Source organism: Melospiza melodia, chromosome 20 (genome assembly GCF_035770615.1).
Source record: "Melospiza melodia melodia isolate bMelMel2 chromosome 20, bMelMel2.pri, whole genome shotgun sequence".
Classification (NCBI taxonomy): Eukaryota; Metazoa; Chordata; class Aves; order Passeriformes; family Passerellidae; genus Melospiza; species Melospiza melodia.
The window spans coordinates 12,269,179-12,789,440 of NC_086213.1; the positions used below are offsets into that span (position 1 = coordinate 12,269,179).

The window sequence follows — 520,262 nt, forward strand, 5'->3', positions numbered from 1 at the left end:
AAAATTTAAAACCTTTCAAAACAACACTCACAGTTTAATGATACCTATTAAAAGTCTTCCATGTAGTTTGTTAAGAACTAATCCTGAGCTAAAAAAATCACATCATTAGCAGCACTGTATAAAGTATTTCCATAACAACAGCCTGTACACTGACCTCACTAAATTCTAAGCAAGCCAGTGTTTCCTCCTGCAGGAAAAGACAGGTGACTTGTTAAAATAAAATCGTTAGGTTGCAGTGCAATTTTCTAGGAAGAGTTCAAGGTACACCATCATTTAAAGAAAGGGCAGCAGGTTTAAGCTACAACACAAGTTTCAGGTTTTTTCTGCCAGATGCAAGGAAAGAGGCATTATTTAAAATAAATCCACTGAATTTTGGAGACAGATCTCTTGGTTTGCCCTTTTAAATGAGCACTTGGATGATCAGTAATAGTTCAAGACTGCCAGGGATCCTCTCCTGCTCCACAGCAAGGAACTCCAGGAGGCACAGGGAAACAAAAGAAAACATCTTTTGAGTATGTATTTTCTTTCTGTTTTTCATCAATCCACAGTTCAAGGTGAAACACAGGCCACCAGCTTCTGCTGATGTTCCTTCAAGGAACAACACCAATTCCTTGAAATAGGCTTTTAGCACAGGAGGAATTCAACTGCAGTACACACTGTGAACAGAGACACCCAAGCTGTTCAATGCCCACAGTGTATTCCACACCACTTAGTGGTGAGATTATCCTCCCAAATCTACAGACAGGAAGATAAGCATTTCCATACTGATGAGGGGAAGAGCTCAAGGGATCTTACTCACAGCCTGGGCTGGGGCTGAGTGCAGGAGTCCGTGCCCATCCTGCTCCCAAACCACAGGGACAACTTCCCAGGAAACCACAGGGAAAACTTCCAGCCCTGCCCTGCTCCAGGCTGCCACTGCTCTCTCCCTGGCACCAGCCTTACCTGTTCAGAGGCCTTTCCTCCTGGGACCCATCTTGAGTTACAGCCTTGCTCCTACTTGTCCTGTCCTCTCTCTCCAGTTCCACCCCGTATGGAACTCCTTGATTCGTGTCTCCTGGTTTAATTCACTAATCTGGAGAAGGAAAGAAACCAGACTAAAGCAGCTTCCTTCCCAGGCTAGTGAGTTTAAAGGGGCTGCTAAGGATGTTAGGAGCACCCCAGTAAATGTGAGAGAGCCAAGGTGGGAGCAGGCTGGGGCTCACCAGCCAGCAGGGCAGTCCAGCTGCCTGTGGAACTGCAGGCCACCTTGGGACAGAGCACACCGAACACTAAAAATAAGCTGGACACTTTATATCCATCTTGAATGTAAAGAATCTTTCCAAAACTCCTCAGGAGTTTTACCCTTGCAATCATTGAACTCGAGCTTGTTTCCAAACTGAAGCACGTTTCACACTCTGCCTTCCCTTCCCCCTCCAATTTAAGGTACCACAACATTTTAACCGAGAACCAAACGAGGAATTTGGTAAATGAATTATCTTAAACTACCAAATTATTCTGCAGATTGCTGTAATTACACTGGTCATATCTGTTGTTTTTACAACCACCACCTGCCCCTGCCCCACCAAACAATTATCAAGACACCTTTGGACTTCTCAAAGGTGGATCATTTTATACTTTACCAAACAAGACAACACCAGAGAATGCACATTTAAAAATACCATTTATAAAAACAGAAATTTATTGCAAATTAAAAAAAAAAAAAAACCAAAAGGAACCGAAGTGAGATTAGGTTTCTTGATAAAAATTATTCACACAGCGTCCATGTTGTGATTTTTTATTTTATTTTGAAATGAAACCATTGTACATTGTACAAACCATAACTACCGATGGAATAAATAAGTGAAAAATTATACTGCTGTACAACACACACACACAAATCATAAGATGGAAAACGATTAGGTATTGAAGAAAACAAAATTCTTTACACCTTCTAACAGGCCCTTAGAGATAAAGAACATTCCAAAACATGACAATGCTTATGTATGAAGATAGCCACCCAAAACCGATATTTTATACTGCCTTGTTGATTTTATTTTTTGTTGTTGTTTTGTAAGTGCCAGCACTTTTTGGAATGTTTAACAACTACTTTCCCAAGCATAAAAATTCCAAGGAATAGTTCTGCTATAAAATGTTTGGCTGAGTAAATCGATTATCCGGAAGGCCTTCCCACGTGTTCCACAAACTCAGCTAAATTACTTGCTTGCTTCTAGTTTCTTTTTTTTTTTTTCATATTTTTTGTTATTTTATTTATTTATTTATTTGTAACTGAAGCTCCAACATTCAGCATTGTAGCAAGGAAGCACTTCTTGATATTTGCACTATTTCTAAAACATCAGCTGTATGAGAACTTTCAGTCATCTTGAAAAAAATTACATCTCTCCTCCTGCTCCACCTCTCAATGCTTTCAATAAACCCTTTTACAGTGAGTTCATAAAACAAGTTTTGGGTAGAGATAGGTCCAAGCCAAAAAAAGCTGGATTTAGATCTGGTTTCAAACCTCAGTGGATCTGAATTCCATGTTCTGGTTTGGTCCCATCTGTACTTTCTGGCATTAAAATGTGTTCAATCACATCCGTTGGCCCATAAATGTTATCAGGCACTTCAAAAAAAGACTAATAACAGTCTTATACACTATTTTGGATTTCTTCATACCAGATAATGTCAAAGTCTCTTCCCTCAGAGACTGACAATAACAGGTCTAAGGAACCCAAATCTATCTGCTTGTTCAGTTGTCTGTTGTCACTAGAATCTCTGGTTAAAATAAAAGATCTGAATGCATTCTGTAGAAGCTGTAAATAAAGGATTTCTACCTCAGAAATAAAGCCTCTAGGAAGATGGTTATGATGCCTTGTCTCGTTAGCCACAGAACAATGAACAGTTCTGAGCAGAAGCCACAGGAGAGAAAAGGAAGTTTATAATTAAACCTGGTTGATGTCAATAATGCCAATAAATGTTTCTATCTAATGAAAAATTTGAGGTATTTTTAGTGCTATTTATATATTTTATTTCTTCCTAAAGTACAGGAATTAGTTCCTAAATGAAAAGTCTATTTACTCCCTTGGATACGTCTACAAAATGAAAATTAAAAACTTGCTGCGATGCACCTGAAGAGAGGGATTAGTAAACACGACTACTTGTCCAAGGTGGCATCAATTTGTTTTGTTTTAGCATTAAGAATAATGAAAAGTTAGTAAATCAAAAATATTTAAAAGTTTGAATCCTTCTAGATTTGCCCATTTAATATATCAATAGAACTTCTCACAAAATATCACTTAAATCTGAATGTAATATACATACAAATCAATCATCATGGACCAGTTATCCACATTTTAGGCATACACACAATTCAAGAGAGAATTCTACCGTTTCATTGCATATATTGTGCAAATTCAGTTTTTGGCTCCTCATTTCCTTATTTTCAGAATGTTAATGGACTTCATGATCAGACCAGAAATCCCAAAATCTTATTAGGGAGCATGCTGTTTTCATGAATGATTTGCAATCAAATTTTATTCAGTTAAAATCCAAAATGTTTTATTTCAACATAAAGGAAAAGTTGAGTGTCATAGGTTATTTGGGGTTCAATCCTACAAACATCTTATGGAAGGTCAGTATTGGCTCCCCACTCCTCCCTCCCCTTTTCCCTCCCCCCAGTTCCTCATTATTTTTCCTAATAAAGTGGTAATTGCAAACGTAATGCAGTAGTCTAAGTGCAAGCCATTTTCACTGTTGGAGAATTCAGACCTATATAAGCTTCACAAACCTAATTTATGAAAAAACCTTATCAACTGGAAGCAACTTCTTTTTTATTTTATTTTTTTTTTTCATCTAAAAAAGTATTTACAGTTTTTCAGCTTACAAACTACGCTCAACCATTTCCAGAGCTGTGAGATCTTATTTGAAATTGCAAATTCCATCTCCCACAGCAGGAGAAGACAGAGCAAGGGCCCGAGCCAGCAGCACGGATGGACACGTGGATGGATGAGTGTGCATGGAAGTGGGAGATCAGGGCTTATTCCCTGGAAGTACAAATACTACTGGAAGACCAGACCCTCATGACCTGATGCAGATGGTTCCACACTTCTGCTTGCCAGGAATTTGAGGGGAGCTGCACCTACCTTGTGCCTTTCCATTAGTTCAGTTAGCATAAGCACACTTCAACGTTAATTGGAAGAGAAGGAACATTCCTAAGTGCAGTTAGGAACTGGACTATGGAAACAACAAGGCTTATTTACAAGACTTGCTGAAAGAGAATAAGGAACCCCCCCCCCCACAATACAGTATTTTCCTGGAACATAGAAGTAAACATCTCATAATGAAACAGTACAATGAAATCCAGTTCAGTGAAAACATGATATCAAAAAAGACCAATTGAAAATAAACTCACTGTGCATCAATCCCTTTGATCCTATTTATGTACATAGTGGAACTTTCCTGTAAAGCAAGTTGTACCCAGTACAGAGATCTGGACCTAATACTAAGTATTTTAAGTGCCTGTGTTAGAATATCTATTCAGATCTGGACTATAAATGGTAAACAGATCATGTTAACTTCTGATGAAGTTAAGTATTTAGAAGACCAAATTTACAGTTGCGAATGCCATGCATTCAATAAAAGATCTCCACTATAGCTGCTAAAATAAAATATCAAGCTCCTTTTTCTCCTTGGACTCCAAGAGTGAAAATGGCTTCCTGATTTGTAGTTGTTTAAAAATTTAAGCACCAGGGATTTAAAACTTAAAAATGAAACAAAAACCCCAAACAAAAAAAGAAAAAAAAAAAAGCCTTACTACATGGCATTATGCAAACATAGGCCACTTTGCAAAGGAGACAGCTGCAAAACAACTTTTAAAAGTTAGCACTGTTTTCAGAACACAAGGCACAAAACAAAAGCAGACATCACGCCAGAACAATGAACTTCACATGAAAGCTAATACCTGACCTGTACCATCCTTAAATATCTTACAATGTTAAATAGAGAAATGAAAAAAAAAATACAGCAGCAACATAATTGTAATTTTGACTTTAGAAACAGTGCGTAGACCCCTCCTGAGTTGTTTACTCCAACCAATTCAGAGACAGTAACTTAAAAGTTCTCAATGTTTGTTTCACAGGAAAAAGTTTTCAGTGTCTGAGAAGTTAAACCTTTGTTAGGCTTTCTTGGATTTTTGCTTGGTAACTTGAAAAGTTAGGAGTTCTGTCCTCATCCAAGAGAAGATGCTTAAGTAAGGTTGTTCTATAATTAAGCCCATTGATGTACCTTACATAAAAACTGACCAGAAAAATCTATAGTCTAAATCTCTTCAACATTTTGTTGGGAAGCCTCTACTTTCATCTTTTTAGAAGGTGGCACTCCTTCAGAGTCCTTAATGAGGGGGAAAAGAAAAACAGCCACGTTATCATTGCACTGAAGTTCAGGCACCACAAACATCAAACAAACAATTCCCCAGCGTGTGATGTGTCCCAGACAAAGCATCCCTGGATGCCACAACATGTCCCAGTGCTGCCTGAAATCACTCCTCTACTCACATCTTACCTCAGCAGCTTTGCACTTGTTGTCATCTACAAGGAGCAAAATCCTATTTCCAGGCTAAACCCCACAGTGAATATTCCAAGGAACAGCCTCGATGGAGGGTGCAGTGAAACTGAGCACCCACAGGAAAAGCAGGAGGAGCAGGGAGGATCTGCCTGAGGATCTGCACTTGTCCTGCCCTCAGAAGGGCACAACTGCAAGGATCATTTCTTCCTCCCACCCACCCAGAATTTTTCAGTGTTTCAGTGAGTAAACAAACACCCAAACATCCACAAATTAACTCTCCTAACTGCCATAAACATTTACCTTTATAGAAGGTGTTCTACTTCTGAATGGTCCTCAAAGGGTCCAGTAGGTTTGTTCCAAGCAATTTATTAATGCAAAATGTTAATATTCACTTAAAAACATGGTCTGGTTTAAGAAACCAAGAAATCCATCAGACCAATCTGGTTTTACTGTTCCAATTCTGTGAGATTCAAGCAGCCAGTCACCTGGACCACAAAACCAGGTACAGGCACATTTAATACTCTACAGCTGCTTTACTAAAGGTCCTCACTTTGCAAATTAATGGAAATACACAGCTGTCCTCCTTATATTTGCTTTTAACTAAAAATTAACTTTTCCAAGATCCATGCAATTGGACTATTGCATTTAAAGTTACCTGAGAGTTTTTAGATGCCTCTGTAATTAAATCATTTTCTCCAGAGGACTGAATTTCTGCTTTCTCTGAACTATTCATGGAATTTTCCATTGAAGACTGTGAATTCTGTTCATCAGAGGTATCTGAAATGGCAAGAAATAATTTTAAGCAAACAAATGAAAGCTTTCAGCAGGAGCTTTGCAGGATGTCTTCCCATCAGCAACATCCCCAGCACAACCACTTCACCCACACTGTAACCACTAATAAAAATACACAAATAAGTGTATGAATATGATGAATTAAGCTCAAACTCCAGGATCACAACCCAGCTGCTGCCTGAGTTTTTCCTTCCTGCTGCTGGAGCACAGACCCTGGGATCAGACCCTAGAGGGAGCCAAGCTCCTGCACAGCCTTAAAGATGAGGTCTGAGCCCTCAGCAAACCAGTCTGGACTGCAAGGGAACTCCTTCAAACCAGAAGCAAAAGGCTGAAGTCTTACAAATAATGGATCTAAAAACTGTGGCTAAGCAGAGAGAATAAAGTTACCGGAATCAAAATTCAGCCATATATTTTAAATCGTTTTTTTTAAATTCTGGTGGACAGGTGTGAAGAATTCCTCAAGCCTATTACAGCTGTTACTTGCTTCCAGCTTTCACTGGGTTTTGGTTTGTTTTGGGGGTTTTTTGTTGTTTGTTTGTTTTTAAAATCCTTCCCTCTCTCAAAACAAGACTTACAGAAGACTCAAGGTTAAAGCACATATTTCTTTAAATAGGGGACAGGGGCATGTAAAATGTGTTTCTAGATTCCTGACCCAAAGATTTTATGAATTTATTCCATATTAAGAGAAATGCAAGATCAAACAAAATTTTTGGACAGTTTTGGTTAATGAAGATGCCATAACCAGTGAGTAATGGATATTTTTGTGTACTGTATAAAAAGCATCACAAGCATTTCTGAATTCCAGACAAAGTGATGCTCATCACGAGCATCTCAAAGATCACATTCAGTGAACTCGGGCAGAATCCTCTTCCTGTCCGTGTCTCACCACAAAAGCATCTTCATGCTGATACAGAAACAAGTCCCAAGGGTCCAAAGAAATCTGAGTTTTGATTTTTGCTGTGTATGTCTCAGCCCCCACTGAGCTGAGGAGCACTTGGCCATGTTCCCATCTCCCTGTGACAAATCCAGCCCCAGCCCATCACTGCTGCTCTTTTCCAGCTGCTCCTGATGGAACACTCAGCCTGCTGCTGCCCTTTGGCCAAGGGGATCCCTTCCTGAAACCACCAAGCCTCAAACTATTCCAGTGCCTGCAGGACTTGTTCACACAGCAGAATGCTTTAATCCACCTGTTTTATTTCATTCTTCATTAAGCATTTCTGACCACACAAAGTGGCTTAGGGGAATCTCTCTCATTTCAGTGGAGTAACATGAGACAGGCAAGGTCATTAACCCTGTCCAGCTGAATAATGTCCCAACTGCAGGGCTCTGACTGATCACAACAAGGTAGATAAATGTTTAATAAATTGTTTAACACAGCATTTAACCAACTGAAAACACCTGCATTAATAACAGGAATTTTTTGCTTTTGTATCTCCCTTTCATTTTACAATACCAGGCTCTCAATCCAGAGGACTTGGTTTGATTTTCCCTAAACCTAAATTTAACCAGGGGAACTTGCATGCTATGCAACAGCTTCACATAAGCAGGTTCAGATAATATTAAACCAAGGAGTAAATCCTTACTCTTTACTGTGGCCAAATATGCAAGTGGAGGTATTATTTGCTCTGATTTATTCCAATTTGGTGATGGTTCTGTTGTCAAATTTTAACCCCGGTTAAAAATGACAACACTTAACATATTTGAGCACTCTGGCATTACCAAGATAAAACTTCTAAATTTAAATTGGTCAGTCGAGCTACTGAGTGAAGAACTAAATCAGGAGAGCATAATTTAATTGCTTTGGTATGGGAAGAATTCTGCAACCAAATCATTAGAATGGTGTTAAGGACATCTTTTATCTGTTATAATAGGACAAAGAAAGTTATCTTCCCAAGAATATAAATACAGAGCATGTTTCAATTACCCAAAATACCATTTAAAGAGTGAGGGTCAGAACAATCCCTTAACCCACATGTATTTTTAATCTGTCCACAACTGCAATAGAATCTTGTAATGCTTTCAGAAAATTAGGACAGAACTCAGAGCTAACTTCTGAATAAGTAGCAAGCAGGATTAAGAGAAAAGAAAGCTTGCATTATAGTTTACAAAATGTAAAAAGTAATTTCAAAGTATCTCACCTCTATTTTACTGTCACACTAGGGCATCAACTTCCAGAGATCCACACAAACTAATACCTTCCAGGACTTGTGTGATTACATGGTAGCAGCCATTTCAAAGATGATTTTAAATTATTTATTCTTTCAAGACTGAGATTTGAGAATAATAAACCAGTATTTTGTTTGTTTCTCCCTGAAAAGAACCCTGAATGTCAGTGTGACCTTTCCAGTTGTATGAAAGATCACCAGCAGGTCAGAGAAATTATGGCCCATTTTCACATAAATGCCGAAAATTCAGAAACCATCTCTTTCAAATTATTATTTTCCAGTTCTTAAAGCGGATAAGCAAATAAATAACACACTAAAGGATAACTTTTTTTGTTTGGCTTTCAAATGGCCCTCCCAGCTCACCTTCTGAACCAGGCTGCTCCTTTGCCTCTGCCTGAGTTTCGTCAGACTTGACTTCAGTGCCGTCGGCTTGTGTTGCCAAGTTCTGCTCTGGGGCTGGGCTGGAATTGCTGCTGTTTTCCTGTTTGATTGGAGAAGCATCAGCTATTGAACTCTGGTTGCTATTGTCATCTGTGAACAGAAGAGTGGAAACCAACCCAGTTTGATCTGACAGGATACAAAGCACACCTGAATGCTTCCACATTATTCCCTGATAACACATGATATAATTTAGCTCATTAGGGATCAAGTTTAATCATTTAGACTCACACTACACACTCAACTTCTTTCCACACCAGCCTACAGAGTTTCCAAGCAGCTACTAAAAATCTAATTCTAATTTTATATCTTAAACCAAAGAGTGTTTTACTCAGATCTGATGCAAAAGAGCCCAGAATTTTGTAATATGAGTAAAGCAGATCAACCAAAGTGGCAGTCTCACATAACACAGGGCTGAGCAAGTTCATGCTGCACATTTCCAAATACCCATCACTCCAATGTTCATATAAGCAGATATTTTTTAATTGACTCCTGAAGGTCAAAAAGAAACCAACCCAAAACCCCTTCAAGGTGAAATGTAACATCAAATCCCAATATCAACAGTTTTTATAATTGTCCAGAATATTCTCTAGCCCTCAAAGGCTTGGATCCCAGTAATCCTCTGCAACACAGATCTGTAGTGAACAGGAAATATTCTGCCTGTGACAGTGGTTTAAGTACTCAGCTATTATTTTACACATAGCACTGGGGTCCAACTTCCTTTAAACCAGACTAACATCCCTGGATAACCAAGAGGGAAGTTCCTGCTCCCTAAAGAAAACACACCTTGCAAAATATTATTAATTAAATTACTAGAATACAAGTCAATCCACCTCCCTCTGCATCTCTACAACCATTACATCCAAAGGACTTCAGGAACACAGAGCTGCTGCTGGGATCACCTCTCTCCAGAGCAGCCTGAAGTCAATTCAGATTAAATTTATTACAAAATTGTACAATGTGAAATTGTACAGTTAAAAACACAGATGATAAGTGATAAAAAAATCAAGTAGTACATTCACCTCATGGATGGGAGAATCAAGACTTTAAAAAATTAAATTATCTGACCAAGGCAAAAGTTAAAAGGTTTGAAATAGATGAAAAATTAATCCAGACCTGCAAAACCCCTGCTCATCCTTTAACTGCAAGACCTCACTTGCTGTCAGCACTGCAAAAAGCAACCAATGAGGCAGCACAAATGCAAATAAAACTGAAATTAAAAATTTACACCCCACTAAAAAGTGATCCTCTCTTATCAGCTCTAACAGTGCTGCATTCTCTGCCATAATTGTTACCCAAACACCCAGAAGGTAAAAAGCTGAAGCAGAGCTGAGCTGTGCAAGCTGCTCTGTAATAAACATCAGGCTAACACTCAAAAGTAACATTTTTTAAAAATTAAAGTGAAATAAAATTGACCTCATGGTGCCTGACTGGCAAACAAAAAATGTTTTCTTGAGCAGTTAATTTCTTCAAGCTGCAGCAGAAGGAAGGCAGCACAGAACCAGAGCTTGCTTTCTTGGCTCTTGCAGAATTCTCTTGACCTTAATCAGTAAGAGAGTTAATAAGTACAAAACCTGCCTAAATTAGAGTAGGTCCCACTAAGCCTTTGGGGGATTTTTGGCTCTTCAAGCAGCAAACTGTTGAGGTATTACTGCACCTGAGTGCAGTGCTTAGAGTGGTAGATATTTCTAATTTTATTTTCACATTTAACTCCACTGACAAGTTTTTTCCCTTACACTCATATCCCATATATAAACAACTGTAAGTACATCCACAGAAGAGAAGTCCAAGGTACCAAGTGAGTATCTGATGGTGTTTTTCCATTTTGATCCAAGGTACCAAGTGAGTATCTGATGGTGTTTTCCATTTTGATCCAAGGTACCAAGTGAGTATCTGATGGTGTTTTCCATTTTGATTCAAGTCCATCCATCAGAGCAGTGGAGGATCTGAGGCTCTTGGTTTACACTTTGCCAGCAGTGTAAGAGGGGAACTGGGTGTGACCTTCTCCCACTCACCATGCATGTCCATCATCCCTGGGGAGGAGCTGTTCTCTGGGGTGGTCACTTCAGAGCCACACTTTTCATCTTTGCCCTTTTTCTTATTCTTACTTTTCTGAAAAACAAAAGGCACCACACACACATGAGACCATGGCCATGCAGAGAAATCCACATTGCTGTGTAAAACCCTCCCCACTGAGCACCTCTGTAAGAACAGCTCACAACCCCAACTAAAACCTCCTCCTCCTCCACAACTAATGCTGTTTCTTCATTTAAAAAAACTGAAAGATGGATTAAGAAAAATGAGATTGACCCAAAGCACAGAGCACAAGCCCTGCATGAGCTGTGGGTCCCAACCTGCTCCCACATGCAAACAAAGAAGGGACCATGGCATCCATGACAGGGAATCTGTGCTGCCCAGGGACCATGGCATCCATCCCTGGGAATCTGTGCTGCTCAGGGATGCAGCATTTGCAATTAGGAGGTGATGTAATCAGACTCACAGGAAAAAGAAGCAGCTGCACTGCTTGTGGAGATCCTGCCTGCTGAGGAGACAATTCAGAGCCTGACTCCAGGAAGAATGCTCTGAGCCCACCCTTTTGGACAGAGACTGTCCTCCAACAAGGGAAGGAACTGAACCACAATCAAACACTGTCTGAGACTGCAGAAGAAATTCAACAAGTGACATCTGGAGGGACTTTTCTCTCTATTTTAATTATTAAGCTTATTTCTAAACTGCATTTTTACTTAGAGAAGCCAGATTTTACTTGCTGATGCATGAAACAGAGGTGAGAGCACATGGAATTCTTTACCTCTGCAAAATGAAAGGTCAGAGGGGTCATGATCTCTCTCAGGTTTGGTTTTGTTGCTTTTTAAAGGTAAAAAGGACATTTTTGCCACAAAAGAAACACTGAGTGTGACTGTGAGCCATTTAAGCTGACAGGTGTTTTTTAAAGAGGTTTAACCATCAGAGTGGTGAGGTTCCAGAACAGCCTTCACAAGCAGGAGGAGGAAGAGCCAAGCTAACTGAAGTGCAGAGAAATGTCCAAGTGTCTAAGGAGCAGTATGTGGGGGGGGGGAAGTAATTTCATTTCTGTTCACCAAAATCAAAGACAACTTCCACTTGAAATAAGGGAAGGCACCACTCTCCTATTTTAGTGAAAAGCAAATATACTGTCTGGTCCTTGGATGGATGAAATTAGAGATAAAAAGATGTCCACAACAAAATTTAATAGACAACATTATCCCTACCTAGTACTTATATACCAGGTAGGGATAATTTATGTAAATAAATTATATTTATATAAAATATACATGCTTGTGTGATTTGTGAGAACTTTCAGAGCAGCAGGACAGAAACCTTGCCAACACCAAGCCTGAAACAACTGCAGCTGCACAACAGGCTCTACTTGAAATAAAAAGAACATGACTGTAGGACACCAGTGTAACTGGTCCTTAACAAGTGTCCCAATTTCTGCAAATCTGGAGCCTCAACCTAGAGATGATGGCTTAGAAAACACAATTAAACTCTGCACATGGAAACCATTATATAAACTCATTCTTCATAATAGAGAACCTGACTTTGGGTAGCAGTGACCTTGAAAATTCCTCCAGAAGCTCACTTAAAAATTCTGTTTCCAAGTCCCCCAGCACCCATCCTGCAGGCACAGCTGAACAGCAGGAAAACTGCCAGAAGCCCTGATCCTAAATATCCTAAACCCTGCACTCCCTCTCACACAGACAGCACAATTTTCCCCCACTATATACTATAAATAATGAAATCAAGACCAAACATTAGACAACCAGAAAGAATGGACAGGTTTCCCAATTCCCAAGGGGGAACTTCAGAGAGATGCTGCCCAAGCACTGGAAGAACCCCTGAGGTTTACCACAACTCTGACAGTCCCTGAAATCTGTGGGACAACCAAAGCACAGAAAGAAACAAACTCATTTAAAGCAATCCTAATAAAAAAAATCGGTCTTAAATTTGGAGTCTGAGTAAGACAAGGTCATGACAGTGTCTTGTCTGAAACACCACCATTTTACACATCTATTAATACAGAAGTTTTCTTTCAAATAGGTCTTCACTCATATTTCAGGTAAAGTAAAAGCACATGACAGCCCAAGGAAAGAGTACCAAAGTTAGGATGTGTTTTCTGTTGTGTCATTAATTTACTGTGTTATCCTGGGTTAGTGTTCTCTCTATCTCAATATTACAATTTATATGATGAGAGCAGCAATCATTTTAAAAACCAACTTGTAAGTCCTATCAACTTTGATTTTTACCCTTCTTTTTACACCACACAAACAGTGCACACAACATAAACAGGATGCACAGACAGAACATTTATCAAGAGAAAACACACAGGACAACAGAAGCATTGCTGCTGTATTCCTTGGCTGGACATGCTAATAGAAGTGATCCCAGCTCCACAGGATATTCCTACACTCGTGTCAAATGTTTTCCACCTGGTTTTGAGCAGAACAGCATTGATGCACACATAGAATATGTACTCTGCCCTGTTCCAAACCAGCTGCTTTCCTTAAATCACCAGGCACAAAGGGGGGGGGGGGGAAATAATCCATGCCATAACTCTCCCTCCCTGCCTCCCAGTTAGTCAGAGAAGGGTTTCAAACTAAAGGTTTCAAACTGAGTTTCAGCTGCATGTTTAAGTTATCTGAGAACTGATCCCAGCTGACTCCAGTGTCACACACTCACCCATCCACATCACTTGCTGTAGAGATCAACATCCCCCTGGAGCCTGCAAGACCCACACCAGTCTCAGCTTAAAGGCTCAGTGAAAATCAAAGAGCATTTCTTTTGGCTTTGCCTAAACAGGAGCATCTAGGTCAGGAAAAGGCAAGACACTGCAGGATACTTACATCATCCACTTTAGGCTCTGTTACTGGTACCCATTTGTAAATCCTTAGGGATGTGTCGCCAACTGTCACCCACTTCTTCTCCCTACAAAATTACAATGCAGGAGGAGTTACACTTCAGATTCAGAAGAGAGTGATCTCCTATTGTAAGTTGTCAAGAATTTAAACAGGCTATTAAGTAGGATGATCTCTATTACATCGTCTTTAGCACTGCATTGTGCAAATTGTTCTTTGCATTTCACAACTTGCTAGAGCACTGCTAACCTCCAGATTTCTCAGGGCTCTTACTTGACTGGGTGAGTAACTGCAGTAGCAGTAATAAGATCTGGATTAAAGATAAAGTTAAGAAGAACAGCAATTGAAAATGCAGATTTAATGCCTACAATTTTCACTTAAGTTTCTAGACAGCAGAAGAGGGTTTAGACAGACCAGTGTGTTTTGATTATCATGAAGCTGTTTAATGGGATTAGAAATCTAGATGCATTTTGACCATCTGAGGTTTATTTGGGGGGCAGAAATTTGCTGCTGGCAATTTAATGCTCACTCCACACCCCTGACAGACAGACAGCTCTGCCATTGCAGAGCCTCACAGGGAGCCATCAGTGCCGTGGTGCAGAATGAGCCCAGCTCTGGGGAAAAGCAGAGGGGGGAAAGCACAGCCTGGGCTGCTCTGTGCACACCCTGCCAGCCCCAGGGGTGACAAAAGGGGAAGGACATGTGGCTGCAGGGTGGCTCTGCCTCGGGGCTCCCAGGGCTGGGCAGGACAGGGATGCTGGGCTGAGGGATGCACTCCTTGAGCTCTGCACACCAGGGCTTTACAGAAGGTCCACAATGCCAGAGAAATTTCATCACGTTTCTGGGATCAGTTTTCAGGTCACAGATTGCCACTGCTGGTTCCTGGGTTTGCAATGCAGCTCTGCAAATGGATCCATTAAAAGTTAACAACAAAGACCGATTCCATTAAATATTCAGGAACATCTGAAATTAATTTGGCATGAGATCTCAGGCTTTTTTTTTTCCCCCATAAACATTTAAATAATAGATTTGGGATCCAGTTATAGATTAAAAAAATTAAAAATGTTCTTTGCAGGATGGGAGAAGCTGGATGTGACTCCAAATATATATATTTACATATATGTGATAGCTCCATTTTTAGAAAGGGCCTCCAGAATCAAAAGCAGCCCCACTGTACAAATGTCACAAACATCCTCCTGACTATTTGTTTTAGCTACCAAAGCCAATCTTATATTTTTCCTTTAGAAGAGGCATTTTCTCGTTTAATTAAGAACAAAAGCAAAGCTAAACTGTATATGTCTATTTGATATATTTTGGCTCTGTCCATAATGATATTTTAATTTAAGTCCAAAACTATTTCAAATTCATTTCTTTCCTACTGCTCTTCACAGAGCAGAGTTCCCCCAATGTGTTTAGACACAGCCATTTGGGTACACTAGGTGGCTAAAGTATGTCAAAATCCAATTTCACTCTAATTTGGAGCTCTACATGCGATAAAAATGACAGTGGAGATGAGGGCATGTCAATAATGAGAGCATACTTAATTGTGAAGAGATGATCATGATATAATTTGGGGTTTTTTAAGGATACAAGGCAAGCTAGATTTATTTCTACTTAAGAAAACCTTTGAAATTATGGAAATAAAACCAACTGGGGTTTTGTTTTGGGTGTGGGGAGAGGTGAATAAATGCTTTTTTTAAAAAATCAAGATTTTAGTCTTTTCCTACAGCAAAATATTACTTAGAGATGCTGCACTGGAAAACCAAAAGTTCAAGATACCTGTTAGCATCTCAAAGCAGCCTCACACAGCATCTTCACTGGACAGACTGTAGAACACAGGAGGAAACCTATATTAGTAACTTTTTCCTTCTAGTATTAAAGTTAGCCCTGACATTTTAACTCTTCTGAGCTTCTTACCACTTTAAGTTTTGATAACCCTCAGCTCTAGGGATTTTTTTAACTGATTTTAATACACAGTAATTCAGACAACAACGGGAATATTTTGTGATGGAAGTACACCAACATCCCAGTCCTGCAAACCTATGGCTAAAAAGAAAACCCAACATCACAGTGCTATTATGCCAATATTTTTACTTGTGTAAGTATTTACAGTATTGACAGTTTAAGACCATGAAAGTATTAATAAGAAAAAAAAGAAGACAACCTCCCCTGAAACTTAATAAAAGCATTGGCAGCACAAACACAAATTTGTTAACAAAGAAACGCAATGACTTTCAGACATTCAAGATCAACAGGGTAAAATCATTTCAAGATTTATGACATTTATTGCAAATTAAGCTTAGAATATTATCTGTAATACTTACTGCCTTACCATTTCAAAACAAAACCCAAAATCCAAACAAGCAAACAAAAACCCCAAACCCACTCCTACCCTGAACAGTCACTTTTTATTCTTTTGTGCAGAGACACCATCCCAAGCTGCTGATCAGGGATTTTCACTCAGTGAGGACTGACAATTTACTGCTGCTGCCCAGGGCAGAGAGTTTGGGAAATGCTGCACAAATCATAGAGGATCCTCACTGGCCCAGTGCTGGAATAGGAATGAGGAACTCATGAACTCTTGTGCTCATTCTGTTGTGAAACCTTAAATAGTTTCTTCACCTGTTTTCCTGTCTGCTGCACCCACCCACCCCGAGGTCCTGACCAGAATTCCACTCCCATCACTCAATTCCACCTTTGATAAGTGATGACTGAGCAATATCTGTAATTGCACCATCCCTGTTATTCTCTGTAGGTTGGTCTCTGTGCTGACTGTTGGATTGGAAAAGATGGCTAATGGAACACCATCAGCCTGACACTTTATCAGGCTGAAAATGTGGCAATTATCAACTTTACTTGTCCATGTCTAGCTGATAAACACAGTTTTACAGAAAAAAACATTTTGCTTGTTTTCAAAGCTCTCCTGTTTCTCCATGAATGACTCAGGAGTAACAACAGAAAATTAAATATATACAATAATATTTTTTCTTTTAATCTTCCACACTGAGAAGTATCTTCGATATTTTAGTTACAGTAAATTCAGAAACTAATCAGTGCAACAGAAACAAACCCTTACATTTTTCTGCAATTTTGTAAAGACATTTTTAAATTCTAAACTATATCTGCACAGCATTTAAAGGACAGCCAAGGGTACAAAGGGTAACCATTAGTATCAACACTTCTTCAGTGCTTATGCCTGAGGCATACTAATATCTCAGAACTTACATCATTATATACCCAATTCCCCATGCTAAATAACCCAAGACTCCCAAATATATTTATACTTTGTTTGATAACACTAAAGCTCCACAGATGAACATCAGATTCCACGTGTAAAAGTAATATATGGGTGAGCAAACACAACAGTGTATATTACACTTATACAGAAAGTGTCAAGGCAGCTTCTGCAGCAGCAGTGAGTGCCAGAAACATTTGATGGCAGAGACACAGAAAGCCTTTACTGCCAATATATCACTCAAGGAAAGGCTTTCCCACTTGTCTGGCCTTTTCCCACGACTACCATTCATCACAGTGAGCTGCATTTACACACGGATTTGCTCCCACATACCCCATCTTCTGCTGGTGATCACGAAGTGACGTCATAATGCTGAATTTATCACATCACACTCACTTGCATTGCAACAGAGTTTGGTGAAAATCACAGAATTATGACCTCCCTGTGGGATCAAGCAAAAGAGAAAGGGGATGGGAAAGAATATGCCATTATTATACACAAAAAGTGCTGTCAGATGCACAAAAACTGATTTTGTGAAGCGTGGGCTTGCTTTTCCGAGCACGCCTACTGCTGAGTAGATGTTTGTCTAGTGACTAACGTGAAGGAGCCCCAGACACACATGGTGTTTATTGAACAGGCTGCAAATCCAATCAAATGCCATGCAGAGAGACTGGACAAGGACATGTGGTCACAGACACCTTTTCTCTGGGGTTATCTAAGTACAGCACATTTGGGGAGTCCCCTGCAATGTGCACATGGCTTAAGGCAAGCCCTGCTTGGTGGCCACAAGCACCTTGCTCACAGCAGAGAGAACCACGGCTCACACGTGCCAAAACTCCACCTTCAGCTCCCACTGAAGTCAAGAGAAATAATTCAAGCAAGGAAAAAGAAAGGGATCATAATTCAAGCGTGGTAACAGTGTGTTTGGGCCACTACAGAACTCAATGCATTCCTGCACATACACTGGATATTTTTACTTCAACTGCCACTGCTTGAACTACAGTCCTAGGACAAAACCCACCACAGACAGGCTAAAGCAGGGAGGTGATCTGGGAGTAGCAAACAGCCTTTTTCCAAAGACATCTTGTTAGGGAGTTCTGTGTCATGACTCCTTTTCAGAGCAAAAGCCTATTTGAAGAAGGAGGCATGAGCAGCAAAACCTGCAGAAAGTCAATCTCAGAGCATTACACACCACACAAAAGCATTTTAGCAAGTCTGAATGGAGACAGTGAACAGAAAAGCTACAGCAGCACTGCCCAGAAATCCTAAATAGCCACAGCCCAGGATCCCAGCCAACGGCCCAGGTAAAACAGCCTGTGGGGACTTTTCCCCTCAGCTTTCTCCAGGTACTTTCACCAGTTGTCCAGGTTCACCTCTTCTTCCTGAGGTGTTATCACCTGTCAGATCAGGGCTTTGATGGGTCAGAAAAAGGTCAAAGGACTCCTGAGAAATACTGCAATTCAAAGGGAAGGCAGCACAGTGGGATTTCTGATTCCTGGTGCATTCTCTAAAGCCAGGGTTACCTATCCCCACCAGGTATTCCAGACCTCCATGCTTACATGTCTGCACAGCTGCCCTAAAGTCCAGCAGTCCATGCAAATTATTTCATTCCCTCCCAAGACATCCTACCACTTATGCTTTCCTCCTGCTCACTCCTTGTCTCTCAGTAGATGTATTTTCCTTCATTTAACAAATCAGACTTTGACACAAACCAAGAGTGCCTTCAGTATTTTTCTAGTGCTGTTGAGGGCACAATAGTTTTTGCCCCTCTCTTCTTGAGAGCCCACTTGGAATCTACATGTACCCATCAACCTTTAAAGACAAAAAAATCCTGTACCATTTATCGAAACAAAATAATCACAGAGGATTTTTTAAAATAGACTGACAGAAAGTACTGTTAAAGAAAGGTAGAACTGTTCTCTTACTGTGGAAATTTAACATTTGTGCCACACAAACACAAGGCAACCATGTATTCTGTAAGCCACGTGCTGCGTGTTTTCCAAAACAGATGCTCATTCATGAGCATGGCTTAAACAAAGGAGATAAGGTTACAGTAATCTCGAGATAAAAACGTAACAACTTCACTGTTTACTACGAAGTTCCAGCAATAACCAGAAGTGCCACGCGCTCCGTGAAGCGACAGGAAAACAGGGGATCTGCATCCAAGTGCTGGCTGTCCAGGAACACTGATTTCCTGAGGAACAGAGTCTGCCCTGATGGAAGCTGCCTTCCAGCAGGCACATCCACAGACGTGGCAGCACAGGGATTTGGGAGCAGCAGGCACAGCAAGGTGCTGCACACCTGCCCAGGTGGATAATGCCTTGGATAAAGCCACTGTCTGCTCAGAGGAGTTCCCAGCCCCATCTGCCTCCCTGCCCATCCCTGGCACACACTGCTCCGAGCACACAAGTCTCACAAAACTCTGTTCTAGGAAATGCTGGACACAAGGTATTTTAATTTTCAGGGGCTGCATTTCCACAGAAGAGCTGTGGATGGCAACAAATTGCTCCTATTATGCAAATGCAACTGCACACTTGGAAATTGCCGATGTGGCTCTTCTGAAGATGCAGGAATTGCCAGTGTGGAAAGTTCAATTGAACAAGCCAAGTCTTCTCAAAACACTGAAACCACAAAACACAGACTCTCTCTAGCTAATTTCCCACTGTATTTGACTGCAGGTGGAGGGGGGTAACCATGAGATTCACCTTCAAATTACGATTCCTTTTAAAAAAAGAAAATTGCTTTATGTAAATACTTCCACAAAAAGTTGTATCAATACTTCTGACAATAATCAACAGAAACACTGCATGACTATACAGGAGCCCTCTATAGCCAAGTTGTCTATCGTGAAGGTTAAAATGTAGAGAAATCTATTTATACCATAAGATTTCTGTTTTACAGAAAGAGCCATAGCAACTGGCATGATGGCAGAGAGTCCTTGCCAAGAAAAAAAAAAAAAATAGGTATTTTGTTGAATGGCCAAGCTTCTGTTTCTACTCCTCTCTGAATTCCACAAACCAGGATTCAAAGGGAGCGTGCTGCGCTCATGAATGAAATACCTACAGCCAGAACAGTCCCACACATCCAAGCACGCTCCGGCCGGAACAAAAGTCCTGTCACACCGCTGCACATTGTTCTGACCTTCCAAAGCCGGCCCGGCAGTCAGCAAACTGCACTTACAAACAACACCCGAGTAAAGAGAGCTCCTGAAAGCAGCCGAGCTGCGGGGCTGGGGCTGCCCCGGCTCCCACACAAAGGCTGGGGTCCCCGCAGTGCCCATCCCGTGCCCGGCGCTCCCGGACACCCGGCCCGATCCTTTGTCCGCCTCACCCCAACCCAACACCCTTCATGTGCTCAAGGCCATTTAAAACTTAACAATCCATTTCACCCTCACACGAACACGTTCAACTCTGTGTTTTGCGGGTTTTTTTTTAAACGAAAACAAAGCGTGAGCCGAGGAGGACAATAGAAGTGTCCCCTTGATTTCAAAGCTGCAAACCAGCTTAGTGATGAACAGTAACAATAACGCAAAGGATTTCCCCGTGGATTCCAAATGTTTAAAGAAAAGTATTTTAAGATACGTGCACAGAGACTGCTGAACAGTCTCAGTCAACTTGCTGGAAGAAAGATTCACTCTTGAGTCACACCGGCACCGCTCTTTATGCCATCCCAAATCCCGGACCGACCATGCACAGCACGGCGGCGACCGCCGTACTGTATTGTTTAAACACCTCGTGAGGGTTTTTCTAACAAAAGCAAGGAAAAAAAGACAAAAGCAGGGAAATGCCAAAAAGCGTTGAAGGCCTAACAAAAGGGACTTATTTCACACGGGGTATAACCTTTAATTTTACGATTTACGAGAGGTTCCAGGGGCAGTTCGCGCTCTCTCCCGGAGCGTCGGTGGGAGACGACCGCGCTCGGGTTCGCTGCGCTTTTACGCGCAAACCCCGGGAACTCTGGAGGTGAAATCAACACACAAACAGGCAACGACAGAAAATAAACTCTCGGGAGCTTCACAGGGTATTCTTAACGTGTTTTCTTTTTTTCCAAAACACTTCTTCGAGCACTATTTCCACCCAGAAGAGCGGGCGGCGGAGCCACCCCGGGCCCGCTCCTCGGGCCCTTTGTAGGGACCGGCGGCGGGAGGCGCCCAGCCCGACCCTGCCGCCCGCCCATGCCCGAGGCGCCCAGCCCGGGACCCGCGGCGAGGGGCAGCGGGCCGGGGTCCGCGGGGAGCGGCGGGGGGCGGCGGGGAGGGGGCTCGGCCGCACAATGGAGCCGCCTCTCGCCCTCACACGCCGCCGCCGCCTTCATGTGACTCGCCGGAGCGAAATGGCTGCTGGGTGCCGCCGGCTCCCCGCCCCCCGCGGCCGCCGGCGAGCCCCGGACCCGCGCGGGGCCGGCGCGGGGCGCGGGGGGACGCGGGCGCGGGGTCCCGGCGCGGCGCGGCCCGCTCACCATTTGCGCACTTTCTCGATGGCCGCCATCACCCGCTTGATATCATCCTTCGCCCGGCTCCGGGTCTCGGCCCGCACCGACCGGCCCGACATGCTGCTGGGGGGCGGCGGGCTCGGCGGGGAACGCGGCGCTCGGCGCGGCCGGCGGCTCGGTCCGTGTGTCGGGGCGCCCGCCCGCACAATGCCGGGGCTGCGCGGGGCTCGGCACGGCTGCGCTCGGCGGCTCCGCTCGGCTCCGCCCGCCCGCCCGGCGGGGCCCGCGCTCCGCGCACGCGCGGGGCCGGCGGGGAGGGGAGGGGCGGGCGCCGTGAGGGGACGGCGGGTGGCGGGAAGAGCGGCCGGGCCGTGAGGGAGGGGAGCGGCTCCGACCCCGCGCGGCTGTCGGGGCTGAGGGGACCCCGCGGAGCCGCGGGGACAGCGAGCCGCCCCCGGCGGGACCTGCGGAGGAGGTGCCGGGCGGGAAGGAGCCCGCGCGGGGCAGAATCCGGAGGCGGCCGCCGGCCCCGCGCGCGCGGCTTCCAGAGCTCCCGTCGCTGGTTTTCCTCACAAGACAACGTTCTTTCCCCACTTCCAGCGAGCTCAGGCCGTAAGTTACCCCAGAACTAAAAAGTTTGTCCGATTTCAGCTCGCCTCATTCTAAAGGGTCATGAAGAGCTGCATTCACCCTTAGGGAAAGAGTGGATGTGGCACTTGGTGCTGTGGTTTACTTGACAGGGTGGTCACCGGTCGCGCTCTGGGATCATCTGGACTCGATGATCCCAGAGACCTCCAATCAAATTCATTCTCGTGATTCTGTGATAAACCAATGCAGTATAGAAGCATCGAGAGCACAGTTTTACATTTTACCACAAAGCAGAATTCAGTCCTCAAATCTAAGGCTTTTAAAAACCTTCAAACACTTTACTAGAGATAATACCTGTTTTTGTACAGGACAGTGACAGACACCCATCCCAGCTTTGCACCAGTTGCTGTGACAGACCTTGAACCCAGGAATGGGTGATGTTTCACACAAAGCATAAATCCATAATTAGCAATTATGGGTTTTCTCCCCAGTGGTTATAAAGTTTCTCAGCTGCTTTAAATAATTCCAGTAATATCCATGGAACTGGGCTGCTTTTGAGCAGTGGAGGCTCAGCTCTGACGGAGATCCATGGAAGTACATGAACATAAAGGCTAAATGAGTTACATGGGAGGTGATGCTCTGCAGGAAATTTGTCACAGACCTGTGAGCTCTGGCGTGGTACTGCTGGACTCCTTCATTAACTTCTCCCTAATGCACACCTTGCTGTTCGTGCTAATTGCACAATCACAGATGCTCTGAGTACACAACAGCGATCTCTGTTTAAAAAACATTGCTTCTGAAAGGAACGCTTCTTAAGGGCCTACATTATTATTCAAATTGATGCCGAGGATGATGTAAAGAAGGAAGCTGTTCAACAGCACTTCACTGATCTTTCTACAGCAACTTGTATCAGTCTCATTATGCTGTTTACACACACACAGAGCGATGCCGTCCCATTGGTATTACACTGCTAATTGGAATTACTACTTTCAGAAAGAAAAAGTCAGTTTAAAGGCCAAAAGAGAAGCGTGGTTTTAATGTATACCACAGCATTTATTTCTTTACCGAGGTCCATTGGATTTATAACTACAAATCCATTCTAACCTGTCAAAGCATTTATCAATGTATTTAATCAATACAATACTCCTACATTGCTCTTTTGCTGTCAGGTTTCACAAATGAATACTGTCTTAACGTAATGAAAATAGACTGCATCTGGCATAAACCCACCTGAAATGACTTCTGGGAAGGCTCCAGCCAAGGATGGAGTGGCCACCTGCCTCATTCTTTCCAGCCATTCAGTGTTTCCCTATATAGGTGTGAAATTACAGGTTTGTGGCATATGCCAAACTGGGGACTTATTCTAGAGTTTGACTAAAATGCAACTATATGACCTTTATTTTGCAATAAACACAAGCCAAAAATTTTGCAGATATTTGAGGAGAGGATCCTGGAAAGTAGGAACAAACAGAAAATCTAGTGGTAGCTATGATTCTGGGCCTTTGTAGGTCAAAGATTCTTCTTTTTCCTTCTGTTCTTTTTTTTCTGGTTCAGCAATAGGTAAGCCAAGAATGTCTGCAACAAATATCTCTGCTGTGATTTCTGCTGGAATGTCTTCTTCAGTCAAAGCTGCTGCACCTGGAGAGCAGTAGCAACAACACAAGACACACAGAAAAAATGTCACAATTGCTTTCCCGTAAAATTTAGAAGCAGCAATAAGTGAATGAAATGTTTTTAAAGATATACAAAGGGATCACGATAAAGTGATGGTTTACTAGCTTGATACTTTATGTGTTTATATCAGGGATTAAATCTGTGTGTCTCACCTGGCAGCAGGTCCCTGCCTCAGAGGAGTCATGGGACAACTTTAACACTCGGTCAATTTGATGTGATTTAGGATCCTGAGAGATCCAGGGATTTCAAAATTCCCTTTGGGAGCAGCACCTTTGCTGCATGGGCCCCGTTGCCAGTGACCCTAAACAGATTCTGTTCCAAACTGGTGGGGACTGGGACATGAATTGTACAAAAATGCAGTTCCAATTACAATGGGCAATTAAACTCAGCCACTTGGCTCAAATCAATGCTATAATTTGCTGTTCCAGGCTGGTGTGGACTGGGACATAAATTGCAGACAAATGTGGTTGTTACCAACAGCTCTGCTACAATGGGCACTGTGGCCTGGGTGAAACCAGCCCTGGGATTTCCCTGTGTGTTTCTAATTTCAGTTCCAGCCAGCAGATAAACAGCAATGTAATCTTGTCAGGCCCCAGTTATAGTTCATTGTCCATTTATTTTTAGATACACCCATGCAATTGCTGTGTGGATGAAGGACAGTCTGTAGTTCTGTGACTATTTTTGCAATCCCATCTGAGCAGTTTTGACAGCTCTCAGCCTAACAGGGCAAATGGGTTTGAAATTTAAATTATTCCGTTTGGGAATTGAAACAGTCCTGCTTCTGTGCTGTGTGGAATGCTAATGCTGTACCTGTGGGAGGGTGGGTGTCCAGCTCAGATCCTTCTTTGCTGGGTCTCTTGCCCAGCAGGGTGATCAGACACTCAGTCAGCTCATCCTCTGTCATCTGCTCCCCTGTCCAAACAGAGCACCAGCAGCCCGTGGGTTATGGGGTCAAGAGCATAAAAAAGCAACTCAAATTAAACTAAACAGGAGAGTTCAAAAGAGGATCTGGCTTCTCTGAGATATGGACATATACACTGCCAGCTGGAACACACGATCCCAATGCAGGAAAATGGATCCCAAGGAAAATTGTTCTTCCCTATAACATTTTGGGGGAAAGTGTCAATCAAAGGAGAAATTCTGATGCAGGCAGCTCTATGAGCAATGCTGCAGTAGCAGGGGCTTGAGCTTCTGTTCCCACTGGAGAATTCCTGGCACAGACCACAGTCCATGTAGCCATTTTCATGCAGAGGAAAAGAAAGGTGGAGAAAAGTCTTGATTTAGTGTCTTGAAATAACATGGACACAGCACTTGTTCCCAGCTAGTGGTTGGCTCACGCCCTGGAGCATGAGGTTATAGATCTGTTATGAAACTGTTCTATCTGATGTACCTATTTATGGATGTTCACACCATCTGTATAAATAGCTAACCTTTCTCACACTGGTTGAATCCCTGGTTTCTGAGGATCTTTGTGGCAAGGAGCCTTGCCAAGTGATGTACTGAGTAAACCAGCATTTCTCTTTACCTGTTTTAATGCTCAGCCACACTTTTATACCAGAAGAAAGATAATAAAAGTTTGTTATTAGCACTCTGTGGCACTGGCCAGAAGCACATTAACACCCACATTTATGGTGTTCTCCCTGATTCAGCTCAGCCAAATCATCCCATCTTTGCAATCTTTCACACAGGTACAGCCCAGGACCAATTTCATCCCTCCTTTCTGGTCTCCCTTTTATCAGTTTTATACTACTTTTCCAGAGCCTGGTGACTGGAAAAGAGAACAGCAATTCAGATAAGGGCACACTGGGAGAAGGATACATTTTGCCAAGATTTCCAGAGCAGTAAAAGAAGCACAGCTGGGACAGGACATGTGATTATTCAATTTAAAATCCTAAGGCAGGTGGCTCCTCACGCCTGCCCTGGTTACCAGGTTCTCATTCCAGAATAATTTCTTGCTGCAGGGGAAAGGTTCTGGAATTGCAGGCAGAACTAGCAAGCATAAAACTGATATTAGAAACAAAATAACTCACCTCTGCACTGAAGCAGTGACAGGAAGTCTCCTCTGTCAATAACTTTGTCTCCCTTCTTGTTATCATAACCAAGAACCTCAAATGCTCGTTGTATGGTTTTCATTGACAAGCCGAGTGCAGGTCGATGATTTATATAAAGTTTGATAAAATCATCTAAGTTGATTTTTGTCACTTCTTCTCCAGTATCTGCATACTTGCTGAATTTTACTTCATTTATCATTTCTTCAATCTAAAGATCAAGACAAGGCAGGTTGTTACATGTTTTATTTTGAAGAGCATTGGGCCAGTTTCCGATCCCGTGGATGCCAATGTCCCCAAACCGTTCATGTGTTGGTGCTTGGGTGCCATGACCCCATCCCAGGGGGAAGCTGCACTCAGCAGCTGAGGGTGGGCATGGCCAACAGTCACACACCTGCTGACATGACAATAACAAGTAAATATAGAGGTTACACACACAGAGTCATTTTGGATTTCCTCTCTCGTGACAGGCACTCGGTGACCCTGCAGCTGCTATTGCACCTTGGGCACAGCTGTGCTCCACTCTGAGACAGTGGGCAGGCAAACCACAAACCAGCCAACACACCATCTTCCATCCTTGCTCTGGGAGCACACACACGAGGGTCCCAACAGAGCCAGGATCAGAAATCTTATCCTGACTCATAAGAAATCTCATCTTCCCCTGCTCTTCCCCATGTCTGGGGCAGTTCAGGCGCTGCAGAAGCCAAACCCGAAATGTGCTCAGTGGGGCTGACACCCTGCACTGCTGGATCCCTCACACTCCTCTCAGACAAACAGGCCAGCACCAGCTGTGCTGGATACCAGTGGTTTTCCTGAAGTCTGCTGCTGTGAGTCAGCCCAGTTGGCAGCTGTGCAGATGTGTGTCCAAAAGGCAGCATGTGCTCCATGCCTTCATTGTCCCTGCAGCCCCTTCAGAGACACACGGGCAGCAGAGAGACACCAGCAGAATTCCCCGTGCCAACACGTACCAGGCCTGCTCTCCCCAGGAAGGGAAGCTGAGGCAAGACCTCCCCAGGGAGGACTTTGCATTCAGCCTTGGGCCTTTGTCCTTGTGTCATAAGTTTTTCCACTGAATGAAGCCCAGGCAAGAGGGAAATCTCAGCCTTACATTTTTCCTGTAGCGAATGTCACACCAAGCAAGAACAGTCATTTTCACTTGGCTCTGGCTGATCTGGGATTAGGTTTTATATCAACCCCACTGAACTACAAAAGAAAAACACCAATTCCCAAAAGCTTTGCTAGTCAGCCCAAGATGCCTTTTCTCCCTCCTGCTTTTCTTTTATTAAAACACTCTAGAGAGAGGCAAACCTTCTCTCTGGATTTATTACTGATTGTAGGTTGCCTGGTTTCACAACAGCTCAGCACCTCTGTTTCCATGCCTGAAACGCTGTTTATATTTTAATTTGGGGAAGTGTGGGGCATTATCAGTTATTGTTCCAGAGACATTTCCCAAGGGAATATGTTCTCTGTGTCCCCAAGAGGCAAAAATTTAATAACCCAAGGAAAAGATCTAACACGGTATGAAGAGATAACACTTCAACTTGACACCAGGGCAGGACAGACCAACACTTGCTGGTTGTGGGGGCTCCCAAGTGAGTCAGTTTGGTGGTGGCTGTGGCAGCAGTCCTGCCTCCCATCTGGTGGCTCTCCTGGCAGAGCATCCCTGGGCAGATGGAGTGGCACAGACTCCCAGCAGTGCCTCAGCAGCCTGTGGGTTGCTGTGCCAGGGGAGAGATGAACACAGTCTCCCCTGTAGAAAGGCTGAGGGAGCTGAGGGAGCTCAGTGATGCACCTCCTCCCCTGGGGCAGCCTCTCCTGCGGTCAGGCTGGAGCTGGTGCTCAGGGGCCGTTATTCAAATCCCCTTGCTTCAGATTCAGTCATGCCAGGTTACACATTACAAATGAGGTTTGTGTACAGTACAAACTGCCTTGGAGAAACACCACACAAAGGGCAAGAAGCAGCACCCTTATTAAATCAGTTCTCTCTGCTGTAACATTTTGACTCTGAGGTTGCCTTGTTGAACAGCTCTGAGCTGTCAAGCTCCAGGTTTGCTCAGCCTTCTTCAGCAGTTACCCAACTTGCTAGCAAGGAAACTTCTTTAGGAATTTTCTGCCAGACTCTGAGCACTACTATATTGATGCAGACCAGATAAAAATACATTGACAGCCAGCAAATATATCCCAGAGCCATCCAGCATGGCAATGGTCAGAATCTGGCCCTTAGAACACTTGGGAATTGCAATCAGTCTTGCTCTTTCTTCTTTTAATAACAACAATAAAAACAGCTGACCAACCTCTTCCTCTGATGGATAAAATCCTATTGCTCTCATGACAGAAGGAATTTCCTCCAAGGGAATATGTGTTGACACCTGTCTGGTCTCCAGTGTTTTGATACCTTGGCTGCACAGCTGTACGTAGTAAAAATAGTCCTCCATGTCCTGCCAGGGATTCAAACAAACAGCAAATTTCAGTTACCAACAGGCACGGAAGATAAGGCTCCTTTTAGGGTTTTCTAACAGCCATATCAATGAGATTGCTGTTAAAGGCTAGCTGGACAAAACATAAAGAAATGTCAGGCCTGTGTAAATTAAAGTCCAACCAGATGTGGCCAGACAGCGTTCACGGTGAGATAATTACCCTGAAGAATTTGCCTTCTCTGCCACCATCCAGGAGGTTGTAGAATGGGATCAGGTCCTCCCCACCCAGGAAAGCAGCAGCATCCAAGGCACTGGCAGAAGTGAAGGAAAGAAGGTACAGGAAGGGTTCATGTGAGGAGAGCTTTCATGGTTCCTTTCTAGGCATTGTTCACAGACACTTTCAATAAATAAAATCCCTGGGCCTCAGAATTCAGGAAAGAAAAGCACTGCCTTGAACCTTGTGCTATTTTATCATCAGCTGCACTTCTACAGCATATTTCATACCCAGGTTTTACATACAATAGCACAGTGTGGGAATTAATTGTTACTGAATGGTTCTCTTGTTTAGTGGAATGAGTACAGGGCTGGGAGCCAGGAGCTTTTCCATGGACTTGAACTTGGTGTCTGGCATTTGGCTTTTCTGCTTCCTTATAGAGACATTGAGGGTGATGAATTAGCTAGATCAGCATTTTGAACATGCAGAGAAGGCTGGGGCTTGGTGTTTGCAATAAACCACACAACTCCCTGTTCCTTGATCCAACACATTTTTCCCCAGTAACTCAGGGCAATCCATTACCCGACTTCCTCCGCCGTGGAGTCGCAGGTGCAGTTTGCATTAAACTGAAAGCACCTGAGTAGCCACCTCTTTGTTTCAATTTCATAGGCAGTTGGAGCCTAAAGAATCCCTTTGGCTTGTGCAGATGTAAAAAGAAACCAAGCCTGGAAGTGCAATCATGGCATAGCACTGCCACACAATGCCCCACGGCCGGCAGCCAGGCTGCAGCTTTCACACACACCTCTGTAGTGCTGCTTCCACTGGGGGTTCTTGCAAGCTTCATGCTTTTTTCATAATTAAGTTATTTGGGTATTAAACACAGCGGAGATTCACAAGATGCCAGAAGCAGCAATAAAATGATAATTAGTTCATCAAAAACTTCGCTCCAAAAACAAATTACAGAGAAATTCAATGTTGCCTGGACTCTGGCCAACCATTATAAAGTAGGATCATTTATATTCTATTGCCTTCCTTAAAATGTCGCTTATCCTGACCCCCGACTGTTTAAGCCACACAAAGTGGAAAAGAAAATAAATAAACCCATTGCTTTCCCATCCAAGTTTCCTTTGTTCTGCACATGAAGGTGAGCTGGCTTGGCACTCCTTGGGCCTTACTCAGAGCAAATGGTACCTGCAAAATGTGTTCCTTGCAGGACCAGCATGTGTCCTAAGCACAAAGCCTTGGTCCTAGGAAGGTGAAGAGCAGTGGTGTTTCCCAGGTGCACACCTAATGGCAATCATAGGAACAAGGGCTAAAAGCCAGATCCCATGGAGTTATTTCCCAGAAATCAGGACACACAGTGCTCTGTGCTAGGAGGGTGTTGTGCAGAATTTGAAAAAAAAAAAAACCGAAACAACAAAATAGCACAGACTGAGGGAGACCGTGTCTATCCTAACATGTCTATCCGCACTATCCTAACTCTGCCATGGACTAAGCTCCCTTCCCAGTCCCTGAAGTGTGAAGTGGTTCCATGGTGACCTGGCAGCTTTCATGCCATTCACAGCTGCCTTGCTCCATTTCTATGTACAAATATATCTATTGGGCCCCTGCAGCCATGAGGGGAGAGCCTGTGCCCCAAACTTGTATTGCATTGAGCAGCTTTGGTCCTTGACATGCCAAGAAACCAAAATATCTATCCTGCCTTTGCTGTATTACCCTCCTTTCATGTGGGAGTACGTCTGGCACCACTGCCCAAGGGGTCTGGCAGAGGGAAGCCTGCAGAGGATGGTGTAAGAAACCTGGCAGGATTCATCACTGATGCTCTGGGCCAGAGCCTGGAGATCCTTCTTTGTTAAAGCAGCCTCCACTCTTCAACCACCCCATTTATTGCAGGCCATTTATTCATGTAAGCAAAGCTTTATAGGATTATGGTGGCTTGTCCTAAATCCATTCTTCAAACACAGGGGGGATTTCCCAGCAAATTCCTATTCCATTTGGAGAGCAGACACTTTTGCATCAGCAGCTGCCCTGTGTGCTCCTCCTGCAGCCAGTGCTGCTCCTCTGCTCCCTGCCTAACCCTGACAATCTCCCATCACACTGACCAGGCCCTCACAAGCATCACAAAATCCTCTGCCCAACTCCTTACCATTTGGGCACCATTTCCCAGACTGGAGTGTTGTCCAGGCACTATGGCCAGCCCCGTGAGGTTTGCTGGCTCAATCCCTCCTACATCACAGAGAGGGGAGCAAAACCCCTAAAAATACATCCCTCCTGTTTCAGCTGCCACCCCACATAGCTTGGGGCCCAATGGATTGGCCAAGCAGCTGTGGAAAGCAGTAACAAGGTTCCTTTTCCCTTCCATAACTCACTGTAGGTTGACCTTCCATTTCATGAACGTGCGCTCCCTGCCCCCGGCTGTGAAGACGTAGCGGCCGTCGTGGGAGACGGCAAAGTCAGCGGCGCCGTCCGGGTGGCAAATGAAGGCCGAGGACTTGTGGGGGTTGCCATCAACAGGCAGCATCTGCAAACCCACCTGTAAGGCAAGAGGGAGTCTGGGAGGTCTGGGGGTCCCACTGGGGCAGTGCCACATCCTCCTCCCCAGGAGCTTGCTCAGCTCTCAGGCAGGAGCAGCCTGCAGGTGGTGGTTTCATCTTCAAGGAAATTCCCAAGGCCCACCAGCTCTGCAAGGGGGGGCTCCATACCTTGTCCTTTGTAATGTACACCAGGTAGTGTTGCCGGGGGTCTGCAGAGCTTGTCCTAGGGAGGATTTGTATCTTCTCCAAGGGGGAGCCATAGGTTGGTCCCAAAAGGGTCTTTCTAAAGGCAAACAATGTATTTATCCACTCTAGGCCGCCCAAAACATTTTTCCCCTCTGAACAGCTGTTGTGTGGAAGGTTGGGTAGATAAGGGAGGTGTGCAGAGGCTTTGTCCTACTGACTGGGAGAACAGGATAGGACAGGGTCCCTGGCTAGAAGGAACCACACTGGGGCTCAGAAATTTATTTAGTACTCAGGGATTATTGGTCTTTGCTCATGTGGACTCCAATCTCTTTGTCTGATGTCTAACTGCTACATCTCAGGTTTAACATAGTGAGCAGACCAAGATTCACCTGCAGCTATAACCATGCTAAATGACACATTAGTGATCAGCAGAGTGGGCATAAGAATGGAGTGACCTGAAGGCTCTAGAGCCATCCCAGGATCTGTGTCACAGATGGGAAATCACATGCTCCTGGGTGGGAGTATGGTGGTCATTAGACCAAGGAGAACACAGGGTCAGGAGAAGGCTCCCAGGAAATGGCAGCCCTGAATCAATCCTCTACCTGCACATTTTGGTTGTTGAGTTGTAGAGCTTCATTTTGTAGCAGTTGTTGGCAGTGAGGAAAAAGGACTCAGTGCTGAGCTGTGGGTACCAGGTCAAGCACAGGGGCACTGCAGCCTGCTCCAGCCTGTCCCTGTGTGTGACCACCAAGTGGTCCTTGATGCTGCTGTTCAGGTCATATTCAACCTGGAGGGAAGACAAGGAAACACAGCAACTCCCCTGTGGTCTCCCTGCACCCTTGACTTTGTGCATTTGCATCTCCTGGAGAAGCCACAATGGGAGAGCCTCAGCAGCAAGACCAGGCTGAGAAACAACCCATAGCAATGGAGCTGGTGGGGAGAAGGTTGGGAGCCATGGAACCAAACATGGAGTGTCCTTTGATGGCCTTGTCAAGCCCCACCCCTTAACCAGAAATCTTCACTGTCCTTGAAAGTTTTGCATCAACCCACCAGCTGCCGGTCCTCCCCGAGGCTCAGGAGCCGGGGCTTGTGGCTGTCTGGGTGGACCCCAAAGAGGATGCCCCGGATGGGTTTGTAGTGGGACACCAGCCCTGCCAGGTGCTCCCAGCATCTGCTCTCGTTCTGCAGGACTCTCTTGTAAACAGTCACTGAATAAGTCTCATCCTGCAACAACAGCACAAAGGTCAAATAGGGAAATCTTTTTCTTTGTACAGATCATCATCAGTTGCTACATACTCTGAGCCAAACTGCTTCAATGCTGCCTCAATACTCCTACAGCAAGACCTGGGACTGAGGGAGCAGAGCATCAGCCAGGAGGAAATTCCTGCTCCAGCCCCTTCTTCAGATGGATGCAGAGCTAAGCTTGTCACTAAATTTAGGGACTGGGTGGTCTGCGGAGCCGCTGTGACTGGTGACGTTTTTACAGAATGACTCTTCAAACCAGGAAAAGCATTTTGGAGTCAGGAAGCCCCAGGGGAGGAACAGCCCTCTGCCCTGCTGCTCTGTGCCTGCAGGACGGATGGCAATTCCCAGTCCCTCCCAAAGCTCCCCCGCCAGCAGCACGTGTAAATCACCGAGCGGAAAAACAAGCGTACAGCGGTTGCGAGGTACTTGGAATCGTGAGAAAAGCCGATGTGAGTCACGGGACCTTGCGAGCACTGGAATTCCTCGCAGATGGACTGAAGGGAAATTGCATCAAGGATGTAAACGCTTCCATCAGTAAAACCAGCGGCCAGCAAATGACCTGGAAAGCACAAGCAGACCAGAAACCTCTCACGACACCATCACTCCTTCCAGGAAGGCCAGTGCTTGGCACTTGGTCAGCTCACAGGGCTGGGATACCTTCAGGATCATAGGATAAGCACTGGATTCCAGCCTCAGTGAATATCCTGCTGACGAGGTACTGGGTCTGCTTGTAGTCCCACACCTTGAGCAGCCCACAGTGACTCCCCACAGCCACCAGCGGCTCCTGAGGGTGGCAGGCAATGGCATTCACAGCTTTCTTCGCCTCTGTCATGATTCTTCCAAAGTTTGCGCTGTCTGTTGCAACATGGAACATGGTTGCATCAGAGGTTGAAAGGATGAAGTTCCTGTTTAGCGTGAGAGAAACAGAATTCGATGAATCAGAGTAACTGGCTCATGTCCCTGCAAGCTATATTACACATCAGTCTCTTTTTGGCAAGTTAGTTGGACAATCACTTATATTTTGTGATGCACAGTATGCAAACGCTCCTTGACCTGGAAGGCAAGTGACACTTTGTATTCATGACCTGGGAAATGGCCAGGGGAAAACACGAGCCAGTTCCATTTTCTACTTGGCTAGGCAAGCCAGAAGATGAATGACATCTGGGGAGCTCCCGCCTTTGCAAGTCACTGGTGTGTGAGATGGACAAGTGAGCAATTGGAGATACTCTGAATGGCCTTTCCACGTGTCCCCATGCCACCACTGTCAGTGGCTCCACGTTGACCATGCTGCCATGGCCAAGGCCACAGGGCAGTTTCAGCCCCTGTCTGCTCACTTGGCCACGCTGAGCAGGTTTCACTGTGTGACTGGTGATGTGTGAAGCAGACAGCAGGATAATTATTCATTTTACAGCACAAATATGTACAGCTTCAGTCTGCCTGATTGAGAGTCTGGAGCCAGTAAAAGGGACAAGAGAGGATCTCACAGAAATCCCAGAGTGGTTTGAGTAGGAACGGACCTTAAAGATCATCTTGTTTTGACACCTTCCACTAGACCAGGTTACTCCAAGCCCCATCCAGTCTGGCCTTGAACAATTCCAGGCATGAGGCATCCACTGCTTTTCTGTGCCAGAACAACCTGTGCCAGGACATCACCACCCTCACAGTGAGGAATTTCTTCCTATATCCCATCTAATCTTGCCCCCTGTCAATTTTAGCCATTTTCCCCTTGTTCTATCACTCCCTACCCTTGTGTAATGTCTCTCTCTGGCTGTTTTGGAGCCCTTGAGGCACTGGAAGGTGTTACAAGGTCTCCTTGGAGCCTTCTCCAGGTTGAGTCTGCACAGACAGACACATGGGGAAGCACAGCCTCTTTGCCAGCTGTTCCATCACTGCCACCAGTTTGTGCACATCTGGCCCGGGCACTGAGGGACTCTGCACCCCTTGCGTGCCTGAGCTGGGCTCTCCAGCCATTGCTAATCCCAGCAGCCTCTGGGATGAGCTCAGGCCTTCCCTCTCCCTTTGGGAGACCAAACCATCCCCCAGGACTCTGCTCCAGGCTGGAGAAGAATCTGTCCCACGTGGCTCTTTGGAAAACACGCGTGGCTAAGAACAGACATTGCCAGGAAAGTCCTAACAGCAGTGACAGACGTGGTTTGCAGGCTGGATGGAGCCACACAGCAGCTTCATCTGGCCTGCAGGCTCTCTGTGAATCCTCAGGCACAGCTGTGTCACACAGAGGGACAGAGAGGGGCTGGTGACCAGTCAGGGTGGTACAGCCCTGTGCCAGTGCCACGGCCCCGATTAGCTTGCCAAGCCATGAGAAAATCCAACTGGATCCAGCCATGCCTGGGAAGGGTTTAAGGGGGGATTAAGGGGCCCAGTGAGAGCTGGAGGCTCAGCATTAGCACTGCCTGGTGTGCTGGGTACGTGACAGAGAAGCTGATCATCACTGTGCCTGCACAACGCTGTGTGTGCACCAAGGCATCACCTGGAGCTCAGTCTGGGGTGTGCTGGAGCCCAGCCACACTCCCTCCCTCCCTGTCCTGCCCAGGACCTGGGCACAGGGCTGAGCCTGCTCCAGACCAGGCAGAGGCTCATGGAGCAGCTCTCACCGAGCACCTCCCCAGCTTTCAGCTGCAAGGCAAACACAGGAGACCTGGGCTGGTCACCCACTCAGAGACACTCACCTGGTGAGAAAGGGCTGCCTGCTGCTTGGGAGGGCACCGGGAACATCCCGAAGGATTGTGGAGAAGGAGATGGACTGGATGGGACCCACTTTGTCGTGGCTGTAGATGGTGAGGAGCCGCAGCTGCCCATCGTAGAATTTAACCTGCCCGTTCACATCTCCTGTGACTATATAGCTGCAGGGAAGGGAGAGTTATTAACCAACACACTGACTGACAACTCCCAAATATTTCTTGGGCAGCATCCTTGGGTGGAAGCAAATCTCTTCCCCATTTCCCTGCACAAGCACACGGGCAGAGCCCTGCACAGATGTGCAGGAGAAAGCCAGGGTTGTGCAGAAACCAGCGGTGACCCTGCCGTGTCCCTGCCGTGTCCCTAAGGCTGCGGCGGCGTTTGGTGGCTGTCTGCTCCCTCTGCCGGTAGCAGCCAGGAGGCTGAGCCACTGTCTGAGCTATCCCAGGGGAGCTGGCATCGCATCACCACGACTTTACAACCTCATTTCCACCCCCAGACAAATCCATTGCTGGAAAATTACTCATAAACCAGCAGCACTTTCCTGCACGAGTGACCACGCTGCCAAGTGATTAAAACTGCAACATTATCTCTGCCACTCCTACAGCTGAGCTGCCTGAGGACTGGACTGTGCCTACAGCTACTGAAAAGGGCTGCCCCGTTACCTGTCCAACACCTGGAGCACGGTAAGGCTCTCCTCCTGCATTGTCACCACCTTGGTGGCTGTCACTCCGTGGGGTTTGGGCAGCCGCTCCTCGGGGAGGGTGCGGGGCTCGTGCATGTCCCACACCACCAACTTCCCGGCCGACGTGGCCGTCAGGGCTTGGGTGTTGTTAAAGTGGAAAACTGACTGGCTGAACTGTCCCACCACGCACTTGAACGTCTGTGGAGACAGCAGCCAGGCTGTGCTTCCATCCCAGAGCTGGATCTGCCCTCCTCAAGCCCTGCTTGAGCTCAGTTTGGGCAAACCTGGCTTGTCCCTGTCTGAGGGGGACAGGCTGGGGCCATGGCCACTGGTTTTGTGTAAGGGGATGGGGAGGGACAGTGCTGCTGCCAGCAGGAAAGCCAAGAGGGTGACATGCTGTGTCCCTCCCTGCTGTGCTCACCTGGTTGATCAGGAATGGTGCCCCATACTGCAGACCAGAATTATCCTGGGGAAAGCAGAGAAAACATCCAGGACAGGGATTTTGGAACCAAGCCCTGCAGTGCCAGCATGGCCCTCCCCACCACCTGGGCACTGGCCCTACACTGTGGTGACCAAAGCAGCAAAGGCTCCAAGGTCTTCCAGAGAGCACAAAACATCCTCTCAATCCACCTGGGCTTCTTTCCAAAAGCTGCTGAATGGCACAAGGCCCATGGGAAAGCAGGAGTGGGAGAGTGAAGAGCCTCCCTGCCACAGCTGGGCCTGACCAGTGTGGGAGTGGAGGGAGTGTGATATCTGTCCAGACCACTTTGGGATCTGGCAAGGGCAGGGAGCAGGGAAGGGACAGATCTGCAGAGTGACCCCAGTTGTGGACAGACAGACAGCCCCTGAGCCCCCCTGCCACCTCCTTTGTAGCACCAGAAACACGACTTCCCATGTCCCTACTTACCCACAGGTAAAATATCACCTGGCTTTTGCTGTTGCTGACAAACTCATGGGGATTCTGAGGGTTAAAAATTACATAATCCTGAAATTCAAAGAATTGCATTAGCACCAAGCTGAGCAATGCTTTCTGCTTATTCTTCCATCCAAAACCACTGCTTTTATCCAAAACCACCTCACCAGCTGCACTGAACTGAAATCAGAAGACACCCCTTGCCTGTCAGGCATTAGAGGAACAGGGGTGAGCCCTTGGGATGCTCTGCTGGATCAAGGTGCCCCAGAGATGTGATCCTGCCTCCCATGGGGGTACCAGGGGTACCAGGTGAGGATGGGGCTGCCCAGCCCAGCTCTGCCCCCCTTGGCATGGTCACTCACCTGATAGCCAAACTCAGGGTCCAGTTCTGTGCTGCACGTGGGTTCCCCTGTGAGCCAAGTCCATCTCCAAACAGAAACTTTCTGAAAGAGAAGGGGAGAAGAATCCAAGGAACGCTCCCATGGCTCTGTGGAGGTTTGGGGAGCCAGGTGAATCCCATTCCCCACTGCAGGGGATGGTGTGGCCTAAAAGACTGGAGCAGGCTAAAACCCAGCACAGCCTGGCAGCAGAAAGCTTAATTTCAGGAAATAATGCTAGAAATGGCTTAGATGAAAGTGATGAAGTCAGAAGCTTTTATCCCAAATTAAGATCCATTTTCTCAACTCTGCAGCATTCACTTTAATGAAATCCAGGTCTGTCTTCTAATGGCTCAGCAAAAACATCACTGAAAACCCATTCTCCCCATGTGAATCCCCACCTCCCCTGTGCTGCACTGCAAACAACTCCCAGCTCTCTATCCTGCAAAGCTGTGAGAGAGGAGATATTGTCTTACCTGCACAGCAGCAGCACTGATGGTCACCAAGTACTTGGCATCCTGGGAAATGGCGATGGCACAGAGCCCATCCTCAGGGTGGCTCTGGAAGATGGTGCGCACGGGAACCCTGCGGAGCAGAGATCCCCTGGGTGCTCCTGGCAGCTCTGGGGGTGCCAGGCAGTCCCTTGGCAAAGCCTGTGGCACAGCCCACCCACCCTGCTCTGTGTGAGATGGAGGGAGGCTGCAAACACTGGTGCTGCCACGGGCTGGGGCTCAGTGTCCCCTCCATCCCTTCCTCCCAAGCACTGGGGAACAACTCACCAGGGATCTTTGAAGATCCTACAGCATGGAGATGTGATGTACTCGGTCTGGGGGAGCTCAGCCCCATCTCAGTGTCCCATGGGTGTGGGTGATACAAGGACAATGAAGGACTTGGTTTGGTTTTGGTTCCTTTGCTGCTTTTTAGTCTGTCCCTCTGTTCTCCCATTTTACTCTCAGCTGAGACTGGAGTCGGTCCTGAGTGATTTACTGGGCACAGGGGGTTTCCAAAAGAGGAAGTCCCTGGGAGCTTACCCAGAGTAGGAGTCCCACACGATGATCATTGCATCTGGCCCTTGGTCAGCAGTCGCAACCCAGCGTTTGTCTTCACTCACACACAGGCAGGAGATGACATTCGTGTGGCCCTGGGGGAGGAAAGCAGCAAAATGCCCTGGAGGCTGCAAACCTGGGGCTGTTCTGTTCCTACCTTTTGTATGGGCTGCTCCTGGGTTTGGCTATAGGTGACCCTTGAGCACAGGGCACCAGAGAGATGGAGGGAGGGGGTTCAGGAGAAGAGGAGGAGGAGGAGGGAGATGCTCGGCTGTGCCAGACCTGCAGGTGGGACTGCCTGTTCTGCAGGATGTCGTGGATGACCACTGTGTGGGAGGAGACATACAGGAGCACCCGGTGCTCCCCGTCCATTAGGCTGTGCACAGCCAGGCTGCTGTTGTAGCCAAACACCCAGGACAGGTCCTGCAGGGAAGAGACAGCTCCTGGCTCTCAGCAGCCAGGACAGAAAAGGCACACAGGGTCTGTGGGGTGATGGAGGAGAGCAGGGCAGGAGTGCTGGGTGCCATGGGGAGCACCCTGGTGGCACTGTGCCCGTTGTACTCACAAGGGGGTAGAAGCTGCTGTCCCTGTTCTTCCGGAACAGCATCCCCGGCGTGGCTGCCCACACCATGCTGGCAGAGCCTTTGTGCCGGGTGTGCTTCTCCCTGTAGCCTGAGAGAGGGCTGCACATGGCTGCCTGGCACTCAGACAGTGCTGGGCTGGGTCAGGGACTCCAGCACCCTCCAGGCATCATGTCCCAGCAGTGCCTTCCCCAGGGTGCCCTGGCTCCCAGCCCGGGTGCTGGGCAGGGTGTCTGAGATCCCCATACCTAAAGGAGATGAGCGGGGACAGAATGGTGACTCTTCATTTTCCTCTGATGCTCTTTTCTTCTCCCTGGCAGCAGCAAGGGCAGCCTTGAAAAGGATGACAGGTTTTGGTGAGTGCTGTATGGGGACTGCCCTGTGGCTACCGGGAGTGAACCCCAGCATGTCTCAGATCCCAAGGGCTCTGTTTCCCGTGGGATCTACCCCAGACCCTGTCCCAAACAGGACTTTCCATGGTGCTGCCCTCACCTCATCAGGCTGCACATCCCGGGACATCTCTCTGGGCTCACTGCTGCTCCTCCCTCAGTGGGTTACTCCAGTGTAACTCCACACGGACCATCCATCCACAGCTTCACCCTCCTCCCAGGGAGCTGCGGTGTGGAGATGCTCTGAAATACTTCCCCACACACACTCTCCCAGATTTGGCTCCACAACAACCTGGAATTGGGCACAGCAGGAGAAAAGGGCACCTGTGAAGCTGGGAATGGGTCCCAGAGCCCCTTCTCAGCTCCCACACCGGCTACAAACCAGCCCAGTCCAGCGATTATTGCAGCTGAGCTCAGAATCCCTCCCTCGGCTGCCCGGGCACGGAAATTTCCCTTCCGTATGGGTTTTATCACAGTCCTGTGAGCACAGAGCGGCTCCTGGGCGGCAGCTGCTTCATCTCCGGCTTCACGAGTCTGGATTTGAGCCAACACCCAAAACTTAGGCACAGAAAACTTTTACGGGAGGGGAAAGAGGCCCTGGGAAAACCTCCCCGGGCCTCGGCAGGCGGGACGGGAGCCCGGGAGCGGCCGCCGGTCTCACCGCGCTCTCACGGAGCCGTTCCCGAGACCCCTCCAGGCTTCGGTACCTCCCGCTGTCCCGAGGGACCCTCCGGAGACCCTCCCGAGGACCCCCCGCTCACCGACACCGCGATCCCCGCGTCTCCGCCTCTGCGACCGCCGTTCCCAGGCAACGGCTGCACCGGCAGCACCGGCTGCGCCACCGGCTGCACCGGGAAACGGGGGGAACCTCCTCATCCTCACCGGCTGCACCGGGAAACGGGGGGAACCTCCTCATCCTCACCGGCTGCACCGGGAAACGGGGGGAACCTCCTCATCCTCACCGGCTGCACCGGGAAACGGGGGGAGAACCCTCCTCATCCTCACCGGCTGCACCGGGAAACGGGGGGAACCTCCTCATCCTCACCGGCTGCACCGAGAAACGGGGGCAGAGAGGGGGAAACCCTCCTCATCCTCGCCGGCTGCCAGGAAGAGGCAGCGCTGGAGGGAACATTCAGCCCTTCACCCTGCCCAAGCCCAAATCCCGCTCGGCATCGCCGGAGCCATTCCGGACCGAACCCTCATCACCTGAGGAATGGGATGGGGGATCTTTACCCGATGCCCCCCACAAGGAGTTGCAGGCAGCTCTGCTTCAGTGGCTTCCTTGAGCAGGACAAGCAGAGTCAAAGTGAGAAAAATCATCCCCCAAGCCCTGCCAGTCCCTCACAGTCCCCAGGCACTTGCACAGGGCAGCCACTCCCAGGGCTCACTCCAGGCTCTCACTTCATCCCTGCAGATAATCAGCTCCAAACGCTCCCAGCTGTTTACCTCAGCCTTGCTGTTAAGCTCAAATAATAACAATTTCAAAAGTTAATTTGTTTTTCCTTCTGCCCAGAAAGAGCCTCACACCCTGCTGGGAGCGGAAAGGAGATTTGTTATCAGCTCCCATTATCTCCCTGACCCGGAGAGGCTGCCCCAAATAACGACTTCTATGAGAACAGAGAGAGGCAATACTCAGTTTTATTGTTTTGGGAGACTATTTTGAAAGTTCAGCTGGAAATACGCTTCAAACAATCCAGTCATTCCCAGAATCCCTTCCAACAGTTTTTATGCACCTGTGGTGGTTTAGGAATGGTGTTCCCCAATTTACTGTTCCCACTGAAAACACCCCAGACCCTGGGCCACCCACTGCTCCTGCAGCAGGATGGAGAGGAGAATGGGAGGCACAAAAAAGTAAACCCTGTCCTGGCTGGAACCAGGAAAACACCCCAAAATCAACTCCTGCAAATAAACAAATTTTTCAAAAATTAAAAGAAAATAGAGAGAGAAGCTAGGAGTGTTCTTATCATGACTACATAAAGTACTAGAAGTTCCAAAAGTAGAATTATAACCCCTATTCTTTACCTCATTGTGTTAAATAACTGGGCATTCCAAAAATCCTTTCAGTATGTTCACTGACTTTAAAAGTTGTGGCAACATGGGAAGATGAAGTATCAAACTTGCATATCTCTTGTCTGTCATCTACTGTGACAGGCATCAAAAAGTGCTCTAGGACTTTTTAGCATATATTACATGATATTCAGTGAGGAGTTTTAAAGGGGAGAAAAAAGGAATGCTCTGTTATCACCAAAAAAGGGCATTTCAAGCTCTTTGGAGCGTGTATCAAGTGGGATTTGGGTCTCTCTAGAGCCTTATTCTAAATTGAGACAAGGTGGAAGAGATAAGAAGCCACATCTTGCAGCTCTGCAGGTTCCTCCTGACAACCAGTGCAATTCTGAACTGCAGAACTCTGCCAGAACCCTCCAGGCACCAGAGGTCACAGCAACACCACGTTTTCAAACCAGATCAGAGTCCAGAAAGCAGGAACAAGCTTCAGCTTTATTGTTCTCCCAGCCATGGTCATCTTTGTAAAGGAATGATATTGCAGCTGAAAAAGAAGAGGGTAGGAGGAAATATTAAATTTTCATTTCTCAGACAGGCATAGAAGACCTGGCATGGGATGGCTCAGACCCACCACAACCCTCCTCCACTGGCTTCCCAGACAAACCAGCCACTGAGACCTTCCTGCCTGTGCTCATGTTTGATGGAACTCCACTCCCTGTATCCCTGTGCAGCACCAGCAGCCTCCAGCTCCCTGGTGCCCACCTGTGAGGTCTGTGACAGTGGGCAGTGACACAGCCAGGGCTGGCCCTGCTCAGGAAATGTGCCCTGAGCTGGTGAAAGCCTTTCTTCCCTCCCAAGTGAAACAGTAGCTCACCCCAGGAGGCCCTTCCCTGCCCAGCGCTTTGGAGTCAGCCCCACGTGCACCCTTCTGCCCCCACGGATCACTGTCACACTCAGGGGTCTCTGAAAGAGAGGAAAAAATAGAAAAATAACCAAAATGTTTCACTTTTCCATCACAAAGTCAACTCCCTTCTTTTCCTGAAGCACACAAAGAACATTAAGCCCAAGGAACTGTTCTGCAGCAGTGCCCACTCCCCCTCCTGTGGCCATAACTGAAAGAAGGGAGTGTTTTGTGTGAAGTCATCTCCAGGAGATCCCTCACTTCCACCACCAAGCACTTAATGGCTGTGGCAGCTTCTCTGGGAGAACAAACAATGCTCTCACCTCTCAGCTCTTCCATTGATGAGCAAATAGCTCAGTGCTCTGAGAGAGCAAGGCTACAGCTGCACAGACTGAATCTGACACTGTTTTTGACAGGGAAATGATGATTCCAGAGATCCAAGTTCCATAGAAAGAGCTGTGGCTAACAGAGACAGGCAAGAGAATGCGGCCACAGCAGGAATGAGCTCACCCCCTCGCTGTGCTGCACCACCGTGGCAATGTTCTGCAGGTTCTGGAAGTTGTTTGCATTGACAGATCCAAACTCCACAATCTCATCATCAACTTGAAGTCCCTGGACAGAGATAGAAGAGAGATGAGCATCTGCATTCTCCAAAGACAGTAATATCACAGGAGCATCACCCTTCACCCAGCCACAGGGAGAGAGATGTGCTACAACACCCCTCATACTCAGGCAAGTGAACATCACTACAGCCACAGGGAGAGGTGAGTGTTCATGCCTCTGTTCTGTTTCATGGGAGGAAAAATACTGAGGCTGGAATGGTCAGTGAGGTGTGGAAAGAGCTGTGGTGCCAGGACACAGCTCAGAGAATGAACATCCATCTCATCCCTGTACAGTGACCAGCCCCTTCACAGGACATCCCAACCTGATAAAAAGAAGGGGCTGACACCCTAATCAAGGCCCCAGCTTATTCCCACTGATTAACAAGAGGCAGAGGGAGCCATGAGCTGTCTGGCTCCAGCCAAACCCTTCCCCACAAGCTGTGCCCCACGTACCGAGACGCTGGCGGGAGAGCCGGGGCTGACGGAGTTCACTTTGGCAAAGGCCTGGGGCAGGCTCTGGCTCTGGCTCATGGCCTCAGCCAAGGCCTCTGCCTCATCCCTGGCGTGTTTCTCCTTCTCCCGGGCATGCAGCTTGTGCAGAGCTTCCTCCACCTGTTTCATCACGGCCTTGTGATCATTCTGCAAACCTGTGGGTGACACCATGAGCACACAGGGAACGGGAGAGGCTTCCCCCAAAGGGCTCTCAGCTGTTCCCCCTGCAGTCACACAGAGCAGTGCCCTCGCTGTCTCTGATGTCAGCAAGAGCCTCTGCTCTATCTGCTGGGGCCTGGTGCCAGCCCAGCAGATGTTTATCAGTAAAAGACACAGAGAAAACCACCCTACAAATTTTGGTAAACATGCAAAGGCCGAAGGGCTGCGAGGCCCGTGATCCCTTAGCACTCAGTAAGCAGCTTAAGTCTTCTTTCCATTAAGTCACCTGCCCTGAGGATGGGCACTGGGAACGCCTGCGACGAAATAAATATGAAGCTGCTTCCTATCCAAATTTTATTCTACAAACAGCTCAGAAAAGCTTTGTTGTGTTTCACAGATCCCAAATGGCTCCGCGGCAGTGGCAGAATTTCAGTGCTGCTGCAGCAACACGTGTTCAAAAGCATTTTACTGACTCAGCCCAGGCGGCAGCTCCGAGCGCTGAGCAGAACCTGAGGAACAGGCTCAGAACAGCCCCGGGCCCCGGTTCTGAGGAATTACAACGAGCGCCATGGGGGTTCCAGAGAGCTCCGCGGTTCCGCGGTGCCCGTTCCCGGGCAGAGGCCGCGTTTGCCCCGCACATCCCGGTTTCGCTGGCTCATCCCGCGGGATGGGGCGCGGCCCGGTCCCGGGAAGGGCCCCCCCGCCCGGTTCCCGTTCCCCGCTCACAGATGATGTTGTGCCGGGCGGTGCGCACTTGGTACAGGTCGATGTCCGAGCGGGGGAAGCCCTCGGCGTCCACCAGCGGCTCGTGCATCCCGACGCCCTTTTGCTGTGAGGGGAGAGGCGGCGGTTGGGAGGGGGCCGAGCCCGCGGGCCCGCACGGCGCCCCCCGGCCCGGCCCGGCCCTGCCCGGGCACTGACCCCCTCCAGGAGCTCGTAGCACGCCTTGATCTGGGCTTCAATCTCGTCCTTGCGCCGCACCAGCTGCTGCACATCGCTGACGGTGACCGGGCGGCCCCCGCCGGGATCCGCCATGGCCGCGGCCGGACGGGAGCCGGGACGGGCGCGGGGCGGGGCCGGGGGCGGGGCCAGCGGGGCCCGTGAGGCGATGACAGGCGGGGACAGAGCGGGGACACGGGGGTGACACAGCGGGGACGCGGCGGGAACACAGTGATGGCAATAACGGGGTGGCACAGCCGCGTCACTGCCTCTGCGGCACACCGCTGTGGCGCTGGCATGGGGGGGCGCAGCGGTGTCACCGTCACTGGGTCACGCTGCTCTGGTGGTGCCATGGGGCGGCTCTGATGGTGACACGTGGTGGCACAGCAGTGTCACCACCAGTGAGTTAAGCAGCTTTGATGGTGACATGTAGTAGCACAGCGGTGTCACTACCACTGGGTGACACAGCCAGGTGCACGATGTTATGTCCCTGTCCCTGCTGCTGGCCCCTCTCCAGTCTGTGGCCCAGTGCATTTGCCGAGTGTGGCATCCATGTCCCGGGCAGTGTGACAGGGGACAGCCCTGTCGCACTGAGACCCCCACCCCTGTCCTCCGTGCCGCTGGCACCACCCAGTCCCCCCGTGCTCATCCCCTCCGGCCTGGCTGGTGGCTGCGACTTCCCACCACTCCCAGCCGGGTGGAGTTTGTGCACTGATGTCTCCCCGGCAGGGCCATCTCTTGTCCCCTCCTCCTGCTGTCCCACATTTTGGGGTCCCTGCAGCGCTGGGCTCGCCGGGGCTGAAGGTGGCCCGTGCCCAGACACCAGCCGGGCTCCGCAGGCTGTCCCGGCTCAGCGCTGCCCATGACATGTCCCCAGGGAGGGTGAATGTCCCCAGGGGCAGCGGGCGGGCCGGGGGATGTGCTGCCCGAATTGCGTCACCCCCGGTGCCCGGTGACACACGCGGGGCGGGGGTTTGGCTGCGGGGTCAGCGGGGTCCCCACCCTCCGCAGAGCCTCACGTGCTGCACTCGGTGCCCCCGCAGGGCTGCAGGAGCCGTGACACGGCCCCGGTGACAGCCACCCACCGCCCCGCTTGGGCAGCTCCCGGCCCAAAGCTTCCCTGGGTTGGTGCTGGGAGAAGGTGGGGCCGAGGAGGAGCCTCCCCGTCCCGTTATATTGAAAGCGCCCCGTTCTGAAGCTCTCTTTGCTTCCATCACATCGCCAGGTCACAAAAATGGTGAGGGCAGCAGATGGGAATTAATTCAGACATCGGGGGCTCCATGCACGGGACACTTTTGGAGATCTGACCTTTGGATTCAGCTCCCTGGGGGCTGCTGTACCTGCCTGTCCCACTAATGTCCCTCTTTTCTCATTCTCTTTCAGACGTCCTACACAGACAAGGGAGAAAAGGTAAGAGTTGTGTCCCTGTCCTGCCCCTCTGCCTGGTGTGAAACATCGGTCGTGTTCCTGCAGATTGTGTCAATTCCTAGATTACCTGTTGAAATTAGAAGTAAAACTGCTCTGGGCCACACAAGATCCTCGTTGTAAATTAATATTAATCTTTGAAATTTCTGGTTTGGGAGGAGAGTGACAAAGAGATGGATATTTCCCAGTCAAGTCAAGCCTTAAGCTGAATCCTCATTCCATGCAACATTTATTTCCAAATGCTGCATTTTTTGCCTCCTTTTTCACTGTTAAAGTGTTTCCAGTGCTGGGTGTCCTGTGCCGGCTTAGGCAGTGGTGGGGAACGGAGCAAAGGGGATCTGTCCTGGTGCTGGTGGTTGTGTAAGAGCTTTTGTGGAATAATTAATCTTTAACACAGTGAGGTTTGCAGGTGGGCAGCTCGCTGGGATGGCCACTTGTGGGGAGCACTGGGAGAACTGGGACTGTGGCTGTGGGCAAAAGTGAATCAGTGCTTTGTACCTTCCAGCCTGCAGTGCAGGATCCTGCAGTGGGACTTGACTGTAAAGCACTTTGGAAAATCACCATCTGGGGCCTGTTCCACCAGTTAATGCAGATGCTTTTGCAGCAGATGCATTTTCAAGGTCCCAGCTGCTGCTTCCCCCTGCTCCAGAGCCGAGCAGTGCTGCAGGAAATGCAGCAGCAGCAGCTTTCAGCTCCATTTTCCTTCCTTTCAGCCCCAACGAGGTCGCTTCATCCACTTCCACTCCATCACCTTCTGGGTCGGCAATGCCAAGCAGGTGAGAGGCTGCAGCTGCCAGGCACACGTGTAAGGGGACAGCAGAGCCAGGGGACAGCAGTGCCAGGGGACAGCAGTGCCAGGGGACACCAGTGCCAGGGGACACCTCCCAGGCCGGGGCAGGCCGGGCTCTGCAGGCATTGGCTGCCCGGGGGGTGTTGGTTCCTCCCGGCAGCCCCTGGGCCGGGGATGTGCCGTGTCCCAAAGCCCAGCCCTGGCCTGGCTCCGGTGGCCTCGGTGGCCTTGATGGCCCTTGCGCAAGGTGAGGGGCGGCTCCTGGGGGTGGGACATGGGACATGGACCAGGGCACGTGGCCAGGCCCAGCCGTGGCCACCAGCCTGCAGAGCTGCGTGGGCTCGTGGCAGCTGATCTCCAAACCTTGCCCTGGTCTCCATCCCTCAACCCTGTGCTTCACACCTGAGCTGCTTTTCATGCAACCTCACAGAACAGGGGACACCCAGAAATGTCTCCTGCTCCATGGCAGCCCTCACAGAAAGTTCTGGAGGCAGCACTTCCCACTGAGTTTGGGCTTTTTCCTCAATCCTGGCCCTTTCTTGCCTCTGCCTGTTCCCCCCGGGCTGCTGGAGGAGGCAGAGAAGCTGCTGCCTGTTCTCACACACACAAGTGTGACTTGCACCTGCCTTGGTGGCTGTTCTCCATGGCCTGTGGGCCACCAGCACCATAGCTTCACCCAGAGGGACTCTTCCCTGCCCACAGGCTGCATCCTACTACTGCAACAAGCTGGGCTTCGAGGAGCTGGCCTACCGCGGGCTGGAGACCGGCAGCAGGGAGGTGGTGTCACACGTCATCAAGCAGGACAAGGTAAGGGAGCCCCTGACAGAGGTGCCACTGCCAGGGCAGGGAAAGGTGAGGTGGTGTCAGACCCACCATGAACACCATCACCTGTGGCTCCATCCTCACCACTGCTCCTCTTCCTCGGCAGATCGTGTTTGTTTTCTCCTCCGCTCTGAACCCAGGGAATGAGGGTAGGTGTCACTGGGGGGGATGCAGTGGGAAATGAACAAAGCAGCTCTGCTCATGCCTGTGCTGTGCCTGTTCCTGCTCGGGGCAGAGATGGGGGAGCACCTGGTGAAGCACGGGGACGGCGTGAAGGACGTGGCCTTTGAGGTGGAGGACTGTGACTTCATCGTGCAGGTGGGCAGCCCCTCTGTCCCCTCACACACAGCCCCCCAAAACGGTGAGGGGAGGCAGGAGGGCCTGGGGATGTCTCCCCCTGGCCTGGAGGGGCTGTGGCAGGACAGGATCTCTCTCCTTCTGCCCAGAAAGCCAAGGAGCGCGGTGCTGTGGTGGTGAAGGAGCCGTGGGTGGAGCAGGACAAATTTGGGAAGGTGAAATTCGCAGTGATCCAGACGGTGAGTGGCAGGGCAGGGCCATGGAGCTGCCTGCACCTGGGAGGCCCCTGCAGAAACAAAGCCACAACAGAACCACTTTGCCCCCTCACAGTACGGTGACACCACCCACACCTTGATAGAAAAGCTCAACTACAAGGGCCTGTTCCTCCCTGGGTACCACCCACCCCTCTTCAAGGACCCCCTGCTGCCCAAGCTGTGAGTACTTTCCAGAGGCTCCTGCCTGGCTCTGCCATCGTGTTCTGGTGGGATATCCCACCGAGGAGCTGGACAGGTCCCCACTGCCTTGCCCTGGAGCCCCCTGAGCTGTGGGGTACCCCTGAGCCTGGCTGAGACCCCCCTTGTCTCCCCCCACAGACCAAGTGGCAAGCTCAGCTTTGTTGATCACGTTGTGGGGAACCAGCCTGACCTCCAGATGGTCCCAGTGGCAGACTGGTAAGGGTGGGCAGAGCTGGTGGGGGTGGGATGGAGCAGCAGCACAGCTCTGCTGGTCTCAGCACTCCTGCCAGGGCTGATGAAGCCAGAGCACAGCTCCATTTCTGTGGGGATGGAGCAAGGCCTTGACTGTGCCCTGGTGACCTGGGCAGGTACCAGAAGAACCTGCTCTTCCACCGCTTCTGGTCAGTGGATGACAAGCAGCTGCACACCGAGTTCAGTGCCCTGCGCTCCATCGTGGTCACCAACTACGAGGAGACCATCAAGATGCCCATCAACGAGCCAGCCCCTGGCAAGAAGAAATCCCAGATTCAGGTGGGTGGATGCTGGTGGTTGATCCATGTGGCTGCCTTCACTCCCAGGGGAATCTTGGTCAAGGAACAGGGACCAAGGGTCAGTGATGTGGAGCCAGAGCAGAGCTGCTGTGCTGAAGTGCCTGCTAGAAAGGAATCCTGGCTCTGCTTGGGCCTGACAAACCCCAGGGGAGCTGCTGGGCAGAGCCAGTTTACCCCATCTCATCAACAGTGTCTGTCATCGTGTGGTGCCCCTGGGCTGATCTGGCCTGCACATTTTTAAGCCCACACCATCCCTTCACAGCTGTAGCTGTGCTGTCACTGCCATGGTGACTTCTTTTCCCTGTAGGAATACGTTGATTACTACGGAGGGGCTGGAGTTCAGCACATCGCACTGAACACCCCCGACATCATCTCAGCGGTGAGTGCAGCCCTGGCACCTCCCTGCCCTGGCACCTCCCTGCCCTCCAACCCCCTGCCCTGGCACCTCCCTGCCCTGGGATCCCTGCCCTGGGACCCTCCCTGCCCTGGCTCTGGGCACGGTGCTGCTCATCACAGGGTGCACCATGACCCTGTCAGGGCACAAGGACACAGAGCTCACGGCCTTTGTGCTGTGGTTGTTTTACAACCAGCCTTAACTGCCCAGGGGTCAAAGGGACCTGCTGCACCTGTGAGCTGCCTGTGCCTCCAGCTTAAAGCAGTTGGGGTCTGTAGGGTCCTCGGTGGCACCTTTGTCCTTGCAGGGTGCCTGGTGGGACACAGCCAGCCCAGGCTGAGCCCCACAGCCCATCACCCACCTTCAGCTGGGGCAGGTCTGGGTTGAGCACCCAGGCTTGGGCTCCTCTCCAGACCAAGGCATCAGGCCAGAGCAGGACAAATGATCTTGCACAGCTCTCTGCAGTGCCTGGGGAGGACACCTTGGGCCTGCCCATTCGTGGTGCCAGAGTGAAATGATGAGACAGGTTCTCCTGCCTGAGGTTGGCCAATGCCATGGGAAAGCATCTCCTGACACTGCCCATGCCAGGAAATGCTCCTGGCACAAACCCCTCCCAAGCTGAGCCCTGCTGGGTCTCCCCTGCCTTGCAGATCACCAACCTGAAGCAGAGGGGCATGCAGTTCATGGATGTGCCCTCCAGCTACTACCAGGTGCTGCGGGAGAGGCTCAAAACTGCCAAAATCAAAGTGAAGGAGAACATTGACAAGCTGGCGGTGAGTCAGGGGGGAAAGGCCTGCCCAGGGCTGGAGCAGCTCCCCACAGTCCCTGCAGGGATGTGAGTGACACAGAGAGCCCCACCTGCTCCTCTGTGGGTCTTCAAGCTGTCCCCTCATTTCTTTTCTCCAGGAGCTGAAAATCCTGGTGGATTTTGATGAAAAAGGCTACTTGCTGCAGATCTTCACCAAACCAGTCCAAGACAGACCCACGGTGTTTCTGGAGGTGATCCAGAGGCACAACCACCAGGTTGGTTTGAGTTTGTCCCTCTGGTCCTGGCCAGGAGCCCTCAGGGCCACCCAGCCCTGGTCCCTAACGGTGCCACCCCTGCAGGGCTTCGGTGCTGGGAACTTCAAGTCTCTGTTTGAGGCCATTGAAATGGATCAGGATGCCAGAGGAAACCTGACTGTGCTGGAGCCCAATGGGGAGACCAGGAGGATGTAGGGGATGGCAGCAAGTGCCACCCTCATCCCCAAGGAGCTGCATCCCAATGAACTGGGAAACACCCCACGTTTTGGTAAATAGCCCAGACTGGAGTGCCACAAAGCCAGGGAAGCCACTGCCAAGCTGGACAATGCAAAAGGACCCAACAGCTCTCCCAGCCCAGCCCTGGCACTGCCCTTCTGTGACCTCCTGGGAGATGGGGTGTGGGAAATAGCAAACACACTCTCAAAAAGCAGCTTAATCTGATCCAAACCATGGAATTCTTAACAAAAGGGCAGGTTTAAGGCATGTGCCAAAGACATGCAGCTACAGAGGAAGACAGAAGAAACAACTGGGAGTGCTCAAATTCAGTCTACCCAAAGTTTTAATTTTAGCTACATGGGAAGCTGCGACAGCATGGAGGCGTTTTCCTCTCTGCACATCTCCTTTTGTAAGATTTTGGTTTAATTGCTTTTAGACTCAATCTTCAATTTGAAATTGCTGAGAATAAACATGGTTTTAGGGTAGCTCCAACACTCTGGAATGAGAATTAATTGTATTTACATATTTCAGCCTTCCCAAGGCAACAGAGTCTTGCTCTAATACCTGCAAATTCCTGCATTGATGATGGGTTGGGGTTTCTCCCATGTTTCCAGCAGTAATTGCTGGCACTGGCAGCAGTTCCTTGGCTCAGATCCTGGCTGCATGTGCAAAGTCCCCTCTGGGTGTTGCTCTGGAGTTGTCCTTTGCACGGGGAATTCCTCCCCAAAGCAATAAATCCCTTTTCTGGCCTGAGTGCCTGGGCAGTCCCTGCGTTCCCAGGGGCTGCAGCTCCAGCACTCCCTGTGTTCCCAGCTGCTGCAGGACACCCTGGGGTGCTGCACAGCCCCTCCACAGCCCCCTGTTCCCTTTTTCCCAGCAGACCCCAAGCAGCCCCAGCCCTCAGCCCAGGATGGGCTCCTCTGACCCCCAGCCCCCTCCTGGCTGAGCCCCCCAGGTGTGGCTGTGCTGCAGCCCTGCCCTGTGCTCACCTGAGCCATGCAGGAGCTGAGCTGAGGTCTCCTCCAGCCTCTGTCCTTTCTCTTCCACCTCCTCCTCCATCAGCCATTGCCCTTGGCCCTGCTCCAGGTGTTTATTTGTGAATAAAAGCTCAGAGAGGCCATCCTGACCCCCCAGCAGCAGCCCCCCATTGTTGGGGGTACACGTGCCAAACCTGAGCACTCCCCAGCTGCCCCTTCCCTGGGTCCCAGGGAGCAGAGCTAATCCAGATTTCAAACAATCACAGAATATCCTGCAAGGGACCCTCATGAATCACCCAAGTCCAACTCCTGGCAATTTGAATAAACTGATTTTAAAAGAAAGAAAGCAAAGAGCCTCTGGCCACTACAGCCTCACACACCACTGACCCCTCACCTGGTGGTTAAGGGCTTTTGCCTCCATGAAGTTAAAAATAAATAAATAATCAAAGGATATGAAATCAGAGCAATCCAGGGGAGGAGGAGGAGCAGGGACCCCTCACCTGCAGAGCTGGACAGGTTTGGGACTCCTGGTTCACTGTCAGGAGAGCTCTGCCTCAGCTCTCCAAGGCTCTCAACATTGTTAATACTGAGACAAAATGTACAGACTAGAATCACTCACATATTTCTTTCATGCAATACAATGTTGCTTAAATTCATTTCCTGCTCACCAGAATTAATATTTTCAGTAAACTTTGCTGAAAATCAGTTCTTCACACTGTTCTTGTTCTGCATCTGCCTCCTTGAGCTCTCACAGCTCCCAGGTAATATATTAAGCACAACATAATTTTTCTGTAAGAAAAGTCAGTATATTTATGGTTTGCTTTATAAAAGTTACTATAATACAATGGTACATAGTATTCAATTCACAAAAATATGAACAAATATATACAGCATGACACATCCACAACAAAAACACTTTCTTCAAAACAAGATACATACTGGTGACAGATTCTATATGCACAAAACATCCCTAAATTTATAAATTTGCTTAACCAAAGAAAAAGCAGAAATTCTAAATCTTCAAAGCAGAGTTGTTTTTTTAAAGGAACTTAAGAAAAAAAAAATTAAATTTATTGCAAACAATTTGACCTGCCTACTTTTAAAGGAGGCCCTTGATTACCACACTGGGAATTAAAACCAGAAAACTGCAAGAATTGGGAGCTGGGTGTTCCACTTTGCTTCAAAACTGCCCCATTGTTTTAGAGTGTCCTTCTTGATGTGTTTGCACTTGGACAAATCCTACAGTGGCAACTGAGAAAACTCATAAAAACAAAACAAATATTAAACTGAAAGAATCCAGTTGCTAATTTGCTTAAATACATTTTAGGGTGTCTATTAGACTGTACACATTTCCTCGCTTGAAATAAATAGATTTTGCACATAAGGTTTCAGACTGAGGGAGGGGGGAAAGAAGAAGCCTTGACTTGGCAATTTTTTGTCTTCAGTTTCTTAATGCTTCTAATTGCATCTATTTATTTGACAAAAAAACCCCATATTTATACAGAATTTACATTATACAAAGCTTGACACAAGCTGTAAATGCCACCAGCTCCTTTGCTATACTCAGTCCTTCTTCCTCCCCATCCTGACATGATTTAGAGCTGGAATCTGTTTAAAAAGAACTCCAAATTACAATAGTCACTTTTAATAAACTATTTACATGCTCTTGAAGTACAAAGAAATCAGCAAAAAAATTTCAACATGTTTCTACAAGAAACAGTGTTCGAAGAGAAGATTCTTGAGTTCGCCTATGTACAGAAAATGCATTTTTTATACTTCAAAATCCTTTTTTTTCCTTAATTTTTTATTTTGTACAGAAATGCACTGAAATGATCCCTGAAAAAGGTCACAAAAACCAGAACTGAAACTACTGTATTTGTTGGGGTTTTAAAATGATGGTTGTTTTTCCTGTCCTTGTAGAAATAAGCTGCTCTGTACAATATAAATAACTGCAGGATGAGCCCCATGCCCTCCAGCCCCCCAGCTCCTGTGGCTGCCAGCACAGAGGCACCTGCACCTCCACTCCCACAGCTGCAAACCAATTAAATTCTATTTCCATCATTCTGCTCTTTTTTCTTGGGTCATTCCTCCCAGGGAGATGGAATTTTGCAGAGAGCACTGTAAATGTCTCTCCTTTTTTTTTTGTCTTGGGCTCAAATTGAAGTGACAATAAATGTGGGGATGGGTTTTTCAGTGGACAAAAGCAGAGTCCCTGTAAGCAGCACGAGCTGCTGAGGCTCCCTTGTCCCTGTCACTGCTCCCAGGGAGCCTGTGCTGAATGGAACCACAGCGACCACAGCTCCTGCCCTGCTCTCATCCCAGCCCTACCAAGCACAGGGCAAAGGATCTGAGGCCTCTCCCACCCATCTGTGGCTGCAGGGCTCCCCTGGCAGGGACAGGGCACCCATGGAAATCACTGCACCAGGCCAGGGAGTTCTCACCATAAAATGATTTGTTTGGAGGTCAGGAAGCTTCTCAGTCCAAGACAAAAATCTCCCAGGGAGGACTCAGCAAGCCAAGATTTATGGGAAAAAGAGAATTCTCAGGTTTGGCTTTGAGACCAGACATGATTTTTCAGAAGTGCTGTGGCTTCAACAGCTCTGTTCCTTCCTGGGGAAGTGCTGGGAGATCAGCTCTTCTAAAAACTCACATTATTTGTCTGGGATCCTAAAAGGGGATGAATTACAGGCAGATTCAGAAGTACCCAAGTGATTTAGGTGCTCATGGTCTTTGGCACCCAAATCCCTCTGGTGCTCCTAAAACACAGGACCTGAAGGTGACAGGGACCTTCCTCCCCAAGGATTAAGGCAAACTGCAGGGGCTGCTCCCAGCCAGGGCACAGAGATGTGCTGGGAACACAGGGCTGGGCCAGCTGGGGTGTCCTCACCCCCACAAATCCACCATTGATGCACGGGATTGATGGAGCAGAGAGGGAGAAGGCCAAGGACAGGGGCTTCAGTTCTGACACACAGGAAACTTCTGTGCATTTCCAAAGCCTTGCCAGTCAAAGGCCAAGCTGTGGAGATGCCAACCAACACACTGAATCTCACTCAAAAAAAACCAAACTAAACTGAGCAGCTGGCTTAACTCCCAAATGCCATCACTGCAGTTCCAACCAACATTCAGAGACAGAAACTTGTGCTTCTCATGATTTTAGGTTCTGGGTCACCAACACCCAGGAGCTGGAGAGATTTAGGAAGGAGGAGGAGAAACAAAACAGAACTGAAAGAAAAGCAGAGATGGACCATGGGCTGTCCAGTCTCAGAGCCAATTTGCTTGCCCTCAGGCAGGAACACAGGTGGTGTTAAGGCAGCCTGCAGCCCTCTGTGTGCTCCTGCTCCCTCAGCCCTTTTGTCTGGAGCAGAAATACAGAGCAGAGGTCCAACCTACATCACAAACTCCACACTGCAGTGCAGGCCTGGCAATTCCATGGAACAGCTGAAAAAACTTCCAGGAACCTCTTTTGCAAGGTTGTCACCTCTGAGGGGGGTTTGGAAAGAACACAAGAATGCAGCTGTGCAATTTGCTCTGTGGGGAGAAGGTGTTTAGTTATGCAGATAATCTTCCACTTCAGAATGACATTGCAGCTTCCCCTTACAAGCCAATTAAAAGGGGTTTAGTACAACTAATCTCTACTTTTAAAGCAGGAGACATTCAATGCAAATTGAATCAATGCAAACTGATCCTGTCTATACCTGAATGCTGGTGTAACATTTCCAGATCTCATCCAAACAATTCTTTTTTTGGTGTTTGGTCCCATTTTTAAATGGAACCTCTTGAAGACCTGCAACCTTCACCTCAGCACATCTACAAGGACAAAATATATTAAGAAATCATTTTAAAACATGCCTTCCAAATGTAGAGAAGCAATTCATTTGCATGCTATAGATGGGGGGGACAGAATTGCTTTCAGGGACATTTCTACCATGATTTTCTGGAGGGACAGGACCACCCCTGGCCAAGTTACTGAGTAACAGAGGGAGGAGAGCAGCAGGGCACAGCCTGCTCCTATCACAGGAGGCATCTCCCACATCCAAGGACAGAGCAAATACTCCCTGTAAAACACTGGAAGGGCAGGGAAATGCAGATGAAAGTGAGAAAAAATGAATACAAGTCACACATCAGCCTGATTCCCACCCACAGGAACAAAGTCCTGCTACAAACGTGGGCTGTAGTCTTTGCTTGCAAGCAGGGCAGGATTTCTACAGCATCAACAGGGGCTGAGCTCTCCTCTCAAAGTCAGCCTCTCCTGCAAGCAAGACAAGCCCATCCCCAAGGAATGGGCATCCCCAAAGGCCACAGCTGACCCCACCTCTCCCTAGTGACTGAAGTACCCAAGGGTTTCTCACGTGCAGCTGCAGAGGTTTTGATCCCCCATGGACCAGCATGGCATGGAAAATGAGAGGGGAGCCCAAGGAGGGGAGCTGAGCTCTGGCTGACCTGACCCTGCCCTGGGGTCTGGCTGAGGGGCCTTGTTCAGGCTCATCCCTAGGGAAAAGGCAGGACAGCTCAGCTCTAGTCCCACTGTGGACACATCACACACACACACACACCCCCAAGCACTCACTCACTCACTCACTCACACACCCCCAAGCCTCTGGCTTGCTCTGTAACATCAACCTTACATTTATTTACAGCTTACTCTGAGAAATCTGTGCAATTTCAGCCACTCAAGCTCCCAACAAACCCTATATGGCATTTTCAGTCTCTGCTTCACATTTAAACGTTGAATGTCTTTTTCAACCAACGAAAACTGATGAGAAAAAGGTAGCAGCATTTATGAAACAATGAAGGCTTATAAGAACAATTAAAAAAAAAAAAGGTACCATTATCCCATTATGGAGCATTACTTCAGGGACTGAACAGAGAAGCTAGTGTTTGGATAGACCATGCCACAAAAGGTAGCCACCTTTTTGTGTGCGTGTTGGATCTGAAAAGGAAAAAGCACCTGAAACATGAACAGTCCTCGTAAGCGTGTGCGCTTTTTGCTTTCACTCAGGATCCTGGCAGAAGTGCGAAACTTGCTTGGTTTTCTTCTCTTTTTCCTCTTTTTTTTTTTTTTTTTTTGGTAAGTACTTTTTTGCTTTTAAATTTTTTTCTTCCTTTTTTTTTTTCTGTAGGTTTTTTTTCCTCTTTTTTTGGCAAAGTGCAACCACACCTGGTTACCACAGTTTTGACATGGCCGAAGGTGCAAGTGTGACGAGAAACCTCGAGTTCAGTTCAGGGTTCCCCTGCAGTTCTCAGAGCCACAGAGACACGGGATCTTTACATCCTCAATTGGAAACTTGTAGTCGTAGGTAATTTCCTCGTTCACATTGATGTGCTGCTTGGAGTAGATAACGATCTTCTTTTGAGACTCCACCGTGATCACTTTAGCATAACAATTTGGCTGCAAGGGTGACACAACAGGTGAGGATGCAGGTTCCAGAGTGCCACAGCTTTCCAGCCTCCATACAATTATTTCAAGATAAAATAAAGCAGGGCAGCTCTTTCCCGAGACAACCCCAGCCACACTTTCAGAGCCTGGACTCAGGAGGGAGGTATGAAGCCAGAAAACAGAGCAGCCCCCCTTGTGCTGCTCCAAAATATCCACATTCTGCTCATTTGTGGAGCAAAAGAGCCTGGATGATGCTCCATCAATTTTGTCCCGGGTTAAGAGAAGCTCAATGTTTAACAGTTTGGCCAGGCAGGCAAGTCTGAGAGCAGACTGCAGCACAGAGCAGAGCAGGAAACAGCAGGGATTATTTTCCCATGCAGACACTAGGAGCTGAATTTCCCACAGCTGAAATTTGCTATGTTTTAAGGAAAAATCTGTTAGATTTGCTCGCTCAGTGTCCATCAGGTTCCCTGAGACAGCCAGAAGGGCTCCTGAGTGCACTCTGTCTCCCTGCATGTTTCACTCCTCAGGTCTCTCCAAGCTCTTTACACTCCTTTAGACCCTGCTCTGACCTGCTGTGGCTCATTAACATTTAATCACAACCCTGTGCCCCCTGCCACTTCTGAGCACCCCAGTCAGGGCTGGCAGGACCTCCCCAGGCTTGTCAGCATGCCAGGGAACAAGGACAGGCCAGAAGAGATACTCACATTGCAGCTGTGATTGATGAACCTGGCGAAGTTCCCACACTTGGTGGCATCGATGATGGTGTCGTGGTCGACTCTGAACATGTAACTGCTGCCGATGCCCTCGTCCTCGTATCGCTTCTCACGCATGTCAGCAATGACCTGCAGAAAGCCAGGCAGGCTCAGGACACCTGTGAGCAGCCACCTCACCTCCACAAGGCTCCCCTGGGCTCTGCTTGTGCCAGGCAATGGGGCTCTGTAAGATCCCCACTACCCCAAGAGAGCACACACCCAACTGGAAACACAGAAGTTCAGGATGGGCTTCTTAAGGAGGCTTCTCCTGAGTGCTCCAGTTTCCATGGATTGTTGGAATTCCCACCCTTGTAGCTCCAAACCATGCCAACCTGTGCTCATCCCACAGAGCTGACACCTCCAACCCAGGACCCCAATCCTTGCTGTCATACTCAAGGATTTCACCGAGGGCTGGTTTTTGCTCAGATTTCAGCCACAGCTTACCTGCCTGATGTTCTGCCCCACGTACTCTATCACCATCTCATCAGCTGCAATGGGCTCCATAGCAAAAAGGCCCCAGTCGTGAATGTGGCTCTTACAGAATTTTAGCTTTTTCTTCCGGAACTGCATGAAGAAAACACCCCAAAACCCAACCCTGAATTAGCCACAGCACAGACCAGGAAAGGATGTCTCTGGGTCCAGGATCTGCAGCAGGGGGTGTTTACCTTGAGCTGGTTGAACTTGAGCAGGTCACTGTCACAGCTACCAGTGAAGGAGGAGAGGAGCCTGCGCTGCTCTGATCGCCTCTCGGAACCAGCCCGGGTGGAAGCGTGAGGTTGGGCAGGGATGCTCATACCCTGAGAGGACAAATGGGGGATCAAAGCTGACCCAACACCCTGCAGGCTCCCTGTGAGCAGCCCCTTGTGCTACAGCTCATCACCACAGAGCACCTGACATCAAACATTAACACTCCCCACACATCCCCAGGACAATCAAGGAGACAAACAGCTCCCTCTCCCTCCCTGCCAAAAGGCAGGAAGCACCTGCTGTGTGTGACAGTGTCAAACCAAACCCCACTCACAGCTGGATTCCTCACCTGGGTGTCAGCTGGAGGCTCCTCTGCAAAAGCTCGGCTATTGTTGAGGTATTTGAGTTTGTCCTTCTTATCAATTTTGTAATAGCCCTCGCTTCGCGCGCAGCCCGTGACGTGCTCCCGCATGCCGTCATCCCGCTTCTTCTTCTTGGGGGTGGAAAAGCTGGTGGGTGCCAAGAGGTTAAGGAGAAACACAGCCAGAGGTGGATATCAGACTAAACTCGCTACAGCTGCATGGAGCTAACACCTGGAGCCTGGAAAATTGGGAAGGTTTTGTGGGGTTGTAAAAAATAACATTACAACTGGAGAGCCTTGGAGAGGGGCTGCTCTCAGCAGCCTTGGGAAATCAGCTCCTTCACACACACACTACAAACCTTCAGAGCTTTGTCTCCTGGAAGGACAGTGGAGCTGAACTGCTGCCAGCTCACCCCACAAACACACCCATGAAAGCTACAACAATCGAGACTGACCCAAAAATGCTTGCTGTGAGGGAAAATGTATCCTTGACACCAAAACACTGAAGCAGAGGGACCATAAAAACCAGGAGGTGACAGCCTCAAAACCAGAGTGCTGAGGGTTGGCTGCAAAGCAGAGGAGCCTGCAGGTACTTTCACACTTGCCATGCAGTGTGACACACGATGAACTCAAGGTGATTTGGAAGTGGCTTAAAAAGTGAGGTAGTTTTGCTGTTACAATATAATCCTTATCAAGATGGAAAGAGATTTATTTTCACTATGGGTTTTGTTAGTTATCACTGACTGTTTTAGGTGGTTTGGGCTTTTTTGGTTTTGCTATCCTGTCTTGCAGGAAGCAAGGGATGAAGATATCTGAACTTCACACAATCTCTAGCAACACACAAGGTGGTGTGTTTGTCTTCTTCAACACATAAACCTGGACATCTTTCCTGAAAAAAGTACTGGAGAGTTCTGAGGGTTTCAGAACAGTCTTTTAGGCTCTGCTCTGGAGAACACTACTGGTGGGTGCACACACACAGAGCCCTGATGTGCCACTTAGAAAGCTCTGATTTTATCAGTATTTCAACCTCAAAGCAACTTAAAGCTGCTAGAACCACTAACTCATTGTTTTGGGCACAGATGGTGAGATTATTTTTACAGCAAGTTTTAGCTCCAAGTGAAAGCTCTGTATGTGCAGACTAGAAATTCCACAGGAAAGCTGGAAAAAAAGTCTGGTTACATGCAGACAGAAGCTTCTCAAACCAGGAAGGAAAACTCCCCAGAAGAGGTGCCTACAGACTGTCCCTGCACTTCCAGACTGAATGTGCAGCAGGAACAGCCACCTCTGCAGTATTTTTGTATTGCAGCTTCAGAGAATGAAACAGTCTAAAACTCCCTGCTCATCCAAACAATCTCTATTCCTGTAAGGAACCACCAACTTCTCGTGCATCTCACACGTGCAGCACACCGTGAGAAAGGATATAAGGATGGAAAACCCAGAGGGTGTCATTGAGCCAGTCCATACCGTTGTCCTGCTGCAACAAGCGGTCGTAGGTGATGCACATGAACTTGATGTCCTCCTCGTCGATGCCCCCGTTCCAGATGTCGTACAGAATCGTCATCTCCTCGAACTCGGAGCGCGGCCGGAACTGCGGCTGGGGCGGGGAGTACTCGGGGGAAGGGATCACCGGCAGCTCCTCGGATTTCCTCTGCCTCCGCCACTGGCGCTTGGGCTTGGCGTGAGCCTCCTCCTCCTTGAAGTCTTCGTTCCACTGGTTCTCCAGTTCCTTGAATGGCAGCTTCTCTGCAACTGTCTCAGCTGCTATTTTCTCGTGGAAACCGTCATTCCTGAAGTCCAGGGTGACGGCTTCAGGGTCTTTCAGTCCGTAGTAGGCATCAGGATGTCCGCTCAGCGGCTCTTTGCCCACGGCACCTTCCACCAAGGCCACTGGCATGGGAGGAGGTTCTATGGTTTTGCCCGAGTACACATCCAGAGAGAGGACAGAAGGTGGGGACCGCCTCGGCCGACCCGGCCTCCTCTTGGGAAGAACAGAAGGTGGTGGTGGGGGAGGAAGGATAGAAGCCCCAGGGGGTACTTCTGGGGAGAGCAAAACAGGTTTTACTTCTGCCTTGCATTCCTCGATGGGCATTCTTCCATCTCCGTGCACGCACGGCAGGGCTGCTACAGGTATTGGCTCATCAGGTGGCAAAGCCATGTCCATGTGGAAATCTGCTTGTGGGGGGCTGGCAAAGGGGATAGGGGAAGGAACACTGTTCATGCTGATCGTAAGGGAAGCACCAAGAGGCTCTTTAAAGGTTTTCTCTTCTAGCTCATCCTCTGACTGCTTCTTGCCAGGCAGAAGGCAAGGAATGGTAGCACCAGCCTCTGGGAAAGTAGGCGTGAAATTGAAATCTCTCCCAGGAGTCCGAGGAATGCCACTGTTAATGCCAGGGGATTGGGATGGGTAGGAAAAGGGGCTCCCTGGGACTTGAGGGGAACTGAGGGTCAAGCTGCTGCCTGTAAGGGGAGCATCACTTCCTGGCGTGGCTGGAACAGTGTCCGTGCTCTGCGACTTCGTCAAGGGGTGCGAAGACTTGGCCAAAATGTCCCTCCCGGGAGTCCTGGGAATCTCCTCCTCCACGGATGTTTTGGTCACCATTAATTGTTCAGGGAACTTTTCTGGAGGGACTAAAGGCTCTTCCTTGCCGGGAGTGGTTGGCAAGGGAAGCATGGAGGATGGCACCTTGTGGGCTGGCAGCAGGACAGTCTCAGTGTCCGGGTGGATCAGCACCTCCCGCCCCGGCGTGCGCGGCAGCCGCTCCTCCTCCTCCGCTTTGACCCGGCCTTCCAAGCTGCTCTCCTCAGACTTGCCAAAGAAGCTGCTTTTGCTGGGCAGAGGTTCCCCAAAGACTCCTCCTGGAGCAGAGATACAGAGAGACGCCTCCTCATCTTGAGATTCAGGCTTTGGACCTTCCTGTACCTCTGGCTCCAGCATGGGAGTGGGTTCGGACTCTTCCTCTGAAAGGGGAACAGAGAGGAGAATCAGCAGCTTTGCCTCCACTTGGTTACTTGCCACTTGCTAGTAAAGACATGTTGAAGATGCCACAATTAAAATACAGCTCAATTCCACTGGGAGGCTTTAAAGCTCCAGTGCTTTACATTTTGGAGGCACAGAGTGTAGAGTAATTAGACACTACCACACACTTTCCTAATGGACCATAAAAAACCCACACGATTAATTTGAGGATTAACTCCGACACAGACCAGAACGAAGGTTTCTCTGCTTTCAAAAGCCCTGACAACCTTTTGTACAGAGATTAAAGGAAGGAATGGATTGTGGGGTGAGGACTTTGGAGGAGAGCTGCCAGAGCCCAGAGCTATCACCTTTCCCAATGTGGGAACTAAACTAACCGCAGGGCCAAGGAGCACCCTCAGCTCTCCAAGGAGGGAATGGTGAAGGGAATAGAAGAAAACTCCTGAACAACACATGAGGCAAACAGGAAGCCCTTGTAATGGATCAGGACACACTCAGATGGTATCAATGAGGCAATTTATATGCTGCTCTCCCTGCAGCAGCCTCATTTGTCTGGAGTTTATTTACCCACTTAGGGCCAGGTCCAAAAGGAATCAACGGTGAATCTTGTTAGGCAGCTCAAAATAACATTTTCAAGTGGAAGAATGAAAGGAGGTGAAAATGCCTGGAGAATTGGAAGGGAGGCATTCTCTGTTTGTGCTGAACAAACCAGGGCTGCTGGAGAAGGGTCTGAGCCTTGCCACTCCTGCATGAGCTGGGTTGCTCAAGGACAATGCTGCAGTTGGAGTTTGTTCCCACAGCTTACCTGGAAAGCTCCTTACACATGTCAAGTTGCTCAAATGCAAGTGTCTCCAAATTTATGTTCTTTCAGCACACTGACCTGTTCTAGAAAGGATTCGTGCAAAACCAGCTCTTCTTTGCCCTGCCCAGTTTAACATTTTACCTCTTTGTGACTTTCAGATTTTGCAGCAGCCAAGGAGTGACACCTTGTGCAGGGATTGGATTTCCAGCTCTCCAAGTGTCAGAACACTGCCCAGTCCTCAGACACCAGAGCTGCCCAAGGCTCTACAGCAGGCCCCATTAGATGTGCCCTCCCTGTGGGCTCCAATTTTAACTTTTAGATTTCCCCCAGTTGCCAAATTACTCAAGCTTTATGCATCTCACTCCTGTTCTAGTAAGTTTTCCAATTTCCTTGGGTTAAGTACAACTCTGTACTGATTGAAGACAATTTCCTTCTTCCAGAAAACTACTGAGTATCACTCATTTAAAAGGAGTAGGTGACAAAACCACCCAGAAATAATATTAGGAACCATAGATAACTCTGAGACTCCACTCACCTGCCCCATGCAGCTTCCCTGTCACATCCTGCTTTGATATTAAAACCAAAAAGAGCCAGTAGTGACATTCCTGTTCTGTTTTAGCAGCCATGGCTTTTCTATCTTGAGCTTCAGCCACCACACCACCCGATCAGTCACCCTCAGACGATGACAACTGTTCAATTCCTCTAGGACTCCAACTAAACTGACCCAGGATAAGATTCTGGATACAGTAACCACAGTATTTTTAGTAGCAGCTGGCTCATGTAAAGCTCCTTACTAGGAAGGAAAGTTCCACACAGAGCTCTTTCCCTGTACAGATAATCCCTAGCCTAGAGCCAAGACTGGAAGAAGAAAGAGAACAAGGGAAATACAAACCCATACATATTGGATACTGGGAGAAAATTTACTTGGAAACATAATAACAAAACTCCAAAGGACATGGAAGGGCATACCTGGCCTACAGATGGGAGAGAGTGCAAGCTTTGTCTCCTGGTCTCTTTCCATAACCAAATGTTTCAGAGTTTCAGCAGCAACAGGAGCCCCCAGGACTTGGCCACACTCACTATCCCCTGCCTTGATTTCTTCACTGCCTTCATCTTTCACTGCCAAAGCTGGCTCAGGAAGTCCCAAGCCTGTGGCATCCATGTAGTCATCCACAGGATACAGGTCCAAAATAGTCTCCCTCTCATCATCAGGAAGCTCATGACAAGCAGATTCAGGCTCTGGCTCAGCAACCATGGCTTCTCTGCCTTGATCTTCAGCCACCTCTTCCTCCTCTTCTTCCTCCTCTTCTTCATCATCATCATCATCCTCCTCATCTTCATCGTCCGAGTCTGAACTGGACTCGAATTCAGAGGAGTCCTCACTCTCATCAGATGATTCAGCTTCAGCCTTGGAAGACGAGGGACTCGCTACATCTGCAAGAACAAACTCCATTAGCTCTGCTTTCTGCCTTTAACAATCAGTCAGGGGCCAATATCCCTTCCCCTGTATAAGAGTGGAAAGAGCAGCACCAGCAGCAGGTGGGTTTGAAGGAGTGGCCTCCCAATTCAGTTATTTTTGCAGAGATTGATAAATCCTGTACCTTACAACAATCACCATACAACAGTGAGTAGTGGTGCTGCCTGGCACCTCCCACCTGGGTCTCTTGGTGTATTGTATCTTTTACTAAGATTTTCTGCAGCCTTTACACATGGCCTTAAAAAGTGGAAATTACCACCTGCCAGAGCAGGAACTGATTGCCCTTTTCAGAAATCTGGTCCCTTCTCCCCCCAGCCACTTCTGTTTCACAAAACAAGCACACATTTAGCTGGGCTTGAGACCAGTGCCCCTGGGGCTGGGTTGGGCTGAGATCAGGTAGGGACTGGAGGGCTCAAAAAGGACCCAGTGACTGAGGGATCACAGAAACCTCACAGGTATTAATTAAAAATATCTCTCTGCATTATATTGTGTAAAACTGCCCAGTGAAAGGAGGTACACAAGTAACAAAATCAGCTCACAAAGGCAGAAGGGAGACCACAGCTGACCCAAAGGTGACACTTGTGACACTGCTTCCACTGCAGCTCCTTACCCTCCTCGGAGTCCTGCTCCTCCTCCTTGTCACTTGTGTCTATGCCTGTCTCCTCCTCATCATCTTCATCCTCGTCTTCGTCATCATCTTCATCCTCATCATCTTCATCATCCTCCTCCTCCTCTTCCTCCTTTGCAAAACAGATTGCCAAAAATGAACAGTGCCTGAGCCTGTCCCTGGCTGCAGTAACCACCAGGGACTCTCAGGGAGGCTGCCAGAGACCCTGAAGAGGGAGTGACTGGCAGGGCTCTGTAAGGACAGACAGACAGACCCCACCAGGAGCACTCATCTCCCAGAAAAGGGAACTTTGGCACTTAGCATGACCAGGCCCCCTTTTAATGACAGATAGCACTGAGACTGCAGCCTCACACCAACACACCTTGCCAGGTGGTGCTTTCACCAAGCCTCCCTCTTCCTCCTGCTCCTCTTCCTTCTCTGAGGAGGACTCTTCCTCTTTCCCTGATGTCTCATCTCCCTCCTCTCCCTCGCTGTCCAGCTCCAATGGCCTCGCTGGGCGCCGCCGCAGCCCCACAGCCTCTGCGTCCTTCTTTGACAGGTCAGATGTTGTATCAGAAGCATCCCTGTCCCTCTCTGACTCTGAGGAGCAAAAGCAACAGAAATTACCATCTAATACCTTGGAAAGGACAGAAGGAGTTAACTCCATAAGGGAAACTTCTTTGGGAAGATGGAAGTCAGGAGCAATGTGCCCATATGGTGTGAGGGTCCCCAGGCTTACAGGGACCTGCTGATGTCACAGTGAACAGTGCTGATGGCAAAATGTGGGTGGCCAAACCTGACAGGAAACACAGCATGAGTGAGGTCAGGACAGGCAATCTGAATTTAATGCTTTTGTTTCATTTTTTGGCTTCACAACCACTTGTTAATCTGAATTGACTTCTACATGAACCCATGTGCAAAACAAAGGGTACTCAAAGCTTTGTCTCCTCTTTACTCTTCCCTGGTAATAGGAAATAATGTTAAGATATTTTCAAACAGATTTTTCTGGCAAGTAACTTTGGTTTCTTTCTCAAATCAAATGCAGAGCAAACTGTTGCATGCTTCCTCCCATCACATCCCAGGGAGCTGTGAGCACACCCCAAAGAGCCCATGAACCCATCTGAGCTCCTTCTGCTGGGGCCCAGCACAGCTAAAATAGGTTATGAGTTATTCTTAAAATGTGGATCTTAAACTTCCCACCAGTGAATTTCAGATAATTGAACCCAGAGGGGCCATGGCCCAGCTGATCTGAGCTCTGTGAGAAGCAGGTTTGGCTCAGATCCTTGACTCTGTGTTTAACTGTAAGTGAGCACACTGCTGTGAAGTTTAAAGGATTCAGCTTGGTGGGGTTTGCATCTGCTCCGGGGTTTCAAACAAATGCACTTTGCAAACCTTCATCTTCATCATCCACAGAAGTAGAAGGCCGGATTCTCTTCTGATCTCCCGCAGAGGCAGCTTCAGGTGGCTCCTTTCTTTTCACCTGAACAAAAGACACAATTAGCATTTCTGAAAGTTTAGAAACAGCAGAAATCAACTTCTTAAGCAAATTGCCACTTCTTTACTTTGCTGTGGTCACAGCAGAAACCAAGGGCCACTTCCCAGCTCTTGATCTCTTTATTTGCTTGCAAACAGAATTTCACTCTGAATGAAACTCTACCCCTTCAATTTGCATGAAAACACCCTGGGTACCAGCATGGTGCATGTCATCACCTGGTACTTTGAGGATGACAGAGAAAACTCTTGACAAATCCATGTGTCTGAGATTGTAGTAGAACAGAAAGAGAGCCTAAGCCCAGGGCATCTCAAAGAACCTCAAAGCAAATTTTATTCTAAATAGAGACTGGAGAATTTCTCATCCCAAACCTTTTACTTGCACCTTCTGTGCATTCAAAAATCCTAATTTCAGGGAAGCTCTCTACAGCCCCCTACCCCAAACTTTAAGATACTTTTAATTTTTTATGCAAATGCTTTTCAAAATGGATACCCTGTGCTTCTGAGGAGACAGAGTTCAAGCAAACTGAGACTCAGCTGCCAAGCCATCAGAGATTGCAGCCAGAACAGTAGCTGTGTAAAGCACCATGAGCATACATGTATTTTATGATGATGCTGAAATGCTGTGTCCTAAAGACAGGGAGATCCTCTACAGCCAATTCACACAAGGGGAGGATGAAAAGCAAAGGAAACAGAGGCTCCTTGCTCTGGTCCTGGGGGGTCAGAAGCAACCCCAGAGTGGAGTGAACAGCCTGAGGGCTCTGGGGCACAAACCTAGCAGGTCTGTCCTCCTAAGGCTCCTGTGGGGGGTGGCAGCACAAGGAAGAGAGGTTTTGTTCTCACCTTGAAGGACGGCAGGCGGATGGCGCCCCGCAGGCCGATGCCAAGGCCGATGGCCTCGTAGCCCAGCCCTTCTCCCTTGTTCCAGTTCTCCAGCAGACAGGAGGCCATTCGATCCTTTGGCTTTGGTTTTTCCTCCACTTCTCCTCCAGACTTCACTGGAGTGAGAGATGCCTGCAACAGAGAAGGCACATTTGAGAGGGGAAGTTCCCTGGGAAGGACACAAAGTCTGGAAATCGTTTAAATAGTCGGGGTTTGGGAAATATCACTGTCCTGCCCAGGCATCAGTTTCTTGGAGGGCATCTGAAGGTGCCCCACACCTGAAAGGAACTAGAGCTGCATAGAATAATAAAAATAATTTGAGTGTGCTTTAGGCAAGTCAGCCCAACAATGTGTTATCCACCTTCCCTTGCTAACCCACATAACTGAAAGCAACTCTAGACCTTCCAGTTGGGAACACCTTCCTTCTGCTGAGTGCAAGGCCAAATATAGTGCATAAAAAATCACACACATCCCTGTGTTCCCTTAGCAACCAGAGCCCCAGTCCACAAAACCTGTCAGAAGGCTCCAGTCCTGGCAACACGGACATGGAAATATTTAGGTGAAACACCACAGGGTCTACAAAATAGACACACAGCCTCAACAAATCCTTTTTCAGCAGAGCTGAGGTGTGAAGGAAGAGCAGGAATTCAGCTCTCTGCAGCTGTGGAGAGGTGGACAAGCCAGGAGAATGTCACACATGGTGGCACATGATGTTCTGCCCAAAGCAGGGGCACTGGAGGTGACACTCACCTGCATCAGCCCAGGGCACAACACCCCAAAGAGTTTCTCCTGCACACCCTACCAGAGCTCACAGGCTGAAGTGGGCTGTAATCACCAAAGAGGCAGCACAAGCTCAGCTCTCCTGCTAATTAGGGACAAGACAAATGGGAATATCAAGCAGGGAATCCAAGCAGCAGCATTCTGTGGCCAGGATGCCTGGTTACTCCTGGCACTCTGCTTAATGCATCTTACCCAGGCTTTCAAACCTAACCCACCACTAGATCTGGGAACAAAGAAAAGCTTTGCCCTAGCTCAGGCAGAAAAGGTCCATGGAATGTGCTGCCTTCCCCAGCAACCTGCTCCCTTCACAGCTTTCACCCCACACGATTTCCTCCCTGCCTGACCCAGGACACCAGATTTATCCTTGAGCCTTCCCACCCTTTTCCTAGGGCATGATGCCTCTTGGAAGTCACTCAGCTGCCAGAGCTGGAATCAATCAATCAATCAATCAATCAAACAATCAATCAGCTGTCTTTGATGGAACACAGCAGCCAGAGCACTTGGGGAACTGACCTCTAGCTGCCACCAAGGAGCCCAGTAACCCCCCCTCACACACACAGACACCAGCAATGGGAAGGTACAGTTAAATGTTCAGTTTAAGCTGAATATTTGTATTTTGTTTTCTGCAAAAGCAGGCAACTTCTGCCTGAGAAGGAATCCTGTCTCACTCCAATGCCAGGGGTGCCCAGTCCTAGCAGAAAGCTCTGAAATCTCTGAGGTTTTTCTGTACACAACAGTAACACATGCCCTGGGGCAGGAAGGGTTCTGGCATCTCTGTTCCTGGACAGAGAGCACACGTGGTTTCCCATGCAGCAATTTCACATTTTCAATTACACTGCTCACATCCAACATAACCTGTGGCAAGGACTGTGGTGAGCTGCTGTGGTACAGTCAGTTTCCCTTCCCAAAATGGCTTATGAACCCCAGGTGAGGGAAGAACACCCCAAATCCAGCCATAACTTGGGATGTCAGTGAGCCTGAAGATCTGCCTCAACTTGCTTCTGCTTTTTCACCACAGGTGTCTGGTTGTCTGGTTTAAAACAATTTCTTGAGTGTTTCAGTTGCTGTTTTTGCAACTCGTTGCTGGATCTGTTTCCTTCATTGCCCTGGAAACTCACGGGCCTCCTCCAAGACTGTCAGCACACGCTTGCTGGCAGGAGAAAAGCTCTGAGCATTAGTCAGGAGGAAGGGACGGGGTTTCTGCTGCACGTCACGCCAGCCAGCTCTAAGCCACAGTAAATTACACTGTCACAAAGCAGCTGTTAAGCAGCAGCATGACCAACTCCTCCAGAAAGCCAAGGAGCTCTCCCAAGCACCAGAGTTAACACACAACTGGTTTACACAAACAGGTGGTGAGGATACTGCTCTGAAAACTGACATACTTGCAGGTTGTGGTTTGTTCTGTTATTTTTACAGTAATTCACTGCAATAGTAATTTTGAGGTTTGCATTAACCTTTCTGCAGTGTTAGTTTTTTTGGGTAGTGACAAATTTACCACACATTAGATCACACAGCTGCTTGCTGGCTGAGGTACACTTCAAATTGGGTGAGAAAAGGATCAGAGGATTCATGCAAAGCTGTTTTCTCAACTAATGCCTGGAACTCTTGGTGTATTTGGCCAATGTTCAGCTTTTGCTGCCTCGTACATGCACTGGGGAGGGGGCAGAACTGGAAATACCCACACATCTCATTGCACAAAGTGGGGAACACAAGACAGAGGCTTGGTGGTTTCAAACACTCCTCTTGCATCTGACTTCAGTTTTTTGGAGCTAAACTTCAGTTTCCTCTTGTACATGAAAATTTAGGGGTTTGGGTTTCTTAAAGTCAGCTCCAGACCCCCGCTGACCCCACACCCTGGCCACAAACACTAAGAACAGCTCTCCCCAGGACACAGCAAGTGAAAACTCACCTTTGCCAGACGTTCCTTCTTGTCCCACCAGTCATCAAACGCCCGGAACGCCACCACTTCGACCATCTTGCGATTCAGGTCCCTTTTCATGATGGCCTTGAGCTCCTTCACTATGACCAGGAGGACTCCATCCACCGTGGCCTTGTGGGGATCTTCCTTCTTGGGCTCGTAGCCCGGGGGAGGAACCGAGGGGTCGAACTTGGGCAGAGGCGGCCACTGCTGCCCGCGGGCGAGGGCGGCTCCCATGGAGAAGGGCCGGTAGGGAGGGAGGTTCACGAACTGCATGCGGCCCGCCATGAAGGGCGGGTACTGGTACGTGTTCTGCGCCTGCATCATGCGGCTCAGCATCTGCGTTTGCATCTGGAAGGACATGGGCATGCCGCCCCACTGGTTGCCCAGGACGCTGATCATGTCCACCTGCATGACCGGGAACATGCCGGGGTGGAAGGGGGGCAGCGGGGGCAGGATGTGGGGCGGGGGCACCCCGGGCGGGGCGGGCAGCGGCGGCGGGGGCACCGTGACCGCAGGGTGCGTGGGGGGCGGGGGCGGGGGCAGCGGAGGCGGCATGGGGAAGCCCGGCTGAGGAGGAGGAGGAGGAGGAAGAGGAGGGAATCCCGGTGGTGGCAGCGGGGGGATGGACGGGGCCATCACGGCCGTGTTGCTGACGGAGGAGTTCACCACAATGGTTTTGGCACATTCCGCGCTGGTGATGGGCGCAGGGTTGGTCTCGTCGTCAGAGATTTCCATGTCCTCCCCTGAGGAATGCTGACCCTGCCACAAAAGAGAGAGAAAAGGTGACGAGCACATTCTCTTTACATTAAATACCACAGCGCTGGGCTGCTTCAAACAAAAGCTAAGTTTAACACACATTTTAATTGGGAACGGAGAAAAGCGAGCGATGCTTTGAAAAGACAGGGCCCACTGTGCAGCTGGTGCCTATTGAAGCTTTTCTCTTCCGTGCCAGACCTCAGGAACCAGAGAGGTAAAAGCTTTCTAAAAGAGCATCAGCACCAACTGAACAAAACCCTCAGTCTATGGAGCAGGAGGAATTGCTCCCATGGCTGGTGAAATGCACACAATCCAAACATCCTTCACTGCAAGATACATTATCTCTTATTTGTATCTACTACTCCTAGGTACATTACACCATGAGTTTTTATTCCTTAGTTTTTCCATGCACAAATAATTATCCTGGTTTTCAATTATAATCCCTGGCTCATTTGCTGTCAATTCCTAACCTCTAATTGTGGAAACACAATACCTCCTCCACAAGGCTGCTGCTACTAAAAGTTGTCTTGACTAGACCACAGCAATTCACATGGGAAAAAGAACCCCAAATCTGGTTAAATTGCTTTTAAACATCAAAGTCATAAAAAGCTGGGATTCAAAGACATAGCTCATGTTGTGTTTTTAGACAAAATGAATACTTTACTAGACACAAGAAACACAGACTTGTAAGAAAATGCTAAAACTGTGTCCTGCCTCTGCTGCCAAAGGGATGGAAACTGGATTAAAATAGAGGGTGCCAGCTTGCTCTGAAGTTTCAAAGCTGCCTGACCAGGTCCTGTACAAAAGAAAAGTCTCAGGAACTACCTCCATCCTTACATGGTCACACCTGCACTCTGTGTCCTACAGGCACTTCAGTCCTCAAGGTGTCTCCAGCACCAAGAATTCACATGCATGAGTGTCACATCCCTGATAGGAAATACAGTAACCAAATCCTGCTGGAAGACATATCCACAGGGTGACAGTTTATCTAGGAAACATGAATGGGGCTGATCTCTGACTTGAGTGATGACAGCACACAGGACAGGTCCCTGTAACCTCCAAACAAGTGTCTCACATTGCTGATGTCAGTGAAGAACCCCCCATGTTCCCCAGCCCAGGGCACAGCAGGGATGCTGCTCCCAGCCAGAGCCCTCCTGCTGCCCTGGAGCCAGGAATCTCCATCAAGTGCCTCTCTCTGGCACAATCCTGGCAAGAGTTTTGGAACCTGCTGGCTGTTATCAGCCAAATTTGACTGTAGATCTCAAAGATATTTATTGTTTGCTCCACACTTCGTGCCAGCAGGTGCCTCTTCTGTCTGCTCTCCCAACAGTCTCCCCAGTGTGAAAGGAAAGAGCAGTATCAGACACTGGAGAACCTGGAAGTTCTGGGAAGAGCTGCTGAGGAGCAGACTTTGTTGGCAGTTTTCACATTGAAGCCGCTGTGATTTGATTCTTAACCTGTGAATTTCTCACTGGCGTGTGCAAACAAAAGCAGGAGCAGCTGAGTTGACTCTGCTACAAACTGTCACTGTGTGAAACTGAGCAACCACAACTATCCAAATCACTCCAAATGTTTCCCGTTTTATCAAAGGTCATCTCTGCTACAGCAGCCACCACCAGAGAGCAGGCTGAGCACGAGGCTTGCAGCAGCAGCTGTGCAAATCCTCCAGCCCTGGCACCTCCCCTCGCCCTGGCTTCCCTGCATTCCTGCGCTGCAGCACCAGCTCAGCGCCTCCCGCAGCTCCTGGGTCACCCCCGAAAACCACTCAGAGCTTTAGTGCCCAAACTGCCCAGCAAGGAGACACCATTCACCTGGCAAACCCTGAGCAAGAGCTACTGACCCCTGGTAATGGTGATGGAGAGGGGACTTCCCTGTAGCCACGGAGTCACTTTAGTGCATCGGTGCGTGCAGGGAGGACTCTGAGGGCTGTTTGTAAACCCTAAACTGAACAGCTAAAACAGAAGTAAAGATGATAACCCATTGCACCCAAGTCCTTCCAAAGGCCAGTAGTATCATGCCCTTGAGCTGCCCACATCTGGCTCACACTTGTCACCCTGCGTCCTCTCCCCAGCTGCTCTATTGCGGTCACGTCCCACGCCGAGGATGGAGGGGAATAAAAGGACATTCTGCACTTCCAACCACTGCAGCTCCAGTGAAAGGAGCAGAGGAAGAGCAAAAGGGATGGCTGTGGCAGGTGTAAACAAGATTCCTGTGAAACAGACCCTGGTTTTCAGTAAGTGAACACAAAAGGCCCTGTTTAAAAGCACTGGCTCCAATTGCAAACGCTGGATGATGCTAAAGGTTGGCTCATGATAGAAAGCCAGGAGTGCTCAGGCTACCAAAGACAGACAAAATCAGCTCCAACTTCACATTCATCTCATCTGATGGGATATGGAGAAAAGTCACCCCATGAGGCCTCAGGGGAGACCAACACTGAGCAGTGTCAAGCCACAGATTCTCCCCAGTGCCTCCTGCAGGACCTTGCACCCTCCCAACCTCCCCCCCTGGAGCACCAGCAGCCCCCAGCCTGTCCCACCACACCAGATTTGTGCTCCTGCCCACCACCCAGAGCCCACTGCCATCCACAGCAGCCTCTCATCAGCCTCAGTACCAATGACTGGAGTCCTGCCTGGTAAATGGGACTTCCCTCTTGAAGGAAACATCACATAGAAAAAGCCAGTCCTGAACTTGCAGAGAGGAGGCAGGACGAGCAGGATTCCATGCTTGAGGGCACAGAGCTTCCTTCATCCATACATGCCTTAATTTTTACTTAAGCTGAAATGAGAATTGCTAAAGCAATAACCAGTGTTTGAAAGATTGAAATATTTTTCTTTTTTTTTCCACTTCTGGTGCTCAGATGGGTCTACAGGAAGCAACAACAGATTCCCTGCTTCCTCCAATGCTGGGCTTCAACTCACCTCCACCTGCACAGTGCAGTCTGTGCTCCAGTTCTATCCCAGGCAAGATGGATAGGGAGAGAGAAGGACATTAAATGGCAGGGAGAAAAGGATCAGAAAAGGCACAGGGGGTAGGGGGAAAAGAAACACAAGGTTAGGAAAGAGGTCAAACCAAAAGATCATCTACAAGGAATTCTTCTTTAAAGAAAGTTGAGAGTAACGAATATTTAAAGCGGATTACTTTCCTGTAACTGTTCATATCTAAGGGGGAAAAAGGCAGGCACCAAGTGAAAGAGATCAAGGTACAGATAGAAAAAGCAAGGGGAGGCATAGAAAGATCTTCTGTTATTTGAATTTCTTTTCATTCACCTGTCTGAACCTGGATTTACTATGGCTGCTACCAAATACCTCTCAGGGTAGAGCTGAAAAGCACCTGTGCTGTCCTCTCAAAGAAACTGCCTTCTAGCTGGCCTCCCTCTTTGCTCTTACAAGCAGAAAAAAGTGAGCTGATAGATGACATACATACTGCTATGAGAATGTCACAGCCATCATTGTAAAAAAAAAAAATGTGTCAATCAGTCCCAGAGTTCACCTGTCTGTTCCTGAGGTCATCTGCTACAATGCCACCAGAAAATCTCTCTTCAGCCCACTGAGAGAAATGCCATTTCCAGCTAAATTAATTTGTGCTGCCATCTTTACTTTGGATTAATTAAATTAAGAGTTAGCAAAACAGGTATTTAATTATACGCATGACACATTTTTCCAAGGGTTCCTTAATGATGCAAATTTGTTGGGAGAGATTCATGTCAGCGTAACTGGTTATAAATGGCCTCATTCACTGTTCACCCAAAATGTTAATTGCCACCTTTAACACCAGCAGAGTGTGCAGAGACTCTTAAGTGAAGTGAGGGAACATCCTGGGATGCCACTCCATCAGCTGGAATAGTGACAGGGCAGAGCCACTGGCTACAGGGCATTGATCCCACCTCAGAGCCATACCCAGCGTTTTGCAGGCAAATGTTAATTCCTCCAGAGATAAGAAACTACATCCCAATATCTGCATGCAGCCCTGGCAGCTTCCAGCAGTGAGGAGCTGCTCCATCCCCTGACCCAGAGGAGCACTGACACCGTGGCAGTGACTGGGACCTTCACGTTGTTCAGTACCTTCCTTACAGGCAGAGAAACTTCCATTTCCTTCTGAAAGGCCATCTGATAAAAGAATTTACTCAGAATTTCAGAACACATATTAAACACCATCAGCTTACAGCTCATTTCACTGAAACATTCTGCTGGGTACCAAGTTATATTTGAGGTAGGGAACTGTGCCACCGAACATAGCAACTGCTCTGGCATTACCTGGCTGAGCTCTGGTGCATCAAAATAATGAAATGCAGGATCGATGGCATTCAGCACAGTACAAGGGCATTAGCCTTCATGGTTTTCAATAAAGCTAGAACTTTAAAGAAGAAGGAACTCTTGGACAAAAAAAGTTTTCCTAACCTGATTAAACAGTCATCACTTGGTTTTGGATTATGTCCAAGCAAGGGCTGGAAAAAATTCACAAGTGATCATCTCACACTTCATCCTTACAAAAAAGCAGGGAAAGAAAAGCCTTCAGAGGTGAGGAGGAGAGGACAACTGACTGAAGAGGGTCACACACCAAGTCACTAACAGAGTCAAGAACAGACTCCAGGGTCCCTCTGACCTCCTACATCCCAACTCCAGCTGGCTCCCCATGCTGGGCTCACACCAGGCTCCTCACTGCCTGTGCTCTGTGTTTGACAAGGGAAACAGCCATGATCCCTGGGTGAGACCAGCTCAAGTTCTCTACCACACAATTCTCTTCCCAGACTCCTTCAGCAGAGCACATTAAATAGAATGAGAGATTTCAAACCTGCCAGATTTCTTATGCCCACCATCCAGAACAAAAATGAAGCCTGAGGTCACCAACCAGACACCTGCAACTCCTCCTCCAAGACCACTTCACTGAAAAACTCCTTTCAAGCTTGGCCCAGAGAATCCCACCATTCACTCTGCTAACAGACTAAATACCAAATACCTCTTGTAGCCCAAAAATTGCAAACCCAGCAAGGGCTCCAGAGAGTATTGCTTTGTTCATTCGTAATCTGCTTTTAGCTTGCAGGCTCCCTGTTCTGGGCCGAGCACACAAGGAGGAGCCCTCAATGACATGGTGACATGGCAGAGGGACTGCTGAGCACTCACACCTCGCCCTGTCAGGCGTGAACAAGGCAGACTGGGCCCCTCATTTACAAGGCACACAAGTATTTTTACTTTGCTAACCATAATTACAGCCCTGCCTCGGGAAGAACATGCTCAAGGGCGGTGCTTCACTGGCACACACGCAGCACAGGAGGGCAGAGCCACTCCAGGTGGTTTGCCAGCAGTCCAGCAGCAAAAACATCGAGCAAACTGCTGCCTGCACCTTCCTGGGTGAGCTTTCCAGCCTGGCCAGGTCACTGTGGTGCCCTGAGTGCCTGTGGTGGCTCGTGGTGGCCAGCCCAGCACCTCTGCAGCCTGGACTGAAGCTGGATGAGGTTGCTGCCTCCTCCCCGTGGGTTAGTCAGGTCTTTCAACCTCCTCTGGGCAGCTGGGAGAGCTCCTGTCCTCCTGCTGCAGTCAGAGCCCACAAGGGCAACCACAGCAGCTCCTAATTGGAACAGCTTTCTGGTGTTTGCACTGTAATAAAATGCCCAGCTGGGTAATTGGCAAATGGAAATATTTACATATTACAAATCAGTGATTATAAAATACCTCCAGCAACACGTGATCCTATCTCTAGTAAAGAAGACTGCAAGGTTTTTATATAGTTATATATTTATACAGCATTTCATAAATGAACTTACAAGCAAAGGCTACAAACACACAGATCAGAGTGATGGACTCAATGCTGTGTCCCACAAAAAGGGGCACCAAAAAGGCCCTAACAGAGCAGGGATTTCTCACAGAAGGAGAGACATTCCTTGGATATTTCAGTTTCTCTAGTACCAATTGCCAAAGTACCTCTCACTACCTGAAAGGAGAATTCAAGCTCTCTCTGATGACAATATCCCACCCAACACACACACTCTGTGTTGGCTCAGGTTTGCTTTTGGTCTGATACTTACTTGCAGCACTTCTTTGGCACAGGCAATGCTCCCCACACCTACAGGGCTGCCCAACAAGTAAAACAAGTGACAATAATATCCAAGTGCTCACTGTAAACAAACAGCACTGCAAACACCAGCCCAATTTACGCCTCTTACTTTCCTTCCTAAGGCCAGGAGGGAACTTTGAGTTGGTATCTCAAACCACAGAAGGATAGAGGGAGAATTCCCTGGAAGACCCTGCTGGTCCCAGAAGAGGGGGATAGGGATCTTGTGTCTTGGGTCTCACAATATGCTCCATCAGGTGCTGCTCCCATCCTGCACATGGGGAGATGCCACAAGTAGGGATTTGGAAGGATGCAGGGAAGGATGAGGATGACAGCTCAACTGGGCTGTCAGTGTAGGGCAGGAAGGGCTTTTGAGAAGAGAAGGCACATGGGGCTAATGCTTACAAAGGAAAAAGGTCTCCTCACTCACGTCCAGTATTTCCTGACACCAGGAACAGAAGTAAATTGACTTGTTTTAAGGACAGCAGGAGAGCTGGACAGCTGCCCAACAGCCCAGGCCATCATCAGAAAATCTAGTGAATCAAGATGACAAAAGCCAAAATGACTCCTGTAGGATGGACAGCAGTGCCAAAGAGCAATGCAGCCTCATGCAAATCCACACCACACTTCCTGCAGGCCTTCACATGCACTGAGCAGCTGAAATGGGGCTTGACACTTCAGGCCCTGTTTCAGACTCCAGAGGGGATCATCCTGTCTCCCTGCAGGACAGTGGAATAACATCAACATCTCCATGGAAAGGAACTGAGCAGTAGCTTAAATCAGTATTTCCCAAAGCAAAGCCCTTGATGTGACACAGGGCATGAAATGGTCCACGCAAATCCCTATCAAAAATAGGAGAAAATTAATGCAGTGATTGAACAGGACTATTGTACTGACTGTACATAGGACCTCCAGTGGCTGTAGGAAATGATGCACAGATTCTTCCTTCCAGAAGTCAAAACAGATCCTGGAGTAAGAAACACCCACCTAGGCAGCTGCTAGGCATTGCCACAAGGCTAAGAACTTCTTTCATTCAGCAAGTGGTGCAAGGAAGGACAGGCAATTCTAGGTAAAGCAAGAAGAAGGAGATGGGAAGCCCATGTGGAGGTAAACAGATCTTTACTGATCCAGAAAAACTTGAGGAATGTGATCCCAAGGGGAGAACACTAAATCATCATTCAGTACTTTCAAAAACCCATTCTCTTGAGTTTTTGAACAGTCCAGTTTTCAATGTGGATTTCAAGAACCCACTGCAAGAGCTTCCTAGGACAGAAATCTCAGAGCCAGGAATTAAACCAGTGGGAAAACAACTGCCTGACCTGCCTCAGCAGAAATCCTGAAGAGATGAAGTAGCAAAGAGAGCTAGGCTGAGGGGGTAGCTCTGTTTGTTAGTAAGCCATCCACAAAGAGGATGGCTTCATTCAGGTCCTCCTCCCTCCCAAGAGGAGAAGGCTCTGAACTGCAAACCCCATGGCATATGATGTGGTTACTGTCAGCAAGACCATTGAAGAAGGGACATTTGGAGCAGCCAGACATCACCTCTGGGCTTCCCATGCACCACAGACTCTCTGGGGTCTGCAGGGAGAGGCCAACATCACATCCCTGGGGTCCCCATTCAGCAATGCTGACACTGGAAACTTCCAGACACCCAGATCTGAGCAGAGACCGACACGAACACCCAGCTGGGCAGGTCACAAAACCCAGTGAGAGTGTGAGAGGGGAGGCCCTGGCCCCAGCCCAGCCCAGGGCAGCCTGTGAGTGCCCCATGAGAGGCTGGCCTCCTGCATTATGTGCACAAATCGGAACTGGCAGGGTGATGTGTGCCAATTCAGGGCCAGCGTCATGTGGCCACGGCGATTTTCATCACATATGAAACACCCTAAAATTGGATTTACCATCTCATGGAACCATGGCCTCTTCCCTCAAGTCTTAAGTAGATCTTATTAAGGAGGGGGAAAAAAGGGTTTCTTTATTGGGGGGAGGAGGTAGGGAAAGGAAGGAGGAAAAGAGAGGGGTGTTAACACTGGGAAGCCATGTAACAAGGCAGGCAGCAATGGTTGTTCTGGTTTCCCTATTTTAGATGGGGGGAAGGGACAGCTGAAGAGCTATTTGCAATCTAACTTCAAAGGCTTTAGTCGGCTGGGAGGCTAAGTCATGCATAAAAGGATGGTAGAGTGGCAAGAAAATACCCCCTACAGATAAATTAGTCAGGGAATGTTCTCTGCTTTTCCCAAAGACTTTCATACAGCCTGACTGGCTTCACCCAGGTAAAGCCCTTTTCAGACCCCAGGTTCAGTGATGCAGAGTTCTGGGAACTAACCAGCCAAATACAACAGAAGAACTGAACAGTGTCTCTGAAAACAGAATGGCACTGGTACACAAGCAATGGGCTCCTGTCATTTTCTGGCACCTCAGCTATTATTTCATTCTAAGGTCTGTCCACCCACAAAAGATGCAGAGCTCAAGGCAGCATCCCCTTCTCTAAAGATGCAAAGAAAAGCAAGGAATTCAGAAGAAATCACACTGTACAGAGAGAACTCAATTCCCAAAGCATTCTGTAACTCTTGCTCTCCACATTGGTGTGCAGAAATGCACCCACATTTCTACAGAAAGTACTTTGCCATCAAAGATAAAGGGAACTGGCAACATTAGAGCAGAGTCCACCTATAAGCAAAAAACCCCAAACCACCCTGCAATAACTGCATGTGCAGAGTACACAGATCCCCCTCAGTTCAGTGCCAGGCAGGAGCTCACGTGCCAGCCCCTGACCTCACCCTCATACTTAAACCTTAGGTCAAATGGAACCATGAATTCAGATCTTGCTACCAAGAAGGTGATAAGGAAGGAGATAGGCATGGAAAACAGTCTAGCTCCTCAGATGATAGCAGCATGTTGAAGAATAGGTTGTACACATGTTTAAACAGTTCTAATCAGCACAGCTAGGCCAGTGTGATACTCCTCCCCTTTCACACAGTACTACAGTTACTGTACTCCTGAGTATCTGAAATCATGTGGCTACCACAGTTATGGCAGCATTGCCAGTGCCCTGTTCAGTGCCCTCTGCATTTCAGGGTTAGTACCAACAGTGGTTTCATTTGCAAGACCTGGATGTCCCTAACATGACCTGTGCAACACTGAGTCCCCTCAGAAGGGAGGGCAGAAATGAAGGAATTTTGGGTCTTGAAGAAGAATGGACAAAAGAAAAGAGTTTTTGTTAGATTATTCATCAACCTCATCCTTTAAAGCTCTCCTGCTCACTCCCACCTGCCCTCCACCCCGCTCTGTTCTAGCCCAGCACCAGCTATTTGAAAAGAAATATGCATGATAGAGGGAACACTGTTAATAAGGTCTTTAGAACCTTGTTATCATCCTAACTGCAGTCATGGTGGCTGCATGGTGTGGTTTCAAACAACGAAACCTGTGGGTTTCTGTTCTGGACACAGCCACCACCATCACCCAGACAGGAAAACAGGGCATCTGCTGCATTTCTGAACTCCCAGAAAAACTGCTGCAGAGAAGATGGCTCAGCCAGCCTGCAGGACCTTGACTGACAAAAAGCATTTACCCACTCTGGCCAAAGCCCCCACTGGAGGTGGCACACATGCTCTGGGTGTGCTGGGACACAGGCTGGAGCAGCCCCAGGAGACACAAACCCTCCCTGCCTGGGAGTCCTTCACAGCAGGAACCAAAGCCATGAGTGGCACCCTAATGAGCTCAGCAGCTCCTCATTTTCTGAGCATTACAACACAAACCTGACAAGTCCTTCCCAGCAAAGCAGTAGATGCATTAAAACCCTGCTAGACCACAGGAGATGCTTCACTCTGAGGAGCCTATTTCCAGCAGCTGAGTAGATGTTCTTCCTTAAAAGTAAGGGTGAGGCCAGCAAGAAACTGTTCCCCTTTGGTAACATTTCTCTTCTCTCTGGAGGCAGCTTGAATTTTTCACTGCTTTATTTCCTGCTTAGATTCTTCTTCTCTTGCTGTACTCAGATTTAGCTAAGTGCATGCAGTTAGAGAGAATAGAATCAGGCGCATCAATTGAGGAATGTAACATATTAATTAAAACAATAAAAATCTTTTTCTAAGACAAAGAGCAAGAAATACCTCCAAGCTGTCCTTTTTCAAAACCTGCTCAATGAGGGAAATGCAACTTTTCCTCCCTATCACTCTGTTTGGGTGACAAAAACATAATCCTAGTGGCTGCCAACTGCTGACTGATCCCTTAACAAAAATAATCCCTGTGCAGGACATAACATTTCTCATGACCTTCAAGAAGACACTAAACTTTTACTATCAAACTATCCTCACCATATGCAAAATAAATTGTAAAACCACAAGTGTTCTAAAGCACCAGAGTGGAAATACCCCCAGCTGAGCTGTGCTCCCACTGCCATTTGTGCAGGCATAAAATATGCAAAAAAGAGAGGAGAGGTAAAGTGTGCTGATCCCCCACCTGTCCCCTAATTAGCAGGCAGGAGGTTTAAACAAACACATGAAAACATTTTTCACTTGGAACAAAACTCAGCTGTGCACTGCTCTGTCACAGGATAGTGCCCAGGCTCAGGATGCAGATGGGGTGAATAATGGATTAGATGTTTGTGGAAGAAGGTCCAGCAGCAGCTCCTGAGCTGAGCATTGCCAATCTGCTGCTCAGGAGGGACCCAGGGGGCTGCTGAGAGGCTGCTGCAAGGCACCCACTGCAGACCCAAAGGAAATAACCCCCAACAACACTGACAAGGAAAGGTAAAGATGTGCCTTCTCCTTGCTTACTCATGAGTCAGTCTGAGGTCTCTCCTGCTCTCTCCTGCAGCAGAGCTGCAATCAAGCTCTTCCACAGGTGACTGCTCAAGTGAAGGGCAGAGTGTCCATGGCAGAGCCAGCACCAGGTGATCCATGTTCTGCTCCTCAGACCCATCACTCCAGCTCTCAGGCTCTCCTAGGGCTCCTCATGTTGGTGCCACTTTCTTTACTCACTTCTTTACTCCCTGCTTTAAAGAGCTTTGCTAAAGTGCTCGAGGTGAGTGAAGCCCTGCAGAACTCACAGCAGCCCAGCATCAGCACAGCCCATTCCTGAGCAGACACAGCTAAACCCCTCTCTATCACACAGCTCTTTATTGGTATTTTTAAAGCAGCATTCCTATCAGACTGGTTCATTAGTTTGAAGTTATATACAAAGCCTTAAAAAGCCAGGTTACTTATTTAAAGAGTTTTGTGAAATAGTTGTGAGAAAGGCACAAAAGCAGGCAAGCACAGCTCTGTGCTCATGCATTCCATGCCCTGCTCACTGATCCAGTGGCCAGCTGCAAGGCATGGGCATCTTTTTATTTTTTAAGCAGTTCTGCAGGAACAGCTGCTGTGGTGGTTTGCAGCTCACCATTTATTACTTAGCACCGTTTGGCCTCAGCACCTTTTGAAGCACCAGAGCTGCACAGTGGTCATTATATCAGCAACCACCATCAATACATCTCACTGAACACAATCCTGAAGCTGTGCCTCACTAACACAACTGCTCCATGCAATGCTCTTGATACCACAGCTCAGTTAAAATAGCAAAAATACTGCAAAAACTGACCCTCCTCTGACTGCAGCACGTGTGCCCCAGCAACAACCCAAGACAAAGTCATGCAACAAGACTTGCTCAAGCTGAAGCCTGAACATCCAACCCAGGAGGGTTCACAGCTCACTGCAGGTGCCTGGCAGCCAGGCTGGGTGCCCCAGCATGATGCCAGCTCCCAGGGAATTTAAATGCAACCCCAGCATCAGGACACCAACCTCCATCAGGGCTGCCCCTTGCCACCAAACCCTCACCACAGACCTGCAACACATCTCAGCTTTGCAAACCCATCTGCTGCTACCACTTTTCTGAGGTAATTTGGGAGATACATCCCACCTGACACTATATTAACAAGCAAATAAATTTGTTGAGATTCCCTTGTCAAAATTAATCCCTTCACACACATCTCCATGGCATACATTCCACTGGTAGATTGCCCTTAATGTATTACTGCAATTTGAATAATTTCATGCAGTATGAAGGATTTTCATATTTTCCAAGTATTCCTTCTTCCTGACAATAGCAAAATGCTTGTAGCACCATGATAACAGTTGCTCACATTTATCTGCATCCTTCAAAGACAATATTTCAATTATCTGCACTGGAAACTCTCAGCCACATCTGCCGACCAAAATGCCACATTTGGCAACTGCTTAGCAACAAGGACTGGAAACAGTCCCCAGAGCCATGTGCCAACATCACACCAGCTCCTGCTTCCACCAAACAACACTGCCATCACCTCAAATAAGTGTATTTTGTTCTGCCTGGGATACACAAGGCACCAGAAATAACAAGCTCCTTTGGGAAAAGGGAAATCTGGAAAAAAGCTGCCTGCTTCAGCAATCCCTCCCCAGGCTCCACAGGGAATGTCTCCCTGGTGTGTGCAACATGTTGATCCTGCACCACAGGAGGAGGACAGGCTGCCTGGACATAACATTAAAACTATGTCTGCTCACTGCCAAGCACAGTTCTTGTGGAAAAAATCTGGATGTCAGAGAGTAACTCCCACCCCACATCACCCACAAAAGCAGCAGACATCAGAATCCTTGATCAGGACAGCACAAAGGCCCAGGAAAAACAAAATCTCATCCATCCTTAATGTCACCCACCCTGCACCATACTCAGCCCTCTTATTCCTCAGGCTCTGTGCCATTGCACTCAGTGGCACAGGGAATCTGGGCAGCAGTGAGCCTGAGGACATCCCACCTTGAATGCTTGAAGGTGCAGGCAAGGAGGTGAGACAGGGAGGACTCGACCTTGGCAAGACCATCTTTGTTTCTCCTCCTCTTCCTCCCCTCCATTTCTCAGAGCCTTTTTCCTAACTATGTCCCTGACTTGCTGCCTGATACTGAGAGAGATGGGGCAAAATGCAGGCGAGCTGGTCAAAGGTGTGTGGTAATTGCACTTAGCACACTGTTATCACTGTTATCACAGAAACACACAGTCCAAACATAGCCCTTTGGAGCAGCCAGCAACTCCAAACCCACCAAAAGGAGCCGAAGTTGAGGGAAAGCTGCAAGGTGGGCTCCAGGTGTCCCCTGTGCAGGCTCGGTGCCAAGCAGAGCCCGGGCAGTTTCGGTTCCGGCGCTGCCTCCGTGCTCAGCCACCGCCGGAGCCCAAGCCACCAACAACTTCCTCTACTCAAACTGCTCCTGGAGAAACACCCCTGCAGCAGCCAGAGGAGCAAACCTCTTCCACCTCTTCCAGCCCAGAGAGAAATGAGAAACCTCAATCTGCTGCCTTGCTATTTCCACTCCATGAGGCCTGTCTGCACTGTTGGAAATGTGTGAAAGCAGATGCTGACCTTATTTTAGCACTATGCAAATAAAAAAACATTTTTAACTTTTTTTTTTTCCCTTACCATTTTCTTTCTTCTTTGCTTTTTTAAATATTTTGTTTTTAGGAGCATCTTCTTTGGTTTTTTAAATATTTTGTTTTTAGGAGCACAAAAAGTGAGCAGTCTTTTTGTCATGATGAATGGGCATTTCCAAAAGCAAGCACTGCACTTTCATAATAAATCCTGAGACAGCAATAACACGTCTGGGTCAAAGGAGCCCTCGTGGGCAGGTATGTGATGCACAGAGCTAACGATCTCACAAGTTTCATTTTGAGTTCTGCCCCATCTTCACTAGGTACAAACAAGTGCCCCAAACTGAAAATTAAAATTAACAGAAGGGGGGTGGCAAAGTCATGGGCCTCAAAATTGATGCAGTATGGAAAAAACATTCTACTGATGAACTGTATCTATTTAGAGGACTCCGGGAAAGGCACCAGCCAGCAGAAATTTGAATAAGAGCTCAGTGTCTGCTCAGTGCTCTGTGTCAGACACAGACACATATAGAACACAGCGGCTGCTCCGGCATCTTCACAACCAGACCCAGAAATTAGTGCTGTTCTGGCGGCTGCCAGCACAATATGTTAACAGCAATTATTTTCTCAATATTTCTACTGATTACCTAACACACTGGCACGTTTTCTCAGTGTCACTGCATGTTGCAACACACGGCGCCATCCAGTAACTTGTCTGCATTCCCTTGGTCACTTTTCACAGGCATCAGATGCGAAACGCAACTGGAATGATAATGGGTTGGAGAAACTGTGAGGAAAATGTGTCACTTCAGTGTGAGGCTTCACAGCCTGCATTTATGACATCTGAACATTCAATATTGTCACTGCTAAATCCTGAGGGCTGTAAAGAATAGGAAGAGCTCTGCAAGCAGCAAAAGGAAGATGGTCAGTGGCTCTCTAGCTGTGGATGGTCTGTAGAGCCCAGATTTGAAGATATTATTCCACCATAAGTTGTGTGCTATGGTTAAACACTAATTTGGAGCTGACTTTACAGTGCAGAGGCATCTACAGATTATACAAACACAAAATAAGCAATGCTCTACCTATTTACAAGCAGTTCAAGTATACACAGTCAGTCTGCCAGGAACTGAAAATTTACAGAAAGTCACTGGTGGAGAAACAGAACAAACTGAGCCTGTGATGAGAGTATTGTCAGTAACAGTGATTTATAAAAAGGAATGGCAATGTCAATTCTATCAGGTATGCAAAATGAAAAAGCCTCAAAGCCTTGGCCCGGTGTGAGAGCAAAAGAACCACTCAGCCTCCCAACCACAGCCTGCTTTCTATTTTTCAGTTACACTCCACAGCATTTCACCATTTCCAGCTCTGTTATCAACCAGAGACACGTTCTCTCACTCTACTGGAGCTGCTTGCTATCCAAATAAACCAAACCACAAACAGTCAAATATTTTTCCATTCAGGTTTCCTTCCCCCCACAAGCATACATGCATGAGGGGTGTATCATCAGGAATGCCAGGTGGATCCTATGCAACACTGCTCCGAAAAAGTGATGGTAAAAACTGACACTGGGCTTGTTACCTCTTGCTCCTTCCTCTACTGAACATTTGTCTGGTCAAGCTCTCTGCTCTGCTAACCACTCTGCAAGCACTCCAAGAATCACATCAGAGCCAAATACAAAAAGTCAAAAGTGAAATACAACTTAGCAAAAATGAACAGACTCCTCTGCTTCATATAAATTTTTGCAGGAGCAGCAAGTTGTCATGTGGTAAATGAATCAGTGTACAAGAAAGCAATCCCTGCCTGTGGTCTTCCAGCATCAATTCTGAAAAAAAGATAAAATAACAACCTGCACTTCCACTGCTGGACATCCTTGCCTTGGTCAGGTTATTTAGGAGTGGGTCCTCAGCATCTCCAGGAGGATGCAGAGCTGCAGTCCTGCCCCAGCCTGCTCCCTCCTCAGGACTCAGTGTCTGAACAGAACACTGAGCTCCCAAAGGGGCCAGTGGGCCACTGTAGTGTCACATTTAAATCACCTTTTGAGGGATTTGTGTGCTGCCTTTCTCTTCTGAACAAGCTCAGACTCCACAAGATCCCCTGAAGTCTCTGTGGCTTCTCACTGCTGCTGTGTGTGGGTCAGGGAGGGCAGAACTGAACCCACAGCTTAAGCACTTCACTCTCATTTTAATTTCACAGGTTTAGCATGGCTGGTGTAATTCACATGTAAAACCACAGCAGTCATCCAAATCTCTGCTGCCTGGGCATTGGCTGGCTGCATTTCTGGAAACTCATGGTCATAACATGATACCTATTTTTTGAGTTTCCATTAGGAACCGGTTCTGTCAGGCATGATCACATCTGCAAGAGCTCAGGAGGCAGGAAAATTTGAAAAAGTGTTTATGAGACTGGGTATAAATCACAGCTCTCAGGTTTTTCTCCCTTCTTCAATTAAAAGGCTACATTCAGAGCAACCATTTCCCCCATCCACTCTCCCCATCTCCCTCCAGAAATGATAAATCCCACTCCAGCTGTAAACTGGATCCCAGGTGTACCCATATATATTATATATACTAACAGCCACCAATGGGCACAAGGGCTCTTGCACAGTTACTGTGGAAACGAAGGTATCAAATTTCCTGGCTCTTAAGGATCTACCTTCTCAACCTTAATGTGCATTTACCTTGAATAAATCACTTCTGAGCTCTTCAGCCCAGAAGCATCCCTCAGCAGAGAGAGATTGGGTTCACCTTTAGGAGGCTCCATGTAATTCATCCCAGGGGCTGCCTCCAGCCCACACAGTCCATGGGTGGGAGCAGGGAACAGGGAGAGAACATCCTCCTGCAGGCACAGATGGACTTGCTCCTGCCCAGCTCAGCTCCAGCTGCCCCTGGGGCAACCACTGCAGGTGCTGCTAGCACCAAAACCCTCAGCAGCTCCTCTCACTGCCTGGACAACACCTGGGCTCTGCTTTGTCTCACCCCAGTGTGAACAACTAAAGGCTGAATTTGGCTCTGCAGGAATGGGCAATCATTTACCAGCACTGAAACAATGCCCAGTGTGGATGGGGATGGAGCCACACAAGACACGAGGCAGTGTCTTGAGGGGAATGTCATCACATCCTGCTAAGGCTCCAGAGGGACAATATGACACTTCAACAAAAATTTCTGCCAGTTCTGGCCGTGACCACACAAGAACCCAAAGATGCTTCAATACAAAGGGCAAATTCAGTCCAGATGTAACCTCAGGGACTTCAGCAGAGCTGTTGTAGGGCTGAGCCTGACCCACCTTGTCTGTGTGTGAGCACAGCTGGGAAATCCTCCCTGGGCAGCTGTGAGAGGACCCACTGCATGCACACAGCTTGTCCCAGGGATGCTGGTGCTGCCCTGCAAGAGGCACCTCAGCACCCAGCACAGCACTCAAAACACTCCCAACAGCTGCTGACAGCAGTGGCTTTCAGGGTCTCTAGGGCTGTTGAGTACTTTGTAACTTCCAGTCCACTCCCCAACGCATTTGCTAAAATTCCCAGCAAACAGCAGGAGAACTGCTCTCACCTCATTCATGCTTCAGGATCTTTATTTTTATGATGATCTCTGGCATTTTTAAGGCGTCCCTCCCACCTCAGTAACTCAGTGCTTAGCCAAACTACAAGGAGGACAGGATTCTGCTGATCCCTCAATTAAAAAGTGCTTTTGTACTTTTAAATCTGGAAAAATACCACTGTCAACCACACAGTCTTCCTATTACACACTGGCTGTGCACACAAACTGATACATTCATAAGCTGAAACATGAAAGGCATCATCAATACACAGCAAAGTGACTGGCTGCAATCCTGTCACCCTCCCCAGCACAAAGGCAGGGCCTCTTCCTGCCACAAGCCAAGCCAAAACAAGACCTGGCTCAGATGGGATGTCAAAACGTCAAACTGTACGTACTTAACCTTTGCACTTCCGAAACAGCAAAAACCCTGTGAAAAGAAATTATTGCAATTCTTTCCTTTTTATCTTCTCAAGCACATAGGAAGGAAAGTTTGTACATTGCTCCTTCAAAAATTTCCCTCATATAACAATGCAGCTCAGCTTTTTTTCTTTGCCATCTTCTAGTTTTTTGAAAAAGCCCACTCTGCCCTGCCTTCCTGCCTGGCAGGTTGTTCTTTTTGGAAAGGATCCTTCTCCTTCCCTTACCTCATACTGCCCAAATCCCACTGTTCCAGCTCTCAGCCTGGCCCCTTGGCTAAGCTTAGCTGGACTTTCTCTGCAGACTTTAATCACTGCTCTGAGATTAGCTGGGTTAGGTGTTGCAGACAGATGCAGAGCCCTTCCTCTCCCACACCCAAAATCCCTGCCAAACTCTGGCTTAGGAGTATCACACAGGATCTTGAAATCAAACTCCAGGGTCTTGCATGATAAATCAGAGCATTTGCTGGCCTTGGCTGTACCTCCTTTACTTATGGTGAGTCTGGGGGGGTTAATCTGCCTGATGATTTGACAGCACTTCACCTACAGAGCAGATGTTATTGTATCAGCAATCCTTGACAAAAATCATGCTTGTTTTGATGGGAAACAGGAGGAGGTCCTTCAAAAGCACTGATCACCTCAGGAAAAACTTCCTTGTGACTTTGCTGGCATCCTCATGAATCCTGTGATTCTCCCAGCCAGAGCACCCACCCAAAGAGAGCTGGCCTGGGGCTGCTCTAACCCTTGAAGGGGCAAATATTAAGTAAATAAGTTCAAACTCTCTGCCTTTTATTGCTTCCTTATGATAGTTAATGAGCCTTCCCTGCACCAAGATATCACCCCTGCTCTGCTCCCTAAGGCACACAGTTACAAGAAATATTTGTGTCTGCCTTTCCTCTGTTTCACTGGAGGACTCTGTGAAGGACTGGGGTAGAACAGTGGTATCACAATAGGCTGAAGCTGGAGGTTCAGCTTTCCAGCCCTTACACAGACTCAATGCCCCTCTCTAACTCAGTTGGAAAGCTGCAGCTCAAATTTCAGCCTATGTTAAGTCACTGTTCAGCTCTGCTCCTTCAGCAAAAGAGAGGGAAGCCAGAAGAGCCTTTTTCTAAAGCAAAAAACTGTGTGGGGAGAAGGGTGGGGAAAGGAAGCAAAAACACATGGAGATCGTTTTTTCTGCATCACAAGGAGCAATGAAAGGCTCAGGCAACTTTTCAAACACGTCAGAATAGCTCAGTGTGATTTGTAACCAAGAGGAAGTCTGAATAAACAGCTCCAACAACAAACATCAACTTTTTTGGGGGAAGGAGACAAATAAAGCAGCAATGACCTGCATGGAGACCCTGCTACCACCCTTCTGACTTCTGCAGAGGATTGAGGCACTTACATAATTTTGTATCACAGACCCATCAACGTGAACTTCTGACACCAGCATCTCACTAAGGGGAAACAAAGATTTAACATGGGCTTCAACATCAGCACGCTGCTGCCCCATATCACAACCTACAATATCCCATCCCAGCCAGTCCCCCAAACCCAGGGTCAGCTACAGAAGTGCCTGACCCCACACACCATGCTGGCACCTACCCATCTTCCTAAACACACTCAGAATTGGCTGCAACCCTCTTGCATGAGTGCAGGGACAGCAGATACAAACCCAGAAAGGCAAGGAGATGAGGGATGTCTTCCTCACTGGTTTGCAGTCAAACTAACAGTGGCCCCTCTTAAGCCTGCCAGACCGGAGCTTAAGGAATCAAAACTCCATTCCTAATTAACACATCATCAGCCCCACCAGCCAGGGACTCGCCTCCCAGGAGGGGAGCCTGGGCCAGCCTGGATGATGAATGAGAACTCAAGTTTAGCCTTTGAAACAGCTGAACTGTTTCAAAGGCTAAACTGGCAACTGCAAGGACAAGCAGGTTTGGAAAGGCATGCAAAAAAAACCCAAAATATCCAGAGCACAGTCACACTGTTTTCAGTATTTAGCACCCAGACCGACACTGTGTTACTGCTGCAGAGCTTTCCCTCCAGGGAAGCATCCTGCAAAGCCCATGGCTGCGGGAGCAGCTCCTCCTCTCCCGAACGCAGCCGCTCCTCTGGTGAAAACCTCGCAACTGCAATCCACTGGAGGGAAACCTATTCTGCCAGCTTAACCCCAATAAACTTTCATGGGTAAATTAAATTTATCTACCATACTCGGGACATTTACACAAGACCAGCCCTCTTGACTGCAGCATTCTTGCACACCAGGGACTGCACTTTCATCTGCCTTCATGACCATTATAAACATTGAGGAGAAAGGTCTGGCATTTGCAAAGATCTGTATTTTGACTGTTCCTTGACACAGCACAATAGGACCAACACATCCACTGCAGTGATACTCACATTTGTTGCAAAAGACCTCCCAAACAGACACACCATGCACCATAATTCCTGTCTGCTGGCACCAGTTCAGCTCTGTCTCCCCCTTCTGCCACAAATGCCCCGGCAGAGGCAACAAGCTCTGCTCTATTATTGGAAAACTCAGTGGAGCACATCCCCCACAAGTCAACTGCCTCCCCCTTTCATATACTCCCTCTCTCCTGAGCAAAGTGAGTATTAAAACCCAGCAACTGTCTCCCGTTGGAAGCAGATGGCAGGAATAGCTGGAGAGCTTTCAAACACCCTATACACTCAATACTTCAGTGCAACATGAAAGCCCTGCTAAGCAAGTGTGTGCCTGCATACACACCCCTGCTCAGGGACCACGGCAATGGCAGAAAGTGCTCCATTAACTCCTCTAGTGGCTTAAGTGTCTGTCAACACTCAGGATGTTCACACAGCCTGAGCACTGGCCAAACTTTGGTGGCTTGTGCAGTCCTTGAGCTCTCCTGAAGCTATAAATTGCAGCAGGCTGGTATTATAAATAAGGAAAGCTGGAGACTGCAAATTGATTAAGACCATTACTTTGTGTCACATCTAACTCATTTCCAGCTGGCTCGAGTAAAAGGAAAAGCCACCAGAAACCCCACGCTCTGATGACACAAAGACAAGTGCAATTCCCCACCCCATCCAGCTCTGGGGACACATGCAAAGCCTCACAACTCGGTTCCAGCTCACTTACCTCATCCATTTTTTCTGACGTTGGCGTCTGGTCACCAGGCACCATTTCTTTAGCCTCCGAGGTCTCAGTTTTGGAGGTCCTGCTCAGCTGATCAATGGGAGTCATGCTGGCCTCTGATGTCCCCCGGGAATTCTGACTCAGAGAAGCTGTCCCAGGGATGGGCTCATCATCATCAGAGTCAGGTAAGGGTGTGGGGCTGATGTCCTCCAGGCCTGTGCTGGAAGGGCGCGAGGAAGGCGTCTGACCCCTGAAACCGGGCTGAGAGTTCGAACCGTACGTTGGGATGGGGGAGAGCTGGGAAGAAGAGGAGGAAATAGGGCTACCTTCCATTCTGATCTCATTATCTGAGTCATGCTCGTTAAGAAAGGGTAATTTTGTTCTCTGCTCTTTTAAGAGCATCTCAATCCTTGAGTCTAAACTGTTATGCTGCATCTCAGTCTCCATGGTGGGGGTGCCAGGAGTCTCACTCCTCTCTGGAGTCTGAGAGAAGGACGCTGTGCTTGGTTCAGGAACAGAGTTCGAGTCGGGCAAGGGCGGAGGCTCCTCCGGTTTCTCCTTCACTGGGACAAAATCGATGCTGGGGGCAGCGCTGCTTTCCACCACCATGTCTGTGGGAGGCGGTGCAGGTCTCCTGTACTCTGTCTCCCTGGAAGCCGGGGGAAACGGCTGCTGCTCCTCGGACTGGGGAAAAACAGCTGGTGCTTGATAGGGGGAGAAGGCAGATTTATAGCTCGAAGAACTAGAGTGGCTCAGGGGAGGAGTGTGAGAGAACTGGACAGGCTCCTGCTGATGGGATTTGAAGGTACTGAACTGATGCTCTGTGCCTCGGAACACCCCTGCCGAGTTGTGCATGTAGTGGTGCCCGGGGCGCCGGTTGTACGCGTCGGTGAACTTCGCCTCGTGCCTCCGGGGTTTGTAGCCGCTGTCCTGCCCAAAGTGGTACACAGGGGTCGTCTGTCGGCTGGAGTAGGTGGAGTCCTGGGAGAAGGGCGTCCCCAGGCGCGGGGTGTGGGGCGTTCCTTGGGACTGGGGGGTGAATTGGCTGTAGGAGTTTGGGGTGTCCTGCCGGCAGCTGGAATAGGCAGTGTCATGGGAAAAGGGCGTGCTGCTGTTCGGGGTGACGGAGGATCCCGCCGAGGAGAGGGAGCTGTCCTTCAGGCGCTTCAGGGAGTCCGTCAGCTGCAACAACACCACAGAAAAGCACCTCAACACACACTTCTACAACCATATCTGTCCAATCTGTTTGGTTTTCAGAGGAGTTGAGCACCCAGGAGTTTGTGCTGATTTCCATGGCAAGAAAATAAATAGATTACAGCATCCCTGAAAACACAAACCTAATGGTTATTATCCACTGCTAACAGTCCTCTTTGATTTAAAAGAAAAAGTCGGGCAACAGTAACTTGTCTGCAAGGGGAGGAAGAAGAAAGAAGATACAAGTTTTCCTTGTAAGCTACCCCCAAGAGCATCAGGTGAACAGGAGACTTCCACACCACTTTCAGCTGGAAGAGTTCCAGTTGCTAGCAACTATGTAATGCTTGTGTAAGCTGCAAACAGGGATGAAAATAAGGAAAGTCTGAGACATGAAATTGTCAATTTTTGGTTTTTTTGGTGAACAAATCAAAACATACAAATGAGTGAACTGCCAGCCTGCAGCCAAAGCTGTGCAGCAGAGCCGGCCCACCATCCTCCCTACCACTCATCTGTAACATACAAAAAGTTCTCAACTGCCAGAAAAACACCATTTTAAAGCTTCTCACAAAGTCAAATGCTCAGAGTGCTACTGATTATGGTGTTTGAAACTGAAACCCTACAAACCTACAGAGCAGCCAAGTCCTTGCTCTGTAACTCACTTCACAGGCACATTCAGGGGGTTTCTAGGAGCAGCCCTGCTCCAGCTCAGACTCTGCTGAGTCATAACAGTGCCACACTTATCTTCAGCTCCAGAATCAATTTTCCATAATGCAAAGCAGGAGCTCAGTAAGAATCTTCCTGGTAGCAAGAGAGGATGGACTGAACTCCAGCTGCCTAAAAGTACACCAGGATAGTCAACTGGTGAGACCTCTCAAGCACAGGAAGGCAGAGATGTGTAAAATGACCTGCTTGGAACATGCCAGCACCATCAAACTCAAGCTGAACTCTCACCTGCCTGCTGTGTTCACACATCTCACCCACTCAGTAGTGTGGACTTGCTCTCAGTTTGACCTCCTGGACACCATGACCAGAGAGACATCAAGAAAAAGTTTCTTCCTCAACTGTCCTAAAACCCACAGAGAGGAGCAGGAAGCACGTGGCTGGTTCTCAACAACATCCACACTGCTGCACCTTTAGTGTAGATGTGCTGTGGAGTGTTTTTCAGTGGGGTTTGTGTATGGACTGGAGGCAGGGATTGCAGAACTGTCAGATCTTTGCTGCTCTGCATGAGAGGAGGAACAAATGTCAGGAGTAATTTACTGAACTACAGCAGCAAACAAGTTTGTTGGCACATCCTAGTGTCAAAATCATGATGCAAACTGTTAAAAGTTATTCACAAAGCAATAATTCTGGTGGTATTTGGGAAAAAATCAATTCAGGACAATAATATAACACATGAACATAATATCTAGAGAAAGCATCTTAAGGATAATTATTACAGCAGGGACTGCTTTGGGTGATACCATCAATTAAGTGTTTTGCTGTTAACCCTGAAAAAAAGACTAAGAACAAATCTGCCCATTTTTATTTGAGATGTGGAAGTAGCAAGAATGAGCAGTCAGGGTCTACTCATAGCAGGGCTCCCAGCAAAATCACTACCTGTCTCCCCCCTGCCTTTAAAAGCACCTTGCTGGGAGGTAAGGAAGAACCAACCTCTTTTATGATTTTGTTAAAAGGACACTGGGGTTTTGCCTTGCTGCTGTTGGGGTGCTTTGGTGGGAGGAGACATTTCTTTTTTTCAGATCAATGGGATTTCATGTTCACTGCACAGCTACTACCTGTCCTGAGAACACTTGATCACAGAATTAATGAAATCATGGCATTTTAAGAAGTTGTATGAGTAGAGAGAAAGAAAAAAAAGAATCTTTACCAAATCTCTTTCAAATTTGATGTCTTAAAGTCAGTTCCCAAGTCCCAGTGAGGAGCCAAAGTACATTCAGACAAGCCAAAGAGGCTGGTAACTTCACACAAACAGGCTTCCCTTCCCCCTGGCCCTCTCATCCCAGTGGGGTTACAGGGAAGCAGGTAATCATGCAAAGCCACTGAGAGAATTGTGCCCTAAATATCGAGGGACCCCTGGAAGCCCACAGGAATTCTGTCCATTGCTTTTATTAAAAGCTGATTCCAGCAACTAATTAAGATTCTGGAAAATTGATGCCACTACTGAAGCTCAGCCACCTTGCACCCCTCAGCCTTTAAGCAAGGCTGAAGCCCGTGCGTGCTGAGGATTGCACACCGCAGACGCCAGGCCAAATGTACCACTGTAAATCATTCCCCTGACTTCAAGGGAAAAGCTCATCTCAGGGACAGATCTGATCCAGTCCTAACTGCAGGAATTTCTAATGTTAATAGGGCACGAAGACAAAAAGCATTTTCTGTGCAAAGCAGGCACACACCAGCCATGTGCTCCACATTCAGAGGTACATTTGCTATGGCAATTATGAGCAAGTTCTATTTAAATGTGAATTAGTAACATCCATTGGAACTACAGCAAGACAAATACAGATAAATTAAAGATGTTAAAATGCTAATGTTAATGTTTGAGATTTTCTAGAAAGTTTTTCTTTAAGAAAAGCCAAGCACACCTACCTGGAGAGCTTCGTTCCCAGTTGGGGACACGTCCTGTTCAGTGCCTACAGGGAGGGTCTGAGGAGTGTAAAGACCATTAACCAGCAGTTCATAGAATCTCATGCGGGTTTCACCTGCACAGAGCACAATGCAAGAGTTGATTAAACAGAAAGATCACTATTCATGTAAAAATACACATTCCTGACACTCACATGACCCTGCCCCCACTCCCAGCCCACTCCATCCATGCAAGAGAGGAGCAGTTATCACCTCAGAACTCGCAGGGATCATTTTAAAATAATCTGCTGGGCAAGTGAAGTCAGACACTCCCTTCTCCAGCCAAGACAAGGAGGTTTCTAAATCCTTTTTCCTCTTCTCAGCCTCCTTGGCAGCTCTGCTCTTTACCATGCTCTCTGGAGTGCAGCCGTTTCCCTCCTCTCCAAAGTGCCAAGCAAAGCTTGCAGATTTGAGAAGTGAAACTCTCACCCAAGGGAGAAGCCTCTGCCAACACCCAGAGCCACTTCAGAAAGCTCTCCCTACACCTTGCTCATGAGAACTGCCTGTCACTAATGCAAACACAATGCATGGCAATGCTGAGGACAAAACTGTTCATGTTTTCTTTCCAAACAGACACCAATTAATCCTTTTTTTTCCCCCTGGTTTAAGGAGAACTCAGTGGAATCCTTCGAAGAATAAAGCCAGAGGAGCAAACTGTCCCATATAGCATTACTGAGCCTCAGCCTTTTCATTCCTAAAGTCTACAAAGACCCAGTTTCTTAATATTGAATTTTTCATTACTACAAAAACTTAATCCTACTTATTTTGCAGTCTGTAAGAAATCTGTCATCAGCTTCAAAGGCAACAGAGCCAGACCCTGAAACTGTCTGAATTTTGCTCTGAGAGATAAAGAATACACAGAAAAATGGACAGACTGGGCACCTGAGCCCAGGAAATTATTCAGGAAATACCTCCCAAAACCAGGACTACTTTTATGAGAAAGTCCTGTAGGATCAAATCCCAAACTCCCTGTGAATCACCTTGTTCAATTCATAAACAAAGCAACTCTTAGCACAATTCTGTCCTGAAAAAGACTTATTTATCTTGCACAAAAGCTACAGATAAAGTTATTTGGGCATCAAATCTCATTTCACAAAGTCCTGAGCCTCAACTATGTAAACTGTTTAAGTTCAACCAAATTCATGACAAAATAGATCTCTCACTGCAAGAATCTGAAGATAAGCTTGAAATATTAACACACACCACCCACACATGACACTACAATGCCACAGATATGGAAGTGTTAGGCTTATTTTCACTTGTCCTTTAAAAAATATCAAGTCATTGTTACATAGTTCTTCCTGGATCCCAAACATAAGGCAGGAAAAGTTACAATTTCAAAGAGGTTTATGAATGTGAAATGATTCCCAGCTATTGCTCTAAGACAGGTAATTACTAGTTGTGTCCAGTCTGTAGATGGATAAACTGAGCAGAGAAGTTTCTTTAAACAACCCTGTCTCAGATGAGGAGCCTGGATTTATTAGTTTCAGATTCCCAGGCCTGTGCTCACACCAGACAGATAAACTTGATACTTTCCCTCCTAATATTTATTTTGCTACACTGTGAAAACAGTTTTTAACAACCTTTCGCCGTCTTGCAAAGCAGAACACTAGAAAGAAATGGTGAAAATGATACATATATATTTTAAGTATGTCCTAACCTGCTGATGCTATTTTAGAAACGCAATTTTTACTTGATTCTGACAGATTATAGCACATTGACAGTCCTACTCCCTTAGAACGAAAGAGAAGCAACTGTGTGAAAAAAATACATTAGGAGCATAAAGCTGGCAAACAAAACAGCAATGCAATTTGAAACTGACTTCAGCATTTTCTCCCAGGAAACAGAAGCAGAAACCCCCCCTCATTTCCCTGATGTGCTACAAACTTTCTGGAACAGCTGCCTGCTCAAGGCTTGCTGCATAGTTTATAAACGGAGGAGAACAAGGAGGAAGGCAGTACAATCAGCTTGTTTAAAATGATTGGCATTAAGACATCCATCACTTACAAAACAGCTTTAGCTTATGTTATTAAATCTGCAAATGGTTAATTTGTCCTTAAATGTGATTTTTACCTTCAAATTTCAAAGCAAGGGAAGGAGCCTGTTTGTAAAAATTATTGATACTAGAATTTCAAAGTATACACATGCAAGGTCAAGCCTAGCTCCCAATAGAAAATATTAAACTGCTACTGTGATTTTTCTTCTAACAGTGGTCAGTAATGTCAATAAACATGCTGTTCTACTCTATCACATGTGGCACACCAACTGCTGTGCTGGTTGTGCACTAAACTGTTGAAACCTTTAAATATAGAACAAAAATATCAGCATTTTAAGAAAATGGTGTTAGCAGTCTTTTTTCCCAAGAAAGATTGCAGCAAGCCAGTTTTAAACTAGAAATGCCACCTTTAGAATGCAGAAATACAATCAGCAAGTGATCCACACCTCCTCAGTCTTAGACATTTTCTAAAATTCAGGCAGATTTTAGAAAGCCCTTTCACTAGCATGCTTGGAGGAGAGAGAACAGACCAAATGCAATGCCTTCACACTTGCAGGAACTTTATGGGGCTTTGAGGGCTCGGGAGTGGGGCTGGCAGCTGGCTCCTCCAGCACAGGGAGCTGCTGTCACTTTAAGAGCCAGTCTCACACTCGTACACTCGCACACCCTGGCAGTGCTGCGTGTGCACTCTGCTGTGCCAGCCCCCAGCCCGCTCAAAGTATCAATGAAATGCCAGGCACGCAGGGCACAGCACCCAGCCCCGCTGCTGCCACCAGAGCCCACAGGTCTGGGTCCCACCAGGAACCACCAGGACTTGCCCAAAAACGCCAGGTTTGCAAAACGCAGGTGCCACCGGGTCCAGCAGCCCTGGCAGGTGGCTGAGAGGGACCAGCCTGGGGCAGGGAGATGGGGGGTATGAGAGGGCAGCGAGCAGGGACAGGGACAGGCAGGGGAGAGGCAGGGGACGGGCAGGATGGCAGCATTTTGCAAATTACAGGGCTGTCTCTTAGCAACAGACAACACATTTGGCTCCACGTGACTCGCCCAGGCCCCAGACACCAGACCCGCTGCCGGCTCCCTTCGTATTTTTAATCACCAGGTCCCTGCCCTCTGCAACAGCCTCGATGCTGGGATTGGGACAGACAGGGGCTCTGCACACCCCAAACGTGCCCCCCTTACCTTTTGTATCCAGCTCCACGTGGATGATGTTGCCCATGACAGAAGTGTTGTGAAGGTGCTGCACAGCCTCCCGGGCACCCTTGACAGTGGCAAAGATGACTTTGGCAATGCCCAGGTGCTTCTTGTTCTTGGGGTTGTAGAGAATCTCCACCTCTTCCACTTCGCCGTATTTCTTGCACATGTCGGCCAAAAAGTTTTCACGGATGTTGTCGTTCAGCTTGGCAAAGGTGACCTGCTTGGGAGGCACTGGCCCCACGTAAAATTCATCAATCTGGAAACGGGCACAAGGCGGGGAACGATAAAAATAATCGGCATTGTTAATGAGCTTGGGGGAGGAGCCTAAGGATGGCACGGGAGGGAGGGGGTTAAAGCATCCTGCAAACTTTGGGGGGGAAAAAAAACCTCCAAGGCTCTGGGTGAACCTCGGAGCTGAGCAGAGGCTGTGCCGCTGCAGCCATTCATTGGAACCGGCTCCTTTCTGGGCTACAAAGATGCATTTTGAGCAGTGCTGTCAGCAGAGAGCCCCCCCACCACTGCCCCCCGGCCCAGGAGCCCCAGCTCCAAAACCTTCAAGTGATCTCGTCAGACAGAGGCATTGATTTCTTGTTATCCTCATAGAAGAGGATTATTGTTAAACAGTTTGCTAAATAACAATGTTAATAGAAATATGACTGTCATTTAAACGGTCCATTAAACTATTTGGAACTCAGGCTTCACTCTCAAATAAACAAGTTTCCAGAGGTAATAACAAAAGTCAGGGCAGTACCTTGAATTTGGGGACAGACAGCTCCAACTCCTTAGTTTTGGTCCATATTCGCCCTATTCTGGGATCCCTGACACAATCCACAGGAGCGATCCCCGAGTTCTGGGAGAAGGAGGAGGAGGAAGAGAAGGAGAGAAAACATAGAAACAGCAATAACAAGACTTGAAATCGAAGACAAAAATAAAAGAAAAAATAAACCCCGAGGAAGCACGGGCTGTCTCAAGGGAAGGGGAAAGCACACACACACACATACACACACGTGTCAAATTGCAATACTGCTGGGAAATGCACACAGATTGGAAACACAGGGAAAAAGCCGCAGGTTTGGGCTCCTGACAGTTGAACACACAGTGTCAGGTGGCTGTAACTTTGGTGGCTGTGCGTGTCCCCCCCAGGACCCCCCTCCCACACACACAAGCGCTATGCCGAGGATTACCACGACCCGGAGGGACCCCCAGCCCCCAAAACGCCGGTAAGACAGAGGCTGGCAGGGGAGACACGACACAATGGGGGAAACCCGGGAGCCCCCCACTCACAGGCATGCTGAAATGTTGCCCATCGTAACGGTAGAGTTTGTGCTGTCCTTTTTTCAGAGCCGGGTCAATAATCAACTTGTAACTTCTCCAATGGTGATTTCTTTTCTCGACAGAAGTGCTGGCTTGCGTGCTGTTCTCCATTCCGTTGATCCAACCTGAACGCGGGGGGGGTGTGGGGGGGGGGGGGAAGAGAGAAAGGGGGAAGGGGAAAAGAAAGAAAAACCACACAAAAAAACATAAAGTTAAAAAAATTATTCAACAAAGACATCTTCGTTTCGGTGCGGGTTTTTCTTTTTTTTTTTTTTTTTAACGAGCCGCCCGATCTACACACCCAGGCAGGGAGGAAATCCACCGCGAAGCGAGCCCCAAAATGGGGGAATTGCCAACCGGGTCCCCCCCTCCACCCCAACCAGACAAGAGGCAGAGAGGGAGGAGGAGAGGAGGAGGAAAAAAAAAGAAGAAGAAGAAGACGAAGAAAAAAAAAGACCCAATCTCACTTGAACTCTGCTTTTTGCCATGATCTTCAGGGTGCTTGGCTTTTTCCCCCGCCTTGGTCTCTCGGAAAGACATCGCGCTGGGCGGCCGATCGTCTCCGGGCGGCGAAAGGCGAGCTCCCGTCTCACATGGGGCCGGTTACCGGCGCGGGCTGCCCGCCAGGCTCCTGCCTCCCGTTTTCGCGAGCCACCACATATTGTGTGTGTGCTCGCTGCTGGCGGCGGCCGGGATCCCACAATACACCGCTGCGAGCGCCGCGAACGCCTAACCGCGCTCCGCCGCCTGCACATTCACGGCGGCCGCGCCGCGCAGCCCCCGGCCCGCGGCCGCCCGCCGCCGCCCCGCCGCCGCCGAGCGCCGCCGCATGGGCCGCCGCCGGGACGCGCGGGTTTTTTTTTCCTCCCCGCCGCGGGGTTAACGGCATGCGGGGGGGCGAGTGGAATCTGCCCGCTGCATTTACCTTAGAGCAAACTGTTTCTAAACAAGATGGACCTATAGGTGGGACAAGTTGGGGTGGTTTTTTTTCGCTTTTTTTCTCTTTTTTTTTTTAGGGGAAGACTTCGGCGAGCCGGGGCGACCGTGGGGGCGGGTGGAGCACGGACCCGCCGCGCTGCTGCGGCGGAGAGCGCGGGGGGGGGGGGAAGCTGGTAGGGGGGTGGCAACACACGCAGAGGAGGGGGTGATAGAAGATGGGGGAGCAGCTTTGCTTGTTAAAGGTCCGGAGCGCTCATCAGCCAATCAGCGGGGAGGTTCCATTTTGTTTTCGGTATTAAAGGCGGGCGGCGCGGTGCCCCCGGCGCTCGGCGGGCGCGGGGCCGGGCGGAGCGCGGCGGGCGCATGGCGCGGCCGTCCCGGGGCGCGGGGCCGCGGCGGCCCCGGGAGCGGCCGCGCCATTGGCTGGGGCGGCGGCAGCGCGGCGGGCGCAGCCAATGGGAGCGCGGCTTCCATGGGGCTTGAGTTATTAGACGGCGGGGTAAAAGCACCGCGCGGCAGAAGCCAAGGAGAGGCCGCGGGACCCGCAGCCATTTTTCTGCAGTGGAGCGAAATGGCCAACTGGGCTTTTCCTTTGTTCCATAAAGGGGGATCCGCCATGTGAATCCACACCACGCGGGGTGGTGGGAGCCTCTAGCACGGTGCCAGACGACTCACTGAAGAAGGAGGATTTAAATATATATATATATATATCTCAAACCCTTAACAAAAAAAAAAAAAAGTAATGCGGATTTTTTTTTTCACCCTTATGATTCGGGATCCATCTTTGTCTTGTGTAACTAGGTCAAGGCACACCCTATGTCAGCAGTTAACAATTTCGAATGCCAACAAAAAAAGAGTAAATACATTCTTTTTATATTTTTTTCGTTGTTTTGGGGGTTTTTAAGCTTTAAGCAGCTTTGATGACTGAACAATAAATTTGAGAGACTTCTCTCTTGTATTAAACACCTGATTCCTGGCCATTTTTATTAACTCCTTTGGTGCTTAAAAGGTAATGTTTTAAATATAGGTATAGGAATAGTGAATTCTGGCAAAAAATAAGGCAATTTTACTATGTTAAGCTCTTTCTCTTTCTTTCCTCTTACATTGTAAGTACCCAATCCATTCTGTCCTTGCTAAGTGTAGTTTTCATGTTAATGTTACTGAAGTGGTCCTTATTGCTAAGCCTTCATTTGCATGTCTTATGTTTTTGTCTGTTTAAACCAATTTATGCTTTCTGAAATATTTTACTTAAAAAGCGAACTATCTGGCTAAGATATGCTTAAAAGTTGTTTAGCACCAGTAAATGTTAACTAGGTGTTTTCACACTGACATGTGCAGCCTAAAACTATTGAGGAGAATATTTTTAGTGTCTGCGTGCTCTGTGGAAAAACACTGAACGTCCTTTTTATGTACAGAGTAAATCTGCCACAGGAAGGTAGATTTAAGCCTCGAGCAGGAGTCCTCGCCTGTGTACGGTCAGTCAACATAGCTGGACTTTTTCTATAGCTTTTTTTCCCCATTTTTTTCCTCTTTTTTTGATGCTAGACCACCGCCACACAAAGATCCATAACTTATCTTAACAAGATCCGCTTTGGCTCGCAAACTTACGAGAGAAGTGGTGATACAGATCACATATATACTTATAGCCATTATTTTAAAAAAGAGTAACAACTTCACCTTCAGAGCTGCATTCAACTATGGTGTGCGGGTAAGTAAACCCTTTTGCCCTTGCAGAGGAACAAATAGCCCAGGCCTGTAGCTAATGGTATTGTCCTGGGTGGAAAGATCCCAATGGTCGTCTGAAAGCGGTGGCGATCTCCTTCTCCTCAGAAACATCTAACAGTGCCTCTGAAACGTCTGTTTTCAGGGAGGGATTTGATTTCTTTCTCTGCACAAAGCTCTTGGTCGTCCTCAGCCCTGGGTGGGTTTGGTTTTTTTTGGTGCGGAGAGACGCTGTGAATCCATTGCAGGCATTACGTGGCTGTTAAATTGAAAGCACAAAAAAAAAAAAAAAATCTGCCTGTGAACAGTAAGATGTTAGTGAGGTTGATGTTAAAAAAGGCGAGAAGGCGGTGGTGGTGGTAGGGATCCCTTACATGTTTTATCCGTCTAATTACAGAAGCTCGACAAAAAACAGGCAACAAAATGGGGGGGTGTTTTTCACGACGGTGAGTCTTAATGGCGGATGTCTCCCTAGAAAGCACTGTAAAATCCTTCATACCGAGAGGCAGTGACTTGGAGAGAGGGGGGAAAAAGGAGGTCTGGAAGTATATCCAAAATGAGGGAGTTTCCTTCCAAGTGAGGGACCCTTTGCAGCCTGAGTGTTACAGATGGAGAGCCGTGACGCAGTTGATATTCACAGCAGTTGTGCTTTAGTGCCGCCACCCAGCCCACGAAAATGGCCTCCCCGCCGAATTCTGGTGGGTTTATTATGTGAAAGGCTGCGGCAGCACCGTGTCCCGGGCGGCGGGAGGGGCGGCCGGCGGCGGGCACGGCGCTCCCGGTCGTGCTCCGTGTTGTGTGAGGGCAGCCGCCATCATGGCTTCTCCTTCCCTTCGGCGCCGCGTTCTCCTCAGCGCTGGGCGGTGGCGCGGCGGGCTCTCCCCCCGCTGCCTCCCGGCGCTCCGCGTCCCGGGCGCTGCAGGGAAATGATGGGTTTGGGGTGTTGGTTTTTTTTTGGTGTTTTTTTTTTTTTTTTCTTTCCCCTTTCCCGCCCCCCTTCCCCCAGCGCTTTGTGAGGGGCTGTGGAAGGACGAAGCTGGGCAAAGAGCGGCGGCTCTTTCTCCCCGCTCACAACATGGCGGGAGCGCCCTGCGGCAGCGGGGCTGGCGGCGCTCCAGCCGGGCCGAGCGGGGGGGCGGCCGGCCGGGAGGACAAAGGCAGCTCGGATAATGCCGGCGCAGCCCCGGCTGCTATAAATAACACCGCCCTTCCCCCGCTGCAGCCTCCCGCTCTCTTTATAAACAGCAAGCCATGGAAGTCGCCTAATGCAGAGGGGGGGAAAAGAGGAACAAACGACACCACCCCCTTCCCCACACATATAAAGGGAAAAAAATAAAATGCACAAAAAAATTAAACCCCGGGCAGTGTGGGGGACGGGGGGAACCAGCAGCGCTGGCCGCGGGAGGGGCCGGGCGGCGCCGCCACCTCCCCGCCCGGAGCGGGTGCGCCGGGGGGAGCGCGGCCGCCGCTCCCCGTCACATGGCTCTTTGTTGTTTTCCTTCTCTGCCTCTCCTGGGCTGTTCCCCCCTCCGCCATCACCCAGCCGGGGCAGCGCTGCCCTGCCTCCTCCGGCCTGCAGCGCCGAGCTCCCCTGGCCCGCTCGGGCAGGGCTGGCGCGGAGCCGGTGCCGCGCTGCAGTGGAGCCGCCATGCCCCGATGAGGTGTTACATGTGGCGTCTTTTTTTTTTCTTTTCTTTTTTTTTTTTTTCCTCCTTCTGATTTGTTTTTTTTGGTGGAATTTTTTTTTTCCCCGAGCAGATTCTGCTACAGCTCGCATTGAGTGGAGGCTGAGGGTTATCTCGGAACTTCACAAGCCTCGCTGTGCTCTGCGGGGAATTGCAGCTTGTGCTTACTGCAGACCCAGAGTAGGTGAGCCAGGAAAGCCTGGCTTGAGCAACCACTTCACAGGGCAGGACAGGGAGGAAAAGCAAACACTGTAGAGAGGTGGCCTCCCTGGTAAGGCTAGAGCAGGACCGTCCTGCGGACTCTGAGGGAGGGAGAAGGTAAGTGGCTGCTTGGCAGAGTCTGTCTGCGGGAGCGGCATGTGCCGGGCAGGGTGCGCCCTGCCCGCAGCTCCTGCGGCTCAGCACCAGCCGCTCCGTGGGTTTGTACAGCCTGTGCTGTGGTATGTGCCGAGGCTCAGGGCTGTTTCCCTGCGAGGGAGCAGGGTGCTGCCGCGAAGGAGGCACCGCAACCCGCGCCTTTCGCAACAACTGCGCTCATCGCTCCATTCCTCGCTCCCCCCCTCGCTCCTCACCGGGTCAGCCTCTATGTCGAGAGCAAGCGACAAACCGTCCGCACAAAACAGAACACGTTCCCATGGAGGGGGAGAAAACCAAACAAACCAACAACAAAACCAAAGCTCTTCCGCAGTGCCAGGCTGGCGTTGTAGCGCTGCGAGCGCTGTCGGGGGCTGCGGCGCTCAGAACCGGGGCCGCCCGAGCCGCCGCTCGGTCCCTGCCCGGCCGGGAGCGCCGGGCCCGCGCTGGAGCCAGCCCTGAGCACCCGGCCCGGGTCACGGCGGCTCCCAGCGACCGTCTGCTGGCAAAATCGAAAGGAACGGTGACGTTGTTCTTAGCTGAACACCATTAAAATGCTCCTCTGGTATCTCTCAATAGAGGTGAAAAGCATTTCAGCTTCCTGGAAATGGCCGAAAGAGGCGACGCGTAGATCAAAGTACGGCGCAGAGCTGGGCTCGTGTTTGCAGGGGTTTTTGAACTGTAGTGAAAACGTTTCTGCAGCTTGCATCGTAATGAGTTAAGTCAGCACGTGAAGCGACTAAAAAAGGCATATTTAAACAGCATCGGGCTATTAACTTTCCTGGGATTTGAGATTTATGTTTAAATACATATTTGGCTGTTAGCAATACCAGCATTTAAACTGTAACGTTGATCTGTTCAACCCTGAAGCAAACCAGCTCTGCCTAACGCAGCTTTGAAGCGACACAGCCAGACCATAATACTGTGGGAGCTTAGACAGCTTTGTCTGTACTTGCATCTCTCTGCATATTTTTCCAGGACTCTGATCTTTGTCTGCGATTAATCATTGTCCAGGACGGCTGTTCCCGGTGGTAGAATCCATGAAGTGCTCCAGCTGGGAGAGCTCCTAACGCGTGTGCCTGGCGCTGCGTACGTGCAAACCAGGGCCAGAAATTGCTGGGGCAGCAGGCGCTGGACAGCGAGCCTGCCGTGCCGCCCCAGTGAGTTGTGTGAGTCCTCAGCACTTCTGGAAGTTGTTTTTGTAAGTCTGAGCCGAAAATTTCTTTCCGTTTTTTAGAGTTTCTGAATGACTATAATGCTCAGTGTAGTTTAAAAGTCGCCAAGGCAGTTGAGACCAGTCGTGCTCTCAGAGTGGGTGGTTTCATGGCTTCAGCCTCGTATCTGAAAAGAGAAATGTTCTGGTACAGCGTGTTTAAATCCCAGAAAGGTCAAACCAGACTTTCATACTTGAGTTAGATTGACCCTGGTTTGCTGCGTGAGACTCTTTAGATAAAGAGATCTTTCAGGGGAAAGGGGGGGGGGGGGGGGGGAGAAGATTTTTTTTTTCTCTGAACAGCTTGTGGTGACTCTGTGCACATTCTTGAAGCAAAGGAGTTTGTTCTTGCCCACAGCGTCCCTGCCTGGCATTGTTGAGTGGAAAACTCTTATGCTAATTATATCACTGTTATCAATAAGAAGTGATTTAATTTCTTTGGCAAAGTGTTGCAACAAGAGCAAATTAGATTGAGAGGCAAAGTGAAATAAAAAATATGCAGCTGTTCTGCCAAACAATGATCCTGACTGTTTACAACATTTTGTTTTAGACTGCCTTGTACACAGAATCCTTTATATGGTAGGTTTTAAAGTCACAATCCACTGCTTGTGCAAGAAAACTAGATTAATAGATTATAAAAGACAAAAGAGACCAAGGTTCATCTGGTTCAACTTCCTGCATTATGCAGGGCTCTTGATTTTTATGAATTTTTGGCCTTTTCTCATTTGAAAGAATTTAACTGCAGCATAGCTGCATCTTATATAAAGATCAGATTTTCTTTTTCAAATGGGCTGTGAAAGGGAGTAAAATAAAGGGTAAATTGTTTTTATCAAAAATCCACCTGACAGACTAGAAATCAAAGTACCTTTTTAAACTTGTCTAGTTTCTGCTTTCAGTTTCTGGATGTGCTTGTCCCTCAGTCTCCCTGGCAGAGGAATGCTCCATGACCAGATTTCCATCCCCTCATAGCTGTGTGCAAGCTGAGCATTTAAACACTCCATTGCAGGCTGCAGAGCTCCCCCTCGGGTCAGTCTTTACGAATCCTGTAATTGTTCCTGCTCCAGTTTGTCACCCTTTTGATCTGGGCAGAAGGGGACAGAGCCATCGGCAGTGACGTGCCCGAGCCAAGAGCCCTCCTGGCTCAGATGTGTCTGTCAGGCACACAGGGATTTCTCCAGCCCATGTTCAGCTGCTTTCCCAGCAGGGCAGCTGAAATGCTCTCAGATCTGCTCCTTCTTGGGATGACAACCCGGTACTGCAGGATTGCGCTCTTTGTTTTGCATGTATGGCTTTGCTCTGGTCCTCTCAGACAGCGTTGTTGCTTGCAATGGCCTTTTTTAATTATTATTTTTATTTGATACTCCCTTCTGATATTGCTTAGTGTCACCTAAAATCTTGGTTGGTTATGATTTTATGTTTTCTTCCAGATAAACAACCTATGTGCACGGTGGGTGTTTCCCGGTTCTGGGTGTGTGTACGCACGCCTCAGCAGTGTCAATATTGTGTCAGGAGGAGGCGAGGAGGTCTGGTTCCTCACCATCCCTTGCCACACCCCAGTTGCATGGGAAGAAAGCCCAGTTTAGGAGCTGGAAGGGAGCCAGGGGCACACTGCAACACTTGCCTGCCCTGGTGTCTATTATGTAGCCATGAAATAATGCAGAGCACAGAACAGGTGGTTGCAGGACCCATAAAAGAAAGAGGAGAGGTCTGGGGTAGCGTGGTTACAAAATACATTTTGAGACTGTCCTGTTAGATATTTTTTTTAGATGTGATGCCTCACTACATGCTCTGTATCCAGCTGTTCATTCAAGACCTAAATACATTAGGGACTTCTTCCCCCCTGCCAAATTTGAGATTGGAGGAAGGAGGGGGGAAAATTACATAGAGCAATGCAGTCACATTAGGCAGTTTTATTTTTAGGAAACCAGGCTAAGAATATCAAAGGAATATTGAGTAGGAATATGGACAGGGTATTTGCCTGTTCAGATTTTCTTGCCATGAAATTTTTCATTCCTTCTTAAGAACAGCAGATGATCTGTCTAGGGAATTGTCAGCCAAAATAAGCAACCTGCTGACAGATTTCACCTGTGTCCCAGCATGCTCTGAGGATGCATGGGATGTGAGCCTTGAACAATGACAGGGAATCACTAGGCTGTGGTGTTTGGCTGCCAGGGTGCAGAGATGCATGGTGACACCCAACAGTCGAACAAACATTTACTGTGTTTAAAATCCAGACAAATTTTTATGGCTATGTTGGCTATTTGCCATAGTTGGGGGGTGGGGGTGGTGTTACTTTTAAAATTGTATGTGATCATATTATTTCTGCAAGTATTATGACAAAGCCACCTCTGTAAGGCAGAGAGTGAGTGCTTTCAGAGATCTAATCTTTCTCAAGCTATAAAGAATAAAGAAGCTGTTTCAACACCTGACTTGCAGAATGTTTTGTGTTGCTTCTTGCCTATTGAAATGCTGCTGCCATTGAAATGCTGTGATCCTATCAGGATGTAGAACAGGTTATTTTTTAGAATGCTTTCAAGCTTATAAAAATCATGAAATAAATCAAGAGGGCTGGCAATTCTAATCAGCATTTTAAAGCCATCGAATTACAAAACAGTTCAGTGCTTCATGGCCCCTGAACAGTACAGTTCCACAAAAATAAAAGAGAAAGAATGAAAAGAATGTTCCATTTAAAGAGGCCGGGCACTTACAAAGCTTGCATCAGAAGGAAATGAAGATACAAATAAGTAATCTAAAAGGATATTTATGCATTAAATTACTTGTGTCTCTGGACACTTCTTTAAACAGTCTGGATACGATGGTAGCTGGGGACCTGGGAGCCATTTTAACACATGCAGCACATACAAGGAACATTCTGATTATAAGTGATGGAGCATAAAACGTTGCAGCCAGAAACCGATGACAAAGATCAAACGGAATGAGTTCAGCTTACAAATGAGAGCAGTGTCTTCCCACTGGTGCGATGCGACACGAGACCAGGACTTTGCTTTGCCCTTGACACTGCTCTCAATCCTGCAGTTAAGGATTTGCATCGTGATTTATTGTTTGACAGGACAGTGGGGAGTGCCCCAGCTGGTCCCCCGAGCCCTGGGCTGCAGGGTGGGTGAAGGCTGAGCAGCTCCAGCCGCTCGCAGTTGCTAAGCAGCTGCGCAGCCTCTGCCTGTGCTGGGCGAGGGGAGCAGCACGGCTTCCCTTGATCGCTGGAGAGGAGCCGGCAGCGTGGAAATGGAGCCGTGGCCATGGCAAAACCGCTCCGCTCCTGGCTGGCAAAACGCTGGAGAGAGGAGAAGGGACGCTCGGTGGAGCAGGGGGTGGCAGGAGGGGTGGGAAGAGGCAGCATATGTGCACAGCAGAGGTTACAAAGGCAGCAGATCCTGCCAAAGCGGGGGGCACACACCGAAGAGAAAGGAATGGGAGAGAGGCCAAAGGCACAGTTCAGAATTAAAAAAAAAAAACAAAACAAACCAAACCAGGAGGAGAGTGTGGCATATGGAGAGGGGAAATAAAGCAGAACTTGCACAGCCTGCGAATAATTGAATAGAAAATACAGGAAGAGGAAAGGAGCTTGATTCATTACTGCCCTTCACCTTGTGGAGACAGCTACACCCAGGAAGAGGAGGTGTGGAATACAACAGCATCCTTCATGTTTCACAGTGAACTGTGGGTTTTACATTTCAACCCCTGCCATTTGTGGTTTTCTCCTTCCACAGCCCATGCCTTTTGTTCAGACTTGACTCCTGCAGGCTCTGTTCTTATCTTTGTCTATTTTCTGAGTTATTTTTGAACTTGCTTTAGCTTTTTTTTCCCCCTTTCTTTTTTTAGGTAAGTTTTAAATTAAAATATCTTTTCCAGATACTTTAGTTGTTTTAACCTCCAAGAGGGCAGGCCATTGCTAGTTTCCAACTGAAGTTAGTTTCCACTAAACCCTCACCGTTGTTGCTGCATTTCTGCCTGTCTCTCTCCTGGGAGCTGCTGATGCAGGACAGGGCTCTCTTTGCTTCCTGACCCCTTCCCCTGCACATTGTCTTCCCTCTCCCTGGGCAGTGCCTGGCAGCAGCCCGGAAGGGCTCGCAGTCAGCAGCGTGCAGGAAGAGGTTCCTGTGGCAGTAAATTATCACAAGCGCCTGATGTGTTGCATAAAGGGGAGTGAAAAAAGTGTCACGAACATCTGAGGGAGTTCTGGCCACAAGGGACCCTCAGTTCCACCAGCACTGCCCACATGAAAAAGCACTTTGTGGTGTCGGCGCCTAACCTGCAATTGGCTGTGGGATAGGAAATGCCAATGGAGCTGGCAGCGAGGCAGGAAAGCTGGACATTCCTCTCCTCCAGGCACGGGACTGAGGGGCATGGCTTGTACAGCAGGGTGGGGAGAGGAATTTAAGCTCGTGCAGCTGTTGCTCTGCTGTGACCAGCCCAGGCTTGCTCAGAGGCCTTTCGACTGAGAACACTTCTTCCTAGGTCCAAAATTGAATCCTAAAAGGAAAATGGAGGTGCCCACTCAGACTTACAGTGGAAATTATTTGCTGTGGGTGCTGTGTGTGTAGTTCAAGCCAATAACATACTTGACAAATTCACAGCCAGATGTGTTCTGTACTTTTGTCTAAGATGCCTGATTTGTGGGGATGCTATATTTGCTTCCTTCTTCCATTTGCCTGGAGCCCTTTTCTTTGAGCAGGCACTGTCTGTACTATTGTTAGACTCCCAAGACCATTAAAGGTCTTGGGGCACTGACATTTTACAAGCAGATCCAGCTGCCATTCACACAGGGGCATTTTTAGCCTTATGAGAGATCTAAGTTTAATTAGAACAGTTTTAACCAGGAAAACTCCCCAACTCAACAAATCAGAGCTGCTATGTTAATCCCAGTAAGCAATGAGGAACATGACAATGTTCCTGTTGTTACAGGAGATTCAGGAAGGGTGAGATGTGTGTAGGAAGGGTGAGATGCACAGGAAATGTGCCATCAAGGCCAGAGGTGTGGAGCAGGGCAGGGCAGTGGTGTGGAGCAGGGCAGGGCAGTGTGCCAGACCCAGCACTGAGACTTGTGCTCTCTGTGCCTGCCCTCACCACCCCACAGCACTGCTTGAACACCTTCCTGACCCGCTCTGGTGGCTCTCAGTGAGCACATCCAGCCAGGCCACTCTGCACTGTCAGCCCAACCAGCTCCCACAAACCAGGCACAGGCCCAGAATCACAGCTCTAAAGCAAACACCACTCAATTACAACCTGGTTTTATTTCCAGCGCCTCAAGTTATTAATTAACCTGCTTGGAGCATCCCTGTTCCTGTCAGGGTTTGCTCTGGCCAGGTTATGGCTGCTCTCAGGTCTGCGAAATGTTCAGTCTGGGCCTGAGCTCTGCCTGGCCATGCTCTGACAAGCCACAAGCTCCTCTGGCTCCTGCCAAACCTGCACCTCTATGAACGAGCATCTTGCCAGCCAGGCAATGACAGAGCGAGAGCTTCCAGCTTAGCTTTACCCATACATCCAGCACTCCACAAAAAACAGGCAGAAATTTTTGTGTTCCCCCATATAAACAGAGGATTTTATCATCTCTTCAGTCTGCCATTGCTGCCTTCCTGTGGGAAGTTTGCACAGATATCAGAGGGGAGGATGCAAACTTCATGTCAATGCCAGTGCTATGCATTACTCAGCAGAAACATGGCCCTACTTCACCCACAGCCCATTCTCTTATAGCCTGATTCACCATCTTTTATTCTCCCTCTATGAGCATTTCCAGTTTCCTCACATCCTTGTGCAAAAGGTTTGAGAGCTTCCTGCCTGGGCCAGGTGCAAGAGTGCAGAAATGAGGTGTTGATCAAAGCCTGACTCATGGCTCTGTAAAACACACACTTGTTCAGGCCACACTGTAGCTCACATAGTGAAAAGCATATTTAGGAAGCCAAACCTGGGTTAATTTAAACTTGATGTTCTCTACAGCCACACAAAAAGGTTCTACTCCACATATTTCAGGTTTAGAGAAGTCTTCCAACAGAATTTTGGGGAGTGTAACCCAGATTTGGCAATTCACAGTTGACTCACCCACTCCATATTAATCCCTCCTGTGCAAGCTAAAGCAGCTGAATGCAACTCCTCCCCTGGTGCTGTGGTCATCTTAATTAACACACACTCCTCTTGAGTCCTGAACTAGCAAGTACATTAAAAGAAAATATCTCTGTCCACAAGGAATTACATAATTTGGGAATGAGAGAAGGGAAAAGAGATCTGAAGGAAGCAGATACTGCAGAGAGTGCTCCAATTTTGAAAAAAATAATATCTACATGCTTTCTGGGTTAGGTGGAATGTTGGGTAATGAAAACACAGGAAGGCCTAAGCCAGAGGGATTTTAGAGGTTGTACTAAAGGGATTGGTTGGATACTGGCTAAGAACACATTGTGTTGTAAGCAAAGCTGTTTGTAGCCCTTTTCCCTAAATTTCCCCAAATTACTTCCTGATGGGATGTGTTCTCTGCTGCAGATCTGGATGCACAAGAGCATCTGATGGTGACTAATTTCACACAGATCTGTAGCAGAGCCCTGATCTCTGTCAGCCAGAGCAAGGCTGTGCCTCACTTCTGAACCCTCTGCTTCTGCCTGTTCCCATGGCAAACCAAGCCCAGCTCCCAGGGCAAACACAACTGCAGATCTCACCTGAAATGAGGTGTTCTGGATCCCTCTCTGCACCAAACCCCAGATTGCCTTCCCAGCACAGAGGCAGGGGATGAGATCCAGCATTGCTGTGGTGACAAATTCCTGTCTGTGGCTCAGCACATCTGGGAGACACATCCCCAGATCCATGGGGGCAGAGCTGTGGAGGTGCTGGCAGACACTCACCTGTCCATTTCATGCTTTTCAGAGATCACTCATTGTGTTTGATGTTCCAGAAAAGCATGGGGTGATCCTAACCTCATGTTATCCATTTTTCACAACAGAATTTGGCTTGAGAGTTCACGCTTTAGTGAGCAACAGAAACTTGAAACTGCCTCTAAGCACCTACTGTACCAGGATGAGATGTCACCACGATGATTTACTTCAGGTTTGTAAAATGGGGTGGTTTTCCCCCACAGCTGCAAAGCCAAGAACTCAGTTTCTAATGAAAGAAGAAATTCAAAACACAGCACGTTGGCCATGCATGTATCAGGTTGGCCCATACAGTTGGCACCCCTGATTTAAAGAATACCAGAGAAAAGAGCCAAGAAACAGTTTGTGTTCCCTATAAATAGCTGTTCACCAGGTAGTCATGAGTGTGTGGTTTATGAATAAAGTTTGTCCAAACCACTTTAGATTGCCTGAATATTCTCTGCCTGATTTTGCTGAGCTGTGTGTCTTAATTTGTCTCACACCTCCCCTTGCAGACCCTTGTCCTGTTTTCTTTCCCAACCCTCTGAACTCCCTGGTAGCATTTGGACAGATTTTACTTAGAGTTTATCCAAAGATTTCTGCACTGATTTAGTGCAGGGGCTACTTGAGCCAAGTGAAACAGGAACTATTTCTAAGGCATGAAAAGGCAGAAAGGAAATTTTCTTATGGAAATATAATTTTTCCATATTACTTAATAGTCTGGAAAGTTAATGCCTTTCTGGCAGCACTTCCCACTGGGGAAAAAAAATATGGTTCCTACTCAGCCAAACAACAATGTAATAATGTTTTAGGTTGGGTTAAACGTCTCAGGGATTGGCAGGTGTCACAGCCACCTTGCCTTCAGTGAAAAAGGCAATTGAGAGCCCTTATGGAACAAGGGATTTACATCAGTAGGAGCTACTACACAAAAAACCAGGCACATGGCAAGGTTTGAATAGATGGTGAATCATGTGGCCCAAGGGATTTTTCGGGGTGGGGGCACGTGTGTAAAATATCAGGCCATGAGGAGCAGATGGTTGAGCTCTGCATGTGTGAGAGGAACAGTGAGAAACACTGCAGAAATGGAGACTGAGAAGCAGCTGAAAGTCAGGGGCACTGGGGAGCTTTGATTTTGGAAATTGTGTGGAGGGTTTAGTGAGGGTCAGAGCAGTGTTGGCACTGTGAGCAAAAGCACAACTGAAAAACAATTTTGTTCATTTGTTCTGTAAACAGGAGAAATCACCTTGAGCAGTGTACACCTGCTTTGTCACAGGTTTCTCCTCTCACACTGATTCTGTCTCCAGAACTTTGTGCTGTGTGCAGGGATAGTTCAGCCCTCCCACATCATAATTCCCCCTTCCTTCTGTGCCCTGTCTATGATAAATTCTGTGGGGCAGAGACTCCCTCAGTAAGAATCTGGGTGCACATGACAAGCAATTATTGGCCTTGTACAACATCTGAAATTTATCAGAGGTTCACCCGACTTACTTGGTAAATCCCATTCCTTAGGGTCTGTCTTTCCTACTGTAAATTTTTCAAGGCATTGCTCTTGCTCAGTACATGCTGGAGTGGGACTTCATAGCTGAAAACACAAATAATTAATGTCACTGGTAATGTTAAAAAATAAATATTTAAGGCTCTGTCTTGTTACGCACTTTCTTAACTAAGTTTGTGAATATTACCTTGGACATAAATGGGATTTGTTGTTATGTTGAAATCTTTGTAAACTGGGAAGAAAAAAATGAAGTGTATTTCAAAAACACAGTTCTGATGACAATAAGGAAGAGCAGGTCCCCATTCTTGTCCAGTTTGTGTTACCAAATAAACCAACAATAGGAGTATGCAGCAGATGGTGTGTGCAAACAATATTGAACCTAATCTGTGAGTCTGGTTTTGGGTGTTTTCATAACTAACCTGAATTACCCATCAATACCATCCAGAGTGTTAAAGCATCTTTTAAAAATCACAAACTCCCAGCAGTTTTCCTAAGCAGTGTTCTAATCTTTCACTCTTTCCTAACTTTTTCCTTGGTGATCACAGAGCAACAAATTTGCACCAGGATTGGAGCAGGCATATTTTCCATACCCCACTAATGCCCTGGCTTGGTTGTGCTCACTGAGAATCCCCACACACACATTGACCCCTGAGCTGCAGATGTGGAAGCTTTTGATGAAAGAACTTGTGCCAAAATCAATGTACAGGCCAAAACTGAACTAGAGAAGGACACTTGCAATTAGTAATGATCATATTTGAATTTCAGTAATAGAGGGTTGAATCTTCTTCCATTTAAATCAGTGGCACAATTCCATTTTAGATTTTACTTTTTTTGGAGTCAGCAAAACAGGCTCAGCTTTTGTCCAAACCCAAACGATATGCCTAAAGTACTGCATAGCTGCTAATTAAAATTAAGTACCTGAGACACTGAATTTTGTATTTCATCCATAAGAAGTTGACTCATTACAAGTAGAACATCCATTACTTAAAAACAGTCTTAGAAGTGTTTACAGTTGTATTTGTAATCTGCTTATTTTTTGTTGTTTCATCCCAAATCTAAAGGTGTACAAATCTAAAAGTTTCTTTAACTTTTATATAGAACGTACAAGGAGACAGAACTGTGAGAAATGTAAAGATTGTTTTGTGAGACTTGGAAAAAAAAACCAAAAACAAAAAGAAAAAGCAAAACTTCACAAATTAATAATGAACCACAAAATACTTTTATCCCCCCCAAAATCCCCTTTTAATGGAAATAATTGACTTGAAAAAATCCCCCTGAATTCTTCAGTTACAGGATGAGTGTTAACTCTATCTGCTGATTGTATCATACATAGCGTGATAGTGGGTTTGAGCCAGGTTTAAATAAATCATTTCAGGATAAAACAAATTATTTCCTGGCCCATCCATTCCTGTGCCATTGGAATGCTCTCAGCCATTACACTGGACAGGAGCTGATGGCTTTTCCTGTGTTCCAGATAAGATTTATAAGCCTGTGGCTCATAAAGCATTTTTTGACAATTTCTATATGCTTGCATCAACTTTTTCCATAGGAAAACGGTGAATTTTAAATAGGTGTGAATTTAACCGCTTTTTTATTGTTATAATTTGAGTTATATGACACTGTGTTAAATATTACAGGTCCTTCTTCTTGTCTATTGCAGAAATATCCTTTTCTAGCTTTTTGTTCGCCCTCTGCACAAAGCAGGATCCTCCTTGCCCGGGTGCAGTGGTGTTTGTATTGGGTCTGGAGGCCATCTAGTGACACAACTGCGCAGGGGAAAATGAAAAGCCTTACTCGAATTGTGGTGGGTTTTTTTTGTTTTTTTTTTTTTTTTCTTAGTTGAGTTAAATGGTCTTGCTACACCCCAGCATGTCCTTAGGGGTTTGTTGCTATTTCCACAAGTGGTACTTAAAAAAAAAAAAAAAATTGAGGAAATTTTTATTTCTTATAAACAAACTTACTTAGGATAGAGCACAGTGCTAATTCCTCCCAGGAAAGAAATGTGGGGTTTTTTTGTGCTGAATGGCCGCGGATTTGCACCTGAGTGGGTCTGTCCAAAACTCAGTGTCACTCCCCTGACCTGTGCATTGGAACCAAACATAATCCAGCAGTTATGATCCCCTTCCAGAGCCAAACATTCCCAGCTGTGTGATCCCCTGCGATCCATGGTACCAAAAACACCACATGGAAGCCTGAGGCCACCACATCCCTGCAATTAAAATGAGAAATTCCAGTTATTTTCATTGCAGCTCACCTTGGATGGTGAGCAGATGACGAGCAGAGCTGTCGGTTCTTTCCCAAGCAATAAATCAGTGGAAAGCAAGCAGTGAGTCACTGGCAGTGCCTTTCGGGGGTGCCTCGGGGGTCTCTGCCCACCCTCACCGTGCCCGGCCCCGCTCGGCCCCGCTCACACACCGGGGCTGAACTGCAGCGCTCCCTCAGCGCCGGCCCCTTGGCGGGATCCAGCGCGGCGCCGGACGGGCTCCCTGTGGGAGCAAATGAAACGGGAATGAATAAATAAATAAATGGGGATGGCGTGTGTGGCTGGAAGGGCAAAGAGACGCGGCCCGATGGTCCCGGGGGATGGAGCCTCGAGGGCTGCCCGGCGGCCTGAGGGGGATGGAGCCTCGAGGGCGGGCGGAGCAGCCCCGGCGGCGCTGAGGGGCCTTCCCGCCGTGACCCCGAGCAGCCGCAGCCTGCGGGCGGCCGCGGGCCGGCGATGAGGCCGCGGCTCCGGGAGAGGCTCCCCCAGTGTCCGGGGGGGCCCGGGCGGGGCCCTGCGGCACCTGAGGCGGCGGCGCGGCCAATCCCCGGCGGGGCGCGGGCGGCTCTGCCCGCCCCGGGCGCGCAGGGCGAGCGGAGCCGCGTCCCGGCCGCGCTGCGCCCTCAGCGGGCCCGCTCCGCTCCCGCTGCATGGACGCGGCCAACGGGGCCGTGCCCGAGGGCGCGGCGGAGCAGCCCCGCGGCCCCGCGGCCGCCCCGTCGGGCAGGAAGGAGGTGAAGGTGGTGATCGTGGGCGACGGAGGCTGCGGGAAGACGTCGCTGCTGATGGTGTACGCCAAGGGCTCCTTCCCCGAGGTGAGGGGCTGCCTCCCCCGCGGGGCTGGGGGCCGCAGCCGGGGCCGGCCCCAGCGCTTGGGCCCCGCCAGCGCCGCTTCTCACAATCGCTGAGTCCACTGAGGTTGGAAAAGGCCTCTGAGATCATCGAGATCCTTCTCCTTTGCAGCAATACGCGCCCTCTGTTTTTGAGAAGTACACGACGAGTGTGACGGTGGGGAAGAAGGAGGTCACCCTGAACCTGTACGACACCGCAGGTAAGGGGCTCCACTTTGCTGCGAGGGCAGCGCCTGTGCGGCCACTGCCAGGGCAGCACTCGGGGACATTGGCCTGGGACGGAGCCCAAACCCGGCCCAGCCTTTCGTAACTTCAGGCAAATAAGCAGAAATTGTAAAGTGTTGCTCTTGTGAGCGCACGCACCCCCAGTTTCTGTTCCAGCAGATTTCTCAGTGTCAGCTTAAATCAGCCCAATATTTGAAGACTGTAAATTTGGATGGGTTTTCAAATTTCCTCTCTACCAGCATAGTTTAACCATAGCATTGCAGGTAAAACTGCCAGAGAGGAAAGTACAAACAAACCAACCACCACTACCTGTTGCATATCAATGTGCCTTCCAGAAAAAAAGGAATTGATTGTCTAATGTCAGTTCTGGTCATCGACTCATTCATTATCTTAACAACCTAATTAATTCAGAAACATCAAATAGCAACCATATCTGGAAGTATTAAAACCCAATTCCCAGATGCAAAGCATAATACAATGAACCAGGAAAACATTTTAATCTGCTGCCATGTGTGATTGAATAGGGAAGGAGAAAAAGGCTGGTTTGTGTTCAAAATCAAAAGGCTATGGCAGTAAAAGTTATTTGAAAATGCTGATAGTTGTTCAGGTTCGTTTGAAGAATTTGTGAAATGGTTTGTGTTCAACTTCACTCAAAGTTCCCAGACTCTGTTACCCAGCTGCTTTCCTAAATGAACCCTAAAATTGACACGTGCTGGGTTTCAGCTCAGTGTAAATCATCTGTTTCAGTTCAAGCCTGTGGAGTTGTTCCAAATTTACACCAAGACAAATAAGAACCAAATGCAGTCCAGTCATTTTTAATAGTAATAAAACACACTTACCTTCTTGTATACTGCAAGTGATAGCTGAAAACATAATTTAAAAGGCTTTTAATCTAAAAGTGAATTTCACTGCTAACTTTTACTACAGTGTAGTAAGATCCTGAGCACCCAATTTGTCAATGTGTCTTCTTGGGTCAGTGTTACTGTTCCAAGTCCATTTAGTTGGGATAACATACCTTTTACTGGATGGCAAGAGTTTGGGTCTAAGAGGAAAAGAGAAGGATTGGAACCTGGTGTGAGCAACCAAAGAGGAATTTCCTTAATGCAGGGTGTTGGCACCAAGAACCTGCCACTGCGCTCATGATTTTTATATTTGTTTGCTGTCAGTGTGGATTTTTTGCCTGCCACATAGTTCTGAGCTCTCATTTAAAATCCCCGTGCCACACATTCCTGCATTTGCCTTTGGAGTCTGTTGCAGGCTGTGAGGAGCAGGGGCTGGACCCAGAGGTGGCAGCGGGCTGGGCAGGTGCAGCAGTGCAGCACTGAGCTCTCCTGAGCCTGGCAGGGCTGCACAGCTCCTTGTGTCTCAAAACTCAGCTCTGCACCAGCCCTGCAGCCCCCAGCAGCCCAGGCACTGCTCACTGAGCTCATGGCTCACTGCAGCATCACGGCAGCTTGGGTGGGAAGGGACCTTTAAAATGAACAAGGACATCTTTAACTAGATCCGGTTGCTCAGGCCCCTGTCCAAGCTGACCTTGGATGTTTTCATGGATAGAGCAGCCACAGCTTCTCTGGGCAGCCTGTGTAAAAAATTCTCCTTTATATCTATTGCAAATCTGCCATCTGATAGTTTAAAACCATTACCACACGTCCTGTAATTGCCCTGTTTATGCATATAACTCTTAGTGTGTACCCTCCACATTGAATTCACAGCTGTAAAAACTGATTTGGACTAAAGCACTGCTCCCCTGAAGAACAGTGGGGTGTATTTTGTGCCTTGTGAGACACTTTGGGAAGTGGAGCTGCCATGGTTGGTGTGAAAGAGCAATTGCTTTCCTTCTCTCTTCTGGGAACCTCGAAACCCAACATTTTTCACCTCCCAAAACAGCACCATGGCCACAAGGCTGCAAGTTTCTTGAGGCTGTTGACACTTGTCTCCTCCCTTCCTGTTAAATTTCTTCTGCTTTCCATAAGACACAGCAAGAAAGAAAGCAGGGAGATTGTCACCTGGATTAAGACATTTCATTGTGAGGGGGGAAACCTGAATTTTGGTTCTGTTTCAAAGCTGCTTACATAGTTTTATGTTTCATATCGATAAACTCTGTCAAACTCTAATTCAAGCAGCTTTTCAGCCTCTTTCTGTGACTGGAAGTTTTGCTAGAGGAAGGACTCATTTGAGTACACATTTTAATCTCATCCTGTTTTTAATGGTACAAAACTGATGTTCAGTTCCTTAAGGGTTAGGCTAGCCCCAAGAGTTGAGTATTTTTAGGATCTTGCTTGGAGCAACAGTAAATAGAGCTGGGTGTACTTCAGCATCATGGAAAGGTAAAGGACAGGTTCAGCTCCATGGGCTGTTCAAAGTTGGAAAGATTCTTTGTATTGTCACATCCTGTGTAGTTCAAACATTTGATTTTGTCCTACTTACTGAGGGAGGAGGACACAAACAAAAAGCTTAAGAAACAAACATTACAAGAAATATAAGATGTTCTTTTCTTGACAAGAATTTAGGTAACAAATTAACTTAATGGATTAGCCTAAAATGTACCAGAAAAATAATTTTTGGTGAGCATTTTGTACTGTGGTACTGTGTCTTCCTCCTCAAACACTTCTTGCTGTTGCAGGAAGTTGGTGGTGCACATTTGCAATGTGTAAAGGCTTTGTAACGTCACTTGTCTGTCTGCAAGCGGCCTTTGCAGCTGCTTTTTCAATGAAGAGTTTCCACTTCCAGCTGTGCTTGGCAGAGGCAAAGGCACTGGGAGGTAAATGAACTCTGTGGTTTTGCCATGCCAAGGGGGCAGTGTCGGTGCCCGAGGTGCAGTTCAGACAGAGGCTCAATTCCTGGTGCAGCAGTTTCTCAGAGCAGAGAGCAGAGCCCTGCTGGGCTGGGGAGGAAGCAATGCCTCATCATTGTGGGTGCTTGCTCTGCCTGACAGGAAGCACATGCAAGGCCTCCAGAGAGGTTTTTCAGGTCTCTGATGACAGAAGGACAAGGTCTTCAGAGAAATTTTAAAGGCCAGAATTCTTGAATGCGAGAATAATTTCTCATAATTTTGACAGGAAATCATGCCTGAGTAAGACAAAACCCTAAATTTTTAATTGATGTGTGCCCCTCCTCCTGCCCCAAGTGTCCTCTTCTATCAGTTTTCTTCCTGCCAAGAATGTCTATTTCCTAATTTGTTTTAAACTGTATAGGGAAAAAACATAACTGGCAAGCAGCTCACAGGCTGGCACTTCTTTGGTGGTGCATGGGCAGAGGGGTGAGGAAGAGCAGACAGATGTGAACATGTACATGAGACTGAGACCTGTGGTTTCACTTCTGCTCACCCTCAGCCACCAGCAGAGCTCCCTCCCCAGCACAGGGCCTGACTGCAGCCATGTGGTTACACAGCATCTCCCAGAGGCACGCAGGACTGGGAGCTTGGTGGAGAGTTAGCAAATTTTAGGTGAATTCAGTTGGGTGGAGTTTTTTCTTTAAAAAAACCCAAAGTTTCTGTTGGTGCAATGAATCAAGGAAGACAGAGTGGTCACAGATGTGCTCACACACAGGCAGATACTTGGCCAGCTCCTCCACAGCATGTTTTGTGTTAAATGGGGAAAGGAAAGAGCTACCTGTGTTTGGGGAAGCACACACAGGGCTTTGCATAGACATTCAGTTACTGCTTAGGTTCACCTCTGTTCCTCCTTTTTAAAACTCTTAGAAAAAATACCCAAATCTCTGCCAAATTAGCTCTGACCACAGACTGAGCAGCTTTACAGAGAAAAAAAGTCTCCCAAGCCCTTTCTTGCATTTCAGCAGCAGCACTTGAGGACAGGGGGTGAAAGGGATTGTTTTCAGAGAGGGGGATGTCTATGTTTAGATACAGCCTGATCTGGGTCCTGTTACATCCTCAGCAGCTGAGGAGCTTCATCTGAGCTTCTGAAGAGCAGCTTCCCCCTCCTTCCCTGGGAGTGCTGCAACCACCCAGCTGTAACACAGGTTAAGCAATTGCCATCTCACCTTCCCCTTCTGCTCTCTGCACCCCACCCTGTTCTGCACTCTGTATCCAACATTCCAAACACACACAGAGCTGTGTTTTACACAGCATTTTCTCATGCATTTACTGTTTGCTTTAAAACCCATAACTGCAAATGGATTTGAAGATGAAGGAGCAGTTCACCAGGGCATAGCTATAGTTTTTGACCTGCAATACAACATGTTGTGTCACATTTAAAGACACTTTTTCTGTTATCCCATCCAGGAGAGTGTGAATTTAGAGGTTTGTTCAGATTCCAAGCAAATAAACATGTTTCTCCCTAAGGGACAACCCTGTCTGCCTCACCAATTGCCAACAACAACTCACAGGACCTTTTAATTTTACAAGTTATGTTGTTAGAAACTCAGAGGCCTGAACTTTAACAAGGAAAACTTTACACAGCACTAGAGGAAGTTAGGAGGAAAAAAAAATTGGCACCTGATGTATTTAATGCATTTAGGGGATTATCTCAGCAAAAAAAAAATGGCAAATGGGTTACAAACAAGTAGATGGTTTGGGAGAATAAGAAGGGATAAGCAGTACAATCTTTGCTCTGAATGTTTATACAACATGCATAATTTTGTCAATTGTGTATTATTTTGGGATTAAACCCTGATATATCAATCCCTCTTTGTTCTGCACCTCCCCACAGAGCCCATGGCTGTTGTGGAAGCTCAGATACAAAATGGTCCAGGTCCAAGATTCCCATTGGACAGACATCTCAGGCAAACTGAGTAATGGCTTATCCAGCAGGGATTGCCTTGGAATAAAATGTATCTCAACCAATCATTTAAATTAAGGAAGGGAGAAAAATATTGTAGCATTATTGGCCTTCTAGTATCTGCAGTTCTTCAGACTGGAGACAAAAATGTTGGCAAGTGATGAGTACGTGACTTTGGACTGAGAGCAGGAATCATTGCTATAAAGCTGGGGCACTCTGACATTTTCTGCATTCCTTCATTTGAAATATCAACATGAAGATTTGAGATGTGGAACTTCCCTGCAGAACAGTTTCTGCTCTGATTGTGGATTGTGGTGATGATGGGAAGGACCAGCATTCCCAGTTCTCCTTGTGGAAATTCAGTACATCACGGACACGTGCCTGATTCCAGCATTCAGATGACAAATACACCTTCTGAAGACTGTTTAAATCATGCTTTCTTCCTTATTAAATGAAAAAGATTGGGTTTTTTGCCTGAGCTTCCAGCTGTATCTGGGAATTACTGCTTTCTCAAACTTGATCTCTCAGAGCAAGACACCTTCAGTCCCTGGCACGGTGATTACTGTAAGGGGAAGAGTACAGGTCTGAAGCAAATCAGCTTCCTCTTGACACATCACGTGCTAGAATATCCCTAATCAGAAGTATGACAAATCCCCTGCTTTTCCAGAATTCAGCAGAATTCCCTCAGATCTGCTGGGGAGTCCTGCTTCAAAGGCCAGTTAAGCCTGGCTCATGCTGCAGCATGCCTTGTACAAGCCTGTGTGTAATCACTGCTTCCTCTCAGCTCACCAGGCTGGGAAAAGCAAGTTTACCACTAAGGTTTCTACTTCACCATTCCTGTCTAGGAAATACAGCGTTTCTTCTCCTCACAGCATCACATATGCAAATGATTATGGGGACTGCCACTGTCAAACTGAAAATATTTAATAATAATTGTCATATTCCTCTTGATGGCTTTATTTTTGAGCACCAACTTGGCAGTCAGTGTTTAGAACTGATTCTAAGCCCTCAGCAAGTGGACAAAGCAGGGTTTTTATTAAAACCTGCCAAGGATGTGTTCTGTATTCTAAACCATCCCTTTTGTCAGTGAGGGGGAATCCCCTGTACTTAAGGGAAGGAATTTTACAAGTATGAAATTATAGTACCATTGTTAATGATCTCCAGAATGTGTCTGTACACATCCCCATTGTTTGCTTGCTCAGGACAGAGATTTCTTCACCCAAACCATGCTGTGTGTTTCAGGGCAGGAGGACTACGACCGGCTGCGGCCCCTTTCCTACCAGAACACCAACGTGGTGTTAATTTGTTACGATGTCATGAACCCCACCAGCTATGATAATGTAGCAGCCAAGGTAAGAGGCTTCCAAATGAATTACACATGCCTGATATATGACAAGATGTCAGATTAGAAATGCTGGGGCTTTTAGTGTCCTGTACCCTGGGTGTGTGGATGCCCAGAACACTCATCCTGCACTGAGCTGCAGGGCACAGACCTTAGACCTGGGCTCACCTCTCCATGGCTCCTGAGCGCTCAGAACTGGGGTTGACTCTCACTAAAAAGATCAAACACCAGCAATTAAATCACTTCTTTATCTGCAGCAATGTCACGCAACCAACATTGCACATATTAGAGGCAAGACTACTTCCATTACATGTGTATTTATTTGCAGGGGAGAGATGAGAGCAACCACTTCTCTGTGCTGGGATTTTGTAACATTCCAAAGCATTCTTGGACATAGCACCAGGAAAACAAAGCAAGGCTTAGTCCAAATTCTGTTTTGAAATGTGACTTTAGAGGAGCTCCTCAGAATTTAGACAGATGGTAAATAAACATTTTGGCATAGAGACAGATGCCACTATGTTTTTATAAAGCAGCTGACTTTGGGTAGGACTTTTAAACATTTCTGGGATGTAAATAAGTGCATGTTGAGCCCCCCCACTAGACTAACTCCAAAACTCTGAAATTGCGACTTGTATTAAATGCTGCTTGGCTGTATTGTTTCCTGATTCCAGGAAACAAACAACAGAATAAAAACTAGATGTAAAAGTTTTGTTTTGCTGCCCGCAGTGGTACCCTGAGGTGAATCACTTCTGCCGGGGCGTCCCGCTGGTGCTGATCGGCTGCAAGACCGACCTGCGCAAGGACAAGGAGCAGCTGCGCCGCCTCAGGGCTGCCAGGCAGGAGCCCATCACCTACAACCAGGTAAACCTCACTGCTTCTACACTGCTGGCAGCAGATAAAGCACCTCATGGCATTGCTCCTCACAGCTGTGATCACAGACACTGCAAAATCAGGTGATCCAGATCAAGAAATGGTTGGCAGCACTAACAGAGCTTTCTCTAAGTTGTTTTTGGAAGTGGTCTAATCACCACCCATTTTTAGTGCCAAAGTAAAGAGAAATATGAGCAGTTTTAAAGGACACAACTATCTGCCTTCTATGCTAATGACATTCTTCTTTCACAGCTGGGTTATTACTGTCACAAGTTTGTAAGCCTTAACAAGTTTGCTGGACTTCCTTCATAATTATTATTAGCCTACACTGCAGCCATCACTGATGCTTTGATCAGTACTCTGATAAAGACTGGAGATGTTAGGAAACCCATTCCAGTATGACCGTGCTGGAATAAATGTGTTTTGCAAGCCCCACTTAAAAATAAATCCTTTCAAGGCCAATAGCAAGAACATCTGCAAGGTTTCTCTGACATGAGAGAGTGTTCTTTGTAGTCTCTAAAGTAATCTTAGGAAAACTACATATTATCATTATCTCTAAGTATTATGAAGCAGTTAGATTTATGAGTAGTGTTATGTCACTGGATAGCTGTCCTAGGTACAGGAGAAACAGTTGATGGAACAGCTTATCCCATGTCACACAAGACCTTTCTGCTCTGGTCCTCCAATTTTTCTTTTTCTTTTTTCTAAACTACAAAGCCATCCTTCTCCTCTCACCTCAGAGCAAGAACAGCAGCTTTCAGACTGAGCCACACGTCCAGGGAACAGGGTCAAGTGCATGGTGACCTTGAGTGAATCACCACTTCTTCTAAACAGCAGGAAAATAAACTGCAACTGCATCACCACAAAACCATGCTGGGCCTTTTAGTTTGTCTCCCTTGCATGCAAGATGAGGTCCCAGCCTGTCACTGTGAACAGTTGCAGATTGTCCCTTGTTTTCATGAATAAATCCCTTCATCATCCTCACATGAGAGGTTCCAGGCAAGCAACAGACACTTCTGGCCAGTCCGCTGAGGCCTCATGCAGTTAAACTCAAGGACTCACATGTTACACAAACTTTGTCTCCTATGTGAGCCCTCTCAGTTGGTTTTTCCTCCCTGAAATATGCTCTACCTCAGTTTTTTACAGTTGATGGCAACTTGGGCACCTTGGTGATGCTTCCCATGCCAGGCACAGGGGATCTGAACAGTATCTGCAGCTTGCAAACAACTGGAAGGAGACAAACTGCTAAAATATGAAGAAATACACTCCCCTCCAACAAAAGCCCAAGTGACCCCACTCCCAGAGATTACAATGAATAATTGCAGAGTCCGTGAGCCATGGGTTGCAGACATGGAATTCACAGTAAAAGGCCCACAAATCAAACCTGGGGGCTGGCTCTGCAGGGACAATAAAAGGATCACAAGTAAGAAATCACTGCTTTGTCTGTAGTGATTCCACACAACCAGCATTGCATGGAAATATTTCAGATTCAAGCATGTTCCCATTGCATGGCTGAGAAATGCAGGCACCCCTTTGTTTTTATGAGGATTTTGGCTGAGCCTTTGTGATGCTTCAGAGCAGAAGTCAAGGTTCCTGCATGTGCACCAGCAAAACAAGGCAAGGCATCAGTGCAGATTCTGTCCTTGCATGTGACATTCATTACTAAAGGTGACAGCACAGAATAGTTAAGGTCAGGCCTGAAAAAAATACCACCATGAAGACATCTTATCCTCACTTAAACACCTATCTCAGCATTTAGTGTAAAGAAATTCAATACTGAGAATATTTTTGTGCTATCAGGACTCTGCATCTCAAGAGTCTCTAATGCTCTGAACTCTTAGGCCAGGCTTTGGTTCAGCAGAGTGGAAAAACACCAAGTTTATTTACAGTGCTTCAGTTTATTACCAATGCCACTCACACTCTAGCACTGCACTCAGAGGCAGCTGCTTTCTTCAAGATTGCAAAGATGTACAAATTAATTCCCTTTCTTCCCAAGTCACCTTCCTCCATTCATCACCAAAATTACATCTTTTCTTACCTTTCTGTTCTTTCCAGGGTGAGGCAGCTTGCAAGGAGATTAATGCACAAATTTACCTGGAATGCTCAGCAAAATGTCGTGAGAACATAGAAAATGTTTTTAAAGAAGCCACAACCATTGCACTGAGTGCCATGAAGAAAGCCAAGGGCCACAGGAAACGGAAAGTGTGCTCAGTGTTATGATCTGGACTGCACGAGAGCCAAGTGATTCAGATTTCATACAAGTTTCACTTTAAAAACTTTTTTGAAAACATGTTTGTATTCCTAGGATAATTTTTGTTTTGAAATTTTAATTATTTTTAGTATTTTTGCACTTTTGTTATACTGTTCTCACAGAATTTTCAAAGCTGTTTATCACAGTTAACTCATGCTGTGTGCCTTCACCCATCTGGCTTTTGCTTCTAAGTGTGAACAACTCACTATTTAAACTGCAATGAACAGCAACTGCTACTATAGAACTTAGTGTTGGAGTTTTTCTTCCTCTGCAAAATAATTGTGGCATCTTAGAACTACCATTTACTGCCTTTTTCCAGTAGTAAACTCACAGCTTTCAGCAGCAATGTTAAAGCAGCTTATCAGGCAGAAGAAGAGACAGAAGAAGTTTTATATTAAAATTTCCAAGTTAATTTCTTGGTGGCAATGGCAGGAGTTGGCCTCAAGCTGCCCCCTGAGTGCACATGGAACATCCACCACCCCCTGGAGCAGCTCTACAGACCTGCACCTCAGAGTTCTTCAAGGCCTGCTGCTGGAATGGAAAGTGGAAATACATTTAGCAGTGGAAATACATCAGTTGCTCCAATTAAATAATGGAGTGTCATGGGAAACAGTTAATTTACAGCACTCAAATTTAGAAGTACTCCAAGCAGCTACTACATGCAATGTTAAGTCAATCTTGTGATAAACATTTACAGCCTATTTAATACAAGACAGATGCAAATCCTGGTGCACACTGGAGGAAAAATTCATTCACTTGTGAAATCATCTCTGCTGGTACAAATTAAAATTTTCCCTTTTGTGATGAAGGTGTCAGTTGTCTAAGGATCAGGGAGGCTCCCACTGCACACCCTGGTCCATGTGCCTCCTATCTCCTGGTTCTCACTGAGATCTCAGACTGCAGGAACAATCCTTAGTTTGCACCCATCAAAAACCAAACCTGAGGGGGGAAGTGAGGTTCCTGCAGTACAGCTGTTGCTGAAAGCTTTCTGTGTAAGGCAAACTGTACATGACCAGCTGGTGCAAACCTGTTTCGGAGCAAGCCACCATTATTATTTTACATGCAGGTAAACAGGTCTTGACCCTTGAAAAATATTTTTCTCTTTTTTTCCTAACTTGTTTTGATTTAATTAAAGTTTTTGAATACTTATGAGCCTAAAATGTGAAATTAAATTAATTGGAAATTTGTACACATCCTTGACTATAGAAAAACCTTGAAGAATTGTGCAGCCTTTTCTCCACTTGTCACTAAAAGAACCATCCCTCATCTCACTCAGTACAAAACTGAAACACCAACGTTCAGGAAGTGACCCATTCACCATCAGCTCCCCAGTGGAAATCTCTCTGCCTTTTTTAATCTTGAGTTTCTCAGATTGCAGAACTCATGTTACTCATCCCTGCAGAATGAGGTTCCAGTTTGCTCTCAACAGACAATAATTTGAATCTCATAAACTGAGAGTTCGAGTAAAACAAAAAACCTTACAGGGTGTGTAAAAGGCAGCAAAACACAGCCCAACTGGTGTGAAAACTGTTGAAATTATGCAAATTGCAGTTTATTGTTCATGCCCACAGGACACTGACACAGCAAAGGGAATTTTGCTAGCTTGAGCAACAGAAGTGATGACTCCATCTCAAGGCTGTGGTGCATTGTCTGTCCCCTGGTGAGCACCCTCTGGGGAGGAGGGCACTGTTTGCCACTCACACTGCCACAGGATGTGCCCAGGTTGGGCTTTGTGCTGCCTTTCACTGCTGGGAAAGACACAGCCCAGGGCAGCTCAGTGCTGCAGCTGCCTGAGGAGGTACAGAAGTTACAGCACCCAAAGAAGGGTGTTCCAATGGGTGAGTGCAAATTCAAGCAGCACAAGGACTTCAGCAAGGTAGCAGTCAGTGTTTGTCCCCTGCCATCCCCTTGACCCAGCGTTTCCCTTCTCTTCATTATTGGTACAAGTGCAGCATCTAAAGGAAGTATTTAATGTTTGAGCTGAGCCTGTCCTCCCCTTTCCAGAACCTCAAAAACCAACCCAAGGGCCATGTGCTTGTAACTAAAGAAGGGCAGAGGCAGTTGCATATTGAATGGTTTATTTTAGGTTCTTTCAGGCCTGGACAAATGACCTGGTCTCCCTGGAAAAGGGCTAGCAGACTTCCCTGCCATTTAAAAACTGCTTTTGTTCACATGATTTTGTTTTCAAATGAGGAATTCCTCTTATTTAAATAGCTTTTTAGAAGTGTATATAGCAGCAGTATGGTACAAAGATGAGTATTTTCTTTTCACAGTACACACAGGTTAGTATTGCCACTGAGAATATGCCTTGAAAAACAGCATTCATTTTGTATTACTGATCCACCCAGAGTGTTCATAAACCTCAATAAATTCAATACCCAGAATTTAAATAATAAAACTGCAAAGTGTCAGGTATCATTCCAGAATTGGAATTACAGTAGATCCCACATTTCCCCCAACGCTGGTGCTTGGCCAGGCAGGTGCATGCTGCTCTATACACAGAACAAAAACCCCAGAAGCAAATACATTTTATATTAAATATACATAAATAGCAGGAGTGTGACTGGAGAGCCATGCTTGCATTAATACTGAGTCTGTGCTGGCAGAGTCCTTTACCAGACACGGGGACAGGAGAGTCCTGAGCCCATCCATGGCCTGCCTGGGGCTGGGCAGGGTCTGTCCCACACCCAGCCCTGCTGGATGCACACTGGGAACAGGGGCAGTCACAGCTTCTTCACCTTGTCTTTGTTCTTCTGCAGCTTAGTGTGCACCACCTTGAGAGTAGTGAGGAAGTTCCCAAGGAAGAGCAGCAGGAATGTGAAAGCCAACACAAAAACCTGAAAGGGAAGAGGAAGCAGCATTTATTACCTTGTGATATTACAACATGGATTATATTCAGCACTGCTGGACTCTACCAGACACAAAACAGGCTCTGTGCTGCATTATCCTGAGATATTTAAATGCAGTCAGATGCCCAAATATCTTCCAGGATGTGGTAAAGCACCCACTCTGCCCTGCTCTGTGCTTCTTCTGAGCAGAGCCAACACACACCTGCCATTCTTTGCATTCCTTGTGCCTTGACAATCTGAAAAGAGTGATTGCATTGTATAGCTGCCAGAACTGCAGAGGGGAAAAGAAAAAAGGCAATTTAATTATGAGCAAAAAGAATTAAGCCTTGGAAACGTTTGTGATCCAAAGCACCTTTGGGTGGTGCAGCAGCACACACTGCACCACAGAGGGAGGAGGGGATCACCCAACTTACGTGCCCAAAGAACAAGAAGGGAAGGAGAAACGTCAACCCCCGCCACATCCAGGACTGGAATCCTTCTGGAAAAGGTTGACAGAAGAGGCAGAGTGTGAGCACAGAAGAGCCAGGACTGAACCTGCAGCTCCTCCCACCCAGATCACCACCATAAGGGCTTTTCCTATCAAGTAAAAAGATTTGTTTGAAACTGGGGTAGTTAGAGGAGGATAAAGTTAGGGATGACAAAAACCTCCATCTTAGTCTCCTCAAATGCTGACAAAGATCAGATTCCTCTGCTCCTGACCTACAGGACCTGAGGAGGGGGATAAAAGTCTCACTGCCCATCCTGCCTTGGGACACAGGCAGGCAGGCAGGGGACAGCTCTGCCATGGGGGGCACACAGCCCTCTCCCTTCCTGTCACTGCACCCAAAACCTGTGCAAAGAAAGCCCAGCAGGACACCTCACCCACTGTAAGGTCCAAGTGGTTTCTCTCCCCCAAAGCCCGGAGCCTGTAGAGGCAGCCCCTTTGGTAATAATACTGTAAGAACTGAACACAGCCTGGAGAAGGAGAGAGAAAACATCACTCCATTGGTTATTCAGAAATATGGTAAGTATCAAACTACTTCAATATTGTTTAATCCAACAGCATTTAATTATTGCTTATATTTCTAGATTGCATATTTGTACACTATCTTTATATTCCCACAGTTTAATATTCCAGTATTTACTAAATGAAAGTGTTTTCTTTTAAGCACATATGACACAAAATGACTTTACCCCCTGAATTAGCAAGGTAAGATATACTCACTCTGAAATATTGAAAATGCTAAAAATTGACTGCGAAACATCTGATACATGAGTCCATCGGGCCTGGAAGAGAACATGGGGAGCTCCATTAATCTGCTAAAAGCATCCACTGCATCCACCCCTTCCCCTTCCCCACCAGGCCTGATGCCATTAGCAAACGAACCAGCAGCTGGTGCCCAGCCCATTCCACCCACTGGGAGCCCTGAGAGGTGCTACAGCCACAGGAAGTGCTCTCATTGATTAGGTTTCTCCTCTCTAACAAGGATAAATGCTGTCCCCTCTCATCCTTTATCAGTTTTCTCCAGGCAGCAAAATCATTCAGCATCATCTGCATCAAGAATCCCAGCACTGCAACAGGGGTGGTTGTGCTGCTTATCCTGAGGGCAGTTCAGGATAGATGGAGGGCAAGGACTGCCTGCCCCAGCCACTGTCAGGCCCTTACAGATTCAGGGCAGAAGCATCTGTTGTTTTAAAACAATTTTTAATAATTAACTCATCAGTTTATGCCGAAGTTGAGAGAGGCTGCATAGGGAATACATTTTGTGGGTTGTCTGACCAGCACCCATTGCAAGGGGGTAACTTGAATTTTTGGCTTTAAACTCTCTAATCAAGGCTCAGTAAAGGCACCAAATATCCATTTTGTGGTGTCCTTCCTCTATAGCAAAGTGCTGCTTGTTTCCTTAAGTACAGAGACAGGAACTGGGAGATTTGCAGATTTTGCTATCACCAGCCCAACTACAGCCACAGGGTTTGCATTTCTTTCCTTTTTTTTTTTTTTTTTTAACCAGCAATGTAAATACAAACTTACAGTGTTGTATTTATCATTGAAAACATCTGTAACATCAAACAAATATTAAGGCTGACACGCTGCCATACGTCCCGTGGCCACAGCTTCATGGTCACACTGGATTTAAATGCTCAGATGATGTAAACACCATGAAACAGGCTTGAAGCACCTCGAGCAGGCAGGAGCAGACTCACCACGTTAACATCACTCCAGAGAGGAACGTGGAAACGTAGTGATGAGACACCCACCAGCCTTTGATCCTGAGCAGTAAAAAACATGGCAGTTAGACAAGAAACATGGATTTCAGCATTAAGTCCAGCCTTACAGGCAAAAAATGATCCAAAAATGGCAACAAAGTAGATGCCCCAAATCAAGCACAAGGAATGCTGTGGCATTTCCAACCAAAGATGTGTGACCTCTAACACAAGGCAGCACACACACCCCAGACACATCTACAACCTACAGCTACCAAACCCAGCCCAGCACCTTGCACCAATAACTTGGGGACTGTCAGGAACTGCAGCTGCTCTCTCCCCAAACCTCAGGTGCCCTTGGAAGTGACCAGGGAGGAGGAGAGAGCCAAGACTCTGCAGAGAGGCCATCAGCATCTCAGATTTGCTGGGCTTCAGTGCCAGGCTGAATCCCCTTTTGCTGCCTGGTTTTCCCTAAGGACATTTCATGCTCTCATGTTTGTGCAGGTGGCACTGTACCTTGAGCCATTGCTAATGAGAATGCTCTCCCGTATCGTCAGCGTGCAGTAATACCACACCAACAGAAAGTTAAACACTTCATCTGTCACCCTGTTAAACACAAAAAACACACAGTAAAAAACCCTCTTGTTAATTATAAAGATGCATTTTAAAAACTCCTATTTTTCCTAGATGAAAACCTGCCCAAGTGAGGCTATGGACACAAAGTCCCATCCTGAACATCTGTAACCCACAAGCAGCACAGCACACACAGGCAGCACTGCCAGGCTCCAGCCCCTTCTACCCTGGGATCCAACACTGCAGATCCTGAGCTGATAAGCAGGTATGCAGGGATGAATTAAGTGCTGCTCAAGGAGAGAAAGCACCACAGAAGCAGCAGATGATCCAATTTAGAGAGGCCTGTCTCCAGGCTAATTCAATGAGGAGATTCCATGAGATCTATATCAATCCAATCAACTAAAAGAATGGAAGAGCATTATGCTCTGAAGCAAAAAAATCAAAACACCAGAACTTTATTTTGCCATTTGCAAACTCCTGAAGCCAAGGGGACTTGGGGCAGCCAAGGAGACTTGGGGCAGCATCACTGCTGGTACAATCCTGCATTCATTCAGACACACAGAGTGGAAGTGCGTGGCTCCAACACCTTCCTGGTTTTTAAGCAAAATGATAATGGAAGCTTGTTGGTGCTCAGACACTTTATCACAACCTAGAGGTAATGTTTCAAGTCTGATTATTTCACACAAATTCTTTTGTGTTGCTTTTGTTGTTAGCCAGAGCTGCAGCACAGTGTTGGTCCCTGCCTGGGACAGCCCACAAGTACAGCCAGCTGTTTGTTCCCAATGACAGCATGATGCCAGAATAACAACATCAATTTTTAGCATCATCAGGAAACGTGATGTTGGAGTTTCCTTTTAAAAAGGAAAAACAGCTGGCTAAAATACAACTCCTGCCAGAGTTGAAGAAGAGCAGGTGTCCTGCTGCCCAACTGCTCAAAGCCTAAACAGCACCTGAGCTGTCTCACTGTCCTTAACAGTGCATTAGATAATTCAAACCCAGCACAATTTCATGCAAAACACTTGATAAGAAATAAAAATGTATCTTACCTGTAGTGGAGAAAACACCTGCAGGCAACAGCCCCCAGTAACAAGATTATTGTCAGATAAAGTTTGAACTTCTCATACTCGTCCTTGTATGCAAACCTGGAAGGAAACAGGTGCCAGTTGTGGACACAAACAGATGTTTGACTGGAATGTGGCTTCACCTTTTCATGCCACATACAAAGCCAAACACCAAGCCCAGAGACAGAGGTTTTGCTGAAACCCTTAGAAAAGCAGTGGACAGTGGTGAAAGGCAGTGTCAGGGAGGGTCTGTCTCAGCTGCAACACAATGCCCTAAGTCCATCAGAGCTGGTTTCTGGGATGGCATGACAAGATTTTAAAAATACATATATATCTCCATTTTCTGGAGCACTGTATGCCTAGATGTCACAGCACCATTTTTCAGCACAAAAAACCCTCCAAACACTTTTACAATTAAGGCTACAGGCTGAGCTGAGCTTAAAAGCAAGTGATAAATTGAATTAATTGGAGGTACAGAAGATGTCAGCTTATCCCCATGTCACCCATCCTCAGCATTTCACTCATCAGGTCTAAGAGAAACCCATTCCCTCTCTGGGCTCCAGCCCACACCCACAGCTGGCCCCAGAGAATCCAAAACTCACACACGTGGGGAGGCTCACTCACTTTGCCTGGTTGCTCAGGAGAGTAACATTCACATTTCCCAGCACCAGATTTAAGTACAGGCTGGAAGACAAAAGCCAAGAGCAGACCCAAGTAAGTTGTTTTATTTGAACACCACAGGATGATCTGAGCGAGGTGATGAGACAGTGGCTCTGCCAAAGCCACGGCTGCTAGACATTTTAATTAATACAAACTGGAGGGAAATACCACAGAAAAAGCTTTACACATGGAAATATTGGTCAGCATTTCCCAGAAGTTACTGAAAAGCCTCATTTTCCTGGTCCCTTTTTTGCACTACAGTCTAAGGGCGATATATGCAGTGTGCAGTGGCCAAACCCAAACACAGGGAGGATTTGGAAGAAAAGTTTGTTAGAAACTTCTGAGGGGTTGCAGCATCACACAGTCCTCGACAACTGACATAATTCTGTACTAGCAACCCCGCTTGAAGGAAAAGTTAAATTGGTTTACAAAATATTATTAAAAAAGAGAAAAGTCTTGCTCCGATTCAGCCCTCAAAAAAAATAGCCCAGGAAAACATCAGTGTGGAACAGTGAGCTGCACAATCCCTTGCCAGTGCAGGTTACTGTCATTTTAACAGAAAACCTGCACTGCCCACACACATTTACATCCACTCACAGCTAATGAATTCTGTGTACAACTGACACAGCAGCTCAGCAAGAGATTTATGACTAATCCAATTTTACATGTCTTTCTTCAACCTTTTCCTTCGGGAACAAAGAGCTTTTCTGTGAACATTTAAAATCCAAAATTCCTGGAGCACACAAGCCTCCCTGGTGGAGCACATACCCATTCCTCTTGGGCAGGTAGGCTTCCATGTCAAAGAAGGCATTCTGCCTCTCCTTGATCTGGCTGCTGATCTCCTGAATGAGAGCAAACTCCTCAGGACTCGCTCTGGGCTTGCACCTGCAAGAACACAGAAACAAGATATTCCTGTTCATGTTTTCACCTCCTTTTTATTTGAAGGAAAATAATGTCATAAAATCCAGGCTGTTAAAAAGCTGGCTCTGGGAACTGATGCTTTGCTCCTGTATTTCTGAGGAACCATTTGGCTTATCACGACTTTATTTCACTGCCAGGTTTATGTTGCTGTAGGTTACTTCAACCAGTTGGTTTATAAATCAGCTTCTCTTTCCATCAGCTCAGTGACAGGATTGCATGGGAATATTGTGTTTTTCTGAAGGAATTCTCTCCACCCTGGGAACTCTGTGCGTGGTTTCAGGCACTGCCCTTGCAGAGGCTGCAGCTCTTCAGGTATGAAGTGTTTCAGGATCTAACAGGACACAGAGCTGATGATTTACTGACAAACTGTGGTTTTAGTAATTAATGTTAACCAGGGAGCAGTGAGCAGCAGAGCCAGCAGCCTGTGGTGTCAGAGGTGCTGCACACAAGGAATTCAGCCCATGGCTCCTCCTGGGATCAGTCAGGCAGCCAGAGACAGTTCCCTCCTGTAAATCTACCCAGGAGCAAGTCACACCTTCAGGTTCAAGGGCTGATGTTGCTCTTCCAGTGCAGTTACAGAGCAAAGCATTGCTCACCTGGCACAGCCAAAAGCTGCACAGCCCTGCAATGCACAGCAAGCACTGCAAGGAAGAAACCCACAGCAGCTCCCTTAAATGTCTTTATTTACAGGGCTCCCTCTCTCATGCAGTAATGAACAATTACTTGGCTGTAAGATGGAACAACTTTAGCACTGCAATATAGATTGTCTAGTAAAAGACAATCCAAGCATTTCAGCCCTTGGGAAAGAGAACTATCCCACCCCATCCCACCCCACCCTCCTGTTACCGCTGCAGGCTGTGCTTCAGGTCCCTCAGTGTCTTCTTCTGCCGCTGTATGGAGCTGCTGCAGGCTGTCTGCAAGCTGGTGACTTCTTCCAGTTTCTGCCTGTAAACTTTGTGTGTTTCCTGCAGAAGAAGAGGAGGTGGTTGGTAGGAAGAGCCCTCCTAAGTTATTCATGGCATTTGTCCCTCACCTCCAAGGGAAACCAGGGTTTTTTTATGGGATACAACAGACACCCCTTTAACAAGCAACAAGGAGAAGATGCCAAACCAGTACAGCTATAAGGGCTTAAATGGACACTGATGGCATTCCTGCAAGAGGAAAAGCATCCTCTACATTCATCTCATTGCCTCTTTAAAGAGCTTTCCCACTCAGGAGCTTCTCACTGCCATCCCACCCTGCAATGAAGCCCCTAATCCTTGAATCCCCTAATCCTCCATTTGATCCTGATCCATGCCCATCAAATGGTGGCTAAATCACAGAGCAGGCACTCCAATTTCACAGCCAGATTAAATCTTGGAGAAAATAAAGGAGGACCTAACAGAGTGGGGGAGGGAAGGGAAAGACAGCACCAGGCATAAATCCCTGGCTGGGGGTTTAGGCACCTCCTGGCCATCACTGCCATCCCAACCCCACGGATATTCAAGCAACCTACTGCCCCATATTCTGGTTTAAAGAACTGAACTGATGTCCCTGCCTGTGGCCTCAGATGCTCCCTGGGAGGAACTGCTTTATCACAGCTCATTGGTCCCCTGAAGCCCCCAATTAGTGCTCAGCCATAATGAGGACATGCTCACCAACTGCAAACCCATTGAGAGGAAACTCTGCTCTCACCCCTCCCTGCCCTTAGCTCTGCCTTTCCACCCTCTGCAAGGATTTCACCCCTTTCCCCATGAGGGAGGTCTCAGGAAGGGCTCTCCAAGCACCAAGCAATGACCTCTGAGCCAATCTGAAGACCTATAATAAATTGGAAAACAGAGTTTGTAGAGTTGGTGCCAAGAGAGTGTGGGTTACACGGCTGCTTCACCTACCAGCACACCAAGAACCACAGGAAATTCCCACTGCTCTTCCCAGAGCATAAACATGGTGGAGAAACCACACAAACCAAACCTTTGCTCTCCTCCTTGCTAGGACCCACCTTGTAGCTGTTCTTTATTTACAAGAACAATCCAAAACAAGCTCCTGTGTCTGGTGTAAAGACCTTCATAACCAAACTAACCCCGTACAGGCACTGCAGCTCTCACTGAGGCTCATTTGGTTTAGCTGAGCACACCTCTACAGCATTAATCCTCACACCTCGACCACCAGCAGCTGCCACCCCACCAAAAGTGTTTCTACTTTCCTTTTCCAGGTGGGGAAACTGAGGCAGGGACAATCAGTCACTGGCATTTACTGTGGTTTAGGTCAGACTAAGGCAGGGAGTTTGTCGAGAAGGTGCACACAGCAAACAAGTGACCAACAAAACCACTCCAGATGGGCTCCCCCAGCACCCAACCCTCGTTTCTGCTAACAGGAGTACAACCTGAACTGAGTTTTAATTAAGAAACAAGCTAAATGTGGAGATCACACTTTTTTTTTTTGCATGCACGTTCTGTTTAACAGTCTAAAAGAGGCTAAAACAGCCTCCAGAGTGAGAACAGCCTGTCGTACTTTAAAACTGGCTTTAAGATTTTAAGCACGTGTATAGGTGCAGCACTAATGACAAGCAGGGAAGGAAGGGAAGGTTTCTGGAGGTAAAAGCATCTTGTAGAACAGCTCTTGGCCCCCACTCCGAAACCTTTCCGTCCCTCAATGCACTTTTGCAAGATGGAAAAACAGCACTCGGACCCGGCGTATCCCACCACGGGAGATCAGACCCGGCCAGGAGCTGCTGGCGGGACAGGCGCTGCCCGCACTGCTCTTTGCAACACAACCGCACCGCGTCCCCTTCTCCCATCCTTCCTCCAGCACCGGGAACCGCGGCACCGCATCGCGGTGCACCCCAGAGGGACCCGGGGCACGGCCGGGGCTCGGGGCAGCGGGGCCGTGCAGGGAGGGATGCTCGGGATCCCCGCTCCGGGCGGGCACCCCGCGGCCGCGGCGAGGGCTGGGGGAGCCCTCCCGCACCTCCGGCTGCTCCCGCCGAGCCGCCCCGGAGATGCGGCCGGTGTGGGGACCCCCGGTCCCGCTCCTGCCGGGCGGGGCGAGCCGGGGGCGGCCCCGCATCGCGATGCGAAGCAGAACCGGCAAGGGCAGCGCGGGGGAAGCCGCGTCCGCGCAGGCGGGGGAGGCACCGCGATGCCCCGCGGGGCCCCGCCGCTCACCTGGAGCTGCCGGAACTCCTCCTCCAGCTCCCGCCACTCGCCGAGGCTCCGCTCCAGCTGCTCCCGCATGGCCGCGGGGCCGCGCCCGCTCCCCGGGCCCCGGCGCGCGCCCGCCGCCCGCACCCCCGGGCCCGCGCGCCGCGTGCGCCGCTGACGTCATCGCGCGCGGTCATGGGCGCGGCCCCGCCCCCCCCGCCCGCCTCAGGGGAGGGACCCGGCAGGTGAGGGAGCGCTCCGGGCCGGGCTCGCCTCGGGCCGCAGAGCCCCCGAGGCCGGAGATTCCCCTCAGCTCAAGGCTCCCCTCAGGTGCGGGCTCCCCTCCTGTGACGGCCCTGCTCCGGCCCGCGATCCCCTCCCGTGATGGTCCCCTCAGGCGCGGCCCCCGTCAGGCCTGTGTTCCCCTCAGATGGCGGCGTCCCCTCGGCTGCTGCCACCCGCCCTGTCCCGGTCACCTCCTGGAGGCCCTGCCCCTCTCCTGAGCCCCCCTGTGTTGTGGCAGCACCTGAAGTGCTCCGTGGTGTGACATGGAAGCATCTTCCTGCCCTTTCGGGATGGTTCATCACACACGGAGCTGAGAGTGGAGATAAAACCCTCCATTGTACAGGGCCAGCCCCCTCAGAGAGACCTGGGGGCTGAATCTGAGGCAGCTCAGCCCTGCACCACCTGGGCCTTGCTCACAGGTCCTTGGTGTCACAGAATATAACAAAAGGATTCCTGATGTCTTTATTTTTACTATAATTACCCATTCAGCAGCTGGACTGGCCAGTTGTGAGCTGGGCCTGATGTTCTGGGGCAGGGTGGGAAGAGTTGTAAATGTTGACACCACATCCTGTGAGTTGCGAGTTTCTTATGATGCAAGGGTAGAAATTGGCAAAGAGGAAGAAAAGGGGAGGGGAAGGAAGCAATAAAAAAAAGATACAACAGAGAGGAGAGGGGAGGGGAGGAGTGAAGTAAAACCACAATTGCAATGCTGTCTTTTCATGAGAAGTGTATGTAGGATCCCGTTTCCTTGAATTTCATGTAAACAACCAAAAACCTTGGGTGTAGAGACTCTCCTCAGTGTTCTCGCTGTCCCTGGTTCTTTTCTAGGACCACTGTTTGATTTTGTATATTTTTTTCATACATTTGTGAGTGGACACCTGAAATGCCGTTGATGAGCTGCATTCAGTTTCCAGAGAAACCCTCTCAGAACTTGCAGTGGTTTGCGATTTCTGCTGGTTTAAGAACCACCAACCCCAGGGATGTTGCATTGTCCCTGCTGCTTCTCCAGTAAGGCCATGATTGTGCAGAGATCAAACACATGTTGTGGCAGATCTTGGTAATCTTGAAGTAGAAAAATAAACTAATCAACATAATAGAAATGTCACAGCAATTTGTTATGTCTGTATTAAATTTGCCTGGATTCTAGCATTTGTCCACAATCCTATGTGACAGGACTGTGTGTTGCAGGAGGCCTGGATTTTGGATTACTTTGGAGGAAGGAGGATCACATCTGAGACCAGAGCATTAACTCTGCGCTGGACCCGTGCCAGAACTTTCCAGTTCACCGCAAGGTTGGAATATTCCCTGCCAGGAAAGTTATTTTTCCTTCCCACATGAAAACGTTCCCTCCACCTTTGCAGTTCTCTGTCAGCTCAGTTTATCACCACCCCTGAGATGTAGCTCCATTTTACCCCTTGCTGGTGAGGCTGGGGTGCTGACACGCTCCTACAGATCTGGAATCCAGAAAGTAAAAACATTTCAACATTTGTAGGATTGCTTGTGTCAGTTCAGGAAAAGGTGTTTTTAGAAGACATCATAAATCGTCAATAGCCGATTGACTATTGACTAAAGGCCCTTAAAAGTATTCCTTTCACTGCTGGTCTGTAAGCCTCAAAGAGCAAAAGGAAACTCTCATCAGATATGAATATTTGTCCTGGGCTGGAATTCTGCGGGCTGATGACATTTAGTCAGGGCTGTGGTGTGAGTTTCACATACAAAGGCAGGAAATGTTGTGCATTTCCCACTCAGAGCCCTGCTGGGCTGGCCACAGAGCTCTCCCAGAACACAAGGGATTTATCCCAAACTTTCCCACCTCTCCCCTACACCTCTGGACAAGGAACAATTCTTACCCATGTTGTGGCTGTGCATAATGATTACCCCAAAAGATTTCTTTCAACTTTTTAACTACACCATGCTAATTAATATTCATTCCAGAGATCTGCATTTTCTTTCAAACAGAAACCACAAAAACATTTAGTTAAGCACAAACATTGTGAGTGTAGCAGGGCTGGCCTTACAGCTGGCTCTGCATTATTTAACCTTGCTCCATTACAAAATAGTTCAGAATTACCTGTGAGCTCTCCCGCCTCCTGGGAGGCTGCAGCTGTTTGTATAATCTCATTATTTCAATCACATCTTTGTGAATGGAACCAAAGCAAGGTGGGGAGCAGGGCTCTGTGCAGCTGATGCTCAGGGCTCCTACACCTCTCCTGTGGCAACACATGAGGATTGCTGCTTTTCCTCTGAATTTCAATATTTTATGATCATTTTTCACGGTATCTTGCAAGTTTTAATGGCTGTCTTCTGCTGCCAGAGATCACCTAAGGCCATTGCACAGCAAATTTGCAAACATGGAATCTCTGGTTTGCCTTTATCTTAATTAATCCCCAGCTCACCAACCTTTCACTGCCAGAAAACGTGTCTAAGAAATGGAGTTCATAAATCAAGTTAAGGATCACAGAGAAATTGTGGCTATTTGTTCTCTAGGTGTTGGAGTTTGTTTGAGTACACATGGTTATATATCTGTACAATCACATGTGAGTTCCTTTCCTTCACCCTCCAGACTATTCCTGAATGCAAATTCCATTCATTCTTTCCTCTTAAGATAATTGAGGCTGTTTCCTTTGATGCTTTTCCCCTGTCTTAGAAATGCAGATTCTTTCCAGCACAGCAAAGGAGAAAGGACAAAATCTAAATGCAGATGAGTCCCTATTCTGACATCAGGTGACAATAAGCCGTGATAAATAAAATACTTGGCACATGTTTCAGCTGGAGATTCGTAGTGCTGATTCATCTTGTATTCATCTGGATTTATCCCTCAATTAAGGAATAAATTAAGGATTTGAAGTGAGGCATTAGCTCAAGTATGGCCAAATTTATCTGCCTCCAGTGATATTAAGAGTCTTGCAAAGCACTCCATGGTCAGGAAATAATTCTCAGCTTTGGGTGACTTCAGGAATTAACACCATGATTTACCTTTAAACCTCTGCCTTGTTGCAGGTAGTTCAGCAGAGACCAAGAGCTGTAAATCGGCAGCAACAGGAGCTCGTGGGGAGAGGGTATCTGGTGTCAGCTCCCAGGACTCCAGCCTTGCAGTCTGCATGACTATCTAAGTGCCTGAACATCCCAGATAACCCAGGGCTTTAACTTTTGGTTGTTTTGATGTAAAACCAACATGGTTTTTATCTTGAGATAACTGCTCCCAGCAAAAATGAGGGAAGAATTTTAAATGCTTTCCCACAAGGCTGCCTCTTAAGCCAGAGGCACCAGGTGAAGTTTACACTTCAAACCTTTCACTTCAATCCCTCCTAAATCCTGCTAATGACAATTCTTTAGAGCAGAGTGGTGGGGCTGCTCCTTCAGCTCACCAAAACGGGCTTGGTTGGAGTCCAAGACCCTCCCACCTCTTCCCTGGCTTTTCTTTTGAATATGGCAGCAATAAAACACACATCTGAGCATCCCACTTCCACAGTATGTTGTTGTCACACTCTTCACCTTTAAAGAATTCCAACATATGTTTCCCTAAATGCTTTTTCTCTATTTATTCTACGAAGTTCCCAGAATAAATTTAATTTATTGATTCTGACAGTTTTCAGTTGGTTTGGACATTTCACTTGGGTGATTCCCCAAGCTTAGTGCAAGCAAGCTCAGCTTGGAGCAGCTGTCTCCTTTCAGTGCAAAAATGATTGGTTTCTGATGTAGAATACTGAGGGCCTTGGTCTATATATATATATATATTTTTTTTAATTAATGTTTTTTAAATCCCGCCCTTAAAAGTGGAAAAAATAAAAAAAAAGGTTCATAATCTGTCACAGGACCTTGCTGCAGAAAGGTGTTTCTGGGCACGTTTCCATGCACAAACTCCCAGTGCTTGGTTTGCTCCTCGGTGTGTCCAGCCTGGAAGTGGAGTTCACTGCACTGAGCTGTGGGCTGAATTACAGCATAGTTTACATGGACAGATTGAAAAGCTTCCTTTCAGTCTTAATAAATGTAAGATTTAATCAACTGCCAGACAACCAAAACAGCAACAGTACCAGCAGCAGAACTGGAGCCCTGGCACTGCCTGGTGAAGGTTTTGCTGTTGCTCCTTGGTGTCAGTGGCCAGTGCCTGTCAGAGTGAAACAAGGAAAAGAAAACAGCCAAAAAGGGTATTTGGAGCCAAATTTTGGCTGGCAAGGCTGGAAAAGGGGAATTGTGACAAGGAAAACCTGAATTCTCCTCCTAGCACATCATAGTTTGAGGTTTTGACCCTACTTTTCATAGTGGCCTCAGTGCTGTGCCTGGAAACAGCTGCCCTTGTTGTCCTAACAAAGAGAGTTTGGTTAGGACATTTCTGGGTCAGTTGGAGTTTATATCTCACTCTTTGACAGAGTTATATATTCTAGATATATCTGACACCCCTTACAAAAATTTCCCCACTTCCTACTTACTAAGGAGATTCCTTCTCTCAAAATGGAACAACATTTTCTGAGTAAAATTTCATTTGAGTGAGTGAAAAGAACTTTCTGATAAAACTTCAAATATCACCAACTTCTCTTCAAGCTGGTCTAATTTTGTCTTTTTTTGTAAGAAGAATATGTTTATATTTACCCACTCGGTACCCTTGTAATAAAAAAGGTACAGAATGATATTATCAAGTGACAAAATAATTAAGTATGATTCAAAAGTTTATATCTGAACTAAGAAAACTGAAGATGGGAATCACACACAGCCTCTTTCTAGATAAATTATCTGTGAAACCTCCTTGGAAGGGGCAGGAGTATCTGTGAGGGTGCTGATAACCCACTCTGGGACCACAGAAGTAAAATAACAAACACACAAAACAGGAGCAGAAGAATTTAAAATAAGCAACCAAGAAATGGAGGCAGTACCCTCTGTCATATCCACATACAGAGGTTTTTGCAGAGAGTTTTTGATCCCAATTTGTGAATTTTAATTTGCTACTAAAATATTTTAACTCTTTAAAGTTTTTATTGTTTTCAAATGTGTATTACTTTTCAAATATGTATGTAATTTCTGGTTAGCAGAAGCTGTGGTTAGGTGTGACACAGTTTGGACTTGCAGTTCAAAAACTTTGGACTTGCAGTTCAGGCAGCCCATGCCCTTTAAAAACAGACAAGTAAAATGGTCTGAATTAGCTAATTGTTTTAATTGCCAAACTCTCAATTAAGTGCAGTGCTATATAGGGGGTGAAATAATAGTTAATACTTTTCCAGAGGGCTATTTCTGGTTGTAATTTCAAGCTGTAGATTTTGGGCTGCAATAAGCATTTTTTTCTTCTCCCTCTTGGATTTCTTTATTTCCTCCCCAAACCTCTGTCCTCACTCCAGCCCCTACAACTGCCATGGTGGAACACAGGGATGATTGTCTTCAGTCATTCTTAGGCTCTGCCCCAAACCAGAGCACATTAATATGAGTGACTGTGAATAAATCCTTCCTGGATATCTTAATCTCATTTTTAATAACAGGAGACATTTTCTCTCGTATAAGTATTTCCTAATTTGGTCAGCTTCCATGGTTTTCTCTCTCCTACATCCCTGGAAATGCCTGCTAGCAGCTGCCATCTTCCAGTTCATCTAATCTAACACAAGAAATTTTCTGTGTGTATTTTCCCTTGGTACAGATCTCCCTCCATCATTTCCACACCAGCTCATGTTGTCTGTGGAGCAGCTCTTCCTTCCTTCCCTCCACTTCATTTTCCTCCACCTGATTTCCCAGGCAGTGGCTCTGTCTCCTTTGGCTCCATGGCCCTTACATGTGCCATGGGAAATTGAATATTTGCCTTTAGTCACACTTGGAATAAATCCATTCTCTGTCCTACCTGAGCATGGACACAACGTTTAAGCCCCATTGAATGCCTCAGATATTGCAGATTGCAAAGGAACACCCATCAGGGAAGGCTGAGCTGTATCTCATCTTTACACAGGCAGCTGCTTTGTTTCATCACAAGATTTCCCACCTGCCTCAACATTTTTACCTCACAGCCTGCAGAGGTGTGCACAAAAAATGTGGTGAAAGGATGAGAATCAGATGCATTCGGCTCATGGGAGTCGTACAAGAGCTGTGGTGTGATACCAGAAATGTGCACAGGCAATTACCCATTAGGGAAGATGATTACAGACACCCATAAGGCCAGAGTGGCAATCCCTGCTCACCACGGCTGTGGAAGAAGTGTAATGGATGAGGGAATTAGTGTCAGGTTTATTCAGATTTCTCCTTTAAGACCGCTGATGTGCATTTTCAGGGGCTCTCTCCTATTTCTCCTGACATTTGCAAGGCTGATTTATTTGTTACTCATCGGTGCTGTAATCAGTGCTTTCATTTCCAGCCTTCTGCTGCTGGGCGTATGAGAAACCAACCAGAGGTGAAGCGCTCGTTGTTTATTAGCACTTTATATTCTGCTGGAGCATCCCGGGCCCAGGGCACGTATCCGCACAGCGCTGTGCGTGGCTCCGGTGCTCCGGGAGGGGAGCAGCGTGCGGTGCCGTGTCCCGCCCGTCGCTGTCCGCCCGGGGCCCTCCGCGCTGCACTTTGGCTCGGAGTTGCTATGGCGACCCCTCCGCCGCGGGCAGCCCCGAGCCGCCGCCGGCACAGGTCGGTGTCCGGCCCGGCCCTCGGCACCGGCGGCGGCGGGAGAGCGGCGGGAGAGCGGCGGGAGAGCGGCGGCCGCGCTCCAGGCTGCTCTGCAAACCGAGCTGGGGGCTTTCCGCTCTCAGCGCTGCCCTCCTGCTCGGCCCCCGCGGGGGAGCAGCAGCAACAGCCGCCCTGAGCATTCCGCTCGCTGACAGCGCCCTGGGACGGGAGGGGGTGACTCCGCTCCGCCGGTGGGTGCTGGCAGAGGGACCCCGCTGCAGGGCAGTGCCGTGTGCTGGGTCGCGGCAAGGGCTGAGCTCGGCCGGGGCACCCTCGGGGCCGGGGCAGTCAGGCTGGGTGCGCGGGGGTGCGGTGCCAGGCAGGGTTCTGCCAGGGACAGGCAGCAGCCAGTGTATTTCCCTCCTTGCTCTTCATTAAATTAAGATGTAAGGTGGAGAAAAGTGGCTGCACCTCATTGCTCTGAAGTTCCGAAAAGAGCCATGGAAAAAAAAAATGGGCTTCCTGCAGGGCCGTGCAGACTAAAGCTGCATTTTACCAGAGACCCGACAGAAGCCGCAGAGCAGCGTCTGGAGGGGGGCGCGGGGTCTGTGCGAGCCCCATCCCCAAGCGCTGGGCAGAGGCGCACGGGAGCAGCCGCGCCTCGCCCTCCGCACCGAGAGCTGCGACCGGAGCGACCGCACCGCCCGCCTCTCGCTGCCAGCTCCCCGCGCCCTGGAGTGGGCGGCTGAAAACATCCAGGGAGGCGAACACCGACTGCGTTATCGCTTACGCAAACCTGGCATCGCTGACGTACATTTAGAAGGGGATTCGGCAAATAAAGGCGGCTCCCGGCAGCCCGCATTACCTCGGGTGCTCTGCGCGGGCTGTGCCTCGCAGGACGTGGCGAGCAGATGGGGCTGCCCCCGCAGCTGGGAATCCTCCCTGCGGTTTGTAAATCCTGAGCTTTGAGTTAAAGAAGTGGTGGGATGTGTTGGTGGAAAAGTGATGCTCCCATCTGGCAGGGGTAGAGAAGAGGCTGCTTCTCTCAGGCACGGGCTGCTCAGAGGTCACGGCCGGTGTCAGGGTGGTACAGATTGCTGTAGCTCGGCTCTTCTGCTTCTCCAGCGAGGGCAGGACAGGCTCAAGCCAGCAAAGAGTGGCACAGTGTCCTGAAAAAACCCAGCCATTGGCAGATATTGGCAAGACCCCCTTCTCCAGGAGCTGCAGCACTCAAAAGTGAGGGAGGAACTCAGCAGTTCTAGTGTATCCTGTGTTTGCATTGCTGGAGAAACATCCTCTGTGGTGGGCTGTGACTCCACCATACCGAGGGACAGATCCTGTCCTTGGTGTCCTCTAACCAAGACTCATTCTGAACACATAAGTACTTGTATTTGGCAGTGCTATCCTTCCAAATAGTAGTTTACCATTTCCCACAGCTGGAAAATGCAGAAGTGAGGTTGAACTCTAACAGTATTTTCTTAGTCAGAATTTCTAGCTTTTATTTCCTAGCAAGGACCTAGAGCACCTTTCTTTCTCCCTCTCCTCCCAAGGCCCAGGTTTTTCCCCCTGCCGGGCTCCCTGGTACCCGCAGCACAGGCGCAGCAAAATCACTCGAAATGGCTCAGTCCAGCGGATCAGGACAGAAGGGGGAGCCCAGGAGACAAAATCGGAGAGCATCCCACCCCGCCGGGCTCCAGCCCAGCTCTGGATGTTAACTTCAGTATCTTTAGTTGCCTCCTGTTTGTTGTATATCTGTGCATGGCTCACAAATACTGTTCTGCCTGTACCTGCCTTTGTACTTTCTAATTTATTGCTGCTAATAATTTGTTTTCTTCTCCAGATACCAGCAATATGCCCGTCATAAAGTACCCGAGGCTTAGAGACCCTCTCTTTTATGAATGGGACAGGAAAGCCCAGAAATGTGGATTAAGACACACAATATATGCTGTAAATGGGGATCAGTATACTGGAGAATGGCTGGACAACTTGAGACATGGTAAGATAGATAATTTTGAGAAAAAATAGCAACTTAGATGTTCTTACAAAGGTTCCTAGGGGTAGGAAGTGGTCAGTGGTTCTGTGTGCTCTGTATGCTCCTGAAAGAGCATTCATTCATGCAGGACTGTATGTACACACAAACACCCACACACATATATATAAATATATATTTGATATATGTAATGCAAAAATGCAGAAACATTTCTAGTAGGTAACTTGAAGAGCTTTTGCATGCACTCAGGGGCAACTGCCCAAAATATCTCTACTACAGATGTTTAAAAATCCTTTCCAAGTAACAGCAAACTGAAATCAGCTCCATGCACTGGGATGTGCCCTGGCTGCACAGTCCCTGGAGCTCTCTTAGCTCCTGACTTGGTTCCAGGAATCTTAATTTATTCCCAAGATGTGGCAGGAGCTGCAGGGGACAGAGCAGGAGGAGACCCTGTCCAAGGCAGGAGCAGCCAGAGCAGGACAGACTTGTTTACAAGCAGTAAACTGAGGTTTGGAAAGATTTCTGCATTCAGCAGAGGCCACACAGGAAGCCCCTGATCAAGATTAACGATGGTTCCAACTTGGGAAGCTGAACTGAATCCCAGACATAAGCCTGACTTTGTGCCTGGGATGGAGCACAAGGGCAGCCCTGAGCACCCTCCTCCTAACCATGATGGTGTCCCTGTCACTCCTGTTGTTTGTTAAACAGGCAAAGGCACCCAGATTTGGAAGAGCACAGGAGAAATTTACAGCGGGGACTGGAAGTTTGGGAAGAGGGACGGTTATGGCGCATACAGCATTCTTGACCCAGAGACCAAGGATTACAAGAGGGTGTACACAGGCTGGTGGGAAAATGACAGAAGATGTGTAAGTGAGATTTTCTGCCAGCACTGAGGCAGTGGGACCCAAAACACGGGGAAGAGTTGAGTGCACGTGTGCAAGAAGATTACTTAAAATTTTAACTTTCACAATACTGAGGCTGAATTGAATGGTCACGACTAAAAATCCAAGATTTGTATGGGAGTGCCATCTCCTTCCTGGAGAGGGATTCATCCCCAGCCATCTGCTGGTTACCAGGCTCAGCCCTGAGCTGCCACCAGCTGCCACAGAGCAGTGGTCACTGCTCAGACTCACCTGCAGCTTGGCCAAACACGATGGGAAGTTTGACATCCTGTCTCTTAATCCTCCCCACCCATCCCTTTCACTACTCTTGTCCTTGAACAAGTCAGAGGAGCCTGTATTATAAGCACTGCCAGAAAATGCACCTTCTTCTGGGAGTTTTACAGATAATAGGCAAATAACTTGAGTTCTTTTGGAAATTAGGCCTGCTGCATTAATCAGTTTTTCCTAAAAGGAACATAATGAGAAAGTAATCTGGTAGAAGTGACTGCAATGTAATGTGCAAAATCCTTGTAGGAACGTTTTTAGTTCTGCCAATGGAAACCTTGTGTTTGTCTTTGTGTCAGCTCTTAAATCAAACTCATCTCCACCAATGCTTTTAATGGGCGTGTGGCTCCATGGCTCCTGTCTCTTGGAGGGAGCTGAGCTTCCCTTCCTGTTCTTTAAGGTTAGATTTTCCATAATTGAGCTTTGGTGAAAGATTTATAATGACATCCAAATATCACTAGGATTGGGTTTTCTTCTTAAAAGTTTCCCCCTTACATCCATGCAGTTTAATAAAATTAATACTCAGAAAAATCAGTTGTTTCCAGAACTGGTTTTATTATTTGTTCAGAGAAAAAAGAACACTTTATTCCAATGGGAAAATGTGTTAGTGATATGGAAATGTTTCTTATTGGTATCACTCCTTGGCATAGGGGGTACCTCTGGACTTCTCCTAATGGCAAACATACATGTAAAACCAACAAGGGGAGGAGCTGCCCAGCCTGGGACACACTGAGCTGGAAACATCATCAGGGTTGAAAGACATGAAATCCCCTGTTGAAAGACACATCCTTTAATGCTGCCTATCCCCAGGCAGGTTTATATACTTGTAAAATCCACTTTTAGCTAAATATTAGCAGCAATCGTGCCAATAATAACACACTGAGATATAAACCCAAGGTTTTGTCAAGGGAATAAAACTGTTTGCCAAAAAAAAAATCCTGTACTAGCACATCTCATTTCCTCCAACACGAGGACAGCCCCGGAGCTGGGCTGCCAGCAGCCATGTGTCAGAATAATAAATAAAGGAATATTCTATCAAAGTGATGTCCCAAAATTGAACACTGACCCCTTTCAATAGAGCAGCTCCTAACCAGCCATGTCTGTGCTGCTGTCCAGGGCCGGGGAACGTTCTTTTACCCCAACGGGGAGCTCTACGAGGGCGAGTGGAGCAACGGCGTGCGGAGCGGCTGGGGAAAGATGCACTACAAGGACGGCTCCACCTACGAGGGGCAGTGGCTGATGGATCAGCCCAACGGGCCGGGCCTGCTGCAGCTCCGTGAGTACCGACCACCCTCACTCACCCTGCCCCCTCCGAGCTCTCTGGGGTCGTGCTGCTCTCCGGGTGTCTCTGCCAGCCGGGTTTCTGTGCTACGCTGCAGCCTTGCAGCAGGACTGACACTGCCCCGTGTCATCCCTCCCCTCCTGGGCTGGAGCGGGAGGCAGCACGGGCTGAGCAAGGGCCGGCACTGCTCAAGCCCATGAGCCCACACGCATGAAAGCTTACTTTTACTGTGATTTACATTTAAATGACTGGGATGGTTCGGGTTAGAGATAATATACTGTTGGGTCAGAGAAGAGCAAATCTCTCTTTTCAAGGCAGGCACTTTGCCAGACAAGCTTTCTAGCTCTGAATACCAAAGAAGAGTTCAGTTTCCAGCAGAGGAAAAAACCCACAACAACATAGTTTTCTTTTTGAGCTCACTGCATCCCCTCTGTCTCCTTCCGACAGTGGCTTGTGTTGAGTGAACACAGGGGTTTCATTAGTACACAATCCTTTTCCATAAATAACCCCAAGTACATCATGGATTGGGAATGTTAGGGCCAATCTCAGCATAAATACAGAAATTTTATTTTTTTTTTCCTTATTTTCCTTGGAGTTTAAGGCATTCTCCTCCAAAGCAAACAATCCCAACAATCTCTACAATACCAGGCATGGCATTCCAAGAACATCTGAATAAACATTATCTCCATATTATTATTCATCTATTCTATCTTTTTTTTGCTTGAAAGTGATCTCAAGGCTAGTAATTAGCTAAGCAAAGCAGCTGGGAGGAATGAGCCTGACCTTCTCTGCACACCACATGCATGACTGTGCTCCCTGCACTGCCTGGAAAGTCGCTTTGGACCGATGGCTCATCTGGATGAAATCAGCACCTGCTTCCAGGGGGAATCTTGCACTGATCTGCTGTGTTCCTGTCAAAGGCCCTGTTAGTTCTAAACTAACAGCCCCTGCAGGCTGAGCTGTGGCTGATACACCATTTCAGAGCTCACTTGCCTCCAGCCTAGCCTGCAACTGATTGTTAGCTGGATTCCTTTTGGTTAAAATTAGCCAGAGCAATTATTTCATACCCACAAGCTTAATGCATTCAGCTCAGCTGCTGGAAGTGCGCCCACGTGCCGGCAGCTTTGCCATGTGAAAGAAAAGGAGTTCTTCAGTGGAGGTCACGATGAGCTGCAGCTCAAGATTAAATTGCTTGTAGTGGCAGCATGCCCAGTGAGGGTGAGCTTGGCTGGGAGCACTGCACTGATCTGCTGCCTCTGCCACATCCATTCCCCAACAGCTTTGTACCAGAGCACTTCACATCCACAGGGATCGTGGTTCTGAGCAGCACAGCCTTGGGTGCTCTAGGAGGAGAGCAGATGGGAGCAGCCAGGCACCACAGTGCACTCAGGGTGTTCATTGTCCCCTCCTTGCAGCCAGGATTGTGGTTTTGGTGGTTTCTCACTTGGTGGCTGGAGTGCAGAAGCTGAGCTGCTGCCAGCCTGGACAAGGAGCTTGGTGTTGCAGATAAGCACAAAATCAGATCAGAGTTGCAGATAACCATCACCACGGCTCCAGCCTGTAAACCAGACCCTGCCTGAGCAGCCCAGCAGCCAAATTCTCCAGAAGCCTTTTGGGGTTTCCCCTCTTCCCTTACAGCATCCTGGCAGGCCCCAGTTATCTCTGCAGCACTGTGTGTAAGAAATCTCTGTGGGTTTGGACTTAGAAACACTGTATGTAGGAAAAGGGGTGAGCAGAGGACTCCTAGTGACAGCAGGGTGGTCTGGACCTGTCCCAACCCCCAGCATCACCATGGGTATGATGCCCTTTCTCAACCAGCATCCATAGATAAGGCTGCTCTCTTCCCCTTGCAGCTCTGCTTTCCCTGTTAGTGATGGATGGGTGGATTCCTGGAGAGCAGCAGAGCCCAAAAAAAGCCTCTCTCAACTTGCAGAAAAATGCCAAGAGAAGCAGTACAGCTGGAAAAACAGCCTGTAACTGACTGCCAGAACCGTTCAGACTCTTGCAGCAATTCTCACCCCGTAATTCATTGAGGAAAAACTTAACTAAAAGTATTCTTTGAAATCAAGATTATTTTGACTGGACAGCAATCAGTGCTCTGTTCCTTGCCCAGACAAGCAAACCTCTTCAAGCCAGAGATCCTATGTTGCAGTGACAAATCTGAAACTTGTGTCCTGTAATTTTTCATGTTGTGAAGGGTGACTCAGGGACCAGTCCCTTACCTTGAGCATACTGACTCCTTGTGTCAGCAAAAAATGACTATCACTGTGAAAACAAAGCAGCTGAGCAGAGTCCTGGTTCCAAGTGAGCAAGGTGGGCTCCTTCTGCAGCATTTTCTCCCTCTGTGGCACAGCAAATGGAGCACTGCAAAATTAAAATGACACACAGCACCACAGCCACCTTGAAATTACTAAGAGGAGCCAAACACATGATCTTCTCTGCTGGTTTGCTCTGTTGATGATTTAATTTGTAACCCCTTAACACAATGGTGCAAATTTCAAGGTCTGTTCATGTATTTAATTGCAGCAAATGGAAATCGGTACGATGGAGGTTGGAAAGATGGCAAGAAGCATGGCCCAGGGAAATTCTTCTACCCAGATAAGGGACAGCTGCTAGAAGGCATCTGGGTAGCAGATATACCAAAGTGTGGAGTTCTGGTTGAATTTGGCAGAGAAGAGGCTCCAGCCCCTCCTGAGCTTCCACTCCCAGAGGTAATTGCTTGGAAATGTTGGTGTTTGTATTCATCAGTGCTTGGGTCAGCTCTCCAGGCAGCATTTCACTTCTCAAGAGATTTCCCCCATGGGGTGTGTGCTCACAGTCTTTTGGCCAGCAGCATCCTAAATGGCCCCATAGGGACTAACAGCTCATGCAGCCTCTGCTGGAGCCTCCCACCTGCCTACATCTGAAAAAACAGAGTTCCCATGCACCAGAACTGCTCAGAGACCTGGTGCAGCACAAAGGAAATGGGGACAATAGAGGCACAGACAATAGTGGGATTTGTGTCAAGACCAGATGATTTCACCAAGCCCAGCTGCTGAGGCTGAGCAGACCCTGCAGAGCCAACAGCAGCTCTGTCCCCAGGTCAGGGGCTCACCACAGTGCCCAGCAGCCCCGGGGGCACAGGGGTGTGTGCAGCTTCCCAGCTGGGCCCAAGGGGGGCAGATGGTGTCCTAGAGCCCACACCCTCTGCTCCTCTTTTCCCTCGATTGACACACACTGCAGAGGAAGAGCCAGGCCCTATCCCCACCCCAAGGACTTGGTGAGACACAAAGACACACTGGTGAGACACAGAGACACATTGGTGAGACACAGAGACACACTGGTGAGACACAGAGACACACTGGTGAGACACAAAGACACACTGGTGAGACACAGAGACACATTGGTGAGACACAGAGACACATTGGTGAGACACACACACATTGGTGAGACACAAAGACACACTGGTGAGACACAGAGACACACTGGTGAGACTCAGAGACACTGGTGGGACACAGAGACACACTGGTGGGACACAGAGACACTGGTGAGACACAGACACACTGGGCCTTCAGCCTGGCAGCCACTGGGTCCTTGCACAACACTTTGGTGGACAGGAGAGCCTGTCCCTAACTCTGTGCCCTTGGAGGAAGAGGAAATGGGAATCAGCAGTGAACAGATGTGAGTCCAAGTGAGAGCTGAGCCCTAAGAGTCTCAGCTTGAACCCTCATGGTGTGCTAACCACAGATGTGAAACAGAATGGTCAGTGCAGGATGGGCTGGGGCAGCTCCCCCTGAGTTAGAGGCAAGCAGAACCACCCTGGATAATCACAGGTCAGCACTGCCCCATGGCAGGTAGAGCCACCCACCTTCCTCTGGAACAGGGACAGGGCTGTTCAAAGTGACACCAGGCACGTGCAGCCTTCCAAGGCTCACAGCTGTTACATCTTCATTGCCTCTATCTTTTCAAATCTGCTTTCTATAGCCAAAGGCCCTTTGAGCACAGTTTTGATGAACCAGTTAATCCTGTAAGTACCAGGCACACCCACAGCAGTGCAGAATAAACCCCAAATACCCACCAGAGAAAAACAATCTCGATTTTGCAAAAAGAGTGAAAGGAGCAGCACTTCTGTGGCTAAAAATATTTACTATATGTGGTTTGTCAAAGGTCACTGAGAAGAGCCTCAACAATCCAATAGCCTGGGATGAACTACTGGTACACTAAGGCAGGATGTGCAAGTCTGGCTGTTTATTTAACTCCCTGAAGACCAAGTGATGATCCAAATCTCTTCTGCTCTATAAGCAAAAACAAAACATCAACTTTCACTGCTGTTATTATGCTTTCAATGGGTAGAGATCTGTTGATCTCAGAATATGAAGTAATTGATAAAAGGAGAAAAACTGAGTTCAGGTTTTCATAAACTTTTGTCACCACCACCTCCTTTATTATAATTATAGGTGAGGCCTAACAGGCTGCAAATCAAAGCCACTCTTGCCCAAGAGTGTGTTTTGTTAAAGTCATTCACACAGCTATTTCAAGGAGATAAAGTGATGTTCAGCACACTAATAAAATTAGGGGAATGTAGTTGTTTCTAAATAATTGAAAGGCTGCAATATGAGCTGAAGTCCTGATACGTGGGAGACTCAATAATGCTCAAGAAGTTAAGATCTATAAAACCTTAAGCTTCTTCAATTACACTGCATAACTGATTTGTATTCTTTTTAATTTAGATTAAACTACAAGATCCAGCTGGTGTTTTAGCAGAGGCCCAGGCAATGTTTGATGACAGCCATAATGAATAACCAGATGCTGAAGAAAAAAAAAGAAAAATTCAAGAACATGATCCTGGGTTATTTATTCCTTGGAGTGTCAAACCCACCCCGTGGTTTTGGTGTTGCAGGCTGCCTCACCCTTCCCTCAAGGCTGCTCAGGTACACTTCCCTCTGCAGTGGCTTTGCTCAGTAGCCTCCTCCCACCCCCATTAGTTTGGAAAAGAAAGGGAAAATAATAATGGGGAAAACCCAAAAGACAAACACCAAAAGGATGGAAGAGAGGCAGAGTGACTCTTTGCTCAGCTCCTCTTATTGCTCCTGCTAAGAAATCACACTCCTGGTGGTTTCAAGGCCTTTGTTTTAGAGGAGGGCTTTAAAAGCATATAAAAAAGTACAATCAAGTAATTATGTTCTCCACTCCCCCCAAACATAGCCCAATACACACCTGTGACCCCAAATGCCTTTTGAAGTTACAACAGATCATGTTTCAATTAATAAGTATATTTTAGGCCTCTAGATAAAAAATAATCCACAACAATTGAGTATATTTTATTTCATGAAAGTATTTTATACCCAAATAAGTGACATACAATAACCAATGTTTAAAATTATTGAGGTAAATGCCTAACACCATAGTTAGTATAAATAAGGGATAAAAAATTTTAAGTGCACTCAATGTTTAGATCCATGTGTTTGTGTCTGGTTACTGCCTGGGTACACAGTGACAAAGGTACCCAAGGTGTAACTTTCATGACCATTTCCACAGGTGGAAAACGACAAAAACATACTTGATATCATGGCTTAAAGTGCAGAAAATAGTCAGAAAATTAGCTGTAATAACAGTGCCATTAGCTCAGAGCCTACCAGCTTGAGAAAACTAAAAATACCCATGTCCCACTAGCTTCTAATTCTGTGTGTCTTAAACAACAAGAAAATCCCACATTTCTTAGTCACTTTGTAAAAGATCCACAAATCAAAGAAAAATTCATCTACTTATACAGAACAGCAAGGAATTTTACAAAATAAATTCAGAAAACTGTTTTTCTGGACTTCAAATTAGAACCATATAATTTCTAAATACAAAATTTACAGAAAGAAGTACAATTTTTACACCTGACCACACCCTTCCAATCAGTTGGTCTGGTGTGAATACCAGGTCAGGTTTTCTTCATTTAGTGGGGGATTTTAGGGGCCTGTTTTCCCAAGACAGAACTGATAAAGTTCTGTCTTGAATGGGAAAATACATTTTGTGGTTTGGAATGCTGCTTCCTTATTGCCTTTACTAAAGCAATGCTTCCAGTGCTCCATGAACAAACACCTGTGAGTTTGTAGCTACAATCCTCACCATCAGATTTACATCAGGAATAGAATATATTTGAAGCATGTAATGGCAGAGCTGAGAAAATCCAGTTTGGCCTCTGTATGCCAGGACTTTCACTTCAGAGGTGAGAACACCAAGTGGAAAGCTGCTTGCTGCTTGCTAACCACAACTGCTGCTGAAAAAAACAGAGACCAGCAGGTTGTTTTGCTTTTTTTTTTTTTATAGTTATGTTTTTAGAATACAAAGGCACCACTGGTGACCTTGTCAACACTTTGCACTGCAGTGCTGCTGACAGGAGAGATCAGCTCCCATCTGCTTCAGCAGTAACCACACTGCACCTGAACTCCACAGGCACTTGGTGCAGATTGCAAATATGCTGGAATAACCTGAGATGGAGCTTGGTGTGAGAGACCAGGTTCAGCCCAGGCTGTCAGGCACAGTTCACTGGACTGTCACAGTCCTCCTGTCTTATGGCAAAATCCCAGGGTTCTATTCCACAGGGATAGTCGTGACTAGTGATGGCTAAGTTTGGTTTTTTTTTCCCTTTGGCTTGTCTCAATTTGTGTTCAAAAAACAGCTTTTACCCATGAAAGCCCAAAGCTACTCTACAGAAGAACTGTGCTCCAAAAAAATTCATCTCCTAGACATAGCCAGAATTACTGAAGCAGCCCAGGACAACTGCTGGAATCTTTCCTGGGCAAACCTCTTATCTAGGAGACCAAATGGAGGTTTTTGCTCAGAGGAAATGAACAACACAGTAGCCTTGCTGTCACAGATGTGTCTGAAGGAAAGCAGCAGTATTAATTACAAATAACCTACTTTCATAAATAAATATACATCAAGTTGTCTTCCAGATCCTTTGGAAGCAAAAATGTATAATGAGTTATTAAATACAACACTTCAGCAAGGAGAAAACTTTTCTAAACAAGGAAGACCAAGGCATAGCTAATTACTTGGGAATCCAACACAGAGAAAGCACCTTTTGCTGCTTGCTTCTGAGGATTTATTAAAAATATTTTTTCAGTATAAAAGTATAAAATAATTACTACTTTGGCTTGGAAAAGAAACAGCAGTGGTTCTGATTTTCAAGCAAAAAAATTATCCAGTGATAATTTCCATCTAGTTCCTTCTTTTTAAAAAAGGATTCTTCAAAGAGAAACAGGCAAATCTATCTCTCCAGATAATATGTGCCAGCTCATGAGAACTTTAAAAAACAGTTATTGCTTTTATTTTCTTCCATGGAAGAGAAGAGTCGAGTCTCATTCCTACTCATGTGGCCACACCACATTGCAGTAAGTCTAGTCCTGGGTGTTTAGCAAGTTACAAAATGTGTAAGTGCCACAGGAAAAGGCACTGGAGAAATCAGCAAAGTAATAATTACTTGGCAGCAAAACATACTGGGGAAAGTGCTGGGAAAGCTTTCACTCCTACCATCTGTCAGGCTTTCCAGGGAGAGCAGCGCTAGCGCTGAAACCGAGTGCTAATTGCTGCATGTCCCAAGTAATTTGTATCATGCCATGCAATATGGATAGGACAAGCAGTATCTTCTAGTAAATGCCAACATCAGATAAACAGAGAAAAAAAATCCACAACTTCTCTATCCATTCCTAACAAATACCCAAATGTACAATGTTATTTTCCATGTATTTATACAGCCACCATTCAGCACTAACGAGAAAGATGCGAGACAGTGTTCACAGGAGGAGGGCTGCACACGCAGTGCAATCACACCCCACCATCCATTCCTTCAGACAGCAAAACTTGTATGAAAGGAACATTTTTTCCCTCTCTAAAGGGTTAGAACAATATTTATAATTATTCTTTAAACAGTAATCAGCAGTTCAACCAGTTCATCCACAGGGAGTCACCATAAAGCAGAAGAGTGGGTTAATTTTCTTAAGCACAGGTTTACACAAAATTGGTGACAGCTGAGGTGACAGCATCACCTCTGTGATCCAGTTGATCCTGGAGCCGTGCAAATTCAGCAAGTTCATTGAGTTCCTGAAATTGCCTGTCTGTTTTGTGGCTCACCAGGGACCGGTAGAAGTGGACTGCAAACACAATGAAAATCAATCCAAAGGGCACCATGATGGACGTGGATGCAATGGCTGCTGCCTGCCCTGATGTGATGGTAGAACTGTTGCTCTGTGGGGTGTTGTCAGTTTTCTTCTTTAAAGGAAGGAACTTGACCCAGCACAGTAACACCACTTCTGCAAGAAAGAGCAAAGTCCCAATGACAGTGGAGAAGGCCCAGGCGAGCTCAATGTGCCGGTGCATGCGCTCGTGAGGAGATTCCTTGACAGAGTTGAGGTTATGCACATTGCTAACAGCCTCTATGTTTGGAAGGATGCAGGTACTTATCATGAGTGCAAAAAGGTGAACTGCAACGAGCACAGTAGTGCAGGCACTAAAGGCTATCAAGAGCCCCTGAGGATAGTCGTGGTCTGGGTCAAGCTGAACTTCCACCATAGCCACCTGAAAAGGAAGAGGGAGAGAGATGCAGTTACCTACAGCTTATATTATTTGACCATAGGTTATTCAAGGTTTGCACCATGTTTCTGGAAGATCATCTGATAAAAACAAAGTAAGTCTGTATTTACATTTCCTTCATGTCAATCTGCATCCTCTTCATTAGGTCCAAATTTAGGTCTGAGCTATCACTGTTTTCATACTTACTGTTCTGTTGTAGAGCAAACCCACAACCACCTTGCCACCTTCAGCTCATGCCAGCAAAGCATCCTTGGACTTCCTAAGTGAAATATTTCTTCTTTTGTGTTATATTGGAGACACAGCTTTTGATCTTTACTTATGAAGTACTTGAAGTATCTGTGAAAGGCTGTGAAGGCAGGGGACTGCCTGAAACAACCTCGGTGGTCCTTTCTCCTTGGATGTTTGGGTTTAAGTTCTAAAGTGCAGAAACCTTTCACGAGAAAGATCCCCTTTCCATGGGGCTCTCAGCTATATTCTTTCACTCAAGTATTTAAATGCACTCTGGAACACAGATTCAAAATCTGAGTCTTCAAATGCCCATGGCAGCCAAGCAAGCCTGTTGGAGGCTAGAGGAAAGGCATCTCCAGAAAAGATAACACAATGCTCCCAGGCATCACTGCTCCCCCAAAGATGAGGCTACTCATGAAGATGTTCCAGCCCTCTACTACCACATGCAGCCATGACCTTCTTGTAACCTTAGATCTCATGCATGCCTGTGCCTAAGGAGTACAAAAATCAGATTAAATAACAGCCCTAGGAAGCTCATAAAACCAGCTGGAATAATTCTGACAAATAAAATTAATTAGAATGCCTTTTAGCTGGTTTTAAAACTGCCAGGTGGTTTTGTGCATATGTGCAATTGATGAGTGACATTAATCCCAACAGCTCTCCTAAAATGATCTTTCCTGATAAATTTGCCTTTGAGACAAAGGATAGTTCCAAAGAGGGAATAATGCACAAAGGTCCCTACATTCAGTGCTCTTTCTCAACTCATTAAACAGACAAAATACAGGTAAAATGCAGAGGAAGAAACCTGACAGTAATCTGAAATATAAGCACATCAAGCAGATAGGAAGAAAGATCCATGGGTAATAGAGGTGCAGGGAGGCATGGAAACCAGGGCTCAAAGACAGCTGCAAAAGCAGCAGGAACATTCAACCCTCACTATTTTGCAAGAGCTGAGCCAAGCTGACCCAGTCCTGGATCCCACCTTACCCATGTTCCAGGACAGCAGAACTCTGAATCACCAATGCTCCCAGTACATTAAGGCAACCCAGGGTTTTGCTCAGACATGTTCCAACAGGCATTCGAGGCCATTTGCCAATTGTTTAATTCCTTTATTGAAAGCTTTTATTGCCATAAGCCTAACAACCCAGCCAACTAGCAAGCAGTTTCCAAGTGTTCTGAAATTATATTAATGCATATACAGTCCTTGCTCGAGGATTTAAAAATACCATTTTTCAGCTGTGGGAAACTTCATGATTGAGAGGATAAACATTTGCTTGTCAGGTCTCTGTTCTGCAGGATTGCTTGTTAAGTCTCACTGTACTTGTGGGATGTTGGGCTTCCTGTGTTTTTCACAGAACAATTGCAATCCTTCACCACTGAGGATTCATTTTCATACTTAAAGATTTTTCTTGTAAGTCTTCTGCTGTGCCTAGACTCAAAGCCATCCAGCATGACAAGACACTTTAATCCTTCATCCTAGTTCTGAGTGTAACATAAACATGGCACTAAAGAGCTTCACGAGATGAAGACTTTATTTTATTTTAAGAACTGATTGTATTTAGTTTGCCAAACATTGAAGACATTTGATATTTCCATTTATCAACGCCTCCATACTAATGAAATCAAGCATCTGATTTTGAGCTCCTTGTGTTCATATGTGGCAGAGTAGCCCCAGCCTGACCCATAAGCAAAAAATCAGTTCATGTTTTCTGTCTCCTCAAACTCTCAGCAAAGCTAACTTGGGAACTCTTTCAATGTAAACTAGCAGAAAAACTGCCAACTCTTTTCAACTCCGAGTTTCCTTCCTGAGCCAAGCTTGAGCCAGGCACCTAAAACAAAAAGTTTCATTTTTCACCATGAGGGCCTGTGCCTGTTTTCTAACAGAGACACAAAGTGTCAGAAGTTCTTCCCTCCTTTGTTCATGCTGCAATTTCAAAATAAACAGATCACAACTGCTCTTGTAAAGCAATACCTGCAGGAACAGGGCCCTGATGAGGTCACCTGATGTGATCCAAATTCACACAAAGCCTGAACTCACAGGTACATGCCAACGTTGCAGGCAGGACATGTTCCTGCTCTGCTTGTTCAGAGGAGCTGCTCAGGGCAGGAACTGTCGTCAGTGGCTGCACACTTTCCAATACAACACTTTCAGCACTTTATCCTTCACCACTTTCAAAGCTTCTCTGAACACTTGCTGCAGATTTGACCGTGCAGCTGCTGAGCTGCAAGTGCCCTGCCTTGCTGCGTAATCACAGTGTAACGTGGGCTGAAGACACCTCAAGAGGTCATCTGGGCTAATCCCTGCTTCAAAGAAGAGCTAACTTTAACTTCAGATCATCCTACAGATATGACTGACAGATTTACTACGGCTCTTGACAAAGCTGTACATCTGAAGTACAGCTTCTTGACAAAACTAAAGGACTCATGACATCAGGACACAAGACTGAATCTCTCATAAGCCTAAAAATGGTGGGCATTCAGATGTTTTGAGAAGATAACTGAATTTTGGCACATAACTCTGTTAAGCCTTTAACAGTCCTGGATTTCAGAGTCACAGCAGCCTGATTACAACCATATTGCAGGAAAATTAACGATTTGCCCTCTAGAAAAATCTGCACTTCAACTTCTATTCAAGTTCAGTATACTGACCAAGTTCATTTCACTTACTTATTCATAAGGCTCCCATGTCTTATTAGACCAGAGGGGCTTAAATAAAGCCCCTGCTCTTGAATTAAAATCACAGGCTTACATTTTTTTCAGATCAGTAGACAGTGCTGTAGAGAAAAGGAAACAAAATGCCTTATCTCAAGTAAATCTGTATTATCTATGAGCTATTATTTATCATTTACTTCCTTCCCTTCCCCACAAAGATGCCTCTGAGCTCAGGCTGGTGGGAATATAACCCTGAACTGGGACTGCTTCTTGTACAGTCTAGCACATCAGGAATGGCTAAAAAGAAAGCTGTGTTGATCAAACATCACAACTGCATTTTTGAGGCCCATCCATCATTGCTTGGCTATGGGTGGGACCCCAGAGGAAACTCAATAATGAGCTGAGTGTCAGAGCATCACTGGGAATCAGCTCCTCTGGCTGGCTCCCTGTTTTCATGACAGTACAATTCACTCCAGAGACAGAGGCACAGAGCCAGGCTCTCACAGACTGTCTGCACCATTCATAAAGAGTTATAAACAACTCATACAGAGGCTCTGTATGAGCCAGAAGAACTCACCGGAAATTAAAAGCAGATAAGTCAAAATAATGATCTTATTTACTGGTTTCATACAGAAGGGAAACTAAGCATCATTCATCCATTAGTCCAGGATTTTGACTCTGCAGATTATTGTTTGCTGCAGAATGGCAAAACACATTAATATTTGCTGATGCTGACACTGGAATACAAATACAGGATCTCACTTTATTTTGCTAGCAAACATGAAAAGGCAATACCCGTGTGATTGGAGCAAATGCATCTTGAGGAGGTAATTCTTCTACACAGTGTAACTTACAGCAAATCCATTTAGTAAATGCAAGTTCAGATTATCCAGAGGCTCAGTATCCTCTTTACATCCTCCAAACTACAGCAGCCACCCACAGCTGCTCCAAGGCAGAGCAGCAGGAGCCCAAACACTCCACACTGCCTGCCTTGCTCAACTGTAACAGAGACAGGGACGGCAAAGGAGGCACAAAACTTCCATTTTGTCACTGGAACAGAAGAAACCTTTTGCATGGGGAAGATTCTCCAGCACAGCTGTAACCTGTAAGTGCAGCAGTGTTACAGAAGGTTAAGTGGAAGCAGAAGCCACAAAACTGGGCCTGTAACTCTTCCCTGCAGGTTACAAAATGCCATTGTTTCATGCTATTCTACCAGCAATCAGCTAAATACCACTTAATAACTTCTACAGAGACTGTTTTAGAATTTAGAACGGCCAAGTGACCTTTACTAGACAAAGACACCTGTACAGCTGACACCAGTGGCCCCAGGTCACACCTACCCTTATCTCAGCACCAACTGTTTTTATGGAAATCAATTTCATAAATATTTATCTCTGCAGTCAGTCTTCTGCAGAACATGACTGAAGCTGTCTTCAGGAGACCATACTGCCATATTTCAAAGGCAAGAGTTGACAGTTCTTTGATGATAGTCAATACTTGAAGCATATCTACCCCATCTAGACAAAGCCCAGCCAGCTTGGACCATAGAGGTATTTAAAAGAAAACAGCTTGCTGGTAAATATCAACCTCTGAATCCTACATATAAGGAAGCCAACCACAGTGTATAATTCAGTCCCATAGTTCTGACTCAGTTATTTCCACAAAGCTGTTAATTGGTGGCAGGAGGAGATGTGGAGTTCTCTGGTTTTATAACTAGTGGCATTTAACAACTTTCCTATGGTTTCTGATTCCCATATTGTACAATTGTCATGCTACTGTGTTATGGATCCTTGGTGACAAAATGATGCCAACAAGTCAGAATAACTGTTCAGACAAAAATAACCTGCCAGCAGGCTCTTCACTGTAAAAAATAAAAACAGATAAGGCCAAGCATGAGAGGCAAGATCATGCAACAATATCTGGGTTATAATACAGAAATGAGAAATATCTGATGCCCCCACCAGTGTATGGAATGAATCCTCCATTCTTTAATGCACTACACATCCCCTACAATCTACAATTTCTTTCTCTACCATTAACAGTTTGGGGGATTGATACTACTAGCTGGCTCCATAAACTGGAAAAGTGTACTAAATGAGGTTATAAACTTTATGGATTTTCCCTCAGACATATGGCACTGGATGACAGCATCCATGGAAACCTGAGTGAAGGAAATACTCAGGTTCACTGGGGGAGCTCAGCTCTCACATCAGTTGCCATCACCAGGCCCTGCAACTGTTTCTGAAGCTCACACACGGTAGCAAATCCTGATGTGAAGCTCTGAAGCAAAACTTACTGTAAAACAGGTTTTTAATGTTCTCTCAGGAAACATAACACTTCAGGGTTTGAAACCTGCTGAGTATTTCACACTGCACCTCAGCGACCCCAGCAATGCCTTTGGCATGCCTCATTCCAGCAGGGCACATCACCAATCCTGAGGGAATCAACCTTGCAAAATGGCTGCAGCTAGACATAAAAATAGTCCATGGAAAGGGAGCAGTTCAACGGGGATAAACTCAGCTTCTACTCGAGGATGCAAGCACTCTTTAATCAAAGAGCAAGGATCAATGGGGCTGGCATGGAAACCAGCGCGTTCCTCCTCTGACAATTCCCCAATTCACTGGGTGGTCCTGGATGTGTCACTTAAGCTCTTTCTTCCTTGCCTGATAAGGAAAGGAGAGGAACAATGACCCTGCATTTCTGTTGCCAGCTCTGATCCAAGCCTAGAATGTATTTCAGCAGTTCGAATATCAAGTGCCAAAGAACTGCACTCAGTAAACAATGCACAGGGTGACAGAACAGCCCAGTTTTTCGAGGCAGAGGAACAACTCTTAAAGATCAGCAAAGTTTTTAAAAGACATCTAAAAATACTCGAAAGTTAACTCAGGTCTTCTGAACCAAGATTAGGAAGTCTTAGCTAGAGGACTGGGACTAGGTCTGTCAGTGCAAAAGCAAAGACACTACGGGTGGATTTCCATGCTGAACTTATTAAAGGAAGAAAAATAAGTGGATTTTTCTCTTTGGAAAAACTTAAATATGAACGTTTACATGTAACATTCCTGGCAATTAGGGATTTTCTTACTTGGAACGAATTTCCAGAAATACCTTAAGCAACAAATTCATAAGCAGCAGTTTTCAACAGCAGGAGACTGAACCCCTGGAATTCTAGAGAACTGAATTAAGGAACAAGTAGAAGCCTCACCTCATACCTCCACGAATTTTGAGTCCTCATACCATGTAGTTAGAGAAAAACCAAAGAATTCAAGACGTTAAGTATGACCTTAAACCCACAGCATTTACATTGAGATGCGACCTCCCTTAGAGGAAAATTTATAAACCCCAACAAACAGATTTTTCCCCACGTTCTCTCTCGATGTAAAGAGCTGACTCAAGCAGCCACAAAGCGCTCCGAGAGGCAGAACGGGAGCTCAGCAAGGAGAAGCCACGATCCGAGCGGCGTGTGAGCTGCAGCCGGAGAAGCGCGACCAGAGCCGCCCGTCAGTCACGGGCAGCGCTCCGCCGCCTCCCCAGAGCTGCGCGCTGTTTTTAGCCAGCGAAGGAGGACACTGACATTTATTTGACCGTCAGCAGGCTGCTGTGTTTTCCAACAGCATCACTGGAACAATGGCTCTGGAAAGGAGCAGATTTAACCGCTGAAAATACTCGGTTTGTTAACAGCGGGGCAAAAAAAAATCAAAATAAAGTAAGTCAGAGGAGTGAAATAGCGAATTTATGAACCGTGAAGCATTTTTAACAGCTGAATAAGGGGGCTGAGGGCAGTTTGCAGCTTTGCATGTCAGATGTCTGGGCAGATGAGGAAGTCTGTGAGTTACTGTATTTCAAATTATTCGGAACTTTCGCATGTGACATAATTCGGGTACCTAGACTGCGCTTCACATCAAACTCGAAAGAAAACACATACGAATAAAAGCGTTTCTAAACAACGCACAAAATTCCAAACCAAGTAAAATCAAGTTTTCCTTAAATAAAAACTAGAAACCTCGCAACTGCAAAGGACTGATGATGGATGAGCCTGAGCGGCACCACAAACTTTAATCGGCTGTTATTTCTTAGTTTATTTAAAAGCAGCTGCAGCGCAACAGCTGCCCCTGCCCTCGCTGGGAGAGGAGCGGGATGGAAACGCCGCAAGCGGAGCAGCGTGCGGGGCTCCGTGCGCGGCCCTCGGCTCCCGGCACCGGAACACGGCGCGGTGACCGCGCACCCGGCGAGCTGCCCACGGCACACGCGGCTTCTGCGGTCCCGAGCATCCTCCACGGGCTAAACACGTAACAATCAACTAAATCTTGCATTATCTGGCGGAGATAAAAGCCAAGAGGCGGCTCTGAGCTCGTGCCGGGACGCGCTCCAAAACAAACGCGCTACCGAAGCTGCCGAGCTGCCGGGAGCGCTGCGCGGGGCGGGCCGGGCGCTCCGGGGCGGCGGCAGCAGCAGCGCCCGCCCCGCTCCCCGCCGGGCCCGGGCCCCCCGTGCTCACCGCAGCACGCTCCGGCGGGAGAAGCAGAAGCGGCGGCAGCGCTCCCGGCCCGTGCCACCCCCCGCCCGCCGCGCCAGGCCGGGCGCTCACCATGGCGAAGCCGGAGAGCAGCGCGGAGGTGCGGCTGGAGGCTTTCAGCTTGGCTCGGCTCAGGTAGAGCTTCCGCCAGGACAGCGCCTGCATCGAGTGCTCGTTCAGGCTCATGGGCTCGGGGCGGAGGAGCGGAGCGGAGCGGAGCGAGGCGGAGCGGGGCCGGCGGGCGGTGGCGGCGCTTTCCGGCGGAGCGGGCCCGGCCGCGCTAACACCCCATGGCGGCAGCGCGGCTCTGCCGCCCCGGGGCCGCGCCCGCCGCGCGCCCCGCGAGCCTGCGCGCCCCGCCCCGGGCCCGCCCTGCCGCCTCCCATTGGTCCGCGCCGCCAGGCCCCGCCCTCGGCCCCGCCCCGCCGCTTCCCGGCAGCCCCGAGCCTCAGCCCGGGCGGGCGCTGTGCCCCGCGCGCCACCCGCCGCCAGGGGGCGCCACGGCGGGAGAGCCGCGGGCCCTGAGGGCGCTGAGGGCCCGGCGGGGCTGTGGGGCCGAACCCCGCCCGAGCCCCTCCCCGAGCCCCCGCCGCCTTCCCCGGGTGAGCAGCTCGGCCCGAGTGCCGCTGACAGGAATCTGCAGTTTCCGGTGGGTTTGTGCCCCTCAGCCCAGTGCCCGAGCCCCTGCGCTCCCCAGGGCGGACCCGATCCCTCAGAACGTCCCTCAGAACAAAGCACAAAGCTCTGCCTCAACCTCTTCCTTCTGTAGTGCCCCGTCCTAAAATGCTTCAACATCCAACCTACACCTGTCCAGACCGGACACAACATGCGGATCCAGACCGGTTAGAACAACCACCCTCTCTTCTAATTAAAACTGCCCCAGCTAACCCTTTGTCACGTAGTTCAGGTTTTTCACAACATTTCGTAGGCCCAGAGCTCTTGATAAGCCTGCCTTTATCAGCAAGCACTTGATAAGGTTGATTAAGCAGAACATTTCAACATCTACACATGCCAGTGTTGAAAGATTTTTTATTACCAGGTTCACATACACTCTGTAAATCATAATTTATTCTTTCTGTGTTTTTCAGAGGAAAAATTGAGGCATAGAGCAGAACTCCCTGGTGAATGCTTGGCAGAGTTCTGGAGGTGATTTCTGAAAAGGTGAGGTAATACATTGCTTGTGCCACATCACGTTTGTGCATCAGGAGACTTAAGGGATATGTAAGAAACAAACTTGTTGCTATCAATTTGAATTCAAGAAAAATAGGACTTTAACAATATAAATAATACTCGACAAGGATACTTTTACTATTAAGAGGCACATGGATGGTCACCTAGGAGATGAATCCACGCTGGTTCCATTAGCAATCAAAAGCATCGTTAGTTTGTATTGTTTTGACATTTTCCACCTTATTTACAAGTAGGAAAATCACGGCATATTGTCTTTAACATTTTTGCTTTGTTCTTCACACCTTTCTGATTTGCAAGATCTTTCACTTCCTTAAGCACAACAAAGGGAACGACAATCAATACCAACAAGGTCACTTGATGCTTTTCATGTACAAGGCATTCTTTTTAAAAAGATGTAGTGAAAACATTCAAGAAAAATAATCGTAAGGATTTGAAGTCTTCAGAGACATTGCCTGTACCACGTAGATTTGATCTCATTCCTTCTCAGGAAATAACAGCCCTCTTGTTATAAACAACTTCGGGTGAGATTTTTATCTACAGGGGCATTAAAACACCTCAGTAGAAGAATGAGTTTGACTTTGTCTTTCCATAAAAGCCTCTGCTTTTATCACAAACTCCACAGAATTTTGGCCACAATCTTTCTCTTTTTTCTCTCTACTGCTGTGTAGGATCCATTTGAGTGGAAGTCCAGCATAAGTTAAAATTTGGCAGTGTTAGGTTTATGGTTAGACTTGATCATCCTAAATTTTTTCCCAACTTAAATGAGTCTGTGATTATAAAACACTACTCTTTCTTTGGTGTGCTTTAATTATTAACCCCCTCCTCAAAAAAAACCAGAACAGACCACCCCGCAATCAACATTCTCTATGTCTCCCACTGGTGCCTAGGGCTAAGAGCAAACCAATTGGGATTTATCATTTTTTTATCACTTTTTTCTTGGGAGATATGATAACCCTTAAAAACAGTAACTAGAACTTCCTTCACATCTCAGAAAAACATTTAAGTCTCTATCCTCTGGAATTATATACTTAAAAATATTTTGCATTGCTGCTCGTAAGCTATGACCAATGTTTATGTACATGTACATAACCAGTGTGGATTGTTCACTATTTCTTCTTGTTTCTGTGCAAAATTATGGTTGAACTGTCACATCATGAGGGAGTACTACTGCACTAGGTCTTGACCTGTTCCCTAAAATCAGATTTCTCTGAAAAAAGAACCACCTGCAAGAGACATACATCTGACAAGGATTCAAGTGTCTTTCTAAATAATTGTATTAAAACAGACTCTTTGAACTCACTGTTCCTCTATTTTCCTGTCCATCACTCTTATTCCTATTTATTGGAAAGGGCTTTAAAAGATACAACAACATTAAACACTGAGGTTCTGCTGAGTCTGTATTTCATTCAGAGAAACAGTATGAAAAGGACCTGGAGAATCAGCAAAGGCATTTCATCTCATGCCCTTTTCCAAACCAGACCCATGTGTCATTTTGAGATTCCAAGCCTCAGTGTTGTAGCTTTGAAATAAACATTCCTTTCCTGTAAGATAGAAAAGAAAAATCAATTTGTTAAACAGAAAAAATGCATTAAGGATCAACATGAGGACCACAGCACTGCACCTTTTCCCTCTGTCCATTTTACAGCTCCATCTGAGGGACAAACTAAACAGGATAAATTATTTCCAACTCTATCACTCATTATGACACACCTCTACACTGCCACTCCGGAGTGAGCTGAAACTAAAAGAGTCAGCCATGCTTAATTAACTCTTAGAAATGCTTCAGGGAGTTCTTCTGAAGTCCCGCCGGGGCTCAGGGCCGGGGTTTGCTGTCACCTGTGACCCGTGCAATTGCAGAAGGCCACCAAAAGGGTGTGTCCTGCCCTCTCCCTTCATCTCAGCCCTCTGCAGCCTGTGCATCGCGCCCATCAAATGGCTGCAGAACTTCACTGGATTGTCCTGATGAAATATTATTTTGTTTTTCTTAATGGCTGAGTTTGCTGCCGGATCGGGTCACTGCACTGACTGTCCCCGTGGCTGCAGCACCACCAGACCCAAAGCAGGAGAAGTGAGGGATGAACATGCAGGAGAAAGGGAACGGGCCCTTTCAGCAGCAGGCTGTTATTACCCCTAATTAGAGGTAATGTCAACCCGTTCTCTGGATCATTTATGCATGAACACAATCGGAGCAGGTGGCAGAAGTCCAAGTTTCTTTCCAGAAAGCCCTGAGAAATCTGTACACTGTCACAAGGATACTCACAGTTCTTTTTTTCTGCTAAAAATGTACTTCTGTATTTTCTGTAGGAGGCTGAATGGGCTGGCTGAGTACCCTGTGATTAATGTGATCCGGTGCTGAGCACACCGAGGTGCTGCCCTGGCAGAGCAGCTCTGCTAGAACGGATCTCCAGCTTCTCATGCAAATCAGCACTTCCATTTGTTCCTGTTACTGCACCCAACCAAATCAAGCCACCACAAAGTGGAAGTCATGGTAGATCTGAATTAAAAACAACACATTTCAACTTGCAAAGGCAAATACAAGTTTGCCAGCAGTCCCAGGGAGGTTAAGGGAAACATCTTTGCAAATCTCATCTACAGCAGAGCTTAACATTTAGTTGATGGAATTTCTGCAGGGGAAAGATTTTGATCTACCATGTCTAGAAAAATTGTATTTCAGCTTCCTTCATAAAACAGAGAAATACTTAAATATCTCATCTTCCATCCTAACTCAAGGTAAAGAAAGTACAGAATGGTAGATCTTACAGGATAAGCACTGTTTGAAAAAATGGTTTAAGATCAGTCCAGTCCATTCTGTGCAATGGGAACTAACTGTTCTGAAGCTCAGTGGGGTGAAATGATCCCATGCCTTCATAGAGCCTTCCCTAGCAGAGAACTTCAGCTCTGGTTTCAGCATGAGCCCTGCAGTACAACATTAATTAAATGACAGCTCCCAGTTCCGAGCTAACGAGGTCAGGATCCAGCGCCTTGGCATGATTAGATCTTAAATAATTTAAGCTACATTAACATCCAGCAAAAAAAAGTTTTAGTGTTTTTTTCAGAGTTCAGCCCAGCCACTTTCTCAGTGACCACCACTCCCTTTCCACAGCTGATGCTGTGGTTTTGACACTACATCACAGTGTCAGAAAAGCAGAGCATTTTGATGTGTTTTTCCCATATTTCTGACGGTGAAGAAGGCCAGGCTTGTGTCAGCCCTGGGATGTCCCATCCAGGCACTGCCTGAAGGGGCCCAGCTCTGGGCACTGTTGGGAAACAGTGCCATGATCTGCTCAGAGGGAAAACCAGCCCCAACCCTCACCAGCCAGCACTAAGCATGGGAATTTAATATTGCTTCTAAATGTTTTTATCCTGTCTAATGCAGCTGTGGATATGGATAGTCTCATCGTCCACAACCTACACATTTCCCCTCCCCTTTTTTTTCCCCAGGTCTTTTAAGTTTGGGATAAGTTTTTTGTTATTGACACAGATTATTTCCATGGTATAATGAACTGTAGCTGAGTAGGTATAATTTCTGTCTTAAAACAAGCTTTAAAAAGTGTCTTCTATTTTTGGAGATCTATAGATAGAAACTGTGTTGTTTCTGAAACATTTACTTCCACACTTCCATAATGTGCTCTGATGTTTCCAGGTGTATGTGATGGATACAGCCTTGGTGGGTTTGCTTGATACACCAAGAGTCTCAGATTGTCCATGTCCAAAAAAAATATTTAGAAAAATGAGTTGATTTTCTTTTATGTCTCTGTTCTGTCTCTTTTGGTAGACTTTTGCAGCATGGATGGATGATGTGTTTTTTGTCTGATGATTCTCTAGTAACATCCATTTATCTTGTATTCTGACCTCAATCCTACAGATGTACACATGTATTTAATTTTAAGATTGAGTAATCTTGGCTGAAAGGTCGAGATATGTATATATCTCCTCAGGATTATGGATTAATAATGCACTTGCTCCAACAGACATCTGGAATCCACACTTCAATATATAGCCTATAAAACACTTCCATACCATAATAAAGTTCAATCATCTGCAAACACGGAGATGTTAGAGAAAGATTACATGATTTTTCAAGATTCTGCAAACAGTTCTTGGCAGAATCAGAAGGAGAAGCTTGCTGCCTTAAATCCTGTTAGGACTCCATCCTCTCCTGCCTTTATCCATGGATCATTAAAATAGGGATTGTTCCAAAGAGATCAGCGGCAAGGCCTGCAAAGTTGAATTTTAATGTGTTTTAAATTTTGCATTAACACTTAATATATTTCATATAATACCTAGGATGCTTAACTGATTGCAAAAAGCAAACCAGAGGAGCACTGCCAAAGCCATCAGCCCCGACCCTGGTCTGGGTATCCTTTGATGTTCCTTTCTTGGGGGATGTGGAGGGGAAGTAAAGGATGTCACTTCAGAGAGGAGCCATGCTGTGGAACCTGGGGGCTGTTCAAAACCTGCACTCTGACCCTGCTATTGCAATCAGATGGTCCCAATCCTTGCTCAGCATCAATTCAGAGTAGATGTTAGGGGGTGTTGTAGAAATGAGACCCGCCGATAGTTTTAGGAACTGCAGGATCTCCATCCTGCAGATTTTTTGTATCACCAGCTACTTTATGGCATTTTTTCCTTCTTTTTCATGCGATTTCTAACTACCTGTTGTACATGCATATTGCGAGAGCAATTTCGGTTTATTTGGCACCCGTTCAGCACTATTTACAATACATTCTGGATTTTGTGGCCGGCTCTCGCAGGGCACGTGGGCGCAGTGCCGGGAGCGGTGCCGGCCCCAGCCGGGTGCGCGTTCCGCGCCGAGCGGCACCGCACGTGTGCCGGAGGCACGGAGCGAAGCCACCGCCGCAATTCACCCAAGTCCGTGTACTATAAGATTATTTTCAAGTGTTTGCTGCATTAATTCGCCACTCCTCATTCCGGCTTTACGCCGTTGGGGTCGGGCATACTCGCGGAGCTCAAATTATCCCCGGTTAAGCAGAACCACTCAACTCTTCGGGCACATCCCGGGGGCTCCGGTGCCAACCCAGGGACCGTCCGCGCCTTTGTGGGGCCCCGTCCCCGTCCCCCCGCCGCCGCTCAGCGCCTGCGTGCCGCGCACTCGTGACCGAGCACCGCACGGCGAGGCCGGCGGCCAGCACAGCGCCGGTACCGCCCCGGTACCCGGCCAGCACAGCGCCGGTGCCGCTCCGGTATCCCACCCAGCCTCCCATCCCGGCCGGCCCAGCGCCGGTGCTGCCCCGGTACCCCGGCGAGCCCCCCCATCCCGAGCAGCAGAGCGCCGGTACCGCCCCGGTATCTCACCCAGCCCCCATCCCGGCCAGCCCAGCGCCGGTACCGCCTCGGTACCCCGGGGTTCCCCCCATCCCGGCCAGCCCAGCCCCGCCGCTGTGCCGTGCCCCCGGACATCAACCCCGCCCGCCCCGGGCAGCCCGGCCGGTACCGCGCCGTGTCCCCGGTCCGCCCCCCCGCCATCCCCCCGGCCCCGCCGCTGTTTACGTTCCGGGCACTGCGACGCCTGCGCCCCGCTCCGCACGCAGCGCCTGAACATGGTTCCTTAGGACTTTGCAAAAGGCATCGCCGCCGCCCCCCTCCCCTGCCCTCCCCCTTTCTCCCCCCCCCCCCCCCCAAAAAAAAGTCCTGGTGCAAAATTGCAAAACTTTAGCGAGCCCTGGATGGCTTTTGTTTTGCCTCCTCCCCATTTGGGCCAAATATGCAGGACAGGAACTGTTGACAAATAAGTGATGAAACTCTCAAAAAAAATGGAGGCAAAGAAAGACTCTGGAAGAAGATTGGTGTGTAGCTGGCTTCGGTCTCTTTCCTATTCGTGCCTTTTAATTGATTTTGCTTAATTGTTTGCAAAGGGAGAAATGCATGTGGGACGTAGGCAGCGGAGCGACTTAGTTTGCAAGAGCGCGGCTGAGGCAGCGGGGAAGGGGCGGAATGGAGCCGAGGGACGGGCAGGGTGGGACGATCATGGATCATTATTTTTTCCGGTGCGTGCGGGTTTGCGCTGATCCACCGCGCGTGTCCGCGGGGCTGCGGGGCGGGTTCGCAGGGCGAGAGCTGCCGGGAGAGGGGCAGAGCCGCCGCCGGCAACCGGTGCACCGGGCTGCCCCCGCTCCTCCGGGGACCTACCTTGTGCCGCTCCCGCCGCCTCCAGCCCCGTCTCCGCGCCCGCCGCAGCTTCCCCGGGGCAGCGTCACCGGCCTCGGCCGGGCCGGGCCTACATCCCCCGCCCTGGGCTCGGTGCTGCGGACCCCCGCGCTTTCGGCGTTGTGGAGCGTGCGGGGCGGCGGGGGGAGCGCGGGGGCTGCGCATCCATCGCGGCGTTACATAAAGCGATCTGGTTTTTAAATCGCCGCTTCCGGTGTGACTATGGAAACACTCGGATTATGTAAATACCGAAACCTGGATGCTGGGCATCAGATGCGAAGATTCGCCCCCCTTCCCTTCACCGGGGAATTAGCTCGTGTTCACGTACAATAATAATAATAATAATTAAAAGAATGATCGGGTCGTTAGCGAGCGTTTACCGCCGTTCAAGGGTTTTTACGGGACTGCAAAACGCTTCGGTGCTGTAGCTTGTGAATTGTCGGCGAGTTACGTGTCCCCCGCTCGCCTTCCAGCGCCAGCCCCTGCTCAGCAGCCCAAGTTTGAGTTTTCCTGAAGCCAAGCACCTGTTATTCCTGCCGAGTTCCGTGTCACGGGATGGAAAAGGTGCATACAGCGGGGTTGGAGCTTGTTTGGGTCCAGGTTTTGTTCAGTTCGTGTCTTGCCATCTTAATTATTTCCCCTAGAATCTGTTTATCAAACCGTTGTGCACGATCCATGTGCTTTCCTCGATTTTATCTTTTCCGGACAATGCTTTTTACTTTGGTTTTTGTGTCTTTTCTAGCGCTGCATCGGCCGAAGGCGGTACGATGAGAACGAGGACCTCTCGGACGTGGAGGAAATTGTCAGCATCAGGAGTTTCAATTTGGAAGAGAAATTAAAGAGTAAAATGTACCACGGGGATTTCGTGCATGCCATGGACGGCAAAGGTAACCCAGCCGGCCCGGGGCTGTCCGGCCGCGCTCGCCGCCGCCTCCACGTGCGGCTCCGCTCCGGCTTCGGATTTCGCGCCCGCGCCCCGGCCCGGGGATCCGGTGACGCTGCCGGCCCGAGGGGACCCGGGGGCGGCTGCTGGTGGGGCCCTGCAGCCCGGCCCGGCCCGGCGGTGCCCGGCCCGTTCCCCCGCACCCCGAGGGAGGCTGTGCCCCGGAGCGGTGCGGGATGAGCGCGGTGATCCGTGGCAGCTCCCCCGCCGTGCCCCCAGCCGGCACCGGGCTGGGCAGGAATCAGCTCCTGGCACGGGAGAGGCCGAAACCCCAGCCCCCACCTAGCCAGAGGTGATTCCTGCTCCCCCTCCGCCCCCTCCTGAATGCAGGACCCCTCTTGCGAAAGGGTGCGATTGATGAGCCCGTTCGCCAGGCTCGGAGACTTTAAAGTCAATAACTTCTTTGTGTGTCTATCATATATTAAATTACAGCGCTCCCCTCCCCAAAGCTCCTCGCTTTGCTGAGGTGCCTGGAATTCCGGAGGGTAAGCAGAGCCAGACAGCCCCGCTCTGGCGCACGGGGAAACGGGAGAGCTCTGCCCGGGAATCCGCGGGCCGGGGGGCTGCGGGTCACCTTTATTCACCGCTGTGCTGCTGACACGGATCCCTAATCCCACATGGCTATCGCCAAAACTCGGCCTGATGGAGCCTCTTTAGGATGGCTTTCTCAGGAAAGAACTTTTGGCTGTAATCCTCCTGAAATTGCTCTAGCTGTGTGGAACCACTAATCGAGTTTAGAAAATTTCCTTTTCTCCCCTAGGCTTAGTTTTGCATGAGCATTTTAAGCTCCTTTTAGAAAAGTTGATGTGGTGGAGAAATTAAATACCTATCTTACTTAGGAAGGTATTTGTTTAGGAGATAAGCTCAACCCTGACCCCTCTTCCTCCAAACAAAACACAAGCAACTATTTTTTAGCTGGAAAATGTTAATTAATTTTCCAGAAAATTAATTTGCATTCTACCCTCAGCTTCCAAACACTCCAGTGGTTGCCACTGCTCCATGCTAAGGATAGTACAATCCACATCTTCCCTGGCTTGGCAGCTCCAAAATCTCTGGGCAGCTCTCTCCTTTCTAGGGAACTTGAAAATAAATGAGTGTCTTTTGTTATTTTGTTGTGGTCTGTGTCGGCTTTGTTCAACCCCACAAGGGATTTAAATGCTTTGTTGGGGCATTAGGAAGAAAGGATCTGCCTTGCTATTTGCTCTGGTTTTATTTTTACTATTGGTTTACTTTTTTTCTCTATAAACCTAAGAGTTGAATTGAATCTGGTCGAAACAATGACAGTAGTATGTAAGAATAAAACAAGTTATATGAACACATGGAATTAGTTGGGCAATATTTTTTTTTCCTTTTCCATGTCCTTGTTTTTATTTTCAATGATAACTCATCTTGAAATGGTCTGAATTTTGGCTTGAAATGCAGTTTGTTGTAGCTACTTGTTGTCTAGCCTGCAAGGTTTCATAGGTGCCTCTGCTTCTTCCACCAACATTACTCCTGATGTTTGTTGACTTTCTGACTCGGATCAGTGTCTGTGAAAAGTCTCTGTAGTTTATTTATTTGCTTACCAAAAGGCAATAGCTTTAATGGGGATGCCTATGGGCAAGGATGACTTATTTAGCACAGAAATATTTACTGGGTAACCTTAGTTAAATGGAGGGTTCATTACACTTACTTTGACACTAGTGGCAATAAAGTTTCTGTAGTTTTAATGTTCCTGTAAATGGATAATTACAGTGCTCTGGTTTGGTAACTCTTAAGTAGGAACATTACATCCCTACTTGTCATAATTACTAACTGAATATAGCAAAGAAAAAGTAAAAATAGAGGGCAGTACATGTGCAGGCTTGGGAGTTTGGCCTCTGGCTCTCCTCTTGCTTTCAGTGTGGGTTTTAGAGCATAGAAACATCAGGAATAGCAGCTCAGGCTGAGGTGTTTGTGCTGGCCCAGGGAGTGTGGACAGCTGGAAGAGTCTTGGAGTTGAGCTGCACCAAGAGTGTGTGCCTGAATAAACTGCAGGGAGTGGGCTCTGGCTTGGGCAGGGCGTTCTGTAGTGCTGCACAGTCAAGCAGTGCTTTCCATTGCCAGGCAGTGTATGGAAAGGCTTTGTAAAAGTAATTTTTTCCTGTAAAATGGGGGAATAGCAGAGCCATAGAAACAGTCCATGGCTGCTGCAGGAATTCCTCTGCTCTCTGTGGCAGAAGGCTCCAAACTGAGTGTGGGGTTTTGTAGCCATGGCTCACCCAAATCGCTGCCTTGTAACTTCCTCTCTAATCCCCAAATCACTGCTATTGTGTCAGACCATGCATAGAGAAATCCCCAGGAAAGGCCAGTCCTGGGTAATCCTCAGAGAGGAGCAACAAGGTAATTCTGGCCAGTGTTAACATGACAAATTTATGTTTAATTTTCACTTTGATTGTGTATTATACTGTGACTCCCCACAATTCATTTTTCACAGACTTCCTAAGTGCTAGGAGCTGTGTAAAATCTGACTATCAGCTCCTGGAGTTACATTGCTGATTAATTAAAAGAAAAGTTGTTCTGTTGAAACCAAGAGTAACCCCCACATAAAAAGAATTATGTGTTCATGGAATTAGAGCTCTCTGGTAGAACCAGATAATGCTCACAAGGAAACATGTATTTATCTGAGTAGAAATGTGTAACTTAGAAAATCTAAACTTACACATACATTTTAAACTACACATTTGCCCAAAAATACCTGACTGATTTCAGTATTTGGTCAGGATTTTCTTTTAACTGTTAATTTGGTATTTCATTACAGCCTGGGTGTTTCAACACAGACCTTAATTGACAAACTGACTGGCTTCTATTTTATGTGCATCAGTGAACAGGAAAAATAGGGAGCAGCTGGGACAGCATTGTCTGTCACTGGGTTTCCGGTTTGGATCTAAAATATGCATTCTCTTTCTATTTCTCTTTAGGTGATAGGGAGTTCTTTGGTGAGAAAAGGGAAATGGGGAGAGTCTGAGAAAATGTAACTGTGAGGTGCCAACACCATTGTAATTGCTTTTGGATGTTGTTCTTATTCATTTCCACAGATTTCACTTTTGAGTATGTGCAAAGAGAAGCTCTCAGAGTTCCCCTCATCTTCAGAAATAAGGATGGACTGGGCATTAAGTAAGTTACAACCAACTTTTGGTGATTAATAAATGCTTTTATAAAATAACCATTATGCTTTTTACTTGTATCTGATATTTCTTTTGATGATCTCAAAATGGATTGCAATTAGTAAGACTGTCAGCACCCTTGAGAGGAGGAATGATTATTTTCCACTTATAAACAAGCAGATAATGAAGTCTGTAAAAGTTAAGTGCATACAGCATGGTACTACACAGTCAAAAATATGTCAGCAGTGAAAGTTAGGAATGAAATCCAAAGGTTTTTGCAGCCAATGTATGCTGTAATGACAGAACAAACTCCCTTCAGTTTTTAACTTCTCAATTCTTTCATTCATTGCAGGTGGGATTCTAATGATGCCTGTCGTTTTCCATTATAATTATGTCTCTTCAGAATGTTACAGCTTTGTAAATATTTAATAATGTCTAGTTAAATATGAGATTACTGGAGCCTTTTTGAGGTGGCATTTTGTTAATATCCAGTATAAAGCATTTGGCATTTTAATAAGAGAATCCTGCAACTTTGTTTATGACAGTGACAGTGTCTAAAAGAGAAGTATTAAAAGCATTATCAGTGTTTAATCCATAGTTTAGATGAATGTTCTTTGATACTTTTGGAAATTAGGATCATGTAACTGACTATTGCTGAAAGAAAGAGAAATAATTTTTTGAAAGCATCATTACTTTGCTCAGTTTCACCTTGGTTTCCAGCTGTGGAACACCTCCCAGTTTAGGGGAACAAGGAGTTCCAATTGTTAATTAAAAGGAATCAAGGCACCCCAGTATAATTTAAAGAGAGAAAGAGACAAGCAGAGTTTGGGGTATTTGACAAGCATGTGTCCTTTTACTATAACAACAAACAGGAGCTGCTGTGGTGCTTCTGGTGATGTAGTGAAATTGTTTTACATGTTGAACTCTGAACAAGAAGTGCTCAGTAGGCTCTCTCTGTATGCATTGGTTTTAAACTGCTGCTTCTAAGGGACAAGTGGGAAAAGCTTCAAGAATTTCTTCCTGAGAAGCCATGAGCTGTTCAGTGAGGCTGGGGAGTGTTTGGGAGGCAGAGCAGCACCTTCCCAGCACCCAGATCCTCCTCCTGGGGTTGGGGAAGTTCACATGAAATTCCCCTCAGTTCAAGAAGAAAACTGGGAAGATGTTTCAGTTGCCACTGCTGTGCCAACGGTACCAGTTCAGGTCCAGAGTGAAGGAGTGTGGAAATGAGAGCTCATCCTGCAGACACAAACTTTCCTGGGCTTCAATCACAGGAGGCTGTGAACATCTGGATTGGGTGATCCAGATCTGTAGGGTGACTTTTGAGATACAATGGTCTACAACATACATGACATAAGATAATTTTTTGACTTTTGACGTTTTGAATATCTGCTGATGCAAGCTTCCACTTGTGCTTGTGCTGAGCAATCAGCCTGCCTGTCTGTGCCTGGCAGGGGTACAGAGCTGAACAGTTTGGTTACTGTGCTTGGAGGTGCTCTGAAATGGCAAGGAATGAGAGGAATGAGGAAAAATCCTTACAATGAAACTCTGCAAATTGCTTCCCTCTGTACTTGTGACCATCATGAACGGCTACTTGTAGGTCTGAAAGCAGGAAAGCCCCACTGTGATCTCTCAGCAGAGGAGAAGCTGTTTTTCTTGGAGGGCGGTTTCCAAGATTGTAACTCAGGAAGAGAATGCTCTTTGCAGAGGTGTTATCTCTTATCTAGCAGCAGTCATCTCGCATTGTTTTGTAGTTAATCAGATACCTGTGCTGGCCAGAGCTCATCCTCATTAGGATTTGAATAGGTTCTCTAGCAAATCTTTAAACCTTTGCAAAAATGCACCCAGTGCAGACTGAGGCGTTTGCATTTCTTTCTCTGAGGAAACCAGCAACACAATTTGTTTATTACAGACTGCTGAACATCTCCAATGTACTCAGTCACATTTTGCTGTTAAGTCACCCTGCTGTGCTATTCCTCACCACCTTTTATGATATTTGAAATCTTTGGAAGCATTCATGGATGCATTTGTCTGAAAATTGCATAACATCAAGGGAAAAACATTTCTGCACAGTTCTTGAATTGCTGCTGTTCTGGATTTATAAACACAAAACCAAATGACTGGTGACATTCAAGAAAACAGTTGGTTTGGGGATTTTTGCTATCATAGTTTTGTAGCAAACCAGCCCTAATTGTGTAAGAGGGAGTGTGGCAGTTGATTTTTATTTTGATTTATATAAATATGAAAAAGATTGCCTATCTAATTATTGGACATTTCTGACACCAAACACAAGCAAGCTGTGTCATTTGCAGACAAGCCTGGCATGTTCTTGTTGCCCACAAATGGTTCCTGTCTCTTTTCCCCTATTTCTGACTTTCTAGTGCTTGGAAAGAAAAGATGAGCTCTGAATGAACCCTGAAGGTCAGTAGATTCAGGCTGTTTCATTCCAGAGAGGGAGTGAATTCCAAAGCTGTGAGGCCCTCACAGCCAAATGCAAAGATGTGAGGGTTGGCAGAGAACTAACAAAAGATACTGTCCAGCCTCTGCATCCCACCAGAGAAGGTGATAAGGGTAAAAGAAAGTGGACAAAGAGAATTTGGCAAGTAGTTCTCAAGATATGTGCATGCCAGTAAATGTAGTTTTTAACTTTACCTTTCAGTGTTTTCGTAATAGTAAAAATTATTGTTTTGCATGTTTGCCCATGGGCTGGATTATTCGAATTTTCAACTAAATAATGTCAAAAGTCCAGAAGAAAATTGTTTATCTTCAATGTGGGGCAGTATGAGAGGGGCAGAGCACTGAGCTGGCACGTCCCACTGGGCTGTTTTTCATTACAATTCCTTAGTCAGCTTTTGTGCAATGTGAAGTGTGAAATATTGTCAGTAAAATGAAGTCAATCACCCTTAAAACCTCAGCACTGTTTTTGTTTTCTTTTTCCATCCAGTTTCTATGCTGCAGAATTTTACTGTCTCCCTGACATGTAGAACTCACTTCTGGACCAGGCTACTCTGTAATTACATTATGCCCTAAAACACTGCCTGTGTTAGAAGTGATCCTGTAAATGCATCAACATCCCTGAACCAATTATGCTGCCATTTAATTTAGCTCTGAATTAGCCCAAATTGAATTGAACAATTTCCCAACCCACCAAATACAGCTGGGATGTCTTCTGCCAGACAAGGAGGTTTGGAACAGTCATTAAAACAACCGGCTTTATTTTTAAATATTTTTAAAATATATTTTATTTCCAAGCCATGATTCCAACCTGTGATGATGTGGCTTTGAGCAGGTTGTTTTACTGCTCTGTGCCTCAGTTTGGCAAGTGTGATAATGCTCACCTTGGGGAACAGACATGAGGCATCACGAGTTGCTTAACAAGCTGTAAACATTTAGGATTTTATTGAAATCGCTCCCAACCCCTTCCCTTCTCTCCCTCTCTGGTGCTGATAAAAAGTGCTCAAAAAGACACCTCTTCTCTTTCATTGTGAGTAGAAAAACTGTTGTACACTGCAAATGCAAAGATGTCATGTGTGTCATTAAAACTTGCACTGTCCACACTTGAGAGGGGCCTTGCTTGACTCCACCTCCTGCACTATGGACAAAGAGCACCATACATTTATTTCTCCTTTATTATGGTAACGAGAGTGTAGCCATGCTTATCTTGACAGTATTTAACTTTGCTTTCTTTGCTAATTACAGAATGCCTGACCCGGATTTCACCGTTCGAGATGTGAAGCTATTAGTGGGTGAGTTATTTTGAATGCACTGGATTAACTCTATACAGAACAGAATTGCTTTTAAATACTTGTCCAGTTGTGTTTGTAGACATTTGTGATAACTCTCAGAATCTGGGAGAAGGCATGGAGAAGCAATTTGTAAATTAAAAAGCCTGGGAGAACCCTAATTAGTAGTTGTGCTGACCGGACTCGGATCTCATGCTGGATAATTGGCCTTTGGAAGGGAGGGAATGCTTTTGCTCTTAACAGGTGTCCTGCAAACACTTTTGTGATCCTGGAAAGCAGCAGCTCTATTCATTGAATTCCTATTTTTTATTTTTAAATCTGTAGTAGAGCATCTGTTTGTAAAGGTGTGACTGGAGCTGTATCACTTTTTGCCTGTGTTCTCCCCTCAGTATTTATCAGTGTCAGGCCAGGGTGGTGCTTTGAAGGAAGGTTGTAAAGAGAGGCTGAGCACAAACTGCCTGGCTTTTGATGAGACATAAACCAGAGAACTGGTGACTGTCATCAGTTGTTTCCTAGCAATCTTTGCAAAATTAATGTTTTTTAACTCCAAGAAAAGCTACATCTTGACTAGGAGATTACACTGTATGTCTCTTTGAAATCTGTTTTTACTGAAGATGGGCGTGTTATTTATTGTTATCTGAAATTGTTACTGAATAGTGATCCTGCACTCCATGAAGTTGTCACTGTGGAGCAGGCTGGATGTTGGATGTGTTGGCTGCAGTTCTTCTTGGAGATTTTTAACTGCATTCCTGCTAGTTAGAATTAAATCAGTTTATTTACCTGTCCTGTGGCAGCAGTTTATCTTTAAAATTAGGTCAAATGCTGCATTCTGAAAGACAAGTGTTTTTAAAAATTACTCTTTGAGTTTTATTGTCAACAGGAATATCAAGTCTGGAAAAGATGTAGGCAAGAAAAACAAAGGAGAGGAACTTGTGCCTCATTTCTGCTCACTTGGGGTTATCAGTGAGAGAGGGGTTATCTCTGATAACCTTCCTTCACAAACAACTCAGCAATGTTGCTTAATTTATGACCATTTATAAGCTCAGGAAAAAAGCCCCAAATATCTGGCAGAAAAGGTTTGGGAAGTAGGGTAGGAAGTGTTGTTTGATGGTCAATCTGCATTAAATTACACAATAAACTCCTAAATTTTATGGATTTCCTAAATACCTGCATGTGCACATTTGCAGGTACAGAAAAAAGCCTTTTTGCTGAGGAGGAGCTTTGTATAATTGTATAAACCCTGTAATTATCTGGACCCTGTTGCAGTTTTCTGAACTTGTTCCATGGCTGATAAATTTCAATTTCTGTCTCTGAGGCTGGAGCTGAGGGTCTGACGTTGAGGTGTTTTGGAACAGTGTAGTGTTGCATAACAACAGTGTTTTTCCTGTGTAACAGTCAGAGTGTGGGAGTTGCATTTCCTCAAGATTGATGTCCTTTGAAGTGTTGGGGGGTGGAGATTCCTGTGTACATGGCCAGCAAAGCGAGAGGATATTTATAAATAAAATTGCATTTATGAAACAATAGAGCAGAAATAACATTTGTAATTAACTTTGACATTAAGTTTAATGTAAGAGCATGCCTGCTCACAGCTGGATCAGCAATCCCTGGACCTGCTCTGGGCCAGATTTTACATCATGGATCCTTTTAACATCATGTTTGGGCAAACTCCCTCTGGAGTCATTGTGCTGAGCCCAAAATGTGGTCCAGAACATTGTCACCTGTCCATTTATAATACAGCTGATGACTTTTGGCATCACAGGTGGAAACTTTGAATCAAAAGATCTAAAATATCTGTGAGTTGTACCTGAACAATCAGAGTTCTTGTGGCAAATCGTTTTTCTCGCTGTGGAGTTTGTGCTGGGTGGAACAGCCACATTGACACTGAGAGCACATGGGGGAATTCCTGTCTCCATGCCAGACTTTAAAATTATCTACTCATTATTTCTGGAAACACTAGTGAGCATCTTCCTATAGCATATCATTGCTGATGTTTTTTTATAGTTTTATGTTACATGTGTTACACTCACTGCCTAACGTTCAAATAAAGGACATAAAAGTCTTGTTTTGTTAAATCTCCTGTCACTGGAAATGTTGAGATGTCATGGCAGATCCCTCAGATCTTCCTGAACCTCCAGGTTTGCATTTCCAATGTGTGGTATTTTGAGAACTTATTCAATCCTTTGCTGAACCTGGGGAGGGAAGGATGTTGGTGAATGTGAAGTGGAATGATCATAACTCTGCATCTGACTGTGTGTGGGAGTAATAGAGAGAGAACACAGTCTGGAAAATGTTGTTGGCTTTTTAAATGCTCATCATCATAGTTTGCTGGTGCTTTTTAAACCTCTCATTTCTTCTCTTTTCTTCTTTGAATCAGGGGAAACACATTTGTTACAGAACCCTTTAAGGACATAGTGCTGACTTTTCCCAAAGCACATAAATTCCATGGGAAGTTTGGGAGCCTTTGGTCCCAAACTCTGCTGAAATCTTACTTTCTAAATCTTACTTTCTATTTCTAATGTGACTGTTGTACCATCTTCACAGAGGAGAACCTAAAAGTCACAGGGAAATAACATCAAGCTTTAAATTTCCCATTGAAAACTCTGCTCTGTGGCAGTAATAATGAGAATAAAAAAAGGATGGGTTGGTTGCTGTTTTTGTATACTCTAGCTTAGGTGTCTCTTTTTTAGTCTTTTGTCAGACTTCCAAAGAAACACTGACATTGCTTGAAGGATTTTTCTGTTTTCCTGGCTTAAAAAATGCAGCAAGCAGCTGTAATTCAGTTTGGTGATGTTCATGACCTCCTGATTGTGACACAAGTGCCTGACTGTGCACCATGTGCAATGTGTGTGTGAAGCTCTGCCCTACAGCAGCTTTCCTTTCCAGAGCCAGACTCCCACCTCCACCCAAACCATCTCCTGGATGCTCTGGAAAACCTGAGCTGATGGATTAATTTCAGCAGTTGGAAATGTCTCATCTGTGAAATGGCTGTGAGCCAAGAATACAAATGGAGAAGTGGAAAGGAATTCCTGGCCTGCTCAGGAACTTGAGACAACTCTTGAAAGATGTAAAGCTCTGTTGTAATTTAATAACTTTTCAGCTTTGTAATTTCATTGCATAAGGTAGATTTGATTGCTAATTCTGAAGGGCAGAATGTCCCTGTCATCTCTTCATAAGCTGATTTAAAATTTGATTGAGGGTCATTGGCCCTCTTAGAGTGTCCTTAAACATCTGCCACATCTGCACAAAAACTTTGGTGTCATTTCTGCAGGGGTGCCTGTCACAGATGGGCAGAACAGCAAAAGTGTATTTTCCCAGACTGTCAGCTCTGCACACAGGTACCTGTGTGAGAGTTTTATGCCTCTCTGTACTCTGCAGAAAAGGGGAATTGCTTGTCTGGGGCTGAGCAAGGAGCAAGGAGCAAGCCTTGCTCAGCAAGCTGCTGAAAGCCAGGGCTCCCTGCTCACTGTGGGCCCTCTCCAACCTCTGCCAGTCCTGAATTCAAGGACTGAATGCAGTCATTGTTTCAGTCTTTGATGTCACAAAACCAAAGCATTCCATGTTGTCATTTGTTTGAATTTTGTCTTTATATTGTCCTTCATGGACGTCACACAACCTGAAGCTGGCAGGCCTGAGCACTTTTGGAAGCTGTGAACCATGGAAGGGAGAGAGAGAAAGGAGGTGCTCGTGGATGTGTGCCTCAGCTCATCACTCTGAGCTCCTTGCTCTTGCTCTGATTACTTCTTTTTATTGGGGCTTTGTTAGAGGTTTTCTTGGGTCTCCATGGGTTGAATTTAGAGGAGTATCTGCTTTTCTGTGGCACCTGCAGTGCCTCCCCCTGTGACCCTGCACTGCCTGGGTTGTCCCAGTCTGCCCAGGAGCTCTGTGGGTAGGGGTGCAGGCCCTGCAGGAGCACAGTGTCTCTCTCTAAACAGCAGTGGCCACTCTGGATGTATTTGCATTTATTTCTAATTTTTAGCTGACCTATTTTCACTTTGCTTGCCACAGGCACACAGTCTAAGGCTATGGAATCCCAGCTTTTACACTCACACCTAAGTAAAGTAAATAAAAACCAAAATGAGTGGAAGTGGTGCTGGCTCTGTGATGTGCACCAGCTCTTCCCTCTCTGCAGCTTTGTGTGTGTGCCAGGGTAGGTATTTGCTGTGCACCCCCAAAGTGGAGCTTGCAATCCCAGCAGGTGGCAAAAGGGGAGATTTCAAACATGCTGAGGATTGTAAGAAAGAAAAGAGACTTTGGGTTATTGTGATCTCTGGGCTGAAGAGGTTAAAGTTGTGACCACAGCCGTCACTTCTGTAGGATCAGCAGCATTGTCCTATGGAATTCACCGTGCCCAGCCAGGCATTGTGTCAGTGGGAACAGTGCAAGTACAGGACTTAGACTATTCATGGGGTGGTCTAACAACTGACATCAACTCACTGATTGATTTTATTTAACTAACTCGCTATGGGTTTATTTATAGAATTCAAAAAAAAAAAGTGTTGGAGCAGCAGAGGATGTGTCATCAGTCAGGCAATTTGCTATTAAAATCTGATGCTGTAGACTGGACTGGGCCCTGATGCTCATAACTGTAGGAAATATTTGGTTGCTGTGCTCACAAACTGCACTGAAAGACTTTGGTGAATAAAGAATCCAGGCAAAGTTGAAAGCAGCAAAGCTTTTAATTGTGATACAATTTGTGCATTGAGGTATTGCAGTGAAGAGCAAATATAAGCAAGCTCCAGTAACTGTTGCAAAGGCCAATCTTCATCTGCCCAAGGAGATGATGCACAAGATGTGACCTAATAGATCATTTCAATATTTGATTCCTGTGGTTCTGTCAAATCCCTAAAGACCTGGCAGCAGCCTTTGATCTCAAGACAAAGGGTGAAAGGAAAACCAAGGCTCTACATATCCTGTTGCTTTCTTTGGTGGGAGTAGCTGAAGAAACACTTGATTATTGCTGGGATTTGCCTTCTCATTAGAAACACCAAAAGAACAGGAGCGGAGCCAAAAATTTCAGTTGCAAATTGACTGTTTAAAGAAATATGTGTGAAGGTCTGTGCCTCAACTATGAGTTTATAATCATGGTGTCAGTGGAGCAAGATAATAGAATAAGTTACATCATTAAATCCCTGATATTTTCAAGGGAAAAGTCCTATAAGTAGAGGGGGCTTGGCACTGCTAGGCAGGTCAGCCTTCCCTCATCCTGCTGACAATTTCTGGAGGAGATGCTGTGTGCTGTTCCACATCTGCTCATGGTTTATTCACTGAGTGCATCACAGTGCACTGAAGTGAGGATCTGAGCTTTCATTAACATCACTGGGTGAAATCAGACCTGCAAAGGAGTATTTCCTTGCTGTTTAGATTTTTTTTTTTTTTTTTCCCACAGAGGAGAGCCCTAAGTAAGGTTTGTGAAGTTTAGTATTGCAACATTTTCCTCATTCTAGGAGGAGCTGCAATTCTGCAGTGTGGTGGTGCACAGTAAAAAGTGTGGCCTTGTTTTCCCAGGTGGGAACCAGGCAGAAAAGTGAGATGATCTGCTCGAATCAGAATTTGGGGAGTCTCAGTTTCTAGTTTTCCTGTAAACTGTAAATGATGTAGTGAATGTAGGAAGCTGTGGCCTCTTTGTGCAGGGACTGTGGTGGGGAGGAACCAGTTCCCTGAGTAGTTAATGTCAGCAGGCTGATGTAAATAATTTAAATTCAGTTGGGACAGAAAGGATTGCTGCCCATCAAATGTACCAAACAGCCATAAGCTATGTGAGGCTCTGCATCTTTCATCCAGCCATTTTTGTTCTCTTAAATACACACACTGCTGTGGTCCCCAGGAATTCCAGTTAAAATGGGAATATGCATGCCAGGTACTTCACAGAGAGACAAGAGCCCCCTAACCCTTCTTCTGGAAGCAGATGATATTGAAAAAGGAATAGAAAGAGATATAAACATTGTAGGTAGTAATTATTCTGGCTCCACAAAATGTTTTATATACCTATTAAAAACTGTACACATGTTTATGGATGTGTACACACAGACATGTGTAAATTTCATTCAGCACTGAATCAAGAATCATAAGCAGTGTTTCCATGGAAGAGAGAATTGTGGTGCTGGTGGTGGCTGCAGGTCAGGTGGGTAAAGGCAGGAGGGAGGGCAGAGAGGTGTAAAACACTCCTTTTTCATTAGCATACATTTCTTGTGCTGTGTCTGCACAATGGTCCCCCAGCTGGCTGTGCAAAGCTTCAGCTTTTTGTTAGCAGCTACTCAAAAAAGCTGAAAGCAAATCACAGAAGTGTCCCTGAGTAGCTGCTTCCTAGTGATTTTTTGGTTCATTCCTCCTGCGTGTTTGCTGCTCCTCTCAGATTGATCTGTTCTGAAAATTGTATCATGCTTGAATTCACATCCAGCTACAAAGCGAGTCGAGAGGCTCGTAGTGTGGTCTGCAGGCAAGTAGGGGAAATTTTGTCTTAATCAATGTACAGTTCTCCATCCTGTGAAAGAAAATTAGCCTTGTAGATACAAAAGAAGGACAAAGCAGCCACACACTGCAGCTCAGAAAACTTTCCATCATTTCTGCTGAATAGGGACTCAGTGTTGCTTTTTCTATAGAGCAACGCTCCATTTGTTTCAAGGAAGTTGTGAAATTGGAGACCCAGAGGAGTGAGGAGGGAGACTCATTAGAGAGGCTCTGTTGTAAGGAGCACTTCCCAAAATTAAACTGCCTGCTCAAAGGAAGTGCAAAAGTCTGCCCCCAGACTTGCATCTCAGTCTTGATTAAGATGTATGGCTCTCCCCTGGTGTGGGGATTTGTGCTGTCAATGGGAATGGCAATTGGGAGAGCAGAGAGCTGAGTCAGGAGTCAGGAACTGCTCTGTCTCCAGCAGTCTGTGTGGAGGCACAAGGAGGAACAAGGTCTGTGCTCTGCTCCTGGGACCCAAATAATGCATTTTTCAAAACACACTGGGCCAGGCTCTTCTAGGGGAGAGGAGGCATCACTGATCTCATGGGAGGGGAGGTACTTGGATGAAATATTTCCATCACTGTAAGATTCCTCCTCTTATTTCTCATGGGGTTTTTGTGTCTCACTGAGTGATCTGTGGCCTGCTCTCTGGGTTCTGCTTTTTTGCTTTTCATGTGAGTGGGACTGTTGGAATATTAACAAAACTGAGTTAAAGGAACATCCACAGTTTGGAAGGCCAGTGTCTGTGTAGCTTTATACCAACTTGTAAACATGTTCCTCAGGCTGTGAGAATTCCAACTGGGGTACCTCAGCCTCTGGACCCTGCAGGTCACACCCTGAGTTCGTCAAGGGACTCAGATCCACAAGAGACAGCTGAGAGGAGCAGGGGATTCAAGAGCACCTTGAAGCAGGAGATAAGGATGGAGCCCTGCAGGAGGAGGCTGAACTTGGCTGTTCCTCACAAGTGACTGTAAAATAATTGAATGTCACTGCTATTCCTATTGATCTGAGGCTACCAGCCCAAACCCTGTGTTGTCAGGGAGCTGGGTTATGTACCTGCCTACAAACTTTCCAAAGGGAAAAATGGAGAATCACAAAGCAACTTTCATCAGGGCCCCACTCAGATTTGTCTCAGATGTTATTCAGAAACATGTGTTTGACATCCAGTCCATAAAAATAAATTGTTTCCTCTGTCATGTTGTTTTGTGACCAAAGCTTGTTTTAAAAACTTGCATTATTTTTTTTAAATGCTCTGTTTTTGAAGTCAAGTTCCAAATTGCTCACAGTCATGCTGTTGGCCTGTCAACATTCTTCATGCTCTAAACTGGGAAATGTGCTAAGTCAGGCCTGAAATCAGCAAATAAATATTTCCACTGAAAATGATAATTTCCCAGTGTCTGTAAGCTCAGATGGAGTCAAACCAATGGTCTGTCAACAAAGGGTTTAGAAGTACTGTTGGTATGAACTGGAGAGTCTCCTAACTGCTGCATTTATTTTTAAATTTAAGTAGTGCAAAGAGGAAACATATGGACAATAAGACTAAAATAAAATAAAATATAATGTGCTATTTCTTTGAAATGATTGATTCCAATTCTGTCAAGCAGGTTTCTCTTCCCAAAGTACAGCACTGGAGGTTTATTGGCTCATCCTTTTGTCTTTGTGCTTTTTTCTTTTCCCTTGAGCGACCTCTCCTGTTTTCTCTGTATCCCTCTTTCCTTGAGGAGGCTGCTGTGCTGTGCAGAACTTGTTTTACCCCCTAATTCCATAGAAGTTTGTGAGGAAGTCCAGGTAAATCCTTCCAGACTCCAGCAAGTGTTGTTAGGATATCTTTCCAGCCATGAGGCAATAGTGACAGAGAGAGCAGCACACTGTGCTGTGAGCAGGGCCAGGAGGATTTGGCAGGTGGGTTTTTGTTTCCCATGGAATCTCTCCCTCCTTTGTGGGACACCAGCAGTCCCACGTGTCAGTCAGACAGCCTCATGTGATTCCTGACCTCCTCCACCTCAGCCAGGGCTGGGGAGAATTACAAAGTTGTGGAGCTGCTCTGTGTTCTCTACTGAGCAGAATTAAAATTAGTAACTAGAGAGCAAAGTTTCTGAATGGATTTTTTTTCAAGTGAAGGTTCCATTAGTGATTTTCCTACAGTCTGAGGGCTCTAATTTATTGAAAATTGAAGTGGTTTATAGCAGCTCTGAAGGAACCCTTTGGGAGTTTGGCATCCACCAGTGTTAAGGTGAAGTGCATAAATAAAATGGAAATCTCTGTCTATTAAAGTGTTGTATTGCAGACTTTCAGAGGATGTTGCTTCATTTAGCACTCACTGGTTTTGTGCCTCTTAAACAGCTCATTGTTTAAGAAGAAAAGCTGCAGTCAGTAATAGCAGGAGGGAGCTGGGCTGTGGTTGGTGTCACTGTGGGATTTCCCCCAGTGCTGGCTGCTCATCCTTCCCCTGATGTTTGTGGAACTGTGCTGGGAAGAAGCAGGGAGCTGACCCCACTTAAAAAAAATTATTTAAGCCTCATCAGTTTCTTGAGTATTGGTGAACAGTTTGTATCATGAAACCAGGACCTAGGGCAGACAGAGGTTAAAACTTACCCAGTGTTCCTGATAGACTGGAAATAGAAACTTCTCCCTCTAACACCAATACCAGCTCTGGTGCCAGACCATCCTCTGTCATCTAAACTGGCTCTGGCTTTGCTGCTGCTGCCTGTTATGTGACCAGGGGAATTCTCTCTGCTCCTTGTGCTCCCTATTGCAGCCAACAATTTGCTTTTCTTGCCATACCAATTAAGCAACTCTAAATTGGCATCCTGCTCATTCTCTTCCTTCTCTCCTCACTTCTGGCATTGCTCTCCCATCCCCTCCTGTGTGCTGGCACAGCCTTTCCTCCTTCTCTTAGTGAGGTGGTTCAGGAAGTTGAACCAGCAGAAAACTCACACTGTCTTTCTCCCTTGCAGAAAGGTGGAGGAATTTATATGCATTTATTATTTTTACATTATTTTGGTGCTTGTTTAGCTCTCAGCACTACCCAGTGCTGGGCCAAGCTGTAATGGACACAGCCTTCCACCTCTGTCATTAGTTTCCACTGAGGCTCTGTGCACCAGAAGTGCCAGGTGAGCGAACTTTGAGCCATGGATTAGGCTTTCTGTGTAATAAAATAAATAAAAAAGAAGGCATTTGATGCTCTCTCATTATGCCTTTTTTTCCCTCCTAGAAGTAAAAATGAAATATTATAACACTCACTTGCCTATCTTTAGCACGTCCGCTGACTTGCCATTTTGGAAGAAGAACCAGTTCTATTTTTAGAGCTGAACTTCCTGTTTGAGCTCTCTTTAAGTTTGTCCTTTGCCTAACACAGGCAAACTCTTTTAAAAAATGTTAGTTAAACTGGGACAGTTTTGCTAAAAACAGTCATGTTCATGTCCAGATATAAACAGCAATAAATCTGCTTTGAATGAACATTACAACAAAAATATAATCTCCAAGAGAATGTATTTCCATGATGTCAGGACATGAAAGTGAAATTGAAGTGATGTGTTGGTGTGGTCGGGCATCTCAAAGCCTCTGTCTGCAGGTGGATTTAAAGATGAATTGTCCATGTGGAAAAACCAAGCAGAGCAGCTGTTTTAGAGTAACTCCCCACAGTCACACTGTGTTTCTGCAATAAGCATCCTCTGCTTTAGCTCATCCAGACTAGAAATGAGTGATCCCACCCAAGATCCTAAATATTTGATGGCAGTTGTTACTCTTTAATGTAATAATATACCTTAGTTCAAAACTACCTTCAAGTGCTGTGCCTTTACCTAAAAAAATATATATAAATATCAGCATGTTTGGAGGTTTGATGTAACCATAGCTATATATTTCTTCAGATGTTCTCATAAGTGTGGGTACAAGATGTGTGGGAGTGTTGCAACCCTTTGACACCTTCAGATGTCCCTCTAGACCAGAGGGGAGCTGCAGGATTGCTGGCACAGTGCACGTTGATGGGTAATGTGAGCGTAGTGGAAGGTCTTCTTCCATCTCCTAACTGCAAAGTAGGAGGGAAATCAAGTTTTCCTCATTATGGGCTGATCATGAGGCTTCAGAGGGCTGAAAGGTTCTAATTTTTATAACATTTTTCTATATTGCTACTGTTAGATATACTTTATGTTGAGACATTTTAGGAAATTATTAATTTAAATCATTTAAATAATTTAAATTATTTTTAATCTTAGAAGAAATTTTATAAGAAAAAGTTCACCAAAGTTATATCCCATCCCATTTTTTCTTGGACCTTGTATTATTTTTCTTTCTATAATTGTTATTTGTGTCCTCTGTGTTTTCAGCCACCTGGAGTATGCTTCTACTACAGGTTAATGCATTGGTATATAAAAAATTATATAAAAAAGTAAAATGCTTCTTTGTGTAAGGAATTATATATATATATAAAATATATTATATATATAACATATAATATATGTTATATATTTAATTTTTATATTTTATATATAATAATGTACTATATAATGTATATTAATATTAATTATATAAATATATATGTATAAGTATATATACATTATATTATATATACATTATATTTTTATATATAATTATCTATAATTACATAAATGTGTGTGTATATATATATATCAATTATATAAAAAAGTAAAATGCTTTTTTGTAAAAGGAATTTTTTCTAAGAGCTTTTCAGTGTCTGAAGCTTGGCACAGGGGATGCCCCCCTTGCAGCACAGGGCACAGGGGATGGATGCCCTATTGCAGCACAGAGGATGCTCCATGGCAGCACAGGGCACGGGGGATGATGCCTCCATGGCAGCACAGGGCACAGGGATGGATGCCCCCATGGCAGCACAGGGCACAGGGGATGGTGCCCCATGGCAGCACAGGGCACAGGGGATGGTGCCCCCATGGCAGCACAGGGCACAGGGGATGGTGCCCCATGGCAGCACAGGGCACAGGGCACAGGGGATGATGCCCCCATGGCAGCACAGGGCACAGGGCACAGGGGATGGTGCCCCCATGGCAGCACAGGGCACAGGGCACAGGGGATGGTGCCCCCATGGCAGCACAGGGCACAGGGCACAGGGGATGATGCCCCCATGGCAGCACAGGGCACAGGGCACAGGGGATGGTGCCCCCATGGCAGCACAGGGCACAGGGCACAGGGGATGATGCCCCATGGCAGCACAGGGCACAGGGCACAGGGGATGATGCCCCCATGGCAGCACAGGGCACAGGGCACAGGGGATGGTGCCCTGCGGTTCCTGGGCCCGGCGGCGCTGGAGCTGCGGGCAGCGCTGTGAGCGATGGCCGGGCTCGCTTCCCTTTGTTCTTCTGTGCCCTCTGGTGGCACTGAGAGCGATGGGATCGGGACGCGCCTTTAATTTGCTCCTACCCTGGCTGTGAAATGCAGGGGATGTCGGGAACAGCTCCGCTTGAGTGAGGACTTTCTGCTCGGGTTCGCACCCTCCCCGTTAGCAGGGGCATCATAATGGTCTCCCGTGGGCAGCAGAAGAATACGTGCTCCCAGCTCGGGGAGCTCCGGGGGATTAACTGGGATGCAAGTCAAAGCCTCGGTCTTTAGGTACAGTTAACCCGCTAGCGAGGCTGGCAGATTTCCTGAGGCTCTGCCAAAAACGCTGCTTTACAAACCGAGGATTTTTTCCTCATCAGAAGCACAAAGATTAGGCAGGAGCAGCGGGCCGGTCCCTCGGCGTTGGAGGTTGGTTTCTGGTTGTCAACACTGTATTGTACCTTCAGCACAGATCTCAATTCAGCCACAGAGGGTTAAAATAATTCCCCGAGGTAGCTTTATCCTCTTAATGGACAGGCTTGATAATCATTCTTACAGAAAGGACATTTCCTCTTTCCTCTGCTGTGGGGGAGTTGCACCTTTTCCTGCTGGTGCTGTGCTGGAGAAGAGACCACAGCCTAGAAAACTCTGGTGTCGTTTGCAGCTCTGATTCACACCTCCTGTGCATTTCTCATACTCTGCTGTGTGGTTCATGTTTGCATTGCTTCCACTGCTCCAAATATCCATGCTAAAATCACATCATGGAAAAGGATGGGCCATGCTGAAGGCTGGAGTCTGGCAGCTTGGATAACCTGAAGCTCAGGCAGGGGAAGGCAGTGCTTCACTTGTTAGAAATAAAAAATGGCAGTTGCTGGACAACAGAGGATATGATTACAGTCCCAGAATTTCCCATTCCCTGTTCCCTCTCTGGAAAATTGTTAAAATATTTTATACGTGAAGGGAAGTGTGGGTGCAGACTCTGCAGGGAGATCAACAAGAGCTTTGCTGAGCGACTTCAGAGCTGGAGCCCATCATTCCATCATCCCACAAGTGTCTGGGGTGGGCTTGGTGAGCTGGGATTTGGGAAATCATTTGCTGGTGCAGGGAAGATGCCTGTGTAGCCTTCATTCCTGGAGGGCAGTTCTCTCTCAGACAAGGGGACATGGTTTGCTTCCCTGCTGCTCTTGTTTTACCAAGAAACCCAGAAGACCCACTCTCTGTACCAAACCAGCTTGTCCAGGGTGGGCGGTGGGAGGCAGGGACCCTACACAAGTTGGTTTTCCTCCAAAAGTTCATTTCTATGTGAAAAAAATATAATATTACAGCATATAGAAATGCTGTACAATTCAATCTATGAGAATGTTCACAGTGTCTTGGCCATTAGGCCTCTAAATAAAGGCACCTGATATTATATCTGCTATTGTCACCTTAATTCTAATGGGGATTTTACTAATACATTAGCTAACTTGAGTAACTTGATGTGTTTTTAAGATTTTAAGCAAAGCATAGTTCTCCTGTAGCTCATACTGATGGATTTTTTTTTCCAGCTAACATCCCTGCAATTGATTCTTCTGTCTCCTTCTTGCTGTTGTCTGTTCCTCTTGTCAGAGATGGCACTAGCTTGTTTCTTAGTTACTGTCTCTGTCATCCTTTGGGGATTCACTTGTGCTCCATGAGCAAGCAGCAGGAGAGGAAGATGTTTCTCTAGGCTGTAAATCCCCCAGCACCACCACTCTGCCTGTGAGTCACATCTGCTGCCAGAGAGGAAGCAGTGCCTGCTCATCCCACACTGCCCAGTGCAGAGCTCCACTGGAAAAGCAGCCAGGGGAGTCGAGGCTGGAGTGGTGCACAGTGCTCTGAAGCTTCCCCTGTCAGCAGGGAGAGACTCTGCCAGGCTCCAGGGTTTGTTGATCCACGTCAGGGGTGATGAGCTGAAGTGAGGGACAGGGGAAAGAGGGTGAGAGGCTGCCAGGGTCACTGCTGGGACCTGCTGGGCTGCCCCAGGCTTGCTTGAGGGGGGTCCCTTCTTTGAGAACACAGTGAGTGTGATAAGGGGATGCCTAGGAATTGGTTAACAGAAATGGATTGTGGTGAAATGTGTGTGGAGCTGCTCAGAAATCCAGCCTGATCTGAGATCTCTCAGCCTGCCATCACTTGTTAGGCCTCTGTGTGCTTCTTTCCCTTGCTCTTGACTCTCCTAGATGATATTTTTTTCACCTTGTACTAGGAACAGGAGATAGAAGAAAGAGTTGAATTTTTTCAGGACAGAAGAGATAAAGCTGGCAGTGAGCCAGAGCTGCTGTGCAGTGGGCAGTGAACACCAGGATGTGAACCTGTAATTATACATCTCAAATTCTGTGAGCAGCACTCCAAGAATCATTATGTATAGGCTTGTTTGACAGTACTGTGGCTTAAGAGAAAAACATCCCCTCAAATTACTCTTTAATTCGGAAGTCAAGAGATTATCAATTCAAATCTTAAGCTCTTCTGCCTGTAATTGATAATCGTGTTCATTTAACAAACCTGCTATTGAACTGCTCCTCATACTCTTAATTCATCAGGTAACTGCTGATTTTTCTTTTGGAAAGGATAATTGAGAGGCTCTACGAGGTTGCTTCCAGCAAAGCTGAGATCAGACCTAGACTAAAATATGGCAGAACCCGAGCTCAGCCACACAGCCCTTCAAGTGCAATCTTTGAGTATCTGTGTCCTCTGCCCCTCTGGGCTGCAGCCATTGCTTTGATCCAGGCCCTGGAAGCAGAGATCAGGATGGCTTTCATTAGGGGCCAGTTTAACAGGACTCCATCCCAAGCTGCTAACCTGAGGAATTGAAAAAAGACCATTCCCCTAGTTAAAAAACAAACAAACAAACACAAAACAAAAACAAAAACAAAACAAAACCAAAAAACCACAACAAAACCCTCTAACCCATAACTAGATTTTATGTATGTTGTTTCAAACATTTAAGGACTCTTGTGCTTTTTCACACTTAACTCTCCACATCCTGCCTCAAGGTGGCAACACTTCAGACAGTCCCAAGCCCGGTCCGAGCATGGGCTTCTGTTCCTTGGCCTTGGAATGAGGAGTTTGACTGACAGGCTGGTGGGACTATTCCAGATTTACACTATATAAATTTGTCTTTTTGATTTCAAAGCTTTACGGTCTTGAGTTCCTTTGCAGAGTCATTATCACATCTGTCACTGTCATTGCTATCAGGGGCTAAGGATGTTTGTAATGGAGAGCAGCAATCCAAGCTATTACTCTTGCTGAAATACTGCTCCCAAGCACATGATAGACCAGGTGCTGTAATTATTAATAATTCCCTCTGATGGTGCATCGCAGCCCTACATTTTGTATTAATGCAATTTATTTTGAGTTATTTCTTTGGCGGTGAAAATTGTTTTGGAGAGATTTTTTGGAAGCATTGCGAGTTTGTTTGCTGGAATCCTCTCCTGGAAATGAGGCATGTCTCTCATGGGCTCCTGTTCACTCACACACAAATGAACTGCTAATTAGGATGATGAAATTGCTGGGAGAGGTGAAACCTTCCAGTTGGCCGAAGAGAAGATTGTGGATTAATCTGTGTAAAGCTGAAGGCTCGACTAAAACTGCTGCTCAACATTCTGGTGCTAATGAGACTTGTATGTCTGCCACTCGAGGAGCTGAAAGTAAGGCTTGTGGTTTTTGTTGAGAGATCCAAAGTGGGGGCTCACTCCTCTGTGGCATTTAGTGCTTTCATCCACTGGAACTGGGAATGTTCAGCAGTTTACACTATCCAGCGATGCAAGGCAGTTTTTGCTCTTTGTGGATAGTTTTTGTACACGAGTAAAAGCATCTTGAGAGACATATGGATGTTTAGAAAATTGCAGTATGATTTGGAGAGCAATTTGTCTTGCCTGCCCCCTGCTACCATATTGTATTACTTTCTTCATAGTTTTTAATGTACTTCTGCTCACATCGATTCACATAAAGGAGGAAACTGCTCTCTCCATCTCTGTGAAGAACCAGGTGACCTGTTCAGTGTCACATTGGGCAAAAAGTCTAGTTCCAAGTTAGTTCCTTGCTCACTGTTTGAGCTTCTTGGGAGCCATGGAAGGAGTGGTACTGGTCTCATCCTCTTTTCCTGCAGTTTCCCTGCAGTCACTGAGAACTGATATATATATATAGATATATTGAATAACATACATACATGTTTTTAGATGTACATAAATAAGGCAAGGCAGATGTTCTGAGGTGCTGCTGTGTTGCAGGGAGCCGCAGGATCGTGGATGTGATGGATGTGAACACGCAGAGGGGGGTGGAGATGAGCATGTCTCAGTTTGTGCGGTACTACGAGACCCCAGAGGCCCAGCGGGAGAAGCTCTACAACGTCATCAGCCTGGAGTTCAGCCACACCAAGCTGGAGAACATTGTCAAGCGCCCCAACGTGGTAAGGGAGCCCCTGGTGCTGGGCTTTATTGCAGCTTTTTCCCAGAAATAAATCAGGGAGTTTGAACAAGGTGATGGGAGGTGCCCGGAACTCCTGCTCGTTCAGTGGCAGGATCTCATTTTTAGCCCAGTAGAAAGCTGGTCTCCTTGACAGTGGAACTTAATTTACAGGAATTAGGTACCTGATGAGCTGTTAATCATGCAATTTGCACTGATACACAGTTCCTCTCAAGGTATTTAGGGGAAACTTCATCCAAAATTAAATACTATCTCGTATTTTTCCTCCTCTAACGAAGTTTAAACTATCAGGAAGCTTGGACTCATTATGTATGAACACTCCTTCTACCCAAAAAAATGTTCAGGGGGTTCCAAAGCAAAAAAAGTTGGGAACTCAATTGTTAAATGTATAAATGTTTACATAATTAAATCAGCATAATCACTGCTATGTCAGAATTAGCAGTAGTAGATTTGTACATACTCTTTAAACGTAGAGGGCTCTTGTGATTCTATTCCCAATGCAGTCACTGGGCATGAAACTGTGACCTTCTCAGTAAAGATGATTTCATTTCTCTCTGAAATGTAGCCATGCGTGCTGTGCTAGCATGTAGCTGGGGGTAAAACTACAGCTCTGTGATGTTTTGTTTTCAGACACTTCTTACCTGATTTCTAAGTCCTTGTCTAGTTACAGCAGCAGTTTTTTCTGCTGGGGACATCTCTTACCCAGGACAATAGAAACACCAAACTTTTGCCTGAACAGGTCACAGATAGATGGCAGCTCTAATTGCTGATTTGTAGAAATAATTCTTAACTAGACACTTTATTCTTTTACACACAGATCACAAATTTGAATATTAAACACTTATTTAGAAGTTCATTCAGATTTTTGCTGTCATTCAGACACTTAGCGGGCAATTTGAGGGTGCTCTGGGGAATTTCTTGTGTTCAATTGATCCCGGTTTTCCCAAACACATTGTGCTCAGCGAGCTTTTAAAACATCTGTGCAAATTTCCTGGGTGCTTAGAAATGAAATATGCAGTTAGGTATCTGTTATCACGTGTAAATGGTTATTTCATAGCTGTTTTAAATAACTGAGTGCACAGTTGTTTGTAAAACCAGGAATATTTAGATCTCACTGAAAGAGAGATTTGCATTCCCATGGGAGGAGAAGAGAGGGTGTTGTGGAAGTCCAGTACCCAAAGTCAGCTCCCATATATTTGTATAAGATATTCCCTTGAATCCTGCAGGGTTTTGAGTCCAGAATAGGGCAGAAATACCTGATTTAGGTTCCCTGCTGTGTAAACTCTGGGTTGCAATATCAGAATGTGGAAATTATTTCAGAATCAGGGCAGTAAGCAAGTTTTGTTTTCACATACAGTTGTGATATTGATAGAATCAGTCCTATTTCCTCCTTGAAATGGAAGATATTAACATCATATAATCCCTTTATGTTTGCATTTTAATGCTCATTAATGCAATTTCTAGGCTGTTGGCTACAAAAATGCCACAGACTGTACAAGAGAAGGGGCTCACATGAGACAGAATTTGCACTCAGGTAAACTGACTGTAAAACTCTCCTCCCCCTGTGTTTTAAGGGGTTGAATTGTGGTGATGAAATGCTGCACCTTAACAAGTTGAGTGCACAGGACTTTTGCTGAACAGCAAGGTTCTCCCTGTCTGTGAGCATCTGCTGCTGTCACTGGAGGAGTTTCAGCCAACAAGAATATGTCCTACCATGTGTTCAGGAGCTAACAGTTGATTTTGGGGCCTTTCAGGTGGACTTAGTCGACTGGGTGGATAATATGTGGCCACAGCACTTGAAGGAGAGACAGACGGATGCTACCAATGCAATTTCAGAGATGAAATACCCCAAAGTGAAAAAGTAAGTCTTTAAAAAGTTCTGCTCTTGACTGCCTTAAATAATTTTAACTTTGGTGAATACAGTCTTTAATCAAGCATCTTTGAAAAGTGCATTTTTATTTTTCAGTTTTGAGCAACTCTTTTTGAAAATGGCAAACTGACCTTAAGTAGTAAATTCTCTGAAAGGGCTGCCCAAGGAAGTCACATCACACAGATATGTCACATGGATATGTCACACAGTATAGTCAGAGTCCTGCTGCAGGCTGGCTCAGATCCTGCCCAGGTTCTAAACTGCTAATGACAGACATTATTAGCTGAGAAATGTTTTGTGAAATGAGCTTGAAGTCCATTTTTAATGGGTGTGTGTGACTTCCTAGAAACTGTCACTGCCCTTCCTGCCAGTTTGCTTTTCCATTCACTTTTTCAAGAGCAAGGTCAAAGATTGGACTGATCTTTGGCTCAGGACCTGCTCAGGGCAGTTTTGAGGCTGAACACGAGCAATTTGTCCTGGTTCTATCTCAGCTCTAGGTTTTGGGCAAGCATAGGCTCACCTGGCTTTTTCTTCTGCTTTAATGTCTTCCTTGAAACTTTTTATGTGGTGATGGGAAAAAGGAACTATTTGGGGGCCTCAAAATGTGCACTGCAAGTTTCATGGGAATGAGTACAGCTGAGATAGGGATTCCTTTAATGATGTAATGACCTGTATGGCTGATGAACACCAGGTAATCCTGGAAGCCCTTCACTGCTGTTTCTGTTTTATTGGCCAGACTGAATGCTGGCAGCATCCCAGGCTCTGCTGTTGAAACGACCTCTGGTGTTCTGCAAATCACTCAGAACTCCTTCCAAACTGTAAAATAGATTGGTACTAACAGATACAAAGGAGTGTACAGTCAGGAAGTGATATGTAGCATTTACTCTTGTTCTGTAAAAATAAACATTTTGGAAGGTAAAGGTCTCCATAAAAGAAGAGACTCTGTGACAGGCATTGGGGATTATGCTCAGACCACTGATTTCAGTGGAAGTTAAAGATGTTCCTACATTTTGAAAAGATCAAACTGCTCATTAGGGTAGCTGGGTGTGGATTGGAGTCTCCATCCATTTGGAAATGTCCTAAGTGACTTGCCTGAGGTCACACAATAAACCAGCAGCAGAGCAGCACTTGCTTCTCAAGTGGTTAGTCAGCTAAATAACATTATTTATAATTTGCCAGAGCTAAGAAACTGAATCATGATTCAGGGCCTAAGGATTCATGGATGGTTCAAGGTAAGAAGCAAAGGAAACGATTCCTCTCCTAGAGCAGGCACACTCCAGATGCTGAAAAAGATGTAGCAAGTAAACAGAGCAAGGCAGAGATGGTTTGAAGGATAAGGTAGCAACATGACTAACAGAATTTAGCAGAAAAAGCAGAGTATATGCTTGCAGTTCCCTACTTGCATCATGAAATGCCAGATGGTAGGTTTCAAAGGGATTTTAGAGACGTACCAAATCAACAGATTTTGACATGGAGTTTTTCCCATTTGTGGAGCGTGGCCTGGTGGGAAGGCAGGAGATGCCTGATGCCGTGGAGGTTGCTGTCACTGGCAAAGGGAAGGTGGAGGTTGACAGCTTGATAAACTGGTAGATGTGATAGGTACAGGGAAGCTAAACACTGAAAGGCTGTGAACGCTTGAAAAGTGACAATAGGGTTTGATGTTGGGAAAAGGAGTTACCAGGCATGAGTGTTAAAGGCAAGGGTGATGCAGCTGGAGAGATGAGGATGTTGCTACTGAGTGTCATCTCACAGAAAGACTAGAGAAGGATGATTTACAGCACTGTTGGCACAAACTCCTCATCAGTCTCAAGAAGCCACAAAGACAAAACCAGTAACAAACAGTGACAGTCTGTGAGCACAAGAGAAGCTGTACCAGATCAGGATGAAGATCTGTGGCTCTCAGTAACCTGTCTGCTGTTGAGTGCTGGCATTGATGCCCTGGCAGGAGTGTAAGAATGATGTGAGTGTAAAATGATGCCACTCCTAAAAATTACCTTCTGAACTTTGACTGTCTGCAGTTCAGGCAAGGCTGTCCTGAGGTAGAAGTGGTTTCTGTGCACTCAGTGACTCTCAAAGAAATTGCTCTTCCATGAGTGTGTCTGGTTTAAAGATGAACTCCTCAAGAGATTGGCTTTCTCCATCTTTGGGAATTCAACTTGACCCTTTCCTGTAGAGATACTGGTCCCAGCTACTGCTGTGAGAACCCAGAGGGTCTGAGCCCTTATGAAGGAAATCATGTTCAGTTGTGGAGTCACTTGCTTCACACTGCCCATTCTGTTCTGTGAATCATCTATATTCATATGCTTTATTAATGACTGCTGCTCAGAAATGGGATCGATTCATTCCTTTCTCGCTCTGAGCATTCCCATAATGCTGGGAGTTTGCAGTATGCCATCTCCACCATTAACGTGTTCCCTACAAACAAAAAGCACTCCAGCGAGAGCGCCGCAGTTTCGCAGACACAGATGGCATTACCAGACACAAATGTCTGTCTTGGCTCCTGCACGTCGAGTTCCGTGCTGGGAGTGAAGTTAGAGAACGCTCCATCTGCTGCCTCGGGTACCAGAGCGCCCTGCCCCGCGCCTGGACCTGCACCGTTCACTCCTTCCAAAATTCTGGGTAATAAAGTTATGGTTCTGCCTGTAGGTAATGGCTGCTTACCTCAGGAGCCTTAGAGGACTGAATTAAGTGGGGCAATAGTTTAAGTCCCCTCTTTCACGTCTCAGGGTGCAGTTCCTGAGAAAAGTTCCTGCAGACATGGGATCCTGGATGAGAGTGGGGAGATGCAGTGTAACCAAGAGCTAGCAGAAAAAGGCAATGATATTTTAACATCAGCTTTTAGAGGCAGAAGCTTGTTATATCACCAACACCATTTTCAGGTAGCTCACAACAGGCTGAGATTTGTTTTTCTGTTTAAATTCATCCAGAACTGAAGCAATCTGGATACAGCTGAGTCAACCCAAAAAAAAAAAAAAAAAAAAAAAAAAAAAAAAAAAAAAAAAAAGTAGTACTAATTTGATTTTTCATTTATCAAAAGAGAGAGCCCTGCTGAAATTATTATCCTCTTTATTGGGTTTTGTGTTTGTAGCCTTGCAAGATTATTTGCAAGGCAGTGGCAGTGAATAGCTACAGTTCAGGACATGAAACAGTACCAGGAATTTCTAAGAACTTGGTAATATTTGTGCTGTGGAACAAATGAAAATGAAGGCTTTGGTCACTGCAACATCCTTTTTACCTTCAAAATTCTTTCTATTACTTTAAATATCTAAGCACTGCTGTAACAGGTCTCTATAATGATGCTGGCCTTCAGTTAAGGATGGGGTATGTTGTGTGAAACATCTACCTGTTCTCAAAGGAATGCTGCTCTGTTAGCATGTCCTCAGCCCCATTCTCCCTCTCCCAGGCTGTTGTTCAGCCATCCGTTCCTTTCTATTCATTCCTTTACTAAGTAGGGATGGATTTAAGCAGATGCTAAAATGCTCCGCTGAGCTGTGGTCTAATTAGAAGCTGAGGGTGCCTCTGGAGACAGGGAACCGAGGGAGCTTGCAGGTCCCACAAGGCAACCTGGCACTGGTTTGTACATGTGAGAGACTTGTCTGCACTTTGTATGCCATTTGTGGATTGCTTTTGATACAAAACCTCTATAAATAGAATTCTGCAAAAAAATTTACACCAATAAGTGCATGTTCGTTAAGACTTTCCAAGCTAGCAAAGTAAATAAAATGTGATATCTTCAGATCAGTGCATGAGTTCTCAAATCCTCCTTCAGGTAGAACTTGGAGGAGCAGCATCACACATGTAACTCAAATAACCACCAGTGTTTACAACAGTTTGTGGTGGCCCTGGAGCTGAACAGCCTTGTCACAGGATGAAGAAATGAGTTGTGCTCTCACAGACACCAAAGTGCTGTTCCAGGGGCAGACAGGCCTGGCTCGCAGTGAGTTGTTGGCTTGGTTCAGTTCACTGTGATGGGAAAAAAATTTAAAAATCCGAGCCCACCCCTCATACCCTTGGTGTTCCACTGGGGCTGGGACCAGGCAAGGGTGCGACGAGGGAAGTGTTGTCGCTTGCTTTGGTGCCAGTGTGGTCTGAGAGTGTGATTTGCAGGCACTTCACAAACTGCGGTGCATGGCGGAAAACTGGCTCCTGTTATCTCGGTGTTGTTTGTGTGTGTGGCTGGCTCGGACCGTAACCCCCTCGGGGCAGGAGCCGGGCCTTTCATGTGCGTTTGAAGTGCGCGGGGTGTGGTGAGCACCGTGTGTGACGAGTTGGTTCGTTCCCCCGGGCTGGGAGCGCTCGGTACCGCTCCTCGGGACGGGCACGGGGCGAAGGTTGGTCCCGGCAGGGCGCAGGGCCCGCTCCGGCCGGCTCCGAGCGGCCTTCCTCGGGCAGGGCTGCTCCGGTACTGGGGTTCTGCGGGGAACCGGGGCTCGCATCCCTAACGGGGGAGCGGGGTGATCCTTGAGGGAAGCCGGGTTCATCCCCGCAGAGCAGCCAGGGCTCACCCCGAGGGAAGCCGGGGCCCTGCGTGAGGGGATGCTGGGGCTCATCCCTCATCCCCGCGGGGCAGCCGGGCCCTCCCCCAGCGGCGGGGCCGGTGGCTGCCCGGTGAGGCGAGGGTGGGGGCGGCAGCCGGGCCGGTGCCTGCCGGGTGACAATGGTTTCTTTTGTCTTGCGGCGCAATTGGTGGCTTCCAGTTGCAGGGCCCCAGTGTGGGAGCGCTGTCGGTGCGGGCCGAGGCGCCCCGAGGTAGCCTTTGTTCCCCGCTCGCAGGCCCGGCACAAGGGCCCCCGCGGGGCCGGGATGCTGCCGAGGGCCGCTCGCCCCCGACGCCCGGAGCGGCGCTCCCGCCCGGGGATGGGCAGCCAGGCCCGCGCCTTTCCCCGCGCTGGCACTTGCAGTTGGCTCATGGGTCTGTGGTATTCGGTTTCAGGCTCGGGGATTTCAACCAGCCGGCGCTGCTCCTGGGAGGAAGGAAGAGTGAGCTATACTTTTCTCATTGGCCCGAACAAAAAACAGAAGCCTCTGCTGGGGTTTGGGAGTGGTTTATGGGCTGAGCTCAGTGGCAGGGGAGCCCTCGCAATGCCAGAGGGAATAGAGCCGTATGGTGCGCGGTGCCTATTGCGGGGGAGAAGGAGCTGAGCTCGGGGTAACGCTGCTGCCGCCGCTGCCTGTGCGTCCGCTCGCGTCTCGCCGGGCCCATGTGCATGAACGCTGCCGCTGCTGCCCTGCCCGCCGCTGCCTTCGCATCCCGGCGCGGCTCTCGCTGTCTTTGTTTCTCTGTTTGCTTGCGGGTTTGTAGCGATGCGTGGCGAGTGCATTGTGGGTTTGCCTGGGAGTGTGGGCTCTGCGCTGGTTTATGGAGCGGTGTCTATGTTGTTCCTGTGTTACCAGCTCGCTGTGTTTGCTTAGTGGTTTAGCTTCATTTGTATCATGTCTCTCTCTTTTTTTGGATCTCTGTGTTTGTTCTTCCTCGTGAGTTTGCAGGTTACTCCATATTTCTTCGCATCATTTCTCTAAGAAATTTCCCCAGATGTTTGTGGGGTTTTTTTTTTCGTTTTGGTTTTTTTTTCTCTTTTTTTTTTTTTTTTTTTTTTGAGGGGGGGGTGGGAGGGGGAAGTTCCCATTTTTTTCCACATCATAAATCTTTCCTCCAAAATAACAATACGTTAACTGGACAAATTTCAGGCTTGTGGAGAACACAAACCAAACTCTTCATTCGGGAAGGGAAGCTCCCCCCAAACCGATTACAAGCAGCTGCGTGTTTTAAAACCCTGACTGAGGCTGTGCAGGGAGATAAAGTGGAGTGTGCAGGGGTTGGATGTGGTAGCAGTTGTGAAAATATTCAACTTGGGGCATCTTTTGGGTTGCTTGTGTTTTCAGGGTGTAACTCTGGTCAGGCTGTCTCCCCATGCCTGATATGGGATTGTGCTCCTGGAACCGCTGTACCTGTCCTGGCCCAGAGCGCCATGGCCACAGCACACAGTGGGATGTATTTCCTAGATTTCTTTCAGAGTAGATGCTGTGTTAGTGCTCCCGCCCCCCCCCCTTTTTTTTTTTTTCATTTATTTATTTTTTCCCCACCGTTGTTATGGAAAACCCTGAAAAGTTGAGTGGTTCCCCAAATTAGCAGCTGTTGGCGATGAGGAGCCGCTGGCCGGGGCTGGTGCCCGAGATGAGCAGTGGCATGGAGTGCGCTGGGACCATGTGACTGCGGTGTACATCGGGAGAGGAAGCTGCAGAGGTCAATGCAAAGGCATTGTGCCAGACTCTGGCAGCCAGCGAGGGAGCTGGATGGCGGAAGATCCTCCCGCAGGCTCCTCAGCCGGCCGGGAGCTGTTGGGCTTGGACAAAAGCAGGCCTGGGAGATTAACAGCATAAATTAAGGCATGGCTTGTTTGTGGATGGAAAGAAAAACACTTTATTTTTCCAAATGCTTTGCAGGTTTTTATTAATTGCCATAAGTGACTCTTTCACTAAAATCACCTTTATTGAAGTGGAAATTGTGTTTAGAGGAGTTTCAGGAAAACAGAGGGGAAAATGAGGAAAAACAAGGAAAAGAAAGAGTTGTGTGTTCACAGTTATACCTGCTTTGGTGTTTCCTCACAAAACTAAATTTTAAGCGCTTTGATTTGACAGGATTCAATCCTGTTATTACCTCTCTGAACATAAACAGTTTGCCTGCTTCAGGTTTAGATTATTGACTACTGAGGAACAGCTAAAACCAGCTAATGCCCAGGCCATGTTTGCTCTTCCAGAATATCTTAATTCAGGGGGTGATTGTTGATAGGTTGCACTGTCTAGAAATTTTTTGTTGTTAGTGTGATGTATTTTATATCTGGCCTTCTGGAAACTGAAAATAATTGACTCCATAAGGATTTGAATTTTTTACTTTAAAACAACATGAACCTCTAACACTCAGCAGTGCTTACAAGCTGAGAATTTCTATGCTGATTTTTTTTTCCTAATGAGCAATAATTATTCAATCTGTGACTTTTTGCAGTTTGGCTGAAAGAAAGGCAACTTCCTTTCTGGGCTTCTTTTATTGTTTTTAAATTCTATCTGACTTGTAATCAACAACATCTTGGTAGAGAAAACATAAAAGGAGAATTTTTTAAAAAAAGTGTTTGGGAGGGAAGGACTCATATTTTGAAATGGAGCATATTGAGAGTGTAGACAGCTTCTTGGCTAGCTGTGATTTTTGAAGCATCTGAAATACCCCAGGGGCAGCAGAAGATTCTTCCTGCTTCTGAAGGATTAAAAAAAAAAAAATTTAAAAAATTCCAGAGTGGGCAAGAGGAGAGACGTGTAATTGCACAAGGAGAGGTTTTAATTGTGAGATGAAGGCGCAGGACCTTTTTTGAAGCCCACAAATTGACTGTCTTCATGACAGCATTGCGTATCATTCTGTCAACTCCGGCTCGGGATGTGGTTGCTAGGCAGCGGCTCTTATGGACCCAGAGTGGCTGTGATTTGCCAGCCTGCTGCAGACACATGGTAAGGTCCTTCCCAGCCTATCATCTACAGGGACTTCTGCACGCCGGCTGCATACTGCTGAGCTTCTCCTACCTGAATGTGAGCAGGAAAAGACACACTTAAATCAAACCTTTTTTTTTTTTTTTTTTAATCCTTTCCCTTTTTTTTATTTTTTATTTTTTTTTTTTAACAAATCCCCTTCCGGTAGTGTTTCCATAACTCCCCTTAAAAACCAAAGCAAACCAAAAAAAAAAAAAAAAAAAAAAAAGCCATGAAACGGAGACCGGAACAAGGAAAAGAGGTTAGTGGGTTAAGTGGTGTGTGTTTCCTGCGTTTGCAAAGGTGCCTACAGTGAGGAGGGCGGCTGTGATTCGGCCATTAGTTACAGATGGTGGCTGCAGGCTGGAGATTCCTGCAGCCAGACCACAGCTCTTGTGTCTTTTCCAGCAATGCAGACTTTAAATTGTTCAAATCCTGTATCAAGACGGCGTAAAAAATAGTGGATTTGATAGTTAGTGTGGCTGCCAGCTGGGTCCTTTATGTGTTTTGATGCAGAATGCCTAGAAATGTGAACAAAAAGGAGTTAGTTTGCCAAATGAGGTTTCTGTCCCCTAATCCTTGCAAAAATGGCATGAGTGGCAAGTAGGTAAAGAACATTCAGGAGGATTTATAAGCAAATTAGATTTTTCAAAACTTTGCAGCAATTTGTGTACAACTTCTGCTGAAGGTTGTATCTCTGAAGTGATGAAGGAGAGCATTAAACAGATCACCCCAGGGACAGGCAGTGCCATAGGAAATATTTCTGAACAGCCTAACTTTTAATGTTTTTCTGTTCCCTAACTCTGGAAGCTTTAATTCCTCTTGTATGAACAGCAAACTCAAACATGGAGAGACGTATTTTTCAGCAGAAACCTCATTACCTTCATGAGACAAATTCCTGTGCTGTAAATGCAGAAACTTAATTGGTGGAAGCAGCATTGCACAGGCAGTTAACCTCTGCAAATTAAGATGTGAAAAATACTGTTTCAGACTGATTCATTTTTGTCCTTCATCTACTTGCAGGTACTGTTTGATGAGTGTGAAAGGATGCTTCACTGATTTTCATATTGATTTTGGTGGCACTTCAGTGTGGTATCACGTTTTCCGTGGGGGGAAGGTAGGTGAACCTTTTTTGATATTTAGTTTTATTTCTCTACGCCTCTTAGAGAGGAGGGGTTGCTTTCTTTTCTTTTTTCCCCTTTTCTTTCTCTCTTTTTTTTTTTTTTTTTTTTTTTTTTCCTTGAGGGGATCAGCCAGACTATTTCAGCAGCTTTGTTGATACACATAGAGTTTACTGAACTAGAAGGACACCAGTCACTGTTATGAAACAAACAAGTGATTTATTTGAAATCCCAAATGTGTTATTTGCTGGTGGTGGCGATTTTGGGCTCGCTGTTGCTGTGGTCCAGAAGGATCTTGCAGGGAGATGTGGCTGTGTGTACCCTTGTTGGGTCAGAGTGCCCTCACAAGACTCTGTAGCTAAAGCTTTGGTTCCTTTTAGAGATTCCACGTTTCTTTGTGTGTACAGCACAATAAGCCAGAACTGAAACATTAAAGGGTACAGAAGCCTTAAAATACACAGCATGTGGAGCTGCGTTGCCATCTTTCCTGGTTCAGGATGTTTTTCCCAGTTGTAGTGTGGCCAGTGTGTGGTGGGAGCTGCAGTCAGTCATGGTGCAGCTCCTGTTCCTGTCTGTACCAACACACTGCTCTGAGCTGCAGGTAAAGCACAGGCAGCTCCTGAGTAAGATATTTCTGGAGGAGAGATGACAAGTGACAGTTACCCAGGCACTTCCAGCACGTGGGCTAATTGCTGCTGCTGTCTGTGTGTGCCTCTGTGTACAACACCTGGAAAACAAGTGTTCCATGCAGAAAGGAGCTCATTTGCCTGACACACTGTAGCCTTGGTAGAGTCTCTCAGCTGTTTCTTTTTGTTGACTGCTGGTAATAATTAAATCTTCATTTTGTTTTTAGATCTTCTGGCTGATTCCACCTACTCTGCAGAATCTAGAACTTTATGAAGAATGGGTTCTCTCAGGAAAGCAAAGTGATATCTTTCTGGGAGACAGGGTGGAACGATGCCAAAGAATTGAGCTGAAACAAGGCTACACCTTCTTCATTCCTTCAGGTATCCCTGTTAACTAACCTGGAATGACTGGGATTGTGCTTTACTAACAGCTCTGTGTAAAACAATTCTTCACACCCAAACCCCATACTGACTTCCTTTTTTGCTGTGGCACAAGAAAGGCCAGGGACTAAATGTACTTCATTTTCCAGAAATTAAGACTGATGGGAGATGTACTGTGAGGAGGTGTGTGCAGTGATCCTGTGTGTAGTGGGAGAAAGGAGAGGGGAGTTGGGCCTCTGGAGCTGTCAGTTCACCACTTCTCATCAGAGCTGCACTGACTGCTGCTGTTGGCTTTCTGGGAAAGACAGTTTTCTCTCTTTGTGATCTCTTCTGGCAGGCTTCACCTGCAGTTCAGTAACTTGCCTCTTTGCCTCTATCTGTAGCCAGAGGTGGGTCCTGGTGGAACTCAGGAGAGATTCCAGTCCATGGCAGAGCAGGTGCTGTGCTCCCTCAGGTTGCTTCTTGGGGAAACAGCTTCATTGTTCTCACTGTTCAGAGGTGCTGAATCTGGACATCTTCCAGCAGCCCAGGCACCTCAGTTTTACACTGCTGCCCACCTCAGTAGCTGTGCTGCATGGTCCAGGCTCATCCTGCAAAGCCACCAAGTAGTTGTAGATTTGGAGGCTGATGCTTCAGCCCTGTCTGCTCCTGCCTAAATTGGATTAAGGATGGTGGAATGTGTAACATCCCTCACTTAAGATTATATCAGACTTTGCTTTCTGTGACTATTATGGGACTGTAAGTTTGTTTATAATAATTTAACACATTGCCTCTGTCTATTGGATCTTACCAGGGAAGTAAATACAGGTAGACTTTCTACATGACACAAAGGCAGGCTGGTAATTTTTCAGTTGGAATTAATTACTCTGTAGAGATAGGATTATTATTTTTTAACCCTAGAAACAGAGAGAATGCAGGTCATGCGGAGACAGGGACAGTGTTCTTCTCATCTGGGTAGTGGTGGTAGGATCAATTGAAGGCCACAAATGTGCACATTTCTAAGTATTTGGTAAGAATCAGCCTGGGAGATGACAGGCAAAATGACTTAAAGGGTGGAGGAGTTAATCTGTTAGAGGAATTAGATCTTGCCTTGAAACAGGTCAGACTGTGCTGTTACTGTTTGAACTGGGTGTTTGAGTGTGGCTGTGCTGTTTGCTTAGATCCCATTACTGCATCCTCTATTTATCTCCATCCTCCTGTGAAAAGCCTCCTACAAGTAAGAGTTTCTGTGTGTCAGTTCAGTCATGTTCAGCAGCTGGAACCCTGCAGGTTGTGGGAGCTTGGACAGGACACAGCTGTAACATGGTGGCTGACACAAAGTGATTCCAAACGGGTTTTTGACTGGAGTGTCTGTTTTCTTAGGAAAGCCCCAAGTACATAAATGCCAATACCTCAGACATTTTAGGCTCCATGCCAGATTTGAAAAGCATTTATGAATAATTTCTCTCTAAGCACCTCATAGATTCATGGATTTTTGCTCTGCTGTATGTTGTTTGGAAAACTTATTTGCAAATCTCTTATTTGTGTGAAAGGGCATTATTTCTGCCTTTGTTTTAAGAGTATGGAAATGCCTAATTAAAGGCTGTTCCAGGTCAGTGAATTGAGCACAGCTGTGTAAAGCAGGTCAATTCCTGTGACCTCTTTGCTCTGGTTTGTGCACATATCATGTTAGTTAATGTTTGAAAGTGGTTTTTATGTGCTTTAGAAGTGTTCTTGGTGTTTAAATTCTGTTTATGGATGTCTGTAAAACCAGCGTGTCCTGTATTTTCAACTGAGCCTGATAAACCCTTGACCAGCCTCAACTCATCCATGAGGAAATACCTTCTAATTACAGGTTTGCTCACAGAAAGTGTAGAGGAATTAGTGCTCAGCTGGGCTGTGAATGGGGAACATTTCAGCAAGGGACCTTTCCCATGAAATATCCTGCTCTGCTTCTGCTTTCAAGTAATTTCTGGGAGTAGTCCTAGAAATGCTGTTTTACCATAGCACTGTGAGGGTGAAGTAGGTAGAGAAGACTTTAAGAAGACAAGTGAGGGAGTGAAATCACAGTGTGCTGGGAAATGGAAGGTTTGTCTGAGAATCTGGGATCAGCAGTAGATCCAGTAAATCCCCAAAAGTAGAAATCACTTGGACAAGAATGGGGATCATTCTCAGGGAAGGCATAATTACAGTGCTCACCAGGGCCTCAGGGTGTTTTCCTCTCCATCACTGCCCTCATCCTTTCAGGATTAAGTTTAAACCAGCAGATTTCTGCTGGTGTTTGTAACCCTGCAGAGCACTGAGAGCACGACCCCAGCTGTGGTATCAGGGAGGAATTGAGCTCAGTATCATCAGCACAGTGAGTTGTTATGGGCCAAGGTGCATTTTCCAGCATTTTCTGCAGTGCTGATTTATTCAACATTCCTGTGATCAAACTCCAGACAGGGTGACCTGCTGTCAACTGAGTGATGTTCCTTTCTGGTTCTTCTTCAAACTTCTCATGTTGCTGCATGCAATTTCATAACAGTTGTGTTTCACCTGGGAGCTGGCAGTGTTCCACTGAAGAGTAAGCTGTTTGTTTTACTTTATTTTTCTTATGTTCTCTGTACTGCACTTGAGGGCCTTTGGCATGGAAACATGCTGTTAGAGTCTCTCTTAATTATTGTGGTTACCTGAGAGTGCTCCTGTCTCCAGTCAAATGCAGAAATAATGACCTTTCTCAGATGGATGTTTTTGGGAAGGCGAGTGGACAGAAAGAGATGTTCTGTGTGGACTGCAGGCAGCTATTTGCAGGGATTCAGGGTGTTTCAGATGCTGTCTCAGTGGTTATCAGTGGCATTTTGCCTATTAGGAGTGTGTGGTCCTGGGTCACCTCTGCTGTGCCAGTGAGAGTTTGATGGATTATTGTGTGATGGGGCCAGAAGGTGGCACAGAGCCCTTCCAGCAGGAGAATGACAGGCTATTAAATTGTGGCTGGTACATTTTTTGCAGGGTGTTGTGCTAGGGCTGCAGAGCTGCCTGCCTGGGTTTGGTTCCTGTTTAGCTTCTCCCATTCTGGGAGCTTCCACTGACATTAATGGAATCTCCGTGCCTGGAGCCTCAGGGACCACGTGAAGAAGGTTGTGGGGGGATCAGAGGGGAGAGGCTTTTTGCTCTGAGTGTTGGCTTTCAGATGGAAGGTGACAGCGTGATGCTGGATTTTTGTTTCTGTTCCTAATGCCAATCTCTGCCTCATTCTTAAAAACAATTTAAGATTGAGAGTTGCTGTATTACTTGTACTACTGGGGCAGAATTAGTAAATACTTCACTTTAAAAATGTAAACATGATCTTTCCTTGATAGATTTGGTTGTGGGCACTGCTATGATGCAGTCATTGTTCTTCTGAGATTTGATTTGCTGGCAGTGCCCACTCTCAGGTTACCTCTTTAGTCACTTTTTATTTTTGAGACATATATATTTCATCTTTTCCACCCCAAGTTGCTGTAGAATTGCAGAGAAATGTGTGGCAACTTCAATATCACAAGGCAAAATATCAGTTCAGTTACTAATGGAAACAGATGCAGCATGGTTTTGGCTTGGAGCTTGTAGGCTGTTTGCCCCATAGCTTTATAAGTTAATATTCTTTTTCATTATTCTCAGATGGATGATTGCATCCTTGAGTAGGAATTTGCAGCCCACTGAAATCTTCTAACAAGTTTGCAATATTTAATAATACTTGTTTTATAAAATTCAGAAGATAATGAGATCATATCTTTCTTTTAACTGTTCAGAAAAAGTGTTTGTTACTGTTAATTTTACCTTCTTGATTTACTAGAAATGATAACATCTAAATATTCAAGTGTATCTTAGGAGTGGTGGAATAATTCATAACTGTAAATCAGCTGAGAGCATTTCTGAGTCTCCTGAAGAGAATTCCTGCTCAGTCTTGGCTTGGCTTCATACACTGGGATTGTTTTGGGAAGGAAAAAGCACTTATTGATTGCCAGGAGCTGAAATAAAAACCATCAACTTCAGAAAAACCTTAAGTGGATGGTCTTCTTATTGAGGCTTGACATGAGGGCTGTGAGCAGTGACTGCAGTGTCTGTGCTCCCAAATCCATTTATCCCACGTGGCTGAGCTGTGCTGGGCAGGACTGGAGCTGGTTCCACCTCATGTCACTGGCACTGCTTGGGGAATAAATGGTCACCCACTGGCAAGAATCTTCCTGGCTCATGGCTGGTCCTCAAAGCCACACAGTCAATGTCCTCCTCTCATCTGTAGGATTTAATTGTAGCTTGAGGTAATATTTAGCAGGTGCTTTTGTTTGTGGCTTTCAGACAAAAATTAACGATTTCTCGTTCCACTGACTTCTGATTTTTTCAGTCCTTATTCCAGTTGTTCTGATATTATTCCATTGCTTTTTTTAGCATTAAGGATAAAGTGAAATTTTTGGCATTTTTCTCCGTTTGTGAGACAGTTCCCAAGAGGTGAGGTGTTATCTCCTGGCTCACATGAAGCCATTGAACACAGAAGATTGTGCAGCAGGAGCTGGGTTTGTGTGAGCAGCACAGAGCAGTCACTGAGGACAGAACTGATGAAGTCACTCCAGAGGTGTCGGGGCTGTATGGGAGGTTTGTGCTGTGAGAGTGGGCAGTCAGACACACAGGAGCAGGCATGACAGGCTGTTCAGCACAGGTGACATGATCTGAAATGTCAACAGACCCTCAGTGCATCCAGCAAAATGTAACAGCACAGGTGAAGGTGAGGCAGGGGTGTGATGGATGGCATTAAAGCAAATCCCTTGGCTGCCCTTTTGTCTTCCTCATACGTGCAGCACCTCCTGCTCTGGGGGTTTGTCTTCTCCTTTAAAAACCCTGGTAATTGGGGAGCTGAACAAGATGGGTGGTTTTGTTTGCAAATGGTCACAATGAACATTCATCCTCCTCAGTTTATTTCTGAGTCGTTCTGTAGCTAAGCTGTGGGAATGGATTGAATGTGCCATCCAAGCTTCTCTTTCCTCAGAGCTCATTTCCACAATACATTACCCTGATGGAAACTGTTTCCTGTTTTCTGCTCATCTCTCTTTCCTCCTACTTCTACTTTTCTGGTGCTGACCTCCAGTTTTTCTCCACACACAGCCTGGTTAGTATTAGAACAAGAGATTTTCATGTTGGCTTTTTTCCTCTGTAACATCTGTGCCAATCTTGCTGGGATTTTGTACCTTGTCAGTTTTCCCATCTTTTTTGTGTAACCTTGTCCTGTGTCCCTGGAATCCACCTCTTGGTGCTCGTGTCTCTGCAGTTCCAATTATGCACGTACGTTCCTCAGGCAAGTGGGAGCTATTTTGGGATGCAGTGTGACTGAAATGCTGCACAGCTGAGTGACCAAAATCTATTTTATGTGCAGGTGACTCCTCTGACAGGGCTGTGTCCTGCAGAGGGGCTGAGCTGGATGCTGCCTGTGGGAGCACATGGACTGCAGGAAATCTGGGAATCCCCAGCACTGAGGGCACCCACAGGCATCATCTGTGCCCATCTCAGAGCTGTGCCTGGAAATCATCCCTGCCCTGGCAGGGCTAGGAACTTCCCAGGACTTTATAGGATGACTTTGTTGCTTGGTCTCTCGTTTATTTTTCTTTTCCCAATCCTGATGGATTTTATTGCTGTGTTTTAAAGGGTTTTGCTACTGACAACTGTGTCATTAACAGCAATATTTTCAGTCTTGTTATTAGAAATACTTGCAGCTTGAAGGACCTAGTGTTCAGTTAATTCAGCAGCTGGGAGATGAAGGTACTAATTGCTTGTAAGATATTTAGTCCTGGATTATAAATGCAAGTAGGGAATTAAAGACCTTCTCCACAGAGCCAGAGGTTGTTTCAGATACTTTACAGAAGATTTTCAGTTTGCACTGTACCAGCTCTGCAAGAATGGATGCTTGAAATAATATTTGTGTTGATTATTCTTTCTGTGCAGGGTTTGTCATGTCTGGAACACCATTTGTTAGAGCACTGGCTCAAGCCAGTGATGGATCTTTCCACACTTCTCCCAAAAATATTGGGCTACTACCAAACAAGTCTAGCAGTTATTAACACAGAAACCCTCAGCATCTCATAGGGGTAGCATTGAGAAGTCAAGAAGGGTTTGTTGAGAGACCAGGAAAGACCAGGAAACAATGAAACCAGCTGCCCTCCAGTGTGAAATGTTCACTGAGGAAATACAGTTTGTAGGAGAAGGCTACTGTGTGGTTTCAGTGGAAGCACCCACCCAAAGAACAACTGCATTGATGGGATTTAATTTTATTGATTATTAAATGAGGGGATATCTCCTTTTAACCTTTCAAATAGGACAAGAATCAGCCCAGTTATTCCTAATAATCAAATTGTAAATATTTGATGGCAGATTGTATTTTGAATGATGTTGATAATTTCACTAAAATAACAGCTGCACTAAGGTTGGACATTGACACAGTGCTGAGAGAGCTGCTGTGGGAAGGGTGCTGAGGGCTCCTCAGTGTTCTGCTGGTCACTGCCTGGTTCTGAGCTGTCTTCTGCCACCACTCACTGGTGGGGCCGTGAAAGTCATTTCACTTTTTCAACTTTCAGTCTGTTCATCTCTAAACCTGACAATTAAAGTGGATTGTCACGCAGACCAACCCTGTGTTTCAGCACCCAGCCAATGAGTTTGGGGACCCAGATTTGCCTCAGCATTTGGATTCCAGTCTTACCCCCAACCACAGAAATCTTTGTTTACCCAGTGAAAGCAGTGGCCCCAATTTCCTTGACCTTGGATCTGTTTTCCCTCCCAAAGACTGGGATGAGGATCATGAATTTTTGTAGTAGTTTGCTCTTAGTACAGACTGATGTATTTCATGTGAGCTGCTGAACTACTCCAGCTGTGAAGTATTTATAATGTTGAGGTGTGTAGTTGCCACCCTACCCTTAGATTAAAAAAAAAAATCCTCTCTAGTTGATTGTTCTGGATTTGGAAGTAATAAACAGGCTGGATCTCTGTAACTGAAATGATGCTGACCAGAGAAGGAAAGATGGAATAATTCTGAGAGCTGCCAGAGCCATGAGCCACCTGATGGTTTTATATGCATCACATGTAGTGTGTGCAGTCAGAGCTCTGAACTGACTGAAACCTGGAGCAGGTTGCCCAGAGGGGCTGTGGAGTCTTCATCCCAGGAGATGCCATGGAGCCATCTGGACACAGTTCTGTGCAGCTGCCTCTTGGTGGTCATGGGGTTGGACCTCCAGAGGTCCCCTCCAGCCTCTACCATTCAGAAAAATATATCCAGAGTGATGGGCTTGTGTTTCCAGGGAGAAAATTCTAGTGCTGATTTCTTTTCCTTCCTATCACTCTCCTACCAACCTGCCCTTAAACGAGAGCCCCAGTCCTGCCATCTGCTGTGGCTCAAGGACTTCCCAGACAGAGCTTTGCAGGCCTTTATGGCTGAAAAATTGTTGTGGAGGAGCACTTTTGTGGCTGCTGGCTGGAAAACCCTCTAGGCTGAATGGCATTTCCCTGCTCCCTCACTGATCTGGAAGTGAGGGAAAGCTGCCACAGCTTTAATGGAAAGTACTGCACAGTCAGGAGAAAATTGACTGCCCCCCATGTTGCTTTGCTGTCTGCTGGTTTATAAATTGTAATGCTTTTCATTAAAAAGAAGAGGAAAAAAAGTGTCAGGTCTCTGTGGGTCCCAGATCATTAGCAGGATCAATTCCTTTTTCACTGCAGAGATCAGAGGCTACAGTCTTGCATAGCCAGAGCTTCAGCTCCTGACAGACCAAGCAAACAATGCAGAGGCAGAAGAGCTGGTGTGTGGCTGCCTGAATTGCTGTGCCTGGATTTTCATTGTGACAGAAGATTCTTTGGAGCCTGCTAAATTAATTCAGTCCCTTGTAGGATTGGGTCAGAACAGTCTCATCAGCTCCAGTATCAGAAATGTTAAATCCCTTAACTTGAGGCTTGCAGTGAAAATGATTTCTTGGTTATTCAGGAAGTTGATCGTGGGTGATGAAACTTTCACCCCCTAAGGAGGGCTGGTAATAATTTGCAATCTTTTACCTCTGAAGGTGTGTTGTGTGCAGTGTGAAGGAGGTTTGGTGTGCTTCAGTCCAGTTCCACAGCCCTTGGCCCACCACCACTGCTGAGATGGTTTGCAGCCATGCTGGAGGTGCCAGTCTGAGAGCCAAGTGCACAGAACAGACTGAGTTTACTTCTTAGTCATGGACGTGGTTGAGTCACAAAGTTGCGTGTGCTCAGTAAACACTGCAAGTGTTGGGGGAATAAATAGAACGGATTTACAGGGGGTTGTAAGACTGCACGTCACAAGGTGCCCTTCTGCTGTGACTAGTCCTGAAGTGTGGCTGTGAGCATCCCATTTAACCTTTCACTGCTTGAACCTCTCATCCCCAGCACAGTGGGATGCAGAGGGTTGTTAAAATTTGATTTGAAATTGCTCTGTAATGCTGCATAGCACGAGGCATTCTCAGTTCTCTGCTTTCCTCTCTAGGGTGGATTCACGCGGTTTATACTCCAGTAGATTCTCTGGTGTTTGGTGGAAATATCCTGCATAGCTTTAATGTTCCCATGCAGCTTCGCATCTATGAAATTGAGGACAGAACAAGGGTAAGGATTCTTGATTCTCTTTTTAACTGAGCAGTTCTTTGTGACTGTGATCTGTCACAGTCTCTCCCTCGTATTCCCCTCTGACAAACAACAACTGATGGGATCTCCGTGTCAGAGTCGTTGAAACAAGAGGTAAACATGAAGTAATGAGACTTTCAAATGTTGGTTATTTTTAGTGGGATTTACTCATGTGCTTCCCACAGATGTGTCCCTTCTGTGTCTTTTGTCTGCCTGTTAAACTTCCATAAAACACCTTCCCTTTTGCACAAAAACACATTGCACTTTACAGACCTTTGTACCAGTGTTTCTGGTAACCCTCTGCTTGTCACCTCTCTGTGCACACCTGGGGTGGATGATCCTGCAGAATCGATGGCACTGGGCTGGTTCTGCTGCCCATAGCTGAGTTGACAAAGCTGTGCAGAAGTTGTGTATGAAATGACATCTTCTGTAATTGGCAGTCACTACAGGGACTTGATACCATGCAAGAATTTCCTGGAACAGAGAGGCTGGGCTGGGACATTGATCTGAACATTGTGATGTTCATCTGCCTGAGCACCTACCTGAGGGAAAGGCTGGGGAGTTACTGAGGGAGAGGCTCAGTAAGGGGAGTTACTGTGCCACCTCTTTGTTGGGGTGACAGTTTTATCCTTGGTTAATAAACAGGGCACCTGCTCATCGTATCCACTGAGTTTCAAAAAGCAACAGGATCTGAAGGAAGTGACTCTGTTTTATTAGGCTGTTAAATAACCTGTGCAAGGCCACTGTGGCATTCTGATATAAAAATGGACCAGAGGGATGTGCAATCCAGATGGGGCTGTTTTGGAGGCCTCACTCTGAGACAGTGCTGAAACCACTGACACAGGTGCCAGCTCTGGTGTTAGTGGAGATTCGGGCAGAGTGGAAGGAAATTGCAATTCTTCTTCACTAAAAAGTCTTAAAATAGTGTGTTGTGGACATCAGTGCTGTTCACTGTTGTTCACCCCTACAAGAGGGCACAAATCTTGCTCCAAGTTGGCTTTTACCCCAAATTGCTTCCTTTGCAGTCAGAGTGCATAGGCCTGGAGCAAATACAAATTGTTTTGAAGTACATCTCTGCCTCCCTGGCTTCCCAGCTGCTACAAGGCCTGGTGATCTTCACACTGAAAAACACTGGTGGGAGCAGTGGGTTTCCTGGAGTGACTTAAATGGAGAGAAGGAGAAAAAATGAATTCTTAGTGGAAGAGAGATGAAGACAAAAGTTGAAATTTGGGGGAATTAGAACAGAGGAGTGTGGCAGAGAACAGAAGCAGAGACCAGAGTGGATTCAGCCTGGCTTTGAACAGGTGAGAGTGTCAAGTGTCTTGAGAAAGTGCAGAGGGACTTGGACAGGAAAGTTTTGGTGACAGGAGCAGGAAGGGGCTCACCTGGCAGAGGTACAGGAAGGTTTCCAGAGTGACTGTAAATAAGAACCTGCAATAGGTGCTGGGAGGTCACTGCAGGTGTGTTGTTGCTGGGGAGGATGTTTGCACAGGAGCTCACTTGGAGAATGGAGAAGGGGAGACTGGGAGGGAGGATCAATGCCAGAAATGAGTGATTTTCATTGAAGTCTTTGGGGAAGATGGGCAGGAAATGCTCTTTTTTCTTTAAGTTGTATAAAGATGGACATTTTGATCACACAGGAGTTGAGCTACCCAAGATCACACAACTTGGGTTGTGGCTGCTCAGCTGTGCTTCAAGGCCCTGCTCCTTGGGAAGCTGGGTGCAGCTTTGATTTTCTAAGCTTTTTATGCCAGCAGGCAAAACTCCTTATAACAGTCAAATATTTTGGTAACTTCTGTGAACTAACCAGCCAGTTACACTGAAATGCCTCTTAAAATTTACTGGCACACTGATCCTGTGAGGAGGCTATGGGAGTTGGGTACCTGCATCTTGAAAAATATCCTGTCACCATTAATTGGGAAAAGGATACTGCAACATTTGAGATCCCAAATCAGACCTTTGTTCTTGTCACTTTTTGTTTCAATTTTCTTTGAAGTCTGTGTAGTTCTTTATCATTTTCCTTGCAAAAAATATGGGAGTGCTTCAAAAAAGCCAGCAGCCCAGAATATCCAGGACTTCACAGAAGCAATTTCAGCACTTGGATGTTGCTGTGCTGGCAGCGTGTTACGCACAGGCTGTACCTGTGCTCACAAACTTGTGCTCGTGGGCAGATGTATAAACCAGAGCTGTGTGAACAGCTGAAGAATAGCAAGAATTTCTGTACAGAAACAAAATAGAAGCAGTGCAGCTAAGGCATACAGAAGTTTGATAGAAGGCAGGAAAATCAATACTGTGATTTAGAAATAATTACACTCCCCCCCCCACCAACTAAAAATATCGTGCAGGAATCTTGAAGGGGAAATGGTTTCAAAACAGGATTCTGGTGTGTAATACATTATTTGCTTTGTCAATCAAATTTTGTCATTTCTATGTTGAAATAATTCCATTCATACACTGGCTGGTCTGGCAGACTCAGTACAGTGTAGTTCACCCAAATTTGCCAGTGTGAGCACACTGCAAATGAGTTTCTCATCAGTATTGATCTTTCCATTGTGTATGGCACAGAAGTAAATTACATGATGTGATTGACAAAGTAATTTGCTACACTCAAATCAAAGTGTAATACAGGTGTGCTTCCTCTCTTCATTTTGCACAGAGCAATTTTATGGAGGTTTCACTGTGTTTAAACCTGCTATGTAATGTTTAATCATCTTTGATTGCTGATATTCAAAGTCATTTTTATGCTAGGTGTAGTTGTTATTGTCTTAGCTCAGACAAGAATAAATACAGGGTTGAAATGGTAATGCTGATTTACAGCCTGATAAAATTGCCTAGTTTATATACTTGTCATGCTTATTCTAGCTTAATTCCTCATACCCCTGGGAGACTTTTTAAGAGGGTTGTAGCCATTTAAAAATAGTTTTAAGGAGTAATAAAAAACACGTCTATTGTTGGAAACAGCTCCTAATGTGCAATTGAGGTAAACAAATATTCTCCAGCCTTACAGTTCGTAGAGACTCTCATTTTGCAGCCTGGCTTTCCTGGAGGCCAATTAACAGCCAGTCAAACAGGCCAGGCTGTTCAGCGCTCTGCAAGCCCAGCTTGAGGAGCTGCAGAGCAGGATGCCATGCAGGGATTCATCATTTGGCACAGGGGTGATGCAGCTCTCAGTATTGAAGAGGAAGAATGTGTCAAACCTAACCCCAATTAATCTAAATTTAACTGTTTAAAATACTGGAACATGGTGGGAACAAGGGCACTGTGAATATACACGTAAGGTGGTCACTCACAGATGATGGTGTTTGCTATTCCCTTGCTTTTCTGGAATGTAAGATAACATATTAAGTGGCTAGCCTAATTATTTTGTAAATAGTCATAAATTGCTTCTCAATGTTGTGATTAGATTGATTAAACACAAGTGGAGTTTGTAATGATTTTAATGGGCATTGTGGAAGAGATTATGACTTTTTTCAGGAAAACGTGTGTCTTACTACTTGCTTAGGGTTTTTGTTTTATTTTTGGAGGGGTATATAAATCTCTAAAATAATTTCACTTTGAACTGAAGAAATGGATCATATTCCAGAGAGGATTTTTTCTTGCTGTACAGGAATAATTAAATTTTTTTTCAGTGGATTGTAAATTATTAATCACAGAAGTTAGAGCTGGAAATGCCTGTTAGATGATCCAGTGTATTTCCCTGCTGGTGGGGAATTCAGTCCTCTGGCAGTGTCTGTCTCAGATATTACACTTCCAACTCATCACAGAACATTTTCAATTTTTTTCCTTCTTTCTCCTATTCCTCCTCCCCTGCCCTTAAGAGTTCATTTGCCTGTGAGTGTACAATGGAAGGAGTATGGACATGCACATAATGCAGTTCACATTCCTTATAATTAATAAATGTTCAGGGATATCACAAAGAGCATATTCCTCTATGCTTTTCCATAAGGCAAACTTTAAAAGTTTTTAAAGCACTGTTGGAGTCTCTTTACTGGCACAAGGCCCTGTAGATCTCTGCACAGTATCTCTGTCTACAGATGGTGTAGAGAGCTCTTCTTTCTGAAGGTTTGTAAAAGCAAAGCCTTCTCAGGCAAACAGTGGATTACAGAGGCATGGAGGGATTTGCTGTGGGTTGGAACATTGATAGCGAGGCAATTAGGAACTCAAATTGAATATTAAAGATTGATATACATAATGGGAGCACTGCATGCATTACTGCCTTGTCTTTCACATTGAATTAACATTGGTAACAACTAAATTTGGTGAAGCTCAGAATCTGTCAACAAATGTTGAGCAATGATGTCTTTAATATTCCCAGGCATGTGGCTGAAAACCTTTTGAAGGCTGAGGGGTGGAAGGCGGCTTCCTGTTTGTAAGTCAATTCTTTGCAAATTTTGTTTCCTGCAGTGCTCTCTTGGAAAAATTTGAGTTCCTTTATTAGCATATATTTCAGCATGGATAATTTCCCCTGTGTTCCCTAATAGTCATAAGTGACTTGATCTCTTCTCTATGACAAATAACTAAACTAAAGGAAAAATTTTATTCAATGCAAAAAGGCCCTGGGGTTAAATGTTCTCACATTTAGGGGGTTGTTGTTTGGCTGGTTGATTTTTTTTTCCTTTTCTTTTTTCCCTTCCTTTTTCATATGTGTGCTTTGTAACAAACCACACAGGGAAACATTTGGGAAGGTGCAGCAGTGCTGGGTGCATGACCTGTAGCAACAGGCAGTTCAGATTTGCCAGCTGTATTTGTGTTGAGTTTAAGGGATTTTAACTTGAGAATTGCCATGGAGTATTTAATCCTACACTGTGATACATCTAGTGTGACAATACAGTACATTTTAACTTTGTTACATTTTGTTTTACTGCTAAGAGTGTTTGCATTTCCTGTGCCTGGGAACAGAGGCAAGTTCTTTGGCTGTCCACCTTGGGGCCAGGTTTCAAATCTGGGCATTCCATAAGTCACTGATGTGCTCAGGTGGACGCTTTGATCACCTGCAGGTGTTTGGGCAGTGCCTGTTTGCAGAGCTGAGGCTGAGTTTGCAGCTGCTGGGTTAGTGGTTCTGTTCAGAATTTGGGCTTTTGGCTCATCTGTGGTGGGTGGTGTTTTGGTTTATTTTCTGAGGTAATGCTCCTTTCTGGTGCAGTTCAGCTTTTCACTAACGGTGGTGCCACCTCTGGGCTTAGGGAGCAGTGAATATGCAGAGAATGTTTTAAAGCAGCTCCTGTAACCTCAGTGCAGTGCATGTGAGCCTGCAAAACACAGATTTCTGTGGCACCAGGAGAGAGAGGTGTACAGTGTAAGTACAAGTGCATGCAAGATGCATGGCATCCATTTTTAACAAATCACAACAATACACATATCTTCCTGCATTTTAGGAGCTTCCCAGATCCTTCTGTGGTACAGTGACCTTCTACAGATAGAAACCTGTGTTGGAAAGGAAGGAAACCCTCTTTGTTTTCTTTTGTATCTGAAATACCTTTACAAATAACTAGTGTTGGAGAATTCAGCTTTTTGTTTGAGAACAACAGGTCTGAGATGTGAGGAAAAGTACACAGCTTGACGGGATCTTTTGTCAAAATCCTGCTCTTCTATTCTTACTCTGTTTGTGGCAAAAGCTAACTTGCTGCCAAAAGGTGAACCACATAAGGGATTTTTACTTTAATGTGTAGTTATAAAGAATTTGTGTCTTCATTTCTTTAATCAAATTGTTGAGACAACCACAAATGAAAAAGATGAATTTCCTGCTTGACTCATTTTAGGTAGTGTTGCCATTTTGATAAAAATCCTGTGATAGTGCTCAGGAGATGAAAACCCACTCCTTTATTTTAAGTTTTAGTGACTAACATCTGTATGTGACCACCCTATGTTTATACAGCAGGTAAATAATTCTGTAGGGGCCATCCATCAGTTTCATGATTTCACAAGAACACAAACCCTCTCCTCTCCCAGCACCCCAAGAGGATACAAATTAGTGAACCAAGAAATGATGCTGTCGTGGCAGGCAGGCTGCTCCTCATTCCGTATGCTGGAGGCATTCAGCTCCTGCTCCCACCCTCTCCCCTCCCCCTCCTCACACTGTCTGTGCTCTTGATAACACCATGGCAATGATGACTGGCCCTTGTGCTGCAAACTTCCCTGCCTTCCCCCGGGCTGACAGTGTTGGTTTGCTTGCAGGTGCACGCCAAATTCCGCTATCCTTTCTACTATGAGATGTGCTGGTATGTTCTGGAGAGATACGTGTCCTGTGTGACCCAGCGCTGCCACCTGAGCAAGGAGTACCAGAGAGAATCAATGGTCATTGGTGAGTGAAGCCTTGGAGGGCACATTCACAGCTGCTGCTCTGGGTTCTGCAAAGCACATTAGAAACTCAGCTGGAGAAATTCTAATGAACTGTTTATTTTGGGGTGGGGAAGATATTTTACTCTTAAGTGTGTCCATGAAGTACCAACCTGCTTTGAATTGTGTGTATTGAACATTCCCTTAGCAAGTGGATCCCAGAAAATAATTTTTGGATGTGTTTGTTCGTTGGTTTCAGTAATGTTTGTGTTGGGATGATCTGCCAAACAGTTGAGGATTTACTGCCATGTTCAGCACAGCACCTCGGTAGCAGAAATGTGTGAATTGCAGTTGTGCTCTGGTGGGGTGGATGTTCTGTCCTTTTGTAGGGCAGCTCCTGTACAGAACATGTTGTGGTCACTAAACCTGCCTTCTTTCTCTTCTCTTTTCCTTAAATTCTCCTGTAATTCTCTGGTGACTGGGTTCTAGTTGTGCAGAAAAGCAAACCCAAGAAAACACCTACACAAATCTCCATCTCTGAGCTCCCAGGTTCAGGGAGGTCAAAGAAACCTTTACAACAAGAGCTGAAAATGGGCCAGAGGACAGACAGACAGATGTGCCTGAGGCATTTCCTTGGCACTGGTGTGAGCTTTGCATCAATGTGTGCCAGTCCAATTGTTGCTGTGCTGAGCTGGCCTCTTTTTCCTCCTTTTGATGGAAGGTGGTGGTGGGCCATCTTCCCTCTGCTTTTAAGCACAGAATAACTGAAAATAGCACAAGCACCAGATAAATCTTAACTGATAAGTGTTAAGTGTGGAGGAGGAGTAAAATATTTCTGTGCCTCCTGCTCCCTGAGGTGCCACTTGGAGTGAGCCTGGCATGGCTGGCACTGCCCCACGCTCTGGACAGAGAAGGGAAATGTTCACCTCTGAACACAGTTCTTAGTAGAAGGGATTGAAGAAGTTACAGGCAGGTGTCACTCTCCAGTGAGTTTTAGTGACCAAGAATAATTTAAGGGAGCTAATAATCTGTGTGGATAGGCCAGGGGGAATTCCTGGGTCACTGGGCATTTGGGTGCTTCACATTTTAGCTCTGAGATCCTGGTCAGAAAGGTTAGTTAAGCAGAAATTCTGTGTCCAGAGGAATTTTTCTCATAAGATCATCCTAGAGGTGGAAAGGATGAATTATCCCTTTGGATCAGCTCTTCAGAAAGCAGTGACAAAAGTGATAACTGCATTCTTTGGAAAATAAGGAGCAATCTCCTGTTGTCTAAAGCACTGGCACGGAAAGAGGCTGGTCCTGCAGGCAGGGCAGAGGTGCCAGATCAGCCACGTGTAATTTCAGAACAAATTAGCTGTGGAGAGTGGATGGTTCTGGATATTGAGATGGGACCTTTTCCAGCCAAATCACCAGTGTGAATTCCAGCCCAGCTCCATAATTACTGATAATAGTTTGGTGATCCCCACGAAATGTGCCTCAGTCCAGTTAGCTGGGAGATATTCCAGTCATACATAACTCACTGGGAGCTATAGATGTCCCCTGTCTACAGGGAACAGGATTGTTGTGCATGACCAAGGAGTGCCAGCTCCAAAGGCTTCAGGAAAAGGAGCCTGGCTGCTTGGAAAAGGGTTTGGTGGTGACTTCCTCAAAGTCCTGTGACCTGTGCTGGCTTCAGTTGCTGGCAGAGAGAGACATATGCTTTTGTTTTGTCAGAAACTTGGGGTTTTGTTTTTATTTCTTGGCAGAAACTTAACCTTAAAATAATTATTTTAGTGGGGGTTGTGGTTCAAAAGACCAGGTCTGCTATACTGCTGGATCTTTCACTTTGGCATTTACCAAATTCAAAGGAGTAAAGGTACATTATTTATCTTTACAAAGCTGCATTGCTTTGTTCTGTGTGAATAATACAGTTTCAAATACTTGCTTTGCTTTTCTTTTGACTGATCTGTGTGTCTTGACTTGAATCTCTATGACTGTAATCTTTGAGTTAAAACTGGTTTGTTCTGTGGAACCTGTATCTTGATATTGTTCACTTGCTGAGGGATGGGATATCCTAAAGACATCAGTGTTCCAAGCCCTACCTCTTTGTTTTTAAGCTTTTCTTCAGAGCTGAAAAAGTCCTTAAATTGTCTCTTCCTTAGGGACTTCTCTATCTGCAAGCAATTTCTTGATTTCCCATGAGGGAGTATCCCTTGACAAAGAATTTCCCATTATTCTCCTTAAAGAGTAATGAAGCAAAGTACTTAACTTCTCCTCAAACCCCTCAGTAGATTTAATTGTTTGCTGTCTTTCTTGGTTTAAGAAAAAAATCTTCATATCCTTGTATTCATTTTCAGAAATTTCTCTTGAATATTCGAAATGTTTCTCCTACTTTTAAAAAACAATTTCCTTGACTGGAAATTTGTTCTAAATTTGTTCTAAATGTCTGTTTTCTGCCTTTCCTTTTGGGTACTAGAGCTGTGGCATTCTATTTTTCACCCTCCAGTTGTGCTGCTTTCTTTCCTTACAAAGCTTCTGGTACAATGATTGTAGTGATCTTTGAAGTTAAAAAAGTGATTATCAGTAGAGGAGGACTTTGACTAGAGATAGCGCAGGACACTGCCCACAGTCTCTGGGATTCACAGGGGAGTAGTTCTCATAAAATTTGTGGGGATTCTGTTCTCCTGTGTAAAGAAAAAAAATTACTGTCTTGATAATGAACATTGTTGGGGAACACAGAAAATTGAGTTAATCAGCAGTTGGATTTTAAAGATATCTTCAGACATTTCATACTGTGTTTTTATAACATGTTTTTATAACATTTTATAACGTATACTATGTTTTTATAACATAGTATTTATTCACTTTGACATGAAGGTTGTTAAATTCAGAGTGACTTTCAAGACATAGTCTGTTCATGAAAGTGTGTTTGTGTGATTGTGTTGTGATACCTCTGTCCTGATACTTGTATGCTGCTGTAGCAATTTGTATTTGTATAGTTCTTTGTATTTGTGTTTTCTAAATCTCTCCACTCACAAAACTTCAGACAGGAAAAAGCCCCACCTCTGTGGAGGCAGGGCTGAAACCTGGAGTCTTCCACTCCCTACATAAAACCGTGAGTGCAGCTCGAAATGAGGTGGAGGATGATGGCCGTGCCTTCCTCCCCCATTGCTCAGGCCAGGATGGATTTCCAGGCTGTGTCTCCAGGCAGTGTGTGAGGCTGTTCTGTCTCAGATCTCTCCCAGGAGGGCAAGCACTCAGGGGGATGACGACATGACAGCGATCACAGCCTGCTCTAAAAGCACACAATCCCTTTTTCTCTTTTCTTTTGCTTGTCTCTCTCAAATGGGACATTTGTCCTGCCAGCTGAAATCAGAAAGGAGCCTATTTGGGTTTCCTACTAGATTTGAATGTGTGCTGTTTTTCAGGGTGGATATGTCTTCATTATTTTTACTCTTATCATGAATGAGTCTGTACTGGATGTTTTCAACCACAGTTGACCTTCAGTGAGATATGGATGTTGAGAGTGAGCTGACAAAGAGTAATTGGGAGAAGATCCTGGGCTATCAGAGACGTGCTTTCTCTGTAGCCTGCAGCTTTGAAGATTCCCATTGCTAAAATTTTAACAGGATGGCTCTAACTGTATGTTAAGCCTGATGGATATAGAAAAGATGCCCTCTGGCACAGTGAAGGAGCCATGTCTCTTTTTTTCCCCTCTTCCTCAGGGGATAGAATAGATTTGCTTGTGATAGACAGGTACCTGAGTATATTGAGTGGCTCCTGTATGGGGGGCTCCATGCAGTGGAGCAATGGGATGCATTTCCAGTATGCTCAGGGTTTTTCTGCTAATGAAAATGTCATTGCTGTCTTTAGCAGACTGTTAGCAACTGCTGCTCCCAAGTCACAGTGGCAGGGTTTGGAGCTGGGAATGGCAAGGTACACACTGGACTGTTCTAAATAGTTCAGAAAGGTTTCATGATTATGCCTGACCCCCATCCCTTTCTTTTAAGTTCTGTAATACAGCAAGTTGATTTTCAGCAAGGAAGGAAACTGTATAATTATTCTTGTACAAGTGGATAACTGAGAAAAGTTAAGTGTCTGCCCAGAGCCACAGGGAAGTGAACTGCTATAGAAAAGGTTTCTAATGCTCTGTCCTGTGGTCAAGTGTGTGCTGCTCCACCTCTTCATTGAGCTAGATCACAGACTGGTCTGGATGAGCTGGTTTTATTTGCTTTGAGATGAGGGGGGTGAAGGTATTATTGCACTAAGCTCTGTGGGAGCCCAGACTGGATATCCCCTCTGAAACTGGGGTTCAGACCTGGGGCTCACTGGGGCACTGACTCAGGAGAAGAAACAGCTGAGCTGAGCAGGTGCTGTTCCCCACAGAGAGATTTAATAAACCAGAAACCTCCAAGTCAGTGGAGCCCTGGTAATACAGTGCTTAAAATGCACTTCTCAACAAAGTAAATTCAGATTATGCTTATGTAGGGCCTCAGCTCACAGCACAGTAACTCTGTCAGACAATGTTTTCATTGAAATGAATAAATAAAAATCATGGCATGCTGCATTACAACAAAACACTTGAAAACACAAAATTGAATCTCCCTCACCTTGAAGTTACCCTTCCATTATTGATTCCCTTGGTGCTTTTTTTTTTTAGATTAGCAGCAGCAGCAGACAGTTGTTGTGTTTGGAGAGCAGCCTGCTCTTAATCCTGCGCTGTAATCCCCTGGTGCTCCAGAATAGCCTGGGACACTCCAGGCTAGCAGCAAGCCCTGTGCCCAGGGGAGAGTTAGGCCAGGCATGGAGTGCCTGCCAGGCATGCAGAGAGCAGGGCACTGCTGGGGTGGTTTGTTTGGCTTAGATGGGAGTTGGTTTTGCTGTCCCTGCCCAGGTGTGGCTGCTTGGTGCTGGTGGCAGGGACAGGTGGCAGCTGGCAGCACAGAACTGCCACCCCCTCTGTGTGCTGCCTCCTCCTGGGAGCAGGCCCCAGTATGTTCTAGTGCTCCACTCCTCTCCTGCCTTTTGTTTCCATAGATTAGAGCAAGAGACAAAAAGTGGAAGCTTTTTCCCCTCGCACCAGAACGTTACTTGGAGTAAATTATTCACACCTCCATAACGTGATCTCCCTCGTTTCTTTAGGCCTTATTTACACTTGTGCTTTGCCCCAGTTACAGCCATTAGTTCCTGTTCAGCACAGCCACAGCATAGGAGGACAGAAACACAAATTTCTTTGTGCAGATTTACACCACTTTCTGTTGATGACACTGTCCTGGCAGCGTAGGGATGTGGATCTGCTTCCACCCTCTCCTGTTTGATGCCAGAGCTCTGGCATTTTCTCCCATTGAGGCTGAGCTTTGTGCTTGAGTCAGTTGTAAAACAGCTCACCAGGGCTGTGTGGCTCAGGGGAGGGGGCTCCAGCCCTGGATCCAGCAGCCTGGATTCTGACTCCTGGTTTTTCCCTAGATTTGATGTGTGACAATGAGCAAATCGTGCTTTCTCCCAAGCATCTGTTTCCTCAGTTGTAAAATGGGAGAATGACATAAGCTGATTATGTAGCCTTTGAGGTGGGTACGTGTGCTTGCTACTGTGGACAAAGGAAAAACAGTGTGAAATAAAAGTTGGATAACTGAGTGGGTTTTAAATGTTCTAGTTAAGATATTTTCTAATCCTGTTTATTTTTCTAAGGGAAGCATGGGGGTGTATTAGCACAGAGCAGAGAGGAGGAGCTGCTTTGGAGTGCTGATGCCACCACCTCAGCACGCAAAATAATCTGTGAGGCTTTTTTGGAGGCTTGCAGGGAGGAAGTTACCCTGCCCTGTGGATGGAGCTGAATTTAGCTGCACCCTGCCTTGCTGATAGCTGCTGTTTTCTGTGGCTGCCATCTTTTCACAGGCATTTCAGCTTAAACTTGCCCTTCAGGAGTCATTTTGTGGCCATTTTGGTTTTGAGGAAAAATGCAAGCCTGTCTGAAGGAGTAGAGAGGATGGAGATGCTGGGTTTTTGCAGACCCTGTAGCAGCAGCACTCTTGCCCTGGGGAGTGTGAGGTGACCAAATGGTGTCTGTGGGACAGTAACACACAGAGCTGAGCTGGCCCTGCAGGGCTTTCACTGGGAGCTGCAGGGCTGAGCAGCCAGGCAGGCTGAGCAGTGACAATGACACTGCCTGTGGCACCTCTGACCAGTGTGCTTGTGACAAGGTGGTGCAGACTGAGCACAGACAAGGAGTGTCTCTGTGACCAGCAGGAATTCTCCAGCTTGGAACTGGGCTCCAGCATTTGAACCTCTCTGTTCAACAGCCGGATGCTGAGCTTTCTCATTAATGTCCATTTAATCCTTCCTTAAGCATGGTTCACATTGTCCTAATCCAAAGCTACTGCAAAGCATGGAAGCTGTGAAAGGAACTTTTCATTAATTGTTCTCTCACTTTTTCTGTGTGACTTCTGTTTCCTTTGCAGTGTGTTTTTGTTTGCAGCTTGATCTCAAACCCATTTCAGCCAGTAATAAATTGATTTAACTGGGTGTTGCCAGTGTTAACTGTATTTTCCACAGAAATTCCTGCTGTTGCTAGCCTGCATTCAATGTTGTTCACTTAGTCAGGGAAATTGCGTCTAATAAATAAGAAAAGATGTGTGTTTGAGGGAACCATGGCCACTGGTTTCCTACACTGCTTTCACTGCTTGATTGCACGGAGTTGGGTAACAACTGGGGCTCTTAGGAGGAAATTAAGATTAATAGATCTTTAGACTCAGAAATTTGCCTTTAAATTTTCCTGAGAAGTACCTAAAATATGTTGGGAACAGCATTAAGAAAACCAGTAGCATGTAGCTGTGACAGTCGCTGTGTTTCTCAGTGTGTTTTGTCTTGTTGTCGTAAAATAAGCCCAGTTGAAATCCTGTGATGAGTATTCATGCACTAACAACTGGGGGTTCTTGTTTTATCAACAGCTTGTTGCTTGCGGAGAGGAAAAGTAGTGAGGAGTTGATTTTGTGCTGTGCAGGGTTCCTGGAAGAAGGATGATGTACAGCATTTTAACGTGCCTTCTGCCATCGGCTCCCCCTCCTCCTTCTGTGCTAACTCTCCTCTTAAAGCTGTAAAGCTGCCGAATCTGGTCTTTTTCGGATTTGTGGGAAAATTAATTGTGTGTGACTTAAGAGCTCTGCCTCCTCCTAATTGAAGGCATAGAGGACTGAAGCTTTGAAGAAAGCATAATTTTTCCCTAAATGTTTCCCAGTCATTTGAACTGAGTAGATGTTAATGAAAACCAGCATTAAAACAGACAAACAAGCGCCCCCCTCAAAGAAAAAAAAATTAAAAATCAGCTGAATAAAGCCCATTCCTGTCACATACTCACTAAACCATTCTCCAGTGCCCTTTGAAATAGGCAGCACCTGGCCCCAGTGGTACAGAAGTGCTTCAGCTGTGAGGTTACACTGGCTAAAAATTCAGCATTCTTTTTGTAACTTTCAGATGCAAAAAGAAAACGCAGCACAGACAGCTACTCATCAGATTCGTGGTTAGACATGGATGAAGAATCTTGTGATGCCCATCTCCAGGAGGAGAAGGATGACAGCTTGGATAAGAACTCCAAATCCTTGGTGGATGGCTCCTCCTCACCCAACAGCACACACTCAGAAGGGAAGGAGGCTGCAGGGAGGAAACAAAAGGCCACAGTAATGAGGTACCTGAAAAGGACTTTGTCTAATGAGTCAGACGACAGCATCAAATCAACGACCCCCACGGACTATCCCAAAACACCCACGGGGTCTCCAGCCACAGAAGTTTCAACCAAATGGACTCACCTCACAGAATTTGAACTGAAGGGTTTAAAAGCCCTGGTGGAAAAGCTTGAATCCCTCCCAGAGAACAAGAAGTGTGTTCCAGAAGGCATTGAGGACCCTCAGGCTCTCCTGGAGGACATGAAGGTGGGTGTGATAACTGGGTGATCCACACAAACTCTGCTCACACAAACTCTTTTGCAGAAGGCAGAGTTCAGCTGCAGAGAGGTGGCAGAGGTGTGTGGTGACCAGCTCATGTCAGGCTGCTCTAGCTGACAGGGAAATGATTCCTTGAACCAAAGCTGTCTCTGGCTCCTGTTTGCAGCCAGGTTTAAGTGACACAGTCCTTTCTGACTGTCACAGTAGTGGCCAGAAGTTTATATCCTGTCATAATTCAGCACTTGTTATGTTCCACATGTAAATATTATACCTCAAAAAGTCTGTTTATATTTACAGTTTTAATCAGCCCTTTTTGGTCTCGTGTCTCCCTGGTGTACATCTCATTAGCTGACACATACAAAATGTAAATACTTGATTGCAGCTCAGAAGATAGATTGTCTAACACTTCCAGCTGCTTTTTTTTTTCTTTCACCTTTTTCATTTTCCTTTCCTCCATTGCCCTCTATAGGTTGATAATTATTCTCCACTGGTACATGTGTTGGTTTAGGAGTTGGTGTGAGGAGTGAGTACTCACTAGTGCCACAACTTCTCTGTGAATTTTCAGTCTGTGAACAGTCTGGATCTTCAGTTACATATTTTCTATACACACACAAGAGCTCTGTAAGGCACAATCTGAGGGGGAAATACGTGTTTATGTGGTAAATGGGGAGGGAGCCTGTACTATTTTAGTGCAAGTGGTGTAACAGCTGCTTAGAAAGGCTTCAAAGCCATTGGAGAAGGCTGAACATGTGCAGTGTGCAGTGGAACCATATTCCCTGATCTTGGAGCTTGGAAGTGTGATGCACTGCTCTCGTTCTGGTAAACCACAAGAGCTCAGGAATTCTCTTCTTGCAAAATCAGGCACTTTGTACATGAAAGTGGACACACCTGCTCAAAGCTGCAGATGTGGATTCACCAGCTTGCTCTGGGATCAGTCATCTTTTAATCAGAAGTCAAAATGAAGACCAGAAGTTGAATTTGTGGTGAAGCAGAAAGAATGGTCATGTTACTTCTCAAGCTTGATGCCCAGGGTAATTTTCACTTAACAATCCAGAAAGGGGTGCAGCATCTAATGGCTGGTGCAGATGTTCTGAGTGGGATCCTCTCCCTCTCTGGATGCCAGACTCCAGAGTGCTGTGAGACATCTCCCCAGAACACAGCAAGGTACCATATGTGAATCTGGCTTAAAGCTCTGTGTGGGAGTATCTGTTTTCCTATTCCTCTCCAGAGCACTGGATTCACTGACTACAGAGATGGAGAACTACAAATGGACTGTTAAAAAAGGCCAGTATCACCTTTTTGGTGATACTGTGCTGTAACTGGTATTGAGTGAGCACCTGCCAGTTATGGTGTACAGCTTGATGTTCCATCTCCTGTGATAACTGGTTGTGGCTCCTAAACTTTCTGTCCTTGCCAGCACATGCTGTAACCATCAGGATGTAGCCCAACATCTGGATACTGATGGTTCCCTGCTGGTGAAAGAGCCCATGACCACATCTAAACATCAGACATGCTGCAGGATTGTTTCCCCTGGAATCACCTCTGGATGTTTGGCCAGTCTGGGACTGATTAGCCAGAGTGAGACTTTTTAAAACCACGTAAACTCAAACATCATCTTGAACAGTGTCTAAAGAACTGCTAAAGAACTTTCTCACCCATCTTTTTACAGTATTGACCCACATATAAGCCAGTCTTCAGAGAGTGGAAGTCAGTATGGCAGAGTAAATTAATTAAATTGCAGTCAGCTTCCTCCATAGCTCCCTGTGGTTGCACAATCCCCTTCCCAGGGGCTCTGAAGGAATGGGGGCAGTCAGGGGCAGTTGAGTACATTGCCTCCCAGGCCAGGGGAGAGTCCAGGATTCCCAGCAAGGCCTTCTCTTTGCTCATCAGCAGATTGTCACAGGCAGCCAGCGACAAGGTGTGACCCATTCTGGGAGCCTGGGTGCAGCAGCCATCCCTCCTTCCTGGGAGGGATGCAGTGGAGCCAAAGCATCCCATCTCCTCAGAGCATGAGGTTTGTTTTATTCAGTTTATTCACTTCAAAAAAAAAAAAATCAAACCCAAGTGTGTGAGTGTGTTTAGAGCTTTTACCTTCAAAGGATGGGGCGTGCTGAGGGAGGAGTTGCCAAGTGACAGATTTGAGTCCTCTGAGCATGCTCCAGCACAATGGTCCTGGCAGGATCCAGGGTTCCTTGGTGTGAGGATGCAGCAGTTCCACCCTTGCTGTTCCATCAGATTCTCGTGTTCAGCCCCTCAGCTGGACAGGGTGAATCAATGTTCCCTTGGGGTTCCCAGGGATCCCCACCCTCTGCTCCACACATAGTGGATGAGCTGTTGTCATCACAGGGAACTGGTGGAGATTCAGATAAAAATAATTTTGGGTACTGGCTTTACATGCCACAGGACAGTTACTGTATTTAACGATGATATGTGCAAAAGACGATTTTAATTCTATTGAAACAGTCGTGGCTTAACATTTTTGCAGAGCAGGACTTCTGATCTTTAGCACCAGATCCCAAGGCATGAGGAAGAGCAGGAGCACACAACTCATGACACCCTGTGGAAACTTAACTTGAAAGATTTGCCCTGCACCAGATAAAAACATAATGGTAGAGGAAGAAATACAGTCCATTTTCCAGAATGGTATTTATCTCCTTGACCACTGAATCATGTCCTCTCTTACTTTGCTACTACTTTTCCAACCTGTACAGATAATAAGGTGGGGTTTGCTGATAGCATCAGCAGTGGAGTGAGCAGAGCCTGGCCCCTTTAGCTCACCCTGATGAATACCCAGAGCAGCACTCAGCTGTGTGGCTGAATGGAGGCAGGAATCCTGTAGGAGCTGTGCTAATGACCCGTGCTGTGACTGTGCTTGGCTGTATTAACAAGGTTTATTTCATGGGCAACCCAACTTTCAGGCATGTGATGTATTAATAATGCTTCCTATTAGAAGTACCCTTTTAGTGCACCCATTTGAGAGTTATTTTTAACAAATGCATAGCAAGAACATGCTCTGACAAAGTCTGAAAGCTCTTGCTCTGCTGGGAAAGTCTTAAACAAGTTTCTTCCTGAAGCAAATAAATCAGTGTTTATTCTAGCACTTTTATTTCTTAATGAAATACACTCAGGAACTTTTTTGTATGACATTCAAGTCTGTCTTTGTGCTTCAGGAAGATAATTAATGTTTTCAGAAAACAGGATATGGATAGTTAAACTGGAGAAAGGAAACCATTTTATTCAGTGATGTGAAGTTTCACAGAAGGAATCGGGGTAACTCACAAAGAATCCATGCTTTCCCAGCTGAGCAGGAGCACAGTGAAGGATGGGTGACTGGATTACTGCTCTTAGTGGTAAACACAAGCACAGCTATTTACAGCTATTTAATGTCAAGCAGGTGAGACTTTCTGAAGTAAAGTAATTTATTTTCCTTACCAGAAGGGAGACTGAAAACTAAACTAAGCCTGTGTAAATTCCTTACACATCATCTGAGCTCCAAACTAAGTGTGCCTGTCTGGTGGGGACACAGCAATCCAGAAGTGCCAAGTGCTGCCTCTGCAGATTGAGCACCCATTTATCACCGTGATCGATGGAGTGCAGCAGCACAGGGGAGGCTTGTTTGCAGAGAGGAACAGGCAGAGCAGGGCAGTTCTTCCCTCAGCCCAAACAGGGAATTCCATCCCTGGTGGTTGCAGCAGGGCTGGGGTGGGCTTGTGCATGAGGAAGAGGTCACTGTGATGTATCACCATTGTCCTCCTTGGTGTAGTTTGCACTCCACGTCACAGGACAGGTAAAGCTGAGCAGGCCTTGGATTGTGGCACACATGAAACCACTGCCAGGGATTCTCATCTGTGTGCAGCTTCTGATTTCTGCACAAAACATTTCTGTGTGGTACCAGAGGATGGCAATTCCTCTGCTGCTGTTGGGGAACAGGATTGTGAGATCTGCCTCTTACTAATGCCACAGACCTTGCCCACTTCAGAGCAAAAACACTGCTGTTCTTCAGAAGGGCCTGTGGAAGTCCATTAGAGCAGAAGAAACTCGGTTTGAAGAACAGAGGTTGTCAAATATCTGCAACTCCTTGGCAGCAGGAGAAGATTCTTGTGCAAGACAGATGATATCTACTGAAATATGTTCTTACTTTTTCTTGCCAAGAAATCTTACCCCCTTCCCATTCTGATGACAGAAAAAAACCTCCCTCTACTGAATGCATTTCAGGGGAGTCATTCCTTGCTGTGCTTTTGAAATTAATGGCTAAGCTGAATTCTTATACAGTTAATCAGCTTCTTCCCTTCATACCTGCTGTTGTCACCACAGTCCTCAAGTGTAATGAATTGAGCCACCTTGTGCTGGAAGAGCATCACGTTGTTCCTCTAACTGGAGCCCTATGGCTTTTCTTTATCTTCTTTTTTCTTGTTTTAAAGCAGGTGAACAAAACCCTGCCTCCCCCAGCCTGTTATGAGCTGACACTTGACTGCAGTGAGCCCAAGTGTGGCTGTGCTGTGCTCTGTGCTGGGCTCTGTGCTGGGCTCTGTGCTGGGCTCTGTGCAGACATTCCTTGTTTTCAGCTGCCTCACATGAGAAGCTGCCATCATTTTGCATTTCTCCTTGGATAATATTTTTACCTGATACATATGATAACAAGAAACCTTCATTACCTTGCCAGGTTCTTGGAATATACTGTGCTTTCCATTGAACTCCGAGTCTCTGACAGTTGTTAGTGGAAATGTTAAGATTTTCTGTCTTACAGGCTTTCAAACCTAAGAGTAGCAAAGTGAAAAGGGATTAATTTGTCCTTTGTTTATGGCTCTCAAGCTGCCTCCTTGTTCTGGAGAATTTTGGCTTTGCAATAAGAATACAAAAGAGCACTCAGTTTTAGGATTGAACTTGCAGAAAGTGGTCACAGCTCAGTTAATGCAGATATCTCTCTCCAAATGAAAAGGACATGAGAAAAGAGGTTCTCACTTCACCTCAGCTTGGCCAGAGTTAATTTGCCAATGATTAAAAGTTGTTGGGTGTTGCACTGGCAGAGCAGGTACAATACAAACTCTGCATCACAGCCAGGTTGGGGCAAGCTGGGTTTTACCCCTCAGCTTTGCAAACCCCTGAGTGCAGCCACGGCACCAGGCTGATGAAACTGGGCTTGTTGTGGCATTGCTTATTTTGGTCCCTGGTGCTGCTTCCAGCCTGACCAGCATCACCAACCTTGCTGGGGACTGCTGTGCAGGAGCAGCTCTGTGCTGGGGCAGCTCTGTCTGCTGTAGCACAGCTCCCATGGAAGCACAGCCTGGGCAATTGGGCTGAGTGGCACAGGTTGTCTGAGCTCTGGGGAGAGAGTCAGCCCCAGGGACACTGATCCAAACCCAGGCTCCTGGGGACTGGAACATGCCATCACACTCTGGGCTTTAGTTGGATGATTACAGATGAATTCCAAGTGCACTCCCTATTAAAACAATTACTGTATTTTAAGCTCTTTTTGTATAGTGTGTGAAATTACTAATTACTAGAGTGCTGCACTGGGGACTGACAGAGCCTGCTGCCTGTTGTTGGCTAATTAAGCTTTTTTCATATACTTGGGAACAGCACTGCTGAACTTCATTGTCTGGGGTCATCTCCTAAATATTCTGTTGAAGTAATTTCCAACCTGCAGTTCTCATTTGTTCTACTGGAGCTTCTTTATTTTTGGTCTTTAACCTGTTGGTGCTGATTTGACCTTCAGTTTTCAGCAGCACAGCAGAATCCTCCTTCTGACTCCTATTTTTTTGTTTTCATTTCTTCCTTTTCAGCCACCTGAAGTCCAAAATTAAGAGTTTTGTAGCTAAATTAGTGAGCATGTAGGGAGTCACGGGAGGGGAGCGTGAACTGCTCCCAGCTGCACATGGAGTGTTTTACCAGCTCTGTGTTGGGTTACTGGTCATGGGAGTGATTCACAGTGGTGGAAGCTGTGTCAGCCTGTGCAACCCACTCACGAAATCTCTAGAACAGTGCATCAAAGAAAAGGGTTTGGTGGGGGTGGAAGGGAGGGGAGACCAATCTTTTTCCCTTAATGTTGTCCATTCAGATCCTTTCCTGGTGATCTCTCAGGAACCTGAATGCCTCAGCTGGTCACATAGAGGAGCTGGATTCAGCAGCTCTGTCCTGCCCATCATGGGGGAAGGAAGGGCAGTGGGAGTGATGGTGCTCTTGGATTGCCCCGTGCAAAAAGATGAAAAGCTCCAGAGCACATTTTTATTCTTGGCTCACCTGAATGATCAGGCACCTGAGGATTGCTCCAGACTGCACACCTGATGCCTGTGATGGCTGAAATAACAGGGGCAGAGCCTCACTGCTTCTCAGGCCTTCTGTAGCCTTGATTAGGAGAGAAGGGTCAGAGGTGGGGTCAGCTGGGATTTAATGACCTGGATTTGAGGGAGAGAGGTGACAGTGGTAAGACACCGGTCTTGGACACACCAATAATAAAGAATTCTGTAACATTTGAGGTGATTGATGGCTGATTTTGCCGCCTGTTTTGCAAGAAGTTTCACATTTGGATGTTAATGAGAGGTGCTAGAGTTTCAGTGGGAATTGGAGGTTTGGAAGCAAAAGTAACTTGCAGAGATCTTGTCCTCTGCTCTGCACTCCTGAGTTGGAGAAATGTTTCTCTGGTTAATAAAAGCCTTTTCATTTACAACAGAACATACTAAAGGAGCATGCTGACGATGACCAAAATCTTGCCATTTCGGGTGTCCCTGTGGTCAGCTGGCCCAAGAAGACCACAAAGGTAATGAGACACAATTCCTTACTAACCATTGTTGTGCCTGGCCTGGTGTTTATCTATAATCTGACTAAGTGCTGTGTATTATCTGTTGGCAGCTGCTGGCATTTTTAACACGAAATGTTTCTTTTAATGGTTTTATGATTAAGACTTGAAGCAAAACAAGAAAGTGCCTTAGCAGGGAGAAATCAGAGTTTCCATTTAAAAAGAATTTGAGCCTTACTTACCAGTATAAAACTCTGATATGTCTTGATCGTTTACTAATTATGGTTAAATCTAAAAATTTTGATGCATTTTGTGTAAAATTAAATGATGTGTAAATGCTACAAATCAGTCACTTAGGGAACACTCCCATCTGAATGAGAAGATGGTTTTTCTCTTACACTATGGGACTTCCTGAGTGCTCTGTACATGTGCCACTGTAGTTTTGAAGCATTGTTTTCTGTCCTTATATCCTAATTTTTCCTCCTATACATGGGAGTAATTCTTTTCACTTTGCAGGAGAACCAGGAGGTTTGCTTCGTTAGGGCTGATAGAGAATTTGAAATAATTACCGAAAGAACAATGTCAAAAGGCTGGTTGTTATTTATAACAGTGGTGTGTTTACCACACTGCAGTTATTCAGCATACTGTAAAAGCAGCTTTGCTTATTTAGAAGATGTCTCATCGCTTCTATTTTTACTTTCATTTTTCACTGAATTACTTTTATAATCCATTATTTCTTTAGAAATGCTGAAGGGGTCGGTCAGCTTAAATCAGGCTTCGATCTGAAAATCTGTCGTTATCCCTGTAGATACCTTTCAGATAATTACCAGGGAAGATAATTCACTCACTTCTCACTTCTTGTGCTGGTGAACTTGGTGTGGCACGTGTAGCCATGAGAATTTGCTGTTTGCAGGTGGGAGGTAGGAGACCATGAACATGGAGCTGCCAGAGGAGAGTGGGGCAGGATGAGCACATCATGTTCCCTCTTGGTCCCTTTTTGGGTTTCAGCTCAGCATATTTCAGAGGAATTGGGTCTTGTTAAATACATATTTTCCTTTTAGCTTGTAATAAATCCATGGGAATATGATCTGTGTTTAAAACATTGGTTTAGAAACAGCAGTGGAAAACCTTGAGAAGCAGGTGTGGGATTCTGCACTCCTCTGTTTATGGCTGCTGCTCATGCCATGGTCAAGTACATTCTAGGCATTGGATAAAGCAAAATCTCTGTGACCAGAGAAAAGGTGGTGTGGGAAGCATGTAAGATAAAACTGAGGAACAACTGACTCCCTTTTGAGCTTGTGAGAGAAGGGAGGATCTGAGTGCTTTGAGGCTTTTATAAGCTTTGGCATTTGTTAATGTTCTTGTTCACTTTATTTTGGAACCTTGATAAATGCTTCATTTCTTCTATTTTATTTCTGTATATTGGCAATGTAACTGCAACTGTAAAGGATTTGTAATTTTTGTGATTTAAATCTTACCCTTTTTTGCAAAATCCATCTTGCTGGCTGCAAGGGATTTTTTTTTCAGGTGTTTATTTTCCTTCTGCCTTTCTGAAAGCAAAAACATTCAGGAGGCATCATTCCCACTGGTATGACAATATCAAACATACCAGTTAATAACAAATACAAGGAAAGCTTTCACAGATAGTCAGACTTTAGGTTGAAGTTTGGAAATAAACAAAAATTGATAGGAGAAAAAATACTTTCACTGTTCTCTTAATATTTGCCTTGCTTAATCTGTGATCAGTTTCTGTTATGTCTTATGTTTTAGTTCAAAGGTACACTTGCAGATAGGGCTGCACATTTCCCAAGAGAAATTTGTTGTGGTGCTTCTAATTGGCAAATGTCCTTGTCATCTTCCATGTTGCAGCTCTTTCCCTTCCTGGGAACAGAGGCCAAGGGAACAGGCTGGGAAGAGGCATCTTAGAGCTGAGCCTTTGAGTTCCAAATGAAAATCTATGGGAAAGACAATATAGGGGAGATTTGTCTAAAAGCAGTTTCAGTAGTTAAGCTTGGTTATTTCTGCTTTGTTCCCTGTAAGCCCTGATAATGAAATAGAAGATTTTACAGAGAAGAAAAACCCTTAGGGAGGGGGAAACTCCCTTGGAAAATGGATTGTAGCTGGTGGAGCAAGTCTCCATGGCCAGAAGATCCCACAAATGTTGAGCACAAGGCAGGGGAGTAAAATCTACCAGTAATTTTGCTTTCTGCAGTCTTGTAGTTTTTATGGGAGAAAGGGCAGCTAATTCCCAGTGCTCTCCTGAGATCCTCGTGTTCAGAGGGAGCAGGAGATCCAGCACAGCACAGTACTGCTACTGTGGGGCTGCAAGGAGACATTTTAGTTGGTATCAGCTTCCAGGGACAGCAGGATTGTCTGATTCCAAGGCATGAAAGAAAAGAAGGGAACTGAAATCCAGAAAGATGAAGCAGTACATGGAACAGAGTTACATCTCTCTTGCTTTCTCCCGAGAGAAGGCTCCAGAAGAGATTTAGAAAGACAAGAGCAGCAGATGGAGAAGGAAGAATAAAGCCAGCATTAAATGCCAAAACATTTCAAAGAAAATGGAAATTACTGTAAAGAAAGGAGGGGAAGAGACTAGAAATGGCAAGAGAGCAGGATTAGGAGAGAAGCAAGGACTGAAAAGGGATGGAGTGGGAAAAGCAAAGAGCAGAGGGAGAGAACCCTGATTAAAGTCAGGGAATAGGGACAGGGAGTGTCTGTGTAAGTAACCCAAGTTGGGGAAGGCTGAGCTTGGTTCCATTGACTTGTTTTGAAGGAATGTGCCTTTGGTAACCTGGATGATTTTTGAAGCACCAAATAATGTTTCCCTTTAAACCCAAGTCAGTTTCTTTCACGTGTTGTGTGACGTGAGCAGCGTGCACAGAGCTGCAGAATGGCTCTTTAAGCCTCTGACATGCTGGGGTTTAAGGAAGAATTGTGTTCATTCACCTCAGATCCCACTCCAGAGAGGAGGAGCTGTCGTGGGCAGGACATTTCACCAAGTACAGGCAGACCCGTCCGTGTGTCCTGGCCCTGCTCTACCTTTCCCAAAGCACTTGGGGCTGCCAGTCACACTGCAGCTCCCTGACAGACAGAGAGCTTCTCTGGCAAGAGAAACAGAAGCAATGATCAGCAATGGGTTAGTGAGTTGTTGGAATAACTGGGTGACATTTGATGATCTTGTGGTTAATGCACAAAATGGGAGGCCGGGGTCTGCTCCTGTTCCCAGCTCTGCTGCAGCACCTTGTGTTGTGTGAGGTGAATGGCACATTCCTGCTCCCTGAGCTCTTCCTGGTGGAGATGGGGCTTCCCAGATGGGAGGTGAAATTAATGGTTATAAAGATCTCTTGCATCTTCAGTGAAAAGTTCTGTAGTAAAATGTAGGAACCATTATTGTTTTGTGGTAATAAGAGAGATGGAGTGTGATTCATAGACACCTCTTCAGATTATATTTACTCATCTTTATGGAGCTATTTTGAGTTGCTTGTACTTCTTATAATTTATTGATAATTATTTAGCACAATAATTACTCTCCTTTAAGCATCTTTTTTCCCCCTTTGAAAACTCTATTTCAGTAGAAGCAAGAACCTGTATTTTTCTTTTAGCTGTACAGTAAGAGACAACAGTCCAGTGCCAGTGGTCTTAGGACATGTACAGGAATCCTAATTGAGGCCTGTTGAAGGAATCAGGAATGTGGGGCTGGTGGATCTGTGACAGCTGCTTGTCCTGCTGGCTGACAGTCCATGCCCCTCCAGGCAGGACATTGCCAGTGCTGCTGGTGCGGATGCAGCCGAGGATGTGCAGCCCCCATCCTGTTCCTGTGCTGGGGGCTGTGCAGCACTGGCCTCTCCTCCCTTGGTGCAGGGCTCAGAGTTATCTGGGGGGTTGCAGTCATGGATCATTAAAGTTACAAAAACCTCCAGGATCATCAAATCGACCCTTTGTCCAAATCCTGCTGTGCTGGGAAAAGCTCCATAGGGCACACTGCTTTCAAATGCTGGGTTCTTCAGCAGCTAAAGAAGAGCAAGGAATCATCCCTACCAACTTCCACCCCATTCCTGGGACAGGAACTTTTGGGTGGTGTGAACAGAGCCTAAACCTGATTTTCCACTGTGGCAACTCACAGCTGGTCAGTGGAGCAGGAAGCTGGTGCCTGCCAAGCCCAGGCTCCAAACCCATTCCCATGAGTTACTCAGCCCTGCAGTGCCAGAGTTCCCATTTATCTGCACAGGAATTAGGGATAGTATTTTATTTAGGGAACTCAGAATATGGCTTAAGCAGAAACCACGTTTTTCAAACCATTTCCTATTTCTGGGAGAAAACAGTCAACTCCAGCAGCATGCAATTACACTCTGTGGCAGTGCCTTCTGTTTTTATGTGATAAAGATCTTTAGTTGTCTATGAAGAGCAGCTATAAAGAACTAAAATATGTTTGGACTCTCCTGTTCTGTGAAGAGTTAGAAATGCAGACTGGGAGCTGGATTCTCATCTCTCTTACCTGGCACAAAACTAAAGCCACTGCATTTGCAATGAGAGTGAGTGTCCAAATATATTTAGGACTGGCTGTGAGCAGGAGATGGAGCTGTAATTTTCAGGAGCTGGTTAACAGTGCTGCAATATGTGGCTGTTTCTCTGATGCCTGTTCATATTCTTTCTCCATGTAATTTTTACCTGTTGATTTAAAAAGAAGATAGCTGAGAAGTCTAATAAGGAAATGGTAATATTCCTATTTAACAGAGTACTATTAATTAGTAAAGGCCACAAACTGAAACTTTGATTGGATTATTGTTTTTTTTAAACACCAGTTTCCCTGCAATTGGCAGTGCTAATAATGTTCATAGCTCTGTATCAGGACATGAGAACCAGGAAGAAAAAGTAATTATTGAAAAAAAAAAGGAAGGCATCTCTCAGGTTGTTTTTTATTGGATTGGGGTGGTCAAGGGTGGGCATCACATTGAAAGGGCCCTTCTGGGATGGCAGCATTTGATTTGTCATTAGTGAGTTCTGTCCTACAGCAGTTCAGTTTGTGCCCCATTATTTTTACTAGAAATCTTTTTGGAGAATCCTACACATCCATAGATCTGAAAAAGAAGGATTCGCTCATATGAACTAATCTGTGAGAGGCAGAGCAAAAGGCTGATTCGTGGGGCTGAGGAAAGTCATGTTCCACCAGCCCAGGTCCTTGTGGCACTGTCCTGTTCCTGCTGCTGCTGTCACCACTGCTAAAGGAGTCATGGGAACAAAGCAGGAATACAGAGATTCCCTTTGCTTATCTGCCTGTTAAGATGGAAGATGATATCTTCATATTTTCTGCTTAGTTTCCCTAGTAGAATTTTTTTCTCTCTGTGAATTTACCTAATAATTTGTGGAACCTGTTGATCTTTTTGATCTCCTCAGCATCCTGTGCCAGTGTCCCCTGCAGTTTAATAAAGCTCTGTGTAGATAAGTGCTTCCTTATGTTGTTTCAGATCTGTCCTTTAATATAATAAATACACTTCATGCCCTCTGTATCATGCATTCTGAGAAATTTGAATGAGGTCTGTGTTCATCTCTCTACTGTCAGGGATTTTTTTTGCCCCATTACTGTGTTTCAGTATTTTTTCCTCTATTTCCAAGCTGAAAATCACAAGTCAGTTCAGTCTTTTCTGGTATAAAAACCATACATTTGAGCATTTTGTTTTTTACTCTATTCTAGTTCCATTCGTGGTAGTTTTGAGGTGAGGATGAATGGGGGACTCCACAACCACGTATATTCAAGATGTGATATTGGAGAGCAGAGGCTGGCAGGACATGCCTGGTTCAGCATGGCCCAGCAGAGTTGTAGGGGGAGATGATTGTTGTGTGTGGACTTCAGGGAACATAATAATCAGGGCAGGAAAAGAGTTTTTGAAGCTGATGGACAATGTTGGCATGGGAAGAAGTGAATATAAACATCCCAGAAATAGATTTAGGCTGGAAGTTAGATTTCAGATCATTGTTCACAGTCTGAAGCAAAGAGCACACAAGAACAGTGGACAGCTGTGATGAAAAGGGTGGTAGATTTTTAGAATGAACCTGTATTTTAAATAATAAAATTCAGCAGGATTAGCCACCATCTCCAGATCTGGACCCCACAGATGTCCCTATGTACTTGCATATGTCTGCCACCATTTCCAGCAAGGAAACATTTTCCCTCTTTTTGGTGTTTCACCTTAAAAGTGCTGAGAAGAGAAGAAAATCTACCAGTTTTTAATAACAGAGCTCCTTTATTTATGGATTCAATTTTGTGTGACATTATGCATTGGATCAAAGCTAAGACATAGTAAGGAAATGGACTAAGAATCAGTGGACACAATAAATTCAATTATATGCAAAAATTAGGGGGTAGAGCATAAAATGGAGTGTTTTGATCAACTTGAAACCAGTGTGATTTTCCAGAAGTGTTGAGCATTGTTTTATATCAGGAATTCTTTCAGCTGAGGGGGAGAGGTGTGAGGTGGACAAAGAACATTCCTGAAAACCTTTGAATAAGTGCTTCCAGTTTTTACTTGCTTGCTTACTAAGAATTCCTGCCATAGCTATCGTTGGGCCAGCTCCACCCAGAGCAGCAGGAGCAGTGAGGGACTCGTTACAGCAATTAGTGTTTTAACCAGAGTGGTGTCTGAAACAGATCTGAGCACGTAGAAATGGCACAACATCAAACCAGCATCAGCTTCAGGAGCCTGCCCGGGGCTACCACCAGGAAAGCAACATTCCATGCAGCAGCAGTGGGAAAACTCTGCCAGATTCCCTAGGACAGGCCAGTTCCATGGAGATCTGCTCAGGGAACTTCCTGTGGGAATACAAATGTATTAGAAAGCACATACTGATAATTAAAAACAAGCACTTAAGAATTAAAGTAAAAATCGAGAATATCTGGTGTTAGCAAAAGCTTGGAAAGGATAAAAAAGATAAAGGCTGATAAGACAGCAAAACAATCCTGTGTAAATTGTTGTGTGATGTATTTACTGGTTGAGATTCTGGGTAAGTTGTTGTATGGTGTATTTTTCTGGTTGAAATTCAAATAAGTTTTCCATCAGTCATTCCAAGTGGTGCAGGAGCAAAGAGGAGATTTAAACTGTCACATTTCATTCTTGCCAGGCACCAGCTTAAAGGTGTTTGAAATGATCCCACACAGCAGAGCCTGAACTCTGTTTGGTGTCAACAACAGTTTTAAATGCCAGTAGTCTACAAGGAGATTTGCATATACAAATATGTGTGTATTGTGAATCCTTTTTGTTGATAAAAAGTCCTGATTATAAAGTTCATAATCTACTGCAAATCAGGCATTTCTTCATAGTTATCAGATGCTAATAATTACTTTTCTCCCAGAAAATAGCACAAGTACAAAAGAAAAGGAGGATTTAAATCAATTTAAATTTGTTTTTCTCTTTACTGATTTAAATTGTGATTGGAATCAGTGATTTAAATAATTTTGAATAATTTGTGTTCTTTTACACTGTAGAATAGTAGATGCCATGTGGTAGGAGAGAGATGAAATACATTCAAGAAAAATACCCCAGTTCTGGCTCCTGACAAATCTATTAAGACACAAAACCCCATAGTTGATGTTTAGGGGATATTTTTTAAAGGGAATTCCACAGTAGCTGTACACATATGGAACTAAGGCCTTCCCCTGCTAAGTACACGTAGAGGCAGGAAAAAAACCTGATGCACCAGAACCAAAGGTTTCTCGAGGTACAGTGCCAAGGAGGGGAAGCTGCTGAAGCTGCTGGGAGTTCCTGTCAAGGCTCTGCTTTCCCAGAGCAGCACTGCCCAGCAAGGCAGCAGCTCCTTGCCCGACCTGTTTATTTTTCTGAGTGCTGTTTCAGTCTCTTACACACATCAGTCCTGCAGACAGATTCATTTGTGCAGTAACTCGGTGCAGACCTGAGCAGTTCCAGGGTCTGGTGGATGTGGATCCAGCTGAATCTGCCATGGGGGGCTGGGACAAGATGGTCTTGAAGGTCCCTTCCAGCCCACTCCACTCCGTGACTCTACAAAGGAGCTCCACTGCCTATTGCCTCAGTATTTTTCTAACACCTTTGCCTGGTGACTTGACAGATTATTTCTCACCTCAAGAGGCTGTACTTGAAATATTGTGTCCCTTCAGGGAGTAATTATAAATAGCAAGGACTTGAATGAGCACCTTCTTAATCTTCCATCTTTGACTTAATATTTTCACTTCTTATCAACTCTCAGCCACTTGCTTTGAAATCTGACCAATGCCTTTATGTGATTAATACATCAAACAGGTAAATTAGAGCCATTTTGACTCTGACTAGAAATCTAAATGGATTGGGGAAAAAAATGAACAGACATTTCTGTTTTCCAACTGTTGTGCTCCAGGTATGATACAAGAAGATTTATGTATTCCTCCCCATTGTCATTCTTCTACCACAGACACGAATATTCAGTAATATGAATTTTTCCCAACTATGCCTTGACTACCATTTTTCAAGACAGAAGCTTTCTCTTTATTTCATGACAGTATAAGTGCTGATGAAAACTACTGTAGTCTTAAGACCTTTTCCTTAGATAGTCTGTGTGAAATGAGTTGACAGATCTCAGATTTTATCCCCAGGAGCCTGACCTACGTTTATGGCTGAGCTGGCCAACAGAAGCTAAGGTTTGAACCTGGTTTAAGACTTCCAACATCCTTTTGCTCTCCACCACCTCGACATCAAAGCAATCCAAGCTTTGAGTACGTATCTGAAAGTGAATAGTTTTGTTTCTGGACCAAGCACATTGGCAGAGCAGTGGGAAAGGCGTTTGTCATTGCAAGTACAGGCCGTGCAATTCTGGACATTAATCCTGTGTGCACTTTTCAGAACAAAATGGAATTGTATGTTCTGTCCCCAAGAAGATGGCTTCCTCTTAGTTCCACAGCACATTGAAATGAAAGTGTGCTGAGAATATAAATGAGGGCTTGTTTCAACTTCTGGACTTTCTGCAGGCACCAATGGACCAGATAGAAGAGGGACAGCAATGCTCTCCTTTTTGAAAATAATAAATACAACAAAATATATGGGTACATTCCAGTAAAAGCTGTGAGTCTTAGCCTGGTGTGGTTTAGTTGTTAGTCCTGGATGTTACCCCACAGATCCAAGTCAGGTTTGTAGGTGAGAACAATGAGCAATGAGCCCCCACAAGCAAACTGTACTTGAGCTTTTCCTTTGCTCAGCATGTGTTTGGGTTTGGTCTCTGGATTTTCAAGCTGCTGCCCACACGTTGGACACAGCTGACTCTCCCAGCGTGCTGTGCTGTGTGTCAGAGCACACTGAGCCTCTTGCAGGAAAGCAGGTTTCCTATTCCGGTTAATCCACTCTTTCACATCTATTTGCATGTTCCTCCACAGCATGGCACTCACTGCTTATCTTCTTAGGAACCTCCTTCTCTAGCTTTTGCATTTGCTGACAGAACATGGCTCTTGGAGACACAAACTGTGCTGTGGAAATGCTTTGTGCCATTAGGCTCTGTGGAAGAAGGAAGCATGGCAGGATTTCCCCCATTTCCTAGGGGATAGTCCCAGTCATGTCATGGCTCTTCCTGCAGAGAAGAGTCTGTCTTGTGTGATAGATGAAGTCCATGTTTCACCATTCTGCAGTCTTACTTATTACTTTTTTAAGATGCCAGGCTGTTGGGGTTTGGGGAGGGTTGTTTGGGTTTTAAGGGTTATGAGTGAGGAGTTCCTGTCAGCAGGGTTTGCTGGGCTCTTGTTCGGCTGCTGCTCCTCTGCTGCAGGGGCCCAGGCTGTGTCCTCCAGCAGGGTTTGTACAGCCCTTGCTGCCTTGGGTTCTCCTGGAACAGTGCTGGACGCTGCTTAGGGAACTATGAGCAGTAGCATTGCATGGAGGGAGCAGTCAATATTATTTCATCCTGCTTTACTTTATTTGATTTAAAGTTGATCAATCAGACTCTATTGAAAAGATTGTGACAGATACTCAGTGCATCTGATGACAACTCTTATGTCATAGTTCAGATGAAGTAGATGGGAAGTAGTGAGATTGTGGGTATTTAGGCTGTCAGACTGTCACTGCTAGTGTTGAGAATACAACTGAAATATTGGTTAAAACTCTTGAGAAAAGTGTCATGAAATTTGCCCAGGCCCAACAGTTAAGATCGTATTTCATGTGAATGGACACTTACACCGAAACAATGAACCTTAGAAAGCTACTAGGTAACTCTCTTATTCTGATACAGGTCAATAATTGTGATTCATAAACATCTCCGTGGGTTTCCTTTCCAAAACTGTATGTGCTGGCCTGCAAAAAGCAGCAGCAGCTCAAATCACTTCTTTTTTCAAGGACTTGCATATCAACCAACTTGAGATCTAATTGTTCCTGTGTAAATATTTTTTCTAATACCAGCTAAATATAATACTCTGTAAAGATGCATAAAAAGTTTCAAGGGAAGCTTAAATCAAAAGTGTGTTTGTGCCACATAAAAAAACTTTATTTCACTTCATTATTGAGCATCATAAACTCCAGTGTGTAATAGGAAAACACAGATCCTGTTCAGGGCTGGCAGCAGCAGCTGCAATCTGTTGGTACAGGAGATGCTCAGGAGTGAGTGAGTACAGCACAGGGGTTGTAGTTGTCCTCCCCCAGCTTGGTTTTACTACTTAAGGATATTTGCATGAGAATAAAATCTGGTTCTTTGGCACTCATCTGCTCCTGCTGTTTATTCTTCGCTTGAGGTTATTGTCTCAGTTTGTGACAACATAATTGGTTTCTGTGGAGAAGATTATGATATTGATGAGACTTATATATGACTTCAGGTGAGGTGCAATCAAAGCAACAGTTCAAAATAGAAGGTGCTGTCTGTTTTCATGCAGTTTTCACTATGGCTCATTCAGCAGCGTAATTAAGGATGTTATTTATTACTGAACTGTATCACACTAAGCTGAAGTAGGGACACAGTTCTGCCACTGCAGGCAGGACTGGGGTCACTGCTGCTTATTTTGTGTTCTAAACTGTTGTAAACTCCACCAGGCTGGGCAACTAGATGCTGTTCACACAAGGGTTGCTCACTATTTGTTGTAATTTAGTGATCTCTAGTGCAGACAAGCTGAAAGAATTGAGCTGGAAAATGCTCTCTTAATAGTTCCTTCTGTGTATTAAATATTCCTTTGAATGGTTAGCTGCTCTTGTACAGGATAACTTTTTTGAGAGCAATTATAATCAGAAACAATTATTTTATTGTGCTGTTTCCCCCTTTCTGATTCCCAATTTGCTATTTTATATCACACCCTATCCCATTTTTTTTAAACACCATCTCAGCAAAGTTTACCTAGGGTTTGGAAATCATTCCAAGATCTGGGCATGTGAGAGCTGTCTGTCCTAACCCTGGCTCTGTAATTAGAGCTCTCTTGTCACTTGTGGTGCTGCTGCAAGGGCAGCGTGGCCGTGCTGTGGGATGCACTGGGAAGGACCTGCTGCAGCCAGGAGAGGCCAATGCCAGCATCAGGAGTGCTGGAATGTGCTGCACATTGAGAGGAGGAGGATGATCTCTGTCATGATTTAATTTGCTGTGAGTGACATTTTGCCATGGTGTGACTGGTGGATTGTCCTTGGGGGATGTCACAAGTTATTTTTTTCTCCCGCCTGGATTACGGAGCCAAAAGGCCGGAGGGACAGACGGGTGTGAGCCAGGTTAGAGGGAGCCTTGCAGGGAACTGGGCTAGTGGAGACTTGGTCTGCCCGGGGGCAGGTGTGGGACCAGCATTTTCCTTCCGGATGTCACCTGTCCTTCTCCTGCTGCTGCTGCAGGCCAGGTGTATTGTGGCTCCGCAAACACGGCTGGAGCCACGTTCTTGCTCGTGCTTGAAAACATTGTAGGCCTGTCATGAGGTGCATCCCCCCCCTTCCTCTCTCCTCCAGAAAACATTGGATTCTGATATTACCTTGTGATTCTGAAAGCCAAGGCCTTAGGCACATGCCTTTCGTGCCTCAGCTTTCGTCTGCTCCTGCTCCCGGTTGTGTAGGAGCACAATGGGGGAAGAGAGAAACCTGAGGAGTCAGAGGCTGAGCACATCCTGGGAGCCCCTTCACGTGTTGTGAGTAAATGCTTTGCTCCCAGCATGGTGGATGAGCAGGATGGGGAGAACACCATCACCTACCCATCATTTGAGTTTGAGTTGGCAAGGACGGGAGTACAGCGCTCAATGGATATTTAATGTACTGAAAATAAGGAAGGGGCATAATTACACGATTCACATGGCTTCATCAGCAATTGCCTGTAAATATGTATTTTAAGCTTGACTTTGTTACTTAAACTTGAGGGACCAGGCTCGGTGTGGATCCTGGTGTCACAAGGGCTGTGTTCCTGCTTGCTCCAGTGCCAGCTCTTGCCTGTTGCTGCCTCTTCTGAACTACCCAAAGTGGTTGTGCCGTGTGGTAATTCAGACCAGGGAACCGAGCTGAAACTAGTTTGGCAAAAATCCTGATGCAAGGACCATTAGATGTGCTTCTTTATGGCTTCTTGGTTGCTCAGCACATGCAAATATTTAATCTCATGTTTAATTCTGTGTTGTGGGCGTAGGAGCCGGAGGCAAAATCCTAACAACTTGAGTGGAATCGGGATTTCCCCTGAAAGCAGGCCCATAAATCCAATGGGAAATTTAAATCTCCAGCACTCAGATACAGGCCTGTGACCCTCAAGCTGTGGAGGGCCAAGGCAGTGTCCATGTGGAGGTGCTGGCCCCGGGACCTTTGGATCCAGAACAGGTCCCCAGGTGACCGATGTGTACCATGTCACACTGGGGTTTCATTGTGGAACCCCAGCAGCGGGGCAGGATGATCAGAGCACGGCTGGAAATGGTTCCTCGGAGCAAGTCAGAGAGGGGGTGCCTGCACAAGGAGCAGCAGCGTGAGGCCAGATGCGAGCAGCTCCACCAGCCGGGTCGCCTCATCTTATCCCAGCGCTGGTTCTGCTGCTTGCAATCTGGAAGTTTGCTCGGTGCCTTCCTCCTGCCGAGGGATGGAGGTTCCGCGCCGCGGGAGGGGAGCGGGCAGGTAGCGCGGTGCAGGGTGTGTGTGTGTCTGTGTGTGCGGTGTCTGTGTGTCTGTGTGTGTGTGTCTGTGCGCGTCTCCTTTGTCTGAGCAGCCCGAGCAGCGCCGAGCGCCCCGCGGGCGGCCGCGCATCCTCCCCGCCCAGCGCCGCTCGGCACACCCGAGCCTCGGCCCGCCCCCGCCGGCCCTCGGCACAGCGCGGGGCTCGTTACCGCCGGGGGAGCGACTGCCGGCCGGGCGGCCCAGCCCCCGGTCCCCGGCCGCGCCGTGTGCGGGGGGCGGCCGCGGTGCCCCGGCCGCGCGGTGCCCGCTGTCCCCGCAGGCCGGCGGTGTGGAAGCGGCCCGCGATTGGCCGTGCCGGCAGGGCCAGCCCCTTCCTGGCTGCCTGGCATGAATATGCACGGCCCCCCTTCCTCCTCCTCCTCCTCCTGCATGTGTGTGTGTGTGTGCGGGGAGCGGGGCTCCGCCAGCAGCGCCGCTCCAGCCATGTCAGCTCGGCTCCGCCTGGGCCCACCATGAGCCATGGCCATGTCTGCGAGCGCCGACGAGGAGGACTACGAGTCGGAGCCGGAGCCCGAGCCGGGGCCGGGGCCCGAGCTGGGGCCGGAGCAGGTCCGGGGCGGGCGGCGAAGTTTGCAGCGGGAAGGGAGGGGAGGAGGCCGGGCCGGGCAGCGCCGCGCCGGCCGCGGGGACGGGAACAATGTGGGGTCGGGAGCGGCCCCGGGGCAGCGCCGCCCGCCCAGGGACCGCGCCGGGCGGGGCCGCGGAGCCTCCGCGGGGCCGGCCCGGGGCGCTCGGCCTCGCCCGCCGCGGGCGCCCCGGGCACCGCGAGTTCGGCACCTCCCAGGGCCCCGAACGCGCCGCGAGCCGTGGCTGTTGCCTCTCGGGGGCTGCCCTGTCCGCGGCAGAATTGTTATTTTTTTTCCTATTAAGATTCCTCAAATAGCTGAGAGGGCTGCGGGACTTGGGGGAGAGTCTGATGCTGAGCCTGGCTACCTTGTCTTCGTTTGATTTATAGCCAAAGCCTCCTTTCCATTCCCAGGGACGAGAGATGTAGAAGAAAGAGAAGGATGTGTGCTGGAATGAAAAGAGAACTTTTATTAATACTTGCAGGGTTTATTCTCTGAAGGCTTTTTTTAATTTTTTTTTTTCCTGTGGGGGAAGGAGAATAAACTTCTTGAATTTATGAAGTAATCTGTGAAAAATAATCCAGAACATATGTTCTAGATTGCGTATTTTACTCTCTAAGAACTGCCTAAGCAATTAAAAATGCACCAGGAATAGTATTAAACATGTGTATGTAATTTAAACATAAACTTGATAGTTTTGTTCTTAACTCGAGGTGTTTCGCTCTTTAAAATAGCCTGATATTGTCTTTTTAGAGACAAGTTTCTATGTAGTCCCGGTGTTGAGACGATCTTCCAAAACCCATCTTGTTTTGAGCAACTTTACATTGTTTTGGTTCAGAATTGCGCGTAGAAAACAGGGTCGGAAAGGACTTTGGGGTGGTGGGGAGCCTCGGGTGCTCCCCAGGGATGGCAGAGCTGATGCAGGAACCTTGAGGGGCACAGCGTACTGTACTGGTCAGCGTCAGCCCAAGAGCCTGAGCTGAGGTTTGCATGAGTAACTTTATTAAGCCTTTACTTAATTCTGAGTATTGTGTGAATGTGCAGGCCTGTGCTGCTTTTGAGTTCACTGCTGTGCTCCCACACATAGTAGTTAAATATCCCAGTCCTTTTCTTAAATTTTTTCTCATGCCAGGCCTTTTCCATTTGTGTCTGTGTCTTAGTGCAATCACTGCACACTTTTTAAAAAGAGCTAATGGTTGGGAGAGCAGATTGGTCTCAGCTGTATTGTACCAGCTGTGAAATTGTTGCTTGGAGGTGCTGGTTCTTGCTGGATGAATCTGGAAAGTGGTTATGTTCTGGGATTCTTCAACTCTTCTAAAACCTGAGGCTTTCATAGCATTTTTGTGTCTTAGAAGTTTAAAACAAAAATTAATGCAAGACAGGGGAAATCTTTCTTTCGGAGTTTCTTAAGAAACTTGCTCTGGTCCTAAACTATAACGCAGTGACCTATGTACCAAAGAGCTGTGGAATGTTTTCCTTTCTGTTCCAGTGGTAAAACACCTCATGTAGTTCCAGCTGTATTTTCATATAGGCCTGCTTTAATGTCTGCTTACCCTCTTTTTCTACACAGGACATGTCAAATCAATATTATGTTGCTTTTTCTACTGCAATAGCCCCTATGTGTAACAGGTGCTTCACATCTAAGGGAGCAGTTGAACAGCACAATTTCAGTGCTCGGGTAGAAGCCCACAGGTTTTGTCATTTTTTATGCTGACTTTCATTCCTCTTTCCCTGGTCTGTGTCGCACCTAAGAAGGCAAAAAGACTGTGAGGTTCTGCAGCACACAGGATTTACTGCACTTGTGGCAGTTGCCAGCAGTGCTGGGGCTGTGTCCTGTGTCATGGGCAGCACCTGCCCCAGCCCACCAGGTTGCTGTGTTCCTCCTGGTGTGAAGAAATTTGATTTCTGACTGTGTGTAAAGAGAGAAAACTGCCTGGATGGGGCAGGGGGATTTGTCCCAAAGCAGCAGTAAAAAAGCTGTGTTGTGCCCCGAGTCTGGAACTTACTGGGGTCTTTGTTTTAAGAGCTCCTACTTTTGCTGGAGCTTATCTCCCAAAGCATGTTTTTGCCAATATATCTTATTCCACCCTCCAGGCCTAACTTCTGCCTCCTCACCACCAGAGGAAAATAAACAGGGGCACTGACAGTGGCACTGATGTGCCAGTTTATCACACCCTAAACAACATTGCTATGTTGGCAGAAAAGCTGCTGGAGTGTCATTAACACCCAGATGAACCTGCAAAGTATAAACTTTTATTTTCTTTCTGTTTTCTTGTGGGAAATGAGTCTGATTCAGAAGTGGAGTTCTGTGTGGTCACCTGGAAGGGTCACTAGGAGCTACTTTGGTTGTGGTGGAATGGGATTTTGTAGGTATGAAGTGGAGGAGATGGTGGCAGTAAACATCTGGAGAGGATTACTGCTGGTTTGGGATAGCTGGGATTGAAAAAGTTCCAGTGCCTTCCCTTTCCCTTCGGTGCTGCTGTTTAATGAGGGACCTTGGACTTGAAGGACACCTCCACCCCAGCAGGAGTGTATTCTGAAGGAGGGTGATGTAACTGTAAACACTCACTGGGAGAGGAAAACAGCTCTCCTGGAGTTTGCTTGTGCAGATTTTTGGGTAGATAGGCTTTGGTCAGACATGGTCCATGGTGTTGGCATGTGCTCTTCAGTTAATACAGCTTTTAAGGATGTTATTGGCATCAGTGGGATTTTTTGCTCTCTTAAACTTGCTTCTTCCTTGGCCCCACTGCATTCCTGCAGTTACATCATCCTGTCCTTCCTTCTTCCTCTGAGTTCTTCCTTTGAGAAGGGTTTCTGTTAATTGCTAAACAGATGTAAGGGTTTATTACAGAAGAACTGTTGACTTGGTTGTGATTACTCCCAGGCATCTCAGGGGAGTTGTGGAATCTATGGAAGAGTTAGAAATAGGTGTGGATGTGGCACTTGGGGACGTGGTTTGGTGGTGAACGTGGCAGAGCTGTGGTAATGGTTGCACTCGATGATCCCTGAGGTCTTTCCAACCTGAGCAGTTCTGTGATTGTGCAGTGCCTGCAGTGTGAGGGTAACAGGCTGACCCTGCCAAGGCCAGCACCCGTGTTTTGGGGTACATGCAGGGTTACCTGGTGTGCAGCACTGCTGGGAATTGTCAGTTTGGGTTTCTAGTGGGAACGCCAGAACTGCCTGCATAAGGAGGCTGGGAGAGGAGTGTGGCACTGGAGCAGGAGGGGACAGTGCTGCTCACTGCCCTGGGCAGCACACAGCAGTCTTGTCCTCCAGAACTGGCGCTGTTTGGATGGAAAAATACAGTGGGAAAGGATGTAGATCTAACTGACCAGAAGCCTTTGCTGTGCCACCCTGTGGTGTATCCTGTGCCCAGTGTTGCCCATGATCTAGCCCCTTTAGGGTGGTGTTTCAGGTGACAGCAGTTAGGAATTGTGGGTTAATGCATGCAGCTTCTGTAAAAAATATCTTCCCTTTAATGTTTATTTATTTATCAGACCTTCTAAAGAAACAAGTGGTTGTTAGATTTGGCTATCCTAATTCTGTTAAAACAATTACATTGGGATGCAGTGCCACATAAAGCTCTAAGCTCAGGACTGGCACCTGGCAAGGCCTGGATTCTCATCTGCGGGTGCTGTTGTGGTTTTGAGGATGTGGTCAAACTACAGAAAATGAGAATAATCAGAATTTGTCTGTGTGTTACAGAAGGAAATCACTGCTGCCTTGCAAATGCAAGGGATGTATTTGTGTGGCACAGCACCTGGAGCAGTGAGCACTGCACACATAAAAGGTGTTGTCCAGGGGAGATGTACACTGTGGATTCTACATGAGCTGTTCAGGTTGTACTTGGTTGAAGTGAAGTGCTTCAGGGTCTCGCTGACCTGCCCCCTCAGGAGCCCTTCAGAACAGCCCCACACGTCTCTGGGCTTTTTGTGGAGATGTGGAGTCTGAAATAATGGTTTGGTGCTGCTGGCAGCAGTTTAAAGCAGGTCACTGAAGCTGAGCGGTGGAATAAGAGCTGTGCCCAGGTAAAGGCCAGTTGCAGAAGAGCTCGTTTCTAGGCTGCAGGCTTAGTCAGCCTTGCTGTGAGAACCAGGACCTCCCTCCTGCTGGACTTGGTCGCAGGGTCAGCTGCTCTTCCTCTCTAGGGTGGAGGATTTTGTGTGTGAAGTTGCCTGGTGACATCTCTGGCAGATCCCAGTTGGTGTTGGGACAGCAGCTGGGGAACATCAGCACCTATTTAATGATGCATTTAATGGCTGATGGTTCTTGCAGTGTTTTCTGCAAAGTTTGGTGTTCATGGTATTTTTTGTTTGCCCGAGGTCTTCTGAGTTTTTCTTTGTAATTGTGAAGGTTAGAAATTTGCTGCTGTAAACATCAGGGTTATGTTCCTGTTGCAGTCAGGGTTGTGCTCAGGGCAGAGGCCATTCCTTAGTGCCTCTGGTCCTTCTGACCCTGGCTGTGGTTTCTTAGTGACAGCTGGGCAGGGCCTGGGACATGTGGAAGTGTGCTGAGGTACTGTGAGAAGGCAGTGGAAACTGCCCAGCAGCCAAATGTTTGTCCATAACCAGGATAAAGTCTTGTTCTGAGCAGAGGCTTCCAGGTAGCTCATTTCCTAGGGTTGGTTTAGGATTGTGAGTGTTGTACCTGAGTGTATTCCCAGATCTGCACAGCCCTGTTGAGTGACTCTTTAATTACTGGTGACCACCCCACCAAGTGCCCTAATTGTGCTGAGTTTGGTGGGGTTTGTAGGAGGCCAACACTTCAGAAAATCTCTGCATTTCCTGTTGGAGGGGTGAGCATGTTTAAGCACTGTGGTGTGGGAGGGTGAGCCCAACTTCATGACTTGTAAATGGTTTTGAGGTGCATAGAACAGTACCTGTGATGGGCCACGTTCATCCCCAATGCTGTGTCTGCTTTGGAAACAGGAGCAAGTTACCTTTGTGTGTCATAGCAGTAATATGGACAGCACCAAAAAAATCCCACAAAAGAAACAAAAAACCCAAAACAAAGCAAACAACCCTGACACAAGCATGGTGTCCTGTGCAAGTCCACCAGCTTCCTAGGCTTCAGTGTAATAGAGATGTGAATTTAAGATATTAATCCTAATACATTTCAGCAGCTGCTTGCTCTGCCTATGTTGAGAGCTTGGCCGAGTGGCTGTCAGCACTCCAGCATCCCCTGCCTCTCTGTTGCAGACTTGCTGTGGCCATAGGAGTTATGAGCACAGTTCTTGTGGAGATGTTGGAACATGGTGGCTGGTGATGGTATTCCAGGCAGGCTCTGTCTCAGCTCCCTGGCTACTTTGTAAGGTTTAAGAGAGGAAAAAATCTTCAAGTTTGGTACAATCTTTGTTTCCTTTACAGTTCTCAGAGACAGCTGTGGAGGGCTACGAAGTCATCAGGTCCAGGCTGTGCTTGAGAGTTGCATCTCCTTGGGAGAGGAGATGGTGGGGTCCCTCCAGAGGAGTGAGACTGTGTCACCCCAGTGGGTGTGACAGCCAGGCCTGAGCCTCAGGCCCTGGAGCTGCTGTTTGCTGGGCACCCAGCACAAGGAATGCTGCCATCCCCTGCCATGGGCTCATTATTTGCAAGACAAATCCATGGAGTTGTGCTGGGAGGGTGGCAAGTGGCAGTACAGAGATGGGGACAGGAACTTAGAAGGAGATTTTACCCAGCCTCATTACCAGGCCTGGTATGTTGTAAAACTGCAGTCTGAGCTGGAAATCCTGCAGCATCTCCTCACTAACATCGACCTGGAATTTTTCTGGCTGTCTGCCATGTGCTAAATAAACCCCAAGCCATGTTGGAGGCTCCTTCTACCCCTTTGAATCCCAGGCCAGATTTTCTTCTGTGGAGGTTTTTAAGCGACCACTTTTGGAGCCCCTTGAAACTAGATACGAACGGGAATTCCTGCAAGGCCTCTCCAGCCTTGCTGGCTGCGACATCCTGGAGTGAAAACGTGGCTTGGATTGAGGATTGGTTGGTTGGTAAATTAGTACAAACCCAGCTAGTACAATTTGCTAATGAGCAGTGAAGAGGTTTGGGTAGGCAAGAATGTTTCATACAGTGAGATGGAGGTCTGCTCCTCTGCTGTGTTCTGGTGGTGTCTGGAAGAAAATCTGAGTTGTGTGGTATGGTCTGACTTCAGGCTTGTTCTTGTACGTTCACCTTCCTGCTTTTGTGGATTTTTTAGGATTCTCAAATTCTGTGTTCAAGTGATGCCTTTTATCACTTGTGTCTTTGCAGTGTCCTGGCACTTAAACTGTTGTCCTCAGAATTAGGACTTGGCTCGTATCACTGTGGCAGAAGCAGGAGTTGTCTTTCAGCTGGAAAAGTACAGAGTTTGATTTTTCCTTGAAAGCATTTAAAAACAGCATTCTCACGGTGTCATAGCTGTTGTTTGCCTCAAACTTAATCATGTTGCTTCCCAGTAGGAAGGAGTCAGGTGCTCACACAGAATCTTCCATGTGCTGTTGTCCAAGGTTGTTGTGCATGTTTTGGTTTAACTTGTTCCCGCTGCTATCCAGCCTTCGCTTCGTGTCTCGCCTCCCTTCCTAGCTGAAGGAGACTAATAGAATGGAGGAGTGATTCATGCTGAGGAAGAAAATTATCTCTTATCTAGGTTGCCTCTAAGCCAGTCCTGCCAGAGCCGACTTTATCCTTGAGAGGCTGGAAAGTTGGTCTAGAAGGTAAATATTTATCCTTTGGAGTGTCTGACATTGATCCGCAATCCAGGCGGCCGCTGCGGCTGCCGATGGGAAGGAAGCTCTGCTCACACAGCACAGCGAGGCTCAGCCTGCACACAGAACAAAATCTGTTCTGGAGGAGTGGAATTAAAAACTTTGCAGAAATTTCTGCACCCTCATGGACTAAGTAGTGTTTTCTCCCACCTCAGTAATGATAGTCTGTAGGAGAGAAGACTTAAGGGGTCTGGCTCCCGACTTCTTCGCTCTTCCAGCCCTGAGATTCCTGGGATGAGGCTGTTAAAATATCAGCACTTCTCTGCAGCTTAGAGAAAGTCACTGGAGCTTTGCTAAGTCAGCTGGGAGGAAGATCAAATACACTGCAGTGTGGCTTCTCTTCAGGGTTGTACAGCAGGACACTTGGGGAAGCTTTTGTACAACCAAGTGTACAAGAGATGTTTGCACATCTCTTCTTTTAAAAACTGTGGTGGAATTTCTGCATGGCTCCTTACAGCCAAGCTGCCCCTGCCTTGCTGATTGCCCAGAATTCAACAGAAACAGAAAGTGAAACTGGGTGGTCTGTTGGTCATATGCTGAGATGTGCAGAAAATGGAAGAGTTGTATAAATGCGAAACCAAATGAACTTTGCAGTCCTGTTATTATCATCTTTATGGAGAAAGCTGTCAGGGGTCAGTATGAGCCAAGCCAATTCTTGCATAATCAGCTCCATACAATTACTTGGTGTTTAGTGATGTCTGGCTTGAGCTGTAAGTTCCTGTGTGTAACAGGGAGTTTCTGATGAGAACACGAAATTTGGATGTCCAGAGTGAATATGTTGCAGTTAACCTAATCGTTTCAAATCTTTTCATGCTCCTTTAGTTTCTGTCTTAAAGGTCATTGAAATCTAGACCTGGGATGCCCTTTTTAGCCTTTGCACATCATCAGTTGGTGTTCTATTTTTGAGCACTTGCGGCTGTTGGATAGGAGGGGAGCTACCTTGGAAGGGTTTTGTAGCATTTGTGTTTTATTTCCTACTTTATTGCTTGGCAGTAGTTCATACTCTCCTGATTTTTTAGGGATACGACTGGGGGCTTGAGCCATTGGCTGAGTGTTTCTCTGCTGTACCTAACCACCAAATCACTTTTGCTGCTCCTTGGACTCAGCAGAGGAAGTCCTTCTGGCTTAACCTGAGCACAAATCTAAGATACCTCTAGCCCAGAGCTCAGCACTGGCACAGATCTATTGACCCAAGCCAAGAACCTCACTTGGGACTTGATCTTGTGTTGAGCTGTGCCTAAATGTCTTTTCCCTGCCCTCCTGTTGACATAGGCTTGTCCTGGCTTCTGTGTCATTTTACAGCCCATCCTTTCTTGGAAAGGCAGTGGAGCTCCTTTATGTCCAAGAGTGACCATACACATCTGCTGAGTGTTACCTGTGTGTGTGTAACAGGGGTCAGCTTGGCACAGACTCAGCAGGGAGCTGGATGTGCAGCTCACCTTGTGTGTGTGTGTGTGTCTCAGAGCTGACCCTGTGTGTGTGTGTGTGTCTCTCCCAGCTCACCTTGTATGTGTGTGTGTGTGTGTGTCTCTCAGAGCTGACCCTGTGTGTGTGTCACAGCTCACCCTGTGTGTGTGTGTCTCTCCCAGCTCACCCTGTGTGTGTGTGTCTCTCCCAGCTCACCCCTCCCAGCTCACCCTGTGTGTGTGTGTCTCTCCCAGCTCACCCTGTGTGTGTGTGTGTCTCTCTCTCTCCCAGCTCACCCTGTGTGTGTGTGTGTCTCTCTCTCTCCCAGCTCACCCTGTGTGTGTGTGTGTCTCTCCCAGCTCACCCCTCCCAGCTCACCCTGTGTGTGTCTCTCTCTCCCAGCTCACCGTGTGTGTGTGTGTGTGTGTCTCTCCGAGCTCACCCTGTGTGTGTCTCTCTCTCTCCCAGCTCACCCTGTGTGTGTCTCTCTCTCTCCCAGCTCACCCTGTGTGTGTGTGTCACAGCTCACCCTGTGTGTGTCTCTCTCTCTCCCAGCTCACCCTGTGTGTGTGTGTCTCTCCCAGCTCACCCTGTGTGTGTGTGTGTGTGTCTCTCCGAGCTCACCCTGTGTGTGTGTGTGTCTCTCCCAGCTCACCCTGTGTGTGTCTCTCTCTCTCCCAGCTCACCCTGTGTGTGTCTCTCTCCCAGCTCACCGTGTGTGTGTCTCTTCAGAACAGGGCGGTGGGCCGGCCCAAGGGCAAGCTGGGCGCAGCGGCCGCGGTGAAGCTCGCTGCCAACCGGAGCACGGCGGGCGCGCGGCGGCGGAGGACGCGATGCCGCAAGTGCGAGGCGTGCCTGCGGACGGAGTGCGGCGAGTGCCACTTCTGCAAGGACATGAAGAAGTTCGGGGGGCCCGGCAGGATGAAGCAGTCCTGCATCATGAGGCAGTGCATAGCTGTAAGTGTGCCTGCGGCTCTCCTGCAGGGTCCTTTCCTCCTGCTGTGTCTCCCGGCTGACCAGTTTGGGGCTGGGAGCTCTCCCTGCCCTCCCAGCTCACATCTCCTTTCCCAGTGCCTCCCATCCCCCCCAAATCCTAAACCAGAATGCTACTAAAACTTAACAGGGCAGCTTTCCTTTTAGCGGCGTAGAGGTGGAGATTGTCAGTACATCAAAAATCAGCACTCAAGTCACCCTTAAACTCTGGGATGTGGGGGAAAATGGGAAGAGTAGGAAGTTCTGATTCTAAGGACAAAGAGATGTGTTTGATTTGGATGTTGGAATTTCCTGAGAAAAGCTGCCCTGCAATCATCTATGCCATGTTATCCACACAAATTAGGATGAGGGAAATCCTTGACTGACAGCCTCCAAGATTTTGGTGTTGATGACCCCAGCCCCAGGCTCACAGAGATCTGAATTTCAATTTGTTTGCTGTTACTTAGGCATAGAGCAGAGGGTCTGGTCTGGGTGAGGCAGAGAGCCATCAGTCCAGGGTCTTGTCTTCCTCAGGGACTGGAAATGGCTGTCAGGGAAAGAGCATCAGAACAGGGCAAGCAGGCAGGCAGTTTCCTGGGCTCCTGTGATACATTACTTAGGAGCTTCTTGAGTCACAAGCAATAGCTTTCTGTTTAACAAATATTGACAGATTAATCTTCCATTAAGTTGTTCAAGCAGCTTTTGAGTCTGTAGCTGCCATGCTGACTTGTGGAGCTTCTTCTCGGGTCCCATGTCTGCAGTGACTCTGTTCAAGGCTAAAAATCAGCTTTAGTTTTTACTTTAATTCTTTAGAAGGTCTTGTTTATGCTGTTGTTATGGGTTTGGTTTTCTGTTGTTGTTGTTTTTTTGAGGAGAGGAATGTTGTTTATTCATAACTGAAATATCACCCTATCTATACTGATTTCTCTCATTACAGCTCCTTTCACTTAGTATTTGGGGCTTTTTCTTTTAATTCTTAGGAGATGACCAAAGTGGAGGGATTAAATGACTTACCAGTGATAAAAAACTGATAAGCACTTACAGTTTCCAGTAGTTGCTCCTGGTAGCTCACTCCATGTTCTGTGCCAAGCTCTGCACTGTTCCTGACACAGAGGATTGGGTTCAGCACTGCTGGATCTTTCAGTAAAGTACACAGAATATCCACCTTTCTGCAGAGTGCTTTTGCAGCTCAAGTGTCTTTTCTTTGAACACTTGATTTCCTGGAGTGTGGCATGAATTGAACAGCATGGATGAAGAATTTATTATTCTCCAGGGGCAAGAAATAGTGAAATCATGCTGCCTTTTTAGTGGAAGGATTAAATTAGGGCTGCAGTGTGCTTTCTCATCCTCACTGATGAAGGAAACTTTCATACTAAGCTGTTTCACTCTCAGTAACGCAGGCTGAGCCTTCTGGAGATGATCTGGGCTCTCTTCTAGCTGAGTGTAGTCATTTTCTGTCTTCCAGTGAGGATTTATTTCTCTTCTGGGTGCACAGAGTTTTACTTTCAGTTAGGACAGAGGTAGCCAGGGGTCTCTGATTACTTGTTCCACTTTCACATGTACTGACAGCGACTTCTCTGCACTTTCTAGGTTGGTGCAAATATCAGGGAGATTATTACAAATTCTTAAAGCAGCAAAGGCCCAGAAAATTAAGGAATTGAAGTGTTGTACCTTTCAAGGTGCTTTACATTTCTGTAAGCAGTCCTGTTGGCTTTGCTCTTGCTCTCTAACAATTCAGCAGTAATAATATCCAGCAGCTTGCAGCCAAAAAGACCCTGCAAGATGCTGAAGCTGTATGGAAGTAATGATCCCTACAGTTCTGGGACTGTGCTTGCCTTGGTTAATAACACTGACAATATTAACTAGACAGACTTTCATTAAGCTCAGAAGCCTTCAGAGAGCCCCTGGTGCTGCTGTTCAGAGAGCAGGAACCTCCTCTGCATCACCAGTTCCATCAGGAAGGGAAGCAGGAGTGCCTGGGACACACTGCATGGACTGGGGCTGGGAGGACACGTTGTGACAGCCCAGCTGCTGCTCCAGCCCATCCAGGGACTGAGGAGATTGCCTGGACACCCTCCCTGCCATCAAGAAAGATTGTATTGCTGTTTGCAAAGTGCTCTGTGCTCTGATGGCTCACACAGCTGGGCTTCCCCTGCCTGAGCCTTGCTGAAGGATGCACTGTTGGTGCTGACATTGGGGTTGGTGTGCAGGTATTCCCTCAGGGATTGATTCACTGCATCCACAAGAGATCCTTGCTGGGAAAGCCCCATCTCTGCTTCTGCTGTGTGCTAGTTAAGGACTGGCAGCCCAGTCAATGGCACTTCCCTTTGTGGGCAGCTCAGGTCCTTCCTTTTCTTCTTTGTAATGAGGTTTTTACCTTATTGCTGCAGACCAGAATTTTGTTAATCATTAGCAAAAAGGTGGCTTTTTAATTAGAGTGGCATTCAGTGCTTTGACATGGGTGACAGCTATGTGAGATGCTGCAGTTCCCTTTCTGCCTCAAAGAAAGAAAAAAATCTGTGTGATCTCACTTGTGACACTTGCAGGAGAGAATCCTCTTCTCTTCCTAAGTGAGCAGAGCTTTTTGCAGTGCTCAGGCTGGGAGCAGGGCCCTGGATAATGGACTGCCAGTCAGGAAAAGGGCTGGTCTTGGTTCTGTTGTGGGCTTGCTGTGAGACCTGGATCAGGTCCCGTAACATCTGTCTGCCCTGCCTGTAAAATACAGGAGCTGCCAAATTGCTCCTTGGATTGTGAAACCTAATGGATGGGAATAGTGCTGGTCTAGGGTGATTCTTTCCCCTCCCATTGTACACTGATGAAGTGACTTGCATGCCAATGTCTGTGTCAGCTCACAGATTCAAGGAACCCACCAAAAATGCATTTTCATCCATCCCAGTAATGCTCCCTGAGCCTCTGTTGGTGCAGGGTGAAACGTGTCCTATGGAGCTTGATCTGGTACCCAGCCTTAATTTGTTACGATTTTTTTTTTTGCCTTCATGTCAGTTTGCACAATAGTTTATCCATAATAAATTATGGATACTGTAAATGCACACTGAGCTCTGTGTTTCCATGTCTGCCATATCTTGATCAGTTCTTTCTGATCCCTGAACAGCCGGTGCTGCCTCACACTGCTGTGTGTCTGGTGTGTGGAGAAGCTGGGAAAGAGGACACTGTGGAAGAGGAGGAGAGCAAGTTTAATCTCATGCTAATGGAATGCTCCATTTGTAATGAAATCATACACCCAGGATGCCTTAAGGTGAGTACAAGGATGTGATACACGTTGGAAACAAAAGCTGAATTAGTTATCACCTTAATGTAAAAGTGGTGCACAGAAATTGGGAATGTTTTAGCTTTTCATCTTTGGACAGTGAGTAAGGGAGCAGAGAGTTGGTGTGAGGAGCAGGGTGAGCTCTGTGGCACACACAGCCCTGACCAGCAGGCAGGGTCCTTGATGTAACAGCATTCCCTGGGAGCCTGGCTTTGGAGTGTGTGAAGATCTTGTGGGTTTGTTTCTTTCTTTTTGCCCCTTGTTTAAGGAGGTGAGGTGTTTGAGTTGGGATGTAGGCAGAGCAATCTGTCTGTACTTCAGGGTGAGATATTCCTAAATCCTGAGCCCCACAAAGTACAGATGAACAATTGGCTGCTCATGTAGGTCCAGGCACAGATGTGCCTTGGGGGGACAGCTGGCTCTGAAGATGTTGGGGGCAACTGTTGGAGCAGGAGTGAGCTCTGGAGAACAGCCTGAGCCAGTGGCAGGCTGCAGGAGTGCTCACCCTTGGCTGGCTGAGTCCTGTGAGCAGCTGGATTCTTTGCTGGTAACAAAAATGTCATTTTGGGCATCTCTTCCTGCATTAGCCTTGAGAAGCTGCCTTGCTCCAGAGCTGGTTTCTTTCAGCTGATCAGCCATTTCCTGTTGCTGATTTGTTTATGGTTAAAGTGATTTGCCCAAGCAAATGTGTTGTGACACAGGGTGCCCCAAAAGCAGCCCCTTCTGGGCTGTCTGGGAGCAGAGGTGTGTGTGTTCTGTGCAGGCCTGGGGTGAAGCTCTCCTGGCCTTTCATTTCTCCTGAGCTCTGCGTGCTGCTGCTCCCAGCTCTGTGCTGTCATTTATTAGAGCAGAATGTGGGGAGCTGGCAAACCAGAGCTGAGCCTCCTCCCTGATTCATGGAGCTGGTGCTCAGTTCCTGCCACAGATGGGCTCTGAAAAGGAGCTTTGCTTGTTTGGCGCTGCTTAAAACGAAACTTTGGGGGCTGATGAAGCAGAGGAAGGAGCTGCTCATTTTCAGAGGTACCTTAATTTTGCTTTTGCTGTTCCAGCCCTTGCTGGAAGGGCCCTGTGCACCCCATCTCTGCCCTTGCAGTGTCAGTGGCACCTCTGGGCTCAGTTAGAGGACAGTTGTTGTCTAGTGGCAGCTCAGGTACGACTTCCTCTCCCCATTCTACATTTGGGACTAGCACAGGATGTGGGTCAGGTCTGTGAAGTCAGGCAGGGGCTGTTTGCTGTCTCACACATGCATGGTGCTCTGAGTGTGTTTTTGGTAAGCAGGAACAGCACTGCTTTGGCTGTTCCTGGCAATTAAGCACTGGGAGATTTACTGTGTGCCTTGTTTGCCTTTGATTTGGAATTCTCAGTGCTTCTGCTGAGCTGAAATGGTGGGTAACTGGTAACTGGTGCTGTTTATTTCCTGAGGCAAAGGAGCACTGGTAGAATTTCAGAATCTTCTTGGAAGGTGAGATGAGACTGCTCAGGAGAACAGCAAAAGGAAGATGGAGCCTCTTCCTTAGATCCTCCCTCGCTCTTTATTCCCAGGTTCCATGATTTCCTGCAAGGCAGAACTCTCTGGGCATGTTTACATGCTGCTGCAGCCCTTGAGCCCTGAGGATGGAGCCCATAAATAGCCTCTGATGCAGCCCCAGCCCCAGGGCAGCTGCCTTCCTGTCCCACTGGGGAACAGCACCATGGGAACTGCTGGCCATCTCCAGCTGAATGTGGCACACGTGCTGCTGGGGGAGACTGGGATGAGCTGGATCAGGGCAGATGTCCTTTCCTGGCTTATTCCCCTGTGGAGTGAGTTCCCTCCAAGATGCATCTCCCACAGCTTGTGTAGTTTGGTGCAGGGGGTGATTTATTCTCCAGGGCAGGTTGGTTGTGGTTTGAAGTCCATCTTCTTCCAGCTCCCTGATGAGGCTGTTTGTGTTCTGGGGGTTTTTCTCCGTGAAACAGCAGTGCCAGAGGAGCTCTCACATTAAGGGTGGCTCAGGTGAGCCCTGGCACACTGAGCCTTGAGGGGGCCCTGGGTGCCAGAGCACCTGCAGAGCTGGGACAGTAGGGTGTTCCATGTCCTCACAAGTGTCACAGGAGCTTCCTGACATCCTCCTTTCCTTGAAAATACCACACCAACACAAAAGCTTGTTTTGCTGAACGGGTTTCTTATGAAAATGATCTTGGTGAGTTTCGCAAGCACAGCGCTGCTTCCAGAGGGAGCTCATGAGATTTTGGGATGAACACTGCCCTGCATTGTTCCACAGTGCTTGAGTTGAACCAAGAGTGGTGAATTTTTCTTGCTTCATCTCAAATTGCTGGCATTGCTGGCTAGCATGTCTGAGTGCAGCATCTGATGCTGTTTCCTTAGGGAGAGGGGGTTCCTTTCTCCACTAGGAGCCTGTTCTTTTCCATCTCAGCTGAATGTGCTGATAACAGTGGAAGTGAATATGTGGGTGCCTTGTCAGAGCAGCAGGGTACAGAGGCCTTTCCCAGCCTCAGCCCAGGTGTGTCTCACTGCCTGTGTCAGTCTGGGCACTGCCAGAATTCACGATCAGCATCCTGGGGTCTCCATGTCCCTACAAGAGGAGTCCCCAGCAGGAGCTGTGGTGCTCAGGCCTGAGCTGCTGCCCTGGTGCTGCAGGTGGGTTTCAGTGACGCCTCACGCTGTGCTCAGACACCCACCTGCTGTTTGCAGCAAACACTCAGAACTGGCTCCCACCCAGCCTGAAAGGCTTGGGACAGATTCAGTGGCAGGTTTGTGTGTGTCTAATTAGTTTGCTTACAGTTCCTCACATCTGTTCAGTTCCTTAAACTTCACAGAAGGGACAGAGCTGTAATGCTCTCCCTTCAGCAGCACTTGTTCTATATTCAGTGCGGGAAATAACTTGTTCCCAACTTGGGCTTGGGCCAGGAATTGTTCCCCTGAGGCAGAGATGTATACAACAACTGGAGTATCTTACACCTACCATGGGAAAGAAGGTTCAAAGGCACACAGTTGTGATAAAACCAGTATTTAAATTCTGCCCACTTGATTTACTTATTTATTAACTCCAGTCTTGCTGAGAGACTGACATGTCATCACTCTCACTGGATGGTGAAACTAGAATGGCTGCTGTCTGGCTCAGGGACTGGAGGAAGCAGTTCCTAAATCCAAGGGCTTGCTCCTGCACAGCCAGTTCCCTTTCCCTGCACTGGGAGGAGAGGAGGAAATATTTGAGAAACATGAAAAATCTGCAGATCCCTGCCCGTGCTTGTTCCTGTCTCCTGCAGCCACACTGTTGCTGCCAGTGCCCAGCTGTTAGTCTGGACAGCAGCAGGTTTTCGTTGTCTACAATAGTAATAAATCAATACTTTTCTTTTTTTTTCCAAGTTATTTATTTCTGAGTATGTAATGAAACCCTTAAGTGGGAATGTGCCATCAGTGAGTGTGTGTGTGTGGAGGGTGTATCTTAGCTCTGCTTTTCATTCACAGAAATGTCTTTCTGAAATGTCTGTTCCCTGTTTGGAAAGCTCCTGTGTGAAAATCCAGACAAGAGGAGCATTCCAGCTGTGTAGGGCAGGACTGTGCTTTTGCTGGAGTGTAACAACACTGAACATAAGTTTGTTTCAGACAGCAGAATGTCAGTGTTGGAGGTAGTGATGAAGTCATCAGCCTCTCCCTTAGCCTGGCTGAGGCTCTGGGGTGTGAGAAAGCTGGAAATGCTCTGGTGTCCATCTGAATGAACGTGCCTGTTCTGAGCTGCCTTGGCAGCACCATCCCCATGGGCTGGAGGGCTGCAGCCTGGCACTGCTAGTTCTGATCCTGAAAGAAAAGTATTTTAAGGAACACTTGATTACAGTGCAGGGTGCCGTGCTGCTAAAAATGCCCGTGGGGTTAATGCAGAGGAGAAGATGGATGGGAGAGCCCTGCCTGTGCAGGGACCAGGCTGTGCCTCTGGGGGACTCGGGGCTGGGCTCTGCAGACCCGAGGGCTGGGGGCATTTGGAGAGGGTGCAGTCACAGCCCTGGGTGTGGGGCTTTGCTTGGGCTCTTGGGGAGTTCTCTGTTGCTGTTCAAAGAGCAGAGTGTGTGGATTGGGATTGTCACTGACCTTATGGAAGGCCCAGAGCTGAGCCCTTTGCCAGATGTGTTTGGCCAGCATCTCCCCCTCCCACATCATCGAGGGGCGGCTGTGCAGCACCCAGGGCTTGCCCAGCACCAGCAGGATGGTGCCTCTGCTGCCTGGGAGGGCTGCAGTCCCTCCCAGAAAACAAGGAGCTGTACAGTGTGCCTTGGAATGATCCTCACCTTCCTGCAGGCCTGTGCAGCTCAGCTGTGAGTGTTGTGTCTCCCCAGGTGAAGGAATCGGATGGTGTGGTGAACGATGAGCTGCCGAACTGCTGGGAGTGTCCAAAGTGCAACCACGCAGGGAAAACTGGAAAAGTGAGTTTAATGGGAAGAAGAGGTGCTGGAATGAGATACAAAATCTTAAGCATTCCCTGTGGCTGATAGATAGACTTCAGCCCAATACCAGTTTTTTATTTTGCGCTTAATTCAAGTTTTGTTCTTAATGAATAGGATGATCTTTAGGGTCCCTACCAACCCAAACCATTCCAGGGTTATGTGGTTCATTCCATGATGATTCTCTGAGTTGAAGGAGATGAGCTCACAGCTTTCTGTTCTACAGTAATTTTTGTATACTTGTACCAACACTTCACCCAGCATCTGGGCAATATTTAGGTTAGTTCTGTGCACTGCTGCATGTTAATTTTGACAATGAAAATTCCTGAAATGAAAAATTCACAAGCAATTATGCAAAACCTGGAGTGTCTGTTGGAATTAGTGAAACACTTTTCTTTGCAGACCGAGACAGACACTTGCAAGTGTGTAGTTAGAAAAATAACCTCAGGAAAATTAAAACTTCTAACTCCTTACTAATAATTTTGAGTTAAAAAGTGGCCAACCCAGCAGTGTTGGAGTGCTGGTGGCAGTGTGAAGAGCTGGGAGATGGATAAGGTATAAAGTTGGGTTTGTGTTTTGTGTCTTTCTGGCGTACAAGCAAAAGCGCGGACCAGGATTTAAATACGCGTCAAATCTCCCGGGCTCGCTGCTGAAGGAGCAGAAAATCAACAGAGACAACAAGGAGGTGCCAGATGCTGCCAAACGGAAAGGGGACTGCGAGGAGACCCCCAGGAGGAAATCAGAGGAACATTCCAAGAAGGCTCCGGTTGACTCCATCCTGAGGAGAAAGTCTGACGAGGTGCATCTGTGGAGGAAACGGAAATTCGAGAAGTCCCAGGAACCCACGATGAGGAAGCGGGTAAGGGACAGCCCCTGCTGAGGGCTCTGCACAGGGCCTGGCCTGCCTGGGGCTGCTGCTCTGCTCTCCTGGCTTGGAGCTCATCCCCAGAGGAACTGGGAGTTTTTGTTGCTCTGGTAAAAGCTGCTGGTGTGACAGGACAGTGGCTTGAACAGGGACACTCAGGTTGATGTTCAGAGGCCAGAAACACTGGGCTATGGCTCTTGTTTTATTCAAGATACTGGAAATCCCACTTTAACTGAAAAGTCTTTACAAGGTGCTCAGAGTAGGAACAAGGTGAAAATCAATTTTTCATGGAAGCCTTTTCAGGTCTCTCCACGTGGTGGCGCCTGGCAGCTGTTTGGGGCTGGTTTGGGGCTGTGCCACCCTGGGGAGCCTCTGGAAAGGACACCTTGGGGTGCCTGCAGAGAGCAGGAGCTGCTCCCAGCACTTGTGGAGACAACTTGGCCCTGAACATGACAGTCAGGACTCTCAGGCCAGGCAGGGACACTGAACCAGATTCCAAAATGTGGTACTTGGGATCTGCAGAAGTGCTGGTTTGCAGAGGCAGAAATGAGAGCTCCAGTTTACTGTGTCTCATGACTAAAGTGGCTGATGGCTGTAAAGTCAGAATCAGTGGCTGGACAGGTGTTGCCTGGGAAGCTCCCAGGGTGGGAGTCAGTCAGTCCTGCAAGGCTGGACAGTGGGAATGCTGCAGGATGGCAAATGTAGGGATTTGGGCTGCTCTGGTGGAGAGAGAGCAAAATTCACAGTAGCAGGGATTCACAGGGGTGCAAAATTCACAGAGGTGCTGGGAGCTGCACTGGCCTGGTGCAGTAACGTTTTATTCTAACCTGTCATTAATTTACTGGGACTTCTGCCTTTCTAATATGGTAATGTAAAGGCAGGGTAATCAGCTTTCTCCACCATGCACCATGGCCTGAAACTTGGGAACACAGCCAGTGCCTTGATCCAGTTTGTTTATTGGGAAAGCGAAAGCAGGAGCCCTGTGACACAACAAGTGTGCTCACAGCAGTTCCCTCTCCTTGCCAGTCCAGATCTCCTTATTGGAGCTGTTTCATTTTAACAGCTGCTGACTTCTTTCTTGCATGTGGTGATCAGAGTAGGCTTGAAGCCCTCCCGGGCCTCGGTTTGTGTCTCTCACACAGCCTGGTGAATCAGAGGGGTGGATGAGGGGGGAAGAGTGCAGAGCAGTTTGCTGGGAGCAGGAGCTGGAGCAGGAGGAAGGTCCTGTCACATTCCCTGTTGTGCAGGGATTGGAGGGGATGGCCGGGGTTTGGTTGGGTGTGAAGGAGAATCTGAAGCCTCTAAAGGAGGCTGTGGGTGTCCAGCAGCTGGGATGGCAACTGTGATCCCAGAGGTTCTGGGAATGGCCTGAGGGCACTTGGGCAGTGTTTGATGTGCCCAGTGGATGTGGCCCAAGCCCGGGTTCTTGTGGCCTGCTGAGGACAAAGCTGTCCCTGGTTTGCTGCTGATCTTCTGTGTGTAAATGATCCACTGGGAGATGGGCAAGGCCTTGGAGTGAGCAGGAATCTGCAGGTGAATCAGGGCAGTTGTCACTCCTGGAGTCCAGTGAGCCAATAGCTGAGCTGCTCATCCCTGCTGCCTCTTGAACCCGATACCTTTGGCCGTGCTGGGACGGGGCTGGGCTGGGTGGGGCTCGGGGCTGGCAGGGGGCCCGGCCCCGGGCAGGGCTCCTGTGCGGAGCATCCACATGGAAGCGCTGCTGGAAGCGCTGCTGAGCTCCCGCAGTCAGCCCTGGTCTCTCCCTGCAGCGGCGATCGTGGAAGGCCCCGGATGAGCGAACCGCCATGATCAAACCCCTGCGGCGCCTCAAGCAGGAGCCCGAGGATGAGCTGCCCGAGGCACCCCCCAGGTCCAAGGACAGCGACCAGTCCCGCTCCAGCTCGCCCACGGCGGGGCCCAGCACGGAGGGCGCCGAGCCCAGGGACAAGAAGAAGTTCAAGATGAGGAGGAAAAGGCGGCTTCCCAATAAGGAACTGAGCAAGGAGCTCAGCAAAGAGCTTAACCAGGAGATCCAAAAAACCGAGAACAGCCTTGCCAATGAGAACCACCAACCCATCAAATCTGAACCGGAGAGCGAGAACGAGGAACCCAAGCGTGCGTTGAACAACAGCGAGAGACTGCACAGGTTCAGCAAAGGGTTGAACGGGACTCCCCGGGAGCTGAGGCACCACCAGCTCATGCCCAGCCTGCGCAGCGCCCCCCGGGGCATCGCCCGGCCCCCGCCCTCGCTGTCGCCCCCCAAGTGCATCCAGATGGAGCGGCACGTCATCCGGCCTCCTCCCATCAGCCCCCCTCCGGACTCGCTGCCCCTGGATGACGGGGCAGCCCACGTGATGCAGAGGGAAGTCTGGATGGCTGTCTTTAGCTACCTCAGTCATAGAGACTTGTGCATCTGTATGAGAGTTTGCAAGACCTGGAACAGATGGTAAGGAGGGCGGGACGCGAGGTGTGGTGGGATGGGCACGGAAGGACAGCGGGTGATGGAGGCACTGGTGTCCCCTGGGGAGGGCTGTGGGCTGTCTTGGAGCTCTGGGGAGCCCAGGCAGGAGGGGTGGCCGGCAGACGTGGCAGTGGTCTCACGTTGCTTTCTCAGAAACAGCAGATCCCAGCGTTTCTGGTGGAGCTGTGTGTCAGACTCGGCGTCAGCCTGCCAGGCTCCAGAGCAGCCTGTGCTGGAGTCAGACACCGCAGTGTTCCTGCTGCTGGAACAGCCAGCCTGGCTCAGTCTTGGTGTCATTCTGCCCCAGGACTTCCTGACTGCCAGCATTTGTGCAGTTCAGTTATTAAATACCCACTGAGATAGTGAGGATCCCACCGTGTGCTCCTCACAAGGGCTGTGCTGATTGTCTCCCTGTGGAGGGTACGTGGAGAGCCAGCCTGTTCCCTGTTCCTGTCCCTGTGCCAGCAGAGCACGTTCTGCAGGAATCCTTTGTTGGTGCTGTTTGCTCACAGCGTGTCCCTTGTGCTCGGGCACTGTGTGGCCCTGACACAGCTGAGGCTGCACAGCAGCAGCAGCTTTAGTGCAGATTTACAGGTTTCAGTGACCCCTCAGAGCAGCCTGGTGGCTCTGCTGACTCCTGTCCCACGTTCCTGCTGTGCATAAGGACAGACAGACTGGAACAGGCTCCTTTCCAGCACAGCCTGCTAACAGCACACACAGAGAAGAGAGGCTGATAATTCAGTGTGAGGTGATGTGTGTGGAGTCTTCTCCGTGGGCTGCTTGGTGTCACTGAAACCTGCCAAATGTACTTTCTACTTAAACACAAAATTTGCTAATAAAAAAAAAAAAAAAAGGAAGAAAATGCAGACTCCTGCACACTCATCAGGACTTGGTGTTGTTGCCCTTAGAAACCCATAAAGAGCAAAAATATCCATAATCCACATGGACAGGGAAAACACAAACACACAACAGGAGAGGGAGTATCTGTTTTCCCAAATCTACTTGTTTTAAGTAAGGAAAACACAGAGGAAATGGGGATATTATTTAAATCAGACTTCATAGTCAAAACATAAGGAAAAAGCAGTGACTTGTCTTCAGGCTATAAAACGGATTTTAGTAAGTGCTGGGATGACTTAAAATGGGATCCAGAGTTGTTGACACTTGTAATTCTGTGGAAATAGTTCCATGCTTTATTGCAGGATATATTTGATGGAGAAACTTGAAACTTATGTAACATTGTGTGGGATTGTGAATACTTGGCCTTATTTTTGCAATTTTCAGTTAAATGCTGTAGTTTTTCCTACTGTTTAATGACACCTTTTAAAGCCTTACCAAAATCCAAGCAAGTGCCAAATTAAGTGCTGTTGGCTTTTTTTCTTTTTGGGTAGGTGCTGTGACAAAAGATTATGGACCAAAATAGATTTAAACCATTGTAAATCCATCACTCCACTTATGCTTAGTGGCATTATTAGGAGACAGCCTGTAACCCTTGATCTTAGCTGGACAAATATATCTAAAAAGCAGCTGAGTTGGCTTATCAACAGACTGCCAGGTAAGTGATGTGTTTTCATCACCAAATCACAAACCACTTTGTCTAACAAACCAGTCTGTGTCTAAACTGCAACCTCTGGGAAAAGTCTCCAGGGACTGGGACTAGAAGAGGAGTAGACTCTATTAGGAGGGCTGGCTGGAGATGTGCAATAATGAAGCATCAGTGGGTTAAAATGAGCCAAAAAGATTTTTTTCTGACTACTTGACATGGTCAGTTAAAATAATTTTTGTAAAGCAAGTAATGAATGCTGCTGTGAAAGGGCTGAGGGAAGGAGTGCAGTTCCAAGTGGGGGGACAGATGGAGAGCTGGGCAGGAAGAGGGGGCAGTGGAGGTCACTGGGATGTGCCTGGGAAGGTCCCAGTGCTCCAACCTGTTCTGTGTCTGCAGGTCTGCGGGACCTGCTGTTATCAGGGTGCTCATGGATTGCAGTGTCGGCACTTTGTAGCTCCAGCTGTCCCTTGCTGCGAACCCTGGACGTGCAGTGGGCGGAAGGACTGAAAGACGCACAAATGAGAGACCTCCTGTCCCCGCCCACAGACAACCGGCCAGGTAAGGGCGGGAGGAGCCGGAGCCCCGTGCCAGCCCCGGGGCCTGGTCTGTGCTTATCCCCCCTTGGAGCAAACGGGCACGAGCCCCCACAGCCGGGCTGGGGCCGTGCTGCCCTGGGGAGTTCCAGGTAGCGACCAGCAGCACTCCCGGCTGGAGCCCCGGGCTGCCAGGGATGTTCTGTGGCTGCCGAACCATCATTGAGCCACTGTGCTGGTTTTCTGTCTGACTTTCTTCTCTTCAGGCTGCAACGGGTGTACTTTAGAGAGTGTGGAAACACTTTCTTCCAGTTCAGGGAAGGAGCAGTTCTGTGGGTCATGCCACATTCGCCCGGATTTCAGCTCAGGTGAAATTTTGAGCAAATCAGATCTGCTTTCTGGCATGCACTGCACAGCCTACTGCCTATTCCCGACTTGTAATTCCGCTGGGCCCCTGCAGTTACTTTCATCCCTTTTGTTTTGAAATCAGGGGGTGGCTTTGTCCACATGCCTGTTCCAAAAATAGACAAGTGTTCCTGCTGATGTTCCCTCCAAAGCTCCAGACAGGCAAAAGCGTCCGAAATTGACCCAGGGCAGCAGTGTTGTGTGTCAGGGTGCATTTCATGGAGGCTGCAGATGTTGGCAGCGGGGCTGGGGCTCGGGCAGTGACCATTGCCTGTGCCCTGCAGGTCAGATCGACAACCGGAGCAAGCTACGGAACATCGTGGAGCTGCGCCTGGCCGGGCTGGACATCACGGACGCGTCGCTGCGGCTCATCATCAGGCACATGCCCCTGCTCTCCAAACTCAACCTCAGTTACTGTAACCACGTCACAGATCAGTCTATTAACCTGCTGACCGCCGTCGGAACCACCACGCGGGACTCGTTAACGGAAATTAATTTATCAGGTAAGGGATGTGGGGGAGGGAACCAGGGCCCAGAGCTGTGAGGGGGAGTGGCCCAGCCCTGCTCCTGCTGTGACTCCCTGGCAGCAGCTGCTGCCTCCCTGTGCTGCTGGTGGCCATGGCCCCGCAGCTGCCAGGAGCTGGTGTATCCACGCTCATCCTCCCGGGGATTTTCTGCACATCTGGGCTGCCTGGCATGATCCCTTGGGTTACACAACAGCTGGGGCATGGGGATGGAGCTGGTGGGGATTCCTCGTGCTGCAGGAAAAAATCAGTGCTGAATGCCTGCCCTCTGCTCTCCCCAGACTGCAATAAGGTCACTGACCAGTGCCTGTCTTACTTCAAACGTTGTGGGAACATCTGCCAGATCGACCTGAGGTACTGCAAGCAGGTGACGAAGGAGGGCTGTGAGCAGTTCATAGCAGAGATGTCTGTGAGCGTCCAGTTCGGGCAGGTGGAAGAAAAACTTCTGCAAAAACTGAGTTAGTTAAAGGACTCGTGTAAATACTGGGGCAGGGGGGGAAGGGACTAAGAACACGTAGGGATTTTATTTTCAGTTGGGAACTTGGAATATCAGAAAATGCCGCGATTGGATTTTACAACTCTTGTTGAGGAGAGAACAACGTGAAACTACCCATGTTAAGAATTTCAACTTGTGCCACTAATTCAGTCCACCTGGGATGACCTGCACTGGCTCTTATGCAAATTCATAAGGCGACTGTTACTGATGATAATTGTTCACACCTGGAAGAAGACTGAACTCCAAGAAATACTGTTATTTAAAGTACCACAGCATGTGCTTGGTAGTGTAAATTTGATTTCTGCTTTTCATTTCTTAAAACAAGAAAAAAAAAAAGTTGGTGTCATTTAAGTGGACCACGCACTGCATTTCTGCCTTCTTAACACGTTTTGTTTTGTTACATCTTACATTATGCAGAACTATTTTTGTACAAAAATTGTTTAAAAATTATTTATGCAATGTTTGAATGCATTACCAGTGTTTCGGTTTTGATTGCCAATTTTTATCTTTACTTATGGTAGGCGAGAACTTAACCTATACTTCGTAGGCAGTATCTATCTCCAAACGTGCCCAGGTCAGGAAAAGTAGGTTCATACTTTCAACTTAAAGCATGTTTTAATGGAAGTTTATATCCTGCTTTGTATACTTCAGAAGTGACATAAGCATGTTGTGGAAATAAGGTGTAAATTATAGTTGAAGTAAAACACTTTTATCTGTATAGAAATCACCTTTTTCTCAAAATTTTAAAAAAATTCCAATTTCAGCTTTTGCACTTAGGAGGGTTTCACTCTGTAGCATGAGCTCTTGTACTCAATATAAAATTAATTTATACAGTGAGTCCAGCAGTAGAATAAATGGTCAAACGTAGTCTCTCTTTCTTTGAAGTGTGAGTTGAGTTCTCATTTAAGGTTTATAACATGGTTATTTCCTGATTGTAAAATTCTGCATTCATAAGTGCCATTGTTGTACGGTGTTGTTTTCGTAGACCTTCCTGATGCAGTTTTACCTTTGTTGAATTTGTATAAACAATTGTACAAAAACAGGCGCTGGTCTGTGCGTTTCTGTCAGGGCAGGGGGTGGCTGCAGGGGGCTCTAAGCATTTTCCAGGGCATTGTTACAGCCAGGGATCTGCCCACATCAGGCTCCAGGAGCACTGACAGCTTGAGAACGTGAACACTGGAGCTGCCAGGGCTGGGTAAGAAAAGAGACAGAGGCTGAGAGAGCCCATCACCCATCTTTATTGAGTTCGAGTGCTAATGAGCAGCATGGAAATAACACCGAGGGCATGTCTGTCTTCATTAGCCTCCCCTCTGGACAGACTCCAGGAATTAAGTACCTTTAAAAAGTTACTTCTAAAAAATAAAGCCATTGAGAGGTTTGCTCCCTTCTGAAAAATACCCAGTAGAGCTTGGAGCTGTGTTTTGTGTGAGGAGGAGCTGCTTTCTCTCTTCCAAGCCAGCTTAAGGATTCACAAAAATAAGAGCAGGTGCCAGTGCAGCACAGGTCCAGTTCTTGGATCCTGCACCCTCAGCCAGCACAGCCTTGGCTCTGGAACTTTGCTGCCACATGGGAAATCAAAGAAGAAACTGTACATTTAACCAACTCTGCTTAAAGAGTAACTGGACACACATGGTCCTTCCTCACCTCTTTTTTAGGGAGCTCCACCAATCCCAGTTGTGGCCATGCTTGGTCACAAGGATCCTCCTCTTGCTGCTCCCTTCCCCAGGTCACTGCTCACAGACATCCCACAGGGACCCTTACAATTCCTGCTCTGAGAGCACCTGGGCCCCAGCTCATGGCACAAAGCTCAGCCTGACCCTGGGCCCAGGGCTGGCAGCAATACTGGGACGCTGGTTTGGGTGACTTGGCTTTGGGTGAAAGTCCATGAACAGAGATTTGAAACAAAAGCTGTCCCTGCTCCTGCCTCCCCTCCCCAGTTAAGGTTAGTAATGCTGTACATTCCACGTTAGCAGCACGGAGCTGGTGCCCCTGGGCAGGATTCACAGTAACATCAGGCTGTCGGCACATGGAGTACAATCATCACAGCTTCATAGTTACAACAGGCGTGAGCGGATTAAGGACCACGCTAACGTGGTTTACTAGAGTAACCCTTCTTAAAAAAATAGTTTATTCCTAAACTAAAAACCACTCAGTAACTGGTTTTTGGAGCCCACCAGGCAGAGCCCAGTGCGGCCCCTGAGCCCTGCAGAGTGATGGAGTGCTTTGTACACTGACAGAGAACAGCCAAGACAGCACACGTGTCATGACAGACATTCAGAGGGAGCAATCAGCACAAAGCAAGATTGCTTAAGGGCTTCAGTGCGGGAACAGTTCATGGCAGTGCTGCCTAAGCTGCGTCCGACCCTGGGCAGCCGGGCCCTCGGGACAGATACATTCTATCGGTAGGGAAAAGCTGAATAATCAACTGATATATTCATTGCTTCTAAAGCACTAGACAACACCACAGGCTAACAGGCTCAAGCAGAGGTGTTTGCTGACCACTTGCCGAGTGCTGAATGCGTAAGGACAGGTGAGATTCTTCAGAAGAGAGCAAGAACTGCTGTAAACAGTTTGACTCCAACAATCTGTGGGGCTGTAAGGTCAGTGGGGCAGCACCTGGGCCTGCCCAGCCCTGCGCTGCAGGAGCTGCTTGAAAAACCTTTCACCAACTTCTACATGAGGATGTTGAAAAGGCCGAGTTTAACCAACACGACAAAGCTGCAGTGCCCAGGGCGCAGCACTCCGGCCCACAGGAGCCCTGCCCACAGGAGCCCGGCCCACAGGAGCCCGGCCCGGGGCACGGTGCCAGGGCCACGTTAGGATTTGAAGACGTGCACGGCCCGCACGACGTACTGCCGGCAGATGGGGCACTCGCTCATCCTCTTGCCGCACTTGGTGCAGGTGACCATGTGGCCGCACTCCAGCAGCACGCAGTCGATCACGGCGTCCATGCAGATCCGGCACAGGCTGTCGTCGTCCTCGTTCAGCTGCATCCTCTCCCCCTCTGCAAACCAACAGAGAGGGAGGTCACGGCTCTGGGCCCTGCACAGCCAGGGCAGCTCCAGCCCAGCCATGCTCTGTCCCCTCACATGAACTTTTTTAACCCCCAGTATGAATTAATTTCTTTTCCTCCACAAAGAAGCAAAGAAATCAGAACTAGAAAGCCCCTCAAGTGAACATCCAATATTTGGCTTCATTCTTTAAACTCAAGAAACTGTTCTCAATTCAGAATGTAATGACTGCACAATAATGTGCTGGATTAAAATTCAGAGCATGTTGGTTTTCTGTGTCAGAGCTCACTGCTTGGCAGAACACTTTCCTCAGAAGATTAAACACAACAATAATAAAGCACACTAAGAAGCAGAAGCGTTAAGTAGGCCATAAAGGTGGCAGAAGTGAATAAAACCTGTCAAGTTTCATTGCATGTAGTCAGCATCCCCATCAACAACTGACCGTTCCATCAGATCATGGCAAAAAAAATAAACCTTAAGTTTACAGTTTTTTCCCAAGTTTTGTGTAAGCAAGAATGGCTCTGAGGACAAATTACACAAGTGAAAGACTCCACTGCTGTGTGGAACAGAGGGCAGAACACCAGCCACAGAACCACCTTATGAAAATGTGGACTGAGAGCAAAGCCCTTGGACTTTTGTCACTGTAGATTTTAATTCTGCAGTACCAGCTCTAAAGTGCCCTGACCTGCACAGCTACAGAGCAGCTGGGTAATGCCCTGTGAAACCCAGCAAAGCACAGGGAGGTGCCAAGTTCCAGTTCTCTGAGGAACCAGTTCTCAGTTGGGCAATTTTACCCTCACTGTGAAAGCTGAGCTCTCCAAACTTTGGAGGAAAGTCTCAAAAACCAGCACAACCCTGGAAAGCTTTGTTTAATCACTACAGCCATGCTCAGCTACTCTAGGGGCACCCTGCATTGTTAAAACACATTTTCCAGGTGTTCCAGCAGAGCAGACAGAGGTCAGAACCAAGTTCTTCCACTGGCAGAACCAAACCAGAAACCAGGAACTCAGCAGTCCTAAGAAAGCAGAAATAAAGATAAACCTACGTGTCTTGTGGTTCTCCTCATTCTCTCTGTACAGTCTGCTCACTTTTTCCACAAGTTCCCATTTTTCACAGCATCCTGAGTAGTTGACAAAGTTGCAGGCGAGGATTTCCTTCAGCTGCCGCACGCTCATCCCTTCGATGTCCTCCAGGCTGGAGATGTCGGACAGGGAGGCCCTGGCTCTCTTCCTGCCCAGCCCCGGGGTCTGAAACACAGCAGGTGTGAGGCCTTAACTGCCCTGGCTACTTCAGAGCACCTGAAGCTGCAGCAGCTTGGCTAAAGTTTCATTCTTTCTCAAGCCAGTGTGTGCAGACATTCATTGCTAGACACAGCAAACTCTGGAGCAACCAGAGCACGAGGCGGAATGTTGGCAGAGATAAAAACACTTTATGGTGTCACATGCCAAAAATCCACTCTTTGGATATCTCACCTGCTCTTCTGCACTTTCTTCTTCTTCATTATTTACAGATGTTTCAGTTTGTCCCTGTGTACAAAATGAAACTCATCAGGATAAAAACCCATGTTATTCCCTTACAAAACACTTTCCTTCCTTCCAAGGTGATCTCAGGTGACAATGAAATGACATTTTGAAGTTCCAGCTGCTACTAATCATTCCAAGTTTAAGTCACTTCTGACATGAACCAGGAACCTTTGCTAATTATCTCCAGCTTTCAGATGCAGGGTACAAAAGGCATTTTTCCTGTCCCTCCAAACTGTATCAATTGATGGTTTATTTTAAATTGCTACATAACTATTAAAGACAATATATAAAATAAAGCGAAGCACGTTAAGCACTGTACCCGTGAAGGTGCTGCACTCCCTGTGCTGCCCCTTCTGCTGGGGAGCTCTCCCGGGCTGGCCATGGAGCTGGAGAAGGGGTGGCTGAAGAAGGCCGAGCTCTGGGCGCGTGCCGAGCGCAGGCTGCCAGCGTCCATGTCCTGCTCTGTCCCCAGGCCGTGGTGGCACAGCACCAGCTCCACCAGGTCCTCCTTCTCCCTGCAGGTGTCCGTGGGGATGTTCCTGAGGATCAGGTACTGCCGCAGGTCCTTCACTTTCAGTCTCATCAGCTGAGGCCGCTGGAAGGCCGTTTCTTGCAGCAGGTGACAGGTGGAACATCTCCTGAGATTCTCTTGTAGGACTGAACAAACTGAGCAAAAATCCTTTTTGCAGTCACAGCACACGTGCTGAGGGGAAAGGAGGGAACCATTCAGCTCTGGCTCACAGGAAACAAACCCAGGCCCTGCTCTCTGCTTCTCCAGGCTACAGAATTTCCTATCAGCTCTTCCACTGGCAGTTGTGACAGACAGAATTTTTAATATTTACATACAGACAACTGCCCTGTCAGTTTTGCAAGTGCTCCAAGGGAGTCCCTCGCTCTTCTGGCAGTACTGAAGCTGATTTGAGGTTTCAGTGAAAAATATTATGAATGAACTAATAGAGTACTCGAGTTGTAGTTTAGACAACAAACAAAACTAAAACCAATTTTATGGTCTGTTAAAATACCTCTGAATATGCTGTCACTGCTCCTTTCATGTGTGTAAAACAACAGGAAACCCCCAAACTTTAGAGAACCTCCTGCTTCCTCAAGTGATTGCAAAAAGTCAAAGTCACCTCACATGTGATGAATCACATGGGAGGGAAACACTCCCAAAGCCCAGATGTCACTTTTGAAGAGAGCTCTGTTCAAAGCACTCACAATACACAAAAGATGGAATAGACAAGGCTGTCAGCTTCCAGCTGCTGTGAGCAAACCCAAACTCCTCAAGGTTTTCAGGATTATAAATTAATATTGGCTTCAGAAACCTCCCCACACAACACTTCATTCAACGAAGCCTTGCCATGTGAACAGGACACATAAACAGAAAACAACACAAACTGAGGGCAGAGGCTTCATCTGAAAGAGCTGCAGAGGATTAGATCACTGAGGGGGCAAAATAGCAATCCTGGACAGCTGTGATACACAGAAATAATAAAATCATCTCAGTTTTATTTATCTGCATTAACCCACCAACCTGCCTCCCAAAGAAGGAAGAGGCTGCTGGAGCACAACAGCCTTGAGCAGAACTAAAGCTGGTCAGGAAACAACCAGAACTGCATGAGAAGTTCCAGAAGAAAACTCTAATACTGTATTGTGAGTTTTTAACTTTTCATCACCCAGTTTGTTCACTCCAGTACTCAACCACTGTTTGGAGCCACCTTCAAAACCTGATTTGCTTTTTGTTCAAGATTCTGAAGGTAACACATTTATCTTACAAATCAAGAGCCCATTAATTTCCAGGCCAGCCCAGATCCAACGTGTTGCTGACTAATGAACATCAGACTCACTAACTCCTAATCCTGGTTGACAATCGTTTTTTGTGACCTCAGAATAAGGCATCTGTCCCTCCCTGAGGCCTGTATCTGCCCCAGGTTTCTGAAAAAAACACTCATCTCCCAGTATGCCACAGATGAGTTCAGAAGTGTAAAAATCCAGTGCAATAGGAAACGTACTCACTTTTTTCCTGAAAACTGAGAAGGAAAGTCCACAGGCCTTGCAGACGATGTTGGTGCTGGCTGCAGCAGGAGCTGGGTAAGCTGAGAAGCCCGTGCTTGGTGTGAACCTGAAGGGACCAGCACCTCCCCCAAAGCCAGCCTGCTGGCCACGCACTGCCCCCGTGCCCATGACTTCATTCAGCAGCCCGCAGCAGGAAGCCCACATGGAAGTAGCTCCCGCCTGAAAACAGCACAGAGCAGCACAGAGGGTCAGCATGTGGAGCCCCCATCAGAGGGGAGCTGCTGTGAGGAGCTGCTTCACTCCATCTGTCACCACCCCAGAGCACGGGGTGCCAATCCCAGAGCCAGGGATCCCAGCACGGTCAGGATGGGCCAGAGCAGCTCCAGAACAGCTGAAATCCAGAGTGGGACAGGTTTGCCCTGGCAGGACAGGGAGCTCACACCGGGACAGGTTTGCCCTGGCAGGACAGGGAGCTCACAGGGGGACAGGTTTGCCCTGGCAGGACAGGGAGCTCACAGGGGGACAGGTTTGTCCTGGCAGGACAGGGAGCTCACAGTGGGACAGGTTTGTCCTGGCAGGACAGGGAGCTCACAGGGGGACAGGTTTGCCCTGGCAGGACAGGGAGCTCACAGGGGGACAGGTCTGTCTGTGCAGGACAGGGAGCTCACAGGGGGACAGGTTTGCCCTGGCAGGACAGGGAGCTCACAGGGGGACAGGTTTGCCCTGGCAGGACAGGGAGCTCACAGGGGGACAGGTTTGTCTGTGCAGGACAGGGAGCTCACAGGGGGACAGGTCTGCCCTGGCAGGACAGGGAGCTCACACTCACACTCCTCTGCTGGAGAATCCCCACACACAGAGGCAGCATTGGAGCAGTGATGCAACAGCAGAGCAGGAAGAAGTGGCTGACAGCCCATGGCAGGTGAGGGCACAAAGAGCAGAAAACTTCTCATGATTAATGCACAAGTGTCCCTGCAGGATCTGCTCCAGAGCTCACCCAGCTCTGCGTGACTCACAACAAAACTCTCAAATAACATTCCTGGCTCTCAAACTTGAAGATAATTACAGTCTGGTTTCACTGACAAGGAAACATTTTTCAAGATCTCCCTGAACCTCGTTTTGTTGCCTTACTGAATGTCTAACAAAAGTTAAAATAAATCTAACTAAACTTATTTTCTACTGATTGTATTTCAGTTTTGAGTCACATAAAACAGTGGAAATTCTGAACACATAAACAAAGTGCTAGTTTTTATCCCTGGAAGCCTGAGGCACTTGATTCCCTATCCAAAGCTCATATTCTACTAAAAGGTGGAATTTGGACTCCAAGCTGGGCAGGTCACAAGTTTAATCACTGTCAGGTGGCTCCCTGAGTCCTGCTGGAGAAAACCGGAGGGGCAAACAGAATCACATCAGGTTTTCCCTGAAAGGAAACTGAGGGGTACAACTTCCTTTAAACACAATTATTTTTTCATACTTTTTTCTTTAACAGCTGTTCTCTTTCTCAAATAATTGCTTTTGAGACTTTAAAACCTTGCTGTAAAACCCCAACCAACCAGAACACACACACTTCAGCTCTGTAACGTGGTGCTTTAAGTCCTGGTGTAATTTCTAGATGACATTTCTGGATTCCTACACTAATTTCTGGGTGAAGTTGCCCATTTGCCCTGAACTGAACACAATCCTCTTGCAATTGTGGGAACTTAACGCCAGAACAATGGGGATTGTCCAGAACGTCACCTTCCCAACCACAGAGCACAGAAGGTAAGAACAGGAGCTTCACTTACAACACCAAATACACATTCCAATTAAATGCTAAACCCACTCATCATTGTGGGTATTTCAAGGGCAGAATTCACCCTGGTGCAGGAAGAGCCCTCGGTGCCCTGGGCACCCCAGGAGAGCTCCCCAGCCCTTCCCTGACTCCAGGGAGCTCTCACAGCTCACCCCAGCCTGCAGCTCCCAGCCCAGCCCCAAAGCAAAGCTTGTTTTATACTTCTCCATTACAAGCACTGTGGAAATGCATTAATATTAATTTTCCCTGGACAAAACATAGTTATCCTGGTTTAGGCAAGAGGAATTAACTCTCCAGAAATACTTCCTGAAAACCAATGACAGTCCAGCAGAGCTCTGAGTTTAAAACTTGGAACTTCTCAAAAATACCTCCTCTCCTCATAAGGGAAAGCTGTAACACAATCATTCCTCTCATTCATCACCATCTCTTCAAAACTGAGGAGCTAATTATGTATCTAAAACATCTTAAAGCAGCAACATATAAATAACAGAAAAATAAAATAATGAACCAAACGGATCTGTCAAAATTCAAGTTTCATTATACACAGCTGCCGGGGTCACAGCAGCAGCAGGACACACGATGACCCAAAGGACAGGAGACATCTGATCCCACAACCCTGGCCTGAGTTTCACACCTGCTTCTTGGACTTATTTCATTCCAGAGCCTGTAACAACTGTTCAGACATCACTGTCAGCACCAAACATATATATTTTTAGGAACTTTTTGTTACTCATTTTGGACACATTGAAGTTGTTGGTATCAAACAGAAAATCTCTTTATCTTGCTGCCAACCACCCACTCCAGGTGAAAGGCAGGGCTACGTGGGCTTTAATTTTCTCCTTAACCCACGTCACCTGTGGATTCCTTCTGTGCCCTCAGGTCATTAACTGATAATTGAATTACGGTGTCTAGACTCTCCATATTGCTCTGCAGAAGAAATGGCACCGTGCTGAAAAGCACCAACACAACACACAAATTAAACACGCTAAAACAAATAATCCCTCTCTTGAGAATTGATCAAAACATTCCCAATTTCTGCACCAAAACCTTCAGTCTCCACTTCATGGACAAGCTGCCATCGGTATCGTCCCTCCCCATACCTTATGTGCATCTCAAAGGAGCAAAATCCTGCGTTCAACTTCTCTGCTGCTTTCTCAGCTTTAAGGGTGTTGCTACCTGGCAGGGATTTCACCTGCTGCTCCTGACACACCTGTGCAAGCTGGGTGTCCTACCCAAGCCGCAGAACGACAGGAGAGCGATAGGAAGGATTTATTTGTATTCATTTAAACCGAAACTTCCTCTCTGCACCCACCTTTGGACCGAGCAGAGCTTTTCCGGGACGGCCCAAGAGCCCCGGGCGGGACGCGGCGCCTCAGGGAGGGACCGGGGCTGCGGGAGCCGCCGCTGAGCCCCTCACGGGCCCGGCCCGGCCCGGCCGCTGACTCAGCGCGGGCCCCTGGGCTCGGCCTCAGCCCGGGCTCCCCTCACAGCGCGCCGGGACGGCGGCCGCGGCCTGAGGCGAGCCGGGAGGGGCGGCCCGGCCCGGACATCCCGCCGGGCTCCCGGCCCCGTTACCCTCCCCGCTTGGCCCCCTCCTCCTCCCTCCCTCCCTTGCTGGCCGAGGCACAGGCGCTGTCCCGGCCGGCCGCGCCCCTCACCTTCATGGCCGCTCCCGCCGCTCCAGCGCCGCGCCGCCCCCGCCCCGCAACGACCCCGCCGGGCCGCCGCTCGGAGGGCGGGCCCTGCCGCCACGCCGCACGCCATTGGCTGCCGCGCCGCCGCGCCGCGCGCCTATTGGCTGCTGCGCCCCGACGGCGAGAGGGAGCGACCAATGGGAGAAGAGGACACGGCGGGGCCGAGGGGGCGCGGAAATGCCCCGAGCGGGGCCGGGACACGCGGGGGCACCGAGGGTGGCACTGATGGAGCACCGAGGGTGGCAGCGGTGGGACCCCAGGGTGGCACTGATGGGACCCCAGGGTGGCACTGATGGAGCACCGAGGGTGGCAGCGGTGGGACCCCAGAGTGGCACTGATGGAGCACCGAGGGTGGCAGCGGTGGGACCCCAGGGTGGCACTGATGGGACCCCAGGGTGGCACTGATGGAGCACCGAGGGTGGCAGCGGTGGGACCCGAGGCTGTGGGAGCTGTGTGCAGGACACTGAGAGGGGATCTCATCCATCCATGCCAGCTCCTCCAAGCGGTGCCAGGAGGATGGTGCCAGGCTCTTTCTGGTGGTGCCCAGTGGCAGCATGAAGAGGAATGGCCATAAATGAAAACAAGAAGTTCCAGCTCAGCATGAGGAAGAGCTGCTCCCCATGCAGGGTGCAGAGCAGTGGAGCTGCCCAGGGAGGCCGTGGATTGTCCCTCTGTGGAGCCTCCAGTGCCACCCCTGCCATGGCAGGGACACCTCCCACTGCCCCAGGCTGCTCTGGGCACCCTGTGCCAGGGCCTCACTGCCCTCTGAGTAAAGCATTTCCCTCTAAAACCAAACCCAAATCCACCCTCTTTCAGTTTCTGTTCTACTGGGATTCTTATTCCAATAATGTGTTATTTTAAAATATTTATTGGTTTTATTACTATAAATAAAAATATTTAATTATATATTAAATATTAATAATATTTTATATAATAGGAATATTTATATATCACATGTATTTTATATACATAACATAAATATTACATATTTTATATAAATTAATGTAAATAAAATATATATGATATATCATATATCATATATAGTATTAATAATAAAAATATTTAATTCTAAAAATATTTATTCTTTTAAAATCCATTTCCAGCGAGCTCCTAGATGCCGTTATTATTTTCTCTAGGCTGTGAGTAGAATATATAAATATATAAAATAATAATCACAGATTGCAAGAACTGAAAGCTTTTAACCAGAAGATCACATTAAAGAAAACCCAGCAGTGCAAACCTGAGCAAGGCTTCAGGAGAGTTTATGTAAGAGCACCCAGGGCCAAGAACCAGGCAGGGCTTTGCCAAAAAGAGGAACAGACAAAAGTGCTGAAAATAAACACAGAGCACAAATCAAATTTACCCCTACAAAGGGTTGGATGCAATCTGCTAATTTCTGCAGGAAGAGTCTATTTTTGGAGCAAATGAGATACAAGAAGTGGGTAAAAATGAGGAAAAAATGGTGTGTAATTGTCATGTGAATGGCACACTCCTGGCAGCCTCGGGAGTAAGAGCAGATCCTGCACACAGCCCAACTTCTGCATTTGCCCTGACACCATATTTTAACTCAAAATCAGGTCAACATTTTTCAGAAATGCTTATGCTCCTTGACAAGCTTTAGATATGCTCTGAACTTGTACACATGACTTAACAAAAAATGTCATTTTTTCCCCCAATAATAGCTTGCCATTTTAGTCAAAGTGACAGAAAAAATAGAAAAGCCTTGTGAATACAACATTGCAATGGCACATTCCTCACATTTCTCATGCAAGGGACTGCTTCAAGACACCTTAAAAATATCAGTACAGCTTGCTTTTTAAGGAGTTCTAAGTAGTCTAAACTCAGTGTCACCCTTGCAGTACCAGTTATACACAGATTTTTGTTAATAATATCACATTAAACATGAGAACTCCCCATGCAGTTGCTGTAATGGGGTAAAAGCTGCCCCAGAGCAAGCAAAACCCAACATTTTCCCATTTTCTCTGTTAAGGATGTGCTAACAAGAAATCCTCCCAAACACAGATGTTCCAGGGAGCAACGTGGGCCTGGCAGAGCTGAGATCTGGTGACAGTGCTGGCAGCTGCACTTGCCACTCCTGCCTTCTCTTGGGCAGATCTGGGTGAATCAAGTCCCCAGCATGTGACTGGAGATGACTTTTCCTGCAGCATGCAGGACTGAAACCACGCTGAGCTTTGGCAGCAGGCTCTGAACTGTGCCAGCTCCTCCGTGGGTGAAAAGCAGCATTTCAAGAGGTTCTAATAATAAAAGCCTTGCCCTCACTGAGCCTCCAGGACTGTGCCAAAGCAGCATTAAAAGATTTAAATCTATTACTGAGAGATGTCCCATTTCCTTCTGCCACCAAATAGCAAGTGACAACGAGCTCTGTAATCCCCCAAGGTTTTACACAGCAGCAGAGCCAGAGGGAGGGAAGGATTCTTCCCAGGAATATTCATTTGATTTAATTTAACAATCTGCAACATTTAATTGTAAAGTTAAAAGAGGACAAATTTAATCGCTGGGCTTTATCTGGGGATTCCAGGTTGGATATTAATGGCTGTGGGAAGGATCAGGGAATCACAGAATTGGAATGGTTTGGATTGGAAGAGACTCTAAAGATCATTTATTTCCAATAAATGACACCTTCCCCTATCCTAGATTGCTCCAAGCTCTGGCCTTGGACACCTCCAGGGATCCAGGGGCAGCCACAGCTGCTCTGGGCACCCTGTGCCAGGGCCTCACCTCCCTCACAGGGGGGAATTTCTTTCCAAAATCCCATCCAGCCCTGCCCTCTGCCAGTGGGATCCATTCCCAGTGTCCTGTCACTCCAGGCCCTTGTGAACAGTCTCTCTCCATCTTTCTTGTTGCCCCTTCAGGCACTGGGACCCCAGAATTTCTCTTTTCCAGGCTGCAGGACCCCAGTTCTCTCAGCCTTTCCTCACAGGATGCTCCATCCCTCAGCTCATCCTGCTGCCCCCTCTGGCCTTGCTGCTGGCACAGCCTATTTCAGGTGAGACAAAAGATGACTTTCTCAGCTGGGTTACCTAATCCTGGATTTAATACAACCAAAGTCAGCTCTCACTGCTGGGTTTCAGGCATGAGAGCTGATTTAAATATCCTTTAAAAGTGCATTCTAAATGTTCTCTCTGCCCCACGCATTGTCAGCAGAGCTCACACTCTGGCTCCAGAGCATTGCACAGAACATCAGAACCAGATGTTTGTCATTTCCTCTTGCACAGCCCAGCCTTTATCTCATCCCCTTCCCTCTCCACCCTGCCCTGCCACGCCACCAGCTCCGTGTTTCCGCCCAGGCCACCAGGCTTTACTTTCAGGAAATGTCAGCACATTGACCTTTAAAAGATAACAGCTGCTGTCACTGCTGGGATGTGTGCTCAGACACAGCTCAGTGGGTTCATTGAGGGTGAGGAAACGATCATTAATTATGCCAGCAGCAGCAGCAAGCTACAATGTTAAGTTTCTTAAATGCAAATGTATCCTAGGAAATTACCCCCCACTTGATTTGCCTCCTCCTCCTCCTCTCACCACCCCCAGGCATGAATCAGGAGCAGAGTGATGGAAACCCCCAGGGACATGCAGATGTATAATAATATTGAGTTTTGTTTTGCTCTCACTTACAAAAATGAGAACTATTATAATAATTGGAGTATTTTCTTTGGGAATATGATGCCTTAATGAAGTACTCTAACAAGTTATTGAGAAAATAAAAACTTACATGTGGAAACATCTTTATGGCATCACAATTAACGTGCAGGAAATCCAGAGGGGAGTGAATTCACTCTGTGGTGTTCTCTGTAACATGGAAATGCTTGTGTCAGAGACAGAGAAAATGTATTGGATAGGAGGGTTCATCTAAATTTTACTATATAAAAGATGAAACTTTTTACCCCTTGGGCTCTTGACTTGTGGAAACCTCCACCTTGCAGCCTGTGCAGAATTAAACACCATCTCTTTTTAAAACAGACTCTGTCTGTTTAGAGAGCTCCCAAAATCAGTAACCCCACCAAGCCACTGCCCGTGGTCACCTGTACCTCACCTGGTACAGCTCTGTTAGTCACAGGATAATTAAAGTTAGAAAAGACTTCCAAGACCATCAAGTCCATCCTGTGGCCAACCACCAAACCCCATTGCAAAGAGCTGTGCCTACTTGGTTGTTGGACACTTCCAGCCATGATGACTCCACCACTTCCCTGGTCAGCCCTTTCCAATGCTTCCCCACTCTTTCAGTGAAGAGATTTTTCCTGGTGTCAGCCCTGCCCCTGCCCTGGCCCAGCCTGGGGCCGTTCCCTCTGCTCCTGTCTCTGTTCCCTGGAGCACAGCCCGATCCCCAGGCTGTTCCCTCCTGGCAGGAGCTGTGCAGAGCCCCCTGAGCCTCCTTTGCTCCAGGCTGAGCCCCCTCACAGCTCCCTCAGCCCCTCCAGGGGCTCCAGGCCCTTCCCAGCTCCATTCCCTGCCCTGGACCCGCTCCAGCCCCTCAGAGTCCTGCTCGGCGTGAGGGGCCCAGAACTGACCCCGGGGTTTGCGGAGCCTCAGCAGCACCAGCACGCAGAGAAAATGTCTGTTCCCTTATCTAGCAGATAACTCCCGAGGGCCGCAGCGGCCCAAGCGCAGCCCATGCCCTGGCTGTCCCCAGCCGCGGCCTGGCTGCCATGCAGGGCAGCGCGGGGGAGCAGCCCCGCCTCAGCGCGGACCCTTCTCTCCCCGGAACGTCTCTCTCGCGCCCGGCCGGTCGCGGCGGCCCCGCTGCGGCGGCGCACATCCCCTCCTCCGATTGGCTGCGGCGCTGCGCGCGCGCCGGCGGCGGGGGCGGTGATTGGCCGGCGGGGCGCGGGCGCGCGCGGTTTCCCGGGCGACGGGCGGGCCCCGGCGCCGCCATGGCGAGCCTGCACGACAGCCTGTACTTCAACCCGATGCTGACGAACGGCGTCGTGCACGCGAACGTGTTCGGCGTCCGCGACTGGGTCACCCCGCACAAGATGGCTCTGCTGGTGCTGCTCAGCGAGCTGGGCCGCGCCGGCCCGCAGCTCGGCCTGCTGGAGCGCCGCCGCCTCAACCGCCTGCTGCTGCCGCTGCTGCAGGTCGGGCCGGGGCCGGGGCCGGGGCTGGGGGGAGGGCGGCCCCGCTGTGTCGCGGCCTGTCGCGACATGTCGCTGTCCTCCGCAGGGTCCCGATATGGCGCTGTCGCGGCTGCGCAAGGCCATCGAGGAGTGCTGCCCGCACCTGGCCGGCTCCGTCCACATCAGGTGCGGGCCCGGGCGGGCGGGGCGGGGCCGCCGGGATCCCCCGCGCTGTTCGTGTCCCTCCAGCTCGGGAAGTGCCCCGAAAACTGCAAATGTCAGGATCTGAAAGCACCGGCTGGGCCAAAACTCTGCTTGGACAGGTTTTGTACTTGTCATAGCTAAGTTCTGAAAGGCACCAGCATCGAAATGATCAGATTTAAAGTTTCTGTGGGACAGAAGTTCTGTTGTCACATCAAATAACTCACAATTCCAAAAACGCAAGCAGTACAAAAATTGAAAAAATTTTGAAAGAATTTTTAAAATTGTAAAATTGTTAGTTTTCCAAAATAAAGAGAAAAAAAAGAGTTCCTATTTGTTTTAAGAATAACCATCTGATGTAATTATTCTCATAATAAAGACCTATTTAAAAAGAAAAACATGCCAAACACCATCATAATCATCATCATAATTAATATTAATATTAATATTTTACCACTATTTAATATTATCTTATTTATCTCAGTATGAAAACCTCTTGGGGTCCAAGAAATTACTTATCACTTGTGTTTGCTCATTTATGCAGGAAGCAGGGGAATATTTTGATGTCAATGTTAATACCCTAGAACATGTCAATTTTCCCCTGTTGTCTGCATTAATGCCCTAAAAATGACACTTTCTTCCCCTGTTTAGGTTAAAACTCATGGCAGAAGGAGAACTGAAAGACATGGAACAATTTTTTGATGATCTTTCAGATTCATTCTCAGGGACAGAGCCAGAAGTTCATAAAACAAGTGTAGTAGGTAAATAATTGTTACCCATAATATTTAAATAATAAATAATTGTTATCCATATTTTTGCTGTGATATCTGTCATTGATGTCACTCCCTCAGGACACAGCTTTGTTTTTCTGGGGAGGTTTCAAATTGCAGAACGTCATTTTCCTCTTGCTCAGATGTTGCCTATTAACTGATAGTTTTGCACATTGTGAGCTTGTTACTGATTTTAACAATTTATCATTTGTCTTTAGTGAGATTTGATGATACGCTGAGTTGTATCATTGAGATGAGACTCAGTAATTTCTGTTTAATTTCTCATTTATTTCTGTTTCATGAGGAGTTAAGGGGTGTTGTTGAAGCTGCTGGCCGTGGATTTGTGTCCTGTCTGCTCACAGCAGGATTTCCCTCTCCAGGTCTGTTCCTGCGCCACATGATCCTGGCATACAACAAACTTTCCTTCAGCCAGGTCTACAAACTCTACACAGCACTGCAGCAGTACTTCCAGAAGGATGAGAAAAAGGATGGGGCTGATGAGAGTGACATGGAGCTGACAAATCCAGAGGAGCTGGATGGGAAAATGGAGAAAGAAGAACTTGATGGGCCTTTAAGGTGATCAATTCGTGTTAAAGCCTTTTCAACCTTTTAAGAAAATGAATCTTTGATTTGTTTAAAGTCTCCTGCAGCCGGGCTGAGCTTTGTGGCCGCTCGTTTCCTTGGTGCCACCGTGTGGTGACATTTGTCAGTGGCTCGGGGAGGTGGCACTGCCCCATCCTCATCCTCCCCTGGGGAACACGGCCCAAAGGCAGCTGCTGCCCACAATTTCCCTCTGTTGGAGAGGTCACTTCTGCTGCCAGCAAGGAAAGATTGCTCAATAAGGAGAAGCTGAATGGTTTTGTGTTGCTTTTCACCATTCTCCAAATAAAAGAACTCGTCTCTATTTCCCTGAGAAAGGAGAAGCAAACACTGAGAGTTTTCACCTGCTGAAGAGATGCTCCATTGTAAGAATAATTTGATGTGTCCATGTATTTAAAATGTACTTTGCAAACTGTATTTGTATAAACTTGTGCAGGAGTTGTGAGTCAGACAGCAGCTTTGGGGTCTGGCTGTGTGCTGGGCTTGCTGCCTTGCCACAGAGTAAATTACAGAACAGCTGTTTCCAGCTGTTCCAGCTGTGATGGACGTGACCAAAGTGCCCATTAATCTTCCTGGGACTCTCTTCAGAAGACAGAAAACAAAGCTGAGCCATTTGAATATGTCAGCCCCAAATCTTCTCTGCTGTATTTCTTTAGGGTTTTTAGGGTGTATTTAGGGTAATGTTGCTGTAAACCACAGTCTCTGCAGGTTGAAGCTAAACTGTGTGAAATCATTTGGATTGCTGACTTTGATAGAGTAGATTTTGTTCTTTATTAAGTTTTCTCAGTGTTCTTTCATGCTTTGAGCTGTGATATCTCACAGACCTTTATGAAGCAGAAGTGTGGGGTGTGTGATGAAATGTGTTCCTGTGCTGTCTTTCCTTGCCCTGTTTCTAACCAGAGTGTGTCTTACCAGGGAAGAAGAGATAGCCTGCAGTGGGCCTCTTTCCCAGAAACAAGCAGAGTATTTTCTTTCTCAGCAGGTATGTTAATTTTCATTAAATGGAGGAAATGTTCCATAACACAAATTTCACCTTGAATTTTACCCACAGTGTCAGCTGAGATGTTTTCTGTGCTCTTGTAGAGCTTTGTTGATAGCCTGATTGTTGTTGCTCAGTGTGAGCACTTGGGGCTGTGAGTGTTTCATCCAGACATGTCACCATATGCTGATATTTGGTTCTCACAAGGTCCTTCTGCTCTGCTTGCCTCACATTTCTGTGAAATGTGCAGTTTTGTTGGTTATTCCAGCTGGTAAATAAAAAAGGGAACAGAAATACACATGGACACAAATGTCAGTAATTCAATAGTCAGTAATGCTAATTTTAGTAGCTACATTTTTGTGATTTTTAAAATTAATTGAACTGCTTGCCAAAGCAAACTGGATTTATCAATTTCTTTTCCTGAGGGTTTTTTTTTTTCTATGAGAAGATACATGCAATTCCAGTGAACAATATGTGGCAGTAGTTCTTCAGAGGGAAACTTAACCAGAATTCTTTAAATGCCTTTAAACAGTCCTTCGAATAAAGTTTTATTTGTCTTGGTCTCTGTGATCTCGGGAAATTGAACACTATAATGTAATATAGAACTGCCACTGTCATAATAGACAGAGCTGCTACAAAATCTTCTTTAATGTCCTCTCCAACCTGACAATCCTGCACCACAATATATTTTTATAACCCTCCTTGTAGAGTTACATTTCTTACTTGTACTGTTCAAATTTTATCCCAGGCTTCTTTGCTAAAGAATGATGAGACAAAGGCTCTTGCTCCAGCATCTTTACAGAAGGAATTGAACAACTTGTTAAAATTTAATCCAGACTTTGCTGAAGCAGTAAGTATCTTTTTCTTCATCCAGAATGGTTGTAAAAGGATTTCTTATCTCAAGGATAGGATTATTTGGAAGTAATTTATTCTCTATTGAAATATAAGTGGATGATAAAACTGGGAGCAAGTTGCATGTAAATGTTTAGTAATTCAGACTAAAACTTCTGAAGTTACAGGAACCTTAATTAAGCAAAGTACTTCTCCTTCATGCACAGATATAAACCTCTTAATTTTGGTGGGACTGAGTGCATTCTTGTTCAACTAAATCTAAAACTTATATAATTTGCCCACGTTTTCCTAAGTAATTTCAGGCCTCATTCTCCTGTAGTTTAAAAATCATTACTAAGTGCAATATCTGTTAATTTGGCTGGTAGTTGTTCACTTTGCTTCTGGTCCTTAATAGCAATTTATACTGAAAGCCACAGAGAGCTCATGCTGAGGGACCAGAGCTGTGGTGTGAGCCCGTGCTTTGTCCCTCAACAGCTTCTTCTTGAGCAACTTCCAAAGTTCAGCTCCTTCCTGCCTTGTTTTCTGGCTCTGCCTCCCAGCAGCCCTGGGCTGAGCAGAAGGATTTTCCTTGCTGCTGTTGGGAAGGGTATCCTTGAGAGGGCTGCCATAGTCCCTGCCTGCACTTCACAGCATAAAGGATTACCCTGCCCAGGTCTCAGTGCCAAAAAGAAAATACAGAATTTTAGCATCTCCTTTCTATCTGCACAGCATTTGGAAGCAGTGCTGGTGTTGTGTCTTCCTGAGTGCAGGCACTGTGGGAGTGCTGCCTCCATTCCCACTCTGACATAAATACAGAAATTCCATCTCTGCAGAGATCTCAGACTCTCTGGGATCTTTCTGACAGATCTTGTAATCTTCACCATTTGGCAGATCCTGTTAGGGCAAACAGCCAGTATTGTCCAAGAAATTATCCAGAAATTCTGCCCAGGTAGTATCAGCATTGCAACTTCTGATCAGTATTTCACAATTACATGTTTTGGACAGAAACACCCAGTAATTACAAACAAAACCTCTGGTTTGGTATCTGTACATTTAAAACTGATTTTGTTTCCCTTTTCCAGCATTATTTAAGCTACTTAAACAGCATCAGGGTGCAGGATGTCTTCAGTTCCACACACAGCCTCCTGCACTACTTTGACCGGCTGATCCTCACGGGCGCCGAGAGCAAAAGCAACGGGGACGAGGGCTACGGGCGCAGCCTGCGCTACGCCGCGCTCAACCTGGCGGCGCTGCACTGCCGCTTCGGCCACTAGTACGGAATCACCCCCCGAGCCGGGCGTGGCAGGGCTGAGAGACCCCCCCGCCTCCTAAAAACCCTGCAGGGGATCTCTCTCACTTGGCAGCAGCTGTGGTTGGGTTGGGATCCTCTTGTGATCTTGGTTTGTTTGGGTTTGTTTTTGTTTTGGTGTTTGTTTGGTTTCCATAATAACTGAGCCATCTAAGAGTTGATATTTGTCTGTGTCCTGGGTATTTTAAGTGTTCAATTACATTTCCATGACCTCAGAAGGGTCTGTGGGCATAATTGCCTATTTTCAGCCATATTTTCATCCATATTTTCAAGAAAGTGTGGTTGGTTTTCTGCAAGTCAACACAAAGCTGATGATCTGGCAAAAGAATAATTAAACCAAAAAAGCCATCCGAGCTTTTAAAATTTAAAATGCCACATGGGTTGAGGTTTATTTTGTTGATAAAGCTAGCCTACCCATCTTCATTTCTGGTTTGCATTTATTGATTGCTGCCTGGAGGCATGATGTGAAAGGACTGGAGAGGGGGAAGGACACTGCAAAGTTAAGAGTAACAATTTCCACACAGGCAGATTCTAAATGTTGCCCCTGTTCAAACAATAACTTGCCACCGTGGCCTGTACAGGGTTTGAAAGGCCATGTAGGGGTTACAGCTGCATTTTGGTTTGCAGATGCTGTCAGACTTTCTGTCCTGAAAACCAGAATGCACTGCTGAGTGCTGGGAGGAACACACAGGCTGTGAAATCAGAGATCTGAGTGCATGATGCATAATTCAGATCAATATTCCTCTGGATCAGGATGCTGTATCTTGAGCACTGCAGGAACAGTAATTGTTCTCCCTCTGTCTGTCTGTCTGTCATAGCCAGCAGGCTGAACTGGCCCTTCAGGAAGCCATCAGGATTGCCCAGGAGTCCAACGACCACGTGTGCCTGCAGCACTGCCTGGTAAGAGCTCTGTGCCACTGGGCCTGGAGCTGTCTGCTCAGGGAGCTGCTGCAGAGCTCCTCTCACAGCTGCACCTCCCCAGAGCATCTGACTGCCCAGCAGTGGGCTGGCATCACTCCTGGCACACAGGGCAAGGATCATGGCATGGTTTGTTGCAGCTCAGGGTTAATTCCTTAAGCAGGAATTGTTATCCCAGTGGAGATCTCAGTAGTGAGCTCAAAGTTGAGCCTTAGATGATGTAAAAAGAAGTATTTCAGAAGCTGCCTCCTTTCTGTCTGTTGAATTCTCAGAGCCACCTTTAGAGCAAGCAAAGTGGGAGGGAAGGACTTGGATTTCTCTCTATTTTTTTCCCTGTAATTAACATTATAATGAGTTGACATCAATGGTATCAAACTCCTGAGGTGCTGCATTCCACAGTTCCTGTATTTTTGTGCATCACTGAACCTCCAGGTTGGCTGGTGCCACACCAGCATCCCAGCCTAGATGCACTTCTGATATGTTTTTGCTGTGCAGCATTTAGCAGAAGTTTCCTTAGAATCAATCCTCAAGTGCTTGGCATTTCCAGTGACTTTTTGTGCATTCTCTAACAGCAAGCCAAGTTCAAAGTGCTGCAGCCATCAGTTATTTGCAATGAGAATTTGATCTTTTTCTTTGCTAGAGTTGGTTGTACATCCTGGAGCAGAAGATATTTGACAGCTGTGTTCTGCTGGAGCACTCTGTGAACAAATCCTTACATTTTGGATTGCCAGTGAGTCCATTTCATCAATCCTTAACTTTATTCTGGGACAAAACCGTGCGGCAATGGGCGTGTGTGTGATCAGAGTTTGGGGTTTTGTGGCTTGTCTGTTCAAAATATGGGATTGGATTTAAACAAACATGTTTTAACACTCCAAAATCTACCTGTTTCTATGACTTTTATGCTTCCTATTAAGAAGCCAGAGTTCAGTTGCTTTAATGCCAGAGCATTATTGCAAAGCTCACTGGTGTTCCTTCTAACTTGCTTGATTTTCAGGTAGAAAATCTCTCTGTGGCTACTGGCCCAGGCACATTTTGTTACAATCTGATGCTCAGGGGAGGTTCTTAGGGCTCCACCTTCCCTGAAGCTCAGTGCTGATGCCTCTGGCAGGGCTTTGAGCACATGTTTATTTGTACAGCTCTGAAATCTTGCAGGACAGCCCTCCCCTTTGATAGATTTGTTGTCTGTTGATGTTTAGTTCTGTCTTCCCCAAATCCACAATTCCTTTGTTAAGAGAATTGTTCTAAAATTGACTAAAACTGCTGGGAGATAGGAGCAGCCATGGCCTCTGTGGGGAAGGGAAGGAAAGCAAAGGCTCTGTTTTCACAGCAGTTCTGGAGAAATCCAGGTACTGCTCCTGTCCTCCTCCATAAGATTTCTGTGTGGGGGAGTGGAAATTACCTTTCACATCCAACAAAATGACATTCACATATGTGTGGGTGTGCATAAATGAGTATTTAAAGAAATGCCTGGAGCAATGTTCCTTTGTCTGTGCTGTCTTTTTGGGATTCTTTTTTAGTAGTTTGAAACTCTGCTCCAGTGTAATTTGCCAGCCTGGGGTACTCTGTTTTCTTCCATCACTGTAGGTATGTTGGTTTTTTTTCCTTCTTCCCAGTATCTTGCTTCCTTGGGAATCCAGTCCTTGGTTCAGCAAAGAGCTTTTGCAGGAAAGGCTGCCAACAAACTAATGGATGCCTTAAAAGATTCTGATGTGTTGCATTGGAAGCACAGCCTGTCAGAGCTCATAGACATCAGCATAGCACAGAAAACAGCCATTTGGAGACTGTACGGCCGCAGGTATTGGCTCTCTTTGGAACTCCTGGATTAGCTGCTGCACTTGTTGGCACATAATGCATTTCTATAGGTGTAACAAGTGCCTGTGTCTCTCCAGTGCACTAAAATAAAGCAATCAGACTCAGTAAAGCAATCAGATTCAGTACAGGCTGAGTGCAATTATTTCCATTCTCTTGTGTTCCTTTAAAACTCATACTGAAGAAGAGATAGAGTTTCAATTTAGTAGTGGCAAATAGATCATAAATTGTTCCTGTGCCCCCACTTCCAGCATCTCTGTGCTTTGGCTGTGTGCAGCTTTCAGTCTGTAGTACTTGCTGTGCCTGCACAGTGCAGAGTCTCTGGACAGAAGTTATTTTACAAGTTTTCCTTCTCCCCAGGCTTAACCAGACAATGTAGACTATTGTCATAATAAACCCATAGATTCAAAATGGCTGTTGTTTGCTGCTTGAAAACTCACAGATATTTCTCTTGCACAAGCACCATGGCACTTCAGCAAGCCCAGACCTTGCTGAGCATGAACAGTCTGGAGGCTGTGAACGTGGGCGTTCAGCAGAACAACACCGAGTCCTTTGCCGTGGTGTTGTGTCACCTGGCAGAGCTGCACGCCGAGCAGGTGAGCTCCAGGCCGCTTGCACCAGGTGCCATTTGCTGAGAGCGCCTGTGGGTGGTGCTGACAGAGGGTGCAAGACTCGACTTGTGGTTTTTGCTGCCTTTAACGCCCTTTAACTCTGGGGGCAGAGACAATGCAGGGTGTTTGCTTGGCAAATCCCTTCCCCGAGGGTTGTGCTGAAAGAGAGGGGAGCAGGGTGCATTAATCAGTGTCCTTGTGTGTTCCAGGGGTACTTTGCAGCTGCTTCTGAAATACTGACACACCTGAAGGAGAGATTCCCTGCCAACAGTCAGCATGCACAGGTAGAATACTTGCATTCAGCCTGTAAGTTGTGTCACCATTGTACAGTAGGATGTGAATCCCACTGCTCCTGACTTTTCCTCTGGATGCCTCGGGCTGTACATTTTCTCATTTCCCTTGGCTCGTCCTCATGGGAAGCTGTGCAGCAGCAGCTTTTTTACAAAAGCAAGGAAAAGCTGCCTGTGTTGTTTTCAGACTGGTGAGACATTTCTCTCACCACAACCTCCTAAGATGAAGCTGTTCAAGTACAAATTTCATTAACAGAGGAATATACATCTGCTTCATGAGCACATAGAGCAATTAAATGCTCTGCATTGATTTGAAGCTTCAGAGTTCTGCTTAATTAGTGCTGCTTATTTTGATATATTACAATCCAGAAATAACTGAGATAATAGGCTAATAACCTGATTTTGTGTGACTCTGAGAAACATTGCCACAGGAGTCCATAAGATAGTATTTACATTGAAGTGGTTGAGATCTCATTAGATGTAGTGTGAGCCTTCTCTTTTCACTACAGAACAAGTCTACTTGCCTACAAGTCTGAAATCATTAGTAATGATTTAAAAGAGCCTTTTCACATAAAATGCAGTCAAGTAGGTGAGCTTCAATATTGAAACATTAACCCAGACCTGAGCATTTCTGTTGAGGACAGTAATTCAGTAATTCCAATAATTGGACAGTGGAGTTAGTGTCTGGAGATAAATACCCATGGGGGAAAATAAAAAGTAAATTCTAATTTAGGATTAGAAAATGAGCAGGCACAACTTCTAAAGCTTGTTTCTGGATGTTCCTTGTTTAGCTTTGGATGCTGTTTGATCAGAAAATACAGTTTGAGCGAGCCATGAACGATGGCAGATACCATGTAGCAGATTCTCTTGTAGCAGGAATCACAGCACTAAATAGCATTGAAGGTGTATACAGGTAAGAATTCGTGGGTCTTTCTGTACTTACAGGTTTCTTCCATGCAGATCATGAAAAATTAGCACAATGATCACTGGCAGTCAAATCTCTTACATTTTTTTCCCTTTCCAGAACTAGTTAAGGTTATGTGGTCTAACCTATAGGGCTGTTCCCTTAGAGCAGGTCCTGCAATAATAATTTGTAGTTGTTTCTCTGGGCATTTTAAGAACTGGAATAGCTGAAGTTGGTTTTATTCTAGGGCTGTGAATCTGTCATGGTAAGGTCTTCAAAATCTGCTATACTCAAACCTGAGCACAAGGCAGATTTTTATGTCAAATAGCTGGGGAGGGAGCTCAGGCCTTGAGTGAATTCCTCTGTGGCCTGGTTTCTACATCTCCAAAATGGAACAATGTGATTTTTTTTTCCACTCACCTTAATGTGGTCTTGTTCCTAAATGAGAATGACATGTTAAAAATAGTTACAGTTAAAACTTGGTATTTGGTGAATATGAAAACCAAGGTAGTGTTCAGAGAATTTCTTGTCAATTTTCAAAGGCAAAACACCTAAAAGCAGCCAGTGCCAGTCAGCCAGAAGAGCAGTATTCAAGCTGTGGGACCTGATGCTTGTCCTTCTGGAATTGGACTGATCATGAATTCCCTGATCTTTAAATACTCTGCTCAGTCTCTGGTTCAGGGCATTTGTACCCATCCCCTGCTGCTGTGCATTTGGTCCTGACTTCCCTGCTCTCCACTTTCCTGGTGCTCCATATCCTTGTTAGCTCAGGCCAATTTTAGCTGCTTTACCTCATACCTGTTTTCCTCACAGATAATCACTTACGCTCTCTAGCTTGCCTTGCATGTCCTCCCACTTCTGCTGCCTGTTTGGCCTTTGGTTTTGGCAATCCCTGGTTTCTATCTAAAGCTGTTTTATGAGTTTGATCCTTTCTGCCTGGGAGTTGTCCAGTTGGCACCAGGGAGATCTGTTTTTCCTCCTGTCTGTGTGTGCAGCATGTGTACACTTTGTCAGGCTGCCAGTCTGCAGTTACAAGAAACACAGGTCACAAAATAGAGACCTGTTTCACTGTGTTCTGAAGAGCAGAATTCTATACAAAGTACAAAAATACAGTGATGTTTTCTTTCTACCATGACAGAAAAGCCATTGTATTGAAAGCCCAAAATCAAATGTCAGAGGCACACAAACTTCTGCAGAAATTGTTGATCCACTGCCAGAAAATCAAGAACACCGAGATGGTGATTAGGTAAGAATGTTTCATTTGCAGAGTATTAAAGCCACTTTGCAGTGATTAGAATCAGCCATTTCAATTTGTCTATGTTCAGACTTCACTAGTCTTCAGATTACCTGCTGTGATTCTGAGATTACAGAGTCATTTCAATTATTAATCACAGTATGGAGGAATCCTCAAAATATTGTGTCATTTAAACCTAGTTATTTTTAATATGTAAACTAAAAGGTGGTAAAGTTAAAGTTCCATGAAGGTTCCTGGAAGAAGGAAACACTGCATCTAAAATAAATAGGAAATGGGTGTGTGTGTGTAGTTTTACCTTGGTGTAAATCTTCAGAGAGCTGTTTATCTTTATTTAAAGATATTTAAATAAAGATATTATATATTATATATTATTTAATCTTTTCTATGCCTGTGGCATCTCCTCTTAAGGGTGTAATTGAAATGTATTGTATATGTAGCAGTGTAATTTGTAATAAAACCAATCCCATTGTGGATGGAACAATTCCCTGGGAACAAGGGGACATTTTTGACCCAGAGTGAAGTCTGTAAGTGCTGCTCCCTGTTTGCCAGGGTGCTGCTGTGCATGGCAGAGCTGTACTGGAGGTCCTCGTGCCACACCATCGCGCTGCCCGTGCTGCTGCAGGCTCTGGCCCTGGCTCGCGAGTACAGCCTGCAGTACTTGGCCTCTGAAACCATGCTCAACTTGGCTTTCTCACAGGTAGGGCTGATTTGTGTTTTCACGGGGCTGCAGGGCAGCATTTATTCTGGGGATCTGGATGCTGTTTTTACTCCTGTGAGATTTAAGAACACAGCCTTGTTGGAATTAAATTATTGATTGTGAAGAAGCAAACTCTGGATGTAAAAGCTTTCGAGGAAGTTAATAAACTTGAGTTTCATGTGTATCACTAAAATTTATAGTTATTGTATATAATTAAGCAGCATATATTTCCCCTGTCTTAATGTCTTCAGTTATCTTTTCATGCTGGTATTTTGGCTTTCAAGCAGCACAGGTTGGCTTGTATATTAAAATTAATGCTGGTAATGACTTCAGTTATATTGTTTATTCTGAGAGGCATGGCTGTCAGCACTGAGTGGAGAAGGCTTTCCCAATCATTTCTACTCACAAGTTTTGATTTAAAAGAAGATTGTGGAGAAAAAGTTGAAAAAAAAAAGATGCATGTTACATCATGTTTTTAGAAACAGACATGGCTTGTGTTGGTGTTCCCTGAAGAAGCTGCTCCGCTGCTCCTATCAGTGGATTCCAGTGTGAGACTAACAAGTATTTCTCTTTCAGCTGATCCTTGGCATTCCTGAACAAGCCCTGAATATCCTGCACATGGCAATAGAACCTGTCTTGGCCCATGGAGCTGTCCTGGACAAAGGCTGTGCCATGTTCCTGGTGGCCAAATGTCAGGTGGCTTCTGCAGCTTCCTACACTCCACAAAAGAAGATTGAAGGTAGTGTGAAGAGTAATTATCTCTGAAATTGCTCACAAGTGCAAACCAGTGTCTGTACTGGAGTCCTGCTACACCAGAGTGTGTTACCTGGTTATTGTATACAAAATTCATTAGGAATTAGTTGTTGCACAGATGTTTATAATGGAACATTGTTTATCTGCATACTTTCACACACATATTTTGCAGCAAAGATTGAATAATAGAAAGTAGCTGAGAGACCACGTTGCTAAGACACAAATGGTTTTGAAAAGCTGAGGAATTTGTAATTGGCCTCCTTAGACTTGAGCTGCCTTGGAGATATTACTGTGATATTTGCTTAAATATGAATGTCCTCCTTTTTCCCCACAGCTTTGGAATCTGCTATCTTGAATCTAAATGAAGCCAGGAGTTACTTTGCCAAAGTGGACTGCAAAGAGCAGCTCAGAGACGTTCTCTACTTCCAAGCCCGGCTGTTGCACACCCTGGGCAGGACCCAGGAAAGGAACAAATGTGCCATGTTGTTCCGTCAGCTGCACCAGGAGCTGCCAGCACACGGTGTCCCCTTGATCAATGCCTTCAAGTGATGCATTTAAAGATGAGATTTGTTTGTTTTCCTGTTCTGGTTTTGTTTGTTTGTTTTCTTTTTTTATGAACACCTTTTTATTGTATTCAGTCATCCGGGTTTCAGAATAACTGCCAATAAATCATGGTCTGCTCTTGAACAAATTTGTGTTTTTTAACACAAATGTCATTTTCCGCCCATTTCACTTTTATTCTCTACTTGAAACTAAGAAATTAGCAGGGAAAAAAGAGAAAAGACCCTCTTGACTGTGTTGTAAACACACTGCGGGGAGCAATGTAGTCACGAAGTAGTGTTCTGTTCTTAGGAGTGACATTTCCCAAATCAGTGCAGGCTTTATGAACACAGGAGTACAAAAAATAGTGGAAAATGTAGGCAAAGCTCCTTTGTGCTCTTTTAAAGTGGTATGGAAGGGGGAGTCTCATTTAGAAAGTGTCCTTGCTTTTAACCTGTCTGCAGTTGCTGTTTATGCTGCAGAAACAGATGGTGCTGGCACAAAGGGAAAAAACAGGGTTCAGTCAGAAAGGTGTAACAGTGCAAAGTCCTGGCACTGTTGTTTCATGTGTCCTTGTGCAGAGGGGGGATGAGGAAAGGAGGAGTGGGAAACAACAGCCCCCAGCTCAGCTGAAATGTTTTATTGTGTGCGTTCTCCCCTCAGCACCGTGTGTCATTCACCTGCTCTGCTTTTGTGGGTGAATAGATGGGAGATCACAACTGACTGAAGTAATTGGGAGAGGCCAAGAAATCTGGAGAGGGACTTTGGACAAGGGCCTGGAGTGGACTGGATTCCCAGGCTTGGATGGGGAATACCACCCTGTTAGGGTAGGGAGAGAGGCCCTAGCACAGGGTGCCCAGAGCAGCTGTGGCAGTCTCATCCTTGAAGTGTCTAAGGCCAGATTGGACAGGGCTTGGGATAGTAGCAGGTGTCCCTGCCCATTGGTGGACTTTGAGATCCCTTCTATCCCAAACCATTCTGTAACTGAGTATGTGATGCTCATTTTGGAAGAAAATTTCATTTTGACTGTCGTGTGCAATTTGAGGGCAGACAAGATTGCACTCCTGTGAGTGTAAACCTTTGGTGGGTGCCACTCACCTGGTAACTACAGAAAAGCTGAGCATCATTAAAGCCCCAGAGCTACCCTGCTTGGAAGCAGCAGATCTAACTGTGGCATTGCCACACCAGACCCAAACCTGGTTCTGCTGGAGCTGGAAAAGGTGAGGAGGAAGAGAGAAGCACTAGGGTGTGGTTGAGACAAGCACAGCCCGGTGTTAGTTTATACATTCCATTAATTAGTGCTGCATCGGAGCTGTTGGCAGATCATCAGGGCCTTGATTTTAAAACGAGATTTCCAACGGCAAAGAGGAATTCAGCTTTGTGGAACGCTGGTGATGCCTCATTCCCTCTCTGCTGTGTTTTAACCAACATCGAGGAGTTTAATCCTTAAAATGTTCGGAGCACCTACTGCGTTCCAGTAAGTAACCTGATTTTTAGAGTGGCTTTCAAGATTCTGGTCAGAAATACAATGTTTATCGACAAAGCTGGCATGGAGGCCTGGCTCTGCTCTGTGGAGCTCTACAGTGTCAAAGTGGTGCCCACAAACGAACCTTGAAGCAAAATGAGGAAGAGGGTTTGGCCAGCTGTGGCCTTTGCATCTGCTCAAGGCTGAAGCTGTTGCTTCATGTGAAGAAAACCGGGGGTGAGCTTGGTGCAGAAATGGTGCTGGATGGAAATAAAAACAAACCCCAAATACCGGACAAAGCAAGGGGTATGTTTGCCGAGGGCTGGTGTCAGTCGGGTGTTAAAGGCCGTGCAGATAGCAGATTCCAAAGCCTTGCCCGTGAGCTCTGTCTCAGCGCTACAGAGCGGTAACTTGTGTGGGAACTCTTTGGCGGTGGCCTCTGTGACATTTCCAAACAACTGCTTTCCAAACCGCCCCTTTAGGTGATGCTTTGGGCAATCGCTGAGTGCGGGGGACCTGGCGCGGGTCACCCGTTTGTCCCCAGCCGACCTGCCGCGGGCAGCCCAGGGTTTGCAGGGGGCCGGGGCAGGAAGCGGCGCCGGGGCACGCCGGGGCTCGGGTCCCTCCGAGGCGGACGCGGGGAGCCCGCAGCGGGGTCGGCGGCAGCGGGACCGGCCGGGGCTCCGCGCTGCATCCCGCGGGGAGGTGACGCGCGGCCCGGGGGGGAATAAAACACTGGGGGAAAATTTGTAAATAAACAAAGGAACAAAACACACCGCAACAGCGGCTTACGGGGGCGGGCGGGCAGGATGCGGCTGCCCGGGGGGAAACCTGCCCTTCCCCGGGGCGGAGCGGGGCCTCCCTCTCTCCCTCCCTCCCTCCTTCCATCGCTCCCTCCCTCCTTCCCTCCCTCCTTCCCGCTGCCGCCGCCGGAGCGGAACCGAAAGCGAAGGCGGCGCCGGGCAGCGGCGCTCCGGCCCAGCGCGGCGGGGGCTGCGGGGTCCCGGGGTCGCTCCCCGCCAGGTCGGTGCTGCGGGAACGGGCGGGGAGGCCGGGCGGGCCCGGCCGGGGATGCGCCCGCGGTGGCGGAGACAAAGCCGCGCCCGGAGGGAGCGGGCGGGCGGGGGCGGCCGAGGCGGGGATGGAGCGGGGCTGGGGCTGCGCTGCGGGCGGCGAACGGCATCGCCCCCGGACGGGGCTCCCTGGCGGCCTGTGCGGACACCCCCGCGCTGCGGGCTCGCTGCTGTCGTTTCCCCATCCCGCCCCTGGCCGCCGGGCCCCGCGCACATCCCGGCCCCCACACGTGCCGCGGTACCGGCGGGCGGCGGCGCCCCGGGGATCGGCCATGGGACCGGGTGGCCACACGGCGTGTCCCTCAGACCCCACGGGGCTCCTGTCCGAGGGCTGAGGGTCAGGATCGGGGGTGTCGGGCAAAGACAGGCCATGGGGCTGGGAAAGGAGGGGTTTTTAAGGTCAAGGGACGAGTGAGAGGGGATGGAGCTGGCGGAGCGACTGTGCACAGGGCACGGGTGTCATCAGAAGCCACAGGTTGGGTTGCTGCGAGTGGCAGAGCGTGGTTTGGAGGTGGATGCAGCCCTGCAGCCACGTGCACGGCACAGAGCATCAGGAGCATGAAGGGAACAGTCGAGACCAAGAGCAAAGTGAGATGACCACGGGAAGCCGGTGTGATGGAGCTGTGGGCTGACTGCAATGCTGCAGGGGCAGAAACCACCCCTGGGGACAGGAGCAGGTTGTCCTCAGGGCCAGGGGGACCGTGCTGGGGAGAGGATGTGTGGCAGCTGTGGGCGCCAGCGCTGCCTTCAATAGCCCACACCCACAGAGACAGCCCCTCCCCTGAGGCAGAGACAAACCCCAAAAGCCCATACCTGAGTGTGCTGTGAGGGCGGGCTGTTCCAGGGAGGTAATTTGGAGGAGCCTTTGCTTTTCAACTCTGCCTTAATGTCTTTTAAGTGGTGTTCACAAAGTGGAGAGCTGCTCCAGTTTCCTCTTGTGGGCATCGTGGGCTGGAGCTGATGTTTCCAGGGAAATGGGAGTTGCTTGGCAGTGCTGGACAGGGTGATGGAGGTGCCCTGAGCTTATCCTGGTCCATGCTCAACACCATCTCTGGAGTTTAGGCTCTTTTGGGATGCTCGTTATATATTGCTTCAGCAGTATTAGGCAGTATCCTCATAATTATAAAAAACCTTGGTAAAGATGTTTTTGTGATTCCTATTGAAACCTGCTGCTGGGTGTTGTGACACCACAATGCTACCAGCCTGGCTTTGCATTTTTTTCCCCCAGTTCTTTCCACTCTGTGTTGGCTGGGCCAGGCAGTGCAGGAGGCTCTTCCATTCACCCTGGGGATGATGAAAAGCTTTGCTGCTTGGGCACAGGGATCTGTCCTAGATGGGGCATGGGCACCTGTTTCCAGTATCTCATAAATTTGGGTGTCCTCTGACTTCTAGAAAAGCTGCTGAGAGATTTTTTTTCCATTAAAAGTCAGGTAGGGCATGCATATGGTCTTCGTATACTACAGTGACTAATATATTTCTGGCAAGGTCTGTGCTCACCCGTAGGAAGGGAAACTGTGATCTATGCCCCCGTTGCTGCAGATGACACCACTCTTGGCACGGGCACTTCCACCGCTGACCGTGACCAGGGAAAGCAAAATAGCCACTGGACTGTGCCCAGGGAGACCAATAACTGCCCCAGGCTGGCCCTGCTTGGCTTTTAACCAACCTCCAGCAGTAGCAGGGGAGGATCTCAGCGAGTAAAATCAGCCCTGGTTTCGGTGTTTTGAGTTCAGTTTTGTTCTAAACAGCTGAAGTTGAGATTTGTGAGCTGACCCCCATGGAAGGATGGATGGAGGGGTCACTGCTGAGCTGCCACCAAATCTTATTTCCCTAGGAGGGCCTGATCCTCACACTGTGTCTGGCCTTGCCACAGTGACAGGTGTGGGGAAGGCGAGTGTGCAGCCCCTGCAGCTGGGCAGAGAAACAGCTCCGGGGAGGGAAGGGCAGGCAGATGCATCCCTATGCTCTGACTGAAATCCCTGCAGGCTGTGCTGGCTGCCAGGTGTCACCCTCTGCACTCGTCTGGAATGGGTCAGCGTGTTCCCCTCCCGAGGTGGCCGCATCCAGCCCAGGCAGGGCCCAGGGAGCTCTCGGCAGAGCTGGGGCTGCCGAGGGGCTGTGAAAATCCCTCACCCTCGCGGGGGCCGATTCCACTCCCATTCGCTTCCGCTCAAGCCACGTGGACGCTGAGCGAGAGGGAGAGCTGCTGCCAGGGTTTCACAGACCTCTTTTCATTTTAATATCCCTCTCCTTGCTGAATTAGATGTGAGACTGATTGCTTCGATAATCCTGCTGCAGCCGCTATGGGTTATATATGGATTGCAGCCAAAAGCTGTGCCGATAAATCATTCCTATACACCAGGCTGTTATATTTCCTGAGGATTTTGTGGGCATGTGCTGCTCCCTTTTACATAAGGATCTGCTGGAGTTCAGACCAGAATGTGCTGATTTTCCCCAGGCAAGGGCTCGGATGGGTTGGTGAAGCCAAAGCCCCCAGGCTGTATTTTCTCTCTTTTGGGATTACTGCCCTCGTTTCAGCTATTTTACTTTTCTCTCTGACTGGGACTACAGCTCTTCTCCACCTCCTCCTCCTCCTCATGTGCATATTAAGGATAACAGGGTTGTGTTCAACAGTGTGACCCCACTTTTGGGTTTCTCTCAGGCAAGGCATCATCTCGGCAATTTCTTAAAACCCCCATCCTCTGACCCTCTGCACACATGCACAGGGAAAACCCCTCTGATTTCCCACTTCAGACAATGTTGCGATGGGGCTTGGATGACTTTTAGTTTATAGAGCCTGGGGAAGCCTGCTTGAATTAATCAGACTTGATATGTTTATCCTGGTCAAGCCAATTAACTCCTGCCAGCCAGGACAGCTCAGCTCTCAAGTGTGACTGAGGCTTCATAACTCAATTTTGCTCAAGCCTGGCAAAGTTTATCAGAAACCCTTGGAAATCGGGATGCAGGCGATGTTCTGGGGGCAGGATGGGATGCCCAGCCGTGCTGTGGCACTGCTGGGGACTGGTGTTGCTACCAGTGATGTTCCTGGGGTGGTTTCATCCCAAGGCTGCCCTGATGAGCTGCCTTTTTTGGTGCGGCCGCAGAGCACGGTGAGGGTAGAGGGCACAGCATTCCGGATCAGCGCCGGCTTCAGGGCAGCTATTTATATGTGCCCACTGGAGGGGTGCCCAAAGCAGGCCAGGCAAATGGCCTCGAGATGCATCCCTGTGAATTCAGGATGAATGAGGGGGCTGCCTGTTTGTTTTAATCCATTTGGGAGTGCATTAAAACATGCTGCCGAGGGCTGCCAGCAGCACTGCAGGGGGAATTTGACTTGGCTGGTGGCTCCTGGCTCTCTTATCCAGCAAAGCCCCGTCCAGGAGTGGATTCAGCCCCACGAAACTCAGTGTTTCTGGAATAGTTTGTCCTTGTTGCTGTTCGTTGGCTTATTTATAGCCTCCCCATCCCTGTGCTTCTCCGTGCCTCGGAGCAGCGAGCGATGCTGCGTTGGCTTCAGCTCCAGGCCGATCCCACTTGGGCACAAAAGCTCTGGTTTATAGATCAGTGTTGAAAACAGCAATTAGGCCATTGTGAAGCCTCGAGGACGGGGGAGACGATTTGATTTCTGTACTTGACCCATAATTTCTGCTGGGCTGATTCAGAGTGGTTGTGCTGCGGGTGCAGCACGGAAACTTCAATGGAGATGAGTGGAGCTAATTTTAACCGGCCGCCTCGTCGAGGTGTGGGAACCAGGCAGAAAAACGCCTCAAACCCTGTTCCTGCTCCTGGGCTGGTTGGTTCAGGATATTTTTTTTTCACTTCCTTCTGTGGCAACTTGTTAACCTAGAAATTAAAAACAGCACCAGTGTTGGGGCAGGGAAGAGCAATGGTTTACAGCCAACCAACCACTGAACAGCCCCAGGTGCTGTGGAGTGCCTGGCATGTGTAAATTAACATAATTTTCTCCTCTTTTTTAATTATCACTTAATTATTTGATGATTTTTTTTTTTTTTTTTTTTTGTTGCTAACAGTTTTCTCATTTATCTCAAGGTTTGGGTACCTGAGTTCTGCACAAAAAGCCACAGGGCAAGGAACAGAAATCGCCAGCAATGATGGGCTGTGGGAGGAAGCAGTGAGCCAGGGGGCTGGTCCTGCACCCCATGCTTGGTAAGTGGGTCCTTTTGTCCCTGAACTGCTTTGTCTGGGGGGACTTGGCAAAGACGTGAACAGTAAAGTAGAGAACTCAGTGGTATTTATGCCGGTATAGCGCAGTTCTTTATCCTGCCCCTTTAAAATAACCCCTTTGGAGTATTTCCATAATGGAGATGATGGAGTTTTTACTCCCTGGAGGTGTTTAGTTAAAAAGGGTGGAAGGACCAGAGGTGGCAGCCTTGGGGTTGAGGCTGGCTCTAGTCTGGGGTCTGTCCCGTGGCGGGGTGATTGTGCATCCTTGTGCCATCCTGCACTGATGCCCTTGGCTTCACCATTCCCTATGGAATGAATAAATCAATTTGTAGCACAATGACCAGCAGGAAATCCCGCTTTCCAGAGAGTCTGTCTGACTCTATCCTGTGTTTGCAGGCACATCTCCCCAGCACAGCATGGCCAGGATGAGGCCATCGGTCCCTCCACGCCGCCACGTGTCCCCAGCAGCTCGCCCGCCCCACAGCCCCTGCGCAGCGCCGGAGGCCGCGGCCGCCGAGCCCCCGCGGCCCTGCGGGACCCCCCGGCGCTGAGCCCCGGCCGCGGCGGCAGCAGCAGCAGCAGCAGCAGCATGGCCTCGCTCATCGTGGTCACCGAGCACGAGGCCGCGGGCAGCGCGAGCGAGGAGGAGATGGACGTGCCCGGCACCGAGGCCTTTGGGGACGGCCGCAAGCTGCACCTCTCCGGCCGCAAGCTGTCCCTGCAGGAGCGGCCGCAGCCCGTCCGCTCGCCCGGGCACGGCGACGGCGCCAAGGAACGCTTCATCTACCCCTCCCTCCCCTACTCCCCCGTGACCTCCCCGCACTCCTCCCCGCGGCTGCCGCGGCGGCCAACGGTGGAGTCCAACCGTGTGTCCATCACAGGATTGCAGGTGAGGGGGATGAACGTTACAGGTGAGGGGGATGAATGTTACAGGTGAGGGGGATGAGTGTTACAGGTGAGGGGGATGAACTCTGCTCCTGCAGTTCTCCTGCCCCGTCTGCCTAGATTTTCCCACAGTGGCATTTCTTCTCGCTTGTTTTTTTTGGGGATAAACCCCCACAGCCCATCTGCAGGTGTGTGGCAGGGGGCCCAGGGATATCCTGGGCCATGGGGACAGCCCTCAGGGAGGTGACACCCCAACTCACCGGTTTTTGTGCCTTTTGCTGATGCTGCAGCTCTCACAGCTGTGTTTGATGGAAGCCAGGAGTGTAGCACAAATTTCTTTCTTTACTCCTTAAAAATAAAAAAACAGAGAAGTTCACTGAGATCTAAAGAGAAAACAGGCCTGCCTCCCCCAGCCTGACAGAAAACAGACAGCAAGTTGCTGCTTTGCCCAGAAGAAATAAAATTACTCGGCACCAGGTCGCCAGCATTAAACCCCTCAGGGCTCTCCCTGTCCCTCCTCTGGTTCCACATGAGTGGACGGGACAGGATCCCTGCCCAGCCATTAACGTTTGCAATTAGCCCTGTATAAACACACCAAAGTGTGCCTTGGTGGGTGGTTTTGTGGCTCATGAATCAAAGCTGCCCCACGGGAGTGCTTGGGCAGAGCAGGACAGGGTGTGAGTTTGCAGAGAAAGTTTTGCAGGAGATTTAAAGGACAAGAGCAAATGTGAGCAGTTTTGTGGCTCATGCCAAACTTCCCTGCTCTCTCCCCACAGGACTGTGTGCAGCTCAACCAGTACAAGCTGAAGGATGAGATTGGGAAGGTGAATATTGGGTTTGGGGTGGGATGAGAGGTTTTGGGTTGGGAGGGTGTCAGGCTTGCTTTCACTTTCCAGTCATGGGAGTGCTCCAGAATAGGAGCAAGTCCAGCCACTCACCACGGCACCGCAGCTCTTTGTTGCTCGCTGTTCTGAGTGGTGCCAATTGAATTGTATATTTTTAAAATAATTACTAATTTTCCCCCTTCCCCCTCCCTCCCACACAATGGGGCATATAAAGCTTTTCTTTGCTGTCAGTGTGATGTCAGACTGTACACCCCCTGCTCATCCCAGCTCTGTGATCCCTGTGGGGTTTGTGGAGGAGCCCAGAGCCTGGGTTGGTGATGTGGGTTTTCTGGATTGTCCCTAATTGTGCCGTATGGCTGTGCCCCTCTCCAGGGCTCCTATGGGGTGGTGAAGCTGGCCTACAACGAGGATGATAACACCTACTATGTGAGTAGCACACAGCCCCAGAGCCTGCAGCAGGGCAGGTGGGAGGGGGATGGAACCCTTCTGCTGACTCCCTGCCCCATCCCACCAGCCACACTTTATCCTTGACTTGCCCAAATTCCACATTTGTTCCCCTTTTGCAGGCAATGAAGGTTCTCTCAAAAAAGAAGCTGATGAGACAGGCGGGCTTCCCCCGTAAGTGGCAGAAAGCCTTTTGGCTGGGGCTGTTTTGGGGATCCTGGAGATTGTTCCCATCTGGACCCATCTTTGCCTTTCCTCAGGCCGGCCGCCGCCCCGCGGGGCCAAGGCTGCTCCCGAGGGCTGCCTGCAGCCCAGAGGGCCCATCGAGCAGGTCTACCAGGAGATTGCCATCCTCAAGAAGCTGGACCACCCCAACGTGGTGAAGCTGGTGGAGGTGAGTGCTGGCCCTTCTCCAAAACTCCTCCTTGAGCGTGACGGAGCCTGAATGCTGCAGGGATGGGCTGGGTGAAGGGGAGTGACCCCAGAAGGGAGCAAGGGCAGGTCCTGCCTTTGGAAGAATTTTGTGTTTTCCTTGATTTAGAAGGTTTTTTATTCTCACCTCCCAAAAGATTTTTTCTTCCCTTCTCAGAAAGGGAAATTGTTTCTTCTGTGGAGGAAACAAGTGCTGAGACAGGTTTTGGGGAAGAACTGGTGTTTTTGTGAGTTCAACAGTGCAGCTGCCTTGCCCTACACCCACTGCCTGTATGAAACAGTCCAAAAATCAAGAATTAAGGATGTGCAGGCTGGAGTTTATTTGGCTCATGAGTCAGATGATGCTTCCTGTGTGTTTTAAATATTTGCTTCCTTGAAGTACAGCTACATCTCTGTCCTCTTTTTTTCCCTACTCTTGTGGGTAGAAGCTCAGAGATGAGCAGACCGTGCTGATGGTGCAGATGGTGCAGAACTGAGATGGCTGCTAAATAAAATATCACAATGCTTAATTTGCAAGGCTTTCTTGGCACTGTTTAATTGCCTTTTTGCTTCTTTTGGCAGGTCCTGGATGACCCCAGTGAGGATCACCTGTACATGGGTAACTGCCCACTGCCCTGGGTTGTCAGAGGGAGGGGGCAAAAGGTTCCCACTGTGTTTTGGAGCAGCTCTGTGTGCAGGGCTGGGTCTCTCCTCCACTGTGGATATAGCCTGATGTGCTGGAGGAGGAAATGAGAGGCAGTCTGGGTTGTGAACAGAGATAAGAGGGCTTTATAGCACTTTATTGGCATTAATTCGACACCAGGGCATGCTTTGCCATGAGAGGCACCAGCATTGATGTTCTCAGCTTTGAAGCTGGAATGATAGAAAGCAGTTCTATTTCTCTGGTTTTGGGAAAAGGCACGAATTAATTATCCAAGGTACCAATGAGCCACATCCCAACCTGCCTGGCAGACTGCAGTTGTTGCTTCAGGTAATTCACAACTTTTGAAGAAGGCTTGTTTTTCTATCATTTATGTTCAGCCTGTACTAGTGGAGGAGCATGTGATACCTTCATGGCCAAGCACTGAGGTTTGCCCAGGGTGTGGGCTCAGCCTTTTTTGGTGGCAAAGTGAGGGGTTTTGTGTGCCATGGAGGGCACTTCATGATGCTGAAGCTGCAACACTGAGAAGATAGTTGGCAGCATCCCCTTAACTGAAAACGGGAGCAACCCAAATGCCACGTGCCTTGCATAAGACAGCATCTCCTTTTTAAAAATAACATATTATTTTTAGAATTTTTGTCATTAAAATAATTGCTTTTGTCCTGAGGCTGTGCTCACAGGAGCCATACCCTGTAAGCAATCTGTAATCACCTTCTCTTTTGTGTTGCAGTGTTTGAGCTGGTGAAGCAGGGGTGAGTACTGAATTCCAGATTTAATCCTACTAACACCTGAGCATCCAGTGGGTCTGTGGGTGGCAGAGCTTGGCCACCCAAGGTGGGAATGGGGTGCAGAGGTGATGGGGAGGTTCATGGCTGGGGCTTGAGGCTTGAGTAGCATTTCCCTGGCCTGGTTACAGCTGAGTACACCCTGTGTACTGTGTGCCTGTGTCTGGGGTTGTGTGCTGTCACCAGCCAGTGACAAAGCCTCCAGGCCCTGTTTCAGCACATCCAGGTGGGGAATGAACTCTGTTCTCTGTTGCCTTCATAGCCCTGTGATGGAAATCCCAACCTTGAAACCTCTCAGTGAGGATCAGGCTCGGTTCTACTTCCAGGATCTGATCAAGGGCATTGAATACTGTAAGTGTCTCTGCAGAAAGGGTGGGATTTCTTGTTTTGGGTTTTTTTCTGAACACCTGGAGCTGGCCTTTCTGCTGCTGTACGGTGCCATTTCTGGTGCTCATGCTGCACTTTTAAAGCTGGGGCTGGTGGCGGTGTTAGCAGAAAGAGCCACATGGAGCCCTCGTGGCTCCTTTGCTGCCAACCAGGGCTGCTGCTGCACAGTCATTGTCCCTCTGCTGCAGTGCACTATCAGAAGATAATCCATCGGGATATTAAACCTTCCAACCTCCTTGTGGGGGAAGATGGGCATGTCAAGATCGCCGACTTCGGAGTGAGCAACGAGTTCAAGGGAGCTGATGCCCTCTTAACCAACACAGTGGGCACTCCTGCCTTCATGGCTCCAGAAACCCTCTCAGAAACCAGGAAAATCTTCTCTGGAAAGGTATTTAATAGCAATTTGAATGGTCTTGGACTGGCCTTGCACAAACACATCTTGTTGTAGATCTAACTGTGCTTTCTTCACTCTGCAGGCTTTGGATGTGTGGGCCATGGGGATCACGCTGTACTGCTTCGTGTTTGGGCAGGTAATGAGATGGATTTTTCGGTGCTGTTGGTGTTTGGGGGGTTGGTTTGTGCCTCCCATGTTCCAGGTAAGCAGTGGGACTGGCACCTTGTGTCCCTGTTGAGCTGAGTGGAGATGAGGATGTGTGGATGGAAATGGGAAACCTTTGCCTGTCACTAGGATGGGTGCAGCCAAAAGGACTGGGCTTCTCTTCTTCCCCAGTGGAAAAAATTCTAGTTTTGGGCAATTTTTTTAGGAAAGGAGTTCTTTTAGTAATTGGTAATTTTTGGTTAAATGTTTTTTTCATTGAGTTTAAAAGTAGACATTGATATAATTGGAAATCTTCTGGAATTTCCCTGTAACTGGATCTTTGCTCTCCTTCATACCCTATGAGATCCTGATGCTCCTCTGGCTGCCTCACGCTTTCCTCTAAAGAGAAGTTGTTGCTTTCCTCATTGCTCTTTTTCTTTGTGGTAGTGCCCTTTTATGGATGAAAGGATCTTGAGTTTACACAATAAAATCAAGACCCAAACGTTGGAGTTCCCAGACCAGTAAGTACTCAAAAACAAAAACAACCCATCCGTCCTTATTTTACAGCTCATTTGAGTTGTTTCTCAAGCACTGCCTGGGTAGGGCTGGCGCTGCTCTTCTGTGGTTTTGCAAAATTCAGGCTTTGAGTTGGTGTCTCCCTGCCCTGTAAATGTGGGATCACACTTCACATTGCCTCAAAAGGGAATATTTTGCTTTTTCTGGGGGTTTGGAGAGGAGGGGGTGTACAAGAACCCAAAGCTGCCTCCCTGTTTGGGCTGGAGTCCAGCCCCTCTGCCCAGAAGGTCCATAGCTGGCACTGGGGTGAAGAGCAGAGGCAGCACCCATCCCTTTCCCCATCTCATCTCTCCCTTCTTCCACAGGCCGGAAATTACGGACTTCTTGAAGGATTTGATTACACGGATGTTGGATAAAAATCCTGAATCTAGGATTTCGGTCCCAGAAATCAAGGTACTGACCCAGCTTCCTGGTGCTGGCTGTGCCTTCACTTCTGTTGGGTTCTCCTTGCTCGGCTTTTTTTGGGAGTCAGTTTGATCGCGCCAGGCTAGGTCCTCCCCCTGTGCCCAGGGCCCCTGGGCAGGTAAGTCCCAGCTCCTTCCCCTGCTCCGGGACCTGCTCAGCTTTGGGACCTTTGGTGCCTATAGGAGTGGCAGGCAAAAGGAAATCCCCTGAGCACAGTATTTCCTCTGCTACCAGGAAAGTACTGTGCAACAGCCTTTCGCAGGAGATTTCTGGTCCTTCGCCCCTGCGGGAGCCTGGAAGGGGCGAGAAGCTGAGAGAATGGAGAGCAAGGTAGGGGGAAAGGATTGCGGGGGAATTCTGGAACCTTTTGTGCTCCTCCTGCAGCCTACCAAGTCACCAGGTGTGTGGGCCAGGAAAAACAGGGGTTCTGCCTGCAGGCATGGATTAAACCAGCTCCAGGACGAGGGCTCGGTGGGTCTCCCCATCACTGCTGCTCATATGTGTGGACTGGAATAAACCTCTCCTGCCTCCTGGTGCTGTCTCATCCATAAGATGAGAGTGAAGATAGGTCTCCTTCCCTAAAGCCCAGAGATGCCCAGTGCTGTAGGTGACCCAGGTTATGGCTTGGTTGTGTAGCTGGCTCTGGATGAGCCACACCATGGCATTTTCTGCTCCAGGCTGTGCAGTTCCTGCTGGCACCCAGGTGAGCTGGCTCAGCAGTGACATGGCACAGCCCTGCCCTGCTCCCTGGCATTTCAGGAGCATGTAGGGGCCATAGCTTGGACAAGGAGATGCGTTTGCCAGGCTTGTGTTGTTGTTTGAGTTATGAAAAAAGGGAAATCGTTCCTGACAGGCTGTGTTATTAATTGAAGTTGCACCCTTGGGTCACCAAGAACGGAGCGGAGCTGCTGCCCACGGAGGATGAGAACTGCACCCTCGTCGAGGTGACAGAGGAAGAAGTGGAGAATTCAGTCAAGCACATCCCCAGCCTGGCCACCGTGGTGAGTACAAAGGAGCTGATGCCTGTGGATGCACAGTGCGGGGGCCCTGAGCAGCTAGAGTTCACTGCTGAAGGGCAAAAGCATTGGGCAGGATCAGAGCAAAGACCTTCCCTCTCTTGGAAACAAGTTCTGCAAGACACTTGGGTGTCTCAGGGTCTCAGCAGCTCACTGGACATGGCCATGCCCCACAGTGCAGGGGAATATTTTAGAGCAGTTTCAAAGATAACTGTCAGTGGGTTGATGGTCTTCATGCTTGAGCTGGCTGCCTAAATATCACTGTATTTGCTCAGGGCAAAACAGCATCTGGTCCAGCATCTGCCTGGGGCCAGGAGCAGATGTTTTGGCCAGGCACAAGGAGCTCCTGCCCTGTTCTGCCTGTCCAGCCAGAGGGGCTGTGGGAGGTTCCTGGGATGGAGATTTTTTATCTGGGCCACGATGTGCATCAGCCCCCGCCTGGAGCTATTCTTGGTGACTTCATCTCATCTCTTTTCAAGCTCATATTTTTATACTCTGCAACCCACTGTGGTGGTGAGAACCACATTGTAACCCTGTCCTGTGTAGAAAGTGAAATCCTTTGTGGTTTTGAACCTAATGATTTCTTTGGGTGCCGCCAGCCCTTGTGTTAGGAGAGAGCGAGCGACCATTCACAGTTCCTGGCCTGGTGTTATCTGCCTGTAGGAACCCAGGCTGGGATTTTTTGAAGAACAAGTTTCCCTTTGAAGCCCCTTTTCCATCTCATAGCTGTACCCACATCTGGCCTCATTTCTGGAGCTCTCTCCCTTTTGGATGCCCTGCAGAAATCTCACTGACCACAGCTGTGTGAACATGCAAATACACCTTGTGCTGCTCAGGCTGAAAAAGCAGATGTTGTCAAAAGAGATCACCATTGATGAGGGGTTTGCCCCCTTTTTTCTGTTCAGAGGGGACTTGATCAGTGGGCTCAGTGCTCCCAGCCCTGTTGAAATCCAGGTGTGTTCAGCACAGCTCAAGGCAAATCAGATTTTACTGCACCTCTTTGACTCTTAGATAACACACTACCTCCAGGCAAATGTGGTATTTTCAAATTTGCATTTGATCTTCAGAATTACCCTCTGGTGCTGATCTTTGTGCAGCCAAGTGCAGGCGTTGACGCTCCAGTATGAGATGCACTCACGTGGCTTTGGCTCTTAGAACACCCTCGCCTTCAGACACAGAACAGCTCCCTGTGCGCCCTGGTGAGCAGATAAACGAGGCACAGAGGGATGAGAAGCAACATCAAATGAAGTCAGGGCTCTCAGGGATGTCCCTCCTGAGGCAGGGTTCGGTGCTGCTCACCTTGAAGTCTGCCCCCACCAGCACAACAAGCTGGGGGATGCCAGGGAAGAATCCTGACACATCTCTGTTCCCACCGGTCTCTGATTGGTAACTTTGTGTTTTGCAGCCAAAGCTGGACAAATGGCCAGCTTTCAGTTTGGTTTCAGATGAACATTAAGGTAAATTTGTGCCAGTTCCTTCCCTTCTCCCTTTCTAGTGAATTATTTTGCCAGGTAATAATGGAGGACTGGGAATTTACAGGTACTGGATGCAGCAATCAGTAAAATCTACTTCTGGAGAGGAAAGAAACCTCCCAGACTTGGCTTTGCTCTTCTTTCCAGCCTCTTACACCTGGTGTGGCTCTCACCTGCAAGGGTTTCAGATGAGGATACAGCCCCTGTATTAAGCAGCTGGAGACTTGCAAAGATGCTTCCTTCTGATTTCTGTTGATAGAGAACTTTGACTTGTTTTCACTAGTTTTTTTAATTACTTGGGCATGCAAGTTGGATGTTCCTGTTGCTCTTGAAAGAAGGGAAAGCACCCCAGTGAACTGCATTCTGGTTTTGCAGATCCTGGTTAAAACCATGATCCGGAAGCGATCCTTTGGGAACCCGTTTGAGGGGAGCAAGAGGGAGGAGAGGCCATTGTCCTCCTCTGGGAACCTGCTGCCGTAAGTGTCATCACCTCACCTCGGCCCCAAAAGACCCTAAAAGCAGCTTTTTCTGATGCTCTGGGGGAGAAATTAAATAGTTGGGTTTTGAAACTTATAAAAGGGCCATGACTGCAACATTCACACCCCACCTGTCTGATCTGTAACTGCTTTATGGGATTTTTGTGACATGGAATATCCTGCTGTTCTGATGGGATGAGAAATATCTTTTTATGGCACTTCCAGTCTGTTACATGGGGAGAGATGACACATGGTCAGTGTCCCAAAAATCCCATGGCAGGGAAGGGGCAGAACTGGTGTCTCATGGCCTCCTTTCCCTTTTTCTGAGTCACTCAGCAGCTGCTTTATTTCCTTTGAAAACAGGAAACAAGGCAGTGAAGATAACCTGAAATGCAACGACTTGCCCAACGTGGGAGAGGAGGAACTTCTTTCTTGAGCGTGGACTTTATGGTTCTGCCGAGCAGCTCATTCCAGGGCACGGCACCAAGCGTGCGCTGGGGACGAGGTGACCAGAGCCCAGAGCAAACACAGCATGACATGGCGCTATCTCAGTACAATGCTGGATGTAGAGCTCACATAGCAGCATGTTATCACACCTTATCAGACATCTGATTATTTGCCATAAACGTGGAGCATCTCCGAGCACTTGGACTGCTGACTTCTGGTGGGAGAGGCGCTGGCGGACAGCGGAGAGGTGAGCGGTGGTGGTGAGCAGCAAGAGGGCTTTGCAAAACAAAACCCACAGCAGCCAAAGGAAAGTGCATTTGGAACTGCTTTGAGCTGATTTTAATGCCAAATAATTTGCAGGGACTGATGCCAGCGCCCCAGGGGCACGATGCCCATGGCGGGGCTGTGGGCACGTGCAGAAGGGTGAAACTTTTGCCAAGTGGCATACACAGCAGTAAAACCAAGCACACGTGTGCACTTTGAGAGTTCACGACCTACCAGGAATGTTGTTGCATCTATTTCTTGTAGTTCTGGTTTGTTTTTAATTGACACCTTTTTAACTGCATGGGAACAAAGCAAAAACCCACCTGTTCAGCTTTTCAAAGAATGCCTATCTTTGTGAGCCAAGTTGTATGAAACAGCATCTTCAGGACGTTCAAAAAGTGAGGTTAATTACCTCCTCAGGTAATTAACACCTTTCCAGAGGCCTTGGTGTGACCAGGACTTGGTAAGTTAGGTATTCAGTGTATGAAAGGAAAAGGTATTTAAGGGCTTAAGTTCAGTTTGAACTATTTTTGCTGCAGACATATGAGTGAAAGGTGGTGTTTAGAATGTTTTAAACAACAGAAGAAGCACTAACAGTTTGTTTCTAAATATTTTACTTGATCTAGGTAGATATACTATAAAATATAAAATTCAGGGTAAAATCCTTCACTTCCATGTACATTACATGGTTTACTACAATTAAAAATAATACAACTTATGCTGGTTTTTAAGTATAGACTTAGGGCTTGCTTAGAATTTAAGATCTTAATGATTAGCTAGTAATTTTCAAAGAAACATTTGTTTTCCAAACTCTTAATCTGGATTCTGGGGCCAATGCTATGTATTTTTTGCAAGTTTGTTACCAGTAATTTGTGAATGCCTGTGGATCAGAGGCTTGTTAGTAAATTAAGTATATATCTAGTTAATGGATTGTTTCTTACCAAGAGCTCTTTCACCTTCAGTCAGATTACTCTGATTATTTGTGGTGCTTGTACAAAATAATAATCTGCCATGTGGTGGGAGAGACTCTGGCATCCAGACTCACTTTCCCAAGTTCTCTGTGCTTGGACAAAGCTGGAGAACGAGGAGCCAGGGTTTGCCTGAGCAAAGGGGTCACGGTAAGTACAGTTGCTTTGTGGCTGGAGCATGGGGCTAGGGGGAAAAAGGTCTGATTTTTTTCCTTTCTCAGTCTGATGTGGTTGTGTGACCTTGAAAGAGGCATTTGATGTACCTGACTGAGAAGGAGGATTTGAGTCTCCCAAGCTTGTGAGGGACTGTTAAGGTGTAATTCTTTGCCCTCAGGAAGAAGGCACTAGGAGACTGCCAAATGTCTTGATTAATGGTAAGGTCTCTGCCTGTTAACCCTGGCCTTGGATGCCCTGCCTTTAGAAAGTGACCATTCCCTTGTCTTCCTTTATTTTATCCTGGACAGCACAAGTAGCAGCGTGCCAAGGTCCTTGGCCCCGCTGCAGTCAGACTTGGCCTGGTAATTCCTGGTTAAGACTGGTTTTTGTTAGAGCCAGGACAGCATTAGCAAGGGTGCAGATGCCTACCCAAACTGTCCCTTACACCTTTTGATCACCTGAAGCGATGTTCCCCCTAAATTGCAATTTATTATGGAAGCATTGTGCTGCTGGCCTCTTTCCAAAGCCAGTGAGGACAGTTGGTGGTTTAGGAGCAATACTATGGAGTTTGGAGCCATAAGACATGCACTGTTTTCCTCCCATTTCAGTCCGAGGCTATTGCAAAGCCCTGCAGCTTCAGCTATGGGAAAACCAAACAGGTAACTTGGGAGCCAGCACTATTGCAGCTGCCTGCTCCCCCTACACAGGACTTTTCATCGTGGAAATGTGTGTGAGTGGGCAGCCTGGTTCTCTAACCCTGCAAATGGACTTGATCTGCCAAAAAATTGTAAAAAGCTAGGGGATCCAATTCTTTTTAGGTAGTGCATAGTAGTGTGTGTGGTGTGTTTGCTAGAGGTGTGTTGTAGAGATCTCTGTGCTGCCCATTCCTGGTTGTGATTTGTCAGGTGAGACAGTTTACATTGACCCAACAGGTCTGCCAGGTTTAACACAGCTTCTCAACAGCTGTACCAGCTCCCCAGAGCCCAGCCAGTCTCTGGGCCTCTGATACTCCCACTGCTCAGTTTCTGCCTGCCTGCATGGCCTTGGTTCTAAAGGATGCTAAGCTCAGCACTTCCCCAAGGTGCTCTCCAAACTGAGTGTCCCTCAGTGCAGGCTCTGCTGGGGCTGCAGCCAAATGCACATTTGGAAAGAAATGCAATATGGATTTTTCTGGTTGGTCAGCTCTGTTGAAAGCATAAAGCGTGGCCGTGTGAGGGAGATCTCTCTAAATGCATGACCTGTTAGAGAAGCTGTACTGTGTATATAAACCTGCTCAGTTCCCCAGCTGCTGTTCCTTAGTAGTAATGCTGGCTTTCTCCTTATAGTGAAGTGAACATTTTGCTTGTGCCTTGCAACTGGGCGATAGCTTGATTTCCCCAACTCCCTTCCTTCCAAGCAAGCCCGGTGCTGACTGTGGGCTTATTGCTGGGTACTAAGCCTTTTTGGCTCTGAAAGCACACAGGAAAGTGCTAAGGGGAAACCAGGCCTCTTAACTGAGTAGTTTTCCATGGTGGTCCCCTCTTACCTATCAGGCAATTGATCTGTTTCTTTTCTAAGGTCCTGAACTATTCCTGATTTTTATACTGTTTGTTTAATGACCAAGGCTTGTGTTTCACTCCTACCCCTTTATTATGCATTTAACTTTATCAGGTGTATCAAGTTTAAATACTGTGTATTTACCACTTTTAAATTATATTACCTAAGAAGAAAGAATAAACCAACAACTAAGTGTTTTTCCACACAGGTGTTCAAGCTTCACTGTACAAGTTGAAATAAATGACATGCAACCAAACCCAGAGTTAGTTGATCAAGTGGAACCATTATTCTGTTTGAGTGGTCTTTATCAAGCTGTGAGATTGTGGTTGTTGGAGGAGGAATCTGAAAGCACTCTCCTATGAGTGAAGTCTGGTGCTCTACCAGTACTGGGGACCTTGGGCTAGGATGGGACCACAGCAGCTCGAGCACTGTATAATCCAAACTGAGCATTCACATGCACAGACTGGAGTGCCCTTGGAAGGACACTCTGAGCTGGGACACAACTTAGTGCTCAGCTGCAGCAGGCACATAAAGAATAAAACAAAATGGTAATGCTGTGGTTTACCCACTGTGCTGCTGGAGAAAGGCTGCCAGGATGCTGGGGGTTTGGAATAGATCCTAGGGCTCAGTAACACCAGAAAAGGTTCAGAGAAAGGGAGGACCTGGACTTTGTGAGTCAATGTGATCACTAGAGGTGCTCAAAGCCAAGTGAATATAAAAGCCAACAAATCCCCTTCAATCAAATTGTGTAAACTGTTAAATGCAGCAGCCCAGACACACAGTTGGTGTTGCAAGCAGTTGGTACCAGCACTCAGATAAAAACCCTAAGATCTTGGGCTCTGACTTACAAGTCTTTTCCCTTGGAGAGAGTTTAAGGCAACAGACATGGACAAGGTGTCAGGAGAATCAGGCAGAGCAGCTGTAGTTGCAGCAGCACTTCTGCTGAGAGAATGAAGAGGCAAAACCCACACAGCCCTGGCTTTGATAGCCCTCCACTAACACTTGGTATGTGGGGAAAAATGAACAATCAAAACCCAGCCTGCAGAACTTCAAGAGGGCTGAGGGAAGGTAGTATTTTATTAAAGTAAATTTTAAAGTAATAGCATAAAAATTAGACAAAACAGAAGAAAAGTTCTGTAACCAGTAAGCCATTTATCACAGCACAATGGAACCAGACTCTGCTTCATCTTGGTCCGTGGCCACTGGAGCTTGAAGACCCCAGTGAAATAGTAGGTACTGGCTCAGCTAATGTTCACAATCCTTCAGGGAAAGAAAAGTGACAACAGCAAGGAGCTGCTGCCCCAAGGTTAGGCACCTCATGGAAGTGGCAATGATCAATCTAAGGAAGAATCTGTGCCTTTTGTCCTGTGCCCTCTGCTATCAGTGAGCTCAGGGACAGAAGGACTGGCAGAATGATGATGCCAGAGCTGTCTCTGTCCCAGGCTCAGCCAGTGCAGAGGTCTGGCATAAAGTACAGTTTTCCCTCTGTGTTTAGTGCAAATAATCTGGAAAGACAGCAGACAAGGAGCAGACCCAGTTCTTCTCCCTGGGACTGGCTCCCAAGTAATAAAGAGTAGTGAAGATTGTCCCTTTCTCAGTTTGGTTCCCCACTTCCAGCAGGGAGGGGGTGGTCTCATGGCAAGGTCAAGAAATGTTCCCAGCAGCGGTTGAGAGCAGCAGTTGGTCCTGCAGCACCAGGAGCTCAGGAGTCTGTTCCATATGTCTCACCAACTCCCTGCAAGGATCAGAGATTACAGTTCTCTGCCAGAAGCTCTTCTTTCTTCCCCTTCCAATCACATAAAATCCTTTGCCCAGGAAAGCTACTTCCTGTTACTCAGACTTTACTCTTCCAGTGGCACGAGGTGTTTTGATTGAGAAATCTGCCCTTTGCAGCCACAATTCCCACCAAGCACACGGCTGTAGGGCTGAGCTCTGTCCTCAGCACCAGTCAAGCAACCAACTAAAGCCTACTGACCAAAGAGATTTGATCCCTGGAGGGAGCTGTAACTGTGGCTCTCAGCACACTGGTCTCAGAAAATACCAACCTATTGAATGATTTTTCTCACAACTGCAGGAACCCCAAAAGCCAAGAAGGAAGGATTTGATGGGAACAGGGCTGTTCCCTACAGCTCTTAGAAGGAAAATGCCAATGACTGCAACCCAAAAAGGAGGTGCAGTAGGAGCATGACAAGTTCTTGAACATATATTTTCCTCTCCAAGACTGGTTACCCAGGAAACATGACAATATTTGTTTCTAATGCTCTTCCCTGCAGCAGCTTTGAGTTAAAAATTAGCTTCTCTGATGAAGACAAAGTTTCCCTAGAACTGTGGTTCCAAATCCCCATTTGATGTGGACTTTCTACATACTGTTTCAGAATCTCTGTGGAGTCAGAGGAGGAAGCAATTCTGCCTTTCCCCTGCCTTCATTGATGCTTACCAGTTCATAATCCTCCACATATTTGTACTTCTTCTCCCGATAGAAGTATCTCTTCTTCATGCAATACAGAACAACAATGTCACACAGCACTGTTGCCTAGTGGAGATTGAAAGAGTTTAAGACAGGGATCCTCAGAACTGAGGCACTAATCCAGAACAGAGTCCAAGTGCAGACAGTGTCACTTACCACTCCAAACAGCGCTAAGCCAGAGCCGATGTTAATCATGGTAGGAATGACATCAAATTTTCCTGCCTAGAAGACAGTTACAAGCCTGAGCATGCTTTTCAGCATCTCTGAAAGTTCTGAAAGTTCTCAGTTCACTACAAGACCTCCAGGAACTGTCACCCTACCTTTCCAAACACTATGATATCAAAGCGGATGCCATAGGCTTTGACAAGTGTCCGTGATTCAGTGCCATCACTATTCCTGTAGTATTTTGCAAACCTGCAGAAAAGATAGGTCAGAGCTTAACTGGAAATTCTGAGGTTGCTTATGTGATCATGCAACATCCAGGTGTGTTCCCCATCCCAAGAGGATGGGCTGAACATTGGTACTTCCAGATACAAGCCCGAGTGATGGAGATTTCATGCTGGCAAGCTCGTATAGGAGAAAAACGCAAAGCAGGTGAATTCAAGACAACAGTGAGCACCGTAAAATGAGGAAACTTGTAAGGCATAGCAAGGGGAGAAAGCAGCTTTAGCAGGGGAGCAGAAGGACTAACAGGAAGAAAGCTACACGAGAGAGGCAGGCAGGGGCTGCAGGGGACCAGGCAGCCACGAGAGGGCAGGGCCGGGAGCACCGCGCGGCTCGGCCCGGCACGCAAAGGCTGCTCCGCGTTCCACACTGGGTGACAAACCACAAGGAAAAGGGATGAGAACAAATCAGTGAGATCAGACTTACTCTGCCACGTGGTTGACTAAGCCAGGAGGAAGCAGAGAAGAGGGTGGAAGAGAACAGGAAGGAATGGTAAGGGGCTGTACCAGAGTCTGGAATTAGCAAGAGCATTTCAGATCCAGCTGTGATATCCTGCAGACGGTCCAGACACCCCGATACCTGCCGGCCTGGCACCTCCCAAACACACATTTGTGCTCTGCACAGCTCCTCAGCAAATTCATCCAAGTTCTACCCAAAGATCCTCTGTCCTAAGTGAGATTTTGTGATTCTACAAGTAACAGCCCTGAGCTGTGTTTCCTCACGAGCAGGAATCTTGCAAGGACCTTGGCAAGGTGGCTAATCATTATTTAATATTACAGTCTGAGTCTGGATGCAACCAGCTGCCAGTTCTGTGCTGGTGTTTTACTGGAAGTGCTGGACTTAGCTGTACTGGCCAGAATGTGGATGTGGTGGTGTATGCCAGGATACTCCTGGTGCAGAAATGGTCTTCAGCTGACAGACACTTTTACAGGTGAGTTTTTCCCCCAGGCAGAGTGAAGGACATGCTTCAGTCTCCCAACCCCACCTCAGTCTCCTCAAATTCTGCCCTATCAGCACACCCTGAGACAGTCAGTTGTCCATTGCCATCCCATTTATCAAACAGCCACCAAAAAGCTGATGGAAACATGACTTGGGCACTCTGACACCATCAGTGGAGCTTCAATGACCTCCCCCCTCTGCTGTGGTTTGCACACAGTGAGGATCCCACCTGCTCTGTCTTAAAGCATCAAAAACGCTCTCCAAGCACCACTGAAAGCCCCAAACTCCCACAAGTGCCAGTGGCAGATGGAGCTGAGGCACCAGGTGCCCTCCACAGCCACATTACCTGAAGTTGTAGCCGGGTGAGACGGTGTGGGCAGAGTCCTTGTTGTCGAGGCGCCGGAAGGAATATTTTGGCACACAGTGGGAAGCGGCTCTGTCCAGGTTGCAGTCCCAGTTGATCTGCAGTGCCATCACTCCACCCTGCCAAGTGGAGGAGAGGAGGTGATGGGAAGCCCAAGGTGCACAGCCAGCCCAGCACCAGGCCCTCTGCTGATCAGGACCCGATTTACTGGCTCTAATCCCAGGCTCGGTCCAATACCCTTTTCTGCTGCTACAGAACCTTGCACATAACCCCACCCAAACAAAGCAAGGCCAATTACTGGTTAAGCAGAATGCACTCCAGTCTCTCTGGCCAGAGCACTCTCCATCCTGCAGCTCATCTGTGCTCTGTGGCTCATGGCACGAGGCAGAGGAGACAATCCCCCACCACTCCTTTTTAAAAACAGCTGAAGCCCAAGAGAAGGATCTGCCAAATACCTCCACAGCCATTTCCTGGAAGTCCTGCCCTGCAGCTTCAACTATTTTCCCTAAACGGAAGATGGGGCAGAAGGGATCAGTCTGGGCATCATAGACGCAGTTCTTGAGGTAGGTGGAGTTGATAGTGGGGAGGATGTTTCGCCTACAGGAGAAGAGAAAGAGAAGAGTTGTTGCATCCCCTTTACTGCCCAGGAGACCAGACAGTGTGATCACCCTCTCCCTATTTACTTGCTGAAGTTGAACTTGCGGTACCAAATGTTGTTCTTCACCAGAAGGGTGAAGTTCTCAGCTTCTCGCAGGAACGCTGGCCTACAAAACGAAAGGAAATATAAACAGGACTCTGCAGAGTTCTTGGTGCTCATCTCTTCAGCTTTTCCCAAGAGCACATCAGTGGCAGAAGCATCAGCTGTGTACCAGGAGCCTGCTCTCAGGAGGGGCACCGTGGAGTAGGAAGACAGAGCACTCACTTGGGTATGTGATAGTCATCCTCCACAGGGCACCACGCAAAGACTTCACAGGTCTTGATGCTGCTGTTGTATGGAACACACTCCCCAGTCTGGATGCCTGGAAAGACGTGCATGGAGGTACTACTGAGCAAAACCAGGCAGTATTTGACCTGTGACACTCCATATGGTGAAAGCAATTTTCCCAGAGGTGAAGTGCCACTACCAAACCCCACATTATCTTCCATTGCAAGTGTCATTTCAGAGAAAGAAGTATTAGGTGCTTTTCCTGAGTCAAATCTTCATCCATGTGAAATACTGCTTCAGGGACTGAAGGCCATGAAAAAGCTTCACACTTTGCTAACTCACCAAAGCCCACATCTACTCAACATCCACCCAACACAATCTAAGTTCATTTGGTCTAAGTCCACCAGAAAAAAAATCTGAGCTTCTGCTTCAGTTCTCTTACATGTGAGAGAAAGAGAACAAGGAGACTGAAGTGAAATGGTGCTTCCTTCACAGCAGGGAAGGCACAGCACAGAGGCACCACAGCCCAGACTGAAAGGAGCTTTTGCAGCAGGTTTCTTACCACTGCTGTGGGTGCTGACATATCCTGGAACACAGTTGTTCTTCACCTCGCACTTTGTTTGATCGTCTGGGAGCTGGAGAGGAACAATAGTTACAGAAAACTCTGAGAACCCTCTCCCCCACACTCCCACCCACACAAGGCAGGATTAAAGCAGATTCTGCACCTACCTCCGGGCAGCGGCCTTGGCTCTGGTTCAGTGTGAGGATCACATTGGTCATGACAAACACAGTGTTCTCACCCTGAGCATGCAAAACAAGAAGGAACAGTCTGCAAAGAGCATCCAAGGCACTGCAGCAAACATCTTTGTTGTCAGAGCCCAGGTGGCCCAGCAGAGGGGACTTGCCCTGGACACTGCTGGTACAGTGCTAAAGCAGCAGAATCCTATGTGTATCGCCTGGTGCTGCTGTGTTTAGCCACAGGAAGGACTGTGGGACTGGCAGCTCCTTCTGTCCTCCCACTCAGCCCAAAGTTCCTCATTCACATTACAAAAACAGCTCACACAGCTCCTCAGGGGAGTTGTGAGGCAGGTGCAGAAATAGAGCTCCAGCTGCAAGTCAGAGCCAACTCCCACTCTTTCTTTTTGCAATCTACCAGTCAGGAATTTGCCCGGTCCTGTTCCTTCAGGAAGCACTATTTTCATTACTTCACTTTCACTACTTTCACATCTGTATGACTCCACATCTGTCATCTGCTTCCGCTCCGCTGATATGCAAATATGACCACTCAGCCAAAATCTGGCTAAATCTGTCCTTTTTTCTGCACCACATGTCATGCACACAGAGGGAGCCATGACCAGAAGCTTGGCTGTGCCTGCCCAGCCCGAAGGCCACCACATGTGGCCCACACAGCACAGATTCCCAGAGATACAGGCAATCAGTAACTACAGCAATGCTTCCTGCTCAGTTCTGCATCAGGTGACCTGCAGGCTGTTCCTTTGGCTTCTGCCAACAACTTAACTTGGGGCTGTTTGCTTTAGAAAGCATTAAGAAAGATGACAGGTCGTTATTGTTGCAGATTCTTCCTGATGCCAGCAAAGTCCTCCTCTGGCAGGACCCGTGCTGTTGCAAGGCTTTGTGGGCACCATGGACAGTGGGATCAGTGCACCCTCAGAGAAGGGAAGGCTCAAGAAGAACTTAGAGCCCATCTGAGTACCCAAAGAGGGCTTATAAAAAGGAGGGAGGGGGACTTTTAACACAGTCAGATAGTATAGGGGGAACAGTTTTAAACTAAAACAGAAGAGATTTAGATTAGATATTAGGAATTCTTCCTTGTGAGGGTGGAGAGGCCCTGGCACAGGTTTGAGAAGCTGTGGCAACCCCTGGATTCCTGGAAGTGTTCAAGGCCAGGTTGGGCAGGGCTTGGAGTAATGTGGGATAGCGGCCCTGCCCACAGCAGAAGAGTGGAACAAGATTATCTTGGTTGCTTCCAAACCCAAACCATTCTACAATTCTACACAAGCACACACATAGACACTTTTCTTGAAATAAGCTTCCCCAGGGCACGTGCTCAGCATGATCTGCAACAAAGCAAAGCTGCTCCAGCTCTCAATGGACTTTGGCAAAGCAATAGCTGCTTGTTAGAAAACCCTCTTTCTGCATGTGAAAGTGGTTAATACCTGAGGAGGGATGACATAATCAGCTACATCCCAGATCCTGGCCCCTAGGGTCGATGTGTTTGTCAGTGTTACACCCTTGACCTTCGTGGTTACAGAACTGACCACAGAGTCTGTTTCCTGGTAACCCTTTTCCCACAGAAAAACCCACCTGAAAGAGAAGGATTGCAAGAAACAATAAATAAACACCATTAATAAGTTCAGGTTGGAATTTCTCCTTTTTCCATATTACCTGAAAGGGCCATTCCAGACAGTTTCACAACTTTTACTTACAAGAAGGTCACAAGACTGGCAATCTCCTGTCTGATTTTGGGGGTGATATTTTTTACTTTCAGACTGATTTGCAAGGTCTAATTTGCTTTTGACAATCACCTCCTGAGATGGTCCCACTCCTGAGGGGCCCTTGGGCCATTCGCTTAAAAGTTGGACCTGATCCTTGTGGGGACCTTTCCAACTCGGAATATTCTGTTATTCTGCTCACAATCCCAGTTAAGGCCGCTCGGTGAGCTCCGGGCTCCCCTCAGCCCGCGCTGCCCTCACAGGACCGGTCCCTGAGGGTCCCTGAGGGAGGGGCGGCTCCCGCCTCAGCCGCGGGGCTCCCAGCGCGGAGCCGCCCGCTGCCCCTCAGGGCGGCCCGGACCCCGCCGCCTCCGCCCGCTCACCCGATCACATAGGCGAGGATGCCGAGCTGCACGGCGCGGTTGATGAGCCCCACTTTGCGGCTCCGGATCAGCACGATGCGCGGGGTGTCGTACTCGAAGAGGAAGCTGTGGAGAGCCCCGCACAGCGCCATGGCGGCGGCCGGGACGGGAAGGCGGCCGGGACGGAGCCGTCCCGGGCCGGGCCGCGGCTGCCGCAGCCCCACAGCGCCCCGAGCCGCCCGCCGGGCGCTCCCGCAGCCCCGGGGCCCGGAGCAAACTGCCCGAGGCCAGCGGAGGCAGCGGCAGCCGTGGACTTGACACGGCTGTTTTCACAGAATCACAGAACCCATTAGTTGGAAAATCCCTCTGAGATCATCGAGGCCAGCCTGTGACGGAACACCACGTTGTCAAATACAGCAGAGCACCGAGCGCCACGCCACTCTTTACTTAAACGCTTCCAGGCTCGGTGACTCCAACACCTCCCTGGGCAGCACGTTGCAATATTTAATCACTTTCTGGGAATAAATTCTTCCTAATTCTTCCTAATGTCCAACCTAAACCTACCCTGGCGCAGCTTAAATTACTGCAAGGACCAAGCAACTGCCTCCAAAAGAGAGCAGAGCATAATCAAGACTGTCCCCTTTCCCTCCACAGTGACCAAATTCTTTATTTATCCTCTTGCAGAATTAATCTTTGCTATAAAAGCAAAGTTCATGTACCCTCTACCTTGTTCTGAGATACCCAACACAGTCATTGTTGTAGAAACATCACTATAACCCTCATAAGAGCAGGTAAATCATCAGGAAGAGATAAACAGACAATGTGGCAGTGGGAATTTCAGGCACTACAAAACTATTAAGACTCTTTAGTTCAGCTATATATTAGTAAAAAGCTTAATTTTTTACAAAACCAGCCAAAACAGAAAAGACCAAAAGAAGTGGGGAAATGATAGGAATATGAGTGAATATTCAGTGTAAGTTTCAAAAGGAGAATTGGTTCATATGCTAGAATAGATATGCATAAATGCCCACAGTAGTGTTTTCCCACTCTAGATATATAAGATGCTGCCATATGAATATTAACACAATTAATGCATTTTTCAATTGCAGATATAAATACAAGTGGCATAATCTGCCAGCAATATATCTTAAAATGTATGTGGGAAATGGAAATGGCAAACTGATGGGCTAGCTCAGAAAGAACAAAGCTTTGTTGAAAGGAGTGCAGAACACACCTGTTACAATCCTTCTCACCTTGTTTCTACAAAAATAGAACATGTATAAATAGAATAAAAATAGAGAACAGAAAAGGTTGGAGCACAGATTAATTTACTCTGAATTTGCTGCTCCTTGCATGTACTCTGGCCTTACACATCATGGCACAAAGCTACTCACAAGTTCAGGGGAGGAGGTAGAGGAGGCAAGGCCTGCTTGAAGCTAAGAGCAAACAGGAGGACAAAGCCCCACATTTTAATTCCAATAAGTGTGAAAGAAATGCCTGAAAATATTACACAAAAATGGTAAAAGTACTTTTCATTGTAATTCCTTGGTTCAAGCTAAAAAGAGCAATACAAAGAGAACCCACTGGGCTTTTCAGAAAATGCTTTGTGTCACTGGAATTGTCTAAAATGAGCATGTTTGATCTGGCTGGACCATGGTCTTCAATGGCGAGTTATGAAACTCATTCAGTGGCCTCTTTCCAGAGCCTTGCAATCCAGGGCTGCAGAAAGGTGACAAGGCTGGGGCAGAAAAATGCTCAGCACATTTTTTAGGTGATACATCTTTTGGGCTTCCTCCCTTCATGGTCACGCTTTGAGGTGATATCTGGCTTTCTTTAGGGTGCAATCAGACAGCAGCAGGTGCTGAAACCAGTTCAGGTTGTGATGTGCTGCCCTTTTCTCCTTCAGCAAGAGCTGCTCATGGTGCTTCTGAGTTGGTTGGCATTTGCCACAGCAGCAGCACTTTTGGCAGTCTGGGGAAGAGGCTCCTTGTCTAAGGGTTAGCCCCAGCTCAGATTCTTCATTTTCATGGTTCTCATGGGACTCACCAGTACACATCAGCTCAGATTCTTCATTTTCATGGTTCTCATTGGACTGGCTGGTGCAGCAGCTTGCCAGAAGCACAACATTTCACAGGGTGGCTCTGCAACAATTCCCAACATAAATCAAAGCAAACAGCATTTGCTGCTTCATCCAACCACCGAGAGGCTGTTCAGCAGGGATCCTCCCCATTGGGTTCTGCACTTGACACAGCACACTGGGGATAATGATGATGGATCAGCAGGTCTGGAGGAGGATTGTTTTTGTGTGTTGCCATCACCCACCCCGGCGAAGCCGAATCGACACCTCACGAGTTGTTTCGACACCGACGCACTCCCGCGGGCACGCACCCACCACAGCAAAGCAGCAATTTTTAGGTGACTCAAGAAAATACATCCTCTGGTCACAGAGTGCCCAGGCTCTGATAGCTTTAAAATCATGTTATTCTAGACTAGCTCTGAACTCCTGAGCACACTTCAGCATTCTGGACATCAGCAGCTTCCATTCTCTGATCAGTACAGAGTGGCAAGAACCATGGCAGCCTTAACCAACTTCCAGTTTCTTATTCTATCAAAACCCTGACTTTCCTGGTGCACAGCTCACATCAGCACATGGATCAATAGGCAGTCACGGAGCATGAAGCAAAGACAGCCTTTAAATGTGACAATGAAAAGCTGGCAGTGCAGACAAAAATCATTATATTAAACTGAAAGACCTTCTACACCACACAATGACACCAATATCCAAGCTCTGATAACAACAGCCATATGCCTTCTGTCTCAGACATGCTGGCAGGACTCAAAGTGCTGTATTGTTCTTGTCTGGTATACTTGACTGATCTCTAAGCCCTGTTCACCTTCATTTAAATAAATTATTTGAATAGGAATTTGCTTAGCTGAAGGGTCATTTCCAGGAGTGGCAGATACTCACAGATCCCTCTGTCATTGCTATTCAAAATTTGTTCTACAGTTGGTTGCCTGTTCAAGTACCAAAAGAGGAAACTTAGAGAGGATATGTCTGGTGTAAAAGCCAGCAACTCAACCTTCTGCTTGCTACCCTCTCCAGGTATTCTGAAGATAGAGATGCATAAAGAAAAATTCATTTTTCTCCTTTCTTTTTGGGTTCAGTCCCTGCTGCTCTGCTTTGCCATCTTGATGCCAACAAACCAGTGCAGAGCAAGTTTTTAATTGATTCCACTCTCTCCTGCACATCCTACTGCAAGCTAAGTTTGGGAGACTCTGAGTGGTTTAATCAGAGTTCCTGAGATCATTTGCTTCCCATTCACCAGTATATGATTTGTATTCTCTGAAGGCAGTGACTCACTCCATACACCACACTGTGACATGTTCTTCTATCTTCTTGCTTGCACAGACATGAAATGCCCTTTTCTTCTGTGTTCAGTGGTTCCAGAGATATTTTTATGGGCCAGCTTTTAGCCTGCAGGTCAGTCAGGTTTTATTTGAGAGTTTTCCTAACTCCTTCCAGGATCAGAGGTTTCTTCTAGCCCTCAGGGTAGAGGTTATTTCCCATTTGCTCTTGGTGCTATAGACAGAAGCCTCCTCTGTAGCAGCTTTGTGCTCAGAGCTGACCTGATAGAGCTGTCTTATCTCTGTCCAGAAACTGTGTTACATCTGCTCACTTTGTAAACATGATTTTTTTTTTGTTTGTAGCTTCCAGATATATGTGCCCCTAACTGGGATCTGGAAATTGAGATGAATTCTTTACTCTTTGGATATTGCCACCAGCAAAATTTCACCAGTGTAAACAAAACCCTTTCACCTTACTTGAATCACACATCTGTTGTGCTATAGTGATTTTACCCTGATATAAACCACGATAGCTGAATAAGCAATTCTATTGACCAGTGCATGGGAGAAATGGTTTTGCTGAGAGGCTGTGTTCCCAAGCTTTCCTTATTTCCCTTGGAGGACTAACAAGACAAAAAAAATGTAGAAACTTTCCATTTGTCACTCAGGCAGATACAGTCCTGAATGCACAGTGGTTTTGAGTAAAGAATGCCAATTTATACAGTTTTTTCAGAGCACTACTACTTACTCTTCAGAAGGCATTGAGCAATGTTTGCACTTACAAGGTGTAATTAAATTTTGGGAAGTGAATGTTGTGCTTATTGGCACAGTGAAATCTTCAGAACTCCTCAGAACCGCAGGCCAAAAAAGAAACATCAAATGAACAAACTTCTTTTACTTAAATACATCAATGTTGTGCCACTACACTATTACCTGGGAAGCTGTCAGTGGGAGGAATATGTTGCTAAGAATAACAGGGAGTTAGGTGGTTCAGGAGAGCAAGAAAGATAAGGGTGGTTTCCTTAGTTTTGGGTATCAATTGCTCTCTCTTTATTGCACTTATTTGTATGGGTCAAGCCTAAAGCAGTCTCTAATTACAGGTGAAATATGAACAGGAGCCTTCTGATATAAATCTTGCTATAGAACAGCAGTGAGAATTTCCACATTTGACAGCTGCTGATCTCTGCCCCATGAATTGGCAGTTTCACTGCTGGTCCCCACAGCCGTGTGCTCACTTTCACCAGAGCTGCACAGCTATTAAAGGGGTAAGATCAGGAGTATTTGAATTCCATCAAGACAGCCATTCCAAGGGGAAAACCCAATCTCCCAAGCAGTCATCCTTGTAAAGGACAGTGCTCCTAAGCAGGAAATATTTTTCCTGTCATTGCATTTTGAGCAATGTCTTGCACCAGAGATGTGTGATGACAAACAGCACATTAGCTGGATGATGTGTAGCTTCCATCAGGGACTTCTCATGTCTTCTAAACCAAGTTAATGAATGAGATTTAATTACAAACCAAATCAACCTTTGTGGATGATACCTGAGCAGGAAAGTCGCTGAATAGTTTCACTGTATAACACTCAAGACATTAATTATGTGTGTTAATTTTTAAAGAACTAAAAATTAATGAACCTATAATGGGAAACTGTTGGTCATCATCCACTGGGGAGCATCTGGAACCTGATCCAAAGCTCTTCTGAAAAAGGTGTTACAAAAACCAGTCCTTCAGCCAGTTAATCCAGCAACAGTGCCCTGCCTCAGGCAGAAATGAACAATCCAAAATAAAAGAACCTTCTTGCCAGCATGCAATTGTTCAGCTCCTGCCATAACTAACAGGAAGGAAAAGGAGGCCTCCTGTGTAGTTCATGAGATTTAGCTTCCAAAGGAATCTGGTCCATGAAGACAATCCTGGGTGTAACCAAAGCCCCACATTGCTACCTCAGTATCTCAGCCACATGGCACAGCTTCCTGGGCTCTGGCCTTGGTATTGTTCTGGTAGAAAATAAACACTCAGATTTGCTTTTTAGTGATTCCTCCATTTTTTCTTCTTGCCAGTGGAACTTGTGAAGGAACTTTATACATCAGAGGTTTGGACCAAACCTCTCATCCATTATTTTTGGTGCCTGTAGTGACCAACTCCTGGCATGTCAGAGGAAGGTTAGGGAACAAGGCAGAATGTGCAATGTAATTGAAAGCAGAGCTCCCTCAGTACCATCCCAGCAGGAGCCTACAGAGGGTGACATTTCAAAATGACTGGCAGTCACTGAAACTTTGTAACAAGCCCTTCGGATTTCATTAACTCAGGAAGCTCATGCATATCTTTCCCGGATGCTGTATGAACAATTACAGCTTTCCTGTTGTTGGACAAAGCCTTTTGCAGACCATAACTCTGACCACATGAGAAGGGAATGGAATTTGCTCTCAAGTGCTGAAAAACCTCAGCAGAAGGAGCTGTAGGGGGCATTGTGGGCACTAGAGGGGACCTGGCAGTGGAAAACCTGCTCTGTTTCTGCAGAAAACCCCAAATTTGGGAGAAGATGAGATAAAAATGTAGAAACTTATATGTATCTTATATTTTATACATATGGGCTTCTAAATGATCTAATGAAAGTGCTAATTGACCTAGTTCCTTATGCATATATTTCAAAGCTGGCTGAGAGGAACTAAAATTCATTACAATTCACTTCTTTAGAGTATCAATTCCATCATTTCAGTTGAAATTAAATAGTTTATAATTTTTTTTCATTCTTTGGCTGCTACAGACTAGAAATAGAACATTTTTATCTTGGACATTGTACAGTCATGGGGTTACAACAAAAGATGGCTATGAGGCCCTTGCATCCTGCTCTAGGTCACAGCAGCATTGTTCCATGGAGTCTTTCTCCCAGAGTTTTGTTATCTCACTGAGATTGGCACCATTGAGGTTTTCATGATCTGTGTGGGCAGGATGAAGAGATTGTTCTTTGGTCTGAGGAGGATCCCCAAACATCAGCCTGCAGCACAAAGCACAGACAAGCAATCCACCCCACAGGGAAGTGAAATGAGCCTCAATGTGATAAATGAACCCACAGAGAAATTCCACATTTTCTTTGCAGAAGAAAACCCCACATTAGGAAACTTTTTAAAATTATTTCAGTCCCTGATTAAAGCTCTCTTACGTGGATGCATTTTTCCTTGACATTTGAATTAATGAGCCAAATGTCTCCAGTGAATTGAAGATGAGCCTGTGACACCTAAAGCTGTTTCTATGGCAGCTGCATGGTGGCACGAACTGGAGGCTGTGACTCCACTGCAGGATCATACAGCAGGGCAGCTGGGTACAAGTCAATTATTTGGGAATTATGAGTGTTAAGAGTGTGGCTGTGAAGGAAAGAGCTGTTTTACATACATGAGGTCTATAGGTGCCTAGGCAGAGGGAGCACCTTAACATTTCATGACATTGTCATGTCTCTTTCTTTCAACACACACACACAAAAGTAGATGTCTTTCACTCACTTTGGGAGGTTTTCCATGGATTCCACAGGGAACCCCTCACCTCACATGTTTTTAGCAGTTGCATTATAATTCACACATTGTCCTGTTTGAATTCTTGTAAAGAAACAAGCTCTTGCTCAAGGGTTTTTTGTTACTTAAAGACAGTTTCAACCTGTCCTCCTCAAACATAAGATAGGGAGCTTGACATTTCAGATTGTTGCAGCTTTCTATAGGAGGAAGCTGCAGAAGGAACTACCCAAACCATGGTCCTGCCACACCTCATCAATCCTTATTTAGCCCCTTGCTTGGGTCAACAGTGCTTGTCATTGTTTGGGCTGAGGGTGAAGTAATTTCCTTCACAATTTTATATGAAGTTTCATATCTGGGTCTGGTGATAGATTGAGAAATGAGGTGTTTCAACTGGAAGTTCAGTTCAGCAACATGAGCCAATTAAACAAGGATGTAAAGTGGGCAGAAATCTGAATTCTGAATATTGAACTGACATTAACTGAATACTTGCCTGCATTGGTACAGTGTATTCTGCTGTAACCCAGATCCTGTTGCTTTTGTGGGCCACTTCCTTCACACTGGTACTCACTGAGCTGCTAACATCATCCTCTCCTGTCAGAGTCTGTGACAAGTGCCTAGACAACTGTCTGGACAAAACAGAAAGGACAAATAAGCCCATAAGAATAAAACATGACAGCTTCTTTGTACCATTCTTGAACAAAAGGCACTCCAAGATAAAAGTCAGATGGTCATTTTCAAGTAGGTGAGAGAATTTTTGGATGAGACACATCAGCTGGATCAAACTCTGCCTTGGTTTCACTTTCACACCTTTTGGCTTTGAATTGATGCACATAAGAAGAGAATTTCCATTTTCCAATCCTAAAGACACAGACAATGTGGGGTAACATCCTGACTCTTCAGAAACATCATTTATCTGCAACAGGCCTTGATGTCATCAAAAAACTTTCCCCCATGCTGTGTTGTGTGCACCTAGACTCTGACTTTTTTCTGTCACAAATGATAGTGTCCTGTCCATGTTGTTTTTCTTTAAAAGAGCTTTAAAAACATAGGCTTTAATTTTTCAGTGACTATTTTTGTGCCCCATGCTGACTGCTTCAAAAACCTTGGCCTAACATTTTTACTTTCTCATGAAGTGAATGTGTTGAGGAGGAAGGACACCTCTGTTCCAAAGCTGACAGGAATATCACCCAGCTCATCTAACTCATAGAAGCACTGTCAAGTTTGAAAAAACTATTGTATGTTCAGAAGATACTTTCTACCTTACATAAAAGTGATATAAAAGGCTTGCTTTGAAAAACAAGCCACAAGCACTTGCACCAATTCAGGTTAACAACAGACTTTTCTGGATGGAGATAAAATAGAATCTGAAGAACAAAAATACAAAGCAACTGATCAATGTTCCTTTATTTATATCCTCTGTTTTGACAGCATTTCAGCCTTTTCCTCCTGGGGAACAGTGCTTTGGGATAACAATGTTGTTGGAAAGTGGCAGTGGGAACCCAGCTCTGAGCAGCAGAAGGTGGGCACAGAACCTCAGTAAAGCCACTTGGATTTCCTGCAGATTTGATCCTTGGTGTGATTGGGATCAGTGTGCGCAATGTCCTGGCCTGCCGCCCTCCCAGGAGAATGAACCCAACCCCACCAACCTCAGCAGACTTTGTTCAGCAAACTTATCACTGAGAACAGCCCTTGCTTGGCAGCACAGAGCAAAACTTGCCCTTTAGAGGCAATCCATTATGGCACATTCCTAAAACATCTTATTGTTCTTGGAATCTGCTGCAAGGGGTAACCATTTCATCTGGCCTTGAACAGGAGGCTCTAAAGAGCAGGCTCTAATCTCAGAAACACTGAGGTAAACCTGACACCAATCAGTGGAGCTATTTTGGATTTTTCAGACAAGAAAAACCAAGCAGCATGGCAAGAAACAAAACTGTGAGTGTTTTCTAGAGAAAGCTGAGTTAACTCTGCCCAACCAACCCCTCCTTGTTAAATAACATCCAATGCCACACCCCCACCTCAGAGGATCCACAATCCACCCTCCAAGGGGGTCTAACACCACATCAATGGTCTAGCTGCTGCTGTGGCATCATCTCCCCTCAGGACTACCAGACTTTGCCAGTAACACTCTTCTGGGCTGGGCAGAATACACAGCACCCACTCCACAGGGCTGGCAGTGCCAGGCAAGGCACAGGGCAGGGGTGTTCTGGGGTTCTGGAGTCATCAATGGTCACAGAGATCTCCAGCTTCTTATCCCATATTGCTTGGGACACCATTCCACCTGGTCTTAGACTGTTTTGTATCAGGTGCTGGGACCAAAGTGAGTGATGAAGTCACTGCTCCTCTCAGCAGAGCCATTGGTGGCACATACCTTGTCACACAGAGCTGCAGCTGCCCGGCGTGTTCTGAGCCAGCTGTGTGCATCTGGCCCAGGGGCAGGAGAGGTGTGAGGCCACACTGACACTGCACACACAGGAGCTGGGGCTGGAAACCTGCAGAGCTCTCAAGGTCCGGCCTCCAAATCCCGGGCTCAGTCTGAAAGACACAAGTTTGGATAAGAATCCATTAGACCCAGATTTAAAGGATCAGGATCCTCTCTCATGCAACACAATACTCTCATAAAAGCACAAAATATACAAACCCTACAACACAGATCTAATGTTGTTCTTCCAATCCTTTAGCACTTTAAATCACTTACAAATGTAGACATGACAAAACATTCAGAACGAGACAGACTTCTTGGCTGCTGCTATTGTCTTAAATGCCTCAGCTCACAGGAACAAGCCACGTTCTGCACAAACAGGCTGAATTTTTAAAGATGTCTGTGATCACTCCTTAGGCTTTAGCTGACCACAGTACAGCTGCAAGTGGGAACCAGAAACAGGCTGGGGATGCATTTAGGTACTAGAATAGCCATAAAGAAATTAATTTTTAATATAACACAGTCAGGCCTATGTGTACACACAGCACAATATTTATAATAACAGAAACAAACAAAGAGGAGGGCTCAGATTGCTTGAGCAAGGCAGAAGTATTGTCTCATCTTCCTAAAAGCTCTCGTTTTCACACTAACATGTTCCATCTGGCTGGGGTCTGACCTCAGCAGCCCGGCCGGGCCGTTCATGCTCCTGTCCGTGCTGTTCCCATATAAGGTGATGTCTCTTCGGGGAGCCGGATTCTCATTCGCTCAGGTTTGTCCCTCTCGGATTTGCTGCTCTCTGCGGCCGAGCTCTGTCACAACTTTGCTCGGCATCATCTGCACAGCAGTGGCTGCAAAGGGAGGAGAAAGTCAGGAGGGAGCAGTGAGGCTGTGCCTGCAGATCCAGAGAGCTCTGGATTGTTGATTTCCATCCTCTTTCCTCCACAAGTCACCTCTGCAGGATGTCTTTGCAATAAGCAGCTTCCACAAGCCTTTCCCAAGCTAAAGAAAAGACAAATTCTATCCAGAGAACTGGATGGAACTGTAGAGCTGAACTCTTAGAACAACTCTCACATCAAACTCCTTCAAAATCTGCATCACTCTCCTGCAAACTAATTTGGAAAATGCCCCCAGAATTATACAGTAAGTAAACTGGAACACTGGCCCTCGAGTCTGTAAGACTTGATTCAGACAGCACATCACCCAAACTGAGATAACTTAAGACAAGTTAAGCATAAACAAATCTCAGCTGCTTCCTGTAATATTTACCCAAGGCTGCACTGGGAGTTTATAATCTCTATCTGTGAAGATTCTCTTGTGATAAAGAGGTCAAGGCACTGAGCTAAGCCTTGATTGTAATTGTGAATATTCAGATTCTGTAAATGCCAAGCAGCAGGGGCAGCCAGGGGGCTGCATGCATGGAGAGCACAAACCTGGTGCAAGAAAGGATCATGATAACACAAAACTTTAAGGATGATGAGATCTCTCTCACTTTCCCCAAGCTGGGAAGTCCCACAGAACTGGGCTCCAATGTGGGATTTTGCTCCTGCCTCCAATCACTTGAGCTTCCAAACACAAGTTCAGCCAGTCCAGTTCTAACAAGTTCTGGTCATGGAGTCTCCTTTCCCAGAGTCAGAACAGACTTCATGGGTTTCCATCTCACCATCTCTTTTTCTTCTTATCTTGGCATTATCTAAAGTTTTCATCCTTCCTCTTCTTTAATGTAACAGAGACACGAGAAGAGGGGAATGTTCCTTTCCTCCTGGGAAGGTGAGAGGACTGGAATGGTCTCAATAGAAAGCAAAACCTCAGAGCAGCACCCAGCCCAGATCCCCCTCCACCCTGACCACAACTGCCTTCCCCTCAGCACTGAGGAAGAAAGGATGAGGATCAGTGTTTACAGAAACAGTGTTTCTCCAGGATTAAGTGATGGGGAACTCACAGGCACCTCCATCAGAAATACCATTCTCATCTGCCCTCTCTGTGTTCTACATGCTCAAAATACTCATAGGAGAAAACAGTAACTGATACCAGGAAAGCATGACAAAGGAAAGCAGATCTCTTCTGGGAACTTGTAGGTAAATATGATTCCCAAAGGTCAGTATATGGACTAAAAGCACAAAGGAAACATGATCTGGTTTTAAAGTTCAAATCCGGGAGTCAGGAGACTTGGATTATGTTCCTGGCTCTAGCACAGCTCTCATGCCCAACCACAAGGCACCCGTCCATCCCTTCTGCCACTTCATTTAACCAGTTAAGAGCTCAGACATCAATCAGTGTCACTTCCCAGCCTTCCTGTGAAGACCAATAAATTTTATGAAATTATTGTATTAAGCGTTTTCAGTTTCTCAGAAGGAAAAGAGGAGCTAATCTAAGTTAGTCGCAGTACTTAGAATTGCAAAGTATTACATTTATGGTTGCTACTTACTGAGTCAAATTCTGCAGTGATTTACAACCTGTGCATTTCAATTGGCACCAATTTAACATGACTCACTGCATATTTTAATCCATCATCTGGGGACTCACATGGGATTCTAAGACTATCCAAGAACCTAATTGAAATAGCAGAGAGGCTCCAAAATCCAACTATTTCAGGCCTGAGCATGGCTTTTGAAGGATCTGCGAGAACAAACTCGCAGACTGAGAGATTCCATTAACAAGTTTGACTTTAATTTATAGTCTGGTTCGGATTGTTTGGTGTTTTTGAAGCTGCTGTCCTTGTTTCAGATTTATGCACTACGTATTTATTGCTGCTTTGAGGCACGCTGACAACTGATGTTCAGCCTCGAGGACATAAATTTGCCATTTTCCCCAGATGAGGCCTGGGCCCAGGACTGGCTGTTCCTGTTCCACACGGATCCTCTGTGCACCTTTCCATCTCCAAGGAACTGAGTAACCATTCACCTGACACGTACATCAGCCACACTTGACATCCCTTTGTGCTGTCAAAGGCTGCCAGAAATCTTAATTGGGTAACTGCAGCAATCTGTTTGTACATCTCCTACACATGCGACAACAACCTCCCTCAGAAGGAGCCGCAGAGCCAAGTTTATCCTCCAGAGGCTGAATCTCGGACATATTTCTGCCACTGCTCGCACTCGTTCCGTGAAGGAGCCTCAGGAGAGACCTGCCCTGTGCCCCAGCGCCCTCAGCCTCAATTCCCGGGCTGTTCGCGGCGGGAAGGGGACGGGACGGGGCTGCGGGGCGCAGCGGGAAGGACTGACCGGGGCACGCTGTGGGGACACCGGGAGGGCTCCCAGTGCGGCGGGCTCCGCGCTGCCACAGCCGGCTGTGAGGGCAGCGATCCGCGGTCCGCCAGAGGAGCCCGGTGCCGGCCGCTGTCCCGATACCGGCGCCGGTCCCCTCACAGTTCGGCCGCGCCCCTCACGATCAGGCCACGCCCCCCCACAGCTCGGCACCGCCCCTCTACCCTGGGCCACGCCCCTTCCATGCAAGACCACGCCCACTGACTTCGCGGCCCGGGCCCCGTTCGCGCCGCTCGCCGGTAACGCCGGAAGTGACGCCGCGCCCGTGTCCTGGCAACCGTCCCCGCGGTAACGGCGCGCGCGAGGCTCCGGTCGAGGCCTCCCCGCCAGGGCCCGGCCCGGGCCCCGATCCCCCAGCTCCGGCCCGGGCCCCGATCCCCCAGCTCCGGCCCGGGCCCCGATCCCCCAGCTCCGGCCCGGGCCCCGATCCCCCAGCTCCGGCCCGGGCCCCGACCCCGCAGCTCCGGCCCGGGCCCCGATCCCCCAGCTCCGGCCCGGGCCCCGACCCCGCAGCTCCGGCCCGGGCCCCGATCCCCCAGCTCCGGCCCGGGCCCCGACCCCGCAGCTCCGGCCCGTCCCCGATCCCGCAGCCCCGCCAGGGCCCGGCCCGAGCCCCAGTCCCGGCACCGAGGGGCGGCCGGACCCGGTGACCGTCTCCCCGGCATCTGCTGTGTGCCCTCTGCAGGGGCTCTCCCAGGCCGCAGCTATGGGTGACCAAATGCAGGTCATTGTTGAGAAGCTCAATCAGGAGCCCTTCAGGAAGAACTACAACTTGATCTCGTTTGACTCCCTGGAGCCGCTGCAGCTGCTGCAGCTGCTCAGCGATGTTCTGGGGGAGATTGACCCCAAGGTAAGGAGCGCACTCAGGGTGCCCACACCTCCTGAGGGGGCCTGACACTGGAATTTGCTTTTATTTAGGTCTGGCTCAGTATAATCCTGCAGTGTTTGTCTCACCAAAAGAAGCTTGTATGAATTTTCCAGGAAATAAATGTGCCTGGCAAGAATCCTTCCTGCCTGTACGTCTGAGTGCTCTTGGCAAAGCAGCAAATGCTGCTTGGGGCAGGGCGGCAGCATCCCTGCTCCCCAGAGGCTGATGACGATGGTTTTCCTGTGAAATGAAAGATCTTGGATGTTTTTCCTGTGAAATTAAAGACCTTGGTTCATACTGACAATCGTGTTCAGTCAAAGCCAGGCTGTGTCCTGCACCCAGGGCAGGAGCTGATCAAGAACTGAACCTCCTGACTGTGCTGGTGCAATGGAAATTAAATCCCAGTCCTGGGAGGCTGCCAAAAGTGTGTGTGAGATCAGAAGGGACCATTCACACACCTGGGGAGTGGGTACCTGTGCCAGGATGTCCGACTTCCTGGGTGGATGTGGTCAGTGTGACTGCACAGATGAGGTCTCACGAGCAGGGAGAAGAGATTCCTGGAGTAAATTGACAGGAAAATCCATTAGAAGAGAATTGAAGTTTGGTGATATAAGGGCTGATCTCACTATTGCCTGGTAAATTAATAAAACCAATTCTTTCAGTGTTGCCAGATAACTAACATCACTTGGACAAACAAGTTTATAAAAATAATAATAATATAATTGATGGTAGGAAATAATATAGTGTTATCCTAAAAATTCGTAATTAATTATTAAATCAATTGGTTTATAATAATTACAATAATTTTCACTATAAGAATAATAATAAAGAATAATTACTTATTTTAAAACCTGTTCAGCATGCTGTGGACATCAGAGAGGAGCTGCCAGAACAAACAGCTAAAAGAATGCTGAATCTGCTTGGAATCCTCAAGTACAAACCTCCAGGGACTGTGTCAGACCTGTGAGTACTTTTTTGCCTACAAATCACGTTAAAACATCTATTTTGGGTTATATGGTACTGACCTTTAGTTCAGGTGAGCACTGCTCCAATGTGTCCATGGATGTTGGGATGGGATCCCAGGTGTGGCTCCAGCTGGGCACCGTTCCTGAGGATGTTTTGGGGTCCCAGCTGGTCTCTGTTCCCGTGTTCCCGGGGATGTTTTGGGGTCCCAGCTGGTCTCTGTTCCCGTGTCCCCGGGGATGTTTTGGGCTCCCAGGTGTGGCTCCAGGTGGGCGCTGCCTGCAGTGGCGGCTCGGGCCGGCAGAGGGCGCCTCCCGGCCCTGCCCAGCCCCGGTCCCGGTCCCGTCTCACCTGTGCCAGGTGATCCCAAATCCCCCTCGCTGTCCCGGCATCCCCAAGGCTGTCACTGCTGGCTTTATCCTTGTAGTGTGTTATGGGATTTTTATCTGACTCAAGGCAGAAGAATCGGGAGCCTGAACTGCAGACTTCCAGCTCAGAATGGGTTGGGTTGGAGGGACTTTAAAGATCACCTGTTCCAATCCCTGTCATGGCAGGGACACCTTTCACTATCTCACGTTGCTCAGAGCTCCATCCAGCCTGGCCTTGAACACTTCCATGGATGGGGCACCACAGCTTTTCTGGGCACCCTGTGCCAGGGCCTCAGCACCCTCACAGGGAAGAATTGCTTCCTAATTCAAAGCTTTCTGTCACTGTGAGGCTATTCCCATTGTCCTGGTAAAAAGTTCCTCTCCATCTCTATTTTGTGCTCCCTTCAGGTTCTGGAATGTGAAAATCCCTCAGCCTTCTCTTTTCCAGGCTAATCAAACCCAAGCCTCATCATGAGCATTTTCTCTTCTAACAGCATTACAAAAATCATTAGGCAAGTGGAGAAGGAATGTCAAAAAACATTGCAGATTTTTTGTTCCAAGCCAGCATTCTTTTGTTTGAGATTTACTGGCATTTTCTCCTGGTTGGTTCCATACAGGAGTGCATTTCGCCAGGGGCTGGTTACTGGAAGCAAAGCTGTAATTCATCCTGTCTTGCACTGGCTTCTTCAGAGGACCAATGAGCTCAGGACCAGAGCTTACCTGGCACGATTCTTGGTGAAGCTGGAGGTGCCAGCAGAGTTCCTGCAGGATGATACTGTGGCTGACTTCAACAAACAGGTACCATTCCTCATCAGTGCCAACGTTGCACCTTGATTAAAGTGCAGTGGGAGGAGGGAAAAATGAATCAGGGAGTTAATGCTGGCATACGTGTCCAAGTGAGTTATGTTAAAAGCTTGTTGGAATCAAGGATAAGCAAAGATTCACAATAAAAAGTTGATGTCTTGACCACTTTTCTTCCAATAACCCTGAAATTATGTATTAATAAGGAGCATTGAATTAAAAGGCCTTAAGCCCATTAAGCACTAGGTGCCAAATAATGTTCAGAGCCATTTTGGCTTAGACAGACTTTTAGTTCTTAATTTTTGAGCAGGTTTGAGGGTTTTTTCTCTATGAAATATGGCCTGGATATTTTTAACTTTATAAAATAGCCACTTCAAACAAGTCCAGGAAATGTTATGACCAAAAGTCGATGTCTCCTAATTGTCCATTGATTGTAGCTGTAGCCATGATAGTCCTGTGATAGTATTTGATACCCAATATTTGTATGAGCCTTATTCCACTTCTGCTTTAACCATTTATTTTTTGTCAATAAAGAAAAGATTCCTCTTTCTCTGTGCTGACATTCCTGTTTATTATGTTCCCACTTCTTTTATGAGCATTAAATGTTGATTTTAGATAGTCAGACTGGGTGGGTTAGAAATGTAAAACTGGAAGTGAACCAAAGTTTGGGGTTTATTATCTGAGGTACATATTTACTTATTTTTTCCCAGCTTTCTGTGCCTTTTGTTCTGCTAAACCACAGTGGGTTTGAGTGTTTGTAAGAGGTAACTTGATCTGTTAACTCTGCACCAGCAAAGCTGAACACTCTCACTGAGACTTGACTAAGCCTTTTATTTTTTTGTTACCTCTAACAATATTGGATTTATACCTTGAAATAACTCAGCAGAAGTAGCAGGGAGAGAAAGGAATGCAGTTGTATGTTTTGTTCAGAATGTCACAGTGTTAATGTGTATAAATACCCACCTCCATAATTTCCATGACGTAAGATGTGTTCCTTTTTGGGATTACAGTAATAGAACCATCTCATTAAACTAATACTCTGCTGATTAATTCAAAACAGAAGCTGGGGTAATAGAATGCCTTACTGCACTATAACATGACAGTGCAAATATTTAGATACTAATGAATTAAACAATTAGCCTGAATTATTTAGATACAGCCTTGCAATGGTGTCTTTTAAGGGAAATTTCAAAAAGGAGAGTTCAGACACCTTTTAACACAGTTAAGTTTTGTGGGTGTGTAGAATCAAACTAAAATGAACTCTTGTAAATTTCTTATAGAAGATACTCAGCAAACCTTCCCAGCTGTGTTGTGATTTAGACATTGGATTGCCTGCAATATATAATTTAAGAAATAAGCAACTTCAGCATTAATCTCATTGTTCAGGCTTCAGTGATTTGCTCCCAGGTGCCAGAGATCTCTTTCCATGTTGGACCCTGGGTGGTTTTTTGTTCATTTGAGTGTGTCCCTTATTTCAGGTGCATGTGGAGCACCCAAAGGGAGAAGTGAGAACTTTATTTTTTGTTATGATCCATCGAACTCTGCTCTGTCTTGTTTGAATCCTGCCATTGGCCTTGAAATTTCATGTTCCAATGGGGAAAAGTCTCATGGAATTCCTCTTTTGACAGAGATAGAGACACACAAAGGAAAACTCTTGGACACCAGCAGTGGGAGTGCAGTTGCTCAGAGACCACCTGCTCATTTTCATTCTTGTTAAAGGATTTACAGAGTGCACAAGGGGCATCATGGAAGCCCGTTGGGTTTTACTCCTGCATATTGTATCTTGTTCCTCCTCATCCAGCCTGTGCATTCCTTGTCACACCATTATTTGCCACTTAATCCAGCTCTTTGTGATTTTATCTTCTCCTTAGCTGTTTTATTGCTATTTTTTTTAATTCCTTCCAGCTTGTCAGTGTGTGCTTGCTACTGAAACAACCAGAACAGAGCAGAGTGCTCTGGCTGCTGCTTCCCCAGGGTTTTACAGAATGGAGGTGCTGCTCTGATGCCTTTGTTTGAACTGGCCTTTGCTGTTGCCATTTGGTATTCACCTTTCATATCAACTGCTCTTTCCAGGAAGTAAAAAATGACTTGATACTCTCCTTTTAGATTTTCCCATCTCATTGAAGGGCTGTTTCTGTGGAGATAATCTTTCCTTCCACCACAGCTCGCGTTTCTCCGAGTTGAATCTAAATTTATTTCCTCTCCATATTTCTAAACTCTCGCTGTCCCCTGTTATTTCTCTACCCACACAGACTTTCACACTGCCTCTCAGTTTAAGATTCCTGGTGGGCAAAGTACTGGTGTGGAAGTAGCACACTGTCTCCTTGTCTCTGAGTGCTGAGCTGCATCTATCAATCTCTGGGATGCTGTGAGGGTTATGCAACGTGGCACAGCCACTTCTCACGTGTTCACTCAGCTCTGCTCTTGGGCCACTCGGGAAACTCAAGCCCCATTGCTTCCTTCAGAAGTGTTGTTAGAGCAAACACTTCCATTTGGGGCTGATTTATATGTGGGATACACAGATGTATAGTAAGAGAGAGTAATTTGTTAATTTGTGCCTCTTGGGTGACATTTTCCTGTTTTGCAAATACATTGTGTATTACAGAAGGTGAAAATACCGAGAAAATTATGAGGTTCTGATTGTCTCCTCAAATGGAAGATAATGCACTGTTATTTATAAGTTGACAGGCTTTTGCAATGAGAAAATGCCTTTTTTATCTTATTTTCACCATATTTCTATGTCTTTTACTGTCTTAGTAGTAAAACAGTGTGTTGATCTGAAAATCCTTAGACACAGAGCTCATTCTGCACAATTTCCATTTCATTTCACAGTATGAAGAACTCATGGAAGCATTTAAAAACCTACATAAGGAGCATGAGCAGCTGAAAATATCTGGTTTATCCACTGCAGAAATAAGAAGGGTAAACAAACTCTACAGTTTTTTTCTTTAGTTGGTGTTTTGCATGTCAGTTCCACGTTTGTTGGCTTTGTGGACAGTGTGAAAGCTGTAGAGGCCAGAGCTGGTGGGCACTGCAGCTGCCTCTGGAGCTGCTCTCTGTTGGCAAACACAAAGTCCTCGCTCTGTTTAGAGCTGAGATTTCTGGAGCAGATTGGGGAACGAGGCTGCCAAGACTCTGTGCAGCATGATTTCCAAATATTGGAACTCCATTTCCTCTGAATGCAGACTGATACAAAGCCTTTTGCTTTCCTGATAGCAGCTAATAATTCCAGAGGGTGTTGAATGAATTATGAGCTTAAGTCAACAGAAATGATGAACCCACGTGGCTCAAGTGTTAAGTAGAGATATTTGCTCTGTTTCAGCACAATAATTAAGCTTATGTACAACTTTCCAGTGGACACACAGAGAAGCCAAGCAAATGTTGAGATAAGGCCTACATTTGGAGAATTCATTTTCCTTTCTCTCATAACTACCAATCTGCAGAGCCCTGCTGTTGCAAAATAGGACTAAAGGAGAATAATAATAATCAGATACATGTTTCAGCACTAGAAAATGTTTCTTTTAAGACAGTTTTAATACAAGAAGTGGCAGCAGACATCTCTCATAAGCAACTTCATGCAAATTGGTCTGCCAGGAATTGGGTAATGCTGGTGACATTAAGAACATATGTCAGACTGCATCAGATGTTGAATTCATACTGATTCGTTCCTTGGTGGTTTCTGTTTGTTTGTTTTTATTTTAGAGAAATCCACCTGCTTTTATTTTAAATGTTCACTGTAATACTCAAGGATGCAGATGAAGAATGTTAGCATAAAGAGAGTGGGAACTGTGGGGGAAGTAAGAGAGAAGAGAGATTGGAATCCTGGATGTTTGATCATAGATCAATAAAATTACAGCCGCCTCCGTGTATTCAGGGAAGAATTCTGATTTTCATATTAATTTGAGGAGAACTTAGTCCAATCCAATATACATGGGGAATAAATTAATATTTCTTTATCTGTTTTTTCTGCTTTTTAGGACATCAGTGCAATGGAAGAGGAGAAAGATCAACTGGCCAAAAGAGTCGAGCGTCTTAAGAAGAGGGTAATAAGAGAAGTAACACTCCTACATTTCAGTGTCATAATCCTTGGCCTGCAACTCCCATTTTGGAATGCAAACAGGGATTAAGATAAACACACTGAATGTCTAGGAAGGAATCAAGTAACTAATTGACCTACAGGGAATCTCCCCAGGCGCTGATCCAGAGCTTTTAAGAATCTCGAGTCCAGTCCTTTGCTGTCATTTCTGAGTAGTAACGTGTATGGAAGGGAAGTGCTAAGTGGGCTTGTGAGACATCTGATCTCTTTAATGTATTTCTCAGCTATCTGACAGCAACATGCACTATTTATCCACTTGCTGTAGGTGGAGACAGTACAAAATCATCAACGGATGCTTGAAATAGCAAGACAGCTTCGCTTAGAGAAAGAGAGAGAAGAATCTCTGGCTCAACAGAAACAAGAACAGAAAAGTCAGGTACTGGCATAACAACACACCTGGTAAAGAGTTGTTGATGTTTGTTTGGGAATTGTGCATTTTAAAAATACATCAGGAACAGCAGTAGATGGGAGAGTTTCTCCCAACCCCAGAAAATAAAATTCCATTTAAAAGATCTGTGTACATTTTAAGGGAAGAGGCTTGACCCTGCAAGTTTTGAACACCACAGTGAAGGTACTTGGCTGCCTCAGCTCCCACTGACATCATCCTTTAGCATTCCCAGGAAATGTTCCATGACTTACTGCTGGAGCACCCAAAGGGAACTCTTCACATTTATGGCAGTGAGCAAATGTTTCCTTGGTTTGATTTCTATCTCTGATCTGCACGAAGGTTGCAGGGGCTGAGCAACACAGCAAGTACCTTGTATTTTCCTGGGTGGGGGCAGTATGTATTCAGGAGCAACCTTGGGATTTAAGCCCCTGAATTTGGGAAAAATGATGTCCTGAGCAGCCCTGGGAGCAGCTGACATCCAAGAGTAAGGGTGGGTTTTATTCTGTCCTGTGTTGTCTAAACAAGATACTTCTATAGAGTCCAGTGCCATTTTGTTACACTGACTCACCAAAGTCTGTAGCCTGAAATCTGAGAGCGTTTCCTATTAAAATGGGAAAAGCTTTCAGATTTCTGATATTGCAGCCTTTGTCTGGATGTGGGATCAGTGGGAATCAGTGGCCTCTCAAGCTGTTGGGTCTTTGCTGGAGCCTAAGATCACTACTAAAATGAATGTGATGGCCAGTTAATTCCAGTTCTTACTGCACATCTCTCTAAGTCACAGAAATGCAAATCAGCTGGGGCTGGTTTGGCAGGAAGCTTTCCAGACTGCTCCTGGGATGGACAGTGGATTGCTGTGACAACTCAGCTGCATTGCAGGATAAGCAGAATTATCTGCTGCAATCCTGACTCCTGCTGCCTCTTCTTGTTGTTGTAATGCTCAAGCCACTCATATTTTTGGTTGAAAATTGTTGGATGAATTTCTGCCATCAGAGAAAATATCACTTGGGAGAACAAGAACACTCTTCTCAATTAACAGGAGGGAATATCAAGTAAACCCAGGCCAAGTGTTGAAAATTTGGTCTGGCACATTTCCCTTGTGAAACACAAAATCACCAGGCAGTAAAGCTGGCATGGTTTGTGTTTGGGGCTCTGTGGGTTGAGTGGTTTGCACGTGGATTTCCAAGGAGTGACCCTGTGTGTGTCCAATTGTCTCCCAAAGTTGTTCCACACGGAGCAGAGGCTGCAGAGAGCCCAGGTGCAGCTGAAGGAGATGCAGCACATGGTGGCAGATTCCAAACCAGAAAGTGAGTAGGGCTTTTCCTGTTCCATCCCAGGTTGGTGTGGTGCAAAACTTGCCATAGAAAGGTGTATAAATTACATCAAAATGATAGAATCTGACTACTTCTCAATTTAAATTTAGTAAAAGGTATTGTCCTGCTCTTTCAAGAGCATTTACTATTTCAGTTGCATCACACAACTGCTTTGCCAGCTCTTCTGAGTTAAAGGATTTTTCTCAGTCACCACCTCATAGCATTGTTATTACTTTATAATTTTACTTTGATTTTTCTAATGATTCTCATCTGCCACTGAACCACAAGTGGAACTAAAGGAGTGTCTCAACCATCTCACAGGGACTTGCAGTGGATTTTATAACTGTTCCTTTTTTGCAGTAGCTATCAGAGAGTTTATACAGCAAAGCTGTGTCAACAATTCTATTTCAGTTCCTGGGTTTTTTTAAGGCCAATGGAAACTTGATGGGTTCAGTTCACAGAAGCAAAGGTAACATAATAAAAAGCCAGTAAATATGTCATTTAATCATTGAGATGAAAATAAAGTTAACATATTTAATTTCCTTATCTCGAGTCTTGCTTGCAGGGGAAAAAAACAAAAAGTATTTAGATGTTCCCAATCAAAGCTTGGAGTCATTACTTAAGAAAACTTGTGTTGAAATTTTGCCCAAACAAAGACCTCAGGACTCAGCTTTGTAATTGCTTTCCCCAGTTACAAAGGCACTGCCTGTAGCAGCAATTACAGAATGCCAACTGTGGGGTTTTTTTAATAATTGAAATTAGGTGACCACAGTGCACTGAATAGGTTCCATTTATTTTAAAAGCTTTGTTGGTCTACGAGGTAGCACAATTTATTTCATTTTGAAGGTTCCCTTTGGCTGCAGTTTGGTACCTCAGCTGCCTGCTGGTATCAGCCCTGTCTGCTGACAGTGCAGCAGCTGGATGTTCACTGGCAGTCAGATCCTTCCCTTTAAAGGAAACTTCCTGCATTTTTAATGTTCAGGTGTTTTTACTTCCTAAACAAGATAAAATGTTCAGAGTTGTTGCTAACAAGCAAAAGCTTTGTTGTTTGTCTTATGGGTTTGATTACTTCACTTTATAATTAATTTTATATTTAAAGAAATGTAAAGGAGCTCTGGAAGGAAATGCAACTAGCAGATATTCATGAGTGTTATTAGCATGCAATTAGCATCAGCCTGCTTGAGCTGTGCCAAGAGAAAAAGCCTTATGGTTGGTAGGACTTTAACTCTTAGAAACATCATATTTAGAGGGCTTTGTATTGTGTCATTAATTGTTATGATGCTACAAAACAGCTGGAAGTGATGCTGCTGCTCCACAGAACACTCCTGCCCTGCTTGTTCATTCCAGTCCTTCCCTGTTCATTAACTTCTGCCTTTCCCTGTTTAATAACTTCTGCACTACTCAGGATATTGTTTAACTAGAGAAGGATTTGCTGCTGGTAGCACTAAGTAACATGAGTTTTCATATTCTGGAGGGTTTTTTGTGGTGTTTTGTTGTACTGAATATGAACGGTATTTTTATTAACACTGGGCTCTGGTCTGAATAACCACAACCCAGCTCACACCTCCTCTGCAAGACTGACATAATTCTGCTCTGCTGCACAAACAGAAATTGATAACATGAAGAAACAAATCAAATCACTAAATTCTTGGTCCCTGTCCATTTTATAGGACATTGCTGGTTACTTTATTGGCAGATATAGGAAGAAGTGAATGAGTAGCTTGAAAATATTGATTAAAAGAATGTGGTAAAATGATCTGTTGATGAACAGTAAAATGGGTCATTTATAAACTTCATCAAGTTAATAAGTAGAAACAGATTTAGAACACCGAGAACTTCAAAGATACTTGTCAAAGAGGAATTGCTTTGTACCGATGCCTATTTTATTTCATTCTTGATGAAAACCAGAAATTTAGGAACCTATTAACTTAAATATTCCATTTGGTATAAAAAATTAATATTTTTCTCTTCCACACAATTATCTTTTCCTAAAATTCCAAGTTTAAATGATCTCCTCCAACATTGCAGCCATTACAATTAAAAGTTATAGAAGTATTTGGTAAGGGAGACTGGCTTAGGTGGAACTTTATTTCATCTTCAAATGATTTCATTTTTTATAAAGTCACTGTCAATCAATGCAAGGTCATGGTAAAGCACTTTTAAGATAATTTGATATCTGTGATGAGAATACAAATCTGGTTGGTGAGATTGATGGGTTTGCTGTAGTTGATTTTTTTAAGGTCATTAACTCTTCCACCCCATTTTGAACAAACAAGGCAGCAGAAATTCAATGTAGTCTCTGTTAAAAGGATTAAAAGGAGTTTAATGGAAGGTTTGGAGAAATAGAATGGATGTTTGGCTTTTCTTTTGTTTGGTATTTACACCAGATTCCTGAAAGAAAAAAGCAAATGATCACTGGTGGAATAGAAATAAGGAAATGGCTGAATAATGAGGAGACCCTTGATTCCAAGTGACCACAGAGACTTGGGAAGCCAAGCTCGTGGCAACAGTGTTTATTTTAAGGATGAGCCAGATTCCAGGCTATTCCTCCAGGAATAATGTACATGCAATGCATTTCTGGCATGTGGGGCTCTTTGCTAAGGAGTGTCTGAGAAGAATTTGTGGGTCAGGAATGGGAATGGGAGATCTGGAGCTCCCACTGCCATGGATGAGGTGCCTTCCCTGTTTTCCTTGCTGGGAGAAAATGCCACAGCAGAGTTTCTGTGCCTCTGGGTCTGGCTCTGGCACATCCAGCCCTGCAGCCCCTGCTCATTAATTCAACATTCAAGAGAGCACTGAAGGGTCAGAGAGGTTTCAAAGAACTCTAATAATAATAATTACAAACATGAAAAGCAGAACTTGGAATCACAAATCCAGGAAGCTTTTGGTTTTTCAAGGATATATGGAAGGGATGACTGATCTTCCAGTGTTTGCATGTCCCAGGCCCCTGTTGAAGAGAGGGAAAGTGGAAGTGGTGTTCCTGTGGAGGAAATCATTTCAGCCCTGTCTTTGTGGCTGCAGAAAGGGAAGGGAAGGATTTGATGCTGGAAGTTTGTTCTAGACTTGGTCATGGCCTTCCCATGAGGTATTAAACCAGTTATTGGCAGAGGGTCATGAAATAAGTGTCTCTCTCTGTTTTTCCCCCTTTTAAAAACTGAATTCCTGTTGCAGATGGTTCTGGTCCAGGATGCCCAGTTGGCAGCCTGCAGTGGGATTCTGAGCACAAAGTTAATCAAGATTTAGCTCCATTAACAGAATTGTGCAGAGAAAATTGCATCTCTTCTACATGACTGAGCAAGCACGAATAAACTCTTTCTCCCATCCCTTTCTTTAAAATAATAATAATAAAAAAATTTGAATGGAAAACATGAGGAGTGCTCTGAATAGCTCTCCACATGTAAATATGTGGTTGGCAGGAGCTTGCTAAAATAACCTGAGGGCACAGAGCCAGATTTCTGTGCTGCTTACGTGTGTAGATTTTGTAACCATAAGTCAATGTTGAAACATTAAAAACAGAATTTATATGTGTAATGGAAAGATCTGAAGTATGCTGGCCTTTTTTCCTCTCTAGCCTGGGAATTTCAAAAGAATGCTTTTCACTGAAAAAAAGCCCAAAGCAGGAGCTGTGCTGTGTTTTGGTTTTTAAGGTTCTGTTAAGCAGCAGGAGTAGCTCTTAGGTAGTTACTGCTCCATGTGTTGAGTTGTACAGGAGGAAAAATATATCCAGGGTATTCAGGAAAGAAATGATATTACTCATGAGGGATGTTGACATCATGTCTTTCCCCATCAAGAAATCAAGTTTTAACTGGTTGTGTTGCTCCATGAGGAGTCAGCACAACACAGAACACTCAGGGGGTAGCAGGACTGGGTAGCAGCTCTGAGGTTATTTGAGAAATAAATCAGATTGTGATCAAGGTTATACCCCATGAAATCAAAAGGTCTCTGCTCTTATCAAAGCTCTTGTGGTTCTTTGCTAAGTTTCTTGTCATATCTACAACAAATCATTTAAGAATGTACTTTTTTATCAGAAAACTGGAGTAGCACAAGAAATTAAGTGTAGGTTATATATGCAGGTTTCTTTGCTGCTAAAAACGTCAAGAAATGGATTTAATTAAAATATTAATATTTCATATCAGAATAATGTAATTGATATCAGATTGATTTCCACACCACAGATCTTGGTGATAAATACCAGACTGGGAGGGTGCTCCAGCCAGTTCTGAGGTGACAAATCAGCTCGCAGGGGGTGTGGGAACAGCTTTGCTGCATTTGCACAGGTGGGGGATTTCTAGTGAGACATTAGGATGTGGTCCCTCCTGCCCAGCTCTGTCATGGCTGAGGAAGGTTGGAATTGAGCTCTTCTGGAGGAAGGGAGTGGGAAATCTCTCCCAGGAAATTCCAGTGTGTGCCCAGGGTGCAGCTGCAGTGCCAAGTGCACCATGGCAGAGGAACTCCACTCTCGCACCCAGAACCAGTCTGGGGCTCTTTGGTTTGATAAATGGCCCCTCCACCAAGGGGAAAAGCTCCTGTGGATGCTTTCCATAAACACAGAAATCAACAAACTGGGAAAGAGGAACTCCCACTCAGTTTTAGTTTCATTGGCAGCACTGCTTTCCCCAGGGCCTGGTTTTTCTCCCAGTTCTCGAGTTTTTCTCAAGAGCTGATGGCTTATTTCCCTTCTGGCAGCTCTCCTGGCAGAGTGGGCTGGGAGCAGGGCTCAGGAGGATCTCTCAGGACACTGATTTAGAGGTAAATAGCAGCAGAAAAACGGGGGCCCCTTTTCCTGGGCTCTTTCACTTTGTTCTGACCTTTCCCTTTGGCAGTCAGGCTTCTTAGCCTGAGAACCAAAAGCTGTTTTCATCCACATCCTTTCCCATCTCCGTTTCAGCAGCATCAGCTGCACTTTTGTGTCTCTGTGCTCAACTCCTCTCTGCTTGTGCAGTAAATGGAAGAGATGGAGATTGTGAACTTCTTGTTTTCCTTGGCATTTCATCACAATTCCATCTTCTCCCTAATAAGGAGAGAACTAAAATCCCAACCATAACAAGTTGTTTGAAAACCAAAAAGAACCCTGGATCACCTGGATCATGAAAAATACTCTGAAATACCCATTCCCACTCTCATCTGACATGCAGCTTCTGAATCTTGTAGTCCTTGGACAGGAATTGTAGTTCTTGTAGTCCTTGTCTCTGAGGAATTATTCACTGCACTGCCTGTTGTCAGTGGAGACTGTGCAGTGTCATTTAATGGATGTTTCCTTTTATTCTCTTGCATTTTTCTATCTGTGAATTGTTCTTATCTTGAGTTTATTTATAAATGATCTGTTAAGGGGCCTGAGTTACTCTGCCTAGAAAGAGCCAAGTCCTCCAGAGCCTGGTAAGGTGCAGGTGCATCAGGCTGGTCCAGCAAAGCTCATAAATGGGATTTTCTATTGGATTGTTATTTTCTGCATTCTCAGTCCATGAACTGTCCTGAGATTCAATGTTTGTTCTTTCAAGAAGAAATCTTTACAGGGAGGCAATCTGTGTTCCAGCAATGGAAAGGACCCTTAAAGTAGGCATACATTAAACTTTGCTCATTTTAAGGCCTTTTTAAATGCCAGACAGAAAAAGTTTTATTTTAGCACGAATCTCTAAGGATGTAATAAATCTATCAATGAGCTGGGCCAAATGAAGATTTTTCTACAGATAAAGGTTCAATGGCTGTTTATATCAGCAGTGTGTGTTGAATTCTGTATCTGACTCAGCTGGAGTTTCCTGTGAAGATGGGGTTTTCTTCTTATTAATGAGAAGAATCTCTCAAGGAGCTGATAGTTACATGTTCAAGATAGAGGTGCATAATAAATCCTCTTATATTGTTTAAGATCCAGATTAAAAATTTAAATCAAGTAACTCCCCCTTTCTCTGAGCACTGAAGACTCAAATGTTATGCTGTTATTGTAATCAGCTGCTAAATACTTTAATGTGTTGGGGAAATCAAACTTAATTATCTGCTACATTGCTTTTATAGACACTCACTGATTTAATTTGTTTTTAAGGTTTAATGAAGAAACTAGAAGAGGAGATAAATTTCAATTCCTACCTGGTAAATGAAAAAATACCCAGAGAGATGGAAAGTAAAAAGACTTCAGTGTATTTCTTACAGAAGTTGGTTTCAGAGCCAGCCATGACTCAAGCTGATCTCACTGCCCTGGAAAGTGAGGTGAGGCACCAAGGTCACCCTGGTTTGTGTTCTGTAGCATGCTCTGGGCTGCCTGGACTCTGCAGTGCTCTTATCCCTGCTCATACCCCAGAGAAAATGCTTCATTCCCAAAGCAGCCTCCCCTCAGCTGTAAAACCAAAGGTGTCTCAATCCCTAAGTGCAAACTCTCTGATAAGGTGTTTTTAAATACTCACAAAAGAGACAGGAGCAAACCAACCCCAAACCAAACCCTAAACCCAAACAAATCCTCAGGTGCTGTTGAGGAAATTGTGTTAATTCAGCACTCAAGGGCTGATTTTCCTTCTCTTCAGATTTCCCTTGTTTGAAACTCTCCCTGCCATCGAGGGTTTATCCCAACATTCCCTGAGGGATGTGTCCTCCCAAGGTGATGCCTCAATCCCTGTGCAATGGCTCAGAACTCCTCAGGGGTTGGAAGAGCCCTGCATTGTTTGGTTTGGTTTTTAAGAACAAAGAAAATTTAGGCATCAAATACTTGATTTACCTTTCATAAGCTAAAAGCAAATAGTCTCAGAAAAACCCTTATTTGTCAGATAAATCCAGAATGTGCAGAGGAGTTTGTTGCCACACAAGTACATTTATATATTAACTCAATGAAGTTTTCCTATTTGCATAATCCTAAATAAAATATTAAATATGAAATATAATGCCCTAGAAGAATTTAGAGGAATGTTTCTATTGATGATAATGAGGAAGATTTACACCAATGTTAGAGGAAGAAGAGCAGGTTCTTACCAGCTGGTGTTTGATACCCCTGGGATTTCCAGCTCAGGCTTTGCCATGAAATGGAGATAATGAGGAAACAGAGGATCCATCTTAAGGGATGACAGCACTAATAAATGGCAGATTAGGGCTGAAATAATAAACCAGCTCTGTGATTCAGCCTCTGCTTTCCTAGATTAGTTCCTCTAATCAAAACAATATTTGTGGCTGCAGTTATGTCTTTCAGGCACGCTTGAAACCCTGGTTTTTTGCACATTTCTTTTCCAAGAGTGTTGTTGGGTTTATCATAATACTTTAAAAAGCTTCAAGTTTTGCCCTCTTTCTCCATGATGTAACCTTTGATTTGTTATATTTTGGAAGTATCTTCTTCTTGAAAGATAATAAAAACATGTCATACACTTGGCTGAAGTCACAGCATGGCCTTAGGCAGCTTTTTTTTTTTCCTTAAGTAGGCTTTTTATTATCTCAGTGCCTTAAAAAGGAGCTGAAGTGCACCAAGCATGTTTCCATCATGCATTTTATAATATAAACCCCAGGAATTTATTCACAGAAAGGAATTCTTATGCCATTTTCAAATTCAAGCCTGTTCTACCACTAATAGAATAGAATTCACAGGAGAGTTGTTGTTTTTTTTTTCTGCAGGTGCTGGAGTATTTTTATCCTACTGAGCAATTTATTTGAGATTCTCAGTTTTCCAGGCACATGGATGTTGCTCCCAGAACTTGCAGGTGATGCCCAGCCCTGTCCCTGTGTTCTGGTTTCACTCCCTGGGATGGCAGCAATGCTCACACTGCTCCCTCAGCAGCAGCAGGGAATTAAAGGAAACTTGCTGTGGCTGTTTATCCCATGGCTGCTGGGAGTCCCAGAGCACTGGGAAAGCTGGAATCTGCACTCTGCTGTGGCTGAGAGCTCCAGAAACTTTGGCTGGAGTGAAGCTCAGCAGTTTGGGACTCAGGACAACCAAGTGCATCTTGTGGCAGGAGGAGAAGGCACCACAGGCCTGGAATATGATGGTCTGTGACTCTGCAAAGTGTTGATTAAATCTTTATCATCTAACCTTCATTTGCTTCCCTTTGAACTTCTGTTAAATGGTTGAATGAAAGGGAATTTTAGGTCATGTCAATAAAATTAAATTTTTCACTCAGTATGTGGCAATTTCTTTTTTCTGTACCAACTCACTGCATTTTCCCTCCACATGCACCAATTTACTTCATTTTCAGGGCCAGCATCATGGTTCTGCCTTATCATAAAGGCACAGAACTGGAAATGCAAAAACAGCCTCTTCCTGGCCAATACTTAATGACTCACAGAGCTTTTTGGGTCTGTTTCTCTGTTTTAAAAAAAGGAACTGGCTGGATTGTAAATCTGGGTTGCAAAGCAGTTAATTCTTGGAGAAGACAAAGACACCAAGCTCTGTTTCCTTAGTTTTCCTCTCTGTCTTGCAGATAGAGGAAGTCACTGCACAAATGAATCAGCTGATTGAGAAAAGGATCATCACCTATGAGCCCACTGACAGTAAATTCTCCATGTATCGCCAGCAGGTAAGGAGGAACAAAATGTGGTTTAAGCAGAAGCAGGAGAAAGAATCAGTCTCTGATTGGTTTCCATGCTGATTTTTTCCTTTGGTTTGTCTAACATAATCAGTAGAAATACATAATAATGGAGGTGAGAAGGGAAACAAAGAGTGTTGAACATTTGTATGTTCAGGGCTGAGTCAAAGGTTGCTTTTAGTCATGCCAGTGAAGGTTTTTACTGCTGTCCTTGCAGCACAGCAGTTCTGGAAGGGGCATTTTGGGGGAGTTATTTTGGGAAGGTTCCAGCTGTGGATGGATTCTTAGGAGGCAGCATGGGCCTGCCTGCTGCAGCTCTGGCCCTTCCTTAGGTCTCACCAAATGCCATTTTTCTCCTTTGCATCTGTTAAGAGGGAATTCTTTGATTTCTCATCCTGAGGCTGTAAAATAATCTTGCTGTAAAATAGGCTGTTTGGTCCAGTCTTAGTAAATTTCCAAGTTAAAAAAGGATTGATGAACTTGGAGATTTTCAGAGCTTACCCAGGAACCTGAGTGATTCCTTCTCCAGGCTACCTGCACCAGTTTTATGGAGGATCTTCAGTGTGATGCTTATGGTGATGGCTTGAAAAATCAAAAGGCTTAAGTAAAATGTACCAGTGGGAGGGAAAAAATATGGATAAGATATGTTCTGCAGTTCAGTCACAAATGCAAAGTGAAACTCTGATTTATTTTGGATGAGATGCTCTTCCTGAGAGAGAATCCTGCTCTGGAATGTGCTGGACCAAGGAGAGTCCACCTCAGGAGCTGCTGGGAGCTCAGAGCCTGGGGAGCTCTGTGCTTTCTTCTGCCAGGGCCTGGCTTCTGTTCCACAAAATAATCAGCTCTGTTGTCCCCTGGTTTGTCACCACAGACACCTCGTGCAGCAGAGCTGAGCTCCCACCCCAGCACAATTCTGTTGGAGATTTATTTAGGGAGAAAGCTGGTCCTCTCAGCTGAGTGTGAGAAAGCTGCTGTGTTTTGGCTTCATTTTTTTGTAAGTTTTCCCTTTCACATGAAGAAATGAGCCATGCCTCAAATTCCTGTACCTGCATCTAAATGAATGTGTTGTGTTATTTTAGAGGATTTTCCAACAAGATACAGAAAAATGCTTTTTTAAAAAGTCCTTGAACTAATGTGTACTTATGTTACCAAATCTGTTCTGGTCAAAACTCAGGTATTATTAAATATTCAGTCTTGTATAAAATATTACTTTTAAGTGTTTTATCTTCTAGACTAAGAAAAAAAATTAATCTGTAATCTACACTATTTCTGTACTTTATTGCTTTATTCATCATCTTTTAGCTATTTGCCAAGATTTAGTGGCTCAGTTCTGCTTTAGTGTAACATATTTCTGTAGGTTGGAGTAGGTTGGAGTTATAAAAATCTGTATTATGACATTTGTGAAATCTTGGATAACTTTCCAGTTAAGCCATGTTGGTGTATCTTACATATGCACCAAGAGGGACTAAGCAGAAGAAAGGGAGCAGCTAAAATGCCTGACTTTTTCCTCAATGAAAACGAAAAAATGAGGTGAAGAAATGTAAATCTAAAATGTAAAATACATCAGCCTGAGTCTGGGCAAAAAGGCTGTGCTGGAAACCTCATCCATTCTGGAGAAAGTTGAGATGCTGCAGCCAACTTCAGTGAGGTTGTGGTTTAACCTGCTGTATGTAATTTATACTTTTATCTAAAAATCATTTTTCTCCTGATTAAACAAGGCAGTTTTCACATTAATGATCTTGCAGGCTTCTATAATTTCCCGGAAGAAAGAAGCCAAGGCAGAAGAACTTCAGGCTGCCAAGGAGGAGATGTCCAGCCTGGAGAAGCAGGTGGAACAGAAGAACAGCCAGGCCCACGGGCTGGGAGGCTCTGAAGTCCTGACTGAGGATGAGGTAGGGATTTGTAGCTATTTTCAAATTATTAATTTCTCTTTTTCACATTGTGCCTAATCCATTGCAAGGTGTACAAGGACTCAGTGCTGGGCTGGATTAATATTCCAAATAATGGCAGTATCATCTCAGTGGTGTGATGGTGAATAACTAACCAGAAAGGTCAATATGATGATAAATAATGTAAAAAAATCTGTTTAATTATAAAGCATAATACCAGTGATTATCAGAGATGCAATTAGTCCTGTGGTATTTATTACCCACAAAAGTTTTTACTTAAAACCCAAATTTCCCAGACCCTGCTGAGGTTCAGCTGTGACACTGACTTTGGTTGGCCCAGGCACAGTGAGATTGGCAGCTGTATTTCTCAAAGCAGCTCTTTCTGCTTCAGAAGTCTGCAAAGAATAATGAGCTGCAGTTTGGTACTGGTTTGCCAGCAAAAGAAATTGACTTTTCTTCAGTCAGTAATTTTTTCCCAGCTGGGAAGAATCCTGCTAAGGGAACTTAGAGGCAGAGTCACTAAACTAAAGAGAATTTTATCTGCATCATTCTCTGGGTTAATATCATTCTCCCATGTATTGTCTTTGCACTGCCATCATTTAGCCAGAAGCACACACTCTTTGCTTGCCTGTTCTTTGTTTTTGTGCTTTTTTTACATACCACTAAATACAGGGAACGCCCTTTTCAGAAGGAACTCCCTTCCTAATCCCATAGGACGTGGCTGCTCCAAAAAATCCATTCCTTTTAGAGGAGTCTGAAAGTGTGGATGAGGAGTTCAGGTGGGAGGAATGGCACAGGGATGAGGAAAATGAAGATGTTGGTTTCTCTTCCCATCACACACTGTTCCCTCTCCCTTGGTAGCAATAATAAGGAACCCACTGCATTGGATTTCTCTCCACTCCAAGGTTTTCAGCTCCAGTGGGCACATTGCTGGAGTCTTTGACAAGTTTTTAAGCAAAAATTAAAGCAGAAAGCTGACAATTTGTGTTTGTGACATGTGATGGAAAGAAGTGTTTAATTAATCAACAAGAATGTATTACCAAGACAGCAGCATATGTTTTACATTATCTGCACAGGCACTGTAAGGTAAGAAATAATTGTGCCTATTCTTCAGGAGACAAGAAACTGATCCATAGAAATTTGAGAACTGGGTAGGAAGGAAACCTCACAACATTGTGAAAGGCTTAGTAATGAAAAACTCAAGTTAACTGTCAGACACAAGGAGGTGGCTCAAGACAGAAAAAGGACAAGATCTGTCTTGGACATGGCCTGCATTCCTTTTGTTCAAATATGTTCTGCTTTTGATTTTTAAAATATTTTCAAGTCTTCATTTTGCAGAGATGATAAATGAGCGATTTGGAAAAAAACACTGGCTTAAAATCAAAAGTGTTTGTCTTTTCATAAGAAGCATTTCCTGGTTTGTAAAGTATTTTCTGCAAGGAAATGTGTACTGGCAAGGAAGTCAATGTATAAATCCATGTCCTGTTCATGTTTATTACTTCCTTAGGTGAAGTGCAGTGGTACTCACAGGCACCAGTGCAAAGCAGTAGAAAGGGTGTTTCCTGTGCCTAAAGACTAGGAAAAGAATTGAATTCTTGATGGTTTTTGGTCACTTCTGTTTCAAAGGTCATGGTTTCCTCATCTGGAAGGTGGAGACAGTGATGTTGAATTCTTTGCTAATGCCTGCTGCCAGCATTGCTGCACAGGGCCTTGGTGCTGTGGGTTCTGCATCTCCTCCCAGTCCAGGGCAATGCACAGAGCCAGTCCTGCCTCACAGGGCTGAGATGAGACAGGACTGCCAGGGAAGAGGTGATGAAGCAAAAGTGCCATGAGCAGGTTCTCCCTCCCCAGTGAAAGTCTGGGCTCCTCACTCCCAGCCCACTCCTGCTGCAGGTTTGTTTCTGGTATGTTCTGCTTCAGGATTTGTATTTTCTGGTTCAGTGCTCCAGCTTTGAGGCAATAGCAGAGGAAATGTTGATTAATGTGGTGATGAGTCAGTGCTGCAGTTCATGGGGACGGGAGGAGTTTGGCCATTCAACCTTCACTTCACACTGACAGCAAAGAGCTTCCTTGCACTTTCCTCTTCCATTTAGTTCCTCCGTTTTTAAAAAGGCAGAGAGAGGGAGTTTTAACAAATAGCTTTGCTGTCTTAAGTTTAAATGGATTTTTTAATCCTGTTGAAGTGCTACAGTTAAAGCATCTCCTATACCCAGCATTTCTGATCTTTGTTTTGTCTCACTTTGCTCTGTCCTGTTACATCCCATGGCACTCTCAAGACTTGGCAATGGAACAATCAGCACCTTCCTAACTCATGCTCCTAAAGCAGCATCTGGATCTCCAGCTGGGGTGGTTTTAGCCTTTCCTTCACCAAAAGGTCAGGCCTGGCTTAGGTTTTTAGGTGCTGGTGTTTTGCTTTCTTCCACAGTCATGGAGAGCATTGCACTGGCTGTGAGAGGTTTTACACCTGGATAGAACTCAGCAGAAACAGCAGGGAGTAACCAATTCACTTACATCAAACACAAAAAAGCAGGAATAAATTGTCTTTGTGGATTATGAAGTCTTTTTAAGTACTTCAATCAAAGTGCAGTGAGCAGGGGGCACAGTTGGCAGCTCCTCACTGCAGCTGTCAGATTCTGAAAATTAGGGAATCACATGTTGACACTTGGAATGCTGGATGGTTCAATTACAAGTGATCCTAGGTAAAGCTGGGCTATTTTTAGCCCTTTACACAACCCATTGTACTTTGCAGAGTTCAGCACAGGGCCCCAAGAATGCTGAGTTTCCCAAGGATTCAGAGTTGTCTCTGAGCTGTGCTGAGCTGCAGCAGTGGGAATTAATCTGGTTTTCAGAACAGGGCAGGGGAGCTCCCCTCACTTTGTTCACAGCTGTGGGAGGTTTGCACATGCATTTACTAAAGGAGTTTGATCTTTTTCCATACAAATGCTCATCCATGCCTACCTGCCCCTGGGAAAACAAGACAAATGTTTCCATTTGCAAATAGAGAAAGCAGCCTCAGACCAAAGATCTTGCTCCTTTTCCTCAAGAGCTGTTGATCCACCTGAATCTGCCAGATTTTTGCTGTGGAAGTTCCTTCCCTGTCACCTGAACCAAACACAGGGGAATCTCCCAGAGCTGAGCACTCCCTCAGCACCCCCTGCCATGGAGAAATCCTGGATCTCACTGACCTGTGAATCTTCCCTGAGCACTGAAAAGGGGTTTTCATGATAAATATTTGAATTGATTCAAAGTTAGCAATGGCTGCTTTAATACTACTTGCCTGACCAGGAGCAAGCACTCCTGGAAAATGCTAAGGAAGAGTTTTCCTGGCTGAGCTGTGCCATGAGCAGCCTGTAGGATACTTTCATTTATTAGACTCAGCTTCTACTGCTCTTATCTTTTAGAAGCTCATCCTTCTATGTCTGAGTTATTAACTCTGTCCAACACTGGCTGTACTAGCTTGAATTTAGAGCCTCTTAGTAAACAAATATGGAAAACCTGTCATGTTCAGGAACTTTCCTAACTGAATTCTAATACTTTGGACAGTCTGTATCCCATTAATTAGTCTAGTTAGAAATTAAAACATCTGTTCCTCAGTTCTTAATGAAAATAGATATAGTCAGCTAAGATTTTCTGCTGCATGAATGCAGAAAATACTGTTATAAAAGACTTGACTCCAAAGTGAGGGATTTATCTGGGATTTGTTCTTTGGAGAAAACAAGCTTTATCCATTTTCTCCTTTAATGATAATCTTGGAATAAGAACCTTGTGAAAACTTCTCCTGTGGCAAGTGTGAGGTTAAAGAAGATGAGGTGAGGAGCTTGTAGTGAAAAGCCAAGGCTGCACAGGGGAGCTGGGCTCTGGTCCTGAGCACAGAGGGCACCAGGATGTCCTTTCCTGCAGGGGATGACCTGCCAGGCTCTGGATGCTCCTGGATGCCCATTTTTACATCCCTGACTGGATTTTTCTTTAGAACTGTTATGGGAATTCCTTCACTAAGTGTGGAGAGACTGAATCTGGTGATACCAGCCTCTTCCAGATTCCAATAAATGGAGAAGCATAAAGGAGGTGCATTGCTGGATTCTTCCAATAAAAATGGAGCATAACCCAGGAAATCTGCCCAGGGATGGTGCATGCCTGTGTTCTATGAGAAATTAAAGTCCTGTTTTCATTCACTGTGTTCCATAATCTGCATTCCAGGCTTGTTATGTTACAGTCACCCATAAAAATAGCCAATGGAAAAGGCAGAATCTTCGCTTGCTTTCCCTTGGATGGTTTTTGTGTCTCCAGGGGCTCTGACTGGGCTGACACAGGCTCCAGGCTGGTTTGCTTCCCCTGCTCCCTTAATGCCAGCACTTGGTTCTCATCCAGTCATTTCATTCAATTGCTTGGGAAAGAAAAGCTGCTGGTGGCCATGGCCTTGACTGGAACATCAGCCATGGGCAGATCCATGGGAATTCCAGGATGAGCTGCTGAGGTTGGACACAGGGAGCAGCTGCCTCGGTCTGTGGGAAAATGCTGCTGCTCAGGAGTGGATTCCTTTGGGTACTGCACTTGAAAGTGATGTGGCCAAACAATGTTATTTCTCTGTGAACTACTCCAATTATTGAAAAGACTTTTCACCACAGTAAAATGCAGTGTTTTGTGGCATTGATTTCTCATGTACACATGAGGTGTATAAAGCCTCAGGAGCAATGCTCACACAGATGAAAACATTGGTATTTTATACCTTCTTTTCATTTTTGGAAACCTGTGGATTGACTCCCATCTTTTAGGCTGAATAAGCCCAATTTTGCTGTAAGATCCCTACAAGCTGTGGATTTAAGTAGAGTCAAATCTAAGAGCTCCAGCTCAGAACTTGGCCCTGGATCTGAAGGAGCCTTCAGTCAGTGAGATTTTGAGGAGCTAATCTGTGCTGCCCTTGGAGTAAATCAGGTCTTTGAACATTTTGCCAAATTATTGATTGACTTTCTACACAGATGATCACTTTCCTACTGTTGTTTATATCTGTTTTACCTTGTTTGCTGCAACAAAAGCTGTGTGAAAGGTTTAAGTTTGCTTTAAAAAGCCAGAGGTTGTGCTGACATGCACCTCCTAAAAGGAACAGATTTCAGTTGTCACTGTGAGCAACTTGTAGTTCATTTGGGATGAAATTTGTATTATATATCCTAAGTTAATCAACTAATAATAGAACAGTGGTGGAATTGGTTCGTTAATCAACAAGATCCTTTGACTTCCATTGTAAAATACTTTATGCTTTGAATATTGAATATGCAAATACCCTACCTCCCACTCGAGCTATTTTCAAGACCTTAAAAGTGAAGAGAATTATGGTTTGCTTTTCATCCTGGGATGCACTGACAGAAGATCATTCAGATTTGATAGCTCTGTGTGGTCACATATTAAGTTTAATCCTTTACCTCATTCTTTATTATATTCCACTGGTCAAATGAAATGTCCCAAGGATCAAGACAGATGGCTGTGCTTCCCTTAGGTTTTCCTCAGCTGGTTGGAGTGATTGCATTTATACTTTTGTAATCACTTGGAAATCACAGAAAGCTTGGTATTGTCTAAGCAATTAAAGGAAAGGAAAAAGTCTTTTGTATAAATGAAGAGGATGTGATTGAATTTGCTATGAAAAGGAATGAATTTGGTGCTACTGTATTAAATGTGCCAGGGGCTCAGGTGACCTTGTGTATCCTTGTCCTGGGTAGTAGCAGGATGTAGGATGTTATCCCAAAGCCTCACAGAGGCCAATCTGCATAGAGCACATTGAGTAATTTGTGGGTTTGTTCTTTCACCAAAAACGTTTATAGCTTTTGGCTTTAAAAATAGTTCTGGAGCGTAGCAAGAGAGAGGCAGCTTTGGCCTAGATATTGCACAGGATGGCAGATGAACAGGGTTGATTTCATTGTGGGCAGTTTGCCCAGGACACTTTTTATAGAACATACAGCTACTCTGGGGGTTCTTAGCCTTTGGTCACATTGGGGGTTTGGGTTAATTCTGTAGAAGGAAGAGGGATAATTTCACAAAAAGAAAATTTAATGTAAATTTTGAAATTTAAGTAATTTTATGTTTGAATTTCAAGCCTGTATCAGTGGGAGTGGGATTAATTTTCCTCCTGGGGCTGCCTGGTCTGTGCTCCCTGCACACACTGAACACCTCCTCATCCAGGAGCATTCTGAAGCCTGTTCTTACATCATTTACTCTCATAAATTTTATTTGCTTTGCATCTCTGGATCTGAATGCATTTTTTGAGCTGTGACTGGCATTTACCTTGTAGCGCTCATGTAAAATCCAACAATAAGAGCTGAGGCTGCACAACAGATGGAAAACATTAAAGCACAGAAAAATCTTACCTGCTTGTGTCAGCCCCTGTGTTTGTGTTACAAATTGAACACACACGGGTCCAGGTGTGAATTAGCTAAGGCTGTTGGACTGTAAGGATTTTTATTATTTTACTCAGTTTTTAATAAAAATATAAATTCTCCATTGCTTTAGATTTTGAGTGAAATAGATACTGCAAGGACTCAGCTTTTATTTTCCTGGGTTTGAAAACTTAACCAGCAATATCATCCAGGTCTGCAGGAGTCAAGGAAAGAGAACAACAAGTTTTAACTTCTGAGAACATTTAAAAAGGAATCTTTTCCCATGTCCTCTTTCCTTCCAGTTTAGCTGCTGGCTATTACCATGTTTTGGTCTGCAGGCCTGGGGCTCTGTTACAAGTGCAAATTACTGTTGCATTAAGTTTTTATTATCCATGACTCCCATAACGTTTTGCAAGGAGTATTTACTTTTCCAGCTGTCAAATGGTGGCGAGCAGAAGGGAGTGATCTCAGGCCTGCAAACGAGTGAGCTGGGACAGAAAGCAGAGGAGCTGCTTTCCTTGATCTCCCTCAGTGAACGAACGCAGAGCTGAGAATAAATAGACCCTGGGCATCCTGAACTCCAGCCCTCTGTTCCAACCAGTGCATTTGGGTGTGCAGGGCACAGAGGATAACTGTATTTATGCTGTGCTGAGGCCCTGTTGCTGTCTCTCCCCCAGTTCAAGCAGTACGTGAGCAGGCTCCGCAGCAAGAACACGCTCTACAAGAGGAGGCGGCAGGAGGTGGCGGAAATCACGGCCGAGTACGGGATCCTGCAGAGGACCGAGGAGCTCCTGCGGCAGCGCCACCAGGCCACGCAGCAGCAGCTGGTACCCTCAGCTGGGGCTGCTCCCTGCTTCCTGCCCTGGGAACGGCCTGAGCATCCCAGGGACCCTGCTGGGTGTTGTGTGTCACCCTGAGCTGGGGCTGCTCCCACCCTTCCCTGCCCTGGGGGCAGCCTGAGCATCCCAGGGACCCTGCTGGGTGTTGTGTGTCACCCTCAGCTGGGGCTGCTCCCACCCTTCCCTGCCCTGGGGGCAGCCTGAGCATCCCAGGGACCCTGCTGGGTGTTGTGTGTCACCTCAGCTGGGGCTGCTCCCTGCTTCCTGCCCTGGGAACGGCCTGAGCATCCCAGGGACCCTGCTGGGTGTTGTGTGTCACCCTCAGCTCCTGCTGCTCCCTGCCCTGGGAACGGCCTGAGCATCCCAGGGACCCTGCTGGGTGTTGTGTCTCACCTTGTGCTGCTCTCCCTGCCCTGGGAACGGCCTGAGCGTCCCAGGGACCCTGATGGGTATTGTGTGTCACCCTCAGCTCCTGCTGCTCCCCTCCTTCCCTGCCCTGGAACAGCCTGAGCATCCCAGGGACCCTGCTGGGTGTTGTGTGTCACCCTCAGCTCCTGCTGCTCCCCTCCTTCCTGCCCTGGGAACGGCCTGAGCATCCCAGGGATCCTGATGGGTGTTGTCTGTCACCCTCAGCTGGGGCTGCTCCCCTCCTTCCTGCCCTGGGAATGGCCTGAGGATCCCAGGGATCCTGCTGGGTGTTGTGTGTCACCCCCAGCTCCTGCTGCTCCCCTCCTTCCCTGCCCTGGAACAGCCTGAGCATCCCAGGATGCTGCTGCCATTATTCTAATGTGTATCACCCCCAGCTCCTGCTGCCCTCACTGAAGGAGTCTTTGGGGTAGAAAAGTGATTTTTGGCTCTTGACTCTGAAGCTGTTGTACTTTGTGTCCATCAGGACTGGTCTGCAGCTTCTTTTCAGACTGAGGGGCCTGACTCTGCTTTTTAAAGTGGATGGTAAATCTGTACAAATTCTGCTTAGGGCAAGGCTGGATGCTTAAATTACTTTTTGGTATCCATAGATGTAGTGAGGGCTTAGAGAATGGCCAGCAGCAAATAGGATCCAAGTTACTGCTGTAAAATATATAGGAATGGTATTTAAAGAAAGAGCAGGCAAGAAGGAAACATTCTAACCCCAGAATATTTAGAAGAAAATGTCTTTAAATTTAAAACTGGATGAATCTTCCCTAAGCCAGAAGGATTTCTGCTCTGGATAACTGTAGGCATCCCAAATGCAGGAACACTCTGTGGTATTTTCTTCCAACCCCTGTTACCAAATTCTTGTTACCAAAATACTTTACAAAATAATTTGCTGTATCTTCTGATCAAGCAGACAGATTTTTACACATCAACTTCAGAGCCTGACCTCCAGCCCATTTTGCTTTGTGGAAACTCTCTGTTCACTGAGCATTGGATGACCAAATCTTGTATTTACAGAGGGGCTTTATTGTCATGTTCAGGCATGAGATAAAATCTACTTTTCTGAAAGCTAGGTTAATTATAATAAATTGATTAATAAAATAAATTAATTATAGTACTTACCCATTCCACTTCTTCACAATATTTGGCTCCAAGAAGGAATTTGCTGTTTCTTGGTTAGTGGACTCACATGCAGCATTGATTGTTTGTGTCTGCAGCAAGCAATTGAGGAGAAGAAAGGAATCTCTGGATACAGCTACACCCAGGAGGAGCTGGAAAGAGTCTCTGCAGTGAAGAGTGAAATGGATGAAGTGAAAGGCCAGACTTTAGATAACATGTCTGAAATGGTGATTTTTGTCTTAAGCTATTGCATTTCCTCAGTTTGAGTGTCTGGTTCCTCAGCATATGAAACCCAATTTAATGTTTTTGTTTGGGTTTATAAATTTCTTTAATCTGTGTTTATATAAAATATAAATATTTATAACAAAAACATCTGCAAAGATAATCTTGACGAAGTTTACTAAAAAGTGCATTTATTTTCTTTAAAGTCTTGCAAATAAATCCTTATTTTCTCTCCTTCAGAAACTTTAGGGATATCAAATCTTCTTGTCTTTGATTTTTTCACTTTTTTTTTGTAATTTCAGAAGTGGTTTCATATTTGTTCTTATTTGACACGTTATTTGAAAGAGACGAATGGTTTGAATCTATAATGGAGGCTTTTTCTAAAATGTTTGTAAATCACTGGAGTTAAGCATTTGTTGAAAAGATACTTAATATGCTTAAAGAGCTAAATAGCTTGTCTTTTTCTTTATAGCCTGATTTTCAATTGCCCTTAGAACTGTCATGTTTTAATTTACCTGCCCACATAGCCATAGAAGCAAGAAAGAACTTGAATTTCTAATTTAAAAATATTATAAGAGAGCAAAAAGCAAAATAGCATCTTTTTAACTCATTAGGGCACTTCTGAAATACAATGGTGTAACTAAAATAGAATTTCTCTCAACAGAAAGGTGGATGCAATTTGAATTTTCAGTCTAAATATATCAAAGTGACTCAGTTTTAGCATTTTCAAGCTTTATTTAACCTATGCAAGTGTATTTGTTTTCTTAAGGATGTCTTCCTTTCTCTGAGCCCCTCTGTGCATCCCCTTCATCTCCCCTGCTCCTTCAGCTCTTTGGTGTCTGGACTCTTTGGGATGTCCTCAGTTGGAACAGGGGGAGCAGAATTTGCCTCATTTGTGGGAATGGCCCCACTGCCAGATGGGCTTTTCTCCTTCATTAATTAGGCCTGAACTTCAGTTGGATAATTAAGGTTTCATCTCACATTTTTTCTCTCTGTATTTTGGTTTACTTCCCTTTCTTTTCACATTCCTAATTAGACAAATGTACAATTAGGGTTATAGAGTTAATGAATATTATTTTTTCCCTTTCTCAGGTGAAGAAGCTGAATGCCATGGTGGCAGAGAAGAAGGCAAGCCTTGCTCCTGTCATCAAAGAGCTGAGGCAGCTGCGCCAGACCTGCCAGGTTTGTGGAAACACTCCTTTCTTTCTGTGTAAACCGTGTCAAACCCACAAATAAATCCAATTTGCAGATCTCTGAAGGGCTCTACAAGGACATGATCAACTCTGAGGGAAAGCTGGAAATAGCAGAATGTGTCAACAGCGTTTGCAGCAAGCAACGTGCTAAAGGTTGGGATTTGTAAAAGCTGACAGTGCAGGCACAGAATTCAGTCCTTTATAGCAATTTAAAAAATTACTACATCAGGGAAAAATGTGAAAAGTCATAGTTCAAACCCAAAGCAAAGCTAGTTTCACATTAGTTGCAAAGCTGTTTCTGGATTTCAGCACTGGTGATCCCAACCAATGCTGTTTTTCTGAGTGGATTGCAGATAACTTCTCATCCAAATGTTGGCTGCATTGATCTAATTCCTGCTTTAATCTGTGGCTCTGACAAATTTGTCCATTTGTTCTCAAAATATTATAGAGAGCTGGGGAAGAAAAGTCTTTTGGGTGTACAGCTGCCATAAGTTGGCTCATTACCATGGAATTAAATAAACTGATGTATTTATCTATCAGTGAAATTTCCAAAAATCCTACTTTTAATGGTTCCATTCAAAGTGCCGCAGATGAAATCCAGCAAAGAGGTTGATTGTGTACAAGTGGAAATCTGGCTTTTCATAGGGAACACTTATAGTGATCCTTTCTTAATGTCTATTTTTATATTTATTTGTTCTTTCTTCTTGCAAACACAGCCTTGTTACCCTGGCAGGGAACAGAGGGAATTTCCTTCTCTCTGATCCCCAGGATGGGGGGTGCTGGTGGCTTCCCTGTGTAACCACAGTGAGGGTCACACTGCAGGAGCTGGGGCTGCTGTGTGAGGGGCCTGAGTGTCACCTGCCAGCCAAAGGAAGATTTCACTTTGTGCCCTTTTGCTTTTTCACCAAGGAATTAACTCAGGAATGTGAAGAGAAGAAGATGCAGTACGACAGCTGTGCGGCCGGGCTGGAGACCAATCGCTCTGCGCTGGAGCAGGTGAGGGGGGCTGGCCCTGCCTCCTGCCTCCTGCCCTGCACTGATGCTGGGCTGCAGTGCTGCCCTGCCTCCCCAGCACGAGCAAAGCACAGCTCAGTGAGGCAGGGTGACCCCAGGCCATGCCTGCAGTCACACAGCTCCTGAGCAGCAGCACGTGGGCTCAGGGTGCAGCTCTGACCAGCAAGGATGTGTCTGCCACAAATGCTGCTGCCCTGCACAGTGTCTGTCCATAAAATAAAGATTAATTGATCAAGGCAAGTCTTTACATGTAGTTAGCAGTTTCACTGCATTAGCAGCAAATTCAGTGGATAATTAATGACTGAAACTGGTGGTGAGGAGACTTCATTAAGTGGGACTGTCTTGAATTCCTGCTTTGTCTCACTCCATCACTCCTGTGAATTTTGACTGGGCTTGGTTTCTCAAGGCCTTGCCCTCAGAAGAATATACTGCAAGGTAAACAGGGAGTTTAAAGTGTGGGTGGATATACAGACAGTTATTTCCCTGCTCTAAAAGTTCCTTATCATACCAGATGGACCTGGTGTGAAATGGATCTTCCAAAGGAACTATTTTACAGCAGCAATCAAGGCTTTTGTTCTTGGCAGACAACTCAGTCATTTTCTACCAGGTGGTGACAATCACAGCCACTGACTGAGCTGGACAGAAGTTGAACTGTAGAATTCAGTTTTCCAGCTGATGGTCTGGAAATCTCACAGTGACAGAGCTCTGGAATTGCAAAGCTGTGCAGCCTGGAATGTGTACAGGAATTCCATTGGGATCATGAGGCTTTTTGGAAATGGACCATTTAGAGATGGGAGCAACCTACTATGTCCAGACTCCTCCATATAATTATTGATTGGTGATTAACATCCTGTTGGCATGTCTGTAGCTTCTAACACGCACTTTGCAGATGTGTTCTAGGAAATGCTTGTTCACAGCTGTGCCTGGCACTTCAGATGTGCTGAGGAACAGGAGTCTTGGCAGCACTGCTGAAGTGTCTGTTACAAGTCAGGCATTAATAAAAACCTGTTAACAGCCATTTTGCATCTCTGACTGTGACTGAAACTGCACATCTAAAACCACTTGGTTGTCTTTTACTCTAAAAGAGAGTTAAGAGAAGGCCAAATTTTATAAATATTTGAGAAATTATCAATTCAGTGGTATTATTGTTATTGTTGTTATTAACTCTCATGGCAACACAGGGCATCTCCTGGGAGCCTGCAGTCACCATGTGCTTTGGAATTTTATTCTCTTCCCACAGGAAGTGAAAGGGCTTCTTGAGGAGTGTGCCCAGGAAGAGAGCAACTACCGTTACATTAACTGCATGAAAAGGGTGAGAGCACGAACTGTTCACTGTGAGATGAAATGGCAATTATAACATACATCCCATGTATGTGTTTGATGTGTGCTCCTTGCAGAGCCTGGAGGTGCAGCTGCAGCGTGCCAAGGAGGAGATGAAGGCCTACGTGTCCCCGGAGCCGCAGGAGCGGCGCAGGGCGGTTCGGTGAGCGGGGCAGGGCTCCATTCTCTCCCCTGGCAGGATTCTGTCCCCTCAGGGTGACCTGAAGGAGATTCACAAACTGGGGTTGAAGTCAGGAATTTTCTCATTGGCATTTGGGCTGGAGGAGTTCACCTGATAAATTTAGAAACTCTATAATAATCTAAAAATAAGCATCTCGGATTCCAGCCTATACTGCTGTGAATGTACAAGTTCTGTCAGACATAGCAGGAGATTTGTCCTCCCACTGGAGATTCTCAGCCCAGGCCAGGCTTTAGCTGGCAGCCCCACACCCTGGGGATGGTTCTGCACCATCCCTGAACCTCCATCCTTACCCTCAGTTTCAATGACTCCAGTAAAAAGCCACTTCCTTCATCCCATGACTCCTATCAGGACCCCTTGCCTTTGACTGGCAGCAAGAGAAACAGGAAATACTATAAATTGAGCTGCTGATTATTTTTGGTGTAGTTTTCTATTTTAAATAGAAATTTTTCCTGCCAAAGATGGAAATGTTTTCTGAGAATGAGATATTTTAGATTCATTATCTGTGCTAAGTCTAAATGTTACCATGTCATAGAGATTTTTTGCACTTAACTAAGTGTAACTTAACTAAATATTTTTGTGAAAGTATCCTGTTGAAAATTTTGTGTATGTTCAATCTTCTAATACAATGTAAAAGCTGAAACAAAGTTCAGGCAACAGTCAACAAACTGTTTCAAAATTAAGCATCAGGAAAATCCAAAACATTTATAATTTCCAGTTGGTAAAAGTGTCAAAATACCCTAATATCAAAATAATTAGCTTTTCAGAGTTTCAGAATATTGCATGAAATAGAAATTCTGTTTTCCAGAAAAGTAAATCTTAGATCCTTGTTGACAACAAAATAATCCAGTTGGTGTCAGCAGTTTTACCAGTGGCCTTTGCTTTCCCACCACAGTATTTCCTAGTCATGAAAACATTTATCAAAACAGTTCTAAAATTCATGTTTGCTCAGTTTTATGGCCATTGATAGGGAAATGTGTCAGACAGTGAGAAAACTCCAGGGATTCTCTCAGGAGAATCCATCAGACCCTTTCCACTGGTACCAGTGGAGGTCTGGAAGAGGAGGCAGAGATCACCAGGAAGGGAAGGACCAGAGTAAGATCCATCACAGAGACTTTCTGCAAGGATGGGAGGCATGGGAGTGCTCAAACACTGGGTAGTAAAGAGTGTAGCAAAGTAAGAGTAAGCAAAGAATCAAAACTACAAATGTTGGGGAGGGAGAAGATGAGCAGAGAAAAGGTGATGGAGGCTGAGAGGGCTCTTGCACCATCTCACAAAATAATGAAAGGCTGCAGGAAATAAACATTTATCTAATGAAGGAAAGATGAAATAGCACAATTAAGCAGAAGGCTGAACAGGTAAAACCTTAGTGATGATGTGAATATTCATGAGGATGAGGCAGCAGGGGCAGACAGTGGGGAGTGGGAGCTCGGGTTGGTTCACTCCAACTCAAATCCTGGGGATTGGACATGCAGGGTGTGGGATTGGACATGCAGGGTGTGGGATTGGACATGCAGGGTGTGGGATTGGACATGCAGGGTGTGGGATTGGACATGCAGGGTGTGGGATTGGACATGCAGGGTGTGGGGATTGGACATGCAGGGTGTGGGATTGACACAGAGCACCATCAGAGCCCAGTGCTGGGATGGAGCACGAGCCCAGCCCTGCAGTGCCTGCTATGGGCAGGGAATGTGAGCAGGCTGTCACCCCTCTGTGCTGTCCCTGTTTCACTGCCCCACTGTGGAAATGATCCTCCCACAGGGACCAGCCAGCCCTGACCTTGCTAAGAGGTCACAGAGCTGTCTCATTTCAGTGAGTTACAGCAAAGTTCAGTGGAGAGATCTCAGCAAAATATAAAATGAGACGATGACATTTTTCTCTAGACATCCCTTCAGAACCTGAATGTATTTTTCAGCAAGTGCTGGAATGTAAACGGAGTAAAAATGATCCATAAATAGAATTGCACTTTTTTAACAATGTATTGAACAAAAAATGTCTTAATTCAGACCCTCTTTATTCAATATAAACTCTCTGTTCCGTGGAGTCACTTGTTAGGAATGTGAAAAGTTAATTTTCTTTTCTAAAAATAAAAAGTTGTAGGGTTTTAACAAAGTTATTAAGTTACATTCTTTCCAGTCATCATTATAAATAGTAAAGAAAAACTTACTAGGAAAGGCAGAAAATCTTCTGATGATTACTTTGAAAACTCTACTTAAAAAAAAAAGAAAAAGAGGGTGTTCTGGAGGCCAAATGTGTGAGAACATGTGCTGTGTGCCAGGGCAAAGAACAGCTTCAGCCAGGATTGCTGGGATCAGTGGGACAGCACCTGGAGCAGCCTCAGCACAGCTCTGATCTGTTCTGGCTGGAATTGTCCAAGAGCAGGAGATCCCGAAGTGATCCAGCTCCAGGACCAGCTGGCCCAGGCCCCAGTGCTCCAATCAAAGTCCTGCAGTACTTGGGAGAAAGGGAAGGAGTAAGGGAACACAGAGCTTGGGGTCCACCCAGCTGCTCTCACTCCTGGAAACCCTCAGGCTCTGGCATCGTGAAGGGGAACATTTCTTTCTGGAAATCAGGATTTCTCTACTCAGAGGTCATCTACCCTGAGCACTTTGGAAAGCTCTTTAAATGAGCTGGGTTATTTGGAATTCCATTAGCTGATTCTCACACCAGAAAAATGTAACAATTACACACAAAATAGAACTGATTTTTTTTTTTCCAAATGGCTCAGTGCACAGGTTTTTTTCTATTGTCACATCTCAGAAAAGCTAAAGATAAGTGCCTGTGCTATCTGTGCACGGTGCTGTTGTGGTTTGCAGATTTTACTGCCAGGGGTCATGTGTCAGGTATGGCAGAGAGATGAGGCCACCTGGTACAGACAGAGGTGGCCAGCCAGGGCTTTCCATGCTGCAAGTCAGCATTAACACTTCTCAGCCTGTATTCAGGCCCTAAATGTGAGGGCTGTTCTGGGAGAGGAACGTGCACATTGCCACTGCACTCAGTGTCCTTGTCAGGCTGGGCTGAAAGGCCATTTCTCCTCATTCCTGGATTTTCCCCTCATTCCTGGTCTTTCCCCCTCATTCCTGGCCATTCCCCCTCATTCTTGGCCATTCTCCCTCATTCCTGGCCTTTCCCCCTCATCCCAACCCTGCATTCACAGCAGTCAAGGGCTGTGGGTCTGTAAATTCTGACACCTGTACAAGTGAGGCTGTGACTCCCCTCAGGATGTCACCAGGATAAATTAATTACAAAAGGATCAGGATCTCATCTGCATGGCCTCACTGTTGGCCTCAAGCTGGAAGGAGCAGTGATCATGCCTGCTTCAAAAATGTAAGAGACCTCAGCCAGGATCACTTTTCCCAGCTGCACAGCTGAGACAAGGAGATCTGATCCTTCATATCATGTCCAATGACAAAAAGGTTTCTTTGTGTTTCCTCTTTCTGTCTCATTTATGAACCTACCAATACTTCCATTATTTTCCATGTTTGTATCATTATTCTGTCCTGTTACACAGAACCAAATAATGATAAAATCTTTTTATGTTTCCTTTAGAGAACAGTATACACGAATAATCCTTGAACAAGAAAACCTTGGGAAGGTAAGAATGAGGCTTTTACCTTGTACAGCCATTGTACAGTTTGTATTTTTGTGGGGCTGTGGTCAGTCTTTTATAAAAAGCATTGTGCAGCCTACAAAGAAAATTCCATCACTGCTGGCATTGGTAATTAATACCCTGGAAAAGGATCCTGCTCCCTCCTCAGGGCTTGATTTCCTGCAGGGAATAGCATGGCTGCTCTAAGGGATAGGCAAACAGCTCAATGTGACAGCACATTCCCTGAAAACCATTTGGATAAGACCCTGAGCAGGGCATAAGGAACTGTGCCAGCTCAGATTTTCTGTTGTATATAAAGCAACCTGTTGAAGACAATAAATTGTGAGCCTGTCACCCTTATCACTGCTGCTAAAGGCCAGGGGATCAGCAGTGTCAGACAAAAGCAGTTGTCCAGTTTTAATCTTGTCTGAAGCTCAGATCAGCAGGGACGAGGCTGGGCTTAGCAAGTCACACCAAACAGCTTTTATTAATTTCCTTTTCTTACTCAGTCTGAGTGATTTTTACAGGTCTGGGCTGCCTCTCTTAATAATCAGGAGGGGGTTTAATTGTAAAACATGGATTTTGTGTTAGAGTATCTTGGTGTGAATCCATTGCAGGTTGTACCTTGATACTGCAAGGGCTCTGCATGGAAATTATGTCAGATTTTTAGCATAAGTTCTCAAGTAGATAAGACTAGACAGTTAAAAACCATGGAAATAGTTGTCAATCCATACAAAGCTCTAAGTCCCAGGTGTTAATGCCTTTAGCACTTGCAAGGAGTGTTATCAGTGTGAACAAAACAATATTTCCATAGCATATAAAAATCTCTGTCACTCCAAGCTGCTTATGTGAGCAACTTTTGTGGTGTAGAGCTGTTGCAAAAATCTGATATTTGTGTATTTTTAACAGAAACTACGAGAGAAACAGAAAGTTGTCCGGGAAAGTCACGGGCCGAATATGAAGCAAATGAAAATGTGGCAGGACTTTGAGAAATTAATGGAATGTAAGAGAGAATGTTTTCTGAAACAACAAAATCAAGCAGCCATTGGTCAGATCATTCAGGAAGGAGGTAAAGATAGGCTTGTGTTATGAATGCTTCCTCCTGATACCCACATGGAGTAGGAGGACTCTTAAATACTGTTGCTTTCATCAATTCTACAGTTTTTGTACATGGTTTGGTTTTGGTGCATAAACAGAGAGAGCAAAGAGCCCCTCTGGAAGCTTTTGCTCCGTGTCTCAGTGCCCATGTGCCATGGCTGGAAGCTTTGGGAGGGCTGCACTGGGCTGAACCTGCTCATAAATCTGTGTTTCAGGAGGCCAGGAATGGCATCTGCAGGGAGATCAAAGGGAAACAAATCCTCTGCAGGGTCACAGAAAACTCATGTAATTGCTCTGCCTCTCATTCTCTATCGATAAGGTTACATTTCTGCAAGGCCTGAGAGTCTTGATGTTGTATAATTGTGGCCCTCCTGGCTTGGCCCTGCTGTCCCCATTGTCCTTACCCAGGCAGTGTGGCAGCAGGAGCTGCTGGCCTGGCCCCAGCACTGCTGCCCATTCTTTCCTTGCACGGTTGAGCTCAGCTGATTGCCTGCAGAACAATCACTTGGATTCTGAGCTTTTTCCATTATCTTTTGCTGCTGTTGTTTTTAACAGAAGATTTTTCCTTGCACATTTACCCCCTCTGTATTTTCTGAAAGTGAAAATGTAAAGGGAGCTGGGCTGAAGCTTTCCCCAGGGAGGAGTTTGGAGCTGTTTTGTCTGCACAGTGCAATTCCAAAGGGATTACACACACAGAGAGGGTCATCCCAGGGCTGGAGGTTATCCATGGATGCAGATATGGCCCAGGGGTTCTTGCATCTGGCCTGGAGTGCAGCCCTGAGCTGGGAGCCTCAGGCAGCTGTCCCTGCCCTCAGAGGTGGCCCAGGGGCACAGGGATGGAGGTGAGGACTGAGTGTCCCTCACACGTCACCACTGCAGAGGAGCAGCTCCTGGCCCTGTCACAGATCAGCAGCACAGAGATAATTCTGGGGGACAGAGCTCCTGCTGCTCTCCTTTGGCTTACTGGATTCCTAGATAGGTTGGTGGGGTTTTTTATAGTTTTTCCTGCTTGAAGTAGAGTGTCTTTTTTCAGGATATAAAAAAAGTAATTTTGCTTTCTTTGATACCTAACTATGAGATCTTCTGCTGGTTTCTATATCCAGAGAGTATGGTAATTATATATAGAGTTCCTGGTTTGCCTTTGCATTAAATATATTTGTTAACAGGACTAAAATAAAAACAGGCAAAACTACATTTTGACTGTACGGTATTCTTCTTTTTTACATTTTTTAGGTGAAAGAAGGAAATTGTTGATGGCTGGGTCACAGGAAAAATGGGTTATTTAATGACATTTATTTGAGAAGCTTCCAAAGGGCTCAGGGTGTGAGGAGTGGGTCTCACAGATCCCAGGACATCCTCATGCCACCCTCCCACGCTGCCAAATAGCTGGAGATAGTTTTTCCCAACAGCTGCACACTGACCCCACTGTCCCAGGCCAGGGAGAGGAGCAGGGTGCCCCTGGCACAGGGGGAAGGAAGGCACAGGCACAGGTGGAGCTGTGCCACCACCCCCTGCCTCCAGGAGCTGATTGCTGCAGGATTCAGTGAGGCAGGGCAGGAATCCCTGCAGGGAATGCTCAGGAAAGGCCAGGCTGTGTGGGTGGGCACTGCCATCTCCAGAGACACCTGGGGGCTTTGTGCCATCATCCCCTGCCCAGGTGCAGAGCTGCAGGAGCCATGGCAAAGCCATCCCTGGACTGCTGAAGGCTTGACAGCAACAGGAAAATAACAGACAAGGAGATGTGAGACACACTGAAAACGTGGGACAATCACCAAAAATGGACATTTAGGTTACTCAGGGATCAGCCTGTGGTTCAGAGTCACTGACGGGGCAGGGAGAAAGGGGATTTCATAGACTGGAAGTCAAAACTTTTACCCAAACCTCAGAAATCCTATTTGACTGGACCATTTACACAAAGATGTATGACAGGGATTAGCCTGCTGCCCAGGGAAAAGCAATGCCTTGGAAATTCACAGCAGTGATGTGGAGTAAGACTGAGTACAATCATTTGCTGGTTTTCTGTTCAGTTACCCTAAAAATAGTTCATCTTTCTTCCTTATAAAAACAGTTTATTGCTAGTTACTCAAAGATGACGTGATTGTTGTTCTGATCTGATTAGTGCTCTGTCATTTGTGCTGCACCAAGAAAGGGCACACATTATACACTGCAGCAGCAGCAAAATGACTTTCTGAGATGAAGCAAAAAATCATAATAACTGTTATCAAAGGAAAATTGGAAAACTCAAACACTATTTTTAGCTTTTTATACAAGTGGACATTTAATAGATGCAGCTTTAATGGATTCTGTTTGCTGGCTTTTCTACCTAGTTCAGGATTTGATGGGAGCATTCAAAAATCTTGGAATTTCACAGTTTTATCTCCCTATCTTGCTACAAAAAAAGCTAACTTCTCAAATTTTCACTTTGTTATTACTAATAGCCTGGCTGGTTAATAAGATTAAACATTCTAAATGGCAAAATACTTGCATTTCTATTGGGAAGGTCCAAATAAATCAAAAATTTAGGTAAATTTGAGGCAGCAGCACTTACCAGATTTGTCCCAGCTGGAACACCAATCCAAACAGTCACATGAGCAGCAGCTCACTTTGGTTCCAAAGGCTTCTCCTTATCCCTGTCCAGAACTGGATGAGGAGGCATCCATCCCAGCTATAAAACTGCTGCAATATTCTGCAGCTTTGGGGGATTTAGTGATGTTGATTTCAGCTGACCTTGGAGCTACAGCGAGATCCACATGGACCTGAGAGATGAAATAGTTCCAGACATCAGAAACTGGCATGGGAAAGCAGCACATCCACTGTGTTTTAGTAGCAGTCATTTACCATCAGGGTATCAGATAATCTGGTTTACATTAGAGCTACCATCTTACTTCCACTTGAACTATAATAACTAAAATGGATGTTATAAAACTTCCTTTGCTACCCAAACCTAGGATTGCTTATTTTCATCTCTTTACTGTCATGGACATTACTCCTGAGGATGTCACATGCATATAGGTGCCCACAGCCATGAAGGGTTTTGTGTTTAAACATTCCAGTTTGCAGAGCTTTCTTGACAAGACTTCCCTGCAGTTGATGCTGCTCTCAGTTGCAGAACAGGCTGCAGCACAGGTGGCAGCAGTGCCTGGAGATGCCCATGGATCAGGTACTGCCTGTGGAATCAATGTACTGCCCATGGGATCAATGTGGGATCTTGCTTAGGAGCTGCAGGTGATGGATCATGTTCTCCCCATGGATCATGTAGTGCCCATGGATCATGTACTGCCCATGGGATCAGGTACTGCCCATGGATCATGTACTGCCCATGGATCAATGTACTGCCCATGGATCAGGTACTGCCCATGGATCAGGTACTGCCCATGGATCATGTAGTGCCCATGGATCAGGTACTGCCCATGGATCATGTAGTGCCCATGGATCAGGTACTGCCCATGGGATCAATGTACTGCCCATGGATCAGGTACTGCCCATGGGATCAATGTACTGCCCATGGATCATGTACTGCCCATGGATCAGGTACTGCCCATGGATCAATGTACTGCCCATGGGATCAATGTACTGCCCATGGATCAGGTACTGCCCATGGGATCAATGTACTGCCCATGGATCAGGTACTGCCCATGGGATCAATGTACTGCCCATGGATCAATGTACTGCCCATGGATCAGGTACTGCCCATGGATCAGGTACTACCCATGGATCAATGTACTGCCCATGGATCAGGTACTGCCTGTGGATCAGGTACTGCCCATGGATCAATGTACTGCCCATGGATCAGGTACTGCCTGTGGATCAGGTACTGCCCATGGATCAATGTACTGCCCATGGATCAATGTACTGCCCATGGATCAGGTACTGCCCATGGATCATGTAGTGCCCATGGATCAATGTACTGCCCATGGATCAGGTACTGCCCATGGGATCAATGTACTGCCCATGGATCAGGTACTGCCCATGGATCATGTAGTGCCCATGGATCAGGTACTGCCCATGGATCAGGTACTGCCCATGGATCATGTACTGCCCAGGGATCAGGTACTGCCCATGGGATCAATGTGGGATCTGGCTCAGGAGCTGCAGGTGCAGCTCAGAGCTGGGATCAGTGTTGTGTGTCTGCCCAGAGGCAGCAGGAGCTCACTCCCCGTGCCTGTCCCATGGAGCCATGGATGCAGAGCCCATGGATCCCCTCTGGCAGTGCTTGGCCAGCCCGGAGCCAGCTCCCCCAGGGTGGCAGATGGTCACTGACTGAGCTCTGTCACCTGAAGTGTCCCCTTGGGGGAAGGCTGTGACACAGCGTGGGACCCTCCTCCATCCCCCTGGGCGGGACAGGGGCAGCTCTGGGTTGGTTCTGTCTGGCCCTGTTTGCTCAGAGCCCATTCCAAGGCAAATCCCAGCAGTGCCCGGGTTATCGCTGCCGGCAGGAGGTTCCTGCCCCGGGAACGCCGTTAACCCTTCAGCTGCCTGGCTGCAGTGCACCGGAACGGGACCGACACCCCCGGCCTGCCAGCGCTCCAGTAAGGAAGTGTTACACGAATCAACAACTTTATCACAAGGTCCCACCTGTCTGGCACCACCCACGGGGAGAGTTGTTTTCTAACAATCAGAATCTGACCTATTTCCAGCTCGTTTAAAGAGTTCTTTATATTCTCTCTGAATTTAAAGCGGGCTCTCCAAACTCCCGAGGCAATCCGTGTTATTCCAAGGGCAGTGGGTGAAAAGGGCATTTTCCACACTGATTCCCTGATTCCTGTGGTGTCATCCTGGGTGAGCAGCTCTGGGGACTTGCAGAGGGAGCAAACATGTCCCAAATAATCAGCAGGAACCGGGAGACAAACCTGACTTTCACAAGCCCTGACTTCAGTGGGAGTTTTGCCAAAACAAGGTCTGCTGGATTTAGCTCTGTTCTTCATCCTGACAGAACAGGCAGGAATTAAAGGGCCCATCATCAGATTTATGGCACACTGAAAATAAAAATAACAGTAATTATCTAAAATAACGCCTTTCAGCCAACACAAATCAATGTCCCATTGGACATGTTCTAATTTATAACAAAAATTAAATGTTTGTGCAAGATTTTCTCAGCACAAACAATTGAAATAACAAGTCTTGAGCAAAGTGGTTTGATTTTTCGTAGACATTTACGAGAGGCTGCTGCACAAATCCAGTGCTGAAATATTGAGTGTTTATCATTTGACTAAAACTGTATTCTTTCCCTTGTATTTAAAGCCATTATTTATATTTATTATTTAAAAGTGTATTTTTGCTTCTTTTTTTGCCATTCCATTCTGCATAGTAACGAAAAAACTCAATTTTTGCTAATTAGGATACACACATCCAGCATTTGTTAAAAGCCAGGAGCTGGAGTTTTTTTCCTCCAAATGGATCTACTCAAGCCAATGTCTATTTTCCTGCTTCAGTTCAGTCTCTTAATAGACAGTGAGATGTCATTTTTAAGCTTCTGAATTTTATTGCAACTGCTCAAGTTCTAAACCCACTCATTTATACAATAAGCACTTAATTAAGTCTACTCTTGAAATAGGATAAAGCCCAAACCTGCACTTTTTGCTAATACCAGAAAAATGCAGTTGACAGGAATATGGGAAATGGGATCTTACCGGCTACCAAAGAGAAATTCCTTTCTCTCTCCCTGCTTATTTTTCCTGGAATGGAATAGGAAATTTGCTTTGCTCTTTGGGAGCAACAACAACAAAACCATAAAGATTTACATCACATACAAATAATGACCAAGTAAGGGAAATAATGAGGGAACCAATCTCCCAATTTCTTTATGCATTTTACAACTGGTTCATACTGGAAAAAAAGCCTAAAAATCATTAAGATTCTCTGCAGTTAAAATTTGAGGATGTTTGGTTTTTTGAAACTGGATTACTCTTTTTTAAACAGCAGTTGAAATTCTAAGGTTATAAAGCATTAATAATTCAGCAGTTGACTTGGTTTACACTACCACAGCATTTTCTGGTGAGTAAACCAGGGTTTAGGCATTTCTTTGCAGTTATTATAGAAGTTTTACAGCCATTAGTGAAGAATTACCAAGAGCAAAAATGGCTGATTAATTACTTTGGAATTCTAAAAATGGAAACATTTAAAATTAAAATCACATTAAAATTGTACATTTTGCTTATCAACTGCTATTTAAATGATGCAGTGCCCTAAAGCAGCTTTCTGTGGACTGCAGCATTAAAACCTTGGAGGTTTTATAAAGTATTTATAAAACACTGTCCCCATCTCCCTCGTTGTGTGCTCGGAGCCTGCCGTGTTTTTACAGCGCGTTAAAAAGCAAACAGAACTATCAGAGCACGGAAAGTCACCCACAGACAACCTGTTCCACAAATATTTCACACTGATGTTGCATCTTCTGGCCCAAAGGGTTTCTGTCCTTGGTTTTCCCTTCTGTGGGCTCAGGGAGCAGTGAGGGAGGCAGTTCATGCTCCTGGGGCAGCGAGGGCAGAGGGCAGTGCCAGGGATGGGGCAGTGCCAGGGGCTGGGCAGTGCCAGCACCATCCTGACATTAGATCTCCTCCAGAAAAATCTCCCACAGCTCCTGACCAGGCTCCAACAGTGGCTCACTCACAGGGGGCTCTTGCTGTGGTGTTACTGCTCCTTTTGTGGTTTTTATTTACTATGCTGCACTTCAATATTTCTATGGGAAATGCAGCACTTTAAACTCTCACACCATGAAGGTTCTTTTCTGCTTCTTGGTTTAATTGAAGGCTGATCATAAAACACAAAGAGAGAGAAAGAGGGAACTCATATACTGGAAAAAGCACTATAAATATTTTCCTGGGGTCATGGACACAACCTTGTATCACTTCACCCAGTGTTGTGGAAAGAATTAGACAACCCTTTCATGAAATCTCTGAAAGGTGTTTACAATTCAATCCCAAATTAATGTGGCTTTTTCTTTAAAGAAAACATCCCCTAATTCTTAATTCTGTTATCAAATTTATTTCCAGCCTTTGAGGGGATTCACTTGCCGGTGACTTGGCAGTGTCAGACAAATGTTTGACTTTTATTCTGACACTTGTTGAAGAATTTGATTGAAACTATATATGTCTAGATAACACCCAACAAAGTGCCCCTCTTGCGTTTGTTTCGAGATATTTTTGGAAACAACAGAGGCGACCTTGGACAGAGCTGCTTTTCCAATTTAGGAATTCATTTGGTCTAAGAGAGTAAAATTATACTCTTTAATCCTTTCGTGTACCCACAAACAAGACAGTTTAATTTTATGCTACTGCAGAATTGTTTTTCTGAACCTTCTTGACATTGTTGATCTGTTTAGGATAAGAATTAGTTTGGGTAATCAACAGCTACTTTCAAATGTACACATAAATAGTTTCTGATGTATCACATGGCCCTTAAAAATATTGTGTAATCCAGAATCTCAGCAGCCCTTTATGTAACACCTTTGCTCCTCTAGAACCAGTGCCAATAAAAGGTGTTTGCCTTTGTCTTTGCTTAGAAAAATGGGATTTCAAGGCAGAGCTCACAGAGACCTGATGTAAAATCTAAATGGGAACTGGAAGGGGCTGACACCTGTCCCCTCCAGCACAAAGGGTGTTTGTCAGGCTCCCAGTGGAAAAGCCAAGGTCTGGAGCCAGGTCCTCTCTCCCCCAGTTGTTCTCTCCTGACTTGGGTTGCCAGCTGTGCAATTGTCTCTGCAAGGTTTTATTGCATCTAATCACTTAGGATGTGTTAAATAGTTTGCACTTAATTTTCTATACAATCAATATATTTTAATTCATTTGTATTGCTCTGCTCCAGACCTCCTGCACTCAGGGACAAAATGGGATTAGTTTGTGGCAATGATAATGCAGTTTCCCTGCTGGAAGTAAAAGGAGAACTGACAGAGTAAATGTTCTTGTCATTTATCCTGTACAAGATTTGCTCCCTTCAATATCAATGTTGTCCAGTGTTACCTAATGATCAAATCCAAGGAGTAACATGGAAACTAAATCTAGATATGCCAGTGGGATTTATCTGGGATAAGTGGCATATGCTTGGGAGTGTATTGTTTATATTAATTTGATCACACTCCGTGTCAATGCACACTTTTATAGCTCTGTTACACTCTGACTCTGACTGATGGCTCAAGGTCTAACTCCAGAATATCCAGTTCCCTGATTTGATGGCATTGTCATGTAAAGTATTTGTGGACAGCTTAAGAGAAGCGACTCTGATCCTGTGAATCCATGTGACTACATTGGCACACCCACAAATTGGGTTAAAATGAACTATTTGGTGCAGCAACTCCATCACAGAATCTCAAAATAATTGACAAGTCATAGTGAATTCTGTTGGCCATGTAGCCAGATCAACAAGTTGCTGTATTAATGTAATTTTCTGGATGAACAAACCCCCTCTGGAATGGAACAGAAGCAAAAGCAGGAATCCAGTCCCTGTCTCTGGGCATGCCCAGGATTCCCAACCTGATGTCCCTGTGAAACCTCCTCAGGCTGATCCTGAATATTGTTGCTCAGCCCTCCAAGCCCCCATCCAGCCCCAGGTTTGGGTTGCTGGAACACAAAGGAATTTGTGTTCTCCAACGTCACCGAATTTCCCAGCGCACGAGTCAGTGTCCTCGCTGGGAGTATCCTCAGCTGACCCTGCCACTGCCTGAAAAGCAATTCAGGAGTGAAATCTCTGGACATTTGAGATGTGAGAATTCATTGAAAAGTGTAATGGAAAGGTCAGAACAGATAAAGAAAATAAACAAACATGATACAGATAAAGGCAATTCCTGAAGGAGCTTTTAATTATATTGCAACGAGGAATTTCAAACATAAAAAGCATCACAACTCCTTCATGGAGCTAATGGAGTCAACAAAATGAAATGTGAGATTCTTCTCCTACCCTCAGATTTTTTTGTAATGCCAGAGAGATAAGATCAGGAGAAGCCCTGTGTGCATGTGTGCACACAAGGTTGGGTCTCACTTGGAAACCAGAATAGAACCTGGGATTTGTGAGCTTGTTCTTTATACATTTCAGTTGTTAACAAGTGTCTACTTTGTCCTGTAACTGAAACATTAATTATATAACCTGACACTGAAATAACTGGGAATTCTATTTTTTTCTTAGATGAAATTAGAGGAAATGAAGCTATTTTTAATATTGTATTATATTATTGGAATATTGTTCAACGTTGCTTTCAAAAATTGTAAAGATGCATATATGTGAAAGAGCTGCCAAACTGGCTGGCTTGGAGCATGGTAAGGGATGGGAGAGTTTGGGTTTGTGGTTTATTGCCCCAGGCAGCTCTGGACAAAGCTGCTGCTTCTGCTTTCTGTCTCCTCCTCACTGTGCTGGAATTGGCTGGATTAGCCCTCAAATAGAAGAGCAGATTTATCTCTAAGCACTAAATCTTACTTTTACATATGAGAACAACTCCAGGGTAACCTCAGTTAATGAATAACCCAGTCAATGGTGAAAGCTCCTATTTAGTCTGATAAATTTGGCCTTAAACAAAAACTTTTGTTGATACAAGCACATACAACAGGGGAATAAAAACATTTTCCCCCATGAGAATTTCAGTGTCGAGAGAAAGAAAGATAATTAAGTATTCATATAATTTCATGGAAAAACAAGTTATGTTAAAAAAACCCCACAACTTTTGAAGACAAAGTCAAAATTTTCATGAGAAAATTTAGACTTTGGGGAAAAAAAAAAGCAAATTCAGGTTCTTTAGTCAATACAAAAAATTTAAACCAATTCAAAATGCTTTGATGGAGATGTTCTCCTTATACCATGTACAGCCTTTACTGAGTAGCTCATTTGGAATCAGATAAACTCCTCATCACAGGCTCAGCAATGTTTCCAGTATTATATCCCACAAGGAGGGACATGAACACTGGACTTTCATAATAAAGGAAATTTCTTTGATACAGCAGCTGCATCAGAGCCAATTTCACCTGCAAACACACAGTGCTAATGCAATTTATCTTTGTTTGAAACAATCCATATGGGTACATCCAGTTTTTATAAAAGGGCATTCAATAGAGAGGTTTGCAATGTTGTGGCTTCCCTGGTGCATAAATATTGAATCCCCAAACACAACATTAGCTAATTAAGTTGGGGGTGATTATTGGCTGGAGGAAAAGAAGTCATTAAGTGAGCATGGGCTAGGCCTGCCCTCTCACTGCACACTCTGTGGTTGCTCCTGAATGCAAGGAGGATCCTGGGTTTCCAGGAGATTAACCCCAGCAATAATCCACACCTGGAATCTAAAAGGAAGCCAAAATAAAAATTGGATGGAGCCTCTTAAGTTGCAGGGTGCTGCATAGACTGTGTGGAACTTCAGCCAAAGCTTGCTCAAAACAAGAATCCCTCCAGTAAAATGGTGGTGAGGATTCTGCTTCCAGCTGAAGCTATTCCTTGGCACACACCAACACATTCCATGAACAGCCAGGAAAACCCAGGAGAAGAGGTGGGACTGCTCTGTGGCACCTCAGCCTAAACCAGCTGGAATTATGGTGACAATGTTTTTCTCAGTGGTGCTGGCACAACTCTGTGGGACTGCACAGTCAGGCTTATCACGATCTCTTGGTGAAAGATGATTATTAACTCAGTTGTTCAGTTTATGGCCACAAAACAACTGAGAGCACAACTGAAGGGGTGGAGAGCTGCAGGTGAGGAGCTGGGAGAAAGGGACATGAAGAACAAGGGCTGGAGCTTCCTAAACTATCCTCTCCCTCAAAAAAAACTATTTCTGCAGAGCTGCACCTCTGGCTGCAGTCCCTGTTGTCCTCAATGTGCTTCAGGGACAGTATGAAGACAAATTAGAAAAATAACAACTGTTTTATTAAAAAGCTCCCAAGCCAAGGTGAAATCTTCCCTTCATCAAAACCTGCTCCCCTAATGGATGTTGAGTGATCACAAAGTTAAACAGCAGAAAACAAGACAGACTTTTATCACTTAAGAAATGCCTACCAGGCAATCAGTGCTGGGAAGGCAGGAAATTAATACTCATAACTTCTGGTTACTCTGGCAGCAGGGTCGTGCTCCTCTCCTTCGTGTGAGTCTCAGAAAATGAAATACCAAGGTACAAATGATCACCTGGGCTTTTGCTTTTCCAGGGAATGCTTTTCCCTGCATCACCTCATTGTCCTCCCCTCTGAGAATGTATGCATCTGTTAAAGTGGAACATATAGTTCTGGAGATGTGTCGCCTACACGATGGATAAATCAGACTGAGCCTCTTTCCTGATGTAATGTCTTGGACAGATCCCTCCTGAGCTCCTCCACAGCAAAGGAACAAACAAAGGCAAATCAGACTGCCCTAATTAGTGCACCCCATCATTTACACTGACTTCATGACTTTTATTTAACGCCACAATAACTCCCAGACACACTGGACATGTTCTGTGTATTGATAGGTAATATGAGGTAAAATACAAGAACAGGGAGATTTAAAAAATACTTATGCAAGAAACTGTGGAAAATATCAAAATACTGCAATCCAGTTGTGGGCTATTATGTAATTCAAGTAGACAATATTTTTCAATCTCTTAAGCAATGAAAATTTAAAATATGCAATAAACCCTACATTGCCATGTGTCTTGTTTATGGTCAGTTTAAGGATTGCAGACTGTGTCAGTCTGGTTTGGGCTTTGCCTTTGCCAAATTGAGAGAGAAGCTGTAAAGGAAACATTCCTAACGGTATTTTTCTGAGTAAATGCTTTCATCCTGAGCTTTATTAAAAACACACATAACTAATGCAAATGTAATAATAACATACCTCATTGCCAGCAGTTTGTGCAATATCATTAAGATATGCATGAAATGCCATATAAAATCAAGATGTCTGCTTCCTGGAATTGTTAGACTCTCCTTAGGATTAGCAGGAAGACAATTTCTAGGGGAATAATTCACTCCTGCTCTCAGCATAACCCCTGTGCAGGGATGAACTAACCTCTTTTGAGTCAATCAAGTCACACCTACCTGGGATAAAAGAGTGCGACCCAAATAATCCATAATTAGATCCTCAGCTGCCAGCACCATCAATCTCCTGAGGCCTGCGGTGGCCTGAGCTGCCCTCGTTCTCCAGCTGCATTTCAGGCAACAGGATTCATTCCTGAAAGAAAAGAGAAATTTTTCAGGCACGTGGAATACTAAAATCATGTTGTTGGACATTTATTGTCTTGAAGTATCTTAATTTGTTGCCATTAACATGTAATCAGGAGCCAGGTGATGACCTTGCCAAGCAGAACAGCAATTATGTTATTGCTCATGCAGCTGGGGGCTGCTTGATGCCCTTTAATACACCTTGAAGGGAAATTCAGATGCTGCTCAAACAGATTTGAGATCTTAAACGGATTTAAGATCTTCATATCAGGTTCAATCTGCCAAAATCACTACCCAAAAGTTCAGCTGCACAGACCCTGTACACAAATTCATTTTTAGAAAGCCAAAAAACTGGATCAATACTGAAATTATAAAAGAATTAATTTTCCTATTATTCTCATATATTGGGTGTTTAATATCTCTTACCTTTCAAGAACATGATATTCCTTGGATAATTCAAATTGATACTCTCTGTTTCTAGCACTGTTTTTTCAGTGGTCATTACATAAATGTAGTGGTTACATGTGGCTTTGAAATCCCACAATGATATCATTAAAACAAAAATAAATATTTCTATTTTAGCAGCTTATGATGTAATTAAATGAAAAATGTTGCATGCAAAGATTTTAATTTTATATAGAATCCCTTATTCACAGCACAGCCCTTATGACACTTGAATCTGTTTGAACAAGAAAATCTTATTGGTATCAGGTACAAATTAAACTCATTCCTTCCCAAAACCATCTGGATTAAATCCTCTCAAGCACTGACACACCGAGGCACACAGAATCCTTCCAAAGGATCAGAAGGCCCTCACACAAACTGCAGGGATTTTTTTCCTCATTTCTATGGCATATGTTGTATCAGAAAATCACAGTTAAAAGAAATTTCATGCTCAAAATGGAAATCTTTTCTCACATGTACCGCAGCCAGAAATTCCTGTGATGGCAGAATTAAATTTGGCGTTGTTCTCAAATGGTAAGGAAGCTACAATATGGAACAATTACCTTTTTTTTTTATTCCTAACTACAGAAATTGTTACTTTCTCTGAACATTTATAATCATCTTAAAGACTCATCAGTAGCTGTCAAAGAAGTCCATTGTCTCTGCCCAGAATTTCTTTTGAATTTTTTAGAGGAATTTGCATATGTGCTGATCTAGAAGAAATAATTAATCCCTTTTTTATGTAAAATGGAATGAGTGCAGCAGATGGGAAGTGATATTCACTTACAAACACATGTAAGCAGCATCTTAACCTCAGCTGAGATTGTTTTTGCCGCAACACAGAAAGGTGGACTGCTACCAGGGGGCCACAACAAGCACATAAATTAAATTCCAGACTGGTCAGACTGGAGAGAGAACAATTTTGATGATTTCAGTGTCTATCTTCTGCCAATATTTTTATTTTCTTTCTCTAAAAATACCCCTAGAGGAAAAAATCTGACTGCATGTAACTTCTTTCTGTTGAGTCATTTGGTTTGTTTATGAAGCCTATGTAGAGGTGCAGTTTTCCAAAACGCCTCCTGCATGCAGAATAACTCCCCTCTGAACAGACTCTACCTGAGCATCAGGGAAACAAATAAACCTGTAGCTGAGGACATTTCAAGGACAAGGAAAATTACTGTTGAGAGGAGAATTATCTGATTTGCTTCGTGTTTATTTTTACTTATCTCCAGCAATCTGCTCTCCACCAGAAGATGCTTATTTGCAGAGGAGAAAACTGTCTCCTTCTTGGACTGATGCCCAACTGGAGCAATGGTGCCACTAAGGACAAGAAACACACTCTGAGCATGGATTGACTCATGTAACAGTGACCAGTGCTAGAGAAGAATGCTTTGTGTCATATATGTCACCTAGTTGAGGATAAATTCCTCATTTCTTCCCATCATGCTTCTTCCCCACTAGGCTAAGTCTGCCTTCCACCCTGGAAGTGCATATTCCCAAGTAAAATATTCTACGTGTAAAATTTTAGAATTAATTATTCCCAAAGAACTCGTGTAGGGAAGCTCCAAGGTACAGCTCTGTTAATTTATTTTACACATGCCTGCTGCCAAGTTAGGGGGTTTTACAATTTCACAAGAAGTCTTCCTTTGAGGAACTGCTTAGAAAAACTTGTTCAGTCCTGGTGTCCCGTGATAAAGGAACAATTCCAGGTTCCCAGCTGAAGTAAACCTGACTGCAGCAGCCTGGTGGGTGCACAGGTGAAGAAGCAGAAAAGACCTGTTAAATTTTTTCCTGCAACTGAATCACTAAGAAAAGTGAAATAGGGAAAAAAATTAAGGCTCAGCCTTTCCATCTGCTTAAGGCTCAACTCTTATTTTTAGTTTATTTCTCATGCAGTGACTTTGTCTTGCAAACTCTTTCATGCGAGGCATTAACTAAGGCTGAGTTACTGGTGTGCCAGTGATGGTATCCAGTAGTTACTGAATATAAACCTGGTGTTTGTGTGCTCTGAGCCTTTGCCTCAGTAATATCTTTAAATATAATAGTCTCTGCCTGTTGGCTTGTTTTCCCATAGGGAGGGTGACAGAACATTTTGTGTTCTCTTATCTTCAATAGCAATGAAACAGGAGGAGCTCCACAATGCGAAACCAAATCTACTGCTATTAATACAACATCCCAGCCACAGAGAAGAGATTTGTTTATTTACCAAAGCTAGAGATGCCTCTCTCTGACCTTTCTTGTGCTTGAGTGCTTTAGCTGGGAATAGATTCCTCAGAACTGGGTGCTCTTTTAAAAATATACAGTAAAAAACATACACACAACACCCCCGAAGCAGAGCCCAGGCTGCAGCCCAAACTGCATGAAGTGACACACAGCTTTGGGGAGTTGGAATAAGCCTAACTAGGGCACAGTCCAAATTCAGTTTTGATTCTCTGCTAGAGCTCAGAGATCAGTCAGCTCTGCAAAGCCCACTCGCCTTCCTCGCTGCCACTCAGCGACACGTTCTGACTATAGCCATACATGGGCCCGTTTCTGTCTGAGCCCAGCAGCTCCCTGCAGCCCTAGAAACCTGCCAGGATGGATCTTCTCCTTCTCTGCATCATTAAAAACTGCTTCACACTGGAAGGTACTTGGCTTAAACACCCCCAAACAAACCAGAGATTCTTTTCCTGGAATTCACCTTGCTTTACCTGGGCTTTAAAGCAGTGAGAATCATCACATACACAAACCAAACATTTTTTCAATGATCTTTTTCACAGTTGGTTGTGTTTAGTGACTGCCTGGACAACTTAAAATAGTATCTGGAAGAGTTAAATCTTGCATTAGCATTAGGGATTCAGCCTGGTTTAACCTCACAGACTCAGGATTTTTTTGTTAAGCTGGTGCATCTCTGGTATAGCAAGAGCTATAGCTGGAGTTCTCCACAGCTCCCTTTGGTGATCCTTGCTGGACAGCCTTGCACTGAAGTTCCTCAGCTTTCTTCTCCTCAGAGCAGCAGCCCTGCACCACAGCTGCCAAAAAGGAGTGTGGGTTGGCTCTTCAGCCCCTGGGTTCTCCAGCTCAGCACATTGATTCAACTTACCCCTAATTTTGGTACCCACTCCATTACTGGTATTTTCATCTAAGCTGACTAATAATGACTTACAGAAGCAAATCTGGGAGTAGGAACAGGAAACAAGGGAAGGAACTGGCCCCACATGTCCTGATTGAAAATAATCATTAAACCATTTATAAAAGGGAAACAACAGTTATGCCATGTCCTCCTGCAAGAGCTGTGACAGAAGGCAGCACCCAGGCCCTTGGTTTGACAATGTCAATCAATGTAGAATTAGAAATAGGAGGCAAGAGACCGAAACATGTACTGTCTTTTCTCTGTAACCACTGGGCAAAACTATAAATAAAACCTTCCAAATATTATTCTCAACCATATATCAGTCTAGAAGGCCAAAAACCTGTCTTTCATTACTCCAGAAACTACTTCACACTTCTGAAGGAACTGGTTTAGGAGTGATGCATCCCCTCATGCTCTGACCAACTTCACACTTCATTTTTTATCCAAATCTAAGTAACAGCCTTTGGGGACCTTGTCTGTAATCCTTCCTACTCAAGTCTGTTCCATCTGCCTGATCCCCTTGGTGACTTTGTAATACTTCTTTTGTGTCACCACAGCTCCTGCTGCCTCCCAGTCAAACTTCCCACACTGATCTGCACTCCTGCTTTTGCATCTCCACTGTCTGCATCTGCAGGCACATGAACAGGGGCTTGTTTGTGTGCACCACATTTACTCTGCACACACAGCAAAGCTCTCCTCCATTGGAAAATGTCAAAAAGCAGGAATGAGGGGAAAGTTCTGTGAGGAACCTGTGGGAAGGGTCCCCTCACCCTGCCTGATTCACAGCTGGGGCTTCTCCCTGGCAGCTGACACTGCTGATGTGAGAGGTTAGGCAAGAGTGGGAGCAGATTCCTGTGGGGCTTCACCAGCCAAATTCCTATCTAGCAAAGGTTGCTACAGCAACTCTGAGCCTCCTGAGATACAGAAATTATTGTAATGGTGCTGAAATGCCTCCCCACTGCTCTGAGACAGGATAAGGATAATCCTAGCCTTTGATACACAATGGTTGCCCACTGCCATAGTTCAGCTCTGTACAAGCACCAGGTTTCCTGAACTTGCCAGGAGCTCAAGGCTACTTTTCCCTTTCCCTCATTTACATGCAAACACAGAAATAATAAACCTAAACATCAGACAACAAGAACTACAGTTCCAACACCTTTTTTTTTTCCCATGGAGACCGTAAGAGAAAAACCAAATCATGTGGCAGAAGTTAATATACTGCTGAGTGGGCTGAACAGAATTTAGCAACCTGTACAAAGCCAAAATATGTATTTTCCAGAGTAGAGTTTGTGGTTTTCAAAAAACACATAGATGGAACAAAGCATAAACAAAGCAAAGCAGGACAATACCCTCAGAGCTTCTCAATGACTCAATGTCAGCAGGTTTTTGGCTGCCCCCAGCCTGTGCTTGTTTTCCTCTGGCATCTGTCCCGCTCATAGGTCGTTCAGTCCACTGGACTATGTAATAAATACCAGACAGAGATGATGCTTTAGACAGAACAGGAACACTTGTGACTGAAACAGGTCCTGAATCTAGAATGGGGTGGCCTGAGGACAATGGGAACATAGAAACAGCAAGTGGTGTATGCTGTAAGTGGAAAAACTTTCACAGAACTTCTCCCATTTCCCTCCTTTTCACTTTTCAGCAACCCAGTTTGGTCCAGGAGCCAAAAATGAGAACAGCAGAATCACTGATCTGAAGTAGTACCTGTGCTTACCTGAAATAACTGGATGACATTTAAAATTATTTCTTTAAAAACAGGAGTCATAACTTTTGTACAGATGCCCAGTTTTAACCTGAGCATTACATTTTGGCCACAACAAAAAAGTCTCAATTTCTCTGGGTATAAATCCAGTCAAATCCATGCAGTTACCTCCTGGCTGAATTTGGCCTAACATGCCTAAAACCCCCTTGGGATGGTTCAATTCCAAGCACTGCACACTAATCCAATCTCCTGCAGCTGCTGAATGCTGTGATATTTGGTGTCAGCACATGGCATCTGAGACTTTTTGACACAAGCTTGGTGCCATTAATAGAATATTTCATTTCTTTTTCATTTTTCACCAGGTCTGTGAGCTTTTGGATTAGCACTGAAAAGCTTCAGAACAAACCCTTCTTTCAGTGTGATCAAATATCTTGCTCAAGTCAGAGAAAATTTTTCTTTTTTACTTCTCTCAGTTTAGTGTCTACTGTGAAGATGATTTTCAGAGATCAAGAAAAACATATAATGTTTGAAAGAAAACATTTGTTAACTTAGGATTTCCTGGATATTTCTGCTTTCTTATTTATACTACGTCCTGGACCTTGTGAAATCACTGTTTAACTTTCAGTATTATTTATGGAAGCAAGCCTGTTGCTGTTTCCAGATCTCACAGAGAACTTTCAGTCTGCAGTTTCAGTACCAGGTGTATAGTCCTGGTTTAAATTAATCAAGTAAAAAAGCAATGTAAAATGAGTATTTAACCCTCTCACTCCATGGGTCTTCACAGGATGTTTTTCTACCTCTAAGCTCTCTCATTGGAGTCAGGCTCCTGAGTCCTCAACCCTCCTCTGCTGTGACAATTTGGAATTTGGGAATGCACAGCCTTTGCAGAGGCAAGCACTAGTTTTGGGGCTTTTCTGTAGTGCACACAGAGAGATTTGAAATATTGCCCCCATGGTTATACATATAAAATAGCAAAGCATGGAAAGAGATTCGAGGAAATGAACAAATTTTATGAGGCTTTGCATGCTGTCACTATTGATCAAAACTCTTCAATCCACAGCAGAAAGAGGCAGACAAGGCATAATGATTCAGTGCATTGGCTGTGTGATAAATCATTATCAACTTGTGCTGTCAGTGGCACTGCTCTGACTTAACAGCCACGAGGGAAAAAATCAGCTTCAAGTGGGACCCTCCTGAGCACATGGCCCAGGATTTGCAGGCTGCAGCACCATGTGCTGCCCCTCACAGCTGCACAAACTGAGGGCAAAGAGATTTAAAATGCGAGCAAATCAGAAATCCACATTCTACATTCATTTGCATGGGTAGAAGTGACCGTGCACACAGGAAATCCACGTGGCTGCTCCAAGCAAGGCTGGAAATGGTTGCACAATAAGGATATAATGAAAATGATGACAGCAATAATAAGTAACTCATTTAAAACTCTCCTCAGGTGCTGCCTTACCTTGCTGACACCTGTAGCTTTGTGTCACATGGCAAAAGACAGACAGGATCCTTGCTCAGGCTCCAGCATTGGGGAAATCCTCTCAGGAGGCTCCTGGGATCACACAGAGGCTGCAGTCTGATGCTGGTAAAAGGATGGAATATTGTTGTTTTCCAATTCTGCTGTTTTTCTTTTAAACCAGGGAAAATGCATCCCTAAGTCTTTATTTAAAAGAGGAACTATTAGGACTTCAAAATCATGCACGGAGTGAAATTAGAAAATTTCAGTGTTAGAAAAAGAAGCCAGGAATCTTGTAATTAAAGATTCCTTCAGGGCATATGCATGGAAAGGCAACCTTTATTCTGGCATTTTCTAACTTCGGTGTACTTGCAAATTATGCATATTTTGGCAAAGATTTTGTATCTGTAAAATGTATATATTATATATAGAACTGAATTAATCTCTGATATATTTTTGCCTCATAAATACAGTTTCCTGTTTCCATGCTAGAATCTACAGCATTAACATATTCACATGCCAGTTGCTGGATTTATTCTTGATAATCCAAAGGCTAAGACTGGACGTGCTCAGCCTCTCCAAATTTCAGTCTTATCTAGCATTTTTTCTGAGTCACCCAGATAAATTATCTCAATGTCCTGGTAAAGTGACTTCTCCTGTCCAGGGGCTCTGGAGAGCTCCATTTTTTTTTTCCACATCTGACACACGATTATGAGTTCAAATGCTAGACTGATGAACAGAATTTTTCTTCTTTTTCACTGATTTAATTTTCAAGACTGTGTAATGTTGTACCAAGAGTTTCTAAATAAAAATAGTTTTAAAAACACTATGTTAGCAAGAGTGTGGCAAATTTATTTCAGTGTGCAACAAGCCACATAAAGTAAAAGCAACACAATGAATCTGAAAATAATCTTTCTGTAGAAATGGAAGAGTGGAAGAAAGGCTGGAGAAGGAGAGACACTAATTCATCTTCTTGCAAATCATATAAGAATGTGACATATTCATTTGTACTTGAACAGAGTATTTCATTCTCCAGGAAAAAAAAAATCTATAAATTTTTTCTCATAAATTAAATAAATGAGCTAACAAATTATAAAAGAAAAAAAGAACATATTTAATTTCTATTGCACTGAAATATTGAATTATACACATGGTTCATTTTCATTCATGTCCTTCTGTAATATAAATGTTCTGCAAAAGCAGCAAAACTGCTCTTTGCTGCTGCCTTTGAGTGGAAGTTTCTCTGTGTATTGTGCAAACATTTGAGTCCCATTTAATTCAGTGAGAACTGAGGCACCCAGAGCCAGGCACTGAGGGCTCTGTTGGACCAGGAGCCGAGCACAGAGCCTTCAGTATTGCACCTGCACAGCCACCCCATGGCCCTCTGCCCTCTCTGCTGCCTGGGGACACTCAGGGACAAGAGGCAGGCAGAGCACCAAGCAGCTCTGGTGCTCAGAGATCTGATGTGCCAGAACACAAACCACGCTGGGCTCAGGAAATCCTGACTGCCTCCAGGGAGGGGTTAATGAAGGATAAGCGTGTACATTTGCTGTTTGGTGCTCAAATAGCACTTCCTTATGACAGTATGCATTACTTAATCTGCAAAGGTCAATGGATTGCTCTTTAGCTCCTTCCAAATGCCTGTGCAATGAACTTTGTCATTTTTCATAGACATTTCTCAGCAAAGAACTGGTGGTACAGGTTTGAGGCTTAAAATGCCTCTTCAGCAGCAAACAGCTCTCACTGCACTGGATTTCCACACTCCCCACACAGCTTTAAAACTGTCAGAGTCACTAAGCAGAGACTCTCCTGTAGCCTCACTCTCAGTGTGCACAGAACCTTGCACAAGCTAAACAACAAGAAGTACAAGTATTAATTTCCTTTTAATCCTCTTGTAATATAAATGATCAGCCAAGGTATTGAATGTGCAACACAAGTGCAAAGAGATGTAGGAAAACTGAGATGATGTTATCAACCTGCAGTGTGGCTATGGTTAACAGCAGCTGAGAGGAACATCTTACTCTGCATTAGATCACTTTTAAAGTGGAAATATTGCAGGTCAACAGCTTGTCCAAACTGCAGAAATGCCCAGAGAATGGGATGAATGAGCACAGCCCTAATCCTGGGAGCTAAAGCACACAGCTGCTGCTCCCCTTGCCCCTGGTGGTGCTCCACTGGAAGCAGGCATGCTGCTGTGGACAGCAGACCCCAGGTTTGGGATATATTCTGACCCAGGGTGGATGCCTGGAATAGCACTGGAAATCTCCCTGCAGCACCAGGACAGCAGGGTTTAACTTAGCAGGTACTGGAATGCACAGGCACAGCACAGAGACAAGACTGGGGAATTAGGCTGCTGGCAAGTAGCAGCTGAAAGCTGATTGAACACAACAGATTGGGCTTTCAGAGTGGACAGATAGGCAGCAGCTATTTCAATGGAGTATTAACAGTTTTGCTCTTAATTATTTCCAAACCTTCCAGCTAATGCAAACTCAGCACGGCATGTATTTTGGCCTCAATTAATTATTTGTTGTTTCTGTGTGAATCCAGCTAAAAGAAGGCTGAGTGGTTTGTTGAGAATTTCTGCCTCTTTGAAATCATTCTCTTAAGTGCTTGGCTTACTTCTGCAAGCAGCTGTCATGTAAGTAACTGAATCTATGCCTCACAAAAATGGCCACTTTCTCCATTTCAAGTGGAATTTCTTTCTGAAATGACACGGCCCTGCAAGCCAACAAATGGTCACCAGTGGCAGGTGGAAGGCCATGGAACTCCAGAGCTAAATGTGGAAACTCTATGCCTTCAGAAAAGCGAGATTCCTGTCTTGCCTATCTTGCATCTTACTTTTTGGTCTGGGAGGAGCTGACACTGAGGCATTTCTGTGTCTGGAACAGCTTTTTCTAGAATTTTCTGGAAGTATTTAGTAGGAAATTTTCCCTCAGATCCTTGCATAGTTAGTCATGTGAAAGCCACAACAGCTGGTTTACACATCAAAAAATAAACAATTACCAATAAAAATGTCAAACCTCTCCTAAACATCTCTGAAATAAGAAAATGATATTCCTAAATATGTTTGAACAAACTGCTTTAATGCAGCTATTTCCAAAAGAGGTCTCTTTTCATATCTGTACTTTCTATACACCCTCCTTAATGCCCATTTTATATAAAATACCTGAGCTCTCTCATCAATACTAATCCAATATGGATCCAGACACACAATAGCACTTGTGACAGATGGGACAGAATGTCCTACATGACATTTATTCAGCTTGTGAGAGGACAGACATATAAAGCTTATGGCAGCATAAAGTAAAAAAGGTTCATGGAGCCAACACATGGTCCAGCGTACGGAGTGCGACTGACACAAAGCCAACCCAGCCCAAAATCTGACACATCTTTTCACTGTCATGGTGAATTTATAGCCTGAGATTTTTATAGTCTCTTCCTCAAAAAAAAAAACAAACCACCCAACCCAAAACCCCCTTCAATTTCTGCTTCTTATTTCATTGCCCTTAGGAAAGGAGAACGTCCTCTCATGGAATTGACGTGAGAATGAGTTGAACTGAGCCTCTTTCCCAATCAGAATAATTGAATTGATGCTGCTTTGAGCCAAAACAGTAAAAAAAATAAACTACTGGTACTGCTTTGGTGTATAATGGCTTTCAGGCCTCTTGTTTGGATGATTCAGAAGGAATCAAAATGTACAGAAAGAGTAACAAAACCCAGTCTTGTGTCAGCCAGGATCAAACAAAAGGACAACTGGCAAGTCATGGTTTCCAGTGGCAACCACAGTTTTTCAAGCAAAAACTGTTAATGGATAGGAGATTAGGGGTTTGATTAAAAAAAAATGGGACATCACATTTAGTAGGAGCTGAGATGAGCTGCATACATCCCATGCCACATGGAAAGACATCTCCTTTCCATCAGCCAAAATGTCTGTACAGAAAGAAACATAAAAGCAACAGAAGCTGTTCATGGCTGCAGCACATCACAGCTATAAAGTGCCCCCAATTCCAGTATTTTGAGGCCTTAATAGGTATCACAAAAACACCAAAAAATTGTCTCAACATATCAGAATTACTGAATGCTCCAAGTTTTCCTATGGAAGATGAGCATCCCCAGGGGATTGAAGGAATACCTGCCAGATTCCCATGGCTTAGTGATTGGACATTTTCTTTCCAAAGTGGTGCTTGCCTTTAAAAGTCAGTTTAATCAGAGGAGATCTCCCAGCTTTGCAGATCACCAGGGAATTCTGCACACCAAATATGAATTAGTAAATCCACTTATCCCTCCCCACAGTTGTCATAAACAGGTGCTGCATGAACACAGGCCAGAAACAATTCATGTCTTCACCATTCTCAAGGAAATTTTCATTTGTCTTTCTTCTTAGCTTTCTTCTGTGACATTTGAAATGAGCAGACTCTTGTATCTGCAAGGTAATCAAGTTCTCATTTGGGAATGGTACATGAACTCTACGCAGTGCCCCGAGGCCCAGGCCTGAAGGAATTCCAAGAGTGCAGGGATGGAAAATGCACAGACAGGAATAGGAGGTGGTTTAACCCAGCAGGCAGCCAAACACACACAGCCCCTCACTCCACAGCAGACACTGGCAGGAAAATTAAATTAACTCTGTCCCAGGCAGCACCAGGACAGAGGAGCATGGTGAGAGAAGGAAAGGGAATTTTTAGACTGAGGAGGCACAGGTAAATGTAAATGATGTGATTTGGAACAACAGTGCTCCTCCCTCCCTCCCTTTGCACAGGCACAAAGAGCTCCACCAGTGCTGTTCCAGTTCAGTGCTGCCACAGCTCCCCGTGTGAAGGCAGCAGCAGCCAGGAGAGCAGTACCAGGAATGCTGGTTGTGTTCCTCCAGTGCTGCAGAATTTCTGCTGCCACACCTGAATTATTCCTGGAGTACCTGGTGCTGCTCCTCCCCCTCCTGCACGGCTGGCTGAAGCTCCACCGTGGCCCTGATTCTGCAGCAAGTCTCAACAAGAGCAGCAAACAGTCCCCAGCATTCCTGGCACCGCAGCACACGGCAGCAGGAATTGGCTGTTAGCACTTGCCATCCACAAGAGACAGAATGTGTTTTCCAGTTAGGAATTCTGGATAAAAGGTGTGAACCCCAGACAGACAGTTTGTACTGCACCTTCCAATTCAGCTATAGAGTCTTGATTTGCAGTCAGATATGGCAGGACAATGCCTGATAATGCTTTTGCTTTCTCTTTCAACCCAAGCTTCTTTTCACTACTCCATTGAAGGCAACATTACCCAAACGTGTCCAAAAAGCAGTGTGGTGCTGCATGTTCTTCAAATTTCAGCAAGGAAATTAGATTATTTAATATTTCATTTTATTTAATCATCCTCTGATATATTTATCTCTATAAATTTATATGTATGTATTTATCACCATATAGGAACTGAATTTTGTTACTAAATGCCTTTAGTAGGGCAGAAACACAAAGTGCTTACCCACACAAACCAGTGTTAGAATTAGAACTGTATGTCTTAAAATTTTAATCCATTGTTGGTTAAGAAAAAAGTCAGAATCTTCATCTACAATGCACTTGGATTCTAAACACTGTCTTGCCCAGTTCAAAGATCCTGTGCTATGTCTCCAGCTGGCTTTTCCTTAGAGCTGTACAGCTGGAGCACAGAAGTGTTCTGAAATGTCCCAACTGAATTTCAAATGAATATCAGAAATAGGCAAGGATATACATGATACATGCAGAATATGTGTCTAGGGAAATCACAGAAGATCTAGTTTCCACTAGTTGGTTATACATAAATTATTTAGGCAGTAAGCCTGTTGATTAGCTGGAGGCAAAGATATCTATTTTAGGTGTACTTATGGTCAGGATTAACTCATGAAACTTGGATGGCATCTCCCATAAAATGGCTAAAATCGTTTCAGCAACCTCCTGCAAAAATTAGATGGTCTCTTCTTTATCACTTTTTATATTTTTTTAAATTATTTTTTACTTTTCCTTAACAAATAGGACACGATTTTTGAAAATCATGTGACAAATGTCTTACAAAAGCACACTAGAAACTATTTAGGGTGACAGGAGAAGAAAGAGGACTGGGAGCCAGGAGACCATTTCTATTTCTAGTTCTGCCATAGACTCTGTGACTGTGACTTTGAACCTCAGCTCCGTTTTTGTCAAATGGGGATGGCAATCCTGTTCTCTCAGGGATATTTTATAACATAATTTTCATTTCTTTAAGGTTTATGACATGCTCAAGACCCTTGATTAGAAGCTGCAAATGCAAATAATTAATCAAGTAACAGCAAACACAGTATCAGCACTACTATGATCATTGCTAATAATAATAATAATGTTTGTTAATGTTATTAATATCAAATTATAAGCTCACTAGCAGTGTTCTGACAAAAAGCCCAACCTGCACAGAGCAGGAAAATCTCTGTAGCTCACTTCTAGGAACAAGAATGCTGCCAGCAGAGTTTCAATATAGGACTAGAAAAGAATTCTTTAAGTTCTCCATCTGAGCAATTGTAGGAGGTAAAAATGAATATATTTTCAATAATGCTTTGTGACATGGGAGTAGAAGCAGCTTTAAGAGCTTAACAGTATTTTTAAAATATGACTCAGGGGAGGTTTTCTTTTTCTAACAGAACTGGGGGGGAAAAAACCACCCAGGAGTTAAACAATCTTTTAGAAACCCAAAACCTTGAAATAGAACAAGAATTGTAGGTCAGGATAATTTGAGTTCATATGCAACATCATTGGCATATAATAAATCTATGCATAAAAAAGCAAAAAAAACCCCAGATGTCTTCTATTGGAAGCATTGAGTTCTGACAGATAAACTGGAAGAATTTCTGTTCTGGGAGTGACCGAAACCTGCCACAGGTAATTTGGGAGCTTAAACCCCTTTGAAAATTTGTCATTTCTGTGAAATACCCAGATAGATTGTATTAAGTGGTAGAAATGAGGTGAGGAAATGGAAGCAGAGGAGATCAATATAACATTTATTCCACTAAAGAAAAACATGTTCAGGTTTGGTTAGAGTCACATTAATAGAGGATGAAGGCAGTCCAGCAGGTTTGTTTCCTCCTGATAGCCCATGTTAGGAAGCATTTGTGAGAACCTGAGAAAGGTAGGGAAAGGTGACAGACACACTGTAATTGTACCCACTAATCCTACCACAGAAATATTGCCTTTTAAAAAACAAAACCTATGTGGATTGTGGGTTACACAGATTTCTGAGGGCTCAGACTGGAAGACTTTAACTGGTAAACCAAAAAGAGGATTTGGTTTCAAGCCCTCATTTTGTCTTATTTCATGACAGAGAGAAAAAAAAAATCACCTCAAAAGAATTTTATATTAAACAGAATTTTGGAAATCCTGTTTAATATACCCCATAACCAAGAGAGGAGCTGCTTTAATGGCATACAAGAATTTTATCAGTGCCTGAAAACTGAAGTGTGCTACTTCACTGTATTACTAATAACTACCTATGAGTTTGGAGGAAATCCCCCACCAGAAACACAGAAACTTCAGCTTGTGTCATCCACAAAGTGTCAGAAGTGTAAGGAAAGTGGAGTCATGTGCCATTAGTCTCAAACAATGCCTGAAAATGGAGTCATCTCCATGAGTAAGAAAAGCTGCTCAGTCTGACATTATTGCTACTCACCTACATGGGGTGCACCTACTTGTCTTCCTTTCAATCTTGAGAAGTCAGAGTGTGTGACTTCTCCCTGTGATTCAACAAATACATGGAATGGCAGAAGCCATGGGGGAACTGCTCATGGCACCGTGCAAGAGCTCTGGAAAAAGGGAAATATTTATTGTTGTACAAACACCTTCATTGATGCCTCTGAAAGGGTCAAGAGATTAAAAAAATTGAAGTTTTAAAACCAAGTAATTCAGATTGACTTAAGCCAGAGCCTTACTGCACAAAGCCTGAGTAACTCCTTTGCTCATGGCCCATGACCACCCATAAAGTAATTCAGCTTTCTATTGCACTGTTGGGTGCACTCTCAGTTTGAAGTTCTGCAGGTGAGTATTACACAACGTGATCACAGCCATGACACCCTCACCTTGTTACAGACAGAAAAAATTCAAAACAGGGCAGTCCTGGAACACCCCACAAACAACAAACCACCATTTTCCAAACTTTGTGCTTGGCCATGCAGCCCCCTGGAAGCTCCCAGCCCCATCTGCAGAGAGCAAAACTCAGATCCAGAAGACAACAAGGAATATTTGCAAAAGTAAAAAAAATGGCAGCAAGCTGCCAAATTAATCAGAATTAGACCATAATTATATGGAAAAATCAGGTCAGGATGAGATAAGAATTCAAATCATGTGGGCACCAACCAGTGCTTTATTTCTAAAGTTGCTGTGCATTTTTTAAAATAACAGTCCAGCTGATTTCTTTTCCAGGGAACTGACTCACCATCAAAATAAGGAGAAATTATTTTTTCAGATATGTCTGATGGACGTTGGTTCTGATAAAATGTTTCTCCCTCCCATACACCTAAATCTCCTACTGACACCAGTATGGGATACACAGATTTTTCCAAGCAGGGAATGGAGATTTTTGTGGCAAATACTCCAATGGAGAAGAACCAAATGAGTATGAATAAGATACAGAAATAAAATAAGAAATGTAGCAAGCCCAAGTGTGATCTCTCATGGTTACTGTCACTGAGATCAGACTCTGTCTCGCTGCCTCTTTACACTTCCAAGGCAGCAAGGAGCTGCTTTGTGCAGGAACACAGATCCAGTTCCAGAAATCTCCCAGCAGCAACACCACTCTCTCTTTGTGTTCACAGTCTCTCAGTCTCTGTGAAGTCAAACTCTACCTGCTGCTGATACAGGAGCACACATTGCCTAGGAGTAAAAATTATTCAGAATAAACTCAGATTACCTTAATTATCAACATTCAAACTCATATTTTATCACTTATTCCTCTGCTGGGTTTGTGTAACTGTTCCATCTCAGTATTTTTTGCATTTTGCTGTTTAAGCTATAAGCTTCTTAAAGGGGGAGAGAGGGAAAAAAACCCCCTTGACATAATACCATGAATTCAAAGAGCAAGCTGACTGGGAAAAATAGTTACTATATTTAAACTGCATTATCCTATGACAGAACTGCAGATTTAAAACCTTTCCACTTTGATACAGCACTTTTGCAGCATTTTAATATGCCTTAGTAGATTTCAATTGGCTGAAACATTTTAATAACTGTAATTTCAGAGGAATAAAATAGTACTGTGGGAGGAAGAAACAATGCCCCCATTTGTCACTCACAAGGACTTGTATTTGAAATCAGCCAGGGTGATGGGAGCAGTGAGTTTGGTGGTCTCAACATAAGCCCCATTAGGCAATTAGCCAGTCTGCAAAAAACATGACATAATTTGGCACAATTGAGCAGAATATTCTCACTTGGTCCATGTTCACTGAAAGAGATCCTATTGCAGGTCAGCATTCATGTGTTTTGGCTCAACAACTGGCATTTTATGTTGTGCTCCTCCATGCTGAGTTTAGCTCCACTCAAAACTATTAATCTTGTTTGAAAATTGAGCTACAAAACATATGTGTTTGTGTACAGCAAGAGACAATTCACATTATGACCAGTAACTCTGCTGTGAATCTGCTTTGCAGCAGTAGGGATGACTTAATGTTATTGCAATTTGAAGGAAAGCATCCTGCAGTCCTCTCTCAGGCCAAATTCCCATTTACTTCAATTAGTAAGCATTACAGGAACTGTTTTAATGCTGCTGCCTGATGTGTTGGCTGCTTCTTCTTAATATATTACAGTGAAAAAAGATAGTAGGCCAAATGTACAAATATACACTTGCATTACATGCATGGAACCTCAGCAAGGCCAAAACTGCCCCATTTTGTGGTGGTTCTTTCCCAGGTACCACCCCAGGGGTTCCACTCTAATGACAAACTGCAACTTTGCAGCAGCAAAATGAATTGATCTCCTTCCTTAAAAATGGAGAATGCAAAGCTCTCTGCACCTGCTGGAAGCCTGGAAGCTTCCATGGGCTTGTTTGCTTCAGGCAGAGCTGAGGTGCTGTCACATTGATTTGGGTCAAAATAGCCACCTTTAGCTAATCATGTCCTTTAGATAAGCACCCTCTTGAAGAGATAAGACAAATGTCATGGAGAGCTTTATGGATCCTTGCAGAGCAGTGGGAAACAACACTGATTTCAACTCCCAATTCTAAATTTGTATGATCTCAAGTGATGCCAAATTTAGCAGGTACTGCTTCTGCTGCAGTGTCTACACGGGTATTTGTAGCTCCTTCTGCACTGTGCTGTCTAGACCATGAATTGTATCTGCAAATGTTTCTCAAATGTGTGGCTGTCAGAGGGTTTGGAAGGCATCACCTGCAAAGGAACCCTCAGCACAGGTCCTGCACTCCTAGGGAAGGACAGGGAAAGGACTGGGAAGGAAATGCAGAGGTTATTCTGCCCTGGAAGAGAAAGAACTGCAGGACAGCCCTTAATTCACTAATTCTTCTCTCAAAATTCACTGAGCCATAACAGAACACGTGACAGAAATAAACACAGGCAGAGCACTGTGCTTCCAGGTTCTTTCCAGATTTTATCTAGGGTGGAAAAAAGGGGGAAGAATCAAGGTCTCTGTACTGAATGGATGAGAGAGAAACAACGAATGGGAGCTGTCAAACTGCAGCTGAACCAGTGAACCCCAGAGAATGCCAGGAGCTCTCCAGGATTTGCTAGAATTCAGACTCTGCCTCCCTAGCACCATTTCCTCCTGTTAACAAGTTAGATAGAAAGAACACAATAGCTACTTTATTCTACCCTCTGCCAAGATCTAATTGCATGTGCCATGCCTCTGGTATGCTTAAAATAATTTTCCATAAGGCCTTTAGGAAACAGGCACAAAAAGGAAACCAAGAATGACATAGGAAATACAACACAGAAATACAAATAATATGAAATGTGACCTGGGTTTCTTTCTAGTGTCATTTTGTTTTGAGAATAGTTACAGATGCCTCATTGTAGTACTTTAAAATAGTGAGAAAATGAAAGGCAGGACTTTCAAGTCCATTATATGTGCACTTCTATACTTGTGTGTAAAAATATACTTGTGTGTAAAAATAATGCTTGGTAAATGTATTTTTACAAAAAATCTTATATACAATCCAGGTTTTATGATGGTAGAAAGCAAGAAACCAATCATAGAGATGTATTGAGCTGTTAGTGAAATACATTAATTCAAGTAGCTGGCATTATTCCATATGGAATTATTGTGGAAATAATGTATTTTTAATGTTGCATATGCATATGTACATGTTTTGGGGATGGTGGCATCACAGGTTCATGCCATAGCAAGAAAATTATTAAAAATGGTTAAAAAATTGCAGTACATTGTATAGATTATATGCACCTTCACCCCTGTACCAGGCTAAGTCTATTTAGGTGTAGTGTGAAGTATGAAAAGCACCATAACTGTACTGATGCAACATTTGGCCATCCTGATTAATCCTGCTGATAAGCAAGATGAAATTAATATGGGCATGGCATGGAATAAGTGATTGCCTTACCTGAACTAGGTCATCAGATCTAGCTCAGGAATTTTCATTCAGAACTGCCCTGTGAAGTGTAGGCTGTCAAGTTATCCTTCCTTGGACCTTGGCCATTCACAGAGGAGCTTTTTGAGGAGTTCAACTTTTGTTAGAAAGGATATAAGGCCACACCTACCTGGAACACCATAATTTTACACGGGCTGTCCCCTCTCCATCCCTTTTCCAGCACAGAGGTAAGACTGAGATATTTCATTCCAGATCAGACATACAGTTTCTTATAGCGTGGTGCTGTGGGTGGTTTGTAAGTGGTGGAAATGCAGATTGTAGGTAGGATCTGCATTTATGTAAGCCAGCACACATGTAGGGATAAGCTCTGGTATTTGCACAGGCATATGTACACAGGAACATCGCTTGGAAGCAACTTTTCAAGGTGTTTATGCTGATCTGCTCGCTGTGTTGTGCATGTGTTGTAGGCGTATTAATGTCAGCTGGCGCTGATTTCTCTCTGGTTTGTGTTCACTGAAGTTCTCATAAACTGGGGTGGGATTGGGTGGATCAGTCAGTTTTCTGTGCTCTCTATCGATTCCTGTGTCTGTGGCAGAGCCAGGACACGGTGCTGAGGAAAGCTCAGGTAGCTCACCCCACACCGCGCTGAACTCAGAGCGCGCAGTTCATTCCCCCTCACGTTATCGCCGGGGCTGAGTGCGCTGTCACCGGGACGTGTGCGATGGCAGCTGGGGACACCGCTCAGTGCAAGCGCAGGGCACGACCTCGGGGAGTGACCCCCGCACAGCACCGAGAAACACGGCCCTCACCTCTGCACTCTCGCGATGCATGAGGCTCCTGTCGCGACAGAGGCTGGTGCAGCCCCACAGAATCACAGTCTTTAGGGTTGGAAGGGACCCCTGAGATCACCCAGTCCAACTCTCTGCCAAGGCAGGGTGACACAGGAACGCACCCAGGTGGCTTTGAAATCTTTCCAGAGAGGGAGAATCCACGGCCTTCCCCTCACACTCTGACCGGATGATGTTCCTGTCGCGACAGAGCGTGCCAGCCTCGCAGTCACCCTTTGACCGGGTGATGCTCCTGAGGGGCCAACCCTACACTCACCCTGGACTGGATGAGGCTGCTATCACGACAGGGTGAGGGCAGAGCTCACAGATCGGCTGGGGGTCCTGTCGCAGCCGGTGCAGCTCCGTGCCACCCCGCGCGCCAAGACCCCAATGGCGGGCGGCTCCCCTCAGGCGGGCAGCTCCCCTCAGGCCGCCCCTCTCCCCCTCACCGCGGGCTGAGGCCGGGACAGGGGCGGTTCCCACCGGGACAGCAGCGGCGGGAAAGCGACCACCGCACCAGCGGGGCAGTCTCCGTGCGCAGCGGAAGCGGCTCCACCGCGGCGTGAGGCGCAGCCGCCGCCGGGCCCCGGGCGGGATCAGGGGCGACAACGGGACCGCGCTGCGCAGGGGCCGGGCCGCAGCCATCGCCTCCGCCCCACGGGCGGGGCTGCCAGCATGCCCGCCCCACGCCCCGGCCCCGCCAATGAGCGGCGTCCACATGCCGCGGCGGCGAGAGAGCGCCGGGCGGCCCCCGAGTTACATTAGAGCCGCCGCCGCCGCTGTGCGACCGGAGCGAGCGGAGGCAGCGGCGGGCGCGGGGGAGCCCGAGCCGTGACGGCGACAACGGCCTGGGCCGGCCGGGGGGGATCGGGCTGCTAGAGAAGGAAGGAAGGGGGCGATCTTGACCCTTCGCGGGCAGCGGGGCAACTGCCGCTTTTTCTCCCCCCTGCCGTTACCGCCCTCCGTTACCGGAGGCGGATCGGAGCCGCTGAAGCGAGCGGAGAGGCCGCCCGGCCACCTGGACGCGGCCCATCCCTGCAGGGACCCGCCGCAGCCCCGAGGCGACCGCAGCTCCGGGGGCCCGTGCGCTCCCCGCCTGAAGTCCCTCGTCCCCGCTGGAGAGGCGGCTCGGCTCCCTCGGAGGCGTGAGGGGTGGGAGGGGGGGTGGGGGCTTTATTTTTTTAAATTTTTTTTTAAGGGCGGCTTTCCCTATTTTTTTTTTAATTTTTAATTTTTTTCTGCCCCTCCCGGCCTCCTCCGCGAAGAGAGAGGTGTGCTCGGGTCCTCTGCTGAGGGAGAGGGTCTATGGTGATAGCACGGGGGTGGTGAGGGCTGAGGAGGGGTCTCGCCGCCGCCCCCGCCGCCGTTGAGGAGGAGGAGAGGGAGGAGGAAGAGGCGAGGCACGGCACCATTTGCTGCTCCCTGCCCCAGCCATGGAGAACGCGCACACAAAGACTGTGGAGGAAGTTTTGGCTTATTTCGGCGTCAACGAGAGCACCGGGCTCAGCCTCGAGCAAGTGAAGAAGCTGAAGGAGAAATGGGGCTCCAACGGTAGGTGAAGCGGCCCCGCCGCGGGGATGCTGCCGCCGGCGCTCGGCCTCTTCCCCCTGTGCTCCCTTCCCCAGCCCTCTCTGCTCTCCCTCATCCTTGCCGGGCCCTGTGCGAGGCCTAACGCGTGAGCACTGGCGAAGCCGGCATCTCTTCCAGGACCCGGAATAGGAGCGAGGGAGAGAAGATGGCTGACTTGAACTCCACCTCGTGGGTTTCTTTCAATCCCGAGCTCGCAGGGCTGCTCTGGGGAGGAGGGTGTCACCTCCGTTCCCTTTCACCGGAACGGTGGGAAACCTTCTTCCATTCTGCAATGAAGCGCTTTAGGGTTTAGGATTTACCTTTTTTTTTTTTTTTTTTTTTTTCCTGTCTTGACCTTCATTTTCCCCAGCTTTTCAGCGCCTTTCAGCCCCTTATTTTATATTCTTCTCTCCAGTCGGGACAAAAAATTCAGTCGATTTTTTTTTTAATCCTCATTGCTTGGGTGTCCTAGTCCCTTCTGAACTCCCTTGCCGTTGTGTAAAAATGAACATCTATGAGTAGATTACACGGTGGAGGTGTTTTTTTTTTAGCTTTAACAATGCTTTTATGCCTCTTGGGTTACTAAATCTAGTTGCAGAAACATAAAGGGGAGAGCAGAAATAAGGACATAACCTTAAAATGGAGGAAAGAATCTGAAATATTTTTAACCAAGTTTGATGGTCTGTGGGTTTTTTTAAGTGAATGTGGAGGAAAAGCTTTGTCAGAAAGCATTTTGAGCCTTTGACCCTTTGTGTGCGACAGCAGAAGTCCCACAGCTGGCTGGAGTGATGACTTGGCTGAATTATAACCCTTGGCACATTCCCGCGAACCTTTATGTGTCTTAAAATGCAAAACTCTCAGGCCTATTCACATACTGTGGTGAAAAGAGCAGCCTTAGTGGGGCTCTCAGTGTGTCTGTCAAATCCAACCCAGCTGAGCATGCAATTCAGGAAGAATATCTGGTGTGGATGCCTGATAATGCCCTAATGTGTTTCTTCGATGATTTCTTTTCTCTCACATGCTTCCTGGAAAAATCTTCCACTGACAGAGCTGCCGGCAGAGGAAGGTGAGCATGGTTATGAAATCTTCTGCTAATTCTTGTTGATAATTCATTTTTGTAAACGTGCGTGACTCAATGGCTTTGTCACATATTGCAGGAAAAACCTTACTCGAGCTCGTGATTGAACAATTTGAAGACTTACTAGTTAGAATTTTGTTGCTGGCCGCTTGCATATCTTTTGTAAGTATGATTTATTTATTTCTTTTATTTCTTAGGGTTCTGTATGGCAGAGTGACATATTCCAATATATATGATCTCTGCATACTGAAATTATTCTTTCTTGCTGGATAGATGCAAGATTGCTGTCTCCTAAATTAGTTTCTTGTGACGAGGTTTCTGTGTGCTAGCCAACAAAAATTTTGGGGAGTCTTTCATTGCATGAGTCATAAGTACATAACTCCACCAGACAGGTATTTTAAAATGTGCTTCTCATTGAACCCAGTTTGCTTATTTGAGGTGGGATTTCCCAATGCTGCTGTTGGCTTTGAAAGCTAACCTTGAGTAAGTAAGCGTTTAACTGGACATTCTTCTTGCCTTTGGGTTAATCTTTATCAAGCTCCATGTATAATCATTGGAAGACATTTTTGGATGCAATGCAGACTGGAAATAGAATCTGCATGGTGAATATTCCAGTTGCCTTCCCTTCCTGATAATAGCAAGGTGACAGTTGTTGCTTCTGACAGTGACAAGAATGTTGACGGCTGTGATGGCACCATTGTTGACCAAATTTGGTAACTGACCTTTGGATAGTCAAGTCATGAAATGGACATCTTGCTTTGCATACAGGACTAAAAGAACAAGAACGTTTCTAACTTTTTTTTCCTTAAAAACATGATTAAGCAATCTTCTTACGTTATGTGTAAATGGTATGTGCTTGCTGAAAAACTGGAAAACGGAATGAAGACTCAGAGAAGGAAGGTGAAGGATGTATTTCTTGGGGAGCTGGACAGCAGAAACAAAAGCCTGCAGAATATTAAATTGTTTAGGTAGGGAGTAAAAGTTTACAGTAGACTTTGCCCTGGAGTTGTAATTAACTACTTGAAAAAAAAATAAATGCTGCAGCTCTTGGGGGGAGTGGAAATTGTGGTGACTCTTTAGCTAAGGGCAAGCTCATTAGGATGGGCAGAGGAGAATGTGCTCTGGAGCTGTTGTGTGCTGGGGGAAGGGTTGCCCTGGTGCTGCAGTTTGTGCTGTGCTGGGGATCTGCTCTCCCCACACCGACACCTTCCACAGGGCTTTGGGTCTGTAATTCACCAGTGCCTGCTGACATCAGTCCTGACCATGGAGACAGATGTGCTTCACTCACTCCCCTGTTTCCTGGAGAGGAAATCGGGCTCCCTATTGCAAATTGAATAAATACTCATTCAAAATACTCATTTTTTTCTTTTTCCCCTCCTCTTTCCCCTTCTCCTCACAGAGGGTGAGAAGGGGATGTCTTTTTGTTCCTGAAAAGTCAGGAGTGTGTCTGCCACCTCATGAGACAAATGACAGCACAGAAGTTTGTTAGTCTTCCGTGCCAAAGTAAATTAGTTGTTTTTATTATAAACAAGTAAGTGAAAAATCAGATTTCCCAAACGAAAGCTTTGATTACTGAGTCTGAGGAAGTATGAGACCAGACAGACAGAGGTCATGGAACATACACTGCTGAGTCCTCCTGGACAACTTGATTAGTAGCTGAATTCAGTTGCTTTTTTCAGTATGGTTAATTTTCCTATCTAATTAAGAGGAGACTGTAGTCTAATAGAGTGTGGGATAGATCTGGGTTCTCTGCTTCTGTTCAGCTGACATGGTACATGACCTTGGGCTACTGCTCTGCCTTTTCTGCCTTCTATTTTGGAGTTAGAGGCACACTAAATTGATGTTAGAAGTAAAGATTTTTCTCTGGTGAAAAGTAAAACCCCTCTAGATGGATTATAATTTTGGTACTTTAAAAGTTATTCTTCCCCTTTGTGTTTGTTTCTGGTGTTTTCTTTGCTTGGAAGGCGGTCATCTTGTCTGTTTTTCTTAGGTTTTAACACTTTTTCTTGATGAAAGCATAATACAGACTTTTGTAGTAGCTGTAAAGCACCGTTGGATATGTTGATACAAGGATTGCATTACTGCAAAAATAGGATGTAATTACATCACCTAAGTTCTGGTGTTCTTCACCAGCTGTTCATTGTCAGTTTAGAAAAATTAAGATTGAGATATCAGAGAGAGGATCTCAAAGTATATAGATAACTCTTTTTTTATTGTGTTGAGGGAATTTTTATGGTGGTTGTGTTGCAATCCTAAATCATATTAGTTTATTGCTGTTAGAACTGCCTGCACAGTAACACTCATCTGTGACACTGAGACCTGCATTGGGTTTTGTGCAGAAACACCCCTTCCTATGCAGCACATAAACTTCAGAGTGCCTTTTGTGCCCTCTGCTCCCACCCTGCTGTCAGGTAGGTGTCAGTGAAGTCCTCAGAGCAGCAGCCCCGTGTGTGCCAGGCAGGCTGATGGCCGGGGTCAGATGCTGTGGGCTGTGCTTCCTGTGTCCTACATTCCAGGTCAGAGCTGCTGCTAGGGATGTGCCTGGTTAGTGAAAGCCTGAAGTATGGCTTTGGAAGAGAAACAGGGTAAATAATTTCTGATGGTGAGTAAATGGATCTGTGAATAGGCTGTCTCATTCCTCTCTTGTATCTGTGAAGCCTCTGCAGAAATAAACCTGTGGAGTGTATTGATGGCTTTTAATTCTTGATGCTCGTGTAGCATGTGCTCAGATCTGCAGTGTTTACTGAAAAGAACAGCTTGCTTTGCTGTATAAATGATTTTGACAGGTTGCAAAACGTTAACTGCATCTGATGTAGAATAATTCTTCCTTGGTGAAGTGTGGCTGCTTTGAGCAGTGGTGTGTGCTGAACTCTGCAGTCTGAGCTCTGCATCACACAGTGCATTTCCTCCTACAAGGTGCAGCCTAGGCTATAAACTCTACCAAACCCTGAAGTATTTGTAAAGCATCCTGAGAGCATTCCCTCCTCTCAGTTATTCCTTTGATTCCCAGGCTGATTTAGAAGTGAATGTCCTGAGAATGTTTTCTAATAGTGGATGTCTGTGTTTAGATTGAAACAATGCACTGTGCTTCAGCCCAGAGATTATAATAGCCTGTAAATTAGCATGGCTATATTCTAGCTTGAGATAAAAGGTGAGCAAAGGTCCCCTTGGAAAAGTAGGATGTGTCAGTAACAGTGTTGCAGGCTTTGCCCTGCAATCACCCCAAAAGCTACCTGTTAAGGTCAGCAGCAGTGAGTGTGGCACAAGATAAGGGTTGCTGTAGAACGTGACACTGACATGCTTTTAGCTAAACTTAGATTGCTCATTAGCATGAGGGTAGGGGTGATAAAAATGTGAGAAGTCATTGTGATTCTATTTTATATTGCAAAAATTAAACTGTGAATGACGGGTATCTTTTTTTTTTCCTCTTCCTATTGCTATAATAATATATTTATTCTAAAAAGTATGGTGTAACATTGATGGGTGCTTACAGTCTGTGAACTCAGTAAAATTCTTATTTTTATGCTTATACATATGGTCAAGGTGTGTTGGTTTGTGTTTTGAGTGTTTTTTTTTGAGTGACCTCTTTGCATAGCAGACAAAAATTTCTACGGAATCGTGGAACTAAAATTGGGAAGTTTTTCTTTAATGTTACCTGGGGTTCAGTAGGACTGACATGGATGGAGCAGGACTACTGAAATAGTTTGTATCTGCTTGTTTTTAAGCTAATTTGTATTAAAAGGAGAAATCACTAAAAGAGCAGTAGTTGATTCTCTGTCCAAATATATTAAAACTGAAATCGCATTTTCCTGTGAGAAGAAAACTCTTAAAAGCAGTCCACGCTTTTTGTATGACCTGCTTTAATTAATCTGGGACTTCTTTTTATTGGGATGAGATCTTACCTCTCCCAGCTTGCTTCTAAGTTTCCGTTGTCAAAATGAAAACCAAACAAAAATCCCTGTTTGGTTGCTGACAACAAAGTATTTGTTTTTCCTCTGTTAGTGGTGAGCGGGTACAGCCTGCTGGGCAACACAATTCTGTCTCCACACTCCCATTCTCCAGTTCAATTGTTGTTATTTAATGATACATAATCATCTGAGGTAACCTGGCTCCACAACTTCCCTGACAATGGAGATCCTTCACTTGGAGAAATGGAAAAAGCTGTGAGGGCACTTGTGCTGTTCCAGCCGCTTCCATCAGCGCTCACCTCACTGCTGGCTGACTTTGGCATTGTCCCTCTGTCCCCTTTTGCAAATAACCCAGTGCTGTTTGCCTGTCTTTGTGGATCTTTTGCCTCAGAGTCCTGCAGGTCCACCCCATTAGGCTTTGTTTGAAATAGGCTCTGCAAGCCATAGCCTAGCAGCCCTGAAGCAGATATGCAGAATGGAAGTTGGCCTTTAAGCTGCTTGTGTTGGCTGTTGGTATGGGGCTTTCATGTCTTGCTGTTATTTCCCTGATATTTTTAGGCATTTCTCTTGAGCAATTATCTTATTCTTTTCTTATTCTTCCTACTCTTTCTTGAGTATATGGTGATTTTACCTATTGACAGTAGTGCCTGACCAGAGCATTGGAGATCAGTGACCTGGAAGTGAAGCTGTTCTCCATGTGAGTTTTAAGTGATTAGGGCTGAAACATTGTGGGGCCCTTCTGAATAGAAATTGGAAAAAAAAAATGAGATCTCTCACTGTAAACCTCTCCAGGGTCTTAAAAGTGTGCTAGTGGAAACTTTCTGACAAGGACTCAGTGACTTGGACAAGAATTGTCTAGTCTTTACCAAGCCTCAGCATATGGTCTGTTGTTACTAAAAATGCAAAGTTAAATATTTGTTATTTCTTGTGCTACTTCCTCTTTGTTTTCCTTGCCTTTGTTTTGTTTTTTACTTCAGACTGCTATCAAATAATAAACCTGATCTGTCAGAGAATGTGTTGTGTATCACAAATACCCTAAGTGAAGTGTTAATGTAGCTGTAGTCTGCTATAGCAAAAAGAAGAACTTAGAATGTATTGGGTTATTTTATGTCCATGTTTACTAAATTGTTCTAGAACTGGGGCTTGGATTGTTCCAGTGATACTAATTGTGTAGAAATTTCTGGAGAGAGGAATGTGTATTGCTGGCTTCCAGGGTTAACTAGATACTTCACTTTAGTCTTGTCACAGTTTGATAATTTCACCAAAAAAACAGCAGTGATGATTTAAACCTTCAGGCTCTATACTCTCAGGATCTCTAATTTGAGTTCATCTGCTCTTTTTGAAATAATGACTTACTGAAAGAAAAGATCCCTTGAAAACTTAATTTTGGCTCTCCTTGACATACTTGGATCTTGCTGTCCTTGTAGCCCCTTTCCTTACCTCTGGAAGTTGTGGCCTCTCTCAATGTTATTTTACAGCACACTTGGTCTTAAATCGGGAAAGATTCTGGTTTAAAGTCGTGTAAAGCAGATGTTTTATTCCAGTTAACTTTGTAGGTGCCTGCTCAGATAAGCACATCACAACATAATTGGATTTATTTGCTTTGTTTGGAAGCAAAGTGGGCTCTACAGAATTTCAATAAAGAAAGGGAGGGAAGAAACAGATTCTGCTGGCAGTGTGTGACCTTGTGTACACTGAGGGGTCTGGAAATGCCCCATTGGCCTCTCCTGTAGCTGCACGGGGAGGCTGCCCTGGCACAGGGCTGGGTGTGGGGAGAGCAGGGACAGCAGGGCCTGTCCCACTGCCCACAGACATCCATGGCACAGGGCTGGGTGTGGGGTGGGCAGGGACAGCAGGGCCTGTCCCACTGCCCACAGACATCCATGGCACAGGGATCTGTGTGGGGAGAGCAGGGACAGCAGGGCCTGTCCCACTGCCCACAGACATCCATGGCACAGGGATCTGTGTGGGGTGGGCAGGGACAGCAGGGCCTGTCCCACTGCCCACAGACATCCATGGCACAGGATCTGTGTGGGGTGGGCAGGGACAGCAGGGCCTGTCCCACTGCCCACAGACATCCATGGCACAGGGCTGGGTGTGGGGTGGGCAGGGACAGCAGGGCCTGTCCCACTGCCCACAGACATCCATGGCACAGGATCTGTGTGGGGTGGGCAAGGACAGCAGGGCCTGTCCCACTGCCCCCCAGGCAAATGCAGGACTGTTGCAGGGACTGCAGAGCACTGAGATGTGGAGAGATCCCAACTAAATCTGTTCTGCAGGGGGATTACACAGCCCCTCAGAGTGCTGTGTTACCAGCTGTAATGTTGCAGTTGTATTAATCACAACCTGGATCTTACAAGTTTATCCCTTTGTAATAAAAATTTCTTGTTGCCTTGGATTTGCCTGACAGTCTGTTTTCTGCTTGAGGCTTTCATGCTGCTGCTCCTTCCTTTTGACATCCTGGAGTGTCTCACAATTGAGCAATAGCTGGGAGCAGCATGTTGGTGGAATCGTGGCCTTGCTTCAGTAACAGTTTGCTCGCTGCAGCCTAACAGTGATTCAGAGTGCTGTTGCCTGACTACCAGCCCTAATTATCTCAACACGTTGTTCCTATTTACTGTCACTTTCCAGGCTTCCTGTTGCTCAACATGTTGATGAAAATGCTCTTCCTCTCTGGTCATGTTAACTTGACTTTTCATCAGTGACTCCAGCACTCTGCAGAGGCCCTGACACATTCAAGTCAAATGAATGACAGATACCTAACACGAGTGCACTTTTAAAACAAATGAATTAAAATAAAATCTATGTGGAGCCTTTTGTGCAAGTCCTCAAGTTTGACTTACTTTTTAAAATCCCATTTTGAGTTTTATCAGCTACTTGGTTTACAATCCAGCTTCAGATATAACTATACCATTCACTTAGATGCTTCAATGTGACACTATTTGTATTTAAATTAGTAGATGATTGTTTTTTGTATCTACTCACTGGAAACTTGTAAAGCTGTTTCCATTTGTGTGGCTAAGTTACTAGTAAAGGGCAATTAACTTGCTTGAAATTCAGATTCTGGCAAAGTTTTAGTGTTTTAAGTAGTCAAACTAATCCATGTCCTGTTTTATATAGTAATTAAATAATTTTTTTCATTGTCATAACTGTTGTCACAACTTCTCCTTTCACTTCTGAAGCAACAGTAGCAATTGTTTCCCAGATAAATAGCTTACTCCTTTAAAAGAAGAGTGGCCTCTAAAATGAACTTTGTACTGCTTTAGTAAAGATTCTTTTTCTCTTTTTCCATTGCGTTTTGCCAATTCATTCATGAATTACAAAACTACAAACTTGGTAGATTGAGGGGTTTCCAAAACTGCTGAAGTCTGAGCAGTTGAAACTTAGCAGGCATTAAGTTTGCAAGGTGTAAATCAGAATTTAAATCTCTGTGTTTCTCTTGCAGGTCCTGGCCTGGTTTGAAGAAGGTGAAGAAACAATCACAGCATTTGTAGAGCCTTTTGTAATCTTACTCATATTAGTAGCCAATGCAATTGTGGGAGTGTGGCAGGTATGCAGAGACTTTTACAGCATCAAATCACAAATGTTTGGGGTTTATGGTTTAAGAGGAAGCACTGTACCCTGTAGTGTTGGGTGTTCCTACAGAGCAAGTAGGATGTGTTGCTAACTTGGGATTCCTGAGAGTCAGCAAACCATAAAGCTTCTCAACAGAAAGTGTTGACTTAAAGGTAAAATGAAAGCTTCAGAAGTGTTGCCAGAAAGGCAAAATGCCCATCAGTGTTTGGCCACACACTGCTGAACACATGAACAAGACAGGCCAGAATAAAGCCCTGAATTCAGGCAGTAAATCAGGCCTTGCAAAGCTAAGAACAATTGCAGTGCTTTGCTTCCTGACTAAGGAACAAAGGATGGAGCACTTGTAATCTTGTTTCTTTTCTGTTTCCTCTTGAGACAGCTGTTGTGTTTTAGTAAATTATTAATACAGTATTAATTCTCCCTGTTCAATCACTGTAGTACCTATTAAGTGTACATGCAAAGACTGCATGTCTGTCAAAAGGCACAAGTTTCTGATGAAAACATCTAAATACCATAAAACTTTTGCTGCACTGTCAGCTGTGACATTAATTTGATGCCTTTTTAAAAATCATATAGACAGTAGTATCATAACATAAAATCACACTTCATGAGATGCCAAAACAAAAGTGTTTATTTCTCTTTGCTGATTTGATCACTTTAGGCAGTGGATATTTATATTTTGTTAGAGGGGATTTTTTTCTGCACATAAAAAATGCTCTAGGATTTTTGTGGTAAGTTCTTTGTATGATTGTTGGGTTTTTTTGTAAGGGAGGGTGCTAGCATGACATAATTACTTGCTCCCGTAGTACATGAGGCTTCATGCTTTAAAAAATATCAAACTGGCCAAAATAACAAAAAATAATAGGTTACAACATATTAGAGAGGACCCTGCCTGCTGGAAGAAGTGGCCTTGAGTGGCATTGCTGCCCATTCCTGTGCTCTGCTCTGTGCTATCCCAAGTGAGCTGGCTGAAGAGTGTTCCTCAAAATTGAGACTTTAGCAGTAACCAGCTTGCTGCCCTCCCTGCTGGAGCAGGTGTGCAGGGAAGGGATAAAGTTGGTCAAGGGGTGACAGCACTGCCCCCTTAAATGACATTTTATATTCAAGTCTTTGTAAAGTAATTGTGCAAGAGTTAATGTTTAACTTGAAACTCGTGAGTTGCAGTTCTGCAGGTACTAATTGTAAGCATGAAATGGAAGCTAAAGCTGTCTCTATATAGTTTGAGGATTTTTCTTGTATAATTGTTTCCCTGTTTTAGAAAATAATCAGGTTATTTTTCTGATGTCATAGTGTGCAAAGATTACCTCTATATGTATTTCTACATGCATGGAACCTCATTGTGAAAGAGTTGCTGCCCAGATGAAGTGACTCATTGCCTTGTTCTAATGGGCATGGAAAATCAGGCACAGTACACAGTCTCCACCCATGACTGTATCTGTTCCTACAGGTAGCAGATGTGAGCACTGAGTCACAGCCCTGCCTCCCTCAGCCCTTCCTCTCACTGCCCCTTTCCCCAGCAGCTCCTGCCCTGCTCCAGGGCCTGCAGGGCAGCCTGGCTCCCACAACTGCAGGCAAACTGCAGCAAAGAGACTCAGTCCAGCACTGTGAGCTGCCTGAATGAGCTGAATCATGGAATTGTTGGGGGTGGAAAAGAGCTTTGAGATCACCAAGTCACACTATTAACCCAGCACTGCCAAGGCCACCACAAAACCATGTCCCTGAGGGCCACATGTACATTTTAGATACCTGCAGGCAAGGTGATTCATCCACCTTCCTGAGCAGCCTGTTTGGATTCTTGACAGCCATTTCTGTAAAGAAATTGCTGCTAATACCCATTCTAAATTCCTCCTAGTGCAAGGGCTGATATTTTTTGCAGTTTATGGCTCTGTGCTGGTCTCTGCCCTACCAGACCCTGAGCTGTGCCATGGCAATGTTAGTTCCTTTAGGTAGTTTTGGTAACAGTCATTTTCAGCTGCACTGTTACAAGGAACTAGTGAGTTCCTCAACTTTTGAATTTTTGATTGTTTTGTTTCTGCTTTGACATGCAAGGAGGAATTTTTTATTATCTGGAAAGGCTGATGTATATTTGAAGGGCAGATGTTCTAAAAACTGTGTGCACTCTACCATTATCTGTAATTATCAGGGCTAAGTGACGTTGGTTCTTGTCAATAGGCAGGGAAATGGAAAATAAATTCTTTCTCCAAGAGCTGGAGAAGGAGCACTGATAAGCTGCTGGTTTCTGCAGTTGTTCTTTATCCAGGTGGCATCACAATACTGATACCAGTCTCTGCCAGAGCTCAGTGAGAGAGCTGCAGCTGAGATAGGAAAGATGATGTGTTGGTGGAAATTAAAAGGTTTTCCTGCATGGGGATTCATCTGAGTCTGTAAATTGTTTGGAGTTCTGGGAAAGTTTCTAGTGTATGCTTTAATTTCATTTCAGCATGACTTGATTTGCTGAAATAAAATTGATAATAAGTTGGCTTCATCATAACTTGATCCTTGGTTTGTGTTAATAAATGAAACTCTAGGCTGAGTGTAAGCTGCTCCAGCCAACACCTACATCCACAAATATTAATTTTGATTAGTGCTTTTTTTAATGTCAAAAACATCCATAGGTGACATGGAACTCTTTGTATGGCCTCCCTGCAACAGCACTGTGGATATTCTTGATGGAAAACGCTGCAGCATTGAAATAACAATTCCTGTGTTCTAAAGGCCCACAAACACCTGAATTACACTCTAATGATTCCCAGTCAGCAACCTCGTAAGGGGAGGGGACACAAAATGTTCTGTGTGGAGAAATATAGCTGAGCTGAGTTGGTAGCATTCATATGATAATGCTTTTGGAAAATCGGATGAGACAGGCTTATTTTCCTTGAGGGCTTTCAAAATGACACATTTTTGCTGTCTTTTAGGAAAGAAATGCTGAAAATGCTATTGAAGCTCTTAAAGAATATGAACCAGAGATGGGCAAAGTGTATCGACAGGACAGAAAAAGTGTCCAGAGGATTAAAGCAAGAGACATTGTCCCAGGTGATATCGTGGAAGTGGCAGGTAAGACCCACTCGTGTGGTGCATGCAGGCATAAGCATATTAATGGGAAATTGTTGTGGGGCTTTGTCTTAATGATTGGAGGCCCTGGGGGGAGTTTTCAAACACCCCTAAGTATATGCTTCACTTAAGAACAATCTTGCTCCTCTTCATCTGTAATTACCTTAAATGTGCATGTGTATGGAGGGGATTGTTTTTCAAGTTGCCACTTAGTTTAATTGGTAGGAAAGTAAGGCATCTTAATTGGAGTTGTGGTTTTAACACTTGTCACAAATTTAAAATTTTGGTTTCTAGTGTCTGGTTGCAGAGTGTCTTAAAGCTTGTCTTCTTTTCTATCACAAAATAGATTTTGTTCCTGGTGTTAAAATATCTGCAGTTTCCTTAGGTTTGAGAGTGCAGAGATTTTTTTTTTTAGTCACAGTCTGTTATTTCATCTGAATGTGTTTCTCCAGCTCTTAGACTTGTAGTAGCAGTGCCTTTGAACTCCTCTTCACAAATGTCTTCTGTCCTCTCAGCAAGTGTGACTGGCACATGACTTCACTGTTTTCTCATCTTTCCCAATTCCTTATTGCTCCTTCTGACAATTTGCTGTGTAGATCTCAAATACATGAGCTATGCAGAGCAGAGCTCCCTGTTTCTCCTGGGTAAGCTTTTGAAGTGCCAGCCTTAAAAGCCTGGACTTCTGCCTAGAGCTTTGTAATACCTTAGGTTTGCTCTAGAAGCTGTGTCTTTGTCTGGAAGGAGTGCAAAAACAGATGGGTTATAAACTTCTAGCTAAAATTCCATCATTTTGGTGATAATGCCATAGTAATAACTTTTTCTCTGAACTGGGCTTGACTGTTCCTTCCCAGATAAAACTAGGTGGCTCTTGCTGAGTGTCAGGAGTGTTGCATGTTCAGATTTTGTAGGTCATTATCCCCTGTTAACTGAGTGATTGTTCCTTTGGGAACAATGCAGGGTGTACATCAAACTTACTTTGCACTCGTGTCACTTTGATTTTAGAGGTGGTGGCTGTCTCAAGAGGAGATAAATATATACCCTTAAACTTGACTATCCTCCTGTTTTAATTAGCAGGCAAAGGGAGTGTGCACTCAGGATGAAGTTGCTGTTGGCTGCCTGCCCAACTTTCACTCCTTGAGAAACTTTAACGTTTCTGGCTGAGCCCTGTCTCAAGCCCCTGTTTGTGCACAGGGTGATGCAGCTACAGCTCCAAAAGCAGAGTGGTGATGGTGAAGTGAGGGTGCTCTGTGATGCCCTGTCAGTGCCTGCTCTGCCTCACTGCTCCTGCTCTGCTAGGGGGGCTCTCTCTGCTGTGCCTGATGTGTCCTTTTGAGGCAAACAGAGCGGTATCAATTACACACTGCAGTGCATGGCTGGGCCAAATCCTTATCCTGTTTTTAAATGTCAGCAATGGAATGGTGGATTTGGAAGGAGTTTTCATCGTGGGAATACACTTGGGTTCTGGTTTTTGTACTTTAAAGCAGAGTTGGTAGAATGGGAGTTGATGACTGTGTGTTTTGCACTGGTGTGGGGTTTCACTGAAGAGAAATGCTGGATTTTGATGCTCTGGTTGTGTATACAAAACACTTTCTCCTTGATTCACTGCCGTTTCAGAAGAGGTACAGATTGTGTATTCATCTTCAAATTTAGCTTTGCCTTTATTCTGTATGAGAACACCTGGGGGATGTGTGGGCTTTTACTTACCTGCTGTATATTGTCAGTACCAATAAAATCAATTACTCTCTTTAAAAGGCCTGTGTCTAAGGGAGAAAAACAAACTGGGAATAACCAATGTGCCTGTAACACCAGGCTGCCTTTAACTAGCATGGTGTCCCCTTTATCACAGGGTTACTATTGCAATATTAAAATCTGCTTGTAGAGCAGTGACTGATAGCCTAGAATATGTAGAATTATTTTTTTAAAGATAAGGACTAGCTTAATGTAGAAACCCAAAAAATATTCAAGTTTTGTGACTGTTTTATGACTGTCCTTTAAGATAGGTGGTCTGGCTTGTTGATGGCTTGTAGAAGCTTTTCTGTGTAAAATACTCACTTAAATTTGTGGATCAAATAATACACTTAAATTACCTTCACTTGAAGCTGCAGTTAATTATAAGTCATGTGGATGTTTAATGGAGAAATCAGTGCTTCAGAGTAACACAACTTCTGACACTGAAACAATAAATTCTTGTAGCTAGACAATGCTGAGTTTTAATTGTAATCAAACTGAGAAAAGCCACAGAGCAAACAGGGAAGAGCCACTAAAGGCATCATGTCCCAGCGTTGGTGTCAAGAGCTGGAGGTGAGAGAGACTCTGTGCATGCCTGTGCCTCAAGGGCAGGAGGGCTCTGATGGCCTCTGACATGTGCTGTGCACAAAGATGGCCATGTAGGGAAGTGCCAGAGCCCTTCATGCTGGGATTCATATCTGCCTCTGGAATTCCTGGCCAAGGGCCAGCCACATTTGTGTGTCCAGGCCAATCTCCTTCAGCCCTGTGCCACAAACAGCCAGGTGATTGCCTTCTCCCCTGTGTGATAACGTACAGGGAGCAAATTCCTACAAGTCATCCCCTGCAAAATGGTTCTATTTAATGCTGTAACAGCTTTGCTAATTTGAGGTAGCTGTGTGTGGGTCTGACACAGAGATAAATCAATTGTTGGAATTGTTAGGTTGCTATTGATACATGCAAACATTAATTTCTTAGCTGCATGTTGGCAGAAGGACTTTCCTCCATGTTCACCTCAGCAGAGATGGTGGAAAAGGTCCTGAACAATGAACAGGAGCCCTTAGGGATGTTGGGGTGGCAGATTTGGGCATTGTGCCTTGAGTTTGCTTGCAGAGCTGTGGTGAGCCTGCTTCTCAGAGCTGTAGTGTGTGATGGTTACCAAGCTACAGAGGCTTTCTGAGAATTGATGAAGTGACAGACATGCAGATGCTGTCCTCACATGGCTTTTCAGTTTGCCTGCCTTTAAATGGATTATCATGTTGTTGTAGAAGCTGGAGTTAATTGCAGGGTACACTCTAAATCTGTAACCAGGGGCTGTCTTAATAGATTAGCTACACTTTGATTTAGTTAAGTTTTTTGTTTGCTGGGTTAAAGTGGTATTTTAAAGAGAAAATTAGAATAGCATGGCCCTACTTCTTACAAGTTTTGTATGAAGTTAGCCTGAATAATTGGGATAAACTGGTTATAAATCATGTATTCTTTTAATAGAAGCACATTTGGGAGCAGAAATGACCTTTGTTCACTTCCACTGTATTTTCCTGTCTAAAATTTCTGGAGCAGATACAGTGTATCTGAGTTTCTGTAATTTAATAAATGAAAGTTCAGTAGTTGCAGTCAGTGAATGACCAAAGCACCGCCACAGTAGTTCCTCTTTTTCCTGAATTTCTGAAGGATGGTTATTGTCATCTGTTACTGCATCTGTAAGTACTCAACATGTTAAAAATACACACAGAATTGCCAGAAGCTGTTGCTTATTAAATTAGTGTATATTCCAGAAATTATACCTGGCACAGGGTAGGCAAGAACTGCTTTGGGGCTTTTTATTCCATGAGCACTTCAGGATTCTTGGTGCTTTACAATAAAGATGAATTTGGGATGAAGAAGGTCAGGAAGGAAGATTGTTGTTGTGAATTATGTCACTCCCATGTGGTTGTGAAGAGCTCCAGGTTCTCCCTGGTGGTACAGCTAAAACATGAATGTTTCAGGTCTTATTCCAAAACATCTGAGTCCTTGTGCCTGTGTCACTTTTCTAACAGCTGGGGTTGATGTTCACACTCAGTGCTAGGAGATGCAGGTTTACTTTTTCTGGGAAAGTATTGAGATTGGAAATGATAAGGAAAAGATTGAGGAAGGCTTAAGCCCCGAGCAGAGACCTGCTGGAGGCTGTCCTGAAGAAACTGCTGAGTTTGCTTCTCTTGGTGAGGAAAAAAAATTATTGTTGTGTTTCCTTACCAGGTGCAAGCTGTTGGGTCTGAGTTTTAAAGCATTTATTTTGCTGTTTTTCCTGAAGTACTGCTTTTGAACCAGAAAAGAGAGGAAAGATGAGTGGTTAATAAATACATGTACAAGTAGTGCATAAATCTGTGAGCTTCAGTGAACAATTTGCCAGCACATCAGAGGCAGCTCAGGGTTAACCAGACACAGTCCAAACTCCATTCCATACTTCACTGGAGGCTGCAGTTATGTGAGGTTCAGCTCAGGGCACGGCCTAAACTTGTGTCATTGTTAACACACATTGGAAATATTGCAAAATACATTTCCAATTTTTACCCCAATTCTTGTAGCATTTTCCTTCAGAGCTACCAAACTGTTTGGTAAAAGTAGCAAAAGTAATTCTGGTTTAGTTGCTTGAAAATTGAGAACATACCTGGTACTCTGTACTCTGACAGAGCTGATACTGAGTGGGTTTTATTAGAAGGACAAATAGTACTGAACAAAAAGTTTGGACATCAAGATAATGTTCAGTTACTACTGTGTTACCCTGGCAAAGGAAGCTCTTTTGTGGTTTTTTGGTTTTGATTTTTTTTAAGGCTAAAGAAAACTTGCATTTGAAACTTGGCTGCACTTCCAGAATTCTGACTTTTGGTTCTTCTGCTACCCAAATGCAGCATAACTGGGAAACAGGGCTTGAGTTTGGTGTGCAGAGGTTGCTGTTCTCCACCTGACCTGGCTTCAGTTGAAGCTGAACTTACCAGCCTGTTCTTTCTGCTATTAGATATTTTTGTAGGCTGATCACAAGAGTTTTCCATCTAGTAGGCAGTGGTATAAATAGGTCCACTAATTAAAAGCTAAAACTAGACAAATGTGGTTTAGAAATGAGTGCAGCCTTAGAAGCAGGGTCCCTGTCCATCAGCACATCTTACCTAATGTTCTGGTGTTCTGTTGTCATTCTGGAGAGAATGACAAACAAGTCTGATTTTAGAGAATGAAAAGAAACAAGTTTAAGAAAAATTTGACTCTTATGTACTATTTAACACAGTATCTGCATTTCTCTCAACCTCACTTTTGACCTGGAAATACTCTGGTCCCAGAAACCAAAGCTTTTTCTGTCCTTTTGGCTTTCCTTTATAAGAAAACAATATATAGGTGTTGTTTAAATTTATCTTAACCTCTACCTTGAACAGTTCCTTGGTTGGGATGCTCACACCTTGCATACACTGCACAGGGAGCTCTGGGGATGTTTTGTCAGCCCAGAATGCAGAAGGTGGGTGGTAGAGGCTGTTTCATGCACATTGTCTAATGCAAAGAATGAATTTAAATGTGTTCTGTCACCTTGTTAGTGAGAGCAAGTGCTGTTTACTGCTATGGTTACAACTCTTGGACCTTTGCTGGTGGAATCTGTCTTGATGGAAAATAAATTTTACCTTCCTGGTTTGGAGTGGAAACTCAGACTTAAAATTTGATTCATAATCTCTCTTCTAATTTTGACACTTTGACATTCTTGGCCTTGTATGAAAGTGTAGCTGGACTCAATTGTGTTCCTGTTTTGTAGAGCTTCTGATTTTTGGTACCATTTTATTAATGCCCTGTTCAGGAAGTGTTAAATACTTAAAAGCTGATACTATGGAAGAAAAATGAGATTGTCTGTGTAGAAGGGGGGAAGAGGAGCTAAGCTGAGCTTGTGTTAAGGAAGTTTAATACAAAAACCAGTTCTGCTGGAGCAGCTCTACCTCTAAATAAAAACAAACCATTCAGGTGTGAACTTTAAATATTACTGTCCCCAGCAATACTCAATGCTCAATTCAACACTCAGAAAATCCTCAGCTCTGCTGATTGACGTGTGTAGCATCCCTTATCTGTTATTTTAAATCTATTCACTTTCATTCTTAAAATTTGGTGGTTTGTGGCAGTTCTTTTGGGGATGCTTTTACTCAGTTTCAGGAACTGTTTGTGTTCAAAAACTGTTCAACTCTGGAATAATTGGAGCTGTACTGATATTCTTTATTACAATAAAGTCCAGTTCCAACCCAAGGTGCTGATAGCAGATCCAGGGTGACGCTGGCTTTGGTTAATGATAAACATAAATAAAGTGTGAGGTACATGGTATGTATGAGAGCTCCTGAAATCTGCAGGAAGAATTACTTCATTTGCTGGGATCACAAAGAGGGACTTGCTGCAAACAGATCACTTTCTTAGCTAAGAATTGGTCTTGTAACAAATTAACATAAAAAAGAAGCAAAACTTTTTATGATGTCCCTGCCTGTGAACCTGAGCAGGTCTGCAGGGGTGTGAGGGGTCAGAGTTAACAGAGCTGATATTGGTGTTCAAAGTACACATCTCAAACTTCAGTTTTATTCTGAGGACAGTTCTATAGCATGCTGGCTTTTGGGGTACAGGTAATGTTGCTTCCTGAGCCCACTGCCACCAGCAGTTTTGGTTAGAATATCTGGAATATGGATCTCAATAGACTGTACTGAGATATGGTCTCATAATTTGAGACTGAAAGATGAGTATGGTCCTCTTGTAGTCTAAGGTTCTTTGTTAGTACCCAGAAGTAACTAAAAATACAAGGGACTGAAATCCACTCAACTTTAATAGTTGTTTTCCCTCCACCTTCATTGTAGAATGTGTCCCATCACTTCTCACCGTCTTCCTGGGCTGCCTAAAGCACAGACTGCCACAGCCTGCAAAATTAATATTGTATTTTAGCTGTAGAGGTCTCCCAGGGAGTGTCTCAAACCATTGTCTGACAGAATTCTGAAATGAAATATTTAATTTTATTGCTCTGCTGGAAACTGGTAAAGTATTGAAAGGGATATCAGTGCTCAGATGAAACAGCCAGGTAATGAGTTGATAATTCCACTGTAGGACTTGGTCAGTGCCAAGGATAAAATTGGGACTCAGGTTGCTCAATAATACATTCTGTACTTGAAGTCAATTTGGGACAAGTCTGTGGAGAAGAAGCAGGGTTGGACTGTGTGAAAATGAAATATCTGTCAGTGATTGTTCATGTGGGGGAACTTGACCCGCAGCACTGGGAGCAGGAGGAGAAGGGCTTTGAACACGAGCAGAAAGGCTGGAGTGGTGGGTGCTGGTTGGGTGGGTGAAGAACCCAGTATTTGAAAGTACTAAATTTGCCCTGTTTACAGTGCAAAAGCAACTGACATAAATTCTAAATTCATGTTGTAACAAAGTACTGCTCCAGTTTTTCTACCAAGGAGTAGAAATTGTAAATTGTCTGTTTCAGTGTAGACTCATGCACAGTTCAATAAAATGGATATTTATCTGTTTTAACCCCCTGTCATGACCAGGTTGTTTTTACACAGACTCATTTATTGTGTGCTGAAGCTCTGTATTAAAATTATAAAATTCTGTGCATAAATAAAAGGATTCTGAGGGTAAAGCTGTAATGGTTCAAACCAACCCCATCTCCCTCCTCCAGACAGCAGTCAGTGCTGTAGCTGCTGGGGCTGTTCTCATCAGTAGTTTTGTATTTCCTACATTATGTTTCAGAGCACATACCTGGGCAGTTTTGAAAGCAGCTTATTTTATTTCTTCAGAGCTGTTGTACAAATCAAGGTACTATGTAGGATTAAAAACTTGGGTTGAAATAATGGATGAAAATATTTCTGCAACTGACTTTATTTTAGATGGCAGACTATGGAATTATGTCATTTACTGTAGCAGCTCTGTGCTGAGCAACACAAACACATAATCACTTCTTCATTTCTTGCAAACCTTGGGTTTTACTTCCATTGGTTCTGTGGACTGAACTATATCATTTTTAAAAAGCTTCCCTAAAAACAACTGCAGCCTCCAATTTTTTTTCCTGTTTTAAAGTATATGTTTAAAGAGCCTTCTCTTTGTGGATGAGATCTGTGGTATACTGCTCACTGAAAATTTCCTGTGGTTCCCCTCTGTCATAGGATGGCTTCCTATTTATGTTCCTTTTCAGTTGTGCTCTTAAAAGTATATTCAACACTATAAATGATTTGGTCTCATAGTTGTTATTTTGCAAAGGGCTGTTTAAAATGTCTCTGTAATTGACCCTGACATAGAGCTCTCCTGCCTATTGGAAATGCCTTGAATATTTCACTACAGCCTTCCCAGTCAGAGAGGGTGAGTGAATCATGTGTCTTATCTTAAATCACTGAGATAAATTTATAAAGCTGCACTGTCATAATAAATTTAACACTTCAGTTCTGGAGATTCAGGCAATTGGTACCAACAGTAGTATTTTCATGGAAATGCTGATGTTGAATATCAACTGTCTGTTAGAGGGGTCTCTCCAAGTATTTGTGAATATTGAGTTTGAACCACTTGGAGCAGTCAGAAGTAGGTTAGAAAATCACTTGTGAACTTTGCCGTATGTTCTGTCCAGTTGCTTGAAAGTTCTAAGATCGTTTTTTAACAGTTTCTATTTTGTGTTCTGCATCTCCCCCAGTGCTGCCCTGGTGGCTGCAGCTCTCAGGGCTCTGGGGGTGTTTGTGCAGGTTGCTCTGGGGGCTCGGCCTGTCCAGCCCTGTCTGCAGAGCAGCTGCTCCTGTGTCTGCAAATAACCCTGCTCAGGACACCAGGAGAGCAATTGAATAGTTTTGCCTTTTTTGGCCTAGGTCACCATTTGTCTGAGGCTATTTTCTCCTGCTGCTCAAGGGCATTGTGGCTTAAATTAGTATTCACATGGTGTAATGACACATTTGTGGCAGGATTTTTGTCCCTTCATATACACACGCTCAGAAAAACACACATCTAACTCTACAGACAAAACTATACAAACTTCTGCTGGTTGTAGTGGTTGGAGTTACTCTGAATTTACAGGAAGTCACATGGGACAAGTTTTCCTGACATTTGAAGTAGCACTTCATTCTCCTCTCCAGGGTTTTGTTCCACAGTTTGGCACTGCAGGGTGTGAGGGCTTGGATGAGCCGAGGCTGTGACACCACTGTGGAGCTTTTCATGATATTATTTCTTAATGTGCATTATTGCTGCTGATTGCATAAGCAGTTCCTGCAGGAATTGCAGCTTATTTTAATTTCACTGCAGGGACACAGATTGCACCTACTGAAAAGATCAGCTGTCTTTAGTTAGTTATTCACCCTTCTTTATTTCTTTGCATTATTTTATAATAATATAGCTGACACTTGAATGCTTGCAGTGTTAAATTACATTAGGAGTGTTCAATCATGTGTTAATTAGCAATATTGACATGCAGAATGTAGAACCCCTCCATATGAATCAGAAATGTGCCTCATTAATGTGCTTTAGCAAGTTCATTTGCATGAAGCCATTTATTTGCACAAAATGGTTGAGCTTTGGTTTTTTTCTTAAAAACTTGGAAAAGCTGAGTAAGAGGAAGCAGGAAGGGAGAAGATAATGTTGAGATGTTGGGGATGCTGGAGCTCGACTGACAACTGGATTTGTCACTGCCATTTTTAGGAGTGTGGTGTTAACTGCTATAATCTGCTGCCTTGGTGTCTCAGGCACTTGTTAGTGGATGTTTTGTTGTTTGTGGGCTGTTTATTTTGTTTTCCTTTCAGTATTCTCTTTTGCAATGTAGAAATGTGCATGACAAGATAAACACAACAGAGATCTGTGAAAATTGTAACTGGGCTATGGATTGTGGTTATTTAATAGGGCAGCATTACTGGAAAATAAAGCTACTGTGTGATCTGAGGTTCTTCCAACTCTGAAACATCTGGCAGCATTCAGTGTAACATTACCAGAGCATATTTGCAGAAGCACGTTATTCTCACAATTGGTGCCAAAGAAAAGGAAAATACAACTTCTTCTAGTTTTCTAAATAAATAGATGTGGATAATGTGATTTTTGGAGAGCAGAGGACTCACTTTGGGCATAGAGAAAACAACTGAAAGATTCTGCCAGTTGTTCTGAAAAGGGAACTTGGTTCACCTTAGCTACGGGTTTTGATTGTTTATAAAAATGTCTTCTGAAATTGATATCTTGCTCTTGAGAATGTTTTCCCTTTTCTTTCAAGTGGCCATGTGGTTAGAAAAACAATCCAGTGATTTGCAGCTTCTTTCGGGGAGGTTAGATAGGGGCAAGTCTGAATTGCCAAGGTGTGTTGGATCCTCAGAAAATGGGAATATTGCAATTAGCTACTGGTGGTCTCAGTCATCTGTGCAGTTTCTGGAAAGTCATTTTTCTGGCTGATGGAGGGAAGGGACACTTGGTCAGTCATCTCTCAAACAGCAAAATTCTGACTTTGTCTTGTCATTTCCTTGCAGTTGGAGACAAGGTTCCTGCTGATATAAGAATTACTTCTATCAAATCTACAACTCTAAGGGTAGACCAGTCAATTCTCACAGGTACAGTTTCTGTGACTTTCATGTAATTATGTGCATAATTGAAAGTGCTTTTTCACCATTTATTTGCAATGATCCATTAGAAACAAGCCTGCAGCTACTGAAGTTCTCTGCGTTCAAGTGCAGTAAATTTCTCATCTGGTAACTTCTAGAGTGACTGAATGTGTTGCTTCATCATTGGCTTTGTTTTCCCTTTAGTGGGATGAACATTGTTACTGAGTCTTGTAATGCTTTTTTGGCCATCCTCTTTCCCCAGCAGACCCAAGCAATTTGTGGAAAATTAAAATTCAAAAAAATAAAAAGAGATTTCTCATCTAGTTCACGGAGTCTTCTAGGTTTGAACATCGTGTCACCACTCCAGTCTGAAAGTATGTAAATCTTACTAAATGTCTTCTGCAACAGCACAGAACAATTTTTGCAATGCTGGCAGCTTTTAAGCTTTTAAGTGCACTCAAGACTCAGTGCACTCGAGCCTTATTTGCTCAAATTCTGTGCACACACATTCGTGTGTTTTCTGGTACCAGCCCTCCAATGCAGGAACTATTTTTAGAGCCCTTTTCAGATTTGTTGAAAACAAAACAAAGTAGCAGCACTTCTGAATATAGGAAAGAAGCTGGGAATCAACCAAGCATGCTACAACAGTTTTCTTTCAGCTGGAACATGGAGATCTGTCTGCCTGTTTTGGTAGCATAAATTGTTGTTAACTAGCTCTGAATTTTAAAACAGTAAAGTATTCATAGGAAGCTTATTTTTCATCCTTGAAACAGGCTCCAGAGTTTCTCACCACAGATCCTGAGTAGCAGACGACTGATCAAGCTTTACTTATGTTTAGCATAGGAAAATGGATGCACTCCATGCCTGCAAAGCTGCTGGAATAAGTAGAAATAGCCCATCAGAATTCTGTAAAAAGGGACTGTTCCTTGCCTTTATTTAAGGAACAGAATTCTTGTTTTAATGGAAGCCTTTGCTGTTTTCAGCCAAGTTGATGCTTAATTCTCCTGTTGGATAAAACAGGACTGAGGTCTGAGATGCTGCTCAACAAAATCCTTTTAAAGGAAGGAAGCTTTGGCTCTCTTGAGCTTACACTGTACTGGAACTCAGTGCTGAAGCTGAGAGCACCACCTTGTGAAATGTGGTGTAGCAGTGAACATCTGCTTTTAAAGAAAAAGAACCTTTCTGTACCTGTGTGACATGCTTGTAGAAACTGATACAGAGTTTTTGCTGAAAGCCAAACATTCTGTTTTCTTGGCCAACTGAAATGTTTCCTGTTTCACTTAAACAATTAAGATCATTTGAGGAAAGAATTTTGGCATCTTAAGAATCTCAGAGCTTATCTCAGAAGATTATAATTTTTTTGATTCCCTCAGGACTTAAGACTTTCATCTTTATTTCAGGTGAATCTGTGTCTGTTATTAAGCACACAGACCCTGTGCCTGATCCTCGTGCTGTAAATCAAGACAAGAAGAACATGCTCTTTTCTGTAAGTCATTTACTTTGAGGTTTTCAAAACATTTATAAAATAACACTGAAGCTGACAAAAAATGTGCAAAACTTCAGGTCTTCCCCGAAAAACTGTATGACTTTGCTCTGTTCTCTGTACATATCTCTATGTGTGTCTCCATACACATTGAACCAAATTAACTTCTAATGAAAGCTGTCCTCAGGGGAAGATGCTGGATGAAACCAGTCTATATGAGGAAAATTATTTTTGTCCTTCACAAGGAAGTCTTGGAGGGTGGAACACACACTTTTAGTGTTTCTGAAGCAATTTTCTAATGTAATAGTTCTTCAGTGTGATAAGAGCCCACACAGATTGTGGTGTTGTGTAGCTAAAGTTGAGAACTGGCTTTCTGTATAGGAATAAAATTGTTTGTTCAATTTATTTGAAGGAAGGATTAAATGTCTTTCAGATAAAAGAATAACTTTTTGCTGGCAGGCAGCTTAATTTTACTGTTCCTTTCCATGTTAAATATGTTCACACAGGGAGCTCCAGAGAACACATCTATTACTCATAGAGTAATATTTTCTAACAAAATAGAGCCCTAATTAAAAAAAAAAAAAAGATAAGTAAAGCACATTCAGTATTCCAGTTGAAACACATACTGCTTGCTCAGCAGCTGGGTTTGTGAGAGATCAATACTGACTCGTTTTGAGCCTGTTCTGGGAGCAGAAATTCCACCCTGAGTGTTCCCTTACAGACACAGGCAGTGTCATCCTCTTCCTCTTTACCCTTTTCCATATCCTGGCTGAAGCACAGTCTGAACTTGGATGAGGTGGTTTGGTTCGAGTGGGTTTTGTGGTTTGTTTTTTTTTTTTGTTAAATTCAAACCAAACATAAGAAACTCACCCCACAGAACCTATTTGTAGATTGACTCCAACTTTGTAAATTGACTCCAAGTTTTCCCTGCCGTTCCTTACCCCAGGGCACAAACATTGCTGCTGGCAAGGCCATGGGGGTGGTTATCGCCACGGGGGTGAACACCGAGATCGGGAAGATCCGCGACGAGATGGTGGCCACGGAGCAGGAGAGAACCCCCCTGCAGCAGAAGCTGGACGAGTTTGGGGAGCAGCTGTCCAAGGTGATCTCCCTGATCTGCATCGCCGTGTGGATCATCAACATCGGCCACTTCAACGACCCCGTGCACGGCGGCTCCTGGATCCGCGGCGCCATTTACTACTTCAAGATCGCCGTGGCGCTGGCGGTGGCCGCCATCCCCGAGGGCCTCCCCGCCGTCATCACCACCTGCCTGGCGCTGGGGACGCGCAGGATGGCCAAGAAGAACGCCATCGTCAGGAGCCTGCCCTCCGTGGAGACCCTGGGCTGCACCTCGGTCATCTGCTCCGACAAGACGGGCACGCTGACCACCAACCAGATGTCCGTGTGCAGGGTACGTCCCGCGGCCCCTCCTGCTGCTCCTGCGCTCCTCGGGCACTCCGGGAGTCTGCACTGCCCAGATCCTCCTGATCCCGGCTCTTTCAGTTCTCACATCACCAAAGCCCTGCTCTATTTTCCTAAGATAAGCCTCCGCTTTGAATTCAGTGTTCTGCTGTGTAGTCTTGAAGGCTTTTGTCTCTTTCCTTTTTTAGTCATGGCCAAAAATAGCTGTGCCCACACTGATGGAGGAGAGGGTTGTTTGTAAGCAGCTTTCCATTGACTTGCCTGTGAGCCTTTCAGGTTACTGGTAATTCTTTGGTGTGGTTTATGCCTTTTTTTAGAAAGTTACACTGTAGAACAGGCTGTGTGTAAGTGTCAAACACTTGCCTCTTCAATTGAAAAAGACAACAATGGTGGAGAAACTTACTGTGAGAAAAGGAAATTTACTGCAGTAAGTTTGGTAGTCAAAGGTGTTTTCACTCCTGAGTGATTCCACCTTTATTTGATACCTTCAGTGGCTTTGCTGGTCTGATGGGGATCAGTGCAGTGTTGTCAGTGTGCAGCACTGACTAATCTGGCAGCTTGAGGGGCAGTTCACCCTGTCACCAGCGTTGCCAGGGTCATTTTCATTTTGGTGTATTTTTAGGTAAGCATGAGTTCTGTGCCTCTCCTCCCTTCCCCCCAATAATTTGTCTGGTGTTGGCTTATTTGGGACTTTGATAGCTGGTCCCTTAACATAATGCATGTTCATTGCCAGTTTGCCCTTCCGTGTAGGGATTTAATGGAGAAAACACTGAATTCTTCTGTTTAATAACTTCAGATGTTCGGTGGCACAGCAACTCCAGCATGCAATGCCCAGAGCCTCATTACATTGGGTTAGAATTCCAAATGTGTGCATGTTGGGCTCTGCACACCAGTGCTGAAAGTTTGTAAGCCCTAAGCACTTTGTTCTCATGTGATTGATGGCTTTTTCTTCCTAATTGGTGGTTGACTTGTTCTACTTCCTTAAGTATCGTAGTATTTATACCTAAGAGACACAAAGCAGCTGCTCATCAGTATTCCAGAGGAGGTTACTTGCAGTAGAGTTGCATAACTGCCCTAGTCTTTGCAGGGATTTTTTCATCCTGCAGATGCCAAAAGCAGGAGGCTTCCCTGGTTAACTCATCATTTAAGTTGTGTTTATTTAAAAGCTCAAAATGCTCTGCTCCTTATTTAGAGGGCTAAATGTTTTAGATCTTGTCCAGCACAACTTGGTTCCTTTTTAATCTCTGAGGGCTGCAAAAGAACATGAATTGAAGTTTTCAAAAATGTAGCAAAATGCTAATACCTGTAGCAGTGAGTTTATTTTATTGGGCTGTGCTTTGTGAGGATGCTTGTCTAAAACAGAGGGCACACAATGAGAGGAGAGGGGGACATTGCTAAAATGTGATGTGACAAAATGGCCTGTGCTAGATCAGAAGTTCCATTAGGATACACCATCAATTAGTGAGAAATTATCTTCTTCAGTGCTACCCCAACAAGCCATGAGTGTAAAAGAGCTTCAGGCACTGTGGTTTTTATCTCCATCCTCTCAGATGAGATTCTGCCTGCAGCTCTCCTAGAAAGGAAACAAAGGAGAGACAGACTGAGTTGCAGATCTCACAGAGGTACAACTGCATCCTTAGATTGGTGTCTGAGTTTGGAAATATCATTTCAGCAGTGCTAGGAGAGCATTGGAGTGGGCTGATTGGTTTAAACTCCCAGTGCCCCGTGTGGTAAAGTGACTTGTAACTGAAAACCAGGACAGGAAACACTTTGATTTAAGGCTGGTATTAAGAGAAACTGGCCATAGTCTGCCTCTTGCTAAAACCTCACTTCTTAGATCTCAGCTTCTCCCATTTGTAGATGCTTTTATTTGGATTTTGGGAGAAATTGTCAGTGTCCAAGCTGACAGTGTCCAGCTGAGCTGTGTTTGACTATTCCAAAGCAGAGCATTAATTCATGATTTGTGTTACATGAGAATTAATTCACAGGTGTGAATTAATTAACATTAGGTGTGAAGCTTAGGAAGAGCTTGGACCTAGTGAGGATTGTCAGGTGGTGTGTGAATGGTTTTCCCAGCTGCAGTGTACTCAGCTCTGTGGTTTTCAGCTCTGTTTTTCAGAGCTCTGTAGGCACAGGGCTGTTCCCTGTACTTTGTGCTTCACTTATGGAGCTGTTCAAACATATGTGGGATCCAAGTGCACAGAATCAGGTCTTGTCTGGTTTGTTTATTCAGACTGAACTTGCCTCTTGTACCTGCTTGCCTAAGGCCTGTTTAAATCTCTTGCTTTAATTATTGTTCAAAGGTAGTAACACTTCTAACTCTCTAATTTCAGATGTTTATCCTGGACAGAGTAGAAGGAGACAGCTGCTCTCTGAATGAATTTACTGTAACTGGTTCAACATATGCTCCCATGGGAGAAGTGTAAGTGTTCTGTGCAAGTTAAACATTTGTCTGGTCATGCATTCACTGTTACTTTAGTCTGGAAAAGGGATGCATGTAATACTTGTGATTGTTAGTGAGAGGTCAGCCAGTGAGAATGCACTCTGAAGGGCTGGGGAGGAAGTAATAAACAGGAAAACAAAGATAAATTGTACAAAAGTAAACCTTCATTAAACATAAGAAGTCTCCAGTATTGCAGTGTTCCCTTGATAATCTAAAAATTATTAAGAGGGTAGAGAGAATTTATTTTGTTGAAATCTTCCTGGACTGAGATTGGCTATCTCAGTGCTTTTAAGTGAGGTTTACTTTTCTTATTTAAAAACTGGGTAAATCTGAAGAGGTGAGCATTTGTTAATCTGTGAGCTCAGTGTTTCCAGTTTCTCTGCCTCAGAGAATGGGGAAGTTGTTTTTTCTGAGGCATCTTCTGAATGTGTTGGAGTCACCTCTTAAATGGACTGTAAATTCCTGTCCCTGGCCCTCAGTAGTTTATTGGTGCATCTGTTGGTGTTTGTCCAGCCTTTGCTATTTGAGCTGCTGTTAAACCCAGTCCTTTAGGAAAGGAATGAGCTTTGGTTTACTTTATCAGCTGCAAGTCTCTACCAGTGAGGTAAGTGGCTCATCCTGGAATCATCCTGGAAACTTCAGGAATTTTTAGGACTCTGCTTCTTGAAGGAAAGCCTCTTTTTACTGGGTTGCTGCAGCTCCTTTTACTTGATCAGTCCTCCATGTGTTCTGTAACCGTATCAATTCAGTTTTACTTGCAGAGTAGAACCCTGCTGTGGATGATGTAGAATTTAATTTCAGTTATTGTAAACATCTCAGCCTTGTGCAGTTTCACTCGTGTGCCTCTGACTCCTGCAATCTTGCCCATCTCAATAATGATTATCTCTGTTTAATTTCCATAGCAGTTAAGACCCTGGTGTTCCCAGCAGCTGGAAATCTTAATTCCCCAGTTCTCTTTTTTCTCTCAAAGCTAATTGCTGTCAAAAGCTTCTGCTTTCATTTCAGGAGGCATTTGCTTAGACAAGGTGACTCCAGACCTTGCAAAACTCGCAGCTATTGCACTTTAGCTGGGCTCAGAAGAGCTCCAGATAAACAAAATAATAAAATGGAGTGTGGTGACAGATGTGGGGGATAATAAGACACACAGCAATGTTTGTTAATGTGCTGTTTGCACTTGCTGAAGTTGAGGGAATGTGAACAAGCGTGTTAAACTCACTTCATTTAGAGACACAAAGGATTCTGAGAGAGGGAAATTGCCTCAGAAAGGCTCTTATGGAGCACAGGGAAACTCAGCTCAACTCCAGCCCTGAGGGCTGGTTTATTTCTGCATTTATGGACAGCTTTTAAAGCAGTGGCTTTGGAGGGATTTTAAGTAAGGTGACTGACTTCACCTTGGATTGAAAACTGTCACTGAAAATGGAGTTTGGGGGAGAAAAGAAGGAATTTTCTTTGCATTTTCATTGCAGTGCCCCAGAGCAGGACCTGCTCCAGATATGAACCATTTCTGACAGGTCTTACTTGGTACTTCAGACACTGTTGGCTTCCACAGCCTGTTCCTTTTATAACCATTCTTGCACAAAATCAGTAATTCTTCACTTACTCTTAAAATATATCATACTTAACTTTCCCCTATTCATTCAGAATATAAAATCACAAATATTTCTTACTAAAAACCTCCCAGATTTCATACTGATTTGTTTTCCAGGGATATTGGGAGATTGTCAGAGTTTGCAGTAATTTTGCCATGTCTCAGCACACTCAGTCTTACTGCAAACTGAGAGCACAAACCCAGCAATAATTAAGAATTGCAGCAAAAGCTGGCAGATTGCATCTGACCTTCAAATGAGTTCATCTTGAAAAATCCTTTATCCACAACTGATCCCAGCACCTTAGGCTCTGCATTGTTCTTCAGAAACTGTTGATAAGGAACAGAAAAAAAGAGGGCTGTGAAAAACACACCCTGCTATAACAAATTCTGAATATTTCAATAAATTGGTGTTCTTTGAGTTTAAAAGAGGAAGTTTTGGGAGGGATGGATGAGGTGACAGCCTGAGAGATGGACTTTAAAGCCACAGCCTATGGCTGTAGGATTATATGCCAGATGAAACATTAAAAACACACTTCATACTTGTTTCCTTAAATTCTTTTTGTTCTCGTGCTGTGTTACACAACGCTGGAATTTGTTTGCAGTACCACAAGTGAACAAAAGCTTACATAAGGGGACATGTCATGGTCTGTGTTGTGAATTCTTAGAGTAATGATCCACATCTTTCCACCATCAGACCTTTTCCCCCTCCTTCAGAGCTTTAATAAAAGATGTTCTCTGTTACCTCTGTTGTGGTAATTTTGCTAGGGGAAGATAACAGTGTTGAGCACTGTCTTCATTGTCTTGTGCTTGCTGTAGAAGTCTGGGAATGTTCCAGAAAAGGAATCAATTCACTGTTTCCAAGTGTGAAAGGAGAGAAGTTGCTTCTTTCTTGTGATGTCAAATGTCCCTTCCCTCTCTCTGAAGCCTTGAGATATTGATTATTAAGTGTTTCACTAAGCCCTGCACAAGGTGCAGCTGTGCCACCCTGCTCATCACTGAGCCTTCTCCAGGCTGCTGTGACACTGGCACTGGAGCAGTGAGGTTTTGTCATCAGGGATCCTCTCATTCCATTCATGATCCTGATCCAAACTCCAGAACTCCCCTTTATCAATCCTGCTCTTCCCAACAACTGCTGTAGCTCCAAGTCCATAACTAATGAGCATTGTACTAAATGGAAATGCAGTAAAGAGGATGAAGAAATGAAATGCTAATACTAAATAACTAACTTCAGTCTCCTCCTTTTCTCCCTCTGGAAAGGCATAAAGATGACAAACTCATTAAATGCAGCCAGTATGATGGTCTTGTGGAACTTGCAACGATCTGTGCTCTCTGCAATGATTCCTCTTTGGATTACAATGAAGTAAGTTCATATCCTGGAACAGAGGAGAGTGTGGGAATGAGGATAAATGTTCTCATCTGTCTGGGCAGCACCTTGCAGTGCTAAATCCCCTTCTAGTCGGGGGACAGAGTACTTAGGCCCTCTGAAGTATTAATTCTGAGAATTACTTGTTTGTTGAACACTGAGAACTAAATCCAGCAGCAAGTGTAATTTGTAATTTGGAGATCTCTGATGCTGCTTTCTTGCTTTGCCTTGCTGCCTTGTAGTTGCTACCAGGTCTCAAAATGTCTTAAATGCTTGATGATAAAATACTGACATCTCTCTCTGCTGCTCTTGAGGGTAAAGGCTTCAAGTTCCTACAAATCAGACTCCTCAAAGCTGCTCTTTTAAAATAGCTTTACTTGTTTCATGAGCCACATGAAATCTTGTAAAGCTTTTTTCCCCCACTGTTGTGACACTTGAGCTTTTGTCTCTGGTAGGTTCCAGGTGAGGTTTAAACTCCTGTGCTTTTGTTTGCTTTGTGTTAACTCAAGGCTAAGGGAGTTTATGAGAAGGTTGGAGAAGCCACGGAGACGGCGCTGACGTGCCTGGTTGAGAAGATGAACGTGTTTGACACCGACCTGAAGGGACTCTCCCGAATCGAGCGCGCCAACGCCTGCAACTCGGTGAGCCCTCCTCCCCCTGTCCTGGGTACAGCTCTGTGGTGTGCATCACCTAAATGCAGCTTATGCTTTTGTTTTGAAAAGGTGATAAAACAACTGATGAAGAAAGAATTCACTCTGGAATTCTCCAGAGACAGGAAGTCCATGTCTGTCTATTGCACTCCGAACAAACCGAGCCGCACGTCCATGAGCAAAATGTTTGTTAAGGTCAGTCCCTCCCTGGGGAGAGAGAGAGAGAGAGGTGATGGAATGGCTGCAAAGTATTCTAAAAATTAAAATTACAGTATAACTGTAATTTAAAAATTAACTTTAAAATTATGGTGCAACTAACTGCAGCTTGGAGTGGGAGGATGGACTTGGTAATTTAAGCAAATGTTGTAATGGAAAGGATTTATTAAGCTAAATTATTTCTTCTTTTTGCCTCTGCAGGGTGCTCCTGAAGGTGTGATTGACAGATGCACACATGTCCGTGTTGGAAATGCTAAAATACCTTTGACCTCAGGAATTAAGCAGAAAATAATGTCTGTCATTAGAGAATGGGGAACTGGCAGAGACACACTGCGTTGCTTGGCCCTGGCAACCCATGACAATCCTCCCAAAAAAGAGGAAATGAATCTGGAGGACTCCTCAAATTTCATTAACTATGAGGTAAGATCAGTAGCACTTTTTCCTCTCCCAAACTGGAGAATGGTGGCTTGTTCTGTTTGATTGTTCCTCGAGGAAGTACATCTGAGAATTTTCTTTCTGGGTATTTTGATGTCTGACACAACAGTTCCCCACTTGTATGGAGGGAATGCTCAGTCTAAGAAGAGACTTTGTGTTTTAGAAGAAATTGTTGACAGCAGGTACCTTTTTTTGACTAAAAGCAAAAGAAGAAATCAGTTAAACAGTCCAAAAATTGCATTGTGGTTTCAGCTTTTATGGTTTTTCAGTTTGGCATTGCTCAACTGCAAGACCTTTCTGGGGGTTTTGTGATGGCACATACCCCTCTGGGAGTCAGGTTCACTTCCCTTCCTCTGTGCTGTCAGCTGCAAGGGCTCAGTCCGTGATTATCATCTTAGCTGCTCTGTAACTTTCCAATGAAATCTGTATCTGGAATTCAGGAGAAAAGTCATAACAGTTGCATGAGTTTTTGGCTTGTGCTCTCTCTGCTCCTGGCACTGATGATAAAAATGAAAGACCCAATGCTTGCAGGTTGAATTTGCAAGACTGGCAAGTAGAACACGTTTAACTTCAGATAAGTGCATTTGAAGCAAAATTTGGTAAGGCAGGACAAGGAGTGATCCCAAATGTCACAACACAGGTGTAACATGCAGGGAAAACAATTCTTTCACTGCTACCCGAGGAGAAATCTGCAGGATCTTGCCCTAAAACTCACTGTGTCCCGTTTCAGACCAACCTGACATTTGTGGGCTGCGTGGGAATGCTGGATCCCCCGAGGATTGAGGTGGCCTCATCCATAAAGCTGTGCAGGCAGGCTGGCATCAGGGTCATCATGATCACTGGGGACAACAAGGGCACGGCCGTGGCCATCTGCCGCCGCATCGGCATCTTTGTGGAGGACGAGGACGTGTCCACCAAGGCCTTCACGGGCAGGGAGTTTGATGAGCTGTCCCTGGCTGCCCAGAGGGATGCCTGCCACCATGCCCGCTGCTTTGCCCGCGTGGAGCCTTCCCACAAATCCAAAATCGTGGAGTTCCTGCAGTCCTTCGATGAGATCACAGCCATGGTGAGTGATGGTTATTGGTTGGAAAGGCAAATGATGTTAAACCCTAATTAGGCCTTCTCTGAGTAATTCCCCATTCTGGACAACACTTGCTTCCATGTTTCCCTGCATTTTATGAGTTTTAGGCATCCAAAACCACACCCAGTGCAAAATTCCTTTCTGGATCTGTATGTTAATGCCCACCTTATTTACTGATTCATTTCCAACCCTGAATTGTCATTTTAGACTGGTGATGGTGTCAATGATGCCCCTGCACTGAAGAAAGCAGAAATTGGAATTGCCATGGGCTCTGGTACTGCCGTGGCCAAAACTGCTTCTGAAATGGTTTTAGCAGATGACAATTTCTCCACAATTGTGGCTGCTGTGGAAGAAGGACGTGCAATTTATAACAACATGAAACAGTTCATCCGATACCTGATCTCCTCCAATGTTGGGGAAGTTGTTTGGTAGGTTTAAATGTGTTTTTTCTTTGAGCTAGAGTAGTGATGAATGAGTCTTCAGTATTTCTCACTAAAACCAGAGGAGGAGGCTCTCCAGGCAATGGATCTCTGTGGAAGCTGCATGTTTCTGGCCTGTCTTTAGTGAAGAATTGTAGCTTGCCACAGAAGTTGCACAGTTGTATTTAGAATATTCTAGCTCAGTAGGTAGTGCTTTCCAGTTATTTCTATGATTGGAATAATTCTCTAGAGAAGGAAAACCAAAACCTTAATCAAACAGTACAAGATGTGGAATTTCAGATAACACAGTCCCAGGCATAGCTTGGATGTTTGTTTAACCTCAGGTTCCAGGAACATGCCTTGTGTTCCTCTGGGAGGAGCAGTGGTGACCCAGCACCACAGAATGCACTGCTGGTGACAAAATGTAAATATTGATCTCCCCACAGTCCTTCCATCAAAGCAGAGCTTGGCCAGAGTGGGATAGAGCACAGCAATTCTCTTGCCTTGTTTCTTGTCAGCTTTAAGCCATCCTTCATATGGCTCCTGCTGCAGCCCCTATTTCTGTTCTATTTATTCACACAGGCTGGGAGCCATGAAAGTTACAGGCTCAATAAACTTCTGTAGGGAATAGCAGTAATCTAGGGAAATGAAGGTTGGTTATTTGAACCAAAATGTGTTTTTTAGAAAGTGGTTTGCAAGCCTTTACACATGTGTATGTATATATTTAGCTATACAGACAAGTGGAGTGGAGAAAAAACAACCCTAAAGTCAAAGGGTTGAAGTTATCAGAAGAAGACAATGCTTCAAAGCTTACATGTCAGTGGTTAGTCTTTGCTCTTGGATATGTGTTTAGTTTTCTGATTGTGAATATTCAGTTTGTGATCTTCACTGGGTGAGAGAGAACAGAAGTGCTGCTGCAGGTTTGGGTTTAAACGTTACCGACATGCACAAGAACAAACTTGTAACTGCTGGGTTTCCTTGTAGCATCTTCCTGACTGCTGCCCTGGGTTTCCCTGAGGCTCTGATTCCTGTCCAGCTGCTGTGGGTGAACCTTGTGACTGATGGTTTGCCTGCCACTGCCCTGGGCTTCAACCCTCCCGACCTGGACATCATGAACAAACCCCCACGGAACCCCAAGGAGCCCCTCATCAGTGGCTGGCTCTTCTTCCGCTACCTGGCTATTGGATGTAAGTACCAATGGCTTTTTTTTTCTTTAAATTCATGGATTACAACCTTTTTTTTTTTTTTTTTCAGTACTGGAAGTCTTGAGGCCTTGAGAAGTTTAGGTGTGGCAAGTGAGGTCTTGTCTTGCATACATTCACAGTGCTGAGAGAAGTTCTTTGTTTCCTTGCAGGCTACGTTGGTGCTGCCACAGTGGGTGCTGCTGCTTGGTGGTTTATTGCTGCTGATGGTGGTCCAAAAGTTTCCTTTTACCAGCTGGTATTTGCTCAGTTTAATATCTTTGGGGGGAGAGGGGAGGTTCCTGCTGCTTTCACACATGAAATGACTGTACAAGCCTGGTAGGTTACAGGAATTTGTATAATTAAACACTTTGAGACTTGTTCCTGTAAAACTTGATCATGATTAATTAGTCTTGATAGGAAAGCTCAGAGGTGGGATACCTGAGCTGCTAAAAATTTGAAGGACAAATTGTTGTCTGGTAAAAGTGAAAGCCTAAAGAGGATTTTTCTAAAGCAGGCAAAAGTTTGTAAGCACTGGTTTGGAGTCACAGTAGAAACTTCCCTTTTTATAATACTCACTGTTTTTTTCCTGATTGCCTGTTTTACATTTTCAAAGTTAACAAGCTGTGGAAGTGAGTTGTGTCTGTTCTGTTCCAGAGCCATTTTCTGCAGTGCAAGGAGGACAATCCAGACTTCTATGGGGTGGACTGTGTGGTGTTTGAGTCCCCGTACCCGATGACAATGGCTCTGTCTGTGCTGGTCACCATCGAGATGTGCAATGCTCTCAACAGGTTCGTATGTCCCCACAGCAAAGCCCAGCCCCTGCACAGCTTATCCAAAATCCTGCTTTTTGTGCCATTTGATCCTTGGTGAACAGCTCAGCTAATGAAGAGTGAGTCACATTTCCCTTCTGAGTTCAGTTTGTTTGCACTACCAGACTCTTAGATAACATTTGAGATCTCTTATCATAAGGTGTATTTTTAAGTCTGCCAATTCATTCTGGTATTTTACTAAGCACAAGCAACTGAAATATTTTCCATTATTTTTAATCTAAGCTTAATCAATCAGATTATCCCTACTATGTTGGTATAAAGTGATATCAAGGAGAACTAAAATAAGAATGCTGAAGATATGGAAAATAGTTTTTCCTGCCCTAAGGGAGTGGGTTTAGCCAATTAATATTAGATTATAAATGGAAACCACTAAATAGCACAATGTCAAGGGTATTTTTCTTCAAATAGCTTAGAGGTCAGTTAATTTAAAAACAAATAAACTTGAAATACAAGTGCACTGGGGTAGTCCTACATAAAGGCACTGCTCTACATCTGCTGCTCTGGATCTCAGCCTCTTCTCCAGCACAGCCTAAGTGCAGATGCAATCAAGAGCCAGCATTAAGAAGGTGAAAGGTTTTGACCCTCTGTCAGTCTTTCAGTGAACTCCAGCAGAAGAGGGTGCACTTGGAGCCCTGGTAGACTCAGCTCTCTGAGGCTGCCACGTCCACACTTCCCTTTCCCTCCCAGGGAGAGGATTTTGGAGTCATAGTGAGAAGAATTGAGTAGATCAGGACAGAACACTCGAGACTTTTTAGACCAGACCTGAGGCTGCTGGTGGCTGCTGTGCTGAGCTGACTTCCAGGCCAGTTGAAGCTGCAGCATCCAAGCTGTCCTGGGCTGTTTCCTGCCTGGGGTCCCTGTGCTGTGCCAGGCTGCTTTGTGGTTCTCAGAGCTTCCTGTTGCTGTCAGAGTCACACATGAGCCATGTTTCTGTTGCAGCCTGTCAGAAAACCAGTCCCTGATGAGGATGCCCCCGTGGGAGAACATCTGGCTGGTGGGGGCCATTTGCTTGTCCATGTCCCTCCACTTCCTCATCCTTTATGTGGAACCACTGCCAGTAAGTGCTGCTGCCTTCCCCCCTCCCTGAACTTTTAGCCAGAGCAAAGCCTTGCCTGGGGCTGCAGGGGGAGCTTGGTAACCCCTGGCTTTTCTTGCAGATCATCTTCCAGATCACCCCTCTGAACGTGACGCAGTGGCTGATGGTATTGAAAATCTCCCTCCCTGTCATTCTGCTGGATGAAACTCTTAAATATGTGGCCCGTAACTACCTGGAACCTGGTAAAGATGATAGTGTGCGGCCTGCCACCAAACCCTGTGCTCTGTCAGCATGCACCGAAGGAGTTTCCTGGCCGTTTGTGTTCATTACTCTGCCCCTGGTTATCTGGCTTTACAGCACAGACACTAACTTTAGTGATATGTTCTGGTCTTGACTGACATGGTGACGAGTTTTACATTCAAAGGAGAAAAAAAAAAGTTTAACTTAATTTTTTTATTGTTTAGAGCAACTGTCTATTTCTGCTGAATTTTCACATGAACATATTTGCCGGTGATGGAGGTTTCATAATCTAGATTTTGGTTTTTTGCTTTTTCTGACTTCAGTGGGGGCAATATATTCCTCTTTTATACACAGTTAAAGTGTCCATTGACATGTACAGAGAACTAACACTATTTTATGCAAATATTTTTTTGTAGATGAAAAGCATGTACAGTGTTCTGTTCAATAGTCTATTCATCATGTAAAAAAAAGTAAATTTTTTTTGAGCCAGCGGACACTATCAAACTAAATTGGCAGCAGATTTTAGGGAATGAATGTGTGTTGTCTAAAACTAAAAAAGCATGTAACTGTTTGTCTTCTGCATGATCATCCAAACTTAATTTGTCATGAAGTCAGGTTTTGTTCACAAGCAGAACTTTCTGCACTGGGTAGAGTCCTGCTCCCCAGGTCAGGATTTCTTCTCGGTCCCCTCTTCCCTCACTCTCGGTTCTTGACTGTCCTTGTTTACACCACTTTCTGTATGAGGTATGCCTGATCTTGCTCGTGCAGAAAATACCATTCCAGGTGCAGCCTGCTGGGGTTCTTCCATACTCTCCACACACATAGGGTTGGTTTTTTTTAAGGATTATTTATTTGTCTATTGTATTTTATTGTAACAGACCTTACTTTGCTAGTGTTGCCCATTATGCAGGGATAGGGAGGGCTACTTCTGTCTAAAGCCTTTTTAACACACACACACACAATCTGTTTCAGTTCAAAAGAGGGTTTAAGTTGGGGTTTAATACCTTTTTTACACATGTCAGAGCCTTTCTTTTTATTTCTTTTTTTTCCCCCTCTAAGATCAAAATTTGCAATGAGACCTGAAAAAACAACTTGCACTGCATAGCTAGAAATTGGATTTCCTACACTTAGGGCACTAATGCTCAGTTGTATACATGGAGTTACTCTGCTGGCCTGTTGTTAGCCTGACTTGAAGTAACAAGCTCGTGTGTGTTTTTTGTAAAATCTGTAAATAGCACATGACCAAATTGAACATATTGTATAGAACTATTTTTATTTTAATGTGGCACTAACCACCTTCATTATTACGGTAAATGTTAAAGCATGTTTTCAAATTCAGTCCTGTATCAACAATGTGTAAGTCATTAACAGTCCTAACTGTGGTGTTTTTCTCCAATGCCTTCCAACTTTCATCGACTAAAGTGAGTATTTTTCTTCCATTTCACCCTGCCAGTGGTGACTTGCTGTAAAATAGCATATGCTGTATACATGTTGAAGAATAAATAGTAATTTCCTTCATTCCCATGCTGTGTTTTGTCAAACTCTGCTGTGCTACATTATTATCACCACTTTAGACTCTTGTTTTGTGGTCTGAAGCTCAGATTACTGATTCCAAAGGCAAAACACTTGCTTTTGGTTTAGTGTATTTTAGGGTCTTGTTTTATAGCACCTGGGAGCCTTAGTGCCCCAAGGTCTTACAGCTTTTGGTCTTAAGTTTGAGATAAAATCAGACAAATCTGTAACTTAAGACCCTGACAGCTGTTACCATGAATGTTTAGTGTCCAAAACTCTCTGGTACTCGTGGTCAGGTGCTGGTTTACTCCAAAGCTTTTCCCTGCTCTGAATCAGGGGCTGCCCCTCAGAGCTGAGCACCCCTCCCTGCTCCCTGCAGTGCTCGAAGGGCAGGTGCTGCTCCTGGCAAAACCAGCTCATTATTTGTTATTTGCCATCTGAGAAGGCAAAAGAACAGTCTCAGCTGAGCAGGGCAGTCTGTGAAAGCTGCCCTGGGGTCGCTGTGTCTGTAGAGCAGCAGGTGCTGTTATCTTATGCTGGCTCAGTCTGCTTTAGTAACCAAATTCAAACAGCTCTGTGATCCCTCTTGGAGGGGAAGGATGGTTCCAGGCCATGTTCTCTTGCTGCCAGCTGGAATCCAGCAGGCACACATAATTCTCTAGGTTTAAGCTCTGAGTGGAGAGGTGCTCCCTCTGAACACAGAGGCTCAATCAGAAATTCCTCTGCATTGGGATCTTTGTTTATAGAGACTTTGACTTGAGTGGATGCTGAAGTGGCTCAGAGGAGCTGCCCTGATGATGGAGCAGGTGTGTTGCCAAACTGTGAGCATTCAAATCCCCTCAAATGCCCTTTTTTGGTGTGGAAGAGCCAAACTGAGGGTTTGCATTCCACGAAACCACTGGCCTTCACTGGCCTTTAGCGGTATCAATAACAAATGAGCAGCGTGAGACTCATCCCTGTTCCTTGAAACAAAACTATAAAAACCACACAGTTCCTGTGATGTAGGATTCCTGGAGATCAAAGTGTGCACCAGTGTGTTATTTGCTGGGAACAAATCAGCAGCTTAGCTCTGTGTGCTCCCCCTGCTATTGACAGACATTTCCAGGGCAGGAGTGCCACTGAATCCCTGAACACGGGTTCTGCTGAACCTCAGAGCACCATGGGGTGGCCTTTTTAAAGCCACATGTGTGGCTGCCACCATGAATAATTCTGCTTCTTGTACAATCCTGTTCCTCTCTTTCATGCCAAATAATCCTGCTATACACCCCCTTTTGCCTCTGTTAAGAAGCTGAAAGGGAAGATGACTGTCAGTAAGTAGAATTCAGAATATTCAGAATTCAGCACCTTCTCTGTTGGATCTGTCAGTGCTGAAGATGAATCTTGCTGCTTGTCATGGATTTCTATAGAGATCTGAGAGCTCATTTGTGTCTCAGAGGCACTTGGGGTAGGGCCTTGTGTTCCTTGGACTTTGCCTTGAAATCTGGACGAGTGATGGGCAAATGGAGATGTTGGGATCCATCCCTGCAGGCTCCTGAGCTTACAGAACAGTCAGGTTTTACAGGTGCTCCCACAGAGCCCAGGCAATCGTCATCTGCCCTGGTTTTCTTCTCTTTCTGCCAGTCTTGTCCAAGTTTCCCTGCAGAAATGGAGCCATGGGGTTCTCAGGTTGGAAGGCAGCTGTGCTGTGCTCAGGATTCTGTTCTCCAAATGCTGTAACTCCCACCCTTGGCTGGCTGGGATTGGCCAAATGTTCAGAGCTTCCCCCTGGGCAGCGAAGCGTCCTGCCCTGGCATCACATCCCTGTGATGCTGGAGCTGAGAGCTGGGTCTGCCCTTCAGCCCTGGCAGCTGAGCAGGCTGGGGGAGGCTGCAGCAGGAGCTGAGGGAGCTGAGGGCTGTTCTGTCATAGGAAGTGCAGAACTGCAGAGCAAAGTTTGTAATTTCTGCAGGAAATGTCTGAACTAAAGTGTTTATCCTTAGCTGTATAGATCCTGTCATCCTTCAGCCTCAGTCTTTTCAGCTGGAGGAGCCAGGAAGGGAGGACTTTTCAGGACAGACTCATTTGTTTGGTCCCAAATGTTTCCTCTCCAAAGTCCCCAGAGCTGGGGTTGAGGAAGGTAACTCCTGTTGAACCATGAGAGCCCACAAACAGCAGCCCTTGTTCAAGCAGGACTAACTCAGAATTCCCCAGACTTGATCTCCCACTCCATTCTTACAAAATAATTTCATCTTTTTTGTTTCTCTTTGCTCCCATCTCACCAAGCTTCTTCATCTCTGCTGTTTTCTGGATTCCTTGGTGCCCTCACACATCACAGCTTATTCTCTACTGTGAGAGGGGTGTGTAAGACCAGGATCAATCCTGTGATTGATGCTGCCTTATGCTGGGAACACCAGGAAGGATATTGGCTTGTGCTGGGAACCCACTGGGGTTTGGAATGAGAGCAGCTCCTCCTGAATCCTGTGTTCTGGAGCAAGGAGGATGCTCAGGCAGCTGCAGTCATGCATTGAATTTATAGCCAGGAGCTTTTGTCTTTGCAGTGCCTTGGGCTCTCTCTGCTTTCACGTGTGAGCAATCCAAAGTGCTGAGCTGCACAACGAGCTGCTCCTTCTTGCTGGCACCCGAGCAATAAAAATAGTTCATACTTGGTTTCCCAAAATGTTACTGCAAATAAATGAGTACAAAAGAGGCTGCAGAAAAACATTTCTCCAGGTCTGTCCAAGTGCCCCGAGGGGTGTGTTGGTAGAGAGGCTGCTGGGGAGGTTCCTGGTACCAAAGTGAGTTTTTAATCTGCTGATAGAATGCAGTACAGCAGTGCCAGCCCCACACAGCCCAAGGGGGCTGGATGTGCTGAGGTGAAGGGAGGTAAAACCAACAGAGTCGTCTGTCTCTTGCACCTGTCTTGTTTACTTTTTTGCACTTCTAACCATTAACTGTTTCCCTAATCTCTGCTAATTACATCCTTAATTGCATTAATATGCATTTTCAAATCTTAGCAGGAGAGCCCAAATTTTAGTGTTGAAGCAGTGTTTGGAGGAGCTTCCCTGGAGCTGTAGGGACTCAGAGCAGTCTCCAGACACAAGGCTGACCTGATGCTGTGGTAGGGGTGAAGTACAGCAGGAGCTTTAGGACTTTGTACTCTGCCCTTTGCCTACACATTAATCTGTGTAGTTTAATGACTTCTTCAAGGCTTTCCTACTGCTTCCCAGAACAAGCTGCCTGGCTTGGAAAAGGGACATTGTTAGGTCACTGTGGGGCCAAACCTGCCCTAATGCCTCGACTGAAAAACACAAGTGGCTTAGTGTGGAACTTGAAAGTAAAAATTCCAAAGAAGTGAGAATTGTCTGTTGCCACTGGTCAGGCAGAGAAAGGCAAAAGCTAATTAAATGTGTCTTAATTGTTTTTCACTGCAGTCTTGAGTAGGAAGTGCTGGCTCTGCTGATAATCAAGGGAGCTGAGCCTTAATCCAGAGGATTCTGAGCTTCAAGAACAAAGTAACCTGAGAGTGTCCCTTCAATGACAGAGCAGCCAGTTACCAAACTTAACATTCTTTCTTCTGTCACTGTTGATCTTAGTCTTGCTTGTATAATGATACTTAGCATTCATCCTTTCATTAACTGATGCCTTTTCTTTCTTTCCTTTTCAGCAATACTGGAGTAATCGCTTCCTAAACAATTTTGCAGAAATGTAAGGTTGTTTTGTTGCGTGCATGTGTTTTTAGCAACACATCTACCAAAACTTCTGCATGTATCGTGTAAAGATTCTTTGCTTTCCCTTAAAAACAAAACTCATTGTGTTCTCTGTGGAAGAAATGTGTGGTACCATTAGGACTTCATGATACAGATGTACAAACGTGCAATATAGCTTACCAAGCTGGAACTCTCTCCAGAGAAGTTGGGTTTCTGTGCTGCATGGAGAAGAGTTTGGTTATCCTTGAGCAAGAATTGCGGAGCTGTCAGCCGATTTCCATATTCCTGTATGTAAAATGTCAGTTTATACAATGTACAATATCAGATAATGCATGCCTTGGGGTGTAGACAGATCTCTCTGTATTGTATCATCCAAACATCCTACTCCAACAGCTTCTGTACAATGCTCTCCTATTTATAAATCCATGGAAACGATTACAGATGAATGTTAAACCGTAAGCCTCCACTTCATAACGTTGGATTTTTTTATCATCTGTGCAAATCGACCTCTTTTCCACTGTAATGTAACTTATTTAAATCTAAGGCAGTAAGACAGATGTTGGTGCAATACAAAATATCGTGATGCATTTATCTAAAAAGCAACAACGACGTAGCCAGTTCCCACAGCTGCATGTGTGACCTTTAGAAGTTGTAAATAAGATCAATTGTCTATTGACATGCTGACAGTAAAGGAGCATCACACCTAGTTTCATTTGTATCAGGTAAATAAATTTATTCTACAATACGTGCTCGGCGTGTTATTTGATGCACTTTGTTTCTGCAGGTCCGTGTGGGCTCTGCAGCGCGCTCTCATTTTAATGCCAGGATGCCACTTTTAGCACCAACACCATTGCAATCTTTCCTCCTAGAACTGCAATCTTTCCTCCTAGAACTATGCAGATGCAGCTGCTCCTCGGCAGTATTGACCTCCTCGCTGGTGTGATTTCCTCTGTCCAGGGGCTTGTGTGTGTGTTTAAGGGACACTGTCAAGTACTTTGATCACTCAGTTTTTTTAAAATGCTCCATTGTTTGTAAAATCCCTCTGAGAAACGTAAAATAAACAATTCTTTCCCAACTACATCTTTATTTTTTTTTGTCCTTTTCTATTTTCTAAATTGCCCCAGCCTAAAGTAGCTCCTGGTCTCTTTCCTTTCTGTAGGCAAAAGGAAGATGAGCCAAATGTGTTTGGAGCATCCAGCTGGGAGAGCTCGGCAGTTTGGGCTCACTCCCTTGCCCAGAGCAGGGATGCTCACAAGCTGCTGCTGGGCAAGGCTAAAGCACTGCCAGGGTAAGAGCTGGAATTTCCCAGTGTCCTGTAATGCTCTGCTCCAAAGCCCAAACACCAGATTTTGTTTGGAATAAGAGACAACTTAGGAATGTGTTTTACATTAAATGTAATGCCTCTCAGCCTCCAGGCCCTGACAGCGGCACCCTGCTGGCAAACAGCGTTATCCAAACGAGGTGACAGCTCTGAGACCCTTCAAACGCAGCAGTGTGAGGTTTAAAAATACAGGGGTCGAATTCCATGGTCCAGCAGCTCTATAGGATGGTGGAGGGTGCTGCTGGCAGCTGCTTCCTACTATGGTAGTGCTGTGCGGGCAGGCTGAGCTCTGCTGCTCGCCCCGGGGCTCTCAGAGCCTCCCTTATCTCCCGCAGCCGGATCCGGAGCGGGGCCGCCGTCAGCACCGCCCCTCCCGCTGCAGGGCGGCCTCTCGGGGACACCGGAGCTCGGGCAGGTGGGGGAAGAGCCCCCGGAGCATCTCTGCCCTTTCACAGCCTCAGCCTCTCTGGGAAAGGGACGTTCCTCAGAGCCTGCTCCAGCCCAGCTGCTCTCCTGCCCCTTTTCTGCGTGTGGAACTTGTCCCCAGCACCGGGGCCAAAAGGAAAGCTCAGCCCCGATGGGAAGTTATCCACAAGGAAAGCTCAGCCCTGATGGAGGTCGTTATTCAGCACCAAGCTGCATTCCTGGGCTGCTGAGCAGCTCCTGAGCCAACTCACACCAACTCACACCTTAAACGTTGCTTTAACTGATGATCTGCAAGTTTAAGCAGAATGAGTCCCCAGCTGGAGTTCAGCCATGTGAGGAGAACGTGATGCTCAGTGGGTTGCCAAGGTGCTCAGTGCAAGAATATGTGGTAAGAGATGCTGAAATAAACAGCTTCATCTTCCCCCTCCTCCTCCTCCCTGCAAACCCCCGGCTCTGAAGCAGCACATGCATGAGCCCACTGACAGCACAGAGCACAGAAACCACTCCCCACAGCTCAAGTGATGAGGCATTATGGACATATTACATGAAACTCGAGATACTGAGGGCAGGCAATTCCCTATTTTTACCTCGAGGTGAATCTGAGTGTGATTAGAGCCCACATCCACCCCCAGCAGAGTGGGTGAGAAATGAGAGAAGCTCTGAGCACCTGAAGAGGTTTTCTAAAAGATTTCATCCCAACAGTTTACCCTCATGGAGGTGCAGAGAACACTTTGGGCATCAATTTATCAGGCCCCAGGATTTACCTCATACCCCAAACCACCACCCCATTTGCCACATTGCTGCTTTGATAGGTGAGGAAAAGGAATCTGATCTCCAAACTCACCAAGTCCTTGGTCCCTCTGGAAGCTCTTGGAAAGGGAGAGGCTTGTACAGAGTAAACATCCACTGGGGACCCACTCCCACAGCCCAGACTTTGCACAGCCTCAAGCCAGTAAATTAAAGCAGAGATTATTCTTTCTATTTTGTTGTGCCATCAAGTGATAGGGATTGGCCAAAGGGCTTTCCTTAATACATAAATTGTTACACTGAAGTTCCCAGGTGAACATTTTATTTTTTCCCTCTTTGCACTAAAATAACTATTTTATTATCAATTTCCTCCCCAAACACTTAGTCTTATATACATCCTTGCCTCCTCTTGGCCAGCTTCCACAGGACATTTTAACCAACTAAGACTATTTAGTTTGAAATCACAGGTTTATACTGAGTTTAAGCCCTCCTAAGGTCACTAAATTTAAGACAGATTTGGGTTTTTAAAATATATTTGGTTGTGGTATGTTTGTGTAACTTGAAATAAGAATGGCAGACACAGATTTTCAGATTTCCTTACCACTGAGATCTAAGTGAGGGAGTAAGGTTTGCTGAATCAGAAATCCTGCCTGCTTCTGCCCTGCCTGGATCAGTTTCCACATCACTGAGCTCCTGAAAAGCAAGAAGGGAAGAATCACCACACAAAGAGGCTTAATGAGGAAGACAGTTACTGAAAGGGGGGGCAAGTCCTAGTTAATCTCTCTGTAAGCAGCAGCAGCAGCAAAAGCAGCACCTCAGTTCAGCAGAGAACACTGATCCTGGCCAGCAATCCTCAGTCCCTCCTTTATTTCTGCTTCACAATTCCTGAATTCCCATGATCTAGAAATCTTCAGAACTGGAAACACTGCCAGTATTGCAGGTGTTATCAGCACATGATAGGTGTAAATGCATTATTTAGGCAATTTCTAAGCACACCATGAATGTGTGCTGCCCTCAGACTCTGGTCAATTCAGCCTTTTAGCCCTTAGCCAAGTCTGTGTACAGTCTGAAGAAATTCTGTCCCTTTCCCATCACTTCCTGTTAAAGTAGGAGAGTTAAAAGTTGGAAATGAAATATGTGGTTTAAATTCCAGGATTTCAGGCAAACAGGAGCACTCTGCCCTTACCCAGCACCTCAGACACACCAACACTGCACAGTACAACTGGATGGCAACACATTTCCTGCCTCATGTCCCAACTGTTCCACTTCCATCACTGATCTAACAGAGCCTGAACTTCAGTTCTTGCCTCTGTGATCTTTTCCTCTCGGGTGCAGAGCATGTGACTGAGGCAGGGAATGAGGTCAGCTGCTTATTAAGGGCTAATTGTTATATTCCCTGAACTAAATGCCTGTAACTGCACTGGAGAGTACCAGACCTCTGCAGAACCACAGATCACATTCTAAAATTAAAGCAGTAATGAAGGCTCATTAATAGCCAAGCAGAATCCCTCCAGAATTCTGAAGTGAGGGCCAAATATATCTTTCATTACAATCTCAGCATGTGTAGCACCTCAGAGCTCCACAGCCACAGTGCAACTCTTAGCAAAGATCACACTCAGCTCATAAACCCATCAGGTACTCACCAGGCTGCACCTGCAGGCTCTCCCAACTCCCCATTTCCAGTAAGGACCCAAGTTGTCAGAAAACCAAAGCTGTGAGGATACAAATCCCTTTTGACAGCCATCTCTGGGTGTTCTGAGCTGTGCCTGGACTTGTTTGCTCAAGCTGCACCCAAGGACTCATCTTGAAGTCGTTTTCGTTTCCTGCCTGTTCTAAAAGCAGAGATGATCAGATTATCTACAAACACACTACAGAATGGTTTCAATAGAACTGTGGCTCTCCAGTTTCCTCCTCTAAATACTTCAGAGAAATGTGCAAAGCCAGTGGTTTCCACCTGAAATGAATGACCTATTCAAAGGAAACATTAGACTGAAATGGCTGAAGAATACAGCACGTACCTCATATACTCCTCATCAATTAAATGTATCCTGCCTTTAGTTTAGTAACACAAACAACTCCATTTTCATTCCCAGCAGAGGTCTGGAATACAACTGGAAAGCAAATGCAGCTACCCAGCTTTCAGCTGGTGAATGCTGAGTGTGAGGAGAAAGCAAAACTTTTTTATATAAAAATAGAAGCTTTGAATATCTTGCATGTTTTTTCTGTTATGAGACATGTGATGAGCTGCAATCCATTCACTGCATCCCACAGCAAAGAGATGCACAGGACAGGGGCTCTCCTCTGCCACAAGTCATTAATGAAGTATTTGCTGTCCCTGAGATGCTGCACAGTTGGTGGATGTGCTCACTGCAGAGCAGGAGCAGCTCAGGCCAGCCCAAGTGCCAGGACAGCTTTGCTTTGCTGCTCTTCCCCCAGCACCTTCAGGGAACCAGAACTCACTTGGGTGTTTTGGAAACTCTCAAGCACACAGAATTCCAGAGAGAACAGACAAGCAGCTGTTTTCTTTGCTTAAATGGATGAACTATTGGTCTCCTCCTCTGTAGGCCATGACACACCAGAACATTTCCAAAACAGACAATAATCTGCCTCTTTTGTTGTGCATTTTTGATACAACATCACAGAGGGATCTTCTACCCTTATCTGCCTTTCAGGGAGAAGCTTCTTTTCCATGTCATGTGTTTGTAACAAAGCCATTTTTCCTCCAACTGATACTCAAAATTATTTTTTTAGCTGTCTAAAAAGTCTGTGTGCTCCAGCATACCTGTGGTAAAAAAATAAATACAAAAGGAATCAAACTCTCGATACAAAGATTATAAAACCACATTTTGGTAAAGATTAAGGAAATCAGAACTGTAAGAAAAATAAGTAATTCCTCTTCCCACACATCAAGCCCACAGAACTGAAACAGTTTCTAGATTACCCAAAGCAGTTCACCCTTGAAATGCTCAGGTTGGAAATTTGTACATGAAGCAAATTTGTTTTAAAAGGTGAGAGAAAAAGACATGAATTCAAAAATTACCTGACAAAGCCAGGAAGTATATAAACATGGAAAAAGCAGGACAATATGTGTATTTGCATAATTTAACATTTCTCCAGCAGTGCAAGGGAAGAGGGATTAATTCTTTTTATAGCATTTTAAATGTCAGTGCTGTACACAGAATGTAAAGTGCTTTGAGTCACTGCTGCAAAACCTTCCAGGAACATACTGAAATAAAACTAAACTGCATTTTAAAATAAATGCTCATGTACACACTTAAAGTGATTGCAGGGTTTAGTAAGGGTTGAGGAAATAACTTTAATTCTCCACCACTGGCTCAATTCTGTACACAGAGAAATCAGCTACAAAAAGTGTCCAGCAAGTCCAGGTTGCCTATTGTCCCAAATTAATCCTGGACAGCACAGGTAATGCCCCAGAAAAAGACAAATTAACTCAACAAACAGAGCAAAAGGAAAGTGCTGCTTCAGCCACACTCTGGGAGCAGCTCCCCCAGACTCAAATGGCTGCACACACATGAGCAAGGCCTTTCCCACAAAGGAGTACAAACCACTGGATTTACAACTTGCCCAAGCACTCAGCCCTGGACAGAACTCAGACATTATCTTCATCACAAACAAAAGGCTCATTACACACCTCAGATTCTGATGGTTTTAGTTCTAGCAGGAATTGTTCAAAATGGAAGTTGTAAATAGCCTTGGATGCAGTTAGTCCTGTATACTTAATAAATAAGAAGCATCAAGGATCTCCACAGTATTGAGATGCACAGAACTATTAATTGGTTTCAGAGTCTATTAAAACAAAAAAAAGTCCTTTATTACTGAAAAAAACCCACAGTTTCTGTTCTTCTGAGAAGAGTGGCCCTAGTGGTGTGTTCCAGTGCCAAAAGAAGCAGCAGGAGGCTTTTACTGCATCCCAAACCACTGTTCCTGATCTGCCCACTGAGCTGCTTCACTGTCACTGCCCTCCAGGTCCCCCTCTTCTCCACTCCCCTCCATGTCATCCACATCTTCCTCCTGGGTGGCATCTGTTGGACTTTCCTCTTTCTCCATTTTCTGCAATCCTTCCAGTGACTTCTGATCATTTGGATCCAAACTGAAGAAAGGAACAAAAATAAAGCATTGTCTTGAAACTTTGTCTTTGTGGCCTCAGAGTAAAGAGTAACAATAAAATCCCATCCTGTTGTCTGCACTTCCTGTTTAACATCATCAGGAGGCTTATTTTAGATGATGATGCAAGTTCCCCTTGAGCTGCTGTAACACTGAGTCTTAAATCTCTTTATAAAACAGTTCTGATCCCCAAGAATGCATTTATCTAAACATCCCACTCTTCCAGAAAACTTAGTCACCTCTCCCAGCAATACTAATTATAAAGTAACATGAAAGCAGTAAAAATTTAAATGACTCTGCCTAAATATAATCTAAGCAGGCAAAAACCAGCTGACCCATTTAAGCTATGCAAGTTTGCAGGGGACATAAAGTGCTGGGTTTAAGGCAAATTGAAGATGTTGCAATCAAAATATGGGAATATTTTAAAAAGTAACACCCTAAAATAGCATTTAGATTATGTTAAGTTGAATCATACTATTTAAATTTACAGAACAGCTCATTTCTATATGCACCTTCTAGTGTAAAGGAATGGATCCTAAAGTCTGACTATAAAATAATTAATAACTATAAATAATTCCATGCCTTAATCCTTTTGTTAGTCAAGGAATCACAAGCCTAGTAACATATTTAGCATTAACACAGTCCCTATATTTTACACTTCTCAGTTTGAAATCTTAAGACCAACCAATTCATGAGCAGGGTGGCATTTGTGTGGTTGTGTTACTTTAATGGAGAATGACACAAAGCCACCCCTGACTCTCACCCTAATCAATCAGCAGCTCATCTGTTTACCCCGAGGAGCTGAGGAGTGGCTGTCACACCCCCCTGCAGGCCAGGGCTGCTTTACCTCAGGGCAATGCTGTACTGGTCCATGGCCTCCTGGTACTCGTTGACAGCCACCAGGAAGTCGCCCAGGATGCGGTGCAGGACGCAGTCGCTCTGGTTGGCCAGGGCATTCCTCAGCAGGGCAATCCCATCCTCATACTTCTGCTCTCTGCCTGGCCACAGGCAAAAACACTGCTTTAATCAACAGCTGAGGCAAATCTATAAAGAGTCACAACGTTCATGGTCTTGCCAACACAAGGCTATCGTCCCTCTAGAGCTGTCAGTGCAGCAGGGCTCTACTTCTTGCAAGATTAACTCTAAACAATGACTTTTTGTTGCAATAGCTGTTACATTCACAATTACATCTGCTTTGAAGCCAAAACATTTTGTTTGCAATTGCTTTAAGTGTATTATCAGCTGCTGGATGCAATTAATTCCTGATATTTTTCCTTCAGGACACAACTGCTAAACCCCTGGGCTGTACCAGCACTGTCACATCCCGCACATGGATGTGGCTCCAGGACACCTTTCATGTACAAAGGTACCTTTAAACAAACGAACACAGGGGGGAAAAGGAACTTACTGAGAAGTTCTGCTTTCTTTACCACAGCTTTAATGTAGTCAGGTCTTTGTGTGAGAGCTTTGTCCAGCAATGTTTTTGCCTTTTCCTGCGTGACTGGGTCCTCCAGGCAGACGGTGGCCAGCAGGGTGAGGGTCTGTGCGTTTGCCCCCAGGGTTTTGTACACGTTGTTTGCCATCACCATGGCCTCGCGGATGCTGTTGGACGCCAGGTAACACTCGATGAGACCTGGGGGGGTCACATGGAAACACTTCAGGGGCTGAGCCAGCACCACAGGCACTCAGCCCTCACTGTTATCTGCACTTAGGAGCACTCAGGTGCTGAACAGCTGACACTCCAATAAGCAAATACAAACTGCAATTGAGAAAGTGAATCTGTGCTTGTCAACATATTCATTCTACAGATAATTGATCTGATGTTCATTAATGGTCAGGCACTGAAAAAAACCTCCAACCCTAAGTACACCTCATCTAATGTTTCTGTCCAATTCCAATACTGAGAGAATTAATACTTCACCTGGACTCTTCACTACTTGAAGCTGCTGTTGAGATCAGCCAGATTTAAATATTTAAACAAATACAACAAAACAAAGCTCCCAGCAGAACTAACCATCAGTTAACGTCATCATCCAAAACTGAGCTGCTCAAAGTGCCCAAGTTTGTTTAACTCCAAATTAAACAACACAAAAACCAAGAAAACCCCTTTTTGAACATCATTTTTACAAACCCACACGTTCTCTCACATCCCTCCCTGATCACACCGTAGGTTTTGGGGTAACAGTTATTTACAGAGGCAAGAACTGCTGTGCACTCCCTCACCCCACCCCCAGCACAGCAGCAGCCCTGCCTCCCTGCCCAGGGCTCACCCTCGTAGCAGTCCAGGCGGCAGGGTGCCAGCCTGATGGCCTCCCTGAAGTGGATGATGGCCTCCTGCACCCGGCCCATGTTCCTCAGGGCAGCTCCCTTCAGCAGCAGAGCCTGCACACTGTTGCTGTTCAGCTGGATTGCTTTGGCTCCCAGGTACAAGGCACGGGAGTAGCGTTTGCTGTAGAAACTGTGACACCTACAGAGAAAGGAGAGGGATTGTAAACATCACTGCCTGCAGTGCCTGTGTGCAGTCACGGGGTTCTGAACTTGTATTTGAACTTCTTGCATTTGAAGTTAAGAAAAAAAACTTCTTCAGAAATTTAAAACACCCTCATATAGATATTAAAACTGTTACTATTTAATATATTGTTGGTATTGCACGGATGTGTAACTCTAAATTTAACATACTGAAAAAAACCACAATAGATATTTGCAGAGAGCTAACATAAGTTACCCAGGAACACAACAGACAGGATAGAAAAGCACCCTCTGAATAAAACAAGCTGAACCCACTGTGTCAGCTCTAACCCACTACATTCAGCAAATCCAGAGCTGAGGAGAGAAAGGAAAGGAAACTCACCCAGACACCACCCAGGGCTCTGCATGCTGGTCAGAAATGTTGAAGAGCCGGCAGCCCAAGTTCTCCACATCCTCCAGCCGACCCTCCCGTGCCAATAAATAACCATAAACATCCATTCCTAAAGAGACACGGTGGAGGATCAATCCTCAAGAAATAGAAAGTTCATTCACAAGAAAAGAAAGCCACAAAACCCACAAACACCAACTTTAAACTGTGCAAATACCTAGAAGGGTTCAAGACATGCAGCTTCTGAATGTCAATTCTGAACTGAAAGCTGGCGACACAATATACAATATTCCACTGCATGTTACTCCTCAGATCAACCTTCTCTCAGGATTTACTCACCTTTTATTAGGTAAGGATCCAGCATTTGTGCTTGTTCAAATTTCAGGATAGAGTTTTTATTATCTCCAGCTCTGAAGTACAGGTCTGCTAAGCTCCCCAGCAAGTCCACATTATCCCTCAGCAATGACTTCTTCTCTAAAGAGCTTAAAGGGAAAAGAAATGCCTGTTATTTATAAATGACACTTTGAATATCATTATAGATAAGAATTTATGTATTATTTGATTGCACCACGCTCTTCCAGCTCTTACCAAATGGTGTTTATGGCTCTGGTGTTGTCTCCAGTATGCACAAAGGCGTAAGCCTTGATCCACACCGAGAGCCAGTCCAGGTTGGGAATGCTCTGGATGATGTTGATGGTCATGGAGGCCACTTCTGCTCCCTTCACTGACAGTGAGAGCAAACCTGTATAGAGGGGTTCACACATCAGTTTAGAGGGGTTCACACATCAGTCTCAGCCACCCAAAACTGCTTTTGATACAAACTGTCTGAGGGGCAGAAACTCCATCCCCTGACAAGCACAAGCAGCTGATTACAGGGCTTGCTGCAACTTCTATAATGTGGTTATGACATGCAACTGCAAGACAGCTACAGCAGTGTAATTAAAATTTTACCAGGGCTGAGCACTGAGAGTGCAGACAGAGTGCAGACACCCACCCAGGATGGCATCCAGGGCCAAGGGACACTGCCTCAGCACCTCCTTGTAGCTCGTCACCGAGGAGCGCTCCTGGCCGGCCTTCTTGTACAGGTTTGCCAGCATCATGTTGATCTGCAGGCAGCAGAAACGTGGGGACAGCCGAGTGTGAGGGACAAAGAACCACTCAGAAAGGTCACAACTCTGTCCTCAGGCCTGCCTGCCTCTGCTCTGGGCAGAAGACAACATAACCTGCATTTCTGAGAACACTCTAAGGTACCATATAGGACGAAATTAAAACTGTGGCTTCTTTCTGAGCACGGAAATAAAATCTACATTATCTTATAGGTACACAGTGCACCTTGAAATCTGTGTTTTGCAGCAAAGAAGTCAAAAGATGGGCAAGTACACAATGCCAAGAAGGATCTGTGCATCCCTTCATCAGTCCCTTCCAGGAATCTCTGTGTCCATGGAAGTGTTTGAATTAGCTCAGCAAGTCAGAGAGTTTCCATTCAGCTTCTGAGTGGAGCCATGAGTGACCAAAGAACAGAAATTATCTGAGCTCCTCACAACACAAGTAGCTGCTTTCTGATGCAGCACTTCATTTACTGGCCTATATAGGCAAAAAGTTTGCTTTTCTCAATCTTTTCTTCTTTTTGTGCTCTGCAAGTTGGTCAGAACACTCTGACATTAACTGCAGTTTAAGCCTGTACACTTCTAGGACAATTTAACATGAAACACAGCTGACTGATCTGATGTGTTAATCTTTTAAGCCCTGCTGAGTAGCAGAGCCAGCAAGCAAAAACTCCACAGATTTGGCACTGCAGACCACAAGGGGATCTAAATATTTAACATTATCTAAACTGTTGTTGAAAAGGATTAAAAGATTTTAAAAGATGGAGCACTAGCAAACTTTGTACTTGCCAAAGTCTCCAGCCTCTTAAGGATTTGCCACTGCTCCAACTATACAAGAAGTTAATAAAGATGCACAAAACATTTAACTTCCCTCATTTTTTATTTAAATTCTTTCTAACAGAGGAAATACAAAATTGGTATGATTTTAATGAAAAGGGTCCAAATCAGCTAATTTAAAATTAGGGGATGCTACCAAACAATATTTAACTAATGAAAAAGACATAGAGCTATTAAACCTACATAATATGTTCTGCCCTAGAGATACACTGACAAAAACCTGCCAGAATTCACCTTTGGAGTTCTCTGCCTGGAAGGAATCCCATCAAGAATAGCAATGGCATCTTTATCTTGCTTCAGCATCGTGTAACATTCAGCCATTTTGTATTTCACTTCAATTTCTGATGGTAAACACTGAAACAGAAAAGAAATGTTTAAATATGATGTTGGTTTAACCAGGTATGAAAATTTTAATAAGGTTTCTTCATAAATATTTATACTGTGCTGAAAAATATTTGGGGCATGTAAGTTAACAATGCAGCTCACTGCTAGCTCACATTGTCCCTGTATTAAAAGCATACAGAAAAACTTCATGCTGGAGACCATTTTAAGTTTTGCATTAGAAAACACCCCAGATATTACCCAACCAATTAGCCTTGAATGTCAGGTTTATCTGACATGATAAATGCACAATCTGAGGTGGTTGGCAGACGTGTGAAGGTGATGCTCAGGGATGTGGTCAGTGATGCACCTGGCAGGGATTCACCCTCAAGGATCTTTTCCATCTTTCAGGGATTCTGTGAATATTGACTCAGCAACATTGACTGGAGGGGGAATGTGATCACTTGATGCAGCACATTATCAGTTCTCAAATACCTGGCTCTGGGGTGTTGATGCAGCATTCCCAGTGGAAGGCCTGACTTTGGAGGTTTTACTTAAGGCTTTTTTCTGCTGTAAGGCCATGGTGTACTTGCTGACAGCATTCCTGTACTCCTTGTCGTGGAACAGGGAGTCTGCATGGTACACAAGGAGCTGGTACTTCTGAGAGGGAGAGAACAGCTCCCTGGAAGACAGAAAGGCTGAGGTCAGATGGCTGCAAAAGAATCAAAACCTTACAGAAACAGAGGGTTTGTGGCTTTGGTTTGTCTGGCTTCACCTTGCAGCTGCTGCAGCCCCCTCACTGCACCACTGAGTAACAGCACTGACTCCTCACACAGGGCTTATCTCACCAATTTCTGTTATCTGTAAGCAAACAAATGCAGCAGCCACTCCTGACACCTCAGCAGCAGCAGCAGCTCAATGTTTGGCTGCTTGGCCACTGCCCCCATCCCTTGTGTAACAAGCCACAGGCTGTAAACATCCATTACACTGCACCAACTTTCTCCTGGCATTATTCACCTTTTATTAGCTAAGGATCCAGCATTTAGCCTGTTCAGATTTCAGAAGACTTTTGTTTGAACTCAAGTTTAAAAGAACAGGTTCTTTGGGACTCAAGTTTAAAAGGCAACTCAGCTCCTTGTACAGCTTTTCCTACATTATATCCCTGTTCCCACATTATAAAAACCCCTTCTATAAAACTCCTAATATCTGTGCAGACCAAATCACCCAACTGTGGCCCTCCAGGACCTGAAGGGAGCCAGCAAAAACCATGGAGAGAGAAAATTTACAAGGGCTTGGAGTGCCAGGACAAGGGGGAATGGCTTCACACTGCCATAAGACAGCTTTAGATTGGATATTAGGAAAAATTCTTCCTTGTGAGGGTGGTGAGACCCTGGCACAGGTTGCCCAGAGCAGCTGTGGCTGCCCCATCCCTGGAAGTGCCCAAGGCCAGGCTGGACAGGGCTTGGAGCAGCCTGGGAGAGTCAAAGTGTCCCTGCCCAAGGCAGGAGGGGTGAAACAAAACAACCCGCAAGGTCCCTTCAGTGATTCTATGATTCTCTGCCATGTTCTAGCGGGTACCCCAAAGGGACGCTGATGCTGATACCCGGACAGAGGCGGGCTCCATCTCCGGCAGGGACAGGGGAAGGCGCCAGGACAGGAACAGGGACAGGGACAGCCCAGGGGCAGAGAACGGGCCAGGGACAGAAACAGGGACAGCCCGGGGGCGGCCCCGCTCCCTCACGGCCCTCACGGCCCTCACGGCCCGCGCCGCGCGCCCCCTGCCGGCGGGGCACTCACGGGTTGTTGCCGCTCATGGTGAGGAGCAGCCCGCTGAGCAGCCGCACGTTCGAGTGCAGCCCGGCGGCCGCCATCTCGCGCACGTGCTCCACCACACTCATGCTGCCGCCGGCAGAACGGAGGGGACGGGGGGGAACCGGGAGAGACCCCGAGCGAGGCACCGGGCACGGAGCTGCCGCCGCCGCCACTCCAAAATGGCGCCACCCAGGGGTCCTCGCGCGCCACCGCCTATAGGCGGCCGAGGCGTTGCCCGCGCGGCCCGACAGGCGCGCGGAGGGCAGCCCGCGCTGAGGACCCCTCGCGGAGGCGGGAACGGCGTGAGGGCAGAGCGGTTATGGGCAGGGCTGTGAGGGGAGAGCGGTTATGGGCAGGGCCGTGAGGGGTATCCGCTCTCCTGTTGGTGCTCTGGTGCGAGACACACATTCCCCGTGCCTCCATAGCTCCCGAATCCACCCCTTCTGCCAATTCGCTGATGGTTGCTGCAGCTAAATGTGTCTGAGATCTCTCAGATAACGACGCTCCTGCCTATAAAAATTGTTAAAGGAGGAAAAAGACCGTTCAAAACTACATTTCCTCATATTTTTTCCCATAATCCAATCTAAAGCTGCCCTCTGTCAGTGTGAAGACATTTCCCCTTGTCCTGGCACTCCAGGCTCTTGGTGGCTCCCCTCAAGTCCTGGACGGTGACAACTGGGTCACTCCAAAGCCTTTCACCAAGAAGAAAAAACCTCTTTGCTTTCTCTGAAGGCTCTCCATAACACACACAGTAGTTACCACGTTAATTACAAGCAAATTTTATTGAAAACAAGGTAAAAATCACTGCACTGGACAACACAGCGTGAGAGGTCTGTTTTCCCTGGACACACGACACCGACTCCAGCCAGCAGAGCAATGACACAGCTCCCGTGCCCCACAGCCAAGCCCATTTCTTCATTTCTTCTCTTAAATACAAGCCCTGTTTTAAATGCTGTAGCCATGATTACAAAGCAGCTTGCATCTGAAACCGCACGTTAGAAATCACTTATTAAGCACCAGCTTAATAATATTTGCTTACACAACTTATCTTTTTGCTCTCCCTCTATCACTCATTGACAGGTTTGGTTTTTTCTTTTTTTTTTTTTTTTTTTACTTCATAAGCACTTAATTTTTTCTTGGTACAAAATGTATCCAAAACAAAGGCAAAAGACTCAAACATCTTGCTGTGGAAATGCTTAAAGTTGTTGCCACTTTGCTTCACTGCCCAGGGCCTGAGAGACTCTTGTTCATGAACTGCCTCTTCACAAAGCAGATCCACCACTGCAGAAGGAAGTACAGAGTCAGAAAATCAGAAGTGGTTTCCATTGACTTTAAAGTATTCAATCTCTGACACACAACAAATATTAAGGCTCCAGTTTTACAGATAGTTTTCCACACTTGAATTGAGGTGAACAAGACAATAGGAATGGACACAATGAGTTCATATTACAGGATTTTGAATTAATATGTGAAACTACTTTGTCTTACTTTACTTTTGTTATATTTTATCCCAATCCAATCATAAATGAGGGATGCATCAGGAAGCTATGCCTTTGAAAGTAAATTAGCCTAAGTGATTTCAACATGAAATGCAGTCACATTTGCACATGAAACACGAACACTCAGGTGACTCATTCATTGATTAGCGATATTTTCAATCTGGACATGAGGCAAAACAATCGACTTCAAAGCAGCTCTCAAAGCAGAGCTGCCTGGGAAGAGAAACAGCACCTCTCGTGCTTGTGAACTCCTTTTGCCACCCCAGGCACGAGCAGATGTGCAGTGCTTTGAAGAGCTGAGCCAGACCCCTCTCATTACTGCCCTGCTTTTGAAATGGCACTCACTGTCATATCACATCAGATTACATTTACTGATAACCTGCAGCTGCCATTTCACTGTAAATTCAATCAGGCTTGGCTGGAGTCACCCTCACCCATCATCTCCCTTCTGTCCACACGAGGCTGAACAAACACCCCCAGCCTCTCCCTGACTGTGCTGATGGCACTGAACTCTCACCTTGCTTGGCTTGTCGCTCTGAGGATCAAACACTTTGTCACACAGGCGGAGGCCGGTTTCTTGCCTCAGCTGCTGCAGGTAGGCCCTCATCACCTCTGAAAGCAGCACAGCAAAACCAGGGTGAACTGGGCAGCACCAACCCCAACTGGATTTAACAGAGACACGTCAGACATCACTGCTTAAAGCAGAGAGGGAATTCCATATCTGCAGGCTGCAGCTGGCTCAGTTGATTAGCTCCATTTATCTATGGAACCAGGGGAATCCTCGAGTTCAGAAAATCCAGCTTGTGCTGCCTTCAGAAGACAGACTGCAGACTTAGAAGATTTAGATTTAAAGTAATTTTTCTAAGGGCAGTTAATGAAGTGTGACCCTCAGAGGCGCTGGGTCAGCCTTACCTTCCTCCTGCTTGTTGGCAGGTTTGGCGTAAATGGCGTTCAGAGGAAAGCCAGGCTCCCCTGGGATTGGGAAGTTGGTGATTCCCAGTGTGTACATCTCCTTCTCTCCCTGGCCTTTGGAGTTACACTGGAAAAACCAGGCAAACAATGGGTTAGCAGTTATGAACAAAAGCTGACAGAGAATTAGAATCAAATATTTTACAAATCTGGAACGGGAAAATTAATCAAGAAGAGCAACACAGCACATCCACAGCCTTGGAGTATTTGAGGCTCTGACAACTGGGACTGGGGTCCATGGCAAATCTCCTTCCAGGATTATTTGTTCCCCTGGAAGGGGAATATCAGGAAATCCTTTCCTTAGAGCAATCCTCAGAACAGACTTTTTCCCACCTGCACAGGAATTCAGTTTTCTTACCTTCTGCAGCTTTTTCAGGCACTCAGAAATGTAGAGGGTGACATAGATCAGTGTTCTGTCAGCCTCATTCTGCAAAACAAGAGCAGGAACTCTTAGATTACAGAACTTTGTGGAACTGATAAAGCCTGAAACAGGAATGAATTCAAGCCATTTTGGGCTACAGTTTCCCCATGAGAGAGAGATTTGCAATTCATGACATTTACCCAACTTTAAAGATTAAGTGGAAGGGGAATTTGTGATCTTCTGGAATTACTTCCTTGAAAATAAATTTACATTCACAGCACTAACCCTCCAAAGAACTCGAATATGCTCAGTATCTCAAAAAATTACCTTAATTTCATAATTTTTGAAGAAAACATTAGCTTTGAAGTAGTAGATGGCTTCATCTATAATATCTGTGTCCTTAGCTATAAAAAAGAGATACAGAGTTAAGCAGTGCACTGTTACACTACATTTGTCATAACTTTTACTCACTGAAGTACATAAATAAGGATTACTGCAAAAGCAAAACCATGGTATTTACAAAAAGGAGAAGTCAGCACCATATAACAGAAACTTCTGAAACACCCTGAGTTCAGACTGTAATATTTAAGCTTCCCACTACCTTCTCCTTCCCCTCTGTTACTTCACAAACAGCAGCAATTCAGCAGTTCCCCACTTCTCTACCACTTTTGAGTAACTCATCAGAGTTTTAACATCATAAAATGATAGAAAAAAAGGTTTTGGAGAAAGCACAATCACTCAGATTCCATTATCCTCTTCAAATAAAGGAGGGGAGCAGAACACAGTGAGAATCTGACTTTTGCTACCATCCAAGACTGCTTAAATCCAGAAACACTTCCTTTCCGTTTCCTTGTTCAAACTGAACCCACATTTCTGGGGAACAGCACGCCTGGGAAGTTCAGGTGTTGAAGGGGAATCTGTCCTGGCTGCCTGTGGGCCCTGTTTGGGTCTGAATTTCATTTCAGTTTTTGCAGCCCCACACCCCGAGTGCTGCTGTCCCTCAGAGCAGCCCAGAGTGTGAGCTCTCTGTAGCTAAACCTCCACTTCCTCTGACAGAGGCTTCACACCAGCTCAGCCTCCTCAAAATCCTGCTCAGAGCACAGGGGGAAGCACCAGAACAGCAACCAGAGGCTCGGGTTACTGAAACCACCAACTCAACATGGGGCACGATTATCTGTGCATAATTATTTTCTACCATTTGCACAGCTGAAGTAGTTGAAAGCTTCCCCCCTCTCTGCAAAGCTTTCCATCTCCCACTGGTGACTCTTGCTGGGGCTGGCTCAGAGCAGCCCCTGGGATGATGAGCTACATTCAGTAATTCAGAGATTATTATAAACTTACTTTCTCGAGGTGCTGGGCCCTTGAACTGGCTTCTGATGGGTAACAGTGCCATGTTCCCAATTAGCTTGGTGTCTGAGTCCATTAAAGTGGAGTGGTAAGCCTAGAGACAGGGAGAGCTGGTTATTGATCCTACTGAAAATAGACATTTCCATTTCCAATCATGTGTCTTCATCAAGCAGGAGTCACAGCCTAGTTCATTATGATGCTTCCAGCATTTTATCCTTGCACAAATAATTGCTATTTTCTATTTAGGTCCAAATCTTGGTGCCATTCTGGTGAAGACCAGGAAAGCACCGGGAGATTGGATAAAATCTGTATTGTTGGTCTGCAGGCATAGTTCATCCCCAGGCTGCCTGACCCCACCTTGGCAGCTCCAAGGGGTAACAGCCCTGCTCTCCTGCCTGAGTTTTGGGGAATTGCACTGGAAGTTAGTTGTCATTAAAAAACATGTAATTTATTTATTTAATGTCTGGGTATTAACAGTAGATAATTATAAATAAAGCCAGGCTTAATGCAGTAAAAAAAAAATCCCAACAAAACTGATTTAAGTGAAAAACAAATCAGCTTTCTGCATACAACAAATTCTTCCTGGAAAGCCGATTTTAAACAAGTTCAGTTTTACGCTCTTTCCAATGTGCTGTGCCAGGCCACTGGGAATCCCTCATCTCCCTTTTGCGGGGGGCAGAGGAAGATGTGACTGGGAGGGGCTGGGTGTAAAAAGCAGTTTATTGCACTGAGGGGAAGGTGGTGCGAACAAAGCCAGAGCAAAGCCCGGCTGTGACCGCCCTCTCCCCCGGGGCTCGCACCCTCCCGGCCGCGGGTGGGTCCCGGCAGGGGGAGGAGGAAGAGGAAAAGGAAGAGGAAGGCGGTGGCCCTGCCGCAGCCTCCCATGGAGAGCCATTCCCCGCTCCCCGCAGCTGCAGCCCCCGTTTCCCCCCGCAATGAGCAGAGCCCCTGCCCCGGCCCGGGATCGCCCCCGCCGCCCCCGGCCCGGCCCCGCCGCCCGCTCCCTCCTGCCCGCGCTGCCGCCGCCGGGCGCGGAGCCGCTCACCGGCATCTCGAAGGGCAGGAGGCGGCTCGGTGGAGCCGGGCGGGAGGGGAGCGGGGCGAACCGGGCAGGAAAGCGGGCACAGAGCTTCCTCCTCCGCCTACGCTGCAGGAAATGAGGCAGCGGCAGAGGCGGTGCGAGGAGGGGAAGCGGGAGCCGCGCACCGCCCCGCAGGCAGCGCACCGGGAAGGGAGCGGCGGGCAGCGCTGTGCCCGTGCGGAGAGCGGCCACCGGGAGGCACCGCTCCACCGGGGCACTGCCGGGACCGGGAGGGTTCCGAAGGGGTGCCGCGATGCTTCGCTCCCAGCTGTTTCTCTCCCTCCCGTGCCTTTCCAGCACAGCCCAGCCGGCGGCACGGGGCACTCCGTGTAAGGAACACAAGAGGGCTCCAAACGTGCTGTGTTCAGACGGATACAGCATTTAAAGGTGCACATTCCAATTGCTGTCAAACCATTACCTTCCCTGACACCCAGCGTTGCTGAAATTGTCCCCTGGTATCTGACTGCCGGCATGAGTCAGGGAGACAAAATGGGGAGGTTTGGAAACTGAGTCACAATAATTCAACTGCAGGGCTGGGGTTTATCCTTTCAACACACCCCAAGCATGGCTCATCCCAAGGCAGTCTGGAGGTGAATTAAACCATGGTAGTTTCCCCAACTTTCAGCCAAATCAAGACTTTCCTGAGCCTTTTCCTCTAGATATGCAGGATTTGCAGGTCTGTTGAACCTCCTCTGGCTCTGCTTTTCCATATGTACTAACACTGGTCTATGTATTTTATAACACACACAAACATAATAAAAAAAAATTGTTTATTAAAGTAGTTACAAGCTCATGTAACTCACTCTCCATTATAAATATTAGTTATTTTACAGATAAAACATCAAGTGTGTTTGTGTAGGGTAGGGGTTGGGGTTTTTTTATTTCATTTTTATTTTTTACTAAAAACAAAATATTTTCCTCCCAGTTTGAACGTGTTTCTTACTCATCCACATGATCTTGAAAGTATTCATCCACAAGAGGAGATTTATCTTCTTCACATTCCTGTAAAAAAAACCACAGAAAAATATAAACCTTCCTGGGATGAACACAGGAATCATTAGGAGACTTTGAACAGTCATGCAGGAAAACATCTAAGTGATCTCAGTGGTCCTTTCTGGCATTTGAAGGTTAAAACTGTGTTAATTTTGAAAATCAAAGCAATACTTTTAAACAACCATTTGATCAACCTGCATATGCAAGATGATATTAAAGAATTTCATTTTTATAACTAAATGAAGATGATACAAGCATTGTCACTGAAAGACTAAACATGGCTTATTTTGAACCATACTAAGACAATTTATTAGCATAGCAAAAAACATATTTATATCAGAACTTCTGTTATGGATACTTTTTAATTTTTTACCTTCTCACCAACAGCCCCTTACCTTTGGTTCTTTAAATTCCAGATCCTCTCCGTACTGAATGGTGAAGTCGATGTGCTGCAGGACGATGTTGATGCTCTCCTCATCAGAGCGATCCAAAGGCAGGAACCGAACCATGCCATAGTCATCAATCTGCACAAGGATTCAAGGGAAACGCAGGGAAATGCACAAAGGTCATTCTCAATCACAGCACTCAAAGCCACTTCCTTAAACCACTCTTTTCTGGACTTCTAAAATACCATTTAAAGTCACACTGCAAACCAATGGCAATTCTGTCCCCAGAACACCTGGCTACCAATCCTGAGTTCTACACAGCAGCAAATTCCCAAAATTGCCAACAGAAAAGAATTCAAAGAAAATGTATTGGCTATGATCCAGATATCAAGAGCATCATATCAGTAGTATCAAGAATCTCATGCTAGTCTGAAGAACTAAAAAACTGAGTTAACAGAGGCAAAAAGTGATAGTGAATTTTAGGGTACCAGCTCAAAAGCAATGTACCTACCAATCCACATATAGATTTGGTCAGCTTTTTAAACCTTTTGCTTTTCAGTATATTTGTAGAATCTTCAATCATAGAATACATATCTGGATCCAAGTACCTGGAGAAACAAAGTCATCATCACCACTGAAAGTCTGTCATTCAGAATGACACATAAGATCCAAGATAAATTATTTACAGAAAAATCCAGAGATCAGTACAAACATGAAGCTATTCTTTTGACTCTGACTAAACTAACCAGCCTGCCCAAATGTTTAAAGATTATTGCTTGAAATAAACAAAATCCATCTTCTCCCACTCCAAAAGAGCATGTTTTAATTGTGGGAAACATTAGACTCAACTTCCAGTGAACTTTGCCTCAGTATATTCTACTACAGAGTAATTATTTTATTGGAACTTACTTTTCTATTTCCTTCTTGGCTTTCTTGCTCAGCAAATCCATTTTGGTCATGACGTTAATCTGTGGGATCTCCAAAGAGATCATTGCACTGAGAGCTGCCAGGATTCCAGAAATAAACTTGAAGAGGATGAAAAATGATGTATTAAAGTACAGAAAAGCACAACACAAACATGCAGGACAAGCACAGGCCAAATCTGGTCATGAATATATGGAACATGGACACAAAGCCATGTAAGGAATCATTCTCTCTGTTGGAAAAAGGAGGTGCTGAGTACCCCCTCAATTTTTAGAGCTTCCAATATGGATCTGCCACTGAAAAGGGCATTAAGAAAACCCAAACCTTTATTGGGACAGTTACTGCTAAATGGGGAAGGTGGCCTGCTTGTTCTTGGGATCTGAGAAAGCTCTCGTGGAATCACAGAAGAATTTAGGTTGGAAGGGACTTCTGGAGGTTACCTGGCTCCTACAACTGCTCAAACAGAAGCACTTCCAGGTCAGACCAGGCTGCTCTGGGGTTTGCCCAGTCAGATTTTGACTCTGCGAATGCCTGTCCCAGTCTGAGCACTCTCACAGTGCTGGCTGTCTGTCCATCCATCTGGGTCTGTCCTTGCTGCAGGCTGTGCCTGAGGCAGCTGATGACAGCAACCACATCTCCCTGGACCTGGCAATTTTTTCCTATGGGCAAACCCAGCTCCCTGAATGGCTCAGACTTGTTGTTCTTTATAAAAATGAACTTTATCAACAGATTTCAAATGGATACCTTGAAAGATTCCACCATGAACTGAGAATCCACAAGGAAAACTCCACAGACACGGAATTCCCACTGCTGCAGCTGCTCCACCAACTGCTTCATCACTGGCAGGTGTGTGTAGAGCTCGATCTGACCTGGGGGACACTCAGGATGTTAACAGGTTGGAATGTGAAGCAAATACAACAGTCCACAGTTATATGTAGACAGGGGAACTGTACTTAAATAAAAACTGGTGAGGAAAGCACCCTCTTTTCAGGCAGCTTTGTGTTTGGGTGAAGTGGAAAAGATATAAAAGGGTTTTTTTCCTCCTTTGGTCTCCAGTTAGTGCTAGTTTGCAGTTGCCACAGCTGATGATGCTACCAAACATCTGTGCAGTCACCCAGATCAGCCCAGGACCAAGTTCACTCCTGAGACACCTGAAAGTGACTCTGACAACTGTTAACAGCTCAACAAAATGGGAATTATCACAACAGTCTACAACCAAATTTTCCAATGCTTATGAAGAGTGATACCAAAACACTGGCGTGTGCTTACCTGGGCAATCAAACAAAACATAGTCATCCTCCACGTGCCCGAGGCTCTCCTCCAGCCAGCTGAAGTTATTGGCAAAGTATTCCATGCAAAACACCAAGCCACCATTGGGGCCAAACCTCAGGGACTCATCTTCCATGACATCATCCACTTCTATCAGCTCACGGATATCTGTGACACACAAACGGCCACCAAAGGCAGGGAGTGAGCTCTGCAGGGAGGGAATGGGCTCTGCAGGCTGGGAATGGGCTCTGCAGGGAGTTCAGCAGCTGAGAAAACCAACAGGATTTCATAGCAGTGCTGTGGGATCTCCCTGGCACAGCCAGCCGCCAAACACAACCGGTTATGTTCATGAAACTTACACAAATGCCTTAATTCCCCAAGTAAATATATGCCAAATACTTCCTGGGACTTGTTTTGAGGGTTCCTGGTGACTGTCTGGGAAACATCTCATTCCCCAGATTTTCCTCTTATGCTCCTGTATCTTCTACTGAATCTCTTCTGAAAGTATCTCAGCTGTGTGGCCAGGTCAAGATGCACTTTTCCTATCACCTTTGTTCAGACACAAACACTGTTGTTGTTCTCAAAGCTGAGGCACTGCCGGTACATGTCAACCACTGGTGTAGGCAAGTACAGGGCCTGAGCAGGAGCTGGCACAGGGCAGCAGCCCCTGGCGCGGGGAGTTATCCCTGGTACAAGAGTGCGTTCATCTCTGACATCTCTGAGCACTATTTGCTACCAGACTAGAATTATTCACCGATTTAAGGATCACACGTTATTTTATTGAAACGATTTTCCCACATCTTCCCCCGCTGCTGCACGGGCTCCGTTTTAGAGGCACAGAACCGGTCCGGCCGCACGGGCAGGGCTCGGCCGGGAGCCCCGCCGTGCCCGGGCCGCTCACCTGCCATGACGGGGTAGCTGAAGAGCTCGGCCGCCGGGTCCAGGTTCACCACCTGCACGGCGCGGCCCAGCGCCTCGCAGTGCTGCACCATGGTGGAGCAGTACGTGCTCTGCAAGGCACACGCGGCCGTCAGGAGCCGTCACGGGGCTCCCGCCGCCCCCGTTCCCCGCCGCTCCCCGCCGTTCCCCGCTCACCTTCCCGCTGCCCGCCGGGCCCATCACCAGCTGCGCGTACCGGGGCATGGCTGCGGCGGCCCGGCGGGGAATGGCCGCTGCGGCGCCCCGTAGCTCGGCCGAACCCGTGACGGCTCAGCGCATGGCCCCGCCCACCGCGGTACGGCGAGCCGGCGGGGTCAAACTGTGCACGCCCCTCTCGCGAGACGGCGGCGCTGGGGCGGGCGCACGTGCGCGCGCGGTGAGGGACCGGGACCCGCCGCGGCCCGAGGGGCCTCCGGTAACACCGACACCGCCCCCGGGCCCCCCGCCCCACCCCGCTCCGCTCAGCCCCCGCCGGGCGGCTCCCGCACGCGCCCGCTCCCTCTCCTCCGGAGCCGCGGCGCCGCCGCCGTCCCTCGCAGGGATCTCCCCGGTGCCTGTACCGAGCATCCTGCCGGCGCCCTCCGTGCCGTCAGCCCCGGCACCGCCCCGCCCTGCGAGCCCGCCCCTCCTCAGGTACCCGAACCGCATCCCCCCGGCTGCCCCCATCCCCTCAGCTCCCTCATCCCCTCAGTTCTGCCCTCACGCATCCCCCTGTTCCCTCATCCCGCCGTGTCCGTGATCCCCGCCGTGTCCGGTGTCCCAGCACCCTTCCCGACCCGCCCTCACTTCTGCCCCCGGAGCACCGGGCACCCTCCGGGCCTCTGTGAGGTCTCACGAACACCCAGCACCTCACCTGTCCATGTGTCCCTGTCCCTCTGTCCGGAACCCACCTGAGCCTCGGGAATTTCCCTCAGCGCTCCTCGCTGCTCAGCACGGCTCGTACGAGACCCCAAGCTCCCTCACACAGGTCCTGTCTGTTCCCACCGTCCTGGGGGATTTCCTGTGTGTTCCAAACTCTTTCCTTGTTGACTTCTGTCATCTAAGTGCCTTGCTTGAAAACGTGTGTGTAAACCACTATTACATCCATTAGTGGCTTGACTTTGCTTTCCTTTTTTTGTGCTCTGTTTTTTTTTCCCCAGTGTTCTTGGATCAGATTGTGGCTCTTCAGGCACTGATTTAAATGACCCTTTTCCTTTGCTAATATGCAAGAGGTACCTGCCCCCAGTGCCCCCACTGTTCGTGTGCCACTGATTTAACATGATACTTCACTAAATTGTCCTTAACCCAGCGTGTTCTCTAATTCCATGTGGGTTTCTGAAAGATTTTTCTTCATTTTGTGGCTCTTTGGCTTCTTTCCCCTTATGTGCTAGAACTCCAATACTGCTTGGTATCCTTTGTAGCAGTTTTCCCTATGTTTTCATTATTTTTGACTCCCAATTTCCTGTCCTTCTCTTTGACACTTGTCCCTATTTCCTCTGGGATTCTGGAGCTGGGGGGGCTGTGACTGACTCAGACCCAGAGCCTGGGTGCTGATTGTGTCCCCTGTGCCCCACAGGTCGGTGACATGGCCACGGATGTGGCCGAGCCCGTGGTCCCTGAGTGCAGAGGGGACGGCAGGAGCGGAGCCAGGTCCGACGCTGATTATCCCCTGAGGGTGCTCTACTGTGGAGGCAAGTGCTGGACAGGGACAGGAATGGGACAGGACTGGGAGCACGCATCCCTTCCTGCAGGAAGCCATTAGCACAGAAAAACTCTGAGCATTAATATGATAGCAAGAAATGGAATACATTAAACTGCTATACTGTGTCTAGAAGTGTTCTTTACTCATTCTGTTTGTAGTTATATGGGTGAGATTTAAAGGGAAGTAAATTGTCTTGGCAGGTGTGTTTTAGATAGGAATGTCATTTTGCTTCAGGCTGGAAAACAGTAGGAACCAGCCCTGCACAGTTGGTTTGGCTGTCCCCTCTTTGGGACATTGGCAGCTCTTGGAGAAGGGAAAGCTGACCAAACCACCTGGTGCCTTGTTCAGTGTCTCCTTTGCCTCAGGTAGAAGTGGTGTTTTGTTCTGTAGCTTTTCCCAACCTTGGGCTTCTCCTCCCCTTCCCTCAGTGACTGGCAGCTCTTGCTGTGGTGGTTTTACCTTAATGCAGAGCATGTGAGCACAGGTCTAATGAGAGGGGAATTAAAATGTGGAGTGGCAACAATAAAGAAATGTTTTTGAGTCAGTGTGTGGTTATAACCAGAAGTTATGTAAGAACCCATCCCTGACTTTGAAACACCATTTGGAATTTAATTACTAAGGCTGTAAGTAAAAAATTCCTTTTTTAATCTGTTCTTTTTTTCCCCCTTCTTTCTCCAGTCTGTTCGTTGCCAACAGAGGTGAGTAATTTTTTGTTGTCCAAGTTTCCTTCTGTCCTATTATGCCCTATATTGGTGTATTTGTGATGTATTTTTTCATTCCTCCACTAACAATATTCTTATATATTTTCTCTAGTACTGTGAATACATGCCTGATGTGACTAAATGCAGACAATGGTTAGAAAAGAATTTTCCAGATGAGTTTGCAAAACTTACAGTAGGTAAGAGTCTTTTCTATTTTCTAACTGATATGTGTCCTTGGATATATTTGGAAATATCTGTCCACTTCTTATCTCTTCCCTTTTCCTGCCGTATCATGTGAAAGTTAATGCTTTGGATGCTCTGAAATAGGTTTTATGATGTCAAAAATACTAAATAATCAATTTGTAGTTTTATTAATAATACTTGGGGTTTCTTAAGGTTCCTGCCATAAATATCTATGCACTTGTTTCCCATCAGAGTTAGTTTATTGGATTTTGTGTATTTCCAGTCTACAGTGGATGGCTGGAGGAAAGGTCATTTATAATAGGGAACTTATTTGTTTGCATTTGGAATTTCAGTATTAACATTATCATTAATTTCTGTCTCTCTGTGCAAGAGCCTTTATTGAAATTGTTGTTGTAGCTTGGAGCTGAGGCTTTTCTGGAGTCTAATTTGTACAAATACTGTAATGAAGATATAACATGCATCAGTCAAAAGGCTGCTGCACTAAGTTTAATGATTTATCAAAATATCACTTTACTTACTCCCTGTTCCTGTAAGGCTGTGGGTGTTTGATCACTAATTTTATTCTTTCTTCCCCTCACTCCTTTCTGCTGCATTTTAGAAAATTCACCTAAACAGGAAGCTGGGGTTGGAGAAGGCCAAGGAAATGTGGGAGGAGGAGAAGAAGAGGAGAAGAAGAAGCAAAAGAGAGGCAAGGTCTAAATAGTTGATTGTGGTACTGATTTCAAAGCAGTTTGGGGCATCCCTCTCTCACCTGCTGGGCTGAAGCAGGGCACAAATTCCTTGCATTTTGGTGTATAGGAAATACACATGGAATATCTTCCTCCCTCTGGTCTGTGCCAATGAAATGTTGGAGAGGAGGGACAGGCAGGGAGAGGTGACCTGCACCCTGTGCCCCACGGTTCCTGTCACCACTGTCACACTCAGGGAGCAGCTCCTCCCCAGCTGGGATCAGCTGGCATTCCTCCCAGAGTGCTGAGCCCTGTTGAGCAGCACTTTATGGGCTGCTTGCAGAGTGGAACAAAGGCTGCTCCCCTCTGGTAATGCCTCCTGACTCTGCTCTGCCTTTGTTCCTTCCACCTCTCTGCATTCACAGAACAGGATTTGGTTTTGTGCTTTTAAATCTGTTACCTGTGTGTCCATCAGCAGCTGTGTCTCCTCCCAGCAGTGCTAATGAAAAACATTCTCTAAACTTTGGAAGACATAAAATTACGTGGAACAATTTAAACACACTTTTATCTTCAATCATTGGAGCTGTTTCTGCTGAATTAATTAACATGCTTTCCACCATAAATCAGAGTTCTGGAGCTGTTAATGTGTATTTGCCTGTGCAGTGTCAGTTCTGTGTAATGGTCCAGAAATTATGGCTAATACCCAGTAGTTTCATATTTTATGGCACATATATTTTTGTTTTATTTTTGGTATCTTGGTAACCAGTTTAATTTACCTTCTCAGCAGGCAATGTCTAGTGACAACAGTAATTCATGTTCTCTAACTTGGATGCTTTTCCCAGAGATTTCAGGACATTTTATTTCAACATTAATTTGTTGTGAGGGGTGGTCTGATTAGTTTTCAGTCTGGTATTTGGTTTTAAAATAAGAATTTAAAATATTTGGTGATTTTTCTCCTAGAATCCAAAGTTCCATGAAAACTTACAGCATGGGGTTAAGTAGGATGGTGTAAGAGTGACCATAAGAGTGTGAGGGAAAACAAGCACAAACTTCATGAGACATTGCTGAAACTCACAGAAGGAAATTTAAGGCAGAAATTTACTGTCTAAAAATTATCAGACACCAGTTTATATTAAAACAGAATTAGAAGTGCTGCATGTTAGAAACAGAACCAGCCACAGGGGTTGGTTTACTTGTCATAAATTCTTTAGGTTTTCATGCTGAGAAGGCTCAGAAACATGAAACTGTGCTTACCCTGGAATAACATGGTGACTGTACACGACGTTAGCTGAGATCTTAATCTGGCTTGAAGAATCCTAATGAGTGGAATGTGTATTTTGCATGCTCTACTCTGACTCAGAAATGCCTGAAACGGGGAGTGTTCCCAGAGGCTGGCCTAGGAGCAGGCAGGGGAAAGGTGGTGGTGTTAAATGCAGTGGGGTTGGGCTGCTCTCAGAGTGTGGGGTTGGCACCTGGCTCACATTTCCCTGCCTGGTTCACTGTGGGGTTGTGCACAGGTGTCCAGAACTTGATCTGCTGTACAACCCAGCAGCCTGAGCAAAGCAAGACCTTGTGGCCTCAGGAATGGGCATGAGCAGCTTGCTTTGCCTCAGACACAAACCATCAGGATGCTAAAATAGTTGTGGAAAATATAAAAGAAAAATTTATTTCTAGAGTTATGTAAATCTAGACCGAACACAGTGATTGGTAAAGTGTGGGGAAAAGCCCTTTTTTGCTGATTGTATTGGTGGTCTGCTATGCAACCTGTGCTTGAATGCACATTTCACATGTATTTCCCATAATACTGGACTGTGCTGATGTGGGATCTTTTTTCAATAATAATGAATTTCAGACAATGTGCAAAATACATTTTTGTTTACCAACAGTGTTGGGGAGTTAACAGTTTCTTTGTTTATAATGGCAAAGTCTTACCTTGTATGCTTTTTTCTTTGATGAACTATGATGTAATTAATCATGTAACCTTTAATTAATTAATCATGTAACCTTCTGCTCTGTTTTAAAGGTGGAAGAGGTCAGATAAAACAGAAGAAGAAGACTGTACCACAGAAAGTTACGATAGCTAAAATTCCCAGAGCAAAGAAAAAATACGTCACGAGAGTGTGTGGCCTTGCCACATTTGGTGAGTTTGGGTTCTCTGGTATTGGATGTGCCTGCCTTTACCCTCATGATAATTCTTCTGGTTGTTTTCCACTGGGGAATCTGCTTCCAGCTGTGAGATGGAAGTCCCAAGGTGCTTTTTTTTTAGCAGTTGCAAAGCTAAAAGTACACTGACTTTCCACAGGGATAAATTATTAAGGTACTTATTGCCTTAATAAAGACAAAGAGGGTTACAGTTTTTTTGAAACAGGGTGCAGACTCACCTCAAGAGAACATGTAGAGGACATTCAGCAATTTCTACCTTGAAGCATTTGTAGCTCAGCAGAGTCAGATGTTTTGGGTGTAAACAACAGACTTGGCTTTCAGTGGAAACTCTAGCAAAGCTTCAGCTGTGAAGTGCCACTACTTTTTCGAGTTAAAACAAGATTTTGGCTTTAATCTTGAGAAAATATTTTTATGAAAACAACTGTACTTAAATTGTTCATTTTCCCCTGGGCAGAGATTGATCTTAAGGAAGCACAAAGGTTTTTTGCTCAGAAATTTTCCTGCGGTGCCTCAGTAACAGGAGAAGATGAAATCATCATTCAGGGGGACTTCACAGATGACATTATTGATGTCATCCAGGAGAAGTGGCCTGAGGTAATGAAACTTTCTTTCTCTCAGGTAGACACACACTTTTCCACACTAGCCTGTGATTTAGCAATGATTTTGGAGAAGGGATTCATCTTTGGCAGCACAGATTGGTGCACAAAAATAAAAGAGCAGTTGTTGCATTCCCACCCTACAGTGAGGGAGGCATGTCAGAATAAATGCAGCTGTCAAATATCTGTGCCTTCTTTGTGACCATTTCTTAACAGTGAGTGTCTTAAGTATTCTTACATTGCCATGCTATTTTTCAACACCTCATAAAATATTGCAAAATTAAAACAAACAAAAAAGCCCCAAGCCCCACACATTTGTGCTTCAGAAGAGATCAGCCAGTGTGGGTTGGACTGAAATTTAAAGCTGAGAGTTGTATTTGCAAGGGCTTTCTCTGACTCTGCCTTTTCCTGGCATTTCCCAAGTGGAATTCTTTATGGTTTAAGTCCTTAGGGCTGTCTTTATTCCCAGCCCTGCAGGCTCAGCTGTGTCCTGGAAGCACGTGTCACTCACCCAGGGTGTACAACAGGGGATCTGCAATGGGGCTCTTCACTTCTTTACATTTACAAGGTGTACATTGAAGGGTGTAAAAAGAAAATACTTAAGTTGCTGTGTTGTGGCTTTTTCTCCCTAGGTCGATGATGACAGCATTGAAGATCTTGGAGAAGTCAAGAAGTGATAGTGGAGGACTACCTTTATTTAATTATATGGTTATAAATGATATAGCAAAAGTGAGGCTTCTAAATCCATTTGCTCTGCAGTGAAACTGTGGAGAACCCATGTCCTTGGCATTCTCACTGTTCTGTATAGGCTGCTTGGTTTTCTTTTTTGTTTTTGGGGTTTTTTTTGTGATATTTGCCAAAGTTAAATTGGGGTTCTACCATGCTTAAGCATGAAGTAGATTTAAATAAAATTACTGTTCCTCACTGAATAATTTCTAAGGTTTTTTGCATCTGCTTTCCTCTACCTATCTTATGGGAAAATAAGAATTTAAGGCATTAAAAGTTTGTTTTCCATCTGCTGTCCTTTCTGCTGAGCTTAACTGAATAAGGCACGTGGCTGATGTAGACACTTTTATGTCTCATTTACCTGCAGAGAATTTTAGAAATCAGAATGGAACAAACATTCTAAAGGTTGGTTAGCAATGAAAGAACAGTGAATCCTGAAGTGGTCATTCTACATCCCTGCCAACTGAATTATTTTATTAAGTGGAAACACTGAGAAATCTGTGAATATGACTTGGAAATTTATAGTATTTTCATAATTCCAAAGATCTAACCTGCTGGGCTTCTAGATAAGGCAATTGTAATGGCTTTATGCTTTTAACCTGCAGCTCATTCAAGAGTGGTAGTAATGAACATAAATTAATAGTGAGCACTATTCCACAGGCCATGTTAGCAGAATTGGGGTGGGGTGCCAGCTCTGCTGTCTGTACTCCCACAAACAGCCTCGAGTATTGATTTGGTGCTTTTTGTTTCACTGTTCCATTTAATAACAATAAATGCTCCCTGGTGGCAGGGTCCTGGAAGTGACATGCTCCTGTCACTGCAGAGCCTCGGGGAGCTGAATGCCAAGGAGGTGATGTGTCAGACACTCTGTTCCCTTCCTGTAAGGTTGCTTTTTTCAGTTATTTCTATTTATAAACCATGGGTGTGTCTGGAGGGATAACTCCATCCCTGTCCTTGGAAATAGTGTCTCTCAAGAGCTGCCTGCATCTCTACAGTCCTCCCATTTAACGCTGGACAGAGAAGTTGCCTCCAACCCATAATATTCCGGCCTGGTTCTTACTCATCCCGTATTAACAACGTTATTAATTATCTCCATTTTCTAGCAGCTCGATCCCCGGGGTGAGGAGGCGGCTGCGGGATTCGAACCGGGGGCTCCAGGAGCCGAACCGGCAGCCCCAGGATTCGAACCCGGGGCCCCTTCGCTGCGGGGGGCGGAGCTTCTTCCAACGGCGGGCGGGGCCGGGCGGTGCCGGTGTGTCGGGGGCGGCCGCGGGTAACCGGGGCTGACCGGGGGTCATGAGCGGGGCCGGAGGGCAGGGGAAGCCCATGGGCATAGGAAGGGCCGCTCCAGCCGGGCGGGACAGCGGGGGAGCCCTGCCCGGGAGCGGGGGTCGCTCCCCGGGGGTGGCAGCTCAGGGCCCCCCTCAGGCCCTGCGCCCCCGGCCCGTGCGCTCCAAGGCCGCTTGTGCTCCCTCAGGGCCGTGACGGGTGTGCGGCGGGGGAGCCTCCATGCTGAACGTGACATCCTTGAAGCCTTCCCGGCTCCACGAATGCCTGGCAGAGCTCTGGCCCCCAGTCCCCTATGAGTTCATCAGTACAGCGTTCTGCTTCGCCCCAGGTAAAAGATGAAAGTGCCGTTAACAATCGGCTCTGTTTTCGGTAGGAGGGTGCTCACTGTGCTGCTGCCGGGTTGAGTCATGGACCGCAGGTGGTACCACCTCGTTCTGCAAAGGGCTTCAGTCAAGGGCCACAGGTGGTACCACGAGCGTAAGGAACTTCTTGGAATGGTCTCTATTTATAGAAGAAACATAGCTCAACTAAAAATAGACCCCTCGAGTTTATTATGAGAGAATTTGTCACTTCCTTGTGTTGAAATGCATTCCATGTCTCACCTTTTGTAGGCATTTAGCCCCGATCACAAGAACAGCATCATTAGGAGGCAGAGACAGGAGCTCAAGCTTTTAATTTCAGAACTGAAAGATCGTGACAAGGAGCTCAATGACATGGTGGAAGTGCACGAGAGACACATCCAGGCCTGGGAAGATGATCGCCAAAAAATACTGACTTTAGCAGAACGATGCAGCGTGTTAACTAGTAAGTGCTGTGATGTAAAGAATGACATCTTGGTCTGTTAAATATCTCCAGGTGCTTCAACCCCTCCATAAGAGTTTTGCATTACATAAGGAACCATCTCCTACTCTTTCGCCTTAAATTGTATTGTTTCTCTGAGATCTAAACTTGCACACTGGTGCTGAAGTGATCTGATCTTGAAGGGGCTGTGATGATCAGACTCTTTCTTGTCTGAATGTGTGAATTGCTTCTGTGAATTCTTTAAAAAATAATCTAATTAAATAAATGTGGGGGAAGAGAAAAATGTGCAGCACGCTGGTGATTTACAGAGCCCTGTGCCCCAAGGCTCTGCTGCACAGCTCTGAACAAACACAAAACACCTGGTGGCTCTGAACAGTCTCAGTTCCTGCAGTTCATGCAGTTCCTGTTCCATCTGACCTGGGCACCCAGGGAATCCTCCTTCAGAGCAACAAAAGAATCCAGATCTGAATTGTGTGATTTTAAAACACTAGGTGGAATTATTTCTGAGAGTTAAGAAATTGCATGACAGCCTCTGAGCTCTTTTCCCACATATAACTTTGTCTCCTTTCTTTTCAGGTGAGCTGAACGAGAGAAATGCCATTATAAAATCACTGACTAAAAAGTTAAAGTTATTAGAATCCCAGCATAATGACAGTAAGATAACACTCGAAAGCACACAACAGAAGTTTAAAGAGCTCACTCAAAAAGTCACAGATTCATCTGTTCACTGCCAGGCTCTGGAGGTAGGGGTTGAGTGATGGTCTGGTTTTGTAATCCATGCATTTACAGGGTGCCTGTGATGAACTGTAACATTCCAAAACTGAGACATGTAGTTAAGACCCTTGATCACAAACGAGTTGGGGAGCAATTTTTATTCCAGTCCTCTTTTCTCCAGTTTGCTCAGGATCCCGCATTGCCACTCACAATGTTTAAATAACGTTGTGGACGCATTTACTGGGAAAAAATGAAATCTTTGAATCACTGAAGTAATGGCTGACACTTATTTCTGTTCACTAGGAGAAAAATCAGAGTCTCCACTGCTCAGTTTTGGAACTGTCAGCTAAAACAGGCCAGCTGCAGGCCAGGGAGCAGGAGCTTCTCTCTATGCTTCAGATGAAGGTAACATCTGTAACATCTGTAACATCTGCCAGCTCCTGGGCACTAAATCCGACTGTGCCACAAGACTTCTGTCCCTGGTGATCTCACTCATGGTTAATTCTTAGGCTTGTTTGAGAAGGGAAAAATGGTCAGCAATAAACTGCTTTGTTTTCATAAACAAGCTTGCTTCCAAGATTTAATTTGGTGGGTTTTTTCCTCAAAATCTCAGAAGGAAGTTGGGGATCACTTTACTGTTGTTTTGTCCAAACCCATCCATGATATTAAAAATTAGATTTCATTGTGTTTCCTATTTCAGGACAAGGCCTTAATTGAAACAACTGATCAGATTACTGAGGTCACCTCTAAATTTAAAACCCTGGAGAATGCCCTGCGTACAGCAAAGCTGGATGAATTCACTCGCAACAGGGAGCACCAGGACCTCAAGGTGACACTCAACGATGTCATGAGCCAAGTAAATAAGATGAAAGGTAAATGTTTCTGCTGGGCACCTAATTTAGTGTAGGGCAGCACAATTCCTGTTCACTCTGGGAAATGCTACATTTTGTTTTGCAGACATCCTCTCTGAAAAGATGAAAGAGAGCAGCAAGAACCAGGAAGAAATCAGTCACCTGAAACAGGAAAATGGCTGCTTGAGGAGTGAGCTAATCCTGGCAGGTGAGGGTGGGCAGTTGGCCTTTCATGCCTTGGCTTTCAACAGCTCAGAGACTTCTGGGCAGCAATTCACTGAGATCTGTGAAGGAGGCAGCTTGTTACCTGCAGTTTAATAAAAGTGTATCCCTGGTGTGCCATTCTTCTGTGGAAGCAATATCTGGGCCTCCTGCAGGGACATTTTATAGAATCTTGTGAAAGCACAAAGTTCACCAAAGTGATTACACAGGGAGGAGTGAGTGGCTCAGGGGACTCTCCTGAAAATGTTGAGAGTTTCTCTTCTCTTCTCTGTTGCTTTCTTTAGGTGATGGCTTTGGTTTAGGCTGGTATAATATGCAGGCCTTGGTAAACTGCATCTTGCTCTCCATGATACCTTTGGTTTTGAGTGGAAGAACATCTGGTGGATAGGAAAGGTCACTGCAATATTCTTGGGGACAACCACAGAGACCTTGAAAGATTAGGTGGCCAAAGGTGTCCTCTGCTGTCAGATAATTTCCTTGCCTATCATTTTTAGTCTGCTGTTTGACCTTTGTCAGATACTGATGCCATGTCTCATTATTTTAAAACCAATAAAATTGGGAATTATTTTGCTGCACTTCTCTCTACATGCATGAATTAAAATTAACTAACTGAATTTCCTTTATGCTTTCCTCTTTTTTTTTTCTCTCTTTCCCTTTTTTCCTTTCTAAAAACATTAAATAAATCAGTGAGTGAAGCACAGTATTGCTACTAGTAAAATGAAGCCAGGTGCTGAGGAAAAGAACAAGGAAAATACTTGAATTTTTGTTTTCTTGTGGGTTTTGTGCTCATTTTATCTGGAGGAGAAACAGGTCTCATTGATCTTAGGAAAATGCTTTTGGTTTGTTTCAGTACCACCTCCTACTGCTGCAGACACAGCATTAGCAATGCACTGACTTTGTGTCTGTTCACCTGAAGTAATAAAAACAATTATTATCTTTTGAAACAGTGGAAGAAGCCCAGAGGAAGGATCAACTTTTTCAGTTTGCCAAGTCCAAGCAAGTGCGGATTGAGAGGGAATTGTCCAGTTTGCGACAGGTACAGCCCCGGTTGTGTTCCTGCCCTGAGGTCAGAGGAGCATTTGCAGGAACATCAGACCTGTGTGGAGCACTGTAAAAAAAGTTAGATCTACATAGTATTCATTAAGGAACAAAAATCTGTTTGTGCCTTGCTGAGATCCCTGTAGAATGTTGATTTATTTCATTTGAGTGACATGAAGGGCAGCAGGTTTGGGACCACACACCTGCCCAAGGTGAGCTCAGCACAGTAAGGGACACAGTGTCCTGACAGGTCTGTTTTTCACAACCTAAACCCTGTGTGTTCACCTGCTCTCAGCTGAGATTCTCAAAGCATGTTCCATTTTTTAATGGATACTTGTTGGGTAGTTACCTTCTCCATTAGCCTCACAAAAAAATCCCCTGCAGTCCAAGCCAAATCCCATGATCATCACCCATGTCCTGTAATTCTGTAGCTGTGAACAACATTATAACAACACGTATTAAATATCAGGTAACAGTAATGATATTTTATTTATTGTTCAGTGTTCCACCTTAGAAGAATATTCTAATCTTCAAATAGAAATTCTGTTTATTGCTGCAAAACATTATTTTCCTAAATATATGCAGAGATGATCTCTTAGATTTGGAAGTCTTTGTCAATAATTTGACTACAGGCATTGATTTATAAAAACATTTTGAGGATGTTTTTGGTACTACCTGGTGATGATTTCCTGCACCCAGACATTCACCAGTGCCCCTCACTGCCTCTGACAGGTCTGTGTGAAACAGCAGCGGGACTTGCACTTCCTCCATGTCAACTTTGATAGCTCTCAGGAATCCAGGCAAAAACTTGAAAATGCATCGAGTGGAAAGAGGTAAAGACATTTTAAAATGTTTTTTACTTAAATAGTTTGTCCTCAAAGAGAGACTTCACTGTTGAGCCCCAGCTAACATCCTAGCAGGGGTGTGTGCTGGGCCAGGATGGCTTTGCTGGACTCGACCACAAACATGCAGTGAAGCTGTCAATACCTTGTGTTTTATTTGGTCAGGAGAGACCATGGGCATCAGGCACAGAGCAAGTGTTGTAGCAGGCCAGACAGCTCATGATTTTTTTTAGAAAGTGAAATAGTCTGGTGGTTGGGGTGTTAACCTGGCTCCCTACTGCTTTTATTTAAAAAGCAAAGTTTATTTTAGGAAGTAAACTTAGAGAATTGGTGCACACCCTGGAGGTTCAGCCAGAATCACCATACTGTGATTATAACATGAGGGAACTCTCAGACTGGTTTTGAAAAGTAACAGCCAAATCTGGGCAGATTTTCTGTGGGGTTTTGGCAGGGTACAGCTGCCTGGTGGTGTGTGAGCTGCTGCAGAACCCTGGCAGAGCCTGTGTTCTGTAAAGCTTTAGGAGTGCACTTGGGGATGCTCTTTACCTGCAGTGTTTCTGACTTGTTTTTGTCGTGCCGTTGTAGCTCAGGGGCCACATTCTCTGCCTCTGAAAGCCCCAGCAGCAAGACAGACAAGGGTAGGACTGAGGGCAGCCACGGGATGTGCGAGGAGTGTGGAACTGCACCAGTTCCAGCAAGTAGGGTAAAAGCCACCCCTGAGATGTGTGAAGTAGATAATAGACAGTTACTGAATGCTTCAGACTTGGAAACTGCCTCAGCGTTGTTAAACCACTGTCAAAAGGCTGTGAAAGGCTTGGCCCTGCCTGTGGAAGAAGGAGAAAAGCAGGATGTTACATCAAGCTTTGATGAGCTAGACAGTGAAAAATTTCATGAGGTAAACAACACGAGGCCATTGAGAAACAGGGAAATTGGAGAGAATGAAGTGAAAAGCAGAGACCAAAAAACCTTTGAGGTGTCTTTGCCTTCATATGATCGTTGGCTTAAAATCAAATCTCGTGTAGATTTGCAAAGCACTTTAATCCAGAGCAGCACCACGTCTGACAAAACTGATAATGGAAACAAAACCTGGGAAGAGAGATCTGACACTGAGTCTGGCCAAAAAAGCACAGAGACTCCTGCCACTTGCAAGTCTGACTCTGAGTCCAGTATTAGTAACTTCATTTTAATTAAAGACACACAGTGGAAGCCACTCTCAGATCTGGAATGGCTGGAGATTTTCAAGCCCAAAAAGAGAGATGGAAATACAAGCCGTGGAAGAGATTACAGCTGTTTGGAGACTGCACAAGAGATGAAATGTACCTGCTCACAAAGGTTATGAGTTTGTTGCCTTTAAGAAATAAGCATAAGCTAGACTATATAGAAATTTAGGTGTATAAGCTCTCAGTATTAGCTCAAGATATGTTTAGAGTAACTGCTGTTTTAAATTTAGTTTTTCGACCTGAAAAGTAACAAATTTAAAATAAAAATAGCTCTTAAAGTATCATGATTCTATTTTTATGCATTTATTTTTTTTTCTCCTCTCTTATCCCCAAGAGCTGTGTGGGCAGGATAAGCTGCAATACCATATAACTTAGCCAAATAAACTAATTGAGAAAATCTTTAAGATTTTTTGAAATCCCAGGTATTGCTCATAACTCTGATGGGTAAAATATGTTCTGATCAGAGCTGGACTTGTACAGTGATGTTTTCTGTGAGGCAAGAAACAGATGCAGGTTTTGTGTGATGCTTTAGTGACTGTGTTACTTCTATTGAGAAATCACATCTTGGCTGGGCAGGAATGTAGGGCACAGCTCTGAGCACAGGCTGCTGCCTCTGGCAGGGCAAGAAATGAGATGGCAAGATTTAAAGGACAGCAATCTGTCCACTCTCCAGCTCGTGGGGCTCTATCCTTCTGTTTGTGCTGTGGGAGGAGAAGGACATGTGGTTGGGGACAAGCAGGATGAGGTTCCTAATGCTGAGAAGTGTCACAAGAAGACCCAGGTGCCTCAGTGATGTTGGAATGTCTCCGAGATAAAAAACCTGCTCTGCATTTACAGAAGTGGCTTTGTGCCTGCATGAGCAAAGGCATTCAGAGCTGAGACTTGCTGTGGATTTGTTGTGTTGGTTCCCCTATTTCTGTTCAAAAAATTGATTTACCCAGCTCTATTTTAGAAGGATTTCTGAAGTTTCACAGCAATTTCATAGCTGCTTTCTAGCCAGAGGAGAGGAGCCTTCCAGCTGGTGGTTCGACAAGCACAGTAAATGAACAGCTGTTTAAACCTGCTCACAGTGTTTGCCAGCAAGCCTGCCCAGCATCCAAACAGATTAATGTTATGGAATGGAAAGATCTGATGTATGGGTGCTTTCATTCTGTGTGGCTTTTGAAACAGAAATATTGTAGGAATTGTTGCTGCAGTGAGACAGACCTGTTCAGAAACAAGGTGAATGGGCAGCCACTGAAAAAGAATGCTGGCCTGGCACATTCCCATGTGCCTTAGCTGAGCTTCACTCTCCATGTGGGCTCTCTCCAATTTCCACTGCCTATAAATCATTGGAAAGACTCCACTCCCCTTCTGCCTACCCTGACCTTCCTTATCAGCTCCCCAGCAGCACCAGTGACACACTGCCATCTCTAAATCCCTTTTGAGGCTACATCATGAAAGCTGCTTTCACTTTTTGTCTTGCCCTATTTGTGTTGTCCTTGAGTGAATTTTAAGGGGGAAAGGAACAAATTCAACCTGGGCAGTGCAGCTAGAAGGTATCCTCCAGGTAGGGGGCAGCTGTGCTACCCATCTGGGATTTGCTGCTGAGCTCTCCACTTTTCTTGATGGCCACATTTGGTGCTGGGGCCCTGCTAATTGGAGATGGATTGGCTCAGTGCAAATCCCTGACTGTCTGCTCTCCAGCCTCTGCTGACTCGGATTTGGCAGGCAATAAATCCTCACCCTACATGGGAGGAAGGCAGGAGCATTGCTTCTGTGAAGGGATTAATGGCACAGACCAGCACAGCATTCTTCCTGGGACTTGGATCTGGATCCTCCAGTTTTCCATTGCTGCTTTCAGAGTGCTGATGATGTAGTTTGTGTTTAGGGAAGGGTGCTGGCACCTCCCTGTCATCCCAGCAAATATTTTTGCCATGAGTTCCTGAGTTCTGGAACAGCCAACAAGGAGGCTGTTAACAGTCAAATGCCTTCCCCAATGGCACAGGGGATTGTGAAATCCCAGAGTGCAGGAATCATTTCTGTGTGCTCTGACTGGGTGACTTCATTTATGTTGGGCCAACATTTGCTGCCTTTGGATTTTTATCTCAATTCTCATTTTACAAATGGAGCATCAGCAGGTACTTGTTGAGTCTGCCTGGGCTGGACTAAACCACCCATTCCTGAGCCATTTCCCTGCCTCACAATCAAACCTGTGTCCCCTTCCTTTCCAACCTGAGTGTTTTCCCTGCTCATCTCATCTCCTCACATCCCTGTTTCAGGCTTGTTCCCTCACATTTCCACAGAACCTTTCCTTGTTAGAAACACAGATATGAGCTTTTCTCTCTTAAAAGAGAGCCTGTTTTATCCCAGTGTTTTATGGGAGAAGTGAAATGGGACACAGCAGACACTCATGAGCTGGCAGCTCTCATGAGGGCTTTTTCCTAGATTGAATGTCAGTTGAAATGCACCTATTTTTAACAGTCTTGCCAGGCATGGAATGCACTGTTACACCAAATTAAGTATCTAAAGAGCATCTACTGAAATGTCATCAATTCAAAGAGAATATTTGCTTTAAAATACACATCTTCTTTCATTGTTCGCCAGTCCAGGCAGGGCTAGCACTCTGCTTCTGTCATGTTCAGAAGTTGATTAATGTGGTTTGCTCCTATATTTAAAAATAAATAAATCCAAGCCTCTTTGGGAAAGCTCTCCTGTCATGTCAGCTCATCTGACATGAGATGACTGTAAAACTGTGAAATTCCTTTGAAAGGTACACCTACAAATGTGAATTTGCCTAATGGTTGATTAGAACCAAAAGGATTTGGGTGTGAGAGGGGAGTGAGTAGCAGAAATTGGGAAGAACAAAGTTTTGTCTTTTGTGTGCTCTTTCAAGGTTAAATACACACTCAAACACTTGGTCATGGAGCTGGTTGGGACTGGTTGAAAGTCAAACCCTCGTCCTCAGAGGATGAAAGTGATCCAGGGGAGCTGTGAAGCATGGGAATGCTCTGAGGAGCAGGGTAATCTCCCAAGCTTCTTGCTTTCCTTGGCCCAGGGCCCACAGTTATTTATGTTGTGCCATGATTTCCCCTTGAAAGTTTAAAAAGGATGGTGATGCTGCTTCTGCCAATGTCTTAATTTTTTTTTTAACAGTGAAGAAAGCGTGGATCTGGATTCCCTCCGCTTGGCTTCTCCTCTCTTGGCATCCTCTGAGAAGAGCAACAAGACTCAAAGTTCTGGGAAATTATCTGATTTGGATTCCCCTCTGGACATCAATGACCTGGCAGTGACCAAACCAACAAAGAGATACTGCATGAACACAGTCAGTACCTTATTGCACAATGTCCTTGACTGATTTTGAGGGGAATTATGGGCAATTATGACTGATGGTAGGAATGCAAATGTCTCCAGGCATGGAACAACTGGGGACTCAAATGGTGAGACAGCAGGCTAATGGCAAAGGTGATAACATATTTTTTTAAAAACAGCTCCTAGTTGCCTCAATATGTCTTGGACAACATAGGTGTAAATGATTTTTTTTAAAAAATTAATAAAGTTTTAGAATTAAAAGCTTGAGGAAAATGCTGGCTAATTGGTAATTCCACTAAATATCTGGGTACACGTGGATGCAGTTATCAGAAGCTATTGGACATGGTTTCTTCCCTGTTCTACTTCTCTTTCTCATTTATTCTCCCCTCTATCCTTGAAGCACCTCTCTTGTGAGTGCTTAATACACCTGCATGTGGAAATCTGTTTGAAATGGCACTAGGAGAGAGCTCTGTGTTTATCAGAAACACCAGCAGTTAGACACAGTCTGTTACTTTGCAGTGCTTTGAACAGAAACATTTCCAAATCAAAATGATGATTCTTGGTGCATTATAATCCATTGAAATCCTCCAAAAAAAAGATCCTTCCCTAACTCTGGCTCCCTGTGTGTGTCCTGCAGGACACCAGTTCCCTGTTCTGGAAGCTGGAGCGCTCGTTGGCCCAGTCCCGACAGATGCTGACTGATCTGGAGCTCAGCCTTCTCCACACAAGCATTCCCAACACCACCAACAAGAACAAGGTACAGATTGCTCTCCCAGGATGAGGGTGGGGACTCAGGGATGCTGATTGGGAACATCCTTTCCCTTATGCTGGGCTTGCACTGCATTAGCAAAGCATGAGGAGGATGTTGGTTATGAAGAGACACTTCCTGCATGCCTTAGTGCTTGAATTTTTTATAGGATTCTGTTTGGCTGCTCAAGGTCATGACAGGATTTGACTCCTGCATTTGTCTGAACAGATGGAAGGCAGAAGTCATTTTGGGGCAAGCTGTAGGAGGTCTAGAAAAAAGTGAGCACTGGTTCTTTCTGACCTGAGGCAAATTAGGTGATTTCTCAGGCTCAGCACACACTCACTGCTCTGCTGTCCCAGAGACTCTCAGTCAGAACTGGTTTATTATAATATTCATGGAAAGGAGGGCAGTATAGGGAATATATAGGATACTTTGGTGTGACTTTAAACCAGAAGCTCAGCTTCAAGAAAGGCAGAGTTCTTGTGGGTTGGTAGTTTTAGCTCCTTCATTGCAGGGTCAGAGACTATATTCAGTGGTCAAAGAAAAGAACCTGTATGTAGCTGTCATAGGAGTTTATTTTATGAGCACAAGTGCTGATAAAGTTCCTGTTGAGTATTTGGGCAGCAGAAGTAATCAGAGAAAGGGTCACTTGTTTGGTGGGTAAATATCCATAAGAATTTCTACCTTGTTTGACAAGGACATTGTACCTTTTGTCCCCAGCAATGAGCACACTTGTGCTGGTGTATATCCCAAAGGGAGGATTTAGGCTCCTGGTTTCAGAGCAGTGCTGAACCCTCATCTTCATCCTCACACGTTTCACCTCCCTCTAAAAAGTTGCACTCCTTTTAGCCTCAGATGAACCTGGCCAGAAGAACGTTGCTGTAAGGAGCAGACAAAGCCATTTTTATAACATTCACAACCATAAACCCTTTGCTGTGCTGGGCCTGACTGGAAAGGTTGTGTGCCAGCCTTTGCAGAAACTGAAAGGATATTTTGTTCAGAAGTTCCTCTGCAGGATTTCATTCAGTGGCAAAGACAGCAGCAGTTTAGTCTTTTGCAAAGCCTCCTGAGTAGGAGGATTCCTGAAAAGCTCCCTGCACACAGGGCTTGCTTGTGGCTCTTGCCCAGCCCCATCAGCTGTCTGGCTCCTGCTCACTGCTTGGCACGTCACAGCTCAGCTCCTCTGTCTGCCATGACTCTGCTTTAGGATCTGATGCTGCATTTTTGAGCTTGGAAATTGGCTTCTCCTTCAGCTTTAGTGGGTAGAAAATGAAGCAAACTCGTGTGCAGTGGCGGGAGCAGATCCTGAGCCACATCTGTGCAACTTTGATCTCCTTTCAGAGCAGTTCTGGGCAAAAACTCGTCAAGCATGTTTGAGTTAATGTATGCAGGCCAGCTAACCTGTGCTGAAAACCAGGCTCACCTGGGGCTGTTCTAAACTGAGCTTTAGAATGGAATAAATATGAGATACAGCCTTTGGAATTGCATCAGGGGGAAGTGGCACATGTTGGATTCTGTGCCCTGCTGGGGTGCAGAGGAGAAGGGGGAATTAAGAACTGTACCCCTGCTGCTCAGCAGCTTGAACCTGGCAGCTCTGGAAATTTTATTCTCTGAGTCCTTTGATTTCCATGTGATGTTTTTACATTACAATAGAAACAACAGAACTCTTCACAGAAGCCAGTTACCTGCTGCAGAAGATAGAGATGCTAAGTTTCTTTTTTTTTTTTTTTTTTTGTGATGTTCCCTGAGCATGAAAGTGTTTTCAGCTTGATCTTTTTTTGTTTGCTTCCCTCTTTATAAATGCATCTGCAATATTAATACCCTTTATGGATTTTTGAGATGGGCCTAGCAGAGGATTCTAAGTGCATTTCCAATAAAACTCTTGTGAGTACTGTAACAGCAAGCAGATATTAAGTCAAGTAGTTCCTTTAGCCAAATAATTAAACTTTTGTGAAGGGTGTTCCTCATCCTCAGGGCAGTCAGATCTCACAGCTTCATTCCCCAGTACCTGCACTCGCCTTATTGTAGTTAAAACCCTTCTGTGTGTTACAGATAACAGGATCAAGGATGTGAACATTGTTGAATGAGAGATTGGGAAGGTTTTTCCAGTGCCAAGGCCAAGGGCTGTTTTAGGATACTGTTCCTGGGCTCAGAGCCCCAAAAGTAGAATGTATTGAATAGAGCTGTTTCAGAATATCCAAAGCAGCTTTGCCCACAGCAGATTGTTTTTTTCTTTTTGAATCAGGAATTTTCTCACTCTCTGATTATTTGTTCTCCTATTGTGGATTGGATGCTTGCAGTAGGCACCACCTTGTCTGGTTCTGAGGACAAAAGAGTAACCAGATATGGTTAAAATCCTGAATACCACATGAAACTGAATAAGAACCAGCAACAATGAGGACAGAAACTGGCAAAAAAAAAAAAAAAAAAAAAAAGGGAAGAAGAAAATAAATCTCCCAGTGCTGACACAGCCCAAGCTGGTGCCTGCAAAGGGAGGTTACCCCACAGGCAGCTGGGGCTGACACTGTGTGACAGGATCAGCCTCCATCCCGTGGGGAGCTGGTGCTCAGTTCTGGGATATCCCAGCTGCAGTCCCTGGCTGGTTGTGCCCTGGGGAGGGGAGTCAGCCTGGTTTGTGTTCTGCTGGCTCTGCATTAGCCTGGAGACACTGAGACTGCTCTGAGAGCCATGGGACTGCAGCTGAGGGGGCACCTGGGGAGATGGGTGCTGAGCAGCTGCAATGCCAAACCTCCCTGTGCACTGAGAGAGCTCTTCTGTTCCTGAACAGCCCTGAGGTGAAAGCAGCCTGGGGTTTTATAGGTGAAGCCAGCACTGTGACTTGCATCCTGAAACCACTGATGTTACAAAGCTTCAGGAGCAAATCCCCAAAAGTGCTGAGCCCCGTGCTGAGGCAGCAGAGTGGGGAGAGCACGCTGAGCCTACAGAAATAATCACATTTGCCTCAAGTGAGAAAGAGCTGGTGCAACAAACACACCACAATCCACTGTAGATCCATGACAGGCATGAGGGGCTCTCCAAGTCACTGGCTAATGCATAATTCTCATTTTCTTTCTGTGTTAAAGGGCACTGAATCACCGTGATCAGTTAGATCTGAAGCAGAGCAGGTCCAGAAATAAGCAAACATTTGTGCAGTTTCATATACAGAAGTGATTGAATTGATTTTGATTGTGTTTGTTTGGTTTTAAATTGCTTTGAAACTCATTTGAGGGCAGGTGCACTGACAAACATCAGGGCAGTTTCCTCCCTAGCTGCCAATGATTTAGCCATTCTCATCAGTCAGTTGTTTTGCCTCTAGAGAGAGGTTGGGTGGGGGAGAGTGAAGAACTCAGGAGGAAAGCAGTGAGGAGAAGGCTATTTCCAGTTTTGGACACAGCACCATGTGCCAGCGCTCATAAATGGTGACTCAGTGGCTGGCCTGGGGCACAAAGATCACTCCTTTCCTGAAAGCCAACTGGAAAGGTTTTTTATTTCCCAACATCCCAGTGCTGGCCCTGAGACTGTTCCCTTTCTGTGAAGTATTTTGTTTACCTTTTCCTCTTTATATTTTACTCCATGTTCTTATTCTGTTCGCAGTGTGAAAATTTGTGTAGTAAATTCACACAAGTGTGGTTGCTTCAGATACTTCAGAAGAAATGTTCCTGCTTTTTAATAAAAATCTTTTCCATTTTCTGCAGAGGAAGAAGTTGGTTCCAACACAGAGGTAATTGCGAGGACTGAAGACATTGACCCAGGAGATATAATGGAAAGTTACCTCATTTTTTTTTCCCTTGGTCCTCCTGAGTGTTTGAAAGACCCACAAGTGGCAAGAAGATCTGACTCTGCAGGAATGTATTTTATCTTGAAATAAAACACAGAATTATGCCAAGATTAACAAAGGTATTTTTATAGCTGAGAGCTCAGGTTAAACACCAGTTTGTTTTTTAAGAGTCTGAAGTGTGTAATTGTTACAACATCGGAACTATTTTTCTTTTTTTTTTTTTTATGGTGGCTCAGAAATATTTATAGAGTATGACACAGCCAAGCATTCTCCTTTTTTTTTTTTTTTTATAGCACATTGTTTTTGTTCTGGATTTCTTGCCTTGTAGAGAGAGATGAACAATGTTTATAGGAAGTTCCCAATTAGTGTTGTAAGCAGGAACTGCCTCCGATGTTGCTGAAATGGGAAAGCTGTCACCCACAAGATGGGCACAACTTTCCATACTCAGGAGCTGGTTTTTCCCAAAATGTTTATGGGATCAGGTATGTATGGCCTCTGTTTGCACTGTAGAGGTAGCCAAGTATGATGTGACCATTTTTTTAGCATTTCAACTGGATTTATGTTTGCTGATTGGGCAAGATGTGCTGTTATCACAACCTGAACTTGCTTTTTAACAAAGAGATCAAATAAGCTGATAGAGGTGATACTTTGCTGTGTCTCTCTTGCCCATTTAACACATTTAGCACTTGATTTCTGACATTTCTCAGCACAGACAGGAGTGGGCTGCCCAGTCCTGTGTGGGTTGGGAGCACTTTGGGACACCAGTGCCCCTCCCACAGCCCTGTGCCAGCGTTTTGCCTGCTGGGGGAGCCCAGGGTGGGAGTTTCTGCTCCATCCACTGCCACCAGTTATTGCAGAGAAACACAACACTCTGTGGATTCCCCTTGTTAACTCTTTCATTTCATTTTCTGCTTTCTCTTTAATTACTCCAGTGACAGCCTTTCCTGCAGGTATTAATGGCCCCAGAATGAGGCCAGTTCTGATGGGAGCTCCTGTTCTCCTGACTCTCTCCCTGCCTGCTCACCAGTGTAACCCACAGGGAAGCTCAGCTGCTCCAGCTCTTTCCAGGTTTCCTCAAGCCTTTACAGTGCATTTATTCCTCTACCTGCACAGAACCTTCTCAGGCTCCATCCTCACAATCTCCTGCTCTGGGTATGAAAAGAATTCCCCCTAAAAAGCCAATGATGACAATGCCATGATGCTCACCCTGAAGCTGTGCAGCAGCTACACAGAGAAATTGGTGCAACTTCCAAGCAGCAGCTGCATTTAAATGGTTTTGAGGTTATGGGATGAACTCACTGAGTTTAAACCCCTGGAGAGTTTTAAATGATGACTTTAAAATCAATATAAAAAACTGAGCTCAAGTGATGCATCAAGGATCTGCAGAGCCTTAGGATTTTGTGTCGGGGCTGCCCTGGATTTGTGGAATGGGAAGAAGGGAAATAACTGGGTTAATTTATTCAGCACTAAGTGACTTAAAACCCAGCTGCATTATTGACTGCACTCTGATGCTCGAATGGAAACGCTTCAAACTCGATGCCTTAATTCTGGAAGCAGCTCAAATACTCCAGGGAGCCCTTTGCTATTGTATCCTTGCCTTGAATTATTATTTAAAGACAACAAAGCTTCTGTTCAGCCACGGCCTTTCCGCAGGGTGGATGCGAGCTCCGGTCATTGACTTTGGGAACGGGAATTGGTGTTGGAGCCCCGGGGCTCAGAACGAGCTGCGTGCGAGTGCGGTGGCAGAGGGGTGAAGATGTGACCGCCGTTCCTGGCGTTTCCTGAGCTGGGGAATCACCTCGGTGCGGGGTCCGCTAAGAGACGTGTCCCCGCTCCGTGTCTGTGTCCCCTCCCCCGTCTCCTCTCCGTGTCCCCGCTCGGTGTCCCCGCTCCGTGTCCCCTCTCCGTGTCCCCTCTCTGTGTCCGTGTCCCCTCTCTTTGTCCGTGTCCCCTCCCGTGTCCCCTCCCGTGTCCCCTCTCTGTGTCCGTGTCCCCTCCCGTGTCCCCTCCCGTGTCCCCTCTCTGTGTCCGTGTCCCCTCTCTGTGTCCGTGTCCCCTCCCGTGTCCCCTCCCGTGTCCCCTCTCTGTGTCCGTGTTCCCTCCCGTGTCCCCTCCCGTGTCCCCCGGCGCTGTGCGGTCCCACCTGCCCGCGGAGGGAGCGCCGCTCGCTGCAGTTCCGGCTGCGGCCGCCAGGGGCGGTGGCGCGCGGCGCAGTGCGCGGCCGGGAGGGGCGGGGGGGGCGGCGCCGGTCGCTCCTGCCCCGGAGCGCGGAGCCCCGAGCGCGGATACCGGAGCGCGGATACCGGAGCGCGGAGCTCCCAGCGCGGCCCGCCATGAACAGCATCAAGAGCGTGCCGGCGCGGGTGCTGAGCCGCCGCGGCGGGCACAGCCTGGAGGCGGAGCGAGAGCAGTTCGACAAGAGCCAGGCAAGGACGGCGGGAGGGGGCGGTGGGGCCGCGGGACCGGCCGCGGTTACGGTCCCGGGTTTAGTCTCGGTTCTGCTGCCGGCTCGGGGATGGGGTGGGCCGACCCTTTCCGCGGCGCATCGCCTCGGGGCGGGCTGGGCTCGAGGGCTTCTCGGGCGATGGAATGAGACGGGATGGGGGGCGCGGGTCCCCGCCGGGCTCCGGGGAAGCCCCGGTGTGGCAGCGCGGCCGCCGTCCCTGTGCCCGTCCCCGTGCCCGCCCGTCCGTGCCCGGTGCCGGCGCCGCGCGTTCCCCCGCCCCCACCTGCGCCGCCGCTTCCTCCCGGCGCGGCCGCGGGACGGTCCCGCGTGGGCACCCGCCCGTCCGCCGCCCCCGCGCCCGTCCCGGCGGCCGCGGCCCCGCCGTGCGCCGCCGCCCCCGCGGGCAGCCGGGCCCCGCGCCGCCCCCCCGCTCCTCCCGGGCCTTATCGCAGGTAAACACGGCCGGCAGCACACCGGGAAAGTTTTGCGGTGATGGCGGGAGCGCGGCCGAGCCCGGGGCTCCGTGGCGGCCCCGTACCCCGGGAATGGGCATCTCCGCATCCCTGCCGAGCCCCGGCCCCACCGGCACCGGGGCAGGATTCACCCCTGCCCCGCGGCTCCGGGTCACCCTGCGGGGATCGGGGTGTTTGGACCCACGGAGGGCGGCAGAATGGAAACAAAGCCCAAGGGCGTTTGTGCCCATCGTGTCCGTACTCCTGTGGCCCCCACGGGGTGGGCACTGGTGGGGCTGGCATGTGGCTGGTGGGAAATGAAGTACCCAGACAGCGTGGGCAGGGATGGACAGAGTGACGGGCTCGCTGCTGCCCCAGCAGAAATAACAGTGCCCTCCCGCATGCCTCCTCCGACCCCTCTGCTTTTGCAGGCTGTGTTTTCATCGCAGGTGTTTTCCCCTTTGCCCCTTTGCTTTGCGGTTCCTTCCTCGGCCCCTGGGCTGGTTTGGCCCCGGAGAGCGCCAGCGAAGGCAGGTGGGAATTTCAGGCCTCGCAGGGTCACGGTGCTGGGTAGGAAACGGAGCTTGCTGGGTTTGGGGAGCACACGGGAAAACCGGCAATTCCGGTTCCCTCCGGACGCGTCTCCTTCCCTCGTCCCGCTGGGCAGCGCTGATCAACGATCGCGGCCGCAGCGCTGCCCCTGCTCCGGGGGCTGCCCGTGCCCTCCCGCCCCTGCCCTTCCCGGGCATCTCGGGCTTTTCACTGGCACTTGTGCTCGGGAAATCCCCGCAGCCACAGGGATGCTGTGAGCAGAGACATGGACAGGGCAGAGAGGTGGTTGCTCGCTGGCTGATGGTCACATTCACTGCCCAGATCTGACTTCTTTTCCAGCAACTGCTAAAAACTGTCCTAAAGGATCTTTATTCTGGTGTGGTTTCCTGTAGTGGTGCTTCAGTGGGAGCAGAACTGTTCAGTGTCAGAACGTGGGTATTGATCTGCCTTCTACCTCTAATTATAGCAGCTGCCCAGCCGGCTGCCAGTCGCCTCTGTGGCACCGGGTACTGGTGGCACGGCCCCTCCTCATCTCTGTGTCACAGCAGTGCTGCTGGCACGTCCCCATCTCATCTCTGTGTCACAGGGGTGCTGCTGGCACGTCCCCATCTCATCTCTGTGTCACAGGGGTGCTGCTGGCACGTCCCCTGTGCTGCCTGAGGATGCTGTACCAGAATGCAGAGCCCCGTCCCCTTTTTCCCTGTGAGGGCTCGGGTGATGTCTGTGGTTACAGACAGGAGTTGCTGACCCTGCTGTGATCCCAGGTCCTTGTGGGTGACATGAAGGTCACCTGCTTTCCCTGGAAATGCTTTTCCATGTCTTGTGTCAGGGTGATGTAGATGTCTCCCTCGGAGGAGCTGTACGTGGGAAGTAGGAAATCACCATCCCACAGCAGGCGCTTGCTCGGCAGCCTGGCAGGAGGAAAACTTGTCCTTTTCTGCTGCCAGTTTTTGCTTTTTGTGATCAAAAAGGTTAAAAATCCACTGAGCTCTGGAACCTGCAGGATTGCATTGTGTGTGAGTGCCAAGTGGTGTTTTCCTGGTGTAATTTAGGAAGGAGCAGTGTTAGGAAGGGAGCTCTGGAGTTCATAGCTCAGCTGTTCTGACAGCTCCCGTGCTGCCTGGCCAGGGGAGGTTTCCAGCTGCCAGATAATCTCTCCTGCTGTGGCATCGTGCTGGGACCCAGCATCCACCTGCTCCAGGGAGCTGTGGGCAGGAGGATCAGCCCTAATTAAATCCAGCCAGGAATGAAAGGGTGGATGTTAAACTGTGTTAAACTGTGCTCCTTCATTTGGGCACTTTGATCCCGGCTTTGTCACCGCCTTGGAACGTGCAGGCTGTGAGCAAAGCAGCCCTGTGGGATCCCACAGCCCAGGGCCAGGCAGGTTTTGGGGTTGGCCTCTCACCCTGGTGCCTGCCAGGGATGGGAGCAGCCCACAGGTTGCATCAAAGCTTTGGCCAGGCTGGTCATGCACCTGCAGTGGCAGCCAGGACCTGCCCGTCCCCGGACGTGCCAGTGGTGTCCCAAGAGGTTGGGTCAAGGGTGAATCTCCCCATTTTGGAGCCATCCTCCCCAGCCGGGCTTTGGCAGCCAGCCAGCAGGAGCATCCTGCCAGCACGGTGTGCCAGGCTGCAGCATTGCCCCATGCCCTTCCCTGGTGCCACCATCCCATTTTCCTGGATCTGCTGGCCAGGTTGATGCTTGGAGGCAGTGAAAGCACACATGGGCTGGCAGCCCTGAGGGACTGGCATTGATTTGGTGCCACCCTGGTTTATTTGGGACCATGCTGGACCCAGCATCTTGTGGTGGTGCTGTGAGTGGGCTGGGGCTGCTCCTGCGTGGGCCAGTCCTTGTGCTGGACATGAAATGGCTCAGTGAAACCTCTGCACTGAATCCCCAAGGACGAAACCAACCTCTCCAGCAGCTTATGGGCTGAATTTGGGCTGGTCAGGCTATCAGTGAGACCAAGGGCAATAATTGCAATAGAACCACTACTGCCAGTGGGAATTACAGCTCTGTTTTGGGGCAGTCCAACAGCATCCCAGCTCACTCAGCAGCTGAGGTCCTGTCTTTGGGGATAGTCCTGAGGATTTGCATGTCTCACACTTTGACCCTTCTGGCTGTGCCTCCTCCAACCCCTGTGGGGCTCAGGTTCCATGGATGGGTTGGGATGAGTGTGATGGGCTGGGACAGGCCTGTCTTAGGTCAGGCAGCAAAACTCCCAGTTTGGGAGACGTGTCTGCCCTGCTCCCTCTGTGCAAAACACCTCAGGAAAGATGCAGGAAGGATTTCCAAATCCTGGTCTAGGATAAGCCATCCTTTCTGTCTGCATCCCCTGGGAGGTGCTGGCATCCCTGAGGACCTGTGGCACATCTCTCTGGCCAAGCTGCCATCGAGGGCACAGCCTGTGCCAGCTCCCGGCCTTTGGGTGGCTGTGAGGGCACTTTGGGAGAGGCAGCTGTGCTGCAAGTGCCTGTTCCTGGGCACTCCAGGCTCGTTAACCTTTGGGGATAAGAGGATTACAGCAAGTCACTGGCTTAACTCCAGTGCTGCTTTACAGCCCCACATGGCGGGGTAAGCCCGGGACTCTCCTGTGCACAAAGGCAAAGCCAGGCCCTCTCCCCAGCAGCTGGGCTCAGCCTTTTGGGACAGGTTCACTCTTTGGGATGATTCAGTTTTGCTGCTGTCACGGTCAGTTCCTGGGCAGCTGTTCTGGACTCTTTTGGGGTGGGTTTGGTGCATGGACACCTCTGACATTGCCCCTTTGGTGTCGGGTTCCTCCTGCATAAGTCAGGAGCACTCGAGAACTCGGGGTCAGGTTCCTCCTCCTACAGGAAGGTGCCTCCTTTCAGAGGTGTCCCTGGACAAGCAGCCACAAAGCAGGTGCTTTCCTGGGCAGGTAGATGGGATTTTTATGAGGCTTTAGGGCTGTGGAGCTGCAGGGAGGGACCGAGTTCCTCTTCCTGCACAAGTGCTGGCAGCGGGGTGGCTTCCTGCCTTCCCAGCTGGGACCTTTTTCCTCTGCTGGAGACAGAGGGCCCATGGACACAGGCACAGCCCCAGCACTCCTGAGAGGGTGAAGCAGCTCCTTGAGTCTGAGGAGGAGGAAGATCCTCATCAAACACAGCAACTTGGATTTGCAGCGCATCAACACGTGGGGGATGCGACCGACCCCGCTCTGGGGTCATCTTTTGGAATAAATTCCTAATTTAAAGTCTGCTGTGATCAAACACATCAAAATATAGATAATCCTCTTGTGATAATCACATTGCTCTGGATTTTTGCTCCATCAAGATGGGCATTGAGGCTGCCACTCCCTCCTTGCTTGGGGGCTGCTTTTCCCCACGTGCTGTTTGCACGCAGCAACATCCTCAGCAGAACCCAAACCACTCCCCCGTGGTTCAAAGGCTCCTTGTGATTACACAAACAACCCTGGAATTTGGCATCTCACTATTGTGCTTTAATGTTCCCTGGGCACGGCGCTGAGTTCAGGCTGCAAAAATGCAAAAATTGGTTTCCTGGGACAGGGACAGCCGGGAGCAGCAGCAGCAGTGGTCAGATCCTGCTGGGGATGGGGGCTCTAATGGATGCTTTGTTTGTGGATAAAAGGCTTATTTTGATGTGTTACAAATGACTTTGAGGTGAAAAATGTGTTCTAAAATTCAGGGTATTCCCCAAGAGCAGCAGCACTGCACTTTGGGGTGTCGGGGTAGCCATGGGGGTCTCACCATGTCTGACAGCCTCTCTCCCCTCCTCCTGCAGGCCATCAGCATCAGCAAAGCCATAAACACCCAGGAAGCCCCAGTGAAGGAGAAGCATGCCCGCCGTATCCTTTCCCTTGGCTCCCAGGACAGCACAGAGGAGTTGGGGCTCTGGGGGTGTCACCCCCTGATGCTGGAGGGCATTTGGGAGACAAAGACCCATGCAGGGCTCAGCTGGGGGCTGGCATCACCTGGGTTCATCCATCAGTGGAAAGGCAAACGAGCAGTGCAATAAAATTGCATTTATTTGGCAGTAAAATGCAGAGGGCCCCAGCGTGCCCTCAGCAGGGGGAGGTGTGCCCAGAAATGACAATTGGGGGTTTTATTTGGGGGTGCAGCGTTGTGCCAGTGATCCCTGTGCTCACGGGGCCCCCAGCGTCCCCTTTTCAATGAGAGTGGAACAGGAGCAGCCCCAGCCCAGCCTGTGCCCTGCTCTGTGTGTGTCCAGTTGGCCTTGACTGCCCTGGAAGGGATCATCCTGGGCACCCACCACGAGAAGGGAGCCTTCACCTTCTGGTCCTACGCCATCGGGCTGCCCCTGCCCAGCAGTGCCATCCTCAGCTGGAAGTTCTGCCACGTCCTGCACAAGGTCCTGCGTGACGGCCACCCCAACGTGAGTGTCCCTTCTTCCCCCTCCCTCCTGCTCCTCTTCCAGCAGGGAATTTCTGGCTCTTGCCAACATCCCTCTGCACAGGGAGTGGGATCCCTTCCCCATCCCAGACACCTTTCCCAGGCATTCTGTTGTCTCACATCTTTGAAACTTCCCCATGTAAATCCCTGACCTGTGAGTGCTGAGGGAAGGCTGGAACTTCTCCCAGAGCTGGAGTGCTGTAAGGGGCTGGATCGCTCCTGTTCCTCAGCATCAGGGCAGACAGCCAGCCCCACTGTGCCACATCCTTCCCTTTTGTGTCCCCAGGTTCTCCAGGACTGCCAGAGGTACCGCAGCAACATCCGAGAGACGGGAGACCTGTGGGTGAGTGGGGCAGAGCGCAGCTTTGGAGATGGTTACCGAGGGGCATGGTGGGCACAGAGAGGGTGAAGCACTGCCTGAAACAGCCTGCTGTCCCTTTGGGTGATGGTTGTGGGCATGGTGGAGCCCCTGGCTCTGTGGGGTCTGCTGGGTCTGGTTTCCTCACTCTGGATTCCCCCTCGTGTCTCTGCAGGGCCATTTGCACGACAGGTACGGGCAGCTGGTGAGCATCTACACACGGCTCCTGCTCACCAAGATCTCCTTCCACGTCAAGGTGAGACCTCTGCCACCTCCACAGCCCTGGAACGAGGGCATGTGCCACGCCAGCAGCAACTGATGGCTTTTTGCTTCCTTTTACAAAGCATCCCGAGTTCCCCCCGGGCCTCGAAGTGTCGGATGAGGTGCTGGAAAAGACAGCAGGGACAGATGTGAACAACATGTGAGTGTCCTGGTGGGGCCCAGAGCCTAGGGTGGGGTCACCAGCTCCATGACCCCCAGCTGGCAGTGTCCTGCTGACAAACCCACCCCAGGATGGGGCAGTCACCAGGATTTTGTGAATTGTTTGGATGGTGCCCGATCCCTCCTGCACCCACAGAGCACTGTGGGGTGTAAATGCAGGGAGAAAAAGCCCCAAATTCTTGTCAGTCAGACCTTTTGCCATCATGGGGACTCTGAATGAACACGAGCAGCTGGAGCAAAGATGTCTCTGCGGTCAAGTGATGGAGTTTTGGTTTGTTTTGGCAGCTTCCAGCTGACGGTAGAGCTGTTTGATTACCTGGACTGTGAGCTGAAGCTGTCCGAGTCAGGTGAGGAGGCGGCAGGGGCAGGTCCCTCCCCTCGCCCCGGGGCTCTTGAGCAATAGTTTCGCTCTTTGGTCGGGAATGGAGTTCCGGGAGGCCGGGGTTGGAGGCTCAGGTCCCTCCTCCTCCTCCTCCCGTGAGATTTCTGAGGTGGTTTCCCAGCTGGATTGCTCTGTAGAGGCAGTTGTAGGAAAATATTTAGAGCATGTGGCTGCTTTGAACCCACCTGAGCAAGGCAGAGTGTTGTTTTCAGAGCAGAGCTGCTCTGAAATACATTTTTATTTCTTTTTTGTACAACCACATTAATCATATCCATTACACAAATCCCTTCTGTCCCTCTGAAGCAGAGGACGGGGCTGTACTTCTTTTTAAAGACTCATTTCCCCTCATTGAAATGCCTCTGGGGAGGGCTGGAGGCCCTGCTCATGTCTCTCACCTCCTCAGGAATTTTCAGATGGCTTAGAGAGGTGGCAGATTCTTCCTCTGCCGGGAGTCAGGCACACGGAGCTGCCCTGGAAAACGGCACAGCAGGAGAGGCCGAGCTCCCAACAGGCTCCTGCTTCTCCTCCTGACCCAGTTCTACAGAGAATTTATATTCATAAATACTTTAAAGCTGAGCAGGGAAGAAGCCAGGGTGGATGTGCTGCCTGGATCCCTGCCAAGGGAAGGGATCTGTTTCCGAGCAGGGGCAGGCGAGGCTGCGGTGCCGCCGGGCTCGTCCCCTGCCCTGGCATCCTCTCCCAGATCCCTGCATGATTAAACAGAATGGAGCCAAGCCTCTCACTTCCCCAGCCGTGTCATGCAGCAGCAGCTTTAGGGCAGCGTCCTGGGGTTAAATCCCTCCTTTTTGGGGCTGGGGTATCCAGGGCAGAGCTGAGCACCCCTTCCCTGTGGCAGCGTGGTCCCTCTGGGTGTTTGTGCCGCTCTGAGCAGGGCTGTTCTCAGCTCGGGAGCAGCCCTGGTGTTTCCCCTGCCCCACATCCGCCGTGGTTAATGATCAAACAGCTGGCAGGGCACGGGCAGCTCTGCAAACACGGCTCCCCTCAGTTTTCAGGCAGCTCAACACCTCCATGGCCGTGTCGCAGATGTCAGCGGTGCAGTGCCGCCTGGCCCCCCTCATCCAGGTCATCCAGGACTGCAGCCACCTCTACCACTACTCTGTCAAGCTGATGTTCAAGCTGCACTCCTGTGAGTCCCGGGGATGTGCTCAGTGCTGGTGTTTTCCCAGGGTGGGCTTCTGGGTCTGGGGATGAGGCTGGTGTGGATTGAGGCATCCATCACCATGTCCCTGGATGAACCGGGCTCTAGGGGCTGCTCCATCCCACACTGACATTCCAGATAAAGGAATTATAATGAAGGACTTGTTCTTGTTTAACTCAAACCCACGTCCCCTGGCCTGCCAGCTCCCTGCATGGGCAGCACAGTGCCAGCAGCCTCGTGTGGGTATTTTGGAGTTCCCCCATCCACATCTCCCTGTGCCAGGGATGGGAACACCCCACTCCCATCCTGACCCTCACATCCCGCTCCCTCCTGGCTTTTACCCTGCTGGCCTTTGCAGAGGAGGGGTCTGGGTGCATGTGAACACATGGGCAGCCCCAGATCAGTCACAGCTGTCCCTCCTCACCCAGGTCTGCCGGCTGACACCCTGCAGGGCCACCGAGACCGCTTCCATGAGCAGTTCCGCAGGTAACCGGGGCCCACGTGGGGCAGCGGGGTCCCCTCTCTCCTTCCAAGCCCCCCTCATCTCCCTTTTGTCGTTCCCTCCTCTCCAGCCTTAAAAACTTCTTTAAGAGGGCATCTGACATGCTGTACTTCAAGCGCCTCATCCAGATCCCGCGGCTGCCGGAGGTAGGGCAGGAGTTGGTGTGGTGCTCTGGGGACACTGCCTCTGGCCCTGTCAGCAGCACAGGGCTGGCTCCCTCCCTTCCCCTGGCACTCAGCCTGCTGCAGCTCCTGAACCTTCCTCCTGCAAGGCTGCAACAGCTTCTTGTCCCTCCAGAGCCCCCCAAACTTCCTGCGGGCGTCGGCGCTGGCCGAGCACGTGAAGCCGGTCGTCGTCATCCCCGAGGAGGCCCCCGAGGATGAGGAGCCAGAGAACCTCATTGAGATCAGCACAACTTCCACCACAGAGCCACAGGTGGGGGCCTGGGGCTGGGATGGGGACAGGCTCCCGTGTCCTGGCTCAGTTCAACACCCTCTGTCCTCCCCAGATCACCTCGGATCTGTTTGAGCAAACCTTCGGGCCGCCCAACGGCGTTTGGGATGACAGGTATGGCATGGGGGGCCAGCAGGGGTGAGGGGCCTCTGCCACGTGGCACCAACCTGCCCTTGTCCCCAGGGACGCACAGATTGAGAGCTTGAAGAAGGAGGTGGAAACGCTCCGTGCAGAGATGGAGAAGATTAAACTGGAGGTAAAGCCTGGCTGGGGAGCAGCTGGGGTGGGGTGCGGTGCCGTGCTCTGGAAATCCTGAAGGGATGCAGCAGGAGTGGGGTCCTGGCATCCAGGGTTGTGTTTTGGGACCTCTCCCCAGTGCCAGGATGCGATTCCTGATGGGGTGGGGGCATGTGATACCTGTCCTTTGCTGTCCTTGCTGTTATCAACAGGGACAGAGGTGCAGGGGTACAGGCAGAGCTTTCCTGTGCATCCCATGGCTGTTTTGCCCACATTGCAGTGGGATTGCTCCTGTCTGGGGGTGTTGGGGAGGCAGGGCCGTGCCCCAGTGCCCGATGATCCCTGCAGGCACAGCGCTACATCACCCAGCTGAAGGCCCAGGTGAACAGCCTGGAGGGAGAGGTGGAGGAGCAGCGCAAGCAGAAGCAGAAGGCGCTGGTGGACAACGAGCAGCTGAGGGACGAGCTGGAGAGGCTGCAGAGGGCCAAGCAGGACAGTGACCGCTCCCAGAGACTCTGCGCCGAGGCCGAGAGTAGGTGCCAGGGTGTCCTGGGGTGCCCAGGGGTGCCCTGTGGTGCCCAGGGCCATGGGCTGCCCTGGCTGTGGTCACTGAGGGTCTCTGACCCCTGCAGAGAAAGCCAACGCCACCGAGATCCGCTACACGAAGCTGAAGGAGAAGCACAGCGAGCTCATCAACACCCACGCCGAGCTCCTGAGGAAGGTGAGGCTGCTGCCCTGCAGGCAGGGACTGGCACTGAGGGCAGTGTTCCCGAGTTAAATCCCTCCCTTTAGGGGCTGGGGTATCCAGGGCAGAGCTGACCACCCTTTCCCTCTTCCGTCCCTCCCGTCGGGTGTTTTTGTTGTTGTTCTTTGGGGTGTTTTGCTGTTGTTTGGTCTGTTTCTGCTGGTTTCAGTGTAGCTGATGGGGTATCAGTTGTACCAGCAGTCGTGGCATGCTTGGCTCCAGTTCTGGAAAGGGGCTCTCAAGGGATGTGCTGGTGATGGGGATGCTGTGTCCCACTTGTGCCACTCACCTGTTTCACTTTTGCTTTGGGTGTTTTGGTCTCGCTTTTGTCCCTTGGTCCTTCTGCCACCACTGGTGTCACTTGTGCCTGCCCAGTCCCCCTGTATTGGCCCCATCACCCTCTGAGCACCAAGCAGGGCCACTCCTTGAATCCATGTCCATTTTGGATGCTGTGAGAAAGGCATCTTGGATTTATCTCTGAGCTAGAATTGGGCTGCAATGAGTGTGGGGACAGTGAGGGTCCCCCTTGGAACACCAGGTGAGCCCCATGTCCCCCCACAGAACGCTGACACTGCCAAGCAGCTGACAGTGACACAGCAGAGCCAGGAGGAGGTGGCACGTGTCAAGGAGCAGCTGGCATTTCAGGTGGAGCAGGTCAAGCGAGAGGCTGAGATGAAGGTGAGCTCTGGATCAGCACTGAGCCCTCCCCAGCCTGGAAATGCAGTTTGGGAGCAGGGGAAAGGGGAGGTTGTTGCTGTTGGGCCCTTGTTCCAGGAGGAGTTGTCCTGGCTCCTCAGGAAGGTGTCAGTATATGACTGAGCCCCTCTTGCCCAAATCTGCCTTTTCTTCCCCCTAGAAAATACCACAATGCAAATTGATGGGTTTGAGTGCTTTCCTTCTCTGGGGGTCAAGATAGGGACTGCTCCCAAAATTCTGGCATGGGAAAAGGAAAGGAGCCCTTCCAGGAGACACCCCCAAACCCCCTCCCTGCAAAGCAGGGCTGGGTTCATTCCCTGCACCCTGGCTGGTGCTGGTGCCCAGTGGGGCAGGGCTGAGCCTGGGCACTGTGTGGGCACAGCTGGAGGACCAGAGCGTGCAGATGGAGCAGCTGAGGCAGGAGCTGGACGCCCGTCGGGACGAGCTGGAGCAGGCGCAGCGCTCGCTCAGCCACGCCAAGCAGGTACAGGGCTGGGGGCAGCACGGGCCCAGGGCCCCTCAAACCCTGTCACAGGGGCTGCACCTGCCACCACTGCTGAGCCTGAGCTGCAGCAGCAGCCCAGGGAGCTGTCACGGGGCTGAGAGCGGGGCCAGCCCATCAGTGTCACGAGCTGGGCATGTCCCGAGCTCTCCTGGTTCTGTTGGGCTGCCAGCAGTGGCAGGGCAGTGGCAGGGCAGTGGCAGGGTGTGACAGGGCAGTGACAGGGTGTGACAGGATGTCCTGGCCCCCATGGCAGGCAGGTGTGGAGCTCAGTGCCCAGCTGGATGCTCTGCACGCTGAGAAGGAGGTGCTGAGGCGGTCGGTGAGCGAGAAGGAGTGTGAGCTGCTGTCCACGCGGGGCCTCGTGCAGGAGAAGGAGCTGCAGCTGAGCCAGGAGGCTGACAGGGCCACCAGGGAGATCCGAGAGCTCCAGGGCAGGCTCCTGGAGAAGGTACAGAGCTCTGTGAAGGGCCCACTGTCCCTCTGCTCACTGGGGTGAGATGTTTGGGGGTGCCAGCTGATGCAGCAGTCATGGGATGGTTGGGTCTGATCCTGGAGAGCGGCTCCAGAGGGAAATGCTGCTGATGGGGATGCTCTGCCACTCACCTGTGCCTGCTGCTTCACAGAGCAACCAGGAGCAGAGCCTGCAGCAGAAGCTGCTGGATGAGCAGTTTGGGATCCTGCAGGAGACAGTGAGAGAAGCCCAGGCCATCCTCAGTGATGCCTTGGCCAAGCTGGATGACCCCCTGCACCTCCGCTGCACCAGCTCCCCAGGTATGTCCTGCTCATGCAGGGGATTGAAGCACGCTCTGCCTTCTCCCTCCTGGACAGATAATGTTACATCTCAGCTCTCCCATGGCTTGCTTTCCATCATGCCTGAGGTGGTTGGGGTCAGAATTCCCAGGATGAATTTTTAGCTCTCACGTTCAGCACTATTTTGCTCAGATTTCAGTGCTGTTCCCCAGCCAGGGATGCACCTCTGCTCAGTGGTGCCCTGTGCAGCCAGCCCTGGTGCAGGCACCCAGCTCGTGCTGAGGCCGTGCAATGCATTTCCCTGCAGATTACCTGCTGAGCCGGGCGCAGGCGGCGCTGGAGTCCACGGATGCCCTGCAGAAGGGGCACGCGCAGTACGTGGCCTCCATGGCAGGTACCTGGGGCTGGGGACTGCCACTGCTCCCAGCTTGCTCCTGTTCCCTTGCACCCAGCATTGCTCCCAGCAGCTCTGGGGCTATGGGCAAGCAGCAATGCCCTGGGGACAGAGGGACACGGGCGGGGCTGGGGGTTCCCGTGTGTTGGAGGGGTCAATCCCAACATCTCCGAGCCTTGCCCTGATCCTTGAGTGCCTTCAGGGATGAGGTGCAGCCCCCAGGACCCGGCAGGGGCTGGCAGCTCCTGAGGCTGTGCTGTCTGTGCAGATGCTGCGGGGCTGGTGGGGGCTCTGGCCCTCTTTGCCCACCTGGCAGGTGACACCATCGTCAACGGCAGCGCCACGGCTCACCTGGCCCCCACGGACCACGCTGACCGTGAGTGCAGGGCTGCTGGGGGGATTATTCCTATGGGCCTTTCCCTTGGGGAGGCCATGCCACAGCCCCCTCTGCCAGGGGCAGATTTTCCTAAACACAGCACATTCCCCACGCTCCCCCTCCCGACATTCCCTGACCTCTACTGCCCCTCCCTGGGCCACTCTGCTCCTGGAAATTCATTTGTAATCTCCTAGAAGGCATTTGTGGGATGCTGCTGGTGCTCAGCTGTGGCTGAGGGGAGGAGGAGGGTGAGGGTGGGCAGGGCTGGCATGAAGGGAGCCCTTGGGCAGGCTGTGCTCTCGCAGGGCTGACGGAGACGTGCCGCGAGTGCGGGCAGAGCAGCCTGGAGTACCTGGAGCAGCTGAAGGACAGGCAGAGGCTGGGCAGTGCCCAGCTGGGCCACGTGCAGGGGGCACTGCAAGGGGTCCTGCAGCTGGCACAGGTAGGACATGGAGCCCAGCACTGCCACCTTCCCACCCGGGGCTGGCAGGGTGGGTCCCTGGCAACACTTTTGGGGGGTTTGTCCCCAAATCTGGTGATTTCCTTGAGCCATCACTGGGACCCTTCCTGGTGGTGCACAGAGCTGGTCAGCCTCAGATCAGCTGAAGTCTTTCAGCCCAGTAACTCCTGTGGAAGGAAACTTCAGATATTTCTCCTGGTGAAGCCCCTCTTATATTTTCTTTTACACCACTTTTAGCTCTCCAGGGCCCTCCGGAGCAGAAACTGCTCCTATGATGGAGTTTTGTCAGCTTGATTTGGAGCATTTCCTACCTCTGAGGTCCCATGTTTGCTGCAGGCTGGTGGCATGTGTGCCTTCACTGTGCAGGCTGCAGAGTGCTGCTGCTGCAGCTTTAATTATTTGGTGGGGGTGGGAAGGAATTGGCTATCTTGGTTTGTAGTTATTCCTTATAAATATTCCCTCCTGTTTCCCTGCCTAAACCTCCTCATCCTGCTGCCTCTCTGGCAGGAGCTGAGACCCAAGAGCCTGGACATCAAGCAGGAGGAGCTGGGGGACATGGTTGAGAAGGAGATGGCCTCCACCTCAGAGGCCATTGAGGATGCTGTCAGGAGGATAGAGGTGAGACAGAGCTGCAGGATGGGCCATTCTGGGGCCTTGTGGGGGCAGAGTGTTCATCACTCCTCCACCTTTCTCTCCCCACCATGGCACCCAACCCTTCCTCTTGTGTTTCCCAACAGGAGATGATGAGCCAGGCCAGGAGCGAGAGCTCTGGGGTGAAGCTGGAAGTGAACGAGCGGTGAGTTTGGAGGAGGGACATGGGACAGGTCTGTGCCCTGCTGGGGTGTGCTCTGCTCCAAAACAAACTGTCTGCTCTTGAAAAATCCCCATTTTCTGAGGCCAAAGCTTCCCTGGATGCTGAACACTTTTCCCTTGCTTCCCTTCAGGATTCTGAACTCCTGCACGGATCTAATGAAGGTCAGTGCTGCAGAAACCATCTGGGGTGCACAAAACTGCAACCTTCCACCAGCAGCAGCATCAATCCTCCTCTGTGAGACCCACATCAAACCCCAAAACCTGTTTTCCTTCCTTCCAGGCTATCAGACTTCTTGTAACAACATCTACAAACCTACAGAAGGAGATAGTGGAAAGTGGCCGGGTGAGTCCTCCTTTACACTCATCTCTTTGTGCTGGTGAAATACAGGAGAATTTCCCCTAAATTGCAGAAACATTCTGGATTTTATTGTTTCCCATGTTAGCAGCACCCTGGCAGTCCCAGTTGCTGGAGATGGGCTGCTCAGCCCTGTGCTCTCTTCACAAATCTCTGCCACCCTTGCAAAGCCTTGTTCATCTAAAGATCACTGCTCAAATTTGTGTGTTTTAAACCAAACTCAGCTCAAATTTGTAGGCTTGGGACTCTGATGTTTTTCTTGATAATTATTTAAGCAGGTCTGTAAGAGCAGCATGGAGAGCACAGGAATGCTGTCGCTCCCTTGATTTATGCCTTTATATATGAATTTACACATTATTACACTTTATATGGGTATTAAATACAGATTTATATGTTGTTGCTTATTAGACACAAGTCAATCCAGGCCATAATATTCTCATATCAACAGGGGGCAGCAACAACTCAGGAGTTTTATGCCAAGAACTCACGATGGACCGAAGGGCTGATCTCTGCCTCCAAGGCCGTGGGCTGGGGAGCCACCCAGCTCGTGTAGGTACCCCAGGCTGGGAGCTTCCCCTGGGACACAGCTCCAGGGGCTGCACCCGGGGCTGCCTCGTGCTTCCCTCTCACCCCAGCCTCCAAAATTCCAAATTTCCCACTGCTGGATTGCAGATGCCTTGTGGAGCCTCATTGCTGGCTCCTTGTGGAGATCTCTGTTTTTATGGACCCTCAGTTTGGTTCATTGCTAATTCCTCGTGGAGCATCCTGGCCTGGGTTGGAGCACACGGTCACCCAGCCAGGGATGGCAGTTCCTCCCTGTCTGCAAAATGGGAAATCAAACCCCTCCCTGTCCCAGTTCCTGCTCAGATGGTTGTGGATGGGGTGGTTGGAAATTGCCCTGTGCCAGTGCAGGAAATGTGGGGGGATCTCATGGGCAAAGCTTTAAAAATCTCATCCATCATGAAAACAAAATCCTGCCTCTGTCCAAATCACCTGGATCATGGCTTTGAATAATTGCTTTGTGTATGAGCTTTAATAACAGCTGGACTCAAAGATCTTAGAGATCTTTTCCAACTGTAACAATTCCATGACTCTGTAATTACAAAGCTGCTGGATCCAGCTGCTGATTTCTGAGGGTATTAGAGGAGATGAATAATCTGCACTTGCTCTGACCCAATCTCCTTTGCCCCCTGCAGGGAGTCTGCAGACAGGGTTGTCCTGCACACGGGCAAGTACGAGGAGCTGATTGTCTGCTCCCACGAGATCGCTGCCAGCACAGCCCAGCTGGTGGCTGCCTCCAAGGTGGGTTCTCCTCCTCCTGTCCCAGGTGTTCCCCTCCTCTCTGCCACTCCTGAGTCCCCCAGAGCAGGGAGAAGGGCAGCTCTTGCTGTTTTCCAGTCTGGGATTTGTGTGTGGATATTCCCCCACCCGAGGCTTGCCTTGGAAAGGAAGATGTGGAAAACCTCCCGTCCTCCTCCTGTCAGGCTGGTTATGTAAAGAAAATGTTAATAACTAACAAGAAATCCAGAGAAGCAGCTGCAGGAGCTGGAGCTGAGGATGGTGGACTTTGGTCCTTGCCACCTTTCCTGTTGGTGTGGGTGGAAGTGAGGGGTGGAGTTTTCAGTGATGCAGGTGAGGAGAGGGGGATCCATAGGGATTTTTACACCAGATGGATTGAAAATGAAGAGCACAGTTAAAAAAACAGAGCTGTGTCTTCACTGAGTGCCTGGCTCAGGTGGGAGCAGCACTGGTTTGGTGCCCTGGGGCTGAAGGGCTTTGCAGGGATCACCTTGTCTGGCCGTGATGGGATCTCTGAGGATAAACCTTCCCATCTGTCCTTCCATCCATCCTTTCCACTCCCAGGTTTTCATGCCCAAAAGCTCTTTGCCTCTGCCTGGGGCTCCCTGTGGGCACCCACAGCCATTCCTGTGCTCGTTGCAGGTGAAGGCTGAGAAGAGCAGCAGGAACCTGGCCAGGCTCCAGGAGTGCTCACGCAATGTCAATGAGATGGCAGCAAATGTGGTGGCTTCCACCAAGTCAGGGCAAGAGCAGATAGAGGAGAAAGGTGAGGGTTTTTTGCCAAGGTGGAAAACCCCACCCCAAATCCCTTTCTGGCCTGGGGAACACCCCAAGGTGTCCGTCCAGCTCTGCTTTGGCACGTGAGGGGTGCACTGAGTGGGGGCCCTGCTGTCCCCACAGACACCATGGACTTCTCGGGCATGTCCCTCATCAAGCTGAAGAAGGAGGAGATGGAAACGCAGGTACGGCCCTGAGGGGGATCCAGCATGGCCCTGCCCTGCTGTGGGGGTCCCTGTGCCCCCGGCAGAGCTCCAGGGTGGTTTTTGGGCACAGGTGAAGGTGCTGGAGCTGGAGAAGCGGCTGGAGGGGGAGCGGGTGCGGCTGGGCGAGCTGAGGAAGCAGCACTACGGCCTGGCCGGGGGGTGTGAGGACGAGGACGGCGAGGCCCGGCCGGCGCCGGCACCGCGGCGAGGGATCCTGAAGAAACCCCCCATAGCCCAGAAACCCGGCCTGGGCGAGGTGAGGCCGGGCCGGGGGCAGGCTGGGGGTGCAGGGGGTGCCCCTGGCACGGCTCTCACTGCCTCAGCCTCTGTGCCCTTCTCGTTGCAGCCATAGCAGCCCCCGGGCTCACCCTCCTCCTCCTCCCGCGGTGCCTTCGCGCTGCTGTGCCTTCCTCGGCGCCCGGCCTGGAACAATCCCACACTGGATCTTCTCCTGAGGAACAGATTCTATTTTTTGTTTTCCCTTTTTCTGAACTCTAGAGTGGCGGGGCTGCTGCGCTCCCCCGGCACCACTGAGTGCTCTTCTTTTCCTCTTCCTCCTTCTCCTTTTCCTCTTCCCCCTTCTCCTCTTCTTCCGCTGCCTTCTCCTCTTCCTCCTTCTCTTCCTTCTTCTCTTCCTCCTCTTTTTCCTCCTCTTCCTCTCCCTGTTTAATTTAATTTGGGGTTTGTTTGGGTTAATTTTTTTTTTTTAAAAGGACTTTATCAGCACTAGAAGTTTTCAGTAAATGTAGCTCTACTGTACTGCTCAGACCCTTTCCAAGAACTGTGAACTGGTTTTACAGTAGGAAACTGGTGGGCTTTTCTTGCAACCATTTTTTTAAATTCTCCTTTTTCCAGCCTGAGGAATATTTGAGTTCATTTTGGCGTGGGATCAGCCCTCAGCAGGAAGGGAAACGTTTGCCTTCCCCAGCACGTGGGGCAGGGCTTTTGTTAGGGAAAAGCAGTTACTGACACACACTGGCAATAAGGATACAAACGTTTTTATTTTTTTTTTCCTTTTCTATTTTTTATTACTACAGCAATGTCAAGGGATCAGTTGCATTATGTTTTATATTTAAGATAATTAGCAGAATTAAATCCAACCGTGGCCTACGGGAGCCAGGGACTAGAGAAGTCTGCAGCAATAAGGAATTGCTGATGTGCAGAGATGCGGGGGCAGATTAAAATCCTGTCAGCTGTGTCTCCCTTGGAGCAACTACCAGGATGTAGATTATTAAAGGAGCAATATTTAAAATACTTTTGTGTTGCTTTGTTGTTGGGGAGGGGGCTGATGACAGGGCCAGGGCCGTGACAGGGTTGGTTGCAGGAAACTGGGCAGTAAATTAGCTAAATGTGCATTAAAAAAAAAAAATATTAATAATAAAAAAAAATATATATACACATATATACATATATACATATATATAGAGAGAGTCTTCTCTATGTATGTGTAGCCATATGTATCTATGGTTCTGCATTTGCCTATATATATAAAATATATTTTTTATATTTATATAAAAAATATATATGCATTTTTGTGTATTTTATGTGCCTATACTGTTATGCACTATATATAAAATGTAATATATGACATAATTATATTTTATATATAATTATATTATATATATCAATATGTTATTATAGATATATGATAGGTAATATATATATGATTATAATATATTTATTAGTACATACTATATACATGTTGCATATATATTATTATATATTTATTAGATTTTATATATATATATATCTCCCTATATTTTATCTATATAATAGATAAAATATAGGCAATAATAGGCAACTGTATATGATACATAATATCATGTAGGTGATAAGACTGAAGCATTTGGAGCTCAGCATGACAAGGTGACCACAGCTGCCTCGTGTTTAGGTGGGGACTTGTGAGGGTCCTTGTCATGTTCAGTCAACATTTACATCCCATCCCTTGTTACCCTCAGGCCCAATCACAATGAAACGTCAGAAAAGCCACCGTAAAACCCAGGGCTTTTCATCTCTGTGACTGCCAGGAGGCTGTAAAGCAGTTAACAGGAATGACAAGTGGCTGTATCTCAGGTAAACACATTTATGAGGTATCCCAGTATTTATTTGAGTTACCAAACAGCCTGGTGGTGGCCGCAGGTTTCTGAGGCTGCACATCCCCAGCCTGCCTGGGCAGGTTCTGGGTTTATGGGCAGTGCCAGGCTCGTTGTGCAGTGCCCAAGGGGCTCTGGTGCTCCCCTGAGCTGCTCTGACCCTGCAGGTGCTGCTGGGTTGGTCCCTGCTCTGCCCTGGGAGAGGCTCACACAGCCCTGGGTGGCTCTGTCACATCAAGTGACAATGACACAGCAGGGACAGGGCCAGCTCCCTGCTCAGTTTCGTTTCTCTCAAGGAAGTGCTTTCTGCAGTAGCTCAGGGTTTATTTATAGACAGTGATAAAGTTATATTTGCTGGGAGAGTGACATCACCCAGCCACTCACCATCCCATTTCACCCTGGAAATATTGATTAACCAAGAATGCAAACTTTTAAACTTTTACTGCCCTCAGTTCAGCCACAGTCCTACTTAAAGGATTTGTTAAATTTAAGGAATTTAAAAATAAAATTATGTGTGGCTAAAAGGAACTTGTTTACCCCCACTGCTGTCACACTGATTTACTTTAAACCATCCAGGCCAGGATAATCAAAAGTCTCAAAAAGTAGCAGCACAAATAAAAATAAGCTCTATAAACCACTTGAAATGTAATCTAAGTTAATTTTTGTACAAAAATTATTCTTATTGTCCAGTCTATTTTTTTTTCTTCAGTGCTATACTTTTTTGGAAAGTGTTTGCTAGTTGTAGCTGACAAAAAAATAATCAGAACGCCAAAGTGTGTGTCTACAGAGGTTTATTTTGAGATTCCATGAAGACATCCTGTTGTGCAGGATCCAATTTGCTAATGACTTTTAAATACCATTATTGTGGCTGTGGAGAGAGGAAGATGTTTGCTCCTGAGAGCAAAGTTTACTCAGTACCTGTAAGAGAAGCAGTGGAAAATAACCAAGTTGTGAAATAATCCACCAAGGTGAGTAAAGCAGTTTATTTGTTCTTGAAGCAGCTTTCAGGCAGGCTGTTATCTCAGCCCTTCTCTGGCTCCCTCAGTAGCCAAAGCTCCAGTGGGCTCAGATTGGTTTGAGCACCAGCACACGAAGCAGCTGCAGCTCAGGAACAGCAGCACAGAGAGCAAAGCTGGCAAAACACAAGTGTCAGATCACTGGGGGCAAAAAGGGCATTGAAATCAAGCTCACAAACAGAAAACAGGCTGGTGCAGCCTCTAGGAAGTCAGGTAAAGAAACCAGACCACAAAACTTCTGGTAAAGTATGTTTTTAAGAGCCCTCGGAGCCACAAAAAGCAGCCTGTTGCAAGAAAAGTTATTTTTCTGCTGTACCCAACCAGGCATGAATTAGATGAGTTTGGGCAGCAGAGTCTTTAGGGATGGTATTTCCTGAATGACCCACTCCAAAAAATGACTGGGGTAACCCAGAAGCACCAGCTAATCAAATCATTTAACAAATGCTTCAAGGGTATGCAGGGTCAAATGAAACAAAAAAAAATAAATACAAAGCTGGTCTGGATTCCCTTCATACCTTGTGAGACAACACGCCCCAGGCCAAAAGGCATTTCCAGCATTTTGTGCTCAGCCAGGTGGGCTCATTCCATGCTGAGAATTTTGTCACCTCCCTCCTCTGAGAGTGGCTTCCTCCAGGACTAACAACCACCTCAGAAATTAGCCCAGCCCCAGCAGTGGTTGCTGGAATAATTTGCAGTTTTAAGTGCACGTAGCAAGGTGTGGGATTATGTGGTGAGAAGGAAAAAATAATTCCTACTCATCACCTACAGGAGTGCAGAAAAAGCACCTTTGAGCAGTTTGGAAATAATAAGCAGTGTTTAAAAAACAGCTTTTAGCTTACAGCAGGATCCAGGGTGTGCACTGGCACATCTCCAGCCTCAGCACCTCAGCCTCACCAGGGCACCTCCAAAACTCCAGTGGAGACCCAGAATCCCTCAAAAACCCTCAAGCAGCACACCCAGCTCCTGGGGACCACATCTCAGAGAGGTGAAGAGGCAAAGCTGTAAAACAATTAAATGTACAACCCGAGGGGACTCAAATGACAGGAGCAAGGGCAAGGGAAGGACCTGCAGCCTCCTCCAGGGAAGGGACAAGCCAAGGCCACACGGACACTGCAGTGTCCCCAACAGGACACATTTTACTGTGGCATTTTGCTCTTTTAACACCCAGTGGCACCTGAGTGCCCTCCCTGGCAAGGTGTGACCCTGGCAGGTGGCAGCTCCTGTGCCCGGGGAACAATCCCAGCCAGAACAACCTCTGGGAACCCCAGCCCCAGGGCTGGAACGGGCACAGCTGGAGCCCCACAGCTCTGCCAGCCACAAACCAGAGCAGATTCTTAAAAGAGCTGAGCTCAAGAGCTGCAGATTTTACATAACACCTTCCCCTGCCCTCGCCCACCTGCACTGAGTCAGCACAGCAGCTTCCCCTCATCTGCACTCTCCCTTTCCTGCAGAAGGTTATCCAAGCTCTGCAGCCACCACAAAGGGAAGGGATCAAGAGACAATTAAAATAGGGAATTTCTTCCGTGATCAGTTATTCTGATTTCTGTTTTGCATCACTACTGAAGTGACAGATCTCACAGAAAATTACATCAGGTCTTTTCTGCCCTCTGACTCATATTCCTAAATAACTCTGGTTGACTCATTTCTCCTAACTTGGCTGATATCTAAGATTTTCCTCTCCTAAAAAAACCAAAATTCTCCCTTCAGCCTTTCCAGGGGATTCTGAACATTCCCACTAGCTAATTGCAGGAAATTAGAAGAAAAGCAAAGGGGTTTTACCTGACAGACAGCCCACCTCCCTCACTGCCCTGATTTACAACATGTGA

General features: G+C 46.3%; 22 protein-coding genes and 2 long non-coding RNA genes across 49 annotated transcripts; 12 read left to right on the top strand and 12 right to left on the bottom strand.

The window, feature by feature from the left end:
- Window positions 1–1,758: 1,758 nt before the first annotated feature.
- On the bottom strand, window positions 1,759–21,652 carry BCL7A (BAF chromatin remodeling complex subunit BCL7A). 4 transcript variants are annotated; one of them, XM_063173043.1, is made up of 8 exons: window positions 21,519–21,589; window positions 15,605–15,651; window positions 14,619–14,726; window positions 13,814–13,895; window positions 10,949–11,045; window positions 8,859–9,026; window positions 6,194–6,315; window positions 1,759–5,364 (listed from the first exon to the last, which is right to left on the bottom strand). In XM_063173043.1, the coding sequence occupies exons 3-8, from the start codon at window positions 14,657–14,659 to the stop codon at window positions 5,293–5,295; spliced, it is 582 nt and encodes a 193-aa protein (XP_063029113.1). In that variant the 5' UTR covers window positions 14,660–14,726; window positions 15,605–15,651; window positions 21,519–21,589; the 3' UTR covers window positions 1,759–5,292. The 4 variants fall into 4 exon arrangements, with proteins under 4 accessions (XP_063029113.1, XP_063029112.1, XP_063029114.1 ...); XM_063173042.1 differs by lacking the exon at window positions 21,519–21,589 and adding an exon at window positions 17,394–17,502; XM_063173044.1 differs by lacking the exons at window positions 14,619–14,726; window positions 15,605–15,651 and adding an exon at window positions 17,394–17,502 and having other exon boundaries at window positions 21,519–21,620.
- Window positions 21,653–21,977: 325 nt separating this feature from the next.
- LOC134427310 (uncharacterized) lies at window positions 21,978–39,196 on the top strand. 2 transcript variants are annotated; one of them, XR_010030139.1, is made up of 4 exons: window positions 21,978–22,103; window positions 30,807–30,967; window positions 35,702–35,780; window positions 39,020–39,196. It is a non-coding gene; the product is annotated as an uncharacterized LOC134427310 (long non-coding RNA). The 2 variants fall into 2 exon arrangements; XR_010030140.1 differs by lacking the exons at window positions 35,702–35,780; window positions 39,020–39,196 and adding an exon at window positions 32,427–32,813.
- On the bottom strand, window positions 23,137–39,304 carry CFAP251 (cilia and flagella associated protein 251). Its single transcript, XM_063173039.1, has 22 exons — window positions 39,189–39,304; window positions 38,945–39,029; window positions 38,681–38,787; window positions 38,398–38,538; window positions 38,101–38,210; window positions 37,546–37,654; window positions 37,055–37,135; window positions 36,687–36,764; window positions 36,201–36,245; window positions 35,760–35,977; window positions 35,085–35,258; window positions 33,055–33,302; window positions 32,808–32,956; window positions 32,203–32,376; window positions 31,755–31,939; window positions 31,135–31,249; window positions 30,802–30,965; window positions 28,439–28,529; window positions 28,096–28,239; window positions 25,784–26,012; window positions 24,564–24,665; window positions 23,137–23,717 (listed from the first exon to the last, which is right to left on the bottom strand). The coding sequence occupies exons 1-22, from the start codon at window positions 39,213–39,215 to the stop codon at window positions 23,566–23,568; spliced, it is 2,928 nt and encodes a 975-aa protein (XP_063029109.1). The 5' UTR covers window positions 39,216–39,304; the 3' UTR covers window positions 23,137–23,565.
- Window positions 39,305–40,705: 1,401 nt separating this feature from the next.
- On the bottom strand, window positions 40,706–44,295 carry PSMD9 (proteasome 26S subunit, non-ATPase 9). Its single transcript, XM_063173045.1, has 6 exons — window positions 44,162–44,295; window positions 43,967–44,069; window positions 43,043–43,236; window positions 42,498–42,599; window positions 41,961–42,049; window positions 40,706–41,630 (listed from the first exon to the last, which is right to left on the bottom strand). Exons 1-6 carry the CDS (start codon window positions 44,273–44,275, stop codon window positions 41,603–41,605), a joined length of 630 nt encoding a protein of 209 aa, XP_063029115.1. The 5' UTR covers window positions 44,276–44,295; the 3' UTR covers window positions 40,706–41,602.
- Window positions 44,296–45,304: 1,009 nt separating this feature from the next.
- HPD (4-hydroxyphenylpyruvate dioxygenase) lies at window positions 45,305–50,644 on the top strand. Its single transcript, XM_063173049.1, has 14 exons — window positions 45,305–45,416; window positions 45,563–45,589; window positions 46,318–46,380; window positions 47,097–47,201; window positions 47,323–47,365; window positions 47,452–47,534; window positions 47,663–47,752; window positions 47,844–47,947; window positions 48,107–48,184; window positions 48,337–48,499; window positions 48,827–48,898; window positions 49,564–49,686; window positions 49,820–49,936; window positions 50,021–50,644. The coding sequence occupies exons 1-14, from the start codon at window positions 45,414–45,416 to the stop codon at window positions 50,129–50,131; spliced, it is 1,182 nt and encodes a 393-aa protein (XP_063029119.1). The 5' UTR covers window positions 45,305–45,413; the 3' UTR covers window positions 50,132–50,644.
- A 1,269-nt stretch (window positions 50,645–51,913) lies between these two features.
- On the bottom strand, window positions 51,914–99,469 carry SETD1B (SET domain containing 1B, histone lysine methyltransferase). Its single transcript, XM_063173047.1, has 18 exons — window positions 99,252–99,469; window positions 98,755–98,909; window positions 98,222–98,320; window positions 97,456–97,726; window positions 94,245–94,357; window positions 90,465–91,643; window positions 69,232–70,002; window positions 66,504–66,674; window positions 65,562–65,649; window positions 64,552–64,769; window positions 64,173–64,302; window positions 63,055–63,519; window positions 59,732–61,267; window positions 58,298–58,464; window positions 57,927–58,058; window positions 57,706–57,825; window positions 57,214–57,351; window positions 51,914–56,518 (listed from the first exon to the last, which is right to left on the bottom strand). The coding sequence occupies exons 1-18, from the start codon at window positions 99,322–99,324 to the stop codon at window positions 56,345–56,347; spliced, it is 6,000 nt and encodes a 1,999-aa protein (XP_063029117.1). The 5' UTR covers window positions 99,325–99,469; the 3' UTR covers window positions 51,914–56,344.
- Window positions 99,470–115,959: 16,490 nt separating this feature from the next.
- RHOF (ras homolog family member F, filopodia associated) lies at window positions 115,960–126,388 on the top strand. 2 transcript variants are annotated; one of them, XR_010030141.1, is made up of 6 exons: window positions 115,960–116,124; window positions 116,273–116,360; window positions 122,364–122,473; window positions 123,190–123,324; window positions 124,470–124,756; window positions 125,389–125,521. XR_010030141.1 is itself a non-coding variant. In XM_063173057.1 (5 exons), the coding sequence occupies exons 1-5, from the start codon at window positions 115,960–115,962 to the stop codon at window positions 125,551–125,553; spliced, it is 663 nt and encodes a 220-aa protein (XP_063029127.1). In that variant the 3' UTR covers window positions 125,554–126,388. The 2 variants fall into 2 exon arrangements, 1 of the variants encoding a protein (XP_063029127.1); XM_063173057.1 differs by lacking the exon at window positions 124,470–124,756 and having other exon boundaries at window positions 125,389–126,388.
- Window positions 126,389–127,645: 1,257 nt separating this feature from the next.
- Window positions 127,646–137,071, bottom strand: TMEM120B (transmembrane protein 120B). Its single transcript, XM_063173056.1, has 12 exons — window positions 136,976–137,071; window positions 134,679–134,797; window positions 133,680–133,796; window positions 132,876–132,935; window positions 132,237–132,332; window positions 131,134–131,223; window positions 130,618–130,683; window positions 129,638–129,699; window positions 129,295–129,387; window positions 128,847–128,911; window positions 128,636–128,704; window positions 127,646–128,421 (listed from the first exon to the last, which is right to left on the bottom strand). The coding sequence occupies exons 1-12, from the start codon at window positions 137,042–137,044 to the stop codon at window positions 128,308–128,310; spliced, it is 1,020 nt and encodes a 339-aa protein (XP_063029126.1). The 5' UTR covers window positions 137,045–137,071; the 3' UTR covers window positions 127,646–128,307.
- A 107-nt stretch (window positions 137,072–137,178) lies between these two features.
- On the top strand, window positions 137,179–153,515 carry MORN3 (MORN repeat containing 3). The gene is made up of 7 exons (XM_063173058.1): window positions 137,179–137,281; window positions 138,425–138,528; window positions 145,650–145,805; window positions 146,508–146,665; window positions 148,082–148,241; window positions 150,774–150,958; window positions 152,957–153,515. The coding sequence occupies exons 3-7, from the start codon at window positions 145,661–145,663 to the stop codon at window positions 153,026–153,028; spliced, it is 720 nt and encodes a 239-aa protein (XP_063029128.1). The 5' UTR covers window positions 137,179–137,281; window positions 138,425–138,528; window positions 145,650–145,660; the 3' UTR covers window positions 153,029–153,515.
- A 16-nt stretch (window positions 153,516–153,531) lies between these two features.
- LOC134427322 (calcium release-activated calcium channel protein 1) lies at window positions 153,532–164,456 on the bottom strand. Its single transcript, XM_063173059.1, has 2 exons — window positions 164,275–164,456; window positions 153,532–156,794 (listed from the first exon to the last, which is right to left on the bottom strand). Exons 1-2 carry the CDS (start codon window positions 164,386–164,388, stop codon window positions 156,228–156,230), a joined length of 681 nt encoding a protein of 226 aa, XP_063029129.1. The 5' UTR covers window positions 164,389–164,456; the 3' UTR covers window positions 153,532–156,227.
- A 6,584-nt stretch (window positions 164,457–171,040) lies between these two features.
- Window positions 171,041–274,963, top strand: KDM2B (lysine demethylase 2B). 8 transcript variants are annotated; one of them, XM_063173065.1, is made up of 21 exons: window positions 171,042–171,200; window positions 172,304–172,448; window positions 175,561–175,639; window positions 179,326–179,372; window positions 195,365–195,543; window positions 197,315–197,421; window positions 205,969–206,062; window positions 206,920–207,073; window positions 215,547–215,662; window positions 221,855–221,981; window positions 229,406–229,860; window positions 236,543–236,629; window positions 259,150–259,374; window positions 262,502–262,645; window positions 266,990–267,076; window positions 267,684–267,953; window positions 269,729–270,405; window positions 271,809–271,972; window positions 272,360–272,521; window positions 273,186–273,404; window positions 273,707–274,963. In XM_063173065.1, the coding sequence occupies exons 1-21, from the start codon at window positions 171,150–171,152 to the stop codon at window positions 273,886–273,888; spliced, it is 3,771 nt and encodes a 1,256-aa protein (XP_063029135.1). In that variant the 5' UTR covers window positions 171,042–171,149; the 3' UTR covers window positions 273,889–274,963. The 8 variants fall into 8 exon arrangements, with proteins under 8 accessions (XP_063029138.1, XP_063029135.1, XP_063029136.1 ...); XM_063173066.1 differs by having other exon boundaries at window positions 267,693–267,953; XM_063173067.1 differs by lacking the exon at window positions 171,042–171,200 and adding an exon at window positions 171,761–172,125.
- Window positions 274,964–275,136: 173 nt separating this feature from the next.
- Window positions 275,137–283,965, bottom strand: RNF34 (ring finger protein 34). 4 transcript variants are annotated; one of them, XM_063173073.1, is made up of 6 exons: window positions 283,916–283,965; window positions 280,469–280,687; window positions 278,775–279,158; window positions 278,405–278,458; window positions 277,978–278,179; window positions 275,137–276,925 (listed from the first exon to the last, which is right to left on the bottom strand). In XM_063173073.1, the coding sequence occupies exons 1-6, from the start codon at window positions 283,919–283,921 to the stop codon at window positions 276,738–276,740; spliced, it is 1,053 nt and encodes a 350-aa protein (XP_063029143.1). In that variant the 5' UTR covers window positions 283,922–283,965; the 3' UTR covers window positions 275,137–276,737. The 4 variants fall into 4 exon arrangements, with proteins under 4 accessions (XP_063029143.1, XP_063029146.1, XP_063029144.1 ...); XM_063173076.1 differs by lacking the exon at window positions 283,916–283,965 and adding an exon at window positions 283,570–283,618; XM_063173074.1 differs by lacking the exon at window positions 283,916–283,965 and adding an exon at window positions 283,358–283,514.
- Window positions 283,966–288,827: 4,862 nt separating this feature from the next.
- On the top strand, window positions 288,828–301,641 carry ANAPC5 (anaphase promoting complex subunit 5). The gene is made up of 17 exons (XM_063173078.1): window positions 288,828–289,044; window positions 289,130–289,209; window positions 289,876–289,985; window positions 290,375–290,570; window positions 291,510–291,576; window positions 292,322–292,423; window positions 293,487–293,677; window positions 294,532–294,613; window positions 295,272–295,361; window positions 296,245–296,426; window positions 296,901–297,036; window positions 297,261–297,335; window positions 298,133–298,254; window positions 299,384–299,491; window positions 300,050–300,197; window positions 300,774–300,936; window positions 301,285–301,641. The coding sequence occupies exons 1-17, from the start codon at window positions 288,841–288,843 to the stop codon at window positions 301,497–301,499; spliced, it is 2,271 nt and encodes a 756-aa protein (XP_063029148.1). The 5' UTR covers window positions 288,828–288,840; the 3' UTR covers window positions 301,500–301,641.
- A 1,178-nt stretch (window positions 301,642–302,819) lies between these two features.
- On the top strand, window positions 302,820–320,745 carry CAMKK2 (calcium/calmodulin dependent protein kinase kinase 2). Of its 4 annotated transcripts, none has more exons than XM_063173079.1 (18): window positions 302,823–302,967; window positions 308,079–308,195; window positions 308,610–309,102; window positions 309,875–309,922; window positions 310,316–310,369; window positions 310,510–310,561; window positions 310,648–310,781; window positions 311,381–311,417; window positions 312,190–312,211; window positions 312,507–312,595; window positions 312,820–313,019; window positions 313,108–313,161; window positions 313,617–313,690; window positions 314,051–314,138; window positions 314,385–314,480; window positions 315,023–315,151; window positions 317,014–317,114; window positions 317,478–320,745. In XM_063173079.1, the coding sequence occupies exons 1-18, from the start codon at window positions 302,942–302,944 to the stop codon at window positions 317,548–317,550; spliced, it is 1,887 nt and encodes a 628-aa protein (XP_063029149.1). In that variant the 5' UTR covers window positions 302,823–302,941; the 3' UTR covers window positions 317,551–320,745. The 4 variants fall into 4 exon arrangements, with proteins under 4 accessions (XP_063029151.1, XP_063029149.1, XP_063029150.1 ...); XM_063173082.1 differs by lacking the exon at window positions 302,823–302,967 and adding an exon at window positions 303,863–303,978; XM_063173080.1 differs by lacking the exon at window positions 314,385–314,480 and having other exon boundaries at window positions 302,825–302,967.
- Window positions 320,746–321,544: 799 nt separating this feature from the next.
- P2RX4 (purinergic receptor P2X 4) lies at window positions 321,545–328,629 on the bottom strand. 4 transcript variants are annotated; one of them, XM_063173084.1, is made up of 12 exons: window positions 328,461–328,629; window positions 327,802–327,949; window positions 326,354–326,425; window positions 326,187–326,259; window positions 325,622–325,718; window positions 325,383–325,463; window positions 325,155–325,296; window positions 324,682–324,818; window positions 323,273–323,366; window positions 323,109–323,174; window positions 322,923–323,018; window positions 321,545–322,220 (listed from the first exon to the last, which is right to left on the bottom strand). In XM_063173084.1, exons 1-12 carry the CDS (start codon window positions 328,589–328,591, stop codon window positions 322,188–322,190), a joined length of 1,170 nt encoding a protein of 389 aa, XP_063029154.1. In that variant the 5' UTR covers window positions 328,592–328,629; the 3' UTR covers window positions 321,545–322,187. The 4 variants fall into 4 exon arrangements, with proteins under 4 accessions (XP_063029154.1, XP_063029153.1, XP_063029155.1 ...); XM_063173083.1 differs by lacking the exon at window positions 321,545–322,220 and having other exon boundaries at window positions 322,285–323,018; XM_063173085.1 differs by lacking the exons at window positions 321,545–322,220; window positions 322,923–323,018; window positions 323,109–323,174; window positions 323,273–323,366 and adding an exon at window positions 323,412–323,838.
- Window positions 328,630–335,779: 7,150 nt separating this feature from the next.
- On the bottom strand, window positions 335,780–343,025 carry LOC134427338 (uncharacterized). Its single transcript, XR_010030143.1, has 5 exons — window positions 342,865–343,025; window positions 342,298–342,396; window positions 338,385–338,556; window positions 337,658–337,821; window positions 335,780–335,915 (listed from the first exon to the last, which is right to left on the bottom strand). It is a non-coding gene; the product is annotated as an uncharacterized LOC134427338 (long non-coding RNA).
- On the top strand, window positions 341,559–378,712 carry IFT81 (intraflagellar transport 81). The gene is made up of 18 exons (XM_063173095.1): window positions 341,559–341,821; window positions 342,699–342,802; window positions 343,788–343,968; window positions 346,804–346,893; window positions 347,949–348,014; window positions 348,333–348,443; window positions 349,675–349,759; window positions 355,803–355,966; window positions 358,153–358,248; window positions 360,003–360,149; window positions 367,189–367,338; window positions 368,982–369,110; window positions 370,198–370,287; window positions 371,208–371,294; window positions 372,553–372,624; window positions 372,710–372,795; window positions 376,381–376,426; window positions 377,330–378,712. The coding sequence occupies exons 1-18, from the start codon at window positions 341,678–341,680 to the stop codon at window positions 377,510–377,512; spliced, it is 2,031 nt and encodes a 676-aa protein (XP_063029165.1). The 5' UTR covers window positions 341,559–341,677; the 3' UTR covers window positions 377,513–378,712.
- Window positions 378,713–409,877: 31,165 nt separating this feature from the next.
- ATP2A2 (ATPase sarcoplasmic/endoplasmic reticulum Ca2+ transporting 2) lies at window positions 409,878–452,804 on the top strand. Of its 3 annotated transcripts, none has more exons than XR_010030145.1 (21): window positions 409,878–410,243; window positions 411,310–411,327; window positions 411,419–411,501; window positions 418,693–418,797; window positions 421,739–421,877; window positions 432,065–432,145; window positions 433,537–433,622; window positions 434,566–435,030; window positions 437,375–437,463; window positions 440,330–440,432; window positions 440,945–441,076; window positions 441,158–441,280; window positions 441,503–441,721; window positions 442,467–442,802; window positions 443,025–443,245; window positions 444,221–444,423; window positions 444,591–444,676; window positions 445,075–445,208; window positions 446,190–446,307; window positions 446,408–447,947; window positions 451,682–452,804. XR_010030145.1 is itself a non-coding variant. In XM_063173100.1 (21 exons), exons 1-21 carry the CDS (start codon window positions 410,126–410,128, stop codon window positions 451,693–451,695), a joined length of 2,994 nt encoding a protein of 997 aa, XP_063029170.1. In that variant the 5' UTR covers window positions 409,878–410,125; the 3' UTR covers window positions 451,696–452,804. The 3 variants fall into 3 exon arrangements, 2 of the variants coding, with proteins under 2 accessions (XP_063029170.1, XP_063029168.1); XM_063173100.1 differs by having other exon boundaries at window positions 446,408–446,528; XM_063173098.1 differs by lacking the exon at window positions 451,682–452,804 and having other exon boundaries at window positions 446,408–448,067.
- Window positions 452,805–457,498: 4,694 nt separating this feature from the next.
- Window positions 457,499–465,459, bottom strand: ANAPC7 (anaphase promoting complex subunit 7). Its single transcript, XM_063173101.1, has 11 exons — window positions 465,262–465,459; window positions 463,960–464,146; window positions 463,378–463,497; window positions 462,195–462,306; window positions 461,789–461,942; window positions 461,540–461,682; window positions 461,195–461,312; window positions 460,614–460,810; window positions 459,752–459,976; window positions 459,191–459,341; window positions 457,499–458,329 (listed from the first exon to the last, which is right to left on the bottom strand). The coding sequence occupies exons 1-11, from the start codon at window positions 465,360–465,362 to the stop codon at window positions 458,140–458,142; spliced, it is 1,698 nt and encodes a 565-aa protein (XP_063029171.1). The 5' UTR covers window positions 465,363–465,459; the 3' UTR covers window positions 457,499–458,139.
- A 580-nt stretch (window positions 465,460–466,039) lies between these two features.
- ARPC3 (actin related protein 2/3 complex subunit 3) lies at window positions 466,040–470,914 on the bottom strand. Its single transcript, XM_063173487.1, has 7 exons — window positions 470,498–470,914; window positions 469,447–469,546; window positions 468,433–468,509; window positions 468,103–468,171; window positions 467,688–467,814; window positions 467,293–467,387; window positions 466,040–466,557 (listed from the first exon to the last, which is right to left on the bottom strand). The coding sequence occupies exons 1-7, from the start codon at window positions 470,912–470,914 to the stop codon at window positions 466,495–466,497; spliced, it is 948 nt and encodes a 315-aa protein (XP_063029557.1). The 3' UTR covers window positions 466,040–466,494.
- Window positions 470,915–471,291: 377 nt separating this feature from the next.
- GPN3 (GPN-loop GTPase 3) lies at window positions 471,292–475,302 on the bottom strand. Its single transcript, XM_063173222.1, has 8 exons — window positions 475,201–475,302; window positions 475,007–475,115; window positions 474,106–474,273; window positions 473,581–473,705; window positions 472,822–472,937; window positions 472,424–472,520; window positions 471,922–472,050; window positions 471,292–471,535 (listed from the first exon to the last, which is right to left on the bottom strand). Exons 1-8 carry the CDS (start codon window positions 475,246–475,248, stop codon window positions 471,473–471,475), a joined length of 855 nt encoding a protein of 284 aa, XP_063029292.1. The 5' UTR covers window positions 475,249–475,302; the 3' UTR covers window positions 471,292–471,472.
- A 240-nt stretch (window positions 475,303–475,542) lies between these two features.
- On the top strand, window positions 475,543–481,989 carry DENR (density regulated re-initiation and release factor). 2 transcript variants are annotated; one of them, XM_063173108.1, is made up of 8 exons: window positions 475,543–475,677; window positions 476,600–476,714; window positions 477,404–477,423; window positions 477,539–477,623; window positions 478,229–478,318; window positions 480,322–480,438; window positions 480,916–481,055; window positions 481,690–481,989. In XM_063173108.1, the coding sequence occupies exons 2-8, from the start codon at window positions 476,609–476,611 to the stop codon at window positions 481,732–481,734; spliced, it is 603 nt and encodes a 200-aa protein (XP_063029178.1). In that variant the 5' UTR covers window positions 475,543–475,677; window positions 476,600–476,608; the 3' UTR covers window positions 481,735–481,989. The 2 variants fall into 2 exon arrangements, with proteins under 2 accessions (XP_063029178.1, XP_063029177.1); XM_063173107.1 differs by lacking the exon at window positions 475,543–475,677 and adding an exon at window positions 476,184–476,255.
- A 1,077-nt stretch (window positions 481,990–483,066) lies between these two features.
- On the top strand, window positions 483,067–496,696 carry CCDC62 (coiled-coil domain containing 62). 2 transcript variants are annotated; one of them, XM_063173105.1, is made up of 12 exons: window positions 483,067–483,401; window positions 483,685–483,877; window positions 484,451–484,617; window positions 484,892–484,993; window positions 485,289–485,460; window positions 485,546–485,647; window positions 486,609–486,697; window positions 487,432–487,532; window positions 488,127–488,873; window positions 491,897–492,065; window positions 492,690–492,809; window positions 496,496–496,696. In XM_063173105.1, the coding sequence occupies exons 1-12, from the start codon at window positions 483,366–483,368 to the stop codon at window positions 496,523–496,525; spliced, it is 2,028 nt and encodes a 675-aa protein (XP_063029175.1). In that variant the 5' UTR covers window positions 483,067–483,365; the 3' UTR covers window positions 496,526–496,696. The 2 variants fall into 2 exon arrangements, with proteins under 2 accessions (XP_063029175.1, XP_063029176.1); XM_063173106.1 differs by lacking the exon at window positions 488,127–488,873 and having other exon boundaries at window positions 483,084–483,401.
- Window positions 496,697–498,865: 2,169 nt separating this feature from the next.
- On the top strand, window positions 498,866–516,581 carry HIP1R (huntingtin interacting protein 1 related). Its single transcript, XM_063173112.1, has 32 exons — window positions 498,866–499,004; window positions 503,791–503,854; window positions 504,260–504,402; window positions 504,706–504,762; window positions 504,953–505,033; window positions 505,122–505,198; window positions 505,504–505,565; window positions 506,607–506,747; window positions 507,188–507,245; window positions 507,332–507,407; window positions 507,559–507,696; window positions 507,770–507,828; window positions 507,898–507,970; window positions 508,300–508,483; window positions 508,584–508,672; window positions 509,258–509,374; window positions 509,775–509,876; window positions 510,151–510,345; window positions 510,521–510,668; window positions 510,955–511,041; window positions 511,310–511,417; window positions 511,723–511,859; window positions 512,385–512,495; window positions 512,615–512,673; window positions 512,822–512,852; window positions 512,971–513,033; window positions 513,494–513,594; window positions 514,242–514,347; window positions 514,987–515,110; window positions 515,245–515,306; window positions 515,398–515,583; window positions 515,674–516,581. The coding sequence occupies exons 1-32, from the start codon at window positions 498,912–498,914 to the stop codon at window positions 515,677–515,679; spliced, it is 3,138 nt and encodes a 1,045-aa protein (XP_063029182.1). The 5' UTR covers window positions 498,866–498,911; the 3' UTR covers window positions 515,680–516,581.
- Window positions 516,582–520,262: the final 3,681 nt, after the last annotated feature.

Coding starts and splice junctions, on each gene's coding strand:
- DENR (XM_063173107.1), top strand. Junction 476,715..477,403: donor GAGGGTGCTCTACTGTGGAG/GCAAGTGCTGGA, acceptor TTCTTTCTCCAG/TCTGTTCGTTGCCAACAGAG. Junction 480,439..480,915: donor GTGTGGCCTTGCCACATTTG/GTGAGTTTGGGT, acceptor TCCCCTGGGCAG/AGATTGATCTTAAGGAAGCA.
- P2RX4 (XM_063173083.1), bottom strand. CDS start 328,591: ATGGCGCTGTGCGGGGCTCTCCACAGCTTCCTCTTCGAGTACGACACC. Junction 326,260..326,353: donor GCCAAGGCCGCTGCCCGGAG/GTAGGTGCAGAA, acceptor GTTCCTCTCCAG/CTCCCAGACGATCAAACAAA. Junction 323,175..323,272: donor ATATCATAGTGTTTGGAAAG/GTAGGGTGACAG, acceptor ACTGTCTTCTAG/GCAGGAAAATTTGATGTCAT.
- IFT81 (XM_063173095.1), top strand. CDS start 341,678: ATGGGTGACCAAATGCAGGTCATTGTTGAGAAGCTCAATCAGGAGCCC. Junction 372,625..372,709: donor ACATTAACTGCATGAAAAGG/GTGAGAGCACGA, acceptor TGCTCCTTGCAG/AGCCTGGAGGTGCAGCTGCA. Junction 376,427..377,329: donor AACAAGAAAACCTTGGGAAG/GTAAGAATGAGG, acceptor TATTTTTAACAG/AAACTACGAGAGAAACAGAA.
- PSMD9 (XM_063173045.1), bottom strand. CDS start 44,275: ATGGCGGATCCCGGCGGGGGCCGCCCGGTCACCGTCAGCGATGTGCAG. Junction 44,070..44,161: donor GCTACGAGCTCCTGGAGGGG/GTCAGTGCCCGG, acceptor CTCCCCTCACAG/CAAAAGGGCGTCGGGATGCA. Junction 42,050..42,497: donor TGGTGCAGCACAGCGAGGGG/GTGAGCTCATTC, acceptor CCTCTCTTTCAG/AGACCCCTGAGTGTGACAGT.
- RNF34 (XM_063173073.1), bottom strand. Junction 279,159..280,468: donor TCTCAGTTTTCAGGAAAAAA/GTGAGTACGTTT, acceptor CTTTCCCCTCAG/CACGTGTGCTGTGACTGCAA. Junction 278,459..278,774: donor GGAGTGCAGCACCTTCACGG/GTACAGTGCTTA, acceptor TTTTGTACACAG/GGACAAACTGAAACATCTGT.
- TMEM120B (XM_063173056.1), bottom strand. CDS start 137,044: ATGCGGGAGCAGCTGGAGCGGAGCCTCGGCGAGTGGCGGGAGCTGGAG. Junction 134,798..136,975: donor AGGAGTTCCGGCAGCTCCAG/GTGAGCGGCGGG, acceptor CTTCTTCTGCAG/GAAACACACAAAGTTTACAG. Junction 132,333..132,875: donor CTCCTGAGCAACCAGGCAAA/GTGAGTGAGCCT, acceptor GTTTCCTTCCAG/GTTTGCATACAAGGACGAGT.
- ANAPC5 (XM_063173078.1), top strand. CDS start 288,841: ATGGCGAGCCTGCACGACAGCCTGTACTTCAACCCGATGCTGACGAAC. Junction 289,045..289,129: donor TGCTGCTGCCGCTGCTGCAG/GTCGGGCCGGGG, acceptor TGTCCTCCGCAG/GGTCCCGATATGGCGCTGTC. Junction 293,678..294,531: donor CACTGCCGCTTCGGCCACTA/GTACGGAATCAC, acceptor TGTCTGTCATAG/CCAGCAGGCTGAACTGGCCC.
- ATP2A2 (XM_063173098.1), top strand. CDS start 410,126: ATGGAGAACGCGCACACAAAGACTGTGGAGGAAGTTTTGGCTTATTTC. Junction 421,878..432,064: donor TGATATCGTGGAAGTGGCAG/GTAAGACCCACT, acceptor ATTTCCTTGCAG/TTGGAGACAAGGTTCCTGCT. Junction 446,308..446,407: donor TTTATGTGGAACCACTGCCA/GTAAGTGCTGCT, acceptor CTTTTCTTGCAG/ATCATCTTCCAGATCACCCC.
- RHOF (XM_063173057.1), top strand. CDS start 115,960: ATGGACGCGGCCAACGGGGCCGTGCCCGAGGGCGCGGCGGAGCAGCCC. Junction 116,125..116,272: donor CCAAGGGCTCCTTCCCCGAG/GTGAGGGGCTGC, acceptor TCTCCTTTGCAG/CAATACGCGCCCTCTGTTTT. Junction 122,474..123,189: donor ATGATAATGTAGCAGCCAAG/GTAAGAGGCTTC, acceptor TGCTGCCCGCAG/TGGTACCCTGAGGTGAATCA.
- HPD (XM_063173049.1), top strand. Junction 47,948..48,106: donor GACCCCCTGCTGCCCAAGCT/GTGAGTACTTTC, acceptor CTCCCCCCACAG/ACCAAGTGGCAAGCTCAGCT. Junction 49,937..50,020: donor TCCAGAGGCACAACCACCAG/GTTGGTTTGAGT, acceptor CCACCCCTGCAG/GGCTTCGGTGCTGGGAACTT.
- HIP1R (XM_063173112.1), top strand. CDS start 498,912: ATGAACAGCATCAAGAGCGTGCCGGCGCGGGTGCTGAGCCGCCGCGGC. Junction 507,697..507,769: donor CTTCCACCACAGAGCCACAG/GTGGGGGCCTGG, acceptor TGTCCTCCCCAG/ATCACCTCGGATCTGTTTGA. Junction 508,484..508,583: donor ACTCTGCGCCGAGGCCGAGA/GTAGGTGCCAGG, acceptor TGACCCCTGCAG/AGAAAGCCAACGCCACCGAG.
- CAMKK2 (XM_063173079.1), top strand. CDS start 302,942: ATGTTCGGAGCACCTACTGCGTTCCA. Junction 309,103..309,874: donor TGTCCATCACAGGATTGCAG/GTGAGGGGGATG, acceptor CTCTCCCCACAG/GACTGTGTGCAGCTCAACCA. Junction 314,139..314,384: donor TTTCGGTCCCAGAAATCAAG/GTACTGACCCAG, acceptor CTCTGCTACCAG/GAAAGTACTGTGCAACAGCC.
- LOC134427322 (XM_063173059.1), bottom strand. CDS start 164,388: ATGAGCCTGAACGAGCACTCGATGCAGGCGCTGTCCTGGCGGAAGCTC. Junction 156,795..164,274: donor TGCTCTCCGGCTTCGCCATG/GTGAGCGCCCGG, acceptor CTTCCTTTTCAG/GTGGCTATGGTGGAAGTTCA.
- SETD1B (XM_063173047.1), bottom strand. CDS start 99,324: ATGTCTTTCCGAGAGACCAAGGCGGGGGAAAAAGCCAAGCACCCTGAA. Junction 64,303..64,551: donor TGAAAGCACCACCTGGCAAG/GTGTGTTGGTGT, acceptor TGTTTTGCAAAG/GAGGAAGAGGAGGAGGAGGA. Junction 58,059..58,297: donor AGCCTCCAGCTGACACCCAG/GTGAGGAATCCA, acceptor TTGTCCTCTCAG/GGTATGAGCATCCCTGCCCA.
- CFAP251 (XM_063173039.1), bottom strand. CDS start 39,215: ATGTCCCGGGATGTGCAGCCTGATGAG. Junction 38,211..38,397: donor ACAGGCAGTCCCACCTGCAG/GTCTGGCACAGC, acceptor TTCCTCCCCCAG/GGCCACACGAATGTCATCTC. Junction 33,303..35,084: donor AGGCAGCCCTTTCTCACCAG/GTGAGTGTCTCT, acceptor CACGCTAAACAG/GAACTTCATCCTTTCAACCT.
- MORN3 (XM_063173058.1), top strand. CDS start 145,661: ATGCCCGTCATAAAGTACCCGAGGCTTAGAGACCCTCTCTTTTATGAA. Junction 145,806..146,507: donor GCTGGACAACTTGAGACATG/GTAAGATAGATA, acceptor TTTGTTAAACAG/GCAAAGGCACCCAGATTTGG. Junction 148,242..150,773: donor GCCGGGCCTGCTGCAGCTCC/GTGAGTACCGAC, acceptor ATTTAATTGCAG/CAAATGGAAATCGGTACGAT.
- KDM2B (XM_063173065.1), top strand. CDS start 171,150: ATGAAACTCTCAAAAAAAATGGAGGCAAAGAAAGACTCTGGAAGAAGA. Junction 175,640..179,325: donor AAGGATGGACTGGGCATTAA/GTAAGTTACAAC, acceptor TGCTAATTACAG/AATGCCTGACCCGGATTTCA. Junction 195,544..197,314: donor TTGTCAAGCGCCCCAACGTG/GTAAGGGAGCCC, acceptor GGGGCCTTTCAG/GTGGACTTAGTCGACTGGGT.
- CCDC62 (XM_063173105.1), top strand. CDS start 483,366: ATGAGTTCATCAGTACAGCGTTCTGCTTCGCCCCAG. Junction 485,461..485,545: donor CCAAGTAAATAAGATGAAAG/GTAAATGTTTCT, acceptor TTTGTTTTGCAG/ACATCCTCTCTGAAAAGATG. Junction 487,533..488,126: donor AATGCATCGAGTGGAAAGAG/GTAAAGACATTT, acceptor GTGCCGTTGTAG/CTCAGGGGCCACATTCTCTG.
- BCL7A (XM_063173040.1), bottom strand. CDS start 21,610: ATGTCGGGCCGGTCGGTGCGGGCCGAGACCCGGAGCCGGGCGAAGGAT. Junction 9,027..10,948: donor AGGGATGATGGACATGCATG/GTGAGTGGGAGA, acceptor TTCTGTTCACAG/ATGACAATAGCAACCAGAGT. Junction 5,365..6,193: donor AGGCATCTAAAAACTCTCAG/GTAACTTTAAAT, acceptor CCCCTCATTAAG/GACTCTGAAGGAGTGCCACC.
- ARPC3 (XM_063173487.1), bottom strand. CDS start 470,914: ATGCTGTATCCGTCTGAACACAGCACGTTTGGAGCCCTCTTGTGTTCC. Junction 468,172..468,432: donor TCAAAAATTATGAAATTAAG/GTAATTTTTTGA, acceptor CTTGTTTTGCAG/AATGAGGCTGACAGAACACT. Junction 467,388..467,687: donor TGCCAACAAGCAGGAGGAAG/GTAAGGCTGACC, acceptor TGCTGCTTTCAG/AGGTGATGAGGGCCTACCTG.
- ANAPC7 (XM_063173101.1), bottom strand. CDS start 465,362: ATGAGTGTGGTGGAGCACGTGCGCGAGATGGCGGCCGCCGGGCTGCAC. Junction 461,943..462,194: donor GGCCCTGGATGCCATCCTGG/GTGGGTGTCTGC, acceptor CCCTCTATACAG/GTTTGCTCTCACTGTCAGTG. Junction 461,683..461,788: donor AGAGCCATAAACACCATTTG/GTAAGAGCTGGA, acceptor TTTCCCTTTAAG/CTCTTTAGAGAAGAAGTCAT.
- GPN3 (XM_063173222.1), bottom strand. CDS start 475,248: ATGCCCCGGTACGCGCAGCTGGTGATGGGCCCGGCGGGCAGCGGGAAG. Junction 475,116..475,200: donor GCCCGGCGGGCAGCGGGAAG/GTGAGCGGGGAA, acceptor TGTGCCTTGCAG/AGCACGTACTGCTCCACCAT. Junction 472,938..473,580: donor TCATGGTGGAATCTTTCAAG/GTATCCATTTGA, acceptor ATCCTCTTCAAG/TTTATTTCTGGAATCCTGGC.